Source organism: Chroicocephalus ridibundus, chromosome 2 (genome assembly GCF_963924245.1).
Source record: "Chroicocephalus ridibundus chromosome 2, bChrRid1.1, whole genome shotgun sequence".
In the NCBI taxonomy this organism is placed as follows: Eukaryota; Metazoa; Chordata; class Aves; order Charadriiformes; family Laridae; genus Chroicocephalus; species Chroicocephalus ridibundus.
The window spans coordinates 7,462,590-7,961,906 of record NC_086285.1 but is presented as its reverse complement, the minus strand read 5'-3'; the positions used below and the strand labels follow the sequence as shown (position 1 = coordinate 7,961,906).

Sequence of the window (499,317 nt, the reverse complement as noted above, 5' to 3'; positions counted from 1 at the left end):
CTTGCTCTGTGCTCACAGCAAAGGACAAGAACTTACAATAAGTGCTGGCAAGAAGTCGTAACCCAAAGTAATCCTCTGTCAATATGGGTTGTGGTCAGAATTTGGGATACATATGTACTCAAGCACTGATATTTAATTTATTAAATGTTTCTGTTGTTGACATGTCTTGGACACAGAAATGACAAAAGAGAAAGGGACACTCTGAGCTACAAAACGTATTCATTAAGTCCTGTCTCATTTCTTAGATTGGCTCTTCTACTTTGTAAAAAAGGAGGTGAATATCCCCAAATCCAAACCAAATTATTCCAGATCATTCAGAACAAATTTCTCCAGCTAACGTGTAGAGTTTGTTGACCAGCTGTGATGGAGAATACTGGAGGAAACTCCAACTGTTCTTTCAATAGCTGGGATAACTAGCAATAGTTTCAGTGGTTTCCTTTTATAATAGTTTGCCTATCGGCTGTCCATGACTGAAGTCAGAGTCTGCACATCCCCTAAAAGAGGGGGGATGTAAGTGCTGGTCAGTTTATTTGGAATATTTGAGGAAGCAGGACGTTTATCTGGTTGCTCTTGCTCTTTTCCTTCCTACTGTTACTTTTGCTGCATTATCCCTTTAGAGAAGGTCAAATAATAACTCAGAATATGTACATGGGTTTATCTGCTCTGCCCTCTCTTCTCAAATACTTTTGAAATTTGGGGTCATGTTCATCAAATTTTACAGTGGGTTGAGATCTCAAAGAGATTATATTCTAAATAGCTTTGACAAAATAGATATCTGAATGGAAGAGAGAGACTGTTATCCACTACTGAGGAAAAGCCTGTAGGACAAGTTTGTCCCACATACCCTTAAGTTAGGAGCACTCAGGAGCTGTTGTGGCTCGTCTATTGAAAACATCAGTTCTATGATTTGTAGTAGGTGAAAAGGCAAAAATGATGCTAGATACATTAGGATAGGAATAAAAAATAAGATGGGATACTGTTGTAAAACCCAAAGTGCTTGTACATCTTGAATATTGTGTGGAATTCTCTCTACAGCACCAAGAAAAGTACAGAGAAAAGCAATGAGCTCATCAGAGGTGTGGAATTGCTTTCTTAAAAAAAAAAAAAGAGTTTTAATATTGTTGAATCTCTTGAATGGTTTAACTTGAAGAAGGACTATGATGAAATGTGATAAGGATGTAAAAATCTATTGTTAGAGAGAAGGTGAATTCTGTGTTTCTTATAGCACAAGATTTACGTGTCCTGAGTGAAATTTCCAGTAAATTTAAAAGGCAGTAAGTTTAAAAGAAACAAAAGAAAGTATGTTTTTTCTTGAGTTACAATTGTAAATTGCTGCAAGTTTATTATGGAGGCCAAAAGTATAAATGTGCTCATGAGTGGATTAGAAATGGAAAAAATGTCCCTTAAACATAATGCTAATGCAGCTGCCAGCTCAGGAAATCTCCAAGTAAAGGGTGGATTCAGAGATCAGATTAAGACACCTAAATTTGGGTTTCAGTGTGTAGGTGTCTCCATGTGAACCAGATGTCTAAGCTCCCTTTATACATAGTAGAGAACTAATGTGGGATTTAGTTACATAAATGTGGGCATCAAATGCCATTTTAGGTATTGTGGCATTTTCTACCTGGCCTCCTGCTCCAAGAAGCAGCAGGTCTCCTAAAAAGCCTGTCATATCTGAAGTCTCACGTGGGAGTCTTTGGTATCTCAGACCATCGCAGTTGTCACTAAGCACCTATGTTTAGCAAGCTGAACCCTGCTAATAGTTGATAGCAGCAAGCTATGCAGATCACCTTATATAAGGTGATTTTGAACAGCTGTATTTTGAACAGCTGAACAGCTCTCAGCTTCATTAACTGTATCGAGTAGTTTTCTATAGACTGTAGGAAGAAATTCTATTCAGATGAAGACACCTGCATGGGGACATTTCAGTCTAGGTGTCATAATTTATAGGTTTTGCCAGGCTGTACCAGAGGGCATATTGCTTATCTTTTTAATGCTATTTCCTTACGTTTCCTTAGCTAGTCACACCACCAAGTTGATTCGGCTGGGATTGATTTAGGCGAAGAATACAAGAGATTATGTATGAAAAACCTTCTTAAGATGCTCAGATTTATTGATAATGAGGATTGCGTGAAGGTTTAGATTCACAGTGCATTGTGTAATGGTGCATTGATATGTAGTGACGCTTTAAACACAGCTGGATGACTCCCTAAGCCTGGAAGATACCCGATGGCCAAGAGTTCTGGGGCAACCACAGATAATACTGATGAAGCCACCAGAATGTCAAATTCTTAAGCCATTAGATCCTGTAACTGAAAGGGGGTTTTTTTTGGTTTTTTGGTTTTTTTTTCACAAAAGTAAATCAAAAGTAATTTGGTTGATGACAGGCTTTACACCCTTCTGTGAATCAAACCAGTCAGATCTTGTTAGAGTTGCAGAACTTGCCTAAGAAGAATTTGGGCTAAGATTCAGGCCAAAGAAATTAAAAAAAAAAAAAGATAACTAGAAAAGCTAAATGATAGTTAGATGAGTTTTGGAAAGTAGAATCGGTTTTTTCCTCAATCTCTCACGCTTCAAATTATTTACATTTTCTAGTTGGAAAGACAGAACTTGTAGCACTAATGCTGTCCTCTAGAGCTGACGAAATTTGTAACAAAAGAAGTCAGCAAGTTCTGACTTTGCTTTTTGGATATCTTAAAACAAGCTATGAAGGAGAGTTTATGGTTTTAAAACTGCATTGGTCACCAGTTCTGTTGCTGCAGCAGTGTTCCCATTTGATATTTATTAACAGAATGCCTTCATAGTACAATAAATAATAGAGACTCCCTCTTAGCATCACTGCTGTTAACAGAGCATCTGTATCTCTCAAATGTCCTGCTCTTCACGATGAGACAAAGACAAGAACAAACCTAGTATGATATAATGAGCAGGCCCATCTCCCTTTTACCACACATGGGACACAGAGAAGATCTACCAACCAGCTAAATATGTGAATATTAACCCATGCTAATGAAGCAAGAAAGAAGTTGCGGGGTAGAATGATGAAAATATGTGAAGTGTCCCTAAAATCTGCACGAACGCGAGGAAGAAGCCAGTTGTGTGAGTGACAGTCAGTCACTTGGGAGAATTCACATATCTAAGGATTTTGCCTTGTTTTGTCTCAGCAAGGAATTGCAGCACTGAGTATACATAGAAGAAAATTGTCATACTTTATTCAGTTCCCTTCAACATTTTTCTTCAATTTTTAGCCCTGTCTGTGTTATTTTTCTGTACTTCTTAACACCTCTCTTCTGATACTTTCTGTAGAGTCTCTCAAGAACTGTGGAAAAGTTGTGTTTTAGCTTTGAAGTGTTGCTGAAAAAATTCCATCTGTTTTTGGTATTCAGAAGTTCTCACTCTTAAGATCTGGGACTGAGATGTTACATTTTCTGTCATTTCTTTTTATTGAAAAAAAACATTCCTTGGAATCTGTGGAGGGAGGTAGTTGGCTAAACGTTCTGTCCAGTGTTGCTCAACTGTGCTCCAATCACTTCACAGGCTCGGCGTCTGGGCCAGCCTGGGCTGATTTCTTTTCCACTTTGGACTGGTTTGCAAAGTTTTAAGAGTGAAAACAATCCCATAAAACCCAGAAATCTCATAACTGAATCAGCTTTTTCCCAATGAGTTGTCTTAGAACTCTACCAAGAGTTTCCGTCCATCTTTGTTTATACTCCCTGATAGGAGGAAGAAAAGTTTATTTGCAGAGGATGTCAGTCTCATTATCTTCTTTTTACAGATGTGAAAGTCAAAGCACAGAAAGATGAAGTTGTTTGTTCAGGTCATCCAACAGAGCAGTGGCAGACAAAAAATAGAACCAAATCCTTCAGTGCTCACTCTGTTGCATCACTCAGTCTTCCTGTTTTGAGGAAAATGTCTGAAATGTAGCTTTCATGGGTAAGCATGTGAGAAAGATTCAGACTTCCTGAAGCACGGAAACCAAAACTTTTAGTTATGTCACATAAACAGAGGTTAGATACAATACAAACTGAGACAAAGACTCCACGCCTGAGCTGTGGCACTTGGGTTGTACGGGTATCTTTTTGGTAATTCTTTCTCATAGCAGGTATAATCTTCCAAGTATGTTTCATTAGAAGATACCTCAGCCTCTAGCCCCATACCTTTTGTACAACAGATGCTGAGCCTTTATTTTACTTATTTATTTCATGCTACAGTTTAATTTTCTGCATTCTCAAGGATGGGATTTTCACTTTCCTAGCACTGAGAAAAGCATAAAAAGGAATTATGTATAACAAGCAAAGAATGATTATCTGGTAATATTCAATAGTTTCATTTTAGTTCTATTTTCCCATTGTTTTTACAGAATTATGCTGATTCATACCAACTAGGGCAGTTTCTGCTTGTCTGTAGGAACTTTACTATCTGTTGTAATCACAGAATCACAGGGCTTATACCCCTTCTTCTTTCACCCCCTCTCCAATTTGTCATTCATCTGCTGTTTCTATAACCCATCCTAAAAACATTTCACAACTTTACAGTTTTCATGAACAATCAGACAACTATTTAGAAACTTGCTATTGTAAATCATTCTTCTTTTTCAGGTGCCTGAGATATATCAGTAGAATACCTCAACTTTGTATTGTTTTTTCAAAGAAGAATATGTGAAATTCAGTAGTAGTTGTGTCTCCTATATTATGCATGTATGAGAAAGTGAAGAGAAATTATATTCTTATAGCTAAGAGGACAAGAATTAAGAGACAGGACTGTCCCCTCAAGGCATTCCCTCCGTAAATCTGGGTTTATTGCTTGATGTCTTCATTTGTTATATATAGTATGTTGCTAAAATTCTTATCCCCACAGCCTGTGTCTGTTTTATCTATTTAGATTAGAAGAACTTGTGGCCAAACACAGTTTGGTATTGGGCAATTATGTATCACTACAAACAAGGACACTTGACCTCTTGAACTCTCAACTCTCCTAGGATTCATAGGCAAATTCAAAGCAAAACAACAAAAAAAAATCCCCATGAGCAACATACTCTTTGTTGCATCACTAACTTGTGGTTTACCAGAGAAATGTGTTAGGGTAGGCTATCGAAAGCAGTGTTTCTAAAATGTAAGTTTTGGATATGTCATAAACTTGATTTCAATAAATGACGAAAACAGATTAGAAAATAAGTATTCTAATCAGTCTATACAGAACCCAAGAGCTGTGCAGCTATTTGTAAATCTTACTCATTTTAGCATGAAAAAAACCCTATATGATTAAAGAGTTCAAGATAATTTTTGGGCCTGTTAAAAAACCCTAATACAAATAACATAACCTTTGTGTTAATGATTTTAGCAAAGGATTAGTAGGAAATTAAATGAATGACTGGAGGAAACCATTATTGCACTATCTGAAAATGTCAAGCTTCAAAAGAACTATACTGCCTAAGGAAAACGGTGAAAATGGAAGATAAATACTGCTAAAATCTGTCCTGGATAGACGTTGTGCTGTACAAGGGGATAGCAAGTCTGTGCAAGTTGTGAGGTGCCCCCTGGTGTTATAAAGTTCAGCCATTGTACATGGTCAGAGCAGGAAAAAACACCCGAAGTATGTAGAGAGGATAAGAAAGTGTAAAAGGGAAATAGAAGCTACAAAAAACCACAAAGCAGCAGAAGAGGGATTGGTAGCAATGTCATTTAGGATCTAATTGCCATTTACAGTAAGGAGCATTAGCTGTAAGCTTCTCAGTTTTAGGTAATATTTTCAGTAGCAGGAGTTAGAGGCAGCCGTATGGTAATGGGGATCCAGGTAATGAAGAGGTCAGCCCCATTTTGTGGAGGATTGGAAGGGGGGCTTAGAGAGGCTTTGGAGAGCCACAGAGAGAGGAGACTCCTTCACTTAAGATGTCTCTACCATAGCACTGTGAGGGTTATGGGACCCCCAGACCTGCCCTTGCAGGTGTCTCAACTCCATTCACCACAAGCAACAATATACCCTGTCTTCTTCCTACAGCAATTTCTACTAATTTGGGGCTGCTGAAAAGAGGAAGGAGAAGCAGGGAGGGGACAGGAGAAAAGGAACTATTTCAGCAAAGGGGGAGGGAGGAATAGGAGGTGCTGAGCCATAGAGGAAGGCCTTAGGGAGCAAAGCTTTTTGTTCCTATTACTGGGGTCAAAAATCACTGCTTTAACATTTGGTCAGCCCTGAAGTGGTGAGGCAGTTGGACTAGATGATCCTTGTAGATCCCTTACAACTGAAAATATTTTAGTCTAGTCTAGTCTTGTCAAGAAAGAGAGAAGAAGGAAATTGTAATTAGGATAGATAAACTAGAATTCTGTGTCTAAACTGGTCTGGCTCTTCTCCAAACCTAAGCGGCAGTTCTAGATGCTAGCAAGTGGGGTTGGTTATCCAGGACTTTTTTGGAAATAAAGTCACACAAATCATGTGGACCTAAAAAAATGTATAGACAAGAGCATTGTCTATACAAGTACAGACTAAAAGCAAGTGATTCTAAGAGTTTGGGGGGAAATCCTGCACTATAACATAGCTATTTGTAACTGGATACTCAGTATTTGCAACTTTGTTTTGCAGGATCTTCAGGTGCCAAAACAAAAGATAGCTGCTGCTTCATTCAAGCAGAAAAGGAGTATTATAGGCTATTTTCAACACTAAATGAATACCAAATCTCTACCCCTTTTGTATGTCCTTGTGATGGAAAAAAGAGATATCCTTTTGTATCATTAAAATAAAATACCAATGGTTTAGCCAGGTGTCTGATTTTAATGTCTACATATTTTGCAGATTTATTTCTTATGAATGGTTTCGTTCTTTTGTGGATTAGATAAGTGAGGACAGGGAAATGAGGAAATGAGAGCAAAATCCCTTTGAACAGATCGATATTGGTTGTAACAAAATTTGCAGCACTTCATTGTGTAAAAATTTCTCGTAAACCAAACAATCCTACTGGTGTTCTTATAGTCTTTGATGCCAAAAAAAATAAGGTAAGAATTTCAGCTTTTGCTGTAATGAAAGCCTCCAGCCCTTGTGGTCAGAGAAATAAATCTTGAAGATTTGACATGTGAAATAATGGTTTATCCTACAAGAGTCAAATTAAAAAATAACTTAAAAAAAAGAGAGAAAGTGAAGTATCTTCTAGTGTTTTTTAATAAAGCCATTCTTCATAAAGCCAATGGGCACAAGTTAGAACATAGGAAATTCCATACAAATACACGGAAAAACTTCTTTACAGTGAGGGTGACAGAGCACTGGAACAGGCTGCCCAGGGAGGTTGTGGAGTCCCCTTCTCTGGAGACTTTCAAGGCTTACCTGGATGCAGTCCTGAGTAATGTGCTCTGGGAAATCCTGCTTTAGCAGGGCAGTTGGACTAGATGATCTCTAGAGGTCCCTTCCAACTCTGAAGTTTCTGTGATTCTGTGATTCTGATTTTACAGAGACCGACTCCTGGTTTTGTTACTGCTCAGGCTGGTAATACTGAGCCCTGGTAATACTGGTAATACTGAGTCCCAAATATGTCTTTTGACACTGTACCAATTTGAGTTAAACCAAAATATATTATCCCTTCTCCTAAATGCAAGCTTCTGCTATACCATATTATGGAACCAAGTTATCTGAGAGTTGCAAAGTAATACCAGATGGTGATTGTAGGTTGGCTGGAATTTGCGGTCTCTCTCGTCTTGCCACATGTTTCACCACTTGGAAGCCTCTAAATTATATTGTTCAATTATTTGTCTCCTTGGCTCCATATTCCGTTTCTTTCATTTTCTGGTTTGGTGCAATTCTTCATGCTTTCACTAGGTGGGTCCCCACAACAGTACACTGGGTAAGCAATTTGTTGAATAGCCTGAACACATTTAGGTAAATGTATCTCCCAGTCAGTTTTATTATAACTTTCTTTGGCAGAAGTTCACTGCATCACATGTTTCGATGTACAACTTCGTGATTTAAAAAACTGATTAGAGTGTTGGGAAGTTGTCATAAAGGGATTGGACTTGCAGATCTTCCTAGGACTACTGTCTTTCTAACTTAGCTATTTCAACTGAAGTTAAAATAAATGTGCTCTTCTTCTTATAACCAGTCAGATACAGTCCTATCAAGTTTTGAAATTATTTTACCTTTCAAAGGGTGATGCAAAGCTGGTTGGTTAGCAAAATTGCATATATTCTTCTTTTCCAAAATAAAAAGTTAGTCATCTTTAATGCTTTGCAACTTTCCGTACTAGTCAATACAAAGAAGCAAAATCATCTTTTCCATGTGTGTTTTCCTTGTGACTACACAAGAAAGACTTTTTAGCTAAAATCTTCAGAAATTTTCTTTCCAAGTGTTTTATGAGTATTTACTTATATTAAAAAAGATTTACCCCCTAAACCTGAGCAAAACAAAACCCAAACACAAAACTTCAGTTCTTTCTATTCCATAATGCTCAATAGAGAAGATTAAGGAAAAAGAAGTGAGAAATTAGCAATATATTTTCATCTCCTATTAGAAAGCCAGTCTAACCCAATGGTGGGTAGCCATTTGTGATGCCTTCTCCAGAGTCTTCTCACCAGAGTCTGAATGTGATTCTTGCCTTTGCAGCACCCGTTTGTCACATCAACCTGGGAGAAGACTGTAAGTCAGGAGCACAGCAGCTCTTCACTCTGCTAATTTTTATAGTTAGAACTATATGGTCTTTAAAAGTCACGGTGCTCTGAATGAGGAGGCATGTAGCTTCTTTACTGTCTCGGGTTGTGTCTTCACCCTGCAAGAAAGGGGATCAGTTAATCTGCAGAGAGCTCTATACTGTCTTTTTCTGGCTTTTTCTGACATTCAGGGTTGTGCATTCAAAGCTAGCTCTCTTTATAGTGTAGTCTGTAGCATTGATTTAACTTAAGAATGGATAACTCTTACCTCTGGTGGGCTGATCTAAAGATATCTTTTCAATGCCCACTTGGGCATCTTCTTGGCATCTTCAGAAAGAAAATCAAACCATCCAATTTCAGTTATTGTGAGGTTTGGATTTATTTTTTCTTCTTTTTTTATTCCCGTTCTTATCCAGGCTCCTTAAGTTAATCTATTTCATCTGCTTATTTGACATGGTAAGACAATTTATGTGGAGGTCTACCAAGAAGTGCAAATTTTGATTTAACTAAAGGTTTTGTTTCCTGTGATTTATATTTAGAGGACAAAGAAAGGTTTGGAAAATTCTTGCACTATGTATTACAAGTATAAGCTGAAAACTAAAACTGATTGTTTCCTTGCTCAGTAACCAACCTACATTAAATAAAACTGATTATTATTGACTATATTTAAACTCAGAAAATCTTAGTCTGTCAAATAATTAATGCAAGACAAGAGAAAGGCTGTCACAGTACAGAGAGGGATGGTAGTACTAAATGTCAGAGATCTGGCTCAAAATTAATCCTCAGGAGTTACTATAACATCTGATTTCCTGGCTTTAGCAAGTAGGTATATAGAATTTTCTGTGTTTTACCGAAACTAGTTTTAATGATCTCTTTGACTTCGTTTTAATGGCAAGAATCTCAACTTGGAAAAAATAGTTTCTATATTGTTTAAGTTTACTTATGTTTCTAAGCGATGGTTATGACCTCCAATAGTTATCTCTTTCATCATCAAGCTCGTATCAGTTACAATCTCCATTCTTCAGCTCTAGGCCAAATCTACATTTAGGATGAGTGCAGATGCTCTAGGAATCCAGGACAATGAGGAACAGTGAGAAATTCTTACAAAACTTTGATTCATATTTGGAAAATTCTTGTGTGTCTGAGCGTGGAGACTTGACCTGGGTAGGGGGATCTCATGCGTTCCTGGATTAGAGTCACCCTTCTGTGTCCCTGGGCAATTACACACAGTGTAGTGGGAGTGCTCGTCATTTCTACTTCCAGAGTTACAAACCACAAAGCCAGACATACTATATGAGGTTGGTCTGCTCACACTTGTCTGGCACCATTATTTCCTCTGGGAAAATGGCAAAAGCAAATAGCAACTTGCCTGTTTGCATGTAGGCGTGATCCTCCTGAGAACATATAATTTGGCACCATGCGCAAGTGAAGTTCAAACATCCTTAAGCTATGAGTTGTTGACAACATCTCTCAGAATAGACATATAAACTACATAAAGCAGTTTTGGTCCTGCCTTATCTCAACGTTATCTTCAAAAACTATAATGGTTCCCAAGTCACTAAGTCCCCCTGGTTGGGGAAATACGCTTACAGCAAAAGGTGTTAACCACTTACCCTTTGCATTGTCCCCCTTGACTACAGGCAGAGGGTAACAACACTTAGCAGCCTCATCAGGACCCTGGGACATGCAAAGCACTTAGACTTTTGTCTGCAGTGATGAATGCTTATGCGTTGCTGCCCCGCAGTGGCTGTGTTTACAAAGGGTATTATAATCCCCACAATAAAGGCAATGGTAGACATTTCAAATACTAGCAATTTCTCGGTTAGATTATTAGCTGTGCAAAACGGGCATTGCATTTAGACTGGTTCTCGGTTTACTGCTCAGAATTTGAATGCAATTAAGCATAGCTGGTGGTGTCACACCTAGTGACAGACCTGTCCCTTCTTTATAGGAGGTATTGTAGAAGTGCCAAGTATCACTACTGTAATGAAATCAGAGGGAGGTAGATATACCATATAAATATTCCAAGGCCTCTAGACGCTGAGAGTCAGCAAGCGAACCTTGGCTACAACACAGAAAATTTGAGAGTTGTTAATAAAGAGGATTAAAGCAGTAGGCATCCTCTGGGCTACAGCAGGATTTAACAAATGCCTGCGAATGTGTTCAATAGGACTCCAAGGCAAAGCTCGACTATAACTTGGAGTCTGCACAGAGGGAAAAGAGAAAGCAGTCCAGGATCATGTTACTCATCTGATTGCAAAGGGCTGTGTTTTCAGCGTTGCCCCCAGGGCTTTACCTGATCTATCCAAATAGAAGATGTCTGCCCTTCCCACCCTGCAATCATTCATACATAAACAACTCTAAATACTTTTCTGACTGTTCTGCCAGTTTCAGCTCTTCTTGCTTATTCAGTGCCTGCTCTCCTGCCAAAACAACAAACTGAGCTCGTGTGGGTTGTGGTTGGGGGCAGAAGCAGGCAACAGCGGTCTGCTCATTTCCTTTGTTTTTCACGTTTCTCTTTGGCCTTTCCTTGGGTAAAATCCAAGGGATGGATCATTGCTGGTTCCATCATGATGCAGAAAGAACAGACATCACTTTTCAAACAATGACAGCTTTATGAAGCTTAACAGTCTCAGCCAAAGTCTTGATGGTATCATCAGACATGTCTTTCTTCCCAGTCCCTGCAGGTGACTGCAGCTGGCAGCAGATCTTTTGACAGTCAGATTCTGTATGTTATCTCTGTTGGACCAAGCCTTTAAATAATTGAACAGGAAGATCTGGGAAACAGATATGCTATTTCAAGGCATAAATAACATTGTGCTGAGTGCTGCAGAAAGCCTTTATTTAATTTAGTTCGATTTGGTTCAAATGTGGTCATCTGGTTTGGCTTCCAACCAGGATTTCTGTAGATGTATGCTCAGTTTCTTCCTGTACCACCAACTGTCATATACAAATCACTTCTCACTGTGCCTTCATTCCTTAGCTCTTCAATGGGAATAAGAAGATGTTCTTGACTTATAGGAAAGGGAGATAAGGAGTGACGGGAAGTAAGTTTGTGAGATTTTCTGATTTTCTATCGATAAAGATCCATATAAATAACTGAAACACAGAACTGAGATGGCAAGAGTAGTTGCTGCTAACAGCAGAGATACATGGAGAGCGTTGCTGGTACACTGCCATCAAATCACGTCGTATGACAGTGAAATCCATCCCTATGAAGAAAGCCTGACCATGCAAAGTAAAAACTATTTAAGCTGTTAAAGTGGAAACTAAGTTTTGGGTACTCTGTCTGACAATGTCACTGTGGTGGTTTAAAGAAGTTTAATTCTTCAGTTTGCTTATTGCCACTTGTGATGATTACTCAGAGCTTCATTTTAGGTCACAAACTATTTTTGATAGTGATCAACTTCGCATTTTAATCTGCAGGTATTAGCTCCAGGCTGTTTCTTTGCTTCCAACACACCAAAAGTATTTAGCTAAACAAAAAATAAAAGAACTTCAACAAAGTACTCACACATTCTTGTTTGCCTTTTTTTATTCCCCACCCTTTTTTACAAAGGGGCAATTTCAGCTACCTGGCCTTTTCTGGAATGCAATCAGGGAGGTGATTTAATTTTTGCTGTGTAAAGAAGAACAGCACAATCCTAGCAGTGACAGCATCCTGCCAGCTAGTGCTGCCACCACCATATCAGCACTAGCCAGCAGTCTGAGGACTAGCAGTTCCCCAACAGCTATGGATCAGGGACAGCAAAGAAGCATTAGATGGTTTGACCTACGGCATTTTAGGATATTTGCTTGCTTCCCAGAAGTCTGGGAGGCTCTGGATTCCTTGGCGTCTGGTTGAGACAGGGAGATAGATTAACTGAAGGACTCTTACTGTTTTGTCTTGGGTGAGGCCTTCTGGGCAGCCAGCTGTTTTATTTTGTGTATTGCACAAAAGGTTGCTTTAAATCTTCATGTTCTAGGGATGAGGGTTGGAAGCGGGAGGGTAAGCTGCGGGATATTTTTTTCCTTTACACAGCGGACTTCACTAGCCAACATTGTTGGCAAAAGCAGGCAGAAGAGAGAATTTCCCTTACAGTAATGGTAATACACATCGCCCTGTCATGCAAAGTTTAAGCCAGAAGGGTCCAGTCCAATATGGTGCTAAGGGCCTTATTTTAAAATTATTTAGCTGCCTGTCCCTAGCTGCTACAGATTGCTCTTGGAGCACTTTAACGTGATGAACAGTTCTGAAAGCCAGGATCCAAAAGTCTAGTGCTGTAGCTGGACTATAATTACCATGTTTTTGTGTACACAGTGAACTCCACTGACTTCAGTGGGTTTCTCTATAGACAAAAGTGTTCACCTGGAATTAAATGCTTGTTTGCAGATACTAGATCATCGGTGTCCTACGTGCTGTCCAGGAGAGAGCCTGAACAAAACCAGAAGAAACTGTAAGGTCAGTGATATTTGTGTAAACCAAACAACATGTGCTTTCTCAGATCATCCTTTTATAATGCAATATTTTTGTAACACAGTTCTTACTCTCTTCCACATTTGAAAGGGCAAAAATTGTTGTGTACTTTCTGCAGTTTATCCCTTCTTGCCAAAGCTGACTCAGAACAGAAGGAAAAGACAGCTTTACTTTTCCAGCTATGGCTTTTTAAAACATTTTTGTCTGATTCTGTTAGGCTCTCAGAGAATGTTTCATGAATATGTAGCATATTATGTTATTACTACAGTGTATTTGTGTTAAACCCTTTATCATGCCACAGCCCTTTGAAATAGGGAAGACTTAAAAATCCTGGGTTACAAACGAGAAAATAGTAGCACAGAATTTAACCCCCATAAGATTTCTCTTGGGCAAAATTCCCACACTGTAGGAGTCTGTTGCCTTCTTTGTTCTTGCTTCAGACCACTAATGTCAGTGATGGGGTCGGGTCCATGCTGGGGACAGGGTGCAAGGAGATATAGCCTCACCTACTGTAGCTCACACTTACTCCAATAAAAACTGTGAGCACACAGTACTTTTGAAAGGCAGGTCTTAAATGATTGGCAGTAGACATCCTCAAACTGCTTGTAAGAAAACTGCCAGTGGACATCTCAGCTATTTTGCTAGTTTGGTTTCTTCCTGACTGGAAGGTAGAGAATGTGATACAATAGCAGATACGTCGCCTAGTTTGGGGTACCAAGGAAGGCATTTGTGTGTAAGTCTTGATCTGAGTTTGTTTTCTTACACAAATAATAATGAACAAAAAATATAATTGATAAGCATATTAATAAGTTAATGATTAACTTACTTAACAACGTCGGCCTTCAGATTGCCAATTAGGAGGCATTTAAGCTAATACAGAGGTCTCACAATTCTTATTCCAGGTTCCTTGCACACACGCCTGTCTGTACTGATCAAATTCTTACGGTTTTCCTCACAGATGTTAAGAGAAAGAAACTTTACTCTTTAATAGCATGAATGCATGCGTTGTATGGCCAGGTTGAAGTCCATACTGCTAAAAGAAACTTAGGGATCTCAGGCTTCCAGGTTTATATATAGCTTTTTTCTGATACAAAAAAATGAAAAACAAACTCATAAAGCATGTGGACCCATCCCAAACTGCAGATGAACACACTTTAAACCCCAAGACAATATAAACAGAAAAGTGTTTGCTGCATGCAGGCTTCCGTCCTACATTTACCCAGACAGTTCCAAATTGGTTTTGGTTTTCCTGTCAAGTTTCTGGACCTAATTAGATCCACCTGCATCTCACTAACATCTTACAAGAGATATATAACATTAGAGAATCTCATCAGTATAAACCGAGATGTAATTTAGATTGCCAACTTAAAAAATAGCATTGTAGTGGTGACCCTAAATCTCCAACCCCTTCACTGCTTGCCAAGGAGATGTGGACTAGAACTTGCTAAGCAAGTGTTGCTTTTCACCCCAGGAACTTGGGCGTCTGTCTGTGGCTCAGACCTTGCAGCTCAGTGGCAGATCTCCCTCGTGACTTGTGGGAGTCCCACAAGTGCTATGCGATAAGTATTCAAGGAGTTTGCCATTTACCCACCAAGTAATAGATTCACGATGCTGAAAGGAGTGCTGTATTCATATGTCAGATATGTAGAATCTGCTTTACCACTAGAGAAGATTTAAGGATAAAACAATACTTGAGAACACATGATTTTCAATAATGGAGAAAATTACAAAAAGATACAAGATGGGTCACTAAGATTATGTTTGGCAATAAAGTCCTTTCGTATCTGCACTGACATCTCATCCAGTAAGAGGCTGAGAGACTGGTTAGTTTCTGCTGTGTGTGTCAGACTTGATTCACCTAGAAAACTTTAAAGCTCCATCTTTCATGTTCTAGTGATAAAGAGGTTACTTAGAGTGTCCTGGAACAGCTGTCTCAGCCTAAAGCAGACTGTCTTGTCACCTACCCCTGGTAACACTTTCCCTTCTTATATCTTATAACAGGACACTCAGACTCATGTTAATGAAGGAGATCAGGTCATTTACGTACACTACTCTCTTTAAAGTGCCTAATTAATTCTTCTGTTGTACACTTTGATGTGAACACATTCCTGGCTTCAGTTTTGAATTGGTTTTGGTTTGGTTTTTTTTCCTTTACAGGTCCCTTCAGACAGGATGCTAAATTTTGCAAATCATAACTTATAAATATAAAATGTGCAATTCATAAATAATAGATAATTATTATAATTCCACTTGAAAGTGCAACTGAAGTGAGCTCATTTTTAGCAATTTAAATGCAATACTTGAAGATAAATGGATGGCAAAACTGGGAATTGTAGTTCCTAGAAAGAGAGTTTCAGGAACTCTTAGTTATAAGGGCCTTTTTCCTCCTGAGCTGCTCATACTTCTGCAAAGAGATGGGAGAGTTTAGCCACTAGATATATCGAATGCACCACTCAAGAGTTCCGTGTGGTTTTGTGCAGGGTTGTGTATAGGAGTGTACAGTCCTCAGTCCTTTACACCTCTGGTGTAACCTTTTTCAGGTGTTTTTACCTCTGTAAGACTTTGAACTTGGTACAGAATAAACGTGGTCTCAGCAGAGTATGATGATCTCCTTGCATTAAAACTGCCTGTATCTGACACAACAGTACAAAGTTCAGGCAGTTTGTTGAAGGCTGAACTGGACTGTTCTGATACAATTTTCTTTATCTTATCAGAAGTCCTCCAGTGAGCCAGGTGAGTCCAGACTACTTCTTGTTCTCTGGTTCCTTGGCTCAGTCTGTGACTTCCTGCTGCATGAGTCAGTTTGCTGTTCTCCGGCTATCATTCTCTAATTTTCTGTCTATTTTTTTCTCTGGTCATTTTTATCTGTGACTATATGTTAGGAATATTTTGGTTCACAAAACTCTGACTTGCCTTAATCTGTCTCAGAGTAAAACCTTTGTCTCTCACATTTCCCTCATTCGCTTTCTGAACATAGCCTCAAAAATTTTGATTGCTGTGTGTACTTTGCCTGACCATTTCGGGTTCCCTGCCACTTAATTTCCTGTGCACAAAATCACAGTAAACTTGTTTGCTGTTTCCCCACTTACCATTTCTACATCCTTAAAATGATGATCGTGTATTAAATAGCAATTGTATCTTCACAGGGATAGTCACAACTGTGGTGGGCACTTTTTCAGTAGCCTGAAAAAGTAGGTTGTAAATTTGGTCCACTACATTTATTACATCTGTCTGATCTGAGAAGTGTTAGAATCTGTTTAAAACCATTATGGACAGTTCATCCAGACTTAAGTGAGGCTGGTAGCTGCATGACAAATTCCAGGCTGGGACTGCAACAAAATGAAAATAATTTTCCTGTTTAGCTCCAGTTGTATTTCTCATTATGTGTAGCTAGTGGCTTATTTTTCTGAAAGACCTCTCTTTGGTCAACTGACTTTCCAGCTGACCTTATAAGATTGCAATATGCGTCTGAAAAATCAATTAAAAAAGAACTGAAATACACTTCTATTATATATTAACATGTGTCCTTGTAAAGAAAGGCCATGATCTGGGTATGCAAAGGCTAATAATTGACCAGCTTGCGGTGCCATAATATTTGTTCTATTTATTTTCTTTGCAGAAAGCATGCAAACACTTTGGAGGGACACTAAAAAAAAAAATCTGCAGAATACCCATTCTAAGTTTAAATAGGCGCATTTTAAAATGTTGAGCCATTATCAATGTTTATCACCAAGGGCTCCAAAACTCTTCTGTCTAACAAAAGAGAAAATGTAGATTTTATAGGTTAATGGTAATACATGAAAAATAGGTTTACTTTGTCTCGTTGTAAGGCTACAAAAAAAGTTGAAGATATAATGTGATAAAGGCACATGAAAAGACTGGTTTGTGGTTTTGTGTTACTCATAAGAGGCACGTTCAGCATTTGATTTCAGGAAGTTTCTGAGGGCTCCAAGAGGTGCTCAGCATTTACACAACTGTGTCTGCAAACCACTGTAAAACTGAAGCTTAACCGTGGCATTTGACTTGGAGGAGGTGGTCTCAGTGACTTGCAGTGTTTGGGGGAACAGAGAGGACAACGCATTCCTGTGTCAATACTAGCAGCAGAGGGCATGTAGTCAGGGACTCTCATGTCCAGTGGCAGCTGGGAACTGATTTGGCCGCCACCTCTGTTTGCCTTTCTTAACTTGTGTGCTTTTTTTCATTGCTCACTGATTGTACTCCTTTTCCTTCAACTAGAATTGCTTTATACAACGGAAGTATTTCACTTCCACAGATTTCATACCACAGGACTATTTCTTCCCTAAAAAACTCTGAGCTGTTACCAAAAAATTTAGTTTCATTACAGTAATCTTTACCAGGCTAATTGGTATTTGGTTTAGGAGTCATTTTGAGTTGCTACACTTATGAAGCCTTCTATGGCTTCAGGGTACTTCCAGGAGATGCCAGGACCTCTGAAAAAGTCTCGTAATGCTAGAACTATCTCCAGTCTGTAGGACTATGGTAAAATAAGTCACTCTTATCCTTTCCCAGTGAATTCTGGGAGAATTCACCTTTCCTTCTGGGCAAGCACATATATTCTGGGAAAACTTCAGAGCCTTGGAGCATTTGACTAGTTTAGCTTCTATCCACGTGATTCTAAGGGAAAAATGGTCTTTCACTCAAATGAGTAAATTCTTTAACTTCAGTTTATAACTCAAAATGAGCTTGACAGATGAGCTAATCTGTGGTGCTTTCAATATAGCCTTTCTAGCCTGAGAGCACCAAGATTTTAGGGTTACTTTTTTTTTCTCTGAATAAGAGGTAAACTGGGGGCTATATCTGAACAATATCATGGCAGGGTAGACTCAGTTGTGGTATCCAGCTGGGAATCTGACACTAATGTCTTGCTAGTCAGATGTTGTTGGGCCTAATTCTGAGATTAATATTTACATTCTGCATGGGAACATATTCCAATCACCTGTTATTACCCATATCATATTGTATATAATGCCTTTCATTAATGTATTGCAGTTGAGGTTTTTTTGGCCCAGTTTCTTATTGAAAATCCATTCCAGAACTTGCTTGCTCTTAAATATAAAAAGCTTCTAATTCCTGGACTAAATGTATACATGCCTTTTTTTGCCTTTTTTTTTTTTTTTTACATTTGTTCTTGAATCAACTTTAGATTTCAGCTTAATTGATTTGAGTTGGAGCCGAGAACACTTTCAGAGTCAGGCTGATGCTTTTTGAAAGAGCTTATAAATCTGTAATTCCAGTGCTCTCCAGATTTCTTCGAGGAGAAAGTACATGTTCCCTCCTGCCCAGCAATGCTTTGATATCAAGAGCTTTTTATTTGCTTAGAGCAATTCTTCCATTTTGGGAGTTTGTTTTAATTTGGCTTTTATGACTTGAAGTATCTGGTGTCTCGTAGTAGATATTAAAGAGAAAAACAGCATACGCTACTTGGGTTTAACTTTGTTAGTAATTGCTTACCCAGAGGATAAATAATGAAACAGCTTTACTCTGAAAAGTATTAATGAGAGACATAATTTTTTACAGATAAGAAAATGGTATCCTTGACTTAACATTACCATTGAGGCTGTAATTTTTTATGTGATTCAGTGATAAATATTTGTGTGAACTTTGGTATATACTTGCTAGGGTATTGGGATTTCCTCAGCTTCTCTTTTAGTGCTAATGAGCAGAATGTACAAAAAATATTTTTTCTGAAGTTGCCCTAATTTCATGGGGCATCTGGGTTCTGGTAGGACTAAGCCCTTTGCTAAGGGATTACTGTCAGATTCTGAAGAGATGAATGGGAAAACTTGTCCCTTCGTCTCCAAACAGCTTAAAATAAAATGTCCGAGTTTCCACTTCCAGGAGTCAAGTCTCAGTGCTGAGGTGAACGATAGCAAACCTTAGGGATTTGAAGAATAGTGTAATTGTTAGTCCAAATACCAAAACGTAAATTCTGAGAGTCAAGTGCCTAAGAGTGGCATCTGAATAACAAATCTGAATATTCCATTAAATCAAACACATTGTACCAAGTGCTTTGCATTTTATTTTGGCACTGAGATAGTATTTGTTTAATATGGATTCTGAAGTCCTGATAAAAGCAAAATTTCCGTTATGATAAGATTGCAGGATTAGCCCCAACTTTAGTAATTATTGGCCTGCTTCCAGCAAAAACTATCAACACTTTTTCCTCGCTAGAAAATATAGTTACCTTGGGGCCAATTTTGTAAGGAATGCTTGAGACCGGTTTGAGATATATATGCCACATATGCACATATGTTTATGTCTACATATTAGCAATTCTGTATCTTCACTTTGGCATTGCCTTTAATATAAAATTAGACCTGTTTATACTGATTTTTGCATACGGATGGTTCTCCTCGATTCTTAATTAATTATATATTATTTAATTACTCTTGTAGTATATGCTAGTCAAAATACCAATGTGTTACAGTTCTAATTTGGAGTCCCCAGGCACAAAATGCTTGCCATTATAATCTCCTAGATATTAAATATCAGTTCAGATATTCATAATTCTGAATAACTGGTAATTCTACTGTCAGTTCAGATAATAGAATAATGCTCAGTAGAGCTTACGACTGTGCAATAAAAAAAAATCTTCCACATGATCAGCCTCATGCCATCAGGATTAGTGTTGATGAGCAGGAAGAAATTTGACAGGAGAATGGCTGCTCTCTTCTTCCTTTCACCCAAGCTGTTGTGGTCCCATAACAGCTACCAGGACACACTGGAGTGGGGCACCTCACCTCATGATCATCTCCCAGTGGAAACAGGTCTTACGTGGACTACAGTAATGCTGGGACATAATGAAAATATTACACTCCCACATTTCCCACCCACATTTTTATGTATAGCAGAAAATAAAAGAAAATAAATTTATATTTAAAAAGAAGACCATAAGTTCCAGGTTATACATATCCTGTCATCTGGAAGCTTGCAGAGATGCTTGCAGAAACAGATGCAGAAATTGTTTGCATCTCACCTGACACAGGACTTTAATCTTCTTGTTTCTATCTTCTTGAATGCTATTCATTCTTGTCCAATATGTAGGTTCGGTTCCTCTCCTACAAGTGTTTGCTGATTTTAGTCTGCTTTTTCACACTAGGAAATCCTGCTTTGTGGCAGGATTTCACTAGTTCATGACATGAAGCATTGCCAGATCTAGCTGCTCTGTGGATAGGGAAGGGTGCTGGAAGAGGAGGAGACATGGCCCTTTGCTTGGCCTCAGCGTGATCATGTCACCACATGCAAGTGTCTGATATTAGTGGTGCTAAGGGGATGCTACCATCCTTTCAGCCATTTAACTTTCCACCAGTTGTCTCTTTGTCTCTAAATTATGGCTGAAGCACACACTCCCTTCTCGGGTTTGCTGTTAGTCTGTAGGTGGGGAGCTCTCAGGGCTGGCATCAGGACATTTTAGGACTTTATTATTACCCTTTACATGCTATTTTGCAAGATTTTTACCAAGAAGCTGCTTTTCTTTCAGTCTGGTTGGCACCTATCTGTCACATATGCCAGCTGGGAGAGCTTCCTGTATTGATTCTTGGCCAGTTTCCTTCCCAGCATCTGACCCTGTCGCTCGCCCTTGGAAGTGTGACTTCCTTGTAGAAGTGGATATGACCTAGACATCTGTTCTTTCCAAGCAGATCTTTTGTATCTCATCCCTTCATGATTCCTGCAGGCAATTGCACTGTATCGATACTTCCTATTGTCTCCCATGCTTTCCCAGCACTTTGTTTGAACTTCTGTCCATGCCCTCATTCGCTAAAACAAGAGGTATTTCTGCTGGTTGCTTCTGTTTGTTTGACTCTGTAAACTGATTGCCAAACAAGGAGTAAACAGCACAAATTGGGAAGTCAATTTGACTTAAAATAACATAAATTCAAGACACTGCTCTCCCTGCAGCGCTGAGTACCCAGAGAGCTGGGAAGACTGACTGCTTTCTGTTGAAAATAATTAAGTTGGCCCAAAATGGGGACCTGTCAGTTACCAGTTACAAAAGCAAGAACTTCTTTTTTTTCATGTTGGTTTTCTTTTCATTTTATGGAGGACAATGAGTAGAAAATACTGTGATTGCATGGCCAGCATACCTCTGAGGGTTCATGTTAACTGTACCTTGTGCCTTTCATATGTTATTTCGTGCCCTACCTAGGACATTGCAACTATAACCTCTTCTATCAGTGACAGAACACAATCAGTTAATGACTTTTTGATTTTTTTTTGGTTTTGTCTTCTATCTTCAACACCTAGAATATCTCCTTGAGCCATTCTTTTCCTTTCACTTGCTTTTTATCCTACATGTATCTACTGAGCTTTAAACATCTCTAGTGTTAGCTTTTCATTTTTCATTTGAGACTCTGAAGTCCAGGTACTTTGCAAAATAAGACATAATCAAAATTTTAATCAAGAAAAAATTAATAATCTCAATGAAGTTACACTGAATCATGCTAACTAGCATCTGTTGGGAGCTCTTTGGATCCAGGGTAAGGAGCACCTTGACATTCCAGCGTCATCTCTAGACATTTGCTGCTTCTAAAACTTCTGATAAGATTTTAGACCGTCATCTTAAGAAAAATGATGCAGTTATTTTGAGATATTTCAAAACAAAAGTTCTTTCTGACATCAAGTTATATTACCATAAATCTTCCCTTATTGTCATTTTCACCATTTTCGAATACTGTTTGAGAGATTTAAAGCCATTCTCCTGGCTTTAAAATCTCAGATTGAGATGAAAAATGAAATGTGCTAAATCTGCGCTTGCTACGTTCTAAATACATACTTCTTTTGGAATTCCATTGTTGCTATGGTAATGCGCAATCTGCAGTCTTTAACTGGATATATCCATTGCCATTCATGTGTCAGAATGATGTGCTAATAATTACGACGCTTGCTACCTTCAGCATTATACAGCTCAGTGCAACGTGAAGAGCATTCCCCCTTGTATCGCTCATTTGCTGCTGAATACAGTAGTAGTAGAGTAGGACATTGTGTTTGTCTCTTCCAATGGAAGTGCTCTGCTGACAGGCCGTGAAAAGGCTGAGAAGCAACTTCAGTTTTGTTTGCAGAGAGCCCAGGCATGCAGGGGAGCCAGGATCCAACATTGTCATTCTCCTGGCACAGCTCCAGAATACAGACCTCAGATGGCTTTCTTGCCCTGAGGCCAACTGGTACAGCAAGGCTCGTAATAGAACTCTGAGACAGAGCAGCCATATCCGAGCTTCCCACTGGGAATGATCATTGACTGGTGTTAATTCCTGAACCATGCCTTGGCAGTGTTTTGGAGAGCTGTAGCTGGCCTGAGACTGTGTGAAAAATTTAGCGATATGGACAGTTGCAGGACAGTGCTCACACCTGTGCCCTGACGCTGTTTGGGTTGCTAGCGTAGATGAAAGCGCTGTTTCTGAGCAACCTTTCTAACATGTCACCTTTTGTTCTGGGGAGGTGGCATCTTGGATCTGCATTAATGCACACTTCACACCTGCTCATCGTGCTTGCCTGTGCTCTTCATGCATGGAGAAGCACGAAAACAATCTCTGCAGCACTTCAGTTAGACAGAATTGCTATTTGGGGATTAAATAATATGTTGGCATTGTTGCAAGCAAGACTAGTTTGGAAGGACTGGGCTCTTAGTACAAGAGATATACAGTTTATTTATGAAAACAAGGAGAAGTTGCCATTCACCTCTCATGGTTTTCTAATGTTTGTATCTTGTTGGATGCATAGGTCCTGCCAAGCTGTGTAGGCAAGCAAAGTCTCAGTGTGTATTCTGATCCTCTGGAAGCCATTGTGTTGATGAGGTTTCATATCACTCTGTGGTTTCTTCCTTTTTTATTCACTCCTCTGTCTCATCCATAAATAATCATCTTCATTGGTTCTCCACACATAATGTGATTTCTGGTGCTCTGCTGTTATTAGTTAATACCATGTGAGAAAACACATTTGAATTGTTTTATGCAGAAAATACACTTGGTAAGTGCAATTTTGCTTTCCCTACACATAGCCTAGCCACTGGCCTTGGGTGGAGGTCAAGTGGAAGAGCATTGCTACAGGTATGTTCTGGGACACCTTGCCACCAATACTTCGCAGCATAATAAATTTGAATTTAAACATGCAAAAATTATTTTCTGTGTGATCTTACAGACCATCCTGGAATCGACTGCTTATGGTTGCTTTTGGAAACCTCACCTCTTTTTACATCTGCACCGCCAAGCAGTAACAGGCTGATGTTTTGGGGCAGTTGCACTTTGCTCCAGAAGGAAGGCGTTGTTACTGCCTACTGTACTGTCTGAGGCCCAACACACTCTATGCCAAGGAATAAATTCTGAGATTAGCACACAGAGAAAGCTCACAGAAAGTGCATTTGTAATTTTTCAGCTCTCTGAATTCTTTCCAGTTCAAGGGGAAGAACATGGAAATATTTTCAGATTTTTACTGCTGAAAACGCTTTTTGTTCTTGTGCCCACACATATCTGGTAGAACTATGTCTCTGCCTCCTTTAAATGCTCTTCTAGCTAATGTACTGCATTACGCATACTATTGCAAAAGAAAATGAAAAGCAAACTCCTCTTGAAGCCTATTCGTAATTCTCTGTGTTAATTTGCAGGACTGACAAAAATCGCACTATATGGGAAACAAGTATCTTTCCACTATTTTTGCATATAATCTGCTATATTAAATTTTGATTGAGGTTATCTGTCTAACTTGTAGGCCTATATATGCAAATCAAAAGCACTAAGTGTTGTGTCTGGCTAACAGCCAGAAAGTCTGAATCACAATCAGTTGAAAACACAAAAGAAATTTTCCTGTATCAGTAAGGAGGAAATGAGATGCTTTACAGGCCTTTGTCTATTTCTTCTGTGATTCTTCAGTACTAAGAAAACTTGAGGCTGAACAGTATCATTTCAGTCAATGGAAATCTTTTTGTATATAGAAATCAATATAAAAACAAAATATTTATCTCAGAAGATATTTTGATCATTGAAAGGCTCTCCTGGGTCTCAGAGTCAACAGAGGTTGTATGAACCTTGAATAATCAGCTTCAAGGTCTTTTATCAAGCTGTTGTTCTTCAAAATAGAAAATGTGTTTTTCATGTTTGTATCTAATCAGGTCTCCCAGACACTTACTTTCTATGCAGAGATGACACTGAGAGCATTATTGTTATTTCACTCTTACGCTATAGTGATGCAAATGAGAATCTGAATTTAGCTCTCACCATCATCTACAGCACAGTGCTGGCACTAATGTGAACCACGCAATGGAGTTCAGGTCACATCATCATGCACCCATCTGATTTACTGGGGTTGCATCTGTTCTCGTGGTGTCCATACCATGGAGTATGTGGGCAACTGCAGAAGGACTATGTCTGTGGAGCTGTGAAGATGGGAGATAGTGAGGCAAGCCTTGCAGCTGGCAAAATGGGGACCCTCCTGCCAATCCTTGCACCAGTGCCCTGGCCAAGATCTGCAGCTGAGACACTTTTAGGAAAGAAAACTAAAAAAACTGCCCCTGCCTTTGGCTGATTGAAGGGAAATGAGCAGTCAGATTACATTAGAGAAACAGCCTAGAAAGTTCCTATGACACTGCTTCTTTCTCATTTCCTCTCCTCTGCATTATGGTCCAGATGAGAAGACACCTTGCTGACTCAGTGGGTGAATCAGCGCAGCGGCTCTGGAGTGACCAGCACACCAGGAGAAGTGGTGTGAGCAAGAGGGAGAGCGCTGTAGGGCAGAATGTCTCCACCAGAGCATACAGCTTTAAAACAGCACCGTTACTGCTGGGCTTCAGGTGAAGAGAGAGAATTTATTTCAGTAACCACTCATGTACCAGAAGGCATCTGACAGCCTGGGGAGGAAGCACAGCCACCTGACCACACAACCTCTCTCCTTCAGCATAAACATTTGTCTTTGCTGCTGTTATGTTCCTGGGGACCTTCTGAGGACCAGAAGTTCTTCTCTCATTAACCTCATTATCTCACCATGCTTCAGCCAGTCAGGCTTTCCTGGCAGGCTTGCAATTTCCCCAGCAAATTTCCCCATGGAAGACCATTTCAATTGCAGTTTTTCTGCAAACAATGCAATTTATCTCTCTACAGGTATTTACTCATCTTGACTGTATTCTACTTGAGTTGAAAACTGCTCCCTGCACTGTGCTGAGCGTCAGCGTGTCACAGGTGAGAGTGTGAGGATGGGCAGACAGATGTAGAGGTGTGTGTCCTCTCTGGCCTCTGCAGAAAAGACTTGTGCAGGGACTACTGCATCCTGATACTGCATCGTGTTAATTACATTGTACTGGTGATTAAGTTAAGGACCCCTATGCAGCAGGATCGAATTCAATCTAATAGATGTGTTGAACAGAAACTGAACAATTGACATAATGCATGCTTAGGAAAGTGAGTGGGAGACTGGAGAAAAGAGAGAGATGGAGAACAAAAATGTAAAGATGATAAAAGGTGGAATATGAAGCAGAGCAGAACGGGAGAGGAGGAACTGCAGAGACCAACGTGGACAAAAGTTAGCGTGATAAGAAAATAAAGAGAAAATTAGCTATGATGAAGCATAGTAGGTGCTGGGATACCAGATACCAGTAACAGTCAGACAAGTTCGCGGGCATCCAGATTTCAAAATATATTTATTTTCAAGGATTTGTCTTTAAACCCTGGAAATATTTGAAAAAGGTTTGAGAGTCACAAATAAGAACATATGTATACACATACCTAAGAAATAATGTAGTTGATCTGAGAAATTACAGTATTTATCCTGGTGTAATATAGGCATTACTTATAGTAGGAAATTTAGTGCCCAAAAATGAGATTTCTGCAGGTTTTAGTGGCTGAAAAATAGTTATAGATTGCATGTGTGAAAAATCTACATGAAGTGCTCGCAGTAAGATTTACTATGTAGCCTGAAGAGAAAGAACAATAGTTATTTCCACAGATTTTTTTTTTCTGTAATAAAATATATAAGTGCTTGGCAATATTACTAACAACAAACTTTAAAGCACTAGCAAAACGTACTGGTTTTAATAAAGATTTTTAAACTTCCAGCAACTCACCTAATTCTCCCCATGCACCACTTCTTTTAGACACACTTTTAAACTTAAATTTAAAGTCTTAAAAAAAATCTCTACATATTGCATGTAAAATTTCAGCACAAAAGTTAGCTGGTGACGTATTATTTTACTTATGGCGACTAAAATTGATACAACCAAGGCTCAAAGCAAAATTTTATAGCCATTTTATAAACTTAGGAATGTACTCTGGGAATTCGTCATGGAAAAATTGACTCAAACTGTATTTAAGTAATAACTAGGGCAAATCCTGTGACGGAATGTAGTCCAAAATGCACGTGGTGCTTGTGCTGAGCTCCAGGTATGGCTTGGGACTGGGGACCACTGGGGTGGGACTGGGGAGAGGCAAAATGTGTCTGCTGTGTTTGAGATCCTCTTCTGCTGCCCCCAACTGCCCCCCCGCGCCGAGGGTGCATGAAACCTCTAAGTACTTTAGGGTGGTATTCGCAGAAGTATTTTGATACTCATTTGTCTGTGAAATTAGTAATTTCACAGTAGCTGCTTACATGCCTCTGAAAACACATTTGTTTGGAGTCAAATTGACAGGATTGAACATGGAAAAAATAATTTTAATTCACATGAAAAGTATTTGCGATGCTCCTTGTTCATGTGATGGCTGCATTTCTCCCCAAAAGATAAAAAAAAGAAGATAAAAACATGACGCCTTACTGTCTGAAATAACTGGTGATTCCTTTATTTTATATCAGAGTCTTATTAACACTTTATGAGGAGTCAAACTCCTGAAGTCTAGCAGCTGTAGGAGGATTTTGACTTTGGTGGTTTGGGGGTTTTTTGTTTGTTTTGGTTTTTTTTTTTTTAAATGTGTCTCTAATCCTCAGAGCTGCAATGAAAAGTTTAAAAATATGACTGGAGGATCAAAGGTCATATTTGTCATCTTAGAGGATCAAAGGAGAAAAATAAGAATAACCCCACATTGTGGTATTAATAAAGTTATAAATATGCTTAAGTCAATGTCATGGGGTGGGGGGTGGGGGAAGCTGATCATGGGGGTTTTTCAGGTTTGGGAGTTTGGCCATACTGCCTTTTTTACTTCCTAAAAATTATTTCACATTATCCACCATTATTCATATAAATAATCTGCAAGAAGAAAAGGAATTCATTTAGATTTAAAATACTAAATGTGGAGAATAAGAATAAATGATAATATTGTAGGAAGCAATTCTGCATAAACAAGAGAATTGATTATATCAATGGTAGATTTTATTCCACCTCAAATGTTTGTTAATTTAACAAAGAACAGCCAGGAGATCTGCTTACTTAGGATACCTAGTGCTAAAATCCTTCTAAAGAAATTCTATGGTTTTTTTTTTCATTATTTTTTAACTTTCAAGACCAATACTAGCAATGAAAAATGTCATGACAGTTTTTTGATAGACTTATTCATTAGTAATTTTCTCACTTCTTGATTCCAGCGGTCCGTCATTCCCATATCCCTTGGCAGCAGCACTTCGTTAGTGGAAGAGTTTTATATAAATGTTGGGGGGAAGTGTGTTACAGACCCCACTCCTCTTTTCCGGGGGGACTCCCAGGCTACCCCAGGCACCGTTTTCTGTCTGCGGGAATTCTGCTTCTCTGTCCCTGTGCTGTTAATGTCCTTTTCTGACTCGGTGACGATGTTGCTAACTTCTGTGGTCTCATTTCTGGCTCTGTTTCCTTCCATGACATCCTATAGGAACCTATAAGACAGTTATATATAACATTAAAGAAGAGGGTTCGTATTTTTATTTGATTCTGTATGGTTTTAGGGAAGTGGCTACAGACTTTATAATTGACCTACCTTTGCGCCTGTTAAATCCTGAGAATTCCATAAAGAGGGAGATAAATCTGAATTCTTGTATTTCTTGAAGATCGCCGTCGCAATCCTATATTTTTTCAGAAGATAAGAAGATTTTCTTGGAAAACACTTCCTTCAATGCTTATAAATCATTGTTTCATAGAATCCCGTAAGATTTGATAGAGGTAATTATGGTGTAGATGGTGAATGCACACATGCACGGCTTTGAGCCCAGTGAAAAGCTGTGTTTAAGTGATGTGATCGAAGGTCTGTGGCTGTAACGGCCTTGGTCTAATTGTCAAATTCACACAGTGTAAAACAGTGCAGAGATTGTCAAGGGAAGAGTCACTTTCTAAAACAAAAACCTCACTTTTTGATCCAGAATGTATGTTTGTTTGTATGTGTATGAAAACCAAAGACATCTCTCTCTCATTGCTGTTCAAAACCCTCACCCTTGGAATCCTGCCTGGCAGCAGGGCTGGTGTTGGCGTGGCTTTGCTCTGTAGCTGCCACACAGCGTGCCCCGAAACACAGCAACCGCCGCAGCCACAGGTGGAGCGGATTCTGAAAGCTTTTCATTTTCTGATACTCTGTAACGCCAAAATCGTTTGCCCGGGGGGTGTGATCTGCCTCTGTGCTCGGCTGAATTTGCATTGGCGTTCGAAGGCTTTTTGGAGGGAGGGGGCGGAAAAAAACCCGTGTTCGAGAATGGACCGGGGCCCTCTCGGGCTTGGCACAGGTTCCCCGGCAGCGAGGGGGTGGTTTTGCCCGGCGGGAGCGAGCCCGGCAGGGACGAGCCCGGCTGGTCCCCGTCGCCAGCGCCGTCCCTCGGGCCGCGGGCCCATTGCAGCAGCCGAGTGTCGCAAGGGTGCTGCGGGCCCGGGAGCGCTGCGGGGACGGCGGGGTGGAAAGGGGGCTGCCTCCCGGGGAAGTAACGCTCCTTTAGGGGCACGGGCCGGGAGAAATCCCGGGAAAAGGGAGGAATCAGGCGGTGAGGTCGGGAGGGAAAGGGACCGCGCCGCTGTTTTGCGTTTTTCTGGCAAGGTGACACCCAGCCTGTTCGCCCGCCCCCGCGCTCCCGCAGCCCGGGGGATGCGGGAACAGCCCCGGCTCCTCTCCCGGCAGGGCGGCCCGCGGCGGGGGGAGCGGTGCGCCCCGCACACGGGGAGGGCTGCGGAGCTCGCCCCGGGGGGAAAGTTGCGTTGTGCCGGTTTTGCACTTCCTGACGAGCCCGGCCGGGGCTCTCGGCAGCCCCCGGACACCTCCTCCCGCCCCGGCCGGGCTCCGCCGGGCAGCGCTCGCCCGCCGACCTGCCCCCTGGGCGCGGAGCCGGCCCGCCGCGGGACATCCGCGCTCTCTCCGCGGGCCGCCGGTCTGCCAGGAGCCTCCCCCGAGCGCCTTCCCCTTTTCGTTTTTTTGCGGCGTTTGGGTGTTTTTTGGGTTGTTTGTTTTTTTTTTTTCTTTTTCTCTCTCTCGGGGAGACTGCACCGCGCTGGGCGAGGGGAAGGAAACTTTCTCACCCCCCCAGGATGCTCCGGATATTTTTGAAAGGGCGGAAGAGTGAGAAAGCGAACAGCGTTCGTAAAGGCATCTCATGCTCTTGAGAAGGTCCCTCCCGACACCTCGCTGCTGGGATTAAAGGCCGGAGCTGGATAAACTCCTCCCCTTCCCTCTGCTTCTCCCATCCTCCCCCCCCCCCCCCCAATCCTTTCCTAAGGCCGTTTAAAAAAAAAAAAAAAAAAAGAAAAGAAAAAAGAAAATAAGGAGCCTGGAGTAACTGCGGCCGGTGGGACGGTGGGGAGAGGTGGAAGAGGAGCCTCCCTCTCCAGATCCATCACCCAGCACCACGCCTGGGTGAAGGGATGGGAAGCACTGCCATGGACAAGAAGAAAGACGCCTCCAGCAGCAGCAGGAAAAGCTCCAGCCAGAAGAAACTCATGTTGCGAGTGCACATCCCTGTAAGTGGCTCCTTGCTCTTCCTCCCCTTTGGCAGCTGGCGTGGCTTGGTCATGTTTTTCTCTGACATGTAGCACAGTGAAAGGCAGAGAGAGGTGTTTCCTGCCGCTGAGGTCTGGAGTTTGGTTGATGCTGGGCTGGAGGGTGCAGCCCGTGCAACAGGCAAGTCCTCCACATCTGGGGTGGGCTGGGGCATGGGGGGCTCCCCTGGTCTCTGCCCCCCGTGCGGTGCTGGGAGCTCCAGGTGCCATGTCCATGGCACAGAGGAGTGAGGATAACTCCAGCTGCACCACTGCTCCCCTGCCCTGGGCTGTGGGTTTGGTTCAGTATGTCTCATCCAGTTCACAGGCAGACTCGCAGTGTGGTTTAGTGAAAGGTGTTCACCCCAAACGCTGCTCTCAACATCCCCAGGTTTGGCTCTGGGAACTGTCCGTGCCTTGTGGCTGAATCAGAGCGTTTAATCTGACTCTTCTCTCTCTCAAGACTAATCCATATCTGAATTTCCCTGGGCTGGAGAATACAGAGCTCGCTTAGATTTGGACACAAGCAGTCTGTTTATTGCCAAAAGAGCAGGGACAGTTGTATTGCCATGGTGGAGCACACTAGTGCGTCAGGCAGTCTGTTCACTGATTCTTGTTTTGTATATTCACACTATAAAGAAACAGGCAAGAAACTATAGCATATAGATACAGAATAACCTCAGACCAAAAGTTTCTCACTATTCCCAGTGAGTACTAAAAGGCTGGCTGTCTCTGTCTTCAGAGTTTACGTGCCTTTCAAAACTCTGGTTATTGTTTTTCTTTACTATTAGGATGTTCTTTGTTATCTATGGAACTATTTAGGTTTTCATTCTCAGTCACTATGTGCTTTTGGTTTCAGTGCTTCTGGCAAGAAATGGCAGAGTCTCTTTATCTTTTTCTGTGCAATCTGGTGGGTTGTTTTTAAAATCTCATTATATAAAAGTGGGAAACAGTCCTACACGTGTCTCTGCCAGGCCACTAGGGAGCAAAAAGATATTTCTGGTTCTAAGTTTTTCCTTTGTTTTAGGGAAGAATAAGAAGTCAAAGCAAATTTATTAGGTGTCTTGAGTGTGTGGAATAAAATGGAGGAGAAATACATGGCTCTTCTGCAGATTTCATTTTTCTCTGGAGAGGAATGCAAGCCCAGGAGCCTAAGCCAAACTTCTGGAGCTCTGAGTGCATTCAGTACTAGGATAAAAGGGTCTGTTTCTGCTAACATGGGTGTTGCCTACGCATTTGTGACTGGAGTTTTTAGGCAATAATCTTTGCCATGTTACCAGTAGTATTTCACAGTAGGGATGTAAAATGAAAACAAAATGTACCATACCAAAGCACCACTCACCCTGTGCACCTTATTCCTTTCCACCCTGCCTGCTGCATTGTCTCTGCTGTCTCTTTCCATAGCCCCCCCACCTCTGACTCAGTCTAGCCAGGAACTTCTGTGCAGCTGGATCTCTACCTCTGCTCCAAGAAGCTGCACTTTCTGCCGGCTGAAGAGCTGCAGGTAGTATGGGAGATGCTGTGGTTGTTGCAGAATTTTACAGGATCCATCTGGTGCTTTTGAAATACCTTCTGACCAGCAGATAACTGGCCACACCGGTACTTAGAGCAATTTTCCCCATTCTATGGTTGTGAAGTTAAGGTGGAAAAAGTGCCCAAATAACTTGTTTGCACTTAAGCATTGTTGACAGAGGAAGGCTAATCCTTTTTCCTAATTGCCTCCCTTTCTTCATGAGTGTTGCCTTAGTTCTGTCTTGGATGGAAGATCATTAGTAGTGGGGCATAATTTTTTATGTTCATTAATCTCTTGGCTTCTTTGCTGTGCAGTTCATCACCTAGGTAGTGGTAGTTATTCAGATACAAGCCTGCAAATGCCTGATATTACACTGAAGTCGATATGAGTTTTATTGTTCACCCAGTTGGAAGCAATTCAAGATTTGGTAATGAGATAACACGTTCCATCCCTCCTCTCCATCCCCAAAGTATGATCCTTCTGTTCCATTCTGCATCATTCTAGCATTCCTGAAATGGACTATTGGGCCCAGGATCTTTCAAATTGTACTCACATTTTTGGTCATTTTCTGTTATCTAGTAGAATTTAAATATGACTGTGCTGTAAGAAAGAACATTTTTCTCATTCTCCTAATTTGACAGTGGAATCTGCATTTGAAAAGATCCATTTAGACTGTTTTTTTTTCTCTTTCATAACGTTTCCTTGGCTGTTGTTTTGAAGCATCGTTCCTATTATTTCAGTGGCGCCTGTCAGTGTAGCTGTAGTTGTCAAGGGAGCTTTCACCAGACAGTAATTTTTATTTTGTTCATCCTCTTCTTTGTTTTGCTGTGAGATCATGTTTATTGCTGAGACATGTAATTCTTGCTCATTGAGATCTTCAAATTAGGAACAAGAGAAGGACTAACAAGGTCTGAGTAGGAGGGGAGAGAGGAGTCAATTCTGAAAGAGAAAGCAGTGGGAGAGAAAGGTACTGTTGTGATGCAGGCGACCCTAAAATATATTTATTAGTCACACAGAAATGCTGACTGAAAAAGTAAGACAAATATTGTGCAAAAAAAGAATAATGCAAAATATGCTACAATTAGGTTAGAGGATTATGGAATAATAGGTATGTCTGAAAAGAAAGTTGTATGCTTTTCTTCTCTCTCCCACATATATTTCTATTTTGGGGGTTTGCCTGTGACAGTGGGAAAAAATGGATCTATTTAAGAAAGATGGTTTTGTGTTTTGCAACACTCTAGGGCATTTCTCAGGTACATCTTTCTCAAGCAAGAACAAAACGTGATACAAAAAGTCTGGAAACACTCTTATTTTCACCTTCTTTCTGTGCTCAATCTCCTTTGGCGCAAGTGGGTGGTGCCCAACCTTTGCTTCTGGGAGTAGTGGTAGACCACTAAGTTCCTGCCAGTTGGGTTTCCTGGCTGCTCTCAACTTGTCATTGAGTAGCCAAGAGTAAAGTGAGGGCCACTGTGTTCTGTTAGCATGGCAGGGAAGTATTTGCTAAATTGCTGGACTGATTGATCAACTTTCTGCTTGGTTTGTTTGTTGTTTTCTTTGCAAATACACAACTGACTAACAAACGTAATTTAGATGAACCATAATATCATTGCAGGAGCCTTTGTGAAGCAGAGGTCAGGTCAACCTCCATTTTTCCCAGCAGCACGTTCTGAAGTCTTGAAATTAGAGATGCCTAAATGGAAATTTCTGGTCCAAATATCTTTGAAAGCTGCTTCAGATTTGAATAGAAACCTTTGCTCTCGAGATGCATCAGATCTATAATATGAAGACATTAGCATTATAAAATTCCTTTTTAAGCCATTAGAAGTTAATGCTTGCACACTGCTTTGAACATTTTAAAACCTCTATTCTGAGATGGTACGTAATTGTCTGCTGAGTAGGAGCTCACAGCAGTGAGATCAGTATGTTCTTTTGTCATCTTGCAAAATTGATCTGTTCTAATGTTAATGTTACTGTTGCAATCCCATGTTGCTGCAAAAACAAAAAAAAAGAAAAAAAGGGAGAGATTCTGCTCTTGCTTACTTTGAATTTCATCTGGGATAATTCAATCAGTGCCAGCAAAGTTATGTTGTACTTAACGTTAGCATAACTGAGGGCAGAACCTGTCTCAAGAGCTTCACCATGGCAAGTGCCAAGCACCTGCTGCTCCCAGCAGGTGGAAATTGCAGAACCTTGGCACTTCCTTGGATTTTTCCCAAATACATCACAAGGTGACTTTTAATTCAAAAGAACAAAGAGATTTTTTCACAATAAGGACAAGAATAACATCTGCAAATGAATATAAAAACATCTTTCAGTCCAGTGAAGTGGCTGTTGCCTCTGGTACTTCAGCCCCCACAGAAGAGTTGAAGCAGTAGAAGGATGTTTTGGAGATCATGATCCTTCATTTTCAGTGTCACACAAACAAACATCTCTGCACACTTTCTCCCATTTCTTTTGTCATCCTCTATGATTTTGAACAGACTCCTCAATGTGCAAATTTATTGCTGTTTCCAGGCCTGTTGTTATGTCGGGATGCCAGGCTGAAACATCAGATGGCTTAAATATTTCTAAGCCGATAGATGACAATGATGTTCTGACAGCTAGTGTTGGCTCGGGCTCTGCCCCTCCATCTTGCTTTCCACACTTGCAAAGTCATTAATGGCTGCATGCCTGATAAATCACTGTGAAATGACTTTGTTCTGTCACAGTTTTTACAGGGTGCTTCTTGCCTCCCAGTAATTGCTGGGTGGGCTGATGACAACAGCACTTCAGTCTAGGGATCACTTTAGGAAGCTGCAGATGAGGAATAAGCTGGTCAATTGTTTCAAAGGAGATGAGGGAATCAGCTTCCAGTGTGATCTAAGAATGAAAAAAATGTTTGTTTTCTTGGGAAAATGAGGTGGGGGTAGAGGGAGACAGAGGAGAGAGAAATGTTTCCCTAAAATTAAATCTGCAACTGTCCTCCCCCTTGCTGTCATAGGGCAGACTCTGAGTTGTCCTGAGCCTCTGCGGCCTGGAAGTTTAAATTTGGATTCCTCCCTAAAGGGCTGATATATTAAGGATCTGAAAGGGCAAGAGGTATTTGCTCAGGAGTGTTGAGATTGCGCTTTGAATGTACCTGAAGGAAAAAATAAAAGGATTCATGTTTGCAGTCATAATAGCTGCCACTGTAATTAGGCAAGCTCTTAGTCTTTTTTGTTTTAAAGCTTAACACAAACTGATCATCAGCTTATTGAAAAGTACTGCTTCTTAAAAACATCACTTTTTCTGGTAGGAGATTCTGCTCCTAAATGGGCTTGTCTAACCTCCTTTATTTATACCTGTGAGCCTGTGAGGACTGTGGGCTCAGAGGAATGTGAATTTCCTTGGAGGAATAAGTCATGAAGGTGGAAAGAATGTCCCAGAAATGTGGATGGTGAGATTTTTGGCCTCAGGAAAGGTTACTCACACTGTGCTTGTATTGGGAATTACTGAAACAGAAGGAAATGTCACACTTCTAGAGGGATCAGGAGTGAAGTGGGAAGTAGTGATCTCCACCTGGAAGGTTCCAGTGCCTGTTCGCAGACCTGCAAGGTTCAGCTTATGCCCAGTTTCACATTGGCACCACATTGCATTCAAGGGAGCTGCTCAAATGTGACTGAAAGCAGAATTTGACCCTGGAGACAGGACTGAACAATCATTTTAGTGGTGATGTACAGACAACCATGGAAGTAGGTTGGTGTGCCTGTGTGCTGGCTTGGCAGGGCTAATGGCAGTAGAAAGGAGCCAACGCTGTGTCAGCATGGCTGTTGGTAGACCAAATTATGGACATCCGTGCTGAGTGAAGTAGCACATATAATCCTCATCCCATTGAAGAAGAGCTGAATTTATATCAAAAGTCATCCCAGGCCTTGGGAATAATGAAAGAGCAGAGCTGGTTACAAGACAAATGAAGCATCAAGGAAGACATCAGTAGCAGAGAGGAGATGTCACAGAATAAGTCTGTCTGGCATAGAAATAGCCTGTTTGGGGGCTATGTTACCTTAGTCTGATCATCAGGCTTTGACAATTAGCCTGCTGTCAGGGCCTGATCTGGTTGCAGAGGACTGCTGTTTCAATGTTCTACTATTGTTTGCACTGTAGACACACAGGAAAACATGTTATGGCCTAACAAATAGGGGGAGTTATGCATGTCTTCAAAGGCAAAAAGAAGCAGCAGCTTGAATGTATCTTGAATGGAGTATGTTTTTCTCCTGGAAAGCAGAACTTACATATACACATGAATATAAGATGCCATCAATAAATATAAAATATTATTGGTGGTTGGGTGATATAGTGCTACGCTACTACTGAACTATTTCTAATGCTAGCAGTGAACTGAAACAGTGATGTGTGTGACAAATTCTGCTGCAGAATTACTTTTGTGTTTATTCTTTAGGTAGTTGTAGAAACTAGAATATAATGCATCAGTTTAGTGTTTGCTTCTCTAATACTGTCTCTCTTAAATTGCTTGCATATAACTACATATGAAATCTTTAAAGCATGAAAGCATTATTTACACAGTAGAGAACTAAAACAACACAGTTCTTCAGTTTTTGACATTGAGGATTCATAGAATGGTAGACAGCATCCTTTAAATTTTCATATAATTTAGCATGACAGTAAATTACATCATGTTAGCATGACTTAGTGGGATGCATGGCAAATGCATTTCAGTATGTGTTTTATGGTTGTCATTTATATCGAACATCGTGATTGTTCAGACCTTATGGTCATTATTGCAAAGGGCGACTGTGACCTTGTGCTCTAAAACCAGAACCAATGTTATAAGTTGAAGACTTAATCTATTTTTGCAATCAGGGTGATATATCTATATGCCTTTTTTAAGCTGCTGGACAACACATTCATAGATCCAGAGTTTCATTAGGAGGATGTGTGTGCATTATAAGCAATATCTACCATGTTATGGTACATTTATCATAATTTATTCAGAACAGGCATTGTGCAATTTTCAGTCATCTTTTCATGTTGGTAACGCTGCTGGGACAATGAAAATAAGAAAATATTCTGCTTCTGCAAGCTGAAAAAAGAAAAGCTATCAGAGTGGTCAGAGTGCTGGCTTATGGCACTAAAAAACACAGGATTTTCCTGCTCTGTTGCAGACTTACTAGTAGTCTTTTACAAATGACTGAAGTTTGGATCTGGTTTGTGGAAGCTACATGCCTCTTGATTCCTTTAGAAAAGTTTGGAAACATGTTTTCCATGGAATTAGAGAAATCAATAGTTGGTGTGCTAGATTAGGGGTAAAAATTGAATCCAAGCATGAAGAAACATTTCAATGAGGACAAGCTCTCCATAGAAAAGGTATAGTTGTAAGAACGTGATGGACTAAACAGGTGCTGTTAGCATTGCCTATGGCTGTCTAGTGGAAGGAATGGATTGTTACCTTCATGCCACTCATTTTGAATGGACTCTATATGGAAATCTGGAAAGACACCTGGAATTATGCACAGAATCCTGAAGTATATCACGGTGACTCTACTTTTGACAAGTTTCAGAGTCAGGACTTGTTCTGTTCCTTTAAATAGTTGTGCATTTAATATGTTTGCTAAGCCTGTGTTGTCTTGTTTTTGGTGATGTGGCCTTTAAAAGGTGTAACTGCTAACAAGTGTTTCTACAGAATCATGGAATAGTTGAGTTTGTAAGAGGCCTCTGGAGATTGTCTAGTCCAATCCTCCTGCTGACCCTGTGGTCAGCTACAGCAGGTTACTCAGGTCTGTGTCCCATCAGATTTTGAATATCTCCAAGGGTGGAGACTGCACAACTTCATTGCTCTGAAGGAATGCATTTGGGCAAGTGAAAGTTCCTTGAGACTAAATATTGTTCAGTGACTACACAGGCACATTGAATTTAACTCCACAGTTGGTTGGATCTTGTCCCAAAAGCATAGTATCCATCTGGGGAGTGAAATTGGATTTGTCCACATAGTGTAGAGAGCATGCTCTGAGACGGGAGTTGAAACTGGAGGCACAATAGTCCCAGCAAGGTTGGTGAAAGAAAGGGACAGTAAGGAAGAGATAAAAAAAGGTGCTTAGTCAGGTTAAACGCAGTTGTTTGGGAGTTTGCCAGCTTCTCAGTAGAGCACTGCATCTTCTGGAATGTGGTTTTCATCATGCGTTGTCATTCCTTTTGCATAATTTAATTAGAGGGGGATTTGCTGTTACTGAGTATTAATCATGGCTTCTGTGTCGGAAATGTGATCTAAACCAAGAGGCATGAGGGAAGACAGTTCAGGGATAAGAGCACTACATCATCATCTGGCTGTCGGAATCTCTGCCCGCTGTATTGCCTGAGGTTGGGCAGAGGAGAGTCCTTGAAGTAAGCTTCGTATTGCTGAATGGCTAAAGCTTGAGGTCTGCAAAGAATAAACTTTTAAAGTATCAGTGTGCCACACTGAAACATCGAAACACCTTATGGGATGTTCTTTCCATCCATGACTGAATGCTGTTGAGCTACATGTCTATGGTTGGACTCGATGATCTCAAAGGTCCTTTCCAGCCATGAAGGTTCTATGATTCTATGCATGCATAAGGATACATATGTCAGTACAGACAAACTCACTGAAGAATTTAAAGCCTTAATAGATGTTATAGACTTGAGGCATATGAGAGGGAATGATGTCCATGCAGTACTGATATTCAAGTAGTTGGTTGGAGTTTAAGCAACTTGCCCCATGTTGTACCAGAGTGTTGGACTCAAAGTCTTGAGACCTAGTTCACTTATCCATAACCCCAACCTTCTTCCTATGGTATTTGTCCCATCAGGATCCCACCTAAGTCAGCAGTGATGGAAAGTATTTTTCCTTTTGCTTTTCGGAAGTACATGTGAAGTGAAAGGCTTCCAGTCTAATGTCTCTGGACAGTCATGCTGTGTCATAAAATAGCACTGTTAGGACTCTGGTGGTCTGATCAGGAAAACCAAGGATTGAGGATATTAGATAAATTAGAGAAGACTATATTAAGTTCCAGCATCAAAAGTAGTACTTCAATGAGTGTGCCTAATTATCACATCCTCCATGTGGTTCATGTGGTTGTTGAAAGTTGTGAAATGTTAGTCTTTTTTTTTTTTTTTCTGAATACCTGGTGGCACATCAGTTGCAGAGTTCTTCAAACAAGGCACCTGCAGTCGTCTAGCAAGTAGTCACCTATACACTCAGGCAGATGGGGTTTGGGACATCCGAATCAGCACTTTACTAGCCATGTTCAACCTACAGCACCCTCCAAAGAGTCTGCAGGCATCCTGTCTCCATTCCTGCAGTCCTCTGACTTGTCCTTCCAGTTGCTGAAGCTGGGCATTCCCCAATACTACTGCCAGCAAGTGCAGGAGAGAGAATACCGGCATGGTCTCAATGCTGTTCTTCTTGGATACTCCTTCCACTAATGCTAGATCAACTCCACATTTTCATAGGAAAATGGAGAGCTTCTGCCGTCAGAAAAGTTGAGCCAACATTATTCATAAACATAAGATTTATAGCCTGAAATGAATGGGAGGTAGAAGATGTTATTCAGCTATTCTCTTTGTCCTTTTGTTTAGCTAGTTGATGTTTAAGGTAAATACTAATTTAATAGATTCCTTTTAGTTGGGTGACAATTAATTATACATTTTCCTTACATTTTTTATGTTTTTGAGAATGACTACATGCTCTAAGCTATGCAGAGGCAGGAGGGTACATGCCAGCATTTTTCTTTTGAAAGTAATACCAGTAATTAAAAAAGTGCAGTTACTTCAATTCTTTTTTCTGTATTGTGTACTTAGAGATATAGCTCCTTTCACGGTAGCAGACCTGTGGAGGCATCATCAGTTGGCATGCAAAAGTTACTGATTTTCAGCTGTAAAGCACTGAAGTTAGTAAAAGAGGAAACATGCCTTACTTAACCATGTACAGTAGCAGGCTAATTTCCATTACTTAGTAAGACAAAAATGTTCTTCACACAGTATTCATCAGCTGTCCTGGTGGACCTCAACCAATAGTTACCACGGCAAAGCAAGCTGCTGTTCACCAGTTGGCTTCATTAACAAACTATGTGCATCCTCCTGTCCCACCGCAACGCTGAATAAAACATGTTTGCCTTACGATGCCTTCTTAGTTAGCCAACGTGTTTTATTTTCATGGTGTACGTTGTCGGATAAAACAAGTGAATGGTAACTTGGTAAGCCTTGGTAACTCATTCACTTTTGATGTCCATCTGTCTATAATCTGAGATACAAAAATCCGAGAACAACAGTTGACTCAAGTTTACTTGAAATGCCATTCACAAGATTAATCCCTGGGGGGAAAAAAAATAAAATTGCTAAGAAGCCTAGTAGTTCAGAGAGATGGGATTTTCAAAAGAATTGAGGCAAATTAGGTCCCTTTGCAGTATTTGAAGGTGTTACTAGTCCACTTGCATTAAGATGTCCTTAAATACATTTGAAAATCGAGCTTTACATCTTTCAAGCTTTCAAGATGCCATCCTTCCCCTTTGGCTATTTATATCTGTATGACGAAACAGAAGCTGATTTTCCTACTTTTCCACTCTTGTACAACATTCTCTTGTACCTGATAGCTAAAATGGAAAAAAACCCAAACCCCAAAACCCGTCAGAAGCTTGTTTTTTATGGAACAGAATTTGAAAGTAATACTAGGAAGTAATTTGGGAAGAGATAAATATCAGCTGTTCTCTTGATGATGAAGACTGAAACTAATACTGATACTTGGTGCAATGCAATCCATTGTGACATGATGTCTGTGTACGACCTTATGCTGAACTGAGAGTAACCAAGTATTACGTACGATAAAGACTTCAGAAAGAAACTACTTTTCTGTTCCCTTCAATTTTTCAATGTAACTTGAGAAAAAGCTGCAATCATTTAACATTTGAGAGGATTTTTTATTTATATGTTTTTTACCTGTGTAAACTTTTAAAGTTTTGTGAACTACTGTAGCCATTTAATCTGTTTAGACTCGCTGTGGATAGTAATTTCAAAATTACTTTCAAATATAAATGGTTTAAAAGAAAAAATGTATTTCACTGCCATAATCTGCATATACTTTTTGTCAAGATGTTTATGAAGCAGAGCCGCTTGGGTTTAAAGGTATTTGGAGTTCTGCAAGTCAGTGGCAATAGTGCTTTGTGGGCTGCTGCTGGTTGAGGTCACTGGAGACAGACAGGAGGACACAGGTGAGCTCCTCAGGTTGTGAGAAGCTGATGGGGTAACCAACTTAGACTCTGAAATGTAGCTATACATATCAGTTGTAAAGCAAGCTTTTAGCCTTGACTGTATTTGGGTTGAAGTAAAGCGAAGGCTGGTAGTATCAACGGTAGTGATCAGTATGTGCATTTTAATGGACGTGAGTTGGAACACACAGGCTGAACATTTGGGGGATCACCCAGATGTTCATCACAGAACGTATGTCTGGGGATCACCTTGTCTTGGAGGAATGATAAAATTTAATGTCTCTGGACTTTAGCAACAAAATGAGAGGTAATATTAAATATACACTCTAAAGAAACATCTATTTTCAGAGAAGATATTTTTAAGAGTTCATTTCCAGAGAGCAATAGGTACCTTTGATTATGTTTTATGGTCTTGAATGTTCTGTGCACTTGACTAGGTTAATTTAAAAAACATGTGAGGACACAAGTGCAGAGGCTGTGTGTTTGAAGAGAAGCTGCCCTGTGTGCAGCTGTTTACTATAAACTGAATACCTTCAGTGTGTAGGTACAAGCTGGCAAATTGCTTGTGTTGCAGAGAAATGAGCTGTGATGGAAAATGCAATAGATATTTAATTATTTCAGAAAAAACCACATTATGAATATGCTTCTGCCTGATGTTAAACATCTGGATTTAGTTTCTAGCTGTGCTAAGATTATTTTCAATTTCATATCCTGTGTTTTAATGTCGCAAAACAAATAACACAACGAGCTGACTTTGTATCTTGACCTTTAGGCTGTTTATATTTCTGGTGGCGTTTGGGTTTTTGTGGTTTACAAGACTAAGGCTAAGTAATTTAAAGTCCAGTCACCTGGGGTATTGTGCTAAGAGATTAACATGTATTAATTTGAGTCCTACTGTCCCAGATAGTGTAACCGGGAGTAACTTTCTTCTTCCTTGTCTCTGTCTGCTTCCCTGCATGCAGCCGTTGCTGTAGAAGGCCTCCAAGTCATGTCATGTCAGATAATACATGGTCTTCAGAGCTCACTGGGGGAGAGAAAAGTCTGGGAACAATGTGAACAGGCACAGCCAGGCACTTCCACTAATTGTTGATGTGGACGATGGAATACAAAAGCAGAAGGAGGGAGGGGGGAATGGAAATGCGTCTTGGTGTGGAAACGACTGTGTAAAAACAAATATGCCTGGGCTTGCTCATTGGGAATGTGCATGTTGCACAGGAGAACTCCCACACAGGAATCCTCTGCTTTAGTCTGCCCCTGCCAGATAATTTTAGAAGGTTTCGGGTTTTTTATTTATTTACCTGTAGGGGCTTTCTTGGCTATGTGGAGGTGTGGACTTCAGCAACCATGAATTGTAACACGTAGTGGCAATTTACTGCTGAGCTGTCTTGAAATTCCCTGTTAATTTTTGGTTCTAGTTATGTGGTATTGCCTAAATATTGGGAATGGGAAATTTAACTGGATTAATTATTAATGTAACATGCCAGTGGCATTTCAAAATATATTCTGCTGAAGTGGAGTTATAGATCCAAGTGACTGTCTTCCATACTGTGTCCTCTAACCCAGAGCAGACTGAAATGCTTTGCAGATCAATTATATAGGATGAATAAAACAGAATAAAATGACATATTTGGGGTTTTTATTCATAATGAAATACAGAATTTCCTCTCAAGAACTGTTGTGCTGAAATATCTACACTGTATTTTGCTTAAACGCTGAAAAAAATCAGGTAAAGACAGTGATGAATGGATGATTATTTGGTATGATGAGCCTGAAAATGGAATGTTTATCCTATAGGAGGTGAGCTATATGAAATTACAAGCAATTGAAAATGAAGTTAGTAAAATTAGTGAGATTCATAAAGTAAAATGAGTAGATTTATACTTTATTACACAGTGGAACTTTAGCTACACAAGGAAGCTACCAGCCCACGCTGGGATTCATCATCCCCTGGAGATGAAAAGACTTTTTACATCAAGGAAACAGAAAACACAAGTTATACATGGGACGCTTGCATATTCACCTATGCCTGAAAAATCATCATACTTATGCTGAAAAGTAGATATTGCTGCAGTGAAATGCAACAGCTGCAATTAGTAATCAGCATGACACAACACAATTGGTAAAAATTCAAATATTTGCTTTATCCATTTACTAAATTAATCACAAATGTCTAATTGAACCAAGAGCTATTATGGAGGCAAGAGGAAAAGAAATAGCCAGCAGAAACACCAATTTGTTGATTATATAATGGACCTGTCATTAGTAACTTGATTATGCCAATGCAATCGCTTTGTCTCCAAGACAGATATTTGTTCCTACCAGGGCTGACTGATCTTGAGAAGCAGTCTGATTATGCCAGAGTGTGTTTTAAATGGAAAACAATAATAGAGTTAAGGAAGATGGAAAACTATTTGCTGGTAGAAATACGATTGCTGATAGTATTGCAGAAAAGTGAGAATGCAGAAAGATAGGATGGTTTATCCAAGGAGTTAGATTTATCCCTTTTTAGTTAAAATATGTCAATTCAGTACTGTGAAAGTTATCATGAGGACAGCCCTGAGGATTGATTGTGACTCAGAGCGCAAATCAAGTTCATCGTATAAAATTCCTCACAACAGTCCATTATGGCACTTCTGTTTTGACAGGCAGGACTGGCCTTCCAGCAATTACCACTGCAGATATTTATCATTGTAGTGTGGAAATCCGACTTCCTGGCACTAGGTTGGGAACTTCATTTCACAGCGATATTTCCTAAACATCTTTGCTAACTGAGACTGATTTTCAGCATGTTGCCAAAAGATCTTAGTTTCTCTGTGTTCTTCCCAGTCTTCCAGTTTTCACATCAGATTTCTCTTTATTATGTGTTCCTATTTTTGTAGTCCCGTGATTTCTGAAAGCCACTGTAACCTCCACGCAAATAACATTCTCTTAGCAGTTTTCCCCCAGGCAAAAGCACTAGCTGCTATCTCTAGATAGTTTCTAAAACCCACCACAATCACAAAATACGAAGACCACAAAAATCAGTCTCATAGAATTCCATGTTGTGTCTTTATGGAAAGGATTTTTAGTTTTGTTTACATCCCTGAGATGTGGGCAAACTTTAGGGATGAATATCAGGTTTTTCAGAAATTTTGATGACTTTGGCTGCCCAAGGGTGGGATACTTCATGCTAATGGGAGCCACAAGGCTCCTGCTGTTTCATGGAGGATACCCACAATTTGCATTTTAGGGGATTTAAACAATATTCTTTTGGCTTTAGTGACCTCTTCAGTGCAGAGCAGGGAGCAGCTGAACCTGTTGGAAGAAGATTTCCAGCTGTGTGAGCTGCTCAGCACTAGATATGGTGGGTGTGATTCTGGTGTTACTGGGTTTAACAGGAATATTCTCCCTGTCATCGCTGAAACCGCTGTCGTCAGTGGGGTTGGAGCTGGAGGCACTAGTTCTGCATGAGATGAAAATGTTAAGATTTTGTTATGGCTTTCTGCAGATGAGAGAGATGGGAGAAGGAAACACCTAAAGCTTGTAAGTGTATAAAGCATAAATGAGCAAAGTATGGTGTACTGGTAAATACCTCGTCAATGGATACCAAAATATCAGGGTTTTTTTTTTTTCAATTTTGCAATAATTCAATTTGATGAACGTCTAAGTTTCTTCTGCATGTTCTGCTGAGAGCTTTCTCTCCTTGCAGACTTTTACAGTGCTGCTTACCACAAATCTGACCACATTTAACAGGACTGTGCAAAATGCCTGATAGAAGAGATCTGCGATGGAGATGGGAGAGTGAAACCAGAGTAGAGTGGTAATATATGGCTAATGCTATGATTCACCCTCTCTGCTATTCTGGTTGTGTTACAGATGTAATTCTGTAGCTGTGGTTCCTTCCAGCGGTCTAAACAGGGAGGCAGGTAAACGGCTGAACTCACTGTGAGCCAGAAAACCTAAAATATCTCTGTGGGTATTGGCAAGGTGCCCAGACCAGAATAAATACGTTCAGCCTTTCTCTTTCACATCCCCCTTGTAGAGACAAAATACAAAAAAGCCAAACAGAATTCTGACAGGCTATATTTTGTTTAAATAGAGGCCTGGTAACTATATGAGATCAAGAGACAGTTATAAGGCTAAATCCTGTACTTTATATGGATTTATAACAGTAATTTAAATAAAGTATGCCTTTGTGCACAGGCTGAGGATTTGTAAATTCAAACAGTTTTATGTATGTTTGCATAACATATGAGGGTTTTTATGTGCAGTACATACACTTGGCTAGATTTTTTTTTGTTGGAATCATCATGGTGATTTAGTTAATGTTGTTTTCTTTTCTGAGCATCGTGTCAGAATTTATCACAATCTGTTTAATAGTAAAAAACCTTCTTTCATCTGTCCCAGTTTACACATAAGGCTAGTTCTGAGGAAAGCTTGACTTTTCCGAGAAGCTTCCAGAATTTCCAAGAAAGGTTCATTTCCACCTGGTAATTAATTAAAAATAGGCCTTAAGAAGTTCATATTTTCCTTTCTAGGATATTCTGTTATATCAGGTGTTTCAGCACTGCTGTCCATGAGTCTGACTGTGTGTCATAAAATCATAGAATGGTTCAGGTTGGAAGGGACCTTAAAGATCATCTAGTTCCAACCCCCCTGCCCTGGGCAGGGACACCTCCCACTAGACCAGGCTGCTCAAAGCCCCATCCAGCCTGGCCTTGAACATCTCCAGGGATGGGGCATCCACAACTTCCCTGGGCAACCTGTGCCAGTGCCTCACCACCCTCACAGGAAAGAATTTCTTTCTAATAGCCAATCTAAATCTACCTTCCTTCAGTTTGAAACGGTTACCCCTCGTCCTATCATTACACTCCCTGATAAAAGAGTCCCTCCCCATCTTTCCTGTAGGCCCCCTTTAGGTACTGGAAGGCCGCTATAAGGTCTCTCCAGAGCCTTCTCTTCTCCAGGCTGAACAACCCCAACTCTCTCAGCCTGTCTTAGTAGGAGAGGTGCTCCAGCCCTCTGATCATCTTCGTGGCCCTCCACTGGCCCTGCTCCAACAGGTTCATGTCCTGCTTGTGCTGAGGACTCCAGAACTGGACACGGTACTCCAGGTGGGGTCTCACCAGAGTGGAGTAGAGGGGCAGAACTGCTCAGAAAAGGATCTGTGATACCAATGGAGGGATAGGACTTGCCTCCAATGGCTGGAGCTGGAGTTCTTGGTCTTGCACATTGGTTGGGCTGCACAGGAGGTTATAACTTTGGGAAGGAAGTTTAATTATGTGTTTTGTCAATAGCCTTAACATTTTCTTGCTCTTGACTTTTTATTGTTGGAAAATTACATGTAAAGCAACTGCAACTGGTGCAACAAATTTGTATATTTTATGTATAACTTCAAAGCAGAGTGAGTATGAATGTTCATCTTGATTAGGTCTTTTCCAAGTATATGTATTCATTAAACTGACAATAGAAATGCAGTCAAACATAATCTCAACTATTGCTGGCAATTTATTAACAGATTCGTCTAAAACTTTCTCCAAAGCTTTAGTTTCTGAATCAGGTCATGAATGTCTCATTTCCTCAGCAGTCCAAAAATACACAGGCAATTTGGTGGTTAAAGCCAAGTCTAGCCAGACTGCGAGCAACAGCATAACCTCCTAACCACAAGCTTGCTTTATCTTGGATCCAGCTGTGCTTCTCCTTCCATGTGTCAGGGCTGTAGAGGAAGAGGATATCCTTGAAGTATGAAACATGGCAGTCTCGACCTTAACACCCTGGTGGCTTTGTTATTGATCTTGAAGGCAGTATGTAGCCCAAACCAAGCGCTTGCTCCACTGATCTTCTCGCAGTTAGTTACTTGGCTGGGTACAGAGTATGCAGGGTAAACTCTGGAACCGATACAAACCTTCTCATATGTAAAGCTCTGAAGTGCTTTAGAAGTTATGTTTTTCCATATATGGCTGATGTAGATAGATCTGGGACAGCGATCACTAGGTGTTTCGCTGGTGCTTAGCAGTACTAGGAAAATGTATGCAGGAATCCAAGAAAATTACTTCATCTGGAATATCTGATAGGGAGGACTTTGACAAAAAGTAAAATGTGCGGAACAGAGTTTGGAGTCAAAATTCATTTTCTGAAGGAAAGTGTTGTGAGAACTTGAATGGACACAAGTGGTTTACTTCTCTTTGTCTGGAGAAAAACATGTTTTTGTTCATTCCATGTAAACTCAAGTGCCTCTGTAGCACTTTGCCTGCCTGCATTGACCCTGGTTTGGAGGGATTCCTAGTGAGCAAAATGATATCAATGCCCTAATTACTATGAATCTGAAATGTAAAATGTCACCAATCATCAGACTGTCGATTCTCAGTTAATTGCAAGATCCTGATATTCCCCAGTCTCATCTTGTTATCCATATGCTATTGAGTTTATCCTCTGTAGATCACAGCTCTTATCAGGCAAGTGTACCCTCTAATGTCAACCTTCTGTTCATTCAAGTTTGCACTTACACCTTAAACACAGGGAGACCTGCTTTATTTGAACTTGCCAAAGAAGTGGACTCTTGGAGGATATCCAGGATTTTATTGATGGGGTATTTGATCCAAGTATTTGCTTTAAAACTCTCCTCAAAAGGAAGCCTGGTGAGAGAGCCAACATAACATAATAACCCTAACGTACTGCCCTCCTCCATCTCCTTCCTTGTGCAAATTTCAAAATGTGTAGGAGGAATGGTTGAGTTAATCATACCCATCTTGCCCTGAAAGCATCATTATTTCTGATTTAAATCTTGGAAAGCAAAAATATAACAAGTTACTTGCCCAAGTCTATAGCAAGATGGAAAATAGAGTGCAATGGCTACCTGGTCTTTTACATAAGCTAAAAACCCCATTATGCTTAAAGCCGGACCGTTCTAGGTAATTCAGCACTGGCAGAGGTCTTGGCCCACTCTACTCCTGATTCTGCACCTGGAGCTTTTCATATACAAGATCAACTCTAATGAGGCTCCCTTTGGCCTCAGGAGCTTACCTGGGATGAGGTCTGTTGCCAGACTCCAGTGTCAATAGATTTACTGCCTCCAGTTGTGGATGAAGTCACTTTGACCCAGTTGAGGCAGAATCAGATAGCACCATGAGCCTATAGTTCCCCATAAAACATCCCTTCTCTGCCATTCGTTGTTGTTAAGGCTGATGGAAACAAGCCAATGTTAAATAAGGGGTGGGAAAGTATAGCCTTGCCTTAAACTGAGTACAGCTGGTCTTTTGTCACTCGAGCTGTATGCAAGGGCAAGCAGTGTTTTGGCATGCTCTTGGCTCCATAAAAGCACTGCTGAGGGAGCAACGGAAGTTACTCCCACTATTTTAAAAGACAGGTCACCAGACTTCCAAAGTTCCAGCAGCTGATGCCTCTGGAGAGCCGGCTGTTCCCTAAGCCCTGGGGAGAGCTGAGGAAGAGCATATGCTGCGAAGGACGCCCTCACCGTGGGAACTGTGGTTTGAACCTGGAAAGAGGGTGACAAATCAGTTCAGCATTCTCCCAGTGGGGGTCTGGTTTTTCTAGATGTCATAGAAGTAGTCTTCCAGGCGGCTGAGACAGGTGAAAGTAGGGACCATCGTGGTGGCTGGCCAAATGCTTGAAATACCAGTGCTGTATATTTCTATGTTCCCTTTCCTGTCCATTTTCAGGAAGTTTTTTTTCTTTCCTTTTCTTTCTCTGTCTTGTTTTACCTGTAATTTCACTTTTAAAGCATTTCTTTCCTCTTTCTGAGCTTCGCTTTTAAATCTCTTAAAAAGAAATTTCTTTCAGATTCACAGAAATAGTGTTTGCTTGCTTGTTTGTTTTTCCAGGCTGTTCAGTAGATTATGGAGATAATTTCTGCTTGAGGTTAGTTTACATAGGTAGGATTATCTTGATTCCCCTTTGGAGTCATTATACAGCTCTTCCTCAAATCTTGGGGCATTTGAAACTCTTGTATAAGCAGATGATATGTTTTTATGAGTATTATCCCATGTTTGCATGTATATATGTATGTGGGTGTGCCCGCATACACTCATATTTCCATGTGTATTTTTGCATATAAGCCTTCGAGCAGATTTGACGTGAGGTTTTCAAGAAGGACCAGAAGCATGGCATTAGGGAGCAAGGACTTCTTATAACAAGTTTAGCATGTTTTGATGCAGGTTTAGCAAAATACCATGGTTGGCATACTCTGAACACTGAAAAGGTCGCTCTCTGACATGTAGCTACGTGTTGTGGACCAGTCTCTTTCCAAATTTGGAAAACCGTTCAGAATTAACCTTTCTGAATCATCCTATATTTTTATGCCAACCTTCACTTTATACATAGAATGACTCCTTTCCAGATGTCCACAGCCATTCCTGATCTTCCAAGTCATTAGACAGCTGAACCGTTTCTGTTCTGCAGATCTGTCAGCTATTGGGTCTCCACAATAGGAGCAGAACTTCTTCAGCCTAGAAGAAAATGTTAGAAATAATTATTTTTCCTTTCCTTTCTTGCTCTAGAAGATGCATAAAGCAAGAAGGAGCCTTCTTTAACCTGCCATTTATTTCCATTTCCTGCTCCTGTAGTAAAATTCTGTAGGTAGCCCCATTGTATCTTCCCTTCATCAGTCTGAAAAGAAGTGATGTTTCTTGTTCTTATTAGAGCTTTCCTCCAGAATGTCACTCTTTTTGCTTCCTAATTTCCAACCTAAATTTATGCACAATCAGTTTCCATTTTCTAATTGCACCCACAAAGTGTCCCTTGTCCCTCTGTTCTCCCTTGTTGGTGTTTATCCACCTTACGTAACTTTGGAGAAGGATCGCATCCGCTCTCAGCTATCAACTGTGAAACGACACGAGCCAAGCCCTTTTAGTCACATCCCGCAAGAGAGACTCTGTGTTCCTCTCATCAGCAAAATAGTCTTTTGGTGCACCTGTTCCCAGCTGAATTAACCTTTCCTGAGAACAGATGACCAGAACTGTACACGTTATTCCAGATGAGTTTTGACAGTGCTAATATATAGATGGTATTAAAGCTTTTTATCTGCTCTGGAGGCTTCCTGACGCATGCTTTAATCACACGTGCTTTACTCATAGAAGCATTACAATGATATCTCCCAGTTAACCTTTCGAGACAGGTACACTTTGGTTCATCTCTATCTAGCTATTGAATGCTTGTTTTAGACAAAATTATAATCCATAAGTACGTAATTTAGGGAATAAACTAAATTCATTGAATTAAATTGATTAAATAAACCTGATTTCTGTTTCTCCGCTCATTGATGTTATCCAGTCCTTCCTGTGAGATATCCTGGTGCTTCTGTTAAGGAGTGAGCCCAGTAGCTTGGTATCATCACCAAGGTGCCTGGTTTAGCTTAAACATATTAAGGTTGTTTACCTAGGTTTCAGTAAACTATCTCATGGAAAGATTATTGCTTCTCTTTGCACTGAGGACTTGAAATTCCTAGTTGTCCTCTGTGCTGCCAGGCATGCCAGCAAGAGAGAGCATTCTCAATTCTCGTAGCTGGCACTTGAGTGGCCCAATGTGGCAAAGAGAAACAGAAGGAGGATGTACGGTGGGTAACAGAGGGTTTGCTGTGTACAAACTAAATCTTGGATGAATTTACTAAGAAATTGAGATCTCTCCCACAGCTGTCTGGCTTATCACTAGGCCTGAGTTGGGCAGTGTCTCACACAGATGGCACAAGACAGACCTGTGTTGCCCCAAGATTTCATGGTATTAGCAACAGTGATAGCTCTTTTCAATTAAATGGTATAAATATTTTTTTATTTGACAAAAAATTTCTTTTTCTAACTTTGCCATTTTTATCCTGATTTTAGCTAAAACCTAGCTTGAAAAAATGTTTATCTGAGGGGAACATCTGCCGAAGTTTATCAAATCATAGCCCACTAAAACAGGGGTTGTGTTTGCTAAGTATTTGCGTTGTGTTTGCTATAGGTTTTATAGCCTATAGACCTCTTGTTGCAGAACTATGAGTGAAAATAGATCAGTTTAGTGCAGGAAGACAAACTAATTATTTGACCAAATTTTTAGGACAGAATTAAACATCATCTGTTTATCTGTCATCCTTGTAGCAGTTGTAGCTGTCTAGAGCTTTACATTTACAGTAGAGAGAGTGATTAGGGGAAGCAGATGGGGTAGCTGTTTGGGGGTTTGGCTAAAACAACACGACCTTTGGAGCTAAGCCTGCTTACACTTTGGTCTTCCTCTGTTTAGGGTGACCTGCTTTTCACACTTCTTTTATTGGCAGGGTATGTAGTTCTTGAGAGAAGCTGAGTTCATTTGAAGTAGAAGTTGCTCAGATTCTTCTACAGTGTCTTCTCCAGCTGGCTTGAGAGGCTGATAATGCTTGGAATAATTTTTAAAGCTTTGTTTCTTTTTTCTTCTGCTACATTTTATAAACTTTTCTAATCTTTTTTTTTCCCCTCCTCTTTTTCTATCTGTTTTCTCTGGTCTCTTTGCAGAATGTGAGCTGTGCTTTTTTCAGTGGTGATATTAAAGGGAAATAAAAGGTTAATACAAGACCTGGGCAAATAATGAGTCCTTTCCAGCAGCGCTACCAGCCGAATTGGCTTTCAGCTGCATTGTGTGCTGAAAACTGATGACTTACAATTGGCTAAAGCTGACGGTGGGGCTGGAGCAGCTGTGGTATAGCAGGGTGGCAGAAAGTTGCAGAAACAACTGTTTTCATTAAAGCTGAAAAAGAATGTCGTTTTCCCCCCTTCTTGTGTGAGTAGGTGCTCTGAAGGTTTTCTTGTGCTGTTAGATACCTGATGAGGAGCAGCAAGATTTCAAGAGGAAAGCTGTTTGCATGTATGTAAACTAATGTTGTGAAGTGTTTAAGTAATTTATTTGGTAATGCTTATGCTTTAGTAAGGATTTTGTTTTTCTTTTCCTGTGGATTTAGTGCTTCTGGAAATGTTGCTGGATTAACAGTCCTGTAGTAGTCCATTTATCCAGAAAGCAGGTACTGCCTAGCCCCTGGCCTGGCATTGCCTTTGCCTCACCTGCCAATCTGGATCCCCTTGAGAAGGTGCTGGTGTCCATTTTGGTGTCTGTTCCCCCAGCCACCATCCTGTGGAGGTCTGAGAAGTTATGCTTTGCTGAAAGCTGTGATAGTTTTTTGTTGCGGACTGTGGACCATTTGAAATTCCACCAAGTACAAATTCATCTTGTGGCAGTGAAGCTGATTTATGAGGGCACTGCCTGGGAGGGCTGCATGGCATTTGCTGTGCCAAGGGAACTGTGTCTCTGTGGCTGGTGATTCTGGAGAGAAACCAGCTGCTGCTCTCTCCACTACTATTCCTACTAGCTCCTCTTTCTGCTCTGCTGCTATTGGGACCAATGTAGTTCCTCCAGAGAGGATCTTTTTCTGGGCAAATGTGTTTTCATACTGTTACCTAGAGTCTTTTCATCTGTCCTAGCAATGTTACTGCTGCTTCCCCTGGGGCTGCAGCGCATACCCTGAAATGCGTCAATGTGTTGCCGTAAATGCTGAGCGCTTCGTTGTTTCCTTAATCCGTGCTGACTCCATCATTTCTGGGTATTACCAGAAAAGTGCTCACATAGTAATTGCATATGGTCCACTAGACTTCGTGTTCTTGCCTGCATCATCACATGAAGTGGCATTAGAACTGGCTAGATCTTCCCTCCAAAGCGAGGGAAAAACAAAGGGGAAGGAAGAGCCTAAGTGTCTCTTCTTATCAGCAAAAAAGAGGATTTGTTTTCGCAGACTAAGCTGCTAATGCTGAATGACATAAAGAAAGAGATAAGAGAGCTGCTAAGTCTTTGAGGAGCGTTGTGGGGACAAACTATGCTCTCCAAGGAGAATACAAAAGACAAAAAAAAGCAAAACCAGTGCAATTATGGAAAGGAAAAATAAGCCCCTCCAAGAAGAAGCTTAGCAGAGAAAAGGGGCAGCAGGCAGCAAAGTTATGATGTCTATGTCAAGGAAGCCAGGGCCAATAGAGGCTGGTGAAGATCATCTTCCAAGTAACAGAGATCCATAAGCAACAGAAGAGAAATGTAAAAGGGTAAGGGGCCTAATTTGCTTTACCTTCCTCTAAAATAATTTACCATAGCTGCACTGCTTCAAAGAGTTACTGCATCAGGATGGGGTTTTCCTGTATAAACTCCCCCTTCTTCCATTGATTGGTAAAAAATAAGCTTCCAAGGCCAAAGGTGAAAAATGACTTCTACTTATGTTGTAGTTATTTCCGGAAAGAGAAGTATATGAAATACCAGAGAAAGATATCCAAGGGAGAGTGTCTTTCTCAAAGAAAGGTACTGAAGGACCAATAAGTGGGTTTGAGTTTTTAGCTGGGAAGCCTAAATCACCTTCACAAAACATTGAAAGCAAGAAAAAATTTTGCAGTGTGATGAGATTAGGTGAACAGACTGCAACAGAGGTGGCAGAAAATCTGACCTTTGCTTTTGTTTAAGTACTCAGCGGATTACCTATGGAAAGAGAAGCTCCCAGTAAAAGGTGTGATGAGATACCTTTGTGTTCTTGACAAATTTGAGAACTTCATAAGAGTCAAACAGGATGTCCTGAGTATTGTGCAGATCTTTGATGTAGTTATGAGTGGGACATGGTGGAAAAAAAGTTATCGAAAATGCAAGACCAGCTTGCTTTAGGCATTCAGCAGGCTTTAAGGCATTGGTGATGTCTGGTAATAAGCCATTTTACCTGGTTTCTTAACTTTACCTACTAATAGTGGAAATGGAGATCCGAAACAGCACAGCCATACACAGCCTTGTGTATTTTGGTATTTCCCCCAAATTAAGCTTATTTTAGTGAACTGAAATTTTAGCATTTTAGAGAAATAGAAGTGCCACTGATTCCTGGCATGATCTACCCTTACTTCTTGCCACGGGTTTTGCTATATTTGCCATCCGAGTGTCTCGTGTGCTGGACAACACAAAGCAGGGCTGCTTCAAAACAGAACAGTCGACTTCTTATTAGTAGTTTGTTTGTTTGTCCTCAGGCCTATTTATAAAAACAGCCCCAGGCAGGGAATTCTGCCAGCAGCCCAACCGCTAAACAATTACAGATCTTTTCTCAGAGCAGTGTGTTCAAATCTATGCAATAATTCAGCAGCAAACGATAGCCCCTGCTCACATGTGTATGAAAGTAGCTATTTTTGTGTGACACCTTTTTTTTTTTTTAAATAAAAACAGTCTCAAAAAGTATCCATGTTAATGCATATAAAATTAAAAAATCTAACTTACAGGGATCACTGACAGTTTAGTGAAACCAGGCCCACAACAATATGCAGAACTCAGAATGAAGTCAAAATGGTCAAATAAATATTAATCAAAAACTATACATAGGCTGCACACTCAGACAAGCAATTCAAGGGACTGGTGCTCACAAAGGGCCAGGCTTTCCAGCTCCCTCCAGTTAGGTTTAAGCAAAAAATAAAAGGAAACCCCTTGTAAGGGAGAAGATTCATCTTATTTTGAAAGGACTCGGTAAAATATGGTTTTATTGGTGGTATGGTACTTCACAGATTTCAGTTCATGAGTGTGATAGATGGTTGGTTGGTTTTGCATCACAGATGAGATGCCGTCTTTTATTAGCGGATGTAGAACTAAAGGGACCAAATATGCCAGAAGTAGAAGGAGGCTTAAACGTTTGGATCTGACTTTTGGTTTTGTTCAGACTGCTGTAACAGCATAGCAAGAGGATTTTGTGAGAGTAGCATGTTAAACCACAGACAGCAAACAAGTCTAGTAAATCTCATGAAAGGAGTGAGCATCCAAATGAGACTCTGGGGGGAAGTCCTCTCCAATGGAGGCTGCAAGCTGCACAAGGCTGGATCACTTCTCCGTATGAAGTACAGAAGTCATGAACCATCTCTGCTTGGAGAACGTGTGTTTGTTAAGCAGCGTGGTTGTATTTCAAGGGTTTGAAATGTTCTTTCTGAACTTGAAATATGTGTCTGTGTTTGCTAGGTGTGACGCAAGCTTTTGACAGTTTTGCATTTGATTTATAACTTAAGCCTTAAGGAAGACTTGGAATTTGGGATTTAACTCCAAATCACTATGGAACTTGTTAGGTATTGTTTAGATATTGGGCTTTTACAAACTGTTATTTTATTATTATTTAATTTTATTCTTTCTTGGAGGGAATACAAAGCAAACCTGCCTGGCTGCTGCCCATGGAGAGGTGTGGCAGGGACAATCTATTCCTCAAATAGCTTAGGCCCGGATTATATAAATACACCCTTGAAACATTTAATCCCTCCATTGATGTCTGAAGATTGAGGTATATCCTGAAGTAGCTCAACTGCTGTGCACAGGACAAGAGTTGGAAACTCAGAATCCTCGTCTCCTTTTCCTGTGTACGCATATTGCTGGAAAACATGCTCTATTAAAGGTATGACGAGGCCAAGTCGCTGCATCTCCAGCACATACAGCAAATTGGAGGGATATGGCACATGGATGGAGGATGCCCACAGCATTGTCTGCTTTTCCTCCTACACAGCAGCCTGGTAATGTGAATGAGAAAGATTGTATTTCAGGATGCATACTCTGTCCCTCTTTGCTTTTCAGGTTAATGACAAAAGACTAAAGATGTCAAACTTTGGATGCCATGGTTCAAAAATGAAGTCATACAGTATTAAAAGTGTGTATACCTCTTGAACTAGGAGGGGAGGGAGTTGGAAGGAGTCTTGTAGAATTTGTATAAGCTTTTTTCTTATCATTTGTTTACTTTGTCATGTGCAACCTAATATGTAATATTGGGTTAAGGAGCAGATGCAGACTTTAAAGTGTTGAGTTCTGCAAAGTTAGTGACTTATTGTTTCTTTTATCTTTTTTTCTTTTACTGTTTTCCTATTTCTTCTTCGTCATTACAGTTTCAAAAAGGGGAGCTGAGCAGAAATGTAATTCTCAGTTTCTGTTCCTCCTTTTTGCCCAGAGCCCGTGTTGGATTGCCCTGGTCTCCCTGCCCTGCAGATCATTCAGCCACTGTTCTTTATATAAAGGGTTAAGATCTGATGATGTTGAAACCAGTCTCCTGTTTACAATCATTGCAGAACTGTAGTATGGAAATTTCCATCTGCAGCAAGATTTTAAAAAAAAAAAAAAAAAATCCCTGCTGATTTTGTGAACACTTAGATCCAAATAAAGAAATAGTGGCTGAATCAAGCATATTAATTCTGATTAGCACATACAGTGTGTTCAGCCAAAGAGGTCTAAGCTAATAGCTTGCTGTTAGCTTGCTCTGCTACTGCAGCCGGCAAAAGTTTTTCACTTGCAGAGGTACCTAAACTGCTCAACTCTGATAATCTCTGTATTGAGGTCTTCTAAAGTGCAGTGCTTCCTTCTTTACTGAGATATGATCAAGGTAAAAAATTACTGACTTTGTAATTATTGCTAGCAGTGGTTTAACTTCTCGTTATTTAGCTCTTTCATCTGTTTGGTCAATGACGAGTACAAGGATGTTGATACTTGTGGAGAGTAGAGTTCATAGTGCAAGATGTCTGTGATAGATTTAAGTCTATGATATGATTATTTTTGGCAGGAAAAAAAAAATTTGTGGATCCTACAGGCCTTTTGAAGAAACTAGACAGTTGTTTAGCTTCTCTAAAAGCAAGAGCAGTGCTGTCTCTGTTTCACGTGTTGTGTTTTACACATTTCCAGGCTTACCAGGGGTGTAATTTTACATAGAAATTGTGTTGGACTTTCCATATCAGTTCTGAGCACACATTAATAAAGCACCTGTCTCCCTGCATCCACAGCTGCCTCTCCTGCTCCTTCCACAGCCCAGCGCTGTAACAGTCACATGGTGTTTGCAATGTGCACAGAAGAGTACACTGCTTGTATTTAAAGCACTGAAAACTTTAAAACTTGCATTGAAGACTCTGATATTTTCTACTAACCACAAAATTGAAATTATTATTGCTGTGTTAAGTTTCTGACAGTAGCAGATTACAAAAAGCAAACTTTATGACAGAATGCACAGCTGGGCTTTTGGGAAGAGGTTCTTTCCCAAGTTGATGCTTTTCAGTTGTGTCCGTGTTAAGGTTTGTCACTGGGCCAGACTGAGAAAGAGCATTTGATGTTTATGAAACTGTATTGCTGGTCTGTGTGCTGCTGAGAGGCAGGAATCAACCGATCTCTTTCTTGTGGGCTGTGTGCTTAGTGCTCACTTGAGCACTCTTGTGCGCTGGCTAATGAGCTTGGTGATCTCAGCATCTTCAGGCTGCTCTAAGTGACTGTGTTTTTTCATGAGAGCAAAATTAAGGGTGTTCCACTTCCTCCTATTTTGCTTTTAGGACAAGTTATAATTAATCTTCTCTTGCCTTTGTAAACCCCAACCCAAAGTTCTGCATAAGCAATAATAAGCAAGGTTAATAATTGAACAGTATAGTGATTTATATTTTCAGAGGCCTTTACAAGCATTATACAGTTAACTGTCACAACACTTTTGCTGTAAATGAGCATTATGCTCATTTTGTAGCTGGGGAAACCTCTTGCTGAACTGCAGAGCTGTGTTGAAAGCACGAGTGAAACAAATGGTAGCATTGGGATGGGTTCCCAGCAATGGAAGGTGGGATACCTTGGGTTTACCTGACAGGGCAGAATATATGATAATGCATAACCCCTATGCTTGCTGGGGAGAGCAAGTATCCCCAGACAGCATCCGAGGGGGCTATACCATGCGTGTTTTTAACTGTGCACTGACAGCTGCGGGTGATCTCCTGTTGGATAGCACGGAAGGTGGCTGGGCCTCTCTCTGTTGCTGTATTGGTTACGTGTAGAGTTGTTGGCCTCGTGCTTGCTGGTGCAGGGCACGCTGGAACAGTCAAGTGGGATTTGCCCCAGGGAATGAGGAAACACTGTAAGAATCAGGATCTGAATTTTTTTTTTATTCTGTTTGCCTTTTGGCTGCCAGTCTCCACATGAAACATCATCTATAGCACAAGGAACACTTCAGTGATTGCTTTTAGGCTGTTTTTTCAGTCACGGTCCCTGGTAGTGTCCTTGTGGTTAAAGCAGGTGGACGTTAAAAAGGAGAACATGGATGAGCAGATGAAATGCTGATGTGAACAGTATTCCCAACCTCAGTGCTCAGCTGGGTCTCTCAGGCACTGCCCTGATCTCAGGGTGCTTTTCTAAAGGATGCACTGCAAGCTACTGTGTGTCAGGATAACACCCTTGGGCCATTACTGAAGATGGAGCATGGTCTCCCCAGCTTCACCAGAGGTGGGAAAGGCTGTGAAATGGAAGGCTTCTGTGCTCCTTTTCCTAAAGCCGTGGCTTGAAAGAACAGAAAAATCTGTTTTATAGCTTTTTTTGCCCAGACAGTTCCATTGTTTTTGCTTGCATACACAGCCTTCCTAATTTGTATAGAAAGAAAAATCTGCAGTGGAAGAGAGAATATCTTAAAAATGAGACAAAACCCACATACAGCTCTGGGGGAGATCACAAAAAGTTGTCCAGGCTTTATTGTTGCAGAGAGATGCACTCGTAGGATACATCTTGGGTGGGTGGGTTTTCATAGTAAAACATGGGCACTTCAGATTAGAGGTGAAATCCTGGCAGTGGTCAAGCCAGTGGGATTTTTGCCAGTGATTTTAATCAGAGCCAGAATTTCACCCTAGGTCTATAATCTTGTGTAATCTCCCTTTGAAGTCACATGGATTTTTAACCAATGTCTTATATAACACACAAACAATTCACTATCCACCCAATATTGTCTGTTTTCCTGCGTAACCGAAACTGAATGTTCTAAATGTGTTTTCCAAAAAACTGAGATGATGCTGAATTAAAAATATGATTTTTTTTTTTTTCCTTTTTTGAAATATGGAGTGTTTGTAGAGTCACTTTGATGGTGTGGCAATATTTTTCTTTTGAACCCCTGGTCTGACCTCATGGCTGACCATGCTTTAAGCTTGAGGTTGGGATAAAGATTTATGTAGGACTCTTCCAACCTGAACTATCCTCTGATCTTATGGTCCTGTTTTGATCTTAGAAAAATGCCTTTTAGACTCATCTGCTGGTTAAGAAACTGATAGGCTGCTGAAAATGCAGTTTGTCTCCTTAAAATTAATGTAATAATCAACCATCATTCAGAGCAAGAATTTCTGAGTTTAGGTTCACATCTCTGCATATCTGGGGCCCTGTAGCCAGGGACTTGCTCTACTGAAACCTGAGGAAATTCCATCTCGCTTACATTTTTCATTCAGAATTTCACTCTATGATCAATGCAACTTCTGGTGATTTTAGGACTGCAGATGTCTTTTGAGCCTTCTGGGCTAAAAGAGAGAAGGTGAGATGGAAACACCTTCAGTACGATAGTAAAATGCTTCCATGTCAGAATGAATTAGAAGAGTATCACACAAAAAATTATTTTGAGGCCAGAACTCCTGTGTTGTTTTGAAAGGGGTGGTTTATTTCAGATCATCAAAGATTATGAATCTTCAGAGGTTTTCAAGACAAGACTGACTAAAGCCCTGTGCAACCTGGTTGGAGTTCACTGTTGACCCTGCTTTCAGCAGGAGATGGGACAAGAGACGTGGAAGTCCCTTCCACTTTGCATAATGAACTTGAATCATGCACAAATCTCCTTGAATCAGCGTTAGTAGATCCTTGTCAAACACAGACTACAAATTATCAGGTGACAGTACATCAGATTGTCTTTCTTGTGCAGATTGTTTTTAACTTCTGTACTCATGGGAGGACTGAAAGCTGGATTTTTGCTTTACATTTAAATTCCTCATCAGATGTTCTACCTGTAATTAACTTATTTGAGGCTTCAGTGACAGTTACGTTCTGAACTGGAGATCACCAGTGGAAGGGATACACCAGGCCAAACACAAGTGCTTGGATTAATGGAGAAATTTCTGTTTAACATTCCTTGGCCTCTGCTGCAATCGAACTATGTGGGAAGAACAGCCTTTGAGGGATTTACAAATCTCTTTGTTACTGCTTGCTTTAAGGTAAAATCCTGGTTCCTCTGGGTGCTAGACCCTATATAGACATACAGTGAAAGAAAAATTTTGCTATGAGAAGTTTATATTATTTATGGTATACGCTGAGGAGGGCTTCAACAGAACCAAACACAGGAGAAATGACTTACTAGAAGTCAGAAAGTATGTCAGTGACAGAGATGGCTCTTAATTCGGTGTTCTGTTGTTTCCTAAATCTTCCAGGATTTAGGAATTCTAATCTACATCTGAGAAGATTTTATACTCCCCAACAACAGCATCTTAATTCAGGAATAAAATTGCTGTTGACCTGGACAGGTTTATATACACATATTTTAATTTACAAACAGTTAAGGAAAACTTTCTGCTATATTAATTCATTTATATTGTCAGTTTAATGAGTTACCTTTTTCAACCTCCTCGTTATACCTTGGTATTTTGGGTTTTGTTAAAAATTATTCACCTTGTAGTTCCTGTTTCTTTGTGGCTTCTTCATTTGCATTATTTTTATCTTAATCCATTTTAACCTTTAATTTCCTTTCGGTTCTTCCCATCGTAAAAGATAAACCTCTGCCTCTACAGATCACTCAGCTTTGAATGAACTTGCACGCATCTGACTCAGGCTAAATTTGTTGTAGAGCACATCTTTTTAAAGCTATGAGTTTTCTTTGGTCAGGGTTAACTTCATATTATTTTGAGTTGAATGTTCCAGCCTGGGAATTGTTTCAAGTGGCAGATTAAGGGGTTTATGAAGAGGTTTGTCTAAAGTACTTAGGAATGCAGGATTTGCAATAGCAGGTGAAATAATTTGTCAGTTAAGTCTGGTAACCTGCCTCCAGCAGTTGTCATCTCTAATGCCATGGTGAAAATGTCTTTTCTTAGCCTCCCTTGTACAATTGAGCTGGTTACTTGTATAATGCAGTATAGGATAACTGTGGGAAAACATAGATTGTGTTTTAAAAGAATAATTAAGCTCCTTACACTACAAATTTGACCCATATTTAAAAATTTTGAAGGTGATACAGAAAGTTTCAGACTGTAAATCTGGTTTCTGTTCTCCAAAAAAACCAAAACAAACAAACAAACAAAACCAAACCAAAACCAACCAAAACAAAAAAAAAGGGACAGAAAGCTTTACCCGGGGCCTGTTCTCTAATTTCTCTGAAGTAACATTTGTTTTTCTATGGAGGTCAATATAGTTCAGAGCAAAAGAATGAATTGGGCTTGGTGATGTCCCCAAGGACTACTTTAAGACAATAATTGCAAACAAGAGATGACTAGAATTAGAAATGGGGGATCAAAATTTGTTTGGTGGAAATAAGGTCCTATTTCTAAATGAGAAGAAGACCACTACCACTTCCTGGCATCTGTCATTGGTCACCAGAGATTTTAACAATCTGCATCTGATATCTGGGGAGTTGGGGGCCAAAGGAAGCATGTCCTGCTTTTGTGACTGCCAGCCGCCTGTCCTCCGCCTGCCCAACCTGTCGCCACAGTGGGCCTTTCTTGTTGTCATCCCAAGGAATGTCTTTATCCATCTGGGACAGAAAGATGGACATAATGTAACAGTATATTCTCTTTGTCTAATTCTTAAACTCCACCTAAACAGGAAGGTTTGGGTTTTTTTCCCCCCATCTCTCTTTTATTTTGTATTTCCAGAGAGAGAGCATGTCATCAGTCATGTGGCTTTTCTTTTGCATCATGACTGTCAGCACCTGAAGGAAAACCTTAAATTGCCAAGCACTGCTGTAAATTGGACAGGTTGCTGCATGGCTGGTTGGGCATTGTACCATGCCTGTGTTTCTCCAGCTAAAAGCAAAAGGAATAAAGAAAGAACTGTGTTGAAATAAAAGCTTTACATTTTTGTCTGCTTTAAATTCTCCTTCCTCACTTCTGCACTCATAATAAAACACCTTTAAAGATGGTTGCTGTCCTTGCCCAAACCGTTTTGGATCTTCCCAAAATGACCCCAACTCTTCCTTCAATTATGTGTGAAGTGGGGCCACCTCCCACGTCAGTCCCCCTTAACTACCTGTGAAATCTGGGTATTCCTTATGGCGCTGTAACTCCTGTCAGCTTCTCACTCTGTTTGCTATGACCAGCAATTTCTCTTGTCACGCTGGGGAGTTTGCATGGTCTGTCCAGTTAGCTAAGGTTTACACCAGGCCCTGGTCATCAGCTTGTGTGCCTTAATGCAGACCCCCAAAGTTGTCTGCATGTCACATCAATTTTCCTATCCTCTTTCTAGCTTAATGTGCCAGTCTTCTCCATCGTGTGGTGGCCCTGAGCACCCTCCTCTCTGACCAGGCATGATTTCAGCCCTTTTGAGTGACTCTTTCCCTTTGTGCCCTACTTCTCTGCCTGTAGCCTCATTTTGCGGGTGCCGGGCATGGAAGCTCTTGCCTTGCACAGGAGACTGAATTGAGCTGAAGCATGGTTAGCTGTGAAAATTGGCAACTTTATTTCAAGAACTAAGTCAGCTTCAGCATTTGTGTGCATTCAGAGGAGTGTGGGCAGGACAGAGCAGACCTTTGACACTGAAGGTGCCTTTGGATCAGCAGGCATTGCCCCAGAAGGAAATGGTTGTGGAACACTGCAGCCTGTACTGGATCCTGTTCATCCTGCTGCTCCAGCCTTTTTTCCCCTTAGGACCTGCAAGAGCTCCTGCAGCTGAGTAAAGAATTCCACCAGCTTCTGGAGCGGAAATGGGCAGGAGCTAAACCTGCTCAATTGTGTTGATATTGTCCTTGGCGTCTGAAAGGTGGTTGAAGCGGTGAGAAAATGACTCCATGCCCGTGATGCTGGGAGTAGCCCTTACTGCTGGGTGCAGTCCCACCTGTACCAGGATCCAGTCATAAAAGTGCTGAGTGGAGGTGTAGACTCTGGGCTGGTTTGCTCTGGCACAGCCTTTCCCCCAGCTGGTCACTCCAACCAGCCAGAATTGGTCAGCGTTGTTGTGTTTGCACACAAGAGGACCACCGCTGTCACCCTGCAGCAGAGGAGAGAGGACTGAGGTGGTGTTGGGTGGCCACTGTCGCGCTATGGCTGGTTCCTTCTCTCTCACAGCACCTGCCAGAGCTCTATTCACTGCACAGAAAGGCTCTGCTCAGGTGCTGAAGCCTACAGAACCTTGTCTGGGAGGGGGTTATGGGCCTGCAAGGTAGATCTTTCTCTTCTTTCTGCCCAGTGATTGTGATGTGTGGAAGAGGGATGTTCTGGGATTGGGATCTGGACCTATGGGCTGCCAAGAGCACTGGATGGGCTTTCTGTGCAGAGTTCCCAGCCTCTGGGACAAGGGGGACACTGGGCAAGGACCTGCAGTTGGGGAAGGGGAGGTGAGCCCCAACAGCAGTGAGGACTCAGCAGTGGGAGGGTGACTTGCCAGGCAAAGCATGCACCAGGGTGTGTTTGGGTGGTTGTGGTGGGACTGCCTGTGCTGCTGGGGCTTGACTTGTAGCAGGCTCGTACCTGGCAGGTGTCGATGCCACCCTGCGGACAGCCAGCACACAAGTTGTGGGTGTGGATGGCCCCTCTGTACCATCGGCTGCAGTTACAGAGGTTGACATCAATGAGGTGAACCTTGGCCTTCTGCAGAAGATCAGTTGATCCTCCAGCTGTGAGCACAGAAAGGAATTAAAACCTAGCAGCTTGTTGCCAGTTCTCCTCCCCTGTCTGGGTGAACCCGTTCCCTAGGGCTTGGCTTTGCATCTTGAAGGCATTGTACTGGTGTTTCCCTTCTGTCTTGCTTTGGGTAATGGGTCAGGCCCATCTCTGAGGTCCCTCCAGCCTGACTCTGCTGTCAGGAAGCCCAACATATCTCCCCAGTGTGCCAAGCTGGCACTCAGGACTTTTTGGGAACTCACATCTTGCAGTCGTGGAGCCCCAACCACTGATGTGGCAGGTTCTCAGCTCTGACACTCTCAGTGGGGCATCGGGCACGTAGGTGAGCTGTGTGTAGTAGCTGTACTGGACAGGCTGGTCCAATTCCAGCAATGCAATGTCGTTCCTCTCTGAGATATTACTGTAGTGTTCATGAACCTGCTTAATATTGCGCACTTGGGCCTCAGGGCCTAGCTGAGTCAACTGGCCGACCCTGATCACCACCCACCACATCGCGACATGCCTGGAAGATGGAGAGAGGGGTCAGAGGGAGCAGAGCCATGTGCTACGGTAGCCCAGCAGTTCCCTGCCTTCTGCTTCCCAGGGGAGAGAGGAAAGCAGCACTGTGGAGGGTGCGACTGCCCTAGCATGCCTTAGGCACAAGGATTATTGAGCTGGGGGCTGCTAGGAAGCAGTGGCATGAGCCCAGCCTTCTCCTGAGCAGTCTCTATGCTGGGCACTGAGCATACGGCAAAGAACCGAGATAGGAGCGGCACATGGTGCTGCAGACAGGGCACCTGCTGGTGTTGTGGGACTATCCCCATTCCCTGATCCGCCTTACCTGGCCTCGATGAAGCAGTGGGCTGCTGTGAGCCCACCACTGTGGGCTGATGAGGGACCCTCCACATATACGCCTTGTGCCTGTTTCCCAGGGATCCTGGATGCTGACAATCCAGGGCCAGGCCCCCAGCTGGGCATCTGTGCCACCTGCAATGCATGAGGTGCTGCAGTAAGAAGCCATGGGCCAGAGCCTACAGGTCCCTCCGTAACCAGAAACTCATTACTGTCCTGTTCAGGCTGAAGGCCAGCCTTTTTCCTTCCCCACAAGGCATTGCATGGACAACAGGGCCAGGGAAGCCCATGGGGTGTGCGTACGTACGGCCCTGTTTCTGCTTTAGCCCAGTAGATGAGTTGTAGCAGCCACTTGGCTGCTGGCAAGGAACTGAAGCTACCACAAAGGGTTTCGGAAGATGTGGCACAGCCACGGGGGACAAGCGGACACCCTCCAGTGAACCCCATAAGGGTTGCCCAAGCTCCCTCCCAGAGCCTTGGGCTGCTTACCCACAGTTGTCCCATGTGCCGGCATGGGCCAGCACATGGCCAGCAGGACGAGGAGGGGAATAAAATTCATCACTACCAGTGGCATGTGGCAGCTGCAAGAACCAAGGGTTCATCACCACCAATGCAGCAGCCAACGCAGTGCCTGCAGTACTCGCGGTGCCCTTGTTCCTGGGGCTGATGTCACAGAGTTGCTGGTTCCAGGTGCTGGGCACGGTGGCCTCCTGAGAGGGAGGCAACGTGGGAGGTTCCAAGCAGGAGGGGAGGCAGAAGCTGTGAGTGGACACCCCCAGCAGACCCCTGGCTGAAGGCTCTGCTTGCAGGATGAGGATGTGTAGACCCCGTGGCAGGGAGGAGCACTTGGCTCCAGCACTGCCTGCTAACAGCTAGCAGGAAAAAGCAAGTGTGGCATCACAGCCTCTTTGGGAAGTTCACTGCCACCCTGTTGTCTGCAGCTGTTTGCCACCAGGTCCTTCCCAAAAAATGTACGCCAGAGAACAGAACTACTGTTTGGGTGTTGAAGAACCCATCAGGTTACAGCCGCAGCAGGCAAGCAGTGATGTGCAAGCCAAATAAGCCAAGCACACCCAAGCAGTGTCAACTGTCCTGCACAAAGCATGGTGAAAGGCACAGCAACACCCTCCGCCAGGCTTCATGTCCTTGCTGTCTATGAGTTATAGTGCCCTTCTGGGCCAACACCAACAAGGGCAGTTGTGCCGCATGCTATGCGTGGCCAAAGACATGCAATTTTAAGCTCTAGGCAGAGAAGGATGCTCCTGTGCTCAGCCCTACATGCCGTTCTCCATGGCTTTGGGAAATCCTGTATCAGCCTCATCTCATTGATCTGCCTTCTGCAGCTGTATGGGGGAGCCTTGCCTACATGCTGGAGTGCAGAGCAGTCATGGGCGAGAAGCAGGAGCCAGCCACGTGCGTTGCATTTGCTGAGCAGAGCTTGGTCCCTGGAGTGTAGAGAACAGTGGCTTGAAGAATGGCAGCCTCAAAGCTCATGAAAGGTGGGGGAGCAACCTGGTCCCTTGGATGACACGGCTGCTTCAAATTCCCTTTCCTCTCTTCTGCGCTTGTACTAAACCACTCTCAAATATAGTATTTACTGCTTTGACACTAATCAGGCCAATGTTTCTGTACCTTGAAGCTCCAAAACTTGATTAATTATTAAATGTCGTACCATGCCTGGGTCATATTTCACCCGTGCACTCTCAGCACTTACATATTATATAAATATTATCACAGCAAGCCCACTATGGTGGAACAGGGCTTTCATCAGTGTTTCTGGTTTCATCAGTGTTACCCAGACCGCGTATGAAGAAACATCCATAAGCAGCAAAGCAAACAAGGACAATGGTGTGACTCGGTGTTACAGAAGAGTGACAACCAGTTCACCTTTCCCAACTCCAGTCTTCATCTTCTCATGGGTTATGGAGCTGATTGCAGAAGGGTGTGTTGGCTGAGGAACATTAATGAGTCAGGACGCTTTTTGCTCTTGAATCTGTGATTGACTTTATGGGCAGTCTTTGTACTGCGTTCTCACCATAAGCAAAAGGGAAGGTACTCGTGTATTTTGCAAGAATGCTGAGATGTAGCTAAAGTGTTTGGTGGACAGCTTGGGAGGAATTTTAGCCTGGTTGGAGCATTTTGCAATGTAAAAATAGAATAAAAAAAGACCTGGTCAGAAAATCTACTTGGCCTGTTTGTGAGTTAAACTTTGTACTTTTTCTGGAGCTCTCTTTTCCCAAAAGTGATCCCTGGGTTTTGCTGGAGGGAAGGGGCAGTTTCCGCCAAAATAATGCCATGTTTCTGGCGCCAAAGAATAGGGGACTGTGCAGACAAGAGAACTTGAGAGACAAAGAGGCTGGCACCTACAGGACCTTGGCCATTCACTGTGGGAGTAGAGGACTGGCTAAAATCCACTGTCCACCAATCTCGGTTAAAGTTCTGAGTGCACAGGGAAAATGGAGTTGATGTGGTTGAAGGGAGAAACAAGAATGGGTATCAGTATCTGCGTGTTTGTTCCTGTGCTTCAGGGGTTATTTTCTCTGTTAATTATGTAATTTGTTGAAAACTATAGAATTTGCATAGAATCCTGTTTGTGGAAAGTTGTTCTCTAGCATGAATAATTTGGACACATAGGCACTGAATGAAAGGGAAAAAAATGATTATAAATTTTGTGATTGTAAGACTGTAGCATGTGAGAGAGCTATTAGAGCCACGTAAGACTGGGACTATTCAAATATACGTTTCTCTTTCCATTTGTGATGTGTGGTGAAGGGAGCCAGGTCTGATGTTAGGAAAACTATATTTAATCCCTGGTGTGTATCATCAGACAGCTCATAATTATATTGTCTGTTGTGGTAGAAAACAATTGAAACTAAAATGGATTCAGCCTTTATGAAATCAAAGCCAAGGTCTTAAGCCCCATCTCTGTGACACACCTTCTGGAAGCGCTGGCTTCCCATTCTAGACCTTAGGAGACGACTCAGTTCAGCCTCTTGCACTAAAGCAGGATGGGTGTAGCTGGACTGGATTGAGGTCCTGAATGGCCAATAGGTCACCCAGAGCCAGCAGGACCGATGAAAAGAGGGACCACCTGCTTAAGCAACATATGGTGCTCCCACAACCAACTCTCTCTTCCTGGTCCTGCACACAGACAGATGTACAGGTTGAAGAGCTGCCTCTGCTGAATCCACATGGGAGGAGGAGATGATACTACGGCCTTCCTCATCCAAGACCACCCTTTCCATGAAAGTGGAGTTTGTGGGATGTTACAAAACTGGGATCCAGCCTCTAAAGCTAACGAAATCAGGCCGCCTCTAGCTAAACTGGTTTTGATAGATGTTCTTACTAGTAGGGTATGCCACCTTCCAAAGCAGCAGGTTCTGCAGCATCCCCTGGTAGTCTCTTAAATTATGTTGTCATCCTGACAGGAAAGTATCCCTAGTGTCTAACCTAAAACTTATTTCCTGAAATTTAAGTTAATTTATTTTTTGTTCTTGGCTTAGTGACCATGGAGACTATTTGACCATTGACGTGTTATTTCTTTTCTTCTCTTTCCTAGTCTTGAAACCCCAGTTCTATCAACATACAGGCCATATTTGATAATCCTCCTCTTGTTCTCTGGACTGTTCCATTTTGGGGCACTGTGGCAAAAAAGATATAGAAGGGGACTCATAAAAGTCTTATGAAGTGGAAAAATTGCCTCTAATGCTGTCTGACAGCTCTCCTAGTGTACCCATTGTGACATTTGTCCTTTTTTGCAGTAGTTTCTTGTCACTGACTCATCCTCAAGTAGTTATCCCTTTCAGCAGCCCAGCTAATGGCCAGCTGTTCCCTGCTTCATATTTAGGCATTTCCTTCCTCCTTTCTCTAGCACTTTGTAGTTTACAGAGTTTCATTTCACGGATGAGGATCATTTCCCAGTTTGCAAGATCATAGTGGTTACTCTTGCTGTCCCTAAGAAAGCTCAGAAACTTCATGCAGTCTAAATGAAATAATTTCATAATTATTATGAAGTATCTTCTCTAATCTCTTACGCAGGTAATAAATAAAAGCACTGCCTACAACCAGGCCAACAGTAATGCTATGCAGGAGTCTTCCGACCTTAGTGGCAAGCCCTCTTGAGGGCTTTTTGAGTGACAATGTAAGAAGCTTTACAGAATTCAAGGCATATTGTATCTGCAGTTTCTTTTTGACTCAGAGGCTGTTCACTGCTTCAGATATTAGATTAGTTTGTGATTTATTCTTAACTTACCCATGTAAGATGTTTATCTTATCCTCATCTGGGTAGTTGCCGTAATTAATCGATCCCCAGAAGAATCTTAAATTGTAGAATAGAGTTATGCCTCCTGCTCTGTTATTCCCTCATTTGGATGATGAAAAGTACTAGATAGAGAGAAAAAACACTCCAATGCAGTCATATTTTTTTATATATATATATATAAAAATACGTATTTTTGGATGTTTTTGTTTACTACCTGTATACAAATTAAGAGAAAAGAGTTAAAGATTTCCTCTGCAGACCTTGGTGGTCACATAGGTGACAGTATGGCTATTATTTGAGTGGGTAAAAAGTGCTTCTTGTGCCGTTGGAGAGCAGTGTTATTTCCTTTGGCGACAGGAATGTTTCAGAAGCTACTCTACACAATTTTTTTTCTCTGTCTGTGCTTAAAAATGACTGAGCTTTGTATTATTGCCAATCTTAAGACTGTCCTATCATGTAACACATCGTACATCTCTAGAAATATTCCCTAATTTATGTCAGCTCTGGCATCTTACAGCATCTGTGTGTAAACCATGTTTTCTTGGCTCACTTTATTTTTTAATTCTTGTGTAATACACATATGCCATTTATAAGCTTTCACTGGGCCCAGGTAAGCAGCAAAGGGTCTCGAAAAGACAGCCTTGTCTGTTGATTTGGGGTCTGGAGGTCTGGGATGTGGGAGCAAACCTGGCGAGGGGCCGTGGTGGGCGGCGGGGAGGAGAGCAGCCTTGTGCTAAGCAGGTAGGCAGAGTGGGGTTTGCGGAGTCAAAATGCCAAGGTGTAGTCCTTCCCTGGCTTGATTCTAGCTGGTTTTGGTAAAAAACCAAACACAGCTCTTGGTTGTTAGTTTGAACACTAGTTTAACTGTATATGTTTGTGTGTGTGAGATATGAACTGCTGAGCTATCCTGGCTCTGAAAATAGAGTCCTGCTGCTCAAGAAGAAAGTTGCCATTTCCCAAAATCTCCTGGTGCGCTTTTGCCATGTTGAACGGAAAAATAAGGAACATAAGTACATCTTCATGCCTCTGGGCATTTCTCAGCCTTCACTGAATTACGAGCTTTCCTCATAGTTTTGTTTGAAGTCCTTAATTCTGTAGCAGTCCCTAATCCTCGCCTTCCCAATTATCCAGGTGTGACAATTTTTACTCATAGAGGCAGCCCTCTTAGCGATGCCAAACACAGAATATTTGCATTTCTCTAAGAAAAATCGTTGCAGAAAGAAGAATACAAGTACAAATAAACTTCCTTGGGAAAGCAGCATCAGTGTAGGCAGTAAAGAAGTTGTTGAAGTGGAACAATGTAGTAAACCCGACTTTGATTGGATTTAAGGCTCTAATCGCTTTGTCTTGTACATGAGTCTCATATCTGTTGTTAGCTTTAATGAGACTTATGTGCCAAGCCTGCAAGGAGAAGTGGTCCTTAATTCATCTCGCTGCCGAACTGTTTCATTAGAAAGTATTCCCATGTCTTTCTGTTGAAATTTCGGTTGACAATATTGACACAGGCACAGACCTTGCAATGAGGAATTCGCCTCAGATCTGGTAGCTGTGGTGAGAAACGGTGCCCGGGTAGATCCGAGACATGTGCCGACTAGTGCGTGACTAAAGATCAAAAGCTCGTTAGCTCCTGCTCACCCCTGTAGTGGCTCTGGGTAAATGACTTTCTCTGTTTTTCTCTCCTTAATTTCTAAAAAGGGGGATAATTTGTCCTTATCTCCTCGATAGAGCTATTGTGAAGATGAATTAGAACGTGTTTGTAGAGCTCTCTAGGCTGAGGAGTTTTGTTTACATGCTATTGTAAACTCCACTCCTTATTAACCCGATCAGTGTTTCTCTGAACTTTGGTGTTAAACTTTGGCCTACAAATGCCGTATGCGATTCCATAAAAACGAATACCAGGTGAGCAGCTTCAACAAATATTTGCAGTGGCTTAATGAGTATATTTATAGTAACAATCCTATAAACCCAGAATAACTGACGAACAACCCACAAATCAGTCACAGGTTGGAAAATCCTAATTTGTGACCACTTTCTGCCTTCATCTTCATAGCATTTTTAATTTGTTGCACTTCTTTTTCATGCTAATTTGCCCTGTGTGTTGCAAAAGCTGCTTCAGCCTGTTGGCAGCTCAGGAATGGGTGCAGACCTGTTGCTGCTTGGCAGCAGGTGAATGCTTTGTCCCTTGAAGAGCCGTCCAGATTCACGTTTCCCCGGCAGCCAGCAATTCAGCCAGGCCTGGCTGCAGAGCCTTTTTGGGGGAAATTCACAACTTATTTTCAAACTTCTGAATAGCATTTTGGCTTCAGAATTTCTTTCTGCTCTCGGCACCCTGAGGGTTTGCCTGCTGGGCTGCCTTCCTCTAGAATTTAGACTTCTTTGGCTTGAAGGCGGCATTATTTAGGAACTGCTCAAAAACCTTACAACCATGTAGGACAGGCAACAAAGAGAACCAAATTACCACTTTAGGGTGTTGAGGTACTTGAAGAGGTTCGGATGTTTTTCCTGGAGTCATTCTTAATTGCTATAATTGATGTAAGTACTTCCTAAGTTTTATGTAATATGTATTTGTGGTCAAAAATATTCACGGAAATCAGCAGGGAAACATGACCTGTGGAGATTGCTGTTGTTAGCAATGTAATGCACATTCTGGACTGTTGTTAGTATTAATATATGATATTTGTTAACAAACAGTACTTGAGAGTCATCAGACATTGGAAGGTCTGCTGTGGGTTGTTTTGGGCTGGTTTGGCTCTTTCACTAGCAAAGCTTAGGAGCGTTATCATTTGGAACAACATTAAATTCCATTCTCTAAACTAACCCTGCACTCTTTCAACTGAAACTACAGTTATTTTGAGTTGAATTGGTGATAGCTCTTTGGGAAAAAAAATAATTTATTTTTCACTGATTACAAGGCTCTGAGATCTCCTAAGTGAAATTAGATTGAATTATATATGGACTATCAATCATGTTTTCTCTTTCCTGTACTCTTGCTGTATTCCTACTTAGAAAAATAAAGTAAATTATAGATTGTCACTTCCTTTTGTAGATCTTACAAGAAATGTCTTCAGTCAGTAGTGCAAATTTCAGTTGCTTGTCCTCTGGCCAGTAATGATGCCTGTAAAGGACTACGTGGGTGCTTGGAGTGTTTCTCTCAGCTCAGATTGATTTTGTGTATGTGGATGACAAGATGGGGGTTTTGCCTGGTTCTTCTCATATACAACTTTACTGGGGTGTTTGGCTTAAACAGCCATCAAGAGGCAGGGAAATTCTGAGAGCATTTCTGTGCTAGCTGTTGGCACGTACATATTGGAGAAAATGATAAATGTGGTCATTTCTGAATGGTTTTGCTCTCTTGGCTTACATCAGAGTAAATGGTAGATGGGGATATGTCTCTATGAAGACAAATTCAACTGGTTGGGTTAGTTTTTCATCAGGATGCAGAAGGAACCCCTAGAATCACTGGGAGATATTCTAGAACTGCTCTAGCACTCCCTGGAGTCCCCAAGAAGACTCTGAAGGCAGGAGCACCTGGGATGCCACCAGCAAGGCCTGGCACACGGCTTCCATGGGAGCCACGTAGGGTTTTGTGCTGTTGGCAGGCACTAACTGGACGTGAGTCTGGCTTAAGTAGCTGATGACTCCCTGAGCTTTTTTTGGTCCAGTCGGATGTGCAGACTTCCAGTGTCCTTTCGGCTTTTCTGTAGGTGGGTCTAAGGGATGGACTGGGGACATGTGCTTGTTTGGGAATGCTCTGTGTGGGCTCACACTGGTGTGTTGGGCCAGGTCGCAATTATCTTCAAAGCTTTTCTTTTGCTAGGCCTGTGTCTGGGGAGCAGCATGTTTCAGCTGATCGTGTTCTCTCCTCATAGTCCTCTAGAAGTAGGTGTGTGAACCTGAGATTTTTAGCAGAGGTGATGGAAGCAGAGGATGAGAAAGACTGAGATTAAGCAGGATAATCCTAACTTTCAGCCCCTCAAGGGCAAAATGCAAAATTTACTTCATAGGCCCAACCTTCTGCACTGAAAGAATGCTGAAACTGATAAAGGATGTAACCAAGTTGAAATACGTGTATTTTAGGATGTGTTTGGGAGAAATTGTATCCTATATGTGAAACTAGAGAGCCTAAGAGATGGGGAAGTGATATGTAGTGAGGACAAAACTTAAATACTTTGTATTTTATATGTGTGTTATCTGTCAGAACAAAATGATGAAAGGACAGAAATAAGAGGGAGCAAAAGAAGTGATAATAAGAAATGCAGGCAAATGTGTTAATACCAAAATCAGCCAGCTGAATTGATAGCAGCGTATCAGTAGATTAGCTAGATAAAATGAAGTACTCCTTAAGGTTACATGGTTTAATAAGCTGCAGTGCACCATAATCAGACAAAGGGCATCTGTGCATTCCTTCTTAGGGGATCTGGCATGGAGCTATGAACTTCTTATTGAAATGTTGTACAGTTAGTTACAAAATTGCACCTAAAAAGCTGAGGTTGTTAGGATGGCTTTGATTTAACCATTCTGTATGTATGATACATATAGCAGAAACTTAAAACTGTGTTATTTGTGAAACCTGCTTGTTTCTGACTCTTCTCCTTTTGTTCTCCATCCCCTATATCTTGTCTCATATTTTCTCTGCTTTCTGTCCATTTCTGTGGACATTCTCCTAGACGCAGTGCCATTTTTATGTATCTCTGTGTTCTCCTGTTCTCTTGCCTGTATTCCTGTCCACTCTTTTCTTCTGTCTCTCTACACTGTTCTGCTGTTTGCTCATCTGTCCCCTTCCCTTGCCCTTACTCTTTGACTCTTATGATATCTCGGTGCCTCTTTTTCACTCCTATGCTTTCCAGTCAGGCTTTATCTTCCTCCTTTTTGTCTGGGATCAGCAAGGGAAACATAGAGAAAAGATCTTTTTGACCTCAGTTTCTATGTCTGGGACTCCACTGATCACAAGAGATGCAAAGAGCAATTTAGAAGTAAGTCCTGGCTGAGTTTTGTGTTCCTAGGTTGGGATATGCAGAGTAAACCAAATGTTAAGGTATTTTTCTCTTGCAGTTTTCTAATGAGTATCTGTCAGCTATGTTTTTTTCTCATTGGAGATTTTTAGCTTCTCCTTTTCTGAAATGCATGATTTATTCTAGCTTTGGGTAGATCACCAACATAAAGCATCTCAAGTATTTTCTACGGTTCAGGCCAGAGGTGGCAAAAATACAGTTGGGTACAGTCTGGCAGAACATTTTACCTGCTGCTTTTCTTAAGGGCTTCTTCAGCCTAGATGTGTGCTGTGTCAGATCACCTGAGCGTGGAGAAGGTCATTTTGGTGCTCATTGTGTGAGCATGGTATGTCTGATGATGTGAAGAAGTGCACAGATACGTGCCCCTTAGTGTGATGGGGCTGCCTATGTGTTGGTCATCTGACAGGAGAGGGACTGGGACAGACTGCCCTTTACTGGCTCTTCGAAGGTCTACGTAGCCCATCCCTGCTGAAAAACATACAGTGTCCCCTTGCAGGGGAGAAATTTTAGCTTCTGTTCCCTTTCACCATTAGTTTCATAGACTCTTAGGGGGCTTCTTTTTGCCAAAGTAAACTGGTAAGCGATAAATCATCTCCATCTTTTTTCCTTCTTTTTTTAAAGCTAGCTGACAGTTGATTTCCTTCCTCTTTCTCTTTGAAGATCTGAGCTCTTCTTTTGTAGCTGTTTGTTGAACCGTTGGCCCGAGGTCTAGTAAAGTTCTCAAACCTTTGCAGTTCTGTGGTTACAGAGTGTATTATAAGATCTCAGGAACTGCGAACTCATGCCAGAAAGTAAACAGCTGTAACACCAGTACAAAGAGCAGGGTTTATTCTTTTGCACACAGATTGGTGATTGCCAAGTATCCACATCAGGTTTGGGGCCTTGCTTGATCTTATGTTTGAGATTTCAAACAAAAATTGTTTGTGGTTAACATAGTGTGAAACATGTATGTGTTTCCAGTTGTTCTCTTCACTAAGCTTTTTGCGGTGCTTTGAGCTTCCTCTTTGGTCTTCACAAGTTACATAAAGAATTTTCAGTGAGTTTGAATTCCTCAAGCAGAGAGAATCAGGAGGCAGAGAAATCGTGCTAGTCTGGCCTTGCTCTCAGTGGCAACCTTGCCTTGCTATTGGCTTTCAGAAACCATTTGTTTGACCATATTTGTCTTTAGTGCTTGGGAGAACTAGCTCTGGGGTTGCTTTAGTTGGCAAAGGTGCCTATCAGTAGGGAACACGCTGTGTATCATGTATGCATGGTGCTGTTTTATTGACTGTTACAAATCAAAGAGGGTTTGTATCAATTTCATTAGACGCTTCTCACTATCCCAGTCCAAATTAATATATAAGGGCTGTATATAAGCATACGCAAGAAGTGTTGAAAGACTACTGGTAAGGTTACAAAGTCAGCACCTCAAAAGTTAGGAAATGTTTGGATACAAGTAACTTGTCCAACTTAAATTTCTTTCTTTTCTACAAGTGCATTAAGATGTCCATGTATAAGCCTGTAATATACCATTGGAGTTGTGCTAAGGTACCCTGACAGGCCTTCAGCTTCCATGTTGCACGTGTATTGACATTGGGCTACCAGCTATCCTCTCTTTGGAGAGGATATCATGTCAATCACAAAGAAGAATAACATATTTCTTGCAAATGGATGCCAGGCAAATTGGTGAAGTGTTCTCCTAAAGAGTGCTAGATGCATGTGTAGATGCTGTGGCAGGTGTCAGCCCTGTGTCTTGTTCTCTGGTGTCTCAGATAGCAATAGGGATTTCTGCTTAGGCAACTGAATGCCACCCTTCATATCCGTTTACTGTCCTATGAGTTTAAACACTAAGTAATATGTAGACACCTGTGGTGAGACACCTCAGCTTAGGTGTCCTAATCTTAGCTGACTCCTGCCCATAATGTCAGATAACCCAGTCCTGTATCTTTACTTTCCTCAGGACGAATCAATTCTATTTAATGTTTTTGGAGGTGGGCAATAGTGAACAGACTCTTCTGCTCATTCCCAACAAAGCTGTCTCACTCCCATCCTATGCCTTCAGCCTGTCCCCCACTGAGCACTGCCTCTACCTCATGATTGCTTCTTAATCACAGTTTTTATTCTGTGGGCCTCTGAACTCAATTTCAGTCCTTTGCCCAGTAAGTGTTAGATTCTGTCCTCTACCTCTCACTCCCTTGCTCCTTTTGAGATATTTCCAGACACCGTAGCTACTTACTAGCTAGTCTGGCCAAATTCTTTCCCATACTCCTTCCCCTCTTCAGTCTTTTGAGGATGTCAGTTGTTCAGTCCCATTGCTGCCATTGCTTGTCCAGTGTCAAAGTTCCTGTATAAAGTAGCTGAATTTAGGTGTATTTTTGTAAGAACAGAAATGTTTGCCTGATGCAGTTTGCCCTGCCAAATCAAAACTCTTTGACCCAAACCAGGGAGCTAGAAAAATCCCTCTAAAATTCATCAGAAAATTGTTTCTTAATCAGAAATGACATATCTTCTGCAACATTTTTTGGAAATGTCTTAAATATTTTGGCTGAAGTTTTCCCAGCCAGTTCCTGTTTGGGGCAGACGCAGCTTGGAAAAATTCTGCCCTTTCTCACTACAGTTTGGCAAGGCTTAAAGGCAACTTAAAACAGGTTGTTAAAATAGGAATTGCCAAATAGTAGATTCAGATGTAATCCGTCTTTTGAGCACGTGGCCGTAGCTGAAGCCATATATCAAATTTATGACTTTACAACTAGTTTTGTAAGGTATTAGAGCCGCTGACTTGCTGTGCAGCTTTCTGAGTAGCTGACACAAGAACTGCCTCCTAGTGATTTATATAAACTGAAGAAATTTAGTAAGGGGGTAAGATCACTATGGACTGCTCTGTATTGTCCTGTTACCTCATTTCCTCAATGAAAAAAAGAGATGAATTTGGCCTGAGAGCTTAGTTCAAGCAGCTGCATGTTTGTGGTTACATCTGGAGGAACAAGCTGATCTGGTGGTTGCTTAGAACAACAAATTGAGTTTCTTAAAAAGATCTGTGTGCAATGGCACTTGTGGCCAGTGAGTATATTGTTGTGGGTATTGTTGAGTATATATGTGTGTGAGAGGTGGAAACTTGAAGATACATTCCCAAAGTGCTGTGCTTGCTTTCTGTTCAATGTGAATGACTCCAGTTCTTTCCAAGATGTGCTCATCTGTCAGCATTGGTACTGGACGTCTCCAGAGGTTTCATGCTAGAAGGATCTACAGAACATTTATTACATCCTGTACACAGAGACAAACAACCGTCCACAGCACATTTCACAGCTTCCAGTAGCAGGTCTTAGACCTGTCATGAAAACCAAAAGCCACCACCATAATGTGCTACAGGAAACGGACTGGAGTAACCAAGAGTGCTACCAGCTTTTTACTTTGAAACTTACTTTTCCGGCAGAAAGAATTTGTTAGATAAATTTCCCAGGCAGCCCTGGAAAAGGGACCACACATAAAAAAGATGAAAACAAACCAAACAAAGCACTTTCACACTGGGACAGGAAGGAAGGAAGAAGAGGAAATCCCTCCTGTCCCAAAGCCCTCCATTTGTTTTAACCTTGAGTGCATGAATCACCTCTTCTTCTCCCAGTCATCCAATATTGAGTCCATGGAGGAACATAATGTTTGTCCTTACAGTACAAGAACCTCAAACTCTAGCACTAAGTTAGATAAACCTATTTAGTTTTGTAAAATTGAAGTGAGAAATGGATCCAGGAAGAAGGTTGGCCATGTAGTAAATTAGTGGATGTTGCTGGTGTTCAGTTTTCCCTGGATGGCTCTGAATCACTTGTCTGGGCAAGCCATGGCTTTGAAGACCACAGCTGAAGTTATCACAGAGAGATAAGTAGAGGCTAGGAGATTTTGGGGATACTGGCTGGGCTGGCTTTCAGCTGGGTTGTAATCTAGAGTCTGACGTGATACCCGAATCATCGACTGGACTAGCTGTTGGTCTTGGCCCTGGGGAAGGAAATCACGTTGGAAATGCACTGCTAACATCTCTGTGGTGGTAGGAAAAAAATAACAGATCTTGACGTTCCTGTAGACGGCCATATAGCACCATACTGCGCCCCTGTCGATGTTAGAAGTTGCCCTGGATCGCTCTTTGTACAGGATGCCTGTTAGGAACAAGTTTGTCCAGAAGAAGGGGGAAAAATTATTATTCTTGCCTAAAAATAAGCACTGTATTAAGCTTCATATTACATTTAAATATAGTCCCAGTCAGTGGCCGCTTCCTTCCACGATCTTGAAATCTAGCATTTGAAATGGTATTTTCCAGGGGTTTAATTTTCTTCTCACAGTTTCTTTCTGCTTCCCTCCTTCCTGCCCTAGAGAAAATAAACCAAGATAGCTCTGTATCTACCGATGTTTGAGATGTTGTCACTGTATTACACAAAAATCTGACTTCACAGTCTAGCTTCCAAAAGCAATGAAAGATTATGCTGCAAAGTTCAAGTTAGAGATATTTCTCTTATTCCTTTCCCAGAAATAGTGTCTGCTGATAACATTTCAGTGGAAATCTGTACTGAGGGTCCTAAGAGAGTTAATCAGGCTCTAACACTAGGGAGTGAATTCTGTAGGGAAAAACCTTGCATAAAAAAGCATTAGCTGAGGTGGAAGACAGTTTATTACACATGCCTGTGTGCTGTCAGTTTCAGCAGGAGGTCCCCGAGGACCTCCTGCAACTTGTTAAACATGGGTATTTCAGGAGCATTAGAGTGGAAGGCTGAAGGACAGGGAAATTTGTTTTCAAAAGCTGCTTTGCAGTGAAGAAGAGAGGCAATGGTCCTGGAGAAACAAATATCTCAAGCTGTACGTGGATGGGAAGGTTTATGCTGTTTCGGGACATCATAACTGGTATATTATGCCACGCTCATGATGTTTTCACTTCAAGTGCTAGGAGAGAGCAATGCAGGAGTATTTTGTAGCTGTGATTCCTCCTTTTTTTTTTTTTTTCCAAAATAGCTGAAACCTTGTGCATTCTTGAAAAAAGTGCTGCTAGTAATACATACATACAGCGATTAATATATTCTTAAGTAAATAAAATTCTCTCTTCAGAAGATGTTAATGAACTGTAGGGGAGAATTATCTTTGGCAGGAGCACTGCAGAGGTATCCAACAGCCCGGGCAAGGTTGAAAGACTTTCTGGAGTGGTTTGCATAACCCTCAACCACAAGCTGTTTGTTGATCAAGATCCAAAGGTGCTCTTTGTCACACTTACCCCTGGTGTCCTAGCCAAATGCTTCCTTAGGTTTCTTGAGTCTGCTTATTTAATGCCATATTATTATCTTTATACCATAATCACACTAAACAATACTTGTTACTGTATAACATTCTGTAAAAAGGAGGTATGTGTGAATAGCATTGAGTCTAAAGAAGCAGCACAGAACAACCAGGAGGGGAGAAATGAGAGAGGTAAGGAAAAAGATCCAATATAAAGAAAAGTTATGAGAACAGCCCTCAATGATTTTTCCTTTTTCATGATAAATACAAATAAAGAAGAGTTGTGGTCACGCTGCCTTGTTCTAAATTGATACTCCTGCCTTTTGCAAAAGTGGCTGTGCAGCCTGGTGTGGAAAAGTGATTCTTGCTGATAAATCAGTGGAAGCAAATAAGATCTGCCCGACTGAAGGACGCTTTTTTCCCATGGTCATGGAGGCAGGCAGCTTAGAGATTGGGACTGGGACCCACGTCCACCACCAGCTGCCTGCTGCGGTTGGAGAATCTGTATAGACTCATAAATACTAGAAAAGGAAGGAAAAGACATTTTATCAAAGACATAAGAATGTGCTTTAAATTACTGAATGTTGCCCAAAAATCAAGATTTCAGTCTCCAACCTTCAAAACAGATGATCCTGCTGTGTATGGGACTTGTTCCTGTTCAGAAGCTGATCTAGTGCTGACAGCTGGAAGGAAGTGGTTGGGTGCTTGCAGGGTGATTTCTGTGAGCTCGGCAAGCTCTTAGACCTATGTGATCCAGCACAGCACTGTAACATAGTGATTAAAACAGACATGATACAACAAAGTGATATTTTGAGCTATGGAAATGGTCTTGCCAGGAGGTTTTCAAAATGCGATTGGACAGGGCGCTAGTTAATCTCATCTAGGCTCCCCTTCCCTGAAAGGTTGGACCAGATCATCTTTTGAGGTCCCTTCCAGCTTGGACTATTCTATGACATGGGCATTGTTGGATCAAATTGGTTAATCTTTTTAATTGATATGACATAATTTAGTGTTCTGATTGCAGCCTTCAGTATTTTTGTGGCATAATTATAGAGGTTGGTTTTGTTAAAAGTGATGATAGATATGAAAGTGGGACATCTCTGCTAACTTCTGGTTTTCTTCAGGGCTGGTTCTTCAGCTGTACTGCTTGATTTCACTGAGGTGAGGTGCAGCTGGAAATTAATCTCAGATGTCTACAACTTAACAATGTCAATGAAAATATTCTTGGTGGGATTTTAATATCAGCACACCTTGTAATCACAAGTGCTATCCTGGGAGAATTAAAATAAATGCCAGGAATCTTCAGTCAAGTAGGTTGGCTGGATTATGTCTGCAGGTAATCAGAAGTAACTGTTGAGTAGTAAATTGAAAATAGTGAAGCCTGAAAGTCAGTAGATCTTATGAGCAGAAAATGAAAGGGCCAGACGACTCAGTAATGTTGGTTATTTGCCAGTTCACATAAACTGATAGAGATGTCCCAAATTTGGTGCAGTAAACAATAAATGATAGATAAATAATGAACAAGAATGTTGAAATAGAATTTTGAAGGGAAAAGGCTCAACTAGATAGCCAGGCTCTGAAGCCAGTGGATTCGAAATGCTGCTGGTACTCTGTCAGCCTCCATGCCCCTGCTAATTTGAAAGGTTTTAACATTGTGTTTTCTTCTTCACACATAACTCCTCCCCCCAAGAAGACACTGACAGTACAATTATTAATATCATGGTGTATCCCTTCCTTAGGTAGGAGGATGGGGTTTGAGCTAGGAGAGGAATTTAGTAACATTTACTGAATTGAGGCCTGCCAGTGCAATAATGAATGATGTGTTGGGCCAGTTTGCTGAACGCTGTGGGTTTGGGGCTTGTAGTGCTGCCCCCAGTTGAGACTGGGGGGTGTTTGGGGCATGTCTGGAAGCCCAGGGGCCTGTGGAAAAGGACTTCAGTGTGAGGAGTCAAACAAGCCATGCTTCATTTGTGGTTGTAGCTGTCGCTGCTATTTGATTTGCAGGTTTAGGCCAATACCGTGTCGAATGTACAAAGTTTTAAAAAAATACATTCCGTTTTCTTCCAATTCTATGTAAATGCTCAAAGTATGTTAAAAAGAAAAATAAAATTGAACTCTTCCTAGCCAAGGAAGCCAAGATTCGATTGAGAAGAGAGACCCATCAGCGTTTTGCTGGCTCCAGCCTTCGGGGCTTGCCGGAGTTTATCCAAGTGGTGGCTGGGAATAGAACATGGATACCCTGCCAACCTCAACCACAAAGGCATCTTTCATCACTCTGAAATATAGATCTAACAGGGAGTATGGACCATGGGAGGTGGGAACACCTAAAAATATTCACATGCAACACTAGCTTTTGTATATGTATCTGTATCTATATATAAATGTGTATATTTTCAGGTAGGTATATGTATTCACACAGATTATTACTCCTATTGATCAGGATCAGAGTATGAGTAAGGTGAATCCAGTGAGAGTTTACACCCTTTTCTTTGTAGGGTGCAAAGGTTACAGCCTTTAAAAGGCTTCCCCTTTTAAATTATTTCATGAGCCTTTTAAGTGAAAAAAAACCTTTTTTGTATATGCCTTAGTGAGTGCTTTGTGTACAATGGTGTCTTACCTTTAAAAAAACAAACAAACAAACAAAAAACCAAATGAAAACAAAACCAGAATACTAAAAAAACAGACACAAGCTTTTCTTCTGCAATGATCGTTTGTACTTTTATTTGATTTTTAAATTTTTTTTGCTGGTTGTTTATTTGTTGGGTTCTTTAAAATAAAATTGTATTCACTTTTCTTTAGGCAAATTTTGTTTCCAGGATGTATTCAAAGTGCTGTTGCCTGTGGTCAGAGAGTTAGAGAGCATACTTTTCTTTCCGGTGTGGGTAGATTATTTTAAATTATTATTGACATGGTAAAATTAGGAAGTAAAACCTAAACTCTGTATGTGCTCTTATTTGGGGTGGGTTTTTGTTTTATTTTTTGTAAATAAGTCCCTGTGTTGGAAATCAAACATTTAATCTTAAAATAACTGCACTCTCACTGGGTGAGAATATATCCAGAATTTCTGTTTGCAAGGTTCTGCCCATTAAATAAACACAGAACTTTTATCATAAATGGCATCTATTTCAGAGCTCGTTACCACGTGGCTTCCACCGAGCTAGCAGATGCCACAGTAAAACAGTGGGGCTTTGCCTCTAAGCCTCTTGCATCCTTTTGGGGAGGGAACATGGCTCCAGTGAGGGGTCCCTGAGCTCCAGCATCATCAGAGAGGAGCTGGGCACCCCGACCGCCGGCCCTTTCCCTTGCAGCTGCTCTGCCGGCAGCCCCAGCCCACACTGGAGCATCCTTCCTGCAGAGCTGGGGAACGCGCGGGTGTTGTGGCGGCAGGTGAAACAGCCTGGCTGTCAGGTAGATGGTCCATCTGTATTCCAAAAACCCCTGTGATCATCTGCGGTTACAGTCTAAAAGTCTGAGTGCTCTTTCCAACGTAAACTAGCATAATATTGTGGATGTAGCTATTCCTAAAGTGTTCATGCCAGTCTACAAACTTCCGTGTTGCTCATACCCATTACATTCAGCCCCAAACCGCAGCACGCCTCTGTAAATGAAAATGAGTAGAATCATAGAATCATAGAATCATAGAATTGCTGAGGTTGGAAGGGACCTTTAAGATCATCAAGTCCAACCTTTAACCTACCCTGACAAAAGCCGCTTCTAAACCATGTCCCTCAGTGCCCCATCTACCCTTTTTTTAAACACCTCCAGGGACGGTGAATCCACCACCTCCCTGGGCAGCCTATTCCAATGTTTAATAACCCTTTCAGTGAAAAAATGTTTCCTAATATCCAATCTAAACCTCCCCTGACATAACTTGAACCCGTTTCTTCTCGTCCTATCACTTGTCACCAGGGAGAAGAGGTCAGCCCCCATCTCCCTACAACCTCTTTTCAGGTAGTTGTAGAGGGTGATAAGGTCTCCCGTCAGCCTCCTCTTCTCCAGGCTAAACAACCCCAGCTCCCTCAGTCGTTCTTCATAAGGTTTGTCCTCCAGACCCCTCACCAGCTTTGTAGCCCTTCTCTGGACACGCTCCAACACCTCAATGTCCCTCTTGTAGCGAGGGGCCCAAAACTGAACGCAGTACTCGAGGTGGAGCCTCACCAGTGCCGAGTACAGGGGGATGATCACTTCCCTAGTCCAGCTCACCACACTATTCCTGATACAGGCTAGGATGCTGTTGGCCTTCTTGGCCACCTGGGCACACTGCTGGCTCATATTCAGCCGGCTGTCAACCAACACCCCCAGGTCCTTTTCTGTCGAGCTGCTTTCAAGCCACTCTGCCCCAATCCTGTAGCGCTGCATGGGGTTGTTGTTGTGACCCAAGTGCAGGACCCGGCATTTGGCCTTGTTGAACCTCATACCATTGGTCTCAGCCCATCGGTCCAGCCTGTCCAGATCCCTCTGCAGAGCTAACCTACCCTCAAGCAGATCAACACGCCCACCCAGTTTAGTGTCATCTGCGAACTTACTGAGGGTGCATTCGATCCCTTCATCCAGATCATTGATAAAGATATTAAAGAGAACCGGCCCCAGCACCGAGCCCTGGGGGACACCACTTGTGACTGGACACCAACTGGATTTAACTCCATTTACCACCACTCTCTGGGCACGGCCATCCAGCCAGTTTTTTACCCAGCGAAGAGTACACCTGTCCAGACCATGAGCAGCCAGTTTCTCCAGGAGAATGCTTTGGGAAACAGTGTCAAAAGCTTTGCAAAAATTCAAGTAGGTAACATCCACAGCTTTTCCCTCATCCACTAAGTGGGTCACCTTATCATAGAAGGATATTAGGTTTGATAGGCATGACCTGCCCTTCACAAACCCATGCTGACTGGGCCTGATCACCCTGTTCTCCTGCATGTGCCGTGTAATGGCACTGAGGAGGATCTGTTCCATGACCTTCCCAGGCACCGAGGTCAGACTGACTGGCCTGTAGTTCCCCGGATCCTCCTTCCGGCCCTTCTTGTGGATGGGTGTCACATTTGCTAACCTCCAGTCAGCTGGGACCTCCCCGGTTGTCCAGGACTGTTCATAAATGATGCAAAGTGGCCTGGCGAGCACTTCCGCCAGCTCTTTCAATACCCTTGGGTGGATCCCATCCGGCCCCATAGATTTGTGCACCTCCAGGTGCTGAAGCAGGTCCCTCACCGTTTCCCTTTGGATTACGGGGGCTTCATTCTGCTCCCCATCCCTGTCTTCTAGCTCAGGGGTCTGGGTACTCAGGGAACAACTGGTCCTACTGCTGAAGACTGAGGCAAAGACTGCATTAAGTACCTCAGACTTTTCCTCATCCTTGGTCACTATGTTGCCGGCCCCATCTTCTAGAGGACAGAGATAATCCTTAGTCCTCTTCTTATTGCTAATATATTTATAGAAACTTTTTTTGTTGTTCTTGACAACAGAAGCCAGGTTTAGTTCTAGCTGGGCTTTGGCCCTCCTGATTTTTTCCCTACATAGCTTCACTACCTCTTTGTAGTCCTCTTGAGTGGCCTGCCCTTCGTTCCAGAGGCCATAGATCCTCTTTTTTTCCCTAAGTTGCAACACTAGCTCCCTGTTTAGCCAGGCCGGTCTTTTTCCCTGATGGCTTGTCTTCTGGCACATGGGGACAGCCTGCTCCTGCGCCTTTAAGACTTCCTTCTTGAAAATCATCCAGGCTTCCTGGGCTCCTTTGCCCTGGAGGACTGCCTCCCAGGGGACTTTGTCAACCAGGCTCCTGAAAAGCCCAAAGTCCGCTCTCCGGAAGTCCAAGGTAGCAGTTCTGCTGACCCCTCTCCTTGCTTCTCGCAGAATCGAAAACTCTATCATTTCATGGTCACTGTTCCCAAGACAGCCTCCAACCTTCACATCCCCCACAAGACCTTCCCTATTTACAAACAACAGATCCAGCAGGGCACCTTCCCTAGTTGGCTCTCTCACTAGCTGTGTCAGGAAGTTATCCCCAGTACATTCCAGGAACCTTCTAGACTGTTCCCTCCCTGCTGTATTGTATTCCCAGCAGGTGTCCGGCAAATTGAAGTCCCCCACGAGGACGAGAGCTCGCGATCTTGAGACTTCTCCCAGCCGTTTATAGAATATTTCATCTGCCTCCTCATCCTGATTGGGCGGTCTATAACAGACTCCTACTACGATATCTGCCTTGTTGGCCCTGCCCCTGATTCTTACCCATAAACACTCAGTCTCATTATCACCATCATTAAGTTCAAAGCATTCAGAACACTCCTTAACATACAGGGCCACACCCCCGCCTCTCCTTGCTTGCCTGTCCTTCCTGGAGAGCCTATAGGCATCCATGGCAGCACTAGAGCTATGTGAGTCATCCCACCACGTTTCTGTGATGGCGACTACATCATAATTATCCTGCTGCACAATGGCTTCCAGCTCCTCCTGTTTGTTGCCCATGCTACGTGCATTAGTGTATAAGCACTTCAGCTGGGCTATAGGTCCTGTCTCCTTTTTACCGGTGGGAGCCGAAATTCTGCCACCCCCAGACTTATTCCTAAGGAGCCTGGTTATGCCCCCTATCTTTTCCAAGTCTAGAGTAGATAAAATGGTTTAATTCAGTAAGCTGACAAATACATTTACCACATTCTTTATGGCGAATTTGTGACTCTGTGTCATTCTGCATCGCAATATATTTATTTAAAAGTATTTATTTTCTGGCAATGCTGACCTACTTTAAATGCTGTGGGGTGCTGTTACCTCCATTTTTTTTCAGCAGCCAGCAGAGATCTTTATACTTCAGCTTCTAAACCTTTGACGACATTTTAACTGCTCATTACTGTATGTAGGCAGCCACTTTATCCTTTTCTAGGTGGGCTCTTGCTTCAACTCAGAGTTAATGGTTACTATTTATTGCATACTTTAAACCTGCATGCAGCAAAGTTGCTACGTGCACGTAGTGCCTTAGAAAACCCAACATGAAGAACATGCCGTCCCTAGCCAGGCTGCGCAACAGTGTGAGTACGTGGGTAATTCACCTGTGCCCTGGAGTCATGGGGACAAATGAGATGAAATAACTCAACGTCCAGCATGACTGAATCCTAAGACGGGTGACAAATAGTCGTGAGGTTCAAAGAAAAAGAAAACATGCTGTGCAACATGCAAGAGCATCTTAATTCCTGGATAGCTTTGCTGTGCTGTTATTGTAGTGGGATGTTTTCTTTTGGGTAAATAATTAGTGCTCTCTGGAGAGCTGCAGATGTGCTGTAGCATTATATGTACTCAGCCAGAAACTCTAAGTCAGGCTTAAAGTATTATAGACAGTTCAGGTGTGGCTGGTTTTATGTGGAGCTAATTGCCATCACCTTTTTCTCCTGGCTGCCTCGTTGTTCCACCCCATTTCCCTGGCTTTTTTGGCACTGCTTCCCCCATCCCTGTTGCTGCCGCAGCCCCCCAGAGCAGTGCACGTTGCCGAGGGAGGGAGCACGAAGCAGCCTGAAGGCAGAGGGATCAAGGAGGCAGCAGCAGAGCTAAGGCATCTCCATTCATCCATGCTGCCATTGCCGAGTCCTCATGGAAGTGCTGGTCCTTAGAGGTCCCACTCTGAGTCCAGTGAAGCTGAAAGGTCATATTGCAGAGTACACGGCTTCATAGATCCCAATAAAGAGTCTTGAGTACGCACACAGATATACAAGAATTTTATGCTGAAGCCTGTAGTTGGAGCTTTTATTCTCTACCCACCAGTTCCTACTCCTGTGTGATTTTCTCCCATTTCTGGATGCTGCAGTATCATCCTCCTCCTCTTGTTTTGTGGGACTATTTCTGTTTCTCAGACAAGCCCTTAAGGGGTATGTTAGAAACAGGGTAAGACCCGTCTCCTGTCTTTCAGGACTTTTAAAATTCAGTGCCTTTGTTAGAGAAGGAAAGTGCTGGGCTCTCTGCGCTGGCCTACAGGGTGTAAATCAGGTCATACTGAGATCGCTACCCCTGAGTTTTGCGCAATTCTGATGCAAAACTTCCCGGAGCATCGCTGATACCAATGTTGCAGCCCCTCTGAATGCCTCAGGCAAGGCTGAATGAGGGACCACCGAGTCACTGACATTAATTTTGCTCTCTGATTTATTCATCCCCTGAGATCAGGACATCTCTGAGGGACTTCACCCCCATCATGGAGATTACAGTCCAAAGTGTCAGTCCTTTGCTCCGTGAGTTATTGAACACCATGTCCTAGCCCAACCCTCATAATTCTCCCCCGTCGCTCAGAGACCTTCGCTGACCCCAGACACAGCACAGCTCTGCGCTGGCACCTCTCCAGAAGTGTCTCCAGGCTCCTCCTCCTCGCCATGATACAAGAGAGAGGCTGCATCCCTCCATCTGCATAGCTCTTGACAGGGGGACAAGGTGGGAAAGGCGGTGGGAAAGGCCAGTGTGGAGCAGGGCACAAGGCTGCTATTGTGCAGCCTCCAATACTGTTATTGTATGAACACCTAATCATTTCAATATCATTTGCATTTGGGTATATATGTAAATACAGAGAAAAAACCCACCCCTCTGCTTTAGTCCTGCTGAAGCACTAGACGTATTAATTCGATCATGCAGCTATCCTGCTTTTGGTACCCGGGTGGCCAAGGCACCTCTGGTGCAGTGTGATCCAAGTGGCTGAGTCACCATCCCTGGAGGTATTTAAAAGACGGGTAGACATAGTGCTTAGAGATATGGTTTAGTGATGTTTTTTGTCAGTGTTACGATGATGGTTGGACTAGATGGTCTGAAAGGTCACTTCCAACCTAGGCGATTCTATGATTCTATGATTCATCCCTACCTCTTATTCTTGGGTCTTAATGCTTTTTTTTTCTTGTATTTCCTTTTCCAACCCTTGCAGATCACAGCTGTTCTTTGCCAAAAATGAACTTGAGAGACTCCTTTGTGCGTCCTACTAAGAGCTGGTATAGTTTATGGTTCAGTTCAGGAATTTTTCCTCCCCATTTCATCTTTCCATTGGGCTCTGCTGGTCTTCCAGCTACTGCTGTTGCTTTTCCTGCCCTTCAAGGAGTCACTTCTCTCACCTGTGCATCCCCCAAGTGCATTGGCTTCTTGGCTGCAGGCTGCTGTGGTGCACATCTGTATTGTGCATCGCTTTTGGTTGCTGCTCCCTGTGCTCAGTAGAGGGCCAGGGATAGGGCAACTGTGAACATGACGACTGCGTTCCTCATCAAAATATGAAAAATCTTTCTCATTTATGTACTGAACAAAATCTCTGCCCGGCCATGCAAAGCTCTGGCTCACCAGGTGCTTCAGTAATCACTATATGCTGCCATGTTTCTAAGTGGTATCTTCACAGAGAGTAGCTCCATTGATTTCATGCCACTGCTTGCTTAGTAAGGAGGAGGAAATTATAATGGAAACAGACCCCGTGAACTCATCTAATTTTACTTACACAACCACCAGATCTTTGTGGAAAATTATAGAATATAAATAACACCAACCCATAGCCAGGAATTTTTAGTCTCCTCTGGAAAATTGTGGAAGGTTGCTGTACTACCAGTTTGAGATTTATGATACTTTAGGCTTGTTCTTGGACCAAAAAGATGAAATAGAGTTGGTGTTTTGGAACAGCTCGAGAGAGTTGTGCAGGAATTTTGTGCAACCAAATCTGAAGCTGTTTGAGGGTCTGGCTCTGAATTTTTGCAAACCAGAATTGTTAAACTCTTCAAACGGAAAAACAAGAGACAGCTGGTACAACACTGACTGTTTCAGTTGGGCAAGTAGTTTTGTAGCTTTCCACGGTCGAAGATGTGATAGTTATGAATGTGCCTTCCTCATAGTTTGGTCTTTGGACCATAAGTGAGTGTTTGATTCACTATCAAAGGCACAAGTGGGTTTTGGTGATTTTTCTCCCTCAGTGTTACTGAAAGTGTGAAAATCATACGCTCAGTCCAAGTATGTGAATGACCTAGAAGTGCCCCAAAATTAAATCTTTTTTAACGACATGTATTTATAAAATGAATAATGACTGCTAAGCTTGAAATGCAAAGACTTAAGAATTTGAAGAAAAAAAAAAGATAAGAAATCTGAAAAAGCTATTTGCATGGAAAGTTGATTATGTAAAGCGTTTCCTGGAGGCTTATAAATTGTCCTTAATATATAAGGAAACTGCTAGAATTCTGGGTCATTTTTCATACGGACTCCTAGAACTTGTCAATAAGGGACAGTTGAAAATATAATTTAATAACTTTCTTTGGGTGATTTCACATGTCACACCATCTTGTGCAAGATGATGTACAGTAACTCACTGCTGCTTTTTGTCACCGAGGCTGCTGCATTTCAGTCCTGAGCCTCAGCGTCTCTGATAGAGAACGTGCACTTGAAATCCCAATTTGAAACAAGGTATTTATTCAGAAATCAGTTTGGTTTTTCTCAGATCTTCACTAGTTGCCTAGCCAGCCACATCTGAGCACAAGTATTTGGTCTGGGAATATTTCTGTCATAAGAGAGTTTTTAATTAATTAATAAGGAATACATAAATATTTACATCAATGTGATTTGGACACCTCAGGCCTGTAGATCTGAGAATAGCTTGGGCTTCTTTGGCAGGATGCATCAACATAAATGCGAGTAGTCATTAAATAATGGTACGAAATTATAACAATAAAACCTCCCTGCCTATTTTTCATCCCAGAAGGGTGAAAGAAAATGGCAAATTATTCAATGTTTTTCATGGATGTCAGAAACTGGACAGAATCCAAGAACTAGTTCAGCAAATATTTATGAAACGGTATCTAAACCATTAACTGTTCTGCTTATCTGAGATGTAGTTGTGCAATCTGTTTCTCCTGATTCGTACTCCTTATCCAAAGGTGGGGGAGGAAAAGGCATGTTTTCAAGGTAGAATTTGTGCCAAATGAGACTTTGAGATGAGAACCAGTTTTGAAGATTAATTAAAAAAACCCACACCTTAATAGATCTGTGTGATTCTTGCCATTGGCTGCATCAAACTGAGCCCATTGAGTGATTTGAAAGGGATGATTCAGGCATACGGGACATTTTCCTGGCTGTTAATACCCCTTTTATTTGATCTGATCTCTAATCAGAATAATCCTTTTAAGTTAGCTGTAGGGGAAGCATTTGAGCTGAACCTTGCTTTGCAGTCTGGCTTGTAGGAGAACCTCTTTTATTCCAAGATGAATCCAGTCTTCCCTTTTGCCCTCTCTAGGTCAGCCACAGATGCCTACCTTTGTCCTACAGCTCAAGGAAGAGAGATACAAATATGTTTTGCTTGCTCCAGCTGGTTGACTGGTTTCTCTGGTACCCTTGAAACAGAATTTAAGAGGAAGCTTATTTGTTTTCCTAAACTATTTGTATATTCTGCATGCATAAAATACTCATTTAGCTGGGGAAAAAACTTCTAAATATTTGTTCATTTTTGTGTTAAAAAGGGCTGCCACTGAGCTTGTCTTAAAATGGTTCAAGTAATAGCTGCCATTTGTCAGTGAACAGTATGTACTTTTTCCAGCTTTTTTGCTCCAAAGGGACTTGTTTTATCAGATGCACTTAGCACGGCCAGGGAATGGACGGCAGCGGCCGTTTCCCAAGACATGCTCTCAGCCTGGCACAGGAGGGGCATCAGCTGAACCTCACCCCTGTTGCTGCTGAAAAAGAACATACTGCCTGGCTTCAGTGATATTTATCGTTTTATTTAGACAGAATTAAGGGCAGTGTTGGTTGTACCCAGTTGCAAAGAGCGCAGGGTCCTGCAATGAATAGGCTAAATAGATTGAGAGTGATGTGTAAGTCAAGCCCACCTCACTGTAATGATTTACTGACCGGTAGCCATTAACTAAAGCAAACCCTCCACGTTAAAGAGTATTTCAATACATCATCACAAATGTTATTTCGAAATGGCCAAGAAAGGGCTGGCAATGCTTCATGGCTTGGGATGCGGCCACCTGTTTCTTCAGAGAGGTGTCAGTTCATCGCATGAGTATTTTGATGCCTTTTGTTTAAAATACTGGAAGCTGCAGAGGTGATCTGTCTGGCTTCATGTTAGCTTTGTTCTACCAGAGGTGACTTCATCTGTGGTAGCCTTTGATAGCATCTTGGCCAAGGATATGGCCCCATGGTCTGGTGAGTTATTTCTTTGCCAGCAAAGGACACGGTGAGATTTGTTTGGTGGAATAATCAAAGCTGAATGTGGTTATAAACAGGGATTTTTTTAAATAATTCTGGATGAAGAAGAAAACTCAGATCCTCGCCATTCTTCAGCTCCTACCGGGAGAGTTTGCATTGCTCTGCTGACACTTGTTCACATTATACCCTTTCAAAATCTCTATTATCTTTATTTTTAATTGTGATGTTATACTTTGTGCTTGGACACTGTTTTTTCCCAGTGAGGTCTTTATAATAAATTACAAAGTCAATTAAGTCTTCCTCTTAAGTCAAGAGGGAGAAGTTAAGCCTGGAGAAATAATGTGACTTTGTACAGCTAGAAAGTGAACTTGTGGTGAAGCGGGGAACAGGGCTGTTATAGTGCAGCAGATACTCCAGCAGTTGAAAATGCATCTGCTGCTCTGTGCTGCCTTCCCCCAAGTATTCGACACTGATGCAGACGCAGCCTCAGTGATCTGAAACTTCTATTGAAAACAGGATCTTTTTTTCCTTCTGATCACATTAAAAACATCTGCGGTTATTCGAACTCTCAAACTTCCCCGGTGTACCCGTGACATTTAGCTAATGCACCCAAGACGGCGCTTAATTACCTGCTTGTACCATCCGTGCATGTCGCCGGCCCCCGTCAGAGTTAATGTGGCAGGTTGCTGCAGTCGCGTAATCGAATCTTGCGATGCCTAAAGCAGTTTTGGCAGGGAGCCTGCAGCGAGGGAGAAAACCATCATCGCCTGCCTTCTCCCGCGTTACCTACCGCTCCTGCCATCCTCTCGCAGCGCCGCGATGGGAAGGAGGAACACACCCAGCCCTGGTCCCCATCTGTTGCAGCATCGGCTTCAGTAGCAGAGCCCAAGATGTTTAAATGCGCTTGCCTTTAGGGAAAAGCTTTGAATGCAGTTCTTCAATGGACGTTTCCAGCCAGACTGCAGGATTTTTCAGAGCTGTAAGTCAGAACGGGGCTTGATTGTCTGTGGGTTTCTTTGGATTTGATTCTTTTTCTTTTTCTTTTTTTTAAATTCATTTATCTTAGCAGGGGGAATAGGTTTTGCATTCATTTAGGTGGACACCCGAGTGCACTGCAGGACTCTGCCGAGAGGCAGGCATTCTTCAGGCTGTGTGAGAAAGGCGTGTGTTGGAAGAAATTTTGGTGTTGTTTTTTTTCATCGTGTTTTGTCTCTTTTGTATGCATGGCTGGCACAGGGCTGTTGTCCTGTTTTTAGAGCATTTAATTACAATAGATACTCCAAGGCTGAACAAAATGTTCTTTATCTAGTTAAAGAATGTAGCTTGGAGGGTTTTTTTTTCCCTTGCATAACTTTTCCTTAGTGTTTTGGAAAGAGAGATTATCTTTTTGGGGGGTGTTTATTAATTTCAGCCTAAAACCATCTGCTCTTTGCATCCTGCAATGCCTGGTTTCTCATACTGCTCATCTCAGAGCAGCCTGAACTGCTGGGCAACTAATTGCCATGGCTAGTCATTGCAACCCCCAAACCGCAGGTTTTTGGGAACTCCGCTTATTGATTTTAATTTGATATTTGACGAGATTTGTCAGGATAAAGAGGCGTATTTCAGGCTTCATGCATTCTTTTTGCGTTTTTTCCTTTCTGCTACCAGACTTAATGCTGAGCACGCGTAGTTTGTGCTGCAATTAATGGACCTGTGAGATAATGAATGTCCAATAATGACGAGGCTGACTCTTTCCTGGGATCAGACCTGAAGCCAGAAGGGCTTAAAGGTGCTCCTTTAGTGGGGTGATGGGAGGGGTTTGGTGAATAGCAAATGAAATTTATTCTAGTATAAGATGCAGGGTATTTTGCCAGCATCTTGTGTGTTTTGCTTGTTGATCGGTGTGTTTTAGCTGCTGGTACAGGCCACAGGAGAGATTGGGGCGTCTGCCTTTGGGGAAGAGATTTCTCTCTCAGCTACATCCCCCATACGGGCTGAGGAATCGGGAGTCTAGCAGAGGCTGGAAAGCAGAGACTGCGCTGACTTCCAGCAGCCCCGGGAGGTGAGAGAAACCTCAGGTTGCTGAAACTGGGAGTCTGAGGGGCAGGAGCATCTGTCAGAAGAGGGAACGTCGGGCTGCAGGATGAAAGGATCCTGCTGACATGGGGCCAACCCTCAATCCAAAGGGGGAAACCCAGCAAAAGAGGACTCTGTTGTGCTTCAATTTAGTTCATTTTTATTACTGGTAGTGGAATAAAAATATATTTATTTTTAAAAATGCCACAGTTTGAAATAAACACCAAAAAAAACCCCCTCAGACCCCACCTCTTCAATCTGTGCTAGGATGTCTTACAGTCATGAAGAAGAAATTAGGAGAATTAAAAGAAATATTGTACCTTTAAAGACAAACCACAGAGTTGGTGGAAATCACCTGTAGCCAGAGTTTGCTTCAGGCAGCAAACAGCCACTGGTTTTCCACCCGGAGCAGAAAATCCCTGTGTCATTTCAGCATGTTTGGCCACTCAAATAAGTCCAGTGATGAACTGATTCAGAGCCAAGAAATACGTAATCATCTCAAATTTAAAAGAAATGACAGTTAAAAGACTGAGAGCTTTTTATCATGTCTGTATACACACAGTAGATGTTTATTTAAACTTCTGGCATATATATTGTCCTATATGAGAGCATGTTTTATACATAATTATAGATATAATTATATATATTAAATTAGATATAATTTTTTAATAAAAAAAATTATGCCCTGTGAGATAAGCTCTAGCATGTCACATGTGGGAGGACATAGTCACCAGTGACAGTCTCTTTCTCACTGTAGGTGCTAAAATGCTTTTGCTTTTACAACTGATAAAATGGATATGTTTTGATAAACTTATCCTCTTGCTCTGATGTAAAAGACAGTTTTCTAATAGGTTATTTAATGACCTTTAGTGCCTGATTGCAGTTCTAAGTCCAATATCTATTCCTAATAGAGCTCAAAATACATATGAATAAAACTTCAATTTAAATGCATACCAATAGTTGTACAGCTATTTAATACATATAGGTAGAAATTAACATTCATGATGAAAAAAACCCAACATTTTTTAGGGACATATTACTTGCATGAACTTAATTTTCGGCAGTGAGGAAAAATCAGTATTTTTCTGTGAAAACAAAAAGAGAAAGCAAAGCAACACTTTAAAAATGTTATTCTGAATCAAGATTTCCTGCTTGTGGATTTAATTCACCCTGAGGAGAAAAAATAAAAAAAGGCTTGGTTGTCTTTTGCTTAGCTTTGTTTCCTGCTTCTGTGCTTGTTTCTTTCGTGGGAGGTTTTTGGTGATGCTCCTTGGCAGGGCGGGTGTCCGTACTGGGATGAACCGCAGGCAGAGGCTCTCCCTGTGCCTTGGTTTGGTGATTCCAGTGTGAGCTTTATTTTTTTGGTGACAAATGGGTTTGGACTGTCTGCCACATGGCTTGGAGCAACAGCCAGTTATAAAATGGCCTCTCCCGCACCAGGCTTGTACTCTGCCCATCTGTCACTGTGTCCAGGGTGTCCTGCTAATTTGGAAATGTTTCCCACACTCTCTGAGCAGGATCAAATCCTTCTTGACACATTTTGATGCACAAAGTGCCAGCCAAATCAAATGCGGATTTGCCTGTTTCGGTTCACCAGTGTCTGCTGGGTTTCAGAACCGTTGCATAGGGCAGAAGTGACTTTTGGCGTCACGCGTATGTAGATGTCAAGCTTAAGTTTTCAATTGGATTTACCTAAATGTAAGCGTGTTTGCTTGTCTTTTCTCCACAGTCTATTCGGATAGGTCCTATGTAATCATGATGCTTACATGGGCACATGAAGAATAAGATGGTTAAAATCAGAAGGAGACAGAAATCAATATGGCTCATTTGGAAGGGTTTTTTCCCCTGCACTGTATCTGAAGTAGGAACAATTACTGGGAAAAAAAATAGTTGATACCAATGAAAGCCGTAGCCCTTGAAAGAAGCCTGCAGTTTATTTGGGGAAATATCTGCCTTAAAATTTTAGCGTTGCATGTACAGTAATTAGAAAAAAACCTCAGTGTGTGTTATTTCTGTCCTTCCCTTTCCATATGAGGATTATTTCCAAACTGGACTCACTGCGAAAACTTATTTTCAGTGATGGCTATTTCAAGTAAGAGTGAGTAATCCTTTGTTGTGCTCTTCCATTTGTCTCATTGTTCACAAGATTTTCCAGGTGGGTAAATATTTTATCCATCTTTCTTCCAGAGATGGTCATTGGTGTCTTCTAAAAACCTTTTCCGAGCAGAGCTGTGGTGCTTTTTGAAACACATCCCGTGAGAGAGCCTTAACGAGTGGTCAGGGCTTGGTGTGAGGAGGCCTGGAAGTGCGAGATAAATTATCCCTTGGACTTTTCCCTTAGATCATTCCAATTCTTTTAACAAACATGCTTTTCTCAGAGGTTGTATAGTTGGCCTGTTGTCTTAAAATTTAAATTCTAGTTGTTTCAATTGGACACAGTGGCTCTTTCGTTCTCACTCCCATGGGCACTCACCCTGTCAAAGAGTTAACAGTGTTTTCTACATAGCAGCCCAAGCCCTGTAAAGAAAACGTACATTTTAGTAACACTTAGAAATGCCAACAGAGATTAGGACCTCATTGTGCTACCCTTTGTATGGATGCTTATAGTGTGTCTAGACTGCAAGTAAAGACGTGATTGAAGCTGGGCTTAAATTAGCCCAGCTGAGTCCTGAGAGCCGTACAACAGCAGGATCAAGGAGCTTGAAGTGAGCTAAATTGCCGGAGTATTTACTCAGCCTCCCGCGGGGATTTTGCAGCCTACGCTAACCCGGGTGTTGTCATGGCTACACTTTTATCAGTGCTGTGCAGAGCTGGGTGAAAGCGAGCTGGTGTAAACCACACTCACCATTGCTGTGTAGACATGCCCTTAGTAAGATGCAATCCCTTGTCTGGACAGCTTGCTTTCTAAATAGAGGGGAGAAAAGGGAAAATATGTGATTTTATTCCCTTTAGAGGCAGTAAAGTGGGAGAGGTAAGAGGCAGGGTTCATTTATCCTGTGTTGGATCATGCAAAGTTTAAGCAAATTGTCTAGCCTCTCCCATACCAGGGGGAGAGGAAGGTGGTGCCATTGGAGATGCTGGCTTTTTCCAGTTCTCTAGGATGGACAAAAAGTGTGAGGCAGACGAATAGTGTTTTGGATGGCTGAAGTTAGGTGCCACATGCCTTGATACCTTCCCAGAGGTAAACCAGAAAGCCAGAGGAGGCAGTGAAAGTCGCATCACTTAAGTCCATCCGTGAAGCTATTCTGGACTGGATATGCAGTTTGTAAAGCAGTTTGGGTTCCCACAGGGTGAAAGATGTAATGTAATTACATGTTCAGCCTGGAGAAGAGAAGGCTCTGGAGAGACCTTATAGCCCCTTCCAGTACCTAAAGGGGGCCTGCAGGAAAGATGGGGAGGGACTCTTTATCAGGGAGTGTAATGATATGACAAGGGGTAATGGTCTTAAACTGAAAGAGGGGAGATTTAGATCGGATATCAGGAAGAAATTCTTTACTGTGAGGGTGGTGAGGCACTGGAACAGGTTGCCCAGAGAAGTTGTGGATGCCCCGTCCCTGGAGATGTTCAAGGCCAGGCTGGATGGGGCTTTGAGCAGCCTGGTCTTGTGGGAGGTGTCACTGCCCAGGGCAGGGGGGTTGGGACTAGATGATCTTTAAGGTCCCTTCCAACCCGAACCATTCTATGACTCTATGATTCTAATTTATTAGTATTGCATGGCATTGCTAACTGGAAAAAATAATAATGGTACCAAATTTCAGCATCTCTCAGCTCAAAGCCAAGGGTGGAACCTGAAGGACATACAAACTGGATTTAGGGCGGAGTGCTGTACTATGAATGTGATAGTGGTTTATCTCTGAGAAACTGAGCTTTCTTCTGTCCTTGAGGGCTTTTTATGTTGCCAGCTTCAGTAAAATGCACCTTTAAATAAGGAGTTCAGAGGGTGGAGAATGAAGTCATCCATTCATTTGGGAAAAGAAAAAAAGTAGTTTAGCCTATGAAATAAAGCATGTTGTACATATTGGTCTCTTTTTACATGTGGTGCTAAAACTGTAAGAAAAGCTATAGCAAAGTGACTAAATTTTGTAGACATGAAATTGTTCTCTGCAGCTGCAGAGTGACGTAGGAAAATGCAGCAGGAAAGCATCAAGAAGGGAATCTTCCCACGTCTGGGCTCCATGTGTTGTCCCCTTTGACTTCCCCATTCAGGTCTTCAGCACACCAAGCACAGAGCCATCCTCTTCTTCCTTTCCTTGCCTAATTTCCTCTTTGCTTCTACTTTTTTTTTTTCTTTCTTTTTCAGTTGAGAGACTACTTGATCAGAGCAAGTCCCTCACTTGCCTGGCTTTCCAGCTATAAGCTTGCTTCTAATTGTTAAGATTATTCGCGGTTATTAACTGACGAGAATGTAAAGAAGTGGCAACAGGCAGCTGTCTTCCTAAAAGCAGTGAACTGGAAAAAATAGTGGCAGTTCAAGTATTTATGGCAGAGATTTTCTGCCTGGTGTGAATGTCACCTTTTTTAGTCTTATTCATGCTAGAGAAAACCCTGCAAGTCCTTCTCAGACGAGGACATCAGCTGGACGTTTTCAGTTCTGATTTTGTTTTGTTTTACTCTTCCTTGAGGAAATGGTTTCCAAAGACATTTGGCCTATAGAGAGTGGGGAAAAACATAAAAAATGCAAAGCACGGTGACTTTTAAAGTAGCTGAAGTGCGGAGATGATTTAGAAAGCCTCACAATGATCCTTGCTTTGAATCCCCTTCGGATTGCCCCCATGCTGCAGTCTCTCAAGTGTTTTCATTACATTATGGCAAAATGATCTTTTGTTTCCTGCGGTTCTGCTATTTCACTGTGGCTGAAGTTATGCTTTATACCAAATGCATGCTTTTCTCTGCAAATACATTGGGATCCTGTGTCTCGTTTATGTAAGACAACCGTGTAACTATTGGAAAGCAATTCTGTTGGCACTGAGTATGTGCCATCTGAAGGGTTACTTTTCCAGCCTCCTGTAGTCCCTCCCTGTAGTCATGTCTCTTGGTTGTTTCTTAATTCCCTCATCACTCATCTGACCACATTTCCCAGGCCTGAGGTATGTTATCTTCTGCTTTCACCTTGTGTCTCTTAACTTCGGGTGCTTCTTTAAGGAAATGTCTCATCAGAGAAAGGTTGTCTCCAGCTGAGCACCCAGGAATAGCACTTAATGATGAGTTTGTGTGTGGATTGTGGTGTCACAGGGAGTATTGAGAATTTTCTTTTCCTCCCTGACTTGCTTTCTCTGCTGTTCTCTCACTTTCTCCCTCTTTTTTTTTTTTCCAATGACATTTTGTTATTTACACTTTTGCTAGGTTGTCCATCTGCCGTTGTAATAAACATGCTGCCAGTCACTGTGCTGTGTGGTTCGTGGTGTGAAGGAGCTGACAAACCAGGCTGTCGTGTGCATGGGGATCGTATTCAGGCTTCGTCAGAGAGCCCCTAATGATGTTCTGGGATTTACTGCTGTGATGAAGTTACCTTCATCACAGCATTTCTGTACACCCCTGAGCTCTCTGCACGTTGTAAATATTCTGGGACTCCGGGCAGAACTGATTGCATCCCACCCCAGGCTCTCTGTGCTCAGCTCATCTGCAAAGGCTGAATCACCAAGAAGATATGGTGGTGTTTCCTGGCAGGAGAGCACAAGACTTGAAAGAAAATGGCATTTATTTTTTTTTTCCATGAACAGCATAGGAATGTGTTCTAGTGGTTTAAGTCTGAAATTGAGAACAAAACAAAAAAACAATCCACAGTCTCTTGGCAGTTTTTCTTGATGAACCGTGTCTACAGCCTCAGAAGAAAAAAGGTGAATTCCCTGTACGCTGCTGGAGATTAATGGCTGTCAGGATCAGTCAAGAGGTTTAGAAATGAAGAAGGGTGTGCTGAAGGCTGATAGTATCCCATGATCAGGATAACTCGGGAAGAACAGCTTGGAAGATAGCCGTTTTTAGGGAAATATCAAGGCCTTATTGGTTTTATGGCTGTCTTTATCCCCGTCCCCTTGAAATACTCAGCTTTAGTAGTTCTTTCTGACCAAGTGGTGGCAAACCAAACCAGGTGACACATGGGTAAGACCAGGGGAGAAGTGGCTTCAGTAGCTCTTCTGTACGTTGCCTGTTTGTTGTTGCAGCTGAAAGAAATGCCTTGAAATTACATGAGGGATGATTTTCTTATGCAAAGTTTTTGCATGCAATTTTTTGGATAAAGGTCATTGAATAATCACCAGAAGGATGGTGATTTTCACATACCAAGATCTGGGTTAGATCTCAGACAGCCATAACCCCCTAACTTTTTAGATTGTGCCTCTTGGGACTAAATATTTCCCATTTCTTCCAGGCATGTCATTTAGGTGATTTACCCTGTTATTTCAAATCTGATGCTGTATCCACCTTGACATCAAAGTGCACACAGCTGGTCCTGCACGGTCACCGGGCTGACTTCTGGACCACGCTGCCTCTGGCATCTTCATGCCGCAGACAAAATAAAGCCTCTGTATCTAATTTCTACCATCTCAAACTCTCCAGACCCACTCAATTGTTCTTTTTTAATATGAATAGCCTTAAAAGTAATAGCAAACAAATAAATTGGAATAGCCTTGTGCAGTACAAAGCTGGCTCGCACAAATCTAACCAGCTTTGTACATCTGTTACTGCCCACTCCCATTGAGTCATACTGAGACTTAGTCACCCGCATCCTCAGTCTCTCGGTACGACTTATATATCTGCCTCCAAAACACATGCTGCAGTCTAGATGGCATGGGGGAGGGAGGAAAGCAAAGCAATGAGCAACCTACTCCTAAAGGAATAAAGCGATGTAGCAAGTCTTATGATACTATACTACCACTAATATATCAAAACAACAAAAACAAAAGGACAGAAATTCCTGTGTATGTCGGTTTCGAATCTTTCCTTGTGCAATAACGGAGTGATTTGATATAAATCCTCAAAGACTTCTAGATAGGATTGTTCTCAAAAAAAAGGAATTTTTCTGTTCAATCAGAGCTACTGAGCTATGCCCTCTATTCCACAGAGTTCAGCCTTTGGATTCTCCTTGCAGTCTATTAGCATATGTAGCATATTTGCTATTCAGAGTTTTACATAGGCTTGTAATAGGTACAAATCCAAGGCTGATCTAAAAAAAATCTGCTGGTGTGCAGACTGAGCTGAAAGAAACCGTTCACAGCTAACGTTAATAAAAATCCTGTCTTTCTTTGTCCTTGGTAGGATAGTTGAAGTGCTCGTAGCTCAGTAACGTTAGTGGAGGAGGAGACCCCGAGAGCCCTGTTAAGGTGTGATGCTGAGGAGTGCAGCTTTTAGCAATTTTTTGTGAGCTCAGGGCTCTTGTCAGCACCCGGCTTAGTTTCTCTGTATCTTGTTTTCTTTGTTTATTTTATTAAAGGAGCTGTCTCCCCATATTGAAAAGCTGTCTTAGTAAAGTGTCACCTCTTGCTTGAGTTATGTTGTAAAAAGAAACTGTAATGTCTGGCAGGCATTTCACATCCTTAAATTTGGTGCAATCCTAGCACATATATAGAACTTAGTGAAACAGAAAAATACTGTCTCATAGGTGACACCATCAGTAGTCAGGCCTGCGTGATGCTACCTACGCTAGGACTCTGAAGTTGCTTATAGCTGAGGAACGCAGCCTTTCAGCAGAGGTGGGCCATGGGGCTGCCATGAAGTCACTGTGACCTGAGTCACCTTGGAAACACTGCCAAAGAGTTGGCCACATCTGGAGTACTGTGTCAAATTCTGGGTTCCCTAGTTCAAGGCAGACAGGGAACTGCTGGAGAGAGTCCGGTGGCGACTATGAAGATGATCAGGGGACTGGAGCGCCTCTCTGATGGGGAAAGGCTGAGAGACTTGGGTCTGTTTAGCCTGGGGAATAGAAGACTGAGATGGGATCTCATCAATGCTTATCAATATCTAAAGGGTGGGTGTCAAGAAGATGGGGCCAGACTCTCTTCAGTGGTGCCCAGTGACAGGACAAGTGGCAACAGACACGAAATGGAACGCGGGAAATTCTGTCTGAACATAACGAAACACTTCTTTACTTTGAGGGTGCCAGAGCACTGAAACAGGCTTCCCAGAAAGGTTGTGGAGTCTCCTTCTCTGGAGATATTCAAAACCCACCTGCACGCATTACTGTTCAGACTGCTCTAAGTGAACCTGCTTTGGCGTGGGGGTTGGACTAGATGATCTCCAAAGGTCCCTTCCAACCCCTACCATTCTGTGATTCTGTGATCCTGTGATCCTGTGACCATGTTCATGGGTCATTGACTCACCACCATGGGCACAGGACTTCACCCAGCCATATTGTTCATGGCCATGTCTTGCATTTGAAGGGACAGTTGCAAAGCGTGGCAGCAGGGAGCATTTTGTGAAACATTCTTTTGATACCCAGCCCTGAAGTTTTGGACCAGTGTTGAGCGGGGCCATAAAAAGGTCCTACTTCCATCCAAAATACCTTGGAAATTGGTCTCTGACCTGTCAGTCGCAGCATGCCCCAGCGTGCCTTGTTGGCTCCTTGGCTTCAGCCATTGCAGAGAAGCTTTATCAGCCTGGCTGCCAAAGTAGCCTTGAAACAAAACAATAATAAAAAAAGAATCCTTTTTATTCTGTGTTGTTTACTGGATTCAAGGCTTTAGTGCTCTATTATTTAAGCTTGCAGCCTCCACAGCAGAATTGCTGGAAACCCTCTTCTGACACCAAGGTCTCCAACTACAGCAGCATCCAGACCAGCGTGTCTGGGCAAGTCTTTTTGGCAGAAATCCTCCCCAGTAAGGAAAGGAACAGTGAAACTGGCTTGAAAAGGTGAAAAATGGCTTGGCTAACCATATCTCGCTCCTGTTGCTATTTGGCTATGCTATGCCAGCCAATATATCCTAAAATGTGGTTTTCTTTCCTATTCTCCAAAACAGTTCTGAGAATTGGTTCTTTGTTTTCCCAAAATATCAAAGAACAAGAATTTTATTCTTCCTTCTTTTCACATAATCCCAAGTATTCTGGTATAAGGACTGTCAGAGAAGAAAGAGCTGGCATTAGGAAGGATCACCCTCTAGATGTAGGGGTAACCCAGACAAGAATCACCTTAGAGTTAGTCTCACCTTTGGAGGAGAAATTAGTGTGAAGAATCTGTAACCTTCCAGGTATCTGTTTTCCCTCTGGAGGAAATAGGGAAAGAAGTGGTAGAGAAGGCAGGCGTGCTTGCAGACAGAATCCTCCTGATTTACACCCTGCAAAAGTCAAAAAGCACTGTTGACAAGCCTGTTAAAAACAATAAAGTCGACTTAGTTGCTTTTTTAGATCTATTAACCCCCTGTGCTATCAAGAAGAAAAGTCGTGGAAAACTGCCTGTTGAGTCACTGTTGTGGGAGATTGCCCTCCCCAGGAGGGAGCCTGGCTGGTAGCAGGAGCACCGAGCTGTGGCTCTGCTGTGTCACAGCTCTGCTGTCCTCCGGAAAAGGCTTTGGTATCCCTGGGGCCGTATTCTTCAGTGAATGTAACAGGAGCTGCCATGACAACCTCTTGTAAATAAAAGTGGATTGAAATCAAAATAAAACTGAAGCAGCTTTGTGGCTGTAAAGTAAATCTAAACTGCTCAAGAGGTCACTTTTTCTAATTGGGGATGACAGGAGTGATGTCTGGCTGTCAGGTGGCACTGGGTGATGTGAAACACTGACTGAGGAACAGGAGCACAGCAGGGAAGCTAACAAAATTTTACAAAACAGACTTTGCATACTGTTATTCCAGGTTGGCAGCACTAGGAGCTGCAGTTTCTGGTGGCCTTTCTTCCTTACAGCGATGGTCATAGACTGGGGTATTCACAGAAGTTGTCTGTCCGAGGATGGAATGCAGGACGGGTGGATACAGGGAGTGATGCCGTTCGTTCTTTAGCCAGGGCTCTGCAGTCTCAAATGAGAAGGACTCTTGCTCGTACCGAGATGTTACTGAATGCCTTTGACAGAAGTTTTTTAATTGTCTCTCCAGAACCATGTGATTTTCCAGGGCACTTATTCCAAGCACAGTAAAGCAGAGCTGTAGAGCAAGAAAACTGTCTTAAGAATGGTTTCAATCCCAGGTTAATGGCAGGGCGAGCCTTCAATGTGTATCTGTTGGCATAAGATCAGAGCAGTCAGGTATGTGATAAGGGCTAGGGTTGCAATGTTGGCCTGTCAGGAGTAGTGTGCTGTTTTGCAACACTTTTGGAGCTGTTTTGTTTTGTTTTGTTTTGTTTTTTTTAAAGAGTTACTGTATCATCAACTGCATCAACACGTGCTTCTGGAAGAGGAACACAAGAAATAAATAGCTATCTAGTCTGTATTCTAGAGAGATACACGCAAAGAGAAAATAAGCATCTAATATTTCCTTGTTTAACCAACAGGTTGGAATTGAGAGGGAAGTATTTGCGGCCTGGCATTTGATATATGTATTTTTTCCTTCTGTAAATGGATGCCTTCACATACAGAATCCTGTGAAGAAGTGAAAGATGAAAAAATTGTTAGGTAGCAGCTGCAATTACAGGCTTTGTCACAGAACTACAAGCACAATTATTACCTGTTTGAAATGCTCTCCAGCACTGTATTAACAAAGAAAGGTCTCATGCTGTCCAGAGAGGTATAGCTCCAGTTATTTCTGCTTACAAGTAGAGATCTCCTCTTCTGCACGTTAGATGAAGTTAGCGTACCACCATATCTCAAAGTTACATAGAATAGAGTCATCAGCTAGGTTTCATGATACTTTTAGACTTTAGAATTTAATACATACATGTTTTTAAGCTTGGCATTGTGACTGGGAACCGAAATTTAGCTCCTAGAAAAATAGCTTTACCTACCTACCCACTCCTCTTTTTGAAGGTTTCTGATCAAAAAAAGAAGTTATGGTTTCATTCTCAGCTGTTCCAGATTTTCTGAACCGTTTTCTTTTTAATCTGATTACTAGATATGGGTCCCCTTAAACCCAGTTTCTTCCATCCAGTCTCCAGGTTTCTTAAACAGCAGGTTTTCTCCCTGTGGATTACAACAAGCAGTAATATAGGGACGCTAATATGTGGAGCTCAGAAGAGGTTATTTCCTTGATTTATTCCATGGAAAATAACTTAGCACACATCAGATCCCAGCCTCTGGGAGGGTAGATGGGTAGAGGAAAATATCGGTAAATCCTTTGGCTAATTTAAAGTAAACACAAGGGGATATGTTTTTGTGTAACTTTCCATTAGGCTTTTAAACTTCTTCACAGAGATTCTTCACTTAAGTCCTGCAGTAACATATGAAGTAGGAGTAACAATAATAATGATAATCTATTTATTTACAGTGTTTATAAATGCCACTTATGGATGAATAATTGTTATATGGAGTGTGTAAGTCATTTTGAACTTAAATATTTATAAGAATAAGCAAATTAACACAGAAGCTTTTCTTTAAGGTCCTGCAGTGCCTGGTTCAGCCTCCGTCCAATCTTGCTAACAGTCGAAATCTAAACCAAACAAATTGCCTCTTCTTTTCGTTTTGAGATGTTTGCTTACATTTTCATTTACAAACAAAGGCGATATGAAACAGAGCCGTCAAGGCATAGCGAAGAGGGTGACATTGTATAGCTGGGTTGGTGCTTTGTCATTTGGGCCTTTGTAGGTAGTTCCCATTGAATGTGCATAGATAGAGCCGGGAGCATACTAATGGGTCATGAATACTTGGGTTTGTGGCCTAATGATTTGGGGCCAGCTTGGCCAAGCCTGGCTGCTGATGCTTTTTTTTTCCCTTTCCAACTTGGCATGAATTACTCCCATGTGCTTCAGTTCCAGTAATTCAATATTTTGTTCCTTATTTTTGTTGTTCGTTATGTAACCAGAGTATTTTCAAACACTTGTAAGGATTATGCCTGAGTTATACACATTTTTGAGCATATTTTGGATTTAGTATGATTACACAATGTGATGTGATTAGACCTGTGGCTGCTCTGAATTCTGAAGGCAAGCAAACCTTGCAGACTTCCCGGATGGTGCTAATTTTTAATTAAGCTCTATTTAATCTCAAATTAAGTTTATGTGAAGTTGCTATTTATTTATGTTTTGAACTATTTTAAATGGGATGCAGATGTGGTGATAGAGAAGCACTGAATCATTACGTGGAAAAGGTGATGCCTTGCATCTGGGAGATTCTGCATTGGGGAGGTATTCCTGACATTTAGATCAAGGTTTGGGATCCAAGCCTCAGTTCTTCACCACACGGCATTAGGCAACTCCTTGCTTTTGGTCATAGAATTACTCATTATCTACTTTTCTGATCAAACAGATGCTAAACTTGACACTAACATAATTTCCTTATGCATGTAGAAAGGAGCTCTAAAACCCCTGTGGCTGGAACACGAAGTAGCATAAACAGAACAGACGGCAGGAGGTAGAATATAATTGCAGTTTGTTTTTATTAGTTAAAGATGAGCATGTGTGCTTTTCTTATGGCTTTATTGTCTTTAGTCACACAGAATTGGGTGCTCCTCTCCAATCTGTGCAAGCGAATTGGTTATTTCCTCCCTGAGCACCGTGTCACAGTTTTCTCCCTCTTTGTTATATATATTACATATTTTTCAGAACATCGACATATTCTCATTCAGGGTTTGTTTATTGCCATAAATACTCTTTTAACCAAGATTATACACCTCGCTAAAGACAAGGTAGACCATTTGCTGACCAAGTGGCTATATTTAAAGTGTAATTTCCTACAATTTTTTCTGTGGGATTTGAGTACCTCCCCTTGAAAGTTTTAGCACAGGACTTCTGACTTTGTGTCTGCAGGTGCTTTTTCATGGTGAGGTAGTGTAAGCGCTGCTAAGGGCTCCCTATTCACTTGGTGCATCTGCCATTGGTTTCGTAGCTAAGGAGAGCGATCAGAGCCTGTGTTACTGCTTACCAGCAATCGCTATGGGTAAAGCAGTGGGCACTTTGGAAATAAAATCATGGGCTACAATCATGGGATGCTCTGGTGGAAGGAAGAAGATATTAATATAGGACATCAATTTTTCTTCTCTGTCCTGGCAGGATCTCAGCTCATTTGCCATGCCCTTCTTGGACGGTGATGTGGAGAGCACAGACAAAAATGCTGCTCGCAAGGTAGGCTATTTCCAAAGCTTCAACTTCGCTGTGGTGGCTGAGTCCCTCGGTGGTAAACACAATTTATTAGGTTTAAAAAAGCCTGAGGTTTTAGTCTTTCCTGGTGTACCGTTAGCCTGTTGAGGGTGATCCACTAGGGCAAATATAAAACTTTTGCAGACCGTACCATGACGATGCTTATGTGGTATAACCTGTAAATGATGCTGACCTTTGGTGGTATTGCTATAAATACTGCAGATGTTGTAATTCAACGAAGTGACATTGCATAACTTTATTCTCAGGAATATAGTTAGCTAAGAAAATTTGTGGTGTTGCTACAGAAATACAGTGCCCAAACAGGCATTTGTGGCTGTTGGTATGTTTTCCTGGAATTCCCTCCTGATGGTTGCCCTCTGGCTATGGACGTTCTAACTGTTCAGTGTCATTGATCTATCTGTCCTTGGCACTGGAAAAGTGCACTGCCTTCATTTGCTGAAGCCATAGTGATAGGGTCTTCCTTTAGACAAGGTGGAAAGGTTCTTCCTTGGAGGATGCTCATGTGGGATGAACTCAAGGTTATCCTTCTGGAGGCATTGCTGCGATTTGTTTTTCCGATGGCCTGCTGTTAAATTATACTAATATATTCACAGAGTTTTCTTGCTTCAAAATGATCAGGTGGGCATATTCAATGGATGACATTAGGGATAGTTGTACAGTGCCTACACAATCTTCAAAGCAATAAAAATTGTGGGTGGGTTCTGCTGTCTTCAGGTCCTGGCCTCATCATTTTCACAAAGCGTTGAAGTACAAGCTGGTCTGCTAAATGTAATCCTCCTACCAGCCAAGTTACGGGCTTGGTGAAAAGAGTTAGATAGATACTCCTCCGAACAGTAGATAACCCCAAAAGCTGATCTACAGCTACACAGCGGACCAGTTTGACTTGTCACAGTATTTACAAGGCTATGTACCTCTGTGAAGATTAAACCTGCTACAGACCATTTGTCAAAGAGTCTGCAGTTATAGTTCAAGGCAGGTGAAGCAATAAATATCTCCTTAGTGAAGCTAATCTGCATCTAGAACAATAATAATTTAGCTCTGTTGACAGCACGAGTTTCTAGTCCTTTGCACCTCGCAGGAAGGGACAGTTGTTTAAAAAAATTCTGCAGTCCTTCAGCAACCGAATATGTTTATAACGTTGGCCTTGTTCCTTTCTGCATTGGACCTTTTAAGACTGACGTAGGAGTCACTGACGCAGAGGAACTCTTGTAGATGCCAGGGAAGCTAAAATATACAGTGTTACCAAAAGGTGCTTGTTTGGCGGGTTTGAATAAAGTGAACAATGTGATGTTTTTGAAAAGGGTTGTCATGCTGCATGAAGGCAGAGGTTTCTAGCCAAAACTTGATTTTTCCATTTATCACCTCGTTTCCTCAAAGAAAGGTGAGAAAGCTGCATGAATCTGTCCTGAAGAAAAAAATATACCGAAGCTAATCTTGCTCATGTGTAGTATTACATGATATCATTTAATGACTTCCACTTTACCATTTATGAGGCCCTTGTTTTTCCTCTTACTGGTCTTGGGACTCTCTTTTGATGAGTGCTTGTCTTAGGGACAACTGCAAGAACATTTCAGTAGTTGCCCCTTTTTACAGCTTCAGTAAATGCTGGGGGTTTTTTTCCCCAGACTTGGGTCAAAGTGGAAGTCCAATTAAATTTGGAATAACCATGCAACTGGGACTTAACGTCTGAAATTGCTTTTTTAACTGACCTCTTTGATTGAGTGTATAAGAGCCAGATTTTTTTCTAACATCATACTTGGAGCTCTGTTCACCATGTGCAACAAAGTGGTAGGAAACCAACCAGAAGTGGCCAACTTCTGGTAAGAAAGAGATGGACTAGGAAAATCCATTGCCACACATCTCATCCTAAATATTGTTTTCCTCAATGTGAAGGGTGTGATCTTTGCTGCTACTGAACGATGGGTAGCATCAGACTGCAGTATTTTATTTAATTCTAACATTTGCCAGTCCCTGCTGGTGCTACATAAAGAAGTTCCCAAGCTGCTGTTCACTTTCAAGTGAGATGGGTTTTTTTCTTTGTTCAAGTTCAAAATCGTAGTATGATGTGTAACTTTTGTATATTAAAAGTCAGTATTTCATCAGTAGGATGGCTTTTCCATTCACCCGTCATATTGGAGACTGGCAATTCATCAGAGATGTCTCTTCCTGCACTTAACTCTTCTGTCGCCTGGGCTAGAGATCAAGGTAGAAAAGAGTATTTCACAACCTGTTGTTCCAATCTGCCATTAATTTAATTTTCCTGTTCTTTGTGAAACGCTTTCAGAAATGGAATTAACATTTTCCACAGAGATCCTCAGCACTTTACCATGCAAGTGTCTCTCAGTCATTATCCTGTGACAACAATCCTCATTCCACAGCTAGGAAACTCAAGTGCAGAATTATTTGTTAAAGTTCACATAGGAATTTTTTGGCAGTGCTGAGAATGTGACACACATTTCCTGAAGTTTAGCCTTAATCACTTCTCATTAACATGCCTACGGTTATAAATGAGGTATTCTTTCCTCTATGACCGATGGCAGGAAGGGGATAGGGATAGTTTTCACCTTCCTCTCCTGAAGATGGAGAATATAATATTCTGAAGACTTGTGTAGGAGTTTTTGGTGTGATGCGATGGAGAAAGGTAGCTCTTGTGCCTGTGGCAGGTATTCCGTCCCTTCTTGTTGCCTGACAAAGTGCCTTAATACTTGTACTGGTATTGCTGGTCTAAAACAATTGGTATTGCTGGTCTAAAACAATTGGTATTGCTGGTCACCCCATGCTCAAAGCTAGGACTCTCCAGAAATGGCTTGAGTCCTTCTTGCAGAGAGGCCTTAGAGGACCATTAAATACAGCAATATAGACACAGATAACTGGGAGCTGAGAAGCAGTGAGATTTACTGGACTTCTCAGTCTGGGAAAAGCCAGTGGAAGAGGGGCGATTTAGAGGCCTGGAAAATCATGAATGATGTGGAGCATCATTCAGAAAATAATTCTGGTATGGTGTGGCAGGGCAGCGGTCAGGGATGAGTGCCTCTCTGCACCCAAGCGTCTCTATCAATTTTAGAGGTCTTAGCACCTTGAATGCTTATAGATCCTTCATCTAAAATGTAGGTTAAAGCATAAGGTGTGGAAATTAGAGAAAACCTATAGCCATTGCTTTCAGCTGAAAGCCCAGGATTGTGAATGATCAGAGAGAAGAAAATGCCACGGGAAGAAAATTGTCCATAGGGAGGCAGCTACCAAATTATAGATGGAGGGAAGAGGAGGAAGAAGAGAAGTTTGAAGAATAATATCGATCCATTCCTTTATGGAAATAATAGAATTGTCATAAAAATTTAACAGAAAGATTGGAAAAGAAATGTGCTTTGAATGTTCTTTTCTCTACGTGGGGAAAAAGCTGGTGAGATGTTTATCCTAGGTGTTTATAGTGACTGTCATATTAATGAGTGAAGTGTATTTAAAGCAGAAGATGCTAAAGCTAGGCATTTTAAAATTAAATCCAAGCAACTCTGATAAAACACCCTTGAATGAATTGGCACAGCATCCTCTGACTAGTGCTGATTTTGAATAAATCTTGGAGCAGAGATGAATTTCCAGAAGACTGCAAAAAAGGCAATTACTGTGTTAATATTTGCAATGTTTGCAATTAGGATAATTTACAGGTTTGTCAGTCTAACATTAGTCCTGGGCAAAACAATGAAGTATCTAATATTGGATAGTTAATGATGCTATTATAATAGACTCATTTGGATTGGAAATAATGATAAACAGTTTTTATTGAACAAACGTGGGGGTTTAAGTGAATTATAAATTTGATTGGAAAATGTCACAGTGTTGGTGTCATGTATATAAAAAAGTAGCACAAGACATTTTGATTTAAGAAACCGGAGTGATAGTGAATAAACATGGAGCCTATTAAATGAGTAGAAACCTGTCTGATAAAATAAATTGAGACTCATCAGTGGAAAGTTTTGTTTCTAGGCAGACAAAACATTCTGTACTGTACTATATCATACTTTATCAGTGACTTGAAAGAAATACAGACTTATTACTGATATAATTTGTAGTTCATGCAAAAATGAGGGGGAAGAGAGGGGTAAATTGTGACCAGGAAACTGTCCAATGCAGAACGACGTGAATCATTTAAAACACATTTTGCAAACAAATAGCCCATCTCAGTTTGGCCAAATTGTGATCGGTTATACCTAGGAGCAAATAACACAGACTTTATTTTTGGGAAGTCTTTCACTTTGATTAGATTTTGAGAATAGCTGTAGATAATCAGCTGTACATGGCTTCTAGATGTGATGTGGTGGTTACAGGATTACTTTGGTTCTTTGGTGTGTGAACAAAGGAATAGGGTGAAAAGTAGAGGGTTTGTTATGACTGCATTTGGCACCAACTCACAGTTCTGCTCTCAGTGATGCAGGAGGGCGTTGATGAACTAGGATCAGAAGACACCGGAGGAGTGACTCCAATATTGAAGGACTTCAAGGAGCGCTTTGTCCTGCTTCTGGTCCCAGCATTGTTTTTGTTTTGTTGAGTGACTCATGGGAACTGCATGAGCAACCCCTGGAACAGGGAGGAGAAATAAAAAATATGCCATTTTTGCCCCTGCCCCCCCAAAGAAATCTCCTCTTGATTCATTTTTTCCTGGTCTTTTAATTGTCCGTTTCTTTATGAGCAGTGAAGTGGCCTCAGCAAGGAGGATGGGGAGCGTGTCCTGGATGGTGTCACAGCCTTGGCACAAGGCACCTGCAGTGGATGCAGTGAGCCTCAGGGCAAGGACACGTGTGCCAACCACTGCACTGCTGTGTGCATGGCTCCTTCTCATCCGCTGCTGTAAAATAAATGCAGTTAAGGGTTAGGAAGTGGACTGGGAGCCAGCCCTGCTTTCACCCTTCCTCAAGCCTGCTTCTGCCTTTGAGCAGCCCGGCTCGCTGCTGGAAACCTAACCCCGACCATCCGTACAGCAATGCCGGGCTCTCGGGGCCTGCCAGAGCAGCCAGCCGCATCCCATTGTATTTTCATTTGGGAAAGTGTCATTGTACTTTAGTTTTGGGAAGTGACATCTCTGATCCTGTAAAATATGTTGTCATCTCAATTGTTACTGCTCATGCAGAACCAAGGGAACTGGTGGTGGTGAATGTAACCATGTGGTGCCTGGGAGAGTGAGTCCTTCATTACCTTTCAGCCTAATGAAGTCAGCTCTTGTGTTTCTGTGAGCTCTTTTATTCCAGCAGAATGAGAGAATCATCCAATTAACTTTATCAAAGGGCTTTTTTATTAAGATTCAGTGGAAGGGCAGGAAACAAGTGCAGACGTCTATCTGGTGCATCGTCTCTAATTGTGTTTGCTGTCCCTTTCTGTTATTTGCCTTTCAAAATTTTTTCTAAGTGAAGAGGCAAAATAAAGGTCAAATAACTCACAGTTGTAAAAGCAAACAGAACGCAAATGCTCCATAAATGTCCTAAATATTTGGAGTTGTAGAAAAAAGGAATGGAGCTTAGGAGTGTTTAATGACTTTCACTTAAATTCAGAAGCATTTCGAAAGGCTGTTTAGCTTGAGCCCATTCATATTCTAGACAGATTGTTTTTTCAGACTGTTCTGAGAAATTAATCTAAATTCACCAGAAAGTGAACCAGAGCCAGAGATCTTTCAGGGAGGGCATCCTCTGGGGAAGGCTGCGTGCCCAAGAAAGGACCTGTTGAGGGAGCACCCTGGCAGGGGACCAGAGAAGATGGCTGCAACGAGGTGCTGTGGCAGGGACACGGGCAGCGCCTGGGTTCCCCCGGCTCCGACACAGCCTCTGCCTGTTCATGGGCAGGGTCTTCTCAGCAGAACTCCTTCATTTTTCTGGGCACGTCACTTTGGCAGGACACTTCTCTTCCCCGCAGTTCAGTGGTCCTTAAATTCTAGGTTGGGAGCAGAAATGGCTTCTTAGGGAGGACTTTATATTATGGTAAAAGGGAGGGATCATATTTTCAATACAAAGCATGGGAAAGAAAACAAAAAGATTGAGAAGATTTCTGCCTGTGAGTGAGAAGAGACAGGACTGAGATGGATGGTGTGTGGATGACGAGAGACTAGTTTGTGGTGACGTATGAATAGTTTGATCTCTTAGCACGTTGTGATGGGTATTATCATATAGTAGTGATTAAATCTTTAATCTTTCTTTTAAAGTAAGATGAAGAATTGCAAGTTGGGTAAGAAGATAGTTGAAGGGAAAGATGGTGGGCTGGTATTGAAAGGACAACTATTGGATGGAGGGACAGAACTGGCAGGGTTTCCCCAGGCCCAGTCCTTGGACTGATCTTTGCTAGTAAGGCTGAGATGAAAAATAGAAGCAGACTAGCCAAATTTGTTGATGATGCAAAGAGAGGTGTTTTTTTCATCATAGGGAAGGACCTTATACAGGAAGACCTGGATGACCTTCAAGATGGATAATTCTTAACAGCAGAAGATACAAGGTTGTTCACTTGGGATATGTTAATAGGAGCAATAGGAGCAATAAATAAGAGGTTAAGGACTGTTCTCTTGGCCCAGGGCTTGAGCACAGTCCTGTAGCAGATCCAAACTCTTGCACACAGTAGAGCAGCGTGGCCACATGCAGCCTGGGACTGTCCTTGGCTTGTGCTCCCCCCGAGCCCAGGCGGCACCTGGGGGTGCTCACGGCACAGACTAAATCCCCCTCAGATGGTGAGTGAGCAGGGAAGCCGTATGGATTCAATGGTTTGAGCCTGTGTCCAGCTGTTTCATTCACTGGCATGGGGTAGGCTGGGACTGGTGATAGTTTATGTTGGGATTTTTCATTTCATTTTTGAAAATGAAGGTGTGGGTCTACTGGTCTGTCACAGGATGGCTCTGAGCCATTAGTGTGTGTAGCTGGAAGAAAGGAAGAAGAGCTTAGGAAGAGCCCCGTATCTAGGTGAAATGACAAGGGGAGCTTTGAGGATGCTATTTCTTGATTTGAAATCTTCTAGAGCTGCCCAGCTCAGGACAAGTACCAAGATAATACTTTATGTTTAATTCAAAAAATTTAAAGAAAGTCTGCTAGATGCCAAGCATTGTAAAGCATATCTCATTTTGTTGATTTTAGTGACCAGTTCTGGATGTATTTTAGGAGCCTGCCTAAGATCATTTGGTGTATACAACAGGGCAAAGTCTCTCCCTGGTCCCCAGCTGAGGATTCTTTTGTGCTCTGAAGCATGAAAACTGATAGTGTCTTACAGCATTTTAGGATATATTTACTCAGTGCTATGTAAGGTAACCGGTTTAGCCTTGAACAAGTGAAGTCAGACACTAGAAACAGCACATCTGATGTAGCACGGGGCTCTGCTTGGTTGCTTAACCTCACTGGGAGCACATTGCCATAGGCTGAGGGTAGGGTTGCACTGGCACTATTACCAAGCTGATAATTTAGCCATGTTCCTTTGCAGACATAGGGTCAGGAGCTGAGATTCCTCTCCAGCATAACCAGTTTTAAGGCTTAGGGAGTCCAAGCTTAGGTGTAGAGCTCAAAGATCCCATATATGCTCTGCGCAAAGCCAACCCAGGGAATGTTTTGTTGTTGGTTGGTGTTTTTTTTTTAATTAAGTGGACAGTCTTCATACTCAGAGGAAATTTTTAATTTGTTTGATTAGACCTTATTTGTACATTGATTTGTATTGTACTTGCATTGTGTGTTTGGACTTTTTATCTCCAAAAGGCCAATTAACCGGTCCGGGTCAAACGAGCCGTATCAACATGTGCGTTTATTAGGTGCATTTCATATTTCTGCCCATTCTTACTTCACTGCTTCTCCTGGACTAACACAAACTGATGTTATTAATGTGAGGTTAATAAATAATAAACTGAGGTTATTAATGTGAGAAACCAGGGTGCGCAGTACTTTTTTTTTTTTTTTTGCTGCTACAGCTCAGCTGGAGGAATAGTTATTTTTCCAAAGCACATGTGGGAGTTTTGCACCCACCTGCCTGTCATAGCTTCAGGAAACGAGTCCAAAAAGCATGAAGAACAGGCTGATGATCCATCTAGCTGTGTAACCTGCCTCTAGCACCACTGCCGGAGTCGTCACACCGAGTCTGCAGAGGATGGTGGGGTTTATTCCACAGCAGAGATTCTTCCGCATTCCCAGCCAAAGCACGAAAATTAGCATCACCTTGTGACTTTTATATATGCTGTGATAACTGTTGTTGCTGATGATTTTACTCATAGAAGTGCCTAATCATCTTTTAAATCTTGCTATTCATTAGCCTGAAATAATATTCTAAGAAAGCAATCCTATTGTAATTCCCAAAGCAAAATCACAGGTATTTATCTGCTTTGATAGTAGGTGCAACCTGTGTATAATTAACATGTGGAGCAGCGGAGGAAGAATTCAATGTAGTAATTTCCTTTAATTTAGTAGCACGCACATGTGTATTTAGCAGTGTGCCCCTGGTGCTCCAACAATTAGCTAATTCATCTGCCTGGCACGATGGAGAGAAAGCAACCGGTTGTGATTGCAATAAATAAAAACATCCCACTGCTTCTGCTCGGAATTCGAGAACAATTTGCTTTCGTGTCTGACTCGTGCATACAAGGGAATACTGACGTTATTTGACAAATTGTTGCTTGACATTTTACATTTCTAGAATTGCTTTAGTGCAAGAGGATACCATAGTCTTTTAAAAGTGTCTCCTATCAGTGTGTCGTTATAACCGAATAAGCATGCAGAAAAGATAACAAGAAATATTAAGGGAGGCACCAGAATGACGTCCTTCTCTTAGCTTTACAAATGTCATGGTTTGTCGCTTCAGAAAAAATTATAGTAAAATTACCATTCTGGAAACAGTCCTAAATTACAGTCGTAGTGGCAGATTTGTATTATGATTAGAATGAAATGGAAAATACTCTTATTCCCCACTTGCAGGCAGTAGATTTGGCAACAGAACTCTTTAAATTGCAATGCAAAAGGAGGTGCCGTTGTGCTACTTGGTTGTTTCCTGGACCAGGTAGTTGTGAAGAGAACAATGTATAAGTAGTCTCAGATGATTTACAGATGATATTTTAGTAAAGTTAATTAGCTTTTATGAAAAAGCTGCCACTTTGGGTCTGTTTACCCGTGAGAAAAATGCTATTTGTTTATTAATTTACTTATAGCATGGTTATTATACCAGTTCTCAGTTGAGGGATTGTGCCTTATTGTTCTTGATAAATACTCACTGGGAGACGGTCTGTGTGCCAGGGGACTTAGACTGGGAATAAAGGAGATATGGCAGAATAGATGTGTAATGTCAAATGAGTTTCCAAGGTTGCACACAGAATCTGTGACAGAACTGGCAAGTAAACCTGAGGCTCAAGCCACTGCATTAAGCATGAAACACTACTTTTTTCTTCTCTGATGGATACTGCCAAGAGTGTTTGGTACCCAGTGCTTCAGTTAGGATTGATTTATCCTTTCCAAAAATTTCCCCGTGAGGGCAACTGCTCCCCTAATTCATCTGCAAAAGGACAGGTATATTTTTGAGATATTTTTGTCCACGCTGTCAAAAATAAGTGTACAGGTATAAAAAGCAGTTGTGCCTCTTGTCAGACATCTCTGTGCTGCACAGCAGAACACAGAGCAGAATTCATCAGCTGTCCAGGGCTGTGCCAGCGTGGCTCCATGCCCCTCCTAGTGACCCATGCTGTTTGTGTCTGTCTCACAGATCAAGTGCCTTTTAGGGTAGAAACCTTCCCAAATGTGGGACCACACTCTTTCCAGTTCCTTCTGCAATTCTCATGGAGCAAGACCCATTCCAGCTCTGTCCCACCCCAAGTGGAAAGAGAAGCTGGTCCAAAGTGCATGTGCAGGAGACAGAAAGGATTATGAGAAGTGGGATCCTGTCTTATGGAGGGAGCAGCTATTTGGCCGTCATGCTGCTCATGCATATTTATACAAGTATTTTGGAGCTGTAGCTGAGCATTATTTTGAAAAGGGAGTTAATTGCATAAGTGTTTTAAACTCAGCTGACCATTTTTAGCTGGATTCATGTACACAAGCCCTTTACTGACCTGAAAGAAGGCATAGCTACCAATGAGGCTTTATTCTTTCATTTAAGTCATTCTAACAAAAGATATTTTTCTCTACAGTGACTCCTGTGGCAACAAACCCCATACCTAACTAGACTGGCACATGTCAGGTGTACCTGGCATCTTCACAGGTAGAAGTTGCTGTCTGCTCCGTACTTCCCTGTTTGTTTTGCATAGCTGGGAAGAGAGAAGCAGGCGTGCAAGAGGCTTGAAACTCAGCAGCACACCATGGCCATGGGCACATACACCGTGGCCTTTGCTTGTGTGTCCCCTGGAGACCTGAAACCCACCGCTGCCTTTTGCCAGGAACAAGGCCCTTCATTCATGAGAATTGCCCCCAGCTAAAAAAGCAGCCTCGTACCCACAGAAGTGCTTTGTGCATCCAGAAGGAAATAAACTCTATGTATACCCAGGCGCAGGCAAATCCCACAGAGTTTTTGAGTCAGCTTCTATTAATTTTATGTGGGAAGAATTTCATCTTTGCTCCTTTTTTTTTTTGTTTTTCTGGATTTTTATCCCCCTTCGCTGGGTGAGCCTGCACAGTGCAGGGCTGTGTTGTGCACAGATATTCACGCTAGCTGGAGAGCCAGCACAGGTCCCAAAAGAGGTACAGCTGCTAGAAAGGTCATAGTCAAGCTCAAGGCTGGGGTAATTAGCAGGAACGTCACCACTCTAAAAGGGTTCCTCTATTTTGGGACTCCAATCCCACAGTTGTGGCTGTGTCTGGTGTTGTAGAGACCTGTCAGGCACTTGGGAACTTGTGCACTGTGCTGGGTCGTGCGATGTCTCCATTGCGCATTGGAGATTTAAGTACCGTAGGTGGGTGCTTAAATTTGGGAGGAAGACTTTGGGGAGCTCTGTTTCCTCAATGGCAGTCATTCATTGCCTTAAATAAATTCATTGCCAGTCATCTTTCAGTTGTCCAGGGCAGGAAGATGGATGCGTGGCAAATAAAAGTAGTAAAAAAAATCCCACACTATATGTGTAATAATAAAATGTAAGCACACATGTTGATTTTTTTTTGGTGAAATTCAGCGCGTCTTTAAGTGCAAGGGGCAGCACGGAGCCCAGAGCGGTGGCACACACGCGTCTGCGTGTCAGTGCAGGCAGGCACTGGGAAAGGTGAGGTCTGGCTAATCCACCAGCCGAATAAACAGGAGTTGACTGTGTTGAGACAAGTTCAGAGATCCTGATGGCCCAAACTGAACTGAATTAATGGTGATTTTTCTTTTTTCTTCCTTTTTCTCTCCTCCTCAGGTGGAAGAAAGCTACTCTGCCGGCAGCCCTTCAAAAGGCCTTTTCTCAAAAGGGCTTCAGAACCGACCTTCCAGCCCCGTTTCTGCCCCTGTGAGATCCAAACATAGCCCCGGCTCACCCAAAACAGTGTTCCCCTTCCCCTACCAGGAGTCTCCCCCACGCTCTCCACGCCGAATGAGCTTCAGTGGGATCTTCAGGTCCTCCTCCAAAGAGTCCTCCCCCAGTTCTAACCCGTCTACCTCTCCTGGGGGCATCAAGTTTTTCTCCAGATCAAGAAAAAGTAAGAAATTGCTCATGTTATTTCAGGAAGATACACGGTACCTCTGGGCTTGGCCCATTCTTTACCTGCGGTAGTGAAGTAAGTGCAGATGAGGCATGTGCTAATTGTTCGTTATCGCTTTCACTGACCATGTGTTTTGGGTTTCTGACATGCTGGATATTAGGGTATGACATCTGCAGGGCCACGGACACCTATGCAGGGTTGAGGAGGGAAATCACGCTTCAAAGCTTTGCATACAAATCCTGCATCCACATTAGTGGGAATTTTCTGGGTGATGTCACCAAGGCTGGTTGGACATTAGTGCCGGGGCTCGAGAGCAGTTGGAGATGTTTGTGGGGTTTGTGGTGGAGGTGGGCACAGAAAGGACATCATCTCGGGAGCTAAGGGAGACTCACTTTTGTAGGCTCCATAGAGAATTTCAGCCGTTTTTTTTATTTGATATTTCTTTGCCCTATTGTAGGAGGGGAAAGAGACCTTTACTGGATAGAAGTAAATGATATGTGTTTCCAATCAAATGACCATTAAGGGAGTGTTTGAGCTCCTCTGCCAGAATATGAAAGGCATTGTAGACCTCCATGGTTCCGAGCACTTGCCTGCTTTATATCAGGCACAAATTACCTCTTTAGCAGCCCATGGGCTAACACACCATTAAGACTCAGAAATGAGCAGCATTGAGAAGAGGCTTCAGTTTTAAAACTTACTTGCTGAACAAAGGTTCCCAGTGCTGGTCTATAAACCCAAGGGCTTAGTGGCTATAGGATGGGGAGAGAGTTACAGGGGAAAGAGAGGAATAATATCTTGCCACTGGGAATGCTGGATTGTGAGACCACAGTGAGTTTTCCTTCTGTGAACAGGAGAAATAACTCAATGATAAATTGTTGTCAGATCTTCTGTGACAACATAGGTACAGAATTAGTGGTGCGTATACCTACGTTTGGCTATATGTTTCCTGCAACATACTGATAGCTTTCCGTGACTTTTAAATAGTATAGAGGGACCTTCTTGTTTCTCTTCATCAGAATTTCCCTTAAACGTGTTGGTTTTAATCAGAACAAGTACATTCATAGTGACTTTTGTGCACAAGAACAGAGCTATACAAACCCATATAGCATTTTCTTTATGTTTATCAGAAGTTCTGCTGCAGCTTAATTAAAATGGCATCTTTTTCAGTCCTTGCCTCTCTCAAAAACACCTTCAGGAGAATGATAATAGGAGACTCAGTGTTTCTGAAGGACTCCAAGTAGACTCCAAGCATCATTTCTATTCAAGGACATTTGTTCTCTCCTTAAAGTTCAAGTATGCTTTTTACGCTTCTCTCTTTTTCAAGCTTCACAATAGTCAAAGTCCGTTTAGGTCCATAGGTTTAAATATTGCATAGGCAAAATGCTGCTGATTGAGCACACAATGAAGGGCTCACTGCTGCGTGAATAACAGCAATATACACTGCATAGCAAAACCATCTTGTGACTTTTTAAGCAAGTTACCCAAGAAAACAGCACTGTTTAAGTCCTAGCTAGGTACAACAGAATATTAAAAAAAGGAATCTTCCAGTAGTCAGCAAAATCCTTTTGATAAGGTCACATCACTGTCACAGGAACAGGCTTGGAGCGGGGCCACGCTATTTTTGAGCTAACAGAAGATACCCATGACCCTGCTGCTCCAGAGATGGTTGCAGGAATTGCTCTGGGCTTGGGTGTTTGTGGTCTTTTGTTTTTCAGGGAGGAGGGACAGCCGTTTGGAAAGGGCGTGATGATTAAAATTGGTTCTTAAGTTGATAACTCTTCCCATTCTGCAGCTTTCTGCAAAACAGAGCATTTCTTACCAGGTGCTTTCCCATCGTTTAACTCTCTTACAGAGAGACTAATGCAGATACATACCCTTCACTACCATGTTAAAGTTGTTTTTATTCAGAATGTGCTAAACAGGGGTCAGTAATGAATTACACTCTTGGGGTTTACTATATTTAACTAAACTTTATTGGATTTTATTTAATAAAACCTTTTCAGGACTTCAGGAAATGTGTGGATAACCATTTCTGTTGTATTATGTAGTTTTTCACAAGCAAAAGTTTTGCATTCTGCTACTTTGCAAATAAAGAATGACCCCATGTATTACAAAACACTAAGTTAATTGGTTACATCCCACTCAAAACAAAGTCTCTGTGGCTTGAACAGCATATCCTGAGTGACAAGACTTCTCAGAGGCTCCTCAGACCAGATATCTCAGACCTTTGCGCAGATGCTGCGCTGAAGAACTCTGAGAAGAGCTAAAGCAGCACGTGGCTCCCCGTTTCTGGAGGTGCATAAATGCTTCACTGCTCAAAATTGTCACAGCCTACGTGATTAAAATCCCATTTTCTCAAGGAGCTTGGGATAAAAGTGAATGGGACTTAAGTTACTTTATCAGTTCTGAAACTGTGAGTGCATCGAAATCAGATGGACTTGCCATGCTTGCCTGCCTTTACAGCCCTGCTGGTGCTGGGTTCGTAGTATTAAAATGATAATTAACTGTGTGCTGGGCTGCATTAGGAGGATCATCACCAGCAGGTCAAGGGAAGTCATCCTCCCCCTCTGCTCAGCACCTGTGAGACACATCTGCAGTGCTGGGTCCAGTTCTGGGCTCCCCGGTACAAGAGAGATGGGGACATACTGGTCCAGCGAAGGGCCACTACATTGGTGAAGGGCTGGGGCATCTGGTGCAGGGGGATGAAGAAGGAGGAGAAGATCTTTTTGCTGTCTTCAGTTACCTAACAGGGTTATGGAGAAGGCAGTGCTGGGCATCTCAGAGATGCCCAGCAAAAGGGCAGGAGGCTGTGAGGGAAACTCCAGGCAGATGCAAGAAACGTGTTCTTGATGGGGGTGACACAGCATTGGAGCAGAGGTCCTGAGGGACTGTGAAATTGCTGCCCTTGCAGATTTTAATAAATCGATTGGGCAAGGCTCTGAGCAGCCCCGTTTAAAGTTGAAGCCCTGCTTTGAGGAGAGGTTGGACCAGGGAGCTCCAGAGGTCCCTCTCAGCCTCGGCTCTTCTGGGAAACTGCACTGGAGCCTTCCCTTTGAGTTTATAGCTAATCTGTATTTTATCCAGGCAATCTGCAATTTAAAAAAAGTGCCAGGTAAAAGTTGACAGGATTTGGGGGGTGTGGGGGGGGTTATACCCCCTGTTTACCTGAAATGAGGCTGTGCTGCACTCATTTCCCTATCATCATGGAGCAATATGTGGGGGAATTACATGCAGTCTTTGTTTTAAATAACATACCCCGTCTTCCCTCCACTTCCTCCTCCCACGCATTGTTGAAAACACAGACTAACCTGTTACTCCGCATATTCCTTGTTTTTCTTGGAAGCAACTTCTTCCTAGCTTGTTTTCATTTTAAAGGCTATGTGTGGTATTCACAGCGCTTTCTTTCCCATGTAGTTGCTGTTTTCCCAGCTCAGTTATTTTGCCTTTTGAATATATGCAGTTTAGGAAGGGCATTAATGGTTCGGGTAGGACGATATTAAAACAGAAAGTGATTTGCAGACAAGAGGCTTAAAACATTTTCCACTTAAGGCTGGGAGTTTAAAGCTCTTTCTCATTTTTAATATTGTATCACTTGTTTTGGCAATAGCCAAAAGCTTGTCTTTGTGTCTTTTCCCTTTGGTTACCCCAGTTCAGCATCTGGTCACAACCCCAAGGCTCTGATCTGACAAAAGATTTGCCTTTAAAGGAAAAATACCTTCCCACAACGTGTACTTGGCTGCCAGCCACTTCAGGTATTTTGTAAGTACAGCTTCAAAACAGTGAACTGCTGGCTGGGGCTCCATGTCCAGTGTCCCACCTTTGAAAAGGCAACAAATCCACCTTGGGCCCCTCCTGACAGAGGCTCTGCAGGGACTTTTTCAACTCCTTCAGTTTGGGAAATTCACCGCAGAAAAGTCCAAGACAGCTCTTTGCGTGTCGGGTTTCTGTACAAGTGTTTTTACATTTAATTCTCAGCTTTCGATTTCTTTTTTGCCTGAGAATTTCTTTACAGCAGCACCGTTAGAAGGATAATTGAAAACTGAGTATGGATTTAGGATGAATTAAGCTTGGCTTTGAGCTGGTGCAGATGACTTGCTAATGCTGATCCCCCGTGCTATGAAGCTTGGTAGATGCAGTCCCACCCAGCACTGCCCACTTTACACCTCCCAATGCCAGGCGCCTTCTGCAAGCAGAGACTTGGCTCTATGAGATGTAGAGCTCGGTACCTGGGTTTACCCGTCATCGTGGGCAAGTGAGTGGCTGTGGAACATTGAGCAATTACATTTTAATTGTTTGTAGATGATTGAATATGAAAAAATGAGTAAATTGCAGTGACCTGTAGCTAACAGGAGGCTTCTACAGAGCTGACACTGATTTCCTAGACGTTTTGCAGGGACAACAGGAATGAAGGATGAGTGAAGAGGTACAAGTTGAAGTTTGAGGTGCTGTGAAAAGTGACTTCAAAATTGACATTGTGGAACTGTTTCTTAGGTTTGCTCAAAACTACAGGAACTGCTGTCATGAGGAACAACTTGGGACCTGGTGCTCTAAAACGTTTTTGAGTCTTAGCTGTGACGGGAATGCCTTTCTCTTGTGTGTCAGTTTGCATGAGCAGGTATGATGCTAAGAGAAAGAAGAAGTGGCACAAATTTACTCTCAGTAAAGCAAACTAAGGTGATCCAAAGTAAACATGGGAGACATACACTGGGGGAAAACACAATTCAGATTGCACTTTTCCATGGTCTTGCAAGAGCTCTCCCTTCAGAGCCAATACATACGCAAATAAATGAGGAGACCTTTATTTTAGTGAGTGGGAATTACAGAGCTACCCCTGCAGATAGGCTAAAATCAAGTACCCTGAATATTTTATTCAAAGTACATGGTTGTATGAAATTTAAGTCATTAAAATGTAGTTTTTTCCATGGCGCTGAATGCCCTGTTTGAAGGGCAGCAGGGCATTTTCCAGTCCTGCTTCCCCTTCCAAAAACATCAGTTCAAGTAACAGCAATACTCAGGACACATTGATGGTGCTGCCAGTTTTAACAGCAAAGGAAATCAATTAAAAGGCTTCCATTGACTTAAAGCTTTGGGTTGCAGTGAATGGGATCAAAAGATAAATTTAGCTCAGAATTAAAGGTTGTTTACAGAACTTTGAATCAAAAATTAGGCAGGTTTCAAATGGCTTGAAGCTGGTGGTCAGATTTGAATCACAGTGAACTTGCACTATATTTGAGGAAAGAGATGATTTTCAATGTAAGGTTTTAATTTTCTGCCCTCTCTTAGTAATTTTTCTCCTTCTGAAATTCAATACTACTAACTGTGGTGCCTAAAATAATGCAAAAGGAGGGCTCCTGGTCCTCTAATAATAAAGACCCAGATTGTAGTTTTTCAGAAGACTGTGAGATGCAATACAGAAAGGTTGTTATATTTTATTCATTCTAATAATTTATGTTCTTGGAGAAGATTTTGTGGTTAGGCTATGCCCTCTATAAGAAAAGCTTATGACTGTACTAGTTTTTACCCATAGATGGAGCAAGCAGCTCTCATTTCCAATACCTCAGGGAAGAAATGGGGAAAACCCTGACGGGTTTCATGTTGCCACATTCAGCCCTGCTCCCCTGAAGGCCTCCTGACTGTGGCTGATCAGTGCTAAGGCTTTTCTTCAAGCTTTAAACAAAAATTAATTTCCTCTCGGATTTTAATACGTATTCATGTCATTTAGGTAACAACTTGCAGTGACGTGGGGTTTAGTCCGAGACAGGCTGTTGTGGAGGGTCGGCAGCTGAGTGCACACATTTCATGTACCATTGGCTCAAACTATCGCCCACCGTTACTCTTGAGGAATACCTTCCTGCAACACTTGGAGCCATGTGATGGGCTGTCCTCCCTCATGCCAGCTGCTGGAGTCTGTGTTTGGATTTTTCTTTGGTAAAGTCTTGGACTCTCCCAGCCTTTGGACCACAGCTGTAGAGAATCATCAGTTATAACCTGCATTGGGATCCTGGATAGCTGAGGCCACTTTCATAATCATTTTTCCATCCATGCTCACAGTTCCCCTGCCTTCTGAATGGACGGGCAGGTGGGATGCCGGAGGGAAAGGCTGTGGGGCAGCTTTGATTTCTGGCTGTGACTACTCTCGCCATGCAGGACAAGTGGAGCAGGTTGTGGAAGGACAGGGCTGCTCGGTCCAGTTACACCTTGGGAGGGTGGTGTAGGTTCTTCCACCGTCATCCCATGAAAGCTAGGAAAGCAGCAGAGCCATTTGTCTTGCTTTCTTTTCCAGTGCTGCTGCACAAAACCATCTAATCATAATTTTTCAAGCTTGCATTGCCTGGAGAGACAGACAGGGGGACCAACACTCTTCATTTTGGTCTCGTCTACACTAGAAAAATGACTTTTTGCAGGCAACATGTGTCAGCACGGCTGCAGCTGAGCTGGTGCCATAGACAGCTTTGCATAGCCAAAGACCAGCCACATTCAGGACCGTTTCTCCTGCCAGTTACTGACATCTGCTATTAGCAGCAGATGATTTTTCCAGTTAAAATGTGCCCATGGTGGTTGGTCTTAGTTTATTTGGAGATATCTTTCAATGCGCTTGCCATTTCACCTTAGTTCCCCATGGTCAGTGTTATCTGCATAGGTGGAGTACATCCGGTGTGCTTTTATATTCCTTACCACTATTTCTAGGCAAGAAGGATTTTTCAGACTCTCTTCAAATTGCTAATGATTTAGATGCAATGATGCAAAGAAAAAGGGAAGATTTTCAGTCTCTAATTTTCATCTGTAGGGTATGGGACAGAGCTGTGACCGGATTCATTCCCATCTTCTATCTCTTTCCTGGGGTTTAAACTATGGAACGTGCTATAAATGATCAGACTTTTAAATAACAACCAAGTTACTATTCCTTGTGATCTATAGACAAGACCTCAGTCTCTTTTAGAGACTGCTGCTGGCAAGCAGAGGAAATAGAAACTGCAGTTTGAACATCTCCAAGGGTTGATGAACCCTGGTGGCCTTTTGCTGCGTGTCTTCTTTATGTCCTTTGATAAGAGAGGTCTGCAGAGCGGTGCTCATGTGCAGGTGACTTTGTTCCCCCACAGGTAGTAACGTAAGCAACAGTAAAGCTAAAGAGAGAGTTTTGAAGTCTCAAGCTGTCTAACCACAGCAAACCATTTGGAAATAAGTTGGGGGGGATTTTTTTGTGGCTGTGGGTTGTTATGTTTTTTTAAATTACCTGTAGTTTAAAAATCCAGGAATACACGTAGGAGCAGATTTTCAAACATATTTAGGTGTCTATTTTCCATTTAGATCAATCATTTCAGAATTTGGTCCCTAAGTATTTGGTTAGAAGTGCTGGAGAAATCTTGTTGATTTTAGTAGGTTTGTTCACACATTTAAAGTACATTGTTTTATCTGAATCTTGGTGAATACTTGTCGTCATCCCATTGAAAATGCGTTGTGCATCTGAGCTCTTTTGGTACGTGGTTAGGGTCTGAAGTATTATTAATCACTTAAGGTATCAGATCCAAGCTTTCTCAATATCATGGGTTGTCTCTTTCTTAGATAAAGTCCATGGAAAATACCTCAAAAATGGGCTGAATAAATGTGATAAATGTTGAGTCAATCAGTTTTCTGATCTGGAAAAATACGGAATGAAAGGACCTGACTACGATGCAGAAAAATGCGTAGGGTTGGGAATATGGTATGTGTAGTATTTTAAGTATAGTTAAATGCCAGGCTCGATCCAGCAGCCTGTAGTTCTTTTGTAGCCCTTGTTGGATCAGTGTGAGTTTTGACTGAGCTGGGACCAAATAAAACCATTGTTTTTAAAAAGGAAATAAAACCATAATAATGACGGTAAATCGCTGTGAATTGTGAGAGTCAATAGGGCGAGGTGCTGATCGCTCCCATGTCTCACGTTTGCAGGGCTTAATGGAAATGAGCTTTGCTTTACGCAACCTTTGGGGCTGTGAAAGCATCTCGAAGGAGAGCCCTGGTGATAATCAGTGATTAAACTGAGGGGGTTTTAAAGACTTCACACGGACTCTGCTACTTGCCTGCATGGATGATTAGATTTGTTCCCTGCTTTCACTTGTGTATTTTGTTGTCCCATTGACCTTAAAGCCAGCCGAAGGCAACAGCCCTCTTTTGGGCCACAGGGCTGTGAATGTGGGTGGATGGGGAGGGACTCGGGAGCCAGCAAGGCTCCTTGGCGGGTTGAGCAGGGCACTGGCCACCTCCAAGCAAGGCAGAGGGCTCTGCAGCCTCTTCTGGGAGAGCTCACGTGCACTAATTATCACCTCACCTGGTAGTGACTGAGTAGTTTGAGGAGATGAGATAGGACTTTTAATGGACCGTAATGAATTTAAGGACTCTAATGCCTTCAGAGACCCTTGTAGTCTTCTGTACTAGCCCAGGAGTATGAGAAGGGCTGTTCACATTTGATTCATTCCATTCTAATTCGGTCAGTTGTCAGGGCACTTCACAGCGACTTTGGAGTTGTCGTTGGCCTATTTGATGTGCACAGCAAACTTAAATGCAGGTTGGTTGTTACTGGGAAGAGGGGATGTAGAAAAGCACAGAAGATCTCTCCTAGTACAAAGCTGTGCATGGGACCAGGTTTAGGATTTGTTTTCCTCACTGCCATAGTAAGTCAGATAAATATCAGGCTGGATTAGGAGATCTAGGAAGAATCCTTTTGTACTTGCAGTTTGACAGAAGTGAAAGGAAATTGTGTAATACCAAGGTTACATTAACTTCACTGATCTGACTAATTCCCATACTCCTGAATCTGTGTAGCAGAGCTAAGTCCTTCCATGCTGCTCTCCATTTGACTAAAGTCAGATCACGTTTCCTTTGTCAAAGCAGAGGAGAACAAAGATGCCACTTTTTAAAATTAATTGGTTTAGGATTTTCTAGCCCAGTGAGTTAATTGGTTTGGATTTTATTGTGCTTAAAATAATCAACACATCAGCTGGAGGAGGCTAGAAGTCATGTTCTTAGTTTAAAATAAAAAGAGGACAGGCAAGGTCTTCTACTCATGTCATAAAATGAGTCTCAGGTCTAATTTTTGGACATTGACCCATTTGTTCCCAACCATCAGAACCTTTACAGAAATTTGTTTGAGTAATGTATCCTGAATGGGATAATATGTGTATTGGGAGGGAGTAACTGTCATTGCAGATGCTTTGATAGTCCAGCAAAACTTCTGACAAGGTTCCCTGGCACAACGTGGGACATACTGAATGAAGGACGACACCATGCAGAGGACCCAAGTCAGGTTCGGGAAAGCATTTTATTACTCACAAGCACACATATGCACGTTAGCTGGAGGACCATGCTCCCCAAGGTTTGCACCCTTTTTGGACTTGCAGGATGAGGGTTGTAAAATGCTTGGAAGCCCTGGCTGTGCTTTGCCAGCTGGCACATGAGGTGGTTTGTGCTGCAAAGTGGGCGTGTGTGGATGCTCTACAAATTAAAGTGCAAAGGATGGGGCAGAGAGGTGAGGATTCGTGGTGGGTAGAGTGAGGAGCTGTGATAAGTAAAAATGTGGTAGTGAATGTAAATTTGAGAGTAATGTCCTGAATAGCGACCTTTATGAAGGGGAGATTTTAGTCTCTAGAGTCAGCTGTATACCACAAGCAATAATCTGTAGCTGGTATTCTCCCCGGGTTGTTTCTCTTTGGTCCATTTTCTGGATGTCAGAATTTGTTATCCAGCTAAACGGCTAAACCAGCGCATCTACAGAGCATTGCTGGAAAGGTTCAAATGTCAGGAACTAAGTGATTTATGACAATCCTAAAACCACTGAGCCAGCAATGAGCTTACAAAGGTCCCTGTGCCTGGGATCTCTGGGGTGGATCAATAGACTAACTGCCCGCTCCAGGGCTGGCTGGTTCTGACATGGAGCGCTAAGTGTTTAATAAAATCTAAACAGGATCTTTCTTAGTTTATTTTTTAAAAAATAAAGGGGGGCTGTGGATTTTTTGGGAGTTGTGGGTTGTTTTTTTTTTTAAAAAAGAAATTATTTTCTTTCTTCATGAGTTTTCTGCTATGTTCATCTATGTCACAGTTCATCCAGAAGACCCTTCTCCATCTTTAATAAATTCTTATCTTAGATTAAGGAAAAATATTAATCTGTGTGTACTTGATATGCGAAACAAATACTTAGCATCTTTGATGATCAGCCATCAAAACACCTCGATTTCTTAGTTAAACTATTTTGAAGCTTGCCTCGGTGTTTCTATAAGCACATTTTATTGATAGGCAACTCCAGTGGTTTCCAACAGGGTTTCTTTGTAGTTTGCTTCTTGCAGCATCGCCTGCCGCTTGCAACTCTCAGAGCCTGAAATGTAAGTGCAGCTTCGAAAGCCCCCGTGTAGGTGTGTGACACAGGACTGTGGTGACAAGTGCGTGTGGGTAGCTACGCCAGACAGAGCCACACTGTGTGAACCCAAACTGCATCTCCCTGGGAGCTCCTACACGACTGTGAAACATAGGTGCCCTCCTGTGGGCATCCTGCTGCTCCTCCTGGCTGTATGGAGGTGCCTTGCCTGCCTGGAGATGCGTTGATTTAGGTTTTGAGCAGGATGCTAAGGACCTTTTATTATGCCTTTTTTTTTTTTAGTGTTTCTAAACCCATTCAAACTGCAGGGGCTAAAAACATCCCTCCTTCCGACATGTGTAACAACAATAATTTCAGCAGTTGTTCAGGAAACCAACTTCTGCCCTCATCCCAGGAGGGTTTGCCATTGCCCCCAGGTGAGGATATGGCCCTCAATATGATGATAGACATTTAATTGTGTTGACAAATACATGGACCCTCATGCAACTAATTTCTGCTGGGGAAGGCATGTGGAGATTAGCCGTTAATGATATGTTCTTCAACAAATGCCATTATTTGGGAATCCTGAGCGTTTTGTTACAGGGTCACTGTGAACGTATCTGCTTTATCGCCTGCCTGAGCTGGGCGGAAGGTTTGGTGTCAGATTTGTTTGCTTAACCTCAGTATAAGGTTTCCATAGCTCTTCATGTTCACGGTCTTTCCATGGATCTGTTTAATGGTGAGTGAACTGCACTTGGCAACCTGAGCCGTAACTCCAACAGGATGATGCTGTTTGCAGTTATGCGGCCGTTCCAATTCCTCTTGCATGCCGATGTGCCCCCCATAGCACCAAGCAGCCAGAGGCCAAAACTGGCTTTAATCCATGCAAAATAAAAAATGCATATCTAAATGCTGTGAAGGTCAAAACTTTCTGGAGAGGAAGTGACAGAATTGCAGATGGACTAATGCTTAATAGTGAAATGAGAGTAGCTACACATGACAAATAGTGGCCGTGTTATTTTTTCTGTGTTTAGCATTTATATTAAACGCTTGCCTCTTTCATGTGTCATGCAATCCTAGAATCATAGAATAGTTTCAGTTGGAAGAGACCTTTAAAGGTCATGTAGTCCAACCTCCCTGCAATGAGGAGGGACATCTTCAACTAGATCAGGTTGCTCAAAGCCCTGTCCAACCTGACCTGGAATGTTTCTAGGGATGGGGCATCTACCACCTCTCTGGGCAACCTGTAAAAAGTAGAGTTTGCTAGAGAAATGCTGAGCTTGGCCATATTCAGTGCACCTTGAAGAATTTCTGAAAGACAAGAAGCACGAACGGCAGATAAAACACGTAGCCAGGTAATAAAAATGGGGTTTTGGCAGAGGAGTCTTCAGCAGCAGCGCTTGATTGCAATGCAGCACTGGCCTAAACTTGTTCAGGAGAGCGAACCTCAAAAATGAATTGACGTGAACATTAAGATGAGCGGGTAGCTGAATTTTTTCATCTTTTAGAAGAAAGTACTGCTCCTTCCAGCAAAGCTAATTAAAATGTGGCTTCTGCCCACGCAAAGATCAAATTCTGCTATATTATGTGTATTTAAACACATCTGATTTACTACATCTGACTTTTTCAGCATGACACCGGGGAAGATTTGACCATTGGGCTCTGAATGCAGTGAACAATTTCCAGACTTGAATGCCTGAAGTTAATCCTTGCTGAGACGCCTAAGACAGTTGACTTGGGGAAAAAAAAGGACATTCTTAACTAAAAGAAAAGAAAAAGAGAAGAAAAAAAGAAATATTTTGGCTAAGTTCAGCAATATTTGCTAGTTACCCCTATGAAGGTGGTGAGCATTAAGGAATAGTTTCCTGCCTGGGCTTCTAAGTGTTGGGTTTTGTCCTTCAAAGCCAGAGGAAAGCCCTTACTTCCAATGCGATCAAAGGCACTCTCATTGACAAAAGCCTAATTATGACCCTTCCCTCCTTAAAAACGTAAATAGTAAGTAATGAGGATTATTGCCGATCTGACATCTCGTATGTTCGCTGGCGTTCACAGAAAGCTTTCAAGCAAATGGTGGGGATTAGTGCAAACCAGTTTGTACAGCTGTCTAGATTTTGTTGAATCAGAAGCCCAGCCTGCAGAAAAAATACGTGGATTATCAGCAAATACTTACCTAGTGGTAAGGGAAGACAGGCAGGGACAGATGTTCTGAATTTAGAGAAATGGTCAAAGTCATGGCTATGAGGTAACAGATAAGGGCTTCGTTGCAGTAGTTAGGAACATTTTTCTTTTTCCCTGGTTTTCTTTATTGTAGAAACAAAGGCCAAAAAAGAAACTGAGATTTAGAATTTTTCTTAATTGCATTAATGTATTTAATTAATAGCCATCTCTTTGGTATTCCTTTGTGATGGGCCATAATTCCTTCAGATTTGCTTAACAGAAGTGGATTTATGTGCTCATATTATCCAGGCCATTGGGGCAAAGACTGTGTAAATGAAAATGCAAAAAAAAATAACAACGTCTTATTTCCGCATGTTCTGTGGAACATCTCCATGTAACATATCCATGTAACATGCAGTCAGATAAACCCTGAAAGACAAGATCCCCCCAGATTTGGGGTTGTGGTGGTGATGGTGGGCTGGGGTGGAGTTTCTGTGTGGGGGAGATGTCAGGGTGGTTTCTGTCCCTGGCCCCAAGCTCATGTTTTGCTTTTTCCTTTAACCAGAGAGTTTAGAGGTGATGAAAGGAGGTGAAATCTCAGAATTTTTTTTTAGAGAGTAAGCCCTGGTGAGGACTCGAGGATGGTGGCTCCTCTGGGATTGTCCCCAACCTTGGAGGATGGTGCTGGAGGAGCATGCGGCCATCACAGAGGGTGAAATTCAGAGTAAGGCACCTCGTTATGTGTGGAGGAGATCTGGGTGGCTGCAGCCACCTCAGTGACCCAGGAGAATTTGTGTAGCACCAGGGGATCCACAAGTTAGAGGAGGGGGAGAGTGAGAACCCTTGGGAAACTGGCCTTAGGTCAGCTCTTTCTCCAGCTGTAGTTTCTTGGCATGGGTTTTGTTAAGGCATGTCACTGCAATTAAATCACATTAAAGTCAAACAAGCTGCTGATGAGCACTGGTCAGAAGTCACACTGCTGTTAAACTGACCCATCATTTCGGGATGAACTTTGAGGCAGCGTGGCTGGAACTCGGTTTGGAGTAGCTGGAAGCCACTGTGGCAATCACAGGAAGCCCCCATCGCCTCTCCACTTGGAAAGCCGGGATATGGAGAGAGTGAATATTGTTGGTGGAGGATTTTACAAAGCAGACAGCTGTGCTGCAGAATGGGAAACTTAAATCTGCTGCATGCAGCTGCTTCCCTGGGGAGCCCAGCTACAAAGCAAGAGAGCGGGAACGCCGACAGAGCACGGACCTGCACCAGCTGTGCTGCACCTTTAGCCACAGTTTGGCTCTAGTGCAGCCGAGAGAACCAAGAGAGGGTCCAGCTGCCATGGGCTGGGCTCAGGGTCTTGCCTGCGCTTGGAAAAATGACCTGGAGAGCATGATCTTCGGGATTCACACCATCATTTTCACTCTTTTATTGGATTTTGTGTTGAAGAAGAGGTGTGCAGTTGGGAACTGGTGAGTCTCTCTCATACACTTGTGCGTGTTCAGTGTGAGCATCCTCGCACTGCCTCCATGCACCAGCTTTTGCATCTTCAGACCATCCAAATGCTCTTACGGTTCCCAGCCACAAGAGGCTAGGGGAAGGCAACAGCAAAAGGCATCGCCACAAGACAAGACTGTTGAGTCATCTCCATCTTTCTTTCCACTGTGTATCGCTTTGTCCAGTCCAGTTTTAAAGCTGAAAAGAAGAGACGTGGTATTTTTAAGGGCTTGTTTCTGCTTCAAGCTTTCCATCTGTTTTTTGACAGCGTCCATAGAGTTCCCATGTAAATTTTTTACCAGTGGTTAAATTGCAGGATTGGGAGTGCCATGGCAGAAAGGTGTCTCCTCTCTGCAGAGCTGTCAAAGTTGGCACAGTGTCTAAACTCCCATCACATCATGCTGTGATGAAAGGGGAAGCAGAATTATGCTGCACAGATGAACCTCACGTGTTCACCACTTTGTGGTTGACATCCCTTGGAAGGAGTTACGAGGCTGTGTTCCATGTTCTTGTTGTGTTCAAACTTTATTTGCTCTCTTGAAGTGATGTTGTTATGATGTTTAGTGTATCGATAGGTGGATTTTTTTTCGGAGGAGCAATTCCAAGGAGCAGGAGAGTATGCCCTTTGCTTCAGTGTGGCTAATCCGAGTCATTCCCCAGTGCAGAAGGGCTCTGCGGAATGGGGCAACAATCTTTATGATGGGATTGTTAAAGAGTTGGCTGCTTGCGTATTCAAAGCCTGTGACATTATTAAGTAAATAAAACAAGCGGCAGTGAAGAAAGTATCTGAACAGCACGTCATTTCCTTTGGAAAATAACCCCGCAGGGTGCTGTAACCTGCTGCTGTGGAGCACCAGGATAACTGTGCATTGTTCCTCACTTAGGAACAGTGTCAGGGACCAGACTGGAAAAATGATCTGTAATGGATTTTTTAATTCTCTGTCATCCAGCTGCCAGGAAGAGGAGTTTTGTGCTGTATTTTGTATATTCACTTTGGTCCTGTTTCTGTTTCTGCCCGAAGCTCTCTCTCAAGTCCTTCCAAATTCTTTACCATAAAAGATAATAAAACACTACAGCCCTTCACTAACTGGCAGCCAGAACTGTTTCTTCAAACACTGAGGCACAAGTCAGACTGGGAGCACGACAGCAATAAGAGGAAAGACCGGGGAAAATTCGCTTCCCTTCAGAGTAGCTGCATTTTTGCCATCAGTGAAAAGCTGGAATCCACCCACTGGAATGAAAAATTAGCAGGTACTTAATAATGCTCTTTTTTTTCCCAAGATTCCGTGGACACCTACCAGGAATGATTTACTGTAAGCATCCCATGAAAGCAATGTTAAATCTTGCTGCTTTCTGCTTTGGAGGTCACGGAGAGATGGCTGAGCAAACCTCAGCAGGGGCAAATGAAAAGCATAAAATACTGTCACGGGCCACAGTAAAGAAGGAGCCAAGTCTTAATCACATAAACAGATTCTCATATACTTTCCCCATGCTATTTTATAAAGTGCTTATATAACTGAAAAGATTAACCTTGGAAAAAGAAGGCTACAAAAATATTTTTACGGCTTCTTATTTATGGCTTTACTATGGTTGAGGAATTAGTTTGCATTTTACAAAGCCAAAAAGTGGGGGAGGAGAGAGGAGGAGGGATCTGAATAAGGAGAGATATTTGCACGGCTCTCAGAATATTAAAGAAAAACTAAAATCCCAAGGAGTTACCGCTGTCAAATGCAGACACGCAGGCAAATCCTAGACTGGAGCGGGACTCAGTATCCAGGCAACGTCAACATTTTTTGCTAAGCTACTGCCAGCGCTGCTGACAGCTTTTGCCACTTTATGGTCACATTAAAAAAAGAAAATGCCTGACATCACTGAAGTTCTTTCTTAGAAATTAATTTCTCATCCGTCCAGCAGATGCAAGGCTCAGCAACACGGGGCACATGCACGTCTTGCAAAAATTCCAAGGGAGAAAACCTTTGATGAGTTCACGGCTGGGAGGGTGTGTGGTTCCTTGTTTCTCTCTAAACCTGGCACTTCGTTCCCCCCAAATTTTCTTATCCTCTCCTTTGGACACAGTTACTTACTGTGCATTAGGGAATGCATCACGTTTGATTAAGCCATTTGTAGGCAACTTCTGCCACTGCACTATGGGTTGCAGGATTAGAGGAGCCCTTTGCTGTGCTAAGAAAGCCTCCACCTCTTCTTTCCTAGTTCCCTTTGCATGATGCAAAAGCCAAGTGGGTAAATGAGGCTAGGAAGTTCATTAGTATGCTACTAATGTTAATATGTGAAGGGGAAAAGCTCTTGCATTTGCAAGGGGTGCAAAGATGCACCCCATCTTACAGGGGTAAGGTGGGATAGATGGGGGCAGAACACATACAGCCCGATGGGCTCAGTGCCACCAGGCTCTGGGGACCATGCTGCACGGTAGGTAAAGAAAGGACACCAGTTCGCTGTGTCCACTTACCGAAATGCAAGTATTTTCTCTCTGGAAGTGTTAAAGCTGAACCTTTTCTTGGAGCTGAGAAATTAAAACTGTGTTGAGGAGCCAGCCTCGTTGTTCGCCGTGGACCAACGCAGGGAGCACTGCGCACTCCCCAGGCACGGCTGCACGTTTTGTGCTTTTGGAGTAAAAACCAAACCATTGTTCACCTTGGGAAGCACCTTGTGATGGCAACCAAGAAAAGGTTGGTAAGACATACAGAGCTTCCCGATCATTTCATTAAGGTCAAGTAACGCAAAACCCCAGTAAAACTTGTTGCTAAACATGAAGATGTTTAGCTCGCTGCTCGCTAAGTAGCTAAGCATATTAGCGGGAGGTGCAAGGGGAGCTGCTAAGCTGCAGAAAGTCTTTCAGACTCTGCTGGTGCCTCACTCCATCCCTCCCACGCCCGATTTGTGTGGGCTGTGATGTGGCATGTTTGTGCGGGCAGGGAGGGTAAAGGCTGGGGCAGGAGCATCCCCCTCTGCTCCCGGCTCCCCCAGAGCTCCGTGTGTGACTCTGAGCGGATCTGCTCCAGGTTTTGGTGAAGTTCTTTTAATTACTGTAGTTTAAGAATGTGGATTTTGTAGCAGGTGACTGTAAATAGGGAGGGCTGAAGGGTGCAGGGGGAATGTGAACGACCTGATTCAGGCTGGCGATGCTGAGGGCTGTGACTCAAAATAAAGACCAGCAGGACCTTCCTTGTTAGTGCTGTGCTTGACACAGGAGCTTGTGTTATGTCTTTTAACATGTGCAGGGAAAAAAAAAACTTGGAAATTGATATAAAGAGTTCTTGAGAAGCTCAGTTTTGCTGGTGATGAGCCCGATTTTTGCTACTGAGGCTGGTGGGAGTTTGGTCTCTGGGGCTGGGGGTTGATGCTCTCTGCCCTGCGTTTGCATTGCCCCACTCCGAGCAATTCCTGAAGGCACGGGGATTTTGCCATTTGCCTTTGAACGCATTGTCTTGTAATGGATGTAGGCAGCAAATAAACAGGAAGGAAAGCGAGAAACCTGTGGTCACTGTTAAGTATTTACTTCATCTGCTGTAGGTCTTTGTTTAAGATTTTTAGTTATCTTTCTGGTTAATAGGGGCAGAAAAGGGATTGGTCTAAGCATGAGACTCTTGCAGTGCAGTAATGCACGGCATCTGAAGATGGCATTTCATGTGAAGCTCTTGCAGAGACGATGGGAGTTATCCCTGGTTGTGCAGTGGCCCAGCAGCAGAGCTGAGAATAAAAGCGAAGTCTCTGAACTCCTTACTCAGCCCCTCCTCTGCCCTATCAGTATTTTACTATGGCTAGAAACAACCTACCTGGTTTTCAGCAATACGTAGTTTGGAGCAGTAGTTTCTGTTCATGTCTATTAGCACAGATGTTTTAATATTTTTTGCTGCAGTGACGCACTTGCAAATAAGATGACTGTCAGACTTGCCAGGCCTTATTGCTAGCTGCCAAGGTGATGACGGAGGATTTTTTTTCCACAAATATGTACTATGTAATAATAACAAAAGTATTCAGTCGGTACCACTGATGGGTTTCTACAGGCTGTTTCAGGCAACCTTGACTCTGAGAGCCAGAATTGCAACAGGCTGCATTATGGAAAGCTCACAGGACTGTGTTAGGAATGTGCCCCTGAAAATGAAGGACTAAGGGTGCAGGATGCTTTTGGGGCAGACCAAGAAATTCAAGAGTTGGGCTTTGTGCTGTTGGATATATCCAGAGCTCTGTAAACATAACGCTGAGTCTCTGCTTTGATTCTTGATGTGGAATTTAAACTGATTCATGATGTTAGAGCTACTTGGCAGAGTGTGTTCTAGGGTAAGCACTGAAGCCACTACAAGGTGCCGACCTTTGACAAGATTTGGGAATCTTGTTCAACAAGTTCTGCTCAGCCTTGGTATTAGTTTAGATCATTTTCGAATGACTTTACAAGATACAAATAGTAGCGTGATTGGCCCGATGCATTGCTAAGCTAAATCACCACTAAAAGAGATTTCCTGGTTCCAGAAGTCTCTCCTCAATTTGAGGCTTGATGTGTTTTGATGAAGTGAACGGGGAAAGATGCTGGCTGCAAATTAAGTGTCAGCCTGAGAACTGTGTCAAGCTGGGATGTGCCTGATCATTGGCACTTGCCTTCTGATTCACAAGGGTATCCTAAAACCTAAATAACCAAGGAGGTGTTGTGCAAGGAGTTACCGTGAGGTGCCTCTTCCCCACTCCGTCTCTGGCTTTCAGGCCGTCCCCCCAAGCACACGGTTGACAGCCTCTTCAGTCTCTTCCTCTGTCATTAGCTGTTGTGAAAAGGTTTCAGAGTATTTTTTCTACTGCCAGGTATTGTGTGGGCAGGCTGGCAGGGTTGGCTTTTCCAGGAATATTCTCTTACTGCCTTGGAGCTCCCAGGTTTCCAGCTCTTCTGTCATCTAGGCATAAAGACTCAAAAAGCTTTCTTGGGTTCGTGTCTGCATCGGTCCCAACCAACCCACTGTGATTTTTCACACAATCCTAAATATAACAGCTCTGAACTTTACAGTGTTTAGTGTTTTCACTTGCGCAGTGAATGAACAGGGAAGTTTTTATCACTCAAGCCGTCCCACACAGTCCCTTGATTCACTCCCATCATAGGCTTGTGGCTCCTGCAGTCGCAGCAGCTTCCCAGCTGGATGCCATGGATGTGTCGGATGCTTTTTTCTAAGTTAGCTGTCTGCCAGTTACATGAATTGGTGGAATCATCAAGAAATGGGAAATATTTGGGCTTGGGTGGCTTCTAGCTCATTGCAGATATTAAAACAATTCCAGTTTTCCCCTACATGTCCACTGTCTCCGTCTTTGTCCCGTCTGTACCCTGGCAGATTGCTAAGGTACCTCTGTCACCATCTCAGTAAGCTGCAGGGTCTGTCTTTCTCACTGTGCTTTCATCTCTCTTAAAAAGTCAGTAAAGTTTCTTTTGCTAACAACATTGCCATGTTTGATCTGGGTGCAAAAATCTCAAAAAAAAAAATCCCCCAAAACAACAACCCAAAAAACCAACCTGGAAAGAGAAAACAGAGAGGTTTTGAATGATTTCTCTTCCAGACTTCATGTATGTGATAACGAATGTTTCCTCCTCTATACTCTCGTCTGCTCTGGCAGATCTTCCGTAATCTGGGTGACTAATTCTGGTAATCTCTTTGGAGCTGGGGCATGTGAGACAGCCACCTCACGCACACAGTGGTTTAACACAGTGTGAACAATATGTCATGTTCTTGCAAAGGAAGGAGTGGAGCCGTGGAATCCAACAGATTTCCATCTCGTTCTGTTCCTCACTGGGCTCGTGCCAGCCTGACGCACTTCTCCCTGTGCAAGAAAGCTACAAACCATGGTATTTACTTCCCTTCTGCTGAAGATGAAAAGGTGCTATATGAGATCTAGCGGCTGGTGGTTCCCGAGGTGTTTATCTTGGGAAGTTAACAGAGCTGGTTTGCTAGATGTTTGATTATTATGACATTAAAGTATGCAATGTACTTGGGTTTATTCCTTTGCTTACAACTAATGATGCTTCAGAATTATTAATTCATAGGCAAAGTAAGGGTAGAAAATGAAGATAGATCTTGGGGGGGGGGGGGTTGTGCATTTATTTTTTTTAATCCCTTGCATTTTTTCTTAACCAGCAGATGAAGGTCTAGTGCATTTGCTGGGGGTGGCTTTAACAAGTAGCCTGAGAGAGCTGGCCGCAATGCAAAGAGGTTGTGCAGCGGGCTGGATTTCAGTGCAGTCCCTGTCTGCGCGGGGTGGATTCCTCCCTTTCTATTGCCATCCCCTTGCTGGAGCAATCCCACTTGTAATGACAATGCCGTGTTGGGTGATCCTTTAGGAATTTTCCCCCTTGGCATTACGCCTGTGTTTAGTTCATCAGATTGGGATCCAGTCCTCTGCGATGTCCTTAGTCATTCGTGTAAACGTACTGTCAGTGGCTGTACAATAAGGAGTTAAAGCCCTTCCTATAGATACGCCGGCTAGGCATCGGGATTTTGTGAGCTTTGAGTTTGAGTTCAATGAGCAATTCGGCTCACCGCTGGTCTAATGCTACAAGACGCTGCTTTCCCTGTCAACAAAACATTTGCAATAGTTCATGGAACATGTCCATTCTGTGTAAACGCCTGCATTAGATACCCCTATAGGTAACCTGAACATAGGCCTCACGTTCTCCTGCACCATCACAGCAGCTAAGAGCAGCAGAAGCACATGTAGGCAAACTCCTTCATCCTTGAGCTTTGGGAGACTTGGGTTAGAGTTCACAGGGAATGTTTCATTCTTCTGGAAGTTGCAGTTGAACCAAATGAGGTCCCTCTTTCATCACTGAAGAACTTCGTCAGTGAAGTTGCTGGAGCCAGGAATGAGAAAAGCTTCTTCACCGTTAGCTAAGCATTTAGCTTTTCAAAGTGTGGTTCAATTTTATCTTCTGCCAGCATTTCTGCATTGGCTCACATGTCTAATAGGATGCTGCTGACCACTGTCTCTAATTTTCTATTTATAATATATATAGCATATATGTCTTTATTATATCCACTGGTGCATAAGAGTAGGTCATTTGTGGGATGACCGTCAACCCCAAAATTGCACTGTTGGCATTTTTTATTGCTAAGGAACACTTAAGATTATTTTCAACCAAAAGTAGCAGATAATAATAATACTGAGTCAGGAGAAGAGTCTCTTTGTCGTCTTATTTTGTGTGTAAGCAAATTTCTTGGCTTTAGCTGTCAGATGCATCTGCTCGTTGTGGGCAGCAGTGGGATACAGAACCTGAAATGACTTTGAAATCTCATCATCCCATCTAGGATGAGGGCATTGCTTCCAATGTGCACGTTGGTCACTAGGGTTGTATTTTATGATAACTGTGCCAGTGTGAATGTTAAAACTGCAGTAAATGCGTGTGAAGCTGGTTTACTGCTAATGCTCTTACTAGCTTCTGAATTGCAAATGTGGTGGCTGTGGCTGTGCAACAAAGGGATGCTGGCTGGGTTTGTGTAGGGCTGACATCTGAGGACAGCTGAGGATTGGTGCAAACCGTTGCTAATTCAGTGAGTTTTCATCATCTCTCCAAATAAATCTGCTAAGGCAGAATCAATGGAAGACTATGTTTCTGTGGAGCCATGGTGCTCTGATTCTTAGTCTCTTGTATTTTGGGGTGTTCACTATGGGGCAATTATATGAATTTCGCTCTTCAGGTACTGGCCGTCCCTAATGTATCACTTTCTTGGAGTAATTTCGGGCTTCATTCATTTGCTGTCATTCAGTTTGCAACCCATTCAGTGCTGGTTGAAAGACTTTTTTCTTTAATTTAAACTGAAGGGCATATTTTGTTCAGCCCTACAATGCCCATCACAATTTTAACATCACTGAATCTCTTCCAATCCTGCATGAGAAGTGAGGAAGAGGGAAAGAAAGAACAAGAAGAGGATGGAAAAGAGATATGTCATGTTCCAGTGAATCCTGTCTCCTTCTCAAGGTTTTGTGGATGGATACGGTTAAAAGACTTGATAGAAGCAAGAAGAAAGAGAAGGCAGAAGAGATGAGAAAAGCACAAGTGGAAAAATACTTGGAAGTATTTCTAGGAGGAACTTTATTGCCTTTACTATTTTTTTGTAAAAGTTACGGCTGAGATGTTTTCCTTAACTGAGAACTTATTAAATTTTAGGAGTTGTGTTGTCACACCAGACATCCTGTACTTGCTGGATCAAATACCGTTTTGCTGTTTTGAGCACAGCCAGATTGCGGCATACGTAAGAAGGGCTCCATTTTTCACATTATGAACTGAAATTGCTAAAGAAGTGAGTGCTGGAAACATATGCACCACAGTTTATTAGGAGGATGTGGGGAAATGATAAAATTATCATTTGGATAGGATCATAGTCATCAGTCCCAGTTTATCAGTCTTTTGGGGTAGGTGCTCTGAGCCTGAAGGATAGTGTTTTTCTTACCAGAAATCACCAATATGCCAACACTGCCATCGCCGTTACTCCTGTTCCTGCTGGTTCATATTATAAGCTCTGGAAAGGTAGGATAGAAAAACATCACAAAGACGCCAGGATGTAATTTATAAGTAATTTACCAAGAGTTCTGGGGAATCTAGTGCGCACCTTTGGGAATGCTAAAAAGATGTAAAATTAAACTTTCAGATTTTTCAAAACCAATTTAGTGTAAGCCTGACAGCTTCAGAGATTGAAATCTTTCTTAATGCACAGTGAAAGCAGCATGAAGCAGTATAAAAAAGGGGGATAAAGACAAAAACTCATTGCAGTGAAACACTTGGTTATGATTATGGGAAGTAATTCAGCCCAGCTTGGAGTCATAAACTTGCAATTCTTTTATGGGGTGTGAGCTGGACTTGGACCAGATGGAGAAAGTGGTAGTTTGTATTTCCCTTTGAAAACGCAGGCTGCGTGCTCTGCTCAACCAGCCTGCAAATGGTGCTCAGGCAAAACGGGCTTTTTGTTGTTGTGCATTGCATCACTTGTAGTCTCGAGCGTTTTCTTTTTAAAGCAAAGACCACTTTTACATATTTATTTGCGTGTTACTCCGAAATATTTTCCAAGTTCGCTGTTTATATGAAATACAGTTGCAGTTAAGATCAGTCTGGTATTGTGAGGCTTGTAAACATGTCCCAGCAGCACTGACAATGATAGAAAATGTTTAATTTTGCCAACATCAGTCTGTAGAATCGAGAAGAGAAATTTAGAAAAATTCCAATTTAGGGAAATTTTTAGGGAGAACAAGGCAGAGAAACATGATCCATACAGAAATGCAAACGTGATTCATGCTTGACCCTTCTAAGGGTGGATCTGAACTTTACTTCTTTGAGTAATGGCAAATATAGAGGGAATTTTGAACGAGCAAATTCTTAGCAATGAGGAAAAGGAAATACTTGATTTTGCTGATTTGCAGTCTGAAGCCAGTTGAAGCGTTAATTGTCGCTAGGGGGATACATATTCATTTTAGCCTTCCTGTTTGGTGCTAAAAAAGCTCTTAAATTTGAAGGAGGAAAGTGTTTGTTTTCTCCATTTTCACACCAGAATAAAACCAGATAGGACTAACTGGTCACTGTTGCTTGCCCCACACTCTGCTGCTCATTTGTACATCAGGTTAAATCTCCTATTAAAAAGGCAAGTGAGGAAATGGTTCAAAATGGCAGCATTTGAAGTATTTTCACCACAGCACAGAATTTACACCTCTGTGAGATGGATGAATCAGTTTGTGTTTCAAAACTCTGACAGCTGGGTCAGACACCCTGTGATCACTGTGATGGCATCTTCCAAATTTCCTATCTGGAGACCAAATCTGAACACTCAACCCCCAATTCTGCCTTGTAGAACAAATCTTCACATCGCATCCAGAGAAAGGAAGATTTTTTCTTATATTTGTGCCTGAAGAGTCCTGTTAAATCACTGACGGGAGGTACAAAAGGTGCTTTTATCCTGAGAGGTGGAGAACTGAAAAGCAAGAAGCATCGAGAAGAGGGAGCCCGACGACAGATGGGGCTTTTTGGGGTTGGATTGGAGATGACTCCTGCCACGAGACTCTTCTCCTTACATGGCCTTATGAATTAGTGAAAAATATAGCAGAAGGAGGTTTATCTTTTCTACTTCGTGTGCTCCAGCCTTCCTTTTAAAAAAACCCAACAGGTGACTTAGGGGGATGGAGGGCTGGGATGAGCAGGGGAGGACATTGCTGGGTGGGCTGGGCACACAGACAGCTGATGGGATAAAGGCAAGAATTGGTGTAAGGGAGATTTCCAGGAGATGTGGGTCTCTTTTTTTTTTGGCTCTAGAGCCTTTTTAGGCTCCTTTTTGGACTTGACGCTAGGCCATCAAAATAAAACTGTCAGAGGAACAGCTGACTTGGGGCAAGAGGGTGCTGGGGCTGGAGGCAGGTTGGTGAATTGTCAGTGCAGAGGCTGCTCCAAGGCCATGAAATGGCTCAGGTCCGTCCAGCTCAGCAGATACAGCGGGACTAGGGAAGCTTTTCACACACATGCACAAGTGTTTGTTTGCTTCTTCCTCCCAAATAATTTTATTAAGCTGTCCAGTGCTTGGTACCTCTCAGAGCAAGCCTGCATATAGCTTTTGGAAGGGGATGGTGTTATCCTTATGCAGCTCTAGAAACATAATATGCTATAACTAATTTGGGAGACTTTAAAGTAATCTGACAAGAGTCCATTTCACGGTTGTTTGGAAGGGATTTGTGTTTCAATCTCCAGAACATAGATGGCCCCGAAGGAGCTCTTTGAAGCTCAGCTTTTTATTATTAGTTTTATAAGATCCTTCCACTGGAATCATTAAGAAGATGTAGTATCAGGTGTAAATGTGCTAGTATCTGTTAGACCATTAGCTGTGGGAGACAAAATGATTATATTGAAAACACTTAGTGCTTTTATTAACAAATCACTGTGAAAGTCAGTTTTTAAACAGTGTTGTTTCGATTTCTGGTAGCTCTGCGCAGACACAGTAGGGTCTTGCTGCTTTCCTTAATAAGGGGAAATGAGCCCTCCTGGTGCAATGGCCCTGCTTGAAAAGGTCATCTGCTATTATTTATCCTTGGCCTCTGTCAAAAAGGGGGCTGTTTCCGTCCTGAAGTAATACCAATTTTTATCTCATTAAAAAGGGATTTAAATTTTTTGCTTTCCGATGACATTAAGTCATTCTCAGGAGTCCGTTGGCCACTGAAGAATGAGGAATGCTTCTCTAAGGAGGGGAAACCTGAGGTCCAGATTGCATTGGTGGTGGAGGCAGCAATTCTTGTGTCTTTGGCCAAGTAAAGACTGGAAAGGGAACTGGATAACTGCCTTCAAATATGTCAAGGGCTGCTCCGGGGCAGAAGGAAACAATCTGTTCTCCATGTGCATGGTGAATAAGAAGCAGTAGGCTTAAACTGCAGCAAGTGAGATTTGGTTTTGCTGTTGGGGAGCTGTTTTTCAAATGGGAAGGACTGTGAAGGTTGTGGGTCTCATGGAAGTAGGTTGAGAGCTGGCTCCTGACACGTGCTTATGGGGAGAGCCACAGCTTGTCCCACTACAGCTACTGTCTCAGTTGCAGTGGCATTAGCATGGCAGAATAACGGGAAGGGACAGTGAAGATGAAGCTTGCAGAGGTAGATGTGGTGGTCACACAAGGCCAGATGGGGTGTGAAGAGCTTGACACTTCCTACAACTATGTTAAAACAAATGTTTAAGTAACACTGACACTTTCCCCTGTCAATCGCTCAACATTTCTTATTGCTCCATCTGCTTCTCCTCTGCGCTGCGTGAACAGTGAGCCTCAAGGGACGGGCTGGAGAAGGGGCTTTCTACGAGCACTGTGCTGACAGGCTGCTTTATGCCAAAGATTGTTATTTGTTGGAAAGCACTGGAATCTTCACTTGCAGAACTGAAACAGGGCCGCAAAGATGGGGATAAAAGAAAGTAGGAGAACAAGTCAGGAGGGGAAAGGCTGGGAATAGCCTTAAATGAATCATTGTTGTTCCTCACTTGGATCTCAGTGAGAGCCCTGTCTGGAAGGTAATTAAATATCTTGTTAATAATTTGATTATTTTGGTCACTGGGTGGAAGAACAAAGGTGCCCTCTGTATTGTCTTCTTCCGTGTTCTCCATAGTAGTAGCTCAGGATGGCAGAGGAACCTGCTGTCATCTCTGCATCTTTATTCGGGGTCCCGGAGGCCCTGGGACATCCTTGCATTGATGCTCTGGTGACAGCAATCTTTCTCAGAGACCACAGCTTGCAAGAAATCTGTGTTGATAAATGTCTTTTCTGCAGTATTCATGACTTTTTTCTTTTCTCATGACATTAAGTCCCAGGAGAAATCATGGGCACAGAGAAAAAGACATGCTTCTTTGGAGGGCAAAAAGGTGATATGACCTTTAATTCCTCCTAGGAATTAAAAAGATAAGACTTTCGTTACTCATGTAGGGTTTGATTTTTGAAAGATCTGAGCCTCAGGTTCCAGTGGTGTCCAGAGAAAAGGCTGGTGCTTTGTGACTTTAAAAAAAGCTTTTGATTTAACAGAACATTTACTGTAATCTCAGGAAGGTTGACTACGATACTTTGACCATGCCTTGGTTTGTGCTTGCACCCCTTTCCATCCGCTCAAGATCTAGCCCACGCTAGATCCTAAAATAAACAGCTCTAAATGTACAGACTCAGAGCCTAACATAATACACCCCGGCTGGTCGGGATGAGCAACAGTCCTGTGAATGTTTGTCTCATCGAAAAGACCACGAGGTGGATTTCAATTGTGTTACAAACAGCTGTCCCGGGTGCCTTTTGTTTTGCAGACAGCAAATTTGAATGGAGCAATCTATGCAGAGCATATAGATATACATAGCATGGGGAGGGCACGTGCTAGGGCAAGTCCAGCCCATCGCCCCGGCTAGGGTTTCCAGAAAGCATCAGCCTTCTTTTTATGAATTGGCAGAAGCTCGTTGCCATTAATCCATTAGTCATTAGTCGCGGAGGGCCAGGCGTTTCGGAGCTTGTCGATAGGCAGCTGGACTATGCTGTCGCTGCGAAGACCCAGCACACATGAATCAAAATAGTTGGGTGATGTCATGTCACGGTGCGAGTGTGCCCAGGACACTCGCTGCCAGGAATTGTCTGTCCAGGGGTGGTTTCCTTTTACAGCCTTTTTAAAGAGTCATCATGCCAAGCTGCACATGACGATTCCCTTCAAGAGGACTTGTGGCTCCTTTGCATAGTTAGTATTTTTTAAACGAGGGAGCTTATCAGGGGTTCCTGACCTTTTTCCGCATGAGCTGATCCGCTGGGAAACGTTGCTTTGGTCTCCGAGGCTTCTGACGGCTGACGGATAAGAGCTCTGCAGCTGCAAGCTGGGCAGACTTTGAACTTCTCTCCGTGTCCACAGATACTTGCAGGCAAGTTACTGTATGCTGGAATTAAGACTGGAAGCACCCAGCGTGCGAGGTTTGGCAGCCTGCTGTGGAGCTGCTCTTCACGAAGACCACAACCAAACACCTCAGAGCTGAACTGCCAGCGAGCTGGACTTACTTGCAGCCACACGGTCTTTCTGGAGCTTTATTTTCTTGCACCTGGGCAGTTGATGTAAGCAACACCTTTCCTTGCCCCTCGTGCTGCTTTTTTTCTTCAGTCCTGGGCATGACCGACAGCTGCTGCCGCGTGAGCGCATGTTGCAGCTCATGAAGCGTTTTGGTAGCTTTAGAGGGAGCAAGAAGAGAAAGGAGCAGTGCAAAAGCTCGGAGAGACGCCAGTCCGATCCTCGTGGCCTGTTCGGTAGGGACCTTCTGTGTTACCCATCCAAAAAGGAGGGACACTGGTCTTTGGGAGAGGGCAGTGAGTGGGGGATAACGAATAATCGAGTAACAGTGTTGTGCTTCCCAATTTCATTGACTGAACCGGGCAGTTGTTGTGTGGAGTGTTGTGTGTTCTGTGTTGGTTTGCACCAGAGATGAACATCAGCTGACACCTGTAACACACGTCAGATATAACCTTTAGGAAAAGGGTGCTGTTACGGGAAGGTTTACAGTAAACGCTATCGAATAGATTCAAAAGGGACTGTTGACTAATGTTGCTTTAATTGAAGAATGGTAACTAAATGCTAAGTTAGGGCTAACATCGTATATGGAAAGATGAATTTTAAGTAGAGAAAAATTGCATATCGATCAGGTAAGTAATGCATTTAAAAATATATCTTTCTGATACTGCAGTTGTCATTATAATTGTGGTTGAGTTGCAATTAAGGACCTTTCTCTGTTAATCAAAAGCTTTTCCTGGTCAGTGAGTGTTAACTCTCATCCAGTTGCTGAGCTGTGTGTGTCAGAGAGTCTGTGTATCATGTAAGGATCAGCTGGCCAAGAGACAAGGGTTATTCCAACAAGATCTGGACTTACTTCTCAAGAATAGTGAAGAAATGTAATGTTTAATCCATTTCCTATATGGACTAATGGTAGCTGTTTTACAACTCTGTGGTTCCCTGAAGACCACGAGTGCTGCTGAGAGATTCTGTCCTGTGACTAAGAGGTTTGAAAGTGGTCTTACACTGAATCAGCCGGATAAGGCACAGTTTAGAGAGGCTGACTCGTACAGCTGGTGGGCTAGGCTCTTTTTTACTCTCCATCAGTCAGGAGTCACTGCGTTAAATCCAGCAGAGTGATGAAGGTATGAGTAGTGTTGAACCATATGGATGGTGCGGAGAGGTACATACAGATAGATTGAGTGATGGAGACTTGCTATTGATGGGTGGGTGGTTACCTGGAAAGCTTGTTTTTCTATTATTTAAGGTTTTGCAATTTATTTAGTGGTCAGTTGTGTTGTTTTTAAGGTGTCTTTCTTGCAAATGCTTCTTCTTTTTTTCCTGTTTTGTACAGTTAAGTGTTTTTAAATCTAAGATACTGTGCCTTGTTCTGCATTCCCCTAAACCCATCTGAGGGTTTCTGCTGGAGTGGTAGTGTAAGGTCAAGGTGATGTGAATGAGATATGACCCAGGTCTTTGGAGTTTCACACTGTCAGCAAGATGCACAAAGACGGTAACAGAGTTTATGCAAGAAGAGGGGAAAATTTATATTATAGATTGCCCAGTGGGAAAATTTGTTCCAAATTTCTAATTAAAACCCCTAAATTCTCACCTAGGCAGAAACACGTGTGATTTATTGATTGAGTGATTAATGGCACTTTGAACCACGAATGCACTCTCTTCTTGAGGTTTCATCAAAGAGATGGGAATAGCCAACAGAAGGATTTGCTGCTGGAAGAACCACACATAGTGTTGCAAGTCTTCCTCGGCACCTAACTCTGAACCCCATCCCAACCTTCCTCCCCAGAGAAAATAATTTGTCTTCCACCAAGATTACTGGCTATATGAAGCGTAATGTTTGTGACAGAGTTATAAAATGCCAAAAATATTATTCTCATTCCCGTTAATCCACCTCTGTAGCCCTCGCCGGTGGCGCACAGCGATCATTAAGCAGAGTTTTCTGCCCAGTATTTACTCTACAGACTTTGCAGATGCCATTCTTGTAAGAGTGTGGCCTGCTCAGCTCCCTGCATCGCATTTTCATCGTCAACAGAGAGCTACCAAGTCACAAGAGTGAGAAAAAGCAAACAGGATGTGTCTGTGTTACTACCTTCCTCGGATGTGCTCCGGGGATTGCCTCTGCCATCCCAGTGGAGTCTGGATTCCTTCTGGGAAACAGGTCAACACTTGCAAATGCTGCTGCTCCCCCCCCTCCCCCGAAATGGCCTTTACCATTTGCAGGGAAATGTCAAAACAAAAGCTTTGCATTATTTGCTGGATTTAATCTGTATCTTGTAGCTCTTACGCCTTACTAAACACTTTCTGAGCAGCTCTCAAGGGAACCGCCGGCGCTCAGCAGGTTCTATGATCAGTATTAGTGGCGTGCAGGAGTGTTGGTAGCAACCAGGCTTGGTGGCTTATCAGGTTTGGTCACGCACTGGTGCATCCTCTTTAGTTGCTGTCTGTCATCAGGGGTGAAAAATGAATGAGGACAATCCAACATGAGCTTTCCCACCCCCTTCTCCCGGGGTGGCTGTGCTGCCATGGTGACCTCCCTATTGCTGAATGTGCTTGGATTGTATTCAGAAAGGGGTGGAAAAGGAAAGAAGAGGGGAAAAAATCCCCTGATGCCTTGCAAAGGGGTGCACTGTCACCTGGACTGGTTGAATCTGGAATTTCTGTTTTTTCTTGGCCATCTCTGTAAGTCTTTTTAAGGAAGAATCCTCTTGCTTTTGTAAATAGGATTGGGCCAGTGCAGCTTTTCATCTTTCCAGGGGAGATACCATCAGGCTACTGCAACTAAAGTTATCAAGAAGTACTTTCTTTTGTGTATTAGTTGAGCTAAACCCCATCCTTCCTTTCACCGATGAAGAGGTTCGCATCCTGGTAGAGAAGTGCAGAGTGGCATTGCCAAGGATGGGCATAGCTGTAGCTCCCTGGTTTTGGAGCCTTACAGTCCTTTTATGTCAAGTGAACAGCAAGAGGAGACCTTAGTAAGGCCAAACAGAAGGAGAGAGCACACAGAGAGGGGAAGAAGAAAAGTGTGAACAAGCACCAGGAGCAAATGAGAGCAGGGAGGGCTGCGGGGCAGAGGCAGAGAGCCCGCAGCTTTGCTCCGGGAGAGGAGCAGCCAACAGAGGGACCCCAAAGCTTCAGCTATCCACCAAACAGCAGGGACGCTGATTTATGCAACGTGATTTTGGCAGGGTTGAGGACTGGGATTATCCAAAATTTCTCCAATATCTGGATCACCACTGCGGAGTTTCCTCCTTCTGCTTGCAGTTGGTGCTTGCCCATGAGGGCTGCTGGCAGCTTCTCTGCCTGCTGGGTCCTGCTGCGGCCCGGTGTCTTGTAAACGGATAGCCTCTGTGGCATTTCTGAAGGAGACAACATTTTGGCCCCAGCGAGGGTAATTGCTCTGCCCTTTAAAGGACACCATCCATTCTGTGAAGGATTGAATGACACATGCAGAAGGTATAAAGTTAAAAGCATTTCTTCGCCACCCGAGCCATGAGCGCCCAGCGAAGGAGCCACTCTGCAGCACACGTGGCTTCCATGACCCCCGGCACTGCCTTGTGCCCAAGCATTTAGCCTTGAACCGCTCATTTTGGAGGCTTTTAGCCGCATGGAAATGCCCAGGAGCTTCTCCTTGCCCACACTGCCCCTCTTGGGATTTGTTGCTGTGGGTTTTAATCAGCAGTGGCCAAAGCGGAGCCCCAACAAGCTGAGTCCAAGGGGCTCCAAGCAAACCTCAGTGCTGCCCCTCAGCCCCTGACCTGTCCCCCTTCAATAACACTCTCGAGAACAATTTACCTACCAGCTGTTATAATTAGCTGCAAATTAGGACTACATTAGCAGTAAACCTGCTGAATGACTCAGACCCCAATTCATACACGTGCAAACATGCTTTGCCCCCCGATGTACGTGAATCAGGCGGTGCTCGTGCACAGGGCAAGGGCTTGTCGCCGGGTTGTTCCGTAACTTGCTGTACCTAGACTGGTGGCACTGAGTGCACGTGTTTTATCTCATGTCCCTGCTAACTGCCATGGGATGGAGGGCTGCTGAGGCGCTAGAGCAGATCTGGGAGGTGCCGTATTTTAGAGTATCTTTAAATAATCAACCCAAGGGGAAATGTCTTCCCCTCTCAGTGAAAAGGGCTTCTTCCACAGCTTGCCATTATCCTTCCCAGACCGCTGGAGCTGGGAGTAAGTGTGGATTGTGTGTCAAGCAGAGAAATGATACTCTTCCTTCCCGATAGCAGAGATGTGGTGGCTCCATCAGTAATCACCACGATGAGTTAAAGTGCCATGGGATGTGACCAGCTCAGACAGCAGTCCACAGGCAGGGACTTACACCAAACCGAAGAGCAGGTGGTTCACAACCTCTCCAAGTACAAATGGAAATCCAGGGCATACTTCAGCCTGGCTCACACCATTGTTTATCACCACAAGCAGGGTTGCGGATAGTTGCACTGAGAAGGAGGGACAGAAAATGTGTGGGAGGACAGAATCATAGAATCATAGAATGGTTCGGGTTGGAAGGGACCTTAAAGATCATCTATTTCCAACCCCCTGCCATGGGCAGGGACACCTCCCACTAAACCAGGCTGCTCAAAGCCCCGTCCAGCCTGGCCTCGAACACTTCCAGGTACGGCGCATTGACAACTTCCCTGGGCAACCTGTTCCAGTATCTCACCACCCTCACAATAAAGAATTTCTTCCTAATATCTAATCTAAATCTCCCCTCCTTCAGTTTAAAAGCGTTACCCCTCGTCCTATCATTACAGTCCCTGATAAAGAGTCCCTCCCCATCCTTCCTGTAGCCCCCTTTAGGTACTGGAAGGGACTGTAAGGTCTCCAGCCTTCTCTTCTCCAGGCTGAACAACCCCAACTCTCTCAGCCTGTCTTCATAGCACAGGTGCTCCAGCCCTCGGATCATCTTCATGGCCCTCTGCTGGACCCGTGGCTGCAAAAGGAGACAGGACTTGATCTCCTGCTCCTCAAGCCTGGGGAGCTGCAGCTCATCTGGTGCTTCGCCCCAAAGTGGGTAACGCTGCTTGTGGGAGGACCAGAGCTATTTATTTTTTTTCATTCTGGTGGGATGTTTCTGTTACGAGGCAGTGGGGGAGAAACCATGGTGAACATTTCTGGAGAAAAAAAATGAAAGTGAGGAAGTCGCTGCATATTCCAGCAGCTGCCATAAACCAACGGAAAGATTAAAATCCTGTTGCTTCTGAAAAGCAGCTTAAAACCACCAGCATCAGAGAGTGGGCATGAGAAACTGAGACCGCTTTGGTTTGTTAATGATTTTCTCTACTGGTTTTCATGCTCTGGTGAGCTGACAGTGATTTTAGAAAATGTGCAGCCCTGGCTGATCAGTACCGATTAATCTTGTACTACAGAGAGCTCTGAGACCTGAAAGCTGTGAAATTTCTATGGGTGGTTGTGAGGAAGAAGAAAACCAGTGATGAGCCTGATGAAATGTTTGAGACTTTATTTTGCTATTTTCTGCTTCCTTATAGTCTCTGCTCCCTGCTGCTGTTTTCTGGCACATCCCAGCTTTGCACACAGCTTTGAAGCATTCTGAATGGGGGGAAAAGGATGGTGACGGTGAAACAATAAAATCGGCGAGGTATTTTCAAGCAGGTACCGGTAAATTCAGATAGTAATAAACCCCAGAAAACCTCCAGTGATGTGGTGGAAATTGAAATGGAGGTACATTGAGCAGAGTGTTTTGCCCCAGACTCTTCCTTCGCTCCCTCGCTGGTGCAGAGCCCAGCAGCATCCTTCCTCTGCAGCCCTCTGGGGGCTTAAAGAAGATGTAGACTCTTTGCTCTTGCGGTGAGTTGTCCGAGAATGCAAATTCTCCAAATAATTGCTTTTCAAAGAAAGTTATTTTTGTCTGAAGGGCAGGTTATACACATAAAAATACAGTGCGTTCTCTTGAGGCACAAATTTACAGATCGGTGCTGCAAACGAATCTGCCCACCGATGCTTCTTCCTGGTCCTGCTCCAGGCAGCTCCATGCATCTCCTCGCAAAGTTTGATTAAAAATACCCGTATTACTATAAATGACTGAATTACTCAGCATTGACGTGCTGTTGTCAACAACGTGGTGGGTGAGACCAACAGGGCCAGTCTCCCTTTTGGAACGCTATTTTACAAACTGTACAGGTTTGGGGCAGGGAGAGCTCCCATCTGGGAGGAGTCCATGTGGTTACGGTCCTTGCTGGTGTTTGGGTGCAGGTATTCATCCCCCAGGCCCAGCAGCATCATAGGCGCTTCATTTTTTCACCATCTTAAGGTTACTTTAATTCTGCTGCTATTCAAATAGTGTCATTTGGAACAGTAGGACGCATTCCTGAGAGACAGAGAGAAAACAAAAGCAAATCTTGGGATTGATTCTAGGCAGAGCTGTGAAATGCAAATATGAGGAGGGGCTCATTGAGGTAGAAAAGGAGAAACTGAGGCAGGAAGAAGCTGGGCACTGACTGCCAGCAAAAGCAGACACTGCCTGTTTCTGAAAGCAGACAATGCGTATGGATTTATCAGGATTTCCTTTTTTCCGTCCTTCACTTCTGTTACCTTCAGGTACCAGGTCACTTCTGATGTGTAAATAAAGCTGGAAAACCATCTCAGTTACCTTCTGATATAATATATTACTATCATCTGATTCATTTTTGAGGTGAAAAGAAAATAACGTAGATAAGACTTCCATATATGACATCTCAGCTTAAAGAATGCAGCTTGGAGTATCTTCATGCTGTATGCTGGAGGCTTACAACCTACGTGCCAAAAATCACTGGAATTACTGATTTCCATGTATGATCACAACTGCGCTCTCAGCCTTATTGCACCAGGGTTTCTTCCTCCTTTCACTTGTACTTCTCAAGGGCTCTGACATTCAGAAGAGTGTCTGTGTAAGTAATTGTTGTCCTAGTCTGACTTTCTGCTTGATTTGAATGTGCTAAGCTAGACCGCAATTTATTTATATTTGCATGCATCTATATTACAAATGCTGCTGCCAGGCTTTAAAAGCAAATTTCAAGCCCAGAACTGTTTTCACAGCCTAAAATTCCACTCGACAGTAGCATTTAGGTAGGTGTGTACTTTTGTTTAATTAGAAATCAATGTTTTGGACTATTGACTCCTTGCTCAAAGTTTCAGTGAATTGCCCAAGGGTGCAATTTCAAAGATGTTGTTAAGGCAGTTTGTTTGTCAGGTTTATTGGATCAGCAAATCCCAGGAATTACCAGGATTCAGCTGTTTTCTACTTTCACCTTTATTCTTGTCCAACCTAAAAGCAATTCAAGGACTTAAAAGTGCTCAGAGCGGTGGGGTTTTAACACCTCAACATTGTTTTAGCCATTTTATTGTCATTACAGGGCCGTACTGAAATGCGAAGGCTTAGGTCTCGAGAGATGCAGGGCTGCTCTCTGAGATATCACTGTGTGGCTGGCAGGCTTGGCTTAGAGGCTAGAATTCTCCATGCCGGAAAGGTCACGCAGCCTTACTGGGCTTTAGGACAGAGCCCAGTACCTCATCGCCCACTTGCACTAAAGAGTTCCCCATCCTGTCCTTTTTCTGCTCCTCCTTTGATAAAGTTGGGGCGATTTAACTGGAGGAGGGATGATAGGATTAGCTGACATTAATTAAGAGCATCCTGTTGTTTCTTCAGAGATTTTTCCAGGCATTGGAAAACAGCTGCTTCCCAGTGCTGTGTTCTCCATGGGGTAACAAGGACCCTTTTGACACGCTCGGAGCTACAGTCACTGGATTGTTTAACAGATCCTGCCCATCTGGCCCCATGGTTTTATTTCAGTCAGTTCAAGAATTACGACAGCATACGCAGGATTCTTGTGACAGTCCTGCCTTTCCTGGCAGGCGATGCTCCTGGAGAGGAACAGATGATTTGTGATATCTCCGCTGCTTGTACACAGTATAATTAGAGATAATAAATAAGAATAGGGCAAGAAATCAATGTAAGAAATATAGAGGAGGGAGAAATGAGATGGAAAATCAACCAGAGACATGAATGAGATGAAGCGTTTGCAATGGAGACGTTCTTGTGGCAACAAATGTTGGGTGGCTGTTCAGAGGTGACGATTGTAGCAGCCGCCTCGAGAGAAGGACTGAGTTGAATGGATGAGAGGCTGGAATAATGTTGACATTTCCTGAGGGACATACTTGAACTTAGGGATGGTCAACACCCAGGGATCAGTATGGGGACTGATGATGTTCGTTAGTGACGTGGATGGTGGGCGAGATGAGCCCCTGCAGCAGTACACACTTAGCACTGATGACTGACTCTCAGTGAGAAGGACTTGGGGGTTGTGGTGGATATCATCTGGAAAATGATACAAAAATGTGCTGTCGTTGCCAATAGGGTGAACCACATACGGGGTACATTGGAAGGAATGGAGCAATCCAGTCAAGGGAGGTTGTTATCCCCCTCTACCTGGGGCTGGTGGGGCTGTGCCTGGAATAGGGTGTCCTCTTTCTGGTCCTCCCATCAGGAAAATGCTGGGGAACTGGAGAGGGTTTCCCCAAAGGACTGCCAAGATGCTTTGAGACCTAGAGCAGATGTTTTGGGATCTGTGAGGAGAGGTTGAGGAAACTGGTTTGGATTTTTGTCCAGCAGGGAGAAGGCTAAGGGGCAATTTCATAGCAGCCTGCAACTACCTGAAGGACAGTTTCAAAGGTGATAGAGACAAACTCTTCTTGGTAGGGGCAGATGGTAAAAGAAGGAGTAAAAGATAAGAGGTTTTGCCAATAAGGGTCAGGCTGGATGTTAGCAAAAACTCCCTCAAGAGGGTGGTGCAGCACTTGGCACAGGCGACTTAGAGAGGCTGTGCCTCTTCATCCTTGGAGGTTTTCAGGACTCAGCTAGCCAAAGCCACGGCTGACCTGGCCTTAGTTGATACCAGACCTACTTTGAGTGTGAGATTTGAGAAGAGGCCTCCAGACGTCCTTTCCAACCAACATTTCTGTGATGCTCAGCTGTTCAGTTGCAAGGAAAGCTGAAGCTGCAATATCCTGATTGTGCATCTTTTCCCACCCAGTTCTCATCGCTGGCATACAACTGTTCTGATTTTCAAGAACGGAGTGACTTCTCAGGTAGAGGCAGCTGGAGCTGCTTGTACAGCTGATTTGTATCAGTGGACCAGTCGAAGGAGACCACTGCAAAGCCCAGGACGAACACCAAAGTATTTATTGGGCCAACAAAGGCAGCGAGATGTGTGTTTCATACAAAAGGCACCCAGGCTGCCTTCTGGCTATTTCATATACATGAAGCGTGACCTTGAGAGTCCCGGGCAGTTATTACAGCAGCCCTGAGCTGAGCGGTGTCGGGGCACCCCCGGCCGCTGCCCCACTTTGGGTAGTGTTCATTTACCAGCCGGAGGAATTGCAGTGGGACTGGGTTTGTATCAGCTATCTGTCACTATAGCAACTCTTCACTTAACCAGTCCCTGCACTAAAAATAGATCACCTTGATCTCAAGGAAAGAAAACCAAAGGAAATCAAAAGGGGCAATGACAGCAAGAGCTGTAGAGTCAGCTATTCACTGAAGGCTGGAGCATTTGAAACCTCTTATAAATAATCTATCATGTAAAACAAATATTTGAGGGGAATTTATTTAATCCAGAAACGTACCATGTCAGTGGGTTTGAAGCTTTAGCAAAGGGCATGCATTACTTTTTTTCAGAGGGATGTGTTTGCAGTCATCACCCAGCACAAAGGGGATGCTGAAAACCATGTGGGATGTTGCTTAGATTGGTTAAGACGTGTCAGGGATCTTATCTTCCGAGTAAGCAGATCTGCAGCTCTGTCATTAGACCTGATAGCCCTCGATGCTCTTGTATGTAAATTACCAAAATCCCTGCTCATTAATGAATTTGTTATTGGTATCTGCAGAAATCTGTGAGGGACCCAAGCCTGAAAAAAAAGCTGAATGCTGTTAGCGATGTTGCCGCTATCTCACGTTGAAGTTAATGGGAGCTGAGTGTCTTGGCACCTGATAGGGACAGGGTCCTCTGTAGGGGATGTGCAAATGATACTTGATCTTATTTTTCCTCCAAACCCAGCTATTGCTTACATCTGAAGGGAACGGAATAAATCCTTGTGAAGGTAGGGCAGTAGGTGTGAAGGCAAAATAGCAACAAGATGAAAAACTTGTTAAAGAGCTACAGAATTAACTGACAACGCCTTTGATGCAAAAAGAACCAAATTTGCACAAAGATAGCTCATATATCACAGGCAGCATGTGTGATGCTTAGGAAAGGGTTAAATTAGCTTCCCGAGTGGCTGGAATTAGCATCGTGTTTTCAGCATTATCAGTCAGCAAGAGTTTGCTCTTGATAAAAGGCCAGATTATTTTAATGACCTTTTTGGGCTGACAGTTTGCAGACAGAGCTGATATTGAAATGTGTAGGCACTTAACTGCCCCTGCCCTGTATATTCTAATTCTTATTTTTATTTAGTATTATGAATTGTATTTTTGACGTTTAGTACATCTTCCTAAAACTCAGATAAACAGGTTTCGGTGGTGACATGCACTGTGCAGAGGGGGAGTGGTGGGAGACAGTGCTGACCCCCAACTCCCACCATTGTTTTCAAGCTTGAAGCACGTTACTACAAGGAAAAATGTTAAAGTAGAATTAGTTCTTATTACGTTTTTTTACCTCACTTGAGATCCACTGCTTTTGTGCCATCCAGGGATCTGACCCATATTCTTCACCTCTTCACTGGGTGCTCTTTTTAATCAGCTTTGGAGCTATGAAGGAACTGGAATGCAAAGTAATTAGAAATCCTAAGTGTATTCCCAAACAGGAGGCATGGAGATGTGAAAATAGAAATGTAGGGTTTTTAAACCTTCATGTCAGATACTTTCTTAAATGGAAGAAAATGACTCATTGAAAAGGTCCAGTGATGCAAAGCCCATAAGCCTACCCTGGACATGAATCTGGCCCACTGTGACTGTTGCCTGGGGAGTGAGGACTTCATCAACGCGCGTGTTTGGATGAATGTCCCTAATACACAGACATTAATGAGAAGGAGATGAGAGAAAATGAACTGTGGTCACTGCACATGCTCATTCAAAGACTTGTGCATTCATAGTCGGCCAAGTCTCCTGGAAATGTTAGTTGCCATTACTGGAGGTGATAGTGCTATATACACCAAAAGGCAAAAATTCCCCCAAATTGCAGGAGTTATGGCCAGCAAATGCCCTTTTTAGTGCTTTTACTCCCAGCTTCAACCTGGCATGGATTTGGCAGATTTGCTCCCAGCTTCATCAGATTTGGCACGGATACGACATTTGCTGTTGGAATGAGCAGAGTTCCCACGACTGGTATTCTCCCCATACGATATTTTCATGACAGTAAACTGGGTTTTTTCCTCAGTTAGCTGGCAAGGCGGTTAGAAGTGCTGCTTCCATCTCTATAGAGACTGCTGCTTCCACTGAGCTACAATGAAAATCTCCTTCTTACCCCAGAGCGGGTGACAACTCTCTATTGCTGTCAGATTTGGGTTTATTTTCTTCCTTCCTAAAAGGATAACAGGGTTTTCTTTTCTGTCAGCCAGGTCCTTCTTTAAAACTTTATGGAGATCCTTCCTGGCAGCGGTAATAGGAAAACTGGAGTCTATTTGAACTTAAAACTGAAGGGCTGTAAAACAAGGCTCTTATTGTAAATCATTACAGATCTTTCCCAAAATAAACACCAGTCTAACACAGAGCACAAAACGAAGAAGCAAGTTCCCTACAAGAAATCCCAACAGCGTAAACTAACCTTGAGATGCAGGAGACTAATAGAGAAAAACTGTAATACTCAAGATTGACAAAACTAATCCCAACTGAGGAGACTCGTAGAGAAACGATTATGTTATGGGAGTGAGCCACCGGCTGAAATGAAAGCCTACTACAAAAAACATGAGTGAGCAGCACTCTTTAAAATTTAATTACAAAACTGTCTGGGAGATCGAGAGATGCTGCTTCTGTTGGAGGGAGCTGGTGGCTGGTCAGGACCTGGAACGATACACTTGGTGCTTGCTCTCAGCTGAAAATTAGAGCTGTGAGGCTACACACATGGAGGAAAAGCCAGTTTAAACTTGAGAAGAATTAGACTGAAGAAATCATAGTAGCGGAGGTTTTTTCTCTGTGCAGGGATGGGTAATAGCGTGAGTCTCATCGCAGCTGAACAGCTGCCAAGGCAGGTTCACAGCACTGCCCCACCTCTCGGTGACCACGTAGACGTGAGAGTGCCTCTACGGCAGTCCCTGCTCTGCAAAATAACCCTACAGAAGGCAACTTTAAATTAGCTAATAACTAATTTAAAGGAGAATAGTAGCTTCCTAATTGCCCTGTAATGGAGTTCGTAATTTTCCTTGCTTCCCAGGCGAGTTTTGCAGCGGTGCTGACACGGCTTATCCAAGTGTTGTGTTTAAAGGTGAATTGGATAAACCTTCTCTCCATCTCAGGCAGTGCAATTCCAGCTTGCTGTTTCCTCCCCACCTTCTTTCCTGACAGGACTCAGGAATCCACCGTGTTTGATCCTCTCATGGGTGTTGCAACATCTCATAACCATAAACAGGCCACGTAGGTTTGGACTTGACTCTTCACGCTTCTGAAAACAGCAGCCCGAGCCCCCCTGTTCTAGATTCCAAAATCAACACAAAAAGGAGAATTTGACCTCAAAAGGCATTAAATACTCAGCAACAGTTGGTGCTTCTGAATATCAAATTTAATGCCTGATGTCTTTTTACATCTTGTTTTAAGGGTCACAGACCCTTGACTTTTTGGACTTGAGCACCAGCACACGCTCAGGTGGCTGAGAGGTTTTTGTTAATAGCGTGGGTAACTCCTGTCATTGTATCATTTGCTCAGTTGTAGATCTTGGAGTATCTTTAAAAGATTGACACCATTAGTATCATTTTATAAATGGTAAGTTTAGGATATAGAAAATTAAGTGTTTTATCATAATCATAGTGTGGATGGCACTAGAATAAAGGCACGTTCTGCTCAGGTGCAAGGTTACATTACTGTTTTTACAGCTTTGAAATTCTTTTCTAGTTAGCACACAACAACAAATGTACCAGGTCAGGCCAATTATCCATCCACATCAGACTCCTTTTGTGCCATCAGCCAGTAACACAGGTACAGGGAGGAGTATAAGAACAGGACAAGAATGTGACGATGTTTCCCATTACGCTCTCCCAGCCTCATGTCCTGAGCTAAAGCTAGTGTTTGGTAGACCTTGACTAGTTTTTCTTCCATGATCTCATCCAATTGCCTTTCACAATGGAACCTCTAGCGCCTACAATAGCACCTGTTCTGCTGTTTAAGAACGTAATATATCAGAAGTATTTCCTTGTATTTGTTCTGAGCCTCCCACCTGCTGCATTCATCTGATTCTCTCTTCCCTGTTTCCCATCTCCATCCCACGCCTGATTTTACAGACCTCTGTCATATCCTTTCCCTGCAGTCATCTTTTCCTAAACCAAAAAATTACTCCGTTCCTTTGATCAACCTTGTCAGCCTTTTCTGCATCTTTTCTAGTTTTATTGAGTCCTCTTTGAGGTTGGTCAGTAGAAACCCATGGTCACCTATTGCAGTGTGTCGCCTGGACTCAGTCTGCACCTCCGCATTATGAAGCTGCCTTTCAGCACAGCCCATAAGTGACCAGTTAGACAGGACAATGCAACCACTGATGCCACTCTGGGGCCTGACCAGTATAGCTCACTCCAAGACCAGGCTACTTTTATTCTGCAACCCATCCATTTACCTGTGTAGACTGTCCACTCATAGCCAGACCCCTCTGGCATGTAACCAGAAGACTTCTCTTGGCCACCCAAGTGGCTGCTTACCTGAAAAGAAGCGTGCTTTGCCTTGGTGGTGGAGTTTTCTCCTACACTGATTACAAGGAATGGCTACATTGGCAAGGTGGGACATGTGTGTAAGGTGCAGAGCATTTCTTTGCCCACTGATAAGGTTAGGTAGGTAGCTTTGTAAGAGCTGTAATAAGGATAGTCCAGTTCACTGTCTAACAGATGGGAAAATGATAAACCTGAAGAATATTATGATGTGATTTATCTATCTGGAAGATTTAACTCAATAGCTGGAATTTTTTTTTGCTAAGAAAGGGCAGAGATCAAACTCTGAAGACGAATTCAACTGTGCACACAAGAGCCTATAGTAAAATAATTCTCTGAAAAGTGGAGTTGCACATTTATTATTTCCTTGGCTTGTGTCTAACTATCTAATCAGTCTTTGTACATGTCAGCAGCACATCCATAATAAGAAAGTGCTGTGGGGATTGTGTGAACTGGAATTAGAGATGCGATAATCAGCCAAACCGTTGGAGACAATGTAAAGGCTGCATGGCATTTGCATTCCTCTAGCTGAGGAAAAAAACCTTATATGTGCAAATGAGCTGTTGGGTTGGGTTTTTTTTCTCCTTCCTGGTATGTTATAACCATGGGCAAATTACTCTCAGAGCAGCACTTCCCTGACAGCATGCCAGTTCACTCTGGGGTGCCTCCATGCCTGATTAGACCTGTTCCAGTATGGTGGTGACAGCCGTACTATATTCATTTATTAAGTGAGGTGATGTGGCAAATACAGGCATATAGATGCATATATGCTATGGAGAAAATCGCTGATGTATGGTAGGCCCCCATAGTCTCCAGACAGAACAAAGGACAGTTTTATGATAAAGGGACCATAATTGAGATAGACAACCTATTTTCCCACCTGCACAATTCTGATAATATTGATCCATCTCATCAAGATGTTGTGAAAGTAACTAGTAACTACAAAGGGAGCCTCACTTTGTGATCCTCATACTGCCTCAATGTTCTAAATTGGTATCGATTCCTTAAGTAAGCAATCTGCCTGTCGCCTGGTTATTCTTCTGGCCAGCCTCACGGTTTTCTGTCTAAATCCTCCTTGACTCTTATCTTCCCATATTCTGATTAGCATCGCAGTTATCAAGGTATAAGGAGAGACTGAAAGCAAAAGGCTGATGTTGCAGAGGGAAGGTGTGAAGTGCTGAGCAGATAAAAGCAAGGTCAGAAGTGATGAGTAGGACAAGTTCAGCAAAGTCTGATCCTAAATTTAATCGCAGCCCTGTATGGCTGCCGTGCCTTTCCTGCCTGGAGGAGGAGAAAGGCATGGGTAAGCCACTGGTGTGTTGCAGTTCAGTCCCTGTGTTCAGCCCCTGCCCATACCCAGTGTCCCTTCTTGCTGTGGCAAGAAAATGAGGCAGAAATAGGTGAGACTTGAAATAGAGAGCTTGTTCATGTTAAAGGTTTTTGTGGACAAGAGCTGTCCTGATATACACCCTAGGGCAGACATTAGCTAATCGAAACTATTCTTTAATGTATATAGCTTTAAGCTGTTCCTGGAAAATAATTATATTTTAAAAATATATTACTCTATACATTAAGAGCATTCTCCTCCCAAAAGCCATTAATCAGCTAAATGGAGGTGGTAGAAGTTCTGCCTGCTTTAACGTTTCAGATAACTAGAAGTTAGGTTAAGTGCCAGCTCACCTGCAATGAGCAGACTTCTGTCCCGTGTTGGGTTGCATGACCCAACGCCTAGACCCTCCTGCCATGACAAGATGGATGTTTAAGTTGTCAGGCCTACAACTTGAGAGAGGGACATGGAAAAAAAAAAAGTCCTATATGCAGGTCTAAAGGCATGTGGGACAGTTCTGTATCCCTTTTCCTAAAACCGAGGCTCGTTATCCCAGACCAAGCCTACTCACCGCTTAGACCGTACCAAATGCTGCGTTTAAGTGGCAGGTGTCAGAGCTCATCCCAGCTCAACTGGCATCTCGAAGAGCAGGGAACATGAAGGGAGCCTCAACGCCTGCAATTTAGGAGACAGCTTGAAGAGCACGTAGTTAAGACACGAGAACACACTGTTCGCCAATGGACTGAAAACAGGAACTCGCATGGAAATCTTGGATTTATTCCATTATCCAGCAGCAAAAGGAATGTTTCAGGACAAGAAGGTGCAGGGGAAGCTGATTATGTTCTTTGCAATAATATTCTTCATCAAAGGCACGGAGGAGATGCCTTCTTGTTAAACAGAAATATGAGATGAGAAATGTAGTAATACATGGAAAAAAGCAGCAAGTCTCGGCTCTGTGTTGCTTACTCGGGCATTGTGAAGGATGTGAGAACAAAACAGCTGAATTGTATTCAAGTGCAGTATTTTGCATTTGATGATGCAGGCTGACTCCCTCCTTGCCCTCAGTCTCCTGGACCTCTTTTGAACCTCGAGAAAAGACTTGACAAAAGAAACCTGACTGGTGCAATTTTAAAACCCCTTACGGGAGGCTGTTCAGGAAAAGGGTTGTTCCAAGAAGAGGAGTTATTGCAGCAGATGAAAATCGGAGTTGTCCTCGCTGCACCGGTAGCTCGAGTGTCACCCCAGCTGACTCGCTCTCGCACGCAGGGGTTTCTAACTTAGATTAAGAGGTGCTTTAAAGCTGAGCTGCTTTGCTCAGCGGGGAGGGGGGGTTGACATTCAAACTGTAGCAGGGAGGGTGCAGCTCAGTCACAGGGGTGCTGCTGCTGCTGCTGCTGCTGAAGTCAGTAGGTCTTTTTTTTTTTTTTTCTTTTTTTGCTCTCATTCACAGGGAAGAAATCAAACATAGTAAATCCTGGCTACCAGTGAAGACAGCCCCCGTGAGAAAGGGCAAGGAGCACAAATAGTCCATTTTCAATAGGGTAAGATGGTAACAAAGGGGGTTACGGGGGACTGTAGCAGGACTGGTGTTAATAATAGGAGAGGCTGAAAAAGGCTAATTGCATCTACACGTAACATTTTTAGTGTTAGTTACCCAAAACAAGTTTTGCATAATATATTTCAATGTTGAGGTTTTATTGTAGCAGTTCTAACGAGTCTTTATGATCCATTTTCTCTACTGCCGTACAGTACCATGATCTGGGATAGCTATAGCATGTTCCATCTTCATTCCACCTTTTTCCGGAAGATGAGCCTGAGATGCAGAGAGACGAAGGAATTCAGATGGGATGGATTCAGTATCAAAACCAGAAGTGAAATTTTAAATTTGCTATTTCAAATTGCACTTCTCTGCTCAGCTGAAGGGGACCTTTCTCCTGGCTGGCTCACCTTCGACAGTGCAGTTTATGTGGAACAAATGCTCCTATTTAAGTTACCATTGCTGATCTCCCGCTTTCTCTTGTGCGCGTTTGCATCGTGTAACTCATTTGCCCTACTTGTTGCTCGAGAAGACTTTTGAGGGTAGGCCAGACGAACTGTATCTCCTTACAAAGCAAGTAACCCAGGGGCTGATTTGCTCTAGGATGCCTTCAGCCGTATCAGTGTCAGTTTTCTGTCTGTGTATCTAAAGACGGTGTTTTGTGCTCAGTTATCTTTACCCACGCGGCTACCTTCAGGTCTCCCATCAGGATGGTTTCATGGGGGCAGGTGCATTTGCAGAGGTCTTTGCTCATTTTTCCAGTTGAAATAGTTTTATGAAGGGTCAAGGGACAAACTCTGACTTCCTGCTGAACAGTGATTTAGTTACTAGTGGTAATATTTTGATAATTAGAAGGTTCTTTTTATTAATTTACAGAATCTTTAATAACTATGTGCTTTTGTAAGTAATCTTTTTAGCTTTACCCACTTGTGGAAATGACATTATTTCAAATAATGACTAACTATAGCATTAAATGGAGAATATCTTAGTTGGTTCATTTACTTTGTTCAGATTATTGTTATCTTCCAACAACACTATATGGGTTTGGCTCTGTAAAACATCACACACTCTGACTCATTTGGTCCCGTTCACCATAGTGGGATTATGTTCATGTGATTGGTCTGGTCCCAGGAGTGCTCAGCACCTTGAATGAGAATGGGAACGTATATATCCAGCTGTCCTATAGCTCCAGAAAATTCACTGGGGGTATCCACAGTTGAATTTAGATGAAGCTTTTCATTTCTGTGCAGATCTTTTCTAGAAATATTGAACACGTTCGGCATTTGTGCAAGCCCAAGGCTGTTTCAATCTGTCTCTGCATATTCATAAGCCAGTGATCTGTCATGGCCGTACCTGGCGTGTGTGTGTACGCACACATCCTCACACATGCACTGCAGCTTGCGTGCAGAAAGAGTTACGCATATGGGAACTTCTCATCGTTGATCAGCAGCTGCGAAAATGATGACTATTTCTGACCATGCTGCTTTTTAGAAGATAGACATGAACACATACGAGAAATGAGATAAACAGTGTAACTGACTTGGATGGTAGTAGTTCATGTGTAAAATATTTTAGAATCATAGAATCATAGAATGTGTTGGGTTGGAAGGGACCTTTAAAGGCCATCTAGTCCAACGCCCCTGCAGTGAGCAGGGACATCTTTAACTAGATCAGGTTGCTCAGAGCCTCATCAAGCCTGGCCTTGAATGTCTCCAGGGATGGGGCCTCCACCACCTCTCTGGGCAACCTGTTCCAGTGTCTCACCACCCTCATTGTAAAGAACTTCTTCCTAATGTCTAATCTAAACCTGCCCTGCTCTAGTTTAAAAGCATTGCCCCTCGTCCTATCGCTACATGCCCTTGCAAACAGCCCCTCCCCAGCTTTCTTGTAGGCCCCCTTTAGGTACTGGAAGGCCGCTATTTTGTATGTGAAGGGTCAGTTCCTCATCTCCATAAACGCAAACCCATTACAGATTCACATCCAGTGGATTCACATTTGGGTCCTTTATTGTTAGGCTCTTTTTCTCAATTGTCTCTTGAGACCTTCATCCAGGATATTCAGAGTAGAGATTTTTTATAAATTTGAAAAGACTGAAACATCTGGATGTTCTAGATGCTCACCCAAATGCTTTGCCTGTGTTGTGCTCCCGGCTGTATGGGTGTCTCCACAATCTGTTACTGAAAAGGGCTTATTTTTATTTCTAGGACCTTATCCACAGTCCTTGCCCCTGGTCTGAGGAGCTCAGTGGGAAGGACTGGAGAGCCAAATGCCTTCCCAGGGCAAGCAGCCTAATAACTACAGTCCCACCTGCAGCCTCTGTAAGGGATCTAAAACCTCGGAGAAGTACTTGGAGACACTCTGTCCCCTACACAGCTGCTGGTGTGTCACAACACCTTCCTCCAGCTGCCCTGTGAGGACACAGGCAGGAGGACCTGGCAGCCCCTCTTTGGCCAGCCAGGATTTCAGCCAGCTTTCCTTGTTGCTGTTAAAACTTCATCAGTCGTAGCTATGAAAATTGCATTTATTTTTTGCTCATCTGTTTCAGGAAGAGATTTTGAGCAGCAGAGTGGAAGCACTGCAATTAGCATCTGCGAGAAAGATAAAGCCAAGAAATAATGAGGCCTCCCTTGAAACGAGAGCGCATGACTAACTCCAAGATGAGCTCGCACCTCTCTCATCCCCATAAAGGCCACCCCTACTTGACCAGCCACTGCTGCTCTCTCGTAGAACGTGTGTCTAGGACGGAAAGCATTGGCAGAAAGCCCATCTGCCCCTTGTGATTCCATTGCAGTCACCCGTCTTTCACAGAGGGGTGCAGTGATTTCTGTGTGTTTCACAATTAAAGGGACAGCCTGGAGTCTAGATACTCAGGACAGAAATGATGTCTCTGTTTTTGGAATGGTTTCAAATCTTCCAGGTAATTTTTGGGGGGGGGGTTCCCACTTTAAAGCTCTTTCTGTTTCTGAGTCCACACAATCAAAGGGGAAAACCAGCAGGATTATACTGGGGAAAGGGGAAGAAAGTCCAGAATAAGTAAACTGAGAAGGCGTGTTTCTCTGTACTGGCTTCTGGTTGTGTCAGAAGGGAGAAGGGTGAGTAAGAAAAATTCAGGCAGAATGGGATTTTTGTGGGTGCTGTATCCCTTTAAATGTGAGATTATATTTTGTGTTTGAGAAAACCAAACGGACATGTAGAACAATCCTTGATTTTACAATGATTCCAGATATTGCTGAGCATACAGAGAGGAAGCCAGCACGATTTTCATTTGGTTAGGTGGCCCGCTCAGAGGAAATCTGATGGACTGTGTGAGCGTGTCTGCCTCTGACGCGGTGTGGTTACATACAGCCACCTTGCAGCTGCGCAGAGTAACTTCGTTAAAGCAGGTAACCCTGTGGCAGGGAGCTTCCAGCCAGCCACCTGCATAAATACCCCAAGGTGTTTGCAGGCTGGGTGGCCGTACGGTTCCAGTTTCACGTCTCTCAGTTGTGGTACAGACATGCTCTTTATTGCAGTCAGCATGTTGTTTGCCCAGATTTTTCTTTTCTATTGTGAGTTTTAAAAGGATGCTCAAGAAAGTGCGCGGCTGAATTTCAGATGACTAGGGTTGCCATATCAGATTGGGGTGTTAATGTGTATAATGCTTAGAAGGAGAGAGATTTTAGATTTTGTTCTTTGATCAGAGCGTGCTGAGTGATCCTGGATAAAACAGATAAAAACATTCCCATTCAGGTGCTGGCATTCCACTTCCTAAAGCCCTGCAAAGATACCGGAACAATTTGCAGTGCTACAGGGTGTTCTCAACGACCTGTGAATCCAGTGGGTGCTCAGTGCCTTAGCTAAGCCAGTGGAACAATTATTTAAATTACTTCTACGGATTTGGATGTCAGGTCCAAGCTTACAATTCTTCTCTTAACCTGTCTGTTTTCCCAGCTGGCAAAACCCATGGAAGTCAGAGCTCCCTACTGCACCGCTGCGTTTGGCGAAAGCGCTAAATCTGGAGGGAGAGTCTCATTTTGCAAGAATCTCACTATATTCACCATTACCACCAATCTTCCCTAATTTAATTTATCTAAATCATCGCCATCTGATGCGCATTAACATAGGACGATGATTTGAAGATTCATTGATCTGAGATGAATAGGAAATGCTGGTCGATGCATTGTAAGGCTTTCAGAAAAGCAGCTCTGTATTTGCTCTCCCACGTAAATCTTTGCTGCATCCCCAGTGAGTTTCGGATCATCCTGCGGTTCTGGGAATGAGTCTGGAAACACAGTGTCCTCTGCCGTAGGTATTTCCTTAGGTGGGGGCAGCTGTGCTGGAGCTCGTGGACTTTATTTTACCAATGGAGTCACTGAGGGAGAAGCAGGGTGCACAGCCTAGAGTCCAGAAGTCAAAGGTGTACTGATACTTATGGAAAGGAGGTGTTGGTAGCACAAGTAGTAATGCAATGTGTCACCAAACAAGAAAAAAAACACCAAGAACAGGTTATCTCTCCTAGAAAACAGGTTTCTGAGTGTTTTCTGAAAAGGAGGAGGACGTGTAAGGCTCTTAGAACCGGAAATAAAGGAGCAGAGACTTTGAAAGTTGGGGTTTTTTTTGCTTTCTATTTCCGTGTATTTCATCCTAGTGATTTAATGGGTTGTGGAAGGTACATGGGTGAGTTCTCACATCTAATCCACCTGTAAAAATCTTAACTGGTCCTGTCAGAGCTCATTAGCTGACATACAGCTTCCTTCATTGCAGCCTTTCATCTCCAGATAGAAGATGTTTCCAGGTGGGGCCTCTGGGTTGGTTTCCTGTCCTGCCTCCTCTGGCACATGCTGAGCGTGACTATTCCAAAACAGTGGAACTGTCTGGATCCAGAGACAACATGATTCAAGCTCAAATGATGCTTGAGCACTGGTGGGAACCTGAAATACATGAGCTATGGATCACAAACTTGTAGGCTTTCAAGCTCCTATGGTTTTATTTTATGCATAAAATATATGCAGCTACTCTTTCCTGTTTTCTCATGATTTAAACACAAATAATATGCCAGGTTAGGTACATAATCTCAGAAGTGTTCAAGAAATGGTGCTTTAACTGGTCATACACACTAGTCTAAAGCAATGTGGCTGTACACAAGTTACTGGTGATGGTCTACACCACCTAATGATGTGACCCATTGTGCTTTTCGATGAGTTCTTCTGCATCCATGCGTTATTAATGCTGTAAGTATATGTAGGTTTTCATTGTATTAAAAATCAAAGCAGAATTTCTGGGCTTGGCTTTTAATGCCCTGTAAGTGCTTCCTCATGTGAATAACTCACTGAGGGACTATTCATAGCAATAAGTGCTTTTATCAGCTCTAAGCATTTCTGTTTTATTTTGCATAAACCTTGCCATACAGACAGGACAGGGAGCAAAGCATCCCTCCTGCTAACATTACAGAATTCAACTTTTTATAGGGGATAATACTGAAATACAGGCGTGGGGGCAGGTGAGCCCAGCGGTGGCAACTGGCAGAGAGACTTCAGGTCAGAAATGTACGGCTATTTCTTACTTACTTACCAGAATCACATTTGCCTGGGATTGCTGTTACACGTTTTTCCCCACAGAAGATATAACAGGAGCTGAATTTAATTCCCTGCTTGCAAAGCATCAAACCACACTTTTCCTCCCACATTCCCTGTGTTTAAAACCAGCAGAGTTACTTTAACCTTCTTTTTTTTCCAACCCTTGCTAAAAACACAGGGGCTGGCAGACAGACAGGCTGGGTTTCAGCATTTTGTCTGACCAAACGTTAAATTATTGGTACTGTTTGGAGTACTCGAGCCTGGCAGTTATCTGTAGATGTCTGACAAACACTAGCTCGTCTTCAGCTGCTCTCACAAGCAGCTTTGCGTGATTTCCATGAGGGGTTTTTTGGCAGCCATTTAGATCTAAGAATACACTATCAGTCTCTGTCCAGATCCCCGTAACTTTTAAACCAGCCTTGCACCCAAGCTATCTGGAGGGAGTAAAGGGGAGAATCTCCTCTGCGGGCTGTGGAGCAGAAGCAGCAGTGATGATCCAGGGCCGAGGTGAGCATTTTGGTGTCTGTGGTTGTCTTCACCCCTTCATGAGAGCATCTGCAGCCCACCAGCGTGGACCCAATGCATCCATAAAGTTGATGGAAGGAAAAAAAGATTTGCCAAGGGAAAGCTGCTCCTCTGTCCCAGGAGCATGAGCACCCAAGGCTGGCACTGGGGAAGAGAAAGGTTTGCCCTGGCCTTCAGCCATGCTTTGGCTGGTTTAGCCCATCTCTGCCCCTCGTCCTCGCTGCTGCAGAGGGCAGCGATGTCCCTCGCAGAGCTGCTCTGTGGCCTGCCCTCCCCATACTGCATTTGCCCGGTTTTATGGAGACCTTTCACCTCCGTGTTCGGTGTGTTTGGTCGTGGCATGAAAGTATGTGCTAAGTTCTCAGTGTAGAGCAAGAAATGTAAAACTCAGACATTTAACCTCAGGGTGCTTCACCTGGGCTTGCTCTAAGCCCAGGTGTCTCTTTGCTATTGAATGGCATATTTGTCCTGCTACAGCAAGGCTGCTAAGCCATGTGGCTTGGTGATCAGGCACGCACGTGGATTATTCTTTGCCATATTTAGAGAGGCAGACCTACCAGGCATCGTGTTTGCCCACGTTTGAAATAATCTTGATTTAAACAAGAGGGATTACAACATGCAGTTTTCAGTCTCAGGCTGCAGGAGTGATTTCAATTAATTAAATGGCACTGGGACAAGTTTGGGCATTGTGTGAGCGTGTAAAATCAAATATAAAGCAATCATGGAAAGGCATCTCAATGCGGCTGTGAATTGAGTGAGGCACCTTCACAGCCTCATTCTTTTATGCATTTGGTGGTAAGGATTTAGAGCAGTGCCGTTATATGTAGTGGCAATCAATTAGATACAGATTGTATGAATTTAAAAGTTGTTTTTAGATGAATTTAAAAGATGTTTTAGATTAATTTCTGTTGTTTATAGGATTCCTCTTGCTGACTTCTTATGGAGCTGAATTCCATAGACCTTCCACTAACGCACACAGATATTCTTTTTACTGGCTGGTGGGACTGTGAGTGTGTCTTCTTGTTTGCCAGTAACGGTGTATAAATGCTTCTGTTTCCACTGGTGATGGCTGGGGTTTTTTTTAATATCATTTCTACTTCAGTTTCTTTAATACAGCTTATGGGACATCAGAGAGAATGGCTTTGTTTTTCTCTTTTTCTTGGACGTGGCTTTATACTAAAGTCCCCCAAACTAACTCTTCTAGGACGCAGTATAGTTTTACTCATATGAAGTCTGGAAGGTGTCAAGCCTGGGTTTTTACATGTAATGGTTGCAAATCTGGGCTTTAAAAAGCCAAGTTATGTTTTTTTTCCCCTAATTTGCTTATGTCCGTGTGTATACATGTACAAATACACACAGGTACAAACAGCTGGAAGTTGGCCTGTAAGTCTAGTAATTAATCAAATGTCACAGCCAAATGAAAATACTATCCCTGGCCATAAGCTAGGTAACAACACGCATTGCTATAGAAACCTAATGCATGCATGGAAAAGACCAACTGTACTTACGGAGAGGAAAAAAAAAACCCCAACCCTGAATACAGTAGTTCTTTTGAATTTTAAAATATTGGGGAGTAAAAGTGGCAAAGGCTGTGCAAGTCAGATACGAACAACACTCTTTAGACGTTACTCTGAGGCAAGGACGCATAGAATAAGTTGCTAACTTATTTGGAGTCAAGGCAAGGTTCACTGGAAGTCTCTCTATTGATTTTTATTGGGAATTACATCGAGGCCTTTGCTTGTGGGTGAAATGAGACGAGGAATCAATCACAAACCATTTCCCCTCTCCCGAAGTACAGCTTCACTTATGAACAACAATGATTAAACATATTAGCCTATTGCCACTTGTTCCATCAATTTTGTAGACATGGAGCGCATATTTCAATGTTGCTAAGGTGATTTAATAGTCTATTTTACATTTCCCCAATATTTTTTGTGTAAAATTCAAGAGGCTTCATATACATTCATAGCGTCACATAGCAAGTCATAAATCACTGCTGCGTGGTAGGCAAGAAACGTCCCTAGCACTAGCAGAAAAGGAAGTGGAAACAGAGGAACCAACTTCTTTGCTTGAGGAGCTGGTATCCTCTTTAATTTCCCTTCTTTTTATCACCTATGCCATTATTTCAATTAAACATTTACAGGTATTTGTGATCAATGACTTTTGTGATCATAACTCATAAATACTTGCTGGTTTTATGATCATATTATGTACAATATGAATCTGATTCTTGCTTTGTAAATAGGTACAGATCAGGAGTAAGTTGAGATATTTCTTTTTCATACGCATGTATAAATGAGAAAAGAAGTCAAAAGCAATTAATGAATCAGAATTGCCAAGTCTAAATTTATTGCAACTTACTGAACCTGTAGTCTCTAACATCCTGAGCTTCTGGAATCATGTTACTTTATAAAAGAATTCATTTTCTTCCTTTAAAAAAAAAAGGAAAAGAAAAAAGAAAAGCTTTTCTTTTTTCCTTCCTTGGAATTTTATAGCCCCTTCTGGGTGCAGAGAAATATTGGGAAGACTTAATGTCTCAAAAAAGAAAATGCAGAGAGGACGTGTGTAGGTTTAAATACCGTGACACTTTGAGGGTTTAGCTGGTGATTTTTTGTGGCATTTGGAACCAGTATTACTGATGAATACAATATGTACATACAAATGTTGTGTTCGTTATGGTAGGACCACATGCATTAAAATAGCTGTGTAGGTACAGTGTAATTTTGTTTAATCCTGGGACACATCAATGGAAAATCAGGCACCCAAACCAGAAGTTAGCTTCATTACCAGGGTTGCATTACATTGAATTTCACATGCATGGCTTTAGGCACGGTGCTTTGAAAATATTGGCTCTTGTTCTTGGTTGTGCAACATTCAAGCAAGGCAGCTGAACTGTGTGTGATGCCAATAAATGAATGAGTTAAAATTGGATCGGCTTGTAAAACATCTACGTCTAATCCAGTGTTTTGGTTGCTGTGCTGTGGCCATATCAAGACCACTTATAATAACACGGCTATTGAAATGCTGGGTTATATTTACATTCTAGAGAAGGAAGGGTTTGTTCGTGTTGCTATACCGCACTCGGAGCGCGAGATGCAGCCTGCAGATCTGAACATACCCTGAGCAAAACAAGGCATTAGGGAGCAAGGTCAGACTGGCCACTCTATGGTGTTACGGCCAGCAGAAGCTAAAGTATTCGGACACGATGGGCTTCCCTTCTGCGTGTAGTAGATCCACACAGCCTAAGAATCCGAGCCCAGATTAGTTGCATTGCCTTATTAACATATAAATGACCCCCTGTGAATTCCAGAGGGAGTTTTTTTGGAGAAGTGTTGAAAAAGGGCAGCAGCTCAGTTTGGTAATGAGAGAAAAACCCATCCTTATCTGGAGCAGAGTGGCTGGGGAGATTTTTAGTCCTCCTCACAGAAGTGGAGATGGACCCCAGCATCCTCAGCCAGAAAGGATAAGGTCTACATTAGAGGCAAGGCATAAAAATCCCCTGGAGGTAGGACTGGAGCAGGGAGAAATGAAAATAGCGTACGCGCTTTATTTTTGAAATGTGTATGTTTTACAGATGCTAACGTAAGGAAGAAAGTTTCATGAGATCTCAATAAAATTCAGACCATCTGTTTCTGTCTGCAATGCCGACCTGTGCGCTGCGGCTTCGCGCTCATGTGGGAGAACTGGGAAGCCAGGCTGCCACTTGGAGTAAGGAGGAATCAAATCAGAATCTGTTTCATTATCCACGTGGGACAAAATTTATGGATGGAGAGCAGATCAGATTTGAAAGTTCCCTGAAGTGAGAAAGCTTGTCCGTAGGGGAAAAAAAAAAACAAACAACAAAGCCGTGATTAGCCACATTGCAGGCTAGAGACATCCCATGTGCTACCATCATGATAAGCACGTGCTTTTCCCATGAATTTCTGTGCTACGTTCTGTTTTACACATTATCTGCAAGTTGGCCTCTCGTGAAGCCAAACATCTGAGCGGGAGTCATCTCCATGGTGTTCGAGGGGTCCCATTAGCAACCGAAGTGCAAGCGGGAGCAGCTGAGTCAATGGCAGAGGCTGACCCCAGCAGCCTGCCAGGAAGGGGCAGCTTCGCATTCCAGCTTGGCGCGGTGGGAACTTGGCCAGCTCTGGCTGCCCAGGAAAAGTCATTAATTAATGCATGTCTCTGCCGAGGAACGGGGATGTGCTGACGGCATTGCTGGGGCCTCTCGGAAAAGGGAGGTGATGGACCAGTTTGTGCTTTTGCTCCCTATTTGAAGAGCAATTTTTAACCATTCAGAGCATATAAATCACAGTTTAATAGACCGAAATGTGTAGGTTGTTATTTTGGTCTGCATCTTATTGCAGATAATGGTCTACATATTTGATGTAAATGATACAGTGGGTCTGACTCTAAAAGCGAGGGTGTAGCTCAAGGGATAAATTGCATCAGTGTTCTCAGGGGAATGAGAGATGCTGTTCTGATTAAGTCTAATGGAAGCTAATTTCTGCAGAGCCCCATATACTCTGCTGCTGATGTCTTGCCTTTGTTGGGTTTTGTTTTACGTTATTAATTAACCATACTGCTGCTTCCAAGCACTTGAGACCCCTTTGAAGTCGCAGTTTGATCAATTGATATGCAGTGTGCTACAGGTATAAACACCTTATTGCATTAAATTGACACTTTAAGTAGTTCTGTGGCCGGAGAACTTGCTTAGGAAGAACTTCTCAGTGCCGAATCATGACTCCATGTTGCTTTAGCAAAGCCTCCACCACCAAATGTTGGTCTTTAAAAAAGCCTGTTGTTCTGAGCAAACATATTATCACTTTCAAGTGATAAAACATGCATTGCCAAATGTTTTAAGGCTGTTGTATTGGCAAATAACTTTCTCCACACAGAACAAGTAAACTGCAGCCTGGAAAGGATCTATAGAGTGGTTAATAATCTGCTGTAGAAGAGCTCTATCGTGCGGTTTTTGGCTGGTTTTTTTTCTGCAAAGTGCTCAGTAGTTTGGGATGGCGTAGCTGATCCGTGGTGATACTGCAGAGCTGAATGGACATACTTGTATTTCATGACAATTCTTCTGGGATTTGCAGAAATCTGGCTCTGTGCTTTGAGCCACCTGACCTTCCCATGCTTTGGCAAGGCGAGCTCACGCGTAGGCACTGGGACCAGTTGCAGGGAGGGCGATGATGATAACACACGGTGCTCCTTCATCCTCTTCCCCAGCAAATCATGGGAGCAGAAGCCCCAGGAGTGCGGGGACGGTCCCAGCAGAGGAGAAGGAGGAGGTTTGTTAGTAGAGTCCTGTAATCCCCACAGGGATATAGGAGGACAGAGCAAAGTCAGCATTTTCAGCACAAATCGGCCCTGTAATCTTCACGAGGGAATGAAATCCCCCCAAGGACAGCACCTGGCTCCCAGCAAGGTCCCCGTCTCTGCTACTGATGTTGTCAAAGATGCCTGTTTCCTGCCGGTGCAATTGCATGATTATTTCCAAACTCAGTCCTGAATTTGGGTCCTGTTTATTGGGTTGCTGGAGGAGGGATCGACAGATGAGGAGGAGGGGCAGGAGAAGAGAAGAACTGGGCAGAGTGCTACTCCTGAGAGAGTGGGAAGAGAAAAGAAAAGCCTGCAAGCAGCAGGAAAGGAGACCCTCGCCCTCCTCAGCATCATTGCTCAGTGAAGAAGAAGGAAAACTTTCTGGGGAGCCAGAGATTTTAGATCTGCCTGAAAGGTCTCTGGGAGAGCCTGGAGCTGAGTAAAGCAGGGATGAAGTGGCCATGGATGGCTGTGAATATTGAGGCGTTTCCTGCGCCCTTCCCTTCATATATGTTGCTGGCAGATAGTTTCCTTGTGTTCAGTGTACATTTCTCCTGTCTTGGTTTAATTTAATTGAGGGAAATCCCCAGTATCAGCCAAACCAAATGGCTCCAAGAGAGGAAAGCCGACAGCTCCTTAAGGATGGGGGGGAGGAGAGGAAAGAGATTGAGGGAAAGGACTGAGCCAGTTTTCCTTGATCACGTTGTGGCACGTGACCGGGAATCACAGGGTCCCTGGTTGCGTGTCTCCGCATCTACAGCAGCCGTCCACATGTCTGTCACACTCTGACACTGGATCTGCAGCAACTGTTGCTTCAGCTGGCTGCTGGCATGTATTTATCATCAGTGGTGTTGAAAACAGAGCCAGAGCAAAATGTCATTAAAACTTCAGCTCTAGATGTCAACAAGGGAAAAACGGAAAAGGGTTTATCAATGCGAATGAAAGCGATGTGATACATACCTCTTAGGCACAGGTTTGGGATATTTTATTTTTGATTTTGACTGATTTCAAGTGACAGATCAAAGGAATGAAACAAAATGTAGTTAGCAATGTGTCCTGGTTTTCCTGCATGGATTTATTTCTACCCGTTTCTTGCACGCTGCCGTAGAACACAGGCGTGCAGTGGCCGGGAGCACCTTCATCACTGGTAAGACACGGTTCATGTGGAAGCAAGGTCATTGATTAGCGCCATCGTGTCTCAGCAATGACAAAGTTATGTAATTATGCGATCCTTTTTCTAATTGCATATTGCTGAGGGACTAGCACAGATTGTGCCTTGTTTACCTTGGCCGTTTTAGTGGCTAAGCCCGCTCTGGTTGATATCCTTTTTGTTGCTGTAGCACTCACCTCCTCCTGCGGCCAGCTGTGCCCGAGCCCCCTGCCCAGGTCTGATTATTTTCCTTCACACTAGATAGTTTTGATTCGCTGTCAGAGCCCTTTAATTTCATTGCGGCTTTGTTTACTGAGATGAAGCAATGCACTCAGAGCACACAATAACACAAAAAATTGTAATTTTGGTGAAACTGCCGCCCCAGCTCCTGAGCTCTCAAACCTTCCTGTTCTGCCTGCGCGGGACCAGTGCTACCAGCACACCCAGCTCCCTTCTTGTCTTGGTTTAGACCTTCTACCACTCTTGCTGCTCTCACAGTTGGATGGAAGTCAGTGCCTTCTCCAAAAACTGTGTTTGCTGGTCTTAACCCTGTAAAGTTTCAAGTCTGTGGTAGGAAGTTCCTTTCACCCAAACTCCAGGACTTTGTGTGGTGGCAGAAACTGGTGCAATCTGTGCTTGGAATAGGGCTGAGCTCTCCTTTTGCATCACTGGGGTGGACGGGGCTATGGCAAACACTGTCAGAGATCCTGCACTTGGCTCCACGCAGAGTGAATACCTTGGACGTACGCTCTGTAAGGCTAGTGGCCAGCCATGTGATGGTCCGGAGGCCTCAGCTGGCCTGGGCTGGTGTTCAGCTTGTACCGACCGTGGTCTAACACCGATAGGGCTGAGTTGCTCCAAGGTGGATCGTGTTCAAGTTCAACCAAACTTCGGGGTGATCCTTCATGTTCACTAGCAACCTGATCTAGTTAAAGATGTCCCTGCTTACTGCAGGGGGGTGGACTAGATGACCTTTAAAGGTCCCTTCCAACCCAACACATTCTATGACTCTATGATTGATTCTATGTTTCACTTCTGCATCAAGAAAAAAGTGTCTGCTAAATACCAGCTATTTTCCACAAAACAGTGATTGGGTTGATTTTACAGTAGTGAAACTTTGGCAGCTTATATCTGTTTAATCAATGCAATAGTTAAAAAATAAAAAAAGCTTCTTGGGGCCACAACTTTACAGTGTGATGGAGCGAGTGGTGCAAATGAACTGCTGAAGTTCCCTGATGTGACAAGGCCTGTAAGGATAAATCTTAGGGAAAAATCTGGAGAGCCATGAGCATTATTAAGTAATAAACTGTCCTCTCTTGAAAGGAGAACATTGCAGAACTTCCTGATGTTCTTTGCAGCCAATCTGTAAGCTCTTGGTTGGTAGGAGTTAAGGATCGTACGTTCATGCTGTCTCTGCAGTGTCATCTTCTATTTTTCTGGAGGTGGCAGGAACGTAATCAGCTGTCAGAAAAAATAGAGGCTCAGGAAAGCAAAGGATGTGGTGTTCTTGGCAGGTAGAATCTCTGCATCCTACGTCCTCTGAATCTGGACTGGAAGGATTAGACACCAGTCCCCTTTCTAGACTGGTTTTTGCAAGAACTGGCTCAGCTAATGAGCTGTCAGCCATGAACGCTTGTCTAGATGGCTCTTTAACGCCAGCTGGTCTTTCACCATCTGACTGATTCATTTGTGTTGAGTGGCAGCAGATGACTCTCAGCATCAAATACAGTTTCACCAATGTTCAGTAAACCGGGGTAACGTATAGTGGTTTTCAACTTGCAGAAGTGCCCCAAAACTTGTCACGGTCTGTTTGTGATTCAATTTTTAATTCAATCTAAATGGCTTTCTGCATGGGAGTCCTGGGTATGTAGGGGATATCAGGGTAGTCCAGCTCTTGTCCTGAGCTGCCCGTGCTTCGAGGAACAGGTTGCAGCACTGCCTTGCTTTTAACAACTGAAAACAACCAGCTTTCCAGTGCAATAGTTGCTTGTTACAAGGAGAAAACAGCTCATAATTTATTTTCAGAAATGAGGTTAAAATAGTGCAGCTGGGGAGGGAAGTGACTGGCGCAGCGGGTTGGTAATAAGATACAAAGCCTTTCCCTGCTAGGTTTAAATCCAGCTTCAGTCAGCAGTGACTGAAATCTTTTATCGTTTGACAGTTGTTCACCGCGGCCTTTGCAGTGTTGGCTTTGCTCCGTGACATCTGAGTCAGTACTTGCATAACCGGCCCCCTGCTCGGCCGCCTGTGCATCCCACCCACCTGCACAGGGGCCGGGCCAGGTTAGCAACGAAGCATCCTCTCTTCTTGCCGGGATCACACTTGTCCTGTGGAGAGGCCTCCTGCTCCTCAGAAGGTTTTAGGTTGAACATACTTTCTTCCTGGTTTGAAGCCCCGAACCCTGTCTGTTTCCAGCTGTGATGGTGGACAGGGCGGTGGGGTGGAGGTTGTAGTAATCACCTATTCCGAGCTGAAGAGCAGCATTAGAAGGGCTCTGCCAGGGCTGTTGCAGCAGACTCACTGATTGCTCGATCTGGTCCTGGCTGGTGGAGCCATTCCTTCCCCAGAAGGTCTAGTCCTGCCCTTGGGTTCCTGCCCTGCAGCCTCTTCTTTAGGCCCTCTCCACTTCTGCCCCTGTGTGCACAGATTCTTGAGGGGTTAAAACTTTAAATAAAAGGGCATAGGTGTCTTCTGTACATTTCCTTTCCCTGACCATTGTAGAATCACAGAAGACAATAGGGCAGACAGTCAGATCACTGCCCACAAATTGATCTCTAATGCAGATCTTCTAGTAATTGATGTAGCTTTCTTACTGTTCCATCTAGGGAAGGAGATACTGAGATCAGGTATTTAAAACCTGTCCATGCTTTTCTTCTCTTCTGGGGCCAGTTTTGTTTAATATCTTTATCAGTGATCTGGGTGAGGGGATTGAGTGCGCCCTCAGTAAGTTTGCAGATGACACCAAACTAGGTGGGAGTGTTGATCTGCTTGAGGGTAGGAAGGCTCCACAGAGGGACCTGGACAGGCTGGATCGATGGGCCAAGGCCAACTGTATGAGGTTTAATAAGGCCAAGTGCCGGGTCCTGCATTTCGGTCACAACAGCCCCAAGCAATGCTACAGGCTTTGGGAAGAGTGGCTGGAAAGCTGCCCAGCAGAAAAGGACCTGGGGGTGCTGGTGGACGGCCAGCTTAACATGAGCCAGCAGTGTGCCCAGGTGGCCAAGAAGGCCAACAGCATTCTGGCTTGTACCAGGAATAGCGTGACCAGCAGGAGCAGGGAAGTGATGGTGCCTCTGCACTCGGCACTGGTGAGGCCTCACCTCGAGTGCTGTGTTCAGTTCTGGGCCCCTCTGTGCAAGAGGGACATTGAGGTGCTGGAGCGTGTCCAGAGGAGAGCTACCAGGCTGGTGAGGGGTCTGGAGACCAGGGCATATGAGGAGAGGCTGAGGGAGCTGGGCATGTTTAGCCTGGAGAAGAGGAGGCTGAGGGGAGACCTCATTGCCCTCTACAACTCCCTGAAAGGAGGCTGTAGAGAGGTGGGTGTTGGCCTCTTCTCCCAGGTGAATAGTGACAGGACCAGAGGAAATGGTCTGAAGTTGCAGCAGGGGACGTTTAGGTTAGATGTTAGGAGGAATTACTTTACTGAAAGAGTGGTCAGGCACTGGAACAGCCTGTCCAGGGAGGTGGTTGAGTCACCATCCCTAGAGGTGTTTAAGAAACATCTAGATGTGGCACTTCAGGGCATGCTCTGAAGGGCAGAGATTGTAGGTTGTTGGGGTTTTTTTGTTTGTTTGCTTTTGGTTTTGTGTGTGTGTGTGTATGGTTGGACTCGATGATCTCAAAGGTCCTTTCCAACCACAAAGATTCTATGATTCTATGATTCTCTGGCACATTAGCCAGTAGGAGTTGTTTCTGCGTTTTCCTCTTGTAGTATATTAAGTTCATATCATAGACTTTGGCTGCATCTCTGATGTCTGAACTTTCAGATGCTGCCTTGTCCTAGTCAGCAAGGGAGCAAACTTGGAGGAAGGGCCTCTGCGAACGTGCCTGCTTGGAGATGCACTGTGCTTTTGCCTGATGCAATGGAAGCACCAAGCACTCTGTTCGCCTTATGTGATTTTTATGGCTGCGGGATTTGCCTGGCTTCTTCAGTTTAGGGTGTGCTATTCCTCTGCGTCTGTCACTCAGCTGTCTTGTAGGTCAGTAGACATGGCTCAGTCTTCCTGCGTCTGAGGCTGTGAAATCCCCGCCCTGCTGCAGAGTATGAACTGGAGTATGAGGGTAGTTGGAGCACCAGTGTGAACTGCCTGTCCACAGCTGATGCCGATGGGCAGGAATGAGACCTGCCTAAGTCTCCAGGGATTTAGGGAGATACCTGCAAAAGGATGAGGACTGGTGCAATGGGGGGAATGGTGGAGTGAAAGGGCGAAGGTAGATCTGCTTAAATAGATCAGCTTTCCACACTGAGTGGGCGAAATCTCTGTCATGAAGGTGTCCCCTGCTCCAAAGAGTCTGCTGTTGAGGTACCCGCTCTCAAAATGCTGAGTCCTTTTGGCTCCTATGTTTTCATATGCTTTATAGCAGGATGACAGCTCTGAGGAGTAGAACAAGCCAGGAATGTGACTGCTGTCATGTGCTGGAGGCATGCTGTAATAGTGACCTGGGATGGGCTGTGGGGTGAAGCTGGGGTTGGATGACAAGGGAGGGGAAGGATTTCCTGGAGAGGAAAATTGCCTGGCCAGCCCTTTGGAAAAATGTAAGCGCGCTCTGCTGAAGGGCACTTGTGGTCTTTCCTGACAGAAGCTTGCAGCACCGCAGAGCTGGGTGTTGAGAGGAGATATCAGCTGCAACCTGTTGTGCAGCCAAGCAAAGGAAGGTACCCTGCAGTGTGCTTTTGGGGACTGGTCTTGCAGGTGAGTAGGCAAGTGGATGAGGAAGGTTTAAATCAGCCAGCAAACAGGAGGTGAAGTAACAAGAAAAAAGGAAATGTGTGAGGAATTCCTCTAACTTAATTCTAATAGCATCTGTCTCTAGTGGACCTGAAGTGAAGTGTTAGGTGTAACATTTCAGCGGAAGCGTAGAGAGGAGAGGAGATGCTTCATCTGCAGAAGAAAGAGGTAGATCAAGAGTCAAGAAAGTGTATGTGGACAGGAAGGCACAGACCAACCTTGTGTCATGTAGTTGGCACAGAAATACCAGACATGTGTGTGGTCAATATAAACACTTGGCAATATAGTTATAAAATCAGACCAAGTGTTGGTTGATCCAATGCCATGGACATCACTGAAGTCTAGTCCCCTCCCATGAGTCTGAATTTTACTCATGAGCAAGCAAGAAGAATAAGATGAAGGAGTTTAAGGGGACCTCCAAAATGACAGGATCACTGAATATCCCAAGGTGAGTGCTTGTTCATTCCATGTGACTGTTATTTATCCAGGTATGTGTTTAAAGTTCCCTTTAGGCTTATGTTAACAAAGTAGGGATTCATTTGTGGTTGAACTCTTTCTTTAAGTAGGAGGGACCCAAATGTTCATGGCTCTCTTGAGCATGTAGTGTGCTTGCTAAGTGTGTTCGACTTCCATAGTTGTGGCAACACCAGCATCTAAAAACTTTGTAGACATACCTTTTAGTACAGCTCAGATAGATAGCCTCTTCGGGTAACTCCATCCTGAAGGTTTAACGTACAGATGTGATGTCGCTGCTTTTCAGCCTCATTTCATTGCTGGGTGTCATGGCAGTACTTACTTTACTGCCAAGAGTGTGGAGAATCAAGAGGACAGGGCTTCATTTGATTCTAAGCTTACCCAGCTTCTGTGCTGGGAGAAGAAAATAAGATGGTAAGTGATTCCTCATATATGGGAAGCACGGACTTGCCATTGGTAGAGAAGTACATCCCAATTCAGGGCACATTTTAAGTCTTCTGATATAGTTGTGGGTTTGGTACATGGCTGTGCAGCTGCCTTCCCTTTTTTCTCCCTTGTGCCCTCAACCAGACCCTAGATGGACAACTCTGTTCATAGTAATTGTTAGAAGAACTTGGGCTGTTGTTTTCTGTACACTTCAAGTGGTACAATCCAGCAATGCCACCGTAGAAAGTGGTTCTGCTTTCTTCCTGGCCCCTTTCCTGCTGCCTTCACACTTGTGCCAGGACGAGTGTTTGTACTGCATCGGGAACATCGGGAAACCAGTCCAGATTAGAACTAACCAGAAGGACAGAGATCTAGCGTTAATTGTAATCTACCTCGCTTCGTGACCTAATTGTGAAAGGCAGAAGAAAGATGGTGCTGGGTGGAACATTTCATGGGAAGGAGAGGGTTAGCCTCTGAGCAGGGTACTGTCTGGAGAAAGCACTCATTTACTGCACTAATGTTCAACTAAAAGCATGGTCCAGTACCAATGAAGGAATGGAAATTATACTACCAGGTGGCATAAGGAGCAGGAGCGGGCCCATAGCAATTTATTTTCAATCAAACCAGAGCCATGAAGTCATTAGTTATTTCTTCAGAAGGCTTTGGTAGGTGTGCTAGAGAGCACTGTGCCGTCTCCGCCGTGCCATATGTGCACAAAAAGATTAATTCCCAGGTTAGCGAGATGGGAATTATGATGAGACAGAAGTCTGAGTCAGGCACAGTGGGGAGAGGCAAATGCAGTGCTTGGACTCCTGCTGAATTTTGAAAAGAGCTGGAACGAGGGAGATTTTTTGTTCTTTTAATAAGAGAAGAACAGAGGGTTTGAAAAACATGGATTTCAGAAGAAAAGGAATTGCAAATTACGACTTCATTCTCTAGCTACAGCTTTCCTGAGGATTTGGAGTACTTCGCAAATGTTTAATTACTCTCACCCCAGTGCCCTTGTAAGCATTGCAGAAAATAAACAAAAGTAAACTGTGCTGGGAGACTTGCAATCCACCTGTAACTCTGATGCCTTTGCTAGCACCTCTAGGGCTGTTCTCTTCCTTGTAAGAGTAGGAGAGTGAGGCTCATATAAGCTGATAAATTAGAGAGTAAGTCCCAGCACCCGACTCTTGAAGAGTCTGCTCCGACAGCCTTATAAGCTATTCCGAGCCTCAGAACGTGGCACAGTCTAAACTCTCGCCTTCTTGCTGCGTGCGGCATTCCAGTGTGCATTCCCCTGGCGCCAGCCCGGGAGCCCTCATGCGTACGCTGTAAATGGATATCCCACTGGTCTTTATGTGCATTAATATTCTGTCTCTGGGTTACACAGAGAGTAGATGTACTGTGCAGATGAAATCACCCACAGCGACTTCAGTGGGGTTCTGCAGGCTCGGATTTAGACTGTTCTCTTCATTAACTTGGGCCTCTAATGACATATTTGTAAAATGTTTGGCTTGTTTTTGAGTTTCTGCAGGGTGTTCCTCTGCTTTAGCGTGTTACGGAAATGAAGGTACATGGTCAAGGCACTAATTTAGAGCAAGCAAGCTAAGAAAATCTTTGCCTCAGTTCCCTCGTTTTTTAAATTTACATCAATGAGCACATCATAAACCATAGGAGAAGCAACACCTTCCCTTGTTCCGCAACCCCCCCAAGCAGCTGCTTTTGAAAAGCTGACATTTAGTGCAGTGATTAAGTATGAAATCGGTAAGTGTGAAATTAAGCATCAGAACAAGCAAGTAATTACTTCCAAACTTGTCTTTATATGTTGTGCATACAACACTCCCCCTCCCACCTTTCCACCCCGCTTACTTTTCCTCCTCTTTTCCTTTGCCTGTCAAAATGCAAACCCTGCAGGTGGGGGCCCCTGTGATCTGTTATGTGTGTGAAGCATGTTGCACGCAGTGGGTGCTACCAGAAGCAAAAAGGCGAAGGATGATGATGTGGTTTGGAAGCTTTGCTGTGCAAAAGCAGGGAGAGGGGGGCAGAAAGCAGTTACTGCAGCCTCTGGCAGAGGACAGGGTGATGGAGAGACAGGCAGTGCTGGCCACTCAAGTGCCACCAAAGACAGGCAGTTTGCGGCTTTCTCTAATAGCAGGGGAGCATTTAGCTCAGTTTGGCTCAAAACAGCAAAGAGCCTAGACAGGACAAGTGAGGTTAACGTGGAAAGAGCCGTTAAATGCTAGCTTTAGCAGACAGATGTCTTTGCTAGCATAGAAAACAAAAGTTATTTCATTAAAGCCTCTGAACACAAAGTACTCTGTGAAAGTTTAAATGCCAGGTGGTGTATTAAGTAAATAAAGTAGCCCCGCTGTAGGCATCGTTTCTCACAGCAGCCGGCTATAACCAGCGCATAGTATAAGCGACCATGTGAATCTCTGCCATGTGATGTAGAGCTATGCCTGGCTAACGTGCCGATACGGGGCTGGGAAGCCAGAGGAGAATTTTCTTTCAGCGGTTATCAGTATGTTGATAAGGGCCAAGTGTTGCACGTGGCTTATTTGCATGGATTGGCTTACGCTCATTAGTCATCTGGTTTGGATCAGAAAAAGAAACTCGGGGTTTGCACAGATGTCATGTGTCTTTCTAGCGCAGTTTGAATGAAGAGGGGTGATTGATTTTCATTTTGGTGACTTTTTTTAGATTGGTATCTTGGTAGCGCACAGTTAGCTTTTGTTGTAACCCAGCAGTTGCCCCCAGGCAGCGGCTGCAGAATGTCATATCCCGTTATCGGCAGTCCTGGGCTTGTGTACAGCAGGAGCCATTTGGAAGGTGGCACTCTTAAACTCCTCTTGCTCTGCTGTCAGTGGCAGGATTGGAAAGTTAGCCAGGTGATTCCCAAAGTGAAAAGCTGGTATTTGCAAGCTTCTTGACCCCATGCTCTGTGGCAGATGGATGCACGGAGGATAAAGCATTCCTTGCTCACATCTGCTTCTCATAGAGGTGCCTGCCCAAACCTCCTCCTTCTGCTTCTCGTGGTTCTACAGGATGTTTCCCCATTGTGCTGTTACCTGCTGAGCATCACTCTTAATACTCTACCCCACCGCTGGCACTCAGGTGACAAGGTACATGTTGCCTGTGTTTTTGACAGCGCGTGCTGGCCACAGCCGTGTGGCCGTGTGTCTGCTGGCCGCAGCCATGTGTCTGCTGAAGTCTTGGTTCTGAGTCCCTCAATGTAATTGCCATGCTGAGCTAATTGCTCCTGCCTGGCTCAGGCACTTATTCAGTGGCTACTTCAACCATTACCACTGTCTCCCATAACATCCTCATTAGGAAGCTGAGGAAGTATGGGCTAGACGAGGTGACAGTGAGGTGGATCGAGAGCTGGCTGAGTGACAGAACTCAGAGGGTTGTGATCAGCGGCACAGAGTCCGGTTGGAGGCCTGTAACGAGTGGTGTCCCTCAGGGGTCAATACTTGGACCAATTTTGTTCAATATATTCATTAATGACCTAGATGAGGGGACAGAGTGTATCCTCAGCAAGTTTGCTGATGATACCAAACTGGGAGGGGTGGCTGACACTCGAGAGGGCCGTGCTGCCATCCAGCGTGACCTGGACAGGCTGGAGAGCTGTGCAGAGAAGAACCTAATGAGGTTCAACAAAAGCAAGTGTAGGGTCCTGCACCTGGGAAGGAAGAATGCCAAACACCAGTATATGTTAGGGGCGGACATGCTGGGAAGCAGCTCTGAGAAGAAGGACCTGGGGGTCCTGGTAGACAGCAAATTATCCATGAGCCAGCAGTGTGCCCTTGTCGCCAAGAAGGCCAATGGCATCCTGGGCTGCATAGGGAAGACTGTGGCCAGTAGGTCGAGGGAGGTCATTCTCCCCCTCTACTCTGCACTGGTGAGGCCACAACTGGAGTACTGTGTCCAGTTTTGGGCTCCCCAGTTCAAGAGGGACAGGGAACTACTGGAGCGAGTCCAGCGTAGGGCAACCAAGATGATTATGGGACTGGAGCACCTCCCTTATGAGGAAAGGCTGAAAGAGCTGGGACTCTTTAGCCTGGAGAAGAGAAGGTTGAGGGGGGACCTGATTAATGTTTACAAGTATCTAAAGGGTCGGTTTAAGGAGGATGGAGCCAGGCTCTTTTCAATGGTTCCCAGTAACAGGACGAGGGGCAATGGGCACAAGCTAGAACATAGGAAGTTCCGTTCAAATACACGGAAAAACTTCTTTACGGTGAGGGTGACAGAACACTGGAACAGGCTGCCCAGGGAGGGTGTGGAGTCCCCTTCTCTGGAGATTTTCAAGACCCGCCTGGATGCAGCCCTGAGGGATGTGCTTTAGGCAATCCTGCTCTAGCAGGGGAGTTGGACTAGATGATCTCTAGAGGTCCCTTCCAACTCTGAAGATTCCGTGATTCCGTGATTCCGTGATTCCGTGACCTCTTCATTTATCACACATCAGGCTGTCAAACAGCAGTGGCATTTGGCTGTCTCAAAAAAAACCAAAACCAAAACCCACCATTCTTCACCATCAAGCTCATGGCTGATCTCTGTTTCTTTGCTATGAATCATTTGCCCATAGTATTCTTTCCAGTATTTGCAAGACAAAGGAGAAAGGGTGGCAGAAAATTGGGAGTTAGAAACCAGGCTGGAACCTTCCTGCCAACGAGAACTAGAAAAGACCTATTGAGAGGGATGCTCTACGCCAGGATTTCTGTCCACACCAGACACAGCAAGGTCTCTGCTTGCTGTGTTTGGATCCCATGTTGCTTTAAAAGCAACAAATTCATAATTGTCTACATCTCTGGATCCTATATACTACTCCTAGCTTGCCTGTAGGTGGCCCTTGACGGCCACCTCTTTCCTGACAGTCAAGCCCCCTGGTCAATTCTTGTACTCTGATAGAAAGTTGTCTGCTGGATAAGGGAAAAATGCAAGTCTGTTGAAAACAGGCAATGCAAAACCAAAAGTGATGAAACTCATCTAGTTTCATCTAGGCTCATTGTGGAGGTTTGGATCTCTAAAAGGTGCTAAGCTTGGGAGAAGGCGAGGGTAGAATGCAGCGGTGAGGGTGGTTGCGCAGTGGGAGCGGGGCTCTGCAGGGTGGATCCCCCGCGTGTGACGGTGGAGCCCGTCACACAGATCCAGCCTGACGCTGCAGAGGTGCTGACTGCTTTGGTGACGTATCCAGAACCTCGCGGCACACTCCGAAATGGCAAAACAAGACAAAGCCCAAGCCTCCCAAGGTCTGCAAAGCCCCCTTCACCTGAGGCTGGAGGTGTAGCCTGCTTGCAGTTCCCAGATGGTGGGTATTTGAAAAGCTGCTCTAAGGAAATGAAATACTATTTCAGTCACGTTCTGTAAGCCAGGCCGACATCACACGTGAAGCCTTCCCAGATTTGTCAGGTACGTTTAACTGAGGTAAGATAACCAATGTACCAGTCTGGGCAAGGCGGAAGATCCTCTGTCTAATCAGCAGGGCAGGAGAAACCTGCAGAAAACCCTTTAAAGGATACAGCGTTGGGAAAGTGTTTCTCCTCATCAGCCTTTCCTCATAAAGGGGCCTTGAGATCTTCAGAAAGAACAATTCTCACAACTTTACTAATTAAACTCTTCAGCTTCTGATTTTCTCAGTTTTATGAGGAAAAGGTGTTATGTTGCAGATTCCACAGATACGAGCGTTGTTTAGGCATGTAAATAGACCACAAGTGGAGCAGAACAGGCTGAATCCTGGAAACTGATACGGTTTTGTCTTCAGTTTTACAAAGTGAAATAGCTTCTAAAGCAAAAGTTGGAGCTTTCAGGTTCAGGTATTTCTGTGGCTGAGACCCCTTAAGGAGCGGTTTCCTTTACTGTGTTTGAACCAATGTAAAGAAATCAGATTTTTACTGCAAAAAAATATACGTTTCCCTGTGAAACTTTTCGGACAATAAGATTTTCAATAATAATATACGATTGAAGATGTGCTTACTAATGCAGCTAGGAGAGATGCTGCTCAGCTGGAAGCAGGGAGCTTAGATGAAGGACTGGAGGGCTGGCTGTTACGGGAGTGACGCGCTGCTGATCACAGATACGGGCCCTGTGGTTGAAGAGTAGAAGCTGTAGTTCTGGTAGGGTGGGAGGCATCCTGAATAATTGGTGTGTAAGTGAAAGTGATAGCCAGGAAATTTCCTGGGCAGGATCTACTGTATTTTTGGGTACAATAACTCTTCAGACTTAATTTTATTTCATTTTTTTGACTAGCAGGTATTTTACAACATTTAGTGTCAATATCACCAGTACTATTTGAATAGAAACAGCCAGTAGCCATTTACCTGCTTATGGATTCATAGTTTTACTGTCATTAAGTGGCATTAAACTTAATTTCACATAATTTGCATCAATTTTGTTATGTGTCAAAATTAACATAGTATTGTGTCTGAAGAGTGAATCAGCTTAATGAAGAGCCGGCTCGACTCAGCTTCGCTTGTGCTGCTAACTACTTAAAATTCAGCAGCCACAGCCGGCCGCCTTCTCTGTTTCACGGCCAGCTGAAGAATGGAACTGAAAGGACAGTATTGTCCTGGGAAGGAATCAGACAAAAAGTGTCACATGGAGCCACTGCAAATGGAAATTCCTTTTGGTTTCTTTTTCCTGGGAAGTTTCAGTCTAAATGGTATATGACTATATCCCTATATATAAACTTGGAAAGCTATTTTGGCAATAGGTTTATATGTTAGCAACGACATTATCTGCTTGATCAGGTACAGGACAAGAGAATACTGAAGTGTGATTCCTCGGAGGAGGTAAACCGCAGAAGTGATTTATTTTTCATGGCCAGTAACTCTCATCGGTTTTAGCAACTTCATCTTAAGCGCACAAATACAAAAGTAGTTTGAGAGCAGGCCGCTGGCTATAGCGTCTGGGCCCTTGCGAGGAGGGCGCGACTCTATTCCAAGCCACCCGAGGCCAACCTTTTGTACTGGAGCATTCCCAAAATCCCCAGCAGCACCATCTGTGGGTAGGTGGCTCCAAAGGTTGATGGGGGCAGGGGCTGTTTTCCTTTCTGGAAAGGGGTTGATTTGAGCTCCGGGCAGAACTACACGTAGCGGAGCTGATGAATAAAAGGGAGGCTTTGGCAGGAACCGCGGGGCTGTGAGCATCCTTCCTCCCAGACACCACCAGATGCATCCTGCCAGGTCAGGTGTGAAATGTAGGTGACAGAACTAATTGTGGGTGTCACCCGGGGAACGCAGGACATTTAGGAGGGCAGCAATCCTTCTTCCCTTGGGAGTACGCGAATGACAATGTAGCGCTTTATCTTTTCCTGTTATGTATCAGTAGAGGGCTGGTTTGGATCAGAATGGCCAAGTCAGTGGGTGGAGAACTTAACGCCGTGCAAAATAAGGGCTTTGTTTAAAAGAAATAGTTGCAAACACCTAGAGAAACAAGCAAAGGTAGCAACGTTATTTTTGTATGTTTGTGACCAAGTAAATACCAGCTAGAGTTGCGTGCTAACGTGGGTCAAAACTGTGGGCTCTGCTTGTGCTTGTACTTTCTCGGGGCTCTTGCATCCAGCCTGCGATGGGCAGCTGGATCCCAGCTGAAGCGGCTCGAATACAGGCCCAGAACTGAATGCTGGGCCATCGCTGCGTGCCATTGGAGACAGCACTGGCACGGGAGAAGGGCCCTGGAATGTCATGGTTTGGGCTGGATTGGCCAGTGAGATAATCCTGTTTTGCTCGAAATGAAGCCTGGTGCTATTTAGTTCTGTTAGAATCTCACACACAGGTTTTGAGTAAAGAAACGCTATAATACAAAAGTTGCTGCTTTACATTAAAGCAATTTTTCACCACATATTCATATATTCTTATGAGTATTTTTATTCATATGCGTATTCAATTATGCAAATGTTAGGACTTATGATTCGTCAGTACGGGGACCACAAAGTTATCGTCTTTGTTTGCTCTTGTTTCGCCCCCAGAAAGGAAATGTCAGGATGAATCAGAACAGAGCACAACTCTTGGAGGGTTTTAAAACTGGACAGGGATGATCAACAGAAAACAGAGGACAAAACCTTGAGTTAGCCAATGACACAGTGACTGATCTGCTGGATTTTTTCTCTCTTTTTTATTTTTTTTTGGTCTAAAATTCTTGTTTTATATTATGGAAAAAGGAAGAGCTATTTAGTTTCTTAACATGAAAATATCGCATTTCATTATGCATTTCACTGTCTGATGAAAGAAACGGTAGCATAAGAGATAATTACTTGCCATATCAGTTTACCTTGTTATGAGAACCACTAGAGTTTGCAGCCAATCTCAAAGATTGTTTCTTCTCCAAAATCCCACGTACATACTGAATTTTTGCAGCTTCAGTATAGAAGACTTTAGCATTGTTGGCTAGTTTTCACTGCTTAATTGTTTTCTGTGTACTTTCTCCAAAATGAACTGTTTTCAGCCTTGGGATATAGCTGTATCTTGCCTCTTCAATGGACTTCTTTTGTAGTAGACCAGGGAAACTACTGCGCATGTATATAACTATTTATTTACACCAATGCTGCCTGTTCAGATGGCAGTCCAACAGGATTAAAGTTAATACAAAATTCTGTTACCCCTGAACTGATTTTGGTTTGGGGCTATATTACAGATTTTTATTCTTTTATGTGGCAGTTTTTTATAAAATCCTTTGTCAGGTTTAGGATGTTGAGCTGTATCACAGCAGCCCAAAGTCTTTTGTTTTAATAATCATAAAAATATTTAACATTTCCTACGGGGTTACACCTTCAGTCTCAGTATTGTACAAATGTAGATAACACAGATATCATAATAATGCTATGAGGTAAGCTTTTAATTACCAAAGACTGAAAAACTTAATTGCATAATTTAATCAAATTCCCTGCAAAATAATTATAATTTTCCCTCCACCTCTGTGTGGAAACTGAGTCACAGAAAAAAACTGAGTCACTTTATGTTTTAAGTGCCTCGTTGAAACAGACAGTTCTAAGGCTCAGAGTGCTCCCCGTAAAGTGGCTGGAGTCACAGATTCTCGTCAGCCATAAAAACTCAGGCCAAGTGTCCAAAGCTGGCATCCAAAAGGAGACTCGCCACCAGTCAATGTTCTTATAAAATGGAAACGGCGCTGTCTGTCCTGGCTGTGCTGTTACACATCTGTAATGAGGTGGCAATAGTTTTCATAGGATGTAAGAGATGCTGCTTCCTTGGTCTCCTTTGATCCACATCTTTCTGTGTCCTACAGATGTCCTCTACACTTGGCAGGCCGGCCTTGTTAGGACGGTGAATATGTGGTTTCCTTATGTCTGGTAATAGCTCTTTTGGCAGAGCTTGTTGATACTGGAAATGGTTTTTGTAGACTTGCTGAATACATTAGCGCACAAAGAACACATCCCAGCAGCAAGACTTGAAGACCTAATGGTGTTCTTCTCCCTTTTAGTGGTTTTACATTTGCATCAATTACAGCTGCCATCCACCTCAAACCCGAATCGGAGTGCTCAGGAAACATTTGTACGTCCATAAAAACACAGAAGATAAGAGCATTTTCCCCAGAACTGTTTACTTAAATTTGTCTGTAAGCAAAAACTGAACAGGCAAGTCAGGTGTCCTTTTAATCCTTCAGGATGTGGAACACTCTCTGGTCCCACTGGAATCAGCAGAAGTTGAGGACATTCAAAACACCAGGGTTGTTATTCTTGCTTCACCCTGTGGCATGTCACATTAGCCAACATTTACATCTGCCTACAACACCCGGTCTCCACTGGGTCTGTGGTTATTGCTGCTTAATTGGCAGAGCCGCAGGTCTCTTTATGAAATGAAATGGAATGGAATGGAATGGAATGGAATGGAATGGAAATCCTTGGAGGACAGCTGCAATTCTGGAAAAGGACTGAAGAGAGGGACTGAGTCAGGGGTCCTTTTTGATTCCAGCAAAGCTAAATTTTTTGAGAGTTAGGATTTTCTTAGAAAGAAAGAAATACATTACACTGCACCACTAAACCCACTACAAATAAGACACATTAGAGCTAATTATTTTGCAGGTTTTTTGATGAATGATTCTATATTCTTAAAATTAAGTCTCTTCATATGTAAAAGCCATCAAGAAAGGTTGTTTTCGATGAACAATGACAGCTAAAGAACAGTTACCTAAATTCCTCATTAATTCCTCTATCATAAGATATGGTAACTCTTCCCCAGGTATGTAGGAGTAACAGTTTGTTCAAGTAATAGATCTCTCCCCAACTTGTTGGATTTCTAGTCTTCTGAGTCCAGCATCTTCATTATTACCGAGTTTTATACTTACTTTCCATCAATACGAAGTCTTACTTAGAAATGGCATCTGTGAGGTAAAACGGGGCACTGAGAGGTAATGAAAAGTGAGTTGTACTAATGCACTTTACGCCGGATTGAAAGGAAGGAGCAGTGGAGGCTGCGTGTCCACCAGTGCAAAGCTGTTGAATGGGAAAAAAATCTCTGGTGCAAAAATCTCTGGTGGAGCCATGAAAGCTCACACCAAGAAGATGAGCTAGATTTATCATGAAGATGCCTTATCATGGTCTCAAACACTGTTTGAGTTGCTTGGGATTTTAGTCTTATTAAATGCTATCTTATCTGCACCCTTTTGGTGGACTTCAGTCCCCTCTGGACAAACTGATTATCTACACAAATCTCTGGAAACTGAAGAAACGAACCAAATTCAGACATCATAGAGGTGCCAGCAGCCCACTTAAAAATATGTAGCTCTGTTCAGCCTCACAGTTTTTCTGCATTTAAGTCTGTCCTGATTTATGTTGGCATAAAAGAATCATCCTTTGTTTGCTGACGTACATATAGATGTAACAAGAAACACAGATGTTGTAACTTGAATTTTCTAATTGGATGTGAATGTCTGCTGGTTCTTAAACGGGTAATAAATAATAGCCTCAATGATCTGTTTGATCACAATTCAGAACTGCCCTAAGAACGTAACCTAAAATACAGCTGGGGTAGATACATGTGTCAAATAAAAACAGGATGCTCACAAGAGAAAAGATCTGCTGCTGATATAGATTTTCAGCACAAGATAGGAATAAACTTTCTCCTCAAAGGCTGCTGAAAACAATTCGAGTTTGTATAAAGGCATTGCCAAGAGCCTTATAGAAAGCAGACTGAGGCTCGTGGGAAATATGCCCTGTTTCTTTTTGCCTCTGCGCCTAATTTTATTCTAACTGCTGGCCAAGATACTGTTAAAACAATGAAAAAGAAGAAAAAGCAGCCATTCAAGCTCTTGAGCCATTTGCCATGAGATAGAGGTGATCCTGAGACTCACAGGACTATTAAAATTAAAACAATAAATTAATACCACTGCTGGGGATCATTTTAGAAATAAGCAATCAGACAGGAGGTTAACACAGCACAAACCTCTAGTGCTCTCGTCTCGCCACTATGCCTCCCTGTAAATGGATCAGACGCTTCAACCAGTTGACTGATTAAAAGAGATCTAACGGCAAGGTGGAGCAATTCCCCTTCATAAACGAGGAGGTGAGATACCTACTTTTAGCCTGGGGAAATGTGAAGAAAAATACAGGTTCACTGTAAAGCTGAGATTTCTGTTCTGCTTTTCTTCTGAACTGATCCTTGGTAATTATTCTTGTTTACAGCCTCTGGCCTCTCCTCTTCTCCATCCACCCCAACACAAGTGACCAAGCAGCCCACGTTTCCTCTTGAATCCTATAAGCATGAGCCTGAGAGACTAGAAACACGGATTCACTGTTCTTCACCTCCGGACACAGGGCAGAGATTTTCTTTGCCTCCATCTCAAAGCGCAGCCAAGCCTCCTATTATGACACCAGCTCCCTGTGCTACCTCAAAACCAGTAAGTAAAGCATGGACAGGGTGGTGCGTAATGGTTTCTTGTATTGCAACCGATGGGCTGGAGCATGCGTGTCCATACCGTGGAACAGAACGACAACAATTTCATTTGCCTTTTACTTCAGACTTGTCTCAGCTTCTCCCAGTGTTCAGCTGACGAGGCACTAGGAATCCAAAGGTGGTAGCTCCCCTTCTCATTTACCCAAAGAGCAACCAATTTTTGCACTATTCTCAAGCGAGTTTTTCAGTGGCTACAGATGCCAGCATACATTGCTGAGGAGGTGCCCTTTAGAGAAGGATAAAATTTTATTTAGGATTTGTCTTTGATCTCCCTTAGGAAGAGCTGATGAGAGAGCCAGCAGCCAAGGAGAGCATATCAAAAAGAAATTCGCAGTATGAGCTGCAGGGGTTTTGAGTTCCTGCTGCCCCTGGAGTCTGAGATGACTGGGACAGCTGGTGACTGATGGCACTAGTTGCCGCCATGCCTCCTGCCCCAGCTCAGAGAGCAGAGTAAGAAGGGCAGCACGACCAGGGTATTTATCCACCCCCCACATAGCAGAGGTATCCTCAGGAGAGTGGTTTTTTCAGCTCCTGGGAATGCATGAACTCAGCGGTTGCTGGGAATGCAGGAATTCCAGCCTCTGATATTCGCCACCACATCATCCGCACTGCATGCCATTGTGCTTCCTCCCCTCTCCCTTGGCCAGCCTCCGCGGCATCCGCGGCATCGCTGCTCTCTCTTTTTGTGCTCCTCTGCCTTTTTGCTCCGTCTTTCTTTTTCATGCTAATTCCTTCGCAGTAACTATCTTTCCCTTCACAGTTCCCCTGTGTCACAGAACTAGCAGACTGTGATCTGTCACCAGAGTTAACTGCCCTGCATCTGTCTCATTTGTCTTTCACGGCTTTTCTTCTTCTTTTTTTTTTTTTTCCCCCCTCAGAATATAAAATCTTTGACGTTTTCTGTATCTAGAAATGTAGAAGTGTAAAGGACATAAAGGTTCATGAGGTCTGCTTCCCTGTTGAACAGCTAGAAGTTCTGTTCCATTCCAGTTCCCAGTGGTTTATTTAAAAGCAGGAAGTCTCCTCCCACTCGCCCATGGAAAGCTGTTCCAGGATCTGCGTACACTGAGGCAGCGATCCCAAACCCGTCTGTGTTAGGTCCCTCCACAGCAGCAGCAGCCCTTGTTACGCTGAAAGTGTTTAGGTACTGCATCAGTATTCACGTACTACTTCCAAGTCGTTGTCCATGCAACATCCAGTAAAACATGTGCCCTGTTTTGGGGACCCCTTCTGTAATGGTTAGGAAGTCTCTGATTTTCGACCTGATTTTTTTCATGGACGTGTTACGACCATTTGCTCGTATAATTAACAGCCATTTTCATTCATTGTGTGTTACATCCTGTTGTACCTGTAGCCAGCCTTTGTTTCTCCAGATTAAGCAAGCCAAACTCTCCCTACAAAACACAAACTTTCTGTTCTGCTGCTATGCAAAAGTGAATAACTAAAGTATTAAATAGCATAAATCCTACATTTATAGTTAGGGAACTCCAGCAGTAACTTTTCTCCAGGCTGCCTTGCCATGTAAATAGTAATCTTGGGATACATAAATTATGAAACTCAAAGGCTTGTAGGACAGAAAAATACTTTTGGTAGGTTTCAGTCCATCAGTCATATTATTTGCATATGAATGTGCTTATTTGTGTTATGCAGCTACAGAGGAGTATTTTGTACCTGTTAGATTAGAAACAGGGAGACAACATAATCTTAGCACGTTCCGCTGACAGAAAGACTGAAAGGTTTGTTTTGGTTTTAATTATATGTTGATTTGGATAATATGAAGTTGAGTAGAAGATGCCAGGATAAAAAGCCAAAATTCTCTGGGCGTATTTATCAACTGTTGTGGCTGTATATACATACAAGAGAGAGTCCGGATGGAAACTCAGTATGCTGGACTCAATTATCTCCTGTTCAGAAGCTAGAGAAATACATATATATATATAAATACATATGTAGAGCTCCTGATTATCTTTGGTTTGTACCCTCTGTACTCATTTATATCTGAGTGCAGTGAGCATGCAGGGCTGCCAGTGAATCATTAGTTTTTTGGTTGACTTGGGAACAAATGGCAGCAGCTACCAATCTGTGAGGAACAAAGCCCTGGATATTTAATTTTCAACAGAAACCAGAGAGAGAGGTTTGCCAGGCTCTTCTAGCAGGAGAAACTGTTAGAGGAGAGAAAGGGTAAGTTTCTGCAGAAGGGTGTGAATCTGAAGCTGACGGGTGTTCACTCAGGACCATTGTGTCTTTCGATCCCTCTAAGTTATTCCTTTACAAATACGGCAGCACGAGACCAACATTCTTGATTTGAGTACTGTATTTCAAACATTTCATTTATTCCGAGCTGTGTGTTAATAAATGCATGTTTTCACAATGCACATGCCATAGACAAATCTGTAAAAGGCAAACTCATTTTCTTGTTTATTGACATCACCATTTCTTGGCATAACAATTCCAATTATCTTAAAAACACACTATAAATTATATGATAAATGGTTTCATAGTGGCCGTGCTGTTAGATGATCCATTTAATGACAGGGAAGCTTCTATGTTGACATCTGAAACGAGAAGTTGACTCTTATCTACAGGGCTCTGTCAGCTTACATCTCATTTACTTATTACATTGTTTAACTAGTGATGATAATGTGTGAGATCCCAGAACTATTACAAATGATTCGTGATCGCTATATATATATTGCAGTAGCCAAGAGGGACCCTTGGACCCAGAGAAGGAAGTATTATTAAAAAAAACACAGAACAGTAGATAACTATAGGAAGGCGCAGTGTCAGGACTTGGAACTAATCTTAGTCCGTTTTTATAATTAACTGCCTTTGAAGCTGATTGTGTACTTGGCTTTTATCTGTTTGAGACTATGACACAGATTGGTTAAATCTGTTCAGTGAGAGTGAAGGCGTGGAGGAAAGAATAAAAATATTTATCTGCCAGCAGATGTAATCAAAACCTTTCATGTTTTAGTAGCACTTGGAAGAGTGTATATTTTAATGTGATTTTTCAGCCATAGATTCTGGCGAGGGGAATAAAAAGTGGGAGACAGTTCCTGACAGAGGAAGATCCTGCTGCAGCGAGTATCATCTCAACACAGTATACAAACCTAAGCAGTTAACCCCCTGCTAAATGGGTGTCTGTGATAATCACTAAGGTCTGGATTTATCCCACCTAACTTTAGAAACCTATCTGAGCTGCTTACGTCGGGAGTGCAGTCGCTCTAGTTGTCTCTGTATCCCACGGAGAGGCATTTGCAGGGGATGAATCCGATCTTCGGTGGGCTGCGCAGCCTCTTGCGCTGATTAGAAAGGAAGTGACTCCGGGAGTTGCATTTCTAACCCAGGCACTTCTGTTAGGTGCCCAAAGCTGGATGCGATGGGGCTGTGACGCACCATGGCAGCAGCTCTTGCAGACTTTCCCCTGGGTGCGTAGCTGTTCCTACTGGTTGAGTTAGAAGGTTCTAATGAGCAATTCAGCTGATAAGAGATCAAAGCTGTACCAAAAGATTACTGTGCGCTGCATTAAATGGGGAAGGAGCAATCTGATTTTTCACAGTACAGTTCATGACTCTGTACTTTGGCCTTGTGTTGTTTGGACTGTGTAACCTTCAGGCAGTAAGTGGTAAATGATAACTCTTCTCTAATGTGACATTACTAATCATGAAAGGAATGCAGAGAGGTTGCAAATTCAATAACGAACATGTTCGCTCTGTTTCCGCTTTGCCCGTATTTTAAAGTGGAATGTAGTATGTTGAGCTTAATGTGGTTGTATCCTTTCCGTTTCATCCTTTCTTCTTCCAGTGATGCATAAGACACTGTGAAAACAGCAGTATTCCCTGTCTCCTGCAAACACAAGCATTTTTGTGGTACATCGTTTCCTGGCCTTTGTGGCTTTCCCCTTTCCCGGCATGAGAGGAGTCCGGGCCAGAGAAAGAAGAGGCTAGCTCCAAACTGAGGAGTTGCCTTTGAGTTCTCTTTTGGTGAAAAACGGGGTTAAGGCTTCCTCTGCTCAGAAGAAGTGATAAAGGCAGAACATGATAAATGGACTTTTCCATATGATGGTGTAGTTAACCACCATTCTCCAAATAATTCCCAGAATGTTCTTAAAAAGAGGGCATCTCAGCCAGAAGGTAGTCTGAGGCTTACTCTAAGCTTCTGTGCGCAAGGCCTGTTAAAACTGCAGATACAGCACACAAGAAGGACTCAAAGAGTCTGGTCTGCATCCATTTTACGCAGTCCTGGCCGCTCCAGCACGTGGAAGAGGAGAGATGCAACGTACAGCTGGGACTCTCTCTTCCAATCCTAGATACAGAGGGGAACACAAGTTTGTTTCTGCAGCTACCTGCTCGTTAAACAGTCCCACTTCCCGCAAGGCTATTCATGCTCTTTCTTAGCCAACATGTAATAAGCTCCAAACCAGGGCTGTTAACTTGTTCGGCGTGAAAGGCTATTGCATCACAGCCTGCCGCTGGCAAGGAGCCTGGGAACCAGGACATGTGCAGCAGGTCCTTCGGTTTGGCTCTCTCCAAAAATCCATGCCACCTACCAGAGCTCCATAATCTAGCTGGCTGATGAAAGAGATTTACATCTGATGAAGCGAACAGAAAAGTGTTCTTGGATTCTGATGTTGTCTCAGAAAAAAAAAAAAAATAGTACAGGCTGGGAAAAAAAAAGGAATCCAGTCTGCAAATGTACAAGAACTCCCTGTTTCAGCATTCATGTGGTTTAAGGCAATATATTAGAGTGCCAAGACATTACTGTGATTCAGCTTTGATTTACACCACAGTAAGCTGATCACAGAAATTAGAGCCAGAAAGGCTGTCATTTACCAGTGAAGAAAGCTCCTGCAGTGGTGTTGTGTCCGGGCTAGTCTGAAGTGCCTTAACTCCAGCACTCCTTTTGGGCAATGATTCTGTTCTCTAACAGATCCTATGGGCTGTAACAACCCATCATTGTTAAACGTTTCCCCTACTGGAACTGTTGCGGTCCACGTGACAGTGTGTTTAATTTGAAAATCATAGAATCATCGAATCGCCTAGGTTGGAAGGGACCTTTCAGATCATCTAGTCCAACCATCAACCTAACGCTGACAAAAAACGTCACTAAACTGTATCACTAAGCACTATGTCTACACGGCTTTTAAATACCTCCAGGGATGGTGCCTCAGCCACTTCCCTGGGCAGCCTGTCCCAATGCTTCATAACCCTTTCAATGTAAAAATTTCTCCTAATATCCAATCTAAACCTCCCCTGGTACAACTTGAGGCCATTTCCTCGGGCCCTATCACCTGTCACTTGGGAGAAGAGACCAACCCGCACCTCTCCACCCCCTCCTTTCAGGCAGTTGTAGAGAGCCAGAAGGTCTCCCCTCAGCCTCCTGTTCTCCAGGCTGAACACCCCCAGCTCCCTCAGCCGCTCCTCATCAGACTTGTTCTCCAGACCCCTCAATCAGCTTCGCTGCCCTTCTCTGGACACGCTCCAGCACCTCAATGTCTTTTTTGTGGTGAGGGGCCCAAAACTGGACACAGCCCTCGAGGTGGGGCCTCACCAGTGCTGAGAACAGGGGGACGGTCACTGCGCCAGTCCTGCTCACCACGCTGCTCCTGATACTGGCCAGCAGTCAGCATGCAACTGACTAGTTGCAAACCTAGTAAAACAATAACTTTTTGATGAACTATGTAACAATTCCATACAATGTTAATGGCAAAATGTTTTGAGCCCACCAGATTTGATTTCAGTCTCCTTTGGCAGAGCATCATGGTAGCTCCGCTGAGTTTGAATATAGGCTCACAGGAGAATTATTTAATATGGTTAGAACGTCTGTAATGAGATTCAGTGGGACATAAAGAAGAAATGAACCAGTAAACTCACTTGGAACTGAACGGTATAAAGATTAGAAAGTTTCAGCTATACCACACTACTTCTTTTTAATTACAACTCCCATTTAATTAATATTGTTTTCCCACTTCACCTCCCTATTAGTCATATCTTTTGTATCATATTTGGTATTTTCCTCCCCTTTTAGTATTTAAAATATGCATCAAACACCCTGCTATCTATTTTCTACTGGTTAATTTGCCTTTTTTTAAAGCTACTTATTTGGTTTAGAAGTGTCCAGTCACGACCTCCCGAAACACTGGTTTCCTAATGTATTTGTATTCTGGTTGCCGTGTTCAGATTCATGGCAATCAATCTTAGGATGCAGAGAAATTGTATTGCATAAAGATGATTTTTTCTGCCCTAAGGAAATGTGTGTCTGTGTCAGCTTGTGGCTTTTTCTGCAGCCACAGAGATAATTTAATCAACTATCTATGGATTCACTCAGTGGAGAATTTATTTTAATGGCATAAAGTCCTACAATTCCTGTTCCTCCTGGTCCTAGATCAAAAGGAGAAAGGCTAGGTGGAAAGTATGAATAGCCAGAATGCTGAGTCCAATCAATTCCCAGCTGCTTTGACAGCTCTTATAAGGCTATAAGTAGCTAAGGCAATTAAAACTAGAGCATCTATGAGTCTTTTTTAAGATACACATAGGTACGAAAATCATGACCCTAGCATCCTGAAGACAGAGTTAGTGGCTTAAAGCTAAGTTACTTTTATCAGCCTAAGTGCTGCACTAGGCATGGTATAAAAAGGCTAAACCTAAGGATCCGGCCTCACGTGTCCATATAAATAGGTATCTTTGGAGTAAGTAACATGACCTAAGAGGGTGCTTTAATATTGGCAGCCTGGTTTTACCCATTGAACTGATTTCTCACGGCACAGCTTATTTCTGAATTTTAGACTCGTTAATTTAATACACATCCTGTTATTTTGCTAGATTGTAACTTCTCGTAAAAGCAAGCTCTGTTAGCGATTGGAAGCCAGATACATACTCTCTGATTTAATGTAATGCTGCAGCTTAATATAGGATCACTGAGGGTTTCTTACCGGCCTTATTGGGGCAATTTTGGAACGCAAAAATTATTTACTGTGTAGGCTGTTTATTCACAAAGCAGTGGGGATTATAGGCCAAAGTCTTTCCATGAGAATGGAGGAGAGATGCACAGTTTTGAACCTGTTCTGTCGCACCACGCCTGTTTATGTATTGGACTAGAGGGGGAATACACCTAAGAATAAGCAAAACATGTTTACGGGGTGGAACTCTATGAATTCCTCACCATCTTCATCTCTCTTAGCCCAGTTTTGTCTATATTGTATTTTTCGATAGACTGTCTTTAATGGCCAACAGATCTTTAAAGACTGTAAAAAGCTGGTTGATACCAAAAGCACATGGACTACATAAAGCAGTGCTATTCCTTTCTCACTTCCTCGCAACGTTCCCCCGTCCCTTCCTCAGACTGGATGAAAGAAACTGTTGAAGTCAGGAGAAATAAGGGGGACATCACAAACAACCCTCACTTCTGTACGGTGTATTTTCCCCAGCTTTCATATTTTATAGTGTCACTACCTGCTTGTGCATGAGGAGAGCAATACAGCTCTTTAAAAATACAGCTTGTGCCTGTGTTTTTTTCTTTTAAGATTACAATCAAGCAAGTTGGGCCATTTGAAAGTCAGCTGCATGGGCTGCTGACTCAGAAGAGGACTAGATACCATCTTGGCAGCAGCCTGGAAAAATGTTTCCATTGTGCTGGTGAAATGAATGCAAAATATTTATTCTTTGAGCTTGTTCACAACAGCGTTCTCAGCTGGAACTGAGGGTGGGGCCATGTGGAAGACATTCGCAGGAAGACAATGGTGATTTGTACAGTGCCCAAGGTACGCAGTGTCTTATTTTATGATTAACAAAGGACAAGGCTCCTACCATACGGGGCTGAAGTGTAAACCGGTGAAGTAATCAACAGCGAATAAAAGAGAAAAGGTAACGGAGGCAGAAGGTCAGCAAAAGGGAAGGGAGCAGAATTCCAGGGCGGAGGTTTTAATTTAGTCTTTTTGCATGTTTAGCGTTGCAGTAAATTGCCAGTGATAAGGTTAAAGCCTTAAACTTTTGAAATTTTTATACATCATACTTTTTCACTTACAAGTGCACAAGCCAGGGCATCTGTGGCGTATAGAAAGTCTTCTTCCTTGTACCTCAGAACAAAAAGTTACTAATTGCTATTTTGTGGTATTTGAGCACATATGATTCAAGCAGAAAAATAAACATGATTCTTGCCCTGAGGACCTCATTGTCCAAGAGCCTGATCTAGCAAAACAGGCCAGGCAAATTCTAAAACCGTAAGAAAGCATTGGCTTAAACAGGATTGTTCCTAAGCGCCACTTCCAGTATATGCTTGCAGAAGAGATGTTAAGTGTAGCCATAACACAGCTGGCAGCGACAGAAGGCACTGAAGAAAGGTAACCTGAAGGTTACAGCCCTGAGTCTGGTTGAGGTTGCTACGTATTTATGTTGCTGAATCTCAGGTGCTGTTTTGTTTTGGTTAATGTCAGTGCGGTGATGGCCTTGATCCAGGAAAGCACTTAAATTTAATTTTAAGTATATTGGTAATCCTGTTGGAGTCAACAGTACCAGAGCACTTAAAGCTATGTGCATGCCAAGTCACTCTGCTGGGTCAGGGTCTTTGTACAGTTTTTATTGTCTACTAAAACACTTAAAAATGACGAGCACAAGTACCGAAGATGAGGAGGGAAGCTGATGGGCACACAGAGTTGGGGAAAGCATTAAAGGTTCAGAAAAGATTAAGTGAGGGAAAGAGCTTGGGGAATCAGAGAAGAGAGCTCCTGGTGACAATGGAAAATAGCTGATCCCTGAGGGGCAGGGAGAGCAGCAGCTGCAAGATTGCTGTCTGCCTGCTGGGGTGTGTTTGGCCTTTCAAGCTTTGGGTGTTGGGATTGTATTTACTTGGAAACATTCGTGGTGTGTACTACCTCAGGATCCAGCTCGTTACATAAATGGAAACAGCTATCGATGAAAGCTTATGAAAAAAGACAACAGATTCCTCTCCCTTGAGCGCGCTGATAATGACTCCCAACAGACCTGTTCCACACAGGGACAGGCTGCTGCCAAAACCGATTTCTTAGGGAGCACTGTGAGGAACAGTTTCCACGGAGAGTGCACAACTTTCTTTCCTGGAATATGTCTTCAGAAAGAGAGAGCAAGATGCCACTGAGCACCACTTTGGTACAAAAGGACATAATACAAACCGGTCACCAAGTAGTTTCTCCCATTATCCAAGATTTTACAGGTACAGAGGTTACATTCTGGAGAAAAGGATGCCTTCCTCAACCTTCCTTCTTTTCCTCATGGCCTCAAGCATTTGGCTGTTGCTGTTTTAGAGAAGAAATCTTGGAATTCAAAGAGCATTTCAGTTGCAGAGTCATTAAGGAAAACAAGAGTTTAGAAGGGAGAAAAATATAGTGCCAGTAGCTAGAGATCAGAGAGAGCTGGCTGCTACCATCTACCCTTCCGGAGATCACTTGTGCGACTCTAAGTCTCCCAGTGCTTCAGTTTCCCATTTATAAAAAAAAGGGGGTAACCCTTCTCTAAGTCAAAGAGATGTTGTGATGATAAATACACAGAAAAGTTCTACAGAGCTCAGATATTTCTAGAACAGGAGCTGCAAGTGGTTTAAGATAAGTTAACCATAGATAGCGTGTGTTGTGTTTAAAGTTTATAGCAACAGGCTTTTACACGGCAGACTGGAATAACGTATAGGAAGCTAGCGTGTTTTCAGAGCACATCAAGATTTACACGAAAGATCACTGTAAAGTTGGCCGCTCTTCTGAGTTGTATGTTTATTTTAGAGCTTCCTTTAAAACAGTTCAGACATTCTCAAGAACTGTTAATTTTCAGAGAATTACCATAGGACATTGTCCTGCACATTACATAAGGATTAGTATATATACAAACATTCCCAAAAATTGATGTTATGTAATGTAGACTTGCTCATTTTAATTGTTTTTACCACAACTAGACATGAAATTACTTTAAAACCATGAATCAATGTAATGTCTACCTAAGCCTAGTAATGACCTTAAATAAATACTTAATGTTTTTCTAGAGGTCCATAGCCAAGGCATTTATTCCGAACTCGGTGTGCCTTTCCCAAGAGCTTAAAATACCATCAAAACAAACTAAAAATGAATGTAACAGCCCCTGAAATGTCAAAGCCAAATCAGCTCTCCTTGCAGGAATGTCCCATACTGTCCCTCACAAGGCCTTACTTGGTCATCTCCTGAAAACAACCCAGCTGAAACGCCAATGGCCAAGGTTAGAGAGCGCTCTTGGGATTGCCCGGCCAGCAGCAGTTTCCCTTCTGTGCTGCCACTGCTCCTCCATGAGCCCTTTCACTGGCTCCCTCTCTGGCAGACGCCACAGGACACGTAAAGTCTCCCTGAGACAAAGGTCCAAAGCTCTGAGAACTCTTAACCTCAAAAGATGACGCTCCTTGTCTCAAAAGTTGATTAACTTTGATATATGACCACTTGGGCAGGAACAACCACTTTAATCTCCAACTACTGACTGCATTATTTAATTTAAGATTCAACTGTTTTGCTTTTTTTTTTTCCATTTAAGTTAAGCTGACACTGAATTTCCATTCTGCTACTTGAGCGTGCTTCAGAAGCAAAGAGGCATCTCCGTAGGGCTTATACACAACCTAATGTGCAGTAAATAGAATTTAATCCTGACTCTACTGAAATCAGTGCCAATTTTTCTATTTACTTCAGAAAGGCTACATTCTCTAATGACTCAACTGTTACCTTACCTTGTAATGACAATTTAAACAGTCCATTTTCATACCGGTGTTAACTAGGAGGTACCACTCTATGTTAATACAGATGTCTCCTCAAACAGGCTGTTGAATATGGAATGCAATGTTTTATTTCCGTATTTTGAGAGCCTGTGGTAAGCTACAACAAAAAGCCCTAGGGAGGCATGTCAAGACATAATTTCAGCCCTTTGTGGACATTTAGCTACAGACTGAATCTCCATCTAAGTTTATGTGCTTGTGGACCCAGTCTTTGCCCTATCCCCACTATAAGCATCCGCTGCCCAGGAATACACTTTGGTATCAGCATCTCCACAAGCTCTGCAGTAACATGAGCGTGGTGGCAGGCTTGCTGGAGCTGCGTCCCTGGTCCTTAGCATGGAACTAATTTGAAATTTTTTCAATTCTGGTTCCTGGAGTACAGGGAAAAGCCTTACCAGTATTCCCATGTCTCTTTACGATATTGTTTGTAGTCATAAAACATTTAACTTAGACACCTGATATGCTTCTTGCTTAGCACAGTCCTTGCTTCATTCCTCCCAGAGGGTGTCAGACCACAGAACCAGTACAGAGGATGATCTGGTTTCACCTGCAGTGTACCTGAAATGAAGGAAGGATATAGTTAGAGGCTATCAAAAGGGAAAGCACACGTGACAGAAGGAAGGTATCCATTGCATGTTGTTGTCATTGCAGATTTCTTTTGTTCATAACAATAAAAAAGAAGCAGTCCACAAAAATTAGGCCTACGGTGATCAGCAGTAGATCTGGAAGTAATTCAGGAAGAGGGTTATGTTCCTCAAGCTATGCAGATCCAGTGCCATCTGAAAAACAGCTTTTTGTCAGAAAGTAATTTATTTGCAGATTACAGGTCAACCATAGGCTGTGTGTTGAAGGAGGTTTATTAATATATTGGTTTGTCTACACATAACAGTCGCTACTCTGAGATAACAGACTTCTCAAGCCTTAGCGGGGCCACTGATGGCACTCATGCCTGGAGGCTGTCAGGCTTGAAATCTAATGCAAACACACAACCCCCCAGTGCTACGAGGAAGTCCTTCTTAGGACGAGGAAGTCCTCCTCGAACTGCACTGAAAAACACTTCATTACCTTCCCCTGCCTCTTTGAGATAGCCTTCAAATACTCCTTCTGGAGCCCTACTCCCTATTGAGACCTCAGTCACGATAAGCTCTGCAGAAAGTGGCCGCCTGTAGCGCAGCCCGTTTGCTCGGCGTTTAGCCTGCCGTTACCTGCTTCTTAGTGCAGCTTGTGCCACCGAGTGAATTATTTGTTCAGTCCAGGTCTGTGTAAATTTCTCACAGACGTTTTGTTGAGACCATGGGTGATTCAGCTCTGAGCTGAAGGTTGTCTCTATTTTTCAGTAAACCCCCCCTTGTAACTCTGACCTGCATCACCCTGCTCAGCGGATCTGCTGCCAGCCTTTCAAAACTGATGATGATCACAAAAATTACATTTTAATGGTAAACTACTAATAGGTTACTAGAATTTTGCATAGGTTACTCAAGCCTGAAGTGTGGTGTCAATTAACTTCAGTCTTTGTTAGGCGAAAGGTGCTTCATTTTAAGTTTAAAAAGTATCATCATTGAAAGCTGGTGTAATAAGAGTTTGCACAGTGAAGTCACTATCCATGACCGAGGCTTTGAAATATAACACTTAGATGAGGAAAGCGAAACGGTGTATCATAAATGTGTTTATTTAAATCAGAATTGGCTCTGAGTGGGTTTTTTTTTTTCAAATTTGTTCTTCTCGGTGGCTTCTGTTCTGCAGATTATTCCTCAGTACTCTGGCCTCAATGCAGCTAAAGTACTTAAGTAAGCGCTTTACTTTAACTAACACAAATAATCCTCTGTTCAATGCCGGTGAATGAAGACCCATGTAAACCTGGGCTCACGCTTATTCTTCTTTTCCATTCACTTTAAATTAGTGGACGCTTACCTGTTTTTTACCACTAGTATTATCTTAATCTGTTCTTTGGGGTTTTTTTAATGTACCTTTGTCACAACAAAATACCTGCTGTCACCAGGCTCATTACCTGAACGCTGCAGCTTTCTCCAGCAATAATTTCCCCTTGCCCTTAACCGTGCCCCTCGGTGTGATAAGAGATAGGTTCTATTTCAAAGAGACTAAGGAGCACTCAAGCATATGTGTGAAAACAGCTAAAGCATAGCTTTTCGAGCATATACGATAACAAACATTTAAGACAAGAACACTTAAAAACTCCGGAACAGATTAAGTGGCATCCCTGTGTTTGCAGAATCAGGTAGTGCGCTTGTAACATCAGTATTCTTAACAAATACAGGTTAGTTCCTCACAAGCACTTAACTTTTTTGAACTTTGCATTCCAAAGGTCAGAATTCAAACTGTTGGGCTGTTTGATTAATAATGTGCCACGCTGGTAATATTGATTTGGACTCCACCTGTATTCTACAGGAGTAATCTGAGGAATGAATGTTGGCCACAGAGGCTTACATAGAGAATGCCTCTGATATTCCGGACTCAAAGCTCTGCCTCCTCTGCGGTGCAGCGACAGAGGCTCAGACAGACGGCTAGAGATGAGGCGTTACATGAACGAATCCTGCCTCTTCTCCACTTGACTTCTCTCTACGTCTAAGAATTTAGCTGGGGATCTAGACTATTCCTTGGTCTTTTACTTCCTTTGAAGTTTATTTTTTAGAAGTGCTTAACTCTTCTGCTACTGGTACCATTTTATTTTTTTTTTGAAGTGAGGTGCTGCAGGCCACCGTGTAAAAGAGAAGTTCTTTGTTTCTGGTGTTAGATCAGAGGGAGTTTTGTAAATCTCTTCTGTTTCTCAATTAAGTCAGTGTCAGAACTCACTGGGATTAAACTGCAAGTTCATTTCCATACAGAAATATTTAGGAAGGACTAGGACTCTCCACTGAAAATGCGACACCACTCTGCGCATTCAGTTCCCAGGTCTTCAGGGTAAACAGATCTCACGCTCAGTACTGTCACCGCAGGGAGGATTTAGTAGAAATGCATGTTGTCCATTTCATCATCTTTCCTACTGCTGAATGCACTCCTATATTCCTTTTTTTTTTTTTTTAGGATTTGGCTAAAATTGACTATTGTTCCATTTATGTTATCCATTTAACCTACTAAAGATCCCCACTGTGACTGCTTATCACTAATAATTAACTCTGCAAAGTAATTAATATTGTAGCTACTGTTATGTGGGAGGATACCTGCAGTGGGAGACTAGTTACTAGCTATAAAATGTAAAAGCAATATAGAGGTGTTCTGTATTCCATCTCAAAAGGCTCCTGCTTAGGACCACTGGGCGAGTCATATTCTGATGATACTGGGATGAAGAAAAAAAAACCCTTTCAGGGTAGAGTTCTTAGCCGATGGCAAACTCTGTTCCAGCTGTTTTAAAATTAAACCATTAGAGCCATCTTCAACCTCACCACACAGTATTAGAGATACATATAGGATAAATACACTGGCTCCATCACTTTCATACCTGCTGCAGGACAGTTGTGTGTAATTCATGGAGGGCTTTGGATTAGAGACAGGGCACTGACCTGACACCAGTAAGGATCCAGTGGAGAACATACAGTGCCAATAGAGTGCATTGTCAATGCCAGGTTTTGTTATGGATTTGGTTACTGTGTTCTAAACAAACTGCTATTTCTGAGTTGTCACCACCTTCATTTTTACATGCTACACACTGACACAATTATAGCATTTCATATTTCAAAAGCCTTTTAGGACTAGAGCAAATTTTATTGCGTTCCTTCCAGGTACAGGAAGAAAAAACTTGAGTCCAGGAAGGCCGTGGCTGCCCCATCCCTGGAGGTGTTCAAGGCCAGGCTGGATGGGGCTTTGAGCAGCCTGGTCTAGTGGGAGGTGTCCCTGCCCAGGGCAGGGGGCTTGGAACTAGATGATCTTTAAGGTCCTTCCAATCTGAACTATTCTATGATTCTATGATTCTATTTTGTATGAGACCTCCCCTTCCTTCCTGGTTTGTTTGGTGCTGGAACAGGGGGTTCCGCAGAATAAATGGTAGAAACTACAACTGCACAGCGGCTCTGTTCACTCCAGCTTTTCGAGGTAAGGACTTTGCAGCAGAACCAGGCCCAGAGCTCTTCACTGGGACTGACCATGTTCTCTGGCCACGCCACAGCAGCCTTTTCACCACACAGTTACCTTTTACATCCAGAGGGATCCAAGGTGGGATCCTAACCTCAGCCTCGCCGATTCTACTGTTCTCGGCTGCTGTGAACCACTGCTATCAGTTATCACACTCCAGCAGAAAACAAGTAGGAGTTTAATTTACAGTTTAACCAGCAGATGAAACCTTTTTTTCTGGTAACTTCTGTCTTTTTCCACTTCATGAACCACACTGAATTAAACCAGAAATAAGCAGTAAGTAATCAAAAATAAGCAGTTTTTAATTTTGCATAAACAGATTGCAACAGAATAAGCGTATCTATGACATACATTTGGAAAAATTCTGAGTTGTTCATTGACTGCTCATCAGGAGAAGAGCTGTTACCTACTGGCGTTGTATAGAACTCTAATTGTAGTAAGGAGCACTAGCAAATGGTGGGAAAATTACCATTTGTAGTTTACTCTTGCATTCAAAATGGGTTTGCCTTGATTTGCATTTAGATGGGAATTCCTTCTTGTTGCTCTTCAATCCATTAGCTTTTATAAGGTAAGTAGCTTTTTTTTTTTTTCCTTCTGAAGTACTTGGAAGGACATTCAGTTTTACTGCTGAGCTGTGAGCGGTGCAGGTGGCACCCCCGGCATATCAGTATTGAGCCATCATAGGAGGGGTAGAAAAGTCAGGAAAAGCTCTGAGAAAGGTAGCCTGGAATTTACCTGGAAATGCCTACTTCTAAATAAAGCACAGGTAACGGTTTTGATGCAATGCCTGAGTAAGTCTGTTCCGCGCAGACTGTGATTTGCAGCAGCATTTCTTTTTTTAGGTTGTTCTTGCTATTCCTACCCAGTCATCAAAGACTAATACCTCATCTTTATTATTACTCAAAACAATATTTGCTTTAGAATTTTTCTAATTTAGAATTAAGGTTATTTGTTGGGGGGAGGGGCAAAGCAAATTTACGTTTGTGTTTGATTGTTAGTCTACTGGCTTTTGTACAAAACATACATGTACTTTTCACTGAGTTATCATACCAAGACTAAATATATTTTTCTAAAGATTGGACAAAAATAGAAACAAAGGAGAGTCTGGAAAGGACATTAAAAATTCATTTTCCCTCACAGCACAATCAACTATATGTAAATAATTTCCAACAAATGGGGTTTTTTCAACCTGTGGCTAAAAACCTCCTGTGACAGATTTTACAGTTTCTTTTCAGCAAAGCTTGCTGGTGCTTCACTGCTGTGTTCAGAAAGTTCTCCCAAAGTCCAACCTAAGGCTTCCTTGCTAAAGGCTAAGTAGATAACTTCTTATCCCATAACCAGTGGACCCAGAAGATAGTTTATCACTTTCCTTCTTGCAAAAACACATTATATTTGGAGACTGTTATTTTATGTTCCTTCAGTCCTTTTTTTTTTTTTTTCTTTCTAGACTAAGAAACTGGGAGGTTTTAAAGTCCTTCTTTACAGATTATGTTTGCTGAACCCCTGGATCATTGTTTTGTTTTTCTTTGGGCTCGCTTTGTTCATTCCCGAGTTCAGTGCTCAAAGCTGAATGCAGTATCCCAGCTGGCATCTAACCAGGCAATGCGTAGAACAGATACTCCATGTCTTACCTATAACACATTTGTAATGTGATTTTTTTCCAAGAATCTGACATTGTTGTCTGACATTTAGTTTCATTCTCAGGTCTTTTCCTTGCATGACTGCTGCAAGCCAATCCTTTCCCATTTTACTTTTGCATTTGATTATTGTGTAACATGCTCTACTTACCCATCTCAAAGTGCATCCTGTTTTTCAAAGCATTACGGCAATTCTCAAGATTATTTTAAGTTCAAAGGCTATCCCTAAAAAAGCAGTATCTTTTAGCATTGAGTCATTTGAAAATGCGATCGGGTTATTCATTATTCCTTCATCATCAGTGAAAACACTGAATGGTATTAAATAGAACACAGACTTTTGTGGAACCCTCTCTTAAACCCTTCCAGTTAGATACAGAAATCTTACCACCTTCCTTGTGAATATTGTTGTGACCTTTAGCAGTCATTTCATCTCGACTATCTGGCTTGCTTGCATGAGTGTCATGCAAGATAGTGTCAAAAGTCCCGTTAACTCTTGCTGCATCTGCTGACCACATTTACAGCCTATTATTAAAGTGACTGAAATTGGCGTGGCATTGCTTATACACGTTGGCTGTTACTGATGATCCTTCTTTCCTCTAACTACTTAAAATGGGTGTATTTGTTCTCTCATCCATCTTGGAATCAAAGTTACACTGATTAGTTTATAGTTTCTTGGCTCCCTCCCCCCACCTTCCCTTACAGACAGCTATGCTGAGCAGAATGAACCTGACCAAGTGGAGATGCGGAGATCTGGTGACTGCAAATCATTTTATCCCAAGTAGTTGTCTAAAACAGGCTATGTGAATAATGTCTTAGAAATGTTTGTTTCTCCTGCTGCAGAAGCAGCAGCAGCAGCCTAGGGTAACCCGTTAAATATGAAAAGCTACACAGTAGGTGTTGTTCAAAGCATTTTGATGTAGCTGGTCTGATGACTGCCACTGATAGATCCCTATCCCAATGGATGCATTCCTGCTAATTCAGGGAGGCAAGATGTCAGGAAACAACATCAAAAATAATCTTCTGCGGATGTTAATTGCTGTTCACATCGCTGGACCATCCCTACAATTTAAATACTTAGCGTGTTCTTATGAAAATAGGACATAGGACTAAAAGGACTCCTAGATTATCAGATAGGTTTTAACATATTAATTATAAGTGCATATATAATTTACAGTACTGATTTTACTTCTACAGAGTATTAGTAACTCTGTTTACCCTTGAAAGCTAAAAAACCCAAAAAACCACACAGCGACAAAGCAAGCAGTTACCTATGAAAAGTTATGTTCTAGCCTTCCCAGAAGTCCTAAAGCCTCTTTTGTTTACATCCACATTTTTATGACTTTTGCTGTCGTATCAACCTTGAGTTGTTTTACGTTGCCTCTACAAAGATTGCTGGCACTGCTGTATTACGCTTCTGTATTGGCGTTATGTCATAGCTTCATGTTTTTTGGCGTAAGTAATGCTCCTGTAAAAACCGAATTGAAACCTGGCAAAGAAGAAATGTATTCAGGCAGTTTTGGTTTTGCATATATTTCTCTTCTAAACTTTTACATGTAAAATCTATTTTGCTTAGCAGTATTAATTATACGAAGTATATATACTGTCTTGTCGCATTGGGTATCTCAAACAGTTAAAATGGGTTACCTGACATGCTCTGATAGCAAATATTTAAACCATAATCTAGACAAATCCCTTGGTTATAGTCTTGTGGCAGTAAACAAATTGTCACAATAGACAGATACTGTAATGTTACAATATAGAATATCATCTTGGTGGGAATTACAGGTCCTTTGAAAGACAAATCTTTCCCCTGTTTTTAACCAGTAATCTTTTTGTAAAATGGCAGGTGGAGTCTGTAGAGAGAAGCAATACCTACGATGGTTGAAAATATCTGCTAATTTGTCTAATGCTGTAGTAGTTCACAATGAACACGGCAGTGTTTTCACAACTTGTTGTGATTTAAGCAGACTTGAGAGGGTTGTTTCCAGAAGGTGTGGTCCCACTGTCACTCTGTCCCTTGGCACTCCTCATGCCAGTGCTAGCTGGTACAACGGCACAGTGAGTTGGATCAGGAACTGATCTGGACAAAATACAATCTTTTCTTTTGGTCCATTTGGTTTTCGGCAGCATCAGTTTCCTGTTCTGACTCACTGTGTTGCCTACAAGCCAAAAGGAGCTAGAATGCAAAGCGAGGAGCAAAATGAACACCGTGATCAGCAGCTTGTTCCAAAATCGGTTTAAACAAATTGTAAGACTGCAGGCAGAGTGAGGCATGGAGTTTCAGCCTGTATTTCTCAATTTCCTTTGGGGTTTTTTGAACAATACGGATGTTACAACATAGCTATAATCTCTGTTATATACTAAATTACTGCCTTTGTATTACCTTGTGTTTCTCATAGTACTCTTGGTCTGGATGTAGATTCTGCCGCTGTAAAACCCGGATCTTGCCATAAGCTCTGATGTTCACAGTGCAGTGTAGCTCATTGCATGAAATAGGCTTAACCGACTTCTTATAAACATATCTGTATGGTGACATATCTAGCAGGTGAAATGCAATGCACACCTTTGAAGACTCGGTGTCACTTCCAGCTACAAACAACCTGAGAGTTGTATTTCCTCGTGGCTCGTGCTTACTACTTAATTATGGGGAGTAAATACTTGTTGTTTTAAAAAAAGAAACGAAATCAGGACAGTTCTTTCCAATCAGATATGCCATCTTATTCTTTTATTTTGGGGAGCAAAAGAGGTTAAAAACTCTTATCAGTATCAAGGTACCTGGCAGGGATGGTATATTATTTAGAGCTTTTAAAGATAGCCCCCAGAGATAATTAAAAGCTTCCAAAGCATTTTAATTAGTAGACTGAAAATATTATAAATTAATATGAATCACTTTGGTATCTTCTCTGGCTGGTCAGTTAAGAGTATTTATTGAAATCCTTGAAGTCTTTAAAAATACAACTAAAAATGAAATATTTCAGGATTTTCTTTCCAAAGGATTTTACATTAAAGAAGAACTGGATATTGTTAACATCCCAGTCTATCCTTAAAAGCGTCCCTGGAAAGAGGCAGCTTGGGAAAAAGGAGCTGTTACCAGTGGTTAGCTTCCTGGCTTGAAATGTCTCTGGACTTGAGAAATAAGTCAGCTTTCTGTTTTCCCATAATTTTTGGCGCTCTCCTCCCACCATAGCTTTAATTCTAATTATCTTTCATACTTCCCTATGTTCTGTGCACATTACTGTGCTATGCTAGATCTATTCAACCTTCCCTCCTTGAAGGACTTGCTGAACTTTTGAAGCTTGAGCCTCTCCTTAGGGACCAATACATTTTAAATGTTCTCTAATGGCTTCTGTGACTTGTTTGGGGCACCATGCATGTGTGTCTGCCCACAAGATCTGTTGCCATTGCCAAAGAAATTATCTTTTTATCTACCTCTACAGCATCCATGTCTGAACAGGTCCTGCTGGGCTTTCTGAACAATCGGGAGAGAACTATTCATTATAGTAAAGGAAGCCTAGATATAGTTTACCACATCTCACTGTCCAAATAGATCTACATGATGAATCTATTTTAAATACTTCCTTATTATCATTGATTCTTCTGTAGCCTGGTTTACAAGCCCAGATGCGGACTTGTAAAGCTGGGGTACAATAAATCTCACTCTTGCTGAGCAGAAGCCTCCCATGGTGTCACCTCCATCCTTCAGGCACTGCAGGCGGTTTGGGCTGTCAGCATTAGGGCTCAGGGGCTTGAGGGCAAGCTCGGGGCCTTCAAGCACCTCACACCCAGCGCGGCTGAGGAGAGCTCTGAAACACTGCTCTGTAGTGACAGCCATGGTGGGGCAGTCTATTTTCAAGAGTGATTTTTAAAGTAGGATCATCTAGTCTGATCTGCTACACAATGTAAACCAGAATTTCACTCACTAATCCCCGGGTCCCGTCCTCCCGCCCAGCTGGCCGAGCCGAAGCGCGTTACGAGGAGGGGGCTCGGCCGCCAGGCCGCCTCCCTCCTCCTCAGCACACCGCTCCGGCGGTCGGGCACCAGCTCTGAGACAGGCGGGCGACTTACAGGGAAGACGCCGACATTCGGCTAATCCTGACTTGTAACTTCCCGAACGCTTTAAATGGAAACGACCGCGTCTGTTCCCAGAGCGGGTACACCGGGATGGCGGCTCGGCGCAGCGCGGGAGCTCCCTGTCACACACGGGGCAACCCCCAGCTCCCTCGCCCCCCCTCCCCCCCCGCAGGGCAGTGGAACTGTCGGCTTCCCAGCCGCTGCCTTGCAGGTGAACGTGCGGGACCATACCAACCCCGCCTCGCGGGGGGGAGCGGAGGGCTTTCCCCTCCTCCGCCTCCTCTTGCACCGCTCCACTCAAGGCAGCAAGGCGAAGGGCCGAGCCGGCGGAGAGGCTGCGAGCGGCGGTTGGCCTGGCGGAGCTCCCGGGGCAGTGAGCCTCTCCCTCCTCCCCCTCCCTTTTGCGCGGGGAAGTGGTAGTTACCTTCCCCTCCCGCTGCCGGCCAACGGGCTCGACTGCAGCAAAATGGAACGTACCAATCCCCCCGCCGGGGGAGGGGGGGGGGGACGGGCGAGAGGCGGCGGCGAGGTGTGGCGGGAAGCGCCGTCCGGCGAAGGGTCGCCCGGCCTCCCCGTCCGTCCAGCGGCCGCCGGCGGCTGCTCCCTCCGTGCGGGACGGAGAGGCGGCACCGGCCGGAGGCACGGCGGCGGGCAGCCCGGGGGCCGCAGGGTTAATGGGCTGGGCGCAGCCGCCGGGAGCGGGGGAGGAAGGGCGAGTCCCGGTTCCTCCCCCCGCGGTGTGAGTGAGTGTGTGAGGGGCAGCGCACGGCCAGCCGCGCCTCTGCCTGTGTGGGAGGCCGAGGGGCAGCCGCCGCCCGGCCTCAGCGCCGTCCCGCCCTCCCTCCACTCAGCGCTCGGCGGGAAGCGCGGCCAGCCGCCCCCTCAGCGCCGCCGCTCCCGTCCGCCGCGCCGCGCTGCTCCGATGCCGCCGCGGGGCCGGTGAGTCCGCGCCTGGATGCTCATCTCCTTCTCCTCTCTTCCCTCCCGCAGGCGGCGGCGGCGGCAGCGGCTCCGGCTCCCTCTCAGCTCCCGGCCGCCTCCGAAGGGATGCTGGAGAAACTAGAGCTCGAAGATGAAGGTAAAAATTCAAGGAAAGGGGGGTGGAGGGTGTCGGTACGCACCCGCACAGCTAGCGGGGTCTGGGCGAAGGGAAGGGAGCGGGGTGTCCCCCGAGGAGGTGCCCGCCCGGGGGGGGGGGCGCTGCGCCGTGCCCGGGCCGCCCGCGGTGCCGTCGCCGGGCCGGGCGGGTGGCGACCTTCCCCCGCCCCGGCCCCTCGGCGGTGCCTTTGTCCCGGTGGTTGCAGCCCCTCTCGCCCGCCGTCCTGTAGCCGGTGGAGAGCACATGCCTGCGCCCGCCGGGCCGGCGGTGCCCGCTTTTAATCGGCCGTTCAGTCAGCTGGGGTCCCCGGCGCTGGGGGGAAGGAGCCTTCATGGCATCCCCTCCTCCTCCCCCTAAACCACTCATTCTCCTCGAATACGTCTGCCATACCAAATATAGACTTTGAGAGTGAGGTGCGAGCAGCGATGGAGAGCTTTTTCAACTAAAGCTTCTCCTCCTTACAGATATGCATGCATCTGTTTAAAGCGGACAGCTGTAAACTACATTTTCCTTATGTGGCTGCTCTCTCGGTTCTTCGCTGCCCTATTACGAGCTGCAGTTTTAACAGAATGTGCTGTTCCTGATAGGAAAACTTGCCAGGAGTTCCCCTGTCTTGCAAGCACTAAACCGTGCTGTGGAGAAGCATGAATGTGTTTTCTCGAATTTGCCCAAAGCATTCGCTTACCTCTGAAAGATCCGTATTGAAGATCCTGAGTTTTTATTTTCAGAAAGGATTAGATTAGTAGATGCAAATGTGGATGCATAGCTAATCTCTCTGTGTGGTATTGTGAAGTGGCTAAGACTTTATGGGATTTGTTTTTCTGTAGTTGGTAACTGCTATTGTAAAATGTAGGACAAATATTTAAGGAAAACTTTGAAAATAGTAGGCTGAGTCATTCTGTGAGAAGAAATACCTAAGCTGATATGCTCATAAACCGGCTTCTTGGTTACTAGCCTGCTGCCTACAGTTGTGGGACTGGTCTGAAAAAGTAACACCTTTTATTTTAAGCTTTCTGTGTGTGGAAAAAGGAAGCTCTTAACAATTGGATTCTTGGAGCTTTTTTTTGGGAGTCCAGACAGAGTTTGAATTGCAATGAAATACTTGCGCCTTTGTGAATCTTGGAACGTGATTAAATATCAATATTTGGTGCAAGGGATTTGTTGCTAACCTATAGTGTTTTTTTTCTCGCACTGTTTAACTGTTTTTAGTTAGGCCTTCATTTTATGCTTACAAAGAGTCAGAAAGTTACCGACTTATGTATTTCTTCTTACAGAAAGCATCTTACTGCCAGATAGGAGATTCTAAAACCTGCTGAATCACTAAAGGTTAAGCCATTTTAAAAGGTATCCTAATATAAAATTATAAATTTAGATGTCTGAAAAGGATGTCTAGGTTAAAAAAAGAAATCAGTTTTGAAAACCCTTTGTAATTTTAACAGTGTAACATTATTTGGAGTCTCTCAGTGAGGCTGAATCTCTGCATATGTCCTCTAAAACACTGCAATAAGATAACCCGAGTTCTTCAGAAAGTTTGGTAATTTTTTTAAATTGTTTTTTTTCTGGTTTTCAAGCTTCTGTTTCGCTTTGTCTCTTGATTCATTTAGCTTTAAAACTAAAGCTTTGTCTGTGGGTACTCAGGCTGAGTGGGTGAGAGCAGTTCAGGGATCTGTCAAAAGGTAACGCCCAATAGCAAACCTGTGACCAGTTTAAAGTAGTATATGAATTTTCAAAGGAAGCAGTCGCCTTACTAGCCTTTCAGACTTAATGGAAACCTAGTTTTATGCCTAATTTTAAAGCCAAGTGGAAAGGATGTAGAGTACTGTATTCAGAAGGGAAGGTGTAAGTAAAATTAACAGTGAATGTCAGACCAAAACTTAACTGTACGGAATGCTTCCATATGAGGAGACCTATAGAAGGAGAATTACAGAAAATTAAGATGCAGATGGAAATGCAGCAGCTTAGTGGCAGTACGTGTTTTATGACCTAAATTTTTGCACTAGTTGCTGTAGTTGTATTTGTGCTAATATTGGGGGTGGGGGAGTAAAATGACATCTGACGGTGTTCACTTTTTTGTTGGACGGCAAGTAGTAAGTGCTCAGAAGTTGAGAAACTCCGTTGAAACCTCGATAAGATTTCATTAAGTGTCTGTAGCCACGCTGTAACGGATGATATTTTGTCAAACTTAAAATCTCTCCACTGACACCTGAAACTGTGAGTTAAATGAGAAATTTGGAGCTTATTTTGAAACTGCTTTTCTGACTGCCTCTACTTTTGAGTATTTGCTCTTGCTAGCTTTCCAGTTTCCGTGTCTGTCAACAGTTGCTAACTATCTTGTGTATCAAATTATGCTGCAGTTTTCTTGAAACAGAGACCTTAATAAAAAGAGCTGAAAAATGAGGTTCAGTGTGTGCACTGAATGCCATCCAGTATGCTGAAACAGATTTTTGTTTGTCATTCTCCTCAAAGGTTACACAAATGAGAATTTGAAAGCACAGAAGGCATTAATTTAATTTGGATTCTGATTAAGGGGGCTAAATTGAAAAAATAGTATTAGAAAGATTTATAGTCTTGGTACTGTAATGAAGTATGCAAAATCTAGCCTGGTGATGTGATTTTTAAATAAAATGGTACTGTCAACTAAAGGGCAAGTTCTTTTATTTATATGCATTATATACAAAGAATGTACATAAATTATTTTGTGCATAGTTAATGTGGATGGTGTTGCAGAAAGAAGTGCTGGTCATCTTTTTGCTTTAAAATGTCTTTACTTCATATATCTGTCTGGATTCTCTAGGATCAGTGCAACTTCTTGGTGGGTCACTGGTTCTGTCTAGCATTGACTTATTAATACTGCTCTTGTGATGTGTAAGGGGAAATCTTAGTGAGATGCTGTTAAACAGCATCAACTTCACTACAGCCGAAATAGGATGGGCTGGAGGCTGATTATGTGCACAGAGGAGAAGCACTGGATCGGCCAGTGGATATTTATTTTATTTAGGACTCCCTAAAGGACCTTTTTCCTAACAGGAATTAGAGCAGGAAAGTAACAACTCTCATGAAAGACATCCAGAGTCTCTTTTTAACTGAGGGATGCTCCAGAATAAAATATTCTGAACTCATCCTGCTCAGTATTCCTTGGGTGGCAATGACCTACGTACGTCTCCTCAAAAAGTATGAAAGCTACCTGTTGATGGGTGTGGAGTTTCTCATTGTAGCTTGAAATAGATAGTGCTGAGGGACCTCTCATGAATATACATAAACAACCAAAAACTGGTGGTCTTCATACATATTGTGGGTTTGCTGTTCAGCTCTAGTGTTTGTGCTGTCATGTTTCTATATTAAGGTTGGTTTTACTTCTGATCAATGTCAAGAGTAGTTCTGGGTTTTATTTTACGGAGGATACGATGAGCTTGGAAAAGAGCAAGGAGAAATTATTGTGAAGATCTAATATGAAAAAGGGCTTGAGTTAACGATTTAGACTTACTAACTTTAATTTGTTAAGCTGTAATTCCAGAAGTGGTTGTGTTCCAACAGCTACCTGTGCTGTGAGAGGAGAAACTGGATTAGAGTAGCAAATGAGCGGCAAATGTGTGCCTATCAATTGTACTGATTTAATTGGTATAGTTTTAGCATGTTATTTTGGAAACTAGTTTTGTTGCAATGTTGGCTCTCATCCATGCTGATCTCTTCCATTTGCTCAGCGCTGGTAATAAAGTAGTAGTTACTGGAAGCAGAATTAACTACTTTTCGGTAGCATCTGCTAACTCGGGGAGTCTTTCCAAAGTATTTTCTGCAGACAGAGTTAAGTTAATTGCAGGGTTCTCCTGTATCTCTGCTCAATTCCTAGTCTGGAAAAAAGAATTCTGTAAAGTGCGTGCAGCAATTGTAGCATCAGCGTCATGGGACTGGTGCGCTCGCTCTTGAATGCTCTACTTCTCTGGATTGTTGCACAAAGCAGCATTTAGACAGTTATTTGATAAACAGTTTGCATTAGAGTGGAATCTCTCCTAGTAATGCTCTGGCCTTCATCTCGCTCCTCCTATATCATCCATCTCTTCTGTCACATGCTCGTTTCTGGCCGTCTGCTGAAACACACTTTCACCAGCAATTGCATCTCCTCGTAACTAATTGTTGTGTCTGGGGTCATTCCTTCCTTGCTCTGCAGATCTTATTGTTTCTTATTAAAAGTAGTTTCTTATTGAGCTCTTCCTGTCTGTCAGCCTCCCACTGTCAAGTGAATATCTGAATCAAGGTATGAAAACAGATGTCACTTTGGGGATAAAAGTAGTCAAAAGAAGCTTGTAATAAAATGCATGTTAATGTGCATACTAGATTTTTCTTAATTCTTAAGACCGAAGGATCATGTGTTCAGGTTAGGACATAGTGAAGTTAAAGCATTCTTTTGCAACTGCAGTTAATTTCTAATAAACATTCATTATGTGACTGTTAAAGCTGATGCTCTCTGGAGTACAGAACAGCCCACAAGATGTGCTTTGAGATATCAGCATACATGGTGATGGTGATAGGGGGTGTTTTACATGAACTTTTCCGCAGATAAAAAATTGTAAGTGGACACAGCACGAACTTACTAAGCAGAGATGGTAATTGGTGTTAATAGACGTCATATGGCCTTAGAGTTTCAGATTATTTTCCCTTCCTGCTTTGGAGTTACTTTGTGGTGTAACATAAGGGTCATAATGGCAGATTCTAAAAAATCTTAGTGCTTTTTCTCCTGGCTAATCTGAAGCGATACTGAACACTTGCATCTCAAAGTATAGACAATAGCTTATTCCACTGAATTTACTCAGCTTATATTTTCTGTCATCTTGCAAGAAAGAATATCAAGGAGACAATGGGTTTTTCTGTGATGTACTTTCCAGAGTTGTTAAAGAATAACATATCTGGAGTATTCAAATGTTCAGCTTCATAAGTTTATGCAAGAAATTACGACTGTCTGGGGCAATCTCATGTCCTTTGTCTGCTGGTTTGCTATATAGTACCATCATCGATTTATTTTTTTTTTTTCCTCCTGGAAATTTCCATCTTCAAAGTTGAAAATTATGTTTAAATGATAGGTAACTTAAAGTACAAAACTTTAATTGAGCAGTGCAAAAGAAGCTATTGGGAGTTTTGTTGTCTTAGATGAAGACTGTTCCTGCAGACCACACGTATATCTTGACATTGTGCAAGTATTGCACATGGTTCTTGCCAGCCCAGCGTTCACTGTCTCCAAACAATCCTAACTCTTTTCCTGCTCCTACGTAAGATACGACTGTCTTATTCTTAACATGGTATTTATTCTTACAATGAGGAAAGTCCTGCTCTGTCTTGACTAGGAAATAACCAGTTTGTAGCAGCTAAAGCATGCAGTCTTTCTCAGTAAACAAAATTTTTCAAGCCTTACCGTCTGGGAAGTGATATTTTAGTAAGCAAAAGATACAGCCCTGTTACACAGGGTGTGCTCTGAGACTTTCTGTGTTGGGTCTTGGGGGATGCAGGAGCTTCTTGATGGAAAAGCTTCATAAAATTTTAATGTCGTCAAAATGTTTTCCCTAATTTGTTCTTGGAAACAGTGAGACTACTCTGGCTGAGACTTCCTAGAGAAAAATCTATGGAAAAATGCTTACCATGACAATGAGTCCATGTAATTGCTTTGGCAAAGCTGTAAGCAACTGAAAACAGTTCTACAGGAAGTGTTGGGGCTGATAGTGGCCAGGTAGTGTTGCACCTGCATGATTTGCAAACATTATCTTCCGAGTGAAAGGCATTATTGGCCAGCAGCTTTCTTGAGGAACATTAAGACAACGTGGTATTCTTCTACACTTGAAAGGCATTACTGCTTCATGTGTACGTATACATGTTAGTATCGGGTGGCCAGTGTGAAGTACTGTTTTGCAATAACCTTTACTGGCCACTCTTGCTTGTGCTGTCACTTTCATCTGCATCAGATGAGGGATGATGTCAACTCTGTTAATAACTTCAGTGGAGAACTTCCTTGATCCAGAAGCTCTTTGGTTTGGTAGTGGGCTATCACAGTTGGTAAGCAATTGCTTGATATAAGGTCAAAGGCTTTGGACAATATCATCTCAACTTCCAAGTGTCCCAAGAACTCCCTGATTTTAGAGATACTGAGTTTACAGTGTTGTGTGCTTGAGTGATGATAGACATAGATGATGTGATGATATCAGTGTTGCCTTATAGATGACTACAAGATGTTGTTACTTGCCTGTGTCTGCTTTCCCGAGCATTACCAGGATTGAGTAGGGTGCCTATACAGTCCTTTCCTCAAGAAACTTCCTAGGTAGTGGTCTGCAGTGGTCTACGATGCCCTGCATATACAGGGAAGGACAGTATAGATGAAACAATATTATTGTTGGTGGTTTGATAACCTCAACTGTTAAATTTGTCTATCGTGGTCAAATCAGTGCTCTTGGAAAACTTGGTGCCTTGGGGCATGACTGCGTACTAAATGAAGGTGAGTTGCTTTGAGATGAAGTAATGCCAATGTGACAAGAATGATAGGCTAATATCTGCATAAGTTGGCTCAATGTAGCTGTTGCTAAACAATCATAAGAAATGTCTCTGCTTACTAGTCTGCAACAGATGTGACTGTCCTTTAAGATAGGAGGTTTTGTAATGTATACTATGTTTTTCGAGAACTTGAGGATGGAAGATCACAGGGCTTTGTCTGTGGAACATTTCTTCAAGTCAGGTCACTTACATCAGCACTGCTTTTTGTTAGGAGCTTGCTCTTTGGGTAGCACTTAAGCTGTCTGCAGTTACTTTATTGATTTGAATATTTTGACTTCCAGAACTTAAAACAACACTAGCATTGCATGGGTTTGGGGGAAGTAGATAAGTCTGAAACATCTTAAGGACTGTACCATTTCCAGCATAAGTACAGGAGTTGATGGTACTGTTTTTCATAACAGTTCTTGCATCTGAAACAAAATGTACCTCTCCATACAGTTTGCCTTTGGATGCAAGCTGTGGTGGGCTTTACCGTGGCTCTTCTGTGAGTAGAGCAAGCTGACAAAAGGAAAATCTGGGAGTGTAGGGGAAAATCCTTCTGTGGAAGAGTTGCGCCAAAGGCTAGGATTAACACATAGCCAAAGCAGTTTAATACAAACACAAGCATAATTAGGTTAGACCAAAGCTGAATTTGACTTTTAGGTGTCCAGCTTGGCATCTAGATGGAGCTCTGGAAAGCCTAAATAACCCTATCCTTCTAAGAGTGAACCACATCTAAGAGGTTTTTGGATGTGATGTGGCTATCTTCAAGGTAGCTTTCAAATACTATTTGAATAAATCTAGCTTGTTTTTAGATTCTTTCCTTCTCTGCTGAATTTTATATGAATTTTGCTGTTTTATGTGAACCATTTTGGTGAATTTGACAATATTGAAGTTAAATGGCACTCCTGCATTTTGTCTAAAAGCAATTTTCATACGCTATAGACAAGCGGTTTTATTTGTGATGTGAATTTTTTTTTTGCTTTTAAGGTGTTTTTTTTAATTTTTTTTTTTACAAGATTATTTTGCTTTTCTCTGTGTATTGTGATGGAGTATTTAGTTCCAACAATGGACATTTTAAGAAACAGAATCAAATTTTCTTTTTTTTTTTTTCCCCCCCCTACCATTCCTTTATACTATGGTATTCTTTTCTGGTGCTTTGTTTGTTTGATGAATTTCTTCTGAGCTAAGACACAGAGGAAGAAGATATCTGAGGTGCTGGAGAAGGGACCAAACTGAGATAAGCATAGAAAAGGGCCATTTATGACACCAGGAATACAGAACTTGCATTAAAGGAGGAAACTAAAAGGCTTTGCTCATTTAGCTTAGTAAAAGGAAAGCCAAGAAGGGATGCGATAACACTGTATGTATGAAAACATCCTGTAAAGGGTGGGAAGGGGGTAAACACCAAGGAGGAAAATTAACTGAAGAATAACATTGGCACAAGAACAAATGGATATAAACTCTTCCTGTATAAGCTTTGAAAAAGTATTCTGGCTTCCAGCATAGTTACTATAGGAGTGAGTTTGTAGGACAGACTTAGAATGCTTTCAGTCACTTCAGGATGGAGCGGAATCGCTCAGTGAAAGGGGTTATGTGGCTGCCTTTAATAGAAGACTCTGAATGCCATAGTGCAAAAGGTGAATGCTCTACTCTGTACAAGCAGGTGCATGTATATCTCCTGCCATAGTCTTGCTTGAACTCCCTAGTATTTTTTGAGTCAGTTCCTTAAAAAAACCTCAAACAAAAAAAACCCTAATGGTGCTCTGTATGGGCATCATATGAGTTCAGAGGAAGATCACCTTTGGGTGAAGTTGCAGTTTGCCTGTGATAGAGAGAATGGATCAATAGAACTTCTAAACTAGGTTCCAGAAAACTGTATCTGAGTACAGTGTATTGAATGTGTGTTGGATCTCATCTGCTTTAGTTAGAAAACTGCTAATTCTCTTTCTGTATAGCTTCAAGCTACACCTGCGATTAGATAAATCTCTTAAGTGGTATATTGAAACAGAACACTTCATAATCTATTAGCGTGCATACAGATTCATATAATAGCAATAGTAGCTATTTAGAAAATGTTGGCATGCATAGGGAGGGAAGGAGAAGAAATTTGTAAGGGGAAACTGGAGAGAAATGAAAATGTAAATACTGAATTGTTAAGTTATTGTAAGTAGTCATTCAGGGTTTGAGACCAACAATTTATTAGACCTGACAAAACTTCTCCAGCAAACGTAGTCCAAAGTCATTAAGACTTAAAGCGAAAAATTTGTTTCTTCCTTAAAGCATTATATAAATGATGCTTTGTGTCTTCAGTGGCAGTTCTCCTAAAGGTTAGGTGCTTGCCCTGTTCAGGAAGGGTATGCGGCTTGTGAAGATGCTGTGTACTCATTTTGCAAATGGCTTGTCTTGTGAATAATACTTTGCTTAAGCTCCTTGTTTAGGTTTGATCTTAAACTAATTCCTAAGAGACTTAAATAGCTATCTGTTTTCTGAAGTGTGTGCTAACTGTGTGTAGCAGGACTTATGCTTGCTTTAAAGAAATAACAAAAGTTCGAATTGTTTACCAATCTTCTAGTATAAATATTAAGGATACGGGCCTTGTTTATTCTTTCATTAATCGCATACCTTAAACCTTCCTGGAATTCAACTCCAGCGTATGTTTACTGATATTAATATTCAGAGGCTTAAAACCATTTTTAGTGTCTTGTGTTTTGTGGCCTGCATCTTGCAATCTTGAAGAGCATGCCTGCATTCCAGACAGGCGACATCTTAAATTAGATCTTTGTTTGGGATGCTTAGGGAAAAATCATAGTGCTTGTTGTCAAGGGAAGATCTTGAACATGTTTTAGAAAATTCTTCAGGTCAACTTAGTCTTTATTGTGGTGAAAATCTTAGAAGCATGATTAGGTTGCAGGCTGAAGTTCCTACCTTTATTCAGAAAACCGCAATGATGTAGTGTTCCTCTAAGTACAAATCTTTAACTTTGACCGAAAGTTGATTTAAGTGATAGTGGGCTGTTTCAAAAGCATCGGTTGGACTTCTGACACTGTTTACCAGTTAGTCGCTAAACAAGGCAGGTCTTGCTTGTAAACAAATAAGTTTCTCTGCCTGCCTGGGCAAGAAACTTAAGAGTTACTATGATTAGCTCTGGAATGTGAAGTTTCTTAAGCAGCTCATCACTTTTTTTTTTTTTTTTTTTGTCTGCCTCAAACCTCATGTAATCATTTGCTTATCCACATTGCCAGTGGAGGGCTGCACTAACAAAGAAGTGTTAACTTCTCAGCCCATTTTCCAGGACTTAATTACTCCAAAAATGAGAAACAAAATTCAGTGCAGGATTTTGAAGTGTGCTATGAATACAAGGAAGATTGAAAAAACAATCTGAATCTGTTTCAGGCAGCTATTTGTTTTAATTTTCTCTTACAAGTCTTCACTACTACTGAAGTTTGAAGAAGTGGAGATATTTAAGCCTTCAAACCAGAAGAGTGGATCTTTTGAAGCATATTCAGGAGCTAATAACCTTTTTTGTTCTTCGCTAAAGCAGGATATGCTTATGCAGTTGCAGACACTTGTCCCATTCCATGTTTAGGACCTTTAAGGAAGGAGACTGTACAATGTCCTGAGATTGCTTTGTTCTGTCTAACCAGCTTCTGGAATGCATTAATAGCTCTTTAACAGCTGGGGTGGTTTTTGGTTTGCTTGTTACTGCGTTTAAGCAAACTGTGCTTTTTCTTCCCTATTTCTGCTATAGCAAATCAAATTAATAGCAGGGTAGTTCTCTCACAGTATTAGTGATATTTAGTCACTCCCCTGATTTGCACTCATCCAATTGAGTATTCCTTTCAGATTCTGGTATTCTATGACAGATCACATTAACTGCAAACCACTTATGAATTCAGTTTGAAGATATCATGAGGTTTAAAGTATTGCAACCATTTCTCACTCTTACTGCAAACTCTTTGAAATGTGTTCTGTTCCTGCTTTAAAGATCACTAAGGAGAATGATGAATAAAATGAAGCCCTGATTCTCTGAGACTCTTGCAGTGTTTTCTCTGTGAAATACCAAGCTATTGATAAAAGCTCTTTCACAGTGACTTGTAGAAAACTAAAAGACATGTAGCATGAACCTGCATGCCATTCTGTACTAGCTGATTCGCATAACACGGACCATGAAAATGTTTCAACTTTGAGAGGAGTTTGGACTGGAGTTCATATCTTCTGCAAAACACAGTTGTCATCCAGTCTTGCAAACCCACTGGAAAAAAAAGAAGTCATCTTACTAGTTTTGCTGAGTTATGCAGCTACCTTGTGATTCTACCATATCTTTTCTACATGTAGTAATATCCAAGCTTGCTTTGAAATCAGTGTCTCAAGCGTAGTATGACTTTTTTCATTTTGTGTCCACCCTCTTTTTTTCTTTTTTTCTTCATCCAGTTGATCATTTTATCCTGAGTAAAAACTGATTAGACTGAACTGTTCTTGACACAACCGTATTGGCTTTCTTCTTTGCATCTGATGAGCATCTCTTGTAGGTACTTTCAAATAGAAACAGGTTTTAATAACTTGCTCAATACATACCTAAGAATTCTGACTGGTTTTGAATTTGTTTGTCTCTCCTTTTGACTGGTACTGAACTAGCAGAGTTTGGAAATGGTTGCTTTTATCTAGATCGACTCCTGTTTACACATCTAATAACCTGCTGTCTCTGCATGAGGCAACTCCTTGTGACAAGGAGAGAAAACATCTCAATTACCTTAATGATCTAAAGTGACTGAACAGTTGCACGAGCTCTGTAATTCAAAAGACATACTAAAACGTGCAAAAAAAAGAAAAGGGGGGGGGTAGATGCAAGCAATCCCGAATGTTATGTTTGAAAGCGTCTTAAGCAGTTGCAAACAATTCTTGAACTGAAATGTTTTACAGTGTGTTAGGTTTCTTTTAGCTTGTCACTGTTACCAGAAATGATTAATCTTTTCCTGAAGACTTGAGCAACAAGACAGTGTGGACTTAGTTTTCTTCATTTTTATTTACCTGTTAATGTACCTATTGTCTGCTCTTATTTTGTGTACCTCGACCCTCTTCCTGTTCGTAGGATAAGGTACAGTTTGCAGGGTAGAGCTTGCTTACTCTAATGTCCCTGTGTGCTCGCGCTTTTTTAAAATCCTGTTCTTCCTGTCATGTCATGTATTCATGCTGTAATATGTAATTGAATTAATCTTGGATCACTGAAGAAGCTTCTGATACTGATCTCTAGATACACTTCCCATCGCTTCTTTGTATCAGAGTATCTTACATCTGTAAACTTACTATGATCTTTCTTTAGCTGCCAGCTCCTGCATTCCTTTAGGTCGGGGTGGGAAATGTTCAATCTGCAACATCCATATTAAATAGCCTGTGGCTGCATGAATAATACTGCAGTGTGACTTTAATGTGTGGTCTACCAGGATGTTTTAAAGCTCTTCACCGCTTTCCAAAAGAAAAAACAAAACAACAAATTTGTCTGTGTCTCTACATCCTCTCTTTTTGGTTCCTTGCATTTGAAATCCTTTCAGCTTGTGATGGAATAGTCAGCTCCTATCACTGTCATCATATTACTTCCTATGTATTAGACTTTAAACCTGTTTGGGTCTTTTTCCTCTCTAAAGTTGGAAGTAGTCCTTTGCTAGTCTTGGTTGCCATCTCTGCAGCAAAGTTGGGCTGAGCATGTTCTAAAAACTTAATGATGATTTATCTCCTGCTGCTTAGAGTAGGCATCCTTGTAACCATCTCTTCCCACTTTTTACATCCTTTTTTTACCACTCAGTTTTATCCTGTGACTGGTGACATGGGTGGTTATTTTGGTGGAGTAGTTTTTCTTTTTCTGAGAAAAGTTTCCTCTTGAATAAACAGAAATCAAATGATACAGTACAACATAACTTCTTTTTTTCTGTGCTTGTCCTTCTTAAACTATGTTAGTATTCTTCTCCTACCAAGTCTGACGTTGGTTCAGCTTTTGGTGTCTTGTTTCTTGTCCGCTGTTTCCAGTGTTCTTGGCTTTTTAGCAGACAGCGCAGCAGACTGAAAAGTCATGCCCTCTTACTGCATTATTCTGTGACAAAATTGCAGTTTCTTGTTCTTCTCTCCCAGTCCCTCAGTTCCCATGCTTTTCACGGGATATACCATGTATGTTTTGTCTGTGTATCCTTCAAACCCATCTAAAAATCTAACAAATTAGTCATATTTCTCTTAGAGAAAGTAGGTTGAAGTCAAGCTGTTGCTCGTGATCACAGCAACACACACTGTACACAGCGTAGGACTGGATTCCTTTTCAGAATCTGTTCCTGTCTGTCCCTTAGCTGAGGAATACTGATAAAATCCTACCTGAACATTTGATTCCTGAAATGTTGTTCTTGAAACTCACTTCTTCATTCAGATGCCTCCATTTCCCTTAAAAGTCATGTTTCAGGGGTTGTTGGTGGGCTTGTAGAAACATCTGAGGAATAGTTTGTGGTTCTTACTGTGTAGTGTCACTGTTGCTCTTGGAGTGGATTAACTATATCCATTCTGGATGTTTTTTCAGCTCTATTAGAGGTGTTGGGTTAATGACTTACACTAGAACTACTACCATCTCCTGCACTGTGGAAGTTGTGGGAGAGGTTATCAAGCATATTAAGGAAATCATTCAGTAAGTTCAGACTGGAGGGGAACTGAAACTTTATAGCCAATTTTGGTGACAACTTTGGGTAAAAATGCAGGCAAAAGAACAATTTGCAAGGTTAATGATGTCTTTTACCTATTGTGTACTCTGCCAAGGGTTATCTATAACAGTAGGGAGAGAGGGTAACTCGTGCTGGCTTATTCAAGTGATCAGTCACCCTGGTGTCTTCTGGCACCATTTGACATAGCTAAGCTGATCTGATGGCTAGCTGCCACAGCAAGGATGGTGTCCTTGTACTGTATAGCTTCTAGTGTAAGCAAAGGGCAGGAATCTGCTTGCCACAGGGCTAGATATGGGAGCTGAATAGCCCTAAAACTGGCACTATTGGGAAGTCGATAACTTCTGACAAAATCAGCTTTTCCAGCCGACTTGAGGATTTTGTTTTGTATAAATCCAGAAGCAGTGTGACAGAGGGAATGGAACCACAGAGCCCATGCAGAGGGATCAGTGGCTGACGCTACTATGCAGTGCTGCTGCTTATGCTGCTGTGGAGCCACATTTTAGAACTGGCCTTTGAAAAGGTGGAGTTATTCTGTATTTGCTGACAAAGGAGTGTTGGCTAGGGATGTGAAAAATTACTCTGTTAAATGGCAGCTTAAGCTAGATGTATGTGAACAGTTCTCCAATTCCTGTTTTCACTGTAATGATATGTGTTTGTTGAAGTTGTGTTTTTTTTTTTTTTATTTCTATGTTAACAAAAGACTTAATTATTTTACTCAATTAAGTGATATAAAAGAGAGTAATACAGGGTGCTTTTGTTGGTCTAACACCCCCTTCAGTAAAGTTTATCAGTGTAATTGTACCAATAAATTTCACCTAATACATTGCTGTTGGATCAGTTCTGTAGTAAACATTGGGATGAAAAATATCTTTTGTCTCTCACATTTTAATTCTCTAGCATCTGAAATGTGATACTCAGCATATTACTTGACTTTTTTAAAGTAGGAGTGTGACTTGGAGTAACCTAAAGTACAGATATGTATGTGTGCAGTAACTGAAAGGAAGATGTTTTTTCCAGTAACTAGGTTTAGTACACGTGAGAATATCACAAAGTCCGTTTCTATTCCCTTCCGCATTTTCTTTTATCCACCGTCTGAACTGGCTGAGGTGGTTATGCTAATAGTAGTCAGGCTGAAGTGTCTGGTTCTGGGAGCGCTTAGCTCCTGCTGCTGTAAGAAAACTCCAAGGTTTTAAAGTTGCACAGTTTCCCAGACTGATGCTAATTAAAAATCAGGGAGGATGGTGGAATTCTTGTGTATATGTGGTTTCTGTCTTTCTCTAAGTCGTTCACCTAGCTAGACAATTAGCTAAGTATATCTTTTACATACTGCTATTGGCTGTTTTTTCCCTTCTTTTTAAAGGGCTTTTAAAATTTGGTAGCTAATTTCATAGTAAACTTAGAAATGTCCATTATACAAACAGTTGTTTAGGTCCCTAAGAAGGGTTTTTTGTGTTCCTCAAATGTTTGAGAATTACTAGAGCTACCAGCTCTCAATCTAACCACGAGGAGCAGGGGTTCTACAGAGAGCTGCAGAGGCATGATTGTCGTCTGTGGTGGAATTAATGCTTTAAAGCAGATAAGGGAAAGCAGTCTCTGTGGAACTCTGTCTTCCTCTCAAAAGCTCCTCGAACCACAGACTAAACTTGAAATGTGACTGGATACCAGTGCAGAAATACAAGGACCCTAATATAGCTGTAATATAATATATTAGGAAAGGCCATGATTTTGTATTGTTGAAATTGGGAAGCATGTATGGTCCAGGATCTTGTTGTTGGGTCAGCCCAGTATGAATATAGCACAGAAATAAGGTCTGTGGTTTGCAGTAAACACTTCTGGGGAACTTTCCGTAGGCTTTTGTGTCACAGGATTTGGAAGCTTTTCAGTATGTGTAGACCATATGTGTTACTGCATGTTGCTGTTGTCCGTCTGCAGGCGCTTTTTTTTTTCTCTTTTTTCTTCATTTGAAGGCCTTGAAATTCTGAGGGGGAAGCTACAGCAGAAAAGCACTCTGCGTGGTGGCAAAAGGATGAGTAGAACTGAAGGTATCTGTAGATCTCTGAGGAAGTCTCCCTTTCATTTATGAGGAATATTCAGATGATAGTTCTACCTTAGAGCTCTCTAAATAGACAGTTATACTTAGTACCAAGTCCCACTGCAATCTCTGAGTCAGTATCACTGAATAGTTAATCTGTTAAAAAAAAACGCTGTGATGTTTTTGTTAAATAATATTAACTGCCTGAAATAAAAAATTAAAGCGTATCTCATGGTACAGTGAAGGGTGGGAGAAAGGAAAGGAGTAAGAATCGCTTGGTCTTAAGTGAATAAGACTGGGGAGTAGAGTGACAGAAATACAAATAGATTGATCTTCCACTCTGTAAAGGATCTCCACCGGTAGGAATAAATAAAATGCCGATGCAGACAGGGAATTTACTCTGTAAAAGGCTATATGAGACACTTTCAACTTCAGGTGTTAAACTGTCAAAAAATCCTGTAACGTTTCAGGTGACTTCTGTTGTGCTCTACTAAAAATTGCAGAAAACAGCACTGGGAATTTGGGGGTTTTTGCCTTCACCTTTCTGTTTTTTGCCAAGAAAGGTTTGACCAGATGATCCTTGAGGTCTCTTCCAATCTGGGATTCTATAATTTGGGGAGAGGGGCTGCATGTGGAGAATGTTCACTTGTAAAATAACTTTCAGATAAATCTTAAAGATATAAGCTTTCATGAGTGAACACCCACATGGAAATACACATTTAACCACTTATTAGTGGACTCTTCTCTTCCCCTGATCCTGCACTAGATTAAGATGTCTCTTGCTGTGAATCTGCTCTGTCTGTGAGCCAAATAACTTCCAGATCATGAGGTGAGAGTTCGAGGTTTGAAAGCTGAGGTTTGGCTGGAGGCAGTGTCCTAAGTCTTGGTCTAGGCCTAAGCTAAGGTGCAGCAAATGTACTCCATAAGGCTTATCTGCAATTGCCTTTGCCATGCCAGGGCAGTCGTCTAGTGCCTTTCCATCTTTCCACTCCTTGCAAGAGTTGGTGCAGAAGCGATTTGAGAAAGGCATACATGGGGCATCTGACCAAGGGAGAAGGAATACTATAGACAGGAATGTCAAGGACGGATGGTGCTTAGCACAGCTGCAGCTCTGGTTCAGCTTCCAAGGAGGAGGACTTGCTTAGGAAGTCCGTGATCTAAGAAGCTGAGCTGTAGCATGTAGTTCTTCTAATCTGTGGCCCATCAGTGTGACATGGCTTAGGACATTTTAAGCATTAAGTTAGTGTAACTGGGACTTCTGCAGATGAGGCTTCTTGTGCAAATCTAATTTTGGATACCTCAGTCACTTCCTCAAGCAGGAGCAGAGATTTTATGTCACCTCTTGTTCATGTAGTACACCATTGCCATATCAACATCTGAATAAGTTACTGACTTTATGGTGAAAGAACAGCCAGTTGGGCAGGTGATCTCCTATGCATATCAGAGAAGACAAGCAGAGACTGAGTGAAATTTTAAGTCAAGCTGAAAGGTATCTGTTCTTGTCCATCCGAAGGGAGTACTACTTTGCAGGTACTGGATAAAACTGCAGAAGGTTAATAGTAGCCAGAAAGGATGAGCATTTATCGAAAAAACAAAGGTGACTGGAACTAGAAAATAAATAGGTAATAAAGTAGTAATATCCTAATGGAGATTAGGGTCTTTATATTTGATTGATTGTATTTGCAGCACAGTGGTGGTTGGATACAAACGAAAGCAGCAAGTTTGTCCTCTGGAAGGTGAGAGGAACTATAAAGAAGACTGCGGCCTGTCCACTTGTGCCATGCAGGAAAGACGGGTGTGAGCACACTCCTGGGATGTCCTAAACCTTCAGCTTGAGAGACCTTTTCTTCTTCTTTGAGCAGCTGTATATACATAATGCATATACAATACCTGTACAATGTACAGAGAATTTGGTTACGGCATCTGTTCAGTAATCCCAAGTAGTTGAAGGTGTTAGAAGGTCTTAAATTTCCTTTCCAACAGACATTTGATGAAGTCATGTAGGCCATATGAGTTAAATCAGTGCTGCTTATGTTTTGCATGTTTAGTTAGTAACTAATAAAGCAGTGCATTATATTTACAGTATAAGGATCTTCTGTAGAAATAAACTTCAGTTCCAGCTGGACAATTGAATCCCTTGTTCAGGTCCTGCTAGAGTTTCCTAGCTTTTTATATGAGTGTTAAACAGTGCTTACAGATAGCTGTCTCGTGCTTGTGAACACGTGTAACTTTCCATTGTCAGTTTGGGAAGCAGTTTTGTGGTGCCACCTCTGAGTTGGAAGACAGCGTAGGGTGAGATAGCATCTAACAAACCCATGTACCCTGAGAGGGTGAGGATTGTTGAGGTCCAGCTGAAATTGTGTTTGGAGAGTGGGAGTGTATGGCAAGTGAGAGGAGGGCTTATAGGCGCACCTTCGCTGTGCAGGTCAATACAGAGTTCTTGACTGTGGCTGCCATTAACATCCTCACCTGATTACATCTGGCAACATGTCCTGCTTTATAGCTACTGCCCTTGCTATTGTGATACGTTAAATTTACATAATTGTTGGTAAGTTGGCACGATGGTATTGATCACTGATGTGCTCTGCTAAGAGTGTAAATTTTTTTCAGCTACAAATAGTTGCTTGTTTTCTAGTTTATCAACTTTTTGAGGTGTTTCTATGCTTGTTTCTACCTGTGGTATACTTAATTGTATATAAAGCCACATTGTTAAGACTACAGAGTCAATAGGAAGTACAGATGTGGAATTAGAATAGTAACTTCCCTGGGTACATATGCTTGTAGTTTCTGGGTATGTGGGGAAGGTTTTGGAGAACCTGTGTTTCAGTCAGTGTGGGGAATAGCCTTGGTCTGCTGGTGGTTCAGAACTGTTGGACGACTGTCTTGCTTGCTGCGGTAATTTGAATGTATCTAATGAAAGAGGCAGGGGACTAAAATTGGAAGAAATCGGTTTCGTCCTGTTCTGTGGACTGATTGTTGTTGTTTTTGTAGTGCGGAGGAAAGACATGATAGTGCAGTGTCTCTCTAATGGTTACTGATCATGTTAGTAGCCAGTCTTATTTCCTGATGATCTGACTTAGCATTTCAAGTGCAGTTCTCATTGTGTACTGTCCCATGGAAAAAGTAGAAGTTAAAGTAAATAAGGCCTCCAATACTGCACAAAGGGACTGCATTTATGGTTGTAGAAGCAACCTTAACTTCCTGAAGACTGGAGTTCTTCACGTATCATCTAAATGTTCTTATAATAATGTTTTTAATGCTTAGTGTCTTGTCCCCTCCCTGCTTCCAGTTTGTGTATTTAAAAAAAAAAAAAAAACAAAAACAACAAAACCAAAAAACCCAACAAAAATCCCCAACAGCTCACTCTGTCGCAGGGTCATTAAATTAATTTTGTACAGACAGTAGCTGCTTATGCTATTGCAGAAGTTAAAGGATGATAAGATGTTAGTATATTATAGAGTTATATAAAGGTTTTTCTGTCCCACACTACCCTTTTTAATGTCCTCTATACATGCCCTTGATGAGCCAGTACCAGTTCCCTTTTGGGATCATCTCATAAAGATTGCTTCCCACCAGCATTGTCAAAGTCTGACTGCCTAGTCCTTTCCTTATCAGTTTGCTCACATGGTTTCCTAATCTCTTATCAGTTTTTCCTAGCTCCTGCTATTTTCACTTCTGGACCTGACCTTTATAGGAATATTAATGCAACAAATTATTATTATGTTTTTCTTCTGCTGCCTCCCTGTTGGATTCTCTCGTCTGTATTCCTATGGAACTTCTATTTCACATTGCTTGCATTTCAGTGGGGAAAAGGCTTTTTTTCTTTTTTTCATTTAAGAGTAGTGAGAGTTGGAGATGAAGGACTTGCTTAATACATAGAAGAGACTGCCTGTGTCCTAGAGTAGCCACTTGCAGGGGAGGTCCAGCTTTGATGCTGTAGAAATGGACTAAAGAAGCTGTGTTCAGCCACTTTGTTAAAGTGACAAATAATTTGTCCAATGCTGGGTGATTGATTTTGAGCAAACCTAGCAAACTAGGATTTTGAGTTTTTTACCTTCCTAATATGAAGTTTTTCAATGATCAGTAGGTATTTCAAGGGGGGTTTGTTTTTCTTTTTTCTCCACTCTTCGAATGTTTAGCACATGGCCAAGTTTCTGTGCATTATTACAGGGTCTAAAGTCTGATGTCTGATGGAGGGGTTAACCTTGACTAAGTTCTAGGTACCTCCTGTAAAGAGTGGAGGGCCAAACTTTTTTAAAAAAAAAAAAAAAGCCAAAAAGTAAACATACCTGAGTAGATCAGAAGGATGTATGCGTATGCATCTAAATTCAGACAAATGCAAAGTAAATTTAAGTTAGTATGGACTGGATTGCATGTCCTTGCTACAGATATGCCGCGCTAAAACCATTCCAGCCAAGTGCATCCTTTTTTTATAAATAAATTGTTGGGTTCATGATGTCGTGTGTGAAGTAGCCTGAAGAGAACAGAACTGATTATGTAACTTGTCTGCTGCCTCTTTAGAAAATAAAAAAATTACTATATGAAAAGTGGACTGGGCAGAGATTGGAGAAATATTAATTTAAGGAGTTTGAGTTAGTTGAGCCTGACACTACATAAGTTTCAAACTGGCTTCCTCCATACATAACTAGAGTTCAGGTGCATATTCCGATAGTGTGCTGTTAGAAAAACAAGATTTTTTTTTTTTTTTTTAAATATAACTCTTCAGTACAGAAGTCCTTTCGCATCAAGGAAGAACAGTGTGTTTTGTCTTTGTTCTGTTTAATTTGAAAGGAAAGATGAGTCTGAAATGTAAAGTGCAAAACTATGACTGTCTGTCCAGATCGGAAAGTGTGAATTTGAGTTTTCCTGAAGGGTTGTCCTTCTGCAGTGGTGTTCAGTTGATTTGGCATGCTTTTTACTTTTTTTTTTTTTAAGTTTACTTAAATAAAACAACATAATATTTTTACTTACAGCACTTGAAGAATCGGAAAGTGACATTTATGTGCGATTCATGAGGTCACACAAGTGTTACGACATTGTTCCAACAAGCTCTAAGCTTGTTGTTTTCGACACTACGCTACAAGTGAGTATTCTCCTTTCAGTCTGCCTTTGCTTGCAGTTCTTTTTTTTTTTTTTCTTCTTAATGAGTGTTTCCTGAGTGTTAAATGAAAAAAAACTTTCAGATGAACCCAAATTTACATTGGCTTCTTCATGACTATCAGAATTTACATAAAGATGCTTTGTGTAAGGATGCCTGTGCAATAGCTAATGAGTATCCAGGTGTTTCCTGTTCCTGCTGTATTGGTAGGACAATTTAGGACTAAAATGGATGGCTTAACTATGCAAATTATTACATTCTCCAGAAAATTTTTGTTTTCAGTTTCTCATTTTGCTTTTAATCAGTAAATCATCTGCTAGACTCTTGGCTGTGTCTGAAGAGTTTGTTTGCCAAAAGAAGGCATTAGCTGCCTGCTATAGAAACTGACTAATCTGTTCTGCAGTGTGGTAGAACACTGTGGCTTTCTTTTGTTTCCTGGATTTTGCAGTTGGTGTTTTTTGGCTTGCTTTGGTTTTTGTTTGCTTCGGTGTGTTTTTTCTTTTAAAGATGCTCCAATTCTGGCTTATCTAAGCCCATTAAGTACTTTTGGTCTGGAATGTACTGCTCAATTAGACTTTAGCTTTCCACAGTCAGAGGCAACCATGCAATAGGTACGTAGTCCCAAAATGTTCACAGAACTGTCTTGTGTGTCAGATAATAATATATAATGCTAGATTGAGTGCTGTGATCTTTTAGATGGTGGAAAGCCTGCATTGCACAACAAGGCAAAGTAATGGCGTGGATCAGGAGCGCTGCACGCACATTAGTCTATTCGTACAATGACCAACAGCATCTTTCTTGGGTTCTGCAGCATGGCTAAAAGCACTGAAGCTTCAGTTACTGCTAAGTACAAAACACAACTTTTAAACTTCAGCACTTGACTTTTTTTATTACTTAGGCATCTCCCCAGTGAGGGAGTTTCCTTCATTTCTTGACTCAGTTTAGACTTTGAGCACACTGAGGCTTCAATGCGTTGCCTCTGATACCTTGGCTGAGTCCTTACAGGTAAGTACCCTATGCAGAAGTTGAGCAGGGCTGTGGTTAAGGCTCTGCCTGTGTGCTAAAGGACCTCCTGCTGCTAACTGATATGGTAGCCAAGAAGGGAACACTGAATGTAACGGTTGATCACCAGTGTCTCATGTCAGATTATTTCCTCCTTTACCCAGAAGGCCAGACTTCTGTAAATTTTCGATCCCTAAGCACCTTGTTATCAATGGAACAGTCATTTTTATTTCCTTAGGGTTTTTCCATCTGCTTTACTGGACACTGGATTTTGTAGTGAAAAGACACCCAATCTGTGATAAGTGTTGGAAAAAGGTAGCCTGTAGTCTTAGAGGAAGAGGTTTCAAGCACACAGACATTAGTCCTACAGAGTTTAAACATTCACATTGTTGATTTTTTTTGTATGTTCCACTTCTTGACTGTTTTGATACAGTCTTTCAACTGCATCTGCCCTTCCATTTCACCAGTCACATGGACTCGATTGTGCAAGCACTGTAAGCTCTAATGAAGAGTATCTGTTACATTTAGGTATAATACTAATGAATAGTTTTTGCCACATTCCTTTCCAGAGATTTCTTTCTCTGTCTCTCAGAAGCTGTCTTCTTTGGGAGGTTGATTGTGTTGGCGACTTCACCAGCTCATTGGTAAAAAGTCCTGCAATTTTTCCTTTCTTCTGCCCAAAAGAGAGAATGACTGTCAACTCCGGACTAAAGAATTCAGACTCCTTTGACTAGAAAGGTCAAATTTGGGATAGTAATCTTTACTGTTGCTCTTTCAGCTCTTCTCAAGGACTATGAGCTTCCTTTTGATTCCAGGGAATATTTATGCTCACACTGAGATAATCTGTTGGGAGTTGGTACCCGCAGCTTGTTGGCATGACCCACAACCTGTTGAGTTGTCAGCTGTCAGTGGTCACCTGGGTCAAAGGCTTGAGCTCGGTCACTGTTGCAATTGGAGAGATGAATTTTCTTTATTCCATGAACTAGTTAATCTTGGAGCCATTAGGGCAGGTCATCCATTCATTTTGGATTTCCCAGATCTCTTGATGAATTACATAAAATCATGCCAGATACCAGTTTTCATTGCTGGAGGCAATGCTGTTAACATAAAGAAGTTAGAGTTTCATCTCCAGTTGTTGAGCCTGTGTGAGGTAATACTTGGAGAAGCAGAGCGCGAGTGAATAAACCTTGTGAATATTCACCATAAGGAAAACAGGTGACTTAAAGGTGATGGAAAAAAATTTCACCAACACCACCAAAATCCCTGTCTTACTTGTAATCCATGACCATCATTAGGGTTCCCAACTAAAGAAGAACAAGGCATGCCTTGGTCTATGATCCTGGTGTCATATTCTCAGTCTGCTTCTCCAGGTATTTGAAAGCAGTGGTGCTAGAAGAGGAGCCTGTAGTTATTCATGCAGACTCTGATATAGGAGAAATGTAGACCATATCTTGAACCTGGATTACTGGTGAGGGGGCTGTTTGATTTTACTTTTCTTTTTTTTTCTCCAAACTGCAGTTTTTGTACCATTACATTTAATCCCAGTTGCCTTACTCTTAATTTGTAAAGTCATAATATTATTGTAAAGCTGTAGTCCTCATCCAGCGTTGACACTGTCTTCCAACTTTGCAGGTTTCACAAAACTAGTAAATTAAAGGGTTATTTAAGAAAACATTAAACAGGTTGATTTGAATGCTCATCCTGGGCTACACTGCTGGGAGGTTTTCTGAATACTTCTCTTCAGTATTCCCCTTTGTAGTTCTTTACCTAGCATCTTGTATTAATGTTTCACCTTCAGTATCTTCAAAACACACTATGTCAGGTTGATCAGTGTCCCTGGTGCACATACATGTGTCTGGAATATGAAAACAGAATAGTTTGTTTGCTTTTTTTAAACAGCAGAGTAAGTAAATGGTGGAGACCTAACAACAACCTCCTCTGGGTAGACCCAGATGGAGGACCTTGCACTTGGTCCTGTTGAACTTCATGAGGCTGGCCTGGGCCCACCTCTCCAGCCTGTCAAGGTCCCTCTGGATGGCATCCCTTCCCTCCAACATGTCAGCTGCCCCACACAGCTTGGTGTCATCGGCAAACCTGCTGAGGGTGCACTCAATGCCACTGCCCATGTTGCTGATGAAGATATTGAACAGGGCTGAGCCCAGTACTGATCCTTGAGGGACTCCACTTGTCACTGGCCTCCACCTGGACATGAACCCATTGACAGCCACTCTTTGGGTGCAGCCGTCAAGCCAGTTCTTTATCCACTGAATTGTCCATCCATCAAACCCATATTTTATCAGCTTGGAGACCAGGATGTCATGTGGGATAGTGTCAAAGGCTTTGTTCGGGTCCAGGTAAATGATGTCAGTTGCTCTCCCCTTGTCTGTTGATGTTGTGATCTTCTCATATGGCCTCCCTCAACATGCTGGCCATGCTTCTTCTGATGCAACCCAGGATGTGGTTGGCTTTCTGGGCTGCAGGTACATGTTGCTGGCTCATGTTGAGCTCCTCATCAACCAAGACCTCCAAGTCCTCCTCCTCAGGGCTGCTCTCAATCCATTCTCCACCCAGCCTGGATTTGTGCTTGGGATTGCACCGACGTATGTGCACTTGGCCTGGTTGAACTTCATGAGGTTTGCATGGGCCCACCTCTCAAGCCTGTCAGGGTCCCTCTGGATGGCATCCCTTCCCTCCAGTGTGTCGACCGCACCACTCAGCTTGCTGAGGCAAACTTGCTGAGGGTGCACTGAGTCCCATCCAGCAGATGGGGTGTTAAACAGCACCAGTCCCAGTACTGACCCCTGAGGAACTCCACTCATCACTGGTCTCCACTTGGACATCGATTCATTGACCGCAACTCTTGAGTGTGGCCAGTTCCTTATCCACTGAGTTGTCCATCCGTCAAATCCATGTCTCTCCAATTTAGACACAGGGATGTTGTGTGGGACAGTGTCAAATGCTTTGCACAGGTCCAGGTAGATGGTCAGTTGCTCATCTCTTATCCACTAATGCTGTAACACCATTGTAGAATGCCACCGAATTTATCAGGCATTATTTGCCTTTAGTGAAGCCATGTTTGCTGTCACCAATGTTCTTCGTGTTTTAATTTTTAATATATATAAAACTTACGTATTTTTTTAGTATATAAATTACTTATCTTCCAGTACTTCAGGACTTTCTATCAGTTCTTGTGTTTAAAATGTAGTACACAGCTTTGAAACATTGACTGTCCGTGAATCCTCTCGAACTGAGAGGATTTTGCAGATATTTGTCTTTCCTGGATCTGTTTCACCCCTACCCACATCAGTGTTTCTCTTAATTTAAAACAAAAAAAAAAAAGCCTGGTTCCTTGAAAAAGTTCTCCAGAGATTTGAATTCAAGTTTTTAATAATGCTAGAGCTAAAGCAGAATATCTAAGGGCTCACTTTTTGCCTCCCTTAGTATAAGCTGCATTGTGTTCTAACAGCATCCTTTGAAAGATTCTGCTGTTGGATTTTTTGCTATTTGACTACAGTATCCTGTCTCCCTCTACTGGTCAGCAGTCACAGCACACATGACATGTTTCCACCTGGAAAATTATTCATGAGATACTGTGGAAAGTATTCTAAAACTGTTGTTAGCTGTGGGAAAACTGGAGTTGTTAACTTCAATAACGCGGCACAAGTCATACCACTGAAGCAACATCTGTTAATAAAAGTAAATGTTTAGTCTCAATGTCTTTGAGAGATTTAGTGTAAAGATTTGTAAGGAATCTTGTTTTAACCCTGAATAAGAGAGGAGACAGTAAGGTACCATTATATTGGAAACAGAAAGAAGGCCTTAAATAGCAGAAGGAGCAGCTAATAAAGAGCAGGAATGGGCTGATGCTCTCTTCAGTCCTGCTTATTTGTCAGTCAGAAGGTATGAGGGCCTCTCGATTCCAGCATCTACCAAACATCTTGCTTCTAGTGCTAGCACTTCAGTCTGGTTTTGTGTGTCAAGAGTACACCTGTGCAACTGGCACCTACGCTTGGCTGCTGTGAAAGCAGTGGTGGATCTCAGGCACTTCCGTTAGGCATCAGATCATATGGTAAGGGAGAGATGTGCTGTGCTTCAGCTGGAGAATGTGTCGCTTGGCACAGACTTGAGCAACATCTATACTAAATAAATAAACTGTACCGAGCCAAGGTCTGTTTACCTGCCTGAGGCCAACTGGCACAGCTCAGTTTGCTGTAATATAGCTTAGTTTATATTTTCCCCAAAACAGAGAATCTGCATTTAGTCTGCCTACCTGAAATGGTCCCTAGCCTGTACTGAACCCCGAGAAGTGACAGGTATTGTCTGGGCGAGTGCTAGCTGGCACAGTTCTCTTGGTTCAGACTGATGGTGGACTGTTTTTTCACCTTTTTAATCTACTAATACAAATGTTACCTGTAAGTATTTGGTCCTCATGAACATTTATTGAATCGTATTGAAGTCCACTTCAGTGCTGTGGCTTTCCCTTGCCTGTGACCCGCGAATGCTCCTTGTTTGTGACAAGCCTCAGCCTTTTGCTTTTCCTAGAGAAGATGCTATCTTTGCTTGACGCACATTAAAAGCTTCTTAAAGTCAGATCTGACCAGGAAGGGAGTCCAGAGACAATTAGATGTTATGAGCTATCCTCTGAAGTTTGGGAACTTGACTCTGTGGATGGTGGGGAAACTGGGCAAGTTGCAACAGTGTGCAGCTCACAGTGGATGAACTGTCTTTCTAAACTCTTGCGCATCTCCCAAGATGTAAACAACAGGAGAACAAGCACTTCACAGCCCCTCTGAGGGGGTTAGAAGGGTTGTCCCCTGCAGAGCTACTCTGGGAATGAGTGTTCGCTTATTGCTCTTCCTCATTCTAATTATTCAATAAATTGACTGGATTACCTTTATAGTAGACTCCAGGAAAACACCGAGCTGAATGCAGATTTACTGGTTACCAGCTTGTGTGCTCAGCACAGTACTTGGGTACTCTACAATGTTAATGCATTTAATGTGGCAGTGATCTGGGGAAATAGTGACATCCAGTTCTGTCTTTACTTTCTTTTTGTTGGTTTTAACTTGTGTCAGGTACACAGAGTGACACACTCTCTGGTCTTTTCCTTTGAAACTGGTATTAATGGCTTGAAGGAAAATAGGAATTTTAGTAATTCCTGTATTAAATTCATGTATCAACAAAATGTAGCACTTTGTTCACATTCTGTCAGTCGTTATTACTTTTGTCTTAACTAGCATCATCTACTAATGTGGTTTCGTTTTTTTCCTTGTTACTGCATATGTTTGACTTTGATGTTTTCTGTAGAGACCAATGCGTTCCCCCCGTCATCCTGAACTCTTTGAATTTTTAAAGGAAATGAGTCTTACCTAGCTTACAGCAGTCTCTGAAGCTTAGCTCTCTAAGCTTACTTAAGGCCAGATTTTTGTCTGGCCTTCAAACAAATTTATTACTTAATTTGTTTTGACTTTGCCCAGCCTACGTAAAGATGAGAAGCATTAGCTTATTTTGTAGCACAGAGCAATTAACCCTCCAAGAGGAATGTAAACGGTAACTATAAGACAGGGACTTCACTGCTCCGTATCAAGCAGCAGTCCCAAGAATGGTATGTTAGCAAATGTAGTGTACAAAAGCCTTGTAAAGTTTGTACAAGCTCTTGCAGGGTGAAAAGCTCTACCTAACCTTTGGCCAAATGATATTTTTACCTGTTAAAAGTAAACTTAAGTTTTAATACTAAAACATATGTAGCTTTTGCTCCCCATGACTTTGAAGCTGTTCTTAAAGTATTTGTGCAGCACTACTTCATAAACTAATAAAAATCATGTTTATGTGGAAACAGTCATCAAAATAAGCTTTCGGAATTCTAAAGACTTTTATATTCTGAAGAAATCTTGGACAGTTGCGTCGCTTGAAGATTAGATTATTTAAGCTTTCTATTTAATGAATTATCTGAGTTGGTAATGGACCAGATGTTGTTATCACTAATGTAGGCTTTTCTCAGTAACTGTCACATGCTAGTAAGAGCTCAAATACTTATTTTTCTACCACGTAGCTAGAAAAATACTTGGAACAATCTTCTGGAAACTTCTTTAGTGGTTTAACAATCTGGAATAAAGTGTAACTTCTGCAGAGCATGCAGTGGTTTCCACATTAGAAGAGTGGAAGAGGATTTGGATTTCTCTTCCTTGTGCTGACTCTATTCAGTAAATGGATTTATTATTCTTGTTCCCTCCAGGTCATTCTTGACAGGGGTGTTGCCTCTCTCCAAGGTAATGAGATAGACCAGGCTTCCAGGAAGAATGCTCTAGAATCTCTTGCTTCCAGAAAGACACAGCAGACTCTGGGTCTGCTGTCGCAACCGAGTTCTCACAGCTTTACAAAAGGATTGACTGTCTGTTCCTTAATTGGCTTTGAGGTTTTCCCTCTTCAAAGTTGCTAAATTTAAACTAATGTACTCTCTGCATTTCTGAGGAGTGTGAACGCCCCTCCTTGCTTACCCATCCGACAGAACTTGAGAGAATAATGTAATTTAGCTTCTAACTGGCATGTGGGCTGAGGCAGTTGAGCAGGCCACATAAAAGCTCCTTTCATTGAGATCAGGCTGAAATCAGTAGCATAATACAGGAAGACTCTTCTGGTTTTTTTAGAGCTGCTGCTGTTGCTTGTATACAACAGGCATAGGAGCGTAATTCCTGCAGCTCTCAAAACCAATACGAAGCACTTATTCCTGGATCTTGAAGGAAGATAATGCCAGTTCATTGTTGCAATTAAGCAGAAACTTTTTAGTCTACACAGGGTGTAGGGAAGGTATTTGTGCTTGGCTGAGTGAAAGTCATGCATCATTCTTCTTGCCTTCCCCACCCCACCACCACTGTTTCTGCAGAGATCTTTAAGATCTGTGAAAGAATTTCTGTACCCTTCCCAATCCAGCTGGTCCCAGTGGCTCTGCCTGTGAGGCTTACCTGATGTCTTACCCATAGCCCATTGTGGCATGAAATCTAGCAGAAGAAATTCTAGCTTGGAGTGATTTTAATTTTTTTTCCCCACAGAAGACAGAGCTTTGCCTTTTTTCTCCTTTTTTTTTTTTTTTTTTTTTGTGTGTGTGTGTGTATCCTAAATGCTTAGGCTCAAACAGCAGGTGGACGTAACTATCAGCAGAGTACCTTATTGAGACGGAATAATAGAGTTGACTGTAATCATGGACCAGTAGCTATCTAGAAGAGGTCCTGATTAAATCAGCACATGTGGTGTTAGAGGGAGGAGGAGAGCCCTTAATTACCATCTACAATATGGGCATATTGATGTGTAGTATCAGTCCAGGTCTCATTTTGGTGTCTTCGGTTGGACTGGGACCTTTTCATGTGGATGTGCTGTGGTGAAGACTTCTGCATGTGGACATAGTACCTGCTCTCTGGGGAAAAGTCTAGAACACGATTCTACTTTAACCTAAGACACTACCTATTATTTCTGGGGTTTGGCTTGGATCTGAAGGGCAGTACTCCATCAGCTCTTAAGTTTTACTAAGTACTCTATGGCTGTTAGTAGTGCATCATCTCCCAGGAGTGTTCCCTTTCCATCTCTTGTGAATGGAGAAGAGACCTGAATTTTTATCTTGTTTCATGCAAGCTTTCGGAAATTCAGCATGAGCTAGAGGAGCTGCTTGTGGATGGTTGTTGGTTGGTGCTTTTCAGATGTTAAAGCAAATGTAACCTCTCAGTTAATAACAGGTTTGTCCAATTTTTATGTACTTTACTTGAGGGTGTGAGAAGGAAATTCTTCTCTTCAAGATTTGCTTGGCCCTCGCCCTAGGCAAAAGTCTTTATTGTTAAGTCCTTAAGTAGCCTTTTCTTTCTTTTTTTTTTTTTTTTTTAAGGCATAGTCCTTCAAGGCGGAAATGCTTCTACAGAATTCATAGACCAAAGAAGAAAATAATTGGAAAATAAATTTGAATGCATCAGTCATCCCGCTGAGTTGGTTGGTTGTAGTCTTGCATGCCGGTTTAGTCTCTCCAGACAAGCCAATTTATAAAAACGCTGAACTGTATATATGCACTACAAAAGAGGTTTTTAACTTTTCAACGGTATATATGTACTACAAAAGAGGTTTTTGACTTTTCAAAATAACTCCTTTACAGGACTGTAGTTTTCTATAACTTAAAAAGGTGTCTGGATTGGACATTACAGCTTTATTTGAAGAAAAAAAAAAAAAGAAATTGCAAGTTAATGTTTAATATCCTTCCAAATGTTTTGGTGGCCCCTCTTTAGGAAACTTAAAGACAAAGCAATTAGTGATCCCCTAAAAAAGAGAGCAGTTCCTGTGAGAACTTCAACAGATTCCTTATAGTAGGCGTCATCCCTAGATTACAAGTTAGGAGAAGTGTTTTTCAGTTTCCTCTTGACTGCTTGGAAAGTTGGTGTGGAGAGTCTCTGGAAAATTGGTCCAGCTCTGTAAAATGTCGTTACTTCAAATCTTGCATTTGGGAAGAATTACCTTCTCCTAAATTGAAGGTGTTAAATGTCATTGCCATCTGGGTGTGAATTGCTGCAAAGCAAAAGTGCATGACGTATTTGGAGAATATTTAGCTTGTACTGCTCTTGTATTATCAAGGTGATGATTGCTGGAGTCCTTGCTTTTGATTTAGTTCATAAAAATTTTCAGGTCGTGGAAATAAATCCTTTGAAGGTCATGCTGACTGTGTGGAAGAGGAGGATTGCCCAAAGAGCTTTCTGTGGCAAAGTAGTATTTTGAATTTAGGATTGTGTTTTTCCTATGTTCTCCAATTGTTCAGGTGAAAATTGGGTGCTTAGCCTTCTCCAGGGGACTGTATTGCATTACCTGGGATCTGAGGACTTTCAGTAGCAGCTGAGAGTAAATACGGAGGAGAAAACGCAGTGTGAGCACCTCCAGTTGTTGTTGAAGAGTACTTTTCAGATAAAAAGAGACTATAACTTGCTGGATGTGAGAGTGGGCTTGCACCCTGTTTGACACTGTTAGTATGACTCGAGTAGTTTGTTACCTTGTTTTGCCTCTTCTCTGTCTGGGTTATCAAACAAGTACACAAATGCTGTCATGAATTCCTTGTATGAGATTTGCCTTACAGCCCCTGATACAGAAGAAGCACTACCTGAAATGTGAGGGAGTAGCAGGGGAGACGTGTTACAAACCTGTCTTATTGCAGCTAGACTGTCAGGCTTGCCTTTCCCTTGTACACAGTAGTTGGGATTCTTCATTATTTTTTTTTTTCCTCTTTTGGAGATCTGCCAAGACTTGGGCAGCCGGAGAACTTGCCATGCTACTTAAAGAAATGTAGTCCTGTTTATGTTGGGCTAGAAACTGTTGCCTCATTCCTCACATCTTCACATCAAAAGCGTTTGAGGGTCAGTCGGCTCATAAACACATTTTCGTCCCAGGGTGTAAAGTGGAGGTTGCCCAGTTTTCATGCAGTACAAAGGTCACAGCAGAGGCCTGATGGTTTTCCTTTTACAACAAAGACCAGTTGTACTACTCTTGGTTGTCTTTCTTGGTAAGAACTGGTGAAATGCAAGTGTTTAGCGTCTAAAAGAGAAGTCTCGGGGTAACTTTTTCTTGTACCTTCTTATTCTAACAGTGAGAACAAAGACTGTATTCTAGAGTGACTTTGTCGTATTTGCTTATATTGTGAAGATATATACGCTGTTACCCCTTGAAAACGGAAAACTTTTTCCCCTTTACAAGGGACCCATTGAGAAGGTACTCCATGCCTTGCTGTTTCATACTTAGAGCATATGAGCTTATGAGTTTAACCTTCAGCTGTTCTTACCCAATTTGCTGAGTGCCTTCCTCTTGCAAATTTCTTTCAACTACGTATCACACTCTGTATTTTGTCATGCTAGGAAGGGTTATTGTTTCTCAGTGATTGCCTGAAAGATTTGGTTTTGATACTGCGGTCCACATGTGAATTTTCTGAGGCATGTGTTCCCTCTACATTTTGTAGCCCTTAAAAATCATCAAGAGACAAGACTGGGAATTTGTCAACTTTTTCAGTGAAAATCATGATGAATGTTCTAGCTCAGCTTTTGAGCATCCATCCATCAGGAATCAGAGATGATAAAAGTGTCAATGATCAGCTGGGTCTGGTGCTGCTTTTATGGGAGCTGTGTGCCAAAAAATAAAAGAAGGTGCTTCTTCCTTTCTATTCTGATCTGATTAAATAGACATTTCTTGGGGTTACATTAGAGGCTTTTCAGGCAAGTAAAGCTAATGCCCTGGTATTGGTTTATACAGTGAAAGATGAGTCAAGAGAGGTACACGTTTATCATCTTGCCCTTGGATGGCAGCCTTACCGACAGAAGTTCTGGCAGATCTTTTAACACTGTCTATGCTACTAGTCGTTTGCATCATCCTCTTGCTTGGTACTGGCATGTCTGAAAGTGTTCCATAACTATGTTTCTTACTTCTGTTACCTTCCAGCTTTTCCAAGTTAACTTTGGCATTGAGACACTAGTGCTGCATTGTGTGTCTTTCAACACAGCAGCATTCTCTGTTCTGCGCAGCACCGACCTTTCAGTGCCAAGAACTGTGATCACAACAGTAGCGGTCACCCTCCTTACCTCACGGGACAGTCCTAGAAGACAAGTTTGAAACTCACTGGTCGCTTATGCATGTAGTTATAGTTTTTATAACATAGTGTGAGGTAAACCAAGATACAAGCGTGTGCATGTACACACGCTGAATTTTTGGAAACAAGCTGATCCTTAGTTTTCCTTTCAGATGCTTCCCTCATTCACAGATATTTACTTGAGAGAGCATTTGCACAAGGGCTCGTGAGATTACTTGCCTGATATATCATAATGAGGAGTGTCCCTTTCAGTATTTTACATCAATGAAGAAAAGCTTTTTCTGTACTCAGGTGAAATTTTCTGTCTGCTACTGCCATTTCTGGTGTCACTGCCTGGTAGTCAAGCTATTTTGGAGCTTACTAAGCATAAGGGACAAGGTTTTCCAAATATTCCAGTACCTGAAGAACAGGACTTCCTATGTATGGGTTTAACTCAGTTGTTCTTGGTAATGACTGTTACGTTGGAGGAGGCTACATCCTCCTTAAGGCTTACAGTGGAAGTATATGGATGGCCTACAGAAACGATGACCTCCAGAAGTCCTGTCTAACCTAAATTAGCCTGTTCTCTTATTCAGCACGTTCACAGTTGGTGTAATGAGTTCCTGTAGTAGGAAAAGCTTGTTCCTGTTCTGCTCACGGTGGTATAATAGCACCTATTGTTGATGTGATCTATGAAGCATCTAGGATTTCAGTCACTGTGTCCCTTTGCTATAACATGACCCTTCTACTTACGGGGCAGAATGTTGGAGAAGACAAGTAGTCACATAAAGTAGGATTCCTCATCTAATTGTAAATGCCTAGACATCTTACAGTCAGTGAGAGGGGAAATGGCGTCTGTGGGATACAACTTAATCTCCGTTTAAGGCTGGTGAGTCATGCCACAGAAATGACTGTTTCCCCTGGGTGGCTATGAAGAGACACAGTGAATGTGCAAAGTCAGGATATATGTCAGAACAACCTCTAAATTTGGGTAGATGAATCCCATTCTTAATGGTTCATTGTGTTTGTTAGGACCACTACATGGTTAATAAGAACAAAAGTGCTTTGTTTGAGGAATGTTTGTACATGGTGTTGAACAGCAACAATCTATGGGATCTGGCTGACGAACAATGGTTTCGTGAAGGTCAACTCAGTCCAACACTCGAGATCAGAGAAGGAGCAACAGTGGTGGGGTCGAGAATTAACAACGCTGTTGGAGACCCAGAGATGGGACATGGTAGAAATCTTCAAAGGCCGCAAACTATATGTAATCTGAAAGGAAGGTCCTTGTGGGTATTTTCTGCATGAACATCACTGAAACATCTAAATGTGCTGGACGGAAGCCGAGCTCCACACCCCAGTGCTTTGGCTGGCCACCAAGTAGTACTTTGGGCAACTGGAATTGGTAAACCACAGAAACTAAAGGAAAGTGTGAGTGGATGAGTGTATGTTTGTGCTTGCAAGCAGTTTTAGCAAATAAGAATTAAGTTGGTTTTTTTCCTTTGTAATTACCTTACTTAAATAAGAGACAAGTATTAACAGTAAGAACTGATGGTATTGTTATTTTATTTAAAGGTAAGTGTATAACGCTTTCTACTATAACACTGAATAAAACAATAGGAATGTCACTTAAACTGTGGTTTAGGAGGACAGCCCAGAGGGATGAGTTTGAGTATTTCTTCGCTAAATTTTAGTAATTTATTACATCAAATGTTTAATATTGTAATACCCAAGCTGAACTCATTGTCTTTTGTGAAGGATTTAACTCTGAGCTATCTTAGTAGCTGTATCTGTTCAGCAGCCCTCAGTGCCTCCAAAATCTGTCTTTTAAAGCTAGACAAGATGGCATCTAACTGAAGATTCTTGAGATTCTTGGAGACGAATAACTTGCAAATAAATCAAACAGATTCAGTGCAGGAACTGATCCTATGAGGAAACTCTCTTTTCCTTCTGGATTGTCTGCAAGCTCAGCTTCTTCCCTAGTATATCTTTGGAATTGTCTTTGTTGAAGTGTCATTTCTGAATCTTAAAAATACGTATATTTTACCATCTTGCCCATCTGAACATTGTGTTAGTTGGTGTTCTTTGCTGCTGCTGCGTCTGAGGGAGAAGTAGTAGCAAGGATTTAGAGGTTGCCTGAAGTCCTGTAGTTTGCTGTCCTTATCTGTTGTGGGCATGCTTCTTTTCCAGGTTACCAATTACAGAGTTTATAAACTTGCTTGAGGAGTTTTGTTGCATGACTATTACCTGGAAGAAAGTAATTTTCCTCCTGTTTTTAATGGATTAGCTGTTGCCTTATTGCTCTGATACAGCTTGAACATCTTACTCTTGTGGAAGGTTTGGGACGTGAATTGCCAGTGACCGTTGACTCCTGTGATAGCTGTTCTTAGAAAGATACCAAAGCTGAAAGCTCTCAGTTTCAGGCAGTTTGAGTGTACTTTCCTCTCTTTTGATGAAGAATGGTTAGAACTAACTGACTTTGCCCCCAGATGGAGTTAAGTCTGTGTGAACTCACTTCTGTCTCATATCTGCTCTCCAAATAGCTCCCTGCTGTTAGCTTTCACTGCGTTAGCTGTAAGCGTGATGCTGTTATGTGGGAAGACTTCATGTGTCTGCCTGGAGGGTTTCTTTGCGGTTTCAGTCTTCCTCATGAGTTAATACGCCCCTGTGGTGGATTTGGCAATGTTTGTTTTACCTGACTCCTCCCTGTGTCAGTGAAGTGGCCGAATACCTCTGGGACCTTTCCGTTTAACCGTTTTCTAGGTAAATACTACGTGGTGTGTATCTTACAGTCTTATTTATGGTCCTGGGTATTTTTTTTCCCCACATGGCTTCTTCAGTTCTGATGCAGTTCAGGGGTGGTGGTTGTCCCATCCCTGGAGGCGTTCAAGGCCAGGCTGGATGGGGCTTGGAGCAGCCTGGTCTAGTGGGAGGTGTCTCTGCCCAGGGCAGGGGGTTGGAACTAGATGATCTTTAAGGTCCCTTCTAACCCAAACCATTCTATGATTATTGCTGTTCATTGACAATATGGCAGAAGCGTCTGTGAAATCCGGAGGCAGCTTTGAGAACTGTCATCTGCTGAGGTCAGGGGAGTAGATTTGCTTTTCTGGTCAGAGAGAAAGCAGTGGGGCTGCAGAGAGGTCATAAGAAATATGATTTGCTTTAAAAAAATCTAATCTTAAAGACTGGAATTCATGTAGAGTAGGATAACACCAGGTATCTGAAGCACTCACTGCAAATCACTGAAGTAAAGACAGAGGTGATGTGTTCTGGTGCAGAGTAGAAGTCTTACTAACTTTTAGAAATTTAAGCTGCTACATCATAACACTAAGCAGAGCCTAAATGGAGGTTCTGTCAAATGTCAGAGGACACTGGCTATCATATGGATAGCTTGGCAGGCTCTTCCAAGGTTGTAGCTAACAATGGCTCCTTTTTCTTTTTTTCTTCTACCTGTACTTTTTGTTTACTCCCACCTTTTTGGATGCTGATCCCATCGACTGTGAAGCCCTTTTTTATTCCTGACTCTGCTGTGGGGAGGAGCCCCTTGGCACACAATTTAAAGTAGACACTTAAGATACCACTGTGTAATGGCGGTCTGTTCAGATTGCAGTTGCCAAACAGTTGCTGCTTCTGTGTTATTTGGACCGAGGGCCAGCTTCATGGATGTAGAGATACAGCTTGGCTATGTCCGAGTTTTGTACCAGGTCAAGACCTGGACAAGAACCGTCAATTCTGTATCGTGTTTTCCGTGTGAATGCGCTTTAGGGGTGTGGGCAGGACAGGAATGATGACATGCTCAAGCGTATCGCCAAGGGATCAGGATTTTGAGGTGCACTAGAGCCCAACTGGTTCATGCTTCAGAGAACTAGTGTTCACAGGGAAGCTTTTCTTTTCTTTTGAGAATGACACTCTAACCTTGTAACCTCTGATTCAGAGACTGGGGAGGGCTAATTAATTAAAAAATGAAAGGATTTGGTTACATTTCTTAAGCAGCAAAACAGGCTAGCGAGTCCTTTCAACTTTCAGTCATATTTAAAGTAATCAAACAACACCTTTTAATTTGTATAAATCCTGAGTCTAAAATCTGGAGAGGAAATGAGACTTTTATTGTTTCAGTCTTTTTTTTTATACAACTTGTTACAGTGAGCATTAACTAGAATATAGCACAATCTTCAAATGTTAAGCTATATCCGTAAACTGGACATCTGTGATAATTATGTTCATTACATATTTATTCAATGTCATGATTTAGGGTGGTATAACTTCTGTGGGTAACGTCAAATGGGAATAAATTTGAGTTTAGTGAGCGTGTCTTTTCATCTGTATCAGCTTACCTTCTTCATCAGAGGGTTTCACATAAAACACATAATAAAACAAAAACAGGTCTGGTTTTGCTAAGCTTTTTTCTAAGCTTTTTAACTATTTTAGAAGTAAAAGGCTGAAGGTTTTTGTTTGATGTGTGTGGGTTTTGTTCTGTTTTGCGTACCAGCTACCTGTTTATACTGCATTTTTTCCTAATAACTGGGGAAACCCTTCTGTTGATGTTTGGTGTGTTAAATTAAGAGCAAAGGTTTGTTAAGTTGTGCATTTTTTTTGCAGGTGAAGAAAGCCTTTTTTGCCTTGGTGGCAAATGGTGTGAGAGCAGCTCCACTGTGGGAGAGTAAAAAACAGAGTTTTGTAGGTGAGTAGTTCAACATTATTCAGGATTACTTGAATTTCCAGGGTGCTTTACTGTTGCAGAAGGCGGTCTGGGGCCATGGTCTAACATCCTTAAGAGATTCTGGCAAAGAGGGTTTCTTTTTCTCCTTGTCAGGAGTGAAACGTTGCCAGCTTTCATGGTGTTGCTCTGATTTGAGAATTATGATTCTTTTAGGTCCCGACTTTCTGAAATTTATTCTCTAATACGTGCACTTCACTGTGTATTTAAAAATAAAAATAATGGTCACAAAAAGAAAATTTGAAAATAGGAACTATAAGAAGAATGTAATATTACAGTATCCTGATATACATGTGATGTCTTTCTTTGCGCGTTCTCACTAAGGTGCACTGAGAAATCTTTACATACCAGAACTAATGTTGAATGCTACAGATATGTCCCGTATTGGGAGACAAACATTAGATCATGTATTGCTTTTGTAAAAATCATGTAATCAATTGCCACAACCATACTCTTCCAAAATTAGATCTCTGTTGCAGTTAAAAAACAGGGTTATAGTGACAGTTAGAAATATTATTATATGTACTTCTTGTGATCTGGAATGTAGATTGAGGATTCTTGGAAATTAATGGTAGATACTTTATAAAGCATTTGTTAAAATATTTTAAATCCAAGGGGGGGGGGGAGCAGTAGTTTCATGCAATACATAATAAGAATGCTGTGTGTCTTTTATACTTCATTTTCTGTCTGTAACTAAGCTCTAGTAATTTAAAGCTGACCTCCGGATTAATTTTTCCCTTCCCCGTGTCTTAGTTTCTTCAGTTTAGATGTAAGAGCAGTAAACAGTGGAGCAATTACATCTTCTCAAATTTAGAACTTGAGAGCTCAAAAAAAATTAATCTTTTCAGGTAACTAAAATAATCATCAGCATTACATTACATAGTTTGGTGTTGGTGGTTTAAATGTATATACTATGGATGTACTGTCTCTTTAAAAAAACCGAAAAAACCAACACATTTCAATACAGACATTGAGGGTTACCGTAGAAATGACTGAATGAAGTTCTTTAAGTAATAGCCAAGAAAATGGATTATACTGTTCCCTCATTTGAGTCAGAGTCTGCGGGACTTGGCAGGTGCCTAATGAGAGCGTGTCTTATTTGAAAAGAAAACAAAAGGCAAGGATAGATCTCCAACCTTTAAAGATGCTCTAAACTCTTTTCTTTCTGTGCTTTTGAGGGTAGATGCAGTCTGGATTCAAGGTTTTCTTTGAGTCAGGTTGAAAGAAGAGGAGAAGCACATAGGTTATATTTCAAATATTAATTCGGACATGTGTCTTTATTCTGAAGTGTTGTATCAATGTGAAAGTGAATATACATAGTTTGGAATTCCACTGTTGATTAGTCCAGTACAAATAGTACGTTACATGGATTTAATGTTTATTAAATTATATATTGTGAATATAAATAGAGAAAATAACTGGAAGTTCTATGTGTTAAGTATCTTAGCTGAAGAACTTTTTTTTTTATGTATTATTTTTTACAGGAATGTTAACAATTACAGATTTCATTAACATACTGCATAGATACTATAAGTCTCCAATGGTAAGTATGTTGTTAAGCTATATTTTCATACAGTACAGAGACTGAAATGTCAAACTGAAAGATTGATGATGATTGTTACTGTTATTTAAGTCTTTGGAAGCTTAGCTACGTCATGGGTATACTCGCTGCAGGAGGCTTTTTTTGAATGGAAAGATGGCTTGGTGAGCAAGGTAGTAGAATGGTATCTGGATACCTGGGTTCAGTTCCCAGCTTCAGCCATGGAGGTCCTTGGGCAGGTCACCTCATCTGTCTGCTTCAGTTATACATGTATAAACATGAGGAATTTCCTTAATGAGTACTACCGTGTATTATGTTTTGTGTGGTGCTTACCATAATGATAGCCTTCGTTTTGGATACAAGGCTCCACTTAGTGTTGCAACAAATGAATTTGGGATGAAGGACCTGACTTAACGTACTTACTAAAAACTAGATGTGATATAAAAAGTATGAAGAAAAATACTTGATTATGGATCACTGTATTTATTTGTGTTCAGGTTGTTTCAAAGCACACATTTCAATAGTAATCACAGCTCTATATAAATGGCGAATATCAACCAACAAGCATTTGTGGAGGATGTCTTTAAGTTAACATGAAAAAGTTAATTGTATTTAAAAATCAAGTATGTAGCTATGCGTGGTTCCCATGTTTATATGATCATCTTTGTCTCCTAACTGTGACAGAGCTATTCTGAAAGAATAGTGCAGAGTTAAGCGAGATGCTAGCTTACAGAGGCTTGGATGCATTAAAAGGTTACTCAGTTCTTGGAGTGATGGTGTAGAATAAACAATTTAAACTAGTTAAATATATGCAAATATTCTAGTTACATGGCTGAGTTGCACAATCAGTTGGAGATCTGTTGGCTTCAATTAACTGTAATTTAAAATTCCCATTGGCAGTCAGTTGATTAAATTCTCTAGCTTGCATGTTCATACAAACATTTACATCCCTTTCTTGTTCCTGTCAAGTCACAATTCCCCCTCTACCATTTAAAAGACACGTACTATGTTTTACTAGCTAAAGAAATCAAGAACAGTTGGATGAAGCAGAGATCTGATGTACTGGGCTTCTCAAAGCTCATGTTAATTTCTTAAATTTATAGTGAAATTCTTGTCAGATGCCAATACTGTTGTGTCCTCTCTTCTTGTTAAAGAATTATTTTCCTCCCCTGGGGATTTACAGGGGGTGGGGGGAGAAGCAAATGAAAAGTGATTGTGCACTGGTAACTTCCTTAAAACGGTTTCCATATTGTAATGACCCTCAACCTCAATAGTTTCTCCATGTAACTACGTAAGGTCTGACTGTTGTCACTCTGTTTGCATTGTCTAGCATCCTACTCCATAGGCTGTGCTTAAAATGGCAGCAATAAGGAGAAATAGCTGAGAAGTGGCAACATTTGACTTAATAGAAGACAGCATCAATCACTAAAAAAAAAAAAAAAAAATTACAATAATGTCCCAACAGGGAGCTACTGTAGGAAGGTTATACATTCTTTTGATAATGAACTTTGTGAAATAGCTGCTGAACACCAGGAAGTTGGTGATGTGACTGTGTCTTTTTTTGGTTTTGGCCTTTTTTAAACTTCAAAGACTGGACTCTTGAGGGTGATTTGATGTTATTGCTCATCTGATCTGATCTAGTGATAAACTGCCATCAAAAGGTGCAGGCTTGCCACATCCTTTGTCCAGTGTCATTTGCTTGTCCTTCTTGAGAGCCAGTTAAGGAAGCTAAATCAGCAGAAAACTAACAATGTTTTTGTAACTTTTTTTGCCTGTTTGGTTCCCGGGCCCGGCTGAACTCAGGTCAGATGAGCAACATTGCTGGCACAGGAGAAATGCTGAGAGCCTGCATGGCTTAGATGCAGTCTCTGAAAACATTTGAAGAATGTAACAGTAAAAGATTAAACTTGAGGGTGGGAGGAAATACAATGTTGGTTCTTCTGATTGAACTGAGCACAAAACCAAGTGCTTTGCTTGTTTGTAATCAAGTAGCAGTAAAATTCATCTCTGTTAGCATTATGAAGTCAAGTGATCAGGGTAAGCTTTTTACTGGTTTGGGGGTGTGAGGAATCATTGTGGGGTTTACTCTGGCGTATTGTTTTAAGGTGAGATAAATTACCGAGGTGATGCCTTTGAGTTTATGAGATGTAGACTAGAAATCTAGGCAGGTAAAAGATCCTTCCTGTCCCCTGAAATGATAGGTCCAGTATGGTACGCTGCACTGAGCAGGATTCCCCCCCTTCTTCTTGCTATTGCCAAGAAGTGTTACTCTGGACTGTTGTTACTCTGTTAGATTGCCTGCAATGAAACACTAGGAAATTATTCAGATATTTATAATACTGTTAATGATATTGGGTTTAAAATCAATACCTCAAGCTAAACTTTCCATCTACCCATTATAGGTTCAGATTTATGAATTGGAGGAGCACAAGATAGAAACCTGGAGGGGTAAGAATATTTACTACTTGGTTGATAATTTAAAATATTCTAATGTTTTTCAGTAGAGTGGACTTTTAATTAATCATTGACATAGCTTGCCTCTGTCCATATACTTTTTAACAAAAGCAGAAATAGTAAAAGCTTGTCTTTTACCTCCTGCTGCTTATTTTGCTACTTGAAACTGTACATGGACTAGAGTGATCTGGGCTATGTACTACTTTACCACTTGTTCGTGATTAGTACTTGCTTTTCAAGAAAGAAAAAAAGAAACTGGAGTATGTATGGCTGTAGAGTTGATGAGGATACGTGGAATGGAAATGTATCTGAGCCAGGATGCAGAATGAATAGACGACCCAACGTATTGAGTGAACCGATGGATGAGCAACAAGCTGTGCCCAAGTGAATGGCGTGATGCGACGAGAAATTCATAGAACTTTCTGGGTGTGGACAGAAGTGCTGAATGCAGGGAGGAACTGTTATGTCAAAAATAGACTGTATGCCATGAAATAATATATAGAAGTACTCTGTGCAGCAGACCCTCTCAGAAGAGGAACTGGTATAGAATTATTTGCTGTTGTTGCAGTGACCCCTGCTGGTAATCAGTTTAGTCCCGTTTTTTTAAACTTCTGTCCTTTTAATGTCAATACAGAGGAATATGCATAAGTGGTAGACTATCTAAAGTAACTGTATATATTGCTGTCTGTCTTCCACTTAATTTTGTACAAATGACTTCATAAAATGCTTTCATAAAAAAGCTAATGTTTTCCTATAAATTGGTAATGGTCTATTCATTTTCTATACGCAGAGCTTTATTTACAAGAGACGTTTAAACCTTTAGTGAACATCTCCCCAGATGCAAGGTAGGATTTTGCTTATCGGTCTGCTTAACTTGAACTAAGCTAACTCCATCTCAACACTGAACTTAGGACTTCTTTGTGTAATAGGAAACAATTTACATTGTAAACTAGAGTACAGTAATGAAGGACTGTCTTTTAATATAATCAACAAGATGTAGGAGCTTTTTATTGTGAGTGAGGACTCGTTTTAATTATCCAAAAAGGGGAATTTCTGGTAGATGAAATAGACATGGACCAAAATTAATTGCCAAAAAATATGCAAAAAGGCAACATGATGACCCTTCAGGCTAGCCTGCAAGGTGTATTTATTTCATGAAAATCAAAAACTATACAGAGCCTTTCAGCTGTCTCGTTATCAGGAATCAGAGTAAATGAAAACTTACAGTATTTTCCAATGAAGTAACTTTCCTTAACTAAAGGACAGTATCTGTGTGTTTTGTTCTGCTCTACTCCTAGGTTGTGTTCCTTAAAATATAAATGACTGTAAAATATAAATGACTTTTTTATTCTTGATGGAATTTGAAAGAAATGGTTTTAAAACTGTCATTATACCTTATTTACCAAAGGTAACTTGAGAGGGAGCTCTAGTTCATCACGTAACAGCTTGAGTACTACTGAACTTTTTGACTTTTTGACAATCCCTAATAACTAAATGATTAGATAATTGTTTAGGCTTAATAGCATATATGCACTTAGCCATAAAAATGCTCTTCCTAGAAAATGTTATAGAAGTTTGGGATTGAGATGTATTATGGGCAAGAACACTCTTGTTTTCCACTGTGTGTCTGTCTCTGAACTCTGAGCGCAGGGGTACCGTGAGCACAGCACTCGCTGGAAAAACAATTTTCACTTGTGCAGAAATATTCTGCTATTCTTTCTACCACAGTCACTTTCTATCACATTTTCTTACCGGTTTTAGATGTTATGGGCATATTGTTGCTGATCTCTTTTACCAGCTGCACAAGTTATTTGAAATTCCTTAACTTCTTTTTTTCTATAACATTAAAGATCATACAAATAATTTCTCGTGATGTGTACTTCATGGGTGTTTGTAAATATATGTATATATCACTTGACTTTACTCACTGTCAGCTAAAACTAATTTTAACTAAAAAAAATAAATGTTTTTCTCCTCAGCCTTTTTGATGCTGTATATTCATTGATCAAAAACAAAATCCACAGATTGCCAGTTATAGATCCCGTCAGTGGAAATGCACTTTATATACTTACCCATAAAAGAATCCTCAAGTTCCTCCAGCTTTTTGTAAGTATTTAAAGCTATGCTTTGCTTAACTGATTTTTCTTTTTTTCCCCAGTAGACATGTTAAATTAAAGACTTAATATAGGAATTTCCACGTTCTTTGTATCTGTGCATATCTCTTCTTGATAACAGAGAGGTTAAAGCTTGATATAGGACCTGTACATTACCTTTACTTTATTTCAGTCATTTAAAGAAACCTGAACACCTCAAACGGCCAAGGCATGTCCTTGTAGTTTGCTGTCCTTTCTGGAAGATCTGCTCAGCTTCAGAAGTTCATTTACATGACTAGAAAAACGAATTGTCTCCCAGAGACGAGGTTATCATTGCTCACTGTAGCTTATGTTAGTCACAGGAATGAATAGGAGGCCAAACAAAGCAACAAGAGTTCAAAATGAGCATTCATCGTATAGTACGTTCTGCTGTCTTCTGTCTCCAGTTTCAGCGGAAATCATATAGCTTAGGATCAAAAGCTTTTAGTGATGAGTTACTACAAAGATAAATAACTGAGCAAAAAACTTAGTTATATAGTCTTAATTTAGAGCTTCTTTGAACAGAAGTAATGTCTCTAGATCTGAGCTTGTTTTGGCTTTAGATTAATCTAGTAGCAGATTACTGTAATGATCATTTGGAGTCTGTAGGTGGATGAGTGAATACAGATTTCCTAATGTATATATTCCTAATTTCCTAATGTATGTACCAATCGTATGGAAACATGGCAGGTGTAGAAAACTGTGCTGTAAATACATCCATTCTGACTTTCCTAGATGTCAGAGATGCCAAAGCCTGCCTTTATGAAGAAGAATCTGGATGAACTTGGAATAGGAACTTACCACAACATTGCCTTCATACATCCAGACACTCCTATCATTAAAGCCTTGAATATATTTGTAGAGAGAAGGATATCGGCATTACCTGTTGTGGATGAGTCAGGTGCGTGTTGGCTCTTCTGTATATAAAAGTGTGGTGAGAGACATTGTGCTGAACCCTGGATTGATGGGGGGAGGGAGGGGAAAGAATAAAAAATAAAAAGAAAAAAAGGCGGGGGAGAAAGGGAATAGAAAAACATTTATGTAGATGTAGGTTGATAGGCTTGGAAGAACACGGTTTGGTAGGTTGGGTGGGTTATTTTTTCCGTGTTTCCTTCTTGACCTTGTCTGTTTTCTTTCTGTGTAATTTATAAGACAACAAATGAAAGCATGAAGCAAGAAAACTAATTTTGCATTTTAAGTACTTGATTAACTTTTGTTTTTCTCTTTAGGAAAAGTTGTAGATATTTATTCCAAATTTGATGTAATAGTAAGTATATCTCTTAAATTCTATTAAATATTTTATATTCAGTAAGCATTTGCAAATTCATTTGTTTATATGTCAATTTTGGCGATGTTGTTCCATAGGCATTAGTTAACAAACTGAATAAAACAGATTCAATTCATCCTGCACAGCATTTTTTTATTTAAGCTATCCTTAGTAATACTACTTGCACACAGGCGTCTACTGCTCTGGATGTCACCCAAAATTGGATCTGGCTGTACTCTTAGAAAAAGAGAGCGTAGGCTTTTTATGTTTGTTTCTATTTTTGAGATAGGATTTTATTTTTGCAGCTGCTGCTATTCCAGGGGCTGTTTTCAAAGAGAATGCAGATTTCTCCATGCAGTCTGGGTACTTTGTATGACTTGACCTTCTCAGTGAATTAAAACTACTTGGCCCATTCTTCTGTGTGAGTCTCTGACTCCAGAGCATTCCATCTGTTTCCTTCTGGTTTAGATCTAATTCAGGCTGCTGTTCCTGGTTTTCCCTCAGGAGTGCAACAGCATAGTCAGATTCATGCCATGATTTGCCAGCCTCGGAGAGCTAGGGCTCTTCTACTCTTGTGGTCTTCAGAAACGTGAAAAATAAATTTAAAGGTTTTTGTCCCTGTCCCCTCCCAGCTGTATGCACCTGCTTCCCAGTTGGAACTTCTGATAGCTATGTTATTTATTATTTTTTAGAGATTTAAGTGCCCAAGTTGCTTATTCCACCAGGCTGCAAGTGCTAATGAAGAATCCAGATGTCTGAAACACCACGTAGAATCCTTTCAGAAATATGGAGAATAATCCCAAATGGAAATACTTTAAGCTTATAAATATCTCTGGCTCCAAATCTGAAAGTTTCATGATGTCACTGTTCTTGCCAGTTTTTTCTAGGCGTTTGTCTCTTTGGAATTCTCCGCTGTTTTAAGATCCTGTTCTGCCATAAAAGCTGGTCAGGGAATAGGTAATAGCTGTAGCGAGAGTGATCTAATATATCAAAGACAATGAAATTTCACAGTTGGTGGGTTCAGTGTTTCGATTTATTTTGTAACTGCATTAGGCTTTGAGGCAGGACATGTTTCCTTTTCAGAAAGACACCAAAAGGTGCTTTATGTTTTTCACACCTTTTATCATTTTAAATTATAGGGCAACTGAAATTACAGGATTTTAAGAGATGCTGGATCTTTTTTTTTGAAAAATTATGTATTTGGATCAGGGGGAAAAAAAACAACCAGAACACCACAAAAGCCCTAGGATAGAATTGTTTGCTTCCAGTTAGTAACGTGGGAAAGAGTTAGGGCATCCATTAATTATTTGAGATTTTCTTCACATGCACTAGTTTGCTTATTAAACGGGGGAAAAAAGATTCTTTTCTTAAAAGATAATCACCTCTGAGGTTTCCAGTTTTTCATCAGTCTGTGTCAGCCTGATCTTTAAGACTTAAAAGAGGAGGAAAAATGAAATCTGAAATGTATAATCTGATCTTCCAATATATGTAGAATTTGCAATATTCAACTGGTGATTTTTAACTTTAAACCATGTGGCTAATATGATTAGTTAAATCAATGTTTTAAGCCATGCCTGTATGTACAGCTGGCTAAGTTGATAGATTTCTTTCATTATAGTAGAGTTCTGAATTCATTTTGAGATTCTTGATGGGAGAAACCTCGGAATGGTGTGATGGTATAGAAATAACTTTGTATTACTCTAGTTATTGTGTGTAGGGTGACTTCGGTTTGCAGAGGCTTTTTATGTTCTCCTAATGTCCTTCATTAGGAATTAGTTAAATGGGTTAACTAAAACTGCTTGTATCTTCGTGATCATCTCAAACCTATTGTCACGTTCAGTGTAATTCAATCAAAAGACTTGACGAATCACAGTATATTCTAGCCAAAAATTAATTTCATTTTATTGCTTGGTCCAGTGTTTTCATTTTAAAGGTCTGTCTGTCTGGACACAAAATCAATACCAGGATGTGCCAACACTATCCAAATGTCACTATGGTCTCACCTACAAATAAAGCTTTTGCTGGTCAGGACAAAATCATCTCGCATGGTCCTGTTCTTAAAATGAAAGTTGAGAATGTCAGCTTTCAAACTCTTAATCTTCTTACTTTTAGTGATGATGATGGGTTTTCATTTATATTATTTTTATAGTACTTATTAAAATACATAAACACACACAAAAAAATTGTTGTCAAGTGGCAGTGCCAGCACAGTCCAGGAGAGGGAGTGTGAGCCCACAAATACGAAAGGTGAAGAAAACCTTTAATTTGCTCTCTGCTTAGATCTCCACTAAGATCTACTTCATGAGTGGTGTTCAGGGCAGTTGGTGTTCTCCCTTATCCTATGAAAAACAAACAACAAAAACCTGTATATTCCTAAAATATATTTTGTATGTTCTAAAATCTGTAGAACTTCATCTTTAAATTTTCTGTTCGTGGCAAAAGCAGGATGAGTCACATCAAGCCAAATATCAGCTAGCAAAGTAAGAGATTTTCATTGGCCCAATGCATATCACAAAACAGTTTTATCACTTAACCCACTCTGTCATATGGTGTTTAACATAATTGCATGCTCGACTGTTCCCAAAAGATGAAGAGCATCTGCTTTGCTTAATATATGACTTAGAACAGACTCAATTTACACCAGAAATGTGTATCTACTTGATGCCAAAGAGGACTTTATTACCAAGTACTGAGATGTGTTATGTGCCTTGGGGCTTTTCTTTTCTTTTTTTTTTCCCCCCAGAATCTTGCTGCTGAAAAAACATATAATAACCTAGATATCACGGTGACGCAAGCCCTACAGCACCGTTCTCAGTATTTTGAAGGTGTTGTAAAGTGTAGTATGCTGGAAACACTGGAGACCATTGTGGATAGAATAGTGAAGGCTGAGGTGAGTTTGATTTTTGTTTTTTCCTTTCACTGTGAGTGAAAAGTTGTATTAACAAACAAAGAAATAATACAAATTTATCCTTTCTGAAGTTAAGTTGGTTACTTAGTTGAAAGTATTTTTTTTAATTACATGTGTTAGCTATCAGTTTGCTTTATAGACTTATATAGATGCTTAGAGGGATGTGCAAAATAGTGTACAGTATATCTGTAATAATACTCGGTTATTTGCATTTGTTTTATGACATCAACTGAACTGAATGCAAAGATTTTTTTGAAAGAATCGTGTTTCTTCCAAGCCTGCCATAAGTTTTGCAGACAAGTAATTCTTTAAACTCCAGCTTATAGCTGGGTTGATTGGCCTATCGTTCAGGATGCGTAATGGGTACAATTTAATGCACATGGAGCTCTGCACTGCTCTCGTACAAATACTGTGAAACAGGGGCAGAAAATAAATTCTTGTGAATAAGGCTTCACCACCTGCTTTTATAAATGATTTATCTGTGAGCTTTCCATTCTTATGGTGCCATTTATCTTGTTTGTTAGTACGAGGAACTTCCTTATACACGGATGTGAATGAGTATGTAGGTCGCCCTCCCCTGTTAGCCTCTCTGCAGAAGAAAATCAGTATTACCAGTATCAGTTGTCTCTGAGGTGCAATCAGCTCCATTTAGATGCTCTAACTTCTTCAGTTACAAGATTTTAATTTTCTCATCTTTAGGGCTGTAACTGTACATATACTTGATATAAGTAAAACTACCACTTTGTTAATATCCCCTTAGAACTTCCATTAGGCAATTTTTACTTGTAACTTTCTGCATCTGCTTGAGCTTCTTCCTGAAATGGAATAATTTTAGCATTGCTGATATACACATTTCAAATTTGAATAATTTTACTACTATCTTAAGAAGCTTTAGACACTCGTGTTTTAAGAACAACTCCTACCCTTTGGTTCAGTCTAAACATAGTGAGATTGTATGTAAAAATGAGTCAGTCAAAACTACAGGCTATTTATAGCTGCCAGCCGAGTGCTTGATCTTCCTGGAAATGAAACAATTGAATTGTCCATTTTTCTTGAATGCATTACATTGAGAGAAGAATAACATGATTAAACGTGTGTATATACAAAAACTAACAACCCCGTCTAAAATACCACCAATGTAGTTTCATCAAAAAGAAAATGCAACAATTTTTTCTCTCTCTTCCCCCCCTCTTTTTCTTTCTTCCCTGTGTCAGGTAGGTGTGACTGTTCAAGTAATTCAGAGCTCCTCTTTTCTTGTATCTGACTAGCGACGAAGTGGTTGACCTCAGCCATATTAACACATCTTAAATCAAGACTGATGCGGCTTTTTTGCTGTCACCTCTGTGAGAAGATGAGAAAAATTCTTCTCGCTTTTTTCACCGTTATATCTGATTATTTGAACTTAAAATAGTGAAGAGAGAGCATTCACTTGGGTAAAAAGTAAACACATAGCAGGCTCTCAACTTTTGACAAACACCCTTTTTAGGATCGCTTACTCACGGGCTTGTTCAGCTGCGATGTTCAGGTAATACAACTCTGTACCCACTTGCAGTGGAGTCTGGTGCCAGGAGAGACGGGAGGACGCTCTCCTGGTTCCACCATTAGTCTTTTGCTGCTGGAGCCTGCTCGGGCCGATCAGCCTCGGCATATAGGAGCACCCACACTTAGCACAAAGGTTTTGTAGTATATAAATGTTTCCTAGCATAGATTTGTAATGATAAAATCATTATTTACAAATACAATCTTACTGTTGATAAATCTTTCTTCCAAGTTGTGTCCTTATGTTTAACGACTCTACAGTGAGTTTGCACAAATAAGTTGAATCTTTTTTTTTTTCTTTTTTCTGTCTTCACGCAAAATGAGGATTTTAAAACCAGTCTGGCACTCGTTTCAATTGTATAACCCTATGAGAAAAGTTAGGCTAAAACCAACTCGAACATCTCAAGATACCACAAGTTTTAGTGCCTCTCTCTGTTGAGAAAGTGTTTTTCAGAAGGAAGCTTCGTTTTATACTGCATCTTATTTTTTGAGATCGCAGGCTGAGTTGGGCAGAGCCTGTAAGTTGGGGAAAAGTGTTTGATGTGAGTGCCGCCTTTTGAGAGCAGAAGTATTTTAAAGACCTAGATCTTGGCTTAGCTGTCACTTCAAATCTGATTTTGTTGCCCTGTCAGATAGCTGTTTGCTTTTTAAACGTGCGCTGGTTTTCATTTAGGTAGGGTAGGCGTGTTTGTACTGCTGTGTGGGACTGGTATTACTAACGCTTTGAACCATTCTTTTTTTCTTCTACGTGTCTTCATACTGCATTACTTTAAGATGTTTTTGTTTTTCGGTGCTTTAGTTATTACTTTAAATCGGGCAAATATCTCAAAATGTTTTCCCTGCTTGCAGGTTCATCGTTTGGTGGTAGTGAATGAAGCAGATAGCATTGTGGGTATCATCTCCCTTTCTGACATTCTACAAGCTTTGGTACTCACACCAGCAGGTACGGATGGTGCCTTCGGAGCTTTGCCATAAGTCTTTTGGTAGTGTGTACACCCTGCTGGTTTTCATTTATTTCACAAAGACGAACTTTAGATTTTTCAACTTTTGTAACTGTTTGGTCATAGTTCTTAAATACACTTTTAATTTCTCTTTGGGAAAAAGCTGACAAAGGATTAACTGTCAGTTTTGGTTGGCACAACTGTGTCAGAGACGTCACCCCACACCACCAGAATTATTCCAGTATAAATCTCTAGTGTATTACTAAACACGATCCAGTTCCTTTTAACAAGAGTGTCCAACAATAGGTTTATTTCTGCTGGTTTGGGGGGGGTGGGGGTTGGGTTGGTTTTCTTGGGTTTTTTATGTTTTGCCCAAGTTACTAACCTGATTTATGTTCTTAATTGTAACTTCACTTTGACCACATAAATGACTTAATTGTCACAACAACTACAGCAAAGTCCTCTCTTCTGGCTTTGTGAGGAAGACACAAAATGTCTCAAGGATAACAATTTTGCCTCAAAAAAAACCCAAACAAACAAAAAAACCAAAACAACAACAACAACAACAACAAAAAAAAAACAAACAAACAAAAAAAACCCAAAAAAACCCCAACAACAGACTAAGCAAACAGAGCTGAATAAATCCCGTCCTTCAAAAAAGAAATTGTAAATGTGAGCTTAACTGGGATCTCTTACTTACACTAATAGATGACGTAGAATCATAGAACAGTTCGGGTTGGAAGGGACCTTAATGATCACCCAGTCCCACCCCCCTGCCATGGGCAGGGACACCTCCCACCAGACCAGGCTGCTCCAAGCCCCATCCAGCCTGGCCTTGAACACCTCCAGGGATGGGGCAGCCACAGCCTCCCTGGGCAACCTGTGCCAGTGTCTCACCACCCTCACAGGAAAGAATTTCTTCCTGATACCCAATCTAAATCTACCCTCGTTCAGTTTGAAACTGTTACCCCTTGTTCTGTCACAACACTCCCTGATAAAGAGCCCCTCCCCATCTCTCCTGTAGGCCCCCTTCAGGTACTGGAAGGCTGTTATAAGATCTCCCCGGAGCCTTCTCTTCTCCAGGCTGAACATCCCCAGCTCTCTCAGCCTGTCCTCATAGCACAGGTGCTCCAGCCCTCTCATCATCTTCATGGCCCTAGTGACATGATAACGTAGAAGTCTTTATCCTCTGTAGATTTTAAAAAAAAGTTAATGTAGCTTTTTAAACTAGTAAGATTTCTCCTCTGAGTAGAAGTAATCAGTGGTACTGCTGGAAGTATTATGTCAGTGCATCTAGTTCCTTTTTAATGACCTGGAAGAGCAAGTAACTCAGCTTTCTGTGAAAGGTGCGGATGAGGATGAGGAATCGGCCAAAAGGCCTTGGTCAAACGGGCCCATTGCCCAGAAAGAGAACAGAGGGGTGTGTGTCCCCCCTAAGAGGGAGATGTCAGGACAGACAGACGGTGTCTCTCCGGGCAGAGGAGGTCATTTCCCTCATGACTGGAGGGTCGAAGGATACAAGGAGGGTAGGTCTTACTATTAATGGAGCAAAGTTTAGACAGAATAGATGAATCCGGATACTGACAAACCAAGGGCTTTGTTATACTGGAATTACACAGATGCTTAAGTTACAACTCTGCGAGCTGATATAACAGTGCTCTGTGATTAGAAAGGGCATTTCCTGCTCCCATACTCTGGGCCACGTGATTGTGGTGGTTAGCGTGTGGCAGCACCCTGACTCAGGAGATCCCTCCGAGCTGCTTTAACTCATGGATCTAACAGGGAACTGAACCAGCAAAAAAGCTGCGGAGTTTTGTCAGTTTGGCACACAAAACTGGCTCGCTGAAGAGTCTAGTACTGAGTACAGGAGGTAGAGCAACAAAGAGGACAGGAGTATGCCACTGGAAGAGAGGAGGTGAGGCAATGCTTTTTTTAGGAGCAGTGAGGTGTTAGATGGCAGTTCCGCAGGCAACTGCCCCATTTTAGATTGGGATTTGTCTCATGAAATGAGGGTGTCTGCAATGTAGATCTAGTCTGTAAAGTCCGGAGTGCAATTTATCTTTTGAAGTGGATGTGTAAGACCGACCAGATAAATCATACCCTAAAAGTGTCCACTTCTCCTCACAGACTGGAAAGGAAAATGTATTGACTGGCAGGAATTAAGCCCAGCCTGTGCTGGGGGCGGAAAAAAGTACCAGTTGTGATGTGTGAAAAGCAGATGTATTTAATGACTCTTTCAGTGTTTGATTATACGTTACAAATAGTAACTCCAGGTTGCTGGCAAGAGATTCTTGCTGTCTGGAGTTGGATGCTGAAGCCAAACTCACCATAGGGTTCAGTCGTTGCCCAGCATGTGGCTCGTCTGAGTACTTGGAGAAGAGGCAAGATGCTCTGCAGTCCTGCTGAACAGGTCTCTCGGATCCCTGCTGTGAGCAAATCCTGCCTCTGAGCCAGGAAAAATGGGCCCATCACACACTGAATTCTAATACCGTTTGTTCTCAAGCAGGACTTCATTTTTTGAGACTATTACAATGATTACGCTTGGCTTCTAAGCCGATGGACGGGTTTGGGATGTGGCATTTTGGTTGGGGCTTTTTAAAATAAATGTTTGTGCTGGGGAGAATCTTCAAAGCCACTTCCAGTAACTTCCAGAAGAGTTACTTGGACTACTTTGCCAATGAAATTAGCAGCAGGAATGGTCTGAAGGCCTTCCTCACACAGTTCACGTTAGCATTTAGCAATCCTGCGGTATCTTCTTTATAAATGGTATCTGGTAGCAAGACTCTGATAACGTGGTCAGACGAAGTCGCTGCATTCGGAAGGAGCCGTGCTTTTCCAGGAGCTGAGTGCCGTGCGCGTAAGGAAATCACGTTTGCTTTCCTCTTCTGTTAACAGGTGCCAAACAAAAGGAGAATGAAAGTGAATGACTGCTGTGAATGTACACGCGTTTGTAGGAGAACTTGAACAAAGTTTCTGGGTCAAGTTTGTCTCAAGAACAGTGACTGCAATAGAAACAGAGCAGGATGGCTGAGAATGTGTATTGGGACTTAGTGATGGATGATGAGTCTATTCCCCCCAGTGATGTCGCAAAAAAAAAAAGCAGCATGACAAAAGCTTATGTTAAAATGTAGGCTTGTATTTCAAAACGTCTTCAAAACATTTGCTGGAAGACTTCACATGATGTCCTTCATTAAAATGCACTGTATTCGGAAACTTTTTCATTTTGTATTTGACAGAAGTCACTGGTCAGCAATGGATATATGTGACATAAGGCAAGTGTATGGCATATTCATATCATAGTGCCTTATGTCAAAATACAGCAATATGTCATCACTGTTGCCCATCACTGTCAAAGGAAGTATTGTGCTAAACGAGACACTGTATTTGAATGTGAAAGTCTTTAAACCTAAAACCAAATCAGTTTCAGTTCTCATTAGATTTGTCATAAAAGCTGTAATTTGAATATCAGTAGACTTCTTTAAAACTTTAATGACAGTTTTGTGTTAAATGTTGCATTCTGAACTGAGGTGTAAAACAAGACTGATTTTAAAAACAGCTTTATTTATTTTTACTTTCATGACAATTTTTTACACATCTTTGGTGGATAGCTAAAATTTCACCATATCCATTAATAAACTGTTGATTGTTATACAAACAAGTGGCAGATTTTCTCATTATTTAAAACTTTGCAGTTGCGGTAGCTGTGGCCTGTTGATCAGTCCATATTACTTGAGCTGAAGATTCCAGAAGCACGGATGGGAAGTGCTCCATACTGTAATACACAGGCACCACGGAGGAAGTGAGGTGCCAGAGAACAATATTTTTGTCTGTATTAAAGTGTAAAATGATGTTTGTACGACAGAAATGCAACTTTTTATTGTGTATGATCTGTACAGAAGTGGAGGAGTGAGGAAAGCTGTGGGGTATCTGCTAATGTAAATGTACTGTAAAGTTTGAAGATGAGACTTTTATAATTGTAGATTCTTGTAGATGGAAGAAATTAAACCCTACAACATGAGTTGCTTTTAGCGGTTCTTGCCAAGTTCTTTTGCCTCTATAACTGTACGTGCATTCTGATTGCCGCAGAGCAGGTGGAGACGCATTCTGACTTTAAGGCGGCTTACGCTAATGGGATAACGCAGGCAGTACTTCTTACTGTGTTTCCAGCCTGAACACTGTACTCAAATAATGGCAGTAGATGGATCAGGTGTTTTTCCATTTATAAGCATTGAAGTAAAAGGCTAACAGTTTTCTGTTTGCTTATAAAATGTGGGGGGGTTAATAGTAATGAAAAGCCCTTCCTTCAGAACTTTTTCCACTGTCTATAAGAATTTAAATTTTGAACTAAATGCATGAAAATTTTCTTCTTACTGGTGTCCACGTATAAAAATGTTCCTGTAGGACACAGTGGAAACTGTTCTCTTAGACTATGTCACTTTCTTACTCTGTGAAAAACATCAAGTCTTCTCCAGCACCGTTTCTGACTAGGTGAATATCGCCTGTTCCCTGCTTTTCCCGATGGTGTTGAACTGAAATGGCTGTTGTGGCCGAACAGCAGTGACCCTGGGGTCTGGTGCCCAATGCTGCCGTCAGAGATGACATCAGCACAGCTCGATTATCTTTGTTGGGGAAATGGAGTGATAGAAGCTAAAAACGGTGCCTCTCCTCCTTTGCGGGGTGTGCAGGGGAGTAATTTGTGGTAGCTGAGAACCTTGTGGTCGGCAGTACTACCTGCAAGCGCCACCCAGGCCCCAGAGGTGCAGCTTGGTGGCAGCCCAGCTGTTGCTGCGGCACCTGCCGGGTGGGCTCCTCTGGGAGGTGGGATGCCAGGGAGCTGCCGAAATGCACGGCTGGACCTCTCTCCACCTGTCACCCGTCTGCACGAGTGTGTTCTTCAGCCCTGCATTCAGGGTGTTTTTGAGGATGATGAAGAATTGAGCCAATGATACTCTAATATTTTTTTTTACTACTTTATTTCTTAGCACAAAGTCTTTTGGCCCTGTTCCAGGCAGACGGCTTCAGGCCTGTCTGCATAGATTAGTACGCAGAAAGCCAGAATGAATCTGCAGTTTTCGAGCAACCCTGCCCAGGCTTCCTATTTTAACATTATTACAAGTGCTGTTGATGTGTTGTAGACGCAGGACTAGCAGAATTATGGAAAGCAGCCTCCTCAGTGATGTAAAATTGTCTTTAGGGAATTTCCATCCTTACCTTCTGGAATTCAGTTCTGAATTTTGGATTAGCGAGAGGTAGAATCGCAGTGTAACTCCATGAGCATGAATAAACAGCAGTGCTACCAAAAAGGCGCTCTGCTTGTACCGGCACAAGCACCGACGCTGATGCAGTACGCAAAACTAAAGAAATCGTGTCATTTTTAATACAGATCACTTCACTACAAAGCTGGAAAAATGCTTGTTCCAGCATAAGGGAGGGACAGGAGTAAGTGAATGAGGGTAGAGCAAGGAGGGGTGACTCGGCAGCAGCGCCGCGTGTAGCAGATTGAAGTGACGGTGCAACTAAAGCTTCGCCCTAGGGCTCTTCACGTGGCTCATGAGAGGCCTCAGCCACGGAAAAGGATGAATAAAATGTCATTAAACTGGAGTTCTTGCACATTGGTTTCCTCTGGACAGGCAGCACCTGCGGGTCTGAGACCACGGTCACGGCTCCAGGGCTCCCTTTCTGTCCTCAGACAGGACGGTGCTGCAGATGGAGGTGGCAGGAAGCTTCCCTGGGGATTCTGCTGAGAGCCTGTTCGCCGACGCGGACCATCTTCCGTCCTGAGGATGTGACGTGCTGTGGAAATGGATGCTGTTTTAACTGGCAGGACTGTAAAATGTGATGGATTCCTGTGCTTCCCCATGCATTTCCTTGCCCAGCAAGAGAGGTCTGTCAACAGTGATTATTCTTCTTGGTCTTGGGAGCAGATAAGGTTTGGGTTTTATCTACTCTGGATATTTTTAGCCATTTAGGTGAAAGAAAATGTTTCCTAGTAGACTTCAGCCCTCTAGAGATACTGAACTAACTTAGGAAAGTCACACTTGACTGATGAAAATGTTTTCCTGTTTTACTTCTGGAATCCGTTCGGTTATAAGGTCTGAGATCTTGAATCCTCCACAGACAGTATTTGCTGTTTGCTAGGAACTGGACTGCAATTGTTGCGGATCTGAGGCCTATTCATCATCTTTTACTAAGGAATATTATTGTGCTGTGAATTTTGAGTAACATGGAAAGAACCCGCCTCGCTTCCCAAGGCCTGGGCTCTCACCCTCCCCGCAGAGCAGAGGACTGACTGCAGCGGTTCCAAGACGGCGCGTTTGCTTTGCGAACGCTCCTTGCCAGCTTTCGAGAGAGCGGGGGGCAAGTTGGAGTCTTTCGGCTCTGGTCCAACCAGGAGAGAAAGCACCCGTGCTTCCTGCTGTCACACAGCAGGCTGTTTCACTGGTCGTACTGAGCTCCCCAGTTAGAAATAACGGGTTTAGTTCAGAAGTTTCTATGAACTTTCACCCCTTCTGCTCCCATATTGAACGCTTATTAGGGGTAATTTCTAGAGGAAAATGTCATTCCAAATAATTTAATACTACCCTTTTACCCACATAATGCATTTATGCAACAAGAACGTTCTGCAGACGCTGCTCTTTTAACTTCGGGTCTTAATTTAAACGTGGTTTTGAAAGTCCCTTTCTGAGTCCCCATGTGTTTTATGACGATTGCAGCCAGACCTGTTCCCGCTGCGGTGAATGGGAACAGGAGGTGACCTGTACTCGTACATCAAACCTTCCTTTAGGAAAAAAATTATCTACAGAGCACGTCCCTGCCAGCTGTGTACCAGCACCTGCGTGGCAGGAGCCTGGGATGTCAATAGCCCCTGTGAGCTGAATTAGTTCCTTAATTTGTTCCTTCTACTAACATTTTGCCAGTGTTTCTAACTGAATACGGGAAAATACGGTCGTTGCGAGAATGCAGGAGGGAGTAGGAACAAGTGCAAGGCTGAACTGGATGTACTTTGTAACCTCTGTGGGCAGCAGAGGCTGTGCCGTCCACGTGAAGCGCGCGCAAGGCAAACACCGGACACGCTGCAGGAAAGTCCTGGGCATGGCCCTGATTTGCCCCAGGACAGAGGAGGTGATTGTATCGGCAATGGCTGTTACAGGAGCAGAATGTACAAGCCGGAGCGGTTCTGCCTTTGGACTCAGTAGCAGTGTGTTCGTGGGTTTGCAGGTACTGCGTTACCATTAAAATACTTGACTGTTACGTTTACTGCATTGAATTCGTCACTGGTTTTCCTCCAGCACCGCAAAGCAGACAGAGGCAATGAAAGAAAGTCCTGTTCCCTTTCCCCCGCCCCCCTCCGCCTCTGCTCCCCATCTCCCCGATCCCCATCCTCTGCTGGGGCTTGCAGTTCTCCCTTTTGGAATTTTCTCTTTTTCAGAACCCAGGCCACACCTATTGTGTTGCATTCGTTGATCATGTCTGCTGTTAACTCATTTACAATAAAATTAATGTAATTTATCATCTGAGCTGATACAAAGGCTACATTTGATTTGAAGGAGTATCTGGAGAAGCGAGATATAAGGCAGGCTTGGAATACAGCCAGCGCATAAGTTCATGGTGTACGTCACTTGTCCCAAAGTTCTCCAAACTCCTCTGTAGCTCACAGCACAATTTGCAAACCCTGTAGGAATGAAGAAGTTGGAGTAGGACCAGGGAATGGGCAGGCAGAGCCCTAATGCCCAATCCTACCAACGCTGAGCATCGCACTTCGATTGTTAGAGGGGGAGAGAATTCCAGCGAAGGGCCGCTTGGTGAGAGTGTGAAGCTGTGCAGCCCCGCACGTACAAACAGTAAGAATTCAAATAAAGTGTGATGCCCCGATTAGACGGGTATGACATAGACTTCACAGCCAAAGGTGGGCTCTCCCTCAGCCCCGGAGCGCTCCAGGAAGTGTTTAAGATTAACTGGGGCAGGAGAAATGCAACGACAGCCTCATCACCATCCAGATCAGCTCATCCCTGCTTGAGCTGCCACCGCTTGAGTAGCAGTGTCCCAGCGCGCGCCTAAGGGCCACCCAGGGCTATTGCCAAGTCCTAGAGCGTGGAGAAACGACCATTTCCTGAAAGCTCTCTATTTGCCTGTATTTCAAGTGTCCCAAACAAGACAGAATGAAGCGCTTAGGTGATCCTGATGGAAAAAGGATTGTTAGTCAATTCTTCCCAAAGAACCAGTGGAAGAAAAGAAAGCCATACGTTTTTTCTGCAAGTTTAAAACACACCCGTGCTCAGGAAGAACGAGTTCTGTGTTTCTGCTGAGCAAGTGTGGAGGATATCCTGAGGTGAGACAACTCTACTGCAATTAAGAGCAGTAAATAAAGCAGCTGAAGCTGGGGAGCAGAAAGACTGCAGTGGTGAGCTCTCCTAAACGAGTAGAAAATGAACAGAAGTTCATACGCAAGTTAACAGAAACAAGATAAATAGACAAGGGTGCAAGAGGTGAGTGGGATAAGAAAAACAGCGTAAAGGAAAAGACCTAATCAAGAGAAGCGGGGCGTCACGGAGGGAGCGAAACCAAAAACTCTCACAAATGAAAAAATGCTGATACTTACCACTTTGAGCAGGTGGAAGGGTATATTTTTGAAAGTGCAGAGTAGGTTTCAGCAGAGTGAAAAGCAGTGTCTAAATATGACAGGCAAGCAATAAGAATTGCAAGACTATGGAAGTTGAAAGTGTAACTACCACAAACTTCACCTGTGTTTCCAAATCCGTCTGTGTCATTGGTAGGTAGCTCCCATCTCAGTTCAGTCCTCTGGCTCAGTAAATGGACCAAATTTTGGACCATGGCGTGGTTCCAGAGGGAGCAGATGCAAAGATGACGGCACAGCTGCAGAGCTACTCGAGGGATGGTCCTGTAGGATTATGGCTATGGCAATAGACAGTCTTTTAAAACACGCAAAGCAAAAAGGAATGCTGTGATCTACATGAGGCAGGTCTGGCCCTCCACACCTCTTGGAGAGCTTTGAACAGTATCACTGTTCACAAAGGCAGGATTTCCTCACGCTACTCTTTCCCCAGCCCCACCAAATCCATCCGTGTGGTAGGATCACACCAATCCCTGCAGTGTGGCACTCTAGAGCTGTGACAAAGTGGGAATCCGTACTGTAGTGAATGGAAAAGAGAGAGGCTGGACATGGAGATGGCGCATGCAGAATGACATTCACCACAGCCGTCACTGACAAAGTACATAACCCCCCATTTTCTCATGAAACAACTATCTTTTCATCATGTACCTATTCACTAAAGGCTCTCATACCTGCTGTTTCACAGTTACCAGTGCTTAGCCCTCAACACCCTATAACCCTGAAGATGAAGGGTACAATCAGACTACGCCAAACAGTGCAGATACCTCTTTAAAGCTTGTCTGCTTCTTCATAAGCAAATCGCTTTTGTGTATAAATAGTTTTGCCTTAGTTCCCTGCCCTCTTACCAGCTTAGATGAGTGGCTAGTACATGGGAATGAATGGTTGAGATCAGGGAGAAGAAAACCCATCTCCCTTAACACCATCGAGCTGTTAGGTTGGTTTAGTTTTTGTATCAGTCAATTGTACCCTAGCATAGTTGCATGTTAGATATGAGCGTACCCCCAAAAAAAGACAAGATGCGCATAGAAAACACGATTTTTACTTCTATACAATGTTCTTTTTTCAATAAAATGCGGAATGAGTAAATGTTACAAAAGAATGTTTACAAATTAAGTAGCAGTAAACGTGGAAAAATGCAAGTTTCTGTTCTTCATGCCTTTCTCCTTTGAACTCTGCATCCATTAGGTGCTGAAGTCACCTTTCGCACCCGCAGCCCTCACTTTTTCCGAAGTCTAAACCGCACGGATCCCACCGCTAACACTCTCCTTCCTCCCCTCACCCTTCCCCCTCCGTGCGCTCGCCAGCACTTCACAGATGCTCAGACCCAACGTTTCCCCACCGCAACCAAATTTATCTGCGTGCAAAGGGAACGCTCTGAAGAGGCACCGAGAGGATTTTAAATAAGCGTCGCAGCCCGGCGGAGCTACCCCTTTCGGGCCAGCCGGCCCGGCGAGCGCTGTCCTTGCAACCTCCGGCTCTACCGCCTGCCCCGCCGCGCTGACAGGGGAAACCGGCCGCCGCCAACCGCCTGCAGCGCTCCGCCTCACCGAGCGACACCTCCCACACCGAGGGGCAGCGCCGGATCCGGCTGCAGGGCCCGTCGCGCCGCCGCCTTCCCGCTGAGGAGCCGCCGGGGCCCCGGGGCGGGCTCAGGGCTCCCTCAGGCGCGCGCCGGCCGTTGGACGGCACCAACCGCCCTCCCCGCGCGCGCGGCCGCCGAGCACCCTCCGCCCAATCCGCGTCCCCGCTCGCCCTCGCCGGTCGGCCCCGCCCCTTCCTTCGAATGCCGTCCGTTACCGCGGCCGCCGCTCATTCAGCCAATCGCTGCCCGCCCTTGCGGCGGCGCCGCCCAATCGGCGCGCGGCGGGGAAGGCATGACGCAGCGAGTTTTCCCTCCCCCCTCGCGGCGCCTGGCGCCGGCTCGCGGCGGCGGCGAGGTCGCCCGCTCCGGCCTGTGACGCGGTGACGCACAGGTACGTGAGGGGCTGGCGAGCCCGGCGGTCACGTGGGGCGGGCGCCGCCGCTGCTGCCAGGCGCCGCGGCTCCCGCGCGCTCGGACCCGCCGCTCCGCCGCCCTCCCCTCGCCGCCGCATGCGGCTGGCGGCGCGGCCCGCTCTCCCTCGGCCCACGCACCGCCGCCGCTGCCTCCGCCGCCGCCCTTGATGTGGTTCGGGACCGGGCGGGGGAGAAGATGCCGCCGTCCAAGTCCCGCAAGATCGCGATCCTGGGCTACCGGAGCGTGGGTGAGCGCGGGGCGCCGCCGTGACGGGGGGAAGGGGGGCGGTGGAAGGGGGGTGGCTGGCCTTCCCCCGGGGCGGGCGGGCCCGGGCTCCGCAGCGCCCTCGCTGCCGGCGGGGGGGGGGGTTGGGAGGGGGGGCGGGAAGCGCGGCCCGTCCCGGCGGCCCCCGCCGCATCGCCCTCCCCCGCGGCAGCAGGTGCAGGGGAGGGGAGGGAGTGCCGCCCCGCTTCCCGCCGCCGGCAGCGCGCAGCCGCGGCGGGCGGGCGGGCCCCGCCATGGCGGCGCCGCAGAGTGCTGCGGGGCCCGGGGCTGCGGGGCCGCCGTGCCCTTAATAGGAAGTTTCACACACGCCCCCCCCCCCCCCCCCCCCCCCCCCGCCCGGCCTTCGCTTCCCTCCGCCGAGGTCGCCGCCCGAGCGGCCCTGCGGAGCCGGGAGTGGCGGGGTGGTGGTGGGTGAGGGGGTGCCGCCTCCCCCTCCCACCGTTGGCCGCTGCCGGGGGGCGATGCGGGACGCGGTGGGCAGCGGGAGCGCTCCCGCCCCGCCGGCTCGGGGAGGCGCCGGCCTAACTTCCTCTTAACGCGCCCCTGGGAAGGACTTACAGCCCGATTTTAAATTACCGAAGGGAAACCAGGTTGGTCTGTTCCCACTTCTGGCTTTTGTTTTGTTCATTCCCTTCGTATCAGCAGCGCAGTGAAGCCGGTTGTGCCCGTTCAGGCCGTGGGGGTGCGTTGACTCTGTGGCGTGTTGCCCTCGCAGGGCGTTGCGGGCTCCGTCCAGCACAGGCTCATCTGCTTGGAGGAACTGCCTGGAATCGCCCAGCACAAAGTCTGTAGTAGCTGATTTTGTTCTGTAACTGCCACCACCTGTGATCCTTCCTCCTCCTGCATTCACCATCTTTGATGGAAAACGGTTTCGGTTGTTTCGACGTTCAGGCTCTCAAAGCAGAGGGGAATAAGCCATCGTACAGCTACCCTGATCGATCAAGCTTAAAAGCGTAGATCAATGTTGAAGATAATGTGCGGTTGGAAAAAAAAAATGCTACAGAGAGATACTATGCTGCTATAAAAGGGGTTTTTACACTAAAGTAGTGGCTAAATCAGTAATCTATCTTTTGTTGTACACTCAGCAGAAAGAACCCTTGAAACAAAGCTCTGTTTTTTTTTTTTTTCGACAAGATCAAAAAAAGGCTAAATAAGCCCTTCTTAATTGTTTTGTATGTATCTGCAGCCGGTATTTGAGATGGGGTGATGTAAAAAGGATGCTGAATTTATCTAGTCCTTCAGAGGAACAGCAAGTAGTAGATTGATCAGTTTGCACGGTATATTTGACATCACTTGTTCCCGTCTGTTTCCGTTGTCTGTTGCGCGTGTTATGTTGTCTTTTCTCTATCTTCTTTGAGCACTGGCAAATACAAGCAATGGGCAGTACAAGTGGGAAGGAAGAATGCTTGAAGTTTTGTCCTTTAGAAGTTTGCGATGGCGACTGGGTGTACTGTTGAGCTGTGGGTTTTCATCTGTTGACAATGACAGGCAGCAGTCAAAAAATCGGGTGGCAGTAGGGTGTATACTCAGTTGAGCAAAAACAGAAGAAATAGTGTGCAACTGTTAATCTGGTTGGTGATGTTTTGAACAATAGTACTCATACGGAAAGGAGGGGCAAAGAGTTATCTAACGTCTATTAAGACCTACTGCTGAACTTCAAGTAAAGTTTTCTAAGACTAGTGCAGTATGAGGTTGATGGGAACGTAGAACTAAGCGGGGGGGGGGAAGTCTGTTTTACTGTAGTTTTCCTTTTGTTGTCCTTGACAATTGTGTGTTACCTCTTAGGTAAAAATCTCGCACATTAAAACTGCAAAGTTACTCTCTGTAAATATGAGAGCATTAAATTTCTAGGCAAATACTTATGTAAAAAGTTCAAGCAGTAGAAGCAGGTCACTGGGGTCTGTCTTCATCTTGTAAAGCTGTTAGAAAAACAAGAAAGTTAAACTGTGAGGTTTCGGTTGGGTCCTCTGCTGATCCAAGTATGCCTCCTGAAGTCTGGGAGGATAGCTACTGAGTTTGGCTTCAGCAAAGCTTTTAAGTAAATCTGGCTTTGTGTCATGATGGCAAGAATATTACTTGAACCCTAGGTAAGAAAGGATCCGATCTCTTTAGGACAAGCTTTTGGGTGGTAGAAAATGAAGAGCGCTGCTTCTGGGGAAAATGCGATATTTGAATAGAGCTAATGTTCATTAAGATGGGAAATAGTTCCAAAATCTGAAGGACTGGAAGGAAACGTGTTCTAAATTTCCTTTTATAATTAGGGAGCTACATTGCTTTGCCATTAACATTAATCTTGACCCTGGAATGAGGGAGGCCAACTCTGGTGAGTTGTAAAATGTTTACAGTTTTATAGGTTAGCGTAAACGCTGAGGTGACCTGCTCCCTCAAGTTGCTTGCTCTCCTTGTAATTTGTGTGGTGTTTGAGATGAAGCTAATCAGAAAATGGCGAGCTTTTTTTCCCCTCTGTCTCTTTCAGTTACGTGTTGAAATAGCCAGGTTTTGGTGACATATTTCAAGCAGTGAGCTGTTCCCTACAGTTGATGATTCAACAATTTTGCGGATCTTTCAGGTTATGAGCATGCATAGTAATGGACAAGCATGTCCTCCACGGGGATTTGTGAAACGCAGTCTGAATCTTGTGCTGGCTCCATGCTAAGCCCTTGTTCTTTTTACTTACGTTAAATTTCATTCTTATCCCAGTGCTGTTGTCAGACTAGAGGTTGGGAGTGGTATTCTGGTATAATAGTTCTCGGAATAGAAAATTCAGGAGTCTGCTTGTTTGAATACACTCCCTCTATCTTTCAACACCACCATCAACCCTTTCATATGTGAAACGAGTGTTCTGTGCTGATGGGAGAGATCACAGCGGAAGCCTCATGAATTCGCAGGCAGACATGCTTTCCGAGATGCAGACAGAGTATTTGCCAGGAACTTTGGGACTTGTTTTTTGGTGAGGAAGGCCAATTACGTGTGGGTATAGCATACAGGTTGTGGCATGACGCTAGACAAAATCACTCCTTTGGGAGTCTCCTTTGGGTTTCGCTCAGGCTAAAATCGGTCTAAGAAAGTTAAATTCCATTATGTAAGCGTGCTCTTCTCAGTGAGGTTCTGAGTAGAAATCAGATGGATTTCGTCCCAAAAATCTGAGTTTCACAATGGGAGGAACTTGACTTTGGTTACTGTTTTTTTGATAAATTACCACAGCGGACCAGCTACTTGAGACTTGATTCTGGAAAAAATCAGTCTTGCGCATGATGAAGCATAAAATTTTATAAAGTTACTCCGCTAAAAAGAATCTTCATCCTTGTATTTTGTGTATAATTTAATATATCCTAAATATAATTGGAAGTAAAGGATTTGCATGGAAATAAATCAAGCAAGACTAAGGTTTTCTGAATCTCTTCAGAGTAACAGCCACTCTAAAAAGCAGCGTATAGTTGTCCAAAATGCTTTGTGCTCAGTTTGCTTCTTGTTTATAGAAGAAATAAGTAAATTCAGATACATACAAAATGCCTGTACCAAAGAAGAGGTTTTTTTAGACCATCTTGTAAAGTAGCTTATTACTGGGATTCTCTGTACTGTATTGAACTGATGGATTTGAGATAAGCAAGGAGGTGTTCGGATCAACTGCTTCAGTCATAGGTCACTATCTCAGCCTGATTTGGTTTTTGCTGTTCATATAACTCGGGCTGCTGGTATTTACAGATATACTTGCAGGAGCTGGAATTCTATTTCTGAATTTTCTGTGTATGGACTGGTGATCTGAAAATGCTCTCCTGGTCAGTTTATAGCTCTGATGGGGGAAATGCAGTTAAGTTAGTGGTGACTTACCTATTTTCTTCCCCAGCCAAATAAATCAACTTTTTTGTGTGGGTGGAGAGCAGCCCATACTGCAGGCAGAAGTAGTCACGGTCTGTGACTGCGGCATGCAGGTAGCAAAAAAAAAAAAAAACCCATTGATGGAACAAAATTATCTGCCAATGTTAGATTTATGTGGAAAGGCTTCCAGGTGGCTGTATTAGGCTAAAAACCACTTCCCCCCACCTTGCCTGAAAGCAAGAAAGGCAGAAAAAGCAATACCTTTAATAAGTACTGGTAAATAGTAAGAATAATTCTTAGGACAAAACATACTTACAGGTTTTGAAAACGTGAGTTATTTGAATGTTCGGAGGTTTGTATTGTAAAATGGAGTTGAGGCTTTGCTTGTTGCTTCTGAAAGATGGCATCTGTTCGCACAGTAGTATACTGCCCTGAGGAGGTATCCCTTTGATATTGGACGGAGGGAAGTGGTAATTTTAGCAGGCAATAAATTGCCCGTGTAAATGTCAAAAGAGAAGGAACAGAGAAATTACTGCTGTCGTGAGCTGTAATTTGGTTTACAGAATTGGTTGTGTCCGCAACATGGGAAAGCCTGAGATTTAACAGGAAAATTGAGCGCTTCAGGATCCAGCTGATACCTAAGGTTAAAATTTTGCCGAGTCCCTAGTAAGTGCCAAGATTATTTTCATAGCGCTTCCCTCGTGAGGACCGCGTTCTCTCTGCCAGGGCACAGCAATGCTGCTAAAAGAAAAGGTTGCAGCTACCAGGGGACTGAATTGAGGCTGGAAATGCCAGCTTTAATTGCATTTTGGTGTGGCTGACTACGCTGTTCAGCAGTGAGAGTTGCTACAGTGCATTTGATAGCAGTAGCTGGAAGCACTAGAGGCAGCATGTTCAGCTGTAATATCAAGCCACCGTAGGGTTATTTGAGGACATCGTTCCAGGATTAACTCTTAAATTGCCTACTCCAATCTCTTCTAATAGTACGACTTGCAGATTTTGCTTGTAGGTTTGAGTGTTTTGGTATTTGATTACTCAATTTAGAGTTAATGTCGATGGGAGAAACCAAATGAAACGTAGATCCTCTAATTTATAAGCTATATAAGTTGAAGCTCTTCATTTAGATACACTACACTGCCTTAAGTGTAGGTTCTGGGTAAACCAACCACCTCTGCGGCGCGCGCGCTGCTGCGGAAATGTAGCGTAACCACACATTTGGGATTAGAAGAGCAGGCTAAAATGTGATAAACTAACGATTATGATTAACTTCCTGTAGCTCTCCTGGAGGTGACATTCAAGGGCATATTGTAAAAACTGCTTGACTTAATTGTGTATTCAATCCAAAACTGAAACAGCTTCTCTGTGGGATGTTCATAATGCACTCGAGCTCTGCGAATCCTGTGTGAGTCAAAATCTCTTGGTGTCAATGCAAATTACCCTCAATCGGAAGCTGCAGCCATGAAACATGGTATGGAAAAACACGAAGCTGCCCTTGTTGGTCATGGATCTGTCTCCTTAAGGACTCGATAGGTCTCCTTTTGTTTTCCAAGGTCTATATCTGAAATGAATGGCAAACTTGTGAATTTGATAACATTAGAAACTGAAATGTGCTTCCTGCGATTGGGGGGTGGTTGTTGCTTAGAATTTCTCTCTTCCAATCCTGGCCAGGAAATTTGCTTTCCTAGACGGTTCTTGCTCACTGATGGCAGATACCCTGCAAATGAAGGTATATGGGATGGGGGGGAAAGGGAAGAACGTGGAGAAAATCCATGCTACATGTTGCTTAGCAGACCTCTTAACAAGGTTTATTAAGTTTACCAAAAGCACATCAATGTGGGCCATTAAAGATTGTATTTTCTGCTTGAGAAATACAAAGTACAGTGGATGCTGAACTGTTTTTTTGGGGGGAAAAGATGCTTGTATTGAACTTGTAAGAAGTAAACAGAGGCAGGTTTTGAACAAAGTGCTGAAACAGGCTTTAAGGTGCAGCTCTTCTCAAGAGACATCCCTGCCACTTTCTTTTTTTAATTGCCATGTAATGATGGCAGATGCAAATGAACTGTGTAGGGTGGAGCTTCCCTTGGCACAAGTTGAGCTAATCCTGCGCTGTGGCTGGAAGTTGCACCTTCCTGCCTCCAGCTGGGAGCTGGCACTGGCACGCTGGGAGCCTGGTCACCAGCTCAGGGAACTGATTTCTTTCAAAAGTGTGGCCACAAGAAGGAAAAGTTTTCCTGTCGCCCAGCTGGTCGGCTCTGTAAGTGCAACCCTGACAGAGGGAAGGAGGAGCGTGAGCTGTTTGGGGAGGGTGGAGTAGACTCTTTGTGGCCTTGCAGACTTTGATTCGCTCAGACCTCTTATGAAACCACATCTGTAAGTATTTTCCTCCACCACTCCAGATAAGCGTGAATGCTTTTTCATAAACTTTCAGCAGCGGGCCTTTTGAACTTTCTCTCGGTGGAAAAAGATAGCCTTGTAAAGGTGGTGGACTGTGCATTAGGGAACCATGAAGAAATCAAGTTTTTCAAGATTGTTGTTTAAATAACCTTCTGCAGTCAAATCTAATCCTTTGATGCAGAATGAAGGAAAAGATGTTTGAGCTGCAGTAAATCTAAACCTCATTCTGAAGTGTTCAAATTCAGATGATGCTTCAAGTGATTATGATCTGCTGGAAGTTTCTGGAAGTGCTTAGTAGTAAAGATGCTGCAGTGGAGCAAAGCCAAAGGTCCAGACTGCAATGTGCAAGGCATTCAGAATCACTGATTGCCTCCCTACTTCAAAAACGAATGGAAACAAATCTAAGGGCTCTGTTGCTTTTCAGAGTAATCTTCAGTCTTTGCTAAGATATCCTACAGAATACCTGTCGCCAGCAAATACCGGTTGGCTCCTCCTTTAGTTGTCAGTATTTACTGACACTTTTGCACCATAGAGATGGTTCACAACTACTTAATCTGTTCAGGTGCACTGATTCTTCCTTAGTTTACCATATGCACTTTGATCGCTGTAGGTGCAAATTTTAAGTATAGTTGTTTGAAAGATGCAGGATGAGACAATGGTGAAAAAGGTAGTGGTGTAAACAGATGATACAAGTTCTCGGAGTGCAGATTTTGGGTTATCAAGCACGGTATACCAGTCAAGACGAAGATGGGACAAAGAACAGCTTGTGAGCCCTGGGGGCTCCTGCAAAAGGGAAGGCTACTTGGAATTTCTGATGAGACTTCTTATGTGAATTGGAGAAGTTATGACAAAAATATGGGGAGGAAATTTATAGCAGTTTAATTTGGATGAGATCTTTAAGACTTTGTGGATAATGGCCAAAGATTAATCTTTTGAGGCCTAAGAAGCACTGAATGATTTCTGAAGGCCTTTTAAGGAACGAAAGACCCTAATGTGTAACACTCAGACTTGTTCAGAAAAGTTGCAGTGCTGCTATATTAAATAGATATGAACTGAAGAAATCACAATTTCCTGTTAGATTATACTTTAAACAGTGAGGTTTCCTTTCTGCTCTCTTTTTTACTATTACACTGAATTGTTAAAGAATGAGGAGTTAATACTTCCAGAATGGTTATCTGTATTCTTCAGTATTTTAGATTACAGGGACCAGAACAGCATGCCTGACAAATTTTAGCTAGTTATTTGTATTCTGTAGAGTACTGAGTTAAGTGAATTTTTATTTGGAAAAAGAGGGAATACGTAAGTGGTCTTCACTGTGTGGGTGTGAACATGTGCAAGTGTAATATGAAATTATGATATGAAAATGTCTCTTGACAACATTGTCTCCTGAGTTAGTGGGATACATCTGTCTAGCTTCAACAACTTGTCAGATTGTATTGCCAAAACTTCATTCAATGTGTACGACCTCCTTTAAAGGTACTCTTGCTATATGCCAAAGAGCTGGGGTGCGTAATATGTAGGAAAACTCCATTAAATCTGTCCTACAAACTGTCAAAACAAGCACTTGACATCAATGCAGTGAAGTGTATTTTGCTTTAAGGCTTGGTCCTCCATTTATAACAAATTTTTGTTGTTCTAAAATCTGTTTCAGAATTAGATATTTTTTTTTTTAATTAGAACTGGAAGTTTCTGCTCTGAAACGTGCATATACACAAGCACTGTGTTTTTTGCAGTACCTTCTTCTGCATTGCTTTCTTGGAAGTGTATGTTTCTAATAGATGTTCTGCTTCATCTGTATGGTTTGACGCTGGTGAATAAATTCTAAAGAAAGGGCTTGGTTGTAGTGGTACTGTTTTAACTTTTCATGCTTGGAGAAAAAGGTTGTCAAAATTCTTGATAAACCTTTTATGGTTGCTAAACGTAAGTCTAAAAACTGTTTAAGGTAACTCAAGTTTTTCTGAGCAGTGAAGCTAAGAAGAATAAGAAGCTGTCTGAATGTTTCAAAATCATGCTCTTTATACAGAGTGTATCAAGCAGTCTTATGACACCTAAATTGTTTTTCTGCTTGTCCTTCCTCAACTGCAAAATATCTTTTGTCTCTAAGTGTGATGGTAGGACAGAGGAAGAGTTAAAGTGAAACTTCCAGAAGTGTTTCAATGACAAGTTTGCTGAAATTTCTGCTGGATGGATGTCTTGGATGGTGTTCCTCAGCCTAGCATTTGGTTCTGCTTTTGTCACTACGAACCGCTATGAACAAGTTTAAGTTAATGGTAGTACAGAAAAATAAGATGATGCCTTCTCTCTTTGCATTTCCAGGCAAAAAGGCTGTGATCTTAAAAAGTCATTACCTCGTATACAATTTATAGCTAATGACGAGGCTGTAAGATATATGCTTCTTTTTTTTTCTGAAGATGGTCATATGAGCATCCCGTTAATTTGGTGTCCAGCTGCTTATGTGGGCATGGGCTGTACCTCCCAAAGGTTGAAAGGGTTTAAAGGTGGAGGTTGGTATGGAGAAAAAGGGACAGTATGAGAAGGCGTGCATGGACCCAAGTTTTAAGGTCACCTTACTGTGGGGAAAGTTGGGCCGTGCCTCTCCAATTCTTACAGTGTGAAAACCAAAAATTAAGATATGGGTTATTTCACAAATAGCCAGGCTAAGGAAGTAAGCAACTTCTGAAGGGCTTTGCTCTATCCTTCTATAGAAGATCTTGGCCCTTGACCTATTTGCCTGTAATAGTTAATACTTTATCCATTTCTGCCAAGTAGGTGCGATGTACTTAATTTCTTAGATACTGTTTAAAATAGACTTGAATTTAAGATTAGCTGGATTAATTTATGATTTAACTAGATAATAACAGTAATAATCACTACTGCACTTTGAGAATTTTCTTTGTATTGATATGCAAAGACTTGTATAGCAGACAGATACAATGCACTGCTCTGTCTCTTGAAGATCAGCCTGAAGTTGGGTTGCCTTAAACTGTAACTTGATACTCAACTCCTTGTCCAAGTTGTGTGGTTGTGCTAGCGGAGTGCTGGGAAGGGGAGAATCCAGCTCCTGTTGGCAAGTGCTTCCTCAGGTGTGGAGCTGGACTGGCTGGAAGACACTTCACTTGTGAAAGACAGTCTAAATGGGAAAATAGTTTAATGTCTGGTGGCAAGCGTCATCCTTAGTTATCTCCCTGGGCTGTTTTCAAGTGGTTGGGGGAGGGTAAAGGTGGGGGGGGTGGTGTCTGATTTGTTCTGTGGTGGTGATGTTCTTCTTGCAAAGATCAGAGTTCTGTATTGTGACCTATTGAACTAGATAGTTTTAAACCTGAAAATAGAGAAATATGATTCCTACCCAAAAATTCTTAATCTGAAGTACCTTGTGAGCCAGCAGATGGATGCACACTGGCTAGGAAGGTAAGAACGCCAGCTGGCTGTCATGACAGGCAAGAAATTTATAGTATGCTGTAGCAAACAAGGGTTACTTATGCTATCTTTTCTGCCCTATGGCAAAATCAACTATGTCATGTCGTATCTCACAGATCTTTGGCTTAAATTCCCTTAAAATTTCCCAAGGTTGGAGGCTCTCATCATTCTTCTTGTACTCTGCATGGCGTTATCCTTACCCTAGAGTCTTTTTACTTGGTCTCTTACCCATGTCTGTCATGTCTGTGATTTTGGTATATTACTACTTTGAACCTTCCTTACTGTTAACAGATTTTCCTCTGTATTCAGAGGCTACTCTGTTATGTTGATCTGGTCATTGCGTAAACGAAGAAGGCTTGCAATCGGAGTTAGTGGGGAGGGGTTAATGAGTAACTCCAGCTGTGTAAAGTATGGTATGGAGATGGCATTTAACAGATTGTGGTTTTCTTCAACCCTCATTAATAAAGGGGAGGAACTTCACATGTTAGGCAGAAGGAACATGGAAAATGCCTATAAAGTTAATTTAAAGAAGAAAGATCTAGAATTGAATTGGAGGAGAGACAACAGTAACTTACCAAAGTTGATCTGAATCTGATGGGAGGAGGCAGGTTTTGTACAGGAAGGTACGGTTCAGGAATACTGTTTTTATGTTGGCATGGTTATGTATAGATCCACAGCAGCCTTGTGCTAGCACAGGAGAATGAAAGTGGTTCAAGGCTCAACCATATGATCATTCATCAAGACTATCTCAGTTCTACCTATGCGTCTGGTGACGGAGGTATGATGGGGTTGACCACGGTGGAAGAGAGAATCAACAGTAACCTTTGTCAGTATCCCTAAAGACCACCTTCTCTGTTTTGTGCTAAGAGATGTTGGTGTTACCAGGGTTGGTACTGCAGCTCCTGATACTTCATGCAGCTTTGGGAACTTCCGTCAGTGTAGGTCATAGCAGGTAAATAGTGCTGTGTGCCGATGCTGAGCGCCAGTAGCACCGTGCTTTCCATGAAAGTCAGGTTTTGGCTAGCTTTTGTTGACATGGGGTTGATCAGACTTTGCACCATCAGTGGAGACATGAGGAGCCTGTAACACTGACTACTTCATAGTTGTGCCTAGTGCTGCAGGCTGAAGCTGCCTTTTGTTGCTAAGATCTTCTAGTGATTATTATGCAGTTAGATTTATATATATGTTGTAAAAGTAGCCTGCCTTTGTTGGGACAAATCAGTAGTATTTTCAGGTTCTGCTACAGGTCGGCAAAGAACTCCGTGGACCTCCCTCCAGAATAAGGCTGAAATTTCTTAGCTGTAGTTGCTGGATATGTATCACATTATTTGCTTGTGTGGTGTTACCGGGACAGGGGATATTACCATTACAATTTTGTCACGTACTTGCCTTCTGTCATTCTACAAAAAAAGACGAGAGAAATACCTCTCTTACTATTGTTCTTGCAATTCCAAGAAGATCCTTGAGGCCCTCAGTGATACGCATCGTAGTATTGCAGAGAGGGTCCATTCCTCGCCATTTCAGACACATTTCTGACAGCTTACTTGGCATTACAATACGCTCTGGGTCAAGCTCCTAGACTTGCCTTTTTATAGTGACGCCGGGAAAATTTCACTGATGTTTTCAGAGACTTAGCCCTCTGCTCGGTGGTGGTTGTAAGCAGCGATGAGGTATGTGGCTGCAGTGTTTGGCAACAGTGAATGCTATGGCTTCAATCCTTATAAAGATCCTTATAAAGGAAGAGTTTATCCTGTTTCCGTATCGAAATGTTATGTTTAAAATCCTGATGTGTACCTGTGCGCTCTGGCTTGTTCAATGGCACGCTGCTTTGCCAGGTGGTCGGTAGTAGCACATAACTTAACACGGCTGGTGTTAAGTTCAGCCAGTTGTGTAGAAATTAAAAAAAGGAAAATGATGGCTGCAAACCCACAGTAAACCTGAACAGCTGCTTTATCCCACGTGCTGTGCATAGAGTGGAGTTCACCAGCTTTTGCCGTTAAATTCATCTGTGCTCCAAGTGCAGTTACGGCAGTGTCTGTGCAGCGGATGGAGAGCTGGTGCTGGTAACCACAGCTGGAAAGATCCGCTTCTTGAATAAGTGTTTAAAACCTGCCAGTCCTGGTATTTCTGGCTTGCAGAAAGGTAATTTAAGCTGTACACACCAGTGATCTTCAGCATCAAGAAAGAACTGACTGGAAGTTGGGAGTTCATTCCCTTGTGTTGAAACTGAAACCGTAAAGACGGAGAATGCATGGAATGCATTTAAAGCAAGAGATGCACGTTTTTATTTCTAATGACATAGCATTTTAAAACTGATTTAGTGACGAAACAATGACAGTTACTACAAATATCTTTCAAAGACATTTCCTGTTGTACATAGCCAATGATCCAAAGAAAGGTCAAGTTTATTCAGATACCTAATTAGCTGCTTGAAGTGTGTGCATAGGGAGAGAGGACTTGGCTTTTACCCAGCAGTATGACTTGAATTTTGCCTCTTCGGGGGAAAATCAGTACAGAGTTCAGACTCTTTCCTTCTAAGTGTGTCATAAACTGAAACATTAGGGTCTGATCTTTAAGCTTAATAAGCTTCCCTTTAGAAGTCTAGTATGTCAAGTAGTACTGCCTGATTTTTAGTTTAGGAATACATTTGCTAATTATGCTAGCAGACATGTCTGATAAGTGAAGTTGCCTCTGAATTTCTACAGCCACCCGCGATATTTTAGGCACGGTGCTGTGGGCAGGGAGCTGGGAAGGTGCTGCAGGGATGCACGGTTTCTGCAGGAGGTCCGAAGGGAATACAGAGGATGGTGTTTATCTGAGCAAATACTGATTGACCATCTTGGGTGTGAATGTCTGGATTTCCTTTGTAATTAGGAGAGCCCATGATGCATTGCCATGACCTGTTTAAAGCATCTTGGGTGCTGCCATCTGTGCATGTATACCCTGGCCAGGTGAGGTGCATGCCACAGGTTTTCTGGATTCCTTTAAGCCATGTAACAGCTTTTCCATCTTTGACAACTGATAGTAAACATGTGGAATTAAAATTGGTTTACCTCATTAAAAAAGAAATAATCAGGCAAACTGTGGCACAGACTTTTCTGCCAGCAAGGGTAACAAGCAGTGGTAATTGGTCTGTGCACTAACCAAAACACTTCTTCTGACATGCCTTCATTAAGGTTTTACTGACTTAAATGGAGACAAAATGGACACCTGGAAGTGTCAACTAAGCTGTTGCAGCAAAACGATGGAATTTTTCTGTACGTACTTGCCTGGACATCTAATACGTCGCAACAAAGCAGAAGCGAGTGTTGAGGGGTGAGCACTGCAGCAGGATGGAGCAAGCTTGCTGTTACACATCAGGGAATAAAGCACGTGCTCTCTTCTTGCTTTCCTTACAGAAAATATGATCTAGAGAGCATCATTAGGACTTTCTGGTTTGTGTTTTGAAGACTCATTGCTGCCAACTTTGCAGGGGCCTGCAAATATGCTTGTGAGTGTGACTGACTGCTTTGAAATCTGAAGAAAATAAAGGAAGCCATCTGACTTCCTTTCTAAATGACTGCCTCTCAGATTTCTTCTGGCTTTCAGAGGAATACCTTTGATAAACCTCAAGAAGATTGTGTAATGCAGAAGGAGGGGAAACCAGCATCAGTATGTGTCCTTTTCTCCCTGCAGGCTTGTGTTCTTGGAGTTGCGGACCATCATGTGCACCACCTCCTCTACAGCAGGAGCGGTTCTTGCTAAAATACCTGGCCCTGTCAAATATATTTCCTTATATCCTAATATAAAAACAGATCAGGAGAACGCAGGGAACAGCTGTAGCAATGGGATAAGAGTGCCACAGAAGTTGAAAAAGGGCTTGTGTTGTCCTGAAATGCTGATCTGCTGTTTCGTTTGTCATGAAGGTCTCTTCTGCTCTTGAGGTCCCTCGCTACCAAAAGGTGCCTCATTGGGGTCCTCAGACTTTCATTCTTACAGGATTATAAGGGCAGATCCTTCCGTCTGTCCTTTAGAAAGCTCAGACAGCACTTTGAGAGCAGAGGAGTGCCACTGCTCTGTATTGCAAATCAAACATGAGTATCATGTGAGCAAGTGCACCAGTTGAACTCTCTGTGTTGGCAAGAGTTTTCTCTGTAACCATCAGAAAATCATTTTTTAATCCCGGTATCATAGTGTTTACGTCGGAAGGAAATCACTACAAAATGGACAAAACTGCAGCTCAAAGTAGATGTTTATAAGTGATAATTCCTCATGATTAAAAGTCTAAAGGTAGAATTAAGCTGCATCTAAGTAAAACACAGACTACTCATTTTATCACTGTCTCCAGAGGTTTAGAAACATAATTCTTTATCAACCCAGATGTATTGTTTTTATAGTCATTAGAGTGATTCACCAAACTACATACCAGTGGACTGCAAAACGGCAACTACATAGCCATAATTAATACCTGGGGGAAAAAAAATCTTAATTAACCATAGAAAGTTGCTAATGATGAAGCCTGAGATGAATGATGAGCTAGTGATGGATTCTGAGATCATCTGCTATCTTGTGAAAAGATTTTTGTCAGAGCGATGCTATGGTTTCCTTTGCTCCCCAGTTAAACCTCCATCTGCTCCAACAACTTGTTCTGTCCCTTTCTGTTCTTGCAGCATGGAGGTATGGAAATAGGACAAATAGCTAATCTGCACCGTGCAAATGCTGGTTTCTCCATTTTGTGCAACTTGGTATTCTGAATTAAAGCAGATAAAGATCCCAACATTCAAGTTAAATGGAGTGTAACTCACGGTATGAAAACTTCGGCTCTGTGAAGGGTAGTAGGCTGAGCAGAGCCGTGCGTGACATATTGAAGGTTGGGTACGCAGTAGGTCTTAATCTAATTTGATATGACTGGCAGCATTTCGTTATGAAATTTCTTGAACCCTTTTGTGACAAAACCTGAACTAGTTTGTTCTGTAGGTAATGCTGAGTAGTTCTACATAGAGACTAACTTAGGTAAGGTGCTAGGCTTGTGGTAGGAGTGGATTAGATGCTGCCAGCTGTTAAGTGTTTCATAATTAAGCGAAGCACATAAGCAGATGTTTTAATGGAAATAAATGGGTTAAAGAAAGTATGTATCTAAAATTCTAACAGAACGGAGAATTGCAGCTCTTCAGTAGCTGTTGCTCTTGACCCGGTCAAACTGTTTACTGATAGCTTGTGCAGACGATCTCGAGTATTGAGAAATTCTTCCTGTGGAGATAAAGTGCGTTGTACTGCCGGTGGCCGTCATTGTGGGGGTGCCACGTCCCAGGGCAGCTGCAGAGCAGAGCTTGCACAATGCCTTGCTTGTGGAGCTGTTGTTTGACTTGCTCGCTGGCCAGTTGCATCATTTCTATCTCCTGGGTTTGGGGGGAAGTTGGCTGCGGATGAGAATTTTCATCTGGGCTTTCCCTCTTGCCTATTGCAAGGAGAATGAGGATGTGGGACAGGGACGGCGGGCATGTGGTGGTGCACCGAGGAGAGGGCATGGTCTCTCTTGGGGGGGAGGTGGGGCAACTGTCTGGGAGCCCATCCATGCTCGGTTACTCATCTTCTTGGTAAACTGCCTGGTGTTGTAAAGCGTGAATTTTAAGGCTAGATTAAATACCACAGCTCTTGTCCAAGCAGTAAAAGGATAAGTAAAAACTCAATTTGGCAATTGTTTGGCCTTGACAATTGTGATGGCGTTTGAAACTGATGTGCGATGACTGCACTACGCAGAGTGTTTATGGACGTTCTGCTTTATGTACTGAGTGGTCTATTGTATGAGCAGAAATACGACAGCTTTATTTTTTGAAATGGCTTTCTGTCTGAAAACCTGTTCCTTTTCTGTTTTGACAGTGGAAAACTTTTCTTTACCACTCCTGCTGCATGTCATAAATAACAAATTGTGTTTGCAAATACCCTTTGGGTAGTTTTGGACAACTTAAGTTTTGGCCACCTGGGACTTGTATTCTAAACACTTGTAAAACCCATTTGTCCCAGCCCTTACCTTCTGTCTTGTTCTTCCAGGGAGAGGCAGAGTTAGTAAACTTGCAGGATTTTGCTTACAACTCCTCTGCTGCAGAGTATCTGGTGCTTTGAGATACTATAGCAAGTACAGCTGGAGGAGTCGCCCTGTTGCCCTGCCCCAGTGTTGCCCTTATTTGATTTATTTATTTCTTCGTAATCTTTTGGAACTCTCTGATTCTGAACAGAGTCAAAAGGTGAAACCATAATCTCCTTCAGTAAGATTTTGCAAATGTTTTTTCATCTTGAAATCACAAGTCTCCATCAGTTTAGTGAACTGCTTCTAGCAGACTTTGTCTTGCTTGTGCTCGTGACACTTCTCCTTTCGGTCTCAACAGATGTTCATTTTCTTAAAACTTGAGGGCAGTGGATACACTAAAAGTACCAGCATGGAGGATGCTACAAGGAAAAGTTTAGCAAACTAAAAAAAACCCAAACATTTGGCGTTTGTTCCAAATGAGGGCATACTAGAGCTGATCCTTTTTTGAGGTACGCACCCCCGAGTAATCAATTAATCAAGTTTTTGCTGCTGGTGTCAGGGTCTCTCATCCTTTTAGGCTGACGCGCGCTAGCAGCGGGTGCGTGTTGAGGCCGCAGTGTCTCCCCGCGGCCTCCTCCCTGCCAGGCTCCGAGAGGGAGTCAGCACGTGCAAATGCAGTTGCCTGCGGTTCCTTGGCCCCTGCGCTGCGGACGTTGCGTTTGTGCTGTAATTCTCTCTGAAAATGTTGCCTGCCTTTCTGGGGAAAGAGGAGATAGGAGCTAAATTGTCAGCTTAATTTTCCTCTCCGTCTGCGAGCATAGGTCAAAGGCCTGGAATAAAACCTGTGGGACAAAGTTCAAGCCAAGCTGTTGTTTACATGCTCCTGCGTGCTTCTTGGGCATGGGCTGAGACAGGGCACGGGGGTGATAATGACTCTGGTTTTAAATTTCCTGCATCCCCTTTGGTTTAGTTGGATACTGTTGCCTGCGCTTATCCCAAGGGGTGCCTGGCTGAATCCAACACTGGAGAGCTTCCCTGTGTCTCATCTAGGAAAGCAGGCATCCTCTTCTGGAAGACTTGATACAAAGCTTGGAGGAATTCAGGGGGAGAGTGTTGGAACACTGGTTTTGTCTATTTTTGTTTCCTCCTCTTTCACTGTTAAGAGGAACGCAGTGATTAATACAGCTGGATGTCAAAAGCGGCATTTTCTGTTGGCTCCGACTTCTTTCTAGTATTCAGTTTCCAGACTTAGCACAGACAGATGCTAGCAGTCAAGACTTTCGGTTAGTTTAGGGTTTTTCTTAGGAGGAAAAATGTTCCGTGGTGATCTCTGCTTAACTTAGCTCTTATCTTGAAGATATATAACACCCTAATATAGGAATAGTTCACTTTGTTTTAAAATGGAGTGCTTAATGTGCTGGTGTTGGCAAAGACCCTGGAAGCATGAGCTCTGGGTAGCAACTTCCTAAGCTTATAGCTGAAGAATAAATAGCCTGAAAGCTCATCTCACTCTCTTAAGTGGTGTCCAAAATACACGCTTTTAGAAAGTTGCTGGGATGCGCAGTCTCACTTCTAAGTCTGTCCTTATTAGGATGATTTCAGATGTGTGTGGTTGCTTTGCGCCCCCCCCCCCCCCGCTGGAGCAACAATTTAAAGTGCAGTGTTCTCTGTAAACTCATGCACAGCGGGTATGACACCTTTAGTTATGGTGTTAGATGTATCAGAAAGTGGTTTCCAGGAGCTTGATTTGAGGAAAAAGCAACTCTTAACGGGTTGTGCGTTGATTGGTCCTTTTGGCATTTGTCTGCTTTTTTTAGCATTGTATGTTGAATAAACAAGCATGATTGATCTGAGACGGCAAAGGGGTAAGCATGGCAGAGCTGGGCAATGATGTTAAAATAAACCAAACAAGAGTTGATGAAGGTTATGGGTGTTGGAAAATCCCAAATGGTGGTGCTTGGTGTAATGTTTTCTTCCTTCCTCCTGAGAAGTAAGTCCTGGAAGTGCTGCAGTTAATGAAGGAATGGACTGCACATGTAATATAAATATTAAGCCAAAGTTCCTTTGCATCACTTTGATCCTTGTACTTTGTCTGACTTGCAATTTTTTAGAATGTCTTTAGCAAAATGACTTGCTACATATGCTGATAATAATAAAAAGTCAAATGTGAACAGATCAAGAGCCTTGTATGATGAAGCAAGAGTGGGGGGGGTTGAAGTGGAAAACTGTTTTTTAATATCTTCTGAAGAATTGCCTAGGAAATAACACTTCCTACAGCGAAGTATAAACATAGCATGGTCTGAACACTGCAAGCGGGCAATCTTTATCCAAAGCAATTAATTCTTGAAAATAGGTTTACTACATACTTCAACCACAACGTTGGTTACTTACAATGTCATTGAAAGGCTTCCACTCAGTAGGATGATCTGGAGTCTAAATTTTAACTTGAGGTCATATTTTGTTTGTGCTTCCTGCTGATGAGAAGAGTATAAAGGAGCATGAAGAATATGCTCATGTGCAAAAAGCAGCTAATGCACTTGGCAATCTTTAGAAGAGTGTATTTATCCAGTAAACATAATGTAATAGGATCTAGTAGATTCCCAAATGTAGAAGATGTGCTGTAATGGAAATTGTGTTAAGACTTCAGTAATGCTTTGAAAAGTCTTGAGTTGCAGAGCTCTAAAGGTGCTTTTTATGGTTATTGTATGCAATTTGCTTTTACCATCTTGCAAAATCTTTTAAGACTAAATCAGTTTTCATTTTTTCAGTCTGCTACTAAGTGCAACGTTTTGTGTTACTCTTCATTGGGGAGTGTATGATCAGATCAGCATAACTGAAATTGGGAATGTTGTCTGCAAAAGTAGCAGTTAAATTGCTTTCAAAAGAAAGAAATCCAATGATGCCTCCTCAATCACTCTGCTTAAAATACAGGGTCCACCAATCTGTTGTAGTGTGGCATTAAGAGGATTAATAGGAGAGTATACTGATGTCAGGAATTTTGAGATCATCCTTTTGTCATGAGAAATATGTCCAATCTCCTAATCAAACCAAATTTGGCTAATTCTGTCCAAGTTCCTAGTTTTCTGTGCCATGACTGAACATTATTTCTATTTTTCCTTGCTTCTCAACAGAAAAACCTCCCAAGTATAGCAGTTTGTTAGATTTAGTTTTATGAGGATTGGACACTGTTACTTTTAGATTTGTTGTAAACTGGAGGAGGTGCTTCAATTATGCTATGCTAAAACAAAAGCAGAACGCATGCGGAGTAGCTTTTGCGCTATTCTTTATATGTTCAGGAGACCCAGTTACTAGGAGTAGGCACTTAATTTAAAAATAGGTCAGTTGTCAGGTATAGATAGTTTAAATGAACCATACAAAGCTCATATTGCCTCTTATAAAAACATTAGTGTATCTACTAGTGAGTGTAAAGTGGTAACAGCCTGAAGACTTGTTTTAATACAAGATTATCTTTTTAACACAAGATTCTTTTCCTTGCTTTACAGGAAAATCTTCACTGACGATTCAGTTTGTGGAAGGACAGTTTGTTGATTCATATGATCCAACCATAGAGAACAGTAAGTAAATAACTGACAAGCTGCTCTTCTGTACCTAACTAAATGCTATCAGAAGTCTTTGTAGTTATTACTTATATAGGCACTTACCTGTTAACATTAAAGCTCATTAATTAACTGTTAAATTTTATTACTCTTTTAAACCAGTGCTTAGCCAGCTACAGTATTGCAACGTGGAAATAATTGTGTGTGTATTTAACACTAACTGAAGGAAAATGTAATCAATTTGGCTAAAATGTATCTCCTTTTTATATTATATGTATGTATGATGTCCAGCACTTCAAATTAAGTGTGTCATACCTATATGAAAATGTGCCACTGCATACAAATATTCCAAAGTCTCAAGTGTCTTATTTGATCATTATATCCAGATGAACACAAAGCCAGCAATACCAGTCAGGGGTAAGTGACACCTTAGAAGGCAGACACGCTGTGGCCAGGATAAAAGGATAATCTTTTAAATTACTTGTTTCCAACTGGTTGATAAAAATCAACTTGCTGCAAATACCGGCTAACTGACTTCTCAAGTGTCTTTTTTTCTCTTGGCAGTTTTTTTAATATTAGCGCCTTTGTGAATAGCTAGCATAGCGGGTGAGTAAAGATACTAATACTAAAAATGCTGCCAAGAGCAACAAGTTACTTCAGAGGTGAGTTAGACCCGGTATTCGTTACAATCCAGCCACCCCTTTCTGAGCTAGTGGTTGTCATAAAGTACTCGAGCAGCTGTGGTGCTAGGCTGAGTAACTTGATCGTATTGGCTCACTTTAATCATGTGGCAAATAAAACTTTGATTTCATGATCGTAACCCTGGAGTTCTTGTATTTTAATGACTTCTGAAATGCAGTGGTAGCACATGTTTTTACTGTTTTGAACTTGTGCGGTAGGATGTTAAGCCTGTGTGATACTCTGGTAATTTGAATGAAATAATTAGCAGAACAGTGCTTCTTTTTGGTATATATGGTGATAATTACAGATCAGTAGCTATCAGGATAGTTTACTCAGGACTACTTTATTGCTTAGAACTACAAGTCAAATGCTACTTCTTGAAGAAGCTCTAAATGTGCTTTAGCGAGTCAGTGTGGATAATTTGCCCCTTGACCTGAATGATCTGTTAGTGCTTATACAGGTGTCATTAACATTAACACTTTCTATCATCCCTTCCTACTTTGTTAGAATTATAAATAAGGGGTTTTTTGAATTAAAGTTGCTAACAAAGTATTGGGGATCGGTTTCTGTATTATTATCTGTATCTTATTATCAGTTGGGACAGGTTATTTTTCACTGTCTGTGCTATATAAATGCAAAATACTTGAAGTAATCTTTTAGTTTCATGCAGGTATATGGGAATGAATAAAGCCTGAGAGACGGGTCAAAGTCGCTCCAAAATACTGACTCTGCATCTTCTTTTAGGATTTTCACACTTTGATACCAGGGTGGCTTGTTTATCCTTTACAGGCTCTCGTCCACAGAAACCTATTGTCTGTAACTGCTGTTAGTAACTCTGTAGTTGTATGTCTTGCTCTGGTAGTGTTTCTTAACCATATGAAAATACACTCTGGATGAATTCTACACTTACTTGACTCTTGTAGTCTGACTGCTTGCTAGATTTAGACTCTAAATGTTGAGCATGTCATGGCCATGAAAACTTTGTTGGGAGTGGGCGTCTTGAAAAGGCTTAATGTTCACTTGATTTCTTATTTGTTTGGAAAACAAACAGCATTATTCATTTGGTGAAAGTCTTGTGATCTGCGGCATGGCTGGAGGAGTTTCCTTTCTGAAAGGTAGAGAATTGAAGGGCCCTTCTTGCATCAGAACACGTTGCTGGGAAAGTAAGGGTTGAACACGTAAAAGATGTGCACTGCGGTTCAGAACAGTAGGAGTCTGTCCCATCCTTCAGCCCCGTTAAGGCCTGACAGAGAGAATGTTTTTAAAATGCTTCTGTGGGGAACGGAAGAGATAACACTCAAATTTACCACTAAAATTTAAACTATGTTGAAGGTATCTTTTTTTTTTTTTTTAAGACATGTGAAACTAGTTTTGGTGGGGTTAGTACAAAATTACTCTTTTGACTTAGGTTCTTCGTCTTTTTAAAATGCTTTTTCTACATACAAATCTTTGATCAGTCCAGTCTTCCGACATTCCCAGTTGTATGTTTCTGATTCTGTGCAGGGTCACAAGACACAAAGTATGTAATCAACTCTTTTGTTGTTTTCCTGGCTTGTAATTTCAAACCTGGTTGACCGTGCTGGCGAAAGGGGTTGAGAAGTTCCTATGCTGGGGCGGTGTTGGAGAATGATGCATTCTTCCAGTGCTTTATAGCAGGTTATAAAACCTTTTCAGTTTCATCTAGTGATTGGGTCTACATTAGTGTCAGAAACTTGGAAATGAAAAAAATACAGGCTAAAGAATTGTCTGGCCTGTGTGATTTCCTGTTTTGTCTCCAGAAAATTGTTACGGAGAATTCATTACAGTATTCTACCAGCACTGATGAAAGGGTAGAAAGCCGCCATACTGCTGGTAGCTTAATCTCTATAATTTTTGTCTTCACATAATAAAACTTGCACAAAAAATTGAGTGTAAAGCTAAATGGTATAGAAGGCAAGCTATAGTTAAGCTCTTACAGGAACAAGCTGCATAGCGTATACGCTTCGAACAATAGGAATAAGACCTAATATTGTAGTAGATACATTTTTTTCGATGTGAAAATCCTTGCTGCCTTTGGAAGTGGTAAAGGGAAAATAAGCTGCATCAGGTTTCACTTAATGTTTGTTAAAGTCAGCACTGCTTCACTGCTGCATTTTCCTTTGCTTATATTACATGAGAACCAGAAAAGTTGGTTTATTTAAGCTAACGAGCGTGTTGAATTCAGTTGCTTCTACTAAACTTGTGTATCAGGAAATGTAACTTGTAGAGTTTTTTTAGCAGCAACAGAGCAAAAAGTTAATTGCTTAGCAAGATAGATTTTTCCCTTTCTGAATGTCCCAACTGGAGTGACACTGCGATGGGTGGCTATTCTTGAGAGCGCCAGGTTGAGAAACTAGTGGAACGATGACTTGTGGGAGTGTTGGGAAGGGAAGGAAGATGCCTGCAGAGCAGGAGTGTGTGGAGGGAGTCTGTGCGGACACTGAGCCAGATGGGGCTCTGAAGGCAGGTTAGCTCAGATGAGCGAAGATCAGAACAACATAAAGCTACAATTTTACTGGAATAAAAACTAGAATCTTAATTTGGAACTCCAAGCAAATAGGTCAGAAGGACTAGCTGATGAAGATGTGCACATAACTCTCCCCACCCCCATCTTTGCAGGGATGGCTTTGGTTATCATTAATTCAGTGACTTTGTGTTGCAGGAAAGCTGACTTAACTGCCTGAGTCTTAAAAATGTCTTCTCCAGCTCCTCTGAGGCCTGCCTGGCTGCTCACTGCTTTTCTTTTCAGTGTCGGAGAGGCTTCTGGAACTGTGCCGCAGCTCTGTGGTCTTCCTTTCTCCCCTAAACAGGCTCAGTAGCTACCCAGGGAAAGGAACAGTCTTCCCCCAAGGGCTTCCTACCTCCATCCCATGTTTTTTAATACAATTGTGAGTAGAAGCATAGTAGAAATGGAGGGTGGGCTGGAGGCACCCTAGTAGTTTTGGAGGGGGATACCTATAGGTTTAGATGGGTCTGCTAGAAGTATCTTTAAGGCTAAACTTCTTCCATGCATGTCATGGCAGCTGCGCTGGAGGGGTGAAGTATGCTTCTTCCCAGGAGCTGCCGATGAGCAGCCTTCTCAAGGGGTGCAAATGAAGCTTCTGAGAAAAATTAAAAATAGCTCTGTTGCATTGCATATCTCAGTGGTGTAAAAGATGTCCTGACAGATTAGTGACAGGCATTGACTTTGGAATGAAGACAAGTGGAAAGGGATGCAGAAGGTAGTAACCAAGGAGCCCTTACGAGAGGGTTGTATTTAGCTACCAGGCAGCAGCTATGGGAATAATGCTACCTTTACTCAGTAGCCTGCATTCGGATGCTTGGTACTGATTTTTTTTTTAATCATAATGTCTTGTTTTCGCAGCAGCTGTCATTTCAGTTGCACATGCAAATCATTTCATTCATGTCGGCCTAATTGAAATATACTTGATATTAGGGTAATGATGATCAGCAGCTGATGGAGTTGCCCCGTGTTACACTTCTGCTAAGCTGTAGCAGCATTCAGGGCCGCGCTTTTTGTGTAATTTTACCAGAATCTTCCCTGATGGCAAAGTGGCTTTAGTTTTGTTGCAGCGCAGCTGTTGCCTGCTGCGCTCTGAACTGTACGCATATATCTGGTGCTGTGCTGTGCACTGCAGCACCAAATCCTTCAAGTTTCAGCAGTGCATCAGAACTAGAAACAATTGTAGGTGAGGGTGGGGATTGCAGCTTTCTTCATATAGCTACACTTGAGTGAAGTGTTGCAGGGTGTAAGTGTGTCTTGTTCCAAGATCTGTGTGCTTCGTGGAGCTGAAACAGTTTTTACCCATCCTTCAGCTCATGAGCAGCGTTTCACAGATGCTCACGTCATGACTAGGACTGCAGAGATTGTTCAGGTCTGCTGAAATCTGTCCTTGGCGTACCAGGAAGATCACTGTGCTGCGATGGTATTATCGGTTGTTTGTCTCACTCACAGGCACAGCAGAAGGCAGTATGTCCCAGGATGGTAGATGATGGAATTGGAAGTGAAGACTTCCTCTGGATCGAGGGGACCTGTGGATCACTAATCACATTTAATACAGCTGCAGGTTTTTCCCAAGATGAAATTCTTACCAGGAATTTTTTTAAAAAGCTTCAGCAAAGAAACGGGAGTCATTAATTATGACTGCAGCAAAGCAGGCTTGTGTTCATGCAGTGGGCTGATCCTAGTGCTACAAGCCTCTGCGCAGAGCTAACAGTTCTCCTCACCCAGTCTGTGGTGACTCCTCCACTGTTTCCCTTCCCCTGGCTCTGTCACACTCTGCTTCCAGTACCGATGATGACGATGTCTTCGCTGGGTCTATTCTAGGCTTCTAGAATAGTCTGAAAAAGCTACCATCTGTCTCTGTTCCTTTTTAAATATTAACTTCACGAGGCTCTTGAAGCTACTTTGATTGCAGGGTGCTTTGATGTGTATGTGAAGTGTCAAGAGACTAGAGACTGTTATTTTTCATATACCTGCTAATGCTGTACCTCTCCGGATGAGTCTGTTTTCCCTCTGACTTGAAGCAGTGATACTGTATATAGCAATGCTGCCTGTTAACATCTGTTCCAACAAACGGTTGCTTCTGTCCCCACCACAGTATTCATCCAGGGCAAAGCGCTGTTGTGGATTCTTGCTTCATAACCCTAAAATTTTGTGCAGTGATGGCAAGTGTCCAGACAGTGACTTGCGAGTGGCTTGTGCGCATGTGTGCTAAGGCGGCTTGCTTAGGGGACGGAGAGGGTGAGGTAGGAGATCTCTGTTTCAAATTGCACTTGTTGGTATTGTAATGGCAACTGTATGTACACTTTATTTAGGCACTCTGTTAGTTTGACTTTGCTGTTTGAATTGCTTCTTTTTCTTAAAAAGGGTCCTTTGATTTACTAGGTGGGTTGAAACTCCCAGTTTCAGATATTTCAGCCCACTTACTCAAGAGAATACTCACATTGTGGAGACTTGACAGGGCAACGAGCATTGACGGGGAGGAGGAAAGTTGGCGAACTTCAGCTTCTAGGAGACCCTGTACGAAACCCAGAAGGCGTAGGCTGGAGACTGCACAGCGGGATCAAGAACATTCAACTTTGCAGCTTCGGGAAGCTGTTGGACAACTTAGAGCATGATGAACAGGTCGCTGCAGTGTTAGCTATTTCCCTGATCATCCCTGCAAGGAAAGATGAAGCTTCGTAGGACTGTTGGTATTTGGGAAAACCACCTCAACCAGAGGACAACACAAACTTTACTCAGTTTATCCGTACTGTCCAGTAATTGTGTCTCGAGTGCAACATGAAGGCCAGGGTGAAGCTCTGGAGCCGGGTCTGTGAGCTCTGGTTGGTACACGTAGTGCTCGGTAGTACATTATTCCTGCGGGAGCTGTGGCACTGTTTGCTTTTGCAGTTGCATAATACAAACACTGAGTGAGATTCCTCCGCTCACAGTGCGTTGGCATTTCATGAATCCGAGGAAGAGAAGCAATTCTCATCGCTTCTAGGGACTGAATGTACTTCCTGGCCGAGGAATAGATAGGCTGGTAGCTACAGTGAATATGAAAGCAACATGGTGTATTTTTAGCTAAATTCTTCTTATTGGGGTTTAGTATATTCATAAGTTAGGCTCTGTGTGTTTTAGCCCCCTAAGATTTTTATTTATTTTTAATCCAGATCATTTACCTCATGGTGTTTACATTTAGGAAATTTATATGCTAAACTGTTTGGAAACTGGGGAAATATCCTATAATAAGTTCAAACTTAGCTTTGATGCTGATAGTGTCTTGTATTACCACAAATTACAGCTGCCTGGAAGTCTCTTAGAAATACATGTAAGAACCCTTTTTACCCTTTCCTTTTAAGTAAGTAAAGGAGAAACTGCTGCATACAATGTGAGAGTCTTCTGAAATTTGAAATCTTAAAGCAAATTTCTGAGTTTCATTATCTGCAATGCAATAGTTAAAAGTACAGCCACCCGATCTCGCCTTTTACTGCTACGTTAAAGCCTATAACTAAAGTTCTTTTTCTTAGCGTCTTGGTTGACAGTGGCGTAGGTGAGTGACTTCTGATCCCTTCCTCGTGTAGAATTCTGACATGTTTATGTATTTGTTTGTTCTAGCTTTTACAAAACTGATCACAGTAAATGGCCAAGAATATCATCTTCAGCTGGTTGACACTGCTGGCCAAGTAAGTTATCTTTCTTTCTTTAAACTTTCTTCAGAGTTAAGACAGCAGGTATTCACGCTCTGTAGAGCTAAGTTGGTAGCGACCATACATCCAAAGGTGAAGGTTCACTTAAATGGTTCTGCCTTGTCCTTTAGTCACTAAGGAGCAATGTTTCTGTAGTGTTCATTTAAAGGCTTTGTTCTGGTTTTGTTTGTTGTTTGTTTTGTTTTTTTTTTTCCCCTGACTATTGAATGTATGCCTACAAAAGTAAGGAGGGAACTGCCTTAACTCTGTACCAAAAGTTCATGAGTAGCTTGCTTGACAGCTACAGACTAAACCAGCAGTCTTGCTTTAGATGGAAAATGTCACTTCAATAAACCATGGAGAAGTTTTTAATGACTTTTTACTGTTTGTGTGCTCCAGCTGCACCACTGTGACTTGGATCCATGAAATAGTCATGGGGAACAGACAGACATGCATATATAGGTCGTACTGACTGGGCTACCAATAAACTACTGCGGTTTGTTGACATTTTTAGGTGATGGTTCATGCGTGCTTCTGAGCCTTCGTGTAATGACAGGGAGCACAGGACACAGTGAACGCGTGTCCTGTAGCGTGGTCGGTAGCTCCGTGCGGTGCAGGTGTTCATTATATAGTGCTGCTTGCCTCAACTCGCACCGCACGTTCCATGCACAGCAGTGCTCTGCCTTTTGAAAGACTCTATATTAAGAAAAAAAGCAGAGTAGGGACTGTTAAACCCTGTATTTTTATCCTAAACTTTTTATTGCTTAGATGTTCTTACCTTCTGTGATTTCTGATACTACGCCTTTGGGTTTTTCCAAAATACGAGTACTGTTAAACAATGTTAAGTGTTGTAAAATACGCTGCCAGCACTTAAGACTTTAAAGCTGCAGGACGCTTGTTCATAGCTGGGAGACTATTCAGAAGGGTTGTAACCTTCTAGGTATGTTTGATCGCTTTCTTTGAAGTGACTTAAGAATAACCATGCTGTATTTATACGGTGTCAGCTTGTGGTGCTAATCAGCAACGCTATATCCACGTATAATCTGTCAGAGGTGTCTGAAGTGATCAGAAATCCGATGCTGGCGACAGGTTTTGGGGCAAGATTGTTTGATGGGGAATGTTCTGCAGAGGAGAGCAAGGTTATTTGTCTTTGAGGAAGAAATGGCCTTCTGGGAAGGCAGGGTAACTTCACTGGTAACATACCTCTATTGCTGAGGTTTATTTTAGGGTCGGTTTAATGTTATACGGTATTGTAAAACCAAAATAACTTCTTTCCCAGCCTGTGGTTATTTTCAGATTTGATTCTTCCTATAAATGACTTGAACTTTGAGTTCTGGCTCACAGTGTCAGAGGGGAGAGATGATGTTGGGTTATGGAGGGTGTGACTTGGACAGATTGCTTTTATAAGTCTGTCTTGCTTAATGATCCATCGGGAGTCCTCACGTGTATGCAGCATAGCAAGGATTATATTGTAGGTTTGTTATATACTTGAAAAGTTACAGCTATGTTGTTTAATCACTTGGCAAAGTTCTTAATTTGGCCCACAAATTCCAGGAAGCATTGCAGCTTTTCTTCCTTCTCCTAACAAGCTAAAAATTAAGTAATGAACTAAAAAGAGTTGAGGTTATGGCACTTATTTTTCTTGGTACTCCTCTTCTGTCCTGTGTCTCTTTACCTTTCACGGTTATCTATTCATATTTGCGTAGTTCAGTTAAACAGGAGTCTTGGTTCAGGATCAGAGGAGTGCCAAAGGAAATCTTACCTAACACCAAATTCCAGCTGGAGCAATCCTGAGAAATTCCGGGTAAAGTCAAACGACTACAGAGTTGCACTTTCACCTGTTCTGCACACAAACTAGCTCAGAGCCCTTCTGTATTGACTTTGGGATTACAGGGCCAACTGAAGTGGCAGTTTGGCATTTCAGTGAAGGTGGGGGAGGGCTGCCCTCCGTGTGTAGCAATAAGGGCGAATAAGGGCATCTTTTGTCAAGTGTTATTCTTTCCAGCTTTTTTGGCTGAATCTGTGAAGTTGATTTCTAAAGGGTTTTTCCTCATTTGCCAGTTCAGGAAGTTTGATTCCTTTTGGCTGTCTAGACTTAAGCTGCGTAATTGCATTGCTCCATCTGTTCAGTCATGACAATACACAGAGAGGTTATGTGATCTTAAGCTAAAATTAACATCTTGAGAAGCATAGGTTTAAAAATTTGAGAACTCGTACATTAAGTAGTATGGCTCTCATCAAGATGGAAATGTTTCCTGGAAATATCCGTTAGAGCAATTTAGGTTTTAACATGGGTTTCATAGTATTTATGTTGCGTTTCCTGCAATATGTCAGTTTGTTTCATTTGCCGATCTAGCTAGTTCCCTTTTCTACAGGGGTAATAAATTCAAGGATTAAGTTTCTGGTGTTCTCTTTGGTGGGTTTGTTGTGGTTTTTGTTTGGTTTGTTTGGGGTTTTTTTAATTAAACACTTGTATAATGTAAACTCCTAGTCATAAAGCAACTAATAACCATATTTTTTGCATCTGTAGTTGATAAGCATTAGTTAGTAAGACACGGTTATTCAGTTCCTCAAAGATCCCTTAGGTAATTTAGATGTGATCAGCACCACTTGAAATTATGAACTGCTAGATCCTGTTGTCAGCTGTTGAAATTACGAATTTAAAATGTAACACCAGCAAGATAAGAGGCGTAATTGCTAATTAGTGGTAGGACAGAGTGGATGTTTTGTACTAATACAAACTGATAATTAAGCAGGATAAGAGGATTGGGAGTAGCTTTAGCTGATCCATAGTCTTAGAGGGAATAAACCAAAAAAGCTGTGGATTAAATTTTAGAGTATACAGGCTGACTCAGCCTTCTATTAATTTGGTAAAGGTTCCCCATCTGACACTACGATGAAAAAACTTAATTCTGAAAGTACTTCCTATACAAAATGGCCCCGCACCTCATGTCTTACAAATGTGACCAACTTACAGATGGTGTTCTGCTAGCATCAAGTTCTGAACTGTGGCAGTAACTAATTTTAAATGCAACGTTCCTTCTACAGGATGAATACTCCATATTTCCTCAGACGTACTCCATAGACATCAATGGCTACATTCTTGTTTATTCAGTCACGTCAATAAAAAGGTAATAAAATCTGTTGTGATCTTCCGGTTCAGATGTTAATGAGATATATTCTGGGTTCAGCTCCTGCCTCTGCTATATTTTCTTTACATGTGTTTAATTCATTTAACATCTCTTTCCCTTAGAAGTATAATGGAAGTTTAAATTAATGTTTCTTCAGAAATTTCCCCTCAGATCCAAATGTCACAGACACATTGCAGACTAATGTGCAAGGTGCCATGTAAGAATTGAGACAATGCTGAACTACATTGTTTTGAGGTGTAAGTAAAAGTACATAGAATGATTTCAGGTGTAAGTAGAGTCCATTGCTCTAACATCAGAGACAAAGGCAGACTGAAGTATGAACCTAAAGGGCATTGTACATCTATGTGATGTACCCAAGTAGTTGCTAGATCAGTCCCTCAGCCTTGTAGCTTGTACTGAGACTTCTGTGACTTCTTGTCTTGGATCGTTCTGGTTAACAATCAGAAATTTTCATATAAATAGCAATATATGATTTTTGGCCCGTTGACACACTCTTGATGTGCTGCAGTAAATAATCTTATTTGAAAATTTTCCTAGAGTATCTATTTTATCCTTGCTGTTAGCTGTGCATTCTGATGTGAGGACAGAGTCCATCACAGCTGGAGTCATTTACTTGCAAGATGCATCTCAGCCTTTGTGAGGCTTTGTCATCTTCTGTTGTTTTGTCCCTTCCTCTGGTCGTCTTGCTTTGTTTAAATACCGGTCATTCTTGAATAGGTCTTAATTTTGTAATATTACACAGCATGTTTGTAATGACAGTCAAAATAATGCTATTTTCTTAAATTTTTGTTTGAGTCAACTGATTAAGATGTTAGACCTTTCACTCTGATCAAGTAGAAGAGAAGTTGATGCTTCCCTCCTACTTGCAAGGAAGCCGATCAGCTTTTTCTAAGTTCTGAAGTGTTCCACGTCTTTTCCTCTGAATCAAACAAAACTGGGCATCTTGAGTGCTTTTTAGTAGGTCATCATAAAATATTGGTAAAACAACTTGCCCTTTGGCTCTTCTGTGCTTCTCAAAGAAAGGATATGGTCTGGTTACAGACTTCCATTGCTTGCGAGGTCTTTAATGTTGAACAGATTTTCACAGCCTTTTCTTGTTTTTTATTCTTGGTTTTTATCGTTAGTTCTGAAGTAGTGAGGGGCGAGCACATGTGATCTGGAGGAAATGCAACAGATGTTAGGCTTTCATGTCTGTCTAGAGATTACCTAAGTTCTTTCCCCACCCCCCCTTTTTTTTTTAATGAGACGTTCAGTGTTGATGCTGAGTAGCTTGTATGAAATAGGAGGTAGTATTTTCAGCCTTAAGTAGACAATCCTCCGCTCCTAAAGTGAATGGAAAAATGTTCATTGCTAAGTCATATTGTGAGGACAGCAATGTCTTTGACTAAAATCAACGTGGATCGCTTGGAGGCTTCTGCAGCTTCTGCTGTTCCCTGCTTGGCAGCTAAAGGACGTGTTCTTTTTCAGCTGCTCCAGTTGTTGCTCTGTGATGTCTTGAGCTTAGCAACACAGATGAAGAAATGAAAATCTGTTTTCTGTGGTAGGATTCAATCAGTTAAAACAAAAACCAAATCCTGGTAAAAATACTAACAGAACGAGTTATGTTAAACTGTAGGTAGATGGTCTTTTCATCAGTATTTTAGTCTTGATGAGTTTATTCCGAGGTTTTTGGTTCTTCCTTTATATTTCAAAATATCAATGATCCTGTCTTGTTCAATTCCTTATGCTCTGTATCAAGACAGTGTTTAGGCAGTAGGAAAGATCTTCCGCCATACTTAGCATAGATGACTTGCCCAGGCAATCAAATTGCAGTCACCATCTGTCTTGACTTCTGTCAAAGTGTGTGTATTGATCCAAGTATTGATCCAGCAGGGGTGAGAGCTTTGACAGCAAACTTACTAGAAATGCCCTTTTAAAACTATTGTCTTCCCTCCTAGCCTCTGGTGGGAAGTTTAAGTGGGACTACTTGAGTAAAAGCTAACGCCCTACATTTTTCATATTCCCAGGCTCTCAGCAGCAAGGTTACTGGAAGGCTTTTGTTCTAATTCAGCTTAATTAAATTCCAATTTTGTATCTTGCTAGGTTACATGATTTTGTATAACACATTTCTCTGACAGCTAGTAATTTTTTTTTTTGTTGTATTTCACGCATTGAGCTGTTTGCTGTAACCCTATTTGCTTGACAGAACTGGAAAGAACTTCTTATAGTCTCCAGATCTCGTGCTGTTTCACGACTTGATGTGATGATGCTCTGTTTGGATTGGTCAATGTCTGTCTTGAAGTGTGTCCCTGCTCCTTCTAGACTTCTTAATTTGGAAAGCTTTCTAGAACATTAAGTTGATCTGGTCAAGCCGATTTCATTCCTGGCAGTAGCAGCTTGTTTCTGTGTCAGAATTGTCTTTTGAATTTAAATAGTGCTTCTCTTTTGGTTTCCACCTTGATCTGCTAACAAAGATCAGTTGTTTATTGGTAGTATTTTTACTGAAAAAGGAGCTTGTGAACTATCGTAGGCAAGCAGATAGGTACACAGAGTTGGTAAACGGAAGAGCCCAAGTTGAACACGAACATTTTGCACTGGAGCCTCAGGTGAGGACTCGCTGGGGTGCTGTGCTGTGGCATGGTGGCTTTGATGGAAACAACACGCCTAATAGTGGCAAGGAAACAGTGATTGTATCGTCTTAGTGATTCAGTTATCCTGTGGCTAGCACGCTAGATCTTTCCTGTTGCTTCAGACTGAGAAACAGTTTTGTGGTCTGTAGCAAAGGGGGTTTTGTAGTATTTTTATTCTTCTTTCAGTTTGCAGGGCCACCTAGTTCTATGTATAGCAACGCCTCTTTGACACAACCAAGCTCCATTTAACTCTTATTTTTGAAATAATTATAAGAATGGAAGTCGAAGACAAGTTCTCAAGACCAGAATTTCACTAATACCTTTTTAGCATAACCTATTTGTAACCCTAAAGTTCTTTCATTGATTCCACATTTTAATGTAATATGTAGTATTGTACTTGAGTTAATAAGTTGTGCCAGACTAAGTCATGCTTTTGTTTGCAAAGAACTAATTTTCTTAGTAGGATATACTAAAGCTATTAGCTGAACATGGAGAAGTATTGTGTTCTACTCAGTCTCAAAAATTATTGCTGAAGTCCAGACAAATTGACCTACTTGACAGAAAATCCTTCTTAAATACGGTAGCATTTATTGTTCCAGAAGTGAGAAGTTTTAATGATAGCTCAAATAGTGTTTTTAGGCACCAGCTCTTTGAGAGCTCTGAGTTGGAAGTGTGTTTGAGCGCTGCTCTATTTTTTAAGAGTTTCGATGCTAATTGAAATGCAGTGCAAGTCAAGACACTGCCTGTAGCTAACAGCCTTGGAAGTTGGAAAAGTTCGGGTCACTTTTTTGTTGTCTAGTTGCGTGTCTCCCATGTGAGCCTGTGCCTCTCTCTTAAAACAAATCTGAATTGTGCGCTTCATGTCCCAGCATTTTTTCCATAATGTGATTAGAGGAGCACAACATCTGCTCTTCAACCCCATTTATAGCTTGTTCTCAAAAGTACTAAATGTCAAATGCAGTGGATTTTTAGTGAGGGTTTCAGCTTCTTGGTATTTCGCAGTACTGCTTCTTATCTGCCGTCATCCAACCTTCATGTACACGGTAGGTGGACAGACAACAAGTATTTGAACAACCACTGTCTCGATAACATCTTACAGATCAGTTTGCTCACTTTCCATAGAAAATTAGAATTTAGGCTTCTTTTGGCTTTCACATAAATAAAACTAAAGAATTCTATATGAACTAAGTGTTCTTAAAAAAAAATAATGAAATGTATTCTTTTAAGGTGCAGTGTGCTTAACTAAATACTTTTTCTTTGAAACATGCTCATCCAGGATTGTTGAACTCGCGCAGTTAAATTTCTTACTGCAGATACAGACCAGATGAGAGGTGGGAGGGGCTTTTAAGTGATTCTGTTAGATGCATCTGTCCTGGGTAATGTAATTTATTTCTGCAAATACCGTAACTGGGGAGGCTATCCTGGTAGGCATAGACTAGTCTTTGCTGCTTCTGGGGCCATTTTGTCTGTTGTACGCGAATCGGTAAGACGTTCAGCATCTTTGTAGTTCTGCCACTATACATAAAGTTAAGTTTTAAACACAGCAACCTACATATGCATTTAATTGCTTGTGTATTGGGTATTAAGGATAAACATCGGAGTGCATGTGTGACTTCATCCCTTTATTTTGCAGTTTTGAAGTGATAAAAGTTATCCATGGCAAGTTATTGGATATGGTGGGAAAAGTCCAGTAAGTAGTGACACTTTCATCTCATTTCATTGCAGGCATGTTACTAGTACTTTGTTCAGTATACTGTAACTGTTCTGAAGTTCTGAACTTTCTTTCACAGAATACCCATTATGCTGGTTGGAAATAAAAAAGACCTGCATATGGAACGGTATGTGAACTCCAGTATGTGTGAAATGCAAGACAGCAGCCGGCATTCCTGTGGCTGCAATGCGCTAGTTTTGTTCTTGGCTTTCCGTAACTAAAATCAAATTGTAGGTTAAAATAAGGTACTGGCAAAGGCATTGTGTCCAGAATGTGAACTAGGAGCCATGAACTTCTGTTGTAATGTTGACTTTTGCTATAAGCTTCCAGGGACGGTCATTCAATACTTTGGGTTTTTTTCAAAACAAGTAACAGAAGTGTAATTTCACAACTGTGAAATACCAGATGATATTACAGATTATGAATACAAAGCAATACTTTGGGACAACTGCTCTTCTGGGTCGCATAGCAGTTTTACCTGGCCCAGTAGTGTATTTGACAGCAGCCAAAAGCAAATGCTCTGGATCAGACTTCACAGAACATTCTTACTACATGCATTTATGTGCTTCAGTACTTGGGTCTTTCCTGACGTATCAAATTCCAATTCTTTTGCAAGGTACAAAGAAACATACTTTTTTTTTTTCTTTTCCCCTTTGGTCAGGGTGATCAGCTATGAAGAAGGGAAAGCTTTAGCAGAATCCTGGAATGCAGCTTTCTTGGAATCTTCTGCTAAAGAAAATCAGGTAACGGATTTAAGATGCATTTTATTCAAATAGCAATGTAATGGAATGACTCATAGTTTCATAGTTTCACTTAATAAAGGAAGCTAAAGTATTTGCTTGTACTGTACAGATATTTTGTGTAGATGGTTGGAAACAAAATGGCTGTCTGCATTCAGGTTTATGTGTACAAGTTTCTTCCATCCAACTGTAAATGGAAGGAGGAAGTGAAAAACTGAAAGTTACGCTTCACTGAAGACAGCAGAACACTTAGTGACAAACTAAAACTCAAATCCATGTGGTGGGTGGAACAGGGTCTGTGATCTGCTGCAGTTACCTTAAATAGGAGGTCATTGCGGTTGCGGAGGAGCGAGTGGGTGTAAGAGGGTGAACCTCACACTTTAAGGTGCCGGACAAGGCTCGGTTTCTCTGATGTGGGGAATAATCATTTTCTGGGCCCACGGTGGGGGCAAACAGAAAAACGTGAGAATACAGCAGAGGCTGCCCGACACTGCTGTGATACAGCTGTGGGGAAGCTGCACGATCTGACACAATATAACCCACACACATTTACATTCATCCGTTTCCTATCACAGAAATAGTGTTTGATTACATATTAAATAATATCTTATTTTTCATTGCTCTAACTTTCTTTAAAATGTGTCCTAAATATATTGTGGTATTTGAATTTGTTCCTGTGGCTGTTAATAATACTTAGTCATGATTTCATACTTCATGTGTCTAAGCTACGAGAGCATCCTAGTTTGGGCTTGAGGTAATGGATAACTGCTGTGGACCGTGGGGGGGAAGGTGTCCTTTTTCCCCCCTCCTCCAAATTCCTATTTTTTTCTCTATAGGTCTCAACAGCATCAAAGCTTTGCTCTTTGAAAATATAGACATACAAGGTCAAAAGGTCATTGTCAGGCTCATTTTAAACAAATGAGTCCTTATGCAGAAGAAACGCTTATGTTGTCTCATATTTAACCTAACGTACGGCATCCTTGTCCTGCTTGATAACATCAGCACAATCAAAAGGGCAATCCTTCAGCTGGGACAGGGCTTGTTTAAGCAGCCTTTCTTCCCCAGTCCCCTGCCCCAAAAGCAAAACAAATAGCTTTTGTCTGGTGTCTGTTGTCAATGATTCCGCAAGTTACTTGAGTAAAGTTGGATTTTCCCTGGAAGAAAAACTTGGGAATTTTTTTTTTCCCCCCCGTCCAGATATGGAACACTTGGAGTTAGTTTATCTGTACTTCTGTTTCTGGCTAAGATTTGCATTAACCTTGTCAAAATTGGGCATGATGAAAGCATGGAATTTCTCAATATCTTCTCTGTACTGCTGGAGAGCTTCCAATGCATACCCAAGGAAACTAATTTGACAGTGTAAAGAATAAACCAATTGAAAGCACCTGATTTTTTCCCTCCCTTTATTTTAAATGACTTAATGCTTCTAGGTTAGGCAGAGCTATTGCCTGTACTCTTTTTCTTTTGGCGTATATTTGCAACGTGTAACAGCATAGCAATTCCTATCTAGCAGAATATCTTTTCTGAAGTTTGTATTATTCTTAGTTCAAGAAAAAAAGGTTGAGTTTATTTATGCAAAGAAGCTGAAAGCTCTATGTGATGCTTGGCATGTCTTACATCTGAAATTGCTGCAGTAACAAAGTCCCATTGACTGCCATGTATTTGTGTCTGTCCCTTAGTCTCAGACTGTCCGTATTAAGATACGCTGCAGCTGAAATTTATATAGCAAACTTCATAGCCTCCAGGGAAATCAGAATGGCAATTGTATGTCAGATATTCAAAATTCTGTACAGTCCTGTATAAATCCCACAAAAAATCAGAAGTGGTGTTCGTTCTTGCTGTCAAAGGTGTTCTTACTAAGCCTTCCTTCCAGCAGGATCCTTCAGAACGGCGATCACAGGTCGCTGTAAATTCTGTCCCTCTGGATTTAGACGCAGGTTGTTAGAAACAGGTACTCGAACACAGTTCCCCCTTCATGCCTCTTACATAATACACTGTAAATTTGTCTGGCTTCAGAAGTTTGGGAGATCATATCTCAATTCTGAGATGCGTGCCCACAGCATGTGACCATCTTGCAGGCTCTCTGGCAAGCTTCCTTTGGAGGCTTGGGATGTATGAAAGAAAGTGGGAAGGAGCCCAAAACTGGCTTTTCACAAGCAGTGGCAGGGGAATGCTTACCTCAGGATTGAGCTTTGAGAGCGAAGTGTGGAGTCTGGACCTGTGAGGCATTAAGGAGGCATCAGGCATTGTAGGATCTATCCCTTCCTATGAGATAGACAAGGAGCAGTTCTGAACTCATGGGGTTTTCTTCCTCCAAATCCTAATTTTACAGGATCAAAACAACTGATACATAGACCTGTATCAAGACAGGATATCTTCTCTTACTCTGAAACTGTCTCTGGTTTTGGGGGGTAGAAAGGGTTTATTTTGAACTTAGTAACAAGGTGTGTTGTCATTCTCCTGGTACTGAATGTTCACCTTGCCTAAGTAAACGTTACTGGAAGAAGTAGTCTGTCGCCACTTCTTGCTTGGAGGTTCATCCAGATCACCACCTCTACTGGCTTGGTACAGCAAATGTAACTTGCCTATCAAGATTAAGTCCAAACTCTTTCCAAAACTGCTTCAGATTCTGTTTGCTGTAAAGAAAGCTGATTTGATAGTTAAAGGGATGAGTGGGACTGGATTAGGAATTTAGAGTTTAAGAACTTCAGCAGAGAGCTCAGACCTTCCTGACTGTGGTGAAGTCTGCTAATCCTTTCTCTCTGAAGCCTAGCCGTCTGTATTTGGTGGATGTGGAGCAAAAGCATGACAATTTCTGGTATGCTGGTCTGAAATGGGTTTGGTACGTGATGTTCTTCACAGCAGCAAAGAGGGAAGGTCTTCTTGCTATGGGTGTTAGACCAGACTTGATCAGCTATGTAGTCTATGCTTTATAACAGCTCTGTTTGCAAGGAACTGCTGAAACTAGAGAACATATTCCCTGTAACAGGTTCCAAGAGCAAAGGCTCCTTCCCCTACAAGGGAGTGGGAGAGCATTGACTCTTCTCCCTTCCTACTTTGGGCAAAAATAAAATCCTTTGTGGAGCATCTGTGAGAGTCCTAGGAGCATAGTCCTACTATATTGGGCAACTGAAATGGTTCTATAGATTAACTCCAGCAAACTAGACCTGTTCTGCCAGGAGTTATCAAAAGATACCACATTCCAGAAATGGTATGACTTTGAATAGATGGAAAGCAGAGACGCGCAAAGATCAAAGCTGTGGTGATGACAAATGGTAGCGGCTGGCAAGACTTCTCAAGGTCAAATATATTTGAGGCTGTGTATCAGCTCCTCCAGCCCAGGGTGACCTGGTAGGACTTTTGGAGGAGCCTGCATATCAGCAACACATCAGTCGTCTAGGGAAATCCCTGGGCTTTGAGAAGGCAATTCTGAGACTTAATGGAAAAGATCTCTTTTAGATTGCTGCTGGGCAGCAATTGACGTACCTTCTCAAGCTGCTTAATTATTGCCAGATACGTTGAACTGCTTTGTCTAACTTCAGGAGCTTTGGGCCTTTCTTGTGGAATTCCCTACTTTGTTTCACCTAAGCCATAGTAGAATGCTTCATCTTAATCCCAGTACAATAAATTGGTAACTGTTTGAAATACACCCAGAATCCAAAGTGGTCTTAAACCCAGTTGAAACTAGGAGCTGACTTGAAGAATTCGGGGACTAATCAGCAGCCAAATTGTTCCTCCAGTTCTGCAAAATTCATTAGATAAACTTGTTTTAGAAGGGGCAAGGTAGTAGTAAAAAGTTTACTTCTCACCAAAACGAAGCTCTCTTAAAAAGCAATTGCTTGGGCATTGCTTCTTTTTCAAGAGCAACTTCATCTTCAAGCTCAGAAGATGCAGTGCTCGGTAAATGCTTCAGAGTGGTTTGGGATCTTAGCCCCTCTCCAGGGATCTGGTGTGCTCACCTGGGAGAGCGTGTTTGGGCTGGCAAAGGATGGGGGGAGAAAGCTCTCTTCCTTTACCTGACTATTGCTCAAGTTCCTTTGCCCAGTTCTGTGCCAAGATAAACTGGTAGTATGAACAGCTGAGAGTTTCCTCTTTGAAATAATACAAGAGTTGCATAGTTGAAAAATATGGCGTACCAGAGGGTGACTCCAGCGGCTGTGGGCTGGGGTTGGGGGTTGGCACCTTCCTGCGGTGGCTCCCAGCAGCCGCTTCCCGACTTGTGCAAGGAGAACTGCGCCTCCCGAGCTGTTGGTCCCATGGCACCAAGGGGCACATCTGCAGGAGCAGTCGAGCCTCTGGTGTCTCCTGCAGAGTGCTAATCCCTCTCAGCAGCGTGCGTTGCCCAGGCTGACATCTGTTTTATTCCTGGGGAGAGAAAGGCAGAAGAAATCCAGATGGCTTTCTGTAGGGTAGGTGTGACCCACGTTCTGTAACTGGACCGCATGGAGACAGATGTATATAAAGTCTGGCTGCGTTCTTTATTCCTTGTCACAAAACACAACTTTCTGCGTTGTTTAAAAGCTCATTCTAAAATTCTTCAGCGTATTTGGCCTCAGTGACAAATTCCTAAGAGTTACCTGTGGGACAGTGCTTAAACCTTCTCAGTGAACACGTATTTTCTGTGCGGTGAATTAACAAGCCCTGTGAACTCCTACATCTTAGCGTTTCAAACAGCACGTCTTTGACAGAGAATGTACAGCTTCTTGGTTGACAGAACAAGTTGTGGAGGTTTTTTTTTTTAAATAGCTGCTTTGAAGCAGGGGAATAAGAACTTCTGCATTAAAATGAAACCATTGGCAATGTCGATTCTAAGACGGGAAGCACTGGTGCAGTCTATTTATAAATCAGTATATCACCAAGTTTTGATTAAGGGAAACTCTTCATTAGTCGCACCGGTTTGATACCGGTTGCAGTCCTGACCATGCTTCTAGAGTCTAATTTGCCCTGGAAATGTGTTGTATAGCGCTGGACCAATGAGCCACTCTGTCGGAGTCAGTTGGGATTGCAGGGAATCTTCGTTATATGGAGGAATACTCTATTTCCAGCTGATGAAGTATTTTAAATAGTTCCAGAGATAGTACTGTGCACAAATGGTATAAATACAGGAAACTTCTAACATTCAGTCTAATCTTGTTAAGATTGCTTGAAGATTGTTAGGGCTGCTTTAGTCAATGGGATTAATTTGGAAGTGATCCAATTAAGAATTATACCTTGTGGAGGCAGAAGAACATCTGTTAGGTCAGCACACAGCCATATATCATTGGGTGCTCTTCAGCCTACTGATTAAAACCAACAAAACTCCCTTTTTACCTTCTTTCATAAAGTGCCTGCTTTTATATAATGAATATACTCTCCTCCTGCAGGAGCGTGTGCTTGGCATTCTTGAAACGGGTGGCTAGAGGTTAGATAAACTTAAAATGGCACGTCTGAGATGATCAGGAGACCATTTCCAAGCTGAAGATTCAACATGCTGAAGTACTGATTGGGTGGTGAATCTTCAACATGAAAATACTCTAGAGAAGAAAAGTACTTCAGAATTGTCCTTGACCGTAGTATGGATTGCCTAGAAGTAACTTAGGAATAAAACTATTTCAGATGCTGCGTGTCGTTGTTTCTGCATATCCTGATGGAGGCTAGCATACAGTTTTGAAACCCTTAAAACTGAGTGAATCCTGAAAATAGCAGATTAACAGCATAAGGTATTTACCACAAGTAGCGTTGATGATGATGTCCCAGACACCTTATTCTCCCCATCTTTCAGTATCCTTAAAAACAAACCAAACCCCATCGAAAACCTAGCTACACATAATCAAATTCTTCTGTAAAATCTGCTGAATCACTCGAGTGGGTACTCGGAGAGTACTTACTGCCTTCCCTCTGAAGGGGCGAAGGGATCCACGGTGCTCGTGTGGCTCCCGATTCTGCAGAGGAACTCTGTATAATGCTGTTCCATACAGTAAGCTGGGACGGTTGGGTGAGCCTGACCGCGTTGGCAATAGCTATCCTGTAGTTGAAGCTGTTTAAAATATAAAATGTCTTTCTCTCAGAAGGGCTTTATCACTGGATGCTGCTTAATATTAGACGGTGGCTCATTTGGATCGCGTTTTCCCCTTGTGTTCTTTCTTGCGCCATGTCTAATACTGGTCTTACCTATAGGGAAGATGAGAAGATCAAGAATGTTCAAGTAACCCTCGTACGGGGCTGTGCAAAGTCAGTGTTGAGAGCTGAAACGTCTGCTGCCTTCTGTAATTACTTATAATCTTAAAGGTTACTTAGAGGAAATGAATTGGTTTATCAAAATCTTCAATGGTGTCAGTCACTCGGCACAAGCTTACTACTTAAAATAAAGCCGAATTACGGTTATTAGCTCTGTTGTGAGTATGGCTCCGTTTAAACGTGCCCTCCCTGCAGTGACAGAGAGGATGGTTGAGGATGGCTGTGGAGAAGGGGTTACGCTTTTCTTCCAAAGGTTGCGTTCAAAACTGAAATTCCTGTATTTTCCCTCTTTGATTTTGGAATAAGCGTTGGACGTGCATTTACCTGCTGGTGTAGCCAGTAAAACTGCTAATTTTTGGGGGGGAGTTTTGTTTCTGTGTTGTTTTTTTTTTCGGTAAGTGGACAGTTTCTTCTCACCTGCTAACCTTGTGCTCTCTCTTTGCAGACTGCCGTTGATGTTTTTAAGAGGATAATTTTGGAGGCAGAAAAAATCGATGGGGCAGCTTCACAAGGGAAGTCTTCATGCTCAGTAATGTAATTCCACTGCAAAACCTGAAAACACTGGGAATACATTCTACCTGAAGAAGCAAAACTGCCCATTATCTTTAAGGATAAACTATGCTTCTTTTTTTTTATTTTTTTTTTTTTCCTTCTGTTAACCTGAAAGATAAACAGTTGGTTTGGAGCCTTTCCCTTCAGATTATGTTAAACTCTGACTCCTGTGCAAATGGCTTCACTTCCATTTTCAAATTTTAAGCAATCATATTTTCAATTTATATATTGTATTTCTTAATATTATGACCAAGAATTTTACTGGCATTAATTTTTCAGTGTAGTTTGTTGGTTAGAATAATCATCAAAATGATGCATATTGTTACACTACTATTAACTAGGCTTGGATATCAGTGTTTCTTTGTGTTAAATGTATACTTGTAAATAAAATAGCTGCAAACCTTAAATGTTCTGCTTATAATTTTTTTTGTTGATTACTCCGTATCAACTCTTTTGTTGTTGTGAAAAATGTTCACCTGCTGACCTTAAGAGGAGGCGCGAGATCCTTGGAGCCGGTGGATTGTTTGACTATTGCTTGGGAAGTGGTTTGGGAGCAATCCCAACTGTTTGTGAGTAGAACCGCAGGCCGAGCGGCTCGGTGTGCTTCGTGCCAGCTCAGGGAAGGAAGGCACAAGTGACGCCTCTGGTTTGGAAGGGACGGCTTGGGTTTGCGCTCAGGCAACCTGCGCTGCTCTTCCCCCTGCAGCTGCTGAGAGTCCAGGGCTGTCCCAAGCAAGGGGCCGTCGCACGCCCCCGCCGCAGACTGTTCGCCTGGGCTTGTCACTAGGAACGCTGTCGGGACGGAGTGGATTTATCCGGGTCACAAGCGCAAACTTGCCAAGAAAACAACAATGTCACTTAAAATAAATCGCACGTCCTGAACAAATTGCTGTGGGTTGTTTATCGTGCAATTCTGTGTTTTTGCGTCACTGGTGGCGGTGAGTCGTCTCCTGGCACCTGGGCGGTCGCGGTGGTGGGGGCGCAGCGCGGCTCTGGGCACCTTCCCCGCACCACTTGCAGGTTTTTGCTTGGCTTTTGGCCTAAAGGCTTAGCAAGCCTTAATCTCTTCAGTCTGGAAACAAACTACTTCAGCTATATATTTAAAAAATTGTGCGATTGACCTACTTTGTATTTAAAAACAAAACCCAAAACAACAACAAACGAGGCTGATGTGGGGAACAGTTAATTAAATGAAGTGTTTCTCATGTGTTTTTGTGTCCATTTGAAAACTTAATTTGTGGCAGGAGTAAAATGGCAGGGAAACTTGCAATGTTTTTGCAGCCAGAGTTAGCTTTTGCTAAGAATAGAATTTTAGCTTGTCTCATCTCTGCGTTTCTTGTACAGAGGTTCCCTCGTATTATATAGAAGATTGTCGGAACCTCCTCAATTAACAAGGTTAATTGAGAAAATTGTAGAAAAACTTAATATTTTCCTTGGTCACCATGAGATTAACACCCGCCTTGGCAAAAAAGTTGGCTGGATAGTTGTCACACGGGATCAGCACAATGGGAGTGCTCGGTCTGGGAAACTGGTACACGCTTTCATTTCGGAACCAGCCTGACTGGGCCTGGGCAGCAGGTTTCCTTCACGAGAACCTGCAACGCTGGAACGAGGGTGGTTTGGCTGATAATGAAGCTGCTGAGGACTCAGAAAATGATTTTCTGTGGAATGTGGGGCCATACGCATCTGCTTGGTAGTGTCCTTCATTGCCTAATCGTGAGGTGGTAGATGATGTTGCATGGCCAGAGTCCTTGGTGGCACATCCTGGACGCAAGGTCATGTGGTCTATGTCAAAAGGTAGAAGTTATAGAATATCAGAAACCTCAAAGACCGCATTTACTCAACTTTTTTTGTAAAATAGTGGCATGGCATACTGGGGATCAATGTCAAGCCTGAAGCGGCTGCTGCGTTGGTGCCTGCTGTGTGCCAGCTGCCAAGGCTTTACAGGGGATGGATGAGGAAACCTGCAACTGGATAGTCCTGGGATAATCAAGGTCCAGCTTTCCTGGCATGAGACTTTTTGGGGGGCCTAAAGGCAAGTGTGGGTTCTCTGGGTGATTTGCAAAGTCATTTCTAAAAGACTTGGTGCACTCAGCACTGTGACGTGTGTACTGCTCTTGTGTTTTCTGTAACAGCTGAAGAATGGAAGTCATCACCGTGTGTTGAGTTCTCCTGTCACCGGCTCATCCAGTAAGAAATGTAAATTATTCCACTCATCCAAGCCTTTCTCCGATAATAAGATCCAAAGACCAGCCATGTGCGATAGTCTTGCTTTTAAGGAAACGTGAGGTCAAGCGTGGTCAGTGAACGACTCGTCCTTTGCCGTACAGAGATTTCAGTTGGCTCCTGGGGATGGCACCTTCCCGCAGCTGGAGTCTCTGGAGGCCAGGGCAGCCTCGTGCTTCCGTGAACTGTTAGCAGCTGGCACGGCTGAGGCTCTCCACCGCGAGAGCCCTGAAGTGGGGTGGTGGGCAATCTTGGAAGCCCTGTGTTATGTACAGAAGCAAGAAACCGGTATCTGGCAAACTTGCTGCTTGCCTGGAATTGATGAATTTATACAGGCTTGTCTGGCAGCCGCCCTGATCCTCTGGAGGCTCCTGGAGGATAGTGATAAATGGTGCACGGACTAAAAGGTAAGTCGCGAAGGAAATAAGTTGTCTGGCCCAGGCTAGAAAAAGTTTGATAGGCACTTCATGGGGCTCAGCCTTATTCTGAGGGGATGGTCATTGGCAAAGGTGAAAGTGCAAAGATCCTTTTCCTGATGAGGAAATGAACAATACGTAACTACCGTAAGTCAAGTTAAATTCCCGTTGACTTGCGTGGATTTAAAATGTGCCGTTCTGGAAACGACTCGTGCCTTGTGCTCCTGTCCAGCTCCGTGCTTTGCTGTGTGAATACTGAGAAAACCTCAAGACCGAGCCACCCCTCTCCCAGCACATCTCCCAGCCCCTCTCCCACCTGCCGGCCATGGAAACACCGAGGACCGGTGGGGCAGGTGCAGCTCAACAGCCAGAGGCGGGAGGGTGGGCAGAAGGTGGATACGTCATCTTTCTTTTTCCTGCTGTGCTTGTTTCTGTGCATGAGAAAGTTCATCCCTGCTTGATGACTGCAATGGAGAAGCTTTGGAGGCAGTGGAGCCTGCTTTGGGTCTGTGGAGTCTTCTGCCTGATGTTTCTTCCCAGCTTCTGTAAAGGGTTGGTGAATGCAGGCTGGAGAAGGAAAAAAAAAAAGCTGGAAAAGTGTTTTTACTGCTCCCTTATGTCTGCAGTAGCTGTATTCTAGTATCAGGACCAGGCAGACGTATGTTGTTCATCAACCAAGGGCAGAGAACCCTGGGCTGAAATTGGACTTTGAGGAAGTTCTCACAGCGTTGGAGACGATGGTGAAGACTTGGGGCTTCCCGTTCTCTACCTTCTTTCAACAGAGAAGTTTCTACATCCAAACTTGCACCCTGGAAGTGATCGACAGCTCTTGTGGTTCCCCTTGTTTCTGGCACAGGTGAGGGTAAGGCATCCATCCAGGTCTCTCCCTGCTCCCAGCAGTTCCCTTTGAAGCGTGACAGAGGCAGCAGCCCGAAACGAGCAGGGTAGCCCATGTCACGGTGCTTATTTTGGGTTTTCACCTTCTTTAAAAGGAATGTGCAATCTTACGCCTTCGTTGCTAGAGAATTTGTGCTGCTGCTGGGTGCAGATGCCACGGGCTGCCGTGGCGCGCGGTGGGGATGCACCCGGGCGTGCTGGGCTTATCCTGCTAATGAGTGCTGCTGTGCTGTAGCCTCTCCAGAAGGAGAAATCAACAGGTTCTAATCAGTCCTTTTGTAATCGGTGCTGCTCATCTTCAGAGCATTTCGCTAATACTGACTAATCTTCACAACCTCATCTAATAAGGTCAAAATTACTCCTCTTCAACTCCCGGGGGAGTGGGAACCTTTGCACAGATGTCTTCAACTCCGTACAGTCGGGGCAGAAATGTGGCTAAACTGCATCCGAGTGAGGGGTGTCCTCAGCATCCAGCTTTTTCTTAGGCGTCCTTGGGTTTCCCTACTGGAACCTTTCCTTTTTGAAATGAAATGAAAACTGAAAGGATTTCACCCAAAACCCCAGGCTTTCTGATGTTTTCCAAAAATGAGAAATGCAAGCCCCATCTCACTCAGGTGCTGTGTGAGGAGCTGCACTAATGCTGGTGCCTAGATGGAATACTACTGAAAAGCTTTTGCAGACTTTTTTTTCAATATCCATCTCTGCAATGCTGCAAATAAATATTTGGCTAAGCCTGACCAGCTGCTCCCAACTCCAAGGTGAGGAGCTATTTTTCCTAGCAGGAACCTGGCCCGGTCTGACCCGTCATTCTGTGACAGGCTTTGCTCAGGCACGGGGAGGTTTTTTGGAGTCTGTTCTCCACGTGCGGCCATGTAAGGTCTCGCATGGCAGGGGATGGGTGGTGGGTCAGGGCGTGGGATGGCCACCCTTGATAGAGATGTTGTGTAAACTCTTTGTCTTGGTGGATCTGAGATCAAGACAATGCGTTGAGCCCAAGCCCATCCATCGCCCGGCAGCTGATCCCTGTTTCCAGCAACAGGCGATGTATTGGTTGGAAGGCTGAGTTGCAAGATCCTTTCTCTGCTTGAATGGTTTGCAGAGATGTCCTGCAGTCAGTGTAACCAGCCTCCCCAGCAGCGCTGGCAGGCGGCGTGTGGCATACCCAGGCACTGGGAATGGGTTAATCACCAGCGGAAATTAGTGCTTTGGCAACTGGTGTGAGGTGGGCTGGGTCTTAATTGAGCAAAGTGGATTTAATATAGAAACTCTCCCTTGAGTCATAAGGATGGTTTCTCACTCCGAGGTCTGTTGCTGCTCCCAAGTGGCCCACAAGATGTGCTCATCCTTTCCAGCAGTGAGCCAAAAAATTTTCCATGGGAAGGAGCTGGACCCACGGTTGTTCCATAGCTGACCAGCTAGAAATGTCTCGTACATGATACGTGAAGAAATCTGTGAGGTTTTTCAAGCAAGATGGCCTTTTCAAAGCCCTGAGAGATGGACGTTTCCTGGCCGGGTCTTATACTACTTTGCAAATATTAAAAGCTCCTCCAGAAGCTGGAGCGTGGCCCTTCCAGAGGCTGCAGTGCAACTCCTTGGCTCTTGCTCACTTGATTATTATTTGCACAGGGTTGTACTGGCCGTAGCAGGTACCTGTGAGCAGAATGAGAATCCTGCTCAGCCTCTGCGAAGAAATATTCCTGTTGGCATTAGCAAAGTCACTCCCAAAGATTCCCCTCCAGGAGTCACGCCCCGCTCTCTTGAGGAAATCTCCACATCAGAGAAGGAGTGAGTTTGGTGTCTTCCTTCTGTAACTCGGGTAGTTCGGCAGCTCCTTCTGCCAGCACCACCTAACACTGCAGATTATTGCGGGGCGAATTACTGTGCTGGATACGTGTGACGGCCAGTGTGTGCTGAGCTGCACGGAAAAACCACCCCCGTAAATCCTATATAACACCCTGTGGAAAGAGGTGGTGGCATCTGACAGCTGCATTTTGAAGGCCACCCAGCCTGGGCTTGTTTATGCCGACACAACCTTGCTCTCAACCCCATGGCATATAACGGAAATTGCTTTGTAAGAGGGCAAGAGCTGTGCCCGGATCCTGCGTGTGGGTGGGATGCGGGGAGGAGAGCAGGATGGTGGCTGGAGCCACCACGTTTATCCAGGCAGGGTGTGCTGGTCCTGGATGGGTGAGTTATGGTTTATAGCATGGCTGGGTCTATCTCTGTGACTGGTGTTGGCACCAACGGTGTCCTGCAGCAGAGTCCTTTCCACCCTGGCTTAGTTGGGGGTGTAACCGCAGGGTTACAATGGACTTGAAATCATCCTCGGCCATCTTGCGTGGTTGAGGTGTTTGGTTTTCTCACCCCGGGTTCTGGCCTGGACCTCAAGCAAAACGGCTCCAACCGCTTCGTTTCGCAGCACCCAGGGCAGGCAGGGACAGCACAGCCCAGAGCCCTCTGGCTGTCAAGCCCGATTTCTCACTCCCTTTAAACCAAGATGTACAAAAAAATCTCAGACTTCGGGGTTTTGTCTGTTAAAGCCAAACACTCAGACTTGTGAGTGCGCGTCTCCGATGCTCCATCCTCTAACCAGCCGCAGCAGAGGATGGCTGCCCACGATCCTGTTAGTTTGGGGCACCACAGTCGGGTGCAATCCTGCACCTGGGCATGAGCAGGAGGCGAGGTCTGCCCAGCATCGTGTGCCTGAAAGGTTGAGAGTGGCCACAGGCTCCTCAGGCTGCTCTTTTATCTCCTCCATGGGCAGCCATTCCACCATTTGCAAGGAAGGAATGAAAGGGTTTTTTTCCCTAGGGATTAGGGTTTGCAGTTCTTCAGTATTCTTTTTTTCCCATCATGTTCCTTTTTTTCTAGAGATGGGCTCTTTGTTGTTTCTTTAACATGGTTTCTCAAGGGAATGAGAATAAAGTTGTCGCACCCTCTTTCCATCTCTCCTAAAGTAGCTTTCAAACCTGCTGGACAACTTCTAACAAATCTAGCAGCTGAGCACCAGTCTCAGATACTTCAGGTTACACCTGAAGGTCTCACCCCTGAGGAGAAACAGGTAACTCCCATCATGGGCCAGAGCTGGAGGAAACCAGGCTTTTGTGGTTCCATAAAAACCTCCTCCTGCGGTAATATTTGCTTTACTGGGTACTTTAGGGCCAGTTTGTCGTGGATGTTGTGGGTCTTCCTCTCCAGGCACCAAACAGCTCATGGCCAAAGCAAAGAGCATGTGGACAATTACGACCCCGGTGGCTGGGAGTGTTGGGTCCCAACAAAAAGATGGTGCCACCTCCTCACCCTGGTGCTCCCAGGCATGACTCAGAGGAGGGACACATCTCCTCCTTCCCTCCCAGGGCACCAAGTGCAAGGCCATGGGGAAGGACTGGTTTTGGGGATGCCATTAATGTCCCCTACTGTGGCTGCTGCTCTTCCAAGTGGGACTTCCCATGCGCTGTTACTTTTCTGACACCATCTGGTGACTAATTTAGCACCTAGAAAATAACACCAGCATTTCTATGAGGGTTTGGGTAGGATTTCTTTAATCAGATGGCTTTTCTTCATCATTTCCTTCCTCCCATCTGAACATGTAAACGTAAACAGCGTTTCTGTGATGCTGGGGCAGTTTACTTTGCATCAGCTGAAGGATGCGTTTCTTCTCCAAAGGCCATGTGCCACCTCCCTCCTTCCTTCTGCGTATCCCAGTCAACGTGACGTCTTCCAGCTCAGCCTACGTGTGCGCGCACACGCGCTTACTAACTTTTACATCTTAATTGAAAGGGCGGCGTACATTTAAGCCTTAATAATGACATCCTGTCTTCCCAAACGGTTTTTAATCTTGAAACGAAGCAGTGAACAAAGGCAGCAGCGCGGGGTTGCCGAGTGAGGCTGCTGGCACACGTGGGGATGGGAGCGACCTGCCAAGAAATGAGTTTTTAGGGTTCAGATCCAAAGCGTGTGCCTGACGGTCTGCGGGTGATGAAGAGGAGGATTTGATGAGTAGGAGCTGGGTGCAAGGTTTCTTCCAGAGCTATTAAATAGGATAAAAGACAAATCTCCGTTTAACATGGTGCCCTGGTATGTCTCTGCACCGGCCCATGGGCCACCCCTGCATTTGCCTTTACCTCTTCCTAGCCTGGCTCGTTAGTATAAACTGCTGGGGGTTATGGGCTGGGGCTTTCCCTTGCTGTTTGTCCTGAGAATAAGAGAGTTAAAGTCTCTGGATGCTCTTATAACACAGACGAGGGGAATATGAAGCAGCTTTTCCTTGCGCTGGAGTTTGAGATGCCAGACTCTGAAGCCATAATTGCAGCTATATGGGAAATACTACTTTATGGCCAATGGTATGGCTTAAAAATCCCTCAAATCCTGACTTATATCTGTCTCTCGGTGCTTCAATGCTGAAAGATCAAACCATTCATAAAAATGATGCTCGTGAATAACATTGATGCGAGCCCAACCTTTGCGCTTCGGAGGGGATCAGGTCCTTGGCCGTTGGAGATGCCATTTAAAGACGTTCGAAGACTGAATGAGAAACCGTCGCTTTGAGGGATGGAGTTCAATTGTTACTGGTGAGGGCTCTTCCAAGGACAGTCGCTTTGGGCTGCCACACCGCAATAGGCGAGAAGCCGGGGAAAAACAGTAAAAAGAAGTGAACGCAATACAGAGAAACTGTGCCGTGCCTAGAGATGCTGCTGTTTCTTTATTTACTTCTTGTCTGTTCTAAAAAGAGGGGATTAAAAGAGAGAAGAAAGAGAGAGAAGAAGAAAAACAGGAAAAAAGAAGTGGGAAGGAAAAAAGGGGAGGGGGGAAGAAAAAAAAAAAGGGAAAAAAGAGAAGTCCTTCAAAAAGGAGCAATCAATGTGCACGGCTAATTGACCAAAGCCCTGCCAAGCAAATCTTTTGTCAGATCATCTGCCCAAAATGAAAACCCCGGACTCAGCAGGCCCCGTTACCGGCGGTTCTGCCTACGAAGCAGGAAAGCGTAAAGCCCCCGGTTCCCGCTGCTTTGTGAAAAAGCCCTCGCGACACCAGCCCCGTCTCCCCCCGCCGCCGGCTGCTATAAAGCGGGGTGTCCAACCTTGCTGTCCATCGCGGCTTTTGGTTTGGCTCCCGCTTTTTGGTCTTGGAGAGCAGCCAGCAGAAAATGTCTCAATACTCAGGAAAAGTAAGTAACGACCCGACCGCTTCCCTTCCAGCCTGGGGCCGGAGAGCCCGCGCATCCTCCGGGTTGAAGGAGTAGGTTAGGATAATATCCCGGAGGATGCAACGTGAGCGATGGTACCGGGTGTAAACTCAGTAGCAAGGGACGGGGAGGGTGCAGCAGAAGGAGCTGCGTTTTGGGAGTGGAGTTTCCTGTTTAAACATTCCTCCTGGAAATATGTGTGAGCGAGCAGGAGGCGGCGAGAAGTGTCGTAAATGCGGGATGCACTGCGTTCCCAGAAAAACAAATACAGTTCTTAGGAAAAAATGCCAGTGATGCCGTGCTCCTCTTGCTGGAAAGCAGCTAAAAAACCTAAACCAAACCATCCTAAAATGAAGCATCTGCAAGAGATTCCCATCTGCTCCAAAGTGGGGTCTGCTCCTCACCGTGGGCCCGTTCTCCTCCCTCCCCTCAGATCACGTTTTACGAAGGCAAATGCTTCACGGGCAGAAAGCTGGAGGTCTGCGGCAGCTGCAGCAGCTTCCAGGACCGAGGTTTCCTCAACCGGGTCAACTCCATCTGCGTCCAGAGCGGGGCTTGGGTCTGCTTCGATCACCCCGACTTCCGAGGGCAGCAGTATGTCCTGGAGCACGGCGAGTATCCCAATTTCTACCGCTGGAACGGCCGCAGCGACCACCTGGGCTCCTGCCGGCCCATCGGGATGGTGAGTGGATCCCAGCCGGAGCATCGGTGGGACGGAGCTGTCGTCGGGCTTTGTTTCTCCTGGTCACAGGAGCAACATGAATAAGTGTCATAAAAATCTATGCTCTTTAGAAATAATACGTCCCATTGAGATTTTCCCATGGTTTTTCAGTTGAGGTGGCAAGGTCCTGCCAGCGTCACGTGTTTTTGCTTTTTAATGTGAGTCGCTCACGGGGGCATTAGGAAGGAGGGTCGTTGCCCAAGGCAAGTTTGAGCCATGTCAGCCTGGTCTCCCCGGGCAGCCCCAGGGCTTTCCGAACCAGCCCCCCGGGGCAGCTGGGCTGCTCCTAGCCAATTTTAGCCAAATTCTCCACGGTTGCAAAAAAACCCAAACCAGTAATCCCAGACTAAACCCATTCTTTCCCCCATACTAGGTAGTCCCCTCATGAAGTTTTTAAAAGCACCACCCAGAGGAAGGTTTAATCGGGAAGATTGAAAAGTAGCAAAGAAAAACTAATCTGGGTTAGGTCTTTCCATTCACCTCTCCTATCACTCATGACCCCTGGGGCAACGATGAGCCCCCATGCGGCTGGTGGGATTTCTTACTGGCCCCGAAGCTGCTTTTTGGCAGGGCAAGGGCTTTGTTTCATGTCCATAATGTCCTTCCCAAAGCACCTCCGTGGTCCGTACAGGGAGGGATGCTCTGCTCTGGAGCCTGGCTGGCGTGAGGACGTGCTCCTCCTTCGCTGGCCCACGATTCTCCCCATGAGATGCCAGCGAGTGCTTCGAGGCATTTCTGCAGCGCAGATTCCCGGAGGAATGTTTGCTCAGGCTCGGTATCCGCTCGGCTGCTGCCGGCAGCCGCCTGCTGTGGGGTTTGGCATCGCAGCCCGGCCTTCTTGTGCGTTGACGTGGTTTATTTAAAAAATGCATTTAGGTATTCCTTGAATTTGGCTTAAAAATATCCTTTCAGCTCGCTCTGTCCCACATACCTATGCCGCAGGCTGCAGAAATCTCCCTGGAGGAACTTATGTTGTGTCACCCTCAAGGGCCCACACAGCAAAGACGATGCTGGGACAGTTTCTTTTGGTTTTTGCTTAATTTTTTCCTTAAAGAAAGGCACAACAGCTCCCATCAGGACCCGCAGCTACACGTGGAACTGGAGGCAATGTAGATTAGTTTAGGGAAACTGTCGAGCATGTTTGTACGCTCTGGATATCTCTCTGTTTTTGCTGTGTGAGTGCATGGAGAGCAGGGGCTGTAGCTGATGCTGTATTTGGGATGGAGGGTTTGTGGGGCCGGTGGGGGGAGATCTGTGGGTGGACGAGGGGCTACGTGTGCCTGAGCTCAGCGCGTCCCTCGAGCGCTGTGTGCCCATGTGGATGGCAGCTGCAGGAAGGTGCAGAGACGAGGGTTTTCTGGCTGGTTTTCTGGTGGTGTGGTGGGCTGGGAGGTGGCATGAGTTTGTGTGTGCTCTGTGCGTGCTGGTGTTGGCTGCTTTTCACATTCCCCTTCCAAAGACCCCTCCGTCTTCCTCTTTGTCTTATAAAAGCCAGGGAAAAAATTTGCTGGATCTCTTTTTTTTTTATTTTTTTGGTTGACTCGAATGCCTTTGTCCCCAGCACGGCGAGCACTACAGGATCGAAATATTTGAGGGGAGCCACTTTAGAGGTCCCAGCCTGGAGCTGACGGAAGATTGCTCCTTCCTGCAGGGACAAGGCTGGGACAAGACCTGCATCAATGCCCTCAAAGTGTACGGCGACGGCGCGTAAGTAACCGCACGCAGCCACCACGTGCTCCCTGCCCCGCACCCCTTGTACCCAGCACCGCAGGGCAGCCAGGTGGCTGCAGAGACTCCCCCCCCAACATGGAAAAACCTGTCGATGCCAGGGGAGCTCGGAGAAAGCCTCAAAATGTGACTTAAGCCTATGGCTTAAAGGTAAATTTTGGTGCCTGCCCATCGAGAGTTGCTTCGAAGGGGTATGATTTTTGGAAGGTGGCATCTAAGCATAAGCTACGAGAGTTCTGTCACACCTTTTCTAAGGCATGTGAAACAAGAAGCCCCAAAACATCTTCCTTCCTTCCTTCTTTCTTTCTTTCCTTCCTTCTTTCTTTCCTTCCTTCTTTCTTTCCTTCCTTCTTTCTTTCCTTCCTTCTTTCTTTCCTTCCTTCTTTCCTTCTTTCTTTCCTTCTTTCTTTCCTTCTTTCTTTCCTTCTTTCTTTCTTTCCTTCTTTCTTTCTTTCCTTCTTTCTTTCCTTCTTTCTTTCCTTCTTTCTTTCCTTCTTTCTTTCCTTCTTTCTTTCCTTCTTTCTTTCCTTCTTTCTTTCCTTCTTTCTTTCCTTCCTTCTTTCCTTCCTTCTTTCCTTCCTTCTTTCCTTCCTTCTTTCCTTCCTTCCTTCCTTCCTTCCTTCCTTCCTTCTTTCCTTCCTTCCTTCTTTCCTTCCTTCCTTCTTTCCTTCCTTCCTTCTTTCCTTCCTTCCTTCTTTCCTTCCTTCTTTCCTTCCTTCTTTCCTTCCTTCTTTCCTTCCTTCTTTCCTTCCTTCTTTCCTTCCTTCCTTCCTTCCTTCCTTCCTTCCTTCCTTCCTTCCTTCCTTCCTCTCTTTCTCTCTTTCTTTCTCTTTCTCTCTTTCTCTCTTTCTTTCTCTTTCTCTCTAGTACTTCTGAGCATGCTTCCAAACATCTCTTTAAAATCCATGCAGAGGCCTTTGGGGAGGGTGGATGGATGGATGGCTGGCTCCGGATGATGCAAGTCAGGGCTTTTGCTTTGCAAGTGGCTTCACCAGGGCTTGCTGCAACACCAGAGACCTCCTCCTTGGGCAGCACAAATGAGGCAGCGGCATCTCACCTTGAAATTCAATCCTGCCTCTGAAAGACAGGGGCGACTGTGGCAGTGATGCGTGGCCACCCCGCTGGGTGTTTTTGGTCAGCCTTGGTGCCTCGGGAACTCGCTTTGCGGATGCGTTGCTGATACTCAGCCCCATCCTCCTGCGCCTGCAGATGCTCCCGAAGCCACGGCGGGACGGCAGCTTTGCCCTTTTCTTGCTGTTGGGTGGCAATTTGCATTTTCTCAATGGTGTCAGTGCTTTTTATGTTTTTTTTTCTTCTTGTTTTGAGATGGGTTGTTTTCTGGCAGTCTCCCCTTTCACTGCAAGTGTGCTGGGAGCCAGGAAATGCCATAAAATCCTCCCGCAGCTGGGCAGAGGGTGGATGGAGCGAGGGGAGCCCCTGCAGAGGAGGAAGCACAGAAACGCTCTTCTCTGCCTGTCCTGGACTGGACATTGCGCATCTCCCCGGCTCCCAGCATGGGGGGTTGGACCCCTTTTGTCCAACAGCAATTTTTCCCTAGAATAGGAAAGACGTTGTTGCCATCCAAGCTCGAGACATCCTGACAGTGAGTGTCCTGCTGGACTCTTTCTAATTCAAGCGAGACCTCTCCTCTTCCAAAAAAAACCCCAGGCTTATGATCAGGCAGTGGTGGTTCATTAAAACGAAGGAGCAGAGCTACCAGCTCCTGATGGGAAGAAATGGCTGGAGCCCACCAGGGAGTCCATTAGTGCTGAGCCTTTGAGGCAAAAGGCATTTGAGTACCAACACTGTAAAGCCAAGAGAGAGCCTGTGAGCACTCTGGCAAGAGCTTTAGGGACAATTATTTACCACACGTGTCCCCGCAGCAGAGCCTGGAGCTTGAGAAATTGGGAAGCTGCCCAGAAACTTTCAAGCACTTACTTTTTTCAGATTGATTTTCCCCCCTCCCCTGCAAAATATATAAGGGGCACAAAGCTTGCTTTCCCTCGCATGGGAGCCTAGACTGTTTATGTTAGCATTGCGTGACTTCTCAAAGGCTTCAAGTAGCGATAAAAAAAATTAGGGAAAAAAAAAATACTGAGAGGAGCGTGGTGAGGAACTCGCTGCGTTTTGTAGCATTCCGTTCAGACCCTGGGAAGATGGTTGTTGCAAATGCGTGGAAAGATCTGTAAAGGCCATTAAAAGGCAGGACAGTGCAGGGGGACCTGCTGGCCCCGGGCTGCAGGAGGAGGGAGGGAAAGAGGAGATACCGCAGCAGAGAGGTGAGGCCAGGGAGGAGAAAGGGACCTTATGGCACTGCTTTTCTCCTTTGGATGGACCATATAATCCCAGTTGACCCCAGAGGTGTTGCAGGTGTAGCTGGTGCTGGGCTCAGCCTGGCAGAACCCTCCCAAGGCCCATCCTCAATCATTTGGGGAGCGGAGGAGATGGGGTCACCGGAGATGAGGGGACCTGAAAGCGGGTCTGTTTTACCCTGTGCATACTGAAAGCAGGCGTAAAGCAGGGTCCTCCTGAGTTCCCTGCCCACCAAAGTCTTGCCCTGCAATTTTCCCCCTTAATTCCCGCAATGTGACATCCGTTGGACACTGAAATATTTGCTTCCTCTTCAAAATTGGAGGACGGTGTCACGTGCTGTTAAAAAGCTGCTGCCTGCGATCATGGGGGTGGCCATGCCTGCGGGAAGTGATGATGGATGAGCTGCAAACACGGGAATGGAGAGAAGCGGCTGCCTTTGGCATGGTGTGTGGTGGGGCTGAGAGTGTCCCGCACCTTCCCCGCTGCCCTTTTGGGGCTGGCGACTGCTACCCTCCCCACACAGCCAGAAAGCCTGACGATAAAGCTGTTAAAACCATGCTGGAAATGAGATTGCTATTTTGGAGCAGTTTCGAGATGTTACCGCCTCCTCGGAAGCTGTTGCGGTTTGCGCAGTGAGCGGCTGTGCCTGTCCCACGAGCAGAGCCAGCTCCAGTATCACATATGGTGTCATCTGGTGTTAGACGAAGACGTGCGCGTCTTGTCCTCCTTTGTGCCTCAGCCGCTCCACAGAGGACTGCTTAGCAATAACAACTTTAAAAACCTGAATTTGTTTTACAGTCCGGGAGAGAATACCCTAAAAAAGGGTTTTTCTACGCTACAGTGATGTAACTTGAAGGAACCAGACCAATCGCTTAATCTGCTGAAGCATTTATGAGCGTTGGGTCGATGTCCTGCAGTCAGGCTGCGAAATATCAACCAGAACAGGTACCCAAACGTTGCTGCGCAATAAACGTTACCTGTTTCTTGGCAGAGGCAATAGCTGCCCATGGCACTGCTCGAGTCCTGCGAGGAGAATGAGTGACCTCGAGCCCTACTGAAAGCATCCTGCTTGGGTCAGGCTGAAGCTGCAGCACTCCCCTGCTAGTTTTTTCAGTGCGAGCAGCCAGTTTTGGCTTATAGGGCTTGCGCTGGTTCCATGCAAGTTTTATTCCCTTGTCCTCTGGGTTTATGTGCTAATGAAACACAGCACCGAGATGTTTGAGGGCTGCGTGCTATGTGCCGGGATCAGCTCTCCCATGCTGGGCTTGAGGACAGGATCATCTATTTTTTTGTTTTCTGCACTCCTGACTGACTTGATTTCCTCTCTCACTGATGGCCTCGGAGAACGTAAATTTTCGGCAATAAAGGAACAGCTAAGTAAGCCATACAAGTCTTCACTCATCACCTTGCACTGCCAATACACTTCACTCCCATCTTTCTGCTATTCCTTTTATTTGTCTTTTTTGCAGCCTTTCCCTAAGCAGGGACAAGCCGGTGACTTCTTAACACCACACCAGGTCACGCAGTCCGCTTCCATCTACCCCAAGGCCTGTCCCATTCCCTCCCTGTGACTGTGCAGACACATCAACTGTGTGTCTGGAGAGAAACGCAGAGGTCTTGGGAAAGACAGTGACTATGAGGGGTTGCTCCACCCTTTGCATTATTCCCCAGAGTCCAGCAGTTGTTGAAAGATGCCCTAGAGCAGAGAGAGCTGGAAGAACTGCTACGTCCTGGTGGGCCAGCAATGCCTTGTGAACATCCCTGTCCTACCACCATGCAGTATTTTCAATAACGTTAGGTATTCTCCGCAGGAGGGAGTGATCGGAAGGTGCTGAAAGTAGGATCGGGAGCTCTCTCCAGGAGTGCTTGAGGAAGGGATGGTCAGCTGATGGAGAAACAGGGCCATGATCATCCAAAAATATGGAGAGGTGCATAGAGGATGAAGGGATGGGGTAGAAAAAGAAAAAAAACCGTGGCTTTATGAATAAGGCTGGGGTGTATCTAGAGGAGGAGGATAATTTTATAAATTGTTCTTAATTAAGCTGAAGAGCTGAGTACTCTCTCCGACAGTGGATATGTGATGGGGGGACATGGCTTTGGGGAAACCTGCCATTACACTCACATGAGCAGCGGGCAGACTTATCCATGCGCTTTGCAGCCTCAGAAAAGTCTGAGGATGGCTTTGTAATTCCGGTTTGGATATAAACTGGCTGCAAGAAGTGCCAAAGAATGAACTTGTTTGTTTGCAGGAAACACTCGGGATCCAAATGTCTTGGCTGAGCAGATTGCAGCGATGCTGCAGAAAAGGGTTGTGCAAGGGCGGGCAGCTGGGGGGAGAGGGGCACCAGGCAGGCGTCTGCTCAACGTGCTGGCTGGATCAATGCACAGGCAGATGGGAGAAGGGACCCACCACAGTCCCGCCTGGTGTCCTCTCAGAAACACAAAATAAACCCAAACATGTCACGGAATCTGTAAGGTGGCTCGACTAAATACCCTAACCTTTTGCTTTTTTTTTTTTTTTAAATAATGCCCGTGGGTGGTTGGTTTTATAAACAACTTTTTTTCCTAAGTTTCCAGCTTTTTGCTCTGGGTCAGACTGATCTGAGTTCACCAGCTGTCGTCTGACCCTGGAGGCCCAGCAGTCTTTGACCCATCCAGTACTTAAAGGAGTTTCTGCCTGGAAATTCCACATATAGTAGGTCCCAACCCCGATGTCGCAGCTGGATTCCTGGGAAGAGACAGACCACAGAAACCAAATGATTTGGAAGATTGCATTTGTGCTCTGTTGTCATTGCTGAGCAAATGGATGGGACAAGAAACAGAGATCCTTATAAAAGCCTTAAAGTGCTGAGAAGACTGAGGCAGACATAAGCAGGTCGGCAATGATGGGGTGGAAACCCAATAGTAAAACTACCAGAGCAATGGCAAAACTTGGTTAAAAAGCAGGGGAAATGTAAATAGAGGAAAGAGGTGACACACATGGCCACATTAAGATCATGGCACAGTGTGTACCAAAGGGATGGAGGGAGAGAAGAGCAGCAAAATTTGTCCCTCTTGACCATCAGAATTGCTCCTCACTTGAAGACCTTCAAATGGAGAAAGACACACTAAAGAAACGTAGACAAGTTAGGTGAAGAAGTCAGGCATGCCAAAGTCACCAAGGTTGTTGAGCGTTTTATCTACTTGACTATATTCCAAGGGAAAGTTGTAGTTAACTCTGGATGTAGAGATAAAGTAAAGGTAAGCGAGCCAAGGCCTGCTCTGTTGGAAAGCATCAAAGAAAGGCCATTGAGAATTACTAGCAAAGAGAGAAATTATTAACTATGGTTCCCATCGTAGCTAATGAGTCAGTTCAAAGAGGTAAAACATCCTCAAGCGTTGCACGTTTCTCCTTACAGTCTAAAATGGGTTTATCAGGGGTTGAGAGGACTCACGTCCTTCTTTAGTGCTATCAAACGCTATCAAACTGTTTCTGTTGCGCATGGTGAAGCTCACAGAGATCCATTCCTCTGAATGATCTCCACTCCTCTGAGTGAAGCGGGGAGCCCCTGGTCCTAGGCTTCATTGCTGGTGTAACCCAAACCAACTTCTTCTAAAGGCAAGGTCCAGCCTGGTTGTGGATAATTGCCAGGCTACACTGGAAATAGGCAGAGGCCCAGCAGTTAACTCCACTGGGGGCATTTCGGTGTGCAGGATGGGACCAGGACTGCAGAGGGACTATTGGGCCCTGGTAGTTTGGAATACTGCAGTGCCTAAATGCAGCCACTCAACGTGGGCATGAGGCCACCCCGTGTGACCATATTGTTGGGGCCAAAGTAACCTTCCCTTTTTGCTCAGGTGGGTGCTGTACGAGGAGCCCAACTACCGAGGCCGTATGTACGTGGTGGAGCGGGGTGAGTTCAGCAGCTTCAATGCATGGCAGGCACGCAGCGCAAATGTGCAGTCCATCAGAAGAGTCATCAACTACTTCTAGCTGAGCTTTCATCCTACCAGCGATGGCCTGCTGAGACCGGGCATCACCCTCCTTCCCACTCACTGACCTGTGGAATAAATTGTTAAAGACCAGCTTTTGGCTCTAAGTACCTTTTTTCTGTCACTTGTATGAGTTCAAGAAGGAATGGACTTGCAATCTTTCTAAGCTTCTTTCATGTGCTATGAATTTGCTTTTTTATTCATCAGTGATTTACAAGGAGGACATGAGGGTGATGGGCTACAACCAGTGGTGGTGACAAGCAGATCCAGGAACGTGCTTCCTGGTGTGGTTGTGGTCACTCACGTGTTCACTCTGGCCCATCTAAGGCCACCATGCAACGGACCCAGCTGACTCCTGATGCCTGGAAGGGGTCACGCTGCTGCACATGTGCATTTCGAGCACGGGTGCAGAGCCGTCGGAGGTTCTGCTCGAGCCATATGAGGACACGCATGAGGATCACGTCAGGATCTGACTGACTTGCGGGGTCTGTCTGAGCACGACATGCTGGTCCTGATGTGGATGTGATAGAAATCCTGATTTACTTTGACCTTAGATCACCACACATTAAAAAACATATTAAAAAAAATTCCCTGAAGGCACAAAACTGGAGCAATCTTCTCTTTGCTCCCTGAGTCATAAGCCCTTCAGCTGATGACGACATTTGGAGGGGGTGACAACAAAAAAACCCCAGCCACAGCACGGTTACTTTCTGCACAACCCTCTTCACATCTTTCTACCCCTTCAGTGCTCCCAGTCCATCCCAGTTGTTTCGGTGTCCCCGAACCCCATTTGGTGCTTGGCAGCCGGGATGGGAACAGCTCTGCCCGTTCAGCAACGGACCATCCACTACAGCCTGGGCGCTTCCCCTTACGTTCAGTGCCCAAAAGTCAGATTGCCTCCTTTCTGTAAAACCCTAACTGCGTTCAGTACTAGTTAAGAGCGTTTCTGGCTATTTCAGAAAGGGATAATTTTATTCTTTTTCACTCAGTTATTCTATTAGCTGCTAAGGCTGGGCTGTCTGATGGATCCTGACAGGCATGGGCACGGTGCCGGCAGAGCTGCAAAGCTCTGTGTTAATCCAGTGGGAAGGCTGCTGCTCTAATGACTGTCCCCAGCCCTTGGAGGGGACGTGAGCAAGGCTGACAGGTCCCCAGCACACTGGAGCACGAGGCGCGTGTGCCTTCAGGGCTGCTCTGCTTTGCGGGCTCCTGCCCTTTGCAGAGCCATCGGGAGGAGCAGGGGTCCATGCTCTGTGCCAGGGCAGGGGGCTGGCTGGTCCCATACTGCACCCTGCTCTGACACTGGATCCGGCTGCCATTTGATCAATTCACACTCATACGGCTTATAGTTCATCTTTCCAGTTAGAGCTTCTTGGCTCCCTGTGGCTCTCTACCAGTAAAAGGACTGGGGCAACTGGTAACAACTGGGCCCGGGCCTGTGTGAGAAGGCCACGTGCTGTTGCCGTAGTGAAGTGGTACCATTGGTAGAGTTACGTTGGTTGAGATTTGCCCCAAATGCACACATGCCATATACGTCTTATGGGGGGGGTGTGTGTGTATGAAAATATGAAACAAATCTACTTTGTGAATTGAACGATAGTTTGGGTGATGTTTGCCTCAGCAGCGATACAAGCAATTACGTCCTTTTGTGGACAGCCTACGGTCTGGATGGCATCCTCCACTCAAATCCTTGCAGAAGCACTATAGTTACACCAGATCAGCTCTGGACTTCAGTTGCCACATCCTGGGTGGCTTGTGGTGACATGTGGTCCATTGGGGCTGTAAAAACATTTAAGCATCTCTAATGGATTGCAAGGTATTTCTGTGTCAGAGAAGAAGGCAGGGAAATGATTCATTCATTGAGTGGGATGCACAAATGTACAACTCGTGCATCAACTCTTGCGTATTTCATTTTCTTTTAATTAAATGCAGCTTACGAAAGATTTTAGGAGTCCTTCCAGGATTAGCGTTGCTCTTGCTTCATGAAGGCTCTAATCAGCTCCTGAGCTCAATGCACTCTATTAAAAGTTAATATTCAGTCATATGCCTTGCCCTCTGTTGTGACCTTCTGGACATTAATCTGTTAAAACTCCCAAATGTGGGCCCAAAGACAGACAGGCATTGAATTGTGAGTAGCTTTAAAGGAGGATTTTCATTCATTTGAAGCACATTCAATGTCACGGTGCAGCATGAAGGATAAAGAAACAAAGGCTTTAAAATATACACTAACTGGAATCCCAGATGCTCTAAGCAGTTGGAGGACAAAAGAAAAGAAAATAAAGAACGACCATCCACCCAGATTCCCTTGAGAACAATGGCGTAAGCCCAGAAATCCCCACACCTGGGTTTCTCGACACTTGGTGCAGCAAGCCGGGGAGGTGACTGTCCCACTGATGCTGGGGTCAGACCTGCGATGTCGCAGATATTCTGCTGTACTCCCAGTGTTCAGTGGTTCAACCTCCCTCCGTGCAGACCAGACCTTAGAGGGACCCACGGACACCCCTCCCCATCCTTAATGGGATACGTGCGACTGCGCATGTACACACAGATGTACAGGCTGGCTCCAACATACAGCTACTGTGTGCAAGCCCGCTTCGTCTATGCGTTTTGAACGCATCGTTTGTTTATATGTTCTAGTAGATTAATATTTGTTATTTAAATTGTGGAAGTGCTTAGGAGCCCCAGCCCTGGACTGAACCCTGCTGTGTGCTAGGAGTTAAAAGCACGAAAAAGGCAGGCTGGTTCATCCCTGCTGTTGGCTGGAACCCTGTTTGTAACTAGATAGCGTTTAGCCACCTATAGCATATTTTATACAGGTCCGTAATATGCCTACGGACTAAATACTCACCATCTATTAACATCTGATATACCATTTATGAACACGCCCTCAATGCAAACAGCTAGCCTCATGTGAGCACTATTAAAAAAACCTCCTCTCTATGCAGAAGTCTAATATTGCTAAAAACTGGCAGCAGGGAATTGAGTTACATCTATTTTTTCTTGATTTGAAACCTAAGTAGGGTGGCCATGGGCCTAATCCAAGCACTGATGCTGCAGGAACATGCATTGCGTTGGCAGCGGGGGGATGTGGCTCTCCCTCTTCCCTTTTCCCTCCCCCTCCTTGCTAAATCTGCACTTGTTTAAAGGACAGAACGTACAGATCCCATATGTTTGCTAGTGGTTAGGGTTGGGTTTTTTTTTTTCAAAGATTATTGACATTGCTCTGGTATGAAACGGTACGATTTGTGAGTTTATAGCATATAAAATATAAATGGCAAAAACGCCAGCTTGATGTGAAGTGGATGTGAGATTGTGCAGCAGAGATTTGAGCTGCACGTCATTAAACTGTATGGCTGAATGAGTTCCGCTACGTGCACCGAGGAGGCAAGCAATGGATTAAGTAAATTGGAAACTATTCTACAAAATGCTAGAGATAAAACAAAGATTCAAAAATGAACAAAAGGGACAAGTTATTAATTACAAGAGAGAGAAGCAAATGAAATCAGCTCCATCTGGAAAACCAGGAAAGCCCTAATAATCAGCATTACTGGGCTTGGCCAGGCTGCTGCAGTGTAATATTCGGAATAACTTTGAATTACATCTGGCCCCAAAGCAAATAGCTCCTGCCAGAATGCCTGCATACACGAATGGCCTTTCTCTATAGCTGGATAATGTGGGAATTTGACAGAATATCTCTTTCAAATGAATCCTTGAAAGATGTGTCTGAGCAACTGCAGTACTTTTGCATTGCTATATTACGCCGTACATGTATATATAGTGATGGTAAGGAGGAAACTGCCTACTGGTCCACTGTTGGCATGTTTGATGTTGTCATGGCTCAAATGAATCTCTACTAACTGCTTACGCAGGCGAAAGGGCTGCCCAGCCACCTCCCTGCCCCGGGGGATTCAAGGGGGGTTATCCTGCTATTGAGGCTGCCCAACGCTCACACTTTCCCGTGCTTTCTTGTCTCCTCCTCCAGAGAGAGGACCTGGTGAAAATGAATTCACTCCTTGGTGTCTCCTAGAGCTGTTTTATTAGTTCTTTAAGTAGAAAGTCTTGCTCAACAGTGACCTCTTTGACCGATTGCAGAAAGGAAATGAACAGCTTCAAAGGACATCTCCGACCTCTGGCACCAGGAGGAGAGCCGTGGTCATTGTTAAAGCCTAAGCAATGATGGGGTAAAAATGTAGAGGGAACACGTCTTAGTACTCTGGGAGCATTGACAAATATCCTGGCTCCTATGCTTCATCTGGTTTGTTTTTAGCTTTCTTTTCCCTGTTGTATTGAAGTCAAGGGAAAATTAACTTGGGTGAAAACAGAACTGGCTTTGAAAGTTTTACTATTCATGGGATAGTAAAACTCTTGTCCAGGAGTAAATCTGATATAGCCAACAAGTCCTTGAATCAGATGATATCTGCTCGATGCAATCTGCATCTTCAGCATTGCAAATGGTGATTTGTTTGGATTTTTTTAATTTTAAATCATCTGGTTTATTGCAGAGGTTAAATTCAGTTAAATCAACCTCCAGTGTATGGGACTCATGTAGCTTTGTGTCCTCTTGTTTCAAGAGTAACCATTCAAGCCGCAGAGGAGGTGCAACAACATCTCACACAATTGGAGGTGTTCCCATATTTACTGGTGGCTATGAAGGAAACCAAACACGCATGGAAGCAGGTGGAAAAGGAAAAAAATAAAACATGTATGAATTTTCCATGGTGCAACAGAAACACTGAAGAAAGAGCAAAGGGGTGCACCATGTTTTCCATGGACAGCTGACCATCTTTATGTAGTTCGGCATGAGCCGGTTTGTAATCAAGTCAAGCTGTCCTGGTTTAAGCATGTTAACATATGGAGGAATGTACCAGTGTATTCAGTCAAATTGTGCGTGAAGCAAACATGAAATCATATTGAAATTGTTAACGCAAATTCCTTCTTTAAATATGATGTTCTCTAGTGGATTGCGGTCAATCCGCACTTTGTGTAGGCATTCACACCTGCATTCACAGAGTCCAAAATGCACTAAATGCTTCCTCTCAGTCAGAATGGTTTCATGTGCTCCTGCCAGGATACTCCAACGTCTGGGATGGCGAAGGATCAGTCCCTGCTATTCCATGGAAAAAAGGCATTTTTAAAAATTTTGTTTAGCTCATTGCAGCAGTTCTGGGATGCTGCCGCTCGGTTTGTTTAGCCTGATGTAAACTAAGATATCTGTTTTCTCATGTGAGTAGTTCTTGGTGGTCACCAGCATTGCTCATCATCTGTGATGGGGTAAGAGAGCAGTGCAACTCCCTCCCCGCAAGACACCACACCAGGCAAGACAACCCACTCATGGTCAGCACAGGTTTATTCATGTTTTGGGAGAGGTGCTTTTAAGCTTTGACGTTGCTTCCCCATGATCATGGTGGTGGGAAGGTGGGTGAATGATCCTGACTCATAAATGGGCAAGACTCTGTGGTTTCAGCTGATTTTCCCCTTGCGTTTTTTGTGCTGTTGGAAACGAACAGCTTAGAGAGAACAAGAGCAAAAGACTGTCCGTGGAATGGACCTCTTCCTTGCATACCTTACTGAAGGTAGCCACCACCAAAACAAGTCTTACCTGTACATGAAGCAGTGCTATGTGTTGTACATGCCATAAGGTACTAGGGCATTACTGAGCCTAATATTATAAGTTTAGTTTAGTTCTGCAGGGTAGGTTGTACAAGAATCTTGCTCTTAAATCAAGCTGAAGTTTTCAAGAAGACAAAGAACAGTGTGGGCCAGTCCACACGCAGAGCTGACCTGCTAAACTATGCAAGTACAACAGCTGCTCCAGCAATGTAAGTGGGAATCAAAACTGCTGAGATTTGCAGAGCTTTATGTGGTTGTCATTGGTTTTCTTGGCTGGTAATGCAAGAAGAAAATAATAACATTTGAGTCATCTGAACCTACAATAATAATAATAATAATAACAGGATTCCAAAGGTTTTATTTTGTGTGTATCCTGCTATTATTGACTTGCCCTTTGAAATTATTTTTCTGAAAATAATAGAGCTTCTTTTTTTTTTGCTGGCGTTTGGGGCCAGATTCATTTGTCATCTACCTTTTAAAAAGAGAGAAGAAAAAAAGCAGGCAAACACCATTTTGACTTCTGGAATTTATCATTTTAGTTCAGGTGTAGCTATGGAGCTGACAATCTCTATTTCAAAGGTTTCAGACTTCTCTTCTTAAAGTTTATTAATAAATGATATTTAGCAATCAGGTTCCTTGACAATTAAGGATCCCACCTCCTATCAGAAACAGGGACTGCCACAATACTGGAAAAACTTCTGATTGCACTGAATGATTCTTCTTTTCAGCTGCATTCAGACCATACCGGTTTGGAGACACAAAAAAAATTCTGGTAGGAATCCAAAACCTCTGTAACAACCTCCCCCCCCTGGCCTGGGATTTGTCTAATAATTTGCTATTAAAGAGTTCTTTGGCTGGAAATAAGTACCAGACAGAGTTTCCCTTGTTCCACTTCTTGTGATATTTTTTTTTCCCTTTTTCTTTAGAATTGGCATTTGACTCTAGCACAAACTTGCTGTCAAGATGACAGAAGCTCCAGGGGAGGGCATAAGTTACCCCAGGTTCTCAAAGCTGGCACTGATTTCTTGCAGAAGGTGTTCTTTCCCCAGCACCTTCCCAGCAGGGACAGAACAACAATAGTAAAGATAACAGTAATAACAACAATAAGAAAAACATTCAAATCAGTGATTTTTCCATTTGGGTCCAAATCACCACTTGAAAGAAGCAGCGGAGCACTTTAGCTTGTATGGAAAGGACCCAAAACTGTGTCAGGCGATGTCAGTCTCAGTCCTTTGCTGTTCTTGACTTCTGCTGGGTGCAGCAATGACAGGGAAGCTCTGATTTCCCAGCTGCAAAGTGTGATTACCCAGCGTCAGAGGCAGGCAGTGCCAATTAGCGTGAATTAGGGCAGGCCCGGAGCTGTGCGTTGGCTACTGCAGCCTGTCCCAGAGGGACACGGGCTGGATTAGGAGCCTAGTGCAGAACTAGCTCATCAAGCCAGCCAGGTAGTTCAATTAAGTTTGTTTAGCCTGACTGCACCAATTTACTGCAGCCAAATAGCTGGCCCACAGCGTGTATGTGTTCCTGTACGGTTAAAAGTCATTCTTCACATTTCCGTTCCTGTCGAAGAGCTCCAAGAATGCATATTTCAGTAGCGTCTCTGCAAAGTAGCTATTGTTTTTATCATTTCAGTGGTTTAGTTGTGAAATTCATGCTTGAGGAGGAGGGGAGAAAAGGCCCAAAGCAGCCAACCAAGGTAAACAGCATTTTCTCTGTCCTGATTCTTTCCTCCTGTCGCTTCTGTGCCACTGTGACTCCCTGGGAATTCACCTCCATGCCTTAAACATCAGATATTCACTAACACCCTTGTAGGGTGCTGATTAGACGAAAATAGTATATCAAATTTAAGTCTGGAAGTGAATCAAGGCCACCGGTTTGATCAGCTTCTGCTTTCCTTCACCAACACAGAAATCAGGAGAACGAGCACCTTTCTCATTAGCAAATGGACCATAGCCAAATATAGAGAGCAGAGAGGAAAAGTATATTCCCTAAGGTTAATAACCTTAGCTAATGTAACTGATTTGGCTTTATCAAAGTCAGTTGTAGGTAAAACTGGGCTCTGAATCTTTTGCTTCCTCACCGCACAGCTAGGCCTAATGGGGATCTGAAGGGTTAACAGCACAACTGCTAGTCCCCTTTGTATTTATCTGTATGACCATAAGTAATGCATATTTTGAGCAATTGCATCCAAAATGAACAGATCTGTGAGAGAAGATGGATCGCTTACAGAGCAGAACAGGAAGAGTCCGCAGCTGTCTTCCAAAAGCACGGCGTGGTTATTTTCTAGGTCCTAGTGCCGTTCCCAGCATATCCTGAGGCTCGAACACTTAATCAGCATGATTATCATCACACAAATGCTGCCAGAGAGTTTGATTTGCACACTTGCTTTTTTTTTACTAAATGAATAACCTTTCTAAAACCCCGTGATGTTCGAGCCTCTGTCATAATTCTTCTGCATTTTGGACGGCTCTCCTGCCTGCTTGGGGTTTGGCGCTTGTGTAAAGAGGTGTAATAAGAAAAGTTATTCACAGGAGAGTGTCAGATAAAGCAGGCAGCTCAGCCTGATTTAGCAAAGGCCTCATCCTCCTGGGGCTGAAGCCTGGCCATGGTGTGAGCAGATGCAGCAGCTCCTCTTGCTATTTCAGGGGGAACTGTATCTGCTTAGAACAGGGGAGGGATTTTTTTTTTTTTTTTTTTCTGGGTGAGCAGATGTTTTGTTAAAGTGGCGTAAGCTGCAAGGAACTGTGCTGGGTCTGTATATTTTCATTGTCCTTGGATCTCAGTGGGTGCATCGCTGCTGCCTTGCGACAGCTTTCCTTGTTGGCATGCTCAAGGCCAAATTCTCTGGGAGCCCGCCCTGCCTTGGCCCCAGAAGTTCCCTCCTGGTGTGACAACAGCCCAGGCTTAGATTTATGGGGGTATCTCAGAAGCACCCTGCCTTTCATCACTCTCAAAGCACCTCTTTGGGCATGGTGAACAACTAACAACCAGTGGGTGACTCGGCTAAGCCTCCTGGTCTCGGGTTTGTAGCACAGGCTCTCTTTGCCCCTCTCTGGAAGTTGGATGGGGAAGACCAGCTGCCCTGCGCCGCCAGAAGCAGTGCCGAGCCCCAGCTCACTCTGGTGCTTTATGCTCACCCCTTCCTAGAGCTCCATCTCAGCCGTTAGGGCTCCACAAGGCATGTGTGAGTGCCTGTGCCTTTTTTCTTTGCCTCAGCTTTCAATATATGCTTGAATGCCACCAGAATATAGCACTAAGCCTTCTACGGAGCCCAGGGTCCTCTCCCTCCCTTTACAGCCTTGGTTCTTGGCTTCTCCTCTGAATCACAAAATGTCCCTTTCCCTGCAGCCAACTCAACTGCTCTTTCTCCTGTTTCTTCTCCATTTCTCTCCCTCTTTCTCTTAAATAGTTGGCAGGAGGCCCTTTCTTTCATAACTTCCAGTCATTTTTGCCAGGTGACCCTGTGAGTAATCTCCCCCAACAAATAAGCAAAAGCCTGCTTAAAAGACCACTTCTGGCAGAAAGAATATTCTTCTTTTGAACCCCCTCATTATTCTCTCCAGTGGGTCTCTCAGGCAAACAGCACGAAATCCAGATCACCCGCGTACCCAGACCAGACACAGCTCTGTGGCACACGCACTCTGTTCTCATTTCCCACCCCAGTGCACAGCTCTGGGAAGAAGTTAACCTCTTGAGGCCAGGAAGAAGGCAGCAGAAGACTTAATAGCTTCAGTGATTCACACACGATATTCCATAAAGTGGCACAGCAATTGCCTTTACTACCCAGAGCTGTGCACACCAATTATTATTATTTTTTTGGTCAAGTTTCACCCAACAGGCATTTTAAACGTCACGGTTTATATCCTAGATGAATTTCACTTGCGAGTGTTGTTGCTAAGACAGACCATATTGTGGCATCAATTTTTAATCAGGCTGTTGCCTCGAACTCAACAGGGAGTTCTGCCTGAGATCTGCTGGTGGTATAAATCAAGAAGTTGTGCTGTTAGCATTTTTTATTACTCACTTCATGCCTCTCCATGAAAAAGAAGGAAGATAAAAGAAGAGAGAGAGAGTTTAACAGAACAACGAACTAAATATCGCATCCTTTCTGATGAAATCTGTCTACTTTACATCCGTGAAAGCACAGCGTCAGCCCCCCTTGGAATTCAGTTTGTTTTTCCTCCTTAGATGCTCAAGTTTGGTACTCCTGACATTTACCCGGCAAGGAGCTGGATGTTTGACCCCAAAGTCTGGCACGTGGGCCATGCGTGAGCTGGGGAATCAGCATACTGCTCCTCTGCCATCGTCTTTCTGACTGCATCGTGCCGGTATCTGCTCCGTTTTCCAGGACAAAGAACACTCCCCGAATCTCCCGGCCCCACCTAACCCTTTGCTCTGGACGTGGTTCAAGTCCGCACAGAGTGTATCAGTGCATTGTTTTCGTGGGCAGCTGGAAAACCTCAGGAATGAATGGAAACAGACGGTTACAGACCAGCACTCTCTCCTCCCAACAGAAGAGGACTCCAGTTGGGGTGCCTTCCTCAAACAAGAATGGGACGAACACTACTGCAAACTTGGTGGGGGAGGGAAAGAGGAGAACAGAGATGAGGAAAGATTTATTCACCAAACAAGCCGTGGGATATGCTGCTTGGGAAGTGAAAGCAGACTGGCATCTCATTACCTTATCTGTAATGCTGGTATTGGAGCGTGGCGTCAGGCTTCCCCACACTACTTCACAGCTGCCATTTTGTGCCTCCCCAACAGAGCATCGGTCACCACCAGGTTTTTCACACATTTCAGTAGGATTTTGCTTGGCAACGGCACTGTGGGCCTGATGAGGCTGCTGCAGCACGTTCCAGCCCTATTCAGCCCAACAGCGACACATGAGAGAGACAAACTGTGCCCACTGGTGAGCCCAAACTCATGCAAATAGAGGTGGAGGTTGTTACAGCACACAGCTTCCCTGAGAAAACCTATGTTAGGCCAGGTAGAAGTAAAATCTAGTCTAAGGGCCAGCATATTTAAGAAGGCAAAGCCACTATCTTGTGAGGTGCATGAGAAATGCACCTTTTAAATAACAAAGTACAAAAAAAAAGGAAAAAAATTAGTGCGCCACGTGAATATTTTCCATATGAATCCAACCTGGGATGCTGAATTTGCGCAGCTCAAGCTTCAGAGGTGCTTGTAATCCTCATGGTAGGCTGAATGTTTACCCTGGTGTCCTCTTTACCAACGATCTCTGGGGTATTTGGTGAAGAAAATTATGAACAAGCTCTGGCAGAGGCACATAAGAGGGCAGAAGCTTTGACATCCCTTGGGATGGTACTGTTTGCTCCCGCCACCAGCAACACCCATCTAAGCCTTTCCCTGCCTCCTGGAACAGCTCTGCAATTCCTGCAGTAGCTGTGTCAGGAGCAGGGGCATTCTGGCCCTGAAAGCTTGGTACAAAGCTCCGTCAAGGCTTAGAAGATTCTTCTGTTTTGGTCAGCCAGTTTTTTTATCAGTTGTTCGTGTAACTCTCCTAGCAGTGATGAGCTGTAGGAGATCATGAACATTCTACCCTTACCTAAGGTAGCAGAGCAATTTGGCTCTGCTAACAACGAGGCAGACAAACAACTGAGAAATCTTCCAGAGGCCAGATGTGAATGCAATTGTTAGAATACTGCCTAGGTCACCAGTTGCAACTTCAGCATTTTTAGAAATTTGTTTTTGTACCAATGTCAAAGGCACTGGGGCTCTCTGCTTGCATCAGTACAAATCTGGATTAATGCAGTTAAAGCCAGCAGAGTTGTATCAGTGCAAAATCAGTTAAAACAGGCTCAGAATCAGACTCAGAAAGTTACCCTTGTGTCACTTAGCAAGACATATTTCTTTTGGCTTCCATTTAGATTTGGTCCTTAAGGAGCCTGTCATAAGAGATATATGGTCTGGGCAAGAGGCCAACTTACCGTCTGGAAGAAACAGCAGGGCTCCCATCGAAGCAGGAAACAGGGTAAAATGAGCTTTTGACTATTATTTTGTAATTTTGTAAATATTTGTGATTTTGAATTATGCAGTAAAGTTCCCACTTTACAGTGACATGATGGAAGGGACTTGCCATCTACAGACTATTTGAAGGGGGAAGCTGTTTACAGTAATCTTTGAAACAGCTGCCGTGAGATCTTACACTTCCTGGCATGTAGCATCTTAAAAATTTCTAGGAAATTGCATCTGCTTTCTTAGCCAAAGAGATAAGATGCCTTCACAGCAGTGGTTTTTAAGCCATCGGTTCATCACAACAAAAAGTTAATGCAATCCCTCCTCCACCCTCTCCGAGTTCATGGCTAAACTTCCATTGCCACCAGGGACTGACATTGGGGTTAGGTACGAAGACCCCCACTTGTATCAACCAGCAATACTACCATCACCTAACCATCATTAGGTCATCGAATACCACTTGATTTTTCCAGATGCCAGACTTTCAGACTCCTGACACTGATTAGGAGTAGCCCATCTGGCTAGGTAAAGCAGCAGCGGACAGCAGAGATGTACGTGGCGTTTGCAGACAGGTACACTTGTTACAGCAGTATAGGAAACCTCAAAAACCAAATATTTTCAGAAAGAACTGGTTTGGAAACACTGCTTCAGATCTGATTAAAAACCAAAAGAACTTTGTAGACGTTTACAGGAAATCCTTAGGGTACGTGACAGTTTCCAACCATCTTTTCTCCTGTAGGGGAAATTGGCTAAATGTTTACATGCAAGCTAGACTTTGGAGCACTCCAGGACATTTTAAACTGCAAACGATCCATACTTATTTGAGGAAAGGAAGAACTGTGTTGCCTGTAAAAGAGGCCACTTGCAGAGGGGTCAAAAGGAACTGCAATGCTGACTTAAGTCGTGAGGCTTGGGTCTGAAGTCTGAAAGGATAACGTCAGGTGGTGTGCAGAACTGCACATACAGGCACTCTGCCCAGAGCCTCTGAAGGCTTTTGGATGACCCTGGGAGAAAGCATGAAATTCCAGAGTGGGCAGATGAGGAGGGTCTATACACTTTCCAAAACAGTTTTTGCTACAGATTTCTGTGTACCTCCACATGTCCTTCCCAAGTTCTATTCCCAGTGGGGCCTCCCACATGGGTGCTCTATGGGTTAGGGTTTTGTGAAGCCTGGCTCTGCGCTCCAGCTGCGAACCGACACTGTGTTAGGCATCACGGTGAGTGGTGCGGGCACATACCGTCCCTCCTGCGCTGCCTATGTGGGAAGAGAGCCGCAGCACACAGCCTGGAAGGGAACCATGGTGTACTGGAACAGCTCTCCTCATCTGGGTGGCAAGAGGACTGCTCTAAAGAGCATGTAGTTCCACATGTAGACGCTACTATCCAAGCAGACTGCAGCTGGTCTGTGGGTCAAACCAAGCCTTGCTTTCAAAGAGGCCCCAAGGAATATTACACACAACCTAGACATAATGCATGGTCACAGCCTTTCCCTGCACCGTGACCAGGGTGCAAAGCCCCGCATGGATCTAGAGCTCCACGATGGTCTACGATAAATTTTGAGGGCTGGCAAGGTCCCATTGGTATGAATTGTTGGGGAATTTCTTTGTTAAACGCTTAGCTACAACAGCATCCTGTGGCAGTGAGTTCCACAGGCTGATTACACATTGCCTAAAAGGTATTATTTCCTTTCAGAATTGCAAATTCTCTGGCTACCATTGACTTTCCCTCATACTTGTGGCATCGGGCTGGGAAATCAAGACATTTTATCCTACAAAGCTATGCTGGGGCGTTTTAACACAAAGCTCTGTGCCCACCTTTTAGCTGAAGCATGGCTCTGCCAGGGAAAGTTGAATGTTGCTGTTACTGTACTTACAGAAGGACGGAGGGAAGAGGAGGGGGCAGCTTCTCCCCCCACTTTGAGCATTAGCACTTGCTGGGTCTGTGGAGCAGAGCCTGGTCACCTGCCAGTCAAGAAACTGTGGTGCTCCCCCATCTTCACTTCAGAGTGAGGCTGTATCTGCTCGAGTTTTGATAATTAAATCCATGTAAAATCAATCTGCCTTCACCAATGCCAACTCTTAATGCAAGCGAAGCTACTTAGACGTTGATAATGCTTTGAATTAAATCAAACCAGTAGAAGCTACATTTAAATCTATTTAACCTTAAATTTTATTTACATTGTACCAGCGTAACTGGATCACTTTTAAAATCAAATTTAACCCTACCAAGGCAATTTTCTAAGCGTAGACTAGATTTGCTTAGTGAGGAACCTTGCCTCTGGAGACGCCGTGTAACACACTTTTGAGGCTAACAGTTCTCATTGACTACAACGATGTGGTTGATTCAGAAAAATCCCCAAGGCTAGATGTCAATGCAGGATATGCCACTATCGATCTTCTGGGCCCCTGACAGTAGTCTTAAGAGGTAGTTGGCTTTTGCAATTTTCTGAGGTGAAGAAAGAGGAGGCAATACTTAATTATCATCAATTCTGACAGTGACTGGGGTTCACAGCCTGAAGCACAGCAATAGGATGAAAGTGAAAAGACGCTGGCAGCCAGAAAGGTTCTTCTGCAGGAATGCGGAGGGGTTTGGATGGCGGAAGGGGTTAATTCTCTAAGAAAGATAATTTGCATTGCTGCACACTTTATTCTTTTGGTTTTGGTTGGGTGAGTGGAGCTCTCCGTGCTAACTTCTTTGGGGCGTTATTGGCTCTGCTTCTTTGACAGAACAAAAGAGCTTTTGTTGTCCATCAAAGACCATTGCAATCCATCGAGATACCCAAGGCCCCAGAAGGGGGAGGTGGACATGGAGGAGCTGCCTGTGTTCCTTCCCCCACAAACAGCATCAATAAAGTTATTGAAATCGTTTGCATCATTATTGAAATCTTATCAAGGGAAACGTTCTTCAGCATTTGCATCAGTGCAGCTACTGATGTAAATGCTGACATTAAAGAGACTTAGAGCAGGGCTGGGAGTCTTTGCTGTATACCTGAAGGTCTGTCAGGTGAGTCTAAACACAAATAATTTGGGAAGAATTTGCTTCTAGAGACTTTTGCACCTGACCATTGCTGTCTTGAGGAGCAATTTAAGGAGTGTCCCTGCACTGTGCTGTCTCTGGATCAGAGATGTGAGAACGGGCTGAACCTCTGGTGGGATAAAGGTACGTTTTAAAGACAAAGGTCCCAATTCCTCCTACTTAATGGAAGAGAGTTAGGAACCTGCTGATGTTGGACCACTGGCATAGTCCATGCTGAAGGACAGAGCACTCCCCTTCCAGAAGACAGTGTAGCTGATCTAAACTCCACATCCTTCGTTTACTCGTGATGACTGCCAAAAGAGTTTAAAGTTGGCTCCAAACTTAGTAATGGCCACTGGAGCCCACAAATCATGTACTATGAATCTAGCCATAAACATCTACATGCCTTCTCAAGGTTTTATGTTTTTCTGGATATTATAGGAGCAGCTCCTGTATCTATGTATGAACATATATGTATTTATGTAAATAGCTAATAGAAAATAGTTGGAGAATGACCAGTGAAACGTATACCAGAAGCCCTGAGTTTTGTGCTTGCACATCCTCCAGTGTCTCCATGAAGGAGGATTCATTGCAGGATTTGGGCCCTGAGGAGCAAAATCAAACAGCAGATTAACTTTTGCTTTCCTCATGGCACTACAATTTAAAAAAGGATAATACTAACATAATAAAGAAAAATTATCTAAAACTCAGGCAGGTAAAACCAATAGAAAAAGAATATAATAAACCTCAAGAAAATGAATAAATATTAATGAAAATATTCAAAAGCCCAATGCTTTCAGCAGTCACCACAGGAGGGAAATATTAATTTGAAATAATAATACAAAACCTTGAAAAGGCTTTAAAAAAGGGGGGAAGGAACAGCACACCCCCTGCTCCCATGGGCTCCCGCAGCCTGTGCATGGGTGAGTTGTGGCCAAGGGCTTCCCTTCTAGCTCAGCCTCCCCTGGAAATTTAAACTGCCCGTGTTTAAAACACGCATACCTGCCTCAAACCTAACAAAATACCCCTTCCGTCTAAATTTTCCCTTGCATTCACATCACAGCAGCGTAGGAAAATAAAAAAGGAGTGCTAATCTATCCTACAGTTTCCCGAACAAGGACTCTGGGCAGGGGTTTGTGAGTGGATTTGACAGATGTACGAGCAGATGGTGAGGGACACTCCCTGAGAGCGGCCGATTCCCAGGCCTCCGTGTCCAAAAAAATAGCTTTCCACGGCTAATGTGATTTTCAGAGGGAAGAAATCCAGCACTCACGTCTCACACCAAAACTTCTCGAGCATTTCTTGAATGCGCGGGGGGTTGTGTGAAAATGCCCGTCTTCAGAAAAGAGCTGGCTGGTGACAATATGCCACAGGGCTCGACCTGACCCTCGCAAAACCCGAATTTGCAGCCCATCTCTCATGCTCCTCCATGGCTGGGTGGCTACAACCAGCAGCCGAATCGGGACCACCTCATGTTTGCGTTGGGTGGGACATATTAGGCCTGTTTCGCCGCTGCCAGAACACACTGTGCAAAATAACATATCCCGTGGAGTATCAGTTTTAATGCATGCATTTCTGTATGTCCCACGCGCTGAGATACACCATGCGGGAGCAGGGCTGGTGCCTCCTGAAATGTCGGCGAGCGCCTGGTGAACCCCTCTATCGAACACGACGGTGTGAAATGGAGTCCACGGGCCTGTTTTGAGGCTGGTGATTTGACACAAAAAGGTGCTTTTCTGATCAAATGGGGCAGGAGCCGGGAGAATTGGGTTTTGTGGTTTATCCTACCACTGCCAGCATGATTTTAGCAGCAAATTAGACCCAGCTGACCATTTCTTATAGAGGGGGAACCCATGTCAGACTCTGCCACTGCCTTGCTCAGTGCTCTCAGTCTCCCCATATTGCTTTTCTCTGCCTGGTGGATTTATCTTTTGTACATTTAATCATGCCACGGTGGGACAGGACCCTTTTTGGCCCATGTTCCCCACAGCTCCTGAGGCAGCAGAGCCCCCCTTTGGAGCAGCTCCATCCCGCCATGTCGGAGCCCTTGGACAGGGGGTTTAGGGCAGCATGAAGCCAGGAGCCCTGCTACCAGCCCAAGTACTGGGAGTGCATGGGACAAGGAGCTGTATTAACAAGAAATGGCCCAAAAAGCTTTGGGAAGGCTCGGAGCAAGAGAGGGGGTTGGGGGCTCCCATGGATGGGGGGGTGCTCCTGAGAAGAAGTTTGTCCGGAGCTCGGGGGGGGGGGGGAGGGGGGGGCGAGAGGAGGAACAAAAGGCAATGGCTTCCCTCAAAGCCAGCCCCCAGCTCGGCGGCACAAGCCTCTGCGTCCCCTCGCCGGGAGGAACCAGCCTGAGAAGCCGGGGAAGAAACGCGGCTTCCCGCCGCGGGGCCGGTGCCCCCGGGGGGTGCCCTGAGGCGGCGGGGCCGTCGGGCGGCCTGAGGGGGCGAAACGTGCGGCTGGAAGCGCTGCCTCCCCCCGAGGAGAAGCCCGGGGACTCCGCTGAGGGGGTGGTGAGAGCGTTGTCGGGTTGTTTTGGTCGCAGCGCGGTTATTAAAGGGTGCCCAGCCGGGAAAGACCCTCCGGCCCCTCAACTCTTCCCCCCTCACCGCCGGGTGACTGAAAGGAGGTAAGGGGCGGCTTCAGCCCTGGGGAGGCGGGGGGTGGGGGAATGCCTCTTTTCCCCTGAAAAGGGGGTTTGCTGCCGGGGGAGGCCGTCCCGGAGAGGCAGAGCCGCCGGGCACCTCCTGGGAGGACGAGGCGGGGAGCGGTAGCCCCAAGGAAGCAGCGCGGGCGGGGGGAGGGAGCGGCTGCCCGCCCCGGGGAGAGGGGCTGCCGCGCTTAGAAGCGGCTCTGCCATGGAGGGGGAGGTAACGGAGGGAGGGCTGGCGCTGGGGGTGGGGAACCGCCCCGAGGTGGCCTGAGGGGGGCACGGCGGGGGCGGAGGGGAGCCCTTCCCGCCTCCCCGCAGGGCGGCGGCGGGGGGGATCCCACGTTCGGCCCGGCGCCGGCTCCGGCCCCTCCGGCGGGAGGAGGTTCCCTCCGCCCGGAGGGTAACTGCGGGATCGTTCCGCCGGAGACGAGCCCGGGGCCGTGTCCGAGTAAGTGTCGAGGGCGGAGATGCCGGTGGGGCCGTGTGGGGGGGATGGCGGCAGCCGGGGGCCGCTGAGGTGATCCCGCGGCGGCCGGGAGAGGGGGCAGGCGGCCCTCGGGGCGGTGGGGGCCGCCTGAGGCCGGGATTCCCTCGCTCGGAGGCGTCGCCTCCTCAGCGTGCCCCAAGTCAGCCTTGAAATTGCTTGAAAAGAATCGGTGTGCCGGCAGCCTCAGAGCAGGGCACCAGGTAGCGGTTCCGCCGCCATCCAGGCTGGGTCCCCTCCGAGGGGCTGGACGTACCTCTGTGCCCATGGAGGAGGCGCACCAGTGGGGTTGAAGGGCCAACTTACAACGGTGGGGCTTTGGTTCCTGCGGAGAAAGGGGCACTCAATGGCTTCAGCACACCCTGACTGGGAAAGTGATGTATCCACGGGGGAGATAAAGTGATTTGACGTGCCCTCCTCTTCCTCCTTTTTGTCCCTCTGCAGCTGTCCGGACCACCCCGATGATTTTTCGGAGTTGAGGTAATGGCTGAGGTTGGTCGGTGGGAGTCAGCTGGAGGCCCAGAGCACAGTCTGCGGGTTGCGCAGTGCCCATGATCTGACCCGCAGCCTCTGCCTTGTCTGGGACCGGCGGGATGGGGAACAGTGGCTCAGCAGTGAAGGTCTGTACAGATCACCAAGGAGGCATCAACTGGCTGAGCCTGAGCCCGGACGGGCAGCGCCTGCTCACGGGTAGCGAGGATGGCACTGCGCGGCTCTGGAGCACTGCCGACAGCCAGTGCCATGGCCACTTCCAAGGTACAGTAGCTCCTTTTCGCCTAGTTTTTGAGCCATGGCACAGGCCACACATCATGTTCTGGTCTCTTTCAGTCCCCGAAGTCTGCTGGGCAGCCAAAATAATGCTTATTTTGTTTTGTGTTTTTTTTGAGTATTGGTTACAGTAATGTTAAGCAGAAGCTGTTCCACCCAGAGCAGGTTACCAGTGCTACTGAATGCATGGATCCTTTTATCTCAGGCTGTGGAACTTAGCAGTTGTTTAACTTATGTCTCGTTCTGGAAGTCCTCTGTTTTACACCCTGATGAAATCTGGACTTTTTGTTTTTCTCTTTCTCTCTCTCTTTTCTTTTTTTTTTTTTTTTCCTTTTAATCATTTCATTTTTCAGACAATTTTTATTTAGAACCTCTTGACCCAGAAGTCTGGAAAGAAACCTTACTAAATAGGCTAATTTTTTCTCCACATTTGACGCACAGAAATGTTAATTGCTAGGCTTTCTCATTGTAAATTGTTTTTGCATTTTAAACAAAATTTATTACCCTTAGACTAGCATCTCAATAATTAAAAGGCAAAGAAAAACTCTGTAGGAAGTACAGTCATGCAGGAGTCAGATGTGGACTAAAGATATTTGTATTGTCACTCACTTATGTTCTTTTTTTCTCAATACAGAAAAAAATGCTCTTAAATTTAGAATTTCTAATCCCTTTTTCTTCCAAAGAAGAAATTACATTGCTGTGATTTTTTCTTTTTGGAGATGTTTGTTTGCTTGCTTGCTTGTTTTTAGCTATGGAGTATTGTCTTTTTTCCCCACATCCTGCCATGGTTCTAACTCCTGGAAAACTCACTGCCTTCGCTTTGGGCTTAGAAATCCCTGTAAACAACCAGTTAGCTTTTAACTAGAAAGAGAAATACATTGGATGATGTTCAGAATCTGGCCTATGTACTCCTAGTGTTTGGGGTGAACCCTAAAGAAGGCTGTCTAGATAGTTTGTGAACAGTCAGTCGAGTCAGATAACTGTGTTTTATATTTACGTACACACAGAGTTCTTGTGTAAATTTGTATCATTCAAGCTATAATTGCTGATAAACCTGTATCTCTAACACAGCTTCAAGCTTCCACGGCGGCATAACCAACAGACTTTTGTGTAGGCTGCTTTTGACTACACCAGCACCAGACCTTGTCTGCCCCAGGGGGTTTTGGCATCCTTTGTGTGGCTTGAGTGTTATTGATGGTTAAAATCTAACTGACAGACTTTGGCGCAGTAACCAAGATCTTTTTTGGTCTTCCCAGAGCAGAATTACATGAGAAAAATGCTGCTGGTTGAAACCTGTCCCATTTAAGCTGCTTTGCAAAAATTTTACATGAAAATGTGAGGATGGGTATAGTTTTTGCCTGTAGTCCTGCTGATCTGTTTCATTTTTGACATCTGGTGAATTTGCTTAAGAGGAAACAAGATGCATGTTTATAACGTGGATTCTGGTTCGCTTTTGAACTACAACAAGGCTTTTGAACTACAGGAGCTGTAGTAAAATCTGTTTCTTGCAGTCAGTGAAACAAAGTGTTTTACTAGGCAGTCTGCTTTCCCTCAGTTTTTTTTACCATCTCTTTATTCTACAACATGATTCCGTTTTTCTAATATCTTTGTCCATCTCTCTCTCTTTAATTGTGTTTGTCCTTCTTATATTTTTTTCTTTTCTCCTCAAAGAATAGTGTTATTTAAATCACAGTACGGCCCACGAGCTTCAACTAATGTCTGTGACTCTTTCGTAGTAGTTACTTAAGAGGAAACAGTTCGGATCTTGAAAGCTTACAGTCTAAATAATTAAAACAAAAGAGTGCAAGATAAAACTATCCCAACAATTAGATAGTTGACAACAATTTCACACAAGAGATCTTGGAAAAATCTGGGACTCGAATCCTAAGGTGATTTTTAAATGCGGTGGATTTAACAATACAATAGAAAAATGACACATCTTGCTAAGCAACAACAAAATCTTAAGGTCGTAATGTTGACTCCTTTTTGCTAGTATTACCCTGTTTTTCAGCATGAAATTTTTAGAGTAGCGGTTGTTTCTATTTTTATTGTTATCTGTAGAATCTCAACATACTCTGAATAGTGAATAAATAATTGTTCTCTTATTCTTTCTTTCTGTGTCATTTCCTTAAAGGTATGCTGATATTTTGAAAATTGTGGGATTTATTTATGTTATTAGTCATAATGGGAAAAGTATTGGTTGACCTGTTACCCAGATAGGTGTTTTTGTTTGTGTTTCATTCTGCTTGGACAATGAAACTAAACTTGCTGGTGAGTTTCATGTCGTTTCGTTTTCTCATAGTTTCGTGCTTTAATTTAGGGCTGGTTTTGTCCTGACAATCAATGGGCTGGGTCAAAATGCAGCCTCTTTTTTCTGACTTCAGAAGAAGGAAGCAAAAGCATTTCTTTATTAAAAAATAAGCCAGTTTTTTACTGGTTTTAAACTTCATTAGTCTGAGATTTATTATACTGATACTAATTTAGCTCATGTTTTTATAATACTGTTCAGTCTGCTCGATTGGTAGAACTGTACTGTTTTCCACTTAATTTGTGTATCAATGGAGTTTTCTGCTGTTAATTAAAAATGTTATGTTTTATACAGATCCTTAAATGCGAAGAACGTGGTGGTGCATTTAAAACTAGAGCTTCGGTCCACTTGTTTGTTGTATTTTTCTTTTAGTTAAGGTGAAGAGCTCAAGTAGTCTGTCCTGCTTGCATGCACAGTGATTTAATTTATTTCCTTTGTTATTCCTAGGACATGAAAGTTACATCACCTTTTGCCACTTGGAAAATGAGGCTGCCTTCACATGTAGCGCAGATCATACCATTCGAAAGTGGGATGTGATGACAGGTCAGTGCCTGGCCATTTACCGAGGACACACATCAATTGTGAACAGGTTGGTTCCGTGGAGTTCTTCCCTTGTGTTCCTGTAATCTATTATTGTATATATTGTCATTTTCCTGCAGTTCTCTGTTACTACACTAATAAAATGGGTTGTGTAAACCTTTGAGTTCATGCTACACATGTTCTGTGCTGTAATGATTAGTTTTCCTAGCAACAGTGCTGACACATCCATAGGCAGCAGATAGGAGAGAAATGAAAGGCACACAGCAGGGGAGTTGAATCCAGGGCTAGGAATGAAATTCCAGAAGAAATTATTCAATTGATAACAGATGCTTCTGATAAATAGATTTAAAAACATCACGTCAAGCCTTTGTGTCAGTAAGAGGGATAAAGTCAGGACTTTTTCTGGAATTACTATTCCTGTTTGTGCAAATGAAGTTTAATATTAAACTGATTATGCGTGACTGATTGGCCCGTCAATTTAAAATGCCTCTTTAATAGTTGGGCTGGATTTAATTAATGATAAAGAGAACAGTCAAACACTGGTATCCTTTTGTTACTTTTTTTTTGGTGGGTGGGTTTTTTTATTCCTTACTAAACTCAAAACACATATGATGTGTAGCTAGATTCTGTAAATAGTTACAAAGGCTGGCTCTGTCTGTATTTTGGCACTGGCCTGATTTTTGCTTGAATCAGTAAATGGGAAATGTGTTCCCTATTCATATGACTTTATTGCCAGTTTGAAAGGTTCCAGAGGGCCAAACTCAGCTGACAAAGAAGACAGGTTATGATGTTCCCCATCTCTGGTTTGTAAATACAAACTGTAGAGATTTTTCTGTTGTTATATGTTTGTGCAGCTACTAGTTATTATTTTGGAGGCCCAGTAAGTTGAATTCTTGAGCTGTAATCTCTGATTCACTCTTCAGTTATGTAGTAAGTGTGGTGCTTTTGCTCTATGTCTTATGAGATCCTGGGCTAAGAGAAATTAGGTGTGTATTTTCTTGCCCTGCACACTCTCTATTTGATGATGGAAAGATGATTATCTTTGCATACTGCCAGTTACAGTTCAGGTTCCTGGATTTTTGGTTTTTAATTGTATTTTAATTCCAAGATATTTTCACAGGTCGGTTTATAGATAATTATTTGTAAAGAAATACTGATAAATAATTATCAAAAATGAGTTCCTTAAAAAAAAACCACCACAAACTCTTAGTTAGCACGTGTAAGTTATGAAAAGTACATAATAATGATGCTGGAAAAGATTTTAGAAAAACACAAATGCCCAAAGTTACAATGCTATAGTGCTAAAATGTCTGCATTGATATTCCTGAATAAGAGGTCTCAATCCTAAAAGCAGAAACAGGGAAGTGTTTGCTGTTTGTGGATTTTTTATTTTTTTATTTAAAAAAAACCCAACAAAAAAGTTGATAAACAATGTCTCTTAGACAGGGATGCTGAATCAGGGTTCTATACGTTGTGTTCATGCTACTGTTTCTAACTTCAGTGTACTTGGCATTGAAATTGTGACCAAAAAATAGTTAAGTAAAAATAATGATACCGTTCATATATGCAAACTTTATTTTTTGCAGGATCCTGGTTGCCAAAGACTATCTCTTTAGTGGCTCCTATGACAGGACGGCCCGTTGTTGGAGTGTGGACAAGGAGAAACAAATCCAGGAATTCCGGGGCCATCGGAACTGTGTCCTGACTCTAGCTCACTATTCCTCCAGGGATGTTCTTGAAGAAGAGGAGGAGGAAGAGGAAGAGGAGGAGAAAGTGAGCAGAGACCTCCTAGTGACAGGTAGCACAGACTGCACTGTTAAGGTCTGGTGGGTGTCCAGTGGGCGCTGTTACCAGACTCTGCTGGGACACACTGGGGCTGTCTTATGCCTTATACTTGACGCACCAAACAGGGAGCTGTTTTCTGGCAGCACAGATTATACCATTCGAACGTGGAATATTGTCACTGGTGAGCAGCTGAAAGTGTTCAAAGAGCATCAAGGATCAGTAATTTGCCTAGAGGTAAGAACAGAGGTTTCTTCAAGAGCCGTTCAAAGGGGGTATCCATATCCTAACTCATGTGGGTCTGCACTGTCTTTTCATTCATAAAGAAGCTCTTCTGAGACAGGTTATAAATGGTAAGCTTAAGCATTCATCTAATAACAAAATAATAGTGCTCTGTGGTCTTGAGTGCTCTAAAACCGTTTCTGGTATCCTGTTGGCTTCTAGTGGCTATTCTGGTCTAGCTTCTAGCTCAGTTATCTATTTAAATCCTCTTAGGTCTTGAAACTGATGAGCAGCATGGCTGGAAGGACTGTTCTTCTGAGTAGAATTGCGTACATAGGATCACCAGACTTGGAAGAAAAATAACTTGAGCTGTTGATTGTGCAAGTAAACAGAGAGAGGGTCAGATATCTGGTTTACTCTGCTTTTTAAGTTACCTTAACAAAAAATAAATCGCCATAACCAAAACACCACCAAAACCCAACTCAAAATTGTGGGGCAAAAGATAATAGGAAAGCATAAAGCTGAAAAAAATCCTGCTTTAAAACCCCCACAGACATAATTAGAAAAAAGAAAGGGAGAAAGAGATGGCCAAGATGAGAGAATGGGCAAGGGAAAGAAAAGAGAAGTAGAGCATGGGGGAGGGAAATCAGGAAATGATGAAGGGGGTGTGTGGGGGGGAAATTAATGTGACCTGAAGGACTATATTGTGGTTTTCTATTCGCAGTACTTTTCTGGTGAATGCTGCCAGGTTTGTTAATGTTGCAGAGGAGAGAACGAGGTTAGGCAGATGAAGGCAAAGGGGAACTATTGCACAAGTACTTGTCCTGTACACTCCATTGTCCACTAGAAAATGCTAATGGTACATTTAAAGAAGGTAAATGATGGTCTGTAACTTAGCTTCAGGTCAGCTAACCTTAAATGTTTTTAAATGTGTGTGTCTGACTGAAGTTAATGACAATAGTTTTTCTCACTACCTTCCGTGTTTGTCATCCTTAAGTGCTTTTCCTTTACAAAGGCTGCAGTATGTATTTTTAATAGATGTTTGATAAATAAATGTTGCCTTTGTTTCTAAAGAAGGTAGTCACTGCTGACGCTAGCAGACTAAAAACCCGGTAGTACTGAAGGAATTCTATTTTCCTTCAGTTTTAGAGAGGAAGAAAAACCACACAAAATCATGTTGCCCTGCAGTAATGTTTGTCTTGCTCGGGTAAATTCTCAGTGTTAAAGCTTGTTTTTATGATATTGTGGTAATGTATTTTGAGAATGCTTAAGTAAATCTGTTGCTGTTCTTAGTGTCACGCTATGTTTTGCTGTTTAATTGTAACCCTTCTCCAAGGCACAGATTGGCAACAGCAGAGCTTGCTTTAATTTAATTGGGTTCTTGCTAAAACTGTTACACAAAACTGGCTTGACCCTCTCCCAGAAGCCTGGGAAATTCAATTACACTCTTTGAATGCTCAAGAATGAGCAATGCTTCTCCGCTTGTGAGCACAGAGTTAAACAATGGTTTTAAACAAACAGAACTTCTTGTAGGGGAGAAGAAAAGCAAAACCAATACATCTATTTGGAAAACCTGAACAATTCAAAGTACACAAGACTACTGCTGCCAAGACTGGGCTGGCAACAGTCCTGGCCAAATCCTCTTCTAGCTGTGAGTAACTGGTAGCCTCTCATTTCTCTCATCCCCAGTTATGTCTGAGGCTAGAAGAGTCCAGCTGAGGTACATACTGTCCCCACAGAGAGCATTTAGTACGTAGGCCTCTCAAACTTATCCCAGCTTAAGCAGTCGCTATACTGCTGTTGAATAGCTTTAGGCTGTCGATCTTTCCTAATTCCTCCCTCTTCCTTACTGGGTTCAACACTAGCCCTTCTGTTCCACTTGGCTGCCTCTCAGCACAGCCCACATGGTATTTTCATTCTTTTAGGAAGGGGTCAATCACCAGAATCCATACAAAGATGTTACAACAGAAGAGAAACTTCCTGAATAGAGGTGTTTGGTTTTGGGTTTTTTTTTATATTTTTGTTTTCTTCTCAAAAAGCTCTTAGAGCCTTTTTTGCCTGGGGCTTCTAAGTGACAGTGTTGCAATCTGTGGCAGGGAGTTGGGATAGTATTTGAAAAAACCATGGGTCAGGACGGACTTGGAGGTAGTTGTGGGTTGCTCACAGTAGCCAGCAGACAGTTTTAATTGTTGAGAATAGTTAATTTTCTTCAGGGCAGAAGCGAGCTCTAATTACACCAGATTTTCACTCCCCTGTCCTGGAGGAGCTGAGTTGGTAACAGCAATTAAATGTAGTTACCTGTTCCCTGGGTGGTGTAATGCTTGTGTGAGAATAAAGGGAAAAAATAAAGACTTATTTTCATTTTATTTATTCAAGTAAAGATCCCTAAGGGAGGGTGACCTTTCAAAAAGTTTGAGAAATGCTTAGTGTGATCTCTCATCCTGGACACAGATCAGGAAAAATTTGGATATTGAGACCATATTTTCCCCAACTTTAAAAAGTACTGCTATTAACGGGAATGCCCCAGGATGTTCTAAACGGCTGCAAATTAGGTCTCGACTGTTCCAGTTGTCTCCCATTACTTTCCAGTAAATACTAATAGAGTTGCTGTAGCAGTGAATGGAAATTCCTGGAGCTTCTTGAAGGAGCGTTTCTGGGTAGATATCCATAAAGCACACCCACGTTTTCCACCTTGCTTCCTGCAGTGCTGGCGTGTGAAAAGCTACAGGTGATGCCACAGGCACGTTCAGATTTTGAATATTCCTCAGTTGCTCTGAGATATTTTAGGTGTTGTTGCCAGCTAGCATAAGTTAGAGCAGCCTGAAAGCAACTCTTAATTTAGCATGGCAGAACGGAAAACACTGGTGAACGTTTAGCTTTCCCTTTTCCACCATCCTTGGTGGTCCTGGGCAGTGGAGTGAAGAGGGTGAGCTGCTCAGATATTCCCTGGGGCTTGCCCTGCTGTCTCGGCAGCAGTCTGTTGAAGGTGATTTACCAGCTGAACTGACTGCATGTGCTTTACTGTCAAAGTAGTTCTGCTGCAGGTACCAGCTTATTCTAATGCCACTCTTCGTGTCCTTCCACTGTCTAAATTAGACTGACAAAAGTTTTGCCCCGAGACTTTATCTGCAGTGGGAATTGTGTCATGGTAGGTGCTTTGGCAGCCTTGACTACTTCACTCTCATAGTCAGGCAAGGTAACTAGCAGTGGAGCAGCCAGAACTCTTCACTCTTTCTCCTGCAGTGCATTGATAGCTTGGCAGGCAAGGGACAGCAGCTGTTTTGAGTGCTCCCTCTTCATATAGGAGCCAGTGATGAGATTTTATAGGAAGTGATGGGGAAAGGCAGGGGTGGGCTGAGTATAGTTATGCAGCTCATGCAAGTTCTTCCACTTAAAACTTTCAAGCCTGGCTAAAGCCCAGTATTTGCAATTAATAATCAAACATGCATTTTCATTAACGTGACTGCCTGCGAGAGGCTGAATAACCCTGACTTAAATATTTACTTGCGTGTTTTTTTTTCTAAATGTCTCCAAAGTAGCTTTGCAGACTGTTCACAAGGATTGCTTTGTCCTTTGCTGATTGTTCTGCCTCTGAGTATTTATCAAAATTGTGCTGCCAAAAGCTGGCAGAGAGAAATGCTCCAGCTTGGAATTTAGCTTGGATCCTATAGCAAACATTCTTCCAAGAAAACTCCATTCTTGCAAAAGGAGTTTTAAATGAACATGAGTGGGCAAGGACTTGCTTCTTGTTTTCCTGCAAAAGATCCTTTGTTTGGAGCATTCCCTTTAGTTGCCTTTTAAATCTGAGTAGAAGAAAAGAATGCTTTGAACAAAGCCATTGCCTCGGCTCTGTTTATATGCTTAACTGTTGTGATCATGGGGACAGATTTTTTTTTCTTGTCACACCAATTAAATTAAGTGCACATATTTTTTGTAATTTGTGTTTGTATTTGTTGCATAATTCATCAGAGGATGAAGATGTGAATTAGAGGAATATGAACAACACCTGTAGAAAAGAAACATGTTTCTAGGACCATTACTTTGCACTGCAGTAAAGAAGTTGAAAAATGTTCTCTAACAGCCAGACCAGAGAGCTCATTCTAGATGGATTCTCAGGAAAAAAAACAATTTCTTGCCCACAGGGAGTTTGTTAGCATGTTAAAATGAATGTGGTTTGAATGGGATCCTGAAAGTCTAACTCGGCTGAAGGCTTACATAGTTGTAACTTGAGATTGGTCCAAGTTGGTGATTTTTAACTTAGAAGTGGCTGTGAACAGAAGACCCAGCTGGCAGATTGTAGGAATACTGAGCCCCATGTGAAGGGTAAGAAGGCAACGGGAAATGTGGTTCCTGATGTGAACTCATCATGAATTTCCTGGGAGCCAGGCTGAGCGCAGTGACCTTCAGGAAAAAATGTATGTCCAAATCTGTTTGCAGAGCCAATAGCCTTTCCTTGGATGAGGGTTAAATTGTTTTTTATAGCAAAGGTTAATTGGGAGAGCAAAATCCACTCCTATAAGGTTGAAATACCTGCTGAACAGCTCTTTTGCAGATATTTTTGGCATTCATACAGGTGGAAATTTTCTTAAGCTGCTACATATATTCAGTTCAGCCAGGCTTGTGGAGCGATAGGGTTGTGACTGTCTTGAGACACCAACCCTAGATGTGAGTTTGTTTTTATTGTTTTTTTTGGTTTTTTTGTTTTTAATTCAAACTGTAGTGTGTCTAGGCGCTACAATCAAGGTCAGGGTTGCATAAAGCTGTCATTTTTTAATAGGGAAAGCTGTAACTACTCCAGTGTTTTCAACCTGTATTTTGCTATTGCTGTTACTTTGCTACTCACAAGCAAAGTCTGAACTTTGTCATGGAATGGTGCATCTATGGTACTTTGGCCTGAGGATTAAGACATTGCTCCGTTCATGTGTCTCAGTGTTTCATTTCATTTTTAATTCTTTTGAAGCTACTTGGCTTTGAAATGTCCACTCAGCTCGTTAGTGTCTGAGCTGCAAATTTGTTCTGTGTTGTCTGCTCTGCTGCAGGTGTCCTTGCCTTGCCATGCTTTTTCTTGTCAGGAGCTTTGTTGGGCAGTTAGCCGAAGTGAAGAAAGAGTTCAAAAGCCAGCCAAGGAAAATACAGCTCTGAAAATATCACCGCTTCTCCAGGCATTTGCAGATTAGAATATGTAACTGTTTCTACTGATCATTTTTAAACCAAGAGTTGACAGACTTGGGTATATCTGGAAAAATCTATTGAGTGAAATTTTACATTTTTCCTTCTAAATCATAAGAAAATTAGATTCTTTAATAAGAATAGGACTGGGACCTAGGGAATTGGGTATGGCTTTGAAGACTTTAGGCTAGAAAAGCCCAGTAGTTATGGACCTGGGGACCTAACCCACAAGTATTTGCTGAAAATAACTGTGCCTGGATGCCCATATGTAAAAATGGGTGCCAGTCTTGGCTGTGGGGAGGCTTAGCTCCCACCGAAGCTGCAGCTTGATCTCACGTTGTGGTGAAGAAGTCAGTATACTTTGTCCAGCTCCTGAGAGGGGACTGGTATGCTGAGCTGAACATGTCAGTGGGGATATTTAACCCAAGGAACAGCACCTGTGGACATGTTCATTCAGGAATATGACAAGGAGGAGGGCAATGTACTATTTTGCCCAGTAGTCTAACAACTGGTGGATCTGGGTTAAATGGCCTCTGTGGGTCAGGAGATTGGAACCCATTCGGAGAGTCCCATAACTGCTGGACAGGAGAAGCCAAGCTGGTGTAAGGAGGTTAGCAAGAGTCCTAGAGGGAGAGCCAGCAGAAGGTGACCTAACTGGAAATCAGTGCTTTAGGCACCTGGCTGGAAGTCAGCAGGGGAACTGTGTTACATTCCTCTTTCTTGGGCTGTTTAGATAGTTTTCAATACGGTCATGACTTAAGAAAAAGGATTACAGGAGCCAAGGATCCGTACTGCTGGCTGACCCTAGGACCTCCACTGCTTCCACAGCAAAGGTGGCTTGTGCCCAGCCAGCATGAGGGCATTTGCACAGTGTGTCCAACCTAGCTGAGTTAGAGCCAAGGCTGCTGTGTCTGCACTGGGGGATAGCCACACCTTTTGAATGCAAACTCTGAAAGAAGGCTCTTGAGTAAAAATACCACTTTGGCGTGGGTCAGGTTGGAATGGTACCTCTGTCTTGCACTTCTCAGACAGAATCCCATCTGTTTTCATATCCTCTCTCGACCAGTTTCAGGGATGCTGTGCACTGTTGCTTCCTGTGTGTTGCAGAAAGGGACGATTGCAGCCTGGATCAGCCTCCCAAATCGGGGCTGCACTCTGGCATTTAGGCAGTCAAAAGTTAGGATGCTATAAATTTCAAGTCCTTTCTTGGACGGACTCCGGTTGCATTATATCATGGTTTCCCATCTGTGAAGTAGGGAAAGTATTTATTTTATATTACATAGAGTGTGGGGCCTGCTTATAAGGTGCTTTGACTAGGGGAACAGTGTGTGATGATTATGATTATTTTGATTAAATATAGATATCTGAAGTGTTGTACCTTAGTCTGGAGTTGTAAACTAGACCTGTCTTTAGTCAAGTGAAGAAGGGAGTCATCTCACCGAAACTGGTGTAGATGGCTACAACTGAGAAGTCCGTCCTTGTCAGGGGGAAGAAAATGAGTTTTAAGATGTGATCTGCTTCAGGATGAGATGAATCGTGCCCTAGACTGCAGTGACTGTAAGAAGACTTATCTTAGCTGTAGATATCTGCATCAATTAAATGAGATGATGCCTGATCACTAAAGGTAGATCTGATTTGCAGCTTCAGCCTGAGCTGATGGCTCTTGATGGCTTTCTCCACTAACACCTATTTTGTGCTCTGTGTTTTAAAAATGCCATGGAAATGAGAGGCTGTGTGACAGTCAGAGCCTGCACAGGGTTTTGCTGTTGGCTGTGCTGCAGGCTTAGTCTGTGACATCTGATAGACTGTTTAACCTGTTAGTATTTCTGTTTCCATGCATGGCTGAGAATCCTTTGCTACTGTGCTCACCTGCTTAAACTGGTGAGGGGGAGGAAGGTGCCTAAAAGTCTATCATGCAGCAGCCTGGGTAGCACAGAGGCCTTGAATTTACTGAAGGTGGTTGGTGCGTCAGCCAGCTTTCCAGATCTCTGACTGGGCATTGGAAGCTTTTATGGCTCTTATGATCCTGGTGCCTTAAATTACCTGTGTAAACCCACACCATTTAACACATTTTTATATCTAGAAAATTAGTAAATGTAGGCAAGTTGCAGCTTTTCTGTTTCACTTCAGCATTTATACACCCACCTAAATGTAGAAATGAAGCAGTGTAAGGTAATGTACCATTAAGGCAGAGTGGCCCTATGTGCAGGAGTCTGTAACTTAGTGTTTTCTCTTGTTCAGTGGGTGGGTTGATGCTGCTACCGAGATGTCTGAAAAAGAAATGCAATGACTTGGCCAAGAGCCGTGCAGCAGGATCTCAGCTCAAAGCAGCCTCTTCCATTTAGCAGGTGCAACGTGACAGTGCTCTTCATGCCTTTTCATGTTGGGCCTGGAAATTAAAAGTCAGATTAACTGTATAGCTCTCAGTTTTTGTTAGTGCTGCTGGTCATTCCTTCTCTTTCCTCATTGAGGTGTAGTTTTAATGCCATTGCTGAAACAGCTTAAAAGTAATAGGATGTGACATTTCAAAGTACTGCTGGCTTTTAATAGTGGTATGTGTTTAGCTATGAAAACTGTCCCGTGGGCCAAGTTCCGCTGGTAGGAAGCGTGGCATGCACTGCTCCAACTGGGCTGGTGGGACCTGCAGCCAGTGATCATCTTCGTCTGCCTGCGTTACAGTTCTTACATGTGTTAGCATCGTCTCGTCACTGTAGTGCTTTGTATCTTAAAAACCTTAAAAACCTTTTGTTTCATGTTCTTGTAGCACAGCGCAAATGTTCTTTTGCGCAGAGCTCACTGCAGTTGGTTTCCTGGAGATACATGAGAAGTGTAAAGGGTTAGTGCTCTGCTGGTCGCTTGAGCCTTCTGATCTGTGTGTTTAGAGAGGAAGCACAGTATTATTAGTCCTTATGCTAATTTTGTTTCTTTGTGGGGGGTCAGGGTTCTCCCTCCTGTCTCTCCATCCTTTTGATACAGAGATTACTGCAAGTCTATGAAAGCAAACTTGGATGTTCAGGCAAACTGAAGCCTGTGGATTGCTGTGAGAGCGTACGATGACTGGCTGCCTTCATTACACTGACTTCAGATGGCAGGTCTTGGGCCAGTGCTCTGCTTGGAGCATTATGCCATCCGAGCTGTACGTAATGATGGCTGTTAAAAGCTTTCGTTTGACGCATATAGAATGCAAGGCTTTTCTTTGCTCTGTGGAGGGTTTCCTTGCTGAGCTGCCAGGCCTTGCATAGTTTGTTTCTGTGTACTGGCTAGTTTTATAGTCTTGCACAGGCCAGTTATATTCTCTCTGTCTCAGTTTCCCATTTGCAATCCTTCCCTTCGCCATTCTCTGTTGTATCTGTGTGGAATAAAACCAACCTCCACCACCTGTGATTTCACACAGTGTGCAGGATAACTAGCATAACGAGGCACTTTTCTTTGGGATTTATAGGCAGAGTTGCTCTAACACACAGCAGAAGACACTCCGGTTGAAGATGTTTAGAAACCTGTGTAAGGATAGTTAATTATTTGATAACACAGTCTAAAAAGACTTGTGGAAATGCAGATACAAAACAGTTTCAAGGAAGAGTTAGCGTTTCCAAATATTGCCCTTGTGCAGAGCGAACATATTAAGCCCTGGTTTATGTTGCATAGGATTTTATTTTTAATTTACTCTTTTTTGTTACTCGAAATTGTTCTGAAGGTTTTTTGTAATTAAAATTTACAATCTGATGAGAGTTCTTGTCAAATATGCTTTTCAGAAACTACACTGCAGGGTCTTTTTTGAGGCTGTATTAATGTAACTAATTATGGAAGTAGGGTTAGCATTGTTAAGCTCACTAAAATCCTGCCTGCTTGCACCAGCAGATGGGCTAAGTTTTTCATCTTCTGAAATGTGGGAGCTGTTTTTAAGGCCCAGAGGTCAATGGGAGAGGTGATCATGACGAATACAAGGTTGGTTTTGCTCACCATCCCTCTGTTTCAAGGTGTAGCTGTTGCTCTTTGTAACAGGCTGTTGAGTTGGAAACCGTGACTTTGTATGAGTCACTTCAGTGCAGTTCTCTCATGAATGTGCCTGAGAGACTATTGCTGATGTTTTTTTCTCTTCCCTTCAGCTAGTGAATCGGCATTTGTATTCAGGAAGCGCGGACAGGACAGTGAAGTGCTGGTTAGTAGACACTGGGGAGCGAATCCAAACGTACAAGGCTCACAAACACAGCGTTAGCACTTTGAAATACCACGCTGGGATCTGTAAGTTGCCTTTCCTATGTTCAGCAATCCCTTGCCTCCTTTTTGATGTTTGATCAAAGATTGTTAATAGACAATACTATAATTTTGAAGGCTTGCAAAATTGTCGCTTCTCTCAACTCCAGCATGTTTATGTTCAGTATCAAACTTCACTGCGCTAATCCATGTGGGAAGCTTAGATCTTCCCTACATTTTCCACCTCCCTCTTCTGGCAAATGCAGAGGCAGTTCCTTTATTTCTGTTACCAAGGGAAGTGGCTTAAATCCTGAGCTGTCTGTGGGTTGTTTGTATAGTCGTGGTTTAACCTTGCTAGTCTGATGTCTGTCAGTCTGCTTCTGCTGCATACTCGGGGACAGCAAGTGCTGCTGCTGGATATGCAGCCCTGTGCCGGCCTCTGCTGCCTTGTAGGTACTGTGTAATGGAGCGTCCTAGAGCAGAATCACATCTCAGACGCTCACTGCTGCTTCCTAACAGTTAGGCTTCCTGTTCACACTCTGACCATCTCCTAGACTAGACTCATTTTCCACAAGTTTTCCCTTTATCTGTCCTCTTTCTTGTATTTGTTCCCCAGACAACCTTTCTGCAGTAGCTAAGCGTTGCTTGCCTTACTAGTGCTTGGGACTCAGTTCCCCTACTTTCAGTACTCCTGTTAATATCTTTATGGTACTGTCTGTTGTTGATGTATCTGTATATTTTGACTGTGAAACCTCCCTTTTTTAAATCATTCTCTTGTCTGGTTTTCCTTCTGCACGTCATCTGTGCGTTTCTGGGTTTAGGTTACAAGACCGTGCCTCTCTTTATCAGCCTAAACCTCTCTATGTGTCATCCTGGTCTTATTCTGCCACTGATGTTAGACGTGGTGTGCCTTAATTTGCTTCCTAAAAAAGTACTTCTCTCCTTCAGGGTAACCGGGATGGCAATGCCTGTCTTAAGATAATCTAGAAATTTGCAGTGCTTTTCTGATTTTGATTTCTATGCTTCAGCTATGAAACAAACAGGTAACACCAAATGAATGGTTGCTGGTTGGGCCTTGATATCTCTTTTGGCAGAGAAATGGTGAGAAATGGCTGACAAATGCAAGATGGCACACATTAGAAGAGAGTCCTACCTGCACAGGCAGATTACAGTTTAATGGCAGTTGTCTAGCACCATGCTAGACGTGGCTGACTGATTACGTTTATAACCCAGTAACTGAATTGATTTGTTAATTATGTTTCGAAATTTAACGTGTAACCAAGCCCATAGGTAGATTTTAATTTTAATTGGGAAGCCTTTTTTTGGTTTTCTTTTCAGGATTAGACCTACAGCACTACTTTTCTCCATTAAAATATTTAATCATAATTTATGGTTAACTTCAGCTCTCCTCACCTATACTGCAGAAATAACCCACTGTCCTCTACCTGCAGGTTATAATTTCTGCTTATTTCAGCTTTTGCAGTTCGTGTAGAAAGCTGAAATGGAAGGGGAAAGGGTCTGAGCTTACGCTGCACCCTGAAATTGTTACTGCTCAAAGATGTAGGCAGGTAGGGCAGGGGAAATGAACCAGAAATTTTAATTGAGGTTGAACACTGGCAAACAAAACACTGATTATTTTTTGTGCGTATGTGTGTTTTCCCCCTTTTAATTATAAAGATACAAACCAAAACATTGAATTCATCAAGACTGCCCAAAGGCTACCCAAAGGATGACTGTGCTAAGCTCATGTTGGCCTGATGCAGTGAGGAATCTTCGTGTCTGGGTGGGATGTGGAGAGACTGTCTCTCCCTCATTAATGAGACCTCCAGAGCTGCATTTTTTCAGTGTTGATCCTGCTTTTCTTGCAACCGGTGTAGACTTGACCAGACTCTCTAAAACAATCATAAAGAAAACTTAAAGTTTTGTTATTTGATGCCACCCCCATCAGCTCTGCATTTTTCTCTCTTTCCCCCTCATCCTGCCACCTTGTCCCTGCCGTACACATACATTATTTTTCCATAACACTCCTTTTTTTTTTTTTTCTTAAAATGCAGGCAATATTTCTGCATTTAGTCAGACCTGTGAAGAACATCCTGATAGTGTGATGGAAGTGTTCACAGAGTTATTTAAGATCTTGTTTTAAATCAAACGCAAAAATACTAGAAGTGTCACACAGGGAGAATCGAATTGCTCCACTTGAAGGGTAGAAAAAATTTAACGGGGAAAATATTAGGGACTTGTTTGAATAGAATTTAGACACCTTTTAATTCTTGAAAGATGAAATTTCCCCTTAAAAATTAATTTATATACTATGATTGCTTGCATTATTGTAACACATTGATTGTGTATTTGCACGGTATCTAATAGTTGTTTTTTTCAATTAGAATTACAAAGACATGTTTACTGGATACCAAATGTTGGAGCTAGTGTAGCTTAAAATTCTAGCCGTTCACCTGGGACAGATCAGCATTGTGTGTTCGTTCTCTGTCTGTTAATAATGCGGAGAAAATACTTCAATATAAATGAAGCTTGTCATGGTTTGTTGCATTTGCACCAGCACAGGAACATGGAAATAATCTTGTCTGAGAAGTGGTAACTTTCTGCTAGAAGATCTTCAGTCTCTTGCTTGCTATCTGATCCGTACCCAAAGGCTCGTTGCCCCAAAGAGTTTACAGTCTAAATAAGAAAACATAATAGAAGAATGAGAGGAAAAATATACGTGTGTTTCCAAAATGGCTTTGTAGTGTACAGGGAGTCCAGACACATCTGAGATCTAAACTTTAAATCATCAGAATGTGTTTCTGGTGGCGTTCCTCAGTCTAGTTGTGTAATTAGTAGCATGGGGAATATTAAAGCTGGTTCTCAGTCTAATTTACTTAATGATATTATTTTGGTGATTTCTCTCCTACAATATGTGCGTAGTCATTTAAAATTTAATGCCGTTTATATATTTTCATGTTGCAAAAACTCCAAGGGAACATTTAAAGCCTGTTCTCCCTCCCAAGGGTCTATGAAATTTAAGTAAAAAATAAAATTGAATTGTTGATTTATTTTTTTGTTTGTTTCACAGGTGCTATGTAAGTGCATAGATTTAAGTGTTAAATCTGGGTTAGATCAACAGCTCTCCTTTGAGACACAGAGGTGCAAAGAGACTTCATAAATCTAGAGTGACAGTTCAAAAGACATAAAGGATGTCTGTCAAAAGCAAAATCATGACAGCGATATTGCTAAAGTAAACTGACAGCTGCATAGTGAAAACAGCTCTTAATTGGTTCCTACTCTCTGCCTGTGTGTAATAGTATTAAGCGATTTCCATTCACTGGAGAAAAAAATAATGTACCTTGTTCCCTGCTTTACATCGTTACTACTCATTTGCAGAATGGGACGCAATGCTTTTTCAGGATTTTGTTGGTAATTGAATTTATAGTGGCCCATATAAAATGACATTGATTTTTCTGCATCCGGATGTTTCTTGAAGGTGTACCCAGCCTCCTGCTGTTTAATTTGAAGTTGAATAGCTGATGGCAGTAGGTAGCCTGTTCTCTCGTCTGTTGTTGTGTAGTCCTGAATTTACTGCGGTGGTAATTTCTTCACCTCCCTTTAGGAATCCAGTGCCTGAATTCTCCCAAACAATAAGGTATCTATTGTCTTCAGGCACTTTAGTTTTGTAAAAATCTTCCCATGGTGGTGGCTTTTGCAAAGACATGAAATGCAGGGACCGGTGAATATATTGCTTTTTGCAGTTCTAAAATATTTATCTCTAGATAAACTTGAGGAGTTTGGGTTAAGTGAAGGAAAGTGAGTGTTTACGAAGACAGTTTGTAACCCTTAAAGCACACAACTGTGCTCCTTTTGTGCATATTACTAAGTATAAAATCTAAATATTCAACACTGCCTTACAGTTTCTGGATGCAGAACTTCTGGGGTTCTGATGTGAAGATCCGAAGTGTTGAGGAATTGTTCTTTGAACATGTTAAGATACCCTAAGGAAACCTTATGAACAGTGAAAATCTCTGGTCATGCTGAGTTTACTATTAAAAAAAAAAAAAAAAAACAAACAAACAAACAAAAAAAAAACCAGCCCCACTCTTGTAGCACAGGTACAACGGACCACGTAGAATACAAGAGTTAAAGCCAAAACCCTCCAACAGTTCAGTGCCGTACTGAAAGACAGATTATAGCCTGGGTGTTGAATCACTTAAAGGCTCTACTGCTTGCAAAGATCCTAAGCTACAGGATTTAGCTGAAGAAATCCACCACACCGAAAGAATTTATAAAGCTGCTTCGTAAAGCTGCCTACACATGCCACTCACCTCTGAGGACAGAAGGTTTAACTGCGGTATTTCAACAGAGACGGCCCCACCTACTGATAGTAAGCTTTTATAGAAAAAGGGGGGAAAAAACACGGCATGTTTTAATGAAGCTAAGGGCAAATTCCTGTCATTAGTATGGGTAGCGCAGGTCCTGTGGTTTGCAGCTTCGCTGTACAGATGCTTTCGCTGCATGATGCTGCAGCAGAAGTGATGAAGGTACTGTAGTACTGAGTGGAAACCCGGAAATAGCTATGGTAAAACAAATGGAAGGCTTAGTGGAAATCCTTAAAACCAGACTTGAGATAAATTGCCTGCTTAGAACTATTGAGGCATGTTTAGGCAAGGAAGTACACGTAGAAGAGAAGAGCAAAAATAGATGTTTGAAGTGTGTGTGGAGTGAAGTGCTGGTGTACGCAGGAACTTCAGGCTTAAGACAGTTCAGCATCTAGAAAAATACAAATGAAAACAAGCGTGCTGGGGTCAGGGAAATGTAAATGATCTGAACCTGCTAAAACTGAGAAGAGAATCAAGCCTAAAAATGATACACCGTGCTCCTTTGTGAACTAGTTATAGGTACATTTTTGAACTCGCATGAACTGACCTTACGTGGCTGCTGACATCTGGCCCTGCGCTGTGTTGTGTGGTTGCGTTGCAGTGTTCACAGGAAGCGGTGATGCCTGCGCAAGAGCTTTCAATTCCAAGAGTGGTGTCCTGCAGAAGATCTTCCGAGGACACAAGTTCATCATCAACTGCATTCAGGTCAGGAATGGGTTTCTTTGCTGGGATTTCTTGCTTCTGATTGCTCCCTCATTTGTTTTGTGGGAATTGCTGTGGCTAGCTGTTCTGTGTGTCTTGGGTTGGACGTTGTTCTAGGGTAAGATGAAAAGTAACAGGCTTGAATTTTCCTTTTGTAATTTTAGACAAACTCGATAATATAAATAAGGATAAATAAAACCACAGAATGAGACCCCAGAGACAGTTCTATGTCTGTGATTGGAGGTTTTTCAGGTCAGGTCAGACAAGCAACCATAAGAAATGAAGCAAATGTAACTGATCCTGTGCAGGGGCAGGGAATGGACTTCGGGACTTCCGTTACTCTGATGATAAGTGTTTGCAGTGCTCTAGGCGGAAAAGAAGTTTCTGCCTTATCCGAGCAGAATAATATATAGCATTATACCCCTAACCCGCCGGGGGTGGCATCCCTCAACAATCTCGCAGCTGCTTGCCATTTTTTCTGATCCTAGTGAAGAGCTAGTGGTGCTGCCCTGTATGTAAACGTTTATAGCACCATCAGGATCTAGTTTTCTGAAGGTGTAAAGATGACAAAGAAGCTCTGTATTCACGTCTGACCCACATCCTACCAGACAAATGGAAGAGTCTCTGACACTGGCTTAAAAATTTTCTAAAAGTTAATTAAGTCCCTGAAAAGTTGCTTGCATGTTGTCTAGGTTAAAAGGGGAAGAATTCCTAATCCCTGGTGTCAATGCAAAGACCAGGATCATGCAAGGAATCCTGGGGGGAAGGTTTGAATCCTTGGATGCTTTTTGTATTTAAGAATCTGCGTCTTCCTGCATCAGGATCTCAGTAAAAGCTGTATGCAGGATAAGGATTTTGATTAAGAACGTGAGACACTGTAAGTATTTCTGGCAGAACAGTTGAAAGAAAAAAGAGCGGAGATAGATAAAACTCCTATTGGAGTTGATCACAAGTGTACGGAGTTGTAAATGTGGTTGTCTTTTGTATATTTTTCTGAACTGGCAAGTGTCTAGTTGGTCTTCAACTGTGAACTCTTGGTATTGAGCAATTGGTTATGTGGCAGACGGTCACCTGGATGTATTTGGGTGATAATTGATGTAATCACTCTGGGCAGCCCTAAGTATTGACAAGATCAAATTTTGGCTTTGTATTTTTTTTTGTAATTTCATTTCTAAGGACACAGGGCAAAAAATCCTGGGAGGGCAGAGGACTGAAGTGGTGACACGAATATGATTTTAGGTATATTAATGAGGGATGGGGTAGCTGTGGTTCTGTGGTGCTTCACGCCGCTGTAAGCCAGACTGCCGGGGGACGCTCGCTATCACGGCCCGTCTCTGGAGACTGCGAGCGCTGGTGGTGGACAGACTGGCGCGGGAAGAGGAAGATGATCAGGACTGAAGGCTGTCTTCTAGGGCAGGGGGAGGATGGTTGGAAACATTACCAACAGCAGCAAATGTTTCATGAAGGAAATGAAACTACAGGAGGGAATCAAGCTTAAATTAGGGCAGGTTTTGAAGAAAACAAATTTTGAAGGAGGAATCGTACCTATAACTTACTGCAAAGGAAGAAGTGAGAAGGAAAGCATTCCTGAACACCCCCCCCCACCCACTGATGCTGATTTTGGTGCCTCCTTAAGCTTCATCTTCAAAACCAACCGTCTGAAAACAGCACAGAAATTCCCAGCTACAGCCTACTCTGACATTGAGTTTCGTTCCCCATTGCTTTTCTAGTGGGTTTAGGTTATAAATAACTCTTGCTGTTTATATTTTATGGCTCTGTGAAGTGGCTGAGAAATGAGTTCTGACTTGGTAATGTCTCATCCCACTTCAGCAGCTTTTGTGATAATTTATACCGGCTCTTGCAGTGAGCTATCAGGCCTTAAGTGTTAGGATCAAGCTGTGTTCGCTCTGATGTTTGACAGTTGGATTGTGCCGATTCCGAGCTGTACGGTTTGGAATTAAGTGTGACCCTGTTGTTCCAGATCCACAATGAGTTGCTCTACACAGCTTCCCACGACGGCACGCTAAGGATTTGGGACATCCGGGGAATATGCAAGAGAAACAAGCGGCGTTTGAAGAAGGAGAGGTCTGCCCAGGGCAGGAGCTCTCAGAAGGGAAGTCTGTCTCGTCTCTTCAACAATAAAGTCGGCTGTATGGTACAGCAAGAAAATGGGGAACACGAGACCGTTGAATTAATGTGACCATCCAGAACAGACTTTCCATCAGTGACCAAAGCTGAACCTCTTGTTTTCTGCACCACTGTGTCCATGTAAACCAGAACTTGGAAAGAGATGGGAAATGGCTTTGCTTGAACCTCTTTTTCAGGAGCCGGGATTCTCTGTGACTGTCAGATGGACTCAAGTCAGATCTTGTCCCTGCAGATGACGCTCAGCTGAGCAGTGCTGGGGTCAGGAGGGACTGCAGCGTGCTTCAGGTGATGTACCTCTCTGTGTGTAATTAAGAACTTACAACTGCTTATTTTCATTTCCCGCTGGCACAGAGGCATTGCACCCTCCTGCCTGTCTAGTACCCAACGAGAAATGTTTTCTGCTGTTGCCTGCTCACGTGCCCCCTGTGTGGCTGAATGTAGAAATGAAAGGCACCCTGCAGTACGTACGACTACGAATTCAGTTTTCACAGCTGACCTTCGAGTCAGTTTTTCTTTTTTTTTTGCTCATGAGCCCAACTAATGCAGGATGGTATGGCTCAGCAGAAGGAGTTTAAAGCAGACTGGACACTTCTCTGGGAAGTTGGGAGTAGTAGGACAGAAATTTAATTATTTTTTTTTAAACAAAACATAAGCTAGAGAACAATCTAAACCTCAGACCTTTTGTACCAAGGTCAGCTGTTGGCCAAGGCACAGCAGTTGTCCTCCTCCCAACGGCCTAGCGGGTTCTTTTTTTACCTTTTACGATCTCACACTTCAGCAAAGGAAGCAGCAAGGGCTTCGCGTGCCTTTTGTCTCCACACTGCCAGGGCTGTGTGCCTCCAGCCACCTGCTTACCCCCAGGCACGGTTCCCCACATGGGAGGCTCCCACGGGGCTCCTCTGAAGGGCCTGGTCTCAGCGCAGCAGGAGTCAGAAGCTGTTCTCTGGGCAACCTGGCCCATGGCTTGACTGTCCTCATGGGGAAAGGCTTTCCTTATATCCACTGGGAATGTCAAATTGCATTTTTTTTTTTTCAGGGGAGAGGAGAGCAAAATGGGAAGATTTATCGGGTGCTCTAGATTTGTTCTCCTTCCTCCTTAGGAGGCTGCGTCTGCCCTTGGTTTGCGAGGTCGTTAGTTGCATGGGATAAGCAGTGAAACTCCAGAGAAGTTCTCCTGGTCTTTTTCCAGGTTCATCCCCCTCTGATAACCACTGAGCCATGAATAAACAAGGGTTCTTATATTTTTCTATTTGCAGATATAACTCTTTGTAGAACCAGTATGAAACTATCTAACCACATGTTTTTATTTTTATGGCTTTATTTATTCTGTACTGCAGCAAGACAAAAATGCTGTAATCCTTTTTTTAGAATGGACTAATAAACATGTGGCATCTACAGACAAGTGACTGGCGAGGTTGTATTTTCTTCTCATTTAGAAGGGATGTGGCTGGCTGGGGATGCACAGCGGTTAAGAATGGATGGAATATGGAAAAAAGTTACATACTTTTGGAAACATTTCTTGCCTTTCCCTCAGGGCTGGGGCTGGAGTGGGGCATGCTGTGGAGCTGTCCTGCCTCCCACCGGGCACCTGCCTCCTGGAGCTCAGTTTCCCTACTCAGGGGAGGGAGTGACCAGCCACAAACCAAAGCCCAGTCTTGAGGGAGAGCCTGGAGGATGATGAGCCACGTGCGCTGGCTCAGCCCTCACAGTGACCATAACATTGCCAGCTCTGTCCTTGCTGCTACGTACCTGCCTGCCTCTCCTGCTGAGCAGCTTTGTTAGCTCTTACCTGGCAGGAAACAGCATTTATTATGTTAAATGCCTACCAAGAGAGATTAATTTGGGAGGTCATCTGCATAGGATAGATTTAATTCTACCGTAACGTCTCTGTTCCAGCATCATCGCTCAGTACTGGCCCTGTGGGAAATGTTTATGAGCTGGTGGCTCATGGTTGCTGGGGCGATGGCCTGCTCCGCAGCTAATTTTATTTGTATTTTGCTTATGAGGTCAATGCTAAGCAGGAGGCCTTCAGGAGGATGGAGCTGTACAGATGGTCTGGGCTATACTTTTTTGTTTAAAACTTTAGCCACACTATGTTAGAGACAAGAGCTTATCGCTTATCTGGCCATACAGCAGCTCCACATGGAGTTAGCAAATGGATTTAATAGACATAGATCTTGTAAAGAGTGGAATTAATGAGTCATTACCACTTCTGCCTGTTGCTAAAGATATCAGTGTCTTCAAATACACGGTCAAAATTAACTTACGACTTTTAGCCAAGGCCTCCTGCCCTTCCGATCCCTTAGCTCTGCACACACAGTTACTGGGGGGAGCGCTGGCAGCATTACATCATTGAGGAATGGCTTCTCTGACAAGCACTGCATGTTATGATGCTAATTTTAAATTCCCCAAGGACAAACATTCGCTTCTTAAGTTGTCACTGCCAGTTTGCTATGCAAGCCACTTCAAAGAGGGGAAGCAGTGCCTGTACAGCCCCACGCTGCCGTCAGTGCCTGCCTACGGGCCAGCATACGGTAATGCCAGGCTTGGGAACACCTCTGGCTGAAGGAAGGAATAAATTTGTGCTTTCCTGCCTACTTCTTATTAAAACAACATCCATCACTTTGCATATTTTTCTCATTTTCAGTTCTCGCATATATTCTAGTTTGCTCTGCATTTTGTCCAGTGCTCTCCTATAGAGACACAGGATGTAACAGGCGCTGGGGCTGGTTTTTTTTCCTCAGAAGCTTTTGTCTCCTCCCAGAAGTTTGAAGCCATACAAAACTACTCAACTGTTGCAGGACTTGATGCAGAAGTATGAAATACAATTAATTCCTTAACAGTACAATCACTCCCTGCCTTTTGCTGTCCTTGGCTAAGGTAGCCAGGGAAAAAAAAAAAAAATCCACTTCTGCAGCTTACGAAGTCCAGCCACTGGAACGGAGCAGTCATTTTGCAGGCCAAAGCTCTGCTTCCTCCATTATCATGCTCGCCCTAGCAGAAGTTCAAGCCCTCATTTCCCCACTGATAAACGCTGGGTATGAACAAACTCACCAGAGGGAAGGTTCCTTTTCCAGCGGCTGCGGTTGGCCTGGCTCCCAGGGGAGATTCTCTGCCCGTTCCCCTGCGCCCACCAGCTCCAGCACCGCGCCTGGAGCACACGGGGCTTGAGCTCCCTCTACCGTGAGACCGACGCTATGGAAAGTAAACACACTCGAAAGAAAAGCTGACAAGCAGGGGACCTTCTGTTCCCAGCGGAGAGGAGTGCTTACGTAGCAGAAAATGCGATGTTATAAAACACGTTAAGAAAACCCCAAATATTTCTCCAGAATACTGAAGCTGGGGACAACTACCCAGACGGCACCTGAGCCAAGATTTGTTCAACGGCGGATTAAAGAAAATCTTGTAGTTCCTATGAAATCCATCAATCTTAAGCCCCACACCTGCAGGAGGTTAAGAGGAGCTGCTGGGGGAAACTGGTTATTTAGTTACTAAAGGAAATACCTTTTTTCACTGGGGGCTGAGAGGAGACGGCCCTGCCAGGTCGTTCCTACTGGTTTTTAAAGCCAAAGAAAGCACAGAAGACAGACTCGTACTAAGAGGAGAAGCGGCACACAGTTACCTTTATTGCCTGTGTAACACCTGCATGAAGGGACAAGCAGAACACGGTATAAATCCATGCACAACGGATACACAGATGTCTCAGAAATATTTCAGAAGAAAAGGAGAAGGGTTTGTAAGGTGATACCTCTATAACCTAGTGAGCTAGGTTTCTGACTTACAAACTCACTTTTTTTTAAAGCTGGTATTCTAAAATGGTATAGAAATGCTTCTTTACTTGAATACTAAATGAATTAACTTATTTCACAATAAAAATATAGTTTAGTTCTATTAAATTTTCTTCTGAAAATAAATGTTTCTATTTTTCTGCTATGACAATAAATTACAATGTATCACAAATGTAGGCTTTAAGCAGATTTATAAATAAGCAGGAATTAAGTGTTCCACCTATAGTTTATCAAGGCATTTAGTAAGAGAGAAGCTGAAGGTGCGTTTATAATCCAAACTCAATTTGTCAAGGTAAGGACATATAACTGAAGTAGATGTAATGGGATTTAATGCTGTGGTACTTGTATATAGGATAAGTATTCATGAATGATCTGTTCCTCTTCCTCCAGTGTTAAATCCAGATAATCCTCTTCATGTTCAGGAATATCCTCTAGGATTTCATTGACTGCATCAGTCTCCATGTCTTCATCTGTTGGTGAACTAGAAGAACCTTCCAACAAAGAAAAGCAGCAGTGAATTCAAAGACGTTGGGACTTCCCTCCTTCACCAGCACGGCTGCTCTGCGAGCCTGGTACTGTGAAACTACCTCGGTTAGAACAGCTCTGCAAAGGAGACTGCAGGGTGGCAAGTTTTTCCTATTATTTAAAGCTGCAGGAAAGCCCGTAGTTGTATAATAGGGATCAGTACCTCTGATAAATAATGGAAGAGAGAGAGAGTGAGAGTTATCTGCAGGTCTCCTCTTTGCTGAATGGCGAGCATCAATTACAGTCCTACCACATGAGGGACAGGAGGAAGGAGTATGTGGTCGAATCAGCCGACTGTATAGCACAGATTGGGAATAAACTTCTTAGCAGTCAGAATCCAGATATTAGCAAGCCAAAAAATCGTTATCAGTGGACGTCCAGCAAAGATGCTGCAGCAGCTTGGTACTTGCTCTCTGAAGAGGACAGGCAGGGAGGGTTGGTTTGGTTTTAAAGAGAACTGGTGTGAGTGAGTACAATTAGTCAGGAGAAGCTAGAATCGCTCCTGGGCTAGAGAGGGCCACGTGTTCCCCACTGGGGAAGTGAAGGTGCAGACACCCGAGGCCTCCAGCCTCGCGTGCCAAAGCCACAGCCCGCTCAGCTGCTGTTTCCTCTTTGCCCTTCCCAGGACCCCTCCAAAGGTTACCCCTTCTGGGCTGCATCCCTCTGATGCATATCCCTTATGGTTCCCTACATGGCCATCACGGACTGCAGGGGCTACGGCTTCTCTGGGCTAATGGATGCCTTGCCTGTACCCATGTTACTCACAGCAGTCATCTGGGGCATTACTCGGGGCCCTCTACCAGTATTTAATTGTTTTGTACAGGAGCCAGAAGAACAGCCTTCCCCCTTCCCTCTCCTCTGCCTGCTGTATGCAACGTCCTTACCTGCGGACTCCGTAGGTGAGTCTTTTGATGAAGCCGATTCTTCCGATGGGCTGGACCCTTCTGGAGACAGCTGCAGCGAAGCAGGAAGAACTCCCCCATAATGAGCAAGGGTTTGGGAAGCCAAGTGGATGTTGCCTTTGAAGACCTTTAAAGCTTGCTCTGCTGACTCACGGCTGAAACCCATATACATCAGCTACAGGAGGGGGGGAAAAATACAAATAAAAGAATCTGGAGAAATCCAAGCTCATTCAGCACCAGGGTCTGACAGGAATCTGACTCTGCATCTGACAGTCATTGCTCTCGCATGCAGCAAAGCGCTGCATGCCAGGAATTCCAGGACACTGACTCTGGTTTACTGGAACAGTTAACAACAGGGCAGTGACCTATTAAAGGAATGGAGACGTTGAGCAGAATCAAGAGCCTCTTGTTTAATATCAGACCAATTCTTTTTCTGTTTTTTCAAAAGGAAACCTCAAGGCACTCCAGCACATCAGGAGTGTGCACGTGCTATTTACTTCTTCTAGGCAATATAGTTTTCTTGCCTTTCTGACATGGATTACGTAGCCACACTAACTACTGAAGAGCTTTCCAGATGGCCCATGACAAGACACATTCCAACCCTTTCCCTTGAGCACTGCAATGTTCAGAGGCTTGAATGAATTTCTCATCTGCTCTCTTTTTTGGGATAGAGCATTGGAGTGCACAGACTTCCCTCCACAGCTGGGCATGACAAGCTGGTGTCAAGGGCAGGAAATACCCACGGATTACATTTTATCTTGAAGAGCAGATGCCAGACAGGGGACGTGTGACAGCTTGAGTGACGTGGGTCAAAAAAATTGTACAGCTTTGCTTAAGGCAGGCACAAATCAGAAACAAGACAACCAACTCCTAAAAAAGCAAAAGGTCTAACTTACTTGATCAATACTTTCCTGGGAAACCTGAAACTGGTCCAGGGCCACAGAATCATCATCATCATCGTCTTCCAACAACAACTCAGGATTGTCAAGAATAAACTACAGTAAAACAGAGAGGGATCAGAATAGAGCAATAGAAATATAGCAGTCCTCGGTACGGATATGTATTTAGCCCAATAGTTAATAAAAGCAAACCTCAGCTAACTTAAATGATATCTGATTCACTGGGTCAGGAAGTGGAAGTTCAGTCATTACACTTCAGAAAAGGTAGCTATGAACTAACAAATACAGACTACAGAAAGTAAGAATCTGCTACACAATAAATACAGTAAGCAAACAATTTTTTTTGTACAGAAGCACTACTCTTGAAAATCACTTACCTGAAAGGCTTGGTCCAGGTTTCCGTGTGTATTACGAAGAGCTACTTGAGCAGCTCGCTCTGAATAGCCCATACTTTTCAAAGTGTTTATGTCTTCCAGTCGCTGCCTTCTTTTAGCTCTCTCCTCCCTCCTTATCTGTGCCTTTTCCTGCAAGAACACAGCCATTACAAAGCTCGCTATGCATGGGAATGCTTCAGCGTTCCCCTGTGCATATAGGGTTTCTTGGATTTACTTCTTGGAGTTTGAATCTCTTGAGGAAAAGGGATTTTTTTTTTTTTTTTTAAATACAGACTGGGCTGCCAGACACTCGTTACTAAGTAAAGTTACATTTCCGTGAGCTAGCACTGTTGCCATACTTCCGCTCTATAGTCCCTGCAGATCGGATCTTACGCTATCACAGCTATTATAGGCCCTGTGTGGTAAGTGATAAACCAGTTTGGCAGATGGGCCTGTAGACAAGACTTGCCAAGGACACACAGTCAGGACTGGGCATGTAGCCAAGGAGTTCTGTTCAGACCTTCTCTCAGCCGTTTGACTCTTCCGCCCACATTTCACTGTCAGAAGTCTGGAAGTGCCACCTCAGCTTACCAAACGTAACTTTAGGCATTTCAGATCTGGACTTCACTTCAGCACAAAAAAATCCTTCTCCCCTCCTGTATCTTCCATGTCCAAAGCCATAATATGGCGTAGCTTGATGGTTACCCTCCTAGCCCTTTATTGTGCAGCCTCTTGCCTTTCAGGCCAGCCAAGCCCGGGAGTGACAGCTTGATCATGGTGTTTTTGTTCCCATGCGGAGCATTGCTGACTAGCAAACACTGGTGCAAAATCTTCCTGTGCACTTCTGTGGTACAACCACAGGGCTTTGGCTCTCTCATCCCTTGTTTTGGGACAGAGGTTCCCTTGTTGGATTAAGTTTTGGTTTCAGACTTGTGGCAACAGCTGTCAAACCATTAGTTACGCTAACGGTGCCAAAGCAAGATAATCAAAGTCCTTAATTTAGCACCATGTTGCACTAGTCACACAAAATATGATCTTACAGACACCCCAACTAATATGATCCTTCGTTTAATACTTTCACTGCACCATACCTCTCTCCTGTTGGTGATAAGATTGGCAGCGTGCTCCACATTCCCATGGCAGGCTCGCAGGGCAAGGCGAGCTTCCTGTTCGGAGAATCCCAGAAGCAAGAGGCGAGAAACTTTATCAGGATCTATGGACAGCTCTTCATATAAATGAGATGCCTGTATATAGAAAGGACACAATGATACTACTTACACTGTTGCCAACATACAAACAAAAGAAACGTCTCCCCATTTTTCTAAGTAAGCAAAGAACAGGGAGAAGGTGCAAGATGGAGCCAAAACACAGGAGCTAGAGTGAACAACTTGAAAGTTTTACCTAATGGCGTCTTACCTTCTGAATATACTCAGCAGCCTCCTTTTCTCTGCCACTGTGATAGTGTCCAATCCCTTGAAGGAGGTAAAGCCGGAGAAATAAAACCTTCTCACGACCATAGCTTCCCTAAAGAATTGTTTAAACAAGAGGGAGTGGGGGAGCACGTGGGTAGAAGCATATGGTAGAACATCAATTCATTATCAATAGAACACGTTACACTTTTAAAGAAGACATAGTCACTAATACGTGACACTTAATGTGCAAATAAAGTATCACATTTGAAACACTGATGATGTCTGTGCATCTAAACACACGTTTGCCACGACCTTTGTGCGAGGTCCAATGCGTTCACTAGGCTGACAATTACACAACAGGATTACAGGCTAAGGAGACAAGAGAGAACTTTGAACTTCTACAAATCAGTCTTGTAATATGTGAACAATAACTGAATACACACAGAAAAAAAAGTCACCCTAATTAAATCAAAACTGGCATACTTTGATATCAATAAGTCTTTCATGGTTCTCCCCGTAGCACCTCTGGAAGCATCTGTGTGCTGTGGACAGCTTTTTCTCTGCATCATCCAGGCAGTCCAGCTGCTCCAGGCGGAAGTAGCACCACACTATATCCAGCTGCAGTACTGCATAATTATCAACGGTATTCAGCAGTTCTGTGCTGCACTCACTGGAAAATAAAACAATTATTGGTTTTCTAGGAGGGGCTGTTTATTTTTTCCACGCACTTTTTAACACTAATGGAACAACATGCTGGAGGTATCCGTACTCACATATTTGATATAGCACACACTTCCTATTTGAGGTAGCAAACTGAAGTCAGTGGAACTTTAATACAGCACTGATCTCCCATCACATTCACTAATAGATGGGGCAATAATGATAACACTACATCTGAAAGAATTACAGTAATAACAATTCATTTTGGTGCTATTTAAGACAGCATCTCTTTAAAGCAGAATGAAATTAAACCTTGTGTAATCTTTGAGAGGACAGAGGTCAACTGTCTTCCTTAGGGCACTGGAACATGCTGAGGTCTGTGCCAGTCTCCTTGCACACGCACGCAGATGAGAAACAGATGGGGACAGCATTACTTTTGGGGATCTCAAAAGAGAAACGTAGGGCTCTGATTGCTGACAGGAAACTAGTTTACCTGCATACACCCTGGTATGGTTACTGACCTCCGGTATCTGCTCCACCTTTTACAAGAAATTATTACTTCGCAGGAGCAATTGCAAACAAGTATCTCTAACTGTCTCTCAAGCTAATGCAATTTATAGCCCAGTACATGAATATTGACAGTTTCTGTTTATGTTGGTATGAAAGATTAAATTGCCCAGTGGCAGTATCTGTTTCAGCTGTTTTACATGAAGCCACCTGTCACTGCAAGTCAGAGCATTTGTCTGCTGTTTCCCGTCTGCAGAGGGGATGTGAAGTAACCCCTGGCAGAACAGGCCCTGATTTATATGCACAGGTAGAGCTAACGCTGTTCCTGTCTTTGGCTGACAGTAAAGAGAAGAGAGACACAAGGGCTCAAAAATGTTCTTACCAGAAGTGTTTATCAGCATCCAACAAATATGGCAGTGCTATTTCATATTCTTTCTTCTTCATTAATGCTCTGCCCTTCTCATGATAACCCATGGCCAGCACAAGTGCCTAGAAAAACAGATTGAGACTTTTTTTTTGCATCTCCCCAACACACTTCTATAACTAAAAAAAATAATCTAGATAATCCATTAAGAGCCCTTATTCTTCCTAGAAAGATACCATTGTATCGGTTCTGTATGAGCAATACTATTTCATGTTGCTTCGTATTTTTCTCTCATCCACTAATGTTAAAATATTGTCTAATTAAAAGCAATGAATGTTACTGACACATGCACCAAGTTGCACTGATGTTGCACCAAGTTTATTTTAAGAATCCAATCCCGAATAGATTTCCAATTATGAGTGACAAAGAGCTAAGCATTTTTCTGGGTGCTAAGCTTCTGAACAGCATCAAATCTGTTTTGCTTTGCTGTTACAACTACCTCGTAAAACCTAACAATTCACCTCCTTCAAAACCTCAGAACCGAAAATTAAATTTTGAGTGTGGCCAGAAAACACTCTTGTTCCTGCAGTATGACAAATGGAAATAATATTTCTATATAGAAACAACCTGCAGTACTTCCTTTCATCCACGTTCAGTACTGATGAAGTCTTGGGCACTTGAATGTTTGATGCTTTAACTTTTCAGGTGAATTACTACTCTCAGCACTTCATCAGAACAGCACATGTTGTGAGAATGGACAGTTGTTATTCCAATCATCCAGAAACTCCAGATGATGCAGAAAACACAGTAAGCCGCCGAAGAGGCTAGGACAGCAGTTAGCACACGCTGGGGCCAGGTCATTTCTTCCTGAGGTATTTTTTCTTTTTGTTACTGGGTGCAATTCCAAGTATTTGTAAAGCTTTTTATTTATCTTCAGAAAATCCGTCAATCTTAAGAGGTAGCATCTATCGCTATTCTTCTGCTTCAGCAGCCAACATCAGGTGTCTCACTCCTACTGTAATTCAATCCATGCACCCAACCGAAGATATTTTCGGTTGAGAATGTATAACTTTCTTGAATGGTGAACAAATGTAAGTTTGTTTGCATTGTGACCCCTCTCAATCTCAAAAGTATTTTAAAAGAGTCCGATTTTGAGAGACTCATTGAGTTTCCAACTGAAACTGAGCCTTAATGAACAAGTTATTTCCACGTTGTTCTAGGGCACCCAAGATTTAAAATAGGTCCTAGGATATAACAAAGTTAAAACTTATCTTAAAACACAAAAATAAAATATGGACCACACAGGGTTACGTGCAAGATTAGATCTGCGATGAGATCAGCAATCAGAGGTCTGTTTCCAGATGACTGAAGTATTCACAGGTGTTCAATTTTATTTCAAAATTATTTCTATTAAGCAAACATCTACTGGACCCAGGGTTACATCCCAAAAAAATATGACTGTGTTTCAATCCCATATTTGAAATGCTTCACAAATCCAGCTTTAAAAAGCCACCTTAGTAGACTTATAAGATACTTTTACCTACTTTTTTAGCTTGAGGAGGAATCTCGATTGACCTTCCAGTCTGATTAGCTATATCTAGATATGGAACAGAATCTGGATCCAAGTACTCCTCTGAAAGGTAAGAAAAAATAATTGAAACTGTAAGTACAACATTCAACAGAATAACTCTGATGTTGTAAGATTATGTCAGTAAGCACACAGTTAAACAAAAAAGCAAACAAACAGCAACAACAAAAAAATCAGAATTACACAGAAAGGCTGCGTCTGTGTTTTTTGGACATACCTACCAACAATGGCCCTGATCAGACAGACAAGAGGAACTTTGAAAAAGGTCACTAAAGGAAAAGGCCCTGTTCATCCAGAGATTTAGATGCAACATTAAAAGTTGCATGAATTTTAAAGAATTTTTTGCAGAAGACAACACCCCTGCATTTTACATGCTATAACATTCAAAATGCTTTATCAAATAAAGCACAGAATATAAAAAAAAACCACAATGGAGCACAGCTGATAAAACTGAAAAAAAATACAGCTCAGTATTTTCCTTTTCCCACGTCTTTAATGCTTATAACCAAACCATCAATTTTGTTTTCACTTCCATCTTATTTAAAATGAAAAGATGCTTTTCTTGTAAACAAAAGACAGTTAAGCAGGAGTTTGCTGAGATTAAAAGCTTCTGCCCTGCAATTTTTCTCAGATGAAACAAAAGGGTGATTAATCCTGTCTACACTTCACGCAGAACCTCCAGCCTGTGAGCCCATTATGGGCTCCACTCTATACTCCAGCATTGTGTATAACTGACACGTAGCGTTAAATACCTTAAAGAGGCCCTATACAGGATTCAAGGGCTGGGGTTTAAATTACCCCTTAAATCCATAAAAGGAATCACTTTTTTCATTTGTTCAAAATCTGATATTATACTAAGAAACAGGCTGTCACTGACCGTCAAAAGAAGCTTTGTTCAGGTATTTTTGCATTTGGCAGGAATTCATTACATACTCAGTTTCTTGTTTGGGGATTTTTGAAACAATAAAACAGAGGAGTGTTTTAAACTCGCCAACTAGCAATGCAATTCACAAACACAACCTCATTTTGAAAAATTATTACTGTTAAATTGACTATATCCCTTTAACTTAATCCACAGTTGCCAGCAATCAACATCAAACGCAATAAGAACAGAACAGTCACGTTACAGATGAGAACGACAAGCGAGCTGTTCTGCACAATGAAACCATGGCTACCGACAGCCATATCTGAGATAAACTACAAAAAAATATGTGTAATGACTTACGTTATTCCACTGTACTTATATCTACAATAAATTTAAAGCCTATTCTCAGAAGTCATCAGTCCCTTAACTGTCAAGTGCCAATTAAATAATTGATTCATATTATATCCCTCTCAAAGTGTTTTCTAGCATTTTCTAGTTGTATAAGAAGAGTTGAAGAGGAAATTTTAGTCAACTTAAAATTCAGTTCTAAAATAGCTAGAAACCTGGAAAAGAATAAACTGAAACCTAGCCATGGCACAGGCACTCTTTTATGTTGAAAGTCCACTGAGAAGCTAATTTTTGATGCACAAGAACTAATGAACACCCATCAACCCACAAAAAAAAAAGCCAAACCCAAAACCAAACACAACAACCCGCTTTACCTCTCTCTGCTAGAATTTCCAAACCCTTCTTAGTTCTTTGCATCTTGTCATTTATTTCTTTTTCTTTCTTGCGTTGAAGTTCTTCTTCCTGAACTTTTCTTTTAGTTTCCTCATCGCTCTGTTCCAGTTGAAGGACCATCACTTTTGCATTGTGTGTTACACCCTGGTCTCCAAGGGTTTTGCCTGCAAAATAGAGTATGATAAATACAATCCAAATACTTGACTTGTGAAGGGACACCATTTTACATTGTATTGCCATTGTGGGGAAAACACCACCCACAAACAAAACAACCTGAACAGCCCCTTGCCTTATTCTTACTGTACTGAAGAACTACAGTAATTACTAGACTCAAGAACTCAATCAAAACCCCTGCCAATTACTGACATACTCAGCAGAAACTCAGAAATTAGAATCAGACTTGCATCTCAAAAGTGCTTTTTAAGTGATTGGTATATGTCTTTGCTTGCTTGTTTCAAAACTTTCAAAAAATACCAGTTTCTATTTCAGTTAATTGATCTTCAGGCAAAAACTGGAATAACAACATGTCCAGGACCATACACCACAACAGTAACAGGACAGAGGAACTTGGAACTGAATCCAGCTTCCTATTATCAATTCCGTGGCTCTAATTCTGACATATTCTAAGGGAAATAAATATGTCAGATGGATGTTTAGGCCATCAAACAGAGAGAAACCTGTTGTCATCACTTCCTACAACGTGTCTGACAAGTTGAACACGTGTAAAACGTTACAAAAAAGTTTTGGATGTGCTGTTATACAATATGGTTTTTGAGGAAATGTAGGGTTTCTCTTAAATGTGCATTTTCAGTGTTTCAACACATGAAAAAAAAATGTTTTGCAACATTTACTACAGGATTCCAATAATTGCTCTAATTCTATCTAACAATTTTAATCATTATAATATATTACATTTCCTGTAGAGCGGAACCTTACAAATATAACTGCTATTCCTTGGGAATTAACAGAATTGCAAGAAATTTTTCTTTCTTCTGAGAATCAGTAGCTAGAATATTATCATACAACTAGAGATACATACCCAGGTCCAGCTGCTTCTTATTTATGATTATTTTGATAGCATTTTCTTTTAATGCATGTTCTTGTGCTATCCTGTGAAATAAATTATTTCATCTGTGAATATAAATTTGTAAGGCTACATAATATTTCTGTTAGAATAGCAATAAAACTTAAAAATAAGTATGCTTGTAACTGGCTTAAAACTTTTGCTATAAAAGGCTGCTAGAAGTAAAATAACATCAAGCTTTGTATACCGTATAGGGAAAATCTGGGATACAGAAAGGGGAAAATGCAAAACAGACAGAAAAGATTCTGATTTTATTAGTCTTAAAACCACAAAAGGAATAGAAGCTAACGTTCACTGTTCAGAAGACCTGCCTAGTTACAGATTTGGAACACTGGTCACTCACTAGTGCCTTCTCAGGTACTTGCTGGGGATTTAGAGAGAACTATGTTTGTCCACAGTTACAACTTTCCTATTTTCTTTCTGTTAAACCACAGCTTCTTACATGAAGAACTGCCCTAGAGGGACACTGGACATCCTACTAAGACATATTAAACAAATACACATGCTAAGAAAAAGCTTAATCGGACAAACAGTGCTTTGTTTGTCTTTTTTTAGTACTGTACAACATTATGCTATCTCATTAGAGAAGAACCAAGGGTGATTACACTTACTGTGATCTGAGCTCCTTGCCTGTGATGAGCAGGTTAGTTTCCAGTGGGATTTTTCTGCTCTGTTGTAATTATATTGGGTGGGGGAAAGGAAGAGAAAAGGAAAGAAGTATGATATGAAGATAGTCTGGACATTTTCTTAATTAATTGTTTTACAACAACTACAATTTCTTTTTCAAATAATTATCATGTTATCAGGGTTATGGTTCGGCATACATATTAGTAATTTCTGTGTAGTCCTATACAGTCCTAAAAATAAGCATTTAACATCAGAAGATTCATAATTCGATAAATCTAAATTCAGAACCAAACAATTTAAATTGACTAATTTAATTACGTACTTCCAACCTTAACTCTGCTTTGTAATTATGCCACTCACCTGTGACTGGCTAAGTTATGATTAATTCCTACTAGTGTCTCTGGTCCCAGATTAGATAAACTGGAATTTTAAATTAATTAATTCCCCTATGCCCAGTAGCATTGTAAAGAGGAATTATGAAACTATTTAACTGCATGGCAACCACTTAACACCTTCTACCCTTTAGCCCATCACATTCCCTGGTAATTATTTTTCACTACAAGAGAAAGAACAACTATGATTGTGTGCTGTATTTTTATAAGCATTCAGTAGAAAAATAATAATAATAAAAAAAAAAAAAATCTTTCTGAAGCATAAGTTACCATCTAAGATCTTCAGAAAAAACCCCACCATCGCCCTTTTCCAGAGTGAACATTCACTTCTGTTCCTGATATGAAGTCTACAACCCTTAAGCGCCCCTAAATAAAGAAGTTCTCCTTCATTGTTATCGGCGTGGATGGAGACACACAGCATTAGGGAAGATGCTGCTCCTGCACATCATCAAAACTAGGAAGTGACTGAAGATAGCTGTTGTGCTTTCTAGAGGCTGTTTTTGAGGGGGAAATATTCCCAGTAAAGAGGCTTTGTATTAGTAAAGAACCTAACCAAGGGCCTGCTCTCTGTCCTGTGACTAACCTGCACAGCACCCTTCACATCCGTATGGTTGGATCCTCTCAACCCCCAGAGCAGCTGTATCCAAAGTGCCATTTGAGATGGGTCCCTGGCCCACGACAGCCCTCACACGGTGCCTGGGCATTGCTTGGCAGGATACCAGGCATGGGCTAAACTGCATCAGAGCCAATGCTAACAGCTTGGCAGTCCATCAAACACTGGCCAGTCTGTCCCCCAGCTGCGTTTAGCTGACTAGGGTAGATGTAGCCACAGAATCCGGTACGGTGACCAGTCTGACACTCATTTAATTAGATTCACATCATTATTCTGGCATATTTTATACATTAAACTAGAGGTTGAAGCCTGGCTTTAAAAGGGCAAAACTTAATTTAGTTCTATCTTTGTGAAGTTTTTAAGAGCCTGACTTAGAAGAGAACAGATGAGTACCACCACAACAGAAACTCCTGCTTCTCAATTCCAAGTTCAAACACTGGACATACCTATTTTAAAGTAAGTTTAGTTAGCTGCCTGGGGTGGATAATGTCATCACTGCAAGAACATTGCCACATGTCACGCTTAAAAGCTAAAGGAGTTCTTTTCAATATCAGCTATACACGGCCTAAGATGACACCAAGTTCAAGTTGCTTATTGCACTTAAAGGTATTTTTTTTTTTTAAATTAAAGCTGTCATTTAAACAAAAGCTGTGGTAATATAGTGATATGCTAATTCAGCTTTAGGTATTCTGCTGCTGAAAAAAATACAACCGTTCTTTACCGCTAATGTGAACAGTCATGTCAGATGGAATCAAACTGAACTAGACAGACACTTAAATCTAATTTACTTTTCTTAATTGAAAGAAAATTTCTCATTACATCCTAAAGGGAAGACAATTACTGATCTCCCAATATTATATTCCTTTGCCATGATATTCCCACATACCTGGGAAGCTGAAATATACCTCACTAACCCCCCCTATTTTATATACCTAATAGAGATCTCTCACACAAAACACCTGAAAATGTTGAATAAGTGAAAATATTTGCATTAGATACATATCTAGAACTCAAAAGGCCATCAAAGTAAAGGTACTTATCTTGACTTTTCTGCAACGTCACTTACTTTTCTACGAGGCAGATAGATATCAAGTCTTGCAATCCCAGTCACTTTAAAATTTTCATTTCCTGTTCCACGCTCAATTGCTTTACACCTTATTTCTTCAAGCATATTCTCTGTATCATTCTCATTGATATTCAGCTTGGAAGAATATTTTTGTACAAGCTCCTAAAAAAAAAAAAAACCAGCAAGAAAGACTGGGAAAATGCACCAGCAGTATGACATGGAAGATGCATGACATCAACTTAGAGACAATATTTACCTTCATCTCTTTACCAGCTTCTTTTTTTTCATTTGTATATGGTGGTTTCCATAGCTGAATTTTGTCCTCTCTTAAGCAACTTGTCAGTTTTGCTATTAAATACTTCTTTTGTGCCATTCTTTTGTTAAAAAAAGCAAAATTGGAACAGAAAAGAAAGAAAAATAATCAATCTTTTAATACAGCTTTTCTGTAGTAAGATACTGCACTTTTTCAAGAAATCTAAGTGATATTTCAGAATTCTGAAAAAAAAGTTTAATATAAAAACCATTCTATGCATTTTGGTGGCAACGGGAAGCAGAGTCCAAACTATTATAAAAAATTGGAAAGGGAGTGAAACCTGGATCACAGCAGGTATGATTCAGAAGTCCCCTGCATTGGACCTCCCCATTTTAAGAGAAATTAAACCTCTTCCTAACCCCCCATGTGAGTTGAAATTGCAGAAGGTGCCAATTCATCAAAATCCATGCCCTGGAAAGGATGGCTCTACTCAACCCCCCTCTGAAACATGCCCTTGCTGTACCTCTGCCTTCCTGCTTCTCCTACTTCCCTACTTTAACAGCCTTTCTACACCAGCGGATGGTTGAACATGAATTATCACCCTATTTGTGAGGACAGAAAAGAGGTGTCAAGAGAGAACATCTCAGAGCCACAAGCTCCACCATGAGAAAAGCCCAAGGTAAAGTTCACATTCCTCCAGCAAAGTGAGATCACCTAGAGCACAAAAAGACAAGACTGGACAATAGAATCATAGAATCGTTTAGGTTGGAAAAGACTTTAAGATCATCAAGTCCAACCATTAACCTAACACTGCCAAGTTGCCACTAAACCATGTCCCTCAGCACCACATCTACACGGCTTTTAAATACTTCCAGGGATGGCAACTCAACTACTTCCCTCAGCAACCTGTTCCTATGCTTGATAACCCTTTCTGTGAAGAAATTTTTCCTAATATCCAATCTAAACCTCCCCCGGTACAACTTGAGGCCCTTTCCTCGGGCCCTATCACCTGTCACTTGGGAGAAGAGACCAACCCGCACCGCTCCACCCCCTCCTTTCAAGCAGTTGTAGAGAGCGAGAAGGTCTCCCCTCAGCCTCCTGTTCTCCAGGCTGAACACCACCAGCTCCCTCAGCCGCTCCTCATCAGACTTGTTCTCCAGACCCCTCAATCAGCTTCGCTGCCCTTCTCTGGACATGCTCCAGCACCTCAGTGTCTTTCCTGTAGTGAGGAGCCCAAAACTGGACACAGTACTCGACATGGGGCCTCACAAGTGGGGGACGATCACTTCCCTAGTCCTGCTGGTCACACTATTCCTAATACAGGCCAGGATGCTGTTGGCCTTCTTGGCCACCTGGGCACACTGCTGACTCATATTCAGCCGGCTGTCAACCACCACCCCCAAGTCCTTTTCCGCCAGGCAGCTCTCCAGCCACTCTTCCCCCAGCCTGTAGCATTGCGTGGGGTTGTTGTGATCTATGCCTCACCCCTCCCAGTCTCAACCATTTGTGAAGCAAACAAGTTTAATAGTATCACAAAATGCTATTGTAAAATTCTAGTATCACAACAATTACATCATAGGGTGTCACTTTTCATAGCCCAAGAGACACCCTTCCCACTCCTACTGCAAAGCTAGAAAAGACACATGGAGCACAGGCAACAGGAGGCAAAGAGAGGGCAAGTGATCTCAACAGAAGAAAAATCAAATAGAATCTACGTGCATATTAAAGTATGGGAGACTTCTGGCTCTTGGATACTGGGAATCATATGGGAGATGATGTCCTTCAATTTTTACAGAAAAACATTTAAAATGTTGGCACATATGCACTAAGGTTGGCACAGAGTTTTGATTAATCGGTTTCACTTTTCTTTCAGAGTGGTTTCATTTTCTTATTCTTGTTTATTACCACATTGCTCTCAGCAGAAAAGGGGACAGGAAAGAAGAATCAAACATTTCTATCAATTTTTCCAGTTTCAAAGACTGTTCCTTGCTCAGAAAAACACTGTTTGAGAACAAAAAACCATAGGCAAACATCCAATGTGTGGTTAAGTTTACCGGTTAATCTTTCCTCAACCCCAGCTTTAGCAAGCTACAACGAATTTTTGAACACTGCAAAGACAATAGTCTCTTCTAAAGAGGAGTCAGAAGGATTAACTGAGCAAGTGGATGGTTTAACAATCCTGACTGATTGCTGAAATTTGCCTAGTGCCTGTCCAAACTAAGAGAGATAACCATACATTCTTTTTCTTGCTGGGATGACATTGTTCGTGTTATTATTTTAGGCGTCTACATGGCATTTACAAAGCAAAAAGCAACAAACTTGCTCAAGTTTCAAAAGATTGCATTGAAGTTATTAATGCAGCTTTTCCAAAACATGCCAGACAATTCATGTGAACAACCTGTAACCAGCATAATCTAAAGGTGGGGAAATGATGAAGAACCATTTAATAGCGCTAATTCTACTTAATATTAACTTAAGAAACAAAAAGGTATCTGTGGCTTTGAGGCATCCAGATGAAGTCTAAAACTGCAACCTATGCTTAAGAATATAAATTGTAAATACAAGTGGCATTTATAAACTGGCCACTCATCTTTTCATCAGTAACGTTTTATAGTTTTATAAGTTTGTGATTTCTTACTAAGCTATTTAAACAGCAAACATCACTGTGGTCTCCAATTAAACTTATTATTTTATCCCTCTATTAAAAAAAAAATTTTGCTTTCACAAAGAAAAAAGTTTATCATTTTATATATAACACTTCTAATATTTATCATAAATTCCTATTTCACAATACCTAAATTGCAAAAGAATCCTTAGCAAAAACATTTATGACTTACTTCTCCATCAGCCAACACCACAAGTGCTCCTGACACACTTTCATTAAGAGTTTAAAGGGACTTTCTCAAAACTAATTTGAGTAAACAACCAGGGGTATTTCCCAAAGGCCATTTTGAATGCGAGGCTGAGTTTTGGTAACTAGAATGTCATCCTCTAAAGCCAGTTAGTCTTATATATGACGCAAAAGAAAACAATCACAGAAATAAGGTTAAAAGCTAGATTTTTGAGAGAAGGAACAGAGGATTCTCAGAGTGGTTTACTAATAAAGCAGTATACATTAACTTTTCCCAAAGAAAAGGAGGAAAGCTGCTTGGTACGACCATGGTACATCGCCCCATGGCTAAAAGGGCGGTAAGAGGCCACGGCAGCGTAATGTGCAAATAAACCACGAGCCAGAAGCTCGACGAAGGGATGGAGACCCCAAACGCTGCCAGTCCGAGCCCGGGGCGTCCTCAGGCCTCCCCAAGCGCACATCCAGCCTCTCCCCTACCTCAACAGCACCGACACCACCAGAGGATTTTAAAGCAGGGCCACGAAGCCGCCGCCCTTTCTAGGTGCCTCCAAAACACGGCAGCCACGGCAGGAGCCTCCCCGTGGCGGCAGCCGAGCTGATGCAACCAGCCCCGGGGGCAACCAGGAGGACAGCCGGGCCCATCGGGGAGCCGGGAGGGAGCTCCCGCCGCCTCGGCCCTCGGGCAACCCACCTGCGCCTGGCGGCGGAGGCCAGGCCTGGGAGCCCGGGCAGCCTCTGAGGGGAGCTCGGGCCCGGCGCTCTCCCTGAGACGGCGGCAGCGGCGGCCGGGGCGGCTCCTCCTCACTCCGAGCAACCGCCGAGGGCGGGACTTACTCGTGACCCCACCCCCCGGGCGCCGTCTCGCGCTTACCTGCGCACCCGCCGCTCGCCTCGCGGTGGTGGTGGTGGTGGGCGGGGCGGGCGTGAGGGGCGGGGCCCACGCGTACGTCACGGCCGCCGCTGATTGGCGGGGGGGGAGGCGGGGTCCTAGGGAAGGGCGGAAGGCGCAGGGTAAAGAGGAGCGAGGTGGGGGCTCGTCACGTAGGTGAAGCCGCGCGCCGGTCGCCATCTTAGAGTCCCGCCCGTACTCGGAGGCGGGGTGTTCATAGAGTCATAGAATGTGTTGGGTTGGAAGGGACCTTTAAAGGCCATCTAGTCCAACCCCCCTGCAGTGAGCAGGGACATCTTCAACTAGATCAGGTTGCTCAGAGCCTCATCAAGCCTGGCCTTGAATGTCCCCAGGGATGGGGCCTCCACCACCTCTCTGGGCAACCTGTTCCAGTGTCTCACCACCCTCGTTGTAAAGAACTTCTTCCTAATGTCTAATCTAAACCTGCCCTGCTCTAGTTTAAAACCATCGTCCTTCCTCCTATTGCTACGTGCCCTTGCAAACAGCCCCTCCCCAGCTTTCTTACAGGCCCCCTTCAGGTACTGGAAGGCCACTATAAGGTCTCCCCGGAGCCTTCTCTTCTCCAGGCTGAACAACCCCACCTCTCTCAGCCTGTCCTTGTAGAAAAGGTGCTCCAGCCCTCTGATCATCTTCATGGCCTTCCTCTGGACCCAGTCCAACAGGTCCATGTCCTTCTTGTGTTGAGATTCCAGAGCTGGACACAGTACTCCAGGTGGGGTCTCACCAGAGCAGAGTAGAGGGGCAGAATCACTTCTCTGGATCTGCTGGCCACAATTCTTTTGATGCAGCCCAGGACGCTATTGGCCTTGTGGGCTGCAAGCGCACATTGTTGGCTCATGTCCGGCTTTTCATCCACCAGTACCCCCAAGTCCTTTTCCGCAGGGCTGCTCTCAGTAACTCTCAGCGGTTCTCCCAGTGTTGGCTGGGTTTGTGGCACTCGGGAGCAGGTCCCGCTGTCCCCATACTGCCTTATGGACCAGCCCCGTTTGCTTGTCCCCTGGGACGTGGTGGTGTTGTCCCAAAAGTGGGGTCATTTACCCAACATACACACAGAGCAGACATATTTTATTATGCATACTTGTGCAGATCTGGGTGCTAGGTGGTATTCCACAAAGCTGGCACACCAGCCTACAAGCTCCTTGGAATATTGATACAGTTCAAAACACAGAAGTACACACCCTTAATTATAATTATTTAGTGCTTTATCTTAACAATTTCTATTCGTTAGTACAGTCTCTCGCTTTCATTTAAAGCTACAATGTCCTTTAATTGATGTGTGTGTGCTCCAGTACGGTATACGGGGGTGCTAGTTTTGTTCAATCTGTAATTGAGTCGGTGGTTGTGATCTCCCACTGCTCCCTTTACCTTTCTACCTGTTATTGCCAATCTTTGTTGCTTTTAGCAGTTGTCTGGTGCTCAGCCAGTTTCCGTGCCTCCTGTGGAAGGATGTTCCCTTGTTACGAGCCTTCTGTTCCTCTTCAAGGGTATACTCATCAGCAAGGCATGCATTGTTATACAAAGTGTCCCATTTCACAAGGCCTTGTAACCTTTTTACAGCTCTTTGCTCTTGCTCAGTGAGAGATTCTACCTTCAAAAGTTCTGTCTACCTTCTGAAGCAGATCATTCGGGGTCCCCAAGGCGCTTGGCTACCCGACTGAGTCTCCCCTCAGGAGGGGCAGGGGCCTGGAGGAGGCCAAGTGCTCTGCAGCCACCCCCCAGCTGCCGCCTCCCCGTTTGTGAGGCAAAAGGGGCTGAAATTCCTCTCAGCGCTGGGAGGGAGCATTTCCCAAAAGGCCGAGATGCTGTGAAAGGTGCCGGGGAGGGGATCAATGTGTGGAGTTTTTTCGCTGTGCTCTTTGAGGGCAGCAGTGCTCAGGGTGAGCTTCTGTTTCTCCTTCAGGAGAGGTGGGCAGGTTCTTGCCTGGTTGTGGTGCTGTTTAAAGTCAGCCTGGGTTCAGAGATTGTGCTGGAAGAATATATGGGGCGTATGTGGAAAATCTGGTACTAAACACCACCCCAAGCTGAGGTGGTGCTGGAGTGTCACTTCTAGTCCCCGTAATGCCCCAGAGTGGGAGAAGGGTACATGGCTACATGGATATTTGGCTACACAACATAGGCTGCTCAATGTTATATTTGTATGTGAGGCCCTCAAAGGGTTGGGGCTTGTTCCTGGAGTATTTTTGGTGTCTGTAAAAGACATAAGTGTTCTTTTAATGGGTTACACCAGAGCTAATTAACTCACATGGGTTAATTCTTTCGTGTTCCCAGCTGCCCCAGCAGCAAAGGGATTTTATTCTGCCTGCTCTGATGTGTGACTGAAAACATTGTACTGGAGTATTTTTTATTGCAGAATGCATGGGCCTGCAGGATTGTCATTCTGTAAAACATTTCTTTAGGCTGTCGTGCAGACTGAGTGGGGGTGCTGCATACTGCAGCTTTGGAAATGGGAACCCCGCAGGTGTCATGAGCTTGTGAACGAGACACTGAACTAGAATTTCAGGATTCCAAGCTCCCCTACATGCATAATTCAGTCAAGTTTGCCTACAGATAAAATAAGGGTAAACTTGCTTTTATGGCAGTCTCAAGTTCAGTCCTTGAAACTTAGCTAAAGCTATAGTAACAGAGTGATTAAAGTTCCTGTCCCATGATCTCCAAACATGAAGCTAACAGTAAAGGGTTTTGAAAATCAGGTGCACTTAAGAATTGGGACTTGCTGTATTTGAAGTTTTCAATTTTTCTCATATTTCCCTGTTTCATTTTTACTACAGTTGCTTTAGGAAAAAAAATAATTTCCTTATTAGACAATGTGTCTGTGTGACATTTCAGTCTCTTGAAATGTATGGTATAGCAGCTTTTCTTATAACTAAAGCTACTCCACTAACAAATCAAAATTTACTGAAATAGTTCTTCTATAATGTCCTTGGAAATTAAATTGAAAGACTTCTCCGAAGGCAAAATACCTTTTCTAAACAAGTTCCAGTCAGTACAAAGCACAGTAATGTGCTAGAGAAGCCTCGGGAAAGGACAAAATATTTTTATGAAAGTTCTTACAAAGGAGTTAGTTACTTACTCTGTGCATAAACCTGCACTGAGTTTTAAATCAAGGTATTCAAGGTCTGTGTTTAATTAAGATAACTAATTCAAAGCACTTTAAAATCAATTTAAAAGTGTTTGCAGAAAATAGTATCACTAATTTAGTTCAAATGGGTTTATAGAGTAGGTAAGTGGCTAGGTAAGGTTATAGACTTTCTGTGATACTGATTTAAAAGATTTAAAAGTTTAAGTTGCATTTGCTGAAATGTTCTCGAGTGTATCATTGCCAAGTATCTAGGCAAAATGATCTTGAATTAATTTTTCAGTAGTTTTAGTAGTGGCCTCTTGCTAACATAGGATTTTTCTTTCAGTTATTCCTTTAGATTTATGCCGTCTACAGACTTGGAAATATAACAAAAATAACCCTCCAGTATAACGATAGGCAGGAGTACAAATCAGTATACTCTTTAATCAGCAAGACAAATAAATAGAAAGCTAATGTATACCACACACTTAAAAAACATTCATTGACATTTAATGATATTTCCCTCCAGGTAGTTTCTTGTTTCATATGGGCTGGGTGTTATCTAGTATTTTCTCCCTATTATAGCTATGCCTATTATGCATATCTGTTTTATCTATTTTTTTCCTTTCTAATCTTTCTTTAAATACTGTAGCCACTGTGAAGAAAAAAAAAAAAGTATAATTCTTTATTGTCTCATGCCTACCCAGAAATAGAAATCAGCATCTGAGGTGGAAAATGATCTGGGCAGGCCAGTTAATTGAAAACACTACAAAATCCGTGAACACTGAAAAATCATGATGAACACCTCTTCCCAAACCTATGTCTTCATTCTGCTGCTTTTACTGAGGATGAGTGGAAAATTCCTTAGGAGTTACCGTGGGTACTCATTGCTATTAGCAATAGCTGGTGCTTTTTAGCACTATTTTAAGAACTGTCACTTAAGGAGCAGGTGCCTATCTGCCTGCTGGTGGTGGCTGGATCGGTGCGGGGACACTACAGAGTTTGGGTCTGAAACTGTTGAGTGGCATAGAGGAAAATGGTGTTTAGCCAGAGGGAGTGAAATAGCATTATATTTCATGATATTTTTTCTATTTCTGCGGACTTAACAAAGTACTGTGATACATGTAGAGCTGTGAATCTCCTGCAGTGGAAGCGGAGGCTCTGACCGATCTGTGCAAACATCTCCAGATGTAGTATCCTCCATCAAACACAACAGAAGTCAGTGGACTTGTATGAAGCATTAATGGTTTGAAGTGGCATTGAATGCAAAGAAAACGGTAGCTTCTCTTAGAAATGGATAACACTGCTCTCTCTTGGACAATAGGATTTTATTTGCACAGTGGTATTAACTCTGTTCCCAAGATACCTTGTGAGGGGATGGTTTATCTTTCTTGCTGGGAACACTTTGTGTCTAGAAGGACATAAACCACAGCTGAGCATCTTTTTTTTCTTTCTCGGTTTTTTTTTTGTGTGTGAATAGTGTGATTTTGAGACAGCGGTGGTAACTGGGGATGTGTGCTTGCAGACTGTTTGCAGGGATCATGAAGAGCTTTGTAGGCCATCCACCTGATCCTCATTTTGCTGTCCTTTCAGGGCTCAGGTAGATATGGAACGGTTCAGAAGAGCCAGTGGCTGCCAGGTGTATAGCTTGGAATTAATGCTGTCACGAAATGGGGAGACATTTCAAGTTTCCAATTTTTCTGAAGCCTGCATTTGAGAAAGAGACCTATCTGAACGCTTGCAGCCAGAAGTGGGTGATACTTAGCTCGTGTTCTTGTCATTGAAAAGCACCTGCAAAAGAGGGTCTCCTTCCTTTAAAGGTCTTGTAGGAGGGAAGATCAAAAATAGCTACTTACTTTTAAAAACTTGCACAGGTTTGTAGTGCAGTTGTGCCACCAGAAAAAATGTTAAACCCTATTTATAAAAAATAGTTGTACTACTACAGTTATATTTGTGTAGTTGGAATGGTTATATCCCCTTTGTATACATACAATTGTAACAGCAGAAAGTTGCATTATACTTCTGGTAAGGAAGGTACGTTGATATAGGGTATCAAGGAGCTAACTAATTATTTCAGACTTTTGTTTTCTAATGAAATGCTGGGAATAGATAGGAACTAACAATATTTAATTTAGAATTTATGTATAAGAAAAACATGATAATTTACTAAGTCCCATTGAAACAGCAATAGAAATGGTCAGAGATTTTATTAATTGGTTTTAAAATTACACACATCAGAGTATCTTGAATATCTTTTTTCAAGGGAAGTGAATGATGAAATCATACGTTAAGTGTACCAATCACCTTCAATACTGTTTTGTTATTTGTTTATTGTCTAATTAAATCATATCATACTTAAAATTAGCCTACTTGCTTCATCAGTAGTTCTGCTAGTCTCTGCTATAGCTCCTTCAGATATTTCAAATATTGCTGTGATAAAATCTTAGTTTCTAACATCAGTAACATGAACATAGGAAAAACAAAATAAAACATAAAATTGCTCTTATATTTCAAATGACAGAAGTGAGTATCTGTCACTGCAGCCCAGCATCTTCATGAGAACGTCTCATTTTACAGTGTACTGTAAAACAACAGATTACATAGTAAGGATCTTCCTTGGCTAATAGAAGTAGTAGACCTTCGGCAGGTTGATCAGTGTAACTAGGAAGACTATTTTGCTATTTTAAGTTTTAGTCAAGTTTTTGACTTAAGTTTTATGTATTACTGAATGTCTTCATTGTGAGACATATAATCCAAGCCTCCTTGCTGCTTCAGAAATTCTGGGCCCTTTTTTATTAGGGAAAGGGTAAAAGTTTAGTTTGTTGCAGGCTGGCATGCATTTTGTAGAAGTAGTATGCTGATGTGTCCAAACTGCTGAAGTGGCTGATTTCAGCAGAGGTTTTTGGCAGGTGCTTGCAATGTTGCTGCCATTCTCTTTGCTGAAACTGTTCAACGTGCTTGAACTTCCCAGTTGACTGGGAGCGGATAGTTCACTTGCTCTGTCTAATTCCATGGGTTGCAGTATGCCGTTTCCCTTTGAAATCAGTCTCTGATTGTCAAAACTGCATGGTCTGTTCTTGCAGTGGGAATGATCCCAGGGAACTCCGTAACAAGGGGCTTGCACCAGGCGGTGAATTCCCAGGTGGGTACGCCATGGGGAGTTGTCTTGTATGTTGCCACTGTTGGTCATCTCCAGTCTGACCTTTCTGACAGGAACACATTCGGTAAATGACTTTGATCTTCTAACTTTTTTATTAATTAAAACAGCATTGACCATTGATTCTGGGAGAACAGATTCCTGTTCACCTACAAAAAAAAAATGCATATACTCACATTACAACAGTGGCAAAAATTAAGGGTGTAAATTCTGTTGTGCAAACTCAACTGAAGAGCTTTAACAGATGAGTTTATGTGTACTCTTTCTAACTGTGGCTGAGAGGAGTGCAAGTTCTTTTGATGCCAGGTTATGGAGTAGAAATATTTCATGCTTGATTTTGCAGTTTTGAGGACATAAATGGTACCCTAGGGTTAGTCAAATGAAAATGGAGGTTTATCAAGTCAATATTGATCTAACCAGTACTCTAAGACTCATTAACAACACAGACTGAAAATTGACTTTCAGTAATAAATTGCTTGTAAGCAAAAATTTGTAAGGTGAGCAGGGACTTTGTCTGTGCCTTGGTAGGTGCTGTGATTTGAAAGACAAAAATGTTCTGTTTGATACTGTTTGAAGTTCGTATTCACAGCCTAAAAACACTGTGACTGCTTCTAGATGAAACAAATTGTGAATATCTTTCTTCTTCTTCTTAATGAGGGATCATTTATATTTAAATATTTTTAATAGGGCTTTTATTTTAATATTTTACTGCAATTTTACTATTGTGGTCAGTATAAATGGTGTAAAGTAAATAGCTTAGCACACGAGTGTTGCCTGAATGATCCCTTAGAGGAAAAATCTGCTTGCTCCCTGAATGGTAGCTGCAACAGTGGGAGAGAATCTGGTCAGTATGAAAGTTACTGTTAGAAATGTGTAAGACATTAGAGGTAGAAATGCTAATGCTACTTTAATTACACATAGCAGCTGTTGACATTGCAACTACTAATGAAATATACTTCAGTTAGTATAAATATAGTTTAAAGTAGGAGTTGCGCAGAATGCTGACCTTATTTACAGGGTTGAGTTATAGGAACTGTGTCTCTTGCAGTATGAGTTATGAAGCATATTGAAGTGAGAAAAGTAGACATAGAAGAGTGCTGATTATATTCTGAAACTGAGTATCTCAATAGCTACTTTAAAAGAATTGTAACCCTGAATTTGAAATGAAGCTAGTTTGAATGGGATGCTGCATTTAAAAAGACCCAACAGCACAACCCCCCTTTATAACTGTCTTTCATACCATTGTTACAAGGAGATATTTGAAGATGTCAGACCCAGCTGATTTACTGGCAGTAAATGAAGCTGTACAACAGGGCTTTGGCTAAGGAGGGGCTTTCACTGCTGTCTTTGGCTGCCGCTGCTGAAGCAACACCACCAGCATAATATCACTGAATTTTTTCTGCTCCCTGGGTTGGCCTTGTAGGGTTGATCTGATAAGAGCGGCTTTGCATCACAGTTCTGGGAGGAAGAACCATGTCAGCCCACGTCTTCCACTCTCCTGCAGTGTTACCAGGAGAAAGGAGTCTAAAACACATGCAGAGCTTAGAGATATATATGTGTTTGTGTATATCTCTATACAGTGAAGTATCCTAACAGAATTTGCTAGGGTGAAACCATTCATAGAGATAAGAACACACAGTTCTCTGTCATGGAACAGTGAGAATCAAACTTATGAAATAGGAAAAGGAAATAAAGCCGAGCTTGGGTGGCTACAAAAAGTCCACTTGCAAAATAGAGTCCTGTGTGTTCTGCAGAACAGCACAACACAGCATCAAGTAGCAAAAATTAGGTCTCGTTCTCCATATGTGAGAGAAAATACAAGTGAAAGACTTAAGAGACCAAGGTGATGCAGCTTTGCATGTTCTTGTGGATGTAACTGCACTCTTGGCTGAACTGCCATGGATAGACAACATCAGGTTTTATCTTGAACTTTATGAAGATGGTCATCAGAAGAATTATGATCTGGCTTGAGTTGATTAGAGAGTTCAAAGTAAGGTATCTTGTCCAATTTTAACAATCTGGACTGGTTTTGAGTTCAGGTTTGATTTGATTCCTTGGTTCCAGGTGCAGCACGCGAAATTGAGCAATCACCTCTGATAGAAATGTGAGAGTCCTCAACCACTATGTGTTGAATTGTGACAATGTGACACATTCATCACTCTCTAAACTTGTAAAGAAAGCTTTAATTAGACAGATTTTTGGTCTTTTTCTTTTAATCTTTTTTTTTTAATTGTGCATAATAGCCTTGTTGCAGGGTTGTTTACCATTTGGCCTTTTTCATATGCTGTCATCATAATAGATACTTTTAAAGTACTGGAGTGACAAAAGTTAATCTTATTTCAAGTTAGCTTGTGAAATTCTTGGAAGAGATTTCTGCAGTCAGAGCCCCAGTGTTTATTCTGTTGTGACTGCATACGCTGAATGCTCCCATTTAATTCCTAAAGTAAATACTGTTTTTCAGCTTCTTAGCCAATAATGAATGAATACACTCTGAATTATCCCCTAGCTGGTGACTTTCAAATCTTGTCATGCTCTTTGCTCTCAGATAATCAGGAACAGGCAGAAGCAAGAATGTGGCTGTGTGTATTGGGAAGGAACAGAAGAAAGTTGTTTTCAGGTGACTTCTCAGTTACTAACCCACCAGTTAAAAATCTAGAAAAGTTAGAGAATCTTAAGTTCTGTTTAAAGGTCCACAATTTCATGACTCTGGCAAAGCGGCAGTGACATACAAAACTAGAAGTCCTCAAGGAAACTTGGAGTTACCATTCCAACTGTGGTGCAATAAACCTGAAATGCTCAAAACCCCTGTGGTATCATGGACTGTCAACTGGTCTGTCAGGCAGGAATAATTTAGGGTTTTACTGGTTCGAACAAAGACATTTGGCAGGGATTTTTAAGGCCATGAGGGACCGACGGTGCTTCCCTTCCATGAGGTTTGAATCTCATGAGGTTTTTGTGCCTGGCCTCTGAGGTTTGTGTGTATGTGCGGGGTGGTGGTGGTGCTGTCATTGTCCCCTTCCCAGCCCAGCCATAATCTTACCCTCTAGGTAAGGAAACCATTTGCTGCTAGTACAAAATATTGATTGTTATGTGGACTGCCTTTTGGTACTACCTGGAATTTCTGCATAGTTTAAGCTTGTAAATTAAGGAGTGTAGGGCAGCAGGCTATCCCGATATGGCAGCGTTCATTTCTGCTTGACATGCTCTTGGACACTGATGCATATAACAGGTTCAAAGTGCCGAGCTACGTAAGCTTTCCCAGCTTCCAAACCACAGGAGTGTATAAGATCAACTTTCAGGACACTGAGAACTCAATAACAAAAAACCCCCAAACTTCAGCTGCTTGTAACAGTAACATTAATCCTTGTTTAAAGATAGAAGTTCAGTGCAGTAGGTTATGTGGTTTTGTGAATGTTTTAGATTATGTGTATGTATATGAAAATATTTCTATGTGACCTTCCAGCCCTTTTAAAACTGTGCAGAAACTGTGCAGTCCTACTTTCTTATGTCTTTTCTTTAATCTTCAAATGGTGTCCTTCCAAAAAATCTGCTCTGATTACATTCGTTATATCTGAAGCTTCATTTGAATTTAATCTGAATACAGAGTTCTGCTTCCATTCTTTAACTGACTTACGTTTTTGCTACAGCTGATTAGATGGGCTGTTTTGTCTGCAAGTCAGTTGCCTTTTCATACCTGATAAAATAAGCTTGTATATATATCTATATCTATCTTTTTCTTCCTCATAGAGATGTAGATTCTTTTAACGTAAGAATTTCTAGACATTTGGATGAAACAATATTGAAGTGAATCTGTTGTATAGTTCATAATTATGTGTTTTTTCAATTGTTTCGATGTTATAATCTGACACAGCCAAAATCTAGAACTGCTGAAAAATGAAGTGTAAAGAAGGAATTGTTGAGCTAAATACTAATATGAGAGGTGAATGAAGCACGTTTTTCAGAACACAGCTTCGTCTATTGACTTAGTATTCTCAAAATCACTTTAGCTTGGAAAGTAAATGAAAATATATCATTGTAATATTGTAAGCAGTAGTCTAACTAAAAACTTTAAAATATTTGAAAGTTTCTTATATAAAATCTGCCTGACATAGCAGGTAGATGAGTGATACATGTTGTTACTTGTTTTTCTATTTATGTACTTTTCAAGCAATATGCAGTGAAAACACTTTTGAAATAAGACCTTTTGTTCAAAGCTTGTGTCTTAGTTACCCACTATGACTCTTAGTATAAGTTATTTTTTAACAAAAGCTCAACTGGTTGTAGTCACTTAATATTTGCTATTGCTTCCTGTAGTCTTGTGGGACGCATTTCTTTACACAGATAAAGAAGGGAAAAATAGACAGAAGACCCGAAATTGCATGTTCTGATGGAAGCATTCAAGAGAGCAAAAATGTTACAGAGTACATTGCACAAATATACTGATGATAGACAAAAAGTACCTGGCTCCTCTAAAAGTTGCTGTTTATGTTTATAATTTTACTTTACTGACACAAAACCTGTAAAACCTTATCTCAAATATGTTCATCTGTTTCAAATTCATGTTAGTGTTTCACTGTTGTGAAGCTAATTGATAGGAACATAAAACCACCTTTCAGTGAAACGAATAAAAACCCAAATGACAGAAAAGGAATTAACTTTGTACCTCTCTTGAAGCTGAGCATAAAAAAAACAAAGCTAGGAGTTATTCAAGATTTAAAGCAAAAGTCTTTACATCTACATTTGCATTGTGTCCTATAAATATAAGCATACCTGTTTTAAATACAATAATGTGCGATTGCAGTTTTTGCTTCTGTTTTATATGGTCATACTGCTCCTCAAGTACGCTTACATCCATCTTGGTTGGTGGCTTATCGCGATCTGAAGCCTGTTGCTCTGAGGTATGAGTCACTGAAAAAATACCAGTCATGTATTTGTAAGCCTTCACCATCTGTTCCAACAAGGAAGAAAAAGTCATGCAGAAGCAGGACATTTCCTTCATTGTGTTGGTAAAAAAGCAAATCAAGTATGAAGCACCTGAAATCTTCCTAAATGAAGAGGTAACTTTTTTCTAAGTATTGTAACTTCTTTCAGAAGTTGCGTGGTCTACTCTGAAGTTGTGGATTTCAGTCAGCCTGTTTTCCTGTGGTGCATCTGGAGCTACTGCATACAGAGTTCATGATTATAACTGGATAGTTGGATTTAATGTTGACTTAAGGTTGTGAGCATACAAAGCTTTGCCAAAAAAAACAGTGAAATACAAAACCTCATTGAACACAGTCAGGTGCGCAAAGGACTGGCTAATACTGGTTTATGTAGTGATGTTAATTCTTAAAGGGATGCTGTCATGGTGACCTCCCCCGGACAGTAGTTCCACCAGGAAAATCTTTCTTCAGGTTTCCTTCCATGTATTTTGCGTCTTTTCCCCTCCACTCTTGCTTCATTAACTCTCCTGTGCTCATTGCTCCCTTTTAAGAATGTGTTAAAAGTATTCAGGCCTGGGTGCAGAGTCAAAACAGTATGTGCCAACGGCACTCGGAATTGAGGGACTGGAGATGGGAGTGCCTTACTCCGACTCATTCAGTTCTTATGTCTTTCTGTAAAATAAAATAAACTATAGAAGCAATAATTTCCTTACCATGAGATGAACAAACTCTTCAAATGCATGGTAAGCCACATTTTAAAACTTACCATGCATGTTATAGCATTATCTAATAATGAGGCAAAAAATTTAAAAATACATGACTTTTGATCACATGAAATAAGGTACAAGGCTATGAACTGCAGGTTTCTGCCCCTGAAATAGTTCCATCTGATAGTGTTGCAAGGGCCCAAGAGAGTAGTATGTGAAAAAAACAATGCAGTTAAACAGTAGTTTTAATGTAATTGTGCATTTGCTAGGTTCCTTGCAGTGAAAAACATTGCATAAAAACTGTGTGAAAGGGCAGTGTGTGGAAAGAATGCTGGTGTGCTGTATTTTTCCAGTTACTGCTAGAAATTATGCGACGATTTACATCATAAATGATTTACTGAATCAGGCTCAAATCCTGCAGATCCTGGGAATCCCTTTGGAAGTTGTGTGTACGCAGGTGACAAGACTCTAGTTGTGCAGTGCAGAGTTCTGGTAAGGCTCAGCAGGCTCATGTGTAAGTCTGCTGTAATTCGCTTTCATTAATAAGCTCTTTTGCCTTCCCCATATGCTTGTGTCTTGCAAATCATGTTGCCTACCTCAGCTGCAGTCTTTTTCTGCCTTAGCCACAGAAAGAACAGTAAACACAACACTTTGTCAGATACTTGATACTCTTCAAGCTAGCTCTTGACCCTGGAAAAAGCACATGTCATGTTAAGGATGTTCTGATGCATCATGGCTTTGGCAGATCCGCTTTGATATTCTGCCTTCAGTACCGACAAACACCTAGTGCTCTGTAGAAAGTACCTCGATTGCCTTGTTTGTTCAGTGTTCTGAGTTGTTGGCACATGGAGTCCTCCTTTGGACCTTCAGGCAGTTGGTTTATACATTGGGGCAGGAGATTTAATTAACCTCATTACAGTTTGAGCTGGCATTCAATACAAACATTATTAATGGTCATAAAAGTTACCCAACCTTTTTAAAATTCCAGTCACACTATTTGACTCTCTGACCTCCTGTGAAAGTGACTTCTGCAACCTGACTGTGTGTTGCAGAAAGAATTACCAGGATAGCATCCTTGAACACGAAATGTAGGCTCTGTCTTAAAAGATGTGCACTTCACTTCTCATTAGAAGAGCATTTAAAGTGTATTGAGTTTGTATCTGGTCAGAAATTATGATTATGATTAATTATTTGTACTGTACCATTCTCTCAGGATCATGGAAAAGCCATCACACTTAGTTACTCGAATGGATTATACAAGGCAGTCTCTTCCCAAACAGTTGCACGGGTAAGGAGCAAAACCAGAAGCAGGGAAAAGAATCCAGATGCCCAGTGAAATGAAGTGAAGGGGTCCAGGTGGTACAGCAGATCGCTGGAATCAGGAACGGGATTAGCTTTTGTTTTGCCGAGCCAATCCCGTATACGTTGCAGTTTGTTTTCTTTTCAGGGAAAGCTTGTGAACAGTGCATTTTAAATCAGTCTCAAGGGGTGTGTATATATGTGTTTGTGTGTATATATGTGTTTGTGTGTCTATGCTTTGCTATCAAGGCGTGCATGTAGCACAGCCCCACCCTCACCCACCTGTGTGTGTTTGTGAAAATTTGCAACCAGGATATGATTCACAAAATGAGCTGCAGGTCTAATCTACATGATATCACAAAGCACATAGGGTTAATTGTGGTTTTGGTGTGTAGTGAGCTGATGTAACTAATCCTTGTTATGCCGCTGACATAAATTTGGATTACCCGTGGGTTCTGTTCTTATACCATAGTGGAACAGCTTCCTTTGTACCCCTAGCCTGTTTAGGTATTACTAATAAAAAAAAATATTAATTTTCATATTGTCATACATACACACAAAATTTTGACTTCTATTTAAATCAGTCAATCGTTCAGTCTTCTTCAAATTGACTTACTTGGATCAGCAGACCACTGTATACTTTTAAAACCCACAGCAGGTGGCACTATTGGAGTGGTCTGACTATCTTTGCCTTAGTCCTAAAGTGTTAGAGGCCCCCATTTGGCTTGTAGCTTGCTGAGGAATATAAGCAGTCAAGCCATTTCCTAGCACTGGTACATATATTTCCTAACACTTGTGTAGGTTCTGAAAATTTATTGCCATGATTAGGTTTGTGTAAAAACTTGTCTAATTGAACAAACTCCTGTCAAAAACATCATCCATGAGTGATTTTTGTTTGATTACCCACTGGAGTATGAAGCGCCATATTTCCCTTAAGTCTGTTCTTCTATCACACAATGGAAGCAATTTTTCATTTCCTTGAGGCAAAAAAAAATTGAGAATACTTCATAATCCAAAAGCAGTGGCTTTTATAACTTGAAGTAGATGTTTACTGCCCTTGACCTTGGTTGCAAAATCTCATTTAAAAAGATGCAACTAATTTTATCTCATACTAATTAATTTGTGAGTAGTAAATTAGTTTTTTGTTAAAAAATTGTTTGGAGGACCTTCTAGGAATAATTGTTGATTTAAAGATAATTAAAAGTGCTCATAATGGTTAACAGACTGAAGGCACTTTGTGTAACACTGGATTTTACTGCGCACCTGGGACCAGAGGTATACATGATTATTCATGTTATTCATGTGCAGAATTATAGACATGTCCAACACTGCTCACTGCCAAAGACGGAATACAAATATCCGTAGATTTTAACTGGCACTGAGAAGGAAAATAAAAGTTACTGTGATAATCCTCTTTCTCTAGCTTTCTATAGTGCGGGGTTTTTTTTAAATTTAATTTAAATGCAGTCTTGAAGTATTAGAAAGTTAACATTTTATTGTTAGAAAATGTAATAACAAGAAGAGAAGTAGAAACAGGGTGGCAGCTATTATTTGGGTTCCGGGCACTATTAGTAGAATCAATAGTAATAGTTTACTATTTAATGAGATTTTTGATAAGAGCACGTATATTTCTATTTGAAAGCCCAACCTTAAAGCATGCCACAGCTTTGGTTGGGATTGGGATTGGTTAAGTACACAGGACTTTCTGATGATGCAAGATTATTTTTTGAGCTCTCTGCATGTCCATGTTAGTGAGATGAAGGAGCCTACGATGCAAGTTTTCAGTGTGGTCTCGAGATATTTCTCCTGATGTGACCTTTCATGTGCTTTCAGACATAAAGGGTTCAAGTGTGTCAAAGGGAGGGTGGCCCAGCTGTCCTTCAAGTCCCTCTGAAGGTTTGGTGAGCTTGGGTTGTAGGTATTCCACCTTTACACTTCCTTCATAGTATTCTGTTTTCCCCTTTTTTTCTTTGGGATATTTACATAAATATAATTCAGTAGTGTGTGTCTATGTAGGTATATGTCAATGTATCTGTGTATCAAAAATGAATCAGGAATGTTATTTTTTTAGCTGGTCTGAGAAGGGTGATTTGTTAGTACAGACTGTAAAATGGCTCGCCAAATTTCCATTTCATAGATGCCTGAGGTTCCCAAATGACCGAATCCAGTACCACCGATCCAGCCTGAGTGATGGAGAGGGGCTTTGCAAAATACCGGTGTGCCCAGAATGAGATAGAAGCTGTAAGAAGCTTCAAATTGCTACAGTCCAGTAGCGAGCTCTGGCATCTCTGATCCTGTGCTCTGTCTTGGTGGCTGTCAAGGCTTGAATCAAGGACACCAAGTTAGCACTGAGGATTTCACACCAATCATCCTGTGCTTCACCTTTAATACTCGTGTATCTGGCTTTGCATGTGTTGAGAACTTGGTGCTATGCAGTTCCCTTTGCAGAACCACATTCTGTTTTTTATTTTGGGGATGGTAAATGTAGTCACACTGAAATCACTGGATTCATCTGAATCAACTTGAATTGTGCTGGTTGTGAGGAGTTAAATGCAGCAGATATTTTGTATAGGTCTTTTGTGCCTGGCATAACCATGTTGGTGTTGAGGATTAAGTAACCTTCCTTTGGAGTGTTACTTGCTGTGGAAAATAAACTAAAATGCTGAAATTTGCTCTGTTAGAGGGCCACTCACTCTGTTGCTTGTCTGCATTACTACTCCCTCTGTGTAAACAATCAGCATCCAATACTTAGGGTTGGGAGTTGTTCATTTTGTAGTTGTGCTGTTCTTGCCGACTGAGAACTTCTGAGATTTCCTTTTAGAAGTGACAGTGTGCAGAGGCAAGTCTAAGAAGAAACTGAAGTCATTTACCAGTTAGAGATTTTAAACAAATGAACCCTGACATCCTCCTTTACCATTTCCCTTGCTTCCTTCTTAGTTATAGTGTTTCTTAAATTAGGGTGACAAACAAGAGGGTTAGATTTACTCAATTTTGACCTCTTAAAACTGTTGATGAGAAGAGGGTGAGAGGGAATTGAGTGGCCTTCATGGATAGTCCCATTCAGAGAATTTTGGAAATTTATTGATTTGAGACATTGATTTTGACATCTTGAGACTACAGATGCCTTGAATTCCAGTTACTGATAACCAGAGTTCACATTTCTGGTACTGCTACCTAAATATCTTTTCTACACCATCTGCTTCTCAGAGTGTTTCCTTTCCGTAGCACTATGATGGCTACAGCTCTGGGCGGTGATAGCAGCCTGTGTTCATTTGTTCTCCCAACAGACATAATACACATGTAGGAACTTTGGGAGAATTTCAAGCAGGGTCTTAAATGAATTGGATAAGCTATATAAATTTTTTGCCTTGATTTTTCCACCTGTAAACTACATGATTTTGCTTCATTCTTGATTGCAAAATGATTTTTGATCCTGGCAGGATGGTGCTGAAAAGTGCAAGGCTTGGCCCTCATTAGTTTCCACTTCAGGCATTGTTTGAGTAGGAATGAGTTTATCTTTGATTGTTTTTAATCAATAAAATGTACTTATCTGTAAGTGGAGTTTGATAAGAATCAAGTACAGCATGAAAGAACTGGTTAATCTGTTGTTAATGAAAAGTTTTATCTGGATGACAACATCTTGCTTCTGAGATGTTTGCTTTTGAGCATCAGGACAGAAACCACTTCGGTATTCATCTTCAAGGAAATCTGCCGGGTGTGTAAGTTAACTTTAATAAGCCTTGCAAATGACTCCAGTTAAGATAGTCCTCCAAAGAGGATGGTTAAGTACTATTACTATTGTGAGAATGAATATGGACTTGAAATCTGTGCAGGGGAGGAAAGTATCCTAAAAATAATTTGCTATTCAGAAACATTCTTCGCTTCACTTCCATGCAGCGATCTCATGAGGAATTTGTACTGCACTTCATAATCACTAGTAGCCTAATTGAGTCAATGAAATTACATCTGTAAAACTAGAGTATGAAAACCCAGATACAATTCCACAGTTCCTGATTCAGTGCCCACTGAAGTCAACACATGTTCTGCTGAATTCAGTAGAGGTGAAATTGGAGGATTTTATGTAGGTGATTAAATAAAAGCTGCAAATTGACCAATACTATGAAACTGACAATATAATTGAGCTTGTGTAGTTGAGCCATCATTTAAATTCCTTTCTTGTACCCATTGTTCATGTGCATGTATATGCTTTTATACGGAATCCTGCGCCAGTTCTTCATGAGGTCTCTGTAAAGGGCCTTAAGTGGTTAATGCAGTACCACAGCCGGGATTTTGAATATGCACATGTCAAGAATTAAATCAACCAATAAATTTGCGGAATAATTATTATACCTAAATAAACTGTGTCTTCAGTCTGCATCTAACAACTGTGGTCTGGGCTTCCTCTTGTGGAACTCACGCGCAGGGCTTTTGCTGGATCTTTGTACATACTTTCATCCATTCACAGTGCAGCCAGTAAAATTACAGTGGAGAACAGCCACCTCGATCCATTGCTTTCAAACATCAAGTAGTTTTATTTTTACAGAGTGAATAATGAGACTCCACACAGCATTTGGAGGTATGAACAAACACAATGGTTACCACAAAATCATGTGCAAAAATAACTTCAACAGATAAATGCATATTTAGGGAAAGGAAAAATAAATTGGTGTTATAATGCCATCTTAATAAAATGAACAACAACTTCATCTTTTAATTGATGGTACTGTGGTATTTTATATTATCCATACTTGGTTAAACATTGCTGGCGATTTTGTGATAACGGAGTACCTGCAATGCTAAGTAGAAAGGGAATGACCTTTAGAGCATTGTCATTGTTCAGATACCTTTCCAGCAGGTAGGACTAGTGCTCGAGCTGAGATTTTTTTTGTTTATTTTATTTTAGCTAATGTGTTATTGTTGTGTTACTTGGAGCTTAACATTGTAAACATCTCCCACCTAATTAGCAGCATTGCATGTGACTGTTGGGTTACTTGGCCAATAGGTTGGCACTTATCTGACCCAGTTCACTATGTTTAACGTTTCTGAGGCTAATTAAAAACCCACAAGATTTCTTGTTAGGAAAAGGATAATTGTGCCAGCAGGCCAGCAGTGCTAGGTCTAATACAGGCTGCCGCAGTGGTATTGTATGTGCGTAACCGATGTCTGTGACCCTCTGCAGTGACTCTTACCTGTCCCATTGCTTCTGCCATGCCAACCTATGCTCACGTACAAAGGTGAAACATCTGTTTGGGGCTTAGAAATATTTGGCTACCGTGCTACTCAAAATAACTAGTTAGATGCCCAAAATCTACTGCTGGAAGCAAAAGGATTGGTAGCTTTGTAGTTGCCCGTGGCCTTCTACTCACCTGTGAGTGCTGCCACGTCTCATTAAATTGTGCAGCCAGTATAAATCAGGATAGCTGGACTGCTGTCAATACAGTAATCCTAATTTATATCAAAGGTCTGGTCTATCTGTTCTCTAGCTTGTTGGCACGTCTAAGGTGATGTGATGATAATGAAGCGTGGTAGTTAGGCTGTCACTGGTTTTGAAGGAGTTCACCTGTGTAAAGCTGAAGAAGGCAGTTAAATCTAAGTTTATATCAGGGTGCAACTGAGATCAGAGGCAGATTTTGATACTCAATGGGAGAATAAAAAGTGAAAAATCTCAGTATGTAGGAATACAGAATACAGTTAAAATAATTTATGTTTTGCAGTTAATTGAAATGAATGTGCAGTTGAAGTTAACTTGACAGTGGGGGAAGAAAAAAACGCATTAATTGTCATACTAGTTATAACTTATCAAAACAGCCAAGGGCCTAGCAGAGCATGGAAGTATTGCTTCTCCATCAGGTCAGAAACTAGTTAATAGGAAAAGGGGAATAAACTCGCTTTTCCCTTTACCCTGCTCTGTGTGTCTTGAGTGATTAATCTGTGCTCTGCCTCAAGCTGTTAATCTGCAGTGGTGACATTTCAATTATAAACGGCATTTTGTCCATCCCCTCTGGAAATTCTGGATTTGTCAGTGCTAAAGCATCACCAGTACGTGACAGCAGCTTCCCTGATAACTGCACAGCTAAACCTTGTTTGCTTTCAAGAAACAATTTTGGAGGTTATGGTAGTATCTACCAGCATAAACTTTAATGGAGAAAAACCAGCAGCAATGCATATTTTTGATATACAAAACAATTAAATTTGAGAGAACACTGCCTTGATGGAAGGATGGGCAACACAGTGACTGGGTGAGGCTATGATTCTCCCAAATTTCCCTATTTTCTCTAGAAAAACATGCAGAGTGAAAGCAGCAACATTAACATGGCCATTCTGTCCTTGACTGGATTCTCCTAAGCTATTGTTTTGTACCCTTGTTCCTAATTTAAGGAGATCCGATAACAAGAGGCTGGTTATTCCAGCCTCAACTTTTCTGTGCTACTTAAGGCAAGGCATTTCTTGCTATTTAGGGTTATTCTTCCGCTCTGATTGCTGAGGAATGTAATTGATTCTTACATCCTCATAAGAATGCTTTATTTATTTATAAACTGTAGTTTCCTTTCTACTAACCAATACCCCCTTTTAAAAAAAAAATTAAAATCCACTAATGTCTCTTTTTCCAAAGTAATTTATTATTCTTATGGCTTTCTTCAGCACTGACTTCAGTTTCTCTTCACTTTTGCAAGTAGTTATATTTTGAAAATTGCAGCATTTCAAGCTTCACCCTCCGTATCTGTTACTTTTTTATAGGGAATATGCAGCACATGAAAGGGCAGAGCAAACCTCTCCTCCCTGGCTCACCAGTCACATTCTGAATTAATGGCAAAGCAGCCTCTGTGGGTTATTTGATCCTTTGTTGTCTGGTAAGAGTTACACTAAAGAAACAGTTCTTGGTAATGTTTTAAAAACTTTACTTCCTTTCACAGCCTCTTCTTGGTTAAGTGAAGTGAGACCTTTGTCCAGCATGAGCTCCTTTGGGACAGGGAAATTCCACCACTACCTGGTGGCCATCTGTTTTAAAGAAGACAAACTACAAACTGGGTGACAATTCTACATACCTTTATTTTTAAAAGGACTGGTTCTTCCACTTACTTCATTGGGTTGTTTCCTGATTGCAAACTATTCAGATGAACTTGCAGGATTAGACTCTAAAATGCAGGCCAACACCACTATGCATTTGAAGAGATTGTAAATATTTTTCAGGCAACTTTAATTTAAACTCTGTCTTATTTAAAGATTTTGTGATCACATTTCCAATACAGGTACTCTCGGTACAGAATATTCAAAGGTGATATGATAGAATACAATTGGTATGAAAGTCAGTACATTAGAATGTTTGCCTTGTAGGTCGAGAGTCTTCAGGATTTATGTTTTAAAGGTTTTTCTTTGTAATAGTAACTAGAAATCTTAAAAGTATACCCATGGGAGTTAGGGCTTTGAGAAATCACTGGGAATATGGCAAAATGTATTTGAAATGTACAGTAGATGACAAAATTTAGGAATATTTTATAGTTTAAAGGGCATGTCAAATTAAGGATTTGTACTGTTAAACCAGTTTAAGATCCTGGGCATGCAAAACCTATTTGACTTCATTAAGGCTCTGCTGAGATACCGCCTTGATTGCAGAAGGAAAGCGTATTTTAGATGAGCCTTCTTTTGATTAAGCAATTCCACTTTGCTTGTCACATGCTATGGCAGGTAATGCAAAATCGTAGAGCTTCCCCAAACCCTCCCAATTAAAAAAAAAAAAAAAGCAAACCACAAAACAGAACTTCAGCCAGAGTAACAATCCTGCATATTTTTCTTTTTCTTTTGTGGAATACCGTGTGTTTGTGCAAAATCCTGCTATTTTGTGTGTGTTTGTGCAAAGCTAGGATGCGATACCACAACAGGGCTGCTACATATTAATGGAATATTTAAAATCTGGTGAATTTCTTTGGACTGGAAGTTTGAAGTGTTTGAAGTTGCCTTTTTTTTTTTTTTTTTGGTTTTGCTTCTGTTAACCGGGCGGTGCGTTAATTACCAAATAATTACTGGTGTTTAAGAGCAACCCCCCTTTTCCCTCCCCTACACCTCTCCCCCCCTTCCATCACAGGGAAGGGACGAGGTGCTTAGTCCCATCTCCCGTTAATTAACGAGCCCCAGCACTTATTAACTCCGCTGCCGCCGGCCCGGGGGAGGCCGGGCTTGCAACACCACACCACCCCCCCCCCCCGGCCGTGGGCTAAGGGCGGGCTCCGCCGCGCTATGGCCGCTCCCTGCTACTTGGGCTGGGATTTCAGCACTCAGCAGGTACCGGAGCCCCTTCCCGACCCTCCTCTCCCCTCCTTCGGTCGCCGGGGGCTGCCCCCCCGGGTCCCCCGGCCCCGCTGCCCTTCCCCCCTGTGGCGGCTGCGCGAAGGGCAGCGGGGCCGGGGGACCGGGGGGGGCAGCCCCCGGCGCTTGCCCCGCACCGGGCTCGTTTGTGCACCCGGTGGCTCCCCCCAGCCGGGCCTCGGGGGTGTTCCACTCGCGCAGACGGGGGAACAGGCCTTCCTTCCTCTCCGTCAGCTTTTCTCGCCTCTTTTCCTCCACCCAGCGACCGTTTTGTTTTGCAGGGTTTCCTCCTTTACAGTAAGCGGGATGCTGGGCTTGCGCTCCGGCGTCCTCGCCAGCGGCCTACCGACAGCTGGGGCAAAACAATTCGTGGAATCGTTGAACGGTTTGGGTTGGAAGGGACCTTAAAAGATCGTCTTGTTCCAACCCCCCTGTCGTGGGCAGGGACACCTCCCGGCGCTTGATGTGTTCGGAGGCTTTTGTGGGCCATGGGCACTGCGTGTGCCCGGCTCTTCGCATGCTTCCTTCCCTTTGCCCGCATAAGTGCATCCTTCGTCTCTTTCTATTTGTCCCACCTCCCCCTTGTCCCATCTCTTGTCCGAAGCCGTGTCCCCCCTTGTCCCGCCCCATCTCTTGTCCGAAGCCGTGTCCCCCCTTGTCCCGCCCCATCTCTTGTCCGAAGCCGTGTCCCCCCTTGTCCCGCCCCATCTCTTGTCCGAAGCCGTGTCCCCCCTTGTCCCGCCCCATCTCTTGTCCGAAGCCGTGTCCCCCCTGGTCCCGTCCCATCTCTTGTCCCATCCCATCTCGTCTGAAGCTGTCCTTCCCTTTGTCCCATCTCCCCCTTGTCCTGTCTCGTGTCTGAAGCTGTTTCCTCCCTTGTCCCATCTTCCCCCAACATGTCGTGCTTCCCCATCCTGCTAGGGATGAGCTTAATCCTAGAAAAAGGAGCGCTATGGCCCTTCCCTACGTGCAGGCTGCAGGGAGACACGTCTGCCAACAGGATACGGCAGGCCGGGAACTGGGGTTTGTACCTGAATCCAGTTTTTCCAGTGTCCAGTGAATCAAGATTAGTAGGATTATGAACCTGGATGCTCAGATTGCTTAAAATCTTGATTTGTCAGCACAGTTGGGTGTTACTACACTGCAAATAGAAACTCTGCCCAAGTTGTGCATAGGCCTGAGTATGTTCGAAATAGGCATATGAGCATAAATCACTTTATTACGGCTGTGCTGAAGTTTGGGAGCTTGAAAAGATGCATCCAGGTTAAGTTGACGAAGTGTTTTTTAAGGGGGCATGCTGCAAGCAGAAAGCCAATTAAGCTGCGGTGGGTCAGGGCCATTTTTAAGCTAGCACAGGCCATCAGAGTGGTAATGAGTTGTGCCAGTGCATAAATAATGGCCCTACGTTAGTATGGCTAAAATGGGCATGGCCTTGTTTTTTGGTCTCTTTCTTTAGCAGCAGTTTGCACTTTCTCCCGTGTTGAAATATGTGCAGAATGTGAGCTACCTTCTCACTTTTCTTCTAGGCTGTTAGTGTTTTTCTTCTGTACTAGGTGAACTTGAGTGAAGCTAGAGAAGGAAAGGTTGTGGTACTCTTCTAGTTTGTGCTTAAGAGAAAGTTCAGCTTAAAGGAGTTGCCTGTTTGTGATGTTGCTTTCTGTGTGTCGCAGAAGCTCATAAGACACTTGTGTAATGCCCTCTGAGCTTTGCCAGACTGGTAGACTTTGATTTACTCAGGGTTTGGGGAGCAGAGAAGGTCCTCAAGGTATCTGAAGGGACTGTTAAGTTCCTTGGTAAGATGGGGCAAAAAAAAAAAAAAAAAAAAAAAAAAAAAGGAGGGGGGGGAAAAAAGCACATCTGGCATCTTTAATCTAAGATACTATATTCTTTGGAGAAATTGGAAAAACTGGTTACCATAATGCAAGCTACGAACCTGGGAACTTGTTTGCTGTTCTTTAGCATATGCCCGCATCTTGATCTTGTGCTATTAAGGAGAGAGAAAATGGGGGGGGGGGGGGGGGGCGGAAATGCAAGCAAACAAATATACATGTTGCTGAATAGATGACATGCTGGAAATTCACATAATAACTTGTTTCATGTAAAATCGTTCCTATGCTTTCAGCGAGTTATATGGATTGGGGTGATCTTCTTTCTCATTTAATTTATGAGAATCGAATTATTATAAATGAGCTATCAGTGCTATTTAATTATTGTTAGTTTTTGTTAACATCCTGTTTTATATCTTCTAGCTGAAAGTCATCGCTATTGATGAACAGCTGAGGGTCATTTATGAGGATAATGTTCATTTTGATAAAGACCTTCCAGAATTTAAGTAAGGCTTTTTGTATTTTACTTGGATAATATAATTTAGAACTTTGGAGATCGGGAAGGGGGGGGGGGGGCGGGCTCTTGCCCTATTTGGTCTCATTGATATGCGTGGAGGCATGGAAAAAGTTCATGCCATGTTCACTTTTCATATTTGGCAAGGATAGTATATGCCTTTGCCTTCCTTGGTTTGTAAATGTGGCAAGGACTCCCAACAGGAAATAAATTAGAAAAATCTACCCTAAAGTGTTATGTATAAACAAACCAATTTTTTACTCTTTTGGGACTTCAGACTTGTGGACATGACTGTTTCGTTTTGGGACACAGAAGTAAGAGCTGCCCTTTGCATCAGGGTGGAATGCTATGGTAACAGCAAGTAAATTGCATGAAGGGAACTTCTAAAAGGCATTTGGAGACAAAACTGAGTGGTTCCAAATCTCATAACAGGATGTAGGAAGCCAGTATTTGTTTACTTCAGTTAGTAGACTAGAATTTACAAATGTCATCCTCCATGGTCACAAGTTTCAATGAAATACATTTATTTACTTGATGGTTAACAGCAAAAATTGAATTTCATCTTCCAGTTGCAAGCCACTAATGGTGACAGTTAGGAAACTTAGAAATAACTATGAATTACGTGGAGCCAATGAGCAGTATCAGCATTGGAGTCTATCACAGATCTTACTTTCAGGATCAGAGCCTTTCCTTGCAAATTATTTACTTTGCAATTGGGTCAGACATCTCTTATGTCACCTCCTAGGAGCTGGCTTTTACTTTTCAGGTTTCAAACACTGATAGTATCCTTGCTCTTAAGCAAAGACAGTTTGCAGTGCTTTTATGTTATTAATAAACTTCAAGAACTTTGCTTAGCGGGGAAAAAATTGCTGAATTTACCAAGAGAAAATACTGTTTTTCTGTAGGACACAAGGTGGAGTCTATATTCACAGTGACAGACTGACAGTCACTTCTCCCGTGCTAATGTGGGTCAAGGTATGAACAAGCTTTATATAGTTCGACTTCTGCCTTGCTGTTATTGAAATGGAAATGTATTCCAGACGATAGTGAAACTCATCATTCAAGTCAACATAATCCTTTTGCTTGTATTCCGTTTCTTTTAAGTGTTATTCTGTGTCTTTGGTATGCAAATATTAATGTTATCAACAAACATAGTGGAAATTGCTAATATTTTGAGGTTTTTTGTTTGTTTTTTTTTCACTCTCCACCATTATAGCATCGTTATGTGTGATTAATCCTTTCCTGACTTTGCCTCCTTTGAAAAAAGACTATTCCTTTTTTCCTCATCTTCTTTTTTCATATGCAAAAGGGGCAGGTGTTGCTTTCACGGAATCACGGAATCTTCAGAGTTGGAAGGGACCTCTAGAGATCATCTAGTCCAACTCCCCTGCTAGAGCAGGATTGCCTAAAGCACATCCCTCAGGGCTGCATCCAGGCGGGTCTTGAAAATCTCCAGAGAAGGGGACTCCACAACCTCCCTGGGCAGCCTGTTCCAGTGCTCTGTCACCCTCACCTTTGCCTAGCTTAAATCTGTGGTTTTGTAGCATCCAGGTTACTTGCGCTATTTTTTTTTTTTTTTTTAAATAAGCTTTGCTAGCCAATTGATGTCTCAAATGGGAAGTGGTTAAAGAGCAATTTATTCAGTGATTCCCAGTCACTTTCGTGTTTATTTTGAAATACAACATTCTTTTCTATTTTAAAAGAGGGCCTCCATTGCTTCTGTGCAGATTCTGCAACACTTGCTCTTACACGGTACTATGTAAATTTGTCTTAGTAGTGTGATTTGAATAGTTAAGGTATTTGAAAGGTCACAAAACCCCCAGCTGTGATCCACAGCAGTTGACAAAGGTTTGGTAAATTTGCTTGCAGTTGGTCTTTTGAATTGTGATGAACAGGAACGGTTGTAATTATTAAATAATATGACGATATAAGTATATGATGTTTCTTGGGAAATTTTGAAGTCTTGCAGTGGTCCATTTGTCAAGATAGTCTGGGAAATGCTGATCTGAATGAGAATATGTAAAGATTAATTAAGTTTTGGTTTTAAACTTAAGGAAAATGTGGCAAGAACAAAATTAATCTAGGTGCTTAAAGTGCTGAAATTCACTTGAATTAGCCTTATTATAGCGACTCTGAGTTTTCAGCTGACACTGAGGTCAATGGTATTGAGGATACCTAACATCTTGTAGGATGGGGTGCAGGGCGTACCCCAATAAGATTTCATAGATTTCCAACAGTAAGAACAGACAGAGATAGTCCTGCTTTCTGTCTGGCACTCTTAAAAGTGGCTTTGTAATGAATTGGAATTATTTAACTCTTGCCTCTTATTTAGGTTTCAAAGAATGAATCTTTGTGATTCAGCTTGTTTAAAGATCTTTTATTTTCCCCTGTGTGATTCAACTTTTCTTTTATGGACTCTTACTTAATAAATTAATTTATGCAGCTTCTTGAGAAGTCCATAGTCATTAGCTAATTTTTCATTATCTGCCAATGAACTCTTATCAGTGATGACATGAATTTACTGTTTAATTCCAGAGATTGTGAGTATGCATAATTTGATAGCTCGTTACAGTCATTCCTGATTCTGTTTGTTCTTGCAGGCTCTGGATATGATTTTGGAAAAGATGAAGTCTTCAGGCTTTAACTTCTCTCACGTCAGAGCTTTGTCCGGTGCTGGCCAGGTTAGTTTATAAAGAAAAAAAATCAGTCTTACTATATTTCTTCAATAGAGCATAAGGCATAGTGATACATTTCATTTAAATAATTGTATTTACAGACCATAATGACATCGAGTAAGACCAAAACTTCCGTGTAAGCATCCATTCCTCAGGGGAACTTAAAACCTGAAGCACGCAAAGCAGTCACTAGTAGGTAGTGGGAGTGGTGGATAATGTTTACAGTGCAGTTGCTTATATCGGTATAATGTATAACTGTTTGGTTTCCTGTTGTTTAAATTATTTGTACGTACAGATTCTGAAATGACTGGGATCACTTTGAATTTCAGCGTATCCAGGCGCTTGTGGAAAAGGGGTATTAAAAATAGTGAGGAGCACAGTTTGCTAAAGGCAGAGGAACATCCTGTTGAGCACAGGTTTTGTTGGTTAGGATAGAGATTTGCCCAAGAACAACAAAAACCAAATTTTGATAGTCTTTGATGCAGAAATGACAAAGATGCTGCCATGATTTAGCCTGTAGTGCATAATGCCTTTTTTTCTGAGACTTATAAATCCCATCCTGGCATTTAGTCAGTTAGCCAGCCTCCTAGTACTCTGGTGAAACAAGGAAGTCTTTTATAACTTTCACAGATGATGTTCAGGGTGAGGACAGCACCAAAGCTATAGTTAATTCTGATGCGTGAGGTTTAGGTTATTCATCTTGATATATCTGGGACTAATTAATCAAAACTCTTACTTTGATCTCCATGTTTCATTGACTTCAGTTGAAAGTCTGAGCAAAGTGTCTGAAAATCACAGCTGGTATCAAGGCTCTGTTATGAATTCTGCAGTGGAACAGAAGTTAGGGACTGCCAGGTAACCCCAGTTTACTCAACTGAAGAAAGGAAGTGCATTTCCAGATTACCGGTATTCCCTTTATTTTACCTGTCCTCCAGCAAGTTGGGGGTATCAGCTTGGTGCTAGATTCAGATTCTTTCGGGTAGAACAGATTTAATTTACTTGTCCCCTTCAGACTCACATTCTCTCCCTTTTCTCTTTGAAGAGCCTTGTCTTTATGCTGCAGATCACTGTGGAGGTGCGCTGATGTGCCAGTGTTTGTCTCAAAGAAGGGACAAACTTGGTTTCAATTGTCTGCATAAATGGTAGAGGGATGCGAAATACAATCTGGGTGACAGGGTGGTCGAGTACTCTGTGCCCAGGGGGTTCTGTGCACATTTGGTGTCATCAGAACTGTCAGTGTGTCCCTGGGTGGTGCTTTGCAGTTTGCATAGGGTGCCCTACAGGTGCGTAACTAGAGATGCCTGCCTTGAGATGCTGCCTGAGAGATGGAGCTTAAATAACCTTCTCAATATTATGCTGTCTGTTAGCGGTGACTGGGGCAGGCATGTAACTGAAGAATCTGGGGGCTGTGCTGAACTAGCACAGAACTAACAGTCTTGACAGTGGAGCCCTGGCTACAGCTCAAAGAGTCCTCGAAGTGTCTAACGCAATGGATTAGCAGTATAATAATAGTTCCCACTAGAAGCTGCTATAGTTCAAATTCATCATTGTCTCCTGACTCCTACATTTTCTGGTTGCTCTCTTAGGGAGTCTTTTAATGAGGCACTTGATTTGAAAAGGTGCGTTTTTTGGTCTTAGTTTGGAGAGAGTTTTCTGTTCCTTAAAGTTTGAAATTCAGATCAGGATATGATCTTTGTGGCTTGGGAGGACATCTTCAGCTTCTGTTTCTGTACTTTCTACAGCAACATGGGAGTGTGTACTGGAAGAAAGGAAGCATACAAATTTTAAAGAATGCGTCATCCGAACTGCCTTTACATCAGTCACTAAAGGTAACGTGCATAAAAGAGCTCTGAAGGGAGAGCTGCACTGTCCTTTTTCTGATCATTACACATTGCTTTTCTCCTTGCAAACCTTTCCTCTTGTTTGGCTGCGTTGCATTCCCCTGCAGCATAAAGTGAAATGTACTGTTATTCCTTCATCTCCAGGGCTTTTGACATTTCGTTTTCTCCTGAGTGACAGTATATACTGCTTTAAAAGCTTACAGTGGGCATCCCAGAATCTTTCTGTGTCAGAGTAACAGCCCGTTTGTTCTTTTACAAAACATAATACTGTTGTAAACAACCTGTAAATATTTTACATTTTTTATAGATTTGTATTAACAAAAAATAGTGCTTAAAAATACTATTGTACCTGAGTTTCCTTGCAGTGCTTGCGATTTCATTAGAAAATATTAAAAAACAAAAGACCAGTTTACACTTCTCTTTGAAAGGGTGGAAGCGTAATGCTGTGTGGACACAAACTCCTAACAAGTATATTGTTGAATCTCAACGTTTTGTGTGTGTGTGTATGTGATTCGTAAGGTTTTTAAATAAAAGTTTGTCAAGTCTATGTTAAAAAGAAAAGCAGGGAGGAATCATGTTTCCTTTTGAAGACCCTGACCTTCCTTACTTCAAGATCAGAAAGGACAATTATATGTTGAAAGGGAGACATTTGTGTAACTCATCTATTAAATGATTAATTTTGGAAATATCTCATCTGTGCAAAACTCATGGAAATGGAATTAAAATGCTTTCTGGTGATGTACTAAGCCTCAGTTACATTTCCAAATGGTTATGCCAGTCATTAAAGAGAAATCTGTTAGTAGAGCTGCGGAAAGATAATCTGATTGTTTAGAGAGGAGTTCTAAAAAGTGGAATTCTAAAAAGGAGTTCTAAACGTATAAAAGGGCTCAGGGCTTTGGCTACCAAAGGAGTGTACTGAGACATCAGATAGTATGTGAAGTACCCATCGTGCTGCAGGTTATGTCAAGTAGCAGCAGAAAAAGCCTGTAGCTTCCCTCTGGTGTGAAGTTTGGGTTAAGCTTTTCACTACTGACCAACATCCTGCCCGATATGTGCTTCCCTGTAATTATCAAGAGGAGACCAGGAGGCAGGTCAGAGAACTGAACTGCGAGCTGATACGTAGGTCTGCTGTACTGCTACTGTTCTAGCAGAGACTTCTTAGAGATGAGACTTCCTAATGAAGGATATTGTTCGTTGCAGGATTGTTTTTCTGTCAGTAACAGCCCCATCTGGATGGATTCTAGCACAACTTCCCAGTGCAGCACTCTGGAGAAAGCCGTGGGGGGAGCGCAGCACCTAGCGAGCATCACTGGCTCTCGAGCCTATGAGGTAAGGAGCGGATGGGAGGAAAGTCCTCAGCACTCTCCTGACAGAAACAATGCTGCCGTTATGGTGGTACCGCAGCAGGTAGTGGTCAGCCGTTAACTATGAAGGAGAGACTTTTTGAAGAAATGCCAACAATGCTATGCTTTGCAGTGGTCTCACAAAGGAAGATGTGGAGATTTTGAAGTGAAATTAGGCAAACACTGGAAATTTTGCTGCAGGAAGCAGTTGGGCTGAGCTGTTGCATTTGGCCAGTGGTTCCAAGATACAGTCTTTCGTAGCCATGCTTACAGTCTCAGGGCTTGGTTCTCCCCTGGGAGCTTCGGTGCAGTCAGATTTCCATTGGGATGGCAGTCCAGTTTGTGTTACAGAATTACTTGGGGTTATCAGCCCCCTATTTGTGGATCACTGCCCTAGGTTACTTCTGCAATTAAAAGATGGGCCTTTTAATGTTCCCTGAAGGCTAACAAGTAGCTGCTGACCTAGGAGAAGTGAGTTTCAAAAGTTCAGGACGCTATCAGAGAATATTCTGTCACTCGTCTCCTCTTCCTGGCACTTCCCTCTCTTCTAACTGTGACAATGAGTTATGGAGAGGGAGCAGGGCAGCCCTCCGGGCGTCTCAGCACCTGGCTACTCTTGCTGTTGGTTCGACAGAATAAGGCTCTAACCTCCTAAATTGCTGATTCTGTTTTTGAATTGTCATGTGAGGTTTATGGCCAGTGTTGAAATCAGACTTTGCATACCACTAACAGTTTATTTTTAACTTGCTAAAGGTTAAGGCTTCAGTGTTAGAAGTTTTCTGTTATTTGATATAATGCATGGATGAAAAATAATAATTCTTACGGTTATTATTAGCCTGTGCTGGAGTTGCTTCTTTGAATATGAAGCTTCCTGCTTTCCTCCCAAATCACCTGCCTCAGAGAGGTGCATAGGTTGGGTAGCCTAAACCTTTTCAAGGATTTGAAGGCAGCATTTGAATTGTGCTGGTTCCTGTGTATAGAATAAGTGTGATTCATTCCATTGAACTGTCATTTCTGAAATGTAAATTATGGATCGTAATGCTTTTTCACATGCTTTTTTTTTTTTCAAAAGGTGAGCAAAATTCCCATAATGAGACTATGCGTTATAGCCTGTTTAGTGCAGATTGCCTGCTGTGCACTGACTTTCATCATGCATCAGGCAAATTAAATATCCAAAGTGCAATGTACTGAACTCATTACACAGAGTTAATGATTATTGACTCCATTTAGGGTTTGTGTTTCTAAGCATTTGCATTTCTTTCTCAGCGTTTTACAGGAAACCAGATAGCAAAGATTTACAGCCAGAATCCTGAGGTCTACATGCAAACTGAGGTTGGCTCAACTTCAATACACTTATTGGAAAACAGTTAAAAATCTTTTAAAATTAATTTTGTGGGGATGTCAGACTTTTTTGGGAAAGAGTATTTTAATTCTTGTGTTTGATTGTAAGATTAAAATTGAAAACTTGATTGTTTTATTTCTGGTTTTGTTAAATTATTAGTCATTGGGCAGATAAAAGTTGGGCACCAGTTTGATTTTGGATGTTACATTTAACATAGTAGACTCCATTGGATGTCACCTTTGTGGAAGAAGTTTTAAAAAACAGACTTTCATTTGGGGGGGTAATAAATTGTATGTTCTGACACAAATGGGTAATTAGGCACACAGTTGAAATGTTCGCACTTAGAACTGGCCGTTTGCATGTAGAAATGTGATTGCTCCACCATACGAAGCTGGCATCCATGCGGATGTGTGTAGGAAATTGATTCTAGACTTTTTTCATGGTTTTTCCCTTGAGGAGGTACTTTGATTCTGTTATTACAAATGAATTGCATTGTGTAGTTGGTTTCCCTCTGATTTTTAATTTTTAGAAATCAGCTTGCAATTCCATTGTTGTTTCAGTTGAGTCTGCATCTAGCTGTGACAGAAATGCCAATGGCCCCGCTGTACAAGAGGGACACTGAAGTGCTGGAGCGTGTCCAGCGGAGAGCTGCCAGGCTGGTGAAGGGTCATATGAGGAGAGGCTGAGGGAGCTGGGCATGTTTAGCTTGGAGAAGAGGAGGCTGAGGGGAGACCTCATTGCCCTCCACAACTCCCTGAAAGGAGGCTGTAGAGAGGTGGGTGTTGGCCCCTTCTCCCAGGTGAATAATGACAGGACCAGAGGAAATGGTCTGAAGTTGCGGCAGGGAAGGTTTAGGCTAGATATTAGGAGGAATTCCTTTACTGGAAGAGCGGTCAGGCACGGGAACAGCCTGCCCAGGGAGGCGGTTGAGTCACCATCCCTAGAGGTGTTTAAGAAACGTCTAGATGTGGCACTTCAGGGCATGCTCTAGTGGCAGAGATTGTAGGTTGTTTGGTTGGACTCGATGATCTTAAGGGTCCTTTCCAACCATGAAGATTCTGTGATTCTGTTTGAAGCAAGGTGAAAACTCCATGCAAAGATGATGTAAATGAGGGAAAGGCTCCTGTCTTGTGATTAGAATAGGCCGAACATGCAGACCAGTGAAGTCAGGCTGCTCGTGTTTTTATATTACTGCAGTTCTTGATAGTATTGATCATAATTATTTTTGTGGCTTTTAAAATTGGACCCTGTGAGGACTTCACAGGGAAGTGAGTTGCAAAGTTGACTCTGTATTTTGTGGGACAATCCTTTTTTTTTTTTTTTTAAAAATTTTTTCTTTCTAAGTACGTGTTCTAGAACTTTATGCTAGTAAGCGGTGGGGTGAAACAATACTATTACAGTCTGATCATAAGCATAAGACTAAACTTGTAGAAAAATGCATTAGTGGAGGGGAAATGGAACTGAGAACTAATCAGACAAAGCTCAGACTTTGAGGACTGGTTGCATTGATGGCACCTTTTAGCAGTACAGGATACACAAGCTGTTGTGTTCAAGCACAAAATATCTCTATGCCAGAATTGTTCTTGGGAAACCTCAGGAAATACTTAGCAGCTTGGCAGTCTCAATGACATGTGGAAGGTGGATGTTTTTCCTTCTCTAGGTCAGCTTGCTAAACTGGCTGATTCACAGTTTAACTTCATCCTTTTCCTTCCATTTCAGGCAGCTAGTGCCCGTTGGGGCACCACAGAAGGTAGGCCTTCGTTATCTAAGCACAATGTGATGTATTCTTGGGGAGAGACGCATGAAAAGCAAGTGCATCATTAAGTTTCCTGGCCATTATAACCACGTCTTAGAGCTCTGGTTATAGTCTGTCTTTGAATGCTGTGTGAAGCAGTGGTTTTGTGATCATTAACAAAAAAGTTGTCACTGCTGGCTCGCAAGACTGGTAGAGATTTGATTCTGATTAGTTACTGGGTGGCAATCATATTTCCTCTGAATTAGAGCACACAATAAGAAATTTGTCAGCTTTTATGCCAGCTTCTTGGGAACAGATAATATTTGATTCTGCAGAAAGCTTGGTAGTTTGTCCAGCAGATCTGAAGTGGAAGCAAGTTCGCGTTGGATCAGTGTGTTGTGTCATGTGGCCGGGGCATTTTTGCGCCAGTATTAGCAGCCCTACCGCTGAATTTAATCCATTGTTGGAACATACCCTGAGGCAGAGCTGCAGGTAGTGGTTCAGTTCAAAGCTAATTATTACCAGCTCCTGGGAGTAACGCCTGGGAGGTCTGGGGTCTCAGCTGGGAGGGAGGTAAGAGTTCACCTAAAGGAGCTGGCAGAGCCTTGCCAGAGCTGCTAAAAAGCTTACAGACTTGTGCTCTGGGTTGCCCAGTGCGTGGTTTCTGGGCATTTCCCCTGCTGTCAACATGCAGGTGGTGGTTTGGTTTTTTGTGGCTTCCCCTCCCTTTTAGTAAGTGTTTTTTCTTGAAATGAGGTTCTGTGATACAACGACGCTGTGAATTAACTTGTGGTAACGTAGACTATGCTAGTATGCTAGGTGTATTTTGCATGTTTCAGAATGCAAAGCCATTAACAGCTTTTATCATGGGGTTACTTTTAGGTTGATATCTGCAGTATTACTTGGGCAATAAGATAGAACTGAGTAATCCTTCTAAGGGTATTTTTTTTTTGTGCTTTCTGTGCCTAACATTAAGCATCTATTAACATTTGCTGCTTCCAATTACTTATTTACTTACTTTGAAGTGAATACTGATGTGACTCACTATTTCATGCTTCCTTTCAGAGAATCTCTTTGGTTAGTAGTTTTGCAGCTTCCCTTTTCCTAGGATCTTATGCACCCATTGATTACAGTGATGGTAAGTGTGGCGGCTTTTCTCGTGGTAACAAGTCAATAAGGAAATTTTCCTTTCCATCCCCACCTTACATAAAACCGGGACAGGGTCTCTGCTACTTATTTTCAGTCTTTAAACTTTAGTGACAAGTATATTAGATTTTAAACTAAGTTACTGCTTTCCATTTGTTGATACTCTTGGTGGTGCTGTCAGCTGTGCTTATTTATCCCTGTCGTACTATGATTCCAATTTCTGCAAAATGGGTTTAAGAAAATATTCTTAAATTAAATTGTACTTTTTTTTCATTGCTTTATGATGTATAAAGGAATGTTGAAATATCTATTTAAAAGCATGAAGAAGTTGTGGACTTTTTAGCTAGACTCCATAGTTCTGATATTTGTTTTTTAGTTTTGCTGGCTTAGCTCCGAGTTGCACAGGATGTGAACAAGATGTATATTGTGATTATTTTCCCACCCACCTAACTGGAATATGGATCTGCAACAGAAATATCTTTCCAAAATGAGCCAGAGGGAAAAAAAAGCTTAAACCAAGCAAAAAAAAAAAATCCTAAACTCAGTCAAAAAAATAATTTAACCTTCCATTATCTCTCTATTCATCATAAGAAAGACAAAAAAGTGACAAGGCTAGTGTCTCTCTCTTCTGTTGTGTGTTATCTCAGTTATCCAGCTTTTAAATGGCAATTTTAAGTGGCAATTACAAAGGAAACCATTTTCCTGGGAGCTGTGCTGTTATTTCTGAATAGCATTTTTGATTCCTGCTCTGAAACTTAGAGAAGATATATTTCAGAGCTGAAAGGTTAGACAGCAAGGCTCTCTAAGGAAATTTTGCATTATAGAGCCATAGTTGACACCCATCTGTTAAGACCAACTCATTTTTCTTCTCCTTTGTTGTTCAATCAAAGCTCGTAGGGGAAGGCATGACACCTCAATTTTAGCTAATGGACAACTTATTCAATATCAGATCTCCCAGTTATACTTGAGACCTTAAAAACTGCAAGGCAATCCATGCTTATTTTGTGGCAGTTGTGAGATTATTACATATATCTTCTGGTCCGGTTCAGTTAGCTGTGTATTTTCACAGCTAAATTTTATTTTTTTGTCTATTATTGGCAACAATAACTCTTTGGAGACTTGCACTTTACTCCTCAGTAGGCCCAAATACTGAGCACTTCAGGTACTTAACAACAACCCGCAGAACTCGCTCGTGTCCCGCATGTGAAATAGAGATGGTGAGATCTCCAGGGTACTCTTTCTGATAAAGAATTAAGTTTATCTTTTAGTGACAGTGAATTGTTAATTTTGATTCAAATGTTTAAAAACATAAGCATTAAAAAAAAAAATTGGGTTTGCAGATGGTGTTTGTTGCTTTTTTTGTAATGTTACCTCTGCCTTTTCTACCTGGAAGCAAGTGGGGGAAATCCATGTTTCTTCAGTTTCGGAGCATGAAAAATTCTGTGTTTGGTTGAAAACCAAAATGTTTTAAACTAAAGAAAATGAAAATTTGCTTCATTGGAAAATTTTCATTTTTTCAAATGGCTCTAGGAGAGCCTGTTCTGTTACACCTCTGGATATTTATGGGGCTTGAATAAATGTTATCTACTGTTCAGAGCATGTAAAATTATTAAATCTTCGTGTGAAAAAAGATAAGAGAACTAAGCAGGATGTTATAGTTCTCTCCACAAGACAAAAGATTTTTCGGCATTGTAAGCTATATTTTGTCTTGTTCATTCTTTTCTTATGCTAACATAACGAGAGAGAATTCTAATTCCAGTAATAAAATATAATTATAATGTATGCAGTAGTTATTTGGATCCAGCTGAAAAACTTGTTTTCTTGTCATTTACGATTTCTTGCAATTCACTTGATCTTTTACATTGCACCTGTATATTGTAGTTTAAAATGCATCTCAAAATAATGTTCAGATAATAGACCTATTCTTCATTTCTGTAGGTTTAACTTCAGGTCATATTGTCTTTAAAAGACCCTGTCAAATTGTTTAGCTCTGCGCAATAACTTATCTCTTTAAATTTGCAGGTTATTGTAGGAAATGTGCTATTCAGTTTCAGGATTTATTTTTTTTTTTTTTCCCTTTTTAAAGGTCCAATCTCCTAAGGTTCAAATCACTCCTTGTGAATGGCTGAGCACCCTGGGTGATTGATTTAAAAAAAAATCAAATTACATTCTAGTGGAATGAAGAATGATTTTCATTTATATTGTGCAGATGTTAAAAGTAAGATACATTTGGGACCAAAACAACTTGAACACTTGAGGCATTGTTTCTTTTAGAAGACACCTTAAAGAACAGCTATTCAGCTCTTGACCTAGAGAAGCTTTATCTTTTGAAATGCTTTTCTAAGAGCCTTAGGCAAATCGTAGTTTAGCATACTTGTTTTTGTTGTTCTAGCAAACGAGGATGCTTTGAACTGAAGCCTTTTCGAAAGGACTCGTGGTGGGCTTTTTTTTTTTTTTTTTTAGGAGAATTTACTCCTAATGTAGCTTGGGTGGTGTCAGCAGTTACACTGCTGCTGATTTTAGCTCCCTGAAAAGGCAATCCAGAGTGCTGTCATAAGATGCACTTAACTGTTTATAAATGTATAAGTGTGTTGATTAATAAAACCGGTTGGTCTGCATCATTTTGTCTTTGTGATGAAATTGTTTTGTTTTGTTTTCCCAGCATTGAAGCACTTTATGCTTTTGTATATGTAGTAGATATTAGTGAGTCCTGATTGTGCTCCTGGTCATTCTGTGTTAAAAGTCAATGATGCTTGCAGTGGAATAAATACTCAATCCTGTTCATCCCCTTCCTCAGTCCTTACTAGACCATGGCCTTGGCCATTGTCAGGTCAAAGGGCTGCCTTTGGTTTTGGTCCCCCCCCCCCTTAGTTCTCAGATTATTATTTACTTGATATTTTAAATTTAGCATTGTAGATCATGACCACAGATGTTTGAGTTAGGAACTCACTGTGCATCACTCCCTGTATAATCAAAGGAGAAAGAGAAGCTGTTCCGGGGAGCATTCAGCTCTGGTGTTTATTTTCCGCTGACCGGAGAATCTCATGCAAGTACCCGCTGTTGGATGGGATGAATCCAGGCCAACAGATTAATAGTTCTTGTAGAATAGTTGTTTCCCAGTCTTCAAATGAGTTTCTGAGGGTGGGGTAAATTAGCTCATCTTTCTTTTCTCAGGGCATATTAAAGTCTTTGTGGAACTATACCCACCAGTCAATAAACTGAAGAGTTATTTCCATATAATATAAACTTACACCTTTTCAGTTATAAAAGTTAGTGTTTTTCCTGTTTTATGCAGAAAACATTGGAGGCTGTCCTTATGTCTTGCAAAATTGTATTGGAGGATAGTTGTTAAATGTTCCTCTAGGCTTCAAGGAGGGAAAATCATTTAGAAAAAACCCACAAACAAAACAACAAACCCCAGAAAACAACTAACCTTTCTCTAGTAAAACTCCTATTTATTTAATGTTTCTGTTGCTCACTGGTTAATTTAGCAAAGCGGTTCTTGGCTTTTTAAATTAGGGACTTTTCCAGGAAAATTTGTAGTTGTATGTGTTGCCTCACGGAAAGCCTTGTGATGCCTGAGAGCCTGGGACAGGAGGCTGCTCACACCCTCTGCTCGGGGAAGTGCAGGCAGCGATGCTGGACTCAGTTTGCCCCTGGAAGCAGGGGATGGCTAGATTTAAGAGTGGTATCACGTAGAGAACTGAGAGAAGCTGGAGCAAATCTTTCCATCTTTCCTTTTTTGTGGGCGGTAGAGATTGTTGACCGCAGAAAAGGGAAATGCACCTTTTGCCTGTGGGAGGTGTGTTGCACTTTGTGCTCTGTCAAATTCCTGCTGTTGCATCATAGGCCACATAAACCAGTGCATAAGTGTTTTTAATTTGCCTGAAATGGGATTGATTAATATATTTAATGCAATTTTATATGTTAAGTGTAATCCAAATATCCTACTGTTTGGCTTGGTTATTCCTCAGAATAAGAGGGGTGCTCGAGCCATGTGATGTGCTGAGATGTGGGTTGCATTCCTTCTCTTCCTCAGTGTCCCAGCATCCCAAGCATACTCTTATTCCATAGACACTGCAAGTTGGGTCAGCTTCACTGTCTTTGTGTTTTAGGAAGTTTAAAAATGGATTGAATTTGAGTAAATTTGAGGTTTTCTACTGTGCTCAGCTGAGAATGTGGCTATGTTTCTGGGATAAGTATGTCGTGGCCTAAACAGCCTTTGAAATGAAAATGTTAATCTAGAATAAGCCTGATACGTCCCTGAACAGTACTAAGCAGAAACACATAGAGATTTTCAAGTTTAATGAAATGGGCAATTAGAGGAATTGTAGAAACACAAGCAAGGGATGTGGAGTGCTCAGTATGTTATATAGATTTCAGTTGGTCTGTTCATCATTTCTGAAAATCATGACTTCGGAATGCAAAGCTGGACTTTCCAAACTAGTCTCAAAACTACAGGTTACATTTGGAAACTTGACTTCTTGCCTTTTTTTTTTTTTGTTGTTGTTTTGACTTCTAGGCTTTTATTTTGTCATCTCTGAAGAAGGAAAAATTGATATGGAGGAAGATTAGTCAGCATGGATTTAGATGCTTATATGATACTCTGGGAGTAGTGTAAAGCCATAACACCCAGGGAGGAATTTCTTCATTGTTAGGTCTTATGTGAGCATGACACACCTTCAAGTGACATTGTTCCAACACCTTGAGATAGTTGTAGTGAAGTCTCTGTCTAACGTGGAAGACTTGGTGTGGAGGTGATGGGGAGGCATCCATCCAGTTGATGGGGAGACCATCCTTTTGTTCTTAATTTTGGGATAAGTGAATTGTCTAGCACGTTGTGCACCAGAGAAGCCTTTTCTGCTACCTTTACAAGTGAAAGCTATCCAGAGACTGAATCATCAGTATCCTTTATGCTTAGAAGAGCTGTAACCGTTCCCTTTGAATGTAAAATATGCATCCATAAATTTTCTGTTGCCTGTAACAAAGTAGATTTTTCTGATACAGTACCATCTTCTGTTTAATGATATACCTCTTGTTTTGATCTGTCTTGTAGGTTCTGGTATGAACTTGCTGCAGATTTGGGAAAAGGTATGGTCAGTGTCCTGCCTTGATGCTTGTGCACCTGGATTGGAGGAGAAACTAGGATGCCCTGTACCATCCCATTCAGTCCTGGTACGTGCTTGTCTAAAGAGTTGTAAGCAAAAAATAGAGCTTTGTGCTGACAGGTTTTCTAATAGTACTTTCTTGGAGTGTAATTGTGTGTGTGCGCAAGCGTGCATGCACAGTTATCCTCAGAGCTATGCTGTGTGATTTAATATTTACAGGTGTCTTGTGAATGTCTATGCCAGAGCAGAAACAGACATCTCTGAAAACTGAGTAGTAGCGGGTGTCTGTCGTAGCTTTCATCATTGATCACCTTTGGATTCTTGCATGCCCTGGGCAATGATGAAAAACGTTTTAGTAGATGCTCCAGTGAAAAAATCTTTGGGGTCCCCCTTTATGCCCACAAACACCTGGTCACTGCAGAACTGTGCACAGTATTTGTTACTGCAGAAACAGAGCTCAACATTTGCATTTCCTGACAGGGACCTTGTTTTAAACTGTTTGTAGAGTTAATGAGGTAATCTTTGTGAATAATTTGGGATATTTAAAGCTCCTCAGTTCATGTAGCATAATGGTGAAATCAAATCAGGCCACATATCTCTAAGAGTAAATGAATTTAGTCTTACCACCCAGCACAAAAAGAGCTATTGCTTTAGCTGGTGCATGTGTAAGAGGGTGTAGATACCTGTCATCTGATCCATCTGAATGCCATGCTGATCTTCTGTGATGGAGAGGAACATATAAAAAATTCTTATAGATGTCCTTGTATTTTTTACACATAGTTTTCTTCTGTTTTTTCTCTATGGCTATCAAATGTGGCTTAAAAGAATACAGTTTTTGACCCTTAAAATAATAGGGGTCATATTCCAGCATTTGCTGTTATGATGTGTATTAATGTTGTGTTCCCTCTTATGTTTGCATTGAATTTCTAATTTCTATGTATTAATATTCATGTATGTGTGCAAAACAGATGGATGCATTTATGTTACTTGATGTGAATAACTGTAGAGAGACCCAAAGCTAAAATGCTACTATTTACTTAACCTGTTTCAAAATTTAATCTGAGGGTATTTCTGTGAGGTTCTCAAAACAAAAAAAAATGGGTTCAAAACCTTGAAAATATTCATTCATACCTTAAATGCACAGAAACAATTATTACAGCTGCTTTGGGGTGTTTCACTTCTGTGTTACAACACATTGTGTCGTACACTGCAAGATTACTTTCAATTTTTTGAGCTTTTTTTCCTCTCTCTGTCTTTCTTTCCTTAGGGACCCATTTCTCCATATTATAGTCAGCGTTATGGGTTTAGCCCAGACTGTAAAATAGTAGCATTTACAGGAGACAATCCAGGTGAGATGATTATAAGATTCAGTGAATATGATTATGTATGTACGAAGATTCTAAATCAATCTCATTGATTCTCAGATGTTCCCTATACAGTGAAAGAAGCTCATGTTTATCGGTATTAATACCTTTTTCCAACAGCCTTCCATCACTGGTTCTTCTGAGGTATAGACATCTTGGGTAAGCTGGGTATGACAAATGAGTTCTCTTTCGCTTAGTAATTAGAGGGGACTTCGTTTGCCTCTTGGTAACTTCAGTTTTGGTTTGCCTGCCCCTAAGAAGCTATTCGTGCTATGAACTGCTCACATTTTAGCTTAGAAAATATAAATTAAAAAATTGCTGTTGTACCTTTTCAAGCAAAAAAAGGTGGAGAAAGCTTTCTCTAAGTATTAGAGCTGTCCTTTTGTCAGACTGATAGATGTCAGCGTAAGGGAAGGTGTTAAATTAGGGTCAGTATTTTGAATCCTGGAGACTGTTTCAGTTTAGAGCAAAGTTGTCTGATTCTTAAGACTGTGAAAATAAAATACTTATCTGTATTACAGTAGCATATGCAGGTTTGAATTAAGATGGAGACTTCATCATGATTTATTTTACATTCATATTCTGGGAGATGGTTACGCTTTGCATTTCCCAAAAGTCCAGTTTTTCTTCTAGAGATTAAAATCCAGCTTAGTCCAATAAATATGTGAGTAGTCTGATGTAAGTGGGAGCGTTTCTTCTTTGAAGTGTGGTGTTAATTAAGGGTCCACTGTATTTAAAACCTGAATACGTAAAACATTAGAAAATCATGCAGTTCCGTAGTCTTTTGTCTTGAGCATTTTGATTTTGTTAAAAATCACTCCCTCACCCAAATGCTTTGCACATTTTTTACAGTGTATAGGCCAAGGCCATCATGAGTATATTTACTATTTATATTGTACTTCTGGATGGTGAATGTGATGTATTACGATGTTTATACAATGTGCTATAGTTGAGTCAAACGAGTAACTCTTAATCTGGTATTCTGACTCTCTTCTTTCAGCGTCATTGGCAGGGATGAGACTTCAAGAAGGAGATATTGCAGTAAGTCAAAACGCACTCCCGGAAACTGTCTGTATTCCCTAATAAATGAAATACATGAAATGTAAAATAGCTGTAGGTTAGCAGTTAAACTTATCTGCTAGTGTTGATTTTCTGTATATTGGATTCACACTGTTTTATTTCTATCAATTTGTAAGCTGCCTGAAAGATTTTAAGTAAACTTTTGTGACTATTTTTAACTAATGCTCCAGACATTAAAACCTAAGTCTCCATCTACTATGTATTTCGCTGGCGTGACAACCTAAGTCAGAGCTAGCTTCAACACGAATCCAATTGACTTAATGTGTAATTTAAAAACAATTAGTGGTAATAACAAATGGTTTTAATTTAATTTCTGTATTGCTTTCCATGCACATTGTGATAACGCTTCAATTATTTTTTTTTTTTTCCCCCTCCAGATTAGCCTTGGCACAAGTGACACATTGTTTCTGTGGATCCAAGAACCAACTCCTGCCTTAGAAGGTCATATCCTCTGCAATCCTGTTGATTCTCGAACATATATGGCACTTCTATGGTAATATTTATTTTTTTGTACATCTGGGATCAATAACATATATTTCTTTCTCTGTGTTAGTGTTTTTTAATTTCTTTTGCAAAATGATAATGAATAGAACGTTCAGCATTCTGTACGGTATATGGCAATCTATTGCTGAAACATTCGCATCAACATTATAGCACTCCTATAGTTTAATTTGGGTAACTGAAACTGCAGAGTTGTGGAGGATAAATTCTCAGGGCAATAAAAAGCTGAAATTATTTTTACGTATACACAGAGCAAGTTCACTGTGAATCTAAGGTAATACATTTAATGTACAGGAATAACAATCTTCTGAAACATAATAATGTGAAATGTCAGAAGCTTGACCAGGCTCTATAACTTCTGTGCTCTTCTAGTGGTCCAGAGGGGACATAACGGGGTAGGTGAATATTCCCTTTTCATAGAGGACTGTAATCAGTGCCGTTCAGGGACGTATTAGGCTGTGCATGTGGAAAATACTGAGATCTCAGGAAGCCCAGCTGAGAGAATGATCCTCATGGTAGCTTTTTGGCTGGTGTGATTCGGGAATTGTTTGGCCCCTCGCCAGCCAAGTAGGTGTTAAGATGGCCTGAAGCTACATTTTCCCTCACTGAATCACTGTATTCGGGGGGGAAAAGCTTCCAAAACAGGTCATAGTATTTAGGCAAATATTTACAAGTAATATGCAGGTAAATTTTGTGTCTAAATCCCTGGATTGCAGGTGCTTGTAACTCAGAACTTCAGCAAAGCTCAAATCTGCCCTTTAACTGTAACGTTGAGTCTTATCAGTACAGTAATAGGATGCTGTAGATGACAATGGGAAGAGCATTTGTGAAGTTGCGTTCAAAAGCATGTAAATTGCAAGTTACTGAGTTTCATAGTATGATTTCCCAGCAGTTTTTTTTTAAAGTTTTGCATTCAAGTTCCTCATTTTCCCCAATATTTTTGCCACTGTTGCTCTGTGAAAGAGCTGTGTAAACAAACTGTTTCTAATAGAAAAGGAGATGCTGAGGCATTTTTCTGAATGACTGTTATACTCTTACTGCAGGTTAGTATGCGCAGAAGGCCAAACCTGCCTTTCAGAAAAGAAGATGTTTCTGTAGCCATGCAGATATAAAGAGTTCCTGTTCCCTCTGCCTAGCCATTTCTGCCCTGACGCTGCCCCTTTTGCACCAATACCCCTTTTTTAATAAAATAATGGAGTTAATAGGGGACTTACCTGCCTTAGTAGAAAAAGAGTGCCTGAGCTACCAGGCAGCATACATTGAGTAATTCAGCTGCTGCTACCAACTAAGTTCAATAATTTCCTTGCCCTGTTTCTGGGTATTATTCCTGCTGAGTTGCTCTAATAACTGTGTGCTGGAGAGTATTCAAACTGCTTTCTTCTGAGTCCAATGCTGTGGTTTTTTTTGCAGGAGTGTTATATTCCCAGAGGAGGCAAAGGAAGGGAATGCATAAAGGGTGCAAAGACCATAAGCACTGAACAGATATGTATTTTGCAGCATGGCATGCTGGCTCTGGACCAGAACCATGCAGATGCAGTTATGGTGCTTTCCTTTGCCAGATTGTGGCACAGAGCTAGACCTCACAAGTCATACTGGACCCAAGCTGGCTCCGTGCTGGTACCACGCTCCTGAAATGATAAATGCAATGTAGAGATGCTCTTGCTCCTCCTTGCAGAGTCATCTCAGAGCGATCTTTTTAGCTCTGAGATGTCTTAGCTGTTCAGAGGTAGCTGGGGTTTAGCGTGGCCTGCCAGCCTGGAACTAACCTGACTCGTTGGAGAGATGTATACCAGCATCTCTGCACTGTGTTCCCCAACACCTCCTGGAATATTTGTTTTCTCTCTTATCTAGTTTTCTTCTCCATCTCTTTCCATAATGAAGAAATGATTGTATCTTTCAGCTTGCCCAGCTGTATTCAGCTAATACAATAAATACCAATATTGAGTAAAACAACGAATTCTTTAAATCCTTTAAAAATCTAGAGCCAAATGTTTTGGAAAATGTGTATGATATGGTTGTGTGTTTCAGTTTTAAGAATGGCTCTCTGATGAGAGAGAGGATCAGAGACAACTGTGCTTCAGGCTCCTGGGATGAATTCTCCAAAGCCTTATCATCTACTGCTGCTGGAAACAATGGAAACTTGGGTATGAGCCTTAGCAGGACTGGGTTTGCTTAGAAACATACTTGAGTGGGAGTTGTACCTGCTATTTCCTTGGGTCATGATAAGCTACAGCAAGGGAAATTCCTAATGTATATTTAGAAGTGCTCTGTTGGCAGGCTAAGTGTCATGATAATGTTTTCCTTCAACATTCACTAAATAAGAAAATTGTATTTATGGGGCTGTTTTGGCCATTGAAAGGGTGTTGGTATCATCTTAGCTGTAGAATATTTAATTTCTGAAGGAGGCTTCCATTGAAGATTGTTTCTTTTTCTGAAGACTCAAACCAAGTGGATGAAGTAGCTCCATACTGTTTCTTTCGCAGTCTTCAATGGTTTTGATCTCTAACATGACTCTAGAATCTCGGTCGTGCATGTGAACAAAGCAGTAATGTTAAATGATACCCAGATTTCCTGTGTTTTCCCCAATGCTTGTCGTGAGTAATTTCATCCCTGTTTTTTCACGCTTTATGGTAAGTGAATGAAATGAAACAAGACGATGATGATGGAAATATTTTAAAAATATTAATAAACCCACATACTTAAAGTTCTATGTATTTTTTCCCTATAGTTTAACGTTTTACAAGTGCAGTATATAGCTCCGAAATAAGTTGTTCAAAGGTGAGCATATGTGTAATCAAGAGTAAAATTTAACCACTGGATGCTGGATTTGAAATCATCACCATCATCCTAGATCTGAATTGATATGAGTAAAATTAATTTAAAAACTGTAGGTAGCAAAGTTTTAAAATGTAGATATTTAAGCTATAGAAGACTTCACTCTTTAGGAAAGTGAATTTAAGATACAGTTTTTTGACACTGTGAGGTTAGCACTGATTTCATTTTTAGAAGCTCTGTTACGTGGTCTGTCAAATCCAGTCTCTGTGGGATGTTAAAATGACCAGGAATCTCTTCACTAGAAGACAAGTCAATTCAGGTGTTTCAGAAAACGGGAAGAAGTTATTCCAAAACCCCAAACTCAGCCATTTTAGACAGTATTAAAAAAAATGGGAAGTTGATGAAAATATTGTTACCGATTTCGAGGATACCAGGACACTGCCTTAAAGTTTTAAAATTTGTATGATAGGATATTCACTTGGATATCTCAATCCCCTATAAAATGGGTGTTTCACGAAAGTCAACCTCAATAACCTTGGATAACCTCTGGGTGTACATGTAAAAATGCAGTAATCTCCATAATCTGAGTTCTTGAGGGCAGTTGAGGAGAGTAGCTGGTTAGGCACCCTCCTTTTTCTCACTCGTTCCCCGCCTTCCCTCTTGTGTGAGAAGACGCCTCTGTGGAGGTTTGGAGATGGGGAGAGGCAGCTGCCAGGGTGAGGTTGGGAAAATGAGTGTTAACAGGGGTAGAAAATAGGAAGGAGGGGTGGTGAACAGATGTTGTATTTGAGAAGGCTAATAAAACCAGCGAGTTTACTTGAAGACCTCTTCTTCTGGATTTCAGGTGGCAGCAGTGTCGGAAAGGAAATTTTGGGATATATTTTGGGTATCTTGCAGGGCCTGCAAGATCTCTAACCCACAGTGTTGCTTAATGGCAGCTTTTCAGAATGCTTTAACAAAAAGGTTACGTGTGCTAAAGCACAGTACTATTTTAAGGTTTTTTTTGGATAATAATCATAGGTCTGCTGGGGCAGCATACTGCTGTTCCAAGGTCTGAACCTTAGAAACTCACCTTAGTTTCTTAGCTATTCTGTTCAGTTTTTCTGTCCTCATTTTCTTTCCTGTCTCCTTTCTTGAATATCTTTTCTGACCAGCCCTACTTGCCATCAACACAAAAGAAATCTTTTTCACGCTTTTTGTCTAGCTGTCTACAAAGCATTACTGCATTTCTTCAGATCTCATCAAAACTATTCCGAGACCAGCTCTGCTTCATGACTTAAAATATCTGATGTTCCCTAATAAACTCATGAAATCTAATCCAGTGCATGAAGTGTTCCAGTATTCCTGTACTCTTCTTACTAACTTACCTTTTTTTTTTCCACCCTTGCATATGACCTACTGAAACTATTTCTAAGGTGTGTTAATCTTATCTACTCTACTTGCATGTGGATGTGTTCTGGTGGATGTGTGCTCTTTTGTCGGCTTGTTGTTTATTGTTTGGATGCCTAGAGCCAGACATGCTTAAGATCCACATTTCTGTAAACTGAAAGTAGTTAAATTTGATAAATGTCTGGGCTGAAATTAGTTAAGGAGCAGGCTGTGTGGTGACTCAAATGTCTTTCCAAATATGTGATAAACATTTATTATCATTTTAGCTGTGTGCTGAAATAGTATTCCAGCTTTGGGCTAGGAGCAAACGTGACACTCTTTAATGTTCCTTGATGCAGGTTTCTACTTTGATGTGATGGAAATAACTCCTGAAGCAGTTGGGATTCACAGATTCAACAAAGACAACCAAAAGGTAGTAATAATGTAGTTAACGTCTCAAACCTTGAAGGAGTACTGTCAAGGCTCAAAATCTTTGAATCTTTGCCATTATCTTCTTCTTTTTGGTCATCTGAGGTACTTGCTTTCAAGTTTCATTTATTGATGCGAGTCCTTGGGTTGATTTTTATAAGGAAGTATTTGATTTGTAGCTTGAAAGAACCTGCAGTGCTAAGTCTGAACTAGAACTTACAGTATTTTTTTGAGGAGATATTTCCTTCACTGGAAAATGTGGATTTACTGAAACCAACACTGTTTTTGAAACAGGATTAAGTTTAACCTTATTGAGAGTTTAGTATGCTTACATGACTTAGTCCCCATCTTCTATGTTTCAGACACACAGATAAGGATGGGTTGAAACTTTGGGCTATAGTATTTTGTCTTTTATCTTGCTCTAAATGTGTATGTAAAGTAAAGACCTCATTCTGCTGTCCTGCATGTCTTGGAGTAACCCACGAGCTCCATAGTGGTATGTAAGTAAACACAGACTCAAGTCCAATTGGAATTAAAATAGAAATTATGTTATAGAAATAAAAGTTCTTTGTATCTTTTCTCGTTTCTTCTGAGGAATGGACGTTGTTTAAATGTTTGTCTTCCTGGGTGGTACTGAAACTCAACAGATGTCTTTGATCAATCATGACTCCCAGTCGATTAGACCTCACCTAGGTGAACAGAGATTGATACTATCTTGTGTTTGCAGTGTAGCACTAGTCTCTTAAATGCTTGCTGTTTAAATGAATGCTTAATCGCTTCTAGCTGTTAGACAAGTTGTAGGCACTTACTGTAGTGAATGGAAAAACTCCACTTTTTCTGAAAGATTCTTTGCATTTGTTTGTAGTTCAGTATTTTTGTATTTCCGTTGCCTTTCTCATTCTGGTTGATGAAAGGACAGAAAAATGTTATGTATAGCAACTAAGTAAATTAATAAAAAGATTACATGGTTTCATTTTTGTACAGACAGAAATAAATTTAAACTCTTGTGACATTGCTTAATGTATCTGAATTTTATCTACTTACTTTAGTTCTATATTTTTGAGATATTGATTCTTAAGTAGCTTTTGGTGCTGAGAAATGCAGAGTTGAGTTTTACAACTTGCACTAGAATTTCTTCCCATGGTGCATTGATTTCAAATTTGATGGATGTGCCAACGGCACCGAGGTTATGGGTTGTGTTCTCTGTTGTGAGTCTTCAGGTCCATCTTGTGTGTATGAGTGAAGAACTGGGCCTAGTTGAAAGCAGACTTCAGGGTGAAGACAAGGCTAATCAACTGTAAATCCATCTTGTGTTTTTTAACCAGTCTCCAGCTTGGCATTGTATACCGTGTAAGGTGCTTGTTAACTTAATGCATTCCCTCTTTGATACAGGTTTCAGACTTTCCAAAGGAGGTGGAAATACGAGCATTGATTGAAGGTCAGTTCATGGCCAAGAGGATTCATGCTGAAAAGCTGGGATATAAAGTCAGTAAGTATGATGAAAAAGCTGCAGAACTAATGGCAGTATAGAGATCAACCACAAAGATAGGAGTCCCAACAGTAATGTCAGTATTGTGATTCTTGTCCTGCCTGATGGATAGAGAAACTGGTATGAATTCTAAATTAGCCTCCTGGAAAAACTTGTGATGGTGTGTTGGGGGCAAGTTTGCAGATGTTAACTTTAGAAGCTCCAATGGTTTAACTTAGGCTTCTTTTTCAAGTATTCTTGCTGTTTCATTGTTACTGAGCTGCATTGTCAATTTTTAAATAAGAGCTTGGGCTCCAATAGCTTGTTAAGTGAAAAGAAGATCAGCCTTCTGCCTAAAGCACAAGACCGTAACTCAGAAAATCTGAAATCTATGTTCAGTTCCTGGATCTGCTATAAGCTGGTCACTTAACTCTTTACTTCAGTTTTCTGTTAATAAAGCAGAAGCCCTTTCCCTGTCTTGTGATTTAGAAAGCAAGGGATTCTGTTCCCTAGGACTTACAAGTAGTTTTTAGTGCATTGGAACAACGAAATCAGCCAGTATTTTCCGTATAGAATTGGGATCAGATCATTACCAACTGTGCAATTCTACAAAAAGAATATAGGCAGGTTGGTAAAGACGCTTTATTGGCATTTTCTGTCACTGTATCAGCCAGTGGCATCTTAAAAAATACTGAATTAACTCATCTTGAGGGTTTTTAACCAATGTTTTATTTTTTTAAAGTTATATGATTTTTATCTACATGCTGACCTCCTCCTTTACAAGCCGTTGCCTGATTCCTACCTCCAGGCTCTTATCTGTAATCATGAAGGATAGAATTTTTTTATTTTTCATTTTTAAGAGAACTCCAGGAGCTGAAAGTTGAGAAAATATAGAGATTCTGGAACAAATCACAGGGCTTCGTCACACTACCTCATAAATTTACGCTATAAAGGTTTTCCTGTTATATATTTTCTTATGGACTTGAAACTGTATTTGTTTGGGGAGGTTACTTATGGAGAGAGGGAGAGATCCGCATAGATTGTGTTTAAAACACCTGTTTATCCTTCATTCTTAGATTCTGCTGCACCAAAAGCTTGGCTTAAATAGCCTAGAAAGCTCATGGCTGAAGAGGATACTTTTGCACTCTGTAAATGTCAGAGGTTAGACAAACACCAGAGTGTGAGGAGAACCATTTAAGATACCAGGCAACTCTGACACAGAAAGAAATGGGTAGAAATTATCTGTAAATACATCTAGGCTAACTAGGACAGCCAAAAACCTAACTAGTTTTAGGATGTGGCTCAAAAAGCTTTAAAAACTCATATGTTTTTTTTTTTTTTTTAATGCTGTAGATGTCAACAATAAAAAGGAGATGGGTGTGATTGCATTGTGTTCCTGTAGGTTCCTTGGAACCTAGCGTGCTTTTGTTTTGTTGCATCCCAAGGGTCTTTTAGCTATTTGGTAACTAACAGATGAGTTGCTTTAAAAAAGAGCTGCTGTAGGTAGTGTAGGCTGTATGCATCCCCCACTTCTCCTTAGTAGTAGTATTTAAATGTCATATTCTGTTATTTCTGTAGTGATGGCAGGTTTACATCTGCATTTGTTGTGTGACAGCTCTGAAAACATGGTGTGTTCTGAATGCGTTTCAGGGTATAGATGAGCATTGTGGGAATTACTCTGGTATTGCCAGACTTTCTTTTGTTTAATAGCTGCTGTTTTTCAGGCTGCTTTTTTGTTTTTAATGTGATTTAAAAGCTTATTTATCTTTTGGATGAAATATACAGTCAGGACCCTTGTGTTTATTCAGTTCCTTCTAGGCCTTCTCTACATGGGGAATTTACTTTGATTTTTCTGGGAATCCAGCTGATTTACATTCAGAAATATAATCACAGCAGTGTAAATCTTGGCTTTTTTTGTTGTTGTTTACACCAATGGGAGAATACAGTAATAGCTGCTCACAAGATCTGGAAAGTTATATGATGACACGTATTACATTGATCCATAACAGATACGGAAGCAACATGGTCAGTCACAACAATTGCTTTTGCTATGGTGTCCTGAGGTTTGTGGGGTGCCATCTCGGTGGTGCAGATGAGTCGGAAACCTGGCTAAGAATTTCCCTAGCTCTGGCACCAAGGCACTGGAAAATTGTTTTGGCAGAGTCATGAACCTGCCTCTCTATTCTTGGGCCAAATGCAGTTTGGATGACTGTAATCTGAAAAGCAACAACGTACAATGGAAGAGAATTTTGTAAAAATAAATAAATAAAAATCTGTCATATAGAGTTATTGGTTATGCACTGTGAACATGACAAACATTAGATAATCCCTTAGAATTTACTTTCAGTTAATGAATATATTATCTTGCTGGGAGCAGTATTTTGAATTCTCAGTCTATCTAGCACCGCAGGAAGAAGTGCAATGATGCTGAAAGCGTGTTTTGTATGTGAGGTTTTGTTCCCAGTTTTATGTGTCCAGTACATTGTAGATCTTCTATAAATTACAAATAATACTTTAAAAAAAACCCACCCTTAAAACAGCTCTTCAGCTGCTGTTCGTGCTTGTGCACAGGTTTCAGTGCGGCTCGTGTGCCAGTAGAGGGCAGGGGATTCTGTCTCATGAATTTTTTTCTTGGAGGCTGGGCTGTGCGTCAGCCTTGTTTTGAAAATGGCACGGAGTCACCAGATGATCCTTAGGAGAAAATTTAAACCTTACATTAATCGTGATTTAAGGGTTTTAAAAGTGCGTGTCACTCTGTTGTAATTGCTCTAATCTTTCTCAATCAGATTTCAGGGGAAATCATTCAGTAACACCCTGTATCCTGTTTTGCTTATGTGCTTGAGGGGTGGATAGAGCGTCGGGATCTAGAAACAAACAAGTGAAGTTTGGTCTATCTCTGTTGTTTACATCCTCCGATTCAGAGATTCACGTAGATAAGGTGGAGTTTTGCTGTTCTGCCTTTATTTTCCTGGATTTTGATTGTATCATAAACACCTTCTGTTTTGTCACTTCCTTTTTCTGCTTGCAGCCATCCCCTTTCGAAAGCCAAACTTACAGCTGGAGTTCAGAGGCTGGTCATACAGACATGCTTGCTGCGTGGTTTGGGGACTCTCTGAAGTCAAACCCATAGCAACTTCATAGAGAAATGACAGTCTCTGCGGCTCAGTGACACAGGTGATCACAGCAGCTATAAAGCTGTCAGTGGTTCAGACTGATCTGCCAGTATATACTTTAATAATCTTGATGGTCGCTTCAGAGTTTCTTGTATTCCTGACCAAGCGATCCTAAAATTCACATTGTCACTGACTGGAGAGTGGTGCAATGGTCCTTGCTTGGACCTAGTGAAGCCGTCACAGTGAAGATCCACAGAACTGATTATTCTTGGGAGCAAAATCTATCCCCCTGCCCACGGATGGGTGAAGTAAATATTGCTGCAATGTATGTTATGTACGCTGAAGGAAAACAGCACATAGGCAGGGATTCCGGTGTTGATCACATATGTAGTCATGGCCTGGTTTGACAAGTCAATAGGTATTTAAATAATGTGCTGGTCTACGGTGTAGAAACCTTTGTGTCAATGGTAATCTGAGCACTAAGTCTATGTGTACTGGGTCAGGCGTGTGCTAGAGTTGTGTTAAATAAGCTTTTGTGGGACTGCAGCAGCAATTAATAAATCCTGCCTTGTAGGTAGGCTGATTATCTGGGGTGGGGTCTGTGGTGAAGCTGGTAGCTTTGGACAGGGTTTTCCGCTTTCACGTTGTTGCGCCTGTCAGTGTGTTCATAGCACTATGGTTGCCTGATGTGCCGTTCGTGTCACATTTATACCTTTAAGAATCTGATTCTGCCACCTAACTGTCATCAGCAGGGGGAGATGGATAGAAGGTGCCACGTTTTACAAGCACAAGCTTTGTCCATAAAATCATGCGTCTGTGTTTATTATATAATTTACAGTTTCTTACATACACAAATCCATCATTTACAAATAATCCTGGTGCCCTGAATTCTACTGACTGTACTCAGTGCTGAAGTACTGGCTGGGGTGACACAGACATGCCCATGGCTTTGCACTGGTGTAAGAATGAACCATATTTTTTTTTTTTTTTCCCTTAAGTGCTACACATTACTGGTGTTTCAAATATGTGAAAGCACGTCTTTCTGACGGGATATAAAACAGGATACGTTCTTAAACAAAACAGCAGCCCTGCAGTGCTAGGGGGAAAAAAGGGAAATGTCAGAGTGTGCTGGGCCTGACTTAGTGGTCAGAGGGGGAACGTACGCTTTCTAAAGAACTCAGTCTAAGATTACACGAGGGCAAGCTCCAAGGTGCCAAATTTCTTTTTTCTTCAGGTGGTGTTTTCTTCTGGTGCTCCTTTTAGCACGTTGAATGTAATAATCACGTGTGGTAATTTGTCCACAGGGAAGGCAGTCTGATGGAGTGCGGGGAGCTCAGAAAATATCAGTTAGTATAACATGGAGTGGTTGTGTTTCCTCGTTAATGTTGTCTTGAGGTGTGAGGCTGTCACTTCACAGCAAAGTGTTGGTCCATCGGAGGATGAAGTGGCTCTCCGATTTGGCAAGGCTAGATATCACAGACATCACTGGTCCTCAGGACACTCTGGGGATGGCTTTGTGTCAGGTAATGGGGCAGGTTTTTCTGCTGGTGGTTGTCTCTGGCTTCTGTGATTGTAGTCTCCAAAACTCTCACGGATTCTCAGGAATGTTGGGGTACTTGTTCTGTCCGTTGCCTTTGTCTTCACCGCTAAGTGTATTTCTGCTTTAGTTGTAGCAGTGTTTTGGCTGAAATGAAGAATACTGTGAGTGAGGCCATTTTGTAGTTGCATACAGATTAAATTGATGTTTATGCCCTGCGGGATTTAAATTTCTTAGAGAAATCAATACTGAAACGTTGTGTTGGCTTCGTGCTTGTCTCTTGCTGTTTGCTGCTAAGAGTGCTGATGGTATTTCAGCAGCACGAGGGTGACGGCTTTGTTAGAGGCCTTGTGCTTCAGCAAGTGAGTGAGAATAGTTTAAAAATAATTAGAAGACAGTGCCCTTGATGGGAGGTTGGAGTCCTCTGTTTAAAATAACAGTGAACAGTGGCAACGGTCAGATTGGAACATATATGAAGAAGGATGGGGCAGAGCATACCGCTCGGCATGCAGGACAAACCGATCATAAATACCACCCTTGTCGTTAGATCTTGAGCCTATATTTTTGAGGGAGTAGTGTTGGCTCAAGAAGTACTTTCGAATTCATCAAAGGCAGGATCTTCCTCCCAGATAAGCCAGTGATTCTGCTGCAGAGGATATTTGTATTTTCTGATGAAACTTCTGGCTGATAAGAGTGCCAGTGTTAGGCGGGCACTACTATGCCAAGAACTTGACTCTGTCCCCTCTTATTTCCCACAGAGCATCGGACTTTTATCACGTAGCAGAGTCTTCTAGGCACGATCAAGCAAGGCTTGGTTTTAAGCCAGTGATCTGGAGTGAAAGGTTGGTTAGCTTATTACCAATTCCCTGACCAAGTATTTTACAAGAAGGGCTTTTTATTAGTACTTGGCTCAGGAGAGTACAGTATTAGTTTAACTAATTTTTAAAAGGGTTGGATAAAATGTCTCTGAAGGAAATGACCTAATGTGCTATAAGGAAGCTGCTTACGTGCTCTAGAATTTTTCATGCGGTGGCTATTGTCTTGCTTTTATTTTGTTTTATTGTTGTTATACATACACAGGAAACACAATGAAGACAGAAAATCTGAAGAGTTAATAAAAAGATTGGAAGGGGTACTATCTGTCTCTCTTGCCTGACACAATGATAAAATGTTGTCATTGTTTGAACAATCGCTTTTAATGTTTGGTCAGCAAAAGACCAAGTATGTAAATGGTTCAATTCCTGTGCCCTGATGTTAGGAGCGATTGTTTATGACTGTTTCGGTGGATGTACTGTTCAAGCAGCATTCAGAAAAATGGTCAAGCTGTCAGCTGGCTGGTTTTGTTAGAGCTTCGTGGATCCCTAGAAGCTGGGGACTTGGAGATCAGTTGGGTTATCTAATAAGTCTCCTTTTATCGCTTGTTTTTTGAGACTGATCTATAGTTTTAAATCCGTTTAGATTAGCAAGGGAATGATGTGATTGCAGTCTATAAGTACCTTCTTGGAGAAAGGAAACTTGGTAGTATAGGACTCTTGAGCCTTACAGACAGAAACATTATGGTTCAATAAATGGGAGTTGAAGGTGGGCAAACCTCAAATGACAGGCAAGGTGCAGATTTTTAACAGAAACTGAAATCAAACAGTGCAGCAATTGACAGTAGTGTAGTGAATTCTTTAGCACTGGCAGTTTTACAAACAAGGTGGGTTTTTTTGGTTTTGGGTTTTTTTGGTTTTGTTTTGGTGTTTTTTGGGTTTGTTTTTTTTTTTTTCTGAAAACAGATGCGCTGGTCCAAAGAGATCATTTATGTCATAGAAGGGTGAGTTCAAAGGATCAGCATGGTTCATTCTGTCTCAGACACATGGGAATCTGTAAGAGATGCCATTGCTAGGAAGCTCATCTGATTCACAGATATATATATATATATATATATATATATATACACACACACATACATATACATACCTATATACACACACACGTTGCTTTGTATTAATCATTTATACTAAGAGCTGCTGCAGACATCACTGTAAATGATGCCCTGTTTTGATGATCATTCTGCTTGTAAAATACTTCATTTACCTCAGTTGACACATAATCAAATGTCACGTTTATTATTTTAAATCCTTCTTCCTGAGTCTTTCTGTGTTTTCATTTTTGTTGCTCAAATGTGACAGGCCTGTTAGTGAACTCTAATCAGCTCTCACAATATTCCCTGGTCCCTCCAGCTGTCTTTCCTTTTTTCTGGTTAAGGTGATTCTGCTTCTGTTACGCATCTCATGTTACGCATCAGTTCGGAGCACTAAGTGTCTCAGTGCTTTCAGCTGCATCAACCCACACTTGAGGTTTTCCCGTGTTAACAGGAGCTCTGGTAGATCAGTCATTCTTTCCCTACCTACCCTATTTGGCTGCACGTACAGTGATTTTTTTTTTTTTATTATTATTTTTTTTTAAGCTGTGATTGTCTTTGTTGCATGAGATTAAGCAAGACAGATTTGCCTTAGTTTAAAAGAGAGTGTTGCCTAAGTTTTTAAAACAATTTTAAGTATCTAAAGCTTTGGTTCCGTTCAGGCTTGTGTTTCCAGAGGGTAGCTACTCAGATGATCTCAAAAAAAACCCCAACCATCCACCCTCCACACTTCTTGTTTAAGTAAAAACCAAGTAAAAGTTCACATGTCTGTGAACAAGTGGAATTTTGCAGTCTACTTGTATAACTTTAATTCTTTCAAGTCTGAAGAGAATTAATTTGGACAGCTTTTTTTTTTTCTTATTTCTGGCCCCCGGTTTTCCAGAATGCGCATTAAAAGTGTTCTTTTTCCGCCTCTAAACTATAATGTTATTTAGCCTTTATGCAGTGTGTCTAATTTATGCACTAGCAAAGGTGTGCATGCTGCAAGTAAAATGACAGGTCTCAGCCCCAAGGCTTTCACAGTGTCGGTTTAGTCCAAGTGTAAAGGGTGGCAAGGGATGGGAAGTTCATGAAACATAAGCTTCAAGTGCAGTATGTACTTCTAAAGTTCTGTCTGACGCAAGTAAGAACAGAAATGTTTTAGCTTTGCATTTGGAGGCTGGAATTTGGGATCAGTGACAGGACTGACCTGAAGAAGAAAAATCGGATGTGTGGAAGAGTGAGATTAGAGCATCCACAGAATTAAGGCTGTTAAAGATATGGTAGGTGACGTGAAATTCCTGATCCCAGCTTCTGAATGGCGCTATCATTTTTCTCTTTGACGTTCAAAAGGCTGGACTTGATGGTCTCTTACAGTGGCCTTCAGCTCGTCAGTGCTATACTTCTCCTAGTTGGAAGATCTAAAGAATGGATGAAAGAACACAAAGACAAAGTTTGCTTGAATTTGAAATTGTCTTTTTCCAACTGCACTTGCAGTGATTGTACAGCATCAGACAGACTTAAAGTAAAACTGAACTCGGGAGTACCTGCTGAGTACATCAATTACTACTCAAGTAGAGAGTGAGTTGATAAACAGCCACTTCTTTACCACTTCTGTTGGTTTTAAAGTATTTGTCTTCCATTTGACAATATTTAAAGCTTAATAAGAAATTTCAAGAAATTTCTAAAAGCTGGAAATTTGAAATTAGGAGTATGTATATACATACAAGCAAAGGGTGGGTTTGTGGTGGTTTTATTTTTGAGAATGTCTCAAAGTGAAATAGTTCTTTAGAGGATACCTCTACTGCAGATAACTGCACTTGTCAATCTTTATCCGAAGCATTACTACGGTGTGGCTTAACTCTTAGTATTTCACCTCCTTGTGTGCCTGTCGCGGTTGATTCTTATGAAATGCATAATTATTAGAAGTTTTCAGAAGTTATAGTGGATGAAAGTTCAGTTATTCCCTATTTGTAGAAATCAGCTAGCATCTCTCTAAAACATAAATTTTTGTGCTTTTTATATTTCCACTTTTGCAGTTACATTAAGTGAAAGGAACGGCAGCATAGGAATTTGAATGAGCTGAATGCTCTGTCTGAAAAACTCGACTCGAAGGTGTTTGGTGTGTCCAAGCACTTAATATTGAATTCTTTCTTTTTACACAGCAACAATATTACCAAAGGTAACAATACTAAACAATGTACATGCATTATATCAAATGCCAGTATTATTTTGGACAACAGATGAACTGACTTGGAAATACATTTCATTTCCTTAGCCTAAAGTTGGTGGCCAAAGTTTCAGTGTCCTTACCTATCTAGTCAATGTACTGCATTGTTGATGGCTGCTTTCTTCAGGGTGTTCTCATGTCTTGTTTTCAACAGCTTAAGCTCACTCTTGTTACATTTCAAACATGGGCTTTGTTGTTAGAGGACTTTGGCTCCTAGAGGTATCCACGTGCTGAAGAAGGGCTTCTAAGGGCTCTATTCCAGCACATCCTTGGCTGCTTCCTGTGCATTTCCAGGATTGAGTCACTTGGTTCCTTCCCTCTCCATTGCTGGTATCTATTACTGAACAGGTAAATGTCAATATTTATCTGTACATAGCAATTTCCACGTATGCGTCTCAAGAAGTAATTATGGAAAGCGCTCATCGTTGTTACAAATCAGCAAAGTATTTCGGTCCTCTCAGTGGCCAACTTAAAACATACAAACCAGCAGAAAATAAAGTCCTGTATTATTCTGTGTAGCAATAGCCCTGTGACTAGCATTGGAATGAAGGTGGTCACTGGGCACAGAGCTGGAGGGATTTTAAAGGATATTTTCAAAAGCATTTCCCCTCTTCACTCAAGGTGCTCTTGATCTTTTTCCTCTGTGTTTATTCTGGTCAAAAATGAACTTATTGTTGTTTTGAAGTAGTTCTAATTATGATGGCAATACAAGTGTTCAAGTGGAGAGCTGCTTGAGTAATCTCTTCAAATTAAGTGCACTTCTACTTAAATGACTTAAGTTTACCTGCAAGTGAACACTTGTGCTGTAGAGAAAGTGATACAAAGCTTTGTATTTCATACTTAATTTTGTCTGTGAACATAGAAGCCTGGTACCCGCTGAAGTGCAGGTGAACATCTGAAGCCATTGTTTTTAAGTGTGACACATTAGAATACAAAAATTGCTGGAAATATCTGTTTGAAAAGGTGGAATTGTGTTTTAAAGTAGATTGCAAGTACTCAGGATGTAGTGGCTTCTTAGTTATTTTTGTGTTCTAAATTCCCTTTCTATTCATTACCTAAAGGTATTAATAAATTCTTTCACCTACAGTAGCTGCTATGAGCTGTGGAAAAGGTCAGTGCAAATTCTAAATATTATCTGGGCTGTTACTTGCAAGCGTTGCGCTGCAAGGGCATTCCTGTTGACTTCAGTCTTGCCGTTTGCATGAATAAAGGGTTAATCGTGAGAACCAGGACAGTGCAGGACTGCAACCCTACTTTCCAACCCTTGCTATATGCTTGAAAATGAGCTAAATAGTTCCTCGGAGGCCTGACTGTTTGAGTGTTTTTCACTTCAACCAAGTGAATTGGTATGCCTGTATCATACAAATAAATTCTTTTTTGTATCGTTTAGAGGACGGGAGGCAAGATTGGAGACTTGCAGAAACCTTTTAGTAATTATAAGTGGCGTATTTCTGAAACGAATTCTTTTGTCTGAGTAGTCACTCGTGCAAGTGACTGCTACATGTGGCGATGCAGAAAATGTCTTGTGAAACTACTGTGGTTTGGGTAACTCACGTGCATCTGATGCTTGGGAGCAATACCACAAACGTATGGGAAATGTGATCTAATGGATAGCGTATACCGAAGAGCTGCACATAAAAGGCTCAAAGAACAATTATCTAAGTTGAATGCAGTGTTTTAAAAACAGCTTCATCCATTTTCCTGCCATTTTTGTGCTTTTCCTCTGAACAACTCTAATGTATATTAATTAATTGCTTGAAATAATACCAATAAATCTAACAAGGTTTGTCTAAAGCTTGACTGCACAGAGGAAACTTCATGTTTGTTTCAGTGGTGAGAGAAGAAAATCATTTACTGAAAATATTAAGAAAGCTAATATTAATTTAGATGGAACTTAATGAAATCTTTAATGGCTTTTTAAAATTGTTTTATTTTCCTTAGATTTTAATTTGAATTAAATCATTACTATTGTTAAATTAGTTAAACACTAAATTAAGAAATGCAAATGAAGTGAGCCCAAAATCCAATGTGGTTATTGTTTTTATTGATATATGTAGGCTAGTGGTGTGGAACAAATTCCAATTATATCTGATCTGTTATTTGCAGTACAAGTTCCTGACTCTTCATTAAGTGTAATACATTAGATTAAATGCTTTGCTCGATAAGAGCTCAGAAAATACCAGTATTACAATAAACCTCTTGCTGCTTTTGCCTCTTTGTTTGGGCTGTTAGCACTGTGTATAATGCAGGCTGCAAGGCTTTCTAGTTTAAAGTTTTAAAATCCTGCCCAGCTGTGGGCATCATCAGAGGAAGATAAATGTAAACTTTAGGTAGCAGAGTCACAGGAGGCCCAGGAGCGAGGGAGAGTTGCTAAAGGCAACTCCATTACATACATGAGTTCACCTGAATAAATGTTCAGTGGCTTCTGCTGTGCTAACTTGAAATACTTGTACCTAGTGAGGAAAATGCTAGTTTCAGATGATATATCTCCCTATATGATTAAAACATCCAAAATAAATGAAGCGTGCCTCCAAGTATCAGAACTCAATTATTCCAAGTTGTTCTTTATTCTTTGGTTTGTATTTTTATAAAATGCTCTATCCTAAACTGACTGAAATCAGTAGAAATCTAGGCAGGAAAGAGGAGAATGTGTGTGCCATTTTGGGCTTGTCTTTGTGCACAGACAACGTATTCTTCTGCATAAAATCTTCTTTCTAAGCTATTGTTTTCCTCGGAAGCCTTTCAGGAAGGCAAAATTGAGCAAACTGACTGCCAAAGCTGCCCGTAGCTACCCTGTGACAGTCCCAGGTGGAGAGGGGACACCGTATCGAGGGTACACCTTGCTGCGTGAGTGGCCCAGCGCACTCTCGGCAAGCCAGGCATGTGTGGGGTTACCACGTTCCCGAGCTGTGGCTGCTTTGTGCCTGTGCTGCTGCATCCGTCCCGGTGCTGCATAGCTCTGGTTAAGATGGTAGGGTTTCTCTGGTGCCTTCCAGAGCTCCTGTTTGAGCTGCTAGAGGAATCGAATCGTATTATTATATAGTGTGGAAGAACTTGCCTGTCCTGTTAAGCCCCCATGCAGAAGTGTTCTTAGCTTGCCAGTACAGTAGTATAAAATACTTTCAGCTCAGCGTGCTCCTCACTTCAGTTTATTCTAGCAGTGTCAAGGCACGTGTCCAGCATGAGTGGATGAGCTGTCTCTGCTCTGGCTGCACTGCATTGACAGCAGGGTGTAGAGAGAAAACATGAGATCACATCACCATTTTACAACCTTCTGGAAGGCCCTGTTGGAATTTGGTGAGGAATCCACGCAAGGGGGATGCTGACGGAGCAGTGGCGACAGCTGATGTTTCCAGCAGTTGGTCTGGTTTCACTGTGTGTACATACTTTTTTCTTTTTTTTTTCTCCCCGTGTGTGAGGTAAGCAGCCCTAGTAGCTTCGTAATCATCTGTGTGAGTAAAACTGATCTGGCTTCAGTCAATGGTTAACCTTTTCCTGACAGGAGAACTGTTGGAGTTGATGTGATGGAGGCTTGCGAGGTAGCTACTGTTCTGTTTTACCCTAATGTGGTGGCCATAGCCAGTGTATCCAAAGTGCTAATTGGCTTTAGGAGGTGGGATTCCAATGCTGGCGTTAAGTCTCTTGTGATGTCTATGTCTACAGGGGGAGCATGTGGCAGAGTTAGGACAAGACATTGAGCACTGAGCATGGGTGTCAGCCTTCTCACCCTGTGCCCAGAGAAACTTCTGCCCATTCTACTCCAAGTATTGGAAACCAGCCCTTTCCCCCTGCTTTCTCTCTGTCCTCCTCCTCCTCTTTCAGTTTCTCTGAGTTCTGGATCAGCCTACATCCAGAGACATTCAAAATGGTTCTGGGAAGGCACTGAAAGAGACTGGAATGTTTTGTTACTGGAATGAATGAAAAAAAACCCCACCCACTTTTCTGCATCATGATGAGGACCTCATGACATTACCAAGTTGCTTTGTTTCATGTGTTTGTCTGCTCGGGAACTGCTACCGTGCGTTTAGCAAAATGCTACTTCTCTTTCTTGATGCTTTCCTCCCATGCCCATTGTTGCACGAATCCTTGGAGTGTGGCTCCAGAATGTCCCCCTAGAAGACTTTTGTCTGTCAGTGTAGTCTGTTTGTACTACTCCATTCCTGTGGTCATCAGAATCCCTGTTCTGTGCCTGGACTAAAACTGAGACCATTCTAGCTCAAAAACCTCACGTTTGTTATGCTGGATTTGTTAATGCCTACCGAGTGCCTCCTTGCAGTGGCAGCGTGTTGGTGAGGAGCTTCTGGGTGGCAGAGATCTTTACCTTGCAGGAGATGTCTTGTGGTTTTGAGGCTGACACTGCTTGGGCTTCTCTTCTATGTAAGAGCATTTTCAAAAGCCTTCCCAGATGTTTTCAGGTGCTTCTTCCAAATATATGGGTCTTCTTGTCACACTGTCGTCGGAGGATAGTTAGACTTCCAGAATGATCCTCTGGCCTCCACCACCATGTTGCAATGGCACCATCTTGTATTTGCTTAACTGAGTTGAGTGGTGTGGCACTGCAGCAATCTGCAGAAAGTGGGGATCTCTGCATCCAGGAAGAGCAAGCAGTGGTCTGTTTTCAGTGCATACTAGTTAAATGGAAGTCAATTATGGAGAAGTCCTGGAAGCACTGGCATGGAGGAAAGGTGGGTTGGTGTTGAACTTCAAGCTTTGACCATGCTGCACAGTAGGAGCCTGTGTTGCTTCCTCCTGCAAAACAGACTGGTCTCAGGTGACCGAAGTGGTTTGCAGGCTGTGACCCGGGCCAGGCAGTCAAGCCCAGTATCGAGGAAAGAACAGGGGTTATGAATAGTGAGGATAAGTAGTGCTGGATTAGAATATAAATTTTAATCAGGAAATATGTACCTATGGAGCAGAACGTGCTGTATGAATAGGAAATAAGCTAGGTAAACACATTCCATAATTTCAGGGGCAGCTCTGCTTCAGTCTGTAAGTGCTTGTGTCCTTTTACGCTCCAAGGGGAATTCTCATTGCACTGAGGACGAAGCTTTTCTTTGAAATCAAATTTGTTTGTTGGCCCACAACTAGGAAAAACTTGCTGCAGGATTGGTGCGGGATTCACTCACCCCGACTTAAATTCTGTCAGGGCTGAAATGAAATGTGAGCAAGAGGAAGAACCATGTAATCGTACAGGCTCATTTGTTTTCACATGAATACATTAGAGCAAAATCTCACTTTCATGAATCAGCATTTCCTTTGTCAATAACTTTCAATATTAAACAGTAAGGTGACACCAGGATTACATTGGAGGAAAAGTAAATTAAACTGCAACAAAAGATTCTTGAGGGTAAATTGACACCTCGGGTCTTGATTCATGGTTCAGCTATGGAACAGGATGAGAATAACTGTTTCCTTCCCAGCGTGTTTAAAATTGTTTTCTAACTGAGAGATAAAAAGGACATTTTACAGATCCTTAGTGGATACCAGCTCATCCAAATCCCACACTGTATTGAGAAATGATTCCCTTATTCCCTTCCGTGTTTTCTTAAAATCGTAATGCTCGTTTAGTTTGCCAAGATATGGAGCATATAGTAGTGCTCTTCCCTTGTTGCCTAGAAAGAAAATAGCTGACGGTTTAGTATCCTCATGTGCTGAAATGTCATATTCTTCAGCTGAAGTGCAGGGTTTCCTCCTCTTCCTTCTTGCCAAATACACTTTGTGTCTCCACACGTTAACCTCTTCCTGACCCAGTGCCATTCATGCATGGAAAGCCGGAGTGCTTCTAGGTTGCAAGTGTAGCAGTTGTCTAATGTGTTAGTCTTGACAAGGATTCAAAGGAAATACGCAGATTTATGAATGTTATTAGTAATTTTAATAAAAAATCCTGGGGAAGTTATTTTAGAATACTTATTTTTGCGAAAAGGCCGTCTTTAAAGCTTCTGAAACTAATGTTTAAATTACATAGATGTCCTGCTATTCTGATCTTAGCGGCAGAAATTATTTTACCTTGAGACGCACTTGGTTCATATCCGTAAGTATCCATGGGTTTACATAAATAATAATGCATGCACTTCCTTGACTTGTCAGTTCAGTGGCACCTCCTCCCTCACGCTTACTTGTGTAAGTTTTTTAGACTCTTTAAAAAACAAAAAAGTTTCCGGTATTCTCTCACTTGACATTACCAGTTCAGACAGCTAGTTCTGAAATGCTTCTGTCTGCTTTAAAACTTCACAGAAAATTTAGAAGCCAAACAAAAACCAGGAGAGAACATGCTTTCTGCAGGATCGACAGTGGAAATTGCAATTGCTTCTTTAGTTGCAGAATAGGTTCTGCACAGTCAGCAGCTGTGAAAGCTTCCCTGCCCTTCAGTCCCAGCTCTGACTTAAGAAAGCACCTTTAGAAGAAAATGGATGTGTTTTTATACAAATGAGGTTTATCTCTAGTCTGGTAGTCCAGCCAAATTTTTTTGTGTCTAGATTTAAATCCAGGCATTGTCATCTCCTTGACTTGTTGATGCTAGTGATGCTGCTCGTGTTTAAGCATGCTCTGAAACAGTTTCCTAGGTTCCTACCTTTAATTTTTCACCTCCTGCTGCGAGCCAGCAGGAAAACTGAGTCGTGTCATTTGTGACCTAGTGTGCGCTTAGCAATTCCTGGCAGAAATCCCTTAAACAGGGACATGTGGCTTGGGCCAAGTTTCTGAGAACAGAGGACTATTAGCGGAGAGACCTCCAGTGTGTTAGTCACTGCGAATATAAACATTGAGAAAGGTCTTATGATATAATGAGAAAAGGCCAAAGAGGTGAGCTGTGCATCACACTACTTCATCCAATGTACACCTAATCCTGTGTTACACATTCAGCTCTATCTCCAGGCTTATCCTCTGATATGATGATGAGAAGCTCATGCTTGTGACTTGAATAAATCATGTAAGTTGCATGTTAAACAGAGGAATGGTCTGTCGGGAGCCTCAACAAATTCAACAAGGAAAAATGTCAAGTCTTGCACCTGGGGCACATCGACTTCCTGCGTTGATAAGAACCTGGGGGGAAGCTCTGCTGAAAGGGACGTGGGAGGTCTAGCTAAAACTGAGCCGGCAGCGCGTCCTTGCAGCAAGGAAGGCTGACAGCATACAGGCTGTACCAACAGGAGCACAGCCAGGCGATTGAATTATGGCCCATTAGATCGCATCTGGCGCCTGGTTTGGGGCCCCTTAATGTAAGAAATACATTGATAAATGGGACCAAGTGCAGTGGAGGGTCACCAAGATGCTGTGGGGCTGGAGGACCTGCCCTGGGCTGATAGGCTGGGGGAGCTGGGTTTTTCAGCCTGGAGAAGAGGAGGCTATGGGGGACCTAATGGAAGCCTGTCAAGGCTGCCAAGAGCATCTCAAGGTGCTCTTTGCTGAGGTGCACAGTAGAAGAACGTGAGACAATGCCCATAAATCAATAGATGAGAGTTTCTAATGAGATATACAAAAGAAAATTTTCACAGGGAGGAATATAAATATAAAGCATTTTATTAGTGGGCTCTTGGTAACTGGAGGTCTGAGGTCTTGAAACCTTGTGTCAGAAATGGAACAAGACAAGGCTAATTTTATGTTGTTCCACTTCTGAATAAAGTTGGTATATTGACCTAGTTCTGTCACTCTGCAGCCACGAGCCAGTTGGATCCCTCAGCTGCCACCCCATCTCACTTTGCCTAGGTTGGACAGATAGAGCTAATTACAGTAGGTACTCTATCCAAATTTTTACGGATTAATTTACAGCATGATGAACAGAGTCAGTGATGGAGATGCAACCAAGGAAGTGAGGGATGCTCCGACCTTGTCACTCAGATGGATGTGGAGACATACTGCTCTTTTCCCAGATGGCTCTTGAGTTTTACAGAAAGTCAGTGACATGTTTAATTACTTCTGACAAATAGAAAATGCTTTCTCTTTTAACTGTATTATGTTATGCCCTTCATGACAGTGAAAAAAGGCAAAGCAGCATCTTGACCAGCCACCCTTTGAGTAGGATCTTATGGACTGAAAGTCTCGGGGTTGAGGTACAGGCTTTCAGCTCCCATTGATGCTTGGTGCTGTCAGGATTAGAAATGTCCTGATGCAAGAAAGTGCTTAGGTACCTGTGAGGTCACTGAAACTTAAATGCATGCCTAAATAATGTTCTGCAAAGAGATGTTTTCTCAGCAATCAAGATGTCGTTCACACACTATATGGCATTTGATAACTCTTGTTAAATAGAGAAGATTAATTTGAAATTGCATTAGGATGTGGAAAAAAAGGTCAAGAATGTTGCAATCTCCAGAATTATGATAAATATAATTAAGGTTGTAAGACTTTTGTCTTCTTATAACTTTTAAAACAAACGTGTTGAGGGGGAGAAGTGGCTATACTTGGAAATTTAGAGCTGGGACGATCAAGTGTCTGCTTGCAATATTTGAAGGTGTCTTATTTGTTGGCTTGATGGTGACCTTTTAAACACTCGGTGTAAAATACTTTAATGTATTTTTGTAATAGGGAAAGGAAAAATGTGCAAGGCGTGTCTTGCCCATTGAGAATACTTTTGGACCACCTCTGGTTTGACCTGAGGTTAAAGTTTGCAGGCTTTCATTCAAAAGTGGCAGAGAATTAAGAGCGCTTAAGGCTGAAATAGTTTTGCTGCTGTCGGTGAAGGTAAGAATGGCTGTCCTGAGTCAGGCCGAAGGACCAGCTAGGCTAGAGTCTTCCTGTGACAGTGGCCAGTCTCTAATGCACGAGCAAGGCTTGAACAGGTATTCTCTCCCCCCACCTTCCACCGGTCTGCAGTTTAGCAACTTCCTGAGGTTTTTTTGTTACAGTTGTTGACGGACTTTTTCCCATGGACTTCTCTAATCACTTTTTAAAAGCATGTATGTTTTTGGCACCCGTGGTATCCTGTAGCACTGAGTATTTCAGCTGAGCTGTGCATCGTGTGAGAAGTCCCTATTTTTTTTGTTTGTGTTGAGCATGTCGCCTGATAATTTCATTTGCTCCTCGGTGGGTTTTGTACTATGAGAAACAGTGAGTAGTTATTCTGTATTTATCACCTCCTTGACTGCCTGTGCTCTGCTGGCCTCCCCCTCGTATCCCCTTAGCCATTTCTTTTCTTGGCTGAAGACTTGTAATCAGGACTTACTCGTGTCTTGTTGGAAACTGTCCCATAACTTTGATCAGCCTTGTTGTGCTTCTCTGTATTGTTTCCATTTTTACTATGTTCTTTTTGATAGGTAGGACCGGCACTGCACTGAGTATTCAAACAGAGAATAATGTTTTATTTAAAAGGTGGCATAATACTCTTTCTGGTTTTATTCCTTTTATAAAAATTATAATGTACTTGCATTTTAATTTTTGAGTATTGATCTGATATTTTCATGTAATTATCAAAATTTACGACACTTAAGATAATACTTCCAAGCCTGTTGCGTGTACAAATTTAGGTCTGTTCTTTCCATCGTACTAGTCAACATTGAATTTGATCTACCACTTTGTTTCTTATCCTGTTTCTATCATGAGAAAATTCAATAACTCCTTGGAGATGGCTTTGTTGTCTCATTCTCTGCCCTTTCTCACGTCACTTGTGATCACTAGTGACTGTGAAAGCTGATTGCTTACTCCTAGTTTCATGTCTTTTTTTCAAAAATGATCATTAAGTTGTAAGACCGTTTCCATTCTTGTCTTGTGGCAGCTGTCTTTGTACAAGAAACTTTGGCAAAGGACCTTGTCAAGAAACCTGTTGGAAATGTTTATGCTTGTGTCAAGCAATTGAGTCAGAGACTCCTTTTCAGACCTGTCTGGCAGGACTTTACCCTTACAAAAGGCACCCTGTCTTCTCCAGTAAATCACGCTTGTTAAAAATATCTAATGATTCTATTTTTGCAGTGCTTCCTGCTAATTAGCTTAGTATGGATCTCAGTTATTGAAAGCTCCCCGTGTCCAGCCGGGAACCCATTTTGGTAACTGTCATCACATTTGTCACCAACATGCCTCTGGTACAAAGGCAGTTTTAAGCAAGTGGTTATATTTTCCACAGGTAACATTATAACAATTTGGCACTTCATTTATATGCAACTTTTGCATGGGTAACGTATGATTTGTTCTAAAACATCCCTTGTTGACCCCTCCGTCTGGGACAGGCCCTCCAACACATCCCAGATGAAGACCTTCATACGTTGTCCTTCAACAGTCTCAGTGTTAATTGAGACTATTCTAGGCTTTTGGCTGCTGCCTTTAATTTCTTTTTAATGTGCTTTCTCCTTTTTATGTTATTCTACTTTGCTGAAATTATGGATTTTCACTGTGGTTTGATTATTTATTGTGATTGATTGTCCCTTCATAGACTGATTTATCTTAATGTAATCATAGAATGATGGAATAGTTTGGGTTGGAAGGGACCTCTAAGGATCATCTTGTCCAACCTCCCCGCCCATGCACAGGGACATCTTCAACTAGATAGGTTGCTCAGAGCCCCGTCCAACCTGACCTTGAATGTTTCCAGGGACGGGGCATCTACCACCTGTCTGGGCAACCTGGGCCAGGGTTTCACCACCCTCAGCGTAAAAAACATCTTCCTTAAATCTAGTCTGACTCTTCCCTCTTTTAGTTTAAAACCATTACCCTTGTCCTGTCACAACAGGCCCTGCTGAAAAGTCAATCCCCATCTTCCTTATAAGCCCTTTGAGTACTGAAAGGCTGTAATAAGGTCTCCTCAGAGCCTTCTCGTCTCCAGGCTGAATGACCTCAACTCAGTACTTCATGGTAACAGTTAGAGTGGTTCTTCAGTAGTAACTTTCTGATCTTGTATGTTTTCTGCTTAAGATAAGACAGGTCAGGAGTTGCTGCTTTTTTTTCTAGGGTTCTTGAGAAGTTGCAGCATAAAGCATACCCGAGTATGATGTTTACCCTAACTAATATAGGAATAAATGTCATGTCTCATCGTTACTGTATTGTCTGTCCAGGCGGTCTCTCTGATCTCTTTGTGTGTATTTTAGTTGTCATCGTCATTCTGGGCAAGTGGTCTGTTGTATGGTGCCAGTATTGGTGTGGTATTCAGACTATACGGATTATGTTACAAGTTGGTACAATTAACTTGTTTGTCTGTTCTGAGTTCAGGTTTTCATTAGTGTGTAGCAACGCTCACTGCTGTGGTTTTCCTAAATCTTTGCAATGATGTGATTTGTTTTTTTATTTTACAGCATGTAATGATTGTCTGCCTTTCACCGGTATGCTGCTTCTGTCAATATGCTCATTGAAAACTAAGCATTTTAAGGTTTTCTGTCTTATTTTTTAGATTTCTAGTTATCAGCATAGCAGCACTTCCATGCTTGGCTCAGTAGCTTATTTTTTGTGCTATGATTAAAATGGAATTATTTCTTCTCTGTGGTTTATTGTTCAGATTTATTAATGTCTGCCCTATCTTTTATTTATAGATACAAAGTTTTAATGATTTCAGACCTAGAAAATATCGTGTCCATTTGTGCCAGCCTTGCTGCACTTTTTAGTTTAAAGATTCTCCTGTAACGTTATTAATTGTAAATACAGGCTTGATTTAGATGAAAACCATCTTTCCTGTATAAGCAGCCTTTCTTCCAAAAGCTTCTGCAGTTCCTACTGAATCAAAATTTAATAGTAAAAGCTCACATTTGTGAGAAGACAGTTAAGCCACTGTGAAGTTTTTTTGAAAAGTATAGCTGAAATATTTAATACACTTTATTGACGGAAAGAGATTTGTTAGTATAGATAAAATGTTCGATTTGCAGTAAATCTGTGTATACTGAAAATGCAGAGTGGTAGTTGCCAAAGCAATAGGCATTCAGGTATTGGCTATGACTTTGGAAGGACTAAGCTATAAAAGATCATTTTGTTCTGCCGTTGACTTGGCACAAGACATTTGGAATCCTCAGCAGAGGGGAGAATCAGGCTAATAAAGGCGGATGCATGGTGTACGGGTAGGATTTGGTTGTGGGAATTTGAAAGTTGAAGACAGTAAGCTAAGCAGCTTAACATCTTCAGAATAAGGGGGAGTGAAGCTTGTAAGTGCGTCAAGCTGTTTGCTTAGATCTAGACTAAGGAGCTTAAGTAGCTTATAACACCACAAGCTCACTAGCTCCAGAGGAAGGGACTTACAAGCTGTGCAACAGCTACACTTCAAAGACCTTACAAGTACCGCTGATGAAGCCTGCAGGGCTTCTAGAGAGCATGTCAAGTAAATCTGTCCGTCTGTCTGTTTCTCTGCAGTATCCAAGTGCTTCCTTTTGTTTTCTCCTTATAAAGTTATGGGCAGCTCACCTCCCTGGAATTATCACAATGTTAAATACCAGGCACTTTAAAATCGTGAGGTTCTCAAAATTAATTTAGTCATGTCCTCTATACGTATCCTGTCCTTTTCCTCACTAAACACACCATGCTAGTATGCATGCTAGGGTGTACCACTTTTTTTTCTGATGAAATGTTGTATGAGGAACTTGAAAAGAATGAAGAGTCCCCTGCATTTATAGTGGGGGATAGAAAATTATTTCAGTTGTGTAGTTGTAAATTAGCTATCTTTAGGGTCTTCAGCCTTAAACGTATGTGTTTCTTGTTGAAGTCTTTAGGACTAGATCATCACTAGTTGCAAAGCTGCGCTGTATTGCTATGGTCCCATCCAATTCACATTGAAACCAGTTGGCTTACTTGGGGTCAAAGGCTCCTGCAAAGCAGAGAGGGCTACATTGACAATTTTTTTGCTCTCCAAAATAACTGTCATGTCCTCAAGAGTGTCATTACTTGTCAAAAAATTACCTTCGTAATGGTGCTTTCTTGAGTAATTTTGTCATCTGGAGCTTGTTCTGACCTGACTTCATTAAGTCTACTGAAGATGCACTTTAAATTACAGGCATGTGACCAGTTTTCTGTTTTGCTCTGAGTCCCTTGCTCCCTAGGTATTTAGTTTCTATATTTCAAAGTAGATTCTTACATGCGGCTCAGTATTTTTGTCTGTATAGACTGAAACATACGATGATGAAAAATGGATCTTTGTAAATTAATATTTCACACAGTTTAGGCAGATTTTTGCAAAGTAATCTTTCAGAGTATTCTACACTGTTTACAGTTACATGCCATAAGTTATACCAAGAGTAGTTAAAAATCACAGTATGGGTGAGGACGGAAAGGGCTTCTGAAGTTCGTCTAGTCAGAGTAGGGCCAGCTGGAGGAGGTGGCCCAGGACTGTGTCCAGTTGAGTTTTGAACATCTCCAAGGATGGAGGTTCCACAACCTCTCTGGGAAACCTGCTGCAGTGCAATCACCTGTATGGTTTAAAAAAAAAAAAAGTTTATGTTTAAAAGGAATTTTTTTGCATGTCAGCTTGTGCCCTTTGCCTCTTGTTCTGTCAGTGGGCAGAATTTGGCTTTGCTGTCTTACTGTCCCTCATTAAGTATTTATGCACACTGATAAGATCTCCTGCGATCCTTCTCTTCTGCAGGCTGAACAGTCCCGGCTCTCTTAGCCTTTCATTGTTTGCCAGGTGCTCCAATCCCTTAATAATCTTCATGGCCCTTCACTGGACTCAATCCACTATGTCCATGTCTGTCTTGTACTTTCTTGCCCAGAGCTGGACCCAGCACTACTGATGTGTATCACATGTGCTGAGCAGTGCTCCCTCGACCTGCTAGTAATGTTCTTTTTAATGCAACCCAGGCTGCTGTTTCCCGCCTCTGCTGCAAGGACACGTGGCTGGATCATGTTTACCTTGCTGTACACCAAGATCCTCAGGTCTTTTTCTGCTAAGCTGCTTTCCAGCTGATGGCCTCCAGCCAGTCTACCCTCAGCCTGTACTGGTACATGAGGTGTTTCCTCCCCAGGTGCAGGACTTTGCATTTCTGTTTATTGAACTCAATGAGGTTCCTGTTGGTCCATTCTTCCAGCCTGTTGAGGTCCTGCTGATGGCAGCACAACCCTCTTGTGTATCACCACTCCTCTCAGTTTTGTATCATCTGCACACTTGCTGAGGATACGCTCTGTCCCATCATCTAGGTCATTAATGTTAAACAGTTTCAGACCAGTATTGACCCTTGGGATACACCACTAGTGAGTTGCCCCCAGCTGGACTTTTTACCACCAATCACAACCTTTAAGTCCAGCAGTTCAGCCAATTTTCAGTTCACGTATCTAATCTGTACTTCATCAGTTTGTCAGTGAAGATACTGTGGGAGGCAGTGTTGAAAGGCTTGCTAAAATTGAGATAAACAACATCCACTGCTTTCTCCTTATCCACCAAACCATTCATCTCATCTTAGAAAGCTGGGATGACTGATGACAATCACCTTTCTATGTTTCATGTGTTTGGAAATGGTTTCCAGGAGGTTTTGCTCCGTCTTCCCAAGGATCAAGGTGAGCCTGACTGGCCTGTAGTTCCCAGTATCCTCCTCCTTGCCATTGTTGAAGATAAGAGTGACATTTGCTGTCTTCTGGTGCTTGGGAGCCTCTCCAGATCACCATGACCTTTCAAAGATAATGAAGACCGGGTTTGCCATGATATCAGCCAACTGCCTCAGCACTCATGAGTGCATCCCATGGTCTTCTGTATGTCCAGTTCATATAAATGTTCCCTAACCTGGTCTGTTCCATGGAGCATAAGCCTTCCCCCCTCTGGACTTTCTTCCTGGCCTCAGGGACCTGGCATTCCTGAAATCGAATCTTAGCAGTAAAGACTGAGGCGAAGTCAGCATCGAGAACTTTGGTCCTGTATCACCAGGTCCTGTTAGTTTGCAGTCACGTGCTATAGACCTTGGTCTGTGGGGGTGTGTGTGTGTGTGGGGGGGTGTGTGTGTGTAAGCATGTTTATGTGTGGGCTCATTTCCAAACAAACAAGCCTGAGGTTTGTGCTGATTTCCCAGACAAACTCTTCCTGTTCATGGCTCAGGAGATCAGCCAGCTGCCCCAGTGTGCCAGCGATTCAATTCCAGGGGAAGTTCAGCTTGGGTGAAAACAAAGACAGCAGTACACACTTTTCTTTTGGTTTTTAATTGCTTCCGTCTCTGTATCTGAAGCATTTTTCTTAAAAATACTTCACTTTGCAGGTGTAGCCTCACGGACTTTCTCTCATCATAGCTTTTCTTATCATTGGTATCCATTACAGAGTTCAAAATACTTTTGGCAGGGGAGTTAACACAGGTGCCTTGGAGCAACTCCCATTGGGATAATTGCATTATTTTTAGTTAAAGTCCCCTTTTTTCAGCCATTACGTTAGGGTTCATTTCATGTCATGGGTTGTTGTGTTGTGCTGTGCTGTCTGCCAGAGAAGGTTGTAGTTCACTGTGAACTTTTGTAGGGCTGAAACTTTTGTATGCAAAGTAATTTTTTTTTTTTATACTGAAAGGACAATCCAATAAACCATTTTCTTTATTATTGGAAATTGAAATAATGTTGCTTTTTTTGGATGGAAAGAAGTGTACAGGCTGGATTTTGATGTCTCATTGATTTTAAAGCAAAGCTTTGGCTGTAGTTCACAATGAAAAGATGGTACGATTTAGGTGCTGCTTTGACACTTTGGGGACTTGGCCTGCAGTCCTAGTTCATCTAGATGAGTGTCTTCGCTGTATCTTTTTCTCATATCTGAAATCGGGATGATGATAATTCCTATCTGTTAAGGGTTTTCTGAGGATGAATTGACTCTTATTGGTTTGGGGTTATAAATTTACTCAGTTGTTATATGGGAAGTGAGATTCAGGTCCAGAGATTTCTGTTTTGTGGTTAATTGTCAGATGAAAGATCTGCTAAGGACCCTGTACACCAACACGTACAGGGGTCTAGACCAGGGTCACTGAAGTCTTCAGGGTGGCAGTGGTTTATTTGCACCTTGGATAAGATGCTTGTATACAAGTAGAGAAGAATAAACCAGTTTGACGCTGAATTCTGGAGAGCAGCAGTTGTTGCTCCTGCTGCAAACATCTGTAGCATAGGGTTTGGATTTCTGCGTGGTAGGAAAATGGAAGATGTAGGGTAGGGATCCTATTCTTTCTTCTGGGAATTTGTGGAAGGAAATAATAGCTGATAGGCCATGTAGCCTTCTCATGGTGAACATGATGGCTCTGGTATGTCAGCTCTGTCACGTGTAGTGCACAGGAAGCCAGGGCACGTACGGTAAATCTTGATGCATTTTGTATTCCCCGCTTTTCAGCCAGGCAAAATTTGAGCTCAAAAAAGAAAACACGAAAGCAGAAATCTGAACATATGGTAACCCTAATTAAGGGGGTGATGCTATTTTTTTTTTATTTTTTTTTTTTAACCTTCAAACTCATTGCAGTCATACTGACCTTAGTGCTCTTTGCTTTCCTACGGTGCATTAAGCCATTCCCGTGAAAAGTTTGCTTTCCTGAGCAGGGAGACTGAGTAAGCATGGGCAATCAAATACCTGTATTTTTGTTTCATAAGAAATGATGTACTTTCAAAATTTCTTTTCATACTGTCTCATAATTAAAGTCACGTTTCAGGGGGCTTTTGTGAAGAAACATGAAGGGTGCATCTCCTTTTAGAGACTGAGATCCCTTTTCTGACTGATAACAGAAATGAGTCTTGAACCTAGATTTGACATAAATCAAGCCAGTGTCTTTGCTGTTGGGTTTGGAGTCTGTTTGTCTTCTGCTTGGGGCTATTCTGCTTCTTATGAAATATTCAATGGTGCAGGGAGACAGTGTGACTTTGTCTAGCTTGATGGTGAAGGAAAATGTGTGGGATAAAGCAGACCCCGGTTCAGGTTCCGTCCCTGCTCTAAGTCAGATGATTTACATCCTACGTGAGTCCATAGGCAGCGAGGTGGTAGTGTTCCATCTGCTCTCTTTCTGATCTTTCTTCTGTTGCACATTTTCTGCCATGGCCCTGAAAAACTCTTTGATTAGCTGTCGTGGTCCAACAAAAAATATCTTGCAGAAAATTCTCGAGCAGCTCTTAGAATTACTTAGTAAGTTATGAATTATAGAACAAGGGTGCCAATATGTTCTAGGTAATAGTACATAGGGTTTCTCATTTTACTTAATAAGTCTTTGCTAAAGTCAGCATCTCTATTTAGATCCTTGGCTTGTTTGCAGCTGCTGTATTCCTACTTTGCATATGACAATATAAGAAGAAGGTCTTACACTGTCTTCCTCGTGTCCAGAGCTTTGTTTTTCCCTTTTTGTGTGATTCTCCATAATTTAGATAGCTTGACAGCGTGTCTTAGTGGATTTTTAATTTTGCAGAACTTGAGTTGATTTGCTTTTGAAAAATTAACCAGTCCGTGCCCTTGAAAAGTCATTGCATCTGTTATTACCTCCACATGTGATAAGTTTAAGAAAATGATTAGCAAAGGTGTCACTCATTTCTGCATGCCGTATATCAGATCGGACTTGCTGTGAAGTAGTGAACCATATTAAAGCTGTGAAATCAGCCCTGCTCTACAGGGACTACAACCAGCTGCACCAATTTTACTACTTTTTTCCCTTGCAGATCCAGGAATGATTGGAATGGAGTTTGACAGTTTATTTACAGATTTGCTGTGACTGACAGGATGCCAGAGGGGAAATGTTTGTACTCCCTGAAGATAGTTTTTGGTAACTAAGGCTAAATATCTGACAGGACTTCTGTTACAAAACAGAGTGTGATCAACAGTTGTGTTACTGCAGAATTCATTGCATCTTTTCATTTAAAGTACAGCTAAAAATACAGAATTAAAGCCACAGTTGCCTTGATGTAAAGCGTCTGTAGGGAAGAGAAAATGTGTGGCACTGGTGAATTCATGCCTTCCAGTCCAATTCTGATCTCTCATCCCTGTAAGAAATTAGGGAAGGGAGGATGAAAACCACTCACATGCCACCTTCTTTCCTTTTGGTCACTGATTTTCAAACTTAAAATTTGTAGGTTACATAAATTATTCAGTATGGGACTGGACCTCTTACGTGGTAAATTCAAGTCTCCTTGACAACCAACCTGTTTCTCTTGCCTTATGGGCTGCCAAGAGTTCGCGGACCATGCATTGAAAACTTACGTCCATGTGTGTGATGTTAAGGTTCCTTGCAGTTTAACCTTGAAGTGAATAAAATAAAATTAATCTTGTTTTCCTCTTACTTTTGTCCCTTGGCATTGAAACTAGGGCAAATGGGCTTTTTCATGATCATGTCATTCTGTTTCTGATCGTCAGTGTAAATCTGCAGTAACCTGACTAAAGTATCCTCGTGGTGTATAAAAATCAGTCTTATACAATGATACTTTGAAAACAGAAACCTTTTGGAAGAAGATGCATGAGCTATATACTGTATTATTTATACAATATATGGGTAGTAATATTATACTCTGTATTCCCAGAAATAGTATTAAACACTTGATCAGGAAAGTATTTTGTGTTCATTAATAGCTCTTTGTTCATTTAAGAGGCACAGAAGCTTTTGTACATTGAAAAGGTTAATTATACTCAGAGTAAAGGTACTTGAATAAATTGTGTGTTTTATGGGTAGCAGAGGTTGAAGGTGGGCAGATTTGTCTAGCGCAGAGAAAAAATATATTTTTATTAGATTGTTAGGTGTGAAGAAGTGCTGCCAACTACCCAAATGTAATCTGAGTATTCATGAGAGCAAGAGGTACTGATATATTGCAGTGGACAGAAATACGCACCCGAGTGCTTCTGTCCTTACTTGCATTTCAGCCAGTCCTACTGGTTATGCCCGGTATCACAGATTTTAGAAGGGTTAATTTTTTTCTTAATTTTTGTTATTGTTCTGGCTGGATTGGTAATCTACTGTAGACTGGATTCTTTGCCGTATATTTTGTTATAATGAGACTAGGCATAAAGAGAGAGATGTAGCACACAATTAGCAAAGAATAAATGAGAAAAGGTAAAATGAGCCTTTCTCAGTCAGGATCCTCTAGTGGAGTATGTCCATTTTTGATACTGGTGTGCAAGGTATGACTTACAGAAAGACCTGAATACGCTGTGTTGTACCACAACTCTAAGGAACTCTGGCGCTCTCATTATTAGATCCTCAGGCTGAGCCCACCTCCCCAGTGATGGGGTTCTTCCAACACAATCTTTACTGTGGATACAACAGGGTTGACAGGTGAATTCTTATTTGCGTTTTTTAACTGTTGTGAATTAGACATACTTCTGGGAACAGAGACTGGCATCCAGCTCAGCCCTTTCCCGAGTGAATTCTCTTTTCGTTAGACTATATGGCCACGGTTATTCTGGATCCGTGGCTCTGGCGGCCCTCAGTAACTTTTGTGTAATGGAAGAGTGATGGCTGTTTCTATTTCCGCCATGGCTATCCATGCAGTCAAGCAGTTCCTCAGGGAATGGGAATGGTGGTTAACCTATTCCTATGTCTTTCTGTCTTGACTATTGAAAGCTTTTCTTGCAGTAAATCGTAACTTTGGCATGTCAGAGCTTAATACTGTCAGGCTTTGTTCTGGCTGTCCTGGCTATGGAGAAGAGAGTTTATTCCCTTTCTCCTTGTGGATGCTTTTTTTATCGTGTTTCCAATAGGTTTAATGTTAGGGCTACCTGTTTATGAAAGTAGAAGCTCTACCCTTAAGGGTGAAGGAAGGTTGCCCAAGGTAATGCAAAAAGTCATTGATGGTGTAAGGCAGAAACACAATCCAACAGTCCTGAATCCTGCTTTCCAGCTGTAGTTCTACTCTAATGCTTTTTAACAGATAGAAGACAAAAGTAGGTATAATGTACTTTTGTTAGAGTTCAGACAAGCCTGAATGTGGATCATAAAATCCTTAGCTTCCAGGTTCTCCTTGTTGCTGTAAAAAGTTGTTAGGTGTCCACCGAGCTGCTGTATTCCTGGCCGATGGCGTCATTCCTGCCTTGATTAGTGCATCCCACTGCAGTTTCTATGGCTCATGCCCGTGTGTGGGTTGTGACTCTGTGAGCTGTGTTAAAAGACACTCTCATGCTTTTTAGGACCCAAGAAAAGTGACCAAAATAGTTAAAGAACAGTCGGTGACCAGGGTGCCTAATATTATAGTTGAAGTTCTTCAGCATTTGGATTATCTTATTAAAAAAATATTAGATGATATAGCAGGAGTGGAGTGCTTTGAGGTCAGCAACAGAGCTGTGAACTGGAATCACGAGTATTACTGAGACTGTCACCCAGTGCCTAAAGACAAAAGCATAATTACCAGGAGAAGGTCATTTTTCTAAGCAAAGGACAGTTGTAAACTGCCTTTACCAGGAAAAAAATCAGTATTTGTTGCATTGCATCATTGAATTATTCATCAAGATCAGACACTTTCTTGTTCAATTTACTTTGTCATTTTCTTCTAGCTTATTCTCAGCAGTTTGGATGAAAATATAACACAGTAGCACCTGCTTACAAGAGACATTCAATTCACTAGATGTCTTGATTGGAAAGACATTTGCTTTGGTCCAAGCTAGAATTCAAATGCTCTTTGTTTTAATGGGATATTCATGTTTTATGGACAAATAACTAGAATTGGTGTTACAATGTCTTTCTGTTAACCTGTTCCTGTTATTCTAGTGAGCTATTTCAGGGCCTTAATTTAGAATAAACAAGATATACTTGTGGATCAGATCCTGCATCTTTTCTTTTCTATACAGCCTCTGTTGAAACAAGTTAAGTGTTTTCCCAGCAGTAAGATTTGATGTCTAGAAAGGTGTAAACATTCCTTTTTTTCTGAAATTGCTTCATGTATATAGGTGAAAATAACACTCTCTTAGGAAATTCTAGGCATGGTTAGATTGTTTCAAGACCCTAGTCAGAGTACTGAAACGAGTAAATAATTTCTCTGTCACTCCACAACATTTTCTTCTTACACACGACTACATAGAGAAACTCGGGTACACAAGGAGGTCAGAATCTGCCCCCATATGTTCCTCTCACCACGATCCCTTTTTTTTTCCTCTTTTGTTGCTTTCCCCTATAATTTACTTCGTTTGCATATTTTAGTGTTTCATACCATGGTGCCTGAGTCAATTTTCTTTTGAATAATTAAACAGGTACATGCCCTTGGAAAGTCATTGCACCCTTTATTGCCACTTAATGTGTTAACTGTGAGGAATTGGGAAAAGACGTTGTGCATTTTTGTTGACTGCTGTTTTATGCACGGGTTGGGTGTAATGTAGTGAATGGGATCAGAGAATAGCTGTATTTTCTAGCTGTGTTTTGGTGTGTGTAATGAACCACATCTTGGGTACCCAGAGGATGTACCCAAACTGGAAAACCTTGTCCTTTTGCCAGTTCAAAGGAAGATGTCGGCAGCCTCCTACTTAAAAAAAAAAAAAAAGAAAGATAGTGTTAGTGGCTATTCAGTGATGTCCAGTACTTAGATTGGGCTGGGCTTTTGGTAGCGGAAGGTTTTGGCCTCTGCAGAAGAAAATGTAAAGAAAATAAAAGGTTATGAGTCCTCTATGCTATGGGTTTGGGAGAAGGGGAAGAGAGGGAGGATGGACGTGAGGAGTTTTGCAGCTTTTTAATAAAGGTAGCTGAGAAGTCTCTGGAGGCACAGTCACCCCTCTGGCAGAGATGGGGGATTGGGGTGGGTGACACGCTCTGAGCCGCTCTGGGGGTGGCTGGCGTAGCAGGGAGGTCTCTGCAGGCAGCGCAGAGCTCCAGGTTCTCATTAAAATCCCAAGGCAGGTGAGCTTGAGCTACAGATGCAGCTTCATCAGCGATATTACAGGGTTTTCTTGAGATTGTGTTGGCTTGGATAACTGAGTCACTGTTCCCATTGTAGGAACAATGGGTGTGCACCAGGGTGGGCCAATGACAAAACGTGCTTTGCTAAATTGCCCTTTATTTTACTATTGTCTGGTAGTCACGCTTTACTTTCCCCCTTCCTTTTGCTAGTGGGTACTCTTAATTGTAAACATATTTCAGTGTCATTGGTCACTCTGAATGACATTAAAATGTCGGTTTGCCTTCATTGCTCATTCAGTTACTCGTTGCAATTAAGATGCTACTAGAAATTTATACTGATTTCTAGGTGGGTGCTTTCCTTAGGATAGGACATATCTCTGCTTAAATGTTACAAAATAAGCCAAGGCGATTTGTGTTCTTTAATGCCAACAAATAGGCTGCTGGGGTTGTTTGACTGGTTACTCGACATGCGGTGAGTGCCGGGGAGAGATCCCGGCTGATCCCTGCCGCCAGGGCAGCTCCTGACTCCAGCTCCGTGGCAGGGAGGTGAAATCTCCGCTCCAGCTGTCGAAGGCAGAGAATTCCTTTAAAAAGCAAAGCTTCTGCTCGGTCAAGCTTGAGGAGAAAGTGCAGACTGCAGCTTATGCTTCTGATGTTTGAGTTGATTAATAAACGTAGAAATAGAAGGAAAAGGTTATGACAGGGTGGTTTTGGATTCAGTGCAATCAATAGTGATTTATTCAGAGAAAAGGGACTCCGCCCATTGATATGGTTCTCTTCTCTTCGCCTTTGGAAGAGCTTGCTGTAGAACTACCCAGCTGCAATTAAAATTTCCCTGTGCCAGTATGCTGATGTGTTCAGCCGAATGCTAAATGAAATGAGCCCGGTTTTAGGGTTCGTTGGTGGGAGAAAACATGGGGAGTATGACAGCAGTTTATGAAAGAGCAGCCTCTAGAATTGAAGAGATTAACATCTCAAGGAAGGCTACAGGAGCAAAGCATACCTAAATAATGATCATTTGTTAAAAGGCAACAGTGCATTGGAGATAAAGTACTTTGTTATAGATTGTAAAAGAGATTATCAGAATCCCTCAAACCAGACAGTCTTAATGATGCAGATCGCAAAACGCGTGGTGACTGAGATTTAAATGTGTGTTTTGATACGGATTGTATGATCGCTCATCAAAAGCTTCAGACCTGTTGTTTTTTTTAAAGAGTGTTTGCTTTACTATCCGCATCAAATATGTCAGCTCTGCAATCTGTGGCAGGTTAATTGAAATGCAGTGAGAGTGCAAAACCTGAATCAAGCATGAGGTTGGCAAACTTTGTTCATCCTTTTATTTATGCAGTTCTCTAAAAGTAACCGCTTAGCTTGAGAACTGTTGATGAAATTAGTGTGATTTTCCATCCTTCCTTAGATGGGAAGGATATGGGCCATATGGAGTCTAAAGGAACAATTTCAAAGATGTGATATTTGACTGGATTGAGTGAATTTAGAGCAGGAATTTGAGGAATGTCGTCTTATAGTAGTAGTATTGTAGTTACTTTTCAGTGTCCAGTGGTGGACTTCATCTCACTTGAGTGAAACTCTGCAAGTGGCATGCCAAAAATGCCCCAGGGTAGTTTTTGCTGTCTCCCTTTTCCTCATAAACTGTTAAATTTTATGTGATTGAATTTGGTGACATTTAGTGCACATTAAAGGAAGGAGTTTATAATGCTAGCTAAAGCAAAGGGTATTTCAGGCTTGTTCTTTGTGAGCTGTTCTTGCTGTTCTGCCAAATCCAGGTGCACCCCTGCCTGTTAGAAACCTGTGCCATACCATGCCAGGGCTTCTGATTGGCTCCTGCCTTAAGATCAAATGATATCTGCAGAGACTGTAGGAGGAGGAAAAACCCCCACCAAACATGAATTTGTAAAAGCCTTTGACCTGCGGTGTTGAGGGGTTGAAGACTTTCTTTTCTTCTCCTTAGCAGGTCCCATTGCCGTAGGCTCTTGGTGGCTTTAACTTTTATTGATTGGACAGGAACATGATGGTAACTAAGGATGGTTCAGGTAGTAGGATGATCCACCAGGTCCATGTACCCACACCACATCTGGAGGGGACTGTGATAAGGGCAGGCAGTGAAAAAAAACAAAACCCAAACCTTTGCCATCAGAAAATGGCCCCACTTTCCAGTGGCATGAAGTTATTAGGGTGTTGGGGAGTGGATGTTTGTACTAAGGGCTTGTATTGTTCAGTACCCAACAGCATACCCTTCCTGGGTCTAATCTTTCATTTAAAAGCAATTTGCCTGAATAAAATAAAATATGCATGATGGGTGAACACAGATGAGCTCTGTTAATGTATTCTAATTAACTTGCTAAAAATATTTTAAAATCTTAATAAGCTTAAAGAGAATTTCTGATGATCAGATGCAATGTTAATGAGCATGGTATAAAAACATAAGAAGGTAAAGTAGATAGCTGATTGGCAGTTGCAGTGCTGTCTGTATAGCTAACATCTTGTGCACAAGAAAGATCTTTGGGTTAAATTTTAGCTTTTGTCTCGGTAGCTAATTTCTCAAGATCTATTTCTAGAAGGCTTAATGAACAAAACATTAAAAAAAAAATTTACCTGTTTGATTTGGGGTGGAGTGGGGATTTTATTGCTTAATTATGCCTTAGAAAAACACGCTAAGGACATTTATTATAAAGTATCTGTGTTCTTTGTGTGTGGGAGAATGACTCTTTTCCTTTTATATATGCCATAAATCTCAGATTGTAGTTCTTTTTCTCTCCAGGCTATTAGGTTTCTGCAGACTGTATTTCATTCCTTAGCACCTATAGTTGCTTGGCAACAGCATCCGATTTACATGAACCCAGCCCTGTGAATGAACCTGGAACCTTTCTGCGCAGAAACTCCGAGAAACATAGCGGTTGTCCCATTCAGTACGACAATTATTAGGAAATATTAATTGCTTCTCTCTATTCATCTTTCTGTAGCCTTTATTTTTCAGTTAAAGGGGGGAAAAAACTGTATTCTCTGTTTAGTTCTAGCCTGCCAGAGGTCACAAAATTCATTTATAAATAATCCACTTGGAAAGCAGGAGGCTTATTAATAACAGAAGACTTTAGTAGTGCTCAGAGCCTCAACTGGTACAAGCGGTCCCCAGTGCTGCATTCTGTAAGCACTGAAAGAAGGAGGTTCGGAGGAGTGAAGTAACCCACCACAGTCACATACAGAAGGTCAGACGGGTTTTTTTTTCTGCTAATAAGTTCGGTATAGTTTTCAGAGAGGAAAAAGGAGCAAATGTTTCCTGCTCAGTATATTTGCTTCCCTTTTTTGGTATGTGGAACTTGATCGAAGAAACAAAATAACCAGATTTTCTGCTACCTCAGCCTAGTGTTTTGCAAGCAGGTACCCCCTCCTATCAATTCGTTTTATTCTTGTGAAGTACTTTACAACCTGTAGGTTATTTCTATTGAGAGGAGTATTAAAAAGAAAAATCAAGATGAAAAACTCTTCACCAGTGCCAAACACAAAAAAAACTCTTACAGGACTAGAAGAGCTCCAGGTGATATTTGTGGATGCCAAAATAGTTGTAATAATTCTTTTGAAAAATCTTGTAAAGAAAACACCCAAACTGCCTTGTTTTGTAAGTTGTTTTTTTTCCCCCCTGTTTTTCAGCTGGCTTATCCTTTGCAAAAATAAAATGATACTTGGGCCTTGACTCTTTTCTGTTGCGTTTCTGGAGGCTGTTGTTAATGTTGTTGATAAGATGCAAAGCCCAGCGCGGAGAGAAGCAGAGTAGTCCTGAGACCTGGTAGAGCAAATCTGGTTTGCAAATCTAGATCCCAAACTGATCCCCCACACCGCGCGCCCCCCCTGCCCCGTGAGGTTGTGGTGGTTTGGGTTTGTCTAAAATCAAAATATCTGGTAGGATTCTTTCCTCTCATCACTCAAGTGTCATTCAAGGTACAGGCACCTTGTACCTTTTAATTATATCCTGTGGCTTTAGGTAATGCTGAACTTGCAGCTGATGATTATTATATTTTCTCCTGTGGACATGTCTTGCTACTGATGCACAGACTCTGCAGATTAACTAATGCAGAATCGAATGCATTTGTGATCTAAGTAATGAAGAGGCCTTTGTTCTATTCTTGGTTGTTCTACTGATTTTGTGCGACCTTGGGCAGCTCATTTATCTCCTTCCTTCCTTTTCTCATTTTAACCTTCGATGGATGGTGTTGTGTGTTGATTTGACAATGTAACTTTCTATTTCCCTTTCTGCAAGGCTGAATATTGCTGAATACGAGGACAAATAGTTTTTAAAAATGAAACAATGGTTTTTGTGTTTCTAAACTCAGCAGCAAGCATTATTTACTGATGTGCGATCTGTACAGCCACATGTGGTAATTACACACATCAGAGTTGTGATAGGCATGGGAGAGAGTATATTTCGCCAAGTTTCAAGCACGAGTTTCTCATGTGTCAGAATATTTTGAGGAAATACTGAGCTGTGCTGCAATGCTAGCAACGGAGCACATTTAAAAAAAAAAAAAAAAAGTCGTGGGTTTCAGTAAATGGAAGATGCCTAAGGTAGCAGTGACTTTTTTTTAAAAAAACAACAAACAAAACAAACAAAAACACAAAACCAATACCAAACCTATTTCTGGAAACATCTTGCATGCTCCTGACTTTGGGTGAATGTCTCGCCTCCAGTCCTGGGAACTGGGCAGCAGGAACTGTAAGTTTGCGTTTCCCAGGTTCCCAGAGGCACTGATGTGTATCTCAGTGCAGAGCCCTCCTGAACTCTGGGGCTTCCTGTGACGGGGAACCGTAGGACACCTGACCTCCTACCACAGGACTCGGCAGAGCATGCGTCTGTTGGAGCTACAGACCTTCAAAGCCAGAACGTTCTCCCAAGAAGCCAGACAGTTTTCTATCGCAAGGTTCTCTGTGATTTATCAGGAGTTCTTATAAACTGGCACTTTCCTACTAAATATTTGGATAGGCAAACTAACAACAGGCAGTGTCAGGTATTTCTGGGGTAGACATTTTTAGTGCTGTTACCAACTCTGCTCTTTTTTGATAGTGGTTTCAGTGGTGAAGATATTTCTGCTAGGTGCTGGTAGTATAGCAGCAGCACTAAGCATCAGTGGTTTGTGGTCTTGAAATTATGCCTTTTAATGAGTACCAGAACTTAATATCCTTAGCTTTATCAAAAAGAAAGACAAGATGCAATTTAATTGTGGTCTGTAAGTGCCAACATGTGAAGGGGAAACCCAATTCTACAGTAATGTTTTAACTGGAAGGCTAAAGCCACGAAGATCAAGTGACTAGAAGTTTAAAGAATAAAAATCTAAATTACGGGAAAAGTGCAAATATTTAACTACAAAGGTATTAAACATGAAAACTGCCAGTAGACACAGTAGATTCACTGTCCCTTTGAGGCTTTCAGCTGAGGTTCTGTATCTTATTCAGATTCCTGTAGTTCGGTGAATACAGAGCTGGGCTGGACGGTGGGATCGCTCTGAAGGTTGTGTGACCTCGTTTAAGCAGATGGTCCGCTCTGAGCTTTTACATTTTTGGAGCTCTCTGCAGGTAGGTTATTAAATAGCTGGATGTGATGGCTAGAGTTCAGATGCTCAGTTTGGATCTTCTCTGGGTTTTGTTTTCAGTCTGGTACCTCCTGCTTCAGAATATTTTTTGAGAATTGGTTAATTTGTCACATTGGTTCCCCATTTCACGTTTATTTGCTGAACAACAGGAATTCTGAAGTGGAAGGTGAAGGTAAAGATGTTGCCAAGAGTCTATGAATAATTGTGGAAGCATGGGGTAAATCAAAGCAGGTTGTGCTTTATGTTAAGCCTTTAATTGGAGCCTTGACTACTTTACAGATGTTTGGACAACTGCTGAATAGTTTTTGTGGTGATTAGTATTTTTCCTCAACGCACACTATTTTTAAGTTTCACAGTTCTTGCCATATCCAAACTTTGGGTAACAAAAGAGGAGAACTTTGAGTGTCCAAAAAAGTAAAAAAAATTAAACGAGATAAACCATTCCATTGGTACATGAACCCATTTTACATTACTAATTCATGAAATATATTACTTTTTCTTTTAAGAGGTTAATTCAGAACCAAAAACTTACAAAAGTTAGAGACTGCAAGGGTTTATTAAATTATTTCTGGTAATAATGTCTCCAGGAGAGGACTCTTCCCCAAATATATTTTTAGTCTTGACCAAACAGATTTTAGCTGGTCCTTCTAATTTGTCTTCCATCTCTTTCCTTGAAATCTTTCAGAGAAATATTTTTCTGAAATATTCAGGCTATATCTACAAAAATGTTTGGTCTGAATCTGCTGCCTTTTTTTTCTCCTTGCTGTAAACTCTAGTGCTGAGTTGTGGATTTTTTTTTTTTTAATACATTACCATTGGAATTTATCCCAGGCTTCATCAAAATATTCTGTCAGATGGCGATCTGCGGCCCCCCCAAAAATAAATCACAGCAAATTGATAAGCAATTGCAGGTCTGCAGTAATTGATAAGCAATTGCAGGTCTGCAGTATTTCTACAAGAAGTGCAAGTGTTTCAGAGGTCTTGTTGCGAGCGTGTCAATGTATACGTTATAACAGTGTTATGACTATTGATCTGCTTGTTCCCAAATAAGTCTTTAATGTTCATGTACCAAAGTTTTCCTTGCTGTGTAACTCCGCTGAAGTCAATGAAGTTGAATCATCAGTGGGGTTGCGTCTTGAGTAGATTTTGTTTCCTATAGTACATCTTAGACTGCGTGTATTTTTGGGTGCTCTGCAATAATTTAAGGTGCTGTTCAGAGAGAATTTATGTACGTGTTTTTCTATGTTTATTTTTTCTGAAATCCATCAAAAAAGGGAAGGCTTTGAGTCAACGTTAAATTTTAAATTCATATCTGAAGTGAGCTAGACTAAGAGGATTTTCAGTTAGGTGATCTGGGTTCTTTGAACTTCAGGTTGTGAAATACAAAGTTGCATCTTTATTGAAGCAAGGTCTTAGGAAAGCCGAATTTGGCATCGTCATGAAGAACAATTTCTGCTCTTAGAAGCTGTTTGAGACCATAAGGTGACCTAGATTATCAGTAGCGTATAAGTCTTGATGAGAGATACCATTCCTACTCTATTGTACTTGGGCGTGTGAGCATCTGCTCATGTTAGTGGTATTATTTTTGCCTTACAGCAGCGTGAGCAGGAAGAATCATGCCTGTTCTCCCCTGCATCATTGTAGAGACTTTATCTATGTAATAGCGTGAATGTGGAGAGTATTAGCCATACTTGTCCCTGCTGCTGAGAAAATCGAGGCATTTTTCCCCTGTTGAATTACAGCTGGCGTGATAGTAGCTGTAGCCTTAGAGACTGATGATCAATTCTATCCTTAAAAGTTGTTTTTTCTTCCCCAGGCACTGCATTTGAAAAATAAGAATAAATTCTATGTCTGGAAAACTTCCGATGTACATTTGAGCAATTGAAACCCTCAGTGAAATTAAAGCACGTTGTGAAATATGAAAAATCCTTTGCTTATAAGTAAGAAAACAGCCAACCTGTATGGCAAATATGGCTTTTCTCTGTAATAAATTAACTGATGCCTCAAAGTGAAAGTCAGAGACACTTGTAAAAATAGGTTTCGTGAATAGCTCTTATGAATTACTGTATTGCTTTTAGAATTGCAAGGGTGGCTGAATTTTTTTGAATATTCATCTTCAAGCTTGTAATTTATTCCCTTGGGCAGTTGTATCGGTCTCAATTAGAAAGAAAAAAGAGTACGTTCCAGTTTACATTACTTTCGCCTCAATCAGGTAGATATCGTCTACTACGCTGAGGGCTGGTTTGTGGCAGCCTTTTTTTTTTTCTCTGTTATGGAATACTTGGAGGTGTCAGAAGTGATGCAGCACAACGAGGCAGAGAAGCAAGTGCCTTTGGACCCGGTCCTAGAACTCACCAGGACAAAAAGGGCGCTCAGTACCTTGTACATTTTCATATTTAAAAGGGTATAGACAAGAGAAACCTTTTAGCGTAGCGGGAGTTTAACTCCACAGTCTTTATATGAATAAGAAAGATTAGCATGGATTTTGGAAGCATTAATATGCAAGGAGGATGATTTTGGAACATTAGTTTTATAAATGGGACAAAATAATCATGTATTTTTGCTTTGTTTTTCTTGAATGAAAAGCTAGAAAATACTTTTTTTGAAATTACAGTGTTTGGAGTTAATCAGAGAAATAAAGGAGGGGCTGATACTTTTCTCGTTGCTTGCAAATTGTAAATTGCAGTTATTCGCTCGCAATCATGCTTATAGCTGGCGTGGGTTCATGTGCATAATCAGCTGCTTTTTGAATGCATGTTCTATTGTTCTGTTTTATTTATGGATTCAGTTGTGATGAGAAAGAGGTTATGAAGTTGTTTGGATGAAGCCTTGGAAATGTCTTTTAGGAGTTGTGAAAGTCAGTGAGTGCCTGGAGTTTGGGCTACAAACCGGGGCTGTGTGTGGCACTGGAAATTTCGATTAAAAAGTTTTCAGCCTCAAAATGGAAGTTCAAATTCTGCTTTTGGACTTTGTGGTGCATGAGCCAGCAAAATTCTGGACTGACACAGGCACATTGTTACTGTCCTGCTGAAATATAGCCAGATCCAAAAGCCCTGAGGTCAGGAGTCATCCCATCGATTTCAGCATCCGGACCCGTGAGCAGTCTGACCTGACCCCGCTCCTGGTGGAACAGGAGGCTGAATTGCTACCTCTAGTCTCCTTGCACAAATGATGCGGCCGCGGACTTTCGGTTATAATTATCAGCACTAACCTTCTGATTGATGAGAGTTTGCTTATGTGATTATTTTTCTTAATGGCTATGGTTATGTGCCAAGACCATTAGGGGGTTGTTGGACCGCTCGGGAGCGACTTGCCCCGTGTTACTGGTTCCACTGTCTCACTTGCTGAATCCACTTGGGCAGTGCTCTTTGAGTCTGCATTTTCGAAAATCTTTGTTTTTTCACCTCCACTTTTTGTCTTAATCTGCTTGAACTGCGTGCTTTTCTGGGAAGGCATCAGTTCTGTGTTTGTAAATACACAGTGATGCAGGACTTCAGTCTTTTTGGAACCACTGACAACGGTTGAACAGAAATAACAGTAATTTCTCTCTATTCTCAGTGACGGATTTTTTTTTTTTCTCCCTATGTGCCTTTCAGCGAAAGCAGTGTTTTGGCTGAAAACAAGAGCCAGGAGGTGAACTTTAACAATCACTCGAATCTTGCTGGGCCTCTGTGAAGGGCAGAATGGGGGTTGTTGTGTGAGTAGTAACACACGTAGTGGGCTGACTTCTCGGCCTCGTGTGGGAAAGTGCCTTATGCTCAGTCTTCCCACATAAGTGAACTTCTTTACTTGGGTCTTTCCCCCTCCTCCTATCCGGTGGGAATTATTATTTTCATAGAACTTCGTCGGATCGGTTCCCACGTTCCACAGCAGATGACAGATTAACAGATCTGTAGATGCGCATATTGCAGGACGACACCATGTCATGTGCAGCTGCAAACGCTTTCTAGACTGGGTTAAAATTCTGTATCAGCTCTCTAAAAAATCATTAATTTTTAAATAGGAAGGAAATAAACTGGTTGGTTAGGTACTATGCAGGGAGCTTTTAATTAAAAGATGTTTAAATCTGATTCTCTCAACTGTCAAAGAATTGAATTCATGAATTACGTTTGCTACAGTCGGTGGTTTTTTTTCTTTTTGTAACGCTTCTTTCTGTGCGCTGTAGGGGATAGATGGTAGATGGTGGCTTCTGACAGATTCAAACACAGCTGTCTGAGAATGCTGCTAGTGATGAATGAACGATGTCTTTGTTAATGCCCCTATATACATAAATGATGGGCTTGCTTGCTTTATTTATAAGATATATCATATTATGCATCTCGGAGCAAATGTCCACTGTTCAGTAAAGCACACAATATTGGCATTAAAAAGACAATCCTGAAATCAGTGATCAATCCATTTTCCTCACTCTCCGGAGAGAGACTGAAATAAGAGGTAAACCTAAAATTCAACAAATTCCATAAGTTATTTTGGGACCTACTCCTCATCTGTAAGAAGTGTCTTAAACTCAGCCAGGGAAGCTGCTGTCTCTGCTCTGGCCATACGCAGAGCTGCCGCTGGAAACGCAGCGCACCGGGTTCACCAAAGATCACTCTTCCACGTGGCCTGGATGGATCAGTCCCACCATTACAGCGGGGCAGACTGTGTTGTCAGACTGTGATGGCTGAGGTTCACTGGGCTGTTATCTGCTGGGGTATGTTTTGCTGAAGTGAGCCATCCTAATTTGAAGTGAAAGAGAATGAATACTTTTGCCCTTCATGTAGCTTCAGCCTAGGGTTTGGGTTTGGTTTTGTTTTGTTTTTACTGTGTATCTGTGTATTTTCATACTCATAAGTTGATCCAATTTAGAACTTGAGATGTCCAACCAACGTTAGAAACTTCACAGTGTAAATTAAGTTAGTTTCTTGTATCAAGTAGGCTAACTATATGCTGGAATAGTTCTCAGTGTTTTGCTATGAAAGAATTAGTCTCGATTAAGATGGGTGTGCAGATCATCAGTGTGTTAAACACTTCTAGACTTGAGAGCTGTTGGCTCTCTTGGTAGATACGGAACTCAACTGATAGTGGGGCAAATGCATAGTTTGTATTGAATAGCTAACGCACTGTAAATTCGGCCCTGCTTTTCTTATGGTGATTTATTTACATAAAGCATCTTGAATTACAATTATGGCATAAATTGATGACGTAGCCAAAACTTGAATCTTCTGACCTGGCAAGGAGTAAGTCTCCTGTCCAGTCCTGGATTCCTGATGCGAAAATGTTATCTGTTCCAGGGGCACTGGGGTCAGCTAGAAGGCACAAATCAGCCCTACCTGGCCTATCAGTTACGGTGCAATGTATCGCAGCCAGCAATATATACTGACAGAGCTCCGAAACATTTGGGAAGATGTGGAGCAGAAGCCCTAAGACAGAGAGCTGGCATGCAGATGGAAGTGCAAGAAGCAGTTGAGTGAACATATGTTCGCAGTTTTCACAGGAGTGGTTGCTGTTTGGCTTGACCACTTTTATATCGTCCACCATTCTTTCCTTTTTTTGGTTTATTAAGCCCCTTTGCAGAGGCAGTGGGGAGCATGCACGCCGCCGCCTTTGGTTTTAGCTGCCGCGCAGTGTAACAAAAGTGTTTGTTTCTCATTCTGTCTTTGCTGACTGTCTCTGAAATGTGGTGTTTTTGTGTTGGATGTGGTAGTTCTGCAAGAATTTATATTCACTACAAGGTTTAGCAAGACAGAATTGCGAGTACTAGGCAAATCATTTAGTTCAGTTTGGTTTCTAGGAACAGATTCTTACTAGTTATTTTTCACTGGTTTCTGGGCTATTATGTTGTTGTGATAATCTTGGCAGGGATCTGTCACTCTGTGTTGGTATAATTGAAACTTGTTTTCCCTGAGGAATCACTCTGCTGTTTGTTTTATTTGTTTACTGACATTGACAGAGATCCTAATGGCTTTTAAAACCCAATTTGTGCATCACTGAATATCCTCCAAAGAGGAAAATAAAATTAAATTTATCAGTAAAATAGGGTCCCCCATGCAATGCTTTGTCTGGGTCTTAGACTCCACCTGAGCACCTAGCTGTGTATCTAGATATTGCATGGGGAGCTGCATCTTCTCTTTCTTTCTAATTCTGTCTCCAGGGCTTTTGTCATTAAGATACTCGAAAGGATAAATGACAATAAGTTATTTAGGGCACCAGTAAAGTTGACCAGCTTTGCCTTGTGAGAAATAAATTATCTTTAGCTTTTATTAAAAAGGAGGTTAAGATAACAGAACAATAACCACAGTAAAATTCCCCTTTTGGGAGGGTATACATGATGGTATAACTTATTATTGTCATAAATCAGGGTAATTGTTTAGATTTTTTAAAAAGTACAATACCAGAGTATTTATGTGCTTATTTTGTTTTAAGACTTTGAAGAATTTCAGTGAGATCATTTGGACTACTCATGTTTGTAATACCTTGCTGAATTGTGGTTATGGATAGATGTATGGCTTGTTGCATCTCTAATTACCTTTTGACACACTTCGTTGTCATTCAAGCATATAGGGATTGCCCAGGTTTCAGTGAACGCTGACTGCGAACGTCAGGAGGAGATAAGTTTGGAAAATACTGCTGATTTTAAAGGTTACCTGTCACTTTGTATATATACAGCTATGAGCCAAACCAATCTGACCTCAAACCAGAGCTGTAGTGTAATAACACTCTGCCTTTCTTGCTGTATATCTCTTTTGCAAATCTCCCTGACTTTGATAGCGCTATAATAATAATAGGTCTGCAATATTTATGTTGCCTCTTCTAAGTAAGTGTTCTAATGTGCCTTGGAAAGGTGGGTAATTAGTCTTATCTCCTTTTTTACAGAAGGTAAATTAGAGGTACAGAGAGAGAGAGCCCAGACCATCTGACTTCCACCTCCTTGTTCTCATTGCTTGGTTCAGTAGTGCAGATCCTGGCAGCACGCGCTTTCAGTCTGATCTGTATGTTGTATTGCATTGCAGTGTCCAGAACAAGGATTTTGGCTACTGGTGGTGCATCCCACAATAAAAAGATCTTACAGGTAAGTGGAAAACTAAATCCTTTGAACTGAACTTGCAGTTACATCGGCATTTTTATTTTGATGTACTGAATCCCCCGCCAAAGAGGGGGATATGGGACTGTGAATCTGCTGCAAGTCTTCAGGGCTCTTCTTCAGGTTTAGTGTGGAAACCTTTAGCCCAATGCTAATTTTGTATTGAACTTTAAAGGTTTTTTTTTTTTTACACTTGACTAATTTTATGAATGTGTATCTGAAGGACCGGTGATTTCCAGGTCTCATGATTTACATCAAATCAATCAGCAAAGAAGTCAAGAAGAGACTTGATACGATATCTGAGATTTTTGCAGTTTTTGTCATTCAGATCAAAGCTGCACCATGGGTTTAAACTAGAGGGTGATTTTGCTGGTGCCGAACACTCAAAAAAACCCCACCCCAAACAAAGAACCCCAGACAACCCCCCAAATCCTGCCCTTGTTGTTCTGAGTTTCTGTTACTTAGGAGCATTGTGTCACATACTGGGGGGGAGGCTATGCTTCTGTATAGTCCGTCCTCCCTCTTCCCACCTTCCTCTTCAGCTGCTGTTGCTGCACATCCAGCCCTGGTTAAGACCCTTTGTCTGCCTTCTTGAGGACAGAGTACTGCATCCTCTCTGTTTCTGCCCGGTGAGATATGGCAAAGACTTGCTCACGGATGGTGAGAGGCCTCTCACCTGGCTTTTGCTATCACAGAACTAGACATCTGGGTTGGGATTCATCTTGCCCGAATCCAGTCATCTGTGATGTGATGTCCGTATACAATCTGTCAATCCTGTAATAGTCAGGGGAGTTCCAGTCAGCTACGGTGCAAAGGAAACCAGATGGTGTTTTAACGTATCAAATGTAGATGTCTCCCTTCAGGTGAGCCAAGGAGCTTTCTGTATTCCACTGACTGCCTTGACAAGCTCCCCTTTGACAGAGGGGCAGACACTGAGCCTGGAGCTAGATGTTTACACCAAAAGGCACCTGTCTTCGGCTAAGTCCTGGCACTGAACTTAGTGAACGCAGGGTGAATTATTTTCTGGAGATGCTAATCCCTTTCCATACTCTAGAGAGAATCTAGAGGCCAGCCTCAACTATGCACCATCCTGCTTGGCAGTTGCAGTCACGTGAAAGGAAACTCGTCCGCTCTGCGGAACCTGATCTGGAATAAATGGAAGTTGAAGAGCAAAGAGCAAAAAGCTCTCTCTCTCTCCTAAGGCATCTAAACCACATGTTTGTATAACCATTGGTTGTACAGCTGATTGGGACACATAAAATTTGGCATGTTTTGCCTGCAGATGTCATTTCTCCTCATCTGCTTTGGTTATTTTGCTTAGGAACTTGACGTTGGAAAATTAACTGATAGGTTAATTGCTTAAAACATTGGTCCCTACTGGAGTAATTCTACTAAGAATATGTCAGGAAAGAGACTGGATTAATAGATGAGTTTGTTTTTAAAGCAGTATTTGCAATTTAGGTGCCAGGAGGATTTGCTTGCTGTGGAATGAAGGCAGAGAACTGAATATTCTTATAACATGTAATTCTGCAACATACACAGCTGAAAAATTGTGGAGATGGGAGAGTGGTGGCTGTGGTGCTTGCTCTTAATATGTAACAATATAGCTGCTTTTAAAACTCATTAGAAGTGTCTTAAAATAATATGATCAATACAGTGTCATCCACTTAATTCAATCACTGGTTAATTGGATCCTCCTTTTTAATTTAATCAAAACCTCAGAAACCGTATCAGTTGCATGAAGAGTAACAGCTTCCACCGTTATCATGGTCGATTTTGGATAATTTGTTCCAGGGCTACAAAAGACTATCATTTAATTAATCAACATTCAGTAACTCCTATATTTTACACCACAAAGGAGGCAACTTTGGAAAATCTCTTCAAAAAAACATAGGAGGGCAGCTTTCTCCACAGTTCTGGGAAGCTTTTTATAACATACCTGGTGCTTGATTAATGACCAGTGAAACAGAGTGAAATATTTTTAACAGTAAAACCTCGAACAGCTTCTTTTAAAATTATTCATGAGAGACCACAGTTTCAAATGACTTGCTAAATATATGAACTTTGAATAATTTTAATTTTATAATCACGTGGCACAAAAGGTAGTTATTATTTGTAGTATTACAGCACTTACTAGCATTCAGTAAAAAAAAAAAAAAAGAACCTCTGTTGGCCGAAGGAATGTGGAATTCAAGCTTAAGACAAGAAATACCTATTAGAGATGAGATGAAGAAGCAGATGGGGAATGTGCTGAAACAATACGGTAGTATTGGCTGGCACGATGGGCAGTGGAACCAGCACTGTGTGACCTTATTGCCAGAGGCCTTTTTAATAGATACCATGATTAATTTTCCATTTGTCCCCTAGTATTGAAGCTCGTGTATTGCTCAGTGCTTGCTTGCAAGTGAAGTTAGGCAATACTGACTTGGCTATCTTACCAGAAGAGAGTGTTTTAAGTGTATAAGCTCAGGCTTTCATTGGATTCTAGTTAGCAACCACCCACTTTTGTTTAAAGTTATGAAAACTGGTGTTTTTCAAAGGTCTTGTTTTGCAGACTCACCACAAACTTTCAGAGAGAGAGACAAAATCCTTTAGAAGTGTCACATACTATTTTTTTTCTATAGCATATATGGATTGAATTTCTTAGTCATCTTTCATGAAGCCCTGGGGCCCATAATCAGTGTGGCTGTAAATTCCTTGACTGAGGTTGCAGATCACTAATCCAGATCAAATGGTTTGGATTCCTGGACACTCTGGCCTTATTTTAGTCTCGATGGTATGGATGTAAATCAGGTGGTACGCTGTTCCCTTTGGCAAAAGTAATAAAACCAGCACAAGTGAAATCTGAATTGTTACCTGCTTTGTGCATTGCTCAGCCTGAGGGGCACCTGCAGCCCTAAACGTGATGAAACCAAAATGGAAAGAGTTTGTTGACAATGTTTTTGGAAAAGAGTTATTGAACCTTCCACGTTCCTAGCCAAATATGTCTTCATTTTTCCCCTTTTTTATCTGTTTTCCTGAACGTACACTGTGGGGAAGAGCACATGTACTCAGTGAATGTGAGATTCCTGGTGTCAATTGCAATGCCAAACGATGTGTTGTTGAATAACTTCAGTATCTGTTGGATACTGTAACAAATTCTTCGCCTGTAAATTTTTCTTTGTATTGCTCAAGCAAAGCTGAGAAGTGTCTTGGTATATCTTCATAGCTAAGGATCCCTCAAGGACAGGAAAATTCTTGGCAAATGTGGAGACTCTGTAACCAGCTCCTGTGTCATTCTTCCTGCTAACCCCAATATGATGGGAATGGTGGAGGTGAAGACAGATTTAGCAAGTCTTCATACTGCTGAAGCTTTTATTTTATCAAAGTTGAGAACTGAGGAGCCATGACTGGTTCCTCTCTCCTTCCTTCCTACTTGGCTCAGCCATAAACATGATGGAAGAAAACAGGCAGCAGTTGTGGGTTCCTGAGCAGACCTCCTTGCCCTGATGTAAGCCTTTGGCATGGGCTAATTGTGTGGGCTTATGAGGGAGATGATACTTGAACCCAGACTCCTCTGAACCCGTGATAAAGAGATCTGGTGAGAAATGGGACTGTTTCCTGGCTGCAGTTACATCTCTAGCTCAGATTTACCAATACCCTGTTGTGTGACAAGTTCAGGACTCGTTGCCTGCAGTGCTTCTTTCCATGGGTACCCAAATGCTTGGCTGGGGTGTGCGGTAGTTATTTGTTTTCCTAAGGAGCGATAGGGGATTGCTTATCCCTTGTCTTTCATGGATATGCGTAACCAATGCTTTGATCCTTCTCAGGTCCTATCTGATGTGTTCAACGCACCGGTGTACACTATCGATACCGCCAACTCCGCTTGTTTAGGAAGTGCTTACAGAGCAATTCACGGTAAGACTGTGTAAGGAGACACTTCTGAGCAGTCTGGGCATTTAATTTCAGTTGGTTAATACTTGGGATTAACATTACTGAAAATGAGGGGGAGAATAAAGCTGTGTGGATCTGACTGGAAGGTCACTCAGGTCAAAGAGGGTTTTTTGCTCTTAGTACGCTTGGATCAGGACCAAGAATAATATTTATATTCTAATTCAAGCCTGGTGGCTGCTTCTCAACCAAGGGATGGGGCCTGGAAACTGTTGATACTGACAGGGGAAGGCCTAGGACCTTAATGTGTTGAGCTGCTACCTTCATGTGCTGCTCTTGGAAGAATACAGCCAACTGAAGGTGTTGGTGTAGCCTACTGGCCTGGTTTGTGGACCGGGCTGTAAACTGGATTGCTGAAGTGGTCAAACCAAACAAAAGATCAGTCCTAGCAAAGAAGATCAGAGAGGGTGGGGATGATACGACCTGTTGGCAAAGTAAATGTTATTAAACCTGTATGTATCTTCCAGCTTTTAAACATCAAGATGAAGGATATGCAAGGTTTCCTGGCCTCCGTGCTTGAGTATGCGCTTTCTCTTGTAAAAGCATAAATCTTGGGATATTCTTAGGTTGACCAGTCATTTTACTTGCTGTACTACGTCACTCACTGTAACACAACAGCCCAAGTTCCAGATATAAAGTGTTAATTAAATTATATCTATTAATGCATGCAGGTGTATGTTAAAGGTGGTCCATCAACCATTTCAGAGTTGAATCCCAGGCAGGAAATTTTATTCATGTTGTTTTAAAACAGTTTCTAATATCTTACAGTTAAACAAATCAAGGAATGTGCATCAGATTCTGAAGTCTTCATTTAGGCCAACTCTTGTTAGCCTCAGTTTTTCTGATTAGAAGCTTTAGTATTTGGACCTTAAGACATGGATAATGTCTGTACAAGTTTACATAAGACCATGGGATTGCAACAAGCATGGAAAAGATAACATCAGCCATCAGAAGAAATCAGCCAAGCTTTAATTTTAGAAGCAAATTCTGCTGTCACATTATAGCTTCTGAAGCCTACATGCTCTCTTGCATTTGAAAACAGCCCAGAAAACTGAACAGACAAAACTTGAGTTGACGTGTTTAACGCGCACAGCGTGCTCTCCTCTTTATTTCCAGAAAAGACACAAGGGTTCTGTAAGGCAAAGTACGTTTTTGCAGGACAGTGGAAACAGAACTGTTAGAGTATCAGTATGTTTGAAGCCATGATGGGACCATTTTTCCGTCTTGGAGGCCAAGTTTCCATACTGGTGTTCTCTGTACTCAAACTTTGCCTACTGCTTCAGAAGCCACCAGAAGTTTCCCAGCATCTAATACGGCAGGCAAATTCCTTGTCCGTGAATGCACGTGAGATGTGGAACCGTCATTAAAGTTTGTGCAGATATCTTGTATGTATAGAAGGTCTGTATTTCCTCTGCCAGTTTGGCATATGAAATCTTGAGGCTTGGTCAACAGAGCATTTGAGTGAAGATTTCAGATGCCATGCTGATGGAGGGACTCCTTAGCTCAGGTACTCTGCCAGCCGAGCCCCAGGGGCATGCTGTGTGTGTTTCTAAATGGCATTTTTGATTGATGCTTTCAGCTGACTCACTCTTGGCCAGGCAAAGGAATTGAATAAAAGAGAAGACTTGCTAATAGAAATGAAATATGGATGGCACGGGCTCCTTAATAATATTACAGTGTACCTCTACAAGTAGGGTGTTCTGCAGTTAGCCTGGTGTTCTTCGCAGGTGTAACAAGGAACTCCTGAAATGCTGTGATTCACTTGCAAAGCAAGATTCTGTAGTAGCAGAACTCCCCTATTATTTTGCTTCCTTATATATAAACATATTTAATAATTTGTAGCATATTTTCTTGACAGTGCTTTCATTTCTCTTCCTTTTTTGTTCAGTCACATTTTGCCCTTGCGTCCCTTGCTTCCACATATTTTCATTGCTGTTTGCTGTATTGTTATAGCCATAAATAATTACTGATATTGTTGAGTAGCATTTCTGCTGCTTACCTATTCTCCAGGGTACAAATTGAGTGATTGGCAAAAACTCAATCACAGAGTCTCCACTTCCCGGGCTCGCGCATTGGAACGCAAGATCTTTTGCCATTTATCCTTCAATCCTGAATGCTGACCTGACCAGGGAAGATCAATATAATGTATTAATTTGCCAGGGAGTCAAGGCATATCCCTCATTGTGCTTTTTGCATTGATCAGGATTGTGATTCTCATTGCAGGGCTCGTAGCTGAGAAGAATGTGTCCTTGGCTGATGTTGTGAAATCAGCACCAGAGCCTAGATTGGCTGTTACACCAACAGCTGGGGCTGAGGAGGTAAGCAAACTTGGGAGTACCTCTTTTCTTTTTATTTCCTGTCTGCTTCAAAATGTAGTGGTTTACTACTACTTCTGGTAAAATAGATTCATTTAGAGAAACGTTTTGTTACACAACTCTTTTTGTAAAGATTGATTTGATTTTTGGGAGATCTCTAGTGTTGTAGTGATGGAATAATCTGACTGATCGCTCCATCCAGGTCTGCGAGAGTGTGGGGGGTTTTTTATTTATTTATTTATTTTCTGAGTGTGATCAGAGAGCAAAATCTATTCTTTAAGGGACAGAAAAAGGTTATGAAATAGGTTATATTAGATACAGGTCAGTCAAGTTGTAAGTGATAATAGTGACAAAATAGTCTTGACTCGTTTGCAGCAAGCAGCATGGGAAAAGATGTGGTGACAGTGCTTTCTGGCCTCTTGGAAAATACGCCCCCCAAATCCTTCCTGTCTGATCTTAAACAGTGGTCAGCAAGTTTGTGTCTTTACTTGTAGCTCTGAGTTGGAAAGCGTGCCAACTGGGAAGATTCATTAGGCACAGGGCTTCGGTACCGTGCCCATCCTGGGAATTTCAGCATATCTGAAGGTGAAGCTTGTGCTTTATGAGGCCACGTAGATAAAGCAAAAGAAATAGTCATTGTTGCTAACAACGTGGTTCCAGCCCCTGTAAAACCAAGGAAGGAGTTGTTGTCTCAGGCTCTCCAGTGACAACCCTGCAGCTCTCACTATCAGGTGCAAAAGGCCTTAGTTTACAACAGCTTCCAGTAATAAATAAACAAATAGCAAGTTAGAATGCAAGTTTGAATAAACAAAGGTGAATCTAACTCTGTCTTCAGCTGTACTGAAACTTCTCTTACATCAACACAGCCTTATGTTCTCCATTTATGAGAGTTGGATGTGCCCTAACTGCAGGCAACAAGATTTTAAAGCTTTTATTTAAACTGGGAAATTAATGATCTGCCAAAACTACTAACTCCCAGCTACATGTGTAGAGGAGCACCAGATATCATCATGAGTAATAATAGAAATGATCATGCCGCATTGTGCCTGCCAGCATATTATTTAATTATTAACTGAGATGGAGGACCTCAGTAATCGAATAGAAGTCCCCTTCAGAAATATTAAGACATTGAATAATTTAAACTTGATTGATCTGATCTCATTTACTCAACCTTCCCCCCTCATTTTAAAAGATAAAATAATTAACAGCAATGGCCCGTGTTTTGTGTGTGTGTGTGTTGTAGCTGAAGCCTTCTGCAGGGAATACACTGCAGGAGCAGATCCCCGGTGTCTTGATTCAACCTCACGTCACTGCCCTGTTCCCCCCAAAAATGCTGTCTGTTGAAAAGCTGCCCGGCTGGCTCGTGTGGAGGTGGAGAGGGCTCAGAGACCTGCTTCTGACCCCCTGGTGCTGCTTCAGCTATAAAGCTCAAGGGCAGGGAATACAGCTGTCACTCACAGGGGCCTTGCAAGAGCAGCAAGCACCTTGTACCCCTGCAGGGGCCAAGCTAACCTAACTGGAAAGATCAGTGGAAAATTCATTTACTTCTTTCTATTTTACTGTCTGCATAAAATGGCCTGGAAGCTAAAAGAGTTAATTATCTCCCTCTCGATACTTTTCTTCTCCTTTTCCACTTGGTTAGACCTGGCTCTCATAGCACATCTTTTTATTAGTTTTAAATGATGTACAGCAGTGAATTATTGCCCCAGTAGATAGCAGTGAATGGTAGAGAAGGTAGTGGCCAAACAGCATGCAAAGGAATAAGTGTTCCTGCTCTTTAGCTTAGCTTGCCAGCTTCATTCCATTAAAAGCAGCTTCTTGCAATTGCATATTCCACACCATTTTTTTTTTCTTCCTGTCTTATAATTTTGCAGTTGATGGTGGATTCCCTGGCTAGTTTCATGGCTGTGAAACTGCAGAAAGCCAGAGGGCCTGTCAGTAATACAGTGTGTTAGCATGAACAGTGCAGTAAAAATTCATAATGTGATGAGTCACTTTGATTCTGTTTTTTACACAGCTGCATCTCCCTGTCCATCCAATTTCATTCTGTTGAGGTTAGAGGCTTTCACTTAAATGACGGTTCTTTTTATAAACTTCAAAGTCATCCCGAGGTTAAGTTCTGTCTCACTGAGGAGCTCTTCTGAAAGAGCCTGGCTAACCAATGCGAAATTCCCCGGACCGCTTCCCTACATTTTTTTGGACAGCTACAGCTGAATCTTGGCAGGATGGAATAAAAACAGGTCGTAACACAGCAATCTGCTCTGGTTTCATTCTTCCCTCCTGGTATAGGTCGGAGGCAACATGTGTTAGATCATTGGAGGGAGAAAAACCTCTTACAGACAGAGGTCAAAGAACAGTTTGATGTAGCTTCCTTGCCAAGGCTTTTGCACGCAGTAGGGCTTTCCAGGAACCAAAAATGCAAAATGTGTTTCTTTGGTTGCTGAAGGATTGTTTGTGATAATGAGTGTGACTTCAAAAAGGAAAAGCGGGGCACGCAAAAGAGCTCTTCTGATGGGCAGGTAACATAAAGTTACAAGGTGGGAGACAGCTTGTGAGGGGTGATGAGTTAGTTGTTAGTGGAAACTGAGGTCTTGTAAGTTCCAATTTGTCTGTCAAATATGTGACTGTATCCTGTAGCAGACCATCCTGCCTGAAAGAGGCCATTTCAAAGAGGATAAATCCTCTCTGTGGCTATGACCCTAAGTCTCTTAGTTGAACCTGCTTTCGCAGTGCATTTGTAGGGCGTGGGGGTTCACCCAACTTGAGCTTGTTTCTAATTCGGTCAAGACCCAAACAGATCATAAGGTATACTGGCGGTTACCTTCATGGTGGTAGTCTTTGGTCACTTAACTCAACCAGGCTAGATGAAGTCAGTCATCTGTGGGTTAACCCGATGAATCCTTCTCCCCTCTTTTCAGAATAGCAAGAATTGAAGGGTCATCTCACCTCTTTGGAGCCTCCTCCCTCCTGCGAGGAAAAAGATTAATCAGAACCACTAAGCATGACAGAAATAACCAGGAGATTCTAGAGCAATAAATACATGTTATCAGACAGAAAGAATCTATTATTCCGGCATTAGAATTCAGCTCTATTTTAGTAATCTATTAAAACAGAGATGGTTGGCTAGTTGGTTAATTAAGCAAGAAAGCATGAGAGAGAACATGATTATCTGGAGTTGATCACTGGTGTTTATACAAGCCGTGCGCCTATGATGTACTGTCAGACTTACTGTAATATTAGCACGTAGAGTTTTGTAGGGAGAAGGTAGAGCGCAGTTCACTACCTCTGGATGTTTAATTTTTGATTGCATTATTGACTCTACTGAGATGTATTAATCCTGCAAAAATTCAAGAAGGGAAAATGTAGACCTAACAGGTTTTCTTGACTTTGGTGAATTGCCTTGTAAGTAGGTGGATTTATAGAAGTGAACCTTCTACCCAGGGAGGTTATAATGACCTATTTATTGATTTAAAATAATGATATTTTTGTTGAGTTAGATTTTGCAGGGAGGAGGTTGTTTTCTAGAGTTGGTTTAAGTTGGTAATTTAGTGCAAAGTAGGTAATAATAATACAACCACAAAAATGTAATAGGTATTGATGGGAGTTTGATTAAGGTGATTTGTGTAGCCAATATTTTTTTTTAACCTATTAAACTGATTAAGATAGGCTTGCAGAATTAATATCCAAAGTAAATAAAGTGACAGTTTGAGGTGTGGTTCTTTGGAGGAGTCTTCAGAGTATTTCGGGACACTGTCATATTCGTTCTGCTTTAAGAGTATTCTTTCTGTGTTAAGAAAGGTGAGCAACTGCTATGATGTAAAAATAAAACATCTGTATCTCTTGATTTCTTAAGCAAATCTCTTTAAATAATTTGAGTTTGGTTTAAAAATAAAGGAGCCTATCAAAAGTAGTAAGTGTTTGTGAAAGGCTGATTAATTTTAATCTATTCAGGGTAGATTAAATGTACTTGGGTAGATTAAAATTAGATAATCATCAGCATCATCTTTGTAACGTGTAAATTTTGAACTGGCTAACATAGCATTGCAGGAGATAGACAGATCCATGCAGATTGTCACTTGTAGTAATAATTTGTAGCTGGTTTTGCTTTTGGAGGGCGGCAGATGTCCCATGGGACAATGGGACATTGTCCCAGACATTGTACAAGGAAACAGTAAAAGCCCTGTTGAGTTCATAGGCTGGTACTATGGTGAGATACAGTCTGAGGATGACATATTTGATTTAGACTAGATAGCAAGGTAACACTATTTGAATGCGTTTTCCAGGGAGGGCAGGTTAAGTTTTTCTCTGTTATAATGCAATATTTATCATCAGCATTTTCTTGGGACTGTCAGAGTGTGGCCAAATTGTCCCAGGAGAGAAGTTTGGGGTTTGTAAATGAAGGCATCAGAGTACAGCTAATGTTGTGGAGTAGGCTGTAGAGATAAGCAGGAGAAAAGGCCGTAATATAGCAAGGACAATTAAATTATGGACAATAATAAGGTTCATGTTGTGATACATGTAATTACTTTTGTTAAATATCTTGGTCTGATATATTAGGTTTGAGGCTATGACAGAGAGGGAATTTATGTTCTTGAGTTTTTATGCATCATTGAGAGTTCTTTATTCCCTTTGGACCTTGATTATAAAAATAAATCTATATAATTGCCTCAGGAAAAGGGCTCCTGGAATCACTTAGGAGGAGTTGCCCAAGGTTCTGTGGAGGCAGTTCAGTCACAGCAGACATGGAGAAGCATCTTTCACAGCCACATCTGTGTGTGTGCTTGGGCCAGGTTCTTGGTTGGTGCAGTTTGGCTTTTCTTCTCCGTACTTCATGGGGGCTGCACTGCTTTGGCCCCAAACTTCAGCTGGTGTCAAGCTGGCATGTAAAATACTGCTTGTGAAAAGCTCGTGGTACTGCTGCGCTTATCAGCCATGATGTACTGGTGGTATTACAGCCAGATTCCCTGAGGAAGAGGAGTTTAAAAATTTGGCTTAGCTCTCCTGAACTGCGCTGCTTTTTACCCCAAATGAACAGGAAGAGAGTAAAAGGAATATTCTTAATTTTTTGTTTGCATTTTATCAGATGGTCTATAATGCAGCATTCATTTACAGTAATGGCTGGAAAGCTTATTGCAAATGCCTGAATTTTCTCAATTAGCAAGCTAAGTGCTTAAGTCCAATAAACAGGAAAAGAAACTGTATCAGTAAATGTGGTTGTTCATTTATTTTGACACATTTTAATTTAGAGTGATTTATTAACAATAATACTTCCCAGCCTTCTAGTAAATGTGCTGTTGTGTATTTTGTAAAAATACTGCTGGGTAAGTAATAGGGACCTGCTTTCTCAGTGGCTGAGCTCGCTTACCAGTGCAGCTCTGTTGTGCTGAATCTTTGTTGAGAAGCGCCTAGGGTTTATCAAATTTACAGAATAGCAGCGTAAGAAATAGCGAGGCTTGATTATAGATGCTTCGGTGAATAAAGGAGCTGGTTTTGTTTCACAGACCGATACTCCCAGTATAGCCATAGTTGCCTTCTCAATATTTTGTTTACTCTGATGTGCATATTTAGCAGAAATGGGAGCAATAATATTCTTTGGGAACATGAAAAGTATATATATATATATACATACTTCACTGAACCCCCAAGGCCCTCATGTGGTCAGTTAAAAAGCCCATGCCGAGTCATGTGGCATTTCATAGTAGCGGTGCATTTTATTTTCTAACCCCGTAAATCTGCATAAATCTTTATGGGTCTCAGTATCACTGTCCTATGCGGAAGAGAAGTTGGGGCACATACGTGTTAAACGACTTGCCCCAGGTCACCGAACGAGTCTGTTGCAGAGGTAAGAGTGAGTAGGTTTCTCTGTTTTAATTGGTGTAAGTTCAAGACACAGTAAGACTTGGTGAATCACTGGGAGATGGGTTTAAAAACTTTTTTGGTGAGGTCTTGGCTGGCAAATGGTGTCTCCTTCCATTTGCTGTAGATGCTTCTTCTCTTCTTCCCCTTGATATACTTAATCTGTTGGAGAAATGTGCTTTAGCTTCTGTAATATCTGGTTGGTAAAAGGGACCAGTTGATCAAAACAGGCTCCTTCTGCAGAATTTGTCCATTAAGTTGCTCTCACCTGCCATTGTGGAAGGTGTAACGAAGAGATAAATCCAGGTTTCACTGGTCAGACTGAAACTATTGTTCAGGAAGAGGGAAACATAGGAACCAGATATTTTGCTGACAACTGAAACACAAGAACAAAACATGCTCTTTATTACCTAAGTGAGAAAACTGCAAACTTTTGATTATTATTTTTTCTTTCATCTGAGAAAGTGTGACTGTTAGAGACACTGAGGGTGCTGCAGGACTGTACATAAAACTGCATAAGAACAACCGTGTCTCTTCCTATGGCTTCATGGTTTATACTGGAAACATCTCCCTCCTGAATTTTTCATGCATATCCAGTTGTTGGCTGTGGCTCTTATCTGGAAAAGGATAAAATGCATTTAAATGCTGGATCTCACTTATTGATGAGAGCAGTAATTCAGTTTACTGGGCATGATTCATTATGGCTCTATAACCTCTCTGAACCTGGAGCCAGGAGCGAGACTGCCCTGATTATGAATAACATCAGTGCAGAGGGCTTGTAGACCAGACTGGCGGCCCCTAGGATTCATTGCAGCAGGGATATGACCTTCTGGCATCCTCCTAAGGGCTGCTCAAGCCTGTACCAGACCCTGTGCTGGCTCCCGGTAGTCCCTTCTTTGTGTTTGAGCTAGCAAATGAGTGAAGCTGTCCTGGTATGGCTTGTCAAACTACTGATTTTATTAGATGGACAGTTAAAACCCGTAAGAGGAGATAAGGAAGAAGGTGTATCTCCAAGGTCTAGGTGAAGTTCGGTTTTGGGTGGGAGCCAGCAGTAGGGTTAGGCTCTAGTCAGGGTTTCTGCTATGTAACCTTGCATACAAGCAGCTCATCATCTGTGATATGTCATGTGATGGGCGTGAAGCAAAAGGGGAAAAAAATAAAAAGGTAATGAATGAAACGAATCCCAACATGGATCTCACCCATATCCAAAAGCACAGGGCGTGTCTGAATGTGGGGTTTTGAATACATTTCAGTGTTGATTCTGCTTTTTACAGTTGTCACAGTTCCTGGATAATTGTAGCTAGGGAAATAGAAAAAAAGCCACTCAGATACTCGATCTAACTGTGGAAAGAAGTTGGGTCTCTGTTTGTCCCCCTGGACCTGGGATGAGGGAGCAAGGAGCCTGGCCATGGAGCAGAGTGTAGACAGGAAAAGTCATGGCTGTGAAAGATGTGAAGGAGAGAAGCAGCTCGGATAGATATGTGAGTATGAGAGGGGCGGGAGAGGGAGTGGGAAGTGTATTTTAGAAGGCCCTGGTCAGCACATTGGCCAAGGAGGACCTTTCTGATGGTGGTGTTTGACTGTGCTAGGGGGTAGCCGTGTGCTTATTAGCCCGGCAGAGGAGGAGGGGACAGAGGCGGTGATCCGTCCTGAGGCAGCAGAGGGAGGCAAGGACAGGAGTTCTGCCTGGGTGATTAGGACAGCTATTACGGAGGGGGCATGTCAGGCGGGGAGAGGTGACTTGAACAGAGCTGCTTCCTCTGGAAGTAATGACTTCTGCTTATAGCAAGAATGCAGCCACAATAAGAACAACCTGTGCATGTCATAAAATTAAGCTGTAAAAGAGATGATAAAAAGGACTGTGACATTTGAAGAAGGAAGACTCTTCAGCATTGTCTTGAACAAACCGGGGAGAAAAAACCCCAAACCGTGAGGTACCTACGAAGATGCTGTATTTTTCAGGTCTGAAGATGTTTAACTGCAGCGTGATTTAAAAATCTAATTTTTCAACCTAGACATATTTATTTCTTTTTCCTTTTTAGCTCTATCGTCCACTTCTGAAAAGATATGCTGAGCTTGAACAGAAGGTTATCTACAACCCAACCTCTTGTCTTGCGAAATAGAAGCAAAACAAAATTTACAAGTCGTCTGAAGAGTGGACTCCCAAGGAGAAGATCGGAAAAGATTTTCTCAGAATTTACTGGAGTTGTTTAAATCATTTTGTTCTTCTTTGTAGACAAATAATTTTAAATGTCTGTGAGTGTGTTGGTGGAAAAATTTACTTTGTGATTGAAAGCCTGATTAAAAACGCATCATACTGTTCTGTGTGTTTGTGACTTCAATTTTTCTTGGGTACTTTTCAGATCGTGCTTGCTGTTTGGGAATAGCTGGATGACAAAGTCAAGTCCCTTGTATATGAATCACTCTACCCATCTCTCTCAGCTTTGATTCCATGTGTTCAGCGTGCCAGCCTCTCTGCATACCTATCTAGTACAGTATCTTAATTCCACAACTTCCCCTGCTTAAATCTTTTGAAACTATCTTTCTGTACATCTGTAAGTTGTCTATGTTTATATCTTTGCCTACATGAAACCAACAGAAAGCCTAAGCACCCTTACTTAATCCCATCTTTCTTTAATATGTGGAGATTTGTGGTGTGAAGGCTGATTAAAGTCTTTTAAAGACTCTGTAGGATCTTCAGAGAAGGGGAATTCTTGTTACATGACACCATGGAAAGTCTGTTATGTGATAAAACGTGATGTGGTTGGTTTTTATAAATTGTGGAAAGCACAGAGGCCTTATGTGATACAGGCACTGTTGCACAATGTTTTGCTTGACATCAGTTTTGTAAAAAAGAAAATAAGGGAACAAACATGGGAAGTTTCTTTCTGTTTCAGAAAGCAGAGCTGGTTCCATCTGCACATGGATTTAGGGTTATACTGTTTTCCTTTTCTCCTTCAGGTGTCATGGCTATGAAATTCTTTGTGTCGTGCTGAGTGCGACTGCAGAAGTAGAGCTCTGCTTCCAACAAGGCATGTAGGTAATTCTTTTGTACTACCACTATCCCATTTCTTTCTTGGAGATCCGGAGCAGAACTGGTCTTCCTCTGTTGCTACACTTCCACTTCAAATGTTTTAGTCTGGATTAAGTAGACTCTGGCTGACAAAATCTTAGAGAAAATACAAGCCAGGAGATCTTTCTACAGAAACGCGTGGAAGTCGCAGAATTTGAATGAACATCCTAAATCACCCTGTGCAAGTGGGAACACTTTATTGCACCGTTCTGCACTGCCAGTATGTTTCCCTTAGGATAAAATTCCTTTTGGGAATGAAGCAGACTTGTTTAATGACAGTGACTGAAGCCTTTCTTTGCTTCTTGTAGAAGTTGT

At 42.3% G+C, this 499,317-nt stretch overlaps 8 protein-coding genes and 1 long non-coding RNA gene across 24 annotated transcripts; 5 read left to right on the top strand and 4 right to left on the bottom strand.

Annotated features, from left to right (window-relative positions):
* Nucleotides 1-27,439: 27,439 nt before the first annotated feature.
* Nucleotides 27,440-29,668, bottom strand: LOC134511043 (uncharacterized). Its single transcript, XR_010069776.1, has 3 exons — nt 29,477-29,668; nt 27,960-28,044; nt 27,440-27,858 (listed from the first exon to the last, which is right to left on the bottom strand). It is a non-coding gene; the product is annotated as an uncharacterized LOC134511043 (long non-coding RNA).
* A 35-nt stretch (nt 29,669-29,703) lies between these two features.
* On the top strand, nt 29,704-267,044 carry PRKAG2 (protein kinase AMP-activated non-catalytic subunit gamma 2). 8 transcript variants are annotated; one of them, XM_063324365.1, is made up of 16 exons: nt 29,704-29,914; nt 105,779-105,850; nt 117,201-117,480; nt 191,697-191,911; nt 213,504-213,591; nt 233,826-233,935; nt 250,128-250,209; nt 251,730-251,788; nt 254,188-254,233; nt 255,030-255,084; nt 256,219-256,345; nt 257,107-257,272; nt 257,601-257,638; nt 260,382-260,528; nt 262,935-263,028; nt 265,922-267,044. In XM_063324365.1, exons 1-16 carry the CDS (start codon nt 29,819-29,821, stop codon nt 265,951-265,953), a joined length of 1,707 nt encoding a protein of 568 aa, XP_063180435.1. In that variant the 5' UTR covers nt 29,704-29,818; the 3' UTR covers nt 265,954-267,044. The 8 variants fall into 8 exon arrangements, with proteins under 8 accessions (XP_063180435.1, XP_063180437.1, XP_063180436.1 ...); XM_063324366.1 differs by lacking the exon at nt 29,704-29,914 and adding an exon at nt 91,264-91,636; XM_063324367.1 differs by lacking the exons at nt 29,704-29,914; nt 105,779-105,850 and adding an exon at nt 91,261-91,636.
* On the bottom strand, nt 62,194-64,588 carry LOC134511374 (acrosin-like). Its single transcript, XM_063325224.1, is given in 7 exon segments — nt 62,194-62,373; nt 62,375-62,566; nt 63,046-63,191; nt 63,441-63,700; nt 64,019-64,053; nt 64,055-64,218; nt 64,519-64,588. Coding segments are annotated over 7 exon segments (1,047 nt in total).
* Nucleotides 267,045-273,531: 6,487 nt separating the features above from the next.
* RHEB (Ras homolog, mTORC1 binding) lies at nt 273,532-315,393 on the top strand. Of its 2 annotated transcripts, XM_063324363.1 has the most exons (8): nt 273,541-273,901; nt 293,080-293,151; nt 299,936-300,003; nt 303,055-303,137; nt 307,401-307,457; nt 307,558-307,605; nt 308,140-308,221; nt 314,880-315,393. In XM_063324363.1, the coding sequence occupies exons 1-8, from the start codon at nt 273,850-273,852 to the stop codon at nt 314,970-314,972; spliced, it is 555 nt and encodes a 184-aa protein (XP_063180433.1). In that variant the 5' UTR covers nt 273,541-273,849; the 3' UTR covers nt 314,973-315,393. The 2 variants fall into 2 exon arrangements, with proteins under 2 accessions (XP_063180434.1, XP_063180433.1); XM_063324364.1 differs by lacking the exon at nt 307,401-307,457 and having other exon boundaries at nt 273,532-273,901.
* An 8,275-nt stretch (nt 315,394-323,668) lies between these two features.
* Nucleotides 323,669-332,445, top strand: CRYGN (crystallin gamma N). Its single transcript, XM_063323856.1, has 4 exons — nt 323,669-323,692; nt 324,144-324,392; nt 325,993-326,138; nt 332,310-332,445. The coding sequence occupies exons 1-4, from the start codon at nt 323,672-323,674 to the stop codon at nt 332,443-332,445; spliced, it is 552 nt and encodes a 183-aa protein (XP_063179926.1). The 5' UTR covers nt 323,669-323,671.
* Nucleotides 332,446-349,402: 16,957 nt separating this feature from the next.
* On the top strand, nt 349,403-373,754 carry WDR86 (WD repeat domain 86). 4 transcript variants are annotated; one of them, XM_063324360.1, is made up of 7 exons: nt 349,403-349,677; nt 350,630-350,941; nt 353,709-353,850; nt 355,388-355,820; nt 365,081-365,216; nt 370,137-370,240; nt 372,219-373,754. In XM_063324360.1, the coding sequence occupies exons 2-7, from the start codon at nt 350,779-350,781 to the stop codon at nt 372,435-372,437; spliced, it is 1,197 nt and encodes a 398-aa protein (XP_063180430.1). In that variant the 5' UTR covers nt 349,403-349,677; nt 350,630-350,778; the 3' UTR covers nt 372,438-373,754. The 4 variants fall into 4 exon arrangements, with proteins under 4 accessions (XP_063180430.1, XP_063180432.1, XP_063180429.1 ...); XM_063324362.1 differs by lacking the exon at nt 349,403-349,677 and adding an exon at nt 349,877-349,918; XM_063324359.1 differs by lacking the exon at nt 349,403-349,677 and adding an exon at nt 349,982-350,149.
* A 2,227-nt stretch (nt 373,755-375,981) lies between these two features.
* Nucleotides 375,982-392,832, bottom strand: NUB1 (negative regulator of ubiquitin like proteins 1). Of its 3 annotated transcripts, none has more exons than XM_063324357.1 (15): nt 392,768-392,832; nt 389,049-389,166; nt 388,793-388,954; nt 386,706-386,764; nt 386,050-386,120; nt 384,992-385,174; nt 383,361-383,449; nt 381,835-381,941; nt 380,769-380,955; nt 380,290-380,397; nt 379,965-380,117; nt 378,877-379,023; nt 378,497-378,595; nt 377,583-377,775; nt 375,982-376,664 (listed from the first exon to the last, which is right to left on the bottom strand). In XM_063324357.1, the coding sequence occupies exons 2-15, from the start codon at nt 389,163-389,165 to the stop codon at nt 376,501-376,503; spliced, it is 1,839 nt and encodes a 612-aa protein (XP_063180427.1). In that variant the 5' UTR covers nt 389,166; nt 392,768-392,832; the 3' UTR covers nt 375,982-376,500. The 3 variants fall into 3 exon arrangements, with proteins under 3 accessions (XP_063180427.1, XP_063180426.1, XP_063180428.1); XM_063324356.1 differs by lacking the exon at nt 392,768-392,832 and adding an exon at nt 392,588-392,745; XM_063324358.1 differs by lacking the exon at nt 392,768-392,832 and adding an exon at nt 392,374-392,521.
* A 5,234-nt stretch (nt 392,833-398,066) lies between these two features.
* C2H9orf152 (chromosome 2 C9orf152 homolog) lies at nt 398,067-404,210 on the bottom strand. 2 transcript variants are annotated; one of them, XM_063323855.1, is made up of 3 exons: nt 404,056-404,210; nt 403,792-403,929; nt 398,067-399,170 (listed from the first exon to the last, which is right to left on the bottom strand). In XM_063323855.1, the coding sequence occupies exons 2-3, from the start codon at nt 403,874-403,876 to the stop codon at nt 398,599-398,601; spliced, it is 657 nt and encodes a 218-aa protein (XP_063179925.1). In that variant the 5' UTR covers nt 403,877-403,929; nt 404,056-404,210; the 3' UTR covers nt 398,067-398,598. The 2 variants fall into 2 exon arrangements, with proteins under 2 accessions (XP_063179925.1, XP_063179924.1); XM_063323854.1 differs by having other exon boundaries at nt 403,792-404,210.
* A 9,891-nt stretch (nt 404,211-414,101) lies between these two features.
* On the top strand, nt 414,102-498,251 carry XYLB (xylulokinase). Of its 2 annotated transcripts, XM_063324354.1 has the most exons (19): nt 414,103-414,229; nt 416,503-416,585; nt 417,499-417,568; nt 419,194-419,274; nt 421,011-421,097; nt 422,310-422,438; nt 423,719-423,784; nt 426,595-426,667; nt 431,732-431,850; nt 433,051-433,132; nt 434,148-434,188; nt 434,605-434,720; nt 436,757-436,872; nt 439,231-439,304; nt 440,693-440,789; nt 483,758-483,816; nt 487,638-487,725; nt 489,982-490,076; nt 497,972-498,251. In XM_063324354.1, the coding sequence occupies exons 1-19, from the start codon at nt 414,185-414,187 to the stop codon at nt 498,050-498,052; spliced, it is 1,602 nt and encodes a 533-aa protein (XP_063180424.1). In that variant the 5' UTR covers nt 414,103-414,184; the 3' UTR covers nt 498,053-498,251. The 2 variants fall into 2 exon arrangements, with proteins under 2 accessions (XP_063180425.1, XP_063180424.1); XM_063324355.1 differs by lacking the exons at nt 483,758-483,816; nt 487,638-487,725; nt 489,982-490,076; nt 497,972-498,251 and adding an exon at nt 483,621-483,751 and having other exon boundaries at nt 414,102-414,229.
* Nucleotides 498,252-499,317: the final 1,066 nt, after the last annotated feature.

Coding starts and splice junctions, on each gene's coding strand:
- NUB1 (XM_063324357.1), bottom strand. CDS start 389,165: ATGGCACAAAAGAAGTATTTAATAGCAAAACTGACAAGTTGCTTAAGA. Junction 385,175..386,049: donor TAAGAAGCAGCTGGACCTGG/GTATGTATCTCT, acceptor TCTATTTTGCAG/GCAAAACCCTTGGAGACCAG. Junction 377,776..378,496: donor CCCAGGAAAGTATTGATCAA/GTAAGTTAGACC, acceptor CCCCTCCTGTAG/CTGATGTATATGGGTTTCAG.
- CRYGN (XM_063323856.1), top strand. CDS start 323,672: ATGTCTCAATACTCAGGAAAA. Junction 324,393..325,992: donor CCTGCCGGCCCATCGGGATG/GTGAGTGGATCC, acceptor CTTTGTCCCCAG/CACGGCGAGCACTACAGGAT. Junction 326,139..332,309: donor AAAGTGTACGGCGACGGCGC/GTAAGTAACCGC, acceptor CTTTTTGCTCAG/GTGGGTGCTGTACGAGGAGC.
- XYLB (XM_063324354.1), top strand. CDS start 414,185: ATGGCCGCTCCCTGCTACTTGGGCTGGGATTTCAGCACTCAGCAG. Junction 417,569..419,193: donor CCGTGCTAATGTGGGTCAAG/GTATGAACAAGC, acceptor TTGTTCTTGCAG/GCTCTGGATATGATTTTGGA. Junction 421,098..422,309: donor CTTTACATCAGTCACTAAAG/GTAACGTGCATA, acceptor TGTTCGTTGCAG/GATTGTTTTTCTGTCAGTAA.
- RHEB (XM_063324363.1), top strand. CDS start 273,850: ATGCCGCCGTCCAAGTCCCGCAAGATCGCGATCCTGGGCTACCGGAGC. Junction 293,152..299,935: donor TGATCCAACCATAGAGAACA/GTAAGTAAATAA, acceptor TGTTTGTTCTAG/CTTTTACAAAACTGATCACA. Junction 300,004..303,054: donor TGGTTGACACTGCTGGCCAA/GTAAGTTATCTT, acceptor TTCCTTCTACAG/GATGAATACTCCATATTTCC.
- C2H9orf152 (XM_063323854.1), bottom strand. CDS start 404,020: ATGAAGGAAATGTCCTGCTTCTGCATGACTTTTTCTTCCTTGTTGGAA. Junction 399,171..403,791: donor CATTATTGTATTTAAAACAG/GTATGCTTATAT, acceptor TTTTTTTTGTAG/GTGAACAGGAATCTGTTCTC.
- PRKAG2 (XM_063324365.1), top strand. CDS start 29,819: ATGGGAAGCACTGCCATGGACAAGAAGAAAGACGCCTCCAGCAGCAGC. Junction 105,851..117,200: donor ACAAAAATGCTGCTCGCAAG/GTAGGCTATTTC, acceptor TCTCCTCCTCAG/GTGGAAGAAAGCTACTCTGC. Junction 260,529..262,934: donor ATAGAATAGTGAAGGCTGAG/GTGAGTTTGATT, acceptor CCCTGCTTGCAG/GTTCATCGTTTGGTGGTAGT.
- WDR86 (XM_063324360.1), top strand. CDS start 350,779: ATGGGGAACAGTGGCTCAGCAGTGAAGGTCTGTACAGATCACCAAGGA. Junction 365,217..370,136: donor GAAATACCACGCTGGGATCT/GTAAGTTGCCTT, acceptor GTTGCGTTGCAG/TGTTCACAGGAAGCGGTGAT. Junction 370,241..372,218: donor TCATCATCAACTGCATTCAG/GTCAGGAATGGG, acceptor CTGTTGTTCCAG/ATCCACAATGAGTTGCTCTA.